Source organism: Marmota flaviventris, chromosome 5 (assembly GCF_047511675.1).
Source record: "Marmota flaviventris isolate mMarFla1 chromosome 5, mMarFla1.hap1, whole genome shotgun sequence".
NCBI classification, from domain to species: Eukaryota; Metazoa; Chordata; class Mammalia; order Rodentia; family Sciuridae; genus Marmota; species Marmota flaviventris.
Window position 1 is genome coordinate 43,076,017 of NC_092502.1, and position 509,087 is coordinate 43,585,103.

General features: G+C 39.9%; 2 protein-coding genes and 1 non-coding gene across 5 annotated transcripts; 1 reads left to right on the forward strand and 2 right to left on the reverse strand.

The window, feature by feature from the left end:
- Positions 1-241: 241 nt before the first annotated feature.
- On the forward strand, positions 242-44,668 carry Dcp2 (decapping mRNA 2). 2 transcript variants are annotated; one of them, XM_027941048.2, is made up of 12 exons: positions 242-477; positions 1,613-1,675; positions 10,841-10,992; positions 14,484-14,611; positions 15,022-15,120; positions 25,368-25,520; positions 25,642-25,754; positions 25,843-25,950; positions 28,010-28,145; positions 33,354-33,464; positions 35,976-36,027; positions 37,576-44,668. In XM_027941048.2, exons 1-12 carry the CDS (start codon positions 425-427, stop codon positions 37,737-37,739), a joined length of 1,332 nt encoding a protein of 443 aa, XP_027796849.1. In that variant the 5' UTR covers positions 242-424; the 3' UTR covers positions 37,740-44,668. The 2 variants fall into 2 exon arrangements, with proteins under 2 accessions (XP_027796849.1, XP_027796850.1); XM_027941049.2 differs by lacking the exon at positions 1,613-1,675.
- Positions 44,669-45,672: 1,004 nt separating this feature from the next.
- Positions 45,673-309,728, reverse strand: Mcc (MCC regulator of WNT signaling pathway). Of its 2 annotated transcripts, none has more exons than XM_027941081.2 (17): positions 309,111-309,728; positions 166,427-166,540; positions 152,491-152,633; positions 141,358-141,500; positions 123,880-124,043; positions 121,630-121,836; positions 103,565-103,711; positions 102,543-102,632; positions 101,291-101,439; positions 96,885-97,025; positions 94,646-94,749; positions 90,798-90,981; positions 78,933-79,167; positions 74,736-74,942; positions 70,801-70,901; positions 52,679-52,801; positions 45,673-50,750 (listed from the first exon to the last, which is right to left on the reverse strand). In XM_027941081.2, the coding sequence occupies exons 1-17, from the start codon at positions 309,165-309,167 to the stop codon at positions 50,570-50,572; spliced, it is 2,490 nt and encodes an 829-aa protein (XP_027796882.1). In that variant the 5' UTR covers positions 309,168-309,728; the 3' UTR covers positions 45,673-50,569. The 2 variants fall into 2 exon arrangements, with proteins under 2 accessions (XP_027796882.1, XP_071468293.1); XM_071612192.1 differs by lacking the exon at positions 309,111-309,728 and adding an exon at positions 248,430-248,595.
- Positions 272,265-272,397, reverse strand: LOC114097278 (small nucleolar RNA SNORA70). The gene has a single exon (XR_003583568.2). It is a non-coding gene; the product is annotated as a small nucleolar RNA SNORA70 (small nucleolar RNA).
- Positions 309,729-509,087: the final 199,359 nt, after the last annotated feature.

The window sequence follows — 509,087 nt, forward strand, 5'->3', positions numbered from 1 at the left end:
GAGGCCTGATACGCATGCGCCTACCCGTCCTGGCGCTCAGTCGAAGGCGGCGGGAAGTTGGTTTTCCGAGCAGGAACTGAGCAGCATGAAAAAGGATTGGAGATGACGGACCAATAAACAGACGTCTCATTGGCTTAGCGTTCTCAGACTCCCAATCCTTCAGCTTCCCATTGGGCCTTTTAAGCAGGGCAGGGGCGTGACTGTCGGGGCTCCGCCCCGCGCCTCGGCCCAGCCTCGGGGTCCTGGGCTGAGGAAGCGGGACGGAAGTGAACGGGTCCCGCCCCTTCCCCCTAGGCTTTCGTCGGAGCTGCCGCCGCTGCAGCCACCGCAGCCCGCTCTCCGGCTAGCCGGAGCCTCTTTTCTGTACCCTCGGTCCCCGGCCGCGCGGAGCCGGGATGCACTGCTCCTGCTGTGGGTCCTCATCATGGAGACCAAACGGGTGGAGATTCCTGGCAGCGTCCTGGACGATCTCTGCAGGTACTGCGCTGCTGCGGGTTTCTTCTCAGGGTCGCCAACCCCCGGGCGTCCTCCGCGCGCCCGCTTGCAGGTCCTCGCTTTCCTCTCCCGCCGCCGTCAGCTCTCCACCGCTGACTCTTCCCCGCCACCGCCCCCTCTCCGTTTCTGCCGCAGCCTCCCTGTTTCTCACGGCCCCCATCCTCCCGCGCTGAGCACGCAGTGTCTGGTTTTCTTGGTATCCGCACGGGTTTCGCTTTCTCGCAGTTGAAGCCGCTCGTCCAGAACCAGAGTTTTCTTTAGCATATTTTCGGCCCATTTCTGTCTCTCTCTTTTGGTTGCTGACTTTCACACACCGTTTCTCCTCCCTCCGTCTCATTTTCTGAATCTGTAGGAAGCCCCCAGTGTATTGGGTCGTAGGGTCTCTGGTACCTGGACCCATGGCAAGGAGCAGTTTTGAAACTTAAAAACCTTTCTTCTGCATATTCGTCTATGTCCGTGGCATTCTCTATACATTCCTGAAAAGAATTTATTATTCTCTTTTTCCCAGGACTTAAAAATCTTCGAGAGGGAGAGGGGAAAAGTCGAGAGCTGCTTTTCTTTTCATCCCTTAGTTATCTTACTTGAAAGGAAATTCTCATTCGCAGGGTTTTAACTCGGGGTACGTACACTTTCCCAGGAGAAATTTTGTGCATTCTTTCTTGTCAGCTGTGGTTTCGGATAACCAAACACGTGTAAAATGTACTTAAAATACTTCTTCGAAGTAAAATTTTTGGTAGTTAAGCGAGTTGTCGTCTAGAGATGTGGATTGTAAAGTCATTTGGATTACAAGTGAGTAAAAGCTCTGATAAACACTTATGTACTTTTAATTATTGTACTTGTGTTTAAAGGTCAGATTCAGTGGTGTCGCATTCACGCTGATTTTTTTTTTTTTTAAATGCCAAGGAAAGAGTTTGTGGAGTTTCTACTGGGCTAGGTATTGGATGCTCCCTTCACATTTATCATTTTATTTAATTCTCGAAATAACCCTTTTTTGATAGGTGCAGTGATTTCCATTTTTTTTTCCCCCAAACATGCAGAGACTTGGTAATTTAAACACGGTCACATTCATCTTAATTCAGAAAATCAAGATTTGAAACCTGTACTATTTTTCCAATAGTACCTGTGCTTTTTTCCGGTACCAAGTCCAGCATTTTGCACTTCACAAAAGTATACGTGAAGAGTAAGTAAACTAATTTGTAACTAATAAGAATGTCATGTGATGGAAGATTTATATTTTTTGAAATATGATAGATGCAGATGACCTTTAAAAGTTAAAAAAATGCTTTCTATGATCCCAAATTTGGTAAGAGAATTTGGTACATTTATTTCTATGAGGAGAAGTGCCTAGAAGATCATGAATCAAAAGTGAGATAATAGGATTGTGATCTTCATTTTCTTCATGTTACGAAGACTTTTTAAAGGATGTTCATTTTATAGATAGAAAAAAATTAAAGAAGAGTATTTGGAAAGGTGAGCAGTTAATTGTATGTGGGTTAATAGAGGTAAAAGTTGATTTAGTTAGGCATCTAAACTAGTCTTCCTACCAGTATTGGGATTAGTATGGCCATTTCGTAGGATTAAATCATTTAAAGAAGTGATAGGTCACTATGATTCTATGTATGGAAACTGTTCACAGAATAGTTAAATGTGTTTTGTAAGGTTAAATATCCCTCAAGTGTTAAATACAGATAGTTGATTTTCCAGTGAATGTATTTAAGCTATTTTCTTATACAACTCTTTGGAATGGTTTTAATTTTAAAAAGTTTTTTTTTAAACAATTACTGTTTGGATATATACATAAAAATGTAATATATTAAAAAAAATTAGGGCTAACTAGTCTATAAACTAGTGACAAAACCAAATGGCCATTTCTTAATATTTCAGGTTTTAAAAATAATGCTTTTTGAAATGCTTTTATACCTTTGTTGATGAATTTGAAGATGTTTTTATGTTAATAATTCAAACTTTTGATTGTGGTTTTAAAAAAAATTTACACTTAGAATTTAAAATTTTTCTGGGCTTTTTTTTGTTTGTTTCCTTTTTGGAATCGAGAATTGAACTTGGTGCATTTAACCATGAGCCACATCCTCAGTCCTTTTTATTTTTTATTTTGAGACAATCTTACTAAGTTGCCATATATATAAATATACATAAATATATAAATATATTTATATATATGGCTTTATTTTGTTTACTTATTTGTATGTGGTGCTGAGGATCAAACCTAGTGCCTCACACATGCTAGGCAAGCGCTCTACCACAGAGCCATAACCTCAGCTCTTACTAAGTTGCTTTTGGCCTAAGTTGCTGAGGCTGGCTTTGAACTTGCAATCCTCTTTCGTTAGCTTTTAGAGTCGCTGGGATGGACCATGCCCAGGTCTTAGATACCTCCTGAATTATAAATTCAAACCCCATTCTGTTCCTTAGCATTAGAGTGTTTTTTTGCAGTTTATTTATTTATTTTGATGACATTCTCCTGTGAATCTTGCCTACTGTAGCCATTGCCACATATTAATAAATTTTGGAGAAATGTGAAATTTGGAAGTTGATTTTAATGTAAAAAAAAGTAGAGGAAACTTAAAATTTCAAAATGTGATCATGTAACCATTAGTCTGCTTACAACATAAGATATGGAATGTTATCTTTCAGATACCTTAATTGCAACATTTCATTTACTGGAATACTGTGTAGCCATTACAGATTCCTAAAGCAATTACCAAATAGTAAACTGAAGGAGAGTGTTTGTATGGTGGAAGACATACATATCATACCATTGAGTGTAATACTTTTTAGTAAAATTAAATGCCTTTGCTTAAAACAAATTTTTAAGAATGTGTGTGTGTGTGTGTGTGTGTGTGTGTTTGTGTGTGTTTGTATACACAGGAAATATCTGAAAAGAATTTCTACTATGCTGTAATTTTTGGTTTATTTCTGAGTGGAGTGGAGTTAGAGGAAAGGAAGAGAAGACTCCTCTTAAAATGTTCTAGGGGCAAAAATCACCTTATAATTATAAGTATATATAAAGGTAAAATAAATCAGCATTTTATGATGATACTTGCCTTTGATACACCATGATTTTTGACATTTTAAAGTTAAATACAAAAAACAAGTCAAATAGTTTTTAATACCATATAAACTAGAATTAAAACTGCTTATAAAGAATTGAAAAGCATGTTTTAAAAATGAAAACTGGAGTTTGATAAGTTGTTTCCTTTTGAAAAAAATGCTTGAATTATTATTTTTATTTTTTGTACCAGCTAATGAACCCAATGGCGCTTACTTAACCATTGAACCACATTCTTAGCCCGTTTTATTTATCTTTTATTTTGAGACAGGGTTTCACTAAGTTGCTGAGGGCCTTGTTAAGTTGCTGAAGCTGACTTTGAACTTAAGATTCTTCTGCCTCAGCTTCCCAAGCTACTAGGATTATAGGCATGTGCCACCTTGCCTGGCTGGGATTTTTTTTAAAAGCCCCTTTAAAATTAGACGGCAAGGCCAGCCTTCTGTTAAAAGGGAAACTAATGTTGCCACTATTTTGGAGATAGCATAGGTTATTTAAACAATTTGTGCTCATTTTTAGTTAGCCATTTTAGTGTTGAATTCTGAAACTTTTCTTTTAGCTAATTGCAATCCTCATACTACTGTTTCTATAGGAAAATTGATGATAACATCTTGAGAAATAGCTTTTCTATAATAAATTATGGAAGGCATATTATTTTCCCTATACATATACGTACATATGCATACACTTTTAAATCTTTAAAACAGATCAATAGTATTTGCAAAATGAAAGCATTAAATATGTGTAATTTTCGTGTATTAAAATTTTCTTTTTCTTACAAACTTAATGATGTAAGCTTTTAGCTATAAAAAAGATGTAATCATGTGTATGTTTTTTAAAAATCAGTACAGTTGGATTTATAAATGAAAAGCAACAGTTTCTTGTCCTACCCCTTTCTATTTCTGTTCTTTCTAGAAGCATTGACTTTTACTTTTGTATTGAATGCTTCTGGTGGATACATCAATATTTTAAAATATACTTGTGCCAGTTTTTTGTTATATTAACTTTGGATATTAACATAAGGATTTAGTTTATCTTGGTGGATATTAGGTGAGGGTTTAGTTTACCACATCCACTATTGACCTCATCCTGTCTCCAGCATATTGTATTTTTATTACAATTTTAAGCTATTCTGTTGTTTCCCTTTGACACTCTTATATACTTAAAATTATATTTCTGTTGAACATACAAAATCTCTTGAGTCTCTGTTTGATCAGGTGAGGCAATTAATACTCCCTCTTTTACATTTCTTAATCATTTCTCCAGCTTCTGTCCAAATGAACTTACAAATTAAGATTGGTATTTCTATTCCATATTATAACCTTCCAAAGTCTATTTTACTGTTTTACTATTGTTGAATGTAAAAGCAGAACAATATTAGTAGCATTTGTTATACAGTATAACCAGGTACCTGTTCTTAACAGTAAAGGCAGGTCTGTAGTGGTTAAGATTTTGTTCCCATGTGGCCAATAGCGCTCGAGTCTTTGAAAGTGTCTTGAAGGAGAGAGTGTTCAAATGGATTCTTTTTTTTTTTCTTAAAGTCTACTAATTGGTCATAAGGTCATAATAATTTAACTTTTTACATGTGTTTTTGAGCAACACACACTTTCCTGACCTCTTAATTCCTTTTTATTTTTAAGATTGGTGTTCTGTTAAAAAAATTTTTTTTTCGTTTCATATTTAGACTGTTTTTCTTTCACGTCTACCCTTTTCCCCAACATTTCCATAGTTTTCTAGCCTCCCCACTTCTCATCTGCTTCTTGTTAAACCCTCAGTCTTACTATTCTACAGAATTCTTTTTTCCTATACACTGCCTTCTTGGAAATCTCCACTTTCCCAGTCCAATCTGGATTAGAAGCTCCTTAGACTGCCCAAACAACTTAGTTGAATTCAGTTTCACAATTCTCAGGTGGTACTTATTCTTTCTTGAATCTCATGTTTTATTCTTTCTAGATTTTTATTCTTGCTTTCCTGGTGCATATATTAATTTCTTTTGAAGGGATAAGTTAAGGGGGAGTAAACTTTTTAAGTCCTTGTATGACTAAGGACCCTTCCAATACTGGATGGTGTTCCTAGGTGTTTTAAGGTCTTTTAATACTTCTAGTAGTCAGGCTTAAAGAAATATCCTCAACACTGTCTTACAAGGCTTTTGTTGAGTATATTTTAGTAATGATATTGTTAATTTCTAAGGGCTTGTATTCAGTGTGTGTGTGTGTGTGTGTGTGTGTGTTTTAAGTGAAAAATACATTTGCTCCAAAGGGCTCTTTGACTCTCTTTGAGGGCATTAATTAATTCTTCCTTTGACCTTTCGTCCTTATTTTCTAATTCCTGAATTTTTTTCTTCAGGGTCTTTTTTTTTTTTTTAAGTTTAATTTTTTTTCCAGGTTTTCTTTAGATGTTGAGTGATTCTTGGTTGCCTTTTTCGTATTTGGGATGGGATAGTAGAGGGGCTTATTATTGATAGTTTTTTTCTTTATGTGAGTGATAGGGACTTTGCTCATAAACTTAGGGCCGTTCAGAAAGCAGTCTGTGGAAGCTTTGCTTAGGATCCAACACCCAAAGCTATCTGCTTGAATTAATAGAAGAACCCTCAGTTATTATTCTCCTTTTCTTATTCTTGTACAGGAAACCCCTGACTGGTAAAGGAGTGAAAACCTAGTGGACATTCTTGAGTTACATAAACAGACTCTATACAGTTTCATTTGATTTTAGACCTATTCCTTATTCCCATCCACCAGCTTACTTCCTTCACTTGAGGCTTCCCTGTGTTGGGGTAGGATAAGGTGGGCTTTTTTTCCTTACTTAGGCATTCTCTTATAATGTTGTATTGTGTGCCTAATGTTCTAGCAATTTGTTTGAAATGGGATTTTTAGTTAAAGATGAATGTAAACATCTTCACTGAAGACGTTTTATTTAAAAAAAAAATGCATGGACATAAGAAAGGAAAGAATGGGTGAAGTGGTGAGCCAACAAAATTTGGAAATTATAGAACAGAAGGAGATACTTGATTGTGAGGATGGGGGCGAGGATAAACTTTTCCCTATACTCTGTAAACACAGCACCTCTCTGACCATTGTGTGTGTGTTTTCCCCATACACACTAAACAAGCAAGCAGTTCTTCAGTGGATGGTACCTGGGTGTCCTAATTCAATCCAGTTCAGACATTATGTATTTGAAGGTATTGTCAGATTCCACAGGTCGAGAGCTCAGTCTCACAAGATCAGTGAGAGTCCAGACTTCTGGAACTATCGCTGGATGGGCTACAAATTAGTGGTTCCCCCGACCCATTCCTTGTGTTACAAAGGATACAGGTGAAGAGATATATGAGGAGAGGTTGTGTGGGAAGGGGCTCCAAACTCCCATGCCCTCTCTGTCACTCTCCAGGAACTTCCGTGTGTTCAGCTTTTCAACCTCCCCCCCCCCCCCCCCCCCCGCCCCCAATACTCCTAGATTTTTGTGGCAGTTTCATTACTTAGGCATGATTGATTATATAACTGACCTTTGGTGAGTGACAGTACCTTCAGGCCTCCCCTCCCTCACTTGGGGTTGGGACTGAAAGTTTGAGCCTTCCAATCACAGGCTTGGTTCTTCCATGCCAATCACCATCCTGAAGCTATCCAGGAACTCACAGCCATGATTAAACCCATTAGCATAAGAGGACTTTTAACACTGTTGTTTTCTAAGAAATTTAGGAGTTACATGCCAGCAAAGGGGGCTAAGACCAAATATATATCTCATAGTATCACAGTGACTTAGAAGATTTGAAATATCTGTATGAGAAACTGCTATAGTAGTGTCAAGTCTATTCCAGTATAAGAGAATACTGAAAAATTAGAGAAATGAATTTATGTATCCTCAATGCTGAAAATTCATGGCTCTCTTTTCCTGTTCATCTCCAAAATAGGGAAGAGTCTTCTCCAGGCAATGTAACTTCAGAGGAGACGTAAAGATAGTGACATTAGTGGGATTTCCAGTTAAACAGCTTAGCCTGTATTTCTTCAGTTGTGCCTCATAATTTGACAATCTTCCTAAATAGCTCTGTTGTGTGTCCCAGATATGAGTATCTGAAATACACTTCTTCAGAAAAGAGTGGCTTAAAACTAACAGAAAAGTTATTGGGAAGAATCAGATTATGCAAATCGAAGACAACTTAAAACTACATCGATCCTCTGAGAGTGGTAGTTTTCTATAACCATGAAATAAAAACCCCATAATCTATAAAATTATACCTTAAAAATTAAAATAAACTTTTGGAAACTAAAAATGTGTGTGTGTGGGGGGGAATCCACAGTAAATGACTTGCAAGATAAAGAAGTTTCCCTGAAAGTAGAGGGGCAAAGATCAGAGACAGGGAGTATGAGAAGAAACAATCATTAGAGAATTGGTCCACGAGGTCTTTCAGGTATGAATTTGCAAATGAATAGTCCATTGAGTGGCTGTACAATGGAGTGGATTAAAAAAAGGGTGGGGGGAGAGAGAGACACTGGAAAATTTTAGAACACCAGGACAGAAGGAAGATCTTTAGAAGCATCTAGACTGAGTGGGGGAAAGGATCAGTGTGAGGATAAAGATATTTTCAGTAGTGCAGTGTCTCAATACTTATCTTCCCTGCATTCTTCTTTCAGAATGTATGGGAGTATGAAAACAAGGTTAATTGAAGAGGAGGAAGACAAGGATATCTACTACAGGATGAAGAAATAGGGAACCTGGTGGATGCTAGCGAAAGTGTAAACTATCAGATCTATTGGCCCTTCTCAAGAGAGAGATCCCCCAAAGAGACCTTTTTTTGATCTGTGTGCTAAAGCCAAAAAAGGAACCTACAAGCAGTCATTTAGGTGGCCATAGTGGACCTGGACTATTTCTGCTGATAATCAAGGAAGGAGCTTCTCACCTCTAGGTGTCCTGTTCTCAACGATAAGCATAGTTAGTGATGAGAGGCAAGCCAGGATGTGCAGCAGTTGCACTGGGTAATGAAAGGACAGTATGACAGATATGTACCAGCAGTAGAAGATAAATGTCATTAATTGGAACACATCACAACATTTAAGGGCAGCCTTTAAGGTTAAACATGGATCTGAGTTGACATCTTGAGGGGAAAGTTGGGAAAACTAGTAGAATGTTGAATTAGTGACAGGTACTTTATAGAGAAGATAAAAGCAAAGGCAACAATGACAATTTTTAATCATGGGGCAAGTAGGAGATTGTGCAAGAAATAAAGTAATCACAGTTTCACAGTTTACCACATGATTTAGTTGTTAATTGCATTTACAGTCATAATATAAACAGAATGCTCCTCTGTCAAAAGATAAGGTGGCAACAAATTTTAAAGGTCTTGTCTAGAATTGGGCAACACTTACTTCTATAAAACATCGTAAGTATTCCAGTAAGCTGAGCAGAAGAGATTGGTTTTATAGTCAGAAGAGGGCTGAAGACAGAAAGAATAGAGTGGACTTGCCCTATGGACGATACTTTCCTTATAAGGCAGGGAGAGGGACATAGAACAATAGAAAAATAATTGATAGCTTAATGTCAGGTTTTTTGTTTTGTAAGAATTAAAGCAAAGGGGACTTCATTTTCATCTGGTTTCATTGTCATTGACTTTGGCCCTTGGGAAATCGGTTATTATCTCCTAATTTTTTGGAAGGTCCGGTAATAATTGAGTTGTCTTGACTCCTTTTTGAAATTTAACTTGTCCATTTGGGGTTTACTGTAAGAGCTTAGTCCAAACCAGTATCATACTGTAATTTTTATTTAACACATCTAGCTCGGTAATCATAAACTGGGAGTGATTTTGTTCCTCTTAGGAAACACTTGGTAGTATTTGGAGATATTTTTGATTGTCATAACATGGCAGGTAGTTCTATTGAGATCTAAAAGGATAGGGGCTGGGGTTTTGGCCCAGCAGTAGAGCGCTCGCCTAGCATGTGCTAGGCCCTGGGTTTAATCCTCAGCACCACATAAAAATAAATAAAGATGTTGTGTTCAACTACAACTAAAATATATATATATATATATATATATATATATATATATATATATATATTTTTTTTTTTTTTTTTTTTTAAAAGATCTAAAGGATAGAGGCTGCAGATGCTGCTGACCATCCTACAGCACACAGGGCAGCCCCCTTTAATAGAATTACCTTCTTTAGAATGTTGTGCCAACATTGAGAAACTAACCAAAACTGTGATATAATTTTGTTGGAAGAATGGAAAGACGAGAAAGAGTGTGAAGTGTGAGAATAGTTAATCCTTCGTTTTCTACAATTGAAATCAATAGAAAATGTCCCAAACTAAGAAAATAGACACATTGCTTTTTTTTTTTTGAAAGAGGGAGGGAGAGAGGGAGGGAGAGAGAGAGAGAGAGAGAATTTTTTAATATTTATTTTTCAGTTTTTTCGGCGGACACAGCATCTTTGTTTGTATGTGGTGCTGAGGATCGAACCCAGGCCGCACACATGCCAGGCGAGTGCGCCACTGCCTGAGCCACATCCCCAGCCCAACAGTGGTCTGTTTTTATAGTTCAGTTTTCCACAATTATAATGGACTATTTATATTCTAATCTGAGCATGCACAGATCAGGGTTGAACCCTAGAGTTCATAAATAATTTTAAGTGGTCATTTTCTAGAGCTGTTGTCCCTCTGCTATCTCTCTAGTGCTATCTCCCTAGTACTTTTGCTTTCCCTGGGGCTCCCTGGCTCCCCTGTTTGGTTTTAGGCTAGAAAACCATGCTGTATATACCTCATAGAACTGCCCATATCTGGGAACAGCCAGGCACAGGAAAGACAGAAAAATCAATGGAGATTGGCCTTACCATTTTATAATCAAAACAGCTTTTGTAATTGGAAAGGAAGGTTCTTAAAAGACCTTTAGTTTTCATGCGAAGATTAAACAGATAATGAAACATACTTTTTAGTGAATTATATGAATATATTTGCATATATTCTTGGAAATGTTACATAGATATGGGAAGAAATCGTAAAAGTTGTTTCTTTGCTCACTTTAATTTGTCGATAGCTCTTAAGTTGATTTCTATCTTGTAAACAGAAGATATATAAACTCTTAAATTTGTGAGTTACCTATGATATCTCCTTCCTCTTTGTCTCCCTTTTTAAGACTTATCTTCCCCATGGTAATTTCTCCCAGATATTGTTTGCTTCCTTGAACAGGACTGCTCTTGGTCTCTTTTCTAAGTTGGTAGGTCAGGGGTGAAGCAATTAAGTAGTTTAAAATAAATTGTTATAGTTTGTAAATGTAATTTTTTTTGTGTTTTGTTTTTGACAGCCGATTTATTTTGCATATTCCCAGTGAGGAAAGAGACAATGCAATCCGAGTGTGTTTTCAGATTGAACTTGCCCATTGGTTTTACTTGGATTTCTACATGCAGAACACACCAGGATTACCTCAGTGTGGGATAAGAGACTTTGCAAAAGCTGATATCCTTTTCATTAATGTCATGACTGTCTTTCATTCTTGTTGATAAAATATTTCAGCACAAATTTCCTTTTGCTTGTCTTTGAGACTTTTAACCTACTGGATAACATATCCTTGACTTGTAAATATTGTCAAATATACATAGTAAGGACTAGGGATGTAGCTGTATGGTAGAAGGTTTGCCTAGCATCATTGAGGCCCTGGGTTGCCAAAAAAAGTTTTTTTGTGTGTGTGTATGACATAATTTAGTAGTCTTATTTCTACATTAGGACTCCTTAATGTACATTGATTGGAAATAAATTTTGGCTTTTTTGTAAACAGCCTATTTTTATAATTGATCTGTTTTTACTTGATTCTAACTGTATCATTTAACTAGGTAATCTTTAAAGAGATGACTTTTCCAATTTATTTAGAAATTTCTTAAATAATTACTGAATATTTACTATGTGCCATACAAGTTAATAATCATGAGTTCTGTTCCCTTTGTTAGTATCCTGTCTTTCCTATTAACCAGCTGTGTATATTTGGGCAAATTTTGGGACTCTTCTGTACCTCTGTTTGCTCTTCTGTAGATTGGTCATAGTCTTATGGCTTTTCTTCAGTAAGCACTCAGTGGTGTGGATATTTAAGATGCTTGAATTCTTTCATCAGTCTAACTTCCCTCTGTCCTTTTCTTCAAAATACTGGGTAGTCCAGTAATGAAGATGTAAGACTCAAAATAATTTGGTTTGTGATTTAAGGAAGTCAATTGTCAAGAATTTTAATAAAAAATTAGAAATGATAGTTATCAATTATGGCATGTTCTAAGCTTTTTCAAATTAAATATATTATCAAATAAAAATGATACAAATTTCTGCTATCATGGTTGAATTGAAGTACTATTTTTTAAATAGGAGGGTAAAAGATTTATGGGGAGATTGATGTCTTTTTATTACTTGTTCATTATGGACTTGGGCAACTACTTAACAGATAATTTTCTTTCTTTTTTTCTTCCTGATTTCATGAAGGTTGTGTTTAGTTAAGGGTGGAAGGGACATTTAGACCATAAGCAAGTAAACCCATAAATAAGGTGTTTTTATAAGTACTACAAAGATGGTGGAAGAGTGATGTGATTAGAAATGGCTGATACTAAGGGACTGGATTACTTTAGATAAGGGTCTCTCAGTGTTGGTGTTATTAACATTCTGTTTTAGCTTTTGACTTTTTAAAAATTATATCATTCGCATAACAGAATTTGCTTTTTTAAAAGTGTACAGTTAGTTGTTCTTAGTATGTCATAGATATGTGGAATGATCATTGTTATCTAATTCCAGAGCATTTTTATCACCCTATGGGGGGAAAAAGCCAATTTATTCCCTTCTTCCCTCCCCATGCCATTCATTCACATCCTGGCAGCTGCTGATCTGTTCTCTATCTTTAGCAAATACTTTTTAACTGTAATTTGCAAATGTATTTTGAATAGTAGTCAGTTGGTTCAGTCAATTTGTTTTTTTGTGAGGGTGTTGGAATAGGGAAAAATTGAAAAATGAAGCACATAGTTTCCAAACTTAGTTGGTTAATTTCTCATTTAATATTTTTATCCTTTTTTCTTTCTTTCTTTCTTTTTTTTTAATTTGAGTCAGGACCTTGCTGTTTCCAGATTCCTGCTCTCAAATGATCCTTCTCAGCCTTCGCAACAGCTGGGACTCTAGGCTTGTGCAACTACATCCAGTTTGTTTTTCTTTTTAAATAAATTTAATGGATAGAAAAGTTAGATAATTTTTATGATGGACGTTTCATCTTGTGGGAAGATAGATGTACCTTAAAAGTACTAGTAACAGCATAGAGAAAAGGAAGAGAAAACAACAAAACTAGATATGTATCCTGATTATAGATAACCACTGCAAGTTATCTATTATTAGGGTCTTTTTACATTAGTTTCTCTATGGTTAAGTTTAAAATGGAAAAAATATCATTCAAAATTTATGCTTTGGTTAGATTTTTAAAAAATCTGTGATGACTTTGTAATACATAAATAAGGACTTTTACTAAAACATGTAAAGTAGGACCTTTATTGGGAAATACCTTTCAGAATCTTAGAAAGCCCCTCTGGAACCATAGGTGTTGTGGGATGGTTAATGTTATATCCAAATTTTCATCTTTTTTTTTTCCTCCCCAAGAGAAGGGAATAATTTTATTGAGATTAGCTTTGTGCCCATCTTTTCATTTTGGTGTTATCATAGATAGTTGACTTTGGGATTTGCCAAAGGCCTTTTTGGTTCTTGTTAGAGCTATAAAGCCAGGACATATTTTACAATACAAAGTTGTAGGACTCATAAAATTCCAATTTAATTAAATGAATTTAATGTTATGTGTTTGCCCAAACATCTCGTTTAATGTTAACATGCTTACTTAAAGGTTCTTTTGAGTTTGACATTTCTTATACTACCAATTCTACTACCTTTTCTTATTCTGTTACAAAAATTCCTGTGTTATGTTGAAATATCTTTTGACCCTAATGCAAGTGTGCAATTTGGGCTTTTCTCTATATCCTAATGCATATATATTAAGTTTCTTCTGTTTTTAGTAACCCACAGTAAGTTTAAGTAGTACTAGTACAAGTATGGTCTCTGAAATTAAGTGCTAGTATTTCATATATGTGGCCTTCTGAATAATTGAAAATATGCTCATATTATGTCTTTATATTAACATTAAATTGAAACTACAGAGAAAACAAGTTTTTACAAAGGGTTTGGGAATCCTTAAATATAAGTTATAATTTTCACCACACTTTTTGTAATTAAGAGGATCACAGTGATGAGGCTTTTGAAGGCACAGAATATCAGAAGGCTGAGCATACCATTTCATGGTTTGGGGTTTTGGATCTTTTTTCCCCCTAGTACTTTACATTGTCCAATTTTAGGATAGCTTAATACACAGTTCCTTTTGAAACTTGCTATACATTCCTTAATATCCAGATTTACCTTCCTCTATAATACTTAGTAAATCTAAATCTTTAAAATGATTTTTCATTATAAAATCAATACATAGATATGTTTAAGAAATAGAAAAGTAGAAAATAGTATGTACATCCTAGTTCTACTTTTTAGAATTGACTGCTTTATTTTTTCCTCCTCTTTCTTCCTTTTAGCAATATGCATGTACTTGCTTCCTTTTAGCAATGTACTTGTGCTTCTGCTTGCTGTCAGTTTCAGTGTCTGTTGACTCTGATGTAATAAATATTTGAGATGTGGATTCCAAGTTCATTTGTGTTAATTCAGGGATCTGGGACTCTTAAGTATTCAAAATTTACTTGATTTGTTTCTAGGCTAAATGGAGAAATTAACAGTGATTTGTTCAAGAGAAAACAAATGTGGAAAAAGCAAAAAGGTTAAAGTGAAGGTTTGAGTAATTTCATATAAAATACACAATTGACTTAAATAGGTCTCTTTCTGTAAATAATTTCTCAAGCTGTATTAAGGGAGGAAGTAGCTTCCTTAACACTTATTTATACTCTTCAATCATTGTCCATTTTTGCTGCCTCAAGGTGAAGATGTGGAAAAAATTTTGGATGAATGGAAGGAATATAAAATGGGAGTACCAACATATGGTGCAATTATTCTTGATGAGACACTTGAAAATGTGAGTGTAATAAAAATAAGATTTTTTTAGTGAAATGGTCATCAACTGTCAGTTTTTAGCCTATTAACATTTGTTATATAGTATTCTGAATTAAGAATGAATGAATCTTAGATGTTTAGTACTTGAAAGGCCAAATTTTCCATGTTTTATCTACATTCTGTATCTTAAGATTTTATACTTATTGCAGTTATAGCTTAGTGAACATTGTTATTTCATTTTTGAAAAAAATATTTTTAAATACAATTCTTTCCTTTGCATTAATAGTAGTATATTTAGACTCACGGAAGATACCTATACCAAATGAAATGCTATATGAAATTATTGGTGCTAATAGAAAATCACCTTTGATTTTAGAAAAGAGCATAGGAAAGGGGGAGTAAGTTTCATTTTTATTTCTGCTTGTATTGTAGGTACTACTGGTTCAGGGGTACTTAGCAAAATCAGGCTGGGGATTTCCAAAAGGAAAAGTAAATAAAGAAGAAGCTCCTCATGATTGTGCTGCTAGAGAGGTAAGTTATAGAAGTTTGAAACAGTAAATTTGGCTCTTAGTTTCCAAATGTTTTTAAGCTTTGTTAGAGATACTCTTGGACAGTCTTAATACTCTTTCCAAAACTTGAGTACATGAGTTAACTTTTGATATAACCAGCAGTTTTGTCTGCATCTCTCTGTTATTATGTGTTTCCATTTTCTTTCATTGTTTATTTTTAAACTAATCTCTTTTGCTTCTTTCTTTATGATGATATATTTTCCATCTTTGACTTAACAATTGGATTGGCAACTGGTAAAACTTTTTGGTTATTATATTCCTTGTCTTGTTTTATAATTTTAACTTTTAGACAAGTGTGCAATTCAGGGTTTTCTAAGAAATTGTATTTGTTGCTCAAAAACCTGTTGCAAATTATCCTTTTTTTTTTTTTTTTTTTAAGTCACCAGCTAGCTTTGTTTAGAATGGATATCTCAAATTTGTTCTTACTTAAAATTCTATTTTACCAGTTAGCTGTAGTCCATAGTAGTCTCTGAACTTTAATATCAACAAATGTCATTATCATTCATTGGCATTAATTAATAATACCTTGAGTACTGTGTACTACCCAGTTATTTATTTATTTATTTTTAGTTGTTCATGGACCTTTATTTTATTTATTTATATGTGGTGCTGAGAATCAAACTCAATGCCTCACACATGCTAGGCAAGTGTTCACCACTGAGCTACAGCCCTATCCCCAGTTTTTTATTCTTTATCACAGTATTCTTTATCCTTGAGATTTGAGAAGTTAACCTGAAGGAAATATGATATAATTGAAGGAAGACTGGCTGAGGAGCAGAAAGACTTTTATTTCGGTATAGGCTTTGTTACTTAATAGACTATGGAGTCTTAGGGGAAGTCATTTAACCTCTGTAAAATGAATCTATTTATTTATTTATTTGGCACTGGGAATTGAACTCAGGGGCACTCAACCACTGTGCCACATCCAAATGAATTTATTAGCCACATCTAAATGAATTTATTAAGGAGAGTCACTCTCATGGGTTTTTCATAACTAGAAGTATTATTCTTGAGGAAAAAAATCTAAAGTGATAATGATTTCGAGATTTTTTTTTTTTTTAAATGGTAATATGGATTTGGGGGCATGTTTTATTAGAAGCCATTGCCTTATATGTTTTGTAGTAGTGTATATTGCCTAGTTTAAATTTTCATATAACTGTTAGGAATAAAAGTTCAAATTCTTATAAACTACTAGTGGTTAATTTACCACAGAAAAACTGTTAAGTGGGATTTACTTTGGAGCAGGATTAAAAGAATGATTAGAAATACTGTGTATTTTAAATTCAGTCTGAAGCAAGTTAGTATTTCTACAGCTTATAGATAGAGTGGTTGTATTCAAGTAAGTGAAGGTTTATGTACAACCTGTAAAACCGAAACTTGTTGGGGAGAAGGTGGGAAGTTAACACATCCCCTGAGAGCTTTTCCTTTGCTTTCTGTAGGTGATGGGGGTACAATGGAGCAGTTTCTTTATGTCCTCCAACTTAGTAGTTCTCTTACTCATAAGAAAGGACAAAATAAGTACCGTGATATACTACTTAGAGGAATTGATCTGCAGTCAAGTACATATAGTTAGACTACTCTTAACCCAGCAAGGAAGTCATCAAGTTCTGGAAAGGACATTCCATTAATTGGAATTGACAGAAATTTAGGTTCAACTGGGTGCAATTTCTGTAATTGAATCTTCTTGGATGAACATGGGGAAAATCATTTATCTCAGCTTGCAAAACTGAACTGCCCCATACCCAAGGCATTTAATGCATCCTTGCTAGCACCCTTCTCCCAACAAGTTTTGTATACCATATTGTAAAGAATCAGAACAATGTAGAAATAGGATATTTAAGGAAAGACAGAAGAGCAGTTAACTTGTCAATTGAAGCATTCAGTTTCCTCTTTGGTTTATCTTAATTTTCTGCTCTGGGTTGCTAAGATAAAAGGTTTCTCTGTCCATATAGTAATAATTTTAGTAATAATTATAACTCATCAGAGTTTGTAAGAAAATAAACTTTATTCTTAAGGCATGAGAATTGGGACAATAGAGTGTGGATGATAGGACCTAAGGCGAGTCTTCTGGGAGGGAAGATAACAAGAAGTTGAGTGTTCTTAATCCAGAAAACTCCAAAATCTGAAACACTTTTGGTTGCAAGCAGTTCAGAAAGGAGATACTAAACCTGTGTTACAGGAGACTGTTATTTCCATTTTAGAGATGTGGGAATTGAGAAACAAAGCAGGTAAGTAACAAGCCTAAGGTCTGATAGTAAGCAGCACAACAGGAATATAAAGCTTGATAATGGCTTTAGAGTCCATATACTTGGTGACTGTAATATAATTGCTACTCAGGGTAATTTATAAATGGGTAAATATTTATGAAAATAGAAGGAATTATTTTAAAAATATCTATCTCTATATATTTTTTGACATTTACCTGTTTGTTTGGGTGAACATGAATTTGTTTTTTCCCATTGGAGAATTTTGTTTTTCTGTGAGGGAAGCACGGACATTCTGAGGAGCCAGAGTCCCTTAATTTCAAGGGAAAAAAATGTTTCCCTGTGTCTTTTTTTTTCCCTCTTTAAAAATGTTTAATAAAAAACATTATAGTTATACATACTAGTGGGGTTCATTTTGACATATTCATAGATGCACGTAACACAGTTTGCTCCATTTCAGTCATATCCTCTTGTAAAGGAACTTGGCAGAAAATATTTCACTTTAATATCTATAGTTTTTTGGGTCTTGCTTTCATCCCTGATTTTTAAATTGTCACATTTTTCATATAAAGAGAAAGTTTTAGGGAATTAAGGTGGAGTGCTTTAGTTGTTTGAGCAATCATAATATCAAAGGTTGGGTGTTTTAAGCCATAGAAATTTGTTTTTCAACAGTTGTGGAGACTGGGAATCCAAGATCAAGGTGCCAATTGATTGGGTTCCTGGTGGGGGCTCTCTTCTGGCTTGTGGACAGTAACTTTTTAGCTGTGTGTTCACATGGTGTTTCCCCAGTCGTGTGCTTACATGCTTCTAGTGTATCTTCCACTAATAAAGGTACCAGCCCTATCAAATTAGGATCACACTGGTATGTGTCTTATTTAACCTTTATGACTCCTTTATGTTCTTCTAACTATAGTCATAATGGGAGTTAGACATTCAACCTGTGAATTCTTTTTTAGTGATGGCAGGGGGAGGGTGGATAGGATGCAGTTCAGTCCATAACAGTTGCCATTTTTGAGTGATGAAAAATATTCAATTAGCAGTTAGAAATGTAATATGTCTTTCTGCCACTTGGTGGTACTATAGTATAATAGAAGAAGCACTGTCTGAAAGCAGGAGACCATTAATTAAATCTTAGCTGAAAACCAGATTGTTACCCATTCTTCATAATAGTTTATTAATACTTCACTTTTTAAATTTTCACTCATACTAATATGAAGGAAGAGATTTTTGTCCTGATTTTCTAGCTACCAATTACTCTTAGTTTGATGTCTTAAAACACTTTTCTTTTCCCTTGCTTTTAAGGTATACAGTGATACCATAGGGTGCTTATCCTTATTTAAGTTGATAGTAAAGTTTTTTGGTTGTTTTGTTTTTTTTTTTATGTGTGTGGTGCCAGAGATTGAACCTAGAGCTTCAGGCATACTACTAGGCAAGTATACTGTACGTTGAGCTACATCCCCAGCCTGATAGTAAAGTTTTTATTTGGGTTTTTATAGCATTCCTAGTTTTATTAATGTCAGTATTTCATTATATATGGTAGTGTGCGGTTGTTTTGTTATACTGTAGCAGAATTCGAAACATTCTTGAGAGCTCTTGTTTGTGGGTTGAGCTTCAAGAAGTGGTGGCAAACAAACTTCTCAAAAAGGTATGAATCAATACCAGTGAAAAGCTAAGGGCAGTCATGAATAGTGGTTCCCAATCTTCTCTTAACTTTTGGTTTACCATTGTTAATAGGGTTCTTTCTGATCAGTTTTAGTGAAAGTAGAATAAGGGCAGAAATAGGAAAATAATGTTTTAGATATTGTTGAAAACAGGTGTTAGGATAACCTCAAGTGTATTTTTGTTATTATGGTAAAACATCAATTGCTTTTGAGAACAGGCAAACCATACTTGGCACTTCACCTGTGGTCTCAATATTTTATAATGTTGCTTATTATTTGGCAAAACAACATCTTGTATTGTAGTGAAGTTGACTGTGCGTTTACACATATTAATTAATAACATTTATATAGAGGAACTCTAATTTATTTTCTTGTGGTAGGCTTATAGGATAAAGATTATAGGCAGAGCATTTCATTGTCTTTTTGCACTGTTGCTTCTTTGGGTAATGTTTTGTAACATTTTGTTTAGGTGGGTATTTTTATCTGATAACTTTTTTTGTGTGTGTGGTGCTGGGAATTGAATCCAGGGCCTTGTGCATGCGAGGCAAGCACTCTGCCAACTGAGCTATATTCCCAGCCCCTATCTGATAACATTTGTTAAGTTAAAGCTGTTCCATATTGCCAGGAAAATGCACTGTGTATCATAATGAAGGAATAGATTTTGATTTTCAGGATCTATGGTGTTTAGGTTTTTAATCTTTAGTATTTGTACATAAGGTCAGTCATTAAAACCTTTTCTTGGTAAATATTTTTTTAATACCTTTATTTGGTTTTTATGTGGTGCTGAAGATTGAACCCAGTGCCTCACACATGCGAGGCAAGTGCTCTACCACTGAGCCACAACCCCAGCCTTCTTGGTAAATATTTGATGAGAACAAATGTGTAATTTTGGAGGCAAATTGTCTTTATCGCATAGAATAAAGGAGAAGTTTTGTCTTTGTCTTTTGTAGGGATGAAGGGAAAACTCCTTTGCTCGTTGAAAGTTTACTAGAGTTAATTGACAACAGATTTAACAGGAGAAAAATATAAATTTATTTAATGTACATGGGGGAAATCACAATAGAGTGATTACCCACTAACTCTGTAAGGTTTAGATGCAGTTGACTTTCAGAGGACCTAAATGATCTTTTGGAGGAACAGATGTGCCAAGACAACTCTACCGTTTATTAATGATTCTCTTTGGAAGAATTAATAGATCCAAGGAGGTGAACATAGTTTGTGACAAAGCCTCTCCAGCTGTGGTTCCATTCCTCAATCTCCCTTTGTGGAATATGAATTCAATTAATGAAACCTCAGGAAGTGGACTGAAGGCAATTGTTTGGGGGGACTGTTTTTGTAGGCAGATAAGGGAATTTTGAATAAGGCCTTTTTCAGTGTCCCGTGGTCTGCAAGGGCTTTTAATTTAAAATAGTGTACTGGAGTGAAATTCTCTTTGTGATGAAATTCTCTGGGCTCCTTCATTTTATTCTGGTTTTGGTTGTATAGGGCTTGAAGCACCCTGTGTGAGTGCTGGTGGCTATTTTCATGTTGACTTATACCTCTTCTTCCTGCGTAATTCTTGGCTGTAGCCATTTGTATGTTTAAATGGGATATCTTTTTTTAAATCTACCTGGCAAACTTCAATTGTCTTTTAAGTCTTAGCTCCAGTGTATCCAGCAGAATAGGTCATTCATGACAACTCTGCCCAAAGCTATTAGGTAACCTCCTCCTACCGCTTTGTATTAACATTGTATTATAATTATGTTTTTCGTTTTTAGACTGAATTCTTTAAAGGGAAGTGCTTGATTTATTCATCCCTGAGTTCAGTGCTTAGGATAGTACCTGTGACTTACTAAGCACATAGTACATATTTAAATGAATTTATTGAAAGGTCTAAACATCTTAGTAAGATGTGACTCCATAAAAACTGCATTAATAATGAGAGTTCAAATATAGGGAAAAATAGAGTAATACAAAGAATAGGTTCACTAGTTAATTTTTTTTTTTTTTTTTTTAGAAAGAGTGAGAGAGAGAGAATTTTTTAATATTCATTTTTTAGTTTTTGGCGGACACACATCTTTGTTTGTATGTGGTGCTGAGGATCGAACCCGGGTCGCACGCATGCCAGGCGAGCGTTCTACCGCTTGAGCCACATCCCCAGCCCACTAGTTAATTTTTTGCAATATTTACTTTGTTACTTTTGAATATATGCATGGTTTTTATTATTGCTGAATCCTTCAAGAGGAAATAGCATACCTAATGTCCCTTTGCTCCTAACTACTTTTAAGAACAAGGAATTCTCTTGGGGTAATGGCCCTGTAATTTATCAAATTCAGGAATCTAACATCGATATGGTACTGTTATGTAATGGACACTTCATATTCAAATCCACTAATTACTCATTTTGATCCTTTAAAAGTTTCCACTCTCTCACCCATCCAGGATCCTACTTAGGTTCATTTATTACATTTGCATTTAATTGATTTATCTCTTCAGTTTCCTTTAATCTGAAGTAGTGCCTTAGTCTTCCTTCTGTACAGTTTTTTTAAATTAATGATGTATTCAGTTAGATAGTATTTATAACACAAAGATCACAGAACTCTGCCCACAAAGGATTTTGTATTGCACAGTTTACTTTTAGTTTAGTTTCTAATTATTATACAGCTTTACATGACTAGTTGTGTATAATTATTTCTGATAATTCAAAGGGAACTAAAGAGGCAAACTGGAGCTTCTGGGTACTTGAATAAACAGAGTTTCCTGAAGAATGGCATACCTTCTCCCATACCTCACTAGATGCATCTCTTCATCTGTATCCTTAATAACAAGCTGGTAAATATATTAAAAAGAAAAATTAAGAACCATAGATGAGGTATTTTTAAAACTGTTTTTGTTTTGAAGCTAAAATACCTGAACTACACTAATGTTAACAGATAAATCATTTTTATATGTGCATATTCTTGTGAAACCACCAGTGGTGCACCACAGAGGAGTCTTTCCTGACCCTTCCCATTCAATACCCACTTATTCCTTACTTCCTGAAGACTCACTGTTTTGACTTCTACGTTGCTTGCTCTTAAACTTCATACAGATAGAATTTTGCAGTAGGTACTTGTTTTAGTCACTTTTTTTTGTTGTTGTTGTTGCTGTGACTGTAAAATCTGACCAGAACAATTGTAGAGGAGAGTTTATTTAGGGGCTCATGGTTTCAGAGGTCTCAGTCCATAGATAGCTGGCTCCATTCTTTGGGGCTCCAGTTGAGGCAGGATATCATGGCAGAAGAGCATGGCAGCGCAGAAAGAGAATGGCAGATGGAAGTAGCTAACATGATCAGAAAGCAGAGAGAGTCCACTGAACAGGTACAAAATATATACCCCCAAAGCCACATCCCAGTGCCCACCTCCTCCAACCAACCATGGTTACCACTCAGTTAATCCCTATCAGGGGATTAATTCACTGTTTGGGCCAAGACTCTCAAAACCCAATCATTTCTCCTCTGAAATGGGGACAGCTCACATCTAAACCATAACAGTATTTATTTTGTGTTTGACTTCTTCAGCTCAATTTAATTCCAAGAGATCTCCCTGTTGTTGCATGTATTTAGTACTTGCTTCTTTTTATTGTTCTGTGTATTCCAATGTACATATATATCACAGTTCTTTGTTTTATGTATTGCATTGTTTTCAGTTTTTGCTACTATAAATAGAACTGTTGTAGACCTGGGTGCTGTGGCATATGCCTGTAATCTCAGCAGCTCTGGAGGATGAGGCAGGAGGATTATAGGTTTGAGGCCAGCCTTAGCAATTTAACAAGACCCTGTCTCAAAATAAAACAAAAAAGGGCCAAGGATGTATCTCAGTGTTAGGTGCCCCTGAGTATCATCCTCAGTAATCCCCCACCCCCCACAATAAATGCTGTGACATTTATTGTATAACATTGTTATACATGTCCTTTAATGGAAATAAATCCTTATTTCTTTAAGACTGGATTTGCTGAGTCATGGAGAGGCTGCTATTACTAGTTTTCTAAGTGGTTGTACGAATTTACATTCCTAACAGCAATGTAGGAAAATTCTAGTTGTGCTGCATTCTGCCCTATACATCAAATTATCAAATTAAATTTTTTGTAATGGTGTGTAACATTATGGCTTTAATTTGCATTTTCCTGAAGTTTAAGGATATTGAATGCCTTTTCATGTTCTTAATCGTTTGATTGTCTCATTCATTAAGTACCCATCTATGTGGTACCCATTTCTTTAATGACAGGTTTCTTGTCTTCTTGTTATATACAAATTTTTAATATATTCTGAATGTGAGTGTCTTGTAAGTGCCTTCTGGTTTATATTTTCCCTGTTGATTCTCTTAATGGTGTATCATTGATGAAAAGAAACAATTTCATGATCATTAACATGTAAACTCTTAGGTAACTAGCCTTGTTATAAATATAAATAATTTCATGATCATAGACATGTAAACTTTTAGGTAAGCTAGTCTTGTTGTAATTAGAATCCATAAAGATTAATTTATAATGAGTTTTGTTTTGTTGGTGCTGGGAGTTTGACCCCAGAGCCTTGAGCATACCCTCTGACACTCATCTGTTCCCCTAACCCCATCAAAACATTTTTAAGCTCTGTCTCAAGCAATAGATTAGACCTTAATTTCAAAGTAAAGGAAAAAACCAAAGCATCTGGTTGTTCTTTTGCTCTAATGGAAATGCTCAGACAGCATGCATGAGTCATGAAACAAATCAACATAATTTACTGTTTGCTTACATTGTCTTAAGTGTGTAAATGTTAAAACTTGGGGAAGTGAGAAACAACGAAACCTCTAACACCAAGCCTTTAGAATTTTATGCTGGGAAAGGTATATTGTTTTAATATGTTTGAACTTAAGCAATAAGCTCTACATTAGACTGTTTCTATATTTACCTGCAATGTCAGTGTTACATATAGAGAAACAGTACAAAACAATTTTTTAACATATACTACTTCTGAATCTAGTCTTATTTCTGGAAGTAGTAACTACAAATAATCTTATTTTCTGAATTTTTCTTTGAGATAAATATTTTTAATGGACTGGATGTCTAAAAGCTAAAATTGAAAATTTCATCCAAATTTGTTATTCCTAGGTCTTTACTAAAGGATAGTTTTGAAGTGAGCGTATTCATCGAGTTCTTAAAAAATTAAGAACAAAAGGTATAACATGCTTATGAGTATACAAATGGTTTGGGTGTTGGAGAGTTTAATTGGAAGTCCCAGACCACACATTTCTGATAGAAGTATAGATGTGCCCTTACTGAGGAAAGTAGAAAGAATACACATGACTAATCAGACAAAGGGAAAAGACAAAAGGATTGGATAGAAGTAGCTCTTTCATAACTGTACCTTGAAAAAGAGGCCTGTGCAGGTGTTTAATCTGTCTCTCTGATTTGTTAGGAGGTGTTAAAACTATAGAGAAGAGGAAGAGCTCTGTCATCAAAGATTCACTGTCGTTTCTAACCCCTGAGAATGCACAAGCCCCCCTGTAGATTTTGGAGGTCAAATGGGGAAAGACTTTTTCAGTAATGTGGATGTTAATAAATGGAGACTTAAGGCTAGAATAAAGTAATGATTTTTTATTTTAAACCAAATTACAGTATGTTTATCAGACTAAGCATGACTTCCATCTCTGGTTAAAGGAAAAATGAAAGGTTTAGATGTAACATTAATTCTCGAGATTAATTCCCATTCCCCTGGTTTTTCTTTTTCCTACTCCCTCAGCCTTTGAGGCATAGTCAAGACAAGGCAGTTTTAGAACCATTAATTCAGTTCCTTTTATTTCTTCCCTCTTTCTCTTGTTAGTTACCATGTAGGTAGGTCTTTCCACCTTCCCCAGTATGAGTTCATTTATACTTCTCATGGTTCTTTTCACTTCTTTTGCATTTATGCTATCTCTTCCCCAATACCAGTTATACATGCATACAAATGTGAATGTAGCTTTACCTTTGGAAACTGTTTGTTTAATGAGCTTCTATCACAGTTCAACTTTCATGTTTGAAAAATAGTTGTATTCGTAGCTTGATATGTGTTCAAATTTTTGGACTTTGTAAATAAAATCTATATGTGGTCTCCAGTAGGTATTTTTTACAGATTGAAAGTCATTGATGTATTCTAACATCTGCCTTCATTTAATAGATTAAGAAAGTAAATAGATTTTTCCATAATCAGTTTATTAGAGGCAGAGCTAGAACTAGACCTTGAATCTTCTCTCTTTAGTTTTTTCATTTTAATTACCTGGATATTTCTGAATTTTTGTCTTTGAAATAAATTTTGATGAACTAGAGTCATAACAGTTAAAATTGAACATTTCATCCAAATTTATTTCTAGGTCTTTGAAGAAACTGGTTTTGATATCAAAGACTATATTTGTAAGGATGATTACATTGAACTTCGGATCAATGACCAACTTGCTCGTTTGTACATCATTCCAGGAATTCCAAAAGACACTAAATTTAACCCAAAAACCAGAAGAGAAATTCGGGTATGTAACAGTTGAGAATATTTGCATGTTGCTGAACAGTATCCTGTTGAATGATGTGAGAAATTCCTTTTAGAAAGTCATTGATAATAATTAACTAAATGAATTTTTTTTTTCCTTTCAGAATATTGAGTGGTTCTCCATTGAGAAATTGCCCTGTCATAGAAATGATATGACGCCCAAATCCAAACTTGGCTTGGCACCTAACAAATTTTTTATGGCCATTCCCTTTATCAGGTTTGTTCGTATGTGTTGAAATATAAAACCAATCTTCATGATTCTGATATTTAACATTTTAAAAGTGAAATTTTTAATGTTTCCTTAGACCATTAAGGGACTGGCTTTCTCGAAGATTTGGGGATTCCTCAGATAGTGATAATGGATTTTCCTCTGCTGGTAGCACACCCGCTAAACCCACTGTGGAAAAATTGAGGTAAAGAAATATATTTATGAAATTCATGAGAGTTTGTAGTACAGTAGCATTTTGATTCTAAAGTTTGTAGAGGTGTAAGATTCCTTCTTACAGGTACTATTTTGTTACTGATCTCATCAATAATAGAAGATTTTTAAAGCTTTTTGTTGTTGTAGTTGGACACAATACCTTTATTTTATTTATTTATACTTTTAGGTGGTGCTGAGGATCAGATTCGTATGTGCTAGGCAAGTGCTCTACAGCTGAGCCACAATCCCACCCCTTAAAGCATTTTTGATGAGATGAAAAAGGTTAATTGAAGTTGGAAAGTAGCTTTAGGCACATTTTAAAATGGAACACCCAAGAGGATACCAGCTTTTTAGATGGACAGATGTAACACTAGGAAAAGAAAAAAAAAGTGTGTGTTTATGGTATGTTCATGTTCTACTTTAGAAATGAGTTTCTGAAGATGGTTGAATGGGGGTTATGTTGAGGTCTGTTTTTGTATAGGGAGATCGGGATGCTGATGAATAGATTCAAGGATAGAAATGAGACTTGGGCTTGCTTGCTTTTCTTTTCTTTCTTTTTTTTTTTTTTAAACATCTTTCTTAGCATCAATTATGTATTATTAAGAGAGACTATTACATGGATGTGAACCATGAAGAGTATTTACTTGCTTGTAACTTAATTGCATCCAGATCACAATCATAGTCAATTGGGAGTAACTTGCTTAAATAGGGATATATTTTTGCAATCAACTTGTCATAACTTTGCCTTTGTTAAATTCAGAGGGAGTCAATTTTTGCTTTTCCTGTAATCTGCATGTACTGATTTATTTTTGTAGAACTTCAAAAATTAAAAAATAGGAGTAAACCACATCTGTAGTTAGTATTTTTTTCAAATATGTAGCACTTCATTTCAGTTGGGTTTTATGAGGACAAGAGCTTGGACCAAATGCTTTAAGAATTGTTTCTGCCTTTCAGAGTCTATGATTATAACTACCAAATTAAATTCCACTGGAAATAAGTAAAACTGTGGAAGGAATAAGAACGCAGTTGGTATTAAAAGGAAATAAAGAAATTACTAAAAAGTTATGAAATGTTATGTTACAGTGTTTCTTTAAAAATGTGTATATGTCATCTTTGGGAGAATCTTTTAGGGTTTGTGTTCTTGTTGAGGGGGTAGAGATGATAAAGCAATCTGTAACCAAATACAGGTTGCATATGGAAGTGGTAATGCTTATTAATTAGCATGCTGATTAATGCCTATGATGATGTGTTGGAGGGAATGTCTCAATTTTATCTAAATAAAGGATAGAAACACTGAAATTTTATTGTAGGTCTTAAGTGGAAAAGGAGTAGAACATTTAAGTATTATTCTGAAGTAATCTTAACTGTGATGTGGTTTTGGGCATCAGTGACTGTATATGTCTTATAATAATATTTTTTTTCTGATATTGCGAACTGTTGTTTCAGGTATACTTTTTAGAATCAGATTTTTTTTTTTTTTGTATAATTTGACATGGGATCTTAATTTAATTTACTCATCCTTTGTCTTGTGCCCCTGAATTTTTTGCTTTAGAAAATAGCTTTATTTCTCAGATCTTCTTGTATCATGGGTGAAGTTCATAACTGACCTGTATAAATAAAATTTCGTACTTGAAGCCTTCTAGTAAGAATCTGAATTGTCTGTTCTATTAGAGGAAAAGTTCATGTATAGTTCTTTAACTTACTTTGTTTCAACTAAATTTAGAAAGAATTACTTCATATTTTAAAGAATATAATACTTATAGGAAGGAGATGATATGGATAATTAGAAAAATCTGGGATGAAAAACAATAGGCTATAATTTGTTCAAGAAAGTTTTTGAACAACAACATGCATCTCTTTAGGGGCAGGGCATAAAATAATAGGCAAACAGACAAGAATCTTTACCCTCCTCAAACTTATATTTTGCTGGGGAGAGATGCACAATAAATAAGAAAATGAAATATGTAGTCTATAAGTCAGATTGTCAAGGTGTTAAAAAATTATAAATAAGATTTTCTCATCTGATTTTTATTTTTTAAATCTTGGTGTAGTCGAACCAAATTCCGCCACAGTCAGCAGTTGTTTCCTGAAGGTTCTCCTGGCGACCAGTGGGTAAAACACAGACAGCCACTGCAGCAAAAGCCATACAATAGCCATTCTGAAATGTCTGACCTTTTAAAAGCAAAGGTGAGTGATATACATTTAAAATTTTTGAATAATTTACATCATTTGTCATTGAAGTTATTCTTTTTTGTTTTTAATTCTAATTTGTTATATATGACAGCAGAATGCATTACAATTCATTACACATAGAGCACAATTTTTCATATCTCTGGTTTTATAGAAAGTATACTCAAACCATTTGTGTCTTCATACATATACTTAGGGTAATGATACCCATCTCATTCCACCATCTTTTTTATCCTTGTGCCCCCTCCCTTCCCCTCTCACCCTTTTGCTCTATCTAGGATTCCTCTAATCCTCCCCAAGCTCCCCCTCCCAACCCCATTATGAATCAGCCTCCTTATATCAGAGAAAACATTCGGTGTTTGGTTTTTTTGGGGGATTGGTCAACTCCACTTAGCATTATATTCTCCAACTTCATCCATTTACCTGCAAATGCCATGATTTTATTCTCTTTTTTATTGCTGAGTAATATTCCATTGTGTATATATGCCACATTTTTTTTAATCCATTCATCTGTTGAGGGGCATCTAGCTTGGTTCCACAGTTCAGCTATTGGGAATTGTGCTGCTGTAAACATTGATGTGGCTGTGTCCTTGTAGTATGCTGTTTTTAAGTCCTTTGGGTATAGACCGAGGAGAGGGATAGCTGAGTCAAATGGTGGTTCCATTCCCAATTTTCCAAGAAATCTCCATACTGCTTTCCATATTGGCTGTACCAGTTTGCAGTGTATGAGTGTACCTTTTTCCCCACATCCTCGCCAACACTTACTGTTGTTTGTATGCATAATAGCTGCCATTCTGACTGGAGTGAGATGAAATCTTAGAGTAGTTTTGATTTGCATTTCTCTAATTGCTAGATATGTTGAACATTTTTTTCATATATTTGTCGATTGATTGTATATCCTCTTCTGAGAGGTGTCTGTTCAGTTCCTTGGCCCATTTATTGATTAGGTTATTTGTTGTTTTGGTGCTTAGCTTTTTGAGTTCTTTATATACCCTAGAGATTAGTGCTCTATCTGTGTGAGTGGCAAAAATTTGCTCCCAAGATGTAGGCTCTCTATTCACCTCACTGTTTCTTTTTCTGAGAAGAAGCTTTTGAGTTTGAGTCTACCCCATTTATTGATTCTTGATTTTAATTGTTGTGCTGTAAGAGTCTTATTAAGGAAGTTGGGGCCTAATCCAACATGATGGAGATTTGGGCCTACTTTTTCTTCTAATAGGCACAGTGTCTCTTGTTGAATTCCTAGGTCCTTGATCCACTTTGAGTTTTGTGCCTGGTGAGAGAGGGGGGTTTAATTTCATTTTGTTGCATATGGATTTCCAGTTCTCCCAGCACCGTTTATTGAAGACGTTATCTTTTCTCTGATGTATGTTTTTAGCACATTTGTCTAATATAAGATAACTGTAGTATTGTGGGTTAGTTTCTGTGTCCTCTGTTCTGTACTATTGATCTATCAGTCTATTTTGGTGCCAATAACTATTTCTCTATAGTATAGTTTAACGTCTGATATAGTGAGGCCACCTGCTTCACCCTTCTTGCTAGGGATTGCTTTAGCTATTCTGGGTCTCTTATCAGATGGTATTTTGTTTACATTGGGATCTGTTAATGTTGTCCTTCTGCTCAAAGGAGAGGTATTAGAACCCTGCAGGGGCATTATAAGCCTATAAGCTAAAAACAGCAACGCCTTGAATCCACAAAGCTAGAAAGGAAGGCACATGAGCAACATGAAAAGACAAGGGAAGAAAGCGCCCCAAGCACATCAGGATACCACATTATTAGAATCCATGGCCAGCATAGCAGATGAAATGACAGAGAAGGAGTTCAGGATGTATATAATTAAAATGTTTTGTGAATTAAAAGATGATACAAGAGAGCAAATACAGGCAGCAAAAGATTACTTCAATAGGGAGATAGACGTTCTAAAGAAAAACCAAACAAAAATCCTTGAAATGAAAGGAACAATAAACCAAATTTAAAGTTGAATTAAAAGTATCATCAACAAATTAGACCATTTGGAAGACAGGACCTCAGACAATGAAGACAAAATATATACTCTTGAAAAAAAAGTAGACCACACAGTGAAAAATGTTAAGAAACCATGAGCAGAACATTCAAGAAACATGGGATAGCATAAAAAGACCAAATTTAAGAGTTATTTGGATAGAGGAAGGCTTAGAGTTTAAAACCAAAGGAATGAGCAATCTCTTCAACAAAATAATATCAGAAAATTTTCCAAACATGAAGAACAAATTGGAAAACCAAATTCAAGAGGCTTACAGGACACCAAAAGTGCAAAATCACAACAGATCCACACCAAGGCACATTATAATGAAAATGCCTAGTATACAGAATAAGGAGAGAATATTAAAAGCCACAAGAGAAAGAAATCAGATTACATATAGGGGAAACCAATTAGGTTATGTGCAGATTTTTCAACCCAGACCCTGAGAACTAGAAGATCCTGGAACAATATATATAAAGCCCTTTAAGAAAATGGATACCAGCCAAGAATCTTGTATCCAGCAAAATTAAGCTTTAGATTTGATGATGAAGTAAAACCTTCCATGATAAACAAAAGTTAAAAGAATTTACAGCTAGATAACCTGCACTACAGGACATCCTTAGCAAAATATTCTATGAAGAGGAAATGAAAAACAACAATGAAATTATTCTTAGTTGATTAATTAATGATATATTATAGAGCTCTGAATTGTCGAGCAAAGACTTTGATGTGTCTGACTTGTGATTTGAAGCAGGGCAGACATTCCTTATCCTTTACAACTTTGTTATAAATTCAGCTTGGCAGGTGGCACATGCCTGTAATCCCAGCAATTTGGGAGACTGAAGCAGGAGGATTATAAGTTCAAAGCCAACTTCAGTGACTTAGCGATGCTCTAAGCAACTTAGACCCTGTCTCAAAATAAAAAAATTAAAAATGGGCTGGGGATGTGACTCAGTGGTTAAACACCCCTGGGTTTAATCCCCGTACCAAAAAAAAAAAAATCTGTATAGCAAATAATAGGAACTAATACCTGATTTTAGTATATGTACTGTTAGTTAAAGGCTCATTCAAAAACAAAACAACAAATGATGGCTTCCAAGTTAAGATAAATGGGGTCTGGGGACGTGGCTTAAGCGGTAGTGCACTCACCTGGCATGCGTGCGGCCAGGGTTCGATCCAAGCACCACATACAAACAAAGATGTTGTGTCCGCTGAAAACTAAAAAAAATAAATATTAAAAAATTCTCTCTCTCTTTAAAAAAAAAAGTCACTTCCAAGTTAAGATAAATGGATCTATTGACTTTTTTCCAAGAAAAATGCAACATTGTATTGTAAAATTTCATTTTTGCTCTTGATTAGCAAAAATGGCTTATGATGATACCAGACTTTTATCCATTCATGCTTAGTGGACACTTTGGTTGTTGCTACTTTATTGCCTATGTTCTTGAGTATGTACTTGGAAATGATGTTTTCTAATGTTTTATACTTGCTTCTAGATATGAGAGTTGTGTTTTATATCCTTACACGTGGTATTATCTTTTTCATTTATTTATTTTTTTGTATTGAGAATTGAGGTACTTAACAAATGAGCCACATCCCAGCCCTTTTTATATTTTGTTTAGAGATGGGGTCTCAACTGAGTTGCTAAGTGCCCAGCTAAGTTGCTGAGGCTGGCTTTGAACTTTTGATCCTCCTTCCTCAGCCTCCTGAGCCACTGGGATCACAGGCATGTGACACCGTGCCTGGCTATCTTTTTTATTTTAAACATTCATTAGGGTGCCAACCTTATTATCATTTTTAAAAATACAGTTTGTCAAAATTTAAAAACTTTTGTGCATCATAAGACATTATTGAAACAGTGAAAAGACAGCCTGCAAAATGGGAAAAAATGTTCACAGATCATGCATTTGAAAGAAATTAATTTCCAGAATATGTAAACAACTCAACAACAAAATACCAACCCTATTAAAATGTGGGCAAGTGGGGGGGCTGGGGAAGTGGCTCAAGTGGTAGCGCGCTCGCCTGGCATGCGTGCGGCCCAGGTTCGATCCTCAGCACCACATACAAAGATGTTGTGTCCGCCGAAAACTAAAAAATAAATATTAAAAAAAATTCTCTCTCTCTCTCAAAAAAAAAAAAAAATGTGGGCAAGTGGGGTTGGGGCTGGAGCTCAGTGGTAGCACACTTGCCTGGCATGTGTGAGACACTGGGTTTGATTCTGAGCACCACATATAAGTACATAAAATAAAGGTCTATCAACAACAACAACAAAAATATGGGTAAGTGACTTAAATAGACACTTCTCAGAAGAAGATATTCCAATGGCCAATAAGTGCAAAAAAGATGTTTGCAACATTGTTATTAGGGAAATAACTGCAAATCAAAGCACAGTGAGATACCACTTATGTATTAGGGTGCCAGTAAGGATAATAACACCAATAAAATTGAAAATAACAACTATTGATGAAAATGTGGAGAATTGGAATGCTTGTACACTCCTGTGGAATATATGGAGAACAGTACTGATGTTTTCTCAAAAAGTCTAAAGTTACCATTTAACTCAGTAATTTCACACCTAAGTATATATTCAGAGGAATCAAAAGCAGGTACTTAAAAGATTATCATCTAACAGTGCTTACTTATTAGAAATTTAAAGTAGATTTTTCAGGGTGATAACTGATCACATCCACTACTGTTCTAAATTCTGTTGCCAGTTCCCATTAGCGTTCCTTTCACAGAGAGTTCCCCTTTAATAGTCATGTAGCGTTTTCAAAACCTGTTCCTCCATCTTTTCTCTCTTATTTATTTATTTATTTGTTTGTTTATTGGTGGTGGTGGTGATGGTGGTGGTGGTGGTGGTAAGGGTGTTGTTGGAGATTTAACCCAGGGCCTCATGCATTCTAACTACACTGTATCACTTCAGTTACTTGTACCCCTAGCTTCTATTTATGCATTATAAAATCTGTAAGCAGAAGTGGGACAAGGCAAGAGATGCGGAAAGATTCCCAAGGCCCATCCTATTTGCTCTTTTATACCTTTAGTGGAATCTTTATTTGTAAAGAATTATCTTTTGTAAGGAAATACGTTGATATGATGATTTATGAAATTTTTAATTCTATCTAGCTACAAACATTCATAGAAGTATATTTTGTGTTGTTACGTTATATAATAAATTTACATTTTATTTCTTTTTATTGGGACAATAGAATCAGAGTATGAGGGGAAATGGCAGAAAACAGTATCAAGATTCACCTAATCAGAAGAAAAGAACAAACGGTGTCCATAGCCAGCCACCAAAGCAGCAGAATCCCTTGATGGTAAGAATTATGGCACAAATGCTAAATATAGTTCATTCTGAGAGTGGAACAATGGGCATTGTCAATGCACATTAATGTTATTGTGTTGTTATTTTGATACATTAGTAGGATTTTTATGCAAGTAAATTAGGCACTCTTGTATTCATGCACAAAAAATTTTATTTGGTTGCTCTTAATTATAGACTTACAACATTGATTCAGTTGTACATATAATTTTTTGCTTTTTAGATGGTTATTTACATTGATTTTGGGGTTGGTGTACCAGGGATTGAACTCAGGGGCACTAACCACTGAGCAACACCCCCCAGCCCTATTTTGTAATTATTTAGAGACAGGGTCTCACTGAGTTGCTTAACGCCTCGCCCTTGCAGAGGCTGGCTTTGAACTTGTGATCCCCCTGTCTCGTCTTCTCGAGCTGCTGGAATTACAGGTGTGCGCCACCATGCCCGGATACATTGATTTTCATGCTATGAAAACAAGAGTTAGACTTCTCTAGAGCAATCCTTTGGCTGTTACTCTGTCTATATTTTCATAAAGAATAATCTATTAAAATTTTTTCAATTTAAACTTTTCAGTGGATCTTTAAAAGCATAAAAACTGTATGTACTTACGGATTACCATGTGATGTATTCATACATGTATACACAAAACAAATGTTCAAATCAGGTTAAACAAATCTGTCTCTCAAACATCTGTCTGCTTTTCTTCATAGTGAAAAAAACCTCCTTCCAACTTTTATATATATATATATAAGTTGTATTTGGACACAATATTTTATTTATTTTTTGTGGTGCTGAGGATTGAACCCAGCGCCTCGCACATGCTAGGTGAGCGCTCTACCGCTGAGCCCCAGCCCCTCCTTCCAACTTTTTGAAATACATTTTATATTATCAATATCTATGGGCTTAGTCCCGTCTAGTTGTATCCATTGATCAACTTTTTTGCATCCCTCTGTTTCCCCCATTACTCTCCCCAGCCTCCAGTACCAGTCTACTCTCAACTTCTTTTTGTGAAATTAACTTTTTTGTAATTCATTAATTTATTGAAATTAAAAATTTGGTAGAAAGTCAGTGGTTTTTTTTTTTTTTCCTTCTCCAAGTTGATAGTTTAGAAAATTAAACACTAATAGCTAGTGACATTGTCATTAAACTAGGTCTAAAGACAAATAACTGAACATTTTAAGGCATTACCTTTCATTCTTAATTTGTGCTTCAGAAGGTAACTAATAATGTCCTTGCTTATTTCTTTTGTAAATCCTAATGTTAGTGTGCTTGATTTTCTTTTTGTAGTTTTACCTGTTTTTCATTTCTTTAGTAAAGTGGATGATAATAGTAATCCAAATTTTTAGCAAAAAATTTTTCCTGAATTCCTTGAGTATAATTTGTTTGACTTGGGGTGTAATGACTCCTCCAGTGAAGATAAAGATACATTAAAGACCAGTTTACTATCAAAACTTTTTACTCTGTTAGGGCTGGGGATGTATCTCCATGGTAGAGTGCTTGCCTGCATGTACAAGGTCCTGGGTTCAACCCCTAGTACTGCAAAATACAAAAACAAACAAAAAAAGAAACAAGTCATTTGCCCTCTTATTTAACTGTAGTCTGATTAAAAAAAAAAAAAAATACTGGAAAGAACAAAATAATCTTAATTGATGATCAGAATACTTCTAATAAAATTCAACATCTAACAAAAGCTAGGCGAGTATTTCTTAATGATAATATTGTACAACTCTCCTCAAAGTATAAATTTAACTCTACCAGTCAAAAATTTTTACTGGCTTTTCTTTTTGAAAATGTCACAAAGGACTCTCAAATTTGTCTGGAAAATTTGAATAGATTTAAAAGTTTTAGAAAAGAGAACAAGTATATGAACAGTTTGTAAGAGAAGAAATAAAAATGACTAATACACATATGAAAAGTGTTAAGTGTTCAAAGAGGAGTTTTACCTATATCAAAAGCCTTATCTCATTTCCTTAGAAGGGGAATTTAAAGAAGACTCACCTTTCCCTTTCTTTTCATAATAATGAAAATATGGAACAAGTAAGAGATCTAAGAAGATGATATTAAATGCTGTATTGTAGATAGATGCAGTAGACTATCATTGAATCAGTAAAATCTAAATGTGTACTTATAGAAAAAAGATTTTGTTCATAATATGACCTTTTTTTAACATTAAAAAAATTTTTGTAGTTGTAGATGGACAGTTAAATAAACAAAAACATTTAGGCTTGGGGGGGGTGGAGAAGCTACTAAGGGCTGAGGTGTAGATCAGTGGCAAAGCACATGCTGTTATATGCAAAATCCTGGGTTTAATTAATCTCCAGTTCCAATAAAGAAAAGACCCCCCCCCCAAAAAAAAAAAAAAAAACAGTGAGAGAATGGAAATGATAATTACATTCCTGGTTAATTCTCACTGAGAAATTTGGTAATATATCTCCTTATTTTTAATAAGTGCAAATAATTGGAGACTGTATATGTGAGTGTGTTTGTGGTTTTTGTTTTGTTTTGATAGAAATGTGAAAAGAAACTGCATCCACGAAAACTTCAGGATAACTTTGAAACAGGCAAGTTGTTTTCTGTTTTTTTCAAGAATCTGTCTTGTGGGGTTTGGTTTGTTTGCCTGATTTTTTAAGGTTATATAATGAACTGATAGTTAAAACAGGAAGAATTGCATATATTCTTTAGAGTTCCTATATGTGGAGTTCTCTATAAACTGTCTAAAATGAATTAATTTAAATGATCAAGATGAAATTATTTGCCCTTTATACTATTTCTTTTGTGAATGTGAAGTCTCTGCTATGCCTGAGTATGTGAAAAATTACTTATGTATTAATGGGAGAATAGAAAGGGCCAAGTTATTGTAAAGGTACAGAAACCTCATTGTCACATGTACATAAAAACACTAAGTTCACAATCGAATATATTCTCCCTTTTTTGAAGGTATTGAGGATCTTTTTAAGGTGGTTCCATGGATAGAACTGTCACTTAGAAGTGCAGTGTGCTGTTTTTGAAGTGTTTGAAATTTGCTGTGCTATGCATTTATTCATCTTAATTTAAGGCTTTCTTAGAAAAGTTAAGAAATCAAAAATATTCTTTATCTTATTTTTATGTTAATGTCTATAATTTTAGCAAGATAAAAAAGCTACTATTATGGAAAGTTAAGGTTAACTATGAAGTAGGATTTATCATCACATTTTAGTTTGATGTAGTCTCCTTTATTTTTGCTTTTGGTGTCCTATCCAAAAAGTTAAGCTTTTTTTCTGTCTTTCCTTCCAGAAGTGCCACAGTTTACGGTTTTTACATTTAAGTCTTTAATCTATTTCAAGTTCATTTTTATGTATGGCATAATAGTTGTGTATGAATATATTAAACTTTGGGTTGTCTTGAGAAAGAAGTATAAAAGGATTCTTGTTTTGAGAATCCTGATATTCAGACCTCTTGCCTCAGCTTCTTAATGTCCTTTCCAGACCTGATTTCCTGGTTAGGTCCCTGCTATATTTAAAAAAGGAACAGAACCAAATAACAGCAAAACCAAATAAATTGCAGTTTTGTTATACTCTGATTTGGGGAAAAATTTTTTTTTCATTCTGTATATTAAAGACTGAGGAGTAACTACTTCTTTTTTTTTTTTTAGTTGTAGATGGACGCAATACTTTTATTTTATTTATTTATATGTGGTGCTAAGGATCGAACCCAGGGCCTCACACATGCGAGGCAAGCGCTGTACCACTGAGCCCAGCCCTAGCCCCTTGAGTAACTTATTTTTCTGTAATTGTAATCTTTACAATTTTTCCATTTTAACTGATTTTCACATTGCTTCCATTTTGAGCTCTTTGGAGAAGCTCTTGATATTTTTGCACAGAATGCAAATGAATATAATAGGTAAAATTGTGTCCATTTTAAAAACAAGGGAAAGTTGAAGGATTTTGAGTATTTATGTAGAAATAATCAATAATTAGAAATTCAGTTGACGAAAAGGAAATATTTTGGTGGTTCTGCTTAGGTTAGAGTGTGGAAAGATAAACATTCTGCATGAATTTCTTTGTAACAAAGGTAAAGGGTCATGTTTTCTTACTGAGTTACTGAGATTATTTATTTTGTTTCCTAAGCAGATGCTGTATATGACCTGCCTTGTTCCAGTGAAGACCAGTTGCTAGAACATGTTGAGGGACAGTCTGTGGCATGTAATGGACATTGCAAGTTCCCCTTTTCATCCAGAACTTTTTTGAGTTTCAAGTTTGACCATAATGCTATAATGAAAATCTTGGACCTTTGATAGCAACAGATGTATTATAGAAGTCCCAAGATCAGAGACCTGTTGTATTTGAGCGGGTGTCTCCTCAAGCCTTACCTTTCTCAGGTGTTTTAAAGAAATGCAGGGAGGCAGTGTTTCTGAAAGGATTTTCTGTGCAGAAGAGTAGAAAGAAGCATGAGTTTGCACTGTAAATGCAGTTATAATCTTTTAAACAGTTTTACCTTTTCAGTGTTTGAAACAAGTGTAATTTTTTTTTGGAGGGCATTTTTTTGTGTGTGTGTGTGACTGGGTCTTATTTTTTCTGGTCAAGAAAATAGTGTTTGAGAAATCAATTAGCCAAGGTAATGGGAATACTTCATCTACCCATTACAGTGATTGCAATAATCGTTTACTTGTATTGAAATTTTTAAAAAGAAACTTAAAATATCCAATTATTAAATGAACATAAAAGCTGAAATGTCTCAGATGTTGAGATTGCAAGCCATCTGTCTTGGTGGCATTTTATTTCTCTGCTTCTGACCACTGAAGCTAATTCTCCTTTGCTTAGAGTTTTGTTGAAAGGAGTTATTCAGAGCCAACATCTTTAATATAATATTCATGTGCAAAATGAACTCATAGCACTTCATAAGGATAAAATTGGCAGCTTGGAGGAGGGATTCAGTTGATGGGGAGTTGATGCTGTAATTTTGAGTTGTGCTGGGTACATTCAATAAACCTATGAGTGCTGGAGCAGAAAGCAAGGAGGCAAGGGCTCAGTAAGTATTTGGGATTATGTTTTTACCATCCTGCCTCCAACCCTTTACCATTGTATAATGATTTTGTTCGTGTGAAAATTTCTGATATATTCCAGTTGTGTAAATATGTATGGAAAAATTGACATTAGTTTTACATTGCATATCTGTGTGATCTATGGAAATTGATGTTATATTAGGTTCCAATTTTCAGTAGAACAAAGTGAAATGCTTTTATTGGCATGCTGAAACCCCTGAATGATGGGCATCAGAAGCAGAAGGGGTGTCCAGTTTACCAAGAACAAATAAAGCATTTCACTAGGGCAAGATCAGAACATGAAAGTAACATACATAACTCACTCCTAGGAATGTATTTTGCTCCTTTCGGATTCTTAAATCCAAATAAGGATGGCAATAGCCATTTTGAGAAGAATTTTCAGCTATAACTGAGGACAATCACCTGAGCTTTAAGTAGGAGATACATTTTGGCTGCATCTGACCTCATTGAAGATAATTCTTGGGGGTGGGGGTGAGGGACAGTTTGAGTCTATGCGTGTGTGTCTGTCATATGGGTTTTGATCTTTTTGTTTGTTTTACAAGTGGTATCCACAAAATATTTTCTGCTTATAAATGTTACTGTAGAAATCTTTATTCTGTATAGGTAGCCTATTTAATTAGAGGTTCTGCTTAACCTGTAGAACTTTTAAAAAGGGGGCTATTGTAAGGATTCACTTTGTATTATTACTTGGCTTTAGATTTTAAGTGACTTGATTTTAAAGGAGAAATTCTATTTATTAATGAAAGTGTCACACTCGGTGCTAAGCAGGAGAATTCATGTTGCTAGCAGTGTTTTGAGAATTAGGTTATCCACAATCCTGCATCTTTTAATGTGACTAATTTGTGAATCCTTATGTGACCTTTGCTTTTTAATGCATTATATGATTGCATTTGGAAGCTCTTACTATTCTTTTCAGAAATACAGCTGCTTTGCTCGGGTCTCCTTGAGCCATGTTTATAGTTGGTCCAAGCATTCCAGATTTCTGTTAAATCATTAAGGAAGTGAAAACAGTTTGCCTGGCAGATGAATCATTTTTCACTTGTTTACTGTCATCTGGAAACCATTTAATTTTTAGTGTTTTTGTGTGTGTGTGTGTGTGTATCTTTTTTTTTTTTTTTCTTTTTAAATGAGTGCTTGATCAGTCCTTCTGGTGCCTATAGGTTTAGACTTTAGCTCTCAATACTAAAGCATAAGAGATCAGAGTTATCAGAAGTATGGATTCTGTGGTTGAGTATTTTCAAGAACTAACAAATTTTCTTTAATTACAATAGTTATTGCTGTTGTGCTGCTTCATTTAATGCACTGTGGAACAAACTTAAGGGAATGGTTGGTATGTGATTATGATAACTTAGGCTCTCTTGACAGTATGAGGTTAACATGTTAAATGATGAGTTAAATTTTACGTGTATGATGTGACTTAACTATGCAGAAAATATTTAAGTTGGATGTACCTGTTTGTTGTACTTATTCCCTCTCATTGTTCAGGTTACCTTGAGACAGGCCATGCTTAGCACAGGACTAGATTTTCTCCTTTTGGGATACTTAAGTATGATTTGAGGAAATCAGATGATAAAGTAGTATGCTGAATATGCAATAATTTCCTTCTATTGAGTGCTGCATTTTAAGAAGCTAAATGAGAAGAGTAGCTATGTTGGCTTCACTATGTTTCATGTATTTGAAAGATAAATAGGTCTTTGAATTCACTTTTTAAATGTTCCAACCACATGTTCCAGGGTGCAGTGCACTGTGAATCTTTCATTTTTTAAAATTTTGTAGGTGCTTTTATGTGTAACTTCAATGATTTATAGTTCAGATTAATAATGTTAATACATGTTAAATGAATTGTTTTTATAATTAGTCATTGTAATCCAAAAGATAAGGGTATGGTTTACATGTTTTTCACAAGTTTTTATTAAGAAATAGCAAACAAATGGTTTTAGGATTTCAAATAGGCATGCCCTCTGGAGACATGAACATTTGGAGAAGTCTGAGAATCTAATAGTTCTGTTAGCATGGGTGGAATTTGATTAAAATTAAGCTTGTTTGAATTAGTACATAAAGGATAAAGTCTCCCAGTGCTATCAGAGACATTGTAGTAATTGCTTGCTTTTTTGAGCTTTGAATATCATTATTTTTGTAATATGTATCCATTAGTAAATACAGATAATGAAGATATATAGCAGAATTAATTTTATGCTATAAGATTAGGTTGTACTCTTTCTTTTTGAAGGCTTTAATAATTTGTTTGTAATGTCGAAAACTCCATACTAAGTGAATGACATTCATCCACTATAGGAATTAAATTCCTTTCTACTACTCAACATATTGTTTTCTCTAGAAAAGTTAAGATCTGTGTGCATGTGTGCACTAAAATCATTTCATTTCCTATTCCCTCACTTATATAGTCTTAGGTTTCCTTTTTTTTTTAACCCCCAACATTTAGTTAACTTAGTAAGTAGAGCAAAATCAATTATAAAAAATTAGACTTATTGCCAAGTTGTTCTTACTGTGTTACTTCTATTTACTTTTTATTTTTGTACTGGTGGACCTTTCTGCTCAGAGATTGTTTTGATTAACATTTATTGTGTCTCTGTATTCTCTGAGGCAGTATTTTCTTCGTGTATGAATCTTAGCTATTCATTAACACTTCCTCATGATCTTGACTTTTTTCTAGCCTGGGGGAAGGGGTTCATATGTATTGTAACTTTAAATTGATGATAAACAAGATAACCATTGTTTTGTTTGAAGGTATTTTTAACCTTTATGTACCTGTCTTAATGAAACAACAGTTTTGTTAACCTTAGTTGCTCATTTCTTCCGTCCTAAAACTTTAAAGTGCATTTGTATAGTTGCCAAAAATCCTAAAAATGAGCTTAAGATGGGCCTTCTCAGCATCTTTTTTCTTCTTAGAATTGAATTACTCTTAAAATCTGTCTGCCTGTCAGAAGGTGGCAGATTGCAGATGGGCAGTACAAGCTTTGTCCTGTGCTTTCAAAGTAGAATTCTGGATTGCACATTCTAAAATTGATGATAGATTAGTATTATAGAACAAAAGTGCCCTGAAAAGAAAAGAGAACTATAGTTGCTGGGCAGAGTATAAGGAGGACATTGTAGAAGATATATCAATCCTTGAGTACTATATGATGCATCAAGCCTAAGCATAGTCTGATATATATACACACTATATATATATATATGGCCATTGCCAAGCATTTTCTAACCCCGAATAAACTTATTTTTTCCTTAGTATGATTGCCAAGCAATCCAGTGAATCTAAAGGAATTTTTCTCACTTTAAAGACCAGAGTTTGGGAGTCTGGTCCTTTCTGTGCTGTATCATTGCAGAACTCCAGCCACTCTGAAGTGCACTGCTCTCTTATAGGAAAGGGAGGTAACCCAGAGTGCATACAGCTATAGTCAGCTGTATGTGGCAGCTATACATTTGTCCTGAATGCTTATTCATTTCTTATCAACGAGTTTCCTTGTGGCAAATAGCATTTATTATTGAAATAGTCCTTAAGTAGTGAAAATAATGAAGTTAATTCCCTTAAATGAGAGTAAAGTATTGACTTTTACCAGCAGAATTATTCAGACTTTAGCATGAAGTACAAAGAAGTGTACAAAAAACAACTGTGATAAAATGTAAACGTTTTGTCTTGAAAAAGTATTCATAATGGAATTTCTCATCTGGGTCCCAGATTAATGAAATCACCAGTCAAGAGATTACATTTACCTTGGGTCTTCTGTAATTAGCAGAGGGGATGATCTGTATATATTAGTAGCTTGAAAGCACAATCTAAAAGAAATTAACCTTCATAAGGTGTCTGCATTATCTGAGTAGTGTTGGTCAAGGGAACTCTGGGGATAGAGATTGAATGCAGAAATGCAAGTGTGTGTGATTTTTGTCTCCTCCTCATACTTTAGTCCTTTGGGTCAGGAAAACAGTAAGGCCCTGAATATATGTTTGTTGCAGGTAGATGTGTATTTTTCCTTATTGGCTGGTCTACTGAGTGCCATTTAAAAAAAAAAAAAAATTGTTTCTAATACTTGGTGTGGCTGGCCAGGAAGTCATTGAGGTCCACACACACACCCACACCCGCACCCACACACCCCTTCCCCATTTTTTCCTGGTGACTTTTCCCTTCATCTTTTTCTTTGTGCTATTTCCCTTTTGGCCACTGTGAGAACTTGCAAGTAGTGATTACATTTTGCCTTCTGAAGATGACTTCACTTTGACACTTGGGCCACAAGCAGATAGAAGTCTGTGAACACTTGTGCTCTTTTGAGTCTGAATGCATGTAGTTGACACATTATTGGTTTGAGAGTAGAAAACTGTGGTTCCAAGGTGAAATGGGCAGTATTTGCTGATTCTCAGTCTTCAAGAGGTCCTAGGTAACATTCTTAGGATAGTAGACTTTTTGAGGTAAAGTGTAACATTTTAATTTAATCTACTTTGAATGAATTGAATCTAAGGTTCTAAAACAATCTAACAGCTACAAACTAGTGAAAGACTTGGGGCACAATTCTACATTCTTCGTTATTTCTCAAGCTTTAAGAAATTAGCGTATGCTTTTATGATATTTAGGAATAAACTATGGGTGGCAGAAAATGAAAACAAATTAAGGTTCTCTACTGTGAATGAAATTTAGCAATGTAATATCTTTTCCTTAGTAGTTTGGTTGATTAGATGTGTTAATACTTTTGGAACATATGAGTAGCAGTGGACTTGCACTCTTCATGCACTGATAGAAAAGCACAAGACATATCTGCAAGAATTTCTTTGTGCATTTCACTACTGTCCTATGGCACTGCTGTCTCTGTGGTCCATTTTAGGTTTATGTTTGGATGTTGCACAAGTAACTATTAATGTCAAATGCAAGTGTCCAAAGAAATGAGCCTTTAATTTTACTTTTTGTTTGAATTTAGGACAGGAGACGGCTAACCTGACTTATACTTTAAATAGTACCATCTTTCTCTTTAGTAACAATTAGGAAAGGACAATAAAATCACAAACAATTTTGGTTTATATATTTTCTCTCTTAAAATTATTTTTGAAGTTTATTAGTTTAAAATCTTTTTAAAAATCATCTCTGATAGGCATTGACTCATCCTTGTTCTGTGAATGATTCAGATTTAATTTTATCTCTTGGCTTTAATGAAACTTTAAAACAATCATTTCAGAACGATTAATCAGATGGAATAATGTTCACGTATTAGCTAGCTTAAGTGAAATGTCGTAAGACTGTCTTTCATCTAACCAAAATAAGGTGTATGGTTTCATTTGGGTGAGAAAGGGAATGAGAATTGCTTTTTTAAAAAATACATACATACTGTGCCTGTTTCTAAAACAAGATTTGAAGTGGCTTTTTACATTATGCTGTGAAGACTAGGTAATGTTCAAGGAAGATATATAGTCTTAACACATTTTCCTTGAGACTAAGTTTTAGTCTGAAAAAGGGAAAGAGATTTATGCTGTGTCATGTTAAGCAAAATATTTGGAACCTACAAAAGCTGGTAGACATGGGGCTGGGGCTCAGAGGGAGAGCGCTCGCCTAGCATGCGTGAGGCACTGGGTTCTATCCTCAGCACCACATAAAGTAAAATAAAGACATGTGTCCACTATAACTAAAAAGTAAATACTTTTTAAAAAGCTGGTAGATAAAAATTTGAAATGGTTTCATTAAAAACATGGTATTCAGTGAGAACTGGACTTTAGGGTAAATGTGCTAACTAAATAGATTTGTAAACTTTATTTCTTCAGTAATCATTATTGTCATGCAAAATGATCTAACATTTAATTTTCGCTTAAATTATAGCACTGTTGTATTACTTTACCTTATAGGACATTTTAATGCTTGGAGAAGGACTGTAAGTATATACCCTTCAAGTGATTCTGTCTATAGTAGTGATAAAGTTCTTACTGCTTTTTGATTAATTGTCAAAACATTTAGGGAGAACTAAAAAGGAACCCAAAGTACCAGTGGGGTTTATCTTGGAGTTTAAAGAATTTGAAACATTTAGAGCAGATTTTTTGTTTCTGGATTTATTTTACTCTGAGGTTCAACAATAGCTTTGTTTTTTCCTTCAGTGTTAATGAAAGGAAAAGGACTGAATTTCACTTGTTGGATATAACTGTCATAAATAAAAGATTTCTGAGACTCATGTTTGTGAGTTGGAGTTTATTTGCAGAAGCTTTGTACTTCCAAAGATGTGTTTGTTTTCTGTACCTTCCACTGAGAAAATGAATTGATGACTTAATAGTTATTATGCTCTAATTTTTGAAAGTATTTTGATGTAAATAGCACCAATTTAGAAATTGAAAACCTAACTATAAAAACCAATAATGAAGGTTACTCATATACTGGCTTTCTGTAAAACATTAGGCTATTTGTAAAACAATACCAATAAAATTGGCTGTTTGAGCAGTTTTAGTTACTACCTTGTTTCTGCTGTTAATTGTACTGCAGGTTCTGAGTTTTCATTTGGGACCAATGAAAATTGATGAATATAGGATATATATAAAATAAAGTTATGTTTACATAAGGGGAAGAAATATTAAATGTTCAATGTCTCTGCAAAAATGAAAATGGGAAACTTGTATTTATTTCTCATTTTAAACCACATTTTTTTACTTTAAAGCAAGATTATAGTGGCAGGCTTGAGATGTGAACCTGCTAATGTACAATTCATCAGTTCTTTAAATATGTGCTAGAACCAGGCTTTGCGATAAAATGATTGTCCTTGGATCCCAGGGGAGAAAGAAATATATGATGTGGACTAGTGTATAATGCTGTTATTATCAAAGGTACTTTGCTCCTATAGTGAAAAATTGATACATGCTATAAAGCTGCTTCCTATCTTGTAGGCATAGTCTTGTATGACTTCCTTGTACTTTTAGTTCTGTGTTACCATCCCTGTACCAGTAATCTTTAAAAGGGAAAAGAGATGATTTTGGCATAAATGGAAAGTCAAGGAAGTGGCTAAATAATAAAATTTGGTGATAAACAACGTTTCTTTGGCTGTTGGTGGTTTGATCTAGCCTTAATCCTAGCCCCTTACTTTGACTAAGTCACTTTATCAAATCTGAGGTGCTTATATTAAATATTCACATGTTTAATAGTTAACAGAAGGACAGTCTTATCCTTTAATTAAAACAAAGTACAGTGTGGAATTAGAAATATTTATTCAGAATATAAGAATGTTTGTAAAATATTATAAATGTCTCTGTATAAATAAATGGAGTTTTTTTTAAACAATTCTATATCAAATAACACAAAGTAGCTGTTTTACAGCAGCTAAAACTAAAGGCATCTGGAAACATTTAAAGCATACAAGTGAAGAATCTAAAAATTACAAGGTATAGTACAGTGTTAAGTAGCAACTTTAAAATGAGACTTTCAGTACAAACAGCAGAACAATACTGACAAATGCAAACTTAGTCACATGTGCTTTAATAACTGGCAGTACATTCAAGCAGGTTTTTCTAATAATTCAAGTGGTATAAAAGCACATTTTCTAATAATAAGAAACTTAAAATCTCATGCAAAGTAAGTAATAGTCTTGACAAGATGTCTACAAACTGATTAGAAATAGGAAAGAAGTGAACATGTTTCATAATCTTTGCATTAGGTTCAAACAAAAGCACATTATTAAGAGTTCTCAATTTACTTGGAGTGCTGACACGAGCACTGTAAGTGAATACTAGGAGTTCTACAAACAGAATATTTTCCCACGTGAATTTGATTAGGAAAAAGTGCAAAAGCAAATGAGAGCAAGAACTATTTAAGCAGGGAATCCATGTGAATGTGATGTAATTCTGCATAAAATTGGTCTGTTCTGCTGAACTCCTATTTCAGATGATTAGCAGATGAAAAGATGGAAAGATGAAGTACTAAATCAAGGATGTACTACTAATCCAACAGCAGTTGCTATTTCTGGGACCAAATGGTTTTTGTCTTGCGCACATGCAAAATCCCACTCAGATGTAATGTGGTGAGAGACTTATAATCTACTATAACTTATCCAAAAACATAATGGTTGTCTGCATGTCAAACACATTTCCTCTACATAGGCATTAGAAGAATAAGAATACACAAACAGCTTCTATTCAATTTTTGTACCTTTTCCACTTGTTTATATTTTTAAACAGCAACTTAGTGCTCAGTGGTGCTGTGGTGATAGCAGCCAGCAATACATTAATTGATAATTCTAGTTCCAATTCTTAGTTCTTGGCAGCCAAGGCATGTTTCTTAGAGTTAACCTCAAGTTTGTGAAATGAGGTACTTTAGAAGGGCTCAGGTTCAGTGCTAATTTCAATTATGGAAAAACTTAAAAGAATTTGTGTAGCAAATGTATTTTTGTTTTGTAACAAGTAATATCTTTGCTACAAACTCTCTAGAGAGAGTTGATAAGCCAAAGGTGGTGATTATATCATTATATGTGAAATGGGATAAACAGGAAAATGGCTGATTTTGCCCCAGTTTTTCTAGTGTTGTATAAAGCTGTCATGTACTGCAAAAAGAAAGAAAACCCAAAAAATATGTTACCGTTCCCTATGGCAACATTCCTAATTAAGATCAGTACAAAAATTTGAACCATTAGAAAATTCTGTTTGGGTTCTAAAATCTTTGTAATGCTGGCTGCATTTTAAGTAGGTGAAGCTGTAAACTTAGCATGGTTTTTTCACTTAAAATTATTTGTAGAATGAACAGGACATATTCCTAATTAGGATTTGCAAATAATTTAAAGCTTTATATGGGAGAGAGGACACTTTCAGATGTCATTAACAAAAGTTTGGGGGGTTTTTTTGTATGCTGTTCTCATCACTTAAAACAAGAGCATCTTACCCAAGCTCTTGAGAATTTTTGAGTTAAGGTGATGACAGAATTAAAAAATAATCACAGCATAAATTTTTGTGGGTCATAGAAAGCATCTTTAGAATTAAACATGCAGCTGTGGAAGTTAATTCATGCCAGTGACACGGCATTCCAGCCCTATCCAGGTGACTATAGGGCTTTTTTTTTTTTTTTAAATAATACCCATAGGCAGCTAGGAAGTAGAAGACTTTCAGATAAGTTTCAAGTTTTCCTTAGGATGAGGATTGTTTTATCACTCTTAACAGCTTTAAGGAAAAAGCCTTTAGGCTGCAACTTATGTCAAGGCTCTAATTTAGAGTTCTCCGAGATCCCTGTAAAATATTGCTGCAGGCCCAGAGGAAGACTTAGTATAGGTACGTGCATCTGAAAGGAGAATTAAGCACTTATGTTTAACTGGCACTTAATTTTTATTAGCCTAACATTCTACTTTTAGGCAGCATGGAACTAACTCCAGAAACTTGACATGCTAGCTGGTACAAGTGAATATGAAACACTAATTACTTCCATTGGCAATGATGAAACATCTAGTGCATATATGGGCCTAACTCATGAGAGACAGGGACAGCATGATAGATACATCTCAACTGTCTCATCACACTGTGTTGAACCATAAATGTCTCAAAAAGGAATCTTTCTTACTGCCTACAAGTACAGGACAGTATTGGCAGCTAATATACCCAGGCTTGGGTAGAATATCAGATCCAGCTGGTAGGCTCACATATGATAAGTTGTGGACTGAGGTCTCACTTCTGAATTCTGCCCTACTGGTTTTATTTGCCTCAATTTAACAATGGCAAATATATTCCAAGGAAATCGTCAAATGGTTCCTTTTGCTCTATTCCCATTTTGCCAAGCCAGACTGAACTTTGAATAGAGGTAAGTGCCACTGGAGAAAACAAAATATGAAATTCTGAAGGTTAACCACAAAATCAATATCATTGTTTACCCTAAATGGAGATAGATGTTAATGTAAACCACCTCCTATTTAGAGAAAAATTCAGGTATAGCCAGATAATACAAAAAGGAAAATTACCCAGATGCCTGTTCTCATTTAATCAGTGGTGTTCAGTAGTTCTCACAATCAGCATAACCAAATGCCTGATACTTTACCTTCAACAAAGATTGTCGTAGGGGAGTATTTGAAAAATATACTGAAAGGATATCAATTTATTATCTCTTTATTCTGCATGTCTGTAAAAATTGATAATTTTGCCCGGGAAGTTCACCCAGTCATCCCATATTTAAAAGTATTGTTGAAGCATAAACGTAGGCTAAGTGGGATACTAATGGGGACCATAACAGAAGTGCTTACCCCTTTAGGCCTCTCCTGTGTGGAGGAATTACAGGGCCTAAAGGGGTAAGTTCTCTGATTTTAGCTGGAGGGGGAATGGAGGCAGAGGTCAGTGGGCAGGATGTTATTGCTGGTCCATATGTATTTTTCAGTGTTGGAAGAAAGCCGTGCACATCTCAGTTCACTCAGTGTAGGACATTGCCTAGGCAAGTTGGAAAAATGATAAACTTATTTCATGTATAAAGTGTATTTTTTTTGCATACACTTTTCAGCCAGAACATTTTCCTCATGACAAAATGTAACTTTGTCCAAAGAATAAAAAAATATATATATTTTTTTAATCAGAGGAGCAAACCTTGACTGAATCAGGGATAGATAGAAACAGTGATCACCCAAAAGCTGATCCAGACTCATACCAGTTGATGGGGGATTTCCCCTCAATGAGCATAGTTGTTACTTTTAGGGTAGAAATGACTGTCCTCCTAGGTAGTGACTTTCCCATTGCAGAGAAAGCCTAAGAACTTGAATCATGTTCCCCAAAAATACACCCACCCGAAGCTCATGGATAAGGAGGATTCTACGGTGGTAACTTGATCATAAAGCACAAAAACTTTAATTTGTAGTTAACTGGCATTGGAGCCCATTTATCACAGAGGTCTTGGTACAGTCTCCAGGGCTGCAGAGGAGGAAAAAAAAAGGTAGTCATCCTTTAATTATTGGTGTGGAACTGAAAAACAGAAGGGGTAAAATAGTGAAGGCTACAGTTGAAAAGGGATGATGAATTTAAGTTGGAGGACTTCCCTGAAAGAATTCTGGTACTTTGAACCTTTTAAGCACCATGTGCTAGTCATCACCATGTATTTTGGGTTGTGGGGGAGGTAGAACCTAACAACCAGTCCTCACCTCATCTCTGTCATGACAGCAGGACTTGTTGAATTGGGGGTTCACTGGCACTCTCTTAGATAGTTTTGCAAAACATTCAGTATCTTCTTGGTGCCTGACAATGCACAGCCTCGGTCTAGAGCTACAAATGTGTTCATGTGGGTGAGTTTTGATTCAGGAGAACAGCAATTATGTAGTACCCTGCAGCTGGGGGAAGAAGTTCTAATACCACTTCTCTACTCTTGAAGAAACCTGATAAAAATTTTAGTTCTACCTGTGTCCGTGATTCTCAACCCTTACGCCTTAGCTATTAAGAAGGGTCCACTGGGAAGGAAAACCCCAGAATCCTTTCCAGTCCTGCCTCTGTAATTAAAAGGTAAAATGTTTTTTAATTCTTCTAATACAGAATGTTCAGGCACAGCCTTGGTTTTGCTCTCCAGTGTATCTGAGACTGTGACACCTATGTGGCCTGTTAACTCCTAGTGACACCTCTGTGAGACCTTTAACATGGGACCTGAACACCAAAGCTTTGTTGTGGTAAGCTAATCAGCAATCCTTTTAGATGTTGGAGATGTACAGACTACATCAAGATTTCCCCTGAAGGAGGGAAGGAGAAATCTGGGGTGCCAGAATATAAGCAAGTCCACTGTCTACAAAAAAGAAAAAAAATGACTGGAAAAATCTTATAAAAACAACTGCTTGGGATCTTACTGATGGACAGAAAAGGTGCGGGAGTGAGAAAGTGAGTGCTGAAAGTAGAAGCAAAACCCTGCTGGGCACAGTACACACAGCCTGTGTTTATACACTGTCCGTGACCCCAAGAGGAAGAGCAGGATCCTGTGGATACAGTCTTCATGTCAGCAAGGCCACTCACCCCAGGGTCTGAGTAGGAGGCGGCACTCCATTGTCCAAGGGCTGATGTAACTGCCAACCTTCCCTTTCTTCCTCCCAGCAGGTTCAATAGCCTGCTAGAGTTTTGCCCCCAGGGGCCAGAATTTGGTGCCTGAGTGCTCATTAAAGTGAAGTTTCATTGGTGTGTGGCCTGGAGTTCTCCTCCTCTAGCAGAGCTATTCTTTGTTTGAGCATCCTCACTTGGGTTTCATGCCTCTCCACCATGGCCATCATCTGAGACTCCAACTTCTTCAGCTTGTTTTGGTGCTTCTTCTTTGCTTTCTCATAGGCAGCTACCAGGTTGCTAAGTAGGAACAGAGGGAAACATGAACATGTGTACTAAGTAGCATGAGACACACTGTCCTGTATGATGGCTAGCCAGGTCTAGTGAGTTCTGATCTTGAGAAAGATCATGCATGCAGCCTGATCTTCAGTAAGACTCTGGAACCAGGTAGTTTTGAGAAGCACAGTGCCAGGGATTTCCACACTAGGGCTCATCATCTACTGGCCTAACCATGACTAATTCAGTCCCACTGCTAACATTAGGAGGGGTTGTGGATAAGAGTCAGCCAACAATGCAGAAAAGGTAGCTGAAATCTGTTACTTAAATACAAATAGTGGGTCTCCTTGTTGTCCTAGCATTTAGGTTTCTGTACAAAGCCCTGCAAGATGCTGCTTTCAGGAAGAGTGGGTGATGACTCCCCACTGTCTATAGTTGCTTCCCAGGAGTTCCAGAGTGGCCATCCCTGGTAAGACATGACCTTGAGGTGGGCTTGGTCTAAGTGTCACAAGGATGTACAGGGGTGTTTTTACCTGTTGGCACGCTTTAAGTCATTAACAAACTCTGCTGACTGCTGATGTCGGATGTTCTCAATATACTTCAAAATAGTGTAAGTTACAGAAGCATCCAGAGGTGATGCAATGAAAGTGACCTCACTTAGGATCAGGGAGAGATGTCAAGCTTTGTGTAGTTGGACTCAGAGCATCCAGTTAGGCCATAAGAAAACTGTGTCCAGCCCAGTAAGTACAACATGGGTCTTGGTGAACTGTTTGTGCACAAGAGTACCATGGATTGGGTCAGGGATTGAAACCCAGTAAGTCTAGATATGCTCGCTATGCTCTCTGGTCCCAATCTGCACCTAAACCCCTTCCATGTACATCTGTATTACCCCTTAAGCTGCTCTTCAGGGGTCTGTGAAGTCTGAACCTTTTACTACACATCTGTATGAAGTCAGATGTTCTCAATATACTTCAAAATATTTTGGCTACATAGAGATTAAATTGGACATAGTTTTGGAAAACTAAAAAGTGTCACTCATAATAAAAATACCATTCGTATTATATCTAATTAATTTTTTTGTAAATGAGTAAAAACTTTCCAGCACTTGTCTTAGTTTTAGTTTGATAGAAGTATCAATAAAGATAGTTTACAGGGACACAAGCTCACTGAGGTCCTCTATTTTTTGGGGAGTGAGGGGGCGCAATACGGAGATTGAACCAGGGGTGCTCTACCATTAAGCTACATCCCAGCCCTTTTTATCTTCATTTTGAGACAGGGTCTGGTTTCAAACTTATGGTCTTGCCTAAGCCTACAGAGTAGCTAGAATTACTGGCACATTTGGCAAGGTCATCAATTTTTTACAAATATAAAGGGGTCCTAAGCCCAAAGTTTTTGAGACTAAGTGTCCTAAGAATATCCCACTGGATATTAAATATTGCTCAAATATACGGTTCCACAGTCAATTCTGTTGGAAAACATTGACTTAAACAGATTTTTAAAAATTATATGACTTCTCAGAACCTTTACTATATGAAATATCCAGAAGAGACTACAGCTGGGCACAGTAGTGCATGCCTGTAATCCTGGGTACCCAGGCGGCTAAGGTAGGAAGATTGCAAGTTTGAGACCAGTCTGGGCAATTTAGTGAGACCCTATCTCTAGAAGTAAGGGATAGGGATGTTGTAGCTCAGTGCTATAGCACCTATTGGTTTAATCCCTAGCACTGGAGGAAAACCAGTAGGTTTTATTTTCTACACAAAGGACCTATCTTCACTGAGCATTTAGGTTTCTGTACAAAGCCCTGCAAGGTGCTGCTTTCAGGAAGAGTGGGTGATGACTCCCCACTGTCTATAGTTGCTTCCCAGGAGTTCCAGAGTGGCCATCCCTGGTAAGACATGACCTTGAGGTGGGCTTGGTCTAAGTGTCACAAGGATGTACAGGGGTGTTTTTACCTGTTGGCACGCTTTAAGTCATTAACAAACTCTGCTGACTGCTGATGTCGAATTTCGCTGCTCTTTGTGAGTCTTTCCAAGGCACTCACCAGCTCTTGAACTCTGGCCTTCAACTTCTTTTCACTGTATCCAGGAGAGAGAGAGCACATACCATGAATAGCTTGAGATGACAGTGGAGGTGCTGCTCCCTCTGAGGTGTGATGGGAAAGACAGAGACATGTTGCTTGCCAAGTCACAAGGCCAGGGCATGGAGAGTGAAGAGGGCTCAGCAGAGCCAGCATGAATGCCTCATCACTGCATTTTCAAGGGGAATTAGAGCCTGTTTAGCAGGTGCCCATAGAGATCTTAAGTATGTTTCAAAGGAACAAGACAGGAATTTCTACTACTGGCATATCAGGTTCTTGGCCATGAGTGCAGCTTGACCACAAATCCATCTTGGTCTCCACACCCATTTTTTCCAACTGTTCTAAGTAGCTGCAGAACCACTCAGGGATTCAAGACAGAAACCTCTGTCTTACCTGGATTGCCTACCTTAGACAATCTCCCTACTCGAACCAACACATCCTACCTACCTCAAAACCAAAAACCAAAACAAACGGTGCTAGTGGAAAAAGGAATAGAAATTATACTGTTCTCATTTTAAAGATGCCTTTATTTTCCATAAACTGAAGTTCTACTGGACTTCATTTGACTCCCTCGATTCTATGCTGAAGTGGCTTAAAAGTTCCATGGGTTCTGCACAACTGTAGTAAACCGTGCTAGAGGAGTCAGTGAAAGATGGTTTTTAGAGTCCAGTTAGTTTACTGCCTTCCTCTAATTCCCACCAGCAAACAAGACCCAGGCAGGAAAACAATTACCACCTTCCCTGACATTGAGTGCATAGGGCTGCTCTGGGTCATAACAAAACTCACCACAATCTACTAGGTTAGCTTCGGCACCGAGCACCATGCCTCCACGGCAGCTTCTAGTGATGGTCCAGACTGATTCAGAACTCAAAAAATTATTTGGGAAGCCAGGATTTAGGGAAGGAATTCCTCTAAAAAGCACCATATGTGAGGTGCTTTTCATTCAGCTTGGTTCATTTGTATGCCAATTTGGTAGTCCCTAGCAAACATGTCCTTGACTAAGCAATGTGATTTCTATGATTATCTCACAGAGTAAATATGATTGTAGGCACATAAATTAAAGCTAGATTCACTTAAGCTTTGGTTACAATAATTAACAAAGTGAAACACTTAAGGGATTGGTTAAATTAAGGTACATATATGCTACTGAAATGGGCTACTTTAAAAAAAATACATGTTAACCAAGTGTGGTGGCGCATGCCTGTAAATCCCAGCAGCTTGGGAGGCTGAGGCAGGAGGATCACGAGTTCAAAGCCAGCCTCAGCAAAAAAACATGGCACTAAGCAACTCAGTAAGACCCTGTCTAAATAAAATACAAAATAGGGCTGGGGATATGGCTCAGTGATTGAGTGTTCCCAAGTTCAAACCCTGGTACTTTAAAATGCAGGTTGACTATATTATGTGAGAAGAGTAAATTCTATAGAATATTTTGTAAAAACAACTAGAAATCTGAATGAATATTTGCTACATTGTAACAAACTACATTGTATGGAATTTAATAATGGTTAACTCACAAGAATGAAATGCCAGAAGGCTTTCATTTATACTTACTTTTGCACTGCAGTGCTTGAAATTTGTATGCTTTCCCTATAGTATGTGAGTTAATCACAGTTGTGCTTCTTGTAGGAGTGGGATGGAGAGGCAACTGCACAATGAAAGACTCTGAGGAGCCCAGATGGTCCAGACCCTGCTTCTCCCTGGTTTCTCCAGTGTATATAATCTTTCAACATTTCTGGAGCTACTATAAGGGGAAAATCCTCAAACTGATGAGTGAAGGAGAGAAGTGCAACACAAATACCCAGGCCTGCTTTTGTGAGAGGTAGGAGGGGGTTGAGATCTGTAAGGGAAGCTTGCTAGCCAGTTCACAGTGCATGGCTTATTCTTCAATAAGTCCTCTCACCTTCCTTAGCTATTCTGGAAGGCCTAAGGGCTGGCAGGAGCCTTGCTGCTCTGCAGCTGTCCTCTTGAGGAATGTTTTTTTTTTTTTTTTTTTTTCCTGGGCCCCAGCAGCCACCAGATCGCCAAATCTGGTTGCATTTCCCACTGGAATCAGAGGGTGGCAGCATTTCCTACCAGAAGTGAGAAAGTATTGCCAGGAGGTTCCCTTTCTCCTTCCCTCCCCAAGGTTTCCTCATAGCTTTCCAAGCAGTCCACCAGCTAAGGCAAGGATAGAGAGTGCCAGGCCCCCACCCTACCCCTGTCCTTCCGTCTGCCTAAAAAAATAGGGTAGAGTTATTCTATATTTTGTCTCTGTTCTGATTCCTTTATCTTCCATTCTACAGTTGATTAACTATACAAAGGAAAAAATCAAATTATGAAGAGAACTAAAAATGTGACCATGAATTCAAATTGAGAACAACAAAATTTTACCCAGAGCAAGCCCATCCCCTAACTTTCCCATTTCTTCCAATGCCCCTGAAGACTTAAGGACATGCAAATTCTAGCCCTACCACAAACAAACGGCTTTTTTCACCCCAGCATTCAGGTCCACCATGGACTGGAACAGAAGGAAATTTCCAGACCTGGAAAGCTCTAAAAGCTAACAGAATCCCAGAAAGGCAGGAGAGGATCTCTGATCCTGCCCAACCCCAGCTGGGGCTACTGCCCAATGTGCTCAGAACAGGATGGCAGAGGGGAGTACAAACCCCAGCAAGAATTATGTCGCTGTTTTAAAGATGCAAAAAAACTAGGCCAAATCCCAAACCTGCGATCAGGGTTGCTTTACCTGTTTTCATTCATTTGGCTGAAGTAGACCCTGCAGTAATAAGAGGGATGACTTCATCACTCACCTAGATCTAAACTGAAGTAGCAACTTCCTAGACTTGCAGATCTAATAGTATGCAATAATACAGCCTCTAGGCTCAAGTGGCTTTCTGAGACCCGATTAGGGGGATGGGGGTTGAACTGAATAAATATATGCCGAAAGTGTAAAATACACACTGGAATTTGAAGCCTCAATGAAATTCCTCACTAATACTTTTTAAAATATTGGTTACATATTGAAATTTTTGTTTTGTTTTTTTATGATACTAGGGATTGTTCCAAGGGCAAGCATTCTACCACTAAGCTTATGACCCCAGCCTGAAATATTTTATATTGGGCTCAATATGCTATTAAATTACAATCAGGAACTTTTTTTTTTTTTTAAGGGGGGAGTGCTGGGTCTTGAGCCCAGGGCCTCACACATGCTAGGCAAGCACTATATCATAGCCCTATTGTTATTATTACTTTGTATTTTGTGGAATCTAAACAATGTAAAATCATCCTGAGTCTCAAATGGAAGTCATACATATATCAGAGGATAGCACTGCTCTAAAGCATCTGTTTAAAGGGATATCATCAAGTCATTTCCCCAGGTTCTGTTTCATTAGGTTTGGGTGAGACAGAAATTGCAGTTCATGAGGTGCTCCAGGTGATCCATGATTAGGCAACTTTGGGAAACTAATACGGTAGAAAGAGGTTCTTCACCTTGATCTGAAGACAAACTCCGTGTGCTCCTGAGACTCCCTGATTTTCATGATACATGCAAAATCGTAGTATGGGCATTCCTTAGTCCTTGAGTAGACAGCTTTCCTCATTCTCAAGTGATATCTTGGGAAATGCTAAAAACCACAGCTTGCCAATTCAAGTCACTTTGAAACCTCAACCATTCATGTCCTGTTTTGGTTTCTAATTTAATTTACTTGGCCTTCAGTTAAGAATTTATGTGGTTTGTATACATAAGATAGTAAGGTTGCCAGGATTGGTAGCAGCAGCAGGGATGACACTCAGCCTCCAGGGTCTGCTGGTGGCAGTGGCCTCAGGAGGTACAGTGGCTGGTGGACAGTGGAGTTGGGGATTGAACGTAGCACTTTGAACATGTTGAGTGTGTGCTCTGAAGCCAAGCTAAGCCCCTAGGCTGGGGCACGTATAAAGAGAAAGTAGCTCACTAACTCAGTTACCTGTTGTAACTGTTTCAGTAGGTGCTAGATACCTGTCCCAATAAAAGAACAACTTTCAACATAGAAATGCAGATGACAAGGCCATAAAATGCCTCTATAAAAGCTCACATCTTCCCAACAAATAAACCCAAAGACACTGAAGTGGAGGAAATGTTGGGTAAATAATTAATGAATATCAATTTGCTGAAGTTAAATTTAGTATGGGTGTTTTGGTTCCTTAAGTACTATTTGGTTATCTCTTTTATGTACTTTCATTACAATTATCATACAATATATATGGTGCGGTAAAATAGAGTCTTAAAGAACCTATTCTTCAATAATTATTGTCTCCCTTAATTCAATATAGCCCCAGGTTATTGACTTAGAATGAGTTTAACATAGATGAATGCCAATTTTAAACTCTTTCAGTAAATGCTTGAAGTTTTTTCATTACTAAAAAAAAATAATAATAATTTAAAAATTGTTTGTTAAAATAATCAACAAATTAAAAGACCTAAAAGAAGAAAATGCAGAATATGAAAGAGCATTTAAATAGTGAGATAGAGAAATCTTGGAGCCTGTAACCCCAGCAGCTTGGGAGGTTGAGGCCAGAGGACTGAGTTGAAAGCCAGCCTTAACAACTTAGTAAGGCCCTAAGCAACTTAGCAAGACCCTGTCTCTAATTAAAATTAAAATATAAAAAAGTCTGGGGGTGTGGCTCAGAGGTTAAGTAAAAAAAAAAAATAATAATAATAATCTTGGAAATGCAAAACCCAATTAGCCAAATAAAAAACTTAGTGGGTGTCTCTCAGAAGAAAGAATGTCAAGGCTGGAAGATAAAGTGCAGGAAGTAGAATACTTAGTAATAAAGGTGGGGTGGGGAGAGAAAGAAGAGACTATAAACAGAAAGTACAACATTAAAAAGTTGTGTAACTTGTAGTTGTACTGCTAACAAAGCAGGACAACATTAAAAAGCAAAACTTAAGAATCAGGCCTTGAAGAAGAAGGGGAAATACAAACTAATGGCATATTTTACATATTCAATAAAGTAATAGCAGAAATTTTTCTTATCTTAGGAAGGAGATGGACATACAGGTACTGGAAACATTTAGAACTCCAAATAGGACCAGAAAAGAACTCCATGACATATTATAGTTGAAATGCCAAAAATTCAGAACGATTTTAAAAAACTGCAGGAAAAAAGTACCAAATCACTTATAGAGGAAAACATCCGAACAACAGATTTATTAGTAGAAACTTTAAAGGCTAGGACAGCATAAAATAATGTTATTTCAAGCTGGGCTGGGGGGTGGCACTGCCAACCTAGATTACTACACCCAGCAAAGCCTTCTTTCAGAATTAAAAACAAATAAAAATCTTCCAAGATGCATAAACTAAAGGAATTCATGACCACTAAAACCAGCGTTGCAGGAGATGTTCAAAGGAACCCTACACACAAAAGAGGAAGATAAAAATAACCAAGAAAGCATAGGAAGAATAAGCCACAGTAGAAAAATAAGCAAATGAGAAAAGGAAATCAAACATAAGAATTAAAACAAAATGACAGAAAGTAACACATACCTCTCTACAATAACACTGAATAGAAATGATCTTAATTCTCTAATTAAAAGATATAGATTGGAAATTTGGATTAAAAAATAATATCCAATATTATGTTGCCTCCAAGAAACACACCTTACAAAGGCATTCACAGATTCAAAGGATGGATAGTGATATTCGTTGTGAATGGAATCCAAAAGCAAGCAGAAGTGGACACTTTTCTATACACCAATAATAAATCTGTTAAAAATGAAAATTTCTATTCATTTCAGGCAAAGCAACTTAAAGCCAAAATTAAGAGAGACAAAGAATGTCATTACTTATTGGTAATGGCCCAATGAGAAGACATAACAACTGTACTTATGCTCTGAAAGCTGGGGACACCCAATTTCATGAAACAAACATTGCTAGATATAAAGGGACTGATAGACTCCCCATTATAGTAATAGTGGGGATTTTTTTTTAAGAGAGAAAGAGGGAGAGAAATTTTAATATTTATTTTTTAGTTTTCGGCAGACACAACATCTTTATTTGTATGTGGTGCTGAGGATCGAACCCAGGTTTGAGCCACATCCCCAGCCCCATTATAGTGGAGATTTTAATAGCCAGATCATCCAAACAGAATCAATTAAGAAATATCAGATTTAGACCTTTCTGTGGATTAAATGGATTTAACAGAAATCTATAGAATATTTTATCCAACCCTAAATGCACTTTCAGTCACTCATGAAACTTCCTCCAAAACAGATCATACATTAGTCCATAAAGCAAGTCTTAGGAAAGAAAGAAAAAGAATCTTTTGCATTTTTCAGCTCATAGTGGAATGAAATCACATATCGATAGCAAGAAAAACTACAGAAACTACACAGATACATGGAGACTAAACAAAATACTTTTGAATGATGAGTTCTTTGTTGAAGAAATTAAAGGTGAAGTTTTTAAAAAATATCTAGAATAAAAACAAAAGGTTGAAATACAACATACCAAAATCTCTAGGATGTAGCACATGCAGTGGTAGGAGGGAAGTTTGTAAGTGTCTAAAATAAACAAATGCAGATCTCAAACAATACATCATAAGGTCTTAGGAAAACAAGAACAAACCAATCCTAAAACCAGTAGAAGGAAGAAATATTAGAGGTGAAATTAATGAAATAGAAACAAAAAGAATAATACAAAGGAGTAATAAAACAGTTGGTTCTTTAAAGAAGTAAACTGATTGATAAACTCCTAGCCAAACTAACTAAAAGACCCAAATTTATAATCAGATGCAAAAATAGGGACATTACTAAAAACATAACTGAAATCCTGAGGATCATTAGGGAATATCTTGAAAACTTATGTTCCAATAAATTGTATTCTCTATAAAAGGAATGGGCAAATTTCTAGACATATAACCTACCAAAACTGAGAAAGTCAAACAGACCAATGGCAAGCAATGAGATTGAAGCAGTAATAAAAAGCCTCCCAACAAAGAAAAGGCCACAACCTAACAGACTGACAGCTGGATTTTACCAGATCTTTAATGAATAACTAATGTCAATACTCCTTAAATTACCCCTTGAAACTGGAAGAAGTAAAAGCTTCCAAACTCACTCTATGAAGCCTGTATCACTCTGTTACCAACACTGGGTAAAGATACTTTTAGGAAAGAAAACTATAGACTAATATCATTGATGAACATAGACACGAAAACCTTCAATAAAATATTAGTAAATCAAATTAAACCACACATTAAAAAGATTATATACCATGATCCAGTTGGCTTTACCCCAGGAATGCAAAGATGGTTCAACATACACCAATCAATAAACATAACACTCCACATAAATAGAACCAAGGACAAAAAGTCACATGATCAATTCAGTGGATAAAGAAACACTTCTGACAGAATCCAACACTCTGCATGATAAAAACCCTGAAGAAACTAGGAATTTACTTTAACATCATAAAGACCATATATGACAAACTGAAAGCCAATGACATTACTGAGTAGGGAAAATCTGAAAGTATTTTCATTGGTATTGGTAACAAGACAAGGATGTCCACTCTCATCACTTCTGTTCAATATAGTAGTTGAAATTTTAGCCAGCACTATTAGGCAAGAGGAAGAAAGATAATAAATAGGAAAGGAAGAAATCAAACCATTTCTATTTGCCTGTGATATGATCTTATTCTTAGAAGACCCTAAAAGTTTGAATAGAAGACATTTAGAGATGATAAATTCAACAAAATGGCAGGGTAAAAAAAAAATCAACAAAAATAAATTACTTTTCTCTACACCAATAATAAATCTGTTGAGAAAGAAATCAGATAAACAGTCTCATTCACAAGAACTTCCAAAGCAATAAATAAATGCATAGGAATAAACTTAACCAAAGATGTAAAAGACTTCTATGATGAAAATTATAGAACTCTAAAGAAAGAAAATGAACACTACAAAAATGGAAAAAATACTCATGTTCATAAAAAGGAAGAATTAATAGTTAAGATGTCCAATTACCAGAAGCAATCAATCTAGAGTTCAGTGAAATTCCTGTCAAAATACCCATGATGTTCTTCATAAAACTAGAAAAAAAAAATCCTGAATTCATATGGAGGAACAAAAGACCCAGAATAGTCAAGTTATGGAATTGGCCTAGCTGTTCCTCAATACGGCTGGATAGAGTCTACACACACACACACACACACATACACACACACACACACAAACACCCGTATATATTTTATATATGTGTGTATATAATACATATGTATATAATGGAGTTTTAGTCAGCCATAAAGAAGAATGAAATTGTGTCATTTGCACGAAAATGAATGGAACTGGAGACTATAATTATGAGCAAAAAAGTCAGAAGAAAAGTATTTTTTTCTCATATTGGAAGCTAGAAGGAAAAAAACAACAAAAAAAAAGGGACTCCATGAAATCCGAAGGAAGACCAATTGGGTTGAGGAAGGGGATCAGGGGAAAGGACAATGTATAGGGGAGGCACTGGGGAGTGAAACTGGATCAAATTATGTTTTTGCTTTTTAAAATTAAAACAGTTTTAAGCAGTGGAATGTTAGAATGTTCACATTCACAGGGGCTGTGAGTGGCAGCCTCGTGGTGGGAGTTACCAAGAAAACCAAACCCAAGTGGCCTGCCATTCTGCTGCGTGGGAAACAGCTAAGCAGGCAGGACTCTGAAGCAGTGCTTATCAGACTGGAAGGAGGGCTTTGTGGGCAAGCAGTCAGGAGGTTGGGTTCTCCCTAAAATGAAAAGGCCAGCACCAGCATTTTATGATTAGAGAAAGTCACCAGGGCTAGTCAGTGCCCAGTCCTGATGAGGTGCTGAGTGGCTGTGCAGCAGGCCAGGAAACCTTTTAGAAGAGCTGTAATCAGACCAAACCGCAGGGAGTCACAGCCACACCGCCACACAGCCTGGAATTTCTTAGCAATTGCTAATTATATGGAATTAGTCACTGAGAGAATTGTCTGAAAATGTGGTTCCTTTCTCCCTCACCTTCCATTTACTCTTTAGCCCCAAATGGGGTTCTGTTCCACTGAAAGGGCTCACTAAGGTCACCAGTGATCTCTGGGTTGCCACCTCCAGCAGTCGCTCTGTCATTTTGTTAACCTGTAAGGGCATCTGCATGGCTGACCACTCCCTCTTCCTTGACCATCCTTTACTGGTAATCAGTGTGAGGCCCCAGTACCTGGATATCATCTTACTTTACTGTCTATTCCTTCAGTTGCCCCCTTCTACAATGACTCCTTTATATTGTACCTCTAAATCCTGGGAGTTATTTAGGACTTAGGCTTGTACCTGATTTTATATCTTACCCTTTCTTTAATTCTGTCCATTTCCATTTATTTTCCTGAAACTATATGCTAGAAACCTCCACATCTTTATCTCCAGCCTTCTCTCAAATCTCTATGAGAGTCCATTTGATACCTCCAGTTAGCAGGCATCTTCCATTTAACATGTCCGCAGCAAACTTTTGAAATGACACCCTAATCCACCCTTCTATGTCAGCAAATGGCAACCCCATTCACCCGGTTATTTACATTGTCTCGAAGTCACCTCTTAAGCCCTCTCTTCCTCTCATCCCCCTTCATCCCTTCAATATACATCCTGCCTACAAAATCTTGTCTTCAGGCCCTTTCTGCCCCAACCACATGTCTGTGCTGGATAACCAACACAGCCAGCTGACTGGTTTCTCTGTTTGCATCCCTCTGATCTGGTTTTCACACAGCAGACAGGCTATTTTTTAATGTGATAAATCAAATGATAATACTGCCATTCTACTTGCACAGAGAATAGCATCTGAGGTCTCACCTCCATCTAGAAGGTTCTGATTGACCTAACTCCTGCTTACCTGGGATAGCCTTCCACCCCTCTGCTCCTTCTCTTTTTCCTGTCAGTTTAAACAGTACTTCTCAGAGATGCTAACCTGACCATTTGCTGAGACAAATGCCCCAGAGTTAGAACATTACCGTACCTTGTCATTTCCTTCATATTATTCATTGCAAATGATGTTTCCATTATTGAAAGAAAAAAAAAAAAACCCAGAGTGACTGTATCCCTTCACCATCTTTATTTCCTTTATGGTAATCAGCACAATCTATAACCGTTTATTTTGTAGACTAGCCATGTAGAAAGTTGTAGACAACTTTCTCAAATCCTTTACAAGGATGAAGTCATTCAATCCTCACAACAGTCTTTAAGGTCAGGTCTACTATTATGCTAGCTTTCTAATGGAGGAACCTGAGCCACAGTTAATAGTCTTATCCACCAGGAACTGTAGAATTGGAGTCCACACCCACGGGTCTGTCTGCAGAGCTTAGACACTTAAGCATCTCACTGAAGTATCTTGTGACTCGTAAAGGGAACAGAGCATTAGATAAACAAGATCTCTGGTTAAGAGCACAGGCCTGTGGAACTAGGATTAAGTGTCCCCAGATAATGATGCTCTGCAGCTATTATGTTTAAGCATGACTGCACTTTGCCAGGAGTAGCAGCAAGAGGATGATAGCAGCAAACGTTTTTACCCAGACATTCCTAGGAATATGTTTTATGTCCAGGAAATGCACCTGGAGCCCTCACAGGTCCACCGCCACCTTTTCCCATGGCTGCTGTGTGTTCTGGTGCTCCCAACCACTCTGCCTTTATGGGGGTCCCAGATGAGGCTGCCTTCTCAGCTTTTGGGGCACTGGGGACAATGACAAAGTAAAAGAAATCTCAATCCCTCAAGCAACACCCACCTCAACCCTTTGAGTGATCCTCAGTGTTTACCTGTGCTCTTCTAAGCACCCCGGCTTTGGGGTCAATAATTTATTTCTGAGATAATGAACCCCCGGGGGCGCACTTTGTATCCCCATTAACATCTTACAGACCCATGTGGGTTTGTGGAATTCTAGGCACAACTTCCTATGCTTGCTTGCTATTTTAAATCATCCAGATATGAAGAATCAGCAAGTACAAGTTTAATAAATCAGCACCTTTTAAAATAATGGTCCTCCTAATAAAATGGCAAAACTTCTGCTACTTGTTTGTGCAGGGGGATTCCCTTTGTAGGAGCGCCCCACCAGTTCCTTTTTCATGTCGCCCCATCCCACTGTATGACTTAAAACATTATTCATGCATAGCTGCTGACATAGGTTGACATCTTTTTTTCTCCCTTATGGCCAAATGTTGGTTCCTAAAAGCCCCCTGGAAGACTCTTTGAACCGAGCAGATGATTTTGCAACTCAGACATGGAATTTTAGCTCTGAGGAGTCTTCCTGGAATATTTGAAGTCACCAATAGGACTAGAAGTCAAGCTCTTTTACTCGGACTTTCCTAGGAACAGGTCTTGTGTCCAGAAAATGCACCCGAAGCTCTCACAGGCCCACCACCGCCTTTTCCCATGACTGCTATTGTGCTCTGATGCTCCCAACCATTCTGCCTTTATGGTCCCAGGAGAGCCGCCTTCTCTCTGAGCCTGCAGCCAAATACTCTGCAGGCAACTAATAGGTAGTCAGTTCCACTGCGGATTCAGAGGAAAACGGGAAAATACACAATGGAGGTGACCAATGGAAACTTGAGGAAAGTGAGGACTCTGATTAAAAGGTGAGGAGAGGTCCACAAGTGACAGGGAGAGAGAGAAAGCGAGGGCTTGCTCTTGGGAAGATGAATTGTTTGGAGTAGGTGGTTATAAATTGCACATAGGGGAATCATTTGAAACATGGACTAGGAAATTGCATTAGGAACCTATGGATGAGCTTGAATGCTATACATCATCACCATACTCTGGTGGTCACGCTGAAGGTAATTATGCCCATCAGAAGTGAACATTAAGATGTTTTGGTGGCAGGACACACAGAGACCAACAGCAGAATGACCCATCAGTACCATGGCCCTGGGAGTTCTGAGAAGCTAAGGGCCAAACTCGGGAGAAGACAGACAGTACAAATGGGAAGGAATAAAAAAAGACGTTCAGGGAAGAAACACTGACTTCCAAGTTGTACTTGGAACCACGGGATCATTAGGACAGCAGGTTAATATACATATGAATTCTGAGGAAGAGGCCATTGTCATAGGGCAGGAGATAACAGATTTGAATTCTTGGCCATGCTGTGCTTTCAGGCTCTAGCATGATCTTTGGGGGTAAACAGTCGGGATGAGGCTGACGGAATTTAGGGACCATGTGGAAGGAACAGAGTCATCCGAGTTGCAGTCGTATACCTGGCTGAGGAAGTCAAACAGCTGGCCTCGAAGAGATTATTCTGAGTGGACCTGACCCACTTAGGTGAACCTTTTAAAGGGCCTAGGTTCTTCTTGGGAAAAGACTTAAATTGGGAGAAGGATTTGAAGCGAGGGAAGTTTTCCCTGGTGGATTTGAAGATGGAGGGGATCATGAGAAGGACTGAGAGGCCTTCTAGGAGCTGAGAGTTCCCTGCCCAACAGACAGCCAGAAAACCAAACTCAGCATTCCAGCTGCAGGAAGCTGGATTCTGCCTTGGAGCAGAATGGGCCCAGAAACCGGATCTCCCTAGATTCTTTAGATGTGAACACAGCCCTGGCCGACTTGACAGGACAGGGCACCTTCACTGCAGCCTTGCCAGGCCCCAAATAGGGAAGCTAGTCATGCTGGCCCCAGAACAAGTGGGTCTTGTTTTAAGTCACTTTTGTGCTTATTTGTTATGTAGCAACAGGAAACTGTCACAGGGTGGCCGTCATATTTTTCATAAGGTTACTTCTTGTCCCTGTAAGAGTCTCCCCTTTGTTGGTTCATTCTCAGGGGCACATGAATATGCTCTAATGTCTCCTTTCTTAAAAGAAAGAAAGAAAGATCCCACTGCCTGAATAGTGTTAAGTAACTAACTGTGTCTTAGAAGATAGTTCCTAGGGGCTGGGGTTGTGGCTCAATGGTAGAGCACTCACCTAGCATGTGTGAGGCTCTGGGTTCAATCCTCAGCACCACATAAAAATAGATAAATAAAATAAAGGTATTGTGTCCACTTACAATTAAAAAAATATTTTAAAAGAAGAAGAAGATAGTTCCTTCCTTAGAAGCACTTTCTTTTCTTGGCTCTCCTCCCTCCCCTGATAATGTTGTCTTCAAGCTCAGCCATCTGGAGTCCCTCCATCATGGGTAAACTGTGAGGTGGTACAGATCTAGGGATGAGGGACAATTTGGGGGACAGTCCCACCGTGTGTCATTGAGCCCTTAGGCTAAGTCTCATGTGCCTGCCCCTTCCTGCATGGCTACCTGCACTCTACTTCAAGTCATATCAAGCCCTTCCAAATCTGGTCTCTGTGACACGTTGATAAACAGGACCCACCTGCCACTGTAACTGTCCTTACAGGGCTTTGTCATGCAGTGTTCTCTCCAAACAGTGTTGACTCCCTTGCTTATTAGCCATCAGAGAGAGAAAAGGAAGCCTACATGCCCCTCCTTTGGAGGAGTTGGGTGCATCCTGTTACTGAACAGTGGCTCTGCAATTGTTGAGTGTCTTCACTTACATTTAACAGAACCATCTGCACACACACAAACACAGAGGGCTCCTGGTAGGTGTGTGACTAAATGAGCACAGCCTCCTGTGGGGTCAGTGTACCAACTTCTAAAGTAATGTGTCAGCTGGAGCCAGGTCCTGATCTGGGAGCTGACCTCTGCCCTGCTTCAGGGTCAAGTGAAAGGGCAATGCACACGAGTCACTCACTCCCTATATCCCAGCGTTGAGGAAACAGCTTCCCTCCTTTGAATCAGCATTTACTATGTCAGCATATGGCACTGCTTCACTTACCTGTACATTTGAGGTAGTCTGCCTCTCCCTTAGCACCTCACTTGGACTCACCATCAGTAGACGGACACATGATCGTGTACCAGGAACACAGAGGTCCCCATTGTCCCAGACCAGTGCACACTATGGAGGGTAGACTGTGAGGCTTAGCTTGCTCTAATCTGCAAGTTAACCTGGCTCTGTCTGCACATGTGAAGTGCAGAGGGTCCCCCAGAGAATGCAGAGGCACAAGATTGCCACTGTCTCACTGTGACCTTGGGAAATCACTCAGCCTTGCTGTACCCATCTCACGCCCAGATCATATGGAGAGCAGCACCTGCTTCCCGGCTGCCTCCCAAGACCATGACAGAGATGAAACTGCTTCACTCAGCTGTGCCCAGGTCCTGAGGGCAGGCTGCACAGACACCATGTAAGTACAAAGAAAAGTCATCTCTGAAAATCCCTTTATGCAGCTGCCATTTTCTACTTCACTTCTTTGCTGGAAAGATCGATCAAATTTTATTAGAACCTGTAGGATCCTAGTAAAGAGAGGAATCTGAGAAGGACTGGAGAAGGGTCGTGGCACATAGCCTGTGCAGATGAGCAAACCAACCTACCCTGACAAGAAAACACCTCCTGTGCAAGACTGGAAGCCTGGTCATCCAGATGGGGTTTTATGGCCATACTGGAGCCAATAAACCACATTAAATGTTCATGGAAGTGGAGGGAATGGAATCAGACCAGATGGGAATTACACAGTAAATGAGGGATTGCACTAAGTGCTGGTTTTGTTCCAAAAATGAAGACAGTTAGGAGAAGACTCAGCAAGCAAAAAGGGCCGGTACTGGGTGACAAGGGCCCAATTACAGCTGAAGCCTGGTTGGAAAAGGGGAGACTAAGTTGGTACAGGGCATTAACCTAGAACCAGTGACTCCCATGTCACAGAACCTTCCTTGGGATGGCTGGATTTCCTCAAGAAAGGATCATTACTTACTGAACTTCTTTTTCCTCTTGTTTATGCCTGCTCTTCTCAATTTGGATGCCTGGGCCCACAGCTTTGGTGTCTGAAGTGATCCTTCAAGGGAGGAATACTTCTGAAATTGCTAGCAAGATTCCCCAACTGGCTTCAGCCACTAGCCCAACAGTCTTAATAGCTTCAAAAGAGGTGTTAAGTTTCCATTTGACTTTTTTTTTTTTTTTTAAACCCGTTACCAGGAATTGAACCCTAGCACATGGTAGGCAAGTGCTCCACCACTGAGCTACATCCCTAGTCCTTTTGATTTTATATTTGAGACAGAGTCTTGCTAAGTTGCCCAGGCTGGCCTGGAATCTATGGTCCTGATTCAGCCTCTAGTAGCTGGGATTACAGACCTGTGCCTCACTGCCTGGCTTCTATTTGAGTTTTAAAAATAAAAACATCCCCAAAACCTCAGCCCTCAGGTGCCTGTATTATACACTTTCATGAAATGATCATTCCAGCTTCTAAGCTATATTTACAGTATAATTATGTTATTTTCCTTTATTCTCAAGCTCTGTGGGTTCTTTCTTGGCTCCATCTATCTGGGTCTTGATTAGAAATCCATGCTAACCAACTTAAGGCTGGTTATTGGAAATCCATTGTGACTGACAGAATAAATGAAATCTCTTTATGTTTAGTCAGCACAACCTGCATCCTACTTGTGCCAGTAAAGGCCTCTGGGGCTTGAGGAATTTCAGAAAATTCAGGGGCTTAGCTTACAGATAAAATATCCAAATGGCTCCCTGTTGGCATCAGAGAGCGGGTTTTCATCCCAGGTCTCTGGCACAGGCAAGTCATTAGAATTTGCTCAGGCATTTTCCTCTGCTGCTTCTCTTCTTGCCCCAAGAAGAGCAATTACAATTGAAACACATGGCCAGAGGTGCTGTCAAAGTAAGAACAGAGCTATCACAACTTGAAGGAAAGACCAAGAGTAATGGGGAGTGCATCAGGAAGGTGCTGAGGTTCCCCAGGAGGCAGCCTTCAACCCGCCATTATCTGGGAGGCTATGCTATAAAATAAACAGCCCTGACTATATCACGTTAGCAGATAGGGTACACTGTAGCCATCTCCTCCCACCCCAAATCCCCAGAAATGATGGGAAAGATGTATTTTACAACTCCCTAAAGTAAGTAAGTAAGGTTCCCGTATAACAGAAACCACGGGCGATTGTGAAAAATGAAAGGCAGATGTTTTATTCTTTCTGAAAGAAGAAACCACAACTCTGAATGCACACAGAAAAAAAGCTGCTGCCAAAGAAAGAGGGGATTCAGAGATACTCTCTATGGGGAGCAGGAGGAGACCAGATGCTTGGGTCAGATCTGCAGGCTTGATAGTGGTTATCAGCCAGGAGGAAGAGAAATACCAGAAGACGAGCTTCTGATACACTCAGCCAACAACACTTCATAGGACCTGGCCACGTGTCAGGAAGGAGGCCATGGTAAGCAGATGTTGTACTCACAAACAGGCCACAGGGAATTTCAAGTGTGAGATGAACACACAAACCAGATCCACCAAGAAGTTAAGGAAAGGCAACACCCAAAGTCACAGTACTCAATACAAAAAGAATTTACATGAGAGGAAACTGAGTTTACATAGCAGACACACCAAGATTTAAGAATAATAGCCAGTTGTGGCTAAGGTAGGAGGATCCCGGGTTCAAAGCCAGCCTCAGCAATTTAGCAAGGCTATAAGCAACCTAGTGAAATCCTGTCTCAAAATTTAAAAAAATTTTAAGAAGGGCTGGGGATGTAGCTCAGTAGTTAAGTGCCCTTGGGTTTAATCCCTGGTACCAAAATAGTAACAATAATAAGTATAATGAATATCCTTAGATGCAAGAGGATAATATCATTTAATTTTAAAAAAGAGATGACTTTATCACCAAAATAAAATAAAATAAAATAAAATAAAATAAAAAACATATAGCCCAAACACCACCATGGACATAACTAAAGACTAAACTAGTGATCTGGAAAACTGAGCTAAAGAATCACTCTATGAAATGCCACAAATATCCCATAAATATGTACAACTGCTGTGTGTCCATTAAACTATATGTATGTATGTATGTATATATGTAGACATACAAAATCTCTTTAGAACTGTAACTCTCTGAAAGAATAGTCAATAGCCATATGCAGCTACTGAGTACTTAAAAAAATGTTGGCTAGTCTGAACTTGGGATTTTTTTTTTTTTTCTGATATCGGGGTTTGAACCCAGAGGGCTTAATGACTGAGCACATCTCCAGCCCTTGTTTATATTTTATTTAGAGTCAGGGTCTCACTGAGTTGCTTAGGGCCTTGCTTTTGCTGAGGCTGGCTTTGAACTCGAGATCCTCCTGCCTCAGCCTTCAGAGCCACTGGAATTACAGTGTGCCACCATGCCCAGCTGTACTTAGGATTTAATGTAATACATAAAGTACATATCTGGTTGAAATGATATTTTTAATACATTGGGCTAAATGTGTTCTTTTGTAGTTGGACACGATAACTTTTATTTATGTGGTGCCGAGGATCGAACCCAGGGGCCTTGCACATGCAAGGCGAGCACTCTACCACTAAGCCATAACCCCAGCCCCTAAATGTGTTTTTAAAATGAATTTCACCTGTTAATTTTTTTTTCATGTGGTTACCAGAAAATTAAAAATTACATGTGTGGTTCATATTACATGGACAGTGCTGCTATGGAACCCAAAGCAAAAAGCAACAGTAAATATGAAAAGTTAGGATATAGAAGATACAGCTGGATGAACTCTATCTGCCTCTCCTTGCAAAAGAAGAAAAAGAAGGTAGGAGAAGACACACTGAAATAACAGGGAAATTTCCCAGGACTGAATAAATACATGAGGCCCCTCACTGAAAAGGGCCACCAGTGCTGAGGGAAAACAGTGCCACTAAAGGTGGCATGCAGGTAAGGGTGCCTGTTTTCATGTCACTATGGGTGTACATCATCCCAAAGGTTCTAGCCACTGCAAACAACCTAACAGCAAAGGAAAGGAAGAGACATCTTTTTATCTGCAGATGGGATAACTGCCTGCATGACTCCCCTCCACCCACCACTCTGCTTTTGAAAGGCCTAGCACAAACTTGGCTTCTCCATTTCTGGCTTCCAAGGCCTGGGCAAAAGTAGAACATAACTAGCACTTTCTCTCCAGGCAGTCCCGTGTGATCAGGAAGAACTGACATGAGCAGCCAAGAGAGCCCAGAACTACGTCTTCATCTGTGGGATAAGTCACAACGGGGTCGTGGAAGGGTGCTTACCGACGGATGGCGTTGGCGAACTCCGCAGCCAGCTCGCTCTCACTGCATGTTGTCCTTAGTTCAGCCAGTGACAGAGCTGGGGAGGCAGCATCAGCACATTCCTGAGGACAGCAAACACATTCTTGTCAGGGCTGAAACCAAGCCTGAGAGCACCTGGAACTCAAATCTGCTGCAGAGCATGTAGGATGAACAGCGTGGGGCTGGTAGCCTCAGATCGGGGTGTAGGGGAAAGCCTGGTAGCAAACCATAGGCAGCCCCCTCTGCTCCCAGACCTCCGATTACCTTTGCAGGCTGCTTGGCCCCAGCCATAATGACCCCCAGTGTTCTGAGAGCCCACTGGGGTCTAAGCCCACCACATACATTCCCTCATGGAGTCCTCATTAGGACCCTCTGACGAAGGTACTACTGTTATCCTCACTTTACCAAAAGGAAAATCGTCACAGAGAGATCACACTGCCCTGTCACCAGCCAGGAGATGGCAGCTCTAGGACTTAAATCCAGGCTGTCTGGCTTTAGATGAGTCTCTTCAAATAAGCAATACTTATGAATATCCTAGTTGCCCCATCCTACTTCTCCTGGGGAGAAAGCCAGTCTTCTCTAGATTTAGGAGCTTTACTGGGTTCCAAGTAATCATCTGGAAAACTCAAGAAAGGAGAAGAATAAATGCACCCCATGCACCTCACCTTCCCTCATGTAGTATTATCAGACAGGGACTGTGTATAATTTGAGGTGAATTCTCCCCTTTTGCAGCTGAGAAACATAAGAAGCTAGAATTCCTGAATCCCAGAGGTAAGACTTCACAAGCAGCAAGCATGCCCGTGTGACTGTTCTACTTTACAAACAGAGCTGCAGTGACACTGCATAATGAGGTGGCCATTGGGAAGGAACTCATCAGATGATGTGCTCAATAGACATCTGTACTGAGGGTCTATCATGCTCCAGGCCACAGAATAAAAAGCCTGTGATCTGTTGCAGGAGATGGAATGTAAACAGAAAATTCTATCACTGTGGGATGAATCCAGTGCTGCAAGTCCAGATGACAGAAGCCACCCTTTTTCTCAGCCTACTCTCACAGAGAAACAATACCTACCCCGAGGGATCCTGGGCAGCAGCACACCCAACACCTGAACGCTCTTCTCTCTGGCGTGCCCTCTACCTGGGCTTGCTCCTGCCATCTAGCTGTCCTCACAGAGCCAAGCCTGCCCACAGCAGCCAACGGCATCTGTGAGATCCCATAATACCCTTGCTTTTTGTACATCCAATCTCTGATGTTGACATTCCACACGACTCCTTAAAGACAGGGACTGCCTCGTCTCACAGTGCCTCTCGCTGAATTTATGTGGTAATGCCTGTTGTGTGTGGACAAGGACTGCAAAAACAGAACACCACTAGGAATGGATTTTGGACCCAGTTTATTAGCTGGAGGGAAGTTTTTAAACAAGCAGGGACATCCACCCAATGGAACAAGAGTGGATGTTCTAGACCCAAATGTGGCCCACCTACCACCCGGTTATATACAGCCCACGGGTAGAGACTGGTTTTTCTTTCCTAAAAGTCATTGACAAAAAGTCAAATGAAGAATATTTTGTGATGGCAGACATTGCATGAAATTCAGATTTCAGTGTCCATCAAGAAAGCATTAATAACAACAGCCACACCCACTGGTATCCCTAGGAGGGCAGGGACATGACCCACAACCCTAAAATATTTACTATCTGCTCCTTTCCAGAAAAGTTTGCAGATCCCTGCTATAGATCCTCGGCCTCATCTCCAGCAAATAAGACCAACAAAGAAGACTAGCCCAGAGGGGAGATTTTATTGAAATAGTAAATAGATACAATATTTGAAAATAGAGTAGGCTGATTATCAAATATTAGATCTATTTACTAAGTGAATTTCCTAACACTTATGAGAGTACATGGGAACCCTCATAAAGCATCTTACTGTAATGTTAAAAAAAATCATCTGGCCTTCTCTATCAGAGAAATTTCTATATTTTGAAGTACTCCACCAAACACAGTGCTTCCCCCAGTCAAAATAAATACCAAGTATTAGGAGACAATGCTTAGCTCAGGGGGCCTTTGGCAGGAGCCTGGTGAGTCCATCCCCACCATATCCTCAGAACACACACAGACTAGAGCTCTGTCTCTCAGGCTCAGTCCCCAGTTGACCACTAACAAACTTGAAAACCTATTAAATATTTTGAGGGTGTTTTATGGGACAGAAAATATGATCATATGACTTGCACCATGTAGGGTGCTGCCCCACATGACTCCCCAAGCTCTGGTTCACTTGCCAGTGTCTTTTCCAAAGCTCATACTGTATCACATCACTCCCTGCAGACAGACTCTTCCATGGTTCCTCACTGTCCTCAGGAGAACATGGCTGGCTGACCCCTCCACCATCGGTTTCTCTTTTCTCTATATTCACATATGCTGTCCCACTGGCCTCGAGTGTGTGCCTTCTTCCCCCTAGTCCTCCAGACCAGTCCATCCTCTGGGGTCTCGGTTTAGAACCAGGATCATTTCCTCCAGACAACCTGTACTGAATCTTCCTCCAAGTCTGAACTCTGTGGCCAACTCACGGTCTCCCATAACCCTATAAGCTGATACCGGAACTTGGAACACCCCATAACTCCACTCTGATCATGTCTACTTATCACCCTCCCCTTCAGAATATAAATTCCTGGAGGACAGTCCTCATTGGTCTACCATGGGGCTGCCTCCTGCAGCTTGCCCAGGTCCTAGCATACTATGTCAGATGACACTCCTCAACTGAATGGATTACTGAGAGCAGCCAGGGTTCCACGAGAGCTGGCATGACTAGGTGCCAGGCTGTGTGCTCTCCAGGTTCCTTACCTGGAGTAGGGAAAGTTGTAGCTTTGGCCATTTGTGAAGCATGCTGCAGAGCTCTGAGGTATTTAGGTAGTGATAATTCATACCATATGGCACCAGCACTGTCCCTTCCTTCCTGGGTACCCAACTCTCCTGGAGACCTCCCTGCCCTTGTGCTGAGAGGCCGCTTACAAAACAAGTCAGCATATGCCCACAAATTCTAGGTCTGAAACAAACTCAGTTTAGGAGAAGGTGCATTTATTAGTATGAGGCATAGAATAAAACAGTACCCCAGATGAGGAATATAATTCTTTAGGGTCCAGAGCTTGCTTCCCCCCCCACCCCACTTTCCTTTTTCAATGCAGTTATTTGGAACAGAGAAAGAATGAGCTTGGATTCTAGGAAAAAAGACCTGGGGAGCTGATAGGTATGCAGGTTTACAAAATTATAACACCAGACACACACACACACACACACACACACACACACACACACACAGATGTTGTACATGCTCTGTAATCCAAGGCCGGTCCCCTCCTCCCCTGCCCTCAGGCTGCTTCCTGTTCACCACCCACTGTGGCTGAAATGCTGCCAGGGCAGAGGAGGCAGGCAGATGAGGGGAGGCCAGCCTGTCAGCCAAGTGTGGGTTAAAGGCTGATGCTGCTGTTTTCAGCTGGAGACCCCTCGCTTCTTTAGAGCCTCACCTTCCTCATACAAATGGACACAGATATTCCTTCTTTAGAGATGAGAGATCTAAGGAGATACTAATGTAGTGATTAGCCCAGAAGTACCACAAATCAACAAATGATGGCTGCAGGATGCAGGGGGACTATAAGAAGGTGAGACCAATATCAGACCACTGGGCCATCGCACAGACCACTCCTCTGATTAGACTGCCACGTGTGAAAATGTTTTGTGAGATTTGTTTTTTTCAATGTGGATTTGGTTTCTCAACGCTCAATGTCATCCTGTTGGCCATCTAGGAAAGACCAGCAGCTCATATCCAAACAAGGAAACTGAGGCAGTCAGATAGAGACGTCAGTGGTCAATGGGCAGGAAGTACCACCTGAGCCAAGGGTGCCCTGTGCCACCCAGCCCTACCTTGCTGGGCTTGTCCTTGCTGCTGCTGCTGGTGGAGCTGAGGGACCGCATCCGCTGTTCCTTCTGCTCCTCCACCTCAGACTTGAGGTGCTCAATGTGCACCAGGTAGGCCTGCTCCTGTGCCTCGCGCGTGCTCAGCTTCAGCTCCAGGGCCTTCTTCTCTTTCTCCAGTAGGTACAGTTGTGCCTTCAGCTCAGCCATCTCCTCCTACAGAGTGAGGAGCACAGGGTGTATGAATGCCTGTTATGTGCCAGCACCAAGTGTCATGGGGGTCTGGCTACCACCCAGGGCCTGCGATAGTGATCACTCTGAAACTGGGAATAAGACCACTGGACAGAGACAGGACTGATGTGTGGACAAAGCTATGTGCTTTGTCATTCTAGGGACTAGCAGTAAATAAATGGGTACAAGTCATAGGAAAGCAGATTTTGGTTCAGTGTAAGGAAAGCCTTCCTAATAGTTCTTAGGACCCCCAATGGGCACACTTGCCTTGTTGGAAACCAGTTCTCTGGCATATAGAGGCTGAGCTGGAGCAGCCCAAGGTTGCATATCCATGTAAGAAGCTGGGTCTCATTGGGTCTCTTCTGATTTCCACTTTAGTTGCTACGGCACCAAGCTATAATTTAACCACCCCAGATAGCACCCTTGTGACCCTGTAGCTGAGCCATGCAGGTGGGGGACTCCCATCACAACAACATCCTCTACCTTTTGTCTACTTCTGAAGGCTCCAGTGAAAGAAATGGGAATAGAGTCCTTTATACGGGATTTCTCTTCAGATAACTTCTCTTTCAGTGCTGGTGATTAGACCTAGAGTAGCCTTGTGCATGCTAGGCACACAACCTACCACTAAGCTCACCCCCGCTAGATAACTTCTAAGAGAATCTTAAAGGATTCAAATGGTTGTTTCCTATAGAGAGTAAGAAGTGAATCCAAAATGGGACAACACTAACCTTGGACCACCAGCCTCTATTGAGCACATAATACTGTTTTAACGGTTCACAAGAAGTAACTCATTTATTCCTCCCAATCCAGGATGGGTACTATAAGCATTTTCATTTGTGAATGGGAAACTGAGGCATGCAGAGGGACATTCACAGGCCCATGGCTCTGGACAGGCTGGAAAGCCAGAGTTTGAACACAGGCTGTTGGGCTCAGAGCCCAGGCTCATCAACATTAAGCTCTGCTGCTTCCCCCCTGCTTCAAGATGTGCCTGATCATGACCGTGGCCCTTCACCTCTCCTCAAGGGTGGGTCACCACTGTGTGACCATCAGCCTAGTCTCCCCAGTGGTTTATTTCTATGATTCCTTGCTCAAAAGGGCTCTTCAGAAAGCTGGGCTGCCTTAAGATGGACTCACCAAGGCCTTTGGTTCTGGCTTCCCCTGATGGTAATGAACTGGTATGCTCTCCTGGGTTCATGTTTTTACCCTCAAGGTAGTTTAAAGCCTTCTCGGGGATACAGGAGAGCTCAGAATTAATGAGTTCAGAAGACCAAGCCAACTATTAATGAGCTCAGAAGAACAGGCCAATTTTTTTTTTTCTTGAAGACCAGGCATAAAAATCACAATGAAGGGTATTTCATTTTTTCCCATCAGAAGCAGGATTGTGAAGATTCTAGCAACACCACGTATTGAGCTAATGTGCACACTCACTCAAACATAAATGCAAGTTAGCAAGAGGAGGAAAACCCATAGGTCCACAGATGAAGAGAGAAGTCCAGCAAGGTAGACAGAGGTATGAGGCAGGTCTGCAGGCCCCGCCATCTGGGATCTTATCATCTATGCAAGGGTAGGTCCGTGACTCCTTTATCAGCGGGGACTCTCAAAGTATTGTCCAAAATAAGAGACTAGAAAACTTCCTTTCTGGCAATTTGGTTAAAAAAAATTGTCATATCTCAAGCTATGGGGTGAATAAAGAAAGAAAAGGCCCTTTTGAGGAATCAAAACCTCAAACTTGTGTCATATGTATGTGTGGTGGAGGAAATCTTAAGCCAAGAATGTACCCCAAACTAGCAATAAACCTCTGAAACCCACAGGTCTCACCGATCTAAATAGAATCATTCTGCAGGGACAGCAACAACCCAGGGCCCACAGGAGCCCTGGAGACAAGATGTCCACAGATGAGCCTGTACACATGTTCTCCACGCCCCATCACAGAAAATGAGAATGAAGTACAAGGAGGAAGAATCAGTAGTCGCAACAGAAGTGAGAGCTGGCATTCACAGAAGCAGAAGTAACAGAATGTGAAAAACTAATATTTCAAATGATTCATGGAATAAAGGAGTAGGGGTCACAAAGAAAGCATAGGTCATCCAAAAAAGAAGGGCGGATTTTTAAAGCAACCAAGTAAATCGTCTAGAGGAAAGAAGGTATTTACCAAGAATCATATAAAAGAAGTAAAAAAAAAAAAAAAAAACCAAAAACAAAAACAAACCAACTTGGAAGGAAAATTGAGTGTCTCTGTAGTTATATTCTAGAATAAAATGGGTAAAAATCTAACAAAAGCTGCTGGATAATGAGTCTGTACTGGTGACTACGTATTGGCAAACGCGCTGGGGAAAAGGCGATGGGCTGATGCTTAGCCTTGGAGAAGTTCTTGGGAAGTGAACTGTGACAGAACATGGGCAGTGACGACCCCCCATCCTGAGGTTCAGACTATGGGTTGTCTCTTCCCAGCTCTCTGTAATTTTTACTCTTTCAGCAAAGTTCTAAGATCATGCATGTTTTATTTTCACATAGCAAAAGGAATATCAGAGAGCTTTTATGCCACAAAAACATGGCCAGTATAACACTGAATTTGTCACACCACATGTTGGCCACAATATAAAAAGGAAAATTTTAGTCTATAGCCAAAGGAAATATGAAGTTTGGAATAAATAATGGAAGGGTGGCCTCGTGGCTCATGCCCACAGGGAGCAAGTGTCCACAAAGGGGGAGCTCCTAATTGGAGCCACTGTGATTATAGACCCAAGGCCAGGTCCTGGGCAGTGAGAGGAGAGATCAGCCAGCGTGATATGAGAACTCTCCAGGGAAGGAATCTGAACCGAGGGGCTGGATGGAGACAAGCAAGTATGGACATGGAATAAAATGGTGGGCTCCCCACATCGGCACCCACTGCCCAGAGTCTTCCCAGACACAAGTTCCAGCACCCAAGGACAAGGACTTGCTGAGCAGGGTGCCCAAGTGCGTTGAGATAACTACTACTGACAGCTTCTGCCCTCTCTCCAGAGGCAGTGGGGAATCTTTCTGGGGACTGTACTGGTCTCCATGGTAGAGAAATATTGTGGGCTATTGCTGTGGCATTGCTGTGACCCACTCTGCCGCCAGTTCCTAAGCTGTGAGCTGGCTTTTGCCTGAGAATGCCCATGGCATGTCCCAATGCCTGTGAGCCAGGGACATGGTAGAATCCAAGACTCTGCAATTCAGGCCACTGTTCACAAAACAGCAGAGTTTGGAAAGCAGGTTTAGAGAGATGGCTTCCAGGCTCTAATTCTCCCTGATCACCTGGCAGTTCAGCCCAGTGCTGCCCCAGGTTCTGCAAGAGCAACTCAAGCAAGCTCCCACCTCTGTGAGTCAGCAGAGTCACAGGTTAACTGCTTAGCAATGAGTGGCAGCTGTTTTCCCAGAAGCTCCCTCTGCCCTGCAAATGCTGATAGAGAACTCAGCCAGTGGGTGAGCGGCCCAAGATCTTATAGGATATTTGGCCTGAACAGCATCGCCAGACTTCCCTGCAGGCACTGTGGTCTGAGCAGGCTTCACACTGCACCCATGTCTCCAGGGTGTCAAAAACCCAGGGTTCTCAGTCAAGTTCTGCAGCTGGCCTCACCCTGGTCTGGCCCCACCTCCAGTTAACATCAGCATTAGTGACCCAAGAAATACTTCCACACATTCTTGATACTAAGGGTCATTGTAAAAGGACAGAGGCTTATTCTAGCCTGTTGATGTCTGGCTTGGCTTCTCTTGGAGGAATAAGTATTCTAGAGCTCAGCTGAGACACCCCAAAGCATCCTCTAGAATGTCCAGCCCAAATGACCCCTGGACAAATGGAAACCACCCTGTCCACTAGCAAGGCTCTGACTCTACTTTGGGGAGAAGAGGCTGAACACAGATGGGGATGATTTCTAATCTGCTGCTCCCGACCCCGCCCCCAGGCCTGTGATCTCCCCACCAGTCCAGCAGCAGGCAGACCCCACAGCACACCTTCATGGCCATCAGCTCCTGCATCAGCACAGCATTCTCCAGGTCCAGCCTCTGGCTGTCCCCCCGGGGCTTGACGTCATAGCTGAGCGGATCGATGTGGATGCTCTCCAGCTCTAACATGGTCAGCTTGACGGCAGCCCTGTCATTCTTGAGCTGCTGGATATAATCCTTCAGCCTTTGCTCATCTTCTTTTGTGAACTCGGTGTCGCAGCTGCTGGCTGTGGAGCTCGTTGTGCTGAGAAGAAAAGAAAAATACCACATTTCCAAGCCATTATTAATAGATCTTTTCTCATCCCTCTCCCCCAAATTATCTAGATGGTAGTGGGAAAAAAAAAGTAATTTTAGCCAGATGTGGTGGTGCACACCTGTAACTCCAACAACTAGGGAGGCTGAAGCTGGAAGATCACAATTTAAGGCTAGCCTGGAGAATTTAGACCCTGTCTTAAAAAGAAAAGGGACTGGGGATATAGCTCAGTGGTACAGTGCCCCTGGGTTCAATCTCCAACACCACAAAGAATATATATTTTATGACACATAATACTGATACTACCTTTTAGCAAGAAATAGGTATGAAGAATAATAAAAATATTTATACTTTGAGGTAACATTGTAGACTCTAAAATTGAACTACAAGGATAATTCCACAGAAGCAAAAAGATACACATGTACAAAGCTGTTTGACATATATAATCTAAAATAAGGTTTAGTGTGTTATTATATATCAGAAGGGAGAGAAATGATGTGGACATTCTGGTGATAACCATGAGTATGGTAGAGATAATTTAAGTGAGGCAATAGAATGAAAACTACATGTAATAAAAATAGATGCACATGTGTAAGAGATAACATTAAGGGAACAAGAGATTGAAGAATATGATCTATATGGCATGATCTATAGCTATGTGTGTGCACACACACTCACAAGCACACGTATCCCAGAGTGGTAGCAGTCCCCTGGGGTGGAACGTGGAAGGAAGGGTGGTTTTGCATTGATTCCTCTATTGCTTATTGTACCCCAAGAAACAGGTGAGTGTAATATAGCAAGAACAATGCTCAAAGTGGGTGACTTAGTTCTCCACAGCACATTCTTAAGTGTCCAACAGAGGGTCTTGGGCCAATCCAGGTGGCCCTTGGCAGCTCAGGTTGCACAGCAACTGGGTAGGTGCACCCAGCTGAAGCTTGGGCCTGTGTTGGCACAGGAGAGTTTCTGAGGGACAAAATCACCACGGAAGGGAAAGGGCCACAGGAAAACTGAGGCTCAAGAGGGTTCCGGCCTGTCCCAGCAGTGGCAAGCTGGCTCCATTAGCTCAGAATGAGCCATTGCACCTAGGCCGTCCTGAGGTTTCTGAGCCCCGTTGGACTCACAGCAATTTCTCTACCCGCACTGGGCCTGCCTAAGCTTGGCTCACTCCTCTTGGAACTGGTTTTGGAAAAGATGGAAGATTGAATTCTCAACCAAACAGGGCAGGCTGGCATTATCATCACCATTATTACAGATTTAGAAACCAAAGCTCAGAGACATTAAGTGGCTGGCGGAGTCATGGGGCTGAAAGTGGTGTAACACTTGGCTGAGGATTCTTATTCCACAGCTTTGTCCTCTTCCCAAGATTCCTGCAGCTAGAAGCCAGGCAAGAAGCAGGGAGAGTCTCCACAGCCTGCCCTCCGGATCTTGCACTGGAAGGGGGCAATGGGCAGAGGAGTCCAAATCAGCAAGGGCAATTCCACTCTTGCACATGAAGGAGACAAAGCTAAGTGCAGTGGCCTGTGACATGGGAGGCTGAGGCAGGAGAATCCCTAAAGTCCAGAAGTTCAAGGCCTGCCTAGGCAAGACCCTGTCTCAAAACAGAGAAGGCTTCCAGGGAGGCGGAGGGTGAGAAGAGAAGGTGGGTTGGAGCCTTCATGGGTTCACATGAGGAAAAGACCACTTTATGGCTCGGGTGGCCTTTGAGTCAGAGAATAACTTCCAGGACAGCTAACTCCCGAGTACCAAAGACCTTCAGTGTAGCCCCTCAGTCCATTTGTCCCATCATCACAGAAAAGAAGTCACTGGGAGATGAAGTGAGTGAGACCAACCTGACCATCTCACACCACCCCTCGGGCAGTGGGAGGTGAGGGAAAAGTCTGTGGGGCTGGGATACAGCGCCCCGGTACTTGCAAAAACATGTCTAGATGGTGCTATGAAGGCATATTTTAGATGTAATTAACATTTAAGTCATAAGACTGAGTAAAGAAGATTAGTCCCCATAATATCCTCATCCAATCAGGTGAAAGCCTTAAAAGACTGACACCCCCAAGAAGGAAAGAAATCATGCCCCCACAGCCTCCAGACTCAGGACTCAACAAGGACTCTTTCTTGTATCTCCACCCTCACCTGAAGACTTCAGACTTGCCAGCCGATAATCAAATGAGTCGATTCCTTCAGATGGTCGTCTGTGTGTGTGTGTGTGTGTGTGTGTGTGTTTGGTGTGTGTGTAGAAACAGATAGCTACATATAGACAACTCTCGAGCACTCTACTAGATCTTCTGCCTATTGGTTCTCTGCCTTTGTAGAGCTCTAACACTGAAGTGCTGCTTTTACTCCTGACCTGAGCGTCTTACACTTTGTAAGATTTCCACTTTCATCAAAGAAGGTAATTAACAGTACCTGCTCCGTAGAGATGTGGGAAGGATAAAATATCACAGAGGTGCTTAGACCAGTGCCCAGAGCAGGGTAAGCACACAACAAATGTAGCTGTCATTCATTTACTCAAGAAATACCAGAGTGCCTCCTGGGTCCTGGAAAAGTCCTTGCCTGAGCAGAACTCTTATTCCAACAGGGGAGCCAAGCAATTGTATGACTGATGTACTGTGTGAATGACACAGTACCTCAGGCAGTGAGAAGCATAATGGAGCACAATGGAGAGAGACACATGGGGAGGGCAGAGTGGGGTGGGGTCATTATCTAACAAGATCTGCAAGGCAATGTTATAACTGAAGGGACCAGAAGGAGGCAAGAAAAAGAGCTATGGGGATATGTAGAGGAAGACTGCGCTGGCAAAGGACACAGCAAGTGCAAAAGCCCTGCGGCATTGAACTTGACTGGCAGGAACGAGATAGTGGCAAGCCAAGTCAGCCCGGGGAGGAAGAAGGAGAAGAGGTCAGAGAGGAGGCTGTGTACCGTTCCACATAGGATTTTATAAGGATTGCATCTTTTTCTCTAGAATTAGAATGCAAGTTATTGAAGTGGTGACAAAATCCACCTATTACATTTTAACAGGACCCCTCTGGCTGCTATGCTGAGGAGAGACACAGGGAGGACAGGGCAGAAAGAGGGAGAGCCCTTAGGAAGCTATTGCAATAGTCCTGGGGAGAGACCGTGGAAGCCTAGCAGGGTGTGAGCTGGGAATGCAGGGAAAGGATAAAAATAATCATTACTGATCACTATTTTGTTTTCTTCAGGTATCTTTTAAAAAGGATGAGAAGGGGACTGTGCTTGTGGCTCAGTGGTAGAGTACTCACCTAGCATGCACGAGGCACTGGGTTCAAGCCTGAGCACCACATAAATGTAAAATAAAAAGATATTGTGTCCACCTAAAACTTAAGAATAAATATAAAAAAAATAAAAATAAAAAGGATGAGAAGGAAGAAGCCATCCTCCCACACCTTGGGTGCTGTTCCATAAAGAAATGATGCAGCTCAAAGAAGCAGGACTGAGCATACAGTACCCATAGTGCAGGGCCCTGGGGAGCTGGGCGGTACATTTGAGGGTACGAGCTGACACATGAGAGGAACTTCCTCAAAAGAGAAAACAAGGGTCCCTCGCTCAGCATCACAGGAAAGCCCTGTCTACAAACAGCTCTGTGGTGGGTATGCAGAGCACAGGCGGGACTCAGGAGCTCACCTCTGGCTGTCAGCATTGCCATGGAGAGACAGACATTTTCCCCAGATGAATGAGCAGGAAAATTAAAGCAAACTCAGGTGTTGGCATTGTTCAGCAGGCGTTCCGTGGGGCTGAGCATGATGTTTGCAGACAAGGTGGGTTTAGAAAGCAAGGCACTGGGGAATAGCAGGGCTTCTCTTCTACTTAGTTGGAAGGAGCCTTCAGAAATGAACTCCTTCCCCATGAAGCTGGGATTCAGCCCCCCAAATCAACTTAAACCTCTAGCCTTTCCTTTCATTGAAAATTATCTTATAAAATTTCAAATGCATAGAAACACAGACAATAACCAACACCCACATGCCTGCCACTTACATGACACTTTGTTTTCTTCTACTACTGTTTTTAGAAACACAACTTTCATACTTGAAGCACCCTCAATAGACTTTCATTTGAAATAAAAATTGCAAAATTCAAATAGGACTAAGAGTCATAGTACTCTTCATTATTCTGCAGACCTTGAGTGATACTTCGTCAGATTTTCCACTTAGCAAGGTCAATCTACCTCAAGAGGGATCCCTGGGCTGGCCACATTAGCGATGCCTGGGTTCTTGTCAGGATTACACATTCCCAAGCCTCATGCTTCAGATCCAGAGAGTCAGGGACTCCACTAGGTGGCCCAGCAATCTGTGTTTCAATAGAGATTCTGATGCAAGTTCAAGTTTGAGAACCACTTGTCTACCCCACAGGATAAACCAGCATCTTCTCAGTGACTGGACACCCTCACATTTTCTAGGTAGAGGCCACTATGCTCCCAGGTTGCTCGGGTGGATGCCGCTGGCTTCCAGCACATCTCTGAAATCAGTCTGTAGATTCTTCCTCTGGCCCTTCCTAACCTCACAGGCCTTAGTGAATTACACAAAATTTCTACACTGCAATAAATAGGAACACTAATGGTTCACACTTCCCCAGGCATGAAAAGGACCAGCTCATGCGGCCACAAAGCTCTTGTTCCAGGCAAGGAGCAGGGATGGGGCCACTTTCCAGATAGCTGGGCCAACAGTCACACAACACCCACCCCAGACCTAGGGATCCTCGAGGGGTCAGCCATTGCAGCCATCTAGAAAACCCCCATCTGAGAAGAAAAGTAGTTTCCACTTGTATTGACTGTTTGGGAGAGCTGGGTGTGGTGGACACCTGTAATCCCAGTGACTCGGGAGGCTGAGGCAGGAGGGTTGCAAGAGGTCAACAACCTCAGCAACATAGCAACATCCTAAGCAACCTAGTGAGACCCTATCTCCAAAGAAAAAATAAAAAGGGTCAGGGGATATGGCTTCATAGTTAAGTGTTCCTGGGTTCAATCCCCTGTACTCGCCCCTCCCTCAAAAAAACTATTTAGAGGAACAGCTGGAGCTGATCCCTGGTTGGGTAAGAAGGCTTTTTGCTATAAGCATAATTTTAAGAAAGGAACTTAAAAAAAAAAAAAAAAAGATCTCAGTTCACAGATCTGACCCTGTTGGAAGCTGACAGCCTTAAACTGCTCTTAAGCAAAGGAAAGTTGAATTTCAAGATAAGCACCACAGCCCAGGGCCACTCCAGCCTCCCTCTTTCCTTTCCAGGACACCAACGGGGAAGAGATCAGGCGAGGTTAATTACAATCCTGCTTTATGCCCTTAATGTTCCACCACAGAATATGATTATGACAGTGGTGGAGGGAGGGGCAGCCACTGGCCTTTCCTCTGGCCTCCTGCAGACAGGCACTGCAGCCTCCCAAGGGCCTGCTGTCGGCTGCCGGGTGGGGGCTAAGTCATCCATTAACTCTCCCAGCTTGGAACGCAGGATGAGCTCAGCTGTCAAGGGGAAATAAATCACTTTCTGCAGGCTACATTATCCCTCCTCTCCAGGGTGGGAGGCTGGAGGTGTCTGTGAGCAGGATGGGGGAAGGCTGCAGATGAAGAAACCCCCAACCTCACTGATGGCACATGCTTGTGTTTTGCTCTGATTTTTTGAGGAGCCAGGCAGGTTACATGGGTGTCTTTTGGTGATGCTCTGCTGGAGGTCCTGTCGTGGTAGCTCATTCTGTATCTGATCATGTCGCATACCCACTGCACATGTAGCCGGCCTGCAGCTCAGTGGAAACATACAGCTGATCGGCTCAGGACCACCCACCCTGTGCCTACCCTGTCCACTGTGGGAAGTGCTGATCCAACTAGCTATCCATATCAAATATCATCTCATCTGTCCCTCTGTACCAGGTCCCATCTCTGTCCTCAAGATGACTCCCTATCTTAACCATTTAAGAATGCTTAACCACTGAGCTCATCAGATGAAAAATTCATTCTTATTTAGCTTGCCTAGGCAGAAAGCTAGAAGGATAGCCATTTTCTTTTGCCTCAAAAAATCACAAAGTTTTCCTGGACTTTTTATCAGCATCTTACTTAGCATTGGTTGAGATCTAATTTCTACCAAGGAGCAGCTCATTTTTAGAAAGGAAGTGCTATGTACCTAGCCACCTGCATTGCTGAGCATGTGAAATTGATTTGGAGGAGGGTGTTGGTCTCAGTGACACTTGATACTTAAGCTACTCCTAGGTGGCCTCATTTATCCGAGTGGAAAAGCCCTGTCAACTGCCTTTATCTTTTAGTGTTGTGCCGAGGGTATCCCCAGCCCCCCCACCTTTTTGATAATAAAGGATTTTGCAGCAAAGGACTAAAAACACTAAAAAATTCCAGGCATCCTAGGCTAGGATGCTCTTGAATGACTATCAGAATTCTCTACAAGAAACTGAGGGTAAATGAGGGTAAAGTACTTAATAAATTGTCTTGCAAAATATGGGTATGAAAGAATATGCAGTCAGATAGAGTCTTCAGGAACTGCCTAGGTCCAGAAAGCTACTGCAAACTTAGTTGATGGTGGAAGCCAAAATAGGAAGCAGAGACGTTTAGGAGATAAATTCTGCGTATTCATTTTTTAAGGTGCCATTATAATGGCGTTGGAAACAAGGCATCTCTAAACAAATACTAACCCGTTCCTGATTTGGTCAAGGATAATAAACCAAGATAGACACCATACACACCTGACGGCCAAATTGAGAACATGTATGCCACACCACACAGTGTTCGCAAAGGTGTGGAGGGAGAGGCCCTCTCATACGCTGGCTGTATAAGAATAACTGGATTATGTAGGGAGGGCTATTTGACATTGAAAACATTAATCATTTCTGAGTCCACTGATTCATCTTAGAACTGGTCCCACAGAAACTGCACAAGAGGGACAAGCATAAGGACAAGGACAGTGGCTGCAGCAATGTCTGCAATAGTGGAAAACTGGATACAAACATCCCACAAGAGGAACCTGTTGAAGTACACAATGGTATGTCATCTGATGGAAAACCATGCACTACTGAGGAGCATGATGCATATGCCAAAATGTCTGAGAATATAACACTTAGGGGGAAGCATGTTTCAAGACAGTGCACAATAGGATCCTTGTGAGGTTAAAAATTAGATGTTGTCATGTTTTTATGGACAGTATATTTTTTTAATATTTTGTTTTTTAGTTGTAGTCACAATAATATTGTAGGACACAATACCTTTATTTTATTTTTATGTGGTGCTGAGGATCGAACCCAGCACCCTGCACATGTCAAGTGAGTGCTCTACCACTGTGCCATAACCCCAGCCCTGGACAGTATATTTTTAACGATACCAGATTTGGTCCACAAGCTCTTCTGTTGAGATTCTCTCCTTTCCTTCTTCACCCACGACACCTGTGGGAGTGGCTATAACCTCACTCTGCTATGGCCACTGTTATCCCCCATGTTTTTTTTTTTTTTTTTTTAAATCACTGCCTTACAATTGTACACAGTGGTGGCATTCATTGGTATACATTCACGCATGCATACAATGTAATTTGGCCATTATCATTCCATTTGGGGTTTCTCTTACTTGGTGCCCATGAAACCTGTCAGCCTCATATATAAATGAAGGTGTTGTGCTGGTTCTGTCCCCTGGAGAAGGCTGCTTGCAATGAAGAGAACGTCAGTCATGTGCGGGGGCCACACAGGCTGGATGTGGAGGAGCCTGGTGCTGCTTTTGTTTGGGTGTATTGTAACCCTCTACCCGCTGCCTTCTGCTCAGCTATGCAGCTTGTACATAGAAGACCTGATCTCTTTCCAGGGAGATCCATTTCTGTTTAAGCTATTTGGGCACATTTCTGTCCTTGGCAACTCAGGGTCTTTCTTTCTTCTTTTTTTTTTTTTAGAGAGAGAGAGAGGGAGGGAGGGAGGGAGGAAAGAGGAGGGGGGGGGAGAGAGAGAGAGGGAGGGAGGGGAGAGGGGAGAGGGGGGGGGAGAGAGAGAGAGAGAGAGAGAGAGAGAGAATTTTTTTTATATTTATTTTTCAGTTTTCGGTGGGCACAACATCTTTATTTTATTTTTATGTGGTGCTGAGGATCGAATCCAGCGCTCCACGCATGCCAGGCAAGCACGTTACCACGTGAGCCACATCCCCAGCCCATCAGGGTCTTAACTAATAAAAAAAATGCAGTTAAGTATGTGGGCCTACACCCCAAACTGTCCTTTCCAGTGAGGGTCCTAGCATGGAGAACTTTTACTTTGTGTACTATGCATTTTATAATGTTGGGGTTTAATTATTTATTTTGATGATATGCCGACAGTTATTTTGAAATTGGGAAGTCTTAAAAAAATAAAAGAAGCATAAAAAGTGTTTCATATCTCTACCATATTCTCAAAAAGTGACAAAGACATCTGAGCAGGAGAGTTGATCACCACCCAGTCATGTCAAGGAACATATCTCAGGTAGAGATCTTAACCATCACTACTAAGTATTAATCTCTGGGGTTTTGGGTGGATGCCCTTGATACTTAGATGGGAAACTACTTCCTTTTCAGTAAAGGTGATGTTACAACAGTCAGATCTAGTCCCACTCAAATTCACTGAAGCTTACTGATGGGGGTGGCAGAGACCTATCCTAATTAGATGACTATTTGAAGCTATTCACCCTTTCATTTGACATAAATCTACTGTCCTCAACTGTTCTTTCTGTCCCAGTGCAACGTTACTTTAATCCAGACCAGATTAGAGGGAGAGGGCTGGCCTCTCTGGAGCCCTGTTACCTTCCATTATAATTAGGGGATCATGCCCCAGTAGGAATGCCCAGCCAGGCAATACCCCAGCTGCACGCAGATACACAGAGGCTCATATGAGGCCGCAGTCACCCTTCACACATAGCTCAGCCCGGCCCCCATCTGGTGCTGAGACCAGAGAGACTCGATTCCAGCCTCTGTGAGAACAGGCTTGCTTGGTTCTGTCTTGGCTGCTTATCCTTTTGTGGATTTAGGTCAGTGACAACACTCCCATATTATGAGCTGGGACTGCAATGCTTCATGCAAAGGTAGGCTTGATTGAGAACCCCCATTTCAACTTCCTAACAATTTAGCCCATTTGCCTCTTTGCTGTGATATGTTGATAAAATTGCCCAGGCAATCAACATTACCTAGTTACTCTGACCACGAAAACAATTATGTTTCTGATGAAGCAGTGGCTATATTAAAAAAAAGAAAAAAAGCAATAGCAAATAGCAATGTCCCTGGGCTTCTTCCAACAAAGCCAACTGAGTTTTATTCTCCATGCTGGTAAACTACCCCTTTGCTGCTCCTTCCTAAAAGGAGCCTCCCTCCTGTCCTCAGGTGCTGACTGTGTGTGTGCCAGAGGCCTGACACACAGCATCCTTTTCCTGAGACGGTGGGCAACAGTGCACGGACTCTCTGATTGGATGGTCTCTGCCAGCTGGTTACAGTGGGAGAAAAGGTGATTTACTGAGACACATAAAGCACTATAATAGAATACTTTTTTCTTTTTTTTCCATAACTTGACATGGGGAATGTCTAAGTCAGAAAGGCAAGAATTACAAATAAGATTGCTGGGATTACTGAACGTGTGAAAGGGAGCTGGTAGTTGGGAACTTCACCCTCCACCCGTGTTTAACGCGAAATATTCCAGTTGTGTCAGGTTCTGTGAATGCGGGGTGCCACGTGAATGTCCTGTGTGTGGTTCTCCTGTATCCTCTTCTCTGAGTTGCCCTGAGGTGAGCAGGAAAGGGAATTTTTAAGAACCGAGTGGAATCAGAGCTAAGGTGGAAGACCCAGTTGAGACTGGGTCATACTTTTGTGAGGTCATCTTTAAATATAGAGATTCTGTGTTCTGAATTTATATCAGCCTGTAGAAGTCTACCACCAAAAATTAAGTTTCTCTGAGAAAATGTTGTCAAAAATCAAGGCTCACCTATTCCATAAACCATTTCTTCTACCAAATACTTGAAATCGGGATCTCCATTAACAGATGGTGAGAGAACTGCACTTCTGACTCTGAAATGGTCTCTGATTCATATTAAAACAATAAAATTATATTAGGGGATGGGGAAATATGAGAAAACGCACAAGCCTCATAAGCTACCAAAACAGTGTACGTTCCTGTCAACCCAATTCACTAATTCAACAGAACAGCCTCACTGACAACATGAGGACTACATCTCTATCTAAACAAACATGGAAATTATAGATTATACACTCTGGAAAAGTCATTAAGAAGCATCTGCTTTCTATGTTTAAGCAGAAGAATATGTTTCCAGGAAAAAAAAATATGATCTGTGTTTCACTGAATTAAGACAACTGTTGCTGGAGTTGAAAGGAAATAAGTCCCTTTGTGTTTATGGACACCTGGCCAAGTTCAGTATTGGGACTGTGGCCTCTTATGGGATGCAGGTCCAATACAGGTAAATGAGGCACTCGGCTGGGTCCTGCCAGTGGGAAAGAGATGCTTTCAGTTACTGAGAAAACACCAGCATTTCTCCTTGGGCTTTTAAGATTCCATCTACCCTTAAGTGATTCTGGTCATTTGGCATGCAAGGACACTGTCCAGGAGTGTTATGAGATCCAGTGTGGTGCAGGGGGAGGAACGGTAAGCTTGACATCAAAGTCCTGGATCTCCCTCTGGGCAGCCATGTGACCTTAGGCAAGTTGCTTACAGGGCTGTGGGCCAAGGTTTTCTCATCTGTAATGGAGTACCCTTGTCTTTCATGACTTGGAAATTCCATTAGAATCTCTGACAAAGTGCCTTTTAGACTGAGAACTAGTGTATGAAGGGAAGGAATTTAGGGCTTTGATGGCAAGAAATGATAAGATAACTGGAAAAGGTTTCATTCTGTATCCCCATCCCCCATCCAAAGGGATCAAAGAGCTTCAGCAAATTATATTTCGCGAGGTCTTCACGGCTCTCCTCATCTTTTTCAAGTACCCACTTTAGTTCTCTAGATTGAGATGGGGAACTTGACCTCAGGTTCATGATTAAGAGCTTGCTAAGCACGTGCCGGGAATGTGGCATCACCCTTAAGAGGCAAAAGAAAGGACAGGAGAGGCTCTTGCCTGAGAAGAGCTTACAAAGCACAGAGGCACAGGAGGGAAGGAGAGTGGAGTATGGAACTGGGAGAAGTGGGCTGGGCCTGGGGTTCCCAATGACTGTAGCAGGCGGGCCTTCGCCACTCCAGGTGCTAAGAAATCAAGAATTACAAGGAAATGAAGAACAGAGTAGTACAGGAAAAACAGCATCAGACAGAAATGTAGATTCATGTTCTATCTTTACCACATTCTGGAGCAAATCACCCTTTTTCTCTTGAATTCAATTTCCATGTGAGCCCAACAAGGCCACTTTCTAGCTCTCCATTTCTCCTTTTTTAAAATTTATTTTCTTTTTTTCTTTTTGCAGTGCTGGGGATCAAACCCTGGGCTTCACACAGGCCAGGAATGTGCTCTACCACTGACCCACGTGCCCAGCCCCTCCACCACTTGCTCTGTTCCTCGGACTCCTTGGATGGAGCTGGTCACAGCCTGAAGGGAATTCTGCCTTACCCAAGCCACACAGTCTCCAACTGTGTGTCAAGCCCAGTGAGGAAAAAAGAGGTCCCTCCGGGGACAGGGAGGCCACCCAGTACCTGGTGTGGCTGTTGGATGACAGGCTCTCCCAGGGCTGCACGCTGCAGCCGGCCACAGCGAAGGCTCCCCCGCAGCTGCCGTCCAGCTTCATGAGCAGGGCCTTGGCGGCGTTCTCGGCTGTCTTCCTGCAGTCATGGGCTCGTTTGAGCATCTGAGTGATGTTTTCATCCCCTGACTGGTCGCCTACATCACAGAGAAGCCAATGGATTAATCAAGGTTGTCCTGAAAGAGGGAGCAAGCCTGCATAAACACGTCTCAGTGACTCAGCAGAGGTGGCACAGTGGGGAGCAACTGGCAGTGGCCCTTCAGTGAGGAGAATTGCGTTCTGGGCCTGACTCTCCCCTTGTTTGGGAAGGCATTTCTCTGCTCTGGGCTCCACTATCCTCATGGACAAATGTGATCTCCAAGGTCAGTTTCCAGCTCTCACGTGCTCTGTTCATCCAGGCTCCTGGCTTCTCCTCCCACTCAGGCACAAGGCCACTGTGCATGGGATCTTTGTGAATGACAGCAGGGAGAAACGGAGGCGAAACTGCCATCTCTCTGTGTCAACAACTTCAGGTAAGAGACTGATGTAGGGCTGAGGTTGTGGCTTAGTGGTCGAACGCTTGCCTAGAATGTGCGAGGCATTGGGTTCTATCCTCAGCACCACATAAATAAATAAAATAAAGGTATTGTGTCCATCTACAACTAAAACAATATACATTTAAAAAAATGATTGATGTAGAGCAAAAGAGACCAAGCTAATGGTTCAAATGAGAACTTCAGATTTTCAGTGCTGATGCTACTATCCCTGACCTTCTCTGCTTGGTAACAAGAGGCCCACTCAAATGCCTCCAGGAGCCAGGAGTTGAGGCTGGAGCAGGAAATGGAGCCTGGTGGGCACCAGCACAGAGTCAGGCAGTGATGTCCCAAACTAGGATGTTCACATTTTCCTTGTTTTAAATACTATGCTGGAAAAATGCAAAACTTTGGAGACATTAAAAAGATCAGTGGTTGGGGCTGGGGTTGTGGCTCAGTGGTAGAGCACTTGCCTCACATGCATGAGGCACTGGGTTGGATCCTCAGCACCACATAATAAATAAATAAATAAAATAAAGGTATTGTGTCCATCTACAAATAAAAATATATGCAAAAAAAAAAAGATCAGTGGTGCCAAGGGTTAGGAGGGTGAGACTGGGAAGGGAGGAAGGAATAGGTAGAAGCACAGTGAAACTACTCTTTCCAGTATTACAATGGTAGACACATTGCATTACACATTTGTCCAGACCCATAGAAGGTATACCCCCAAGGGTGAACCCTAATGTAAATTCCAGACTTTGAATGATAATGATGTGTCAACTTAGGGTCATCAAGTATGATGAATGCATGGCTCTGGTGGGAGCATTATCACTATAATGGCAGAGGCTTTCCATGTGCAGGTGCAAGGGCTAGGTGGGATCTCTCTGTACCTTCCTCTCAATTTTGCTGTGAAACTAAAACTGCCCTAAAAAATAAAGACTTAAAAAGAAAAAGAAATGCCAGCCAAAAAAGCCAATCGTTGGCTACCTATAGAGCACATTTTTCCAAATATTTTCAAATGAAATCATTAAATTTTGCATGCTGAACTGTACAGAATGATAAAAGTGGAACTGGGTGAAGCGGGCATGGGTGGCCGAGGTACACTCAGCTTCTTACCCTTTGAAGCCACTGCTGCCCAAAGAAACCCTTCCAGCATCCTAGGTCACAGTTCGAAAACCACTGATCTAAATCATCTAGAATGAACGTAATGAGTGCTTGTGAAGTCAAGAAGAAACAAAGAACACCATTGCAATAATTGATACTGTGGGTAAATGTCACAGACCAGCTCTTGCTTAGATGTCCTGGCGGGGCATAGTGACAGATCTGTGCCGTTGTCAGCAGGATGGAGTGAGATTTAATGGGGTGGGCTGCTAAATATAAAGTCACCCTTAGTGCTATGGAGTGTGGTGAAGAAGTGGGGTGCATCCCACATCTACGGCTCCCTGGACTTTCCTCCCACAACCTGCATGCCCTTTTTCTTTTCACAAAGACACTTTACAGACATCTCACCAGCTGATTGCTATTTGAATTCGGTTCTGAAGTAGGCATGAGATTAATGACAGGTGCGTCTTATAAATACATAAATGAGCCACCCAGTATTAGGTATATACAAGGCATTTTAAGATTGACTTTAAATCTTTTAAATGCAGGTTTATTGAAGCCATTTCAGCTCCATGTAACTGTACTCAGTAGGTAAAAGGTGTCTTTAAAGGACGGAACAGGTTAAAACACTGCTCTGACACAAGCTAGAATTAAGATGATTGATTTGTTTTCTCCTTAATTGATCATTTTTCTTAACACACACACACACACACACACACACACACACAACTGACAGCAGGACAAGATCAAGATCACTTTAGGATCTGTTTCATATGAGGAATAAAGTTTTATGATTCAACTAAAGGACCCTAAGAAATGAGGTTTCTAATGGAAATGTTGGCAGAGTTTCTACTTCTAGGCTGAGATTGGTAATATTAACAAAAGAAAGAAAGAAAGAAAAAATATTCGAGGGGAGGAGTCGAGGATGGCCATCCATACAAATGAAGGCCTGCTCCATTGTGGGATAACTTAGATATGAAGCAGGAAATTAATGCCCACTTGTTTCCCTTCCTCCAGATTTGATTCAGATTCCTGTGCATGTCACAATCAAAGGAGCAAAAATATGTTGAGTATTCACTGCAAAAGCTAGACCCCAGGCAGGCAAAGGAGCTGGCGAGGACAGTGGGGGCATTTAGAAGGTGCTTTGGTGGTGGCCTTCTTTGTAAGGGGGATCCTGAAAGGACAAGCCCTAATAGAAGCACACAGCCCTTGAAGAGCTGTGGGCCCCTGACCTCACAGCTCCAAGCCAGCCTGTGACAGATGGCCTGGGGCCATCTAGCCTGCTCCTATACCCACTCATGACTCAAGAGTGACCTAGTCACTTTGGCTTCATGGACTTGCCAATGCCTTTCCAAAGAACTGTAAGCAAGGTCATGTCCAGGCCCCCGTTCTGCACAAAGGGGTGGGAGCCCTGCCCCTTGGTCTCTCTTCTCTATATCCATTGTGGTCCTCCTCACACCAGAGCAGGCCTCAGAGCCACCATCTGTGGCCAAGTCTAGCAAATTCTGTTGAGCCTAGGATGCCACACTTGCATGGTTTTTAATTACATTCACCTTCTACAAATCAGGCCAAAAAGACACCTGAGTCCTGGGGTGGGGGCAAGAAGAGGTGGCAGGGAAGCAAGAGGGTGAGCACACACCTGCACTCCTACTCAGACTGGTGGAGTGCACATTCTGCAAAGCCGGTGACAGCAGGTTCGAAACTACTTCCTCTGCATTCATAAGACACCTGGAGAAAAGGTAGAGGAAACCCACGCTCCAAAACTACTAGAAGAAAGATTCTTGGGGATCAAGCACAGCCAATAAAAGCAGTAAGACAAGACAAAGGCCACAGCAGCAGAGGGACCCTCCACAAGTAGCATCACGGTGTGTCGGTGTGTTGGTCTCTTTAATCACTAGTGTGGGCCTCTGGCTCCATCTGGTCCTACTGTCAGCTCAGGAGAATATGTTTCCTAAGAGGGCTTGTTTGTTTTAACTTGTCTGTAATTCTGTTTCCACTCCAGTTCTTGCTGCATTCAACATAAACAATTTACCCACTCAGTCATGAGGAAAAACGAAAAACACACTTGACAAACGAGTTTGTGTTGCTGGGAGATGACTCAATGCCAGCAGCTGAGAAGGGGGTGGACGAGCACAAGAGGCTGGGAGAGGAGACAGGGAAGAGGGCCGGTGGGACTCGGGATACTTACCGGGGGAGGAGCCCACGCCAGCTGCTCGGAACTGCCCCAGGATGAGGCTCTGCTCACTCTCAGCCAATGCCAGGAGGAGTTCATAGGCTTCTATGCACTGCTCACTGAAATGGAAGCACATGACGTCCTCAGCTCTCGTGGGGATTGGGGAGCACATTCAATGCCAGCTCCATTTTCAGGATCTGTCTCAGCCTCACCATCCTCATGAGTGAGAAGACCACTCAGATAGGTTCCCTGGACAAAGCCAGTGGCTTGCTCTTTATTGCTGCCCTATTCTAATTTTTCAACTAGCTTCTAGAAAAATATAAGAGAAGCAATTTGGTTGTCCTGTTGATGATCATCTAAGAGGGACATGTGATACACCTGAGGAAATCAGCCTCCAAGGGGGTCCCCCCATCCTGGTATACATACCCTGGTGCTGCTCCTTTCCATATTGGACCACTGTTGGTCTATGTGACTTTAGAGAAGTAGAAGAAATGATGTCACTCCTAAGATTAGGTTCTTAAAAACACTGTGGGTTCCATCTTGGTTCCCCTCTCCTATTTCCTTTTTTTCTCTCAGATTATCCTCTCCAGAGGAGGCAGCTGCCATGTCTTGACCACTCTCAAGCAGTGTTCTGGAGAGGCCCTTGTAATAAGGAACTATGGCTTCCAGCTAAGAGCCAGGGAAGAACTGAGCCCTCCATGTGATAGCCACGCGGGAGCCTTCCCAGAAGCAAAACTGCAGCCCCAGTTAAGATTTCAGAAGATGCAGTGTAGGCTGACAGCCCACCCAGAACCTCCGTGGAGACCCTGGCCCAGAATGACCCAGCTAAGCCACTCCAGGATTCCTAACCCTCAAGACTGTGACATGATAATCAGTCATGTGACAATCAATAACTAATATAAACCCCCTGAGAAGATGATTTTAACACACACCTGCAGCTTATAACATCCACTAGCTACATGCAACTCTTTAAACATTTTTGAAGTTGAGTGAAAAGATAAATTCAGTCCCTTCAGTGCAGTAGCCACTTTCCATATGCTCAATAGACACACGTGGCTCATGGTTACCATACCGTTCAGCACAGAGGGAGAACATACCTTTCCATTGAAACAGAAAGTTCTATTAGATGCTTGTAAAACTGCCTCACAAACACTCTCAGGCTTTCAGAAGCTCTCTCATAGAGTTGGAGTCTGGCTTTCTAGGGGAAGGAAAACCAGTCAAAGGACAGCCCCTGTCCCTTAGCCTGAGACACAGAGGGACCCACATGCAGACAGGAGGCCACGCATGTGCACAACACAGACAAGAGGCCCTCAGTAGCAAAATCTCCTCCTTAAGCAAATAACTAATTAGCTTCCCCAAGCAGAATAGAGTAAATGTTGCTTTAGTCAACATGTAGTTGAGAGGCCATCTGTTTTTAATTGTCTTTACTTTCATGATTCTTTACTAACAAGTAAGAATAAGGGCCAAAACACTAGCTGGAGGTACTGGCAATTCCTCCATGCAGGACAGTCCATATTTCAGGACAGAGGTGCTAGCTCTTTATCTATGAGGATGTGCAGGGAAGTCCCTTTTAACCAAAAGTCCCTTTTAACCAAAGGCAGACTGCAGGCAGAGAACAACCTGTGCTGACTTGTTGCAGGAGGGATGGGTGTGGGGACGCATGCCTACAACCCCAGTGACTTGGGAGGCTGAAACAGGAGGATTACAAGTTCAAGGCTAGCCTCAGTTACTTAGCAAGATCCTCAGCAACAAAGTGAGATTTTGTCTCAAAATTTAAAAAGGGCTGGGGATGGAGCTTAGTGATGGAGTGTTCCTGGGTTCTACCCCAAGTACCCTAAAACAAAACAAAACAAAATTTAAAAACCCTATGACAATCTGAGGAAATACAACACACTTAATTTGCAAAAAAAATGTATAATATATGCGAATATGAAAAGACCAGGAAGAACAAGTCAATATGTAATACAAAAACTGATATTTTGAGTGACATTACTTGAATGAGTGATACCTAGGTTGCATGTAGAAACATACCTGCTTACTAATACCATATCCATTACCCTCACTGTCTCAATTGCTCAGAGGTGATAAATGATTTTCAACGTATCATGCTAATATTTGCTAGTTCAACCCCTGAGTTAGTTACACCTTCTAAAAGCTGGGTTTCTACTTTTATACAGAAGGTTACTATGGATGCATCTCCAAATTAAGGTGGCCACAAAAATATCACATGTCTTCCCGCCTCCTGCTCCCCCACCTGTACTGCAAGGCCAGCCTCAGCGCCGTGGCGTTGGACTCGTACTTCCCCACCAGCATGCTCATCCTCTCTGCATTGCTTTTGCACTCCTCCAGGGTTATGGTCAGAAGATCATTCTGGGATTTGAGGTGTTCAATTCGGCTACGAAACAAAGAAAAATCACTTTCACGCTGGGACTGTAATTAACTTGTCAACATTCTAGTTGTCTCGTTTATATGCAGGCCAGAAATGAGTGTTAAGATTTGTTTTAGCAAATGTAATGGACACAGAATAATCAAGGAAATGACTCTACATAGAAGAACCACTAAATTCTGTATAGATCAAGAATAAAAAGCAAGCCCCTAGTTATTTCCCACACTGCTGTGCTCTTCACGTGCCAGGTACTGTATGAGACTCTGGGGATTTTAAGAAGGCAACAGATGTGTGACCTCAAGGACATCACCAGAGCAGCTGGTATGCTTCAGCATCACCCTACACAGGACGAATGAACTGCAGTCATGGTTACTATTTGCTGAGTCTTTGCTCAATCCTGATCCCAGGGGCCTGTTGGATTAAGTATTGTTATCCCTATTTTTTTGATGAGGAGATGAAGGCACAGAAAGCTTAGCACCCTACCCTGGGATTTGAACCAGTTAGTCTAGTTCCAGATCTCATGCTCTCAAGCACATATTACATAGCAGAAGCAAAAGATGAACTTGATGAGTGAACAAGAAACTGTGCTTGAGGGTCCCTAAGTAGGAAATGGGCCAGAACTGTGGATGGTGTACAAAGCTCCTTCCAGGTTGGAGGTCCAGCAACTCTTAACTTCTGGTAGGGTCAGCAGTGAGAGCCTGAAGTTTTCTTAGATTCAGAGCTCTAATGCAAGGCCGATGAGTTTGTGGTGATATCACAAAACAAACAAAAAACACCGAATCTTCAGTTTCTCCATTTCCCGCCCTAGGACATGTATATTCTAGGTATGATGATTCATTTTCCATAAAAATGCCACATACTGCTCTTAGCACTAAGTCTTAAGGAGACATTGGGTTAGACACCCACAAAATGCACGTGACTCTTGCAGTGTTTAGGGATATGGAAACCACTGGCTTCCAGGATAAATCTTAGAACCACAGATCTGAGAGCAGAATATGGGGACACATGTCCACATAGGAGACTTCTGGTGAGCGCATAAGTAAGAGCTGTTGGGCTCTGGCAACTCCAAGGTCAATTCAAGGTAGGGTGTGACAAGAACAAACTCTTCTGCCCCTGTTCACGTTAAGACTTCTTGAAATGATCTGTGCTCTCTTGTTTATGACTCCAGTGTACATTCAGTCCCTGCTAATTAGATGAAGCCATTTACGCAGCCCACAGAGTTCCATGTGGCCAAACCCCAAATGCTCCTTCTTAGAATGCCTTTCTCACTGAGGTCATGGCGCCTCTGCTGGTTTCATCCTGTCTCGGAGGCCATTTCTTAGCCTCCTTATTCCCAGGAAAAGCTGTGCGGGTTGGTGCTCCTTTAGGGCTCAGTCAGGGCGTCTCCTTAACACTTTCACCCTCAGGGTGATTTTTATTTAGTTCTTGACTTTAAGAGGCATTTCTGTTCCCAGGGTTTGCAAACTTCTCTAGCCCAAACTCCTGAGTATCAGTCCCACATATCTAGCTACCTCCCATATTTCCAGCTAGGTGTCACATGCCACCTCCAGTTTAATATTCCAACAGGGAATTCTTGATTTTCCCCAAACTTTGTCTTTCCTCCCATCTTCTCCATCTCAGTAAATGCTACCACCATCTACCCAACAGTACAAGCTAGACACCCAAGAAAGATCTTTGAGACCAAGTATAAGCTAGACACCAAGTATAAGCTAGATAGCATCTTTGAGACCAACCTTTCTCTTACACCCAGACCTAATCCAGCTGGGGTTTGCATTGATTTTACATATCCTGAGCCCAGTGCCCACTGTGGACACCCTAGTCCACTGCCACCTCCCTTTACTTCGGTTCTTCTCTACCCTTCCATTCTTCATTTCTGAATGATCTTTCAAAATATAAATCAGGTCTCATTCTTCCCCATTTTAAAATTTAATCTAATAACCTCCAGTAACACATAGCATAAGTTATAAAATTTGTCGGTGCCCTCAAAATCCACATTCAAATTCATCCTGGCTTCATGACCACCTTATCTCATGTAATTCCTCCTTTTTCTCACCCTAGTTCAGTTCCACTGGTCTTTGGACTGAAATTCAAGACAATTTCTTTCCAGTCTTGAGGTAGTTAAATTGGCCCATAAGAATCTTTGTGGTTTGTCATATAGCTGTTTCTTTTCCCCTATAATCTCAGAGTAAACCTTCCCCTCTTCAAGACATATACCAAAAATCCACTCTCGGGCCGGGGCTGTAGCTCAATGGTAAAGCACTTGCAGTGCAGGAGGCCTTGGGGTCCATCCTCAGCATTGCAACGACAGCAAAAAGGAAATAAAAAAAAAATCTGTCACTGTCCTTTTATGTCCATCGAGGAGCTTTCTCATCTCATCTGCTCGCTTTTTGTCCATCTCCCCTAATAGAATACAAACTCCATGAGAGCAAGAATTTTGTCCTTTTTGCTTTCTTTGCATGCCAAATAGCCCAGCACATAGTGGATACATAACACAGATGTGCTTAATGAGGAAAAACACCTCCCCTCCCCAAAGGGAAATCACAAAGTTGAAGGCTAGCATTTTTTTAGAGTAACAGGGCTTCAACTTTGAGAAAGGTAGTTACAGAGAAGATACTAGGACATGTTGGTAGGTTATTTCTAAGAAATTCTAGATTCCAGCTGCAACTACTATCACAGAGAGGACAGTGGAGGTGAGGTCAAAGGGCAGGGGCTGGAATTCTGCCTCAGTTATTCAATAGCTCTGGGCTTAAGGCAAGTCACTCAATTTTCAACTGCAAAGCCTTTGTTTTCTGATTTGCAAAATGAGACTACCTTACCCTCACAAGTTGAAGCCTAGGTAGTTGTTTGTGAGAGCCCAAGTTGTTAAATAACACAATAATGTGAGTTACAAGTACTAAAATATTCCCTCATCCTTTGGCCTCTCCTGGGTATACATAATTGAGGAGAAAGGCACATCCCCCCAAATTCAGCTACAGAACAGGCTTATTAAATCCCAGAGTCAGTAGAGAGCAGATTCTCACTAAAAGAGGGCCCCCCTCAAAAGGCATCTGACTTCATTACATTGCAAAGGGCATATCTGAGTTAATCTTTAAGCATTCCCAGGCCAGTGATACTGAGAAGCAGTACTTGCTACGAGGTAATCATCAGGCTTGTCACTGTTAAGTATTTAGGATTTAATAAGGAAACCATTTAATTTCCAGATTTAAAATGACCTAGATTGCCACATTTCCTTAGTTCTCAAGAACTATATTAAACAGCTTCAATTCAGGAAGGACTAACATGATATTTAATTTATTCAGCTTTGCCACACACAAGAGGAATGGAATGAAGCAATGGTGGATGGGAAACGGCATCCGCATTTCTTCATGGTTAGCTCATCAGCCTTCCAAGTCCTTGCTGTGCTCTCCCACTAAGGATGGCTAGGTCAAGGCAGTCCCACCACACTTGGATGTGGTTACAAAGTCCATCCTGCTATGACAGAACAAGGCTGTGACAGAGAGGTCACCATGGCTTGGCCCTGGTCCTTGTCCTTTGCATTTCTACTGACTCCCTCACAACTAGGCTGACATGCAGCCAGTCTTACCAAGAAGCAGAAGAGCAAACTCAAACTACCTCTTTCGTGGGAACTGGGAAGAATCCATGAAACTGGGCATATGGTAGATTTACTCTAAGTCAGACAGTTAGGATAAGATGTAGGGACCCAGACCAACAGCATAAATAAAGTGAGTCAACACGCGGGAATAGCAGGGAGAGTTAGAGCAGGGTGCTTAGCTGAAGCCTGGAATATCTTTGCCAGACTGCCTGTGCTGTTTCCTGGAAGATCCAGGCGCCCCCGGGACGCTGACTCAACATTCCAGGACTTCCCTCCGTGGCTCTGTGCAGCAAGGGCCTGCGTGCTTGGCAGCCATCTGTGACCTACTTGCCACTCTCTATGGACTGCTCCTAGGACTTGCTATGTCATTTGCAAGGTCCAGGATGAAATGAAAAAGCAGAGCCCCTTGTTTGTAAATTAGTAAGAATTTAAAATGGTGACTTGTAAAGCAAGTGTGGAGTTTTTCTAAGCACGAGGTCCTGTGGGAACACAGGTCACATTCCATGAGGTGGCCCTGACTACTTCAAGCAAGTCTCCTGTGGCCCAGATGGTGGAAACCCCCATCTCACTGGCTTGACAGCCTCAGTCCAGGCCACAATACACACTCCAACTGGAATGAACCTTTGGAAAAGGAAGGGAGGACCAGCTCTCGACCCCCCAAATATGAAGGACTAATCCTTACCTATTTAGCCGTTCTGTCTCCACCTCAAACTCTCTAATCTTGCTTTCAGAGATGGCAGATCCATGTGAGTACAGCGTCTGGAAAATCTCTTGGATGTTGGAGCAGTCCTGAAGCGAATGGGCCAGGTGTTCCGCCACGCTGCTGGATACCTGCACAAAGGAGTGTTAAATCCCCTCTGGAGAGTGTCAGTTTAGGGACCCTGGTCCCCAGGATCACTACATGCACAACAATTTACACTATGATTCCTTGATGTATCTTAGTTTTTATATTATAATTCTAACATAAAAAGCTAACTAATGAAAGCAGTATATAAAACACAAAATACAGCTACATCTCCCCAAGCATCTGCCTCTGAACAGCAAGAGGGGGGCCAAGATGTCTCCCTAGGGCCCCTGAAATTTTGGATAAAATTTAAACACAATCTGGGAGTCCTTCCCCTTTCCTGAACCCTCTGCCATTCCAGGCCACTGTCGATGGTTAACTATGGCCAAAGAGGTTGACTTCTTTATTTTCACAACCTGGATTTCACATGGAGTCTCAATGCATACAATTTGGGGAGTGGGGTTTGTGCCAAGTGTTAACCCAGGGCCTTGTGTGGACCAAGCAAGCATTCTGCCATGAAGCTGCCATTTTGCTTAGTGAAAAATTTCAAATTAGGGTCTTTTAAAAGCCCTTTCCAGGAGCTCTCCACTCCTGAGGATCAAACAGCCCACTCTCGGGCCTCATGTCCAATCCTGTAAGATACCCCTTAGGGAACTGAAACTACTCCCTTGTCACCATGGCTCAGCTCTTACACTCCAGCGGGTGGTGTTCCCACTGGGGACTCTGCTCTAGCACTGGCCACACTTCAAAGGCGGCTTCATCCTCACTGGAGAGCACATTCCCTTCAAGAGGGATGTGCAAAAGGCACAGTTCTTTTGAGTTTCATGACTCCCTTGGTCTCTGGGGGACAGGGCGATGGAAAACAGATACTTCAAGACTTTCATTGACATTACCAGGAACTATACCCAAATGTTTTCTTTCTAAATGGTTTCAAGCAGGGGGTGTGGGGGGGGGAATTTCCCTTAAAAGCTGAAGAAGTAATTCACCACGTGAAAACCACTATACATTTTAATTTGACCCCGTGGAAAGAAACCAGGTATGATTTATTATTATCATTAACCAGTTTATTGGAAGTGAACTGCAGAAGTTCAGCCATCCAGGAGACGTTGTCTATGCAGCTCTTAGGCACCTGCTTCTCAGCCACACTCACCCCTATGCTGCTGATTTCTGAGCCCAGCACTGGCCGATCCGACGAGGAGGACTCAGATCTTGTCTTTGACAGCTTCACCCTCTCTGCAATCTTACAGAAGAAAACATTCATCAGAAAAGCACACATCACTCCTTGATCCACTGTCACCATCACATATACACGGGACCATGGTTTAACCACGTCAATTAAATTGATAATGTCATAAAAATAACTCCCTTGTCCAATTCTTCTACCACCAACTTAACCCTGGCTTCTCAACCTCAGCACTACTGATATTTTGGGTTAGATAATTCTTTGTTGGGGGTGGGGGGATGTGTTCTGTGTATTGTAGGATATTTAGCAGCATCTCTGACCTCTAGCCACAAGATGCCAGTAGCATTCCAGCTGTGACCATCCAAAATATCCCCTGGGGACAAAATCACTTCTGTTTCACCCAACTTGCTAAATTTGAGGGCCAATGTTACTAGGGAGAGTGGGAGGGCTACCAGGCAAGAGGACAAGCATCTTTGAATAGTCTTTCTGTAACAGATGCAACATAGGAGCTGGGGGACTGTGGCAGAGGACAAGTGGGACACCTTCTCCAAACGCCTGCCCGCTGTGATGCCTTTTTTTTTTTTTTTTTTTGCTGTCAAAGCTGGTGGTCCATGAGGGGGCAGATCATTAGCTCATTCAGAGTCCCTGCTGGGCTGAACCTTAGTCCTCTGGGAGTAACTGTCCCTCCACTGTGAAGTATTGTAGCACTTGACAAAACATCTCACTGTTTGCAATGACTTGTCAGCTGTGACATTCTCCAGCTGGCTGATTAATGAGAGCTGGCCTCCAGGTTGTAGTCAAAAGAAACTTAAAACTATTAGCAGGTTATCTCTCCCTGCAGCTCCACGCGGGAGGCCTATGCATAGTCCCAGGGGAAGCTCCTGGGCCAGCTGAACTAAGGGAAAGCCTTCACAGTGGCACTAGGAGGGGGCTGGGACTTTTAGATAAGGGGAGGTGTTCCCACCATCAGTCCATCCCCAGGAGCTCACCTTGGCAATTGGAATGTCATTGCTGCTGCTGCTGGTGCTCAGCTCTCCAGTGCTAGGGTTAATCGGGCGGTTGGCAGAAGTGAGGCGGCCAGGGCTGGAGGGACCTGCAGCCTGAACGCTCTGCAGTCTAGTCTGAAGCTCTCGAACCTGAAACCAAAATTACTTTAGACGGGACTGGCGGTTTCCCTGGCCGAAGAATAAAAGAGCCAGATGGGCCGATGGCAAGGCTTTCCTTTACATTAAGGGATCAGCTTCACTGTAATACTAAATCAGCTAAGTTCACCTAAGTCACTGTATCCTCAACTGGACCTGCCACTGACAGTCATCTGTTCTTTACAAGCAACTATGTTATCTACGATGCTGAAAGCTTCTAACAGTGCCCAGCTTTAGGGCATGTTTATTCATGCAGAGATTCAAGTGCCTAAAGCTGTGCTGGGTGCTGCAGAGAAAGGACTTGGGATAAAATCTTCACTCTCATCCAACTGAGACCCTAGAGGAGGGGAGAGACAAATGATCTCTGCACAAGAGCACCTGAGTGCTAGAAACCCTGACCTTGAGGGTTACAGGCAGCAGGAAAGGGGAGAAAGCAATTCCACCTGATGTCCCCCGGAGAGCATAAGAAGGACAGACAGCGGGCTTGAGGCGAGTCTCACAGATGAACAAGTAAGAGGCTGGTTTGGGGGTAGCATCAGGGGGATGAGGGTGAGGATAGCCCAGCTTGCACAGGGGCCCAGGGTTGGGTGATGTGCGGTGTTTGAAGAACTGAAAGTTATGGGGGATGTGTGGTTTTGAAGATTTTATGTGCTGGGAGGGAGGTTAGGGTAAGATGAAGGGACAGGGATGGCACCAGCAGCTTCCCCCAAGTGACTTGAAATGGGACCATCCCTGAAACAGTGGGAAGGAATATCTAAATAGCCCTTCATTATAAAAAAGAAACCCCAGGCTCTTTGTATTACATTTAAGATATACATTTATCTGCACAGAATTCAAATATCCATGTCCCACTTCTCTATGGAGATAGCTCTGTGATTTCCAAGGGAAAAAGGGTTCCAAATAAGCAGAGAGAGTTGCTAGAAATCAGTCATTCGAATCACCTTGATCACATTTTACTACGAGTCTTTATCTTAAAGTGCAAACTGACTCCAGGACCCAGGGGCCATCACGAATGAATGGAGACCAGACCCGCCTGGAGGAATGAGCACTAGGACATTTAAAGAAGAGCTTCCGAACTTTATGATGTGCCAGAATGCCCTAGAAGGCTTGTTAAAACAAAGATTCCAGATCCCCCAGCCCACCAGGATTCAGGTTTAGTAGCACTGAATGAAGCCAGGAATTTGTATATCTAATGAACTCCCCAAGGATCCTGCCACCGCCTGCTGCTACTGTAAGGGGTCCCCAAAGCCACAAGGCACGTTAGTCTCATAGATTCGCAGCCCAGAGTCAGCCCTGCTGCCAAAGCCCTTCCAGGCAAGGACAGAGAACAGGCACACAGCCCCCTTCACTAGAAGCCACTGCCAGGCTTTTCATTCTAAATGTCTGGGATGGCTCCACCCTGCTAACTTGGGAACCAAAAGTAATTGAAATTTCAATAATTCATCAACATATTAGAAGCCAAAATAGGGAAATTCCCCTGGAGCAAATTGCACTCAATAGTGAAACAGCTCCAAAGTGCCTACTGCTCCCCGGCTCCCGGGGAATGTGGGTTGATGGCAGCGTGTGCCGTCCTCACCACCCTACACGTAGCACCCACCCACCTCGAAGCAGCTCACACACTAGAGAAACGGATCCTGCCGAAGCCAAGTTGTACTGCTGGTGAGAGATCACGGGGCACGTTCTGGGAGGGCCTCCGACAAACCAAAGAACAGCGTCAGTGTGGATGTCTCATTATGCCAGATGGCAAAGGAAGGGAGAAAGCCCATGTTCCTGTCAGGAGAAACCTCCCTGGTGGAGACTGTGGATTTCAATTTCCACTGCAGTGAAAGTCTGATGAGGTCCTGAATAATTAACAATGTTAACATCACTCCAAAACCTAAATTGTGTCTGAATTGTACACAAAACCATCAGTGGCCTGTCCTCAGAATCCCAAGAGGCCTACTCATTTATTTTATTTATTTTTAAATACAAATGGTCCGGCACTATTCATAAAAATTTCATTGAAACTTTTTTTTTTTTTTGTACTGGCGATCGAACCCAGGGGCACTCAATCACTGAGCCACATCCCAGCCCTTTTTGTATTTTATTTTAAGACAGGGTCTCACTATGTTGCTTAGGGCCTTACTAAGTTGTCGAGGCTGGCTTTGAACTCGAAATCCTCCTGCCTCAACCTCCCAGGTCGCTGGGATTACAGGAGTGTGCCACCATGCCCTGCCCCTGAAACTATGTTTTAAAAACATTTCTTCTAATCACAACATCATATGAATCATATTCATTGTGGAAAATGTAGACAGTGAAAATTAAAACAAGAGAGGCACTTACGTTCTATTGGTGCAGAGACAATGTTTGTGGCCGCTTGGCATGGTGTGCCAAATAAAATAATTTCTAAATCTAAATGTCCATTTTTACTTTAAAAGCTCTGGAGCCAGGGAATGTTCTGAAAACCCTAAAGAATGATAAACATGCTTATTTGGGGCTACGCTTTATTATTTGATGATAATTGTAAGGCAGTGGAGTGGGGGGTTCAGCTGGAGGGAGTTTAGTAAGCCTCTGCTGGAAAGACAGCTGCTGGATGGTTAGATGGCCTCCTCCCCCTCTTGATTTGGGGGTGGGGATCTCAATGAACTTACATGAATAAATACACAGAATCCAAGGCTACGGTCAATTTGCTGAGTCAGCTCAGCAAAGCCTGGGAGAGGCACAGGCACGTAGCTCTCAGAGCACTGGCTTTCCTTCTCACTCACTTGAGTGCATTTTGTCTTCCAAAAAAGATATGTCCAAATTCTAACCCACAGTATCTGTGAATGCGACTTTATTTCAAAGCAGGGTCTTTGCAGATATAATTAAGGATCTCTAGCTGAACTCATTTTTTTATTTGGTGGGCCCTATCTAATGACTAGTGTCCTTAGAAGAGAAGGAGTGGGAGACCAAGACACAGGGAAGAAGGTCATGTGAAAACGGAGCCAGGGACAGGCCACAAGTCAGGGAATGCTAGGAGCTACCAGAAGCTGGGACAGGCAGAAAGGGTTCTCCCCTGAGCCTTAGGGCTCACCCTAAGATGTCATGGCTCTGCCACTAACACCTGAATTTTGAACTTCTGGACTTCAGAAATTTTCCTGTAAATCTGAGTTACCATGTTTGTGGTAATTAATTCATATACCCATCTTTCATTGAAGGTTTTTTACTAAAGGAAATACGTTTCTCTATCAAATGTATGTCGTACAGTTAGACAGTGGAGTGGGATTAAAGATGGCCAAGCATATTCCAGACCTGAGGACAGCCAAGAATAAAGGCAAGCCTGAGGTAGGGCTCAAACTCATGGAAAGACCCTTCAACACCCTTCTTGGTCTTTCTCAGTTGGGTTCCTCAACAACAGGACCTAACCCAGGTTGCCACATTCCTCCTGAAGTTACTACATAGCTGGCGTCCACCCAGACAAATGGAGGTTGCTCTTGGAACAGAGCATGGGAACTCTAGTAGCGTATGAAGACAGTGAGGTTCTTATCTTCCAGGGGCTCGGAATTGAGCAAAACATCACAAGGCTCTGCAAAGGCTACCAACAAGGGGGTGGCAGTGCAGATGAGGAGTCTGCCTTACCTGCAGCAAAGGTGAGATCCCCTCTTGAAGGCTGAGCAGCCTTCAATAAGCAAGTAAAAAGGAAAAGATGGGGGCGGGGACTCTGGAGAGCTCAAGTAAGGAAATGACAGTAAGAGGCCAGAACTCTGCTTCTTCTTGGTATTTCTTTATGGATTTTATAAGAATCACTTGATGAGTAAAGGAAAAACTGGAGTGAGGAGGGAAAAGTTGGTGAGAGCATTACTAATGGTTCAGGTGAGAAACAACGAGGGCTCAGACAGACAGTGAAGTGGGATAAAGATAGCCAAACACACTCCAGCGCCTGGCTGGACACACCGAAGTTACCCTGTTCCATACACCGGAACCTGGTAGAGTACAAAGCTGAGATTCTTCTCTTCCAGACAGAACTTTCTGTCACGACAGGAAAGTACAGTGGCACTGTCCGCTATTGTAGCCACCAGACACAGGAGGCCACCGAGCACTTGTAGCATGCCTACTGTACCCAAGGTACTGAATTTTAAACTTCACTTAATTAAGTTCAAATTTAAATAGTTGTGCATGGCTAGTTGTCGCTGTTATCTGTCAATACAGTTCTAGGAATATTCAAAGAGGTAAAACAACCACCCAAACCTGCCACTGGGTGACTGAATGGATCATGGTTCTACTCAGCACAGGGTAAAACATAAGAAGGAGCTGATTTTTTTCAGAGAGAATTGAAGATGTCAGCTTTGGACATGTTGAATTTGAGGTAACCCAGGGGATGTGAGTGAGGACCTTCAGCTGACAATTAGATACATAAGCCTGAAGGAAGGGGATCAGAGCTGAACTTACAGACTTAGGAAATCTGGTTATGGCTAAGGCCCAGGCAGTGGGGTAGGGCAGTGGCCCGTGCATAGCTGGCAGAAGTAGAGGGTCAGTGGAGGACAGGAAAGGGGGCAATAAGGAGGGTGAGTTTGCCCTGCACAGGACAATAGGAAACAATAGGAAATAGAGAATAGGAAACAGGGCTGGGGATGTGGCTCAAGCGGTAGCGCGCTCAGCTGGCATGTGTGCGGCCCGGGTTGGATCCTCAGCACCACATACAAACAAAGATGTTGTGTCCGCCGAAAACTAAAAAATAAATATTAAAAATTTCTCTCTCTCTCTCTCTTTAAAAAAAAAAAAGAATAGGAAACACCCCATCTGATGGCTTTTCTTTTTTTTCTGCTAAGCATAAGGGAGAGAATTAGCAGGTGTCAGGTATGATGACAAAGGAAGCTAGCTGACCTAGGGCCAAAAAGAGAAACAGAAAAAAAGTAAAAAGCAAGCTTACACAGCAAAACTGAGATCTGGCTGGGCTCTTTCATTCTGGATGGCAGATTGAGTAAATGCACGTTTTCTTCAAACGCCAGAGACCTCATTAAAACCACAGTAAAGAATAAATTTTTAAAAGGATTAATACCATAACAGAGAAAAGAACATGCTTTGGGCATTAGCAGAAACAAGACCTGGGCACATTTCTTAAAGGCCAACTGGAAGGAAGACTCCAGCACCCATGGAGGAAACAGAATGAAAAAATTCTGTGATGTACACAAAGGGAGGCGCCCAATCTACCCAGGAGGACGGCAGGGTTTGGATTCCGCTTTGGCAGATGCCATGAAGGACAAAAAGCAGAGAAGCAGGGCTGCAAACAGGTTTTCAGAGGTTGCGGTTCTGTAACTGTACACAGAACTGAAAATTCCCAGCGAATGACAGCTTTCGCTGAGAAAGTCAACAGGCACTCCTCCTATTAAAAATGCACAGAAATGCTGCATTTAAAAAAAGGAACAATGAGAGGGGAATTCATTGCCAAGGTTAAAAGAAAGACAGTGAAATCTCCAGGTGCCAGGAGAGAGAACTGAAGCTAGAAAGGTTGGCGGGGGAGGGGGAGTGCTGCGCCAGCTGCTGAGGCAGAGGGGGTGTTGATGGGGAGGGGCTGCAGATGGAGGTGGGCTCCTGCAAGCCAGGCAGTGCCCCTGAGCACCACGCCCTTCCCCAAATAAAGCCTGGAGCTTTCCAGTCCGGTCCTGTCTGAAAAGTGGGTTGAAAGTGCCTCCTATAAAGCCAGAAGGCATCTCTGGGTTGTGCAGAGGAGAAAACTCTAAGAAACAAAACTGCAGACCTGTGGCACAGTTGGGTGTGTCATCCAAATGAATATTCTCTAGACATTGCAGACTTATCCATTAACACAGAAAACTGATCTGGGTTTTGCTAGGCCACCTACTGCCTTGGAAACTTAATTTGTAAATTGCCCAGTTATCATTAGGTAACTTAGGCGACTTCTGCTTCCCAAGACTGGGGACCCAGGACCACAAAGCTTCCAGACACAGAAAGACCACTGCAGAGAGAGGAAGATAAAACCAGAGTCAGCCACCTAAGGCAAGAGATGAATTCACCCCAGAAGAAGAAACAGCAAACTGTAAAGGACATCACAATAGATACATTTAGGATGCTTAGAAATAAAAAGTATAATTTTCATAAAGAGTAGGTCTGTTCTGTTCAATACTGCTTGGCCAACGCCTCCAACAGAGACTGATGGTTAGTCTTGAGAAAATCTGTTGAATGTTGCTAAAAAAAAAAACTTGTCACCACAAAATCTAACACCTAGCTAGACTACTGTTAGTGTAGGAGGCTGAATAATGGCCCCCAAGGAGTCCTCGTACTAATCCCTGAGACCTGGAAATATATCACCTTCCACAGCAAACAGACTTTGAGATGGGGAGATGGTTCTGGATTACCCAGGTGGGCTCAGTCCTCACGAGGGCCTGGGAGAAGAGAAACACAGTGCCGAACGGAGTTTTCAAATGCTATGCTGCTGGCTTTGAAGAGAGGGAGGGGCAGTCAAAGAAGCGGCTGCCTCTGGATTCAGGGAAGGTGGGGAGGCAGACCCTCCCCTCACGCCTCCAAAGGGAGGCAGTCCTGCCTACACCTGGATTTTAGCAAAAGTGACACATTTTAGACTTCTGACCTCTGGAACCATAAGATAAGAAGTCACTAAGTTTGTGACAATTTATTACCACATCTGCAGCAAAGGATATAACTCTCAAGAATGTAGGCAACCGTCATGTGTGGACCTAAAAAATCTGATCTCATAGAAGTTCAGAGTGGAATGGTGGCTCCCAGAGGTGGGGAGAGTGGAGAGGAGGGAATCTATATACTCAGAGTAATCCTTATCAAAATATCAGAGACAGTCTTCACAGGACTAGAATAACAATCATAAAATTTATATAAAACCACACACAATAAAAGATTCCTGAACAAACAAAGTAAACTTGGGTGAAAAGAATGAAACTACCTGACTTCAAAATACACACACTACAAAGCTGTGGTAGTCAAAATAGCATGGTATTGTCCTAAAAACAGACACACAGACCAATGGAACAAAAAACAGAGAGCCTACAAATAAGCCCATCCTTCCACAAAGGTGCTAAGGACAAGCCTTGGAGATAGGACAGCCTCTGCAATAAATGGTGGTTATCAGAGGCTGGGGACAGGAGGGAGGCAAGGAGAGAGCGATAAGGAAGGGCTAATCATGGGTACTAAGTCACAGGAACAAAAGTTCTGCTGTGCTACTGTTCAGAAGAGTGACTATAGATAAGACTGTACTGAACATTTCAAAAAAAAGAAATGATTTCAAATCTTTTCACCATGAAGAAATGACGTTTACAGAGACAGATGTTTACCCTGACTTAATATTACACAATATACCTATGTATTGAAGCATCACATCTTAGCATATAAAAATATACTTTTTTTTTGTTTTTATATCAGTTTTTAAAAACTGTAATAAAACATAAAGGTTAAAAAAGGAGGGGGTGGGTAAAAATAAAGACTGTCAAAGATTAAGAATTTATTACCCAGCCAGGCACGATGGTGCACGCCTGTAATCCCAGTGGCATGGGAGGCTGGGGTAGGAGAATCATAAGTTCAAAGTCAGCCTCAACAACTTGGCAAGGCCCTAAGCAACTCAGTGAGACCCTGTCTCTAAATAAATTACACAAAAGGGCTGGGGATGTGGCTCAGTGGTTTAATCCCTAGTACTACCACCCCCCACCACCAAGAAAAAAAGAATTTATCACCCTTAGATCTTTGCTAACATTAAGAACTTCCCAAGGATACATGCTCAAGAAATTAAACCAGAGAACAACAGGATGAAATAAACCAAGGTAAGCATCAGAATCAGCAGGAACGTAGGGGCAGGAGATACCCTCTTATGCCACTGCTGAGCAAGAGACTGATGAGCCAAGCCAGAAAGCCACTGGTAGGACTTGGTCAAATCAAGAATACACATACCCTAGGGTTCAGCAAGCTCACTCTTGGACATGGATGGAATCCAGAGACCTGCCCATGGACCAGAAGGGGCACATGAAATTGACCACACCCTAGGATGCTGTCTGTGGTTGCAGGAGAAGGAAGCCATCTGATTTGATGGCTGGTCACACTAGAAGCCCTTATTCACATCAGGCTAGATGTTCATGCAGCAATACAGACAAATCAACCATTAGAGTGCCAAGGAGAACAAAGAGAGGGCCTTAGCCCAGGAACATTTCTGCAAATTAAAAACAACACACAAAACACCACATATCTTACAAGTGCACACAAAAAAATGGGGGAAAGAGAATGAGTAATAAAAGCAATAAATAAATTCAAAGAGGGACCTTGGCCAGACCTATGAGTATTCCTTTAACTGAGGGATATAATTAACTTATCTCTCTGCCCTTGCCCCAGGGCCACATTAAAATAAAATATGAAAAAGAAAGTAAGCAGGAAGACAGGAGCTGGGAGCCCAGAGCCAGGAGCCTGAAGATTAGGCACAGATAGAAAGTGGGATTAGGGATTTGGTGTTAGGGCTGCCAAACACCCAGGGTCCTGTGCACATAACTGGTTTCTGAAATGGCAGGAGCCTCCCCCAAAACTGTGAGCCTGGGGCAAGTATATGACTGGGCAGCTCTGTGGGCGCTTCCATCTTCCAGGACCATTGGAGGAGCAGAGACAAGGCGACGGAGCAAGCTGATAAAGTCATCTGTGACTGTGGTTCACAGATGAGTGACAAGCAAGAATGAGAGGTGGCACGGGGTCCTGAGTGGGATCAGAGACATTATTATTACCCATCCACGACAGAGTCTGTTCCGCTGGCGATGTGCAGCAGTGCACACCAGGTAACTGTAATTTCAGGCAATTAGGTTGTAATTCATAATTTCCACGTGTAATGGAGCCGATTGTGAAGAGCAGATTCATGCTATAGAGGGGTAAGAATCACTAGTCCAGAAAAGCTCCACTTAATGAGTTTAAAGGCAGTTTGTTCCTATGCGGTTCTTGGAAAGCTCTCTCCTCCTGGTTTGTGGTATTTTGTAGAGAACCGACCTCCTAATAGAGATCTCATATGATATTTCTTAGAGTCCCCAAATAAAGGAGAAATCAGAATCAAATACAAAAAAAAAATGTACTTGTTCTCATAAATCTAATCTACATGGTGTTTCGGGAAAGCGGTGTTTCATTGTTCATGGCAGTTGTCAATGGGTTGCAACAGGAGAAGGAGAGCAGCATTTCACCCCCTGTAGGTTTGACAGGTGCATTGCTTTCTCTTGGTCTATAGCCCACTACGCTACCTGGATCCCATATCAAGATGGCAGCTTCAGGGAAAAGGTCAGCACATGGCTGTCTTCCTCATTCCTTAACAGCTCCCAACAAACGGAATCAAGCCACTTCCTCTGTGGCCAAGATGAGCCTTAAGCAGTCTCACAGGATGGAGAAGCCAGAGATGGAGAAGCAAACACTGGTGTCAACAACTAGAATAGTGACCTCATGGCAAAGGTGAGGTAAAGCCCTCTTAGGGTACCAGGAAACAGTTCCCAGAGGAGGTGAAAGAACCACAGCTCTGAGGATTCTCTGCCTTGAGTCCTACTTAGAGCTTCCTCATCCTACAGAGAACACACGCTTCGCTGGACTTGAATCAAGTTGAAGCCATGCCTAGATAGCTCCTTCCTGGAATGTGCTCACTGTGCCTTCACTTCCCAGTCTTAGAATGCCAGGAAGGGGATCTGCGGAGCTCTATGGAACCAGACAGCTGTGTTACTATAACAGGATGGTTGCCTAACGGCTAGTCTGCATGGAAGGGATAGAATGAGGAAGAGGGAGAAGAGAACACAGAAAAGCGTCCAAACAACAGAACAGTGAAAACTGCATCCCATAATAAGGCTACCAGCATCTAAATTCTGATACCAAGAGCTAATACTAACACAGACCCAGGCAAGAGTGTTAAAACTTCCGTGGGACTTGGCATCTCCATCTCTAAAATGGTTACACATCAGGACTTTGGTACAGACTAAAGGAAATGTGCATCAATCGTTGCCCATAGCAAGTAAGTGCTTGAAAATGTTTAGTGTTATAATTTAGGCACTGAGTCCTGCTTTGCCCTTAGAAGTGTATATTTTTAGCGTGAGAGGGTTTGTTCAGCCTGAAAATGTTCAAAGGATGTTAATGTTATCAACACGATTAATGTAGTATTAAAAATAAACCTACTGAGTTCGTGTTGGTAACTAGCTCCCAGAACACCTGTTCTGCACCGGGTGAGTGGGGAGCTTGGTGCTGTGCCAGGCTGTGCCTCCTGGTTTTTGCAGCCCCCTGAGGCTTGTGCCCTGCTGGACCCACTCTCCCACTCTAGTCAGGCGACACTGTTAAGTGGGCAGGATAGATTCTACACAGCAGGGTGTCACTTGGGTATAGGTTCCCAAATGCTAGCCTGTGGGTCCCAAAGGAGCAGGCCAGGCAGTAACAGAAAGGCCTTGGTTCTCTTTCACTGCCCTAGAGAGGGAGACAGAAGGGACAACTGGAGAGGCTCTTGGCCCACATCCAGTGGGGAACTGGAGGACACTACCTTTCCCTTTCATGGAGACCAGCTGGGATGGGAGTGTGCTGGAGCCCACACCCTGGTTACTGGTTCAGTGGCTTGTGGTAGGGACCTGGGCATGTATTCCCTGAAAGAGCTCACCAAGGACTCGGAAGCCGAAATTTAAAGTCAGTACAAGATGGATAAGACTGATATGTGAGAACGCCTGTTTTCCTGGTTCTGACTGATTGATTGACTGATGTTTTGCAGTACTGTAGCTTGAACCCAGGGCCCTGCATGTGCTAGACAAGTGTTCTGTCACTTGGCTATATCCCAAGCCCTTTTATTTTATTTATTTATTTATTTATTTTTAATTTTTATTGTTGGTTGTTCAAAACATTACATAGTTCTTGATATATCATATTTCACACTTTGATTCAAGTGGGTTATGAACTCCCATTTTTACCCCGTATACAGATTGCAGAATCACATCAGTTACACATCCATTGATTTACATATTGCCATACTAGTGTCTGTTGTATTCTGCTGCCTTTCCTATCCTCTACTATCTCCCCTCCCCTCCCCTCCCCTCCCCTCTTCTCTCTCTACCCCCTCTACTGTTATTCATTTCTCCCCCTTGTATTATTTTTCCCTTTCCCCTCACCTCCTCTTGTATGTAATTTTGTATAACCCTGAGGGTCTCCTTCCATTTCCATGCAATTTCCCTTCTCTCTCCCTTTCCCTCCCACCTCTCATCCCTGTTTAATGTTAATCTTCTTCTCATGCTCTTCGTCCCTACTCTGTTCTTAGTTACTCTCCTTATATCAAAGAAGACATTTGGCATTTGTTTTTTAGGGATTGGCTAGCTTCACTTAGCATAATCTGCTCTAATGCCATCCATTTCCCTGCAAATTCTATGATTTTGTCATTTTTTAATGCAGAGTAATACTCCATTGTGTATAAATGCCACATTTTTTTTTTTTAATCCATTCGTCTATTTAGAGACATGGTCTAAGTTGCCCAGGTTGGCTTCTAACTCACCATCCTCCTGAGTCACTAGGATTATAGGTGTGAGCTACCGTGTCTGGCAGGGTCTCTGATTTCTATCAAGCATCTCTGGTATCATAATCAAAGCAAATAGTTCAACTGTGTCAGAACATTTATTTCTCAACAAATATCCATGTGCCCATCTGTGGGTCTCAGTCCCTTTAAAATTAGGTGAAGCCATCAGTCTAGTTCTGGCCCAAAGGCAATGAGCAGAAGCCTTGAAGCACTAGGGTAAGACCTTTCAGGTGTGGTCTTAGGTGCCGGGCAGCCAACAACCTGGGCTCCTGAGTGAACATGTGGAGCAGAGATGTGTACCTGTCCCCAGTCCCATCCTGGACAATGGTGCAAACAAGGAAATAAGTGTCATACCACTGAGATATGGAAGCTAATCAGTACGGCAGAGTCAGTTTTATCCTGCCTAATCTACTAGCCATACAATAGGAGAGCCACCTGACGCCCCCATACTGAGGCTGGGTGGGGCCACTGGAGCCACACCCTCTCCCTCTGGGCTCCCTCTCACTGGGCCAGATTAGGGCTGGTTTGTATGAATCTTTCATGAATTTGAACCTAGCTAATATCACAGGCTCTGTCTCATCATATAAAGATATTCCTAAGAAAAGATGAAACCAATAAGAAATGAACAAATGTTCCCTAATGAACAAAAGAGAAAACAATTTTACTGGTTCATGAATATCAAACTGTTAAAGTTGAAAGGTATAGATCATTCTCCATAATCCATACATCATTTTTTTTTAAGTACTGGACATTTGACCCACTGGAGATTTTATACTGGGGCGATTTACCACCAAGCTACACCTATAGCCCTTCTTATTGTTTATTTTGCAACAGGGTCTCACTAAGTTGCTGAGGCTGGGACCTCAAACTTGTGATCATCCAGCCTTATCCTCTGGAATCACTGGGATTATAGGCGTGTGCCACCATGTCTGGTCATACTTCATTTTTGGTTTGTTAAACTTTAAAATTAAAGAAGAGTATGAACAAGAGAAAAAGCAGAGTTGGAATGTGGCTCAGTGGTAGAGTGCTTGCCTTGTATTCATGAAGCCCTAGTTACGATCCCTAGTACCAGCAATAAAAGGGGGGAGATGGGGGAGCAATCATATCCTTTCACTGCCTAGATTTAGCCTCTGTTAATACACTGACATATTAGTGTCCTGACTATTTATCTATATATATATTTCTATATTAAAAGTTATACAACTATATAAACGTATTCACTTAACACTTAAAAAAACATTACAGGAAAGTTCAAATCCCCTTTGACCTACACTCCTAGGTACTTGTCCCTTGCATAACTATTATTATGACATTGGTTTATGTTGTTCTGGTTTATTTTAAATATTTGCACATACCCACATATAAATACATAGTAAATATATATTTACATGTAAATACATAGTAACTATATGATTCTGTCTTTCTTCATATACACCTGTTGTGGGAAGAGTATGAGGGAGGGAAGTGAAATGGGAAGAGTTTTCAGGAGTCTGTAAGAGTTTCCAAGGTAAAGCAGATGAGCCTGTATTTAACCTACCTAAGGTCACAACAGTTCACTGCTGGAAATATCTTCACTGTCACTGATTTTTAGTTAAAAATATCTCAGACATACTGAGTTAGCATATAACAGGAAACAATGTGGACAGAGCAAATGGCTGCTTCCAGTATAGACAAATTCTACTCAGGGCACATCAATTTGGCACTGTAACACTTCTAGTGAGGGTGGACTGTAGATGTTACAGAAAAAGCACATAATAGAGTCCTAGATAATCACATTAAGTAGCCCCTTTGTTTTAGTTCAGATTCTCTTTTTCATCTCCTCTGATATGGCCTCTAATCAACATGTGTCCTTGGAGATACTGAAGGTGGATTAGAATTGGTGTTTAGATCTAGTTAAGTTTCAGCCATTGGCTCCAGTGATCAGGATCTCTGGAGAACCCTGGCATCATAGAGAGGATGCTCCATAAACAGCCTTAGCTGCTGAGTTCCTGGGACAAGTGCTTGACCATGTACCGCACACCTGGCTGAGCAGAGCATCGCTGAGCACCCCTCAGCGCCCCTCAGCACAAGGACCTCTGCTACATGAGGACGACTGTGGGCAGATAGTGCAGCCCATCATCTCTCCTGACATAATCACAGACATAAAAGTGACCCACAGGAGTAAATGACAGAATCAGTACTTTGAAAAGCTTATGGAAAAAAAAAAGTGCGGAGAGAGAGACAAGGTGTGGAGGAAATTTCTCCCTTCATACTTACACCTTTCCTGTCATCTCCTTTCCCAGCTTCCTGTTCCCCAAAGAGGTTCCATTGCCAGAAATTTGATGCTACTTTCTATTAAAGGAGATGAGGTGACAGGGAAGGAAAGGGGCTCTGAAGCTCTATGGAATTTTGCTTGTCCCTTTTCTGGCTGTGAAGCCAAATGGCAAATATTTAAATATGCAGAGTCTGGAGTCCTTGCTTATACTTTAAGAAACTGTGTGAACCAGGTGCTTCCATTTTTATTATGTAGGTCTATCAATGCAATGTTTCATAAATACAATCTTGTATTTAGATATCAAGAATGACTGGTTCCTTATCACCAGTGGGAACTGGAGCCTCCCATTCCCAACTAAAATCTTTGGGGAGTCAAGTTAATATAACAAACATGAAATATTTTTATAAGATTTTAAGGGGAGATGGGGAAAGTTAGGAGGAAATTTCAGATTAGGGTAACTTTTATTTGGTTTTAAAAAGTGTGTGTGTAGTCTCTTGAATTCATTGTGATGTTAACCCAGAGTCACAGCAGAAGCCAGACCCCATGGAAAGGCAGATGGAACTCATCCTCAGACATGCTGAGAAGTCCCAGGAAGAGAACAGGGAACAAGGAAGGAACTGTTACCACCACCTTATACTATGAACATTTAGAACTTGCTGAAGAGTATCTACAAAGTCTCAGAAGGGACTTGTGTGGCCTATTTATGTCCAAGTCCATGATTCCATGAGACATGGGTTCACAAGCCTATGGTCACATCAAGTTTGCTTTGCCAAACAGAATAGGAAAAGCCCTGGATAATTTTGGCTATATAGAAGTTAGCCTAAACAATTTAGGTGAAAAAATGGATGCAGTAGGGAGAAGCTGGGCCCTGTTATTGACGTCCCTCCTATGAGTTCCCAGGGCACTCTCTGTGTTCACCATCCCTACCACTCGGCATACATCATTATGACCTCTTGACTTGGCTGTCTCCCCAGCGTCCCTTAAACCAGTCATGGTGCTCTGTCCATCACTCTAAGACCTCTGCCTGACACAGACATGACCAGCCATGTTTATGAAGTGCATAAATGAATGAAAGAAGAACAAAGTGCTTTCTTTCTAGAGTAATTAACTCCACCTTGCCTGGATTAAGTCTGTTTCCTTAAGTGTGGGGAAATAAGTGGTTATATTACAGAACATTCAGAAATAAATTATTATTTCATTTAATAATGAACTGGGACCAATAATAAAAATTGTCTGCCTGTTGTTTCTTAGTTACTGCTCTGCCAAATAGTCCAATTTGTTAATTGACTACATTAAAGATCTGATTTAATTAAATCTTGAACAAGGCTCAGAAGACCTACAGAGAGCACTTTGTTTAATTATAGTTGGGGGGGTGGGGAGCATCAATCCTATCGATCTGGTCAGTTAAAATTCTATGAAATGAATGTGGGCAAAGGAAAAAAAAAAAAAAAGCTAAGCCCCAATTATTTTCAGGCCACTTTGATGAACTATGGATTCAGAGCTGCTACAAAGCGCAAAGGTAAACTAGCCATGAACTATGTAAAATCACAGAGATGAAAATGGAATTGTAGCTCAGTTATTCTGCAAACCTACACATCATGACAAACAAAAGATAATGCTAATCACAAAAGGTAGATCCCTCAGGGAAATGAAATATACTGGGTGGTTGAAGTCTTCCAGGTCTTAAAGTCTAGTAAACCAGCATTGAAAGGCATCTAGAAAATTCTTTTGAGAACCTGAATTGCCTAGAAATAAATCTAATTCATGGGTAAGTATACATATCCCACAAGACATTACTAGTTGAAGACACAAGTTCCTTAAAGTTTTATAACTGGGAGGTAAATGAACTACAAATTATGTAAATTTATATAAAACCACATTAATGGCATAAACTTAAGTAAACATAATCAGAAGAAACATTTTGTGAAGAAACGTGTGCATGTGCACATCTATATACTTACAATATAATCAATGTTCATGTTAGAATTTTTCAAACATCTAAAGATTCTTATTAAAAATAAATAAACAAAAAGATGGCATGAAACTAAACTTTCCACACCATTCAACATATAAATGTGGATTCTAGCCCAAACAACTACCACTAATTCTAATTTTTTGAGTATTTACTATATGCCAGGCGCCGTGTAACTATTTTATCAGTATTAGATAATTTTCCTATATTGGGTATTATTACTATTCCCACTTCATAGCAAAGTAAACTGAAGCCCAGTGAAGTTAGGTAATTTGCTAGACTCATAGGGACTTTGCAGGTCAGGCTATGACCCCATGCAGTGTGGCTCCAGAGCTCTGGTACACAATGTAAATTCCTCCACACTGTTCTGTTCTTAATGCTGACCTCCAAAGTTGAAGAAAACATTGGAGGGGTGGATATTGGCGCCTTTTTTTTTTTTTTTTTTGCTACAATCAAAAGCTATTCTGCATCTTAGTAACCCAAGTTAGAGAAGGAAATTTATTGTAAACCACAATATGTAATTATATCTAAGACCAACATTTCCTTCACAAAACATGCATCAACAGAATACACACACTAAAAGCAAGCACATACCTAATTAGGATATTAGTCATAAAGATCAGAGGGGGTAACCCAGGAAATTACAGGAGGCGTAGGCCTTAGTGCTAAGTAAATTTCATCGAGTTCCCCAGATAAAGCCTTTGCTGACTAGGATGATTCACACCTGCTGATACAAGTTTGGAGAATGGCATTTGGTAAAGCTGGGTACTGAAAATACGCTTAATGCACAAGAGTTAAGATAAATGATGTTCAGATATAAGAGGTAGGAGTGCTGGCTCTTTAATCATGACATTAGGCATAAATGAGGAGAGGAATGGTGTTGGTAATATTCAACAATAGTTATCTCTTCTATATTCAAACAACAAGAATATCTGCATGTGGATTAAGAACAAAACCATTTACATGCCTGACCTTATTGAAGAACAAGTTACTTCCAAGGTGTTCTCCAAAGGTTAGAGAGAAACAGTAATGGTGAAGGTTGACGAAACCAACTAGATTTATTTTCCCCCATCATTCTACTTCATGTGCAAAATTACCATTCAGAGCATGACTTGAAAGTAACAGCCTAATATTGCTTAGATTGAGAAAGAGAGTAAAGTAGGTCTAGTAATTCAAAGTGAAATTCGGAGGGAATTGTTTCTGACTGAAGAATCCATTGCTTCACCCCCAGTCCAATCACAGATAAAATTCACAGCCAAGCAAAGACGTACTTATGGGTCCCTGCGGGGTAAAAATGGCATCTTTAGAAAACTGAATGCTTTAACAATTCTATGCTAAAACATTTCTATGCTGAAACATCAGTACCTTCAGCAAGGGATATATGTCTTCAGCAAAGTAATTCTCAAACTAGAGCAGGCAGGCCCTTGGGTGAATACAGAAATCAATCAATTTATCTCTCCCTCTCCCACAAATACACACACACACTCTCATGTGTATACACACCCACAGATATGCATACACAAATACACATACAGACACACATGTACAGATACATACACACACATATCTATATGGTTATTTTAACTTTAATAAGTTTATGCTAGAAAACGGGACATTTCACATTCGATTTAGCCATAAGTGACAACAGATACTAAGAAGTTAAAGAAAACTTTGTAGAAAAAATTGAAAAGGGAAAATTCTATATTTTTTCAAATTATAAAAATATTATTAGACTATCTTTTAAAAAATCTTTTTAGTTGTAAATGGACACAATACCTTTATTTTATTTATTTATTTTTATGAGGTGCTGAGGATTGAACCCAGAGCCTTACATGTGCCAGACAAGCACTGCACCACTGAGCCACAGCCCCACCTCCACCTCCTAGACTATATTAAAAGAAGCACCTTTTAATGGAGCTTGGAGAAGTTGTGCATACCCAGGAGAGTAGTTTGAGGAAAACTGCTCTAATTTTATCATCTATTTAGATTTAGGATTCCAGAAAAAGGTGTTTTAAAAAAATCTTATCTCTATATCTTAGCATCTTAAAACTACTTTCTAGAATGGCTTCATAACCAGGAAAGGCTGGTGATTCCAAAGACTGAGAATCCATGAAAATTTGGGGCTGCCCTTGGCTGTATATGCCCACTCCTCTCAGCCCCATGGCTGGGACAGGCCACACTGAGCTGGCTGTGGTGCTCACCCTCCTCCGGAGCCGGTCGCGCTCTTCCCGGATGGCATTCATGGTGGCCTTGGTCCGGTTGAGCTCCTCCTCTTTGCTGCACAGCATAGCAGTTAGGCTCTCGTTCTCTTCCCTCAGCCCAGCCAGCTCCTTCTCCCACCGGGACCGCTCTTCAGCCAGGTTGGGGTACAGGTCCCGGCCAAGCACCCCTTCGATCTCTTCAACTGTCTGCAAAACATGGCCACAAAGAAAAGTCATGTTCGCTATCTTGGAGAAACGGGATGGGAAGAACACAGGCTGCACAGGAGCCACTGAACCCAAAGAAGGGGGCTTAGAGCCACTTCATTGCACATGGGGATGGTGACCAGAGACACCCCTTCACCATGGTCTTCTCTCCAGTTTCAGATGAGGCTGTCTCGCTTGCCTGGGTCATGATCTGGGTTACTCTGCCATCCCCAGAGTTAGGGAAACACTGTCCCTTTCTGGTGTTTAAGTCAGCATGGTGCTAACCGCCACAAACATGCAACCATTTATCTCCTTCACTTGAGTTCCAGAGTTGGCAAATGTGCAACCAGGAAGCAGGACAATTACTGATCCGGGGGATGTGATGACAAACGTGAGGTGGCAAGCTGCATGCAAAATCTAATTGGAAGTTTCCTAAATTACAGGCTTCCTGTGTGCCAGCTCAGCAATAAAACAGGTCACCTCAACCTTTCCCACTTTCAGTGCCACATAAGAATTCAGATGGTGCAAATGAGGTTCAGTCCCAAGATGTGAAAGTCAAAAATAAACCTCAGTGACACAGAAAAGAGGAAGCTCATTGTGGAGGTTTCTCAGACAGCGGGGATTTAATTAATAAGGTAGCTAAGAACTAAAGTATATTAAAAATAAAAAGAAAGAAAAAAGAGAGAATCTCTTATCGTACTTGAAGGGTTATTAAAAATTCATTTACAACAGCATTAGTGGAGAAGAAAGATACATAAAATTAGAAAAGAAAAAAAGAATTTATTCTGCTTGCTCTCAGAAACTATTCATTCACATGTATTATCCTTTGTGAAAGGAAGCAGAGGCCAGTTGATTTCTAAACAGAAGGGAGAATTACAAGGCAGTTGCAAAAGGCCAAGAAGAGACATGATGAGAAACAGATTTCAAATACTAAACCCCCTAGGAGCCACCCTCAGAGGCTCACACTGGTTCCCTGAGGAACACAGGTACCCAAATCCTGCTGCCACGTTCCTCATGATCTGCTTTGTTTCTCCTTTCAAATTCAAGACTCTTATCCTAGTTGGCTATGCTCCAGGCCCTGCTATGTCCCTTGCTAGTTGGTAGAAGTCCCTGGCCTCCTCTTTTCCTCTCAATGTGGAGGCTAGAGCTAGTACCCAAGATGACATTGCCATCTAATGTGGAGCCTGGAACACTCCAGACAAGAAACACCAGTGATAGCTTCTCCTCATCCCCAACCCCACCTCACCTATATATTTCCAACTGAGATGAAAGAGAGAGAAAGCAGCTGTGTTATAAACAGACACCATGCTGTACCTTGAGACAACACAGTTCTTTGGGGGAAATGGAGGGTTCTCGTTGACAGAAACTTGGGTCTAGATTGTTCCTTTGTATAAGATCCTCCCAGACTTCTATATCTAAATTGCTAGGCCTAGGTCCCTAAGCTATAGTGAAGTAATATAAAGACACTTGAGGCCCGGGATCAGCTGGACTTGTCTTTCCCATTGTTCAGGATGACTTTGTGCAGATGCAGCAGATTCCCCTCACCTGCTCCTTCTTCAGTAGGAAGATGAAAACATGTCAGAGGTGTGGCTGAGACCCAGCTGCATTGTGCAGGGGATGGGATGACTCAGTCAGGTGCTGAACCTTCCCCTTGGTCAGCAACACAGATTGTTAACTCATGAAATCGTGTCCTTGAGGCCTTAAAGCTCCAATAAAACTTCCCTGGTACACTTACAAGTGCTCTGTCATGAACCATGCTAAAATGATGTGGCTGGGTGCTAGTAATCTAATCATTTCTAAGCACATCATCTCTTTTATAGAAAAGCCAGAGATCTTGACTGTCAATATAATGGCTTTTTTCCAAAGTCATTCAGCCAAGCAAAGATTTGTAGGGCCCCTGCTTCTACCTCCTGGCCCAATTTCTAGCATGGCTGTCACTGAAACATCCCCAACAGGTATTTGAGACAAACATGCCTCAAGAGTGGGTTCTGACCACTCCCCTCACATAATCGGAGACCACCTGGCAGCGGGTTGAGGGAGGCCCACCTTAATAGCCAAGTCGCAGTGCTCGCTGGCGGTGGTGAGCTGCTCGATGTGCCTGTCCACCTCTGCCACCGAGAGGCTGCAGCTGCTCTTCTTCCTGCCGCAGACAACGCTCTCCAGCCCGGTCAGCACCCTCTGCAGTTCTGAGTTCAGGTCACTGCAGTTATCTGTGGGTAATGAGGACAGACATGGTATTGAGCAGACAGACTGGCAACACAGGTGCTCTGTGGGACAGCAAAGGAGCTCAACATTTCAAAGCTCAACAGGACCAGCCTCCCCTCAGGGCTGCCTCGGAGGCTTATAGCCAACTTGAAGCTCTTTAGAAAGGAGTCTCAGGTCCTACCCATTTTCTAAATAGCTACACCATCCTGAATTTTCCTGCCTTTCACTCAAAGGCAGCCACATCCAGAGTTTCTCTACTAAGAACACAGAAGTGCCTCCCAAAGGGGTTGTTGGCATTTCAAAAGCCTTCTGGTCAACATTCCTGTTCAGCCAGTGCTGACTCCAGAGTTTCAGCTACAAACATTTCCTAACTTTACTAAACAAACAGTTCAAAGCCTCAGAATGAGCAATGTAGTAGGCATTTTTGAAAAACAGATACTGAGCCAGGTGCACAGATTCTGGCACGTGCCTATAATCCCAGCAACTTGGGAGGCTGAGGCAGGAGGATATTGAGTTGGAGATCAGTGTGGGCAACTTAATAAGACTCTCAGCTTTGGTGAGGTCCTATCTCAAAATTTAAAAAAAAAAAAACAAAAAAACTGGGAATATAGTTCAGTGGTAAAATGCTTGTGGGTTTAATTCCCAGTACTTAAAAAAAAAAAAAAAGGTTGAGAGAAAGTTCTTGCCCCCAATGAACTTCAAATCTGGGCTCCCCCACTCCATACACCAATCCGTAGACTTCATCTTTACAACTTAATCCATTTACTTTCACCAGGGGAAAAAAATGACAAACTTCTTACAAAATTCCATGTTGTTCTCACTGCACCAGGGCTCCATCAGCATAATTAGGAAAATATGAATATTTTATTTCTGAGGTCTACAGTCTGGAGTTTGGAATTAGAGTTCTAATTATTTAATTTTTGATTTAGTGACCCTGGAGATTTTATGGTACAAGGGTGCACTCTACCACTGAGTTGCATCCCTTTTTAATTTTTATTTTAAGATAGGGATTTGTGATTTGCTAAGTTGCCCAGGCTGGCCTCAAATTTGCAGTTCTCCTGCCTCAGTCTCCCAAATAGCTGGGATTACAGGTGTGCATCATCAAACCCAGTTTCCAATAATTTAATCTTGATTTAACAATCTCAATTGCTTTTACTGCCAGATATCCAGGGCCTGGTCAGGGAAGGAAAATTTATAACATAAGCTATTTATCTTGGAAAATAACTTTGTTGGGGGGGGGAAATTCCCTTTAAGTCAAACATAAATGTTTTAACCTGTTATTTCTGATTCTATAAATGACTACACTACTCAATTATTATAGCAAAACAGGTGCTGACTGCATGCAATCTCTCAAAGTATATCCTTCCCCTACATCCCACCTGATACTGGTATGAAAGAAGCTTTCCCTGCTCATCACAGGTCCTATGCACTAAAGTGGTCAACTGGCTTTTGGTGCTTACCTTTGGAAGACTTCAAGAAAACTCTCAGCACGAAAGGAACAGGATTTCTCAGGATATTTTAGCCAACCTCATTTGGTTATAAGTTAACTCTAGACAGAACACCAGCTTGAAGTTTTCACTCCAAATAAGGCATGGCAACTTCTCAAACTTGTTCCTCCCTGACCTCTCCCATCTCTGTGAATGGCAGTACCACCCACCAGGTTATTGGGTCAATTCTGAAGCACCCCTGAGATCTTTTTGCCTCACATTCTAAATCCAATCCATTTTTTTTTACCACAGCCTCCAATCCAAATACTGACCTCCTCCTACCATCTCCACTGAAACCACCCTGCTTCAAGTCACCATCGTTTCTCCAGGGGGCCACGGTAATAACCCCCGACCTCCACTGCCCACACGATAGTCAAAGTGAGCCTCTTAAAGACATAAATCAGATTATGTTCATTTCCTAGTCCAAATTGTCCAGTAGCTTCACACTGCCATTCAGCTCAAGTCCAAGTTCTTACCAGAGCCTGTAACACTCTGCATGATCAAGACACGTGGCCTATCCAAGCTGCATTCCCTAGGAGGCTTTCATAAAATCCCAAAGTCCTGGTCCCACCCCAGATCAATTAAGTCACAAACCTCTTCAGGTGGGGCTTGGACACTGGGATTTTTTTTTTTTTTAAGTTCCTTAGATAATTCTGCAGTACAGTCAAGGTGAGAACTACATGTCCTCCTCCTGGTATTCCGTATGTTCTATTCACACTTCTGGCCTTCTCTTTGACCTGGGAACATGCCAAATTCTGGTCTGTCCCAAGGGTTCCTTTTCCTTTGCTGTTTCCTCTATCTAGACTAATTTCCACACAAATTATCACGCAGCTGTCAGTTCAAATGTCACCTTCTCACCAAGCCCCTCTCTATCTAGAGCACGGTTTCCATCTTCCTCTGCTCCTGTTCCACTATCCTGTATTCTTCGTGGCACTATAAGAGAAGGATGTTTGATCTTCATTACCATTGTATCTCCAACATAGGCATCAAATATTATTTTCAAATGGGAAAATATAAACACATCACTCTACATTTAAGAGATAATTTCCGGGTGCAGTGGAACAAGCCTGTAATCCCAGCGACTCAGGAGGCTGAAATAGGAGGATTGTGAGTTCAAAGCTAGCCTCAGCAGTTTAGCAAGGCCTTCATCAACTCAGCGAGACCATGTCTCTAAATAAAATATAAAAAGAGGCTGGATATGTGGCTCAGTGGTTAAGTGTCTCTGCATTCAATCCCTGGTACCGCCCCCCCCAAAAAAAAATTTCTTTTAAAAGACAATAATACTAAAAAACACAGACTCTGTCAATAGTAGCATGTTCTACATCAGCTTTGTGCTTTTCTTCTTTGTTATGGATCATACCCTAAGCTGCCAAAATGAGGATAATCATCACTGCAGAGGGCCCTCTGTATACCAAGGGCAGGTATACACCACCACCAGTGAGAGGTAAAGGGGCCCAGGTGCGGAGCAGCACACCCCAGTGACCACAAAGATCAGTTGTCCTCAGGTGCAGGTTTCCTGTTGCCCTGAACTGGAGTGAACACACATCCCCGAATTATTTGTACTATTAAGCACTTATAGACAGGATAAGGAAGAAAAGACGCTTCCCTTCAGTCACCCCGTGCTGACTTCCCCAGCACAGGTCCACCTGACATAGCAGTCACGTTGGATGTGTCTGCTGAGGGGTTCTCATGGTGGAACTGCAGGGGCAGCAACCAGGCTGATTCCTGCGGATGTTGGGCCACAGGGAACAGGAGGAGGGACCAGAGATCCAACTAGTATTTCCATTCATTCTATAACCAGACAGTTGCTGAGCCCCGGTCTCAGGTTGGAAGCAGAGTTCAAAGATGATCAAGAGACTGTTCTCAATTCTGAGAGGTCCACAGATATACAAGAGAACTGCTGGACCCCTTCTCTCAGCTGCCTGTCACTACCCTCTGAAAGTACCAATCAAGAACACAGTGCAGATACAGGACAAGGCAGAAGGACATGAGGAAGGTACTGAAGTCAGCACACAGACTGTAAGGAGCTCACAGGCATCCACACTTCAAACAAAGGAGGGCTACAAATATTTTCTAAGTCTTAGGAGGAAGAATGTATGCAAATAGCCTTGTTGGCTGGTTAACCCCACATACTCCAGTCTGTTATCCACAGAACTCTGCACCGTGGCTTCATATAAAACCGATTAATGATCTGCTCACACTTGGCCGTCCTTTGTCATTGTGCTGGTTTGATGTCTCACAGAAGGATAAGGTGGCCAGGCTATCAGGAGCAGATGAGTTGGGTCCCCTGTCAGAGGTACTGTCACATAACACCAATCGCTCGCCACCGTCCACCCCCATCAACACTGCTCCATACTGTGGAATTTTCTTTCACTGTCTGTGGAATATTCTTCTAAATACACCCTTATAACAAGTTCCAAATTCCTTCCTTTGGCTACAGTGCCCTGCATAATTATGGCCCCTGCCAGAGACAGGGCCTCCAATACCAAAGGCTGAGTCTCCACAAAATACCAGAGGTGAGGGCTGGGGATGTGGCTCAAGCAATAGCGTGCTTGCCTGGCATTCGTGCGGCCTGGGTTCGATCCTCAGCACCACATATTAAAAAACGTTAAAAAAAAATTCTCTCTCTCTCTCTCTCTCTTAAAAAAAAAAAACAAAAACAAAAACAAAAGCACCAATTATAAAAAAAATACCAGAGGTGACATCAAGGGACCAGAGGGAATGAGAGAGGCCAAGATAAGGAACCAGGTTATCCAAGCAGGGCAAAATGTGCCTGAGAGGTGGCATTCACAGCAACCTAGCTCCTGAAACAGAATAATGATCCTTTGGTTTAGTCATAGGGGAGGAGATGTCTTCAAGGAAGGGTCTGAGGAGTTCCTGGAGAGAAGGGGAACTCACCTCCAGACTGGGGCGTTCTTGGCCTCTGCAAAGGAGGAGAATTTCAGCACACACACCAGTCAGAGGCTTATTTACAAAAGCAGGTATACATTCAAGGGAATATGCAGGTCATCTCGAGAATGAGAGAGGAGTTTTCAGGGTTCTTAGCTCTTCTTTTAAAGGAAACTTGGTGAGGGGTGGGTACAGAGAGGCATGCAGGAATAATAGTTTGGTGAGCTCAAGATGGTTTCCAGTGGTCTAGTCAATCTTTGGATCCTTCATCTGATACGCTCTTCATTCTTTGATCTGTAGGTAGCACTGGAAGTCTCTTAAATTATAGGTTTCTTCAAATATCCTATCTCTTAATCTGTTTATTAAGGAATTAATTAGTGGTTCATAGGTAGATTTACAGATTTCCCAGGAATTTGGGGGCTGGCTTAGGGAGTGACAGGCCTGGAAAAGCATGTGGAACTCCTGAAGAAAAACTCTAATACTTCCTTTATGTCTCTACCTATTGTTATGTCTTCTATCCTAACCCAGGTTGGACAGGGCTTTCATGCATATTAAGTCCATCCCACTAGGTTGGGGTGCTAGCTGAGGCTTAAGGACTTGGTTACTCAGGAAGGCTGCACAGTAGGTGCGCAGAACAGCTGAAGCTACAGCCACGGCCTCCTGTGGTCAGGTGATTTCACCACTGCAGCTGAAATAAGGATCTCTGGGTGTACAAGTGCAATCTAGAACACTGCAGGCCTAGCCACAGCCACTGTTTCCCAAAGGAGCCAAAGGAGGGACAGAAATCACGATGAAATGAGGAATATTAACTCTGAGTAGATTCTGAAAAGGTACTCTAATTCCTAGAATAACCACTAAAAAAAAAAATGATGCTAAGAGGAATCATTGAAAGATAATAAATAAATTAAAATAAAATTCTAAAAAAAAAAATCAAATAAGCCAAAAGGAGGGAGAAAGGAGAAAAGAACAAAAAAAATCAGAAAGGGGATAAACAGAAAACAAATAGTAAATTGGGAGACCCCCAGTCAGCCATATCATTAATTACATTAATGGTTAATGGATAAAATACTTCATAAAAGGAAGATATTGTCAAAATGGTTTCAGAAATCCATATAGCAATTTGAATGACGAACACACACACACTCACACACTCACACACACAACGCAGAAAATAATGTTATCAGTGGCAACGTGGAAACATTGGAACCTTTCTTCATTGCTGGTAGGAAAGTAAAATGTTGCAGGTATGGAAACCAGTGGTCGTGAGAAAGTTACACACAGGAGCTGGGGCTGTAGCTCAGTGGTATAGCATGTGCCTAGCAAGCGTGAGGCCCTGGGTTTGATCCACAGCAATGCAAGAATACCAAGTTGAACATAGAATAGCCATGTGATTTAGCAATTTTACTCCTAGGCTTTCACCCAAAATAACTGAAGGCAGGGATTCCAATAGATGATTGTACACCAATGTTCACAGCAGCACTATTCACATTAGTCAAATATGGAAATGATTCAAGCGTCCACTGACAAATAAATAAACTAAATGGTTACAAACACAAACAGAATATGCATCGCCTTTAAAAAGGAATGACATTTCATTACATGCTACAACATGGATGGACCTTGAAAACATTATGCTAAGTGCAATAAGTCAGACACAAAAGGGCAAATACTGCATAATTTTACTTTTATGAGATATCTAATAGAATAGGCAATTTCATAGAGACAGTGGAATGGACATGTGGAGGTTAGGGGAGGCAGGAGTTATTGTTTAACAGGTATATGTTAGGTACAGGTTATGCTGGGGAGGATGAAAAAGTTCTGGACATGGAGAATTCTATGAATGCACTTAATATCACTAAACCATTCACTTAAAGATGGTTAATATGAGCCAGGCACTGACATGCACGCCTATATAATTCCAGTGACTCAGAAGGCTGAGGGAGGAGGATCACAAGTTTAAGACCAGCCTGGGTAACTTATTAAGACCCTGAATCATAAAATAAAATAAAAAGGACTAGGGAAGCTGGGGTTGTGGCTCAGTGGCAGAGCGCTTGCTTCGCATATATGAGGCACTGGGTTTGATACTTAGCACCACATAAAGATAAATAAAATAAAGCTATTGTGTCCATCTATAACTAAAAAAATTTTTAAAAGATATTAAAAAAAAAGGACCAGGGATGTGGCTGAGAGGTTAAACCATCCTGAGTTCAATCCCCAATGCCATAAAACAATAAATAAATACCATAAAACAAAACATAAAAAGGACTGGATATATAGCTCAGTGGTAAAGTAATCCTGGGTTCCATTCCAAGTAACACATACACACACACACACACACACACACACACGGTTTAACATGGTAAATTTTTTTATACATATACACATGCATGTATGTATATACAGCCACAAATATATATAACTTCTATAATAATAAAATAATAAATGTATTTCAGTGAGTAAAATGAGAAGATAAAAGCAATAAGTATGTATGAAACAGAAACCATAGCTTTACAAAGCAAAATACTATAGGAGGTGCTGCAGGACTTACCTGCTTACAAAGGATTTGAAGAAAATTGTTTAATTAAAGAATGTTTTGGAGAATGGGAGAGCAGGAGAAATAAGACCTCAAAAACTGGCGGGAGTCACTGACTCTTCAACGTTCCAGCCTCCCCGTCAGCAGCTCCAGTGAGTTCCTGGGAGGGAGGCCCACTCCTCCCTTCACCAGGCTGTGCTTTACCCACTTCTATGTCCACGGGAGAGAGGAGGTCCTCAGTTCAGCTGCACTTTTCTCTAACAGACTTCGTTTATATCATGTCTCTTTCCAAAGAAGAATCTGAGGGGACTTTTCACAAACAACCACAAAGGGGGGAGGGGGAGGGACAGCACCTGGGACTGGGGAACGGCTGTGGAAGCAAATGGAGATTAACACAACTTTCTGAGGCCAACTCTTCCATTTAGCTGTGAGCTTCCTGGCAGCCAGAGCAAAAATAAGTTATCTCCTGTCAGAAAGGAGAAAGCATTTCCATTTCACAAGAGATACAATGTTTTTTCTGACAATTGATGCTGAAAGAATTTAGGAACATGGGACTTCATGGGACATAAAGCAATGTGACTGTCAGTGCCCTCAGCCAGTTTCACATTTATGCAGATTTCTTATGTTCAGAATGGAAGACATAGACCGTAAAGCACAATGTCAAGGGATTTTTATGTGGCTTTCCAGATATCTACTCCACTGTCTGATGGCATAGAACACAGAAAAGTATGTGAAACTGACTTCTCCTTTGACTAGAGGATGCAAATTAGCCAGCAACAGCCAGAGAATGTGTCTGCACATCTGGCAGGGTTGGAGCGTTCAGAATGGTCCTATTTTTGAAAGCAAGTTTTGAAGAATTGTCACCATTTAAAAGTCATTAGGATTAATGGTTATTCTTGTGAAATTCAGTGTTGGGCCCTTCTGCACTACAACAATCTGCCGAGCAGCAGAGCAGACCCCTTTGGACTCAGCGAGTGTGTCCGGGTTGCTCCAGCCCACTTCCTGCCTGGCTGGCTACTGCCCAGCCCCGCTGGAGTCTGCAGCACCTCCTATAGTATTTTGCTATCTTCTCTGAATGTGACACTTCCCAGTTAGACTTCTGATGGGAGCTAGAGAACACACAGCTCAGGTTATATTTTCCTAATGAGAACTTAGGGTCTTAGGTTTTTATATTGCTGTCTGAGGGAAGGCCCATATACTTTGGAAATCAGGAAAGGACGTCAGAGGACATTCTTGGCTACAAAAACTAAAGAAACTCAAGAGCAATCTTGCCCAGTTAAACACATCCTAGTGGGCAAATCTGGCTTTCTTCTTTCTGTCTCAGGACCAACCATGCCTATGCCCCAAGGTGACACCATAAACTATGATAGAATTGGTTTATTTTGAATCAGGTTGTTAAAAATTGCTGCTATTGTTTTTAAACCCCTGGAAAAATTCTAACCCACATAAAGTCCAGCTACATGGATTAGGTGTTAACAACTATCCCCCAGTCTCCCTGATGGAGAGGCTGGGACTTTCATTCACTGGATGAATCTGCTCCAACATGTGATTTTGGATTCAAACAGCACACACTTCTGGGACTTGGTATTCGCTTCACAGTTACTGGTTAGGTATTTGCCCAGCTTGGAAGCCTCTCGTTCTCCTTTTCCAACAGGTCTTTTTTAAGCTTTGCCCTGGAATCCTGTTTCTCAGGAGGCATCTGATCAGGGTATCACATTCCCCGTAATCACCTACTAACCAACACATAGACCCTGGCAAGTCCAGCCCTGGGGAGCAATGACTCTGTTCATTCAACACTGTGCTCCCAGAGACTCACAGCGCTGGGTCTGGAGTAGGCGTTCGATTTACACTAGATGAGCTGAAAGCATAATAGAAATGAAAGGCTTTTTATAAGCCAACTTTTAAAAATATCAAGCTTTTGTTGCCTACTTCTTAATCAAGGATCATCAAATTTAAGACATCTCAAATGACACATCACACTTTCTAAAAGGCAGAAAGCTTTCAATTAAGTTCCTGGAGGTAGAAAGCTGCCAGTGAAGTAAGAGATATTAGCTACAGTGAATTTGAGCCAGGCTAAGAAACAGAAGTGGCTGCAGGCCTGCTGCAATGCGGGCGGCAGCAGGAGGGACCGTGCGCATCACCCTTGCTGCCTGCCAAAGGCTAGTCCATGCCACTCACTTCTCTGTTCTGACTGGGCACATAGCATGCCTGATAAAGCAACTTCGCGAGTGGAGTTCAGAAGTGGAGCACGTGCTCGGTAGGAACAAGGCCCTGGGTTCCATCCCCAGCACCAAAATCTAAAACAAAGAGCGAGCTGTAAATTCTTTTAGCATCAAAGCAGACTTTCTGCAAAGAGGCCAGACATTACATACAAGGAATCTAACACGTCGGATTCTACTGTAACTCCAAAGCCGCACCCAGGGGGGCTGCTGCTTTCTTGTTAGCAGTCCTCTGCACTTGGCACACGGCAAGGCGCTCCATCAGGAATTGACAGAAGCGGAACAAAACAACATAGAAAACGTAGAATCTTTGGCTATTGGGTCTGAATGCCAAGGAGAAAGAAAGTATCCTCAGAGGTTACCCCCTGCTTAATGCCTCAAATTGCCTGTGTCTAAATAAGACAAGAGGATTTATAAGGACAATGCCATTGTAGTTTTAGAACATCTCAACATCACTAATAATGGACCAACTGGCATCAGGAGCAACTTGTTGCAACATGGGAATGAGAACGTATCATCACCTACATAGATTTTTATAAAAAGAAGAAGAAATTAACCACAAATCTAATAAGAAAACAATCAGACTATTCAGAATAAAGGGCTATCTGAGATAATATAGGGTTGGTCTCCTCCAAAATGTCAATATCATGACAGACAAAACCAGGGCAGCGGGTACCATCCTAGGATTAAAGGGGAATAACGAGACATGGTGACGGAGTATAATGTGTCAACCTTGATTGGATCTCAGATTCAACAAAGTAATAAAAGGCATTAATGGGACAACTGGAAAAAGTTGAATTAGGATTGTATATTAGTGTCCCAGCAGTGTTAAAATTCTTGAGTGTGATTAAAGACTCTGTGGTTACACAGGAGAAGGTTCCTGTTCTTAAGAAGTTTTAACTGATGTGTATTTAGGAATGAAGCATCAAGATGTCTGCAACTGACTTTCACCTGGCTCAGAAAAAAATAAAATTACATACACAGGAGGGGGAGGGGGATGAAAACAGGGAGGGGGAGGGGAATAAAAACAGGGACGGGGAGGGGGATGAAAATGTGGCAAAATGTTAATAATTGGAAAATCTAAAACAAACAGCTTTTGGGGGGTTCACCTTACCATTTCTGTAAGTTTGAAATTTTTCAAAATAAAAAGTTGAGAGGAAAACAAATATTTTACATTCCAGGCAAGAAAGTCTCACGACGGATGGATACACACTGAGATCTCGATTTAACCCAGAGACTTCGAAGATGATGGGCTTCTCAATGTAGCTCCCATAACAGGAGCACTCCCCTGTAAGTGTGCCTGCACAGGCAGATGACCACCTGAGAACACAGGAGCACTCAGGGAGGGGGTCCCAGAAGAGCAAGCTGCATCCCTACCCCACATCTGAAAATGAGGCTGCACGCTCATGACTTCTATTTTAGCAAAATCTTACCAGCCTGGGATTTGTTTTCATTTTTGCTGTTGTCCCTTTGAATTTTGGACAGTTTGTTTCTGGGAAATAGCAAACTTGGTTGTAAATAAGAAGGCCCGAGGAAGATGGCCTAACATCAACTGTTGTAAAGCCACCCTCCAGGGATGGCCAGCCCGAGTCCTTGGTGCCTCTTCTCAGACCCCTCCCTCCAGCGTGCACAGATTCTGTGCACCCTCTGCCTCTTATAGAAAAGTGCTGGCAGCAGCTTCTAGAAATCAAGGCTTTGGTGACAAAAATGTCAGCATCATTTTTTTAGGTGATTTCTGATCACTGAGTTGACACTTAGAATAAGATACTCCCTAGTGTTATAGAGGATGGTAGGAAACCTTTGGGGTAGAGAAGGGGTGGCTTTTGTTATTCTGCAAGTAAAGCCTTAAAAATCATTCTGGACCTTTAAGAACTGATCTTAGAGAGATAGTCAGGGGCATGTTTGGAGGGAAAACTCCAGCTCCACCTCACTGCCTCAGGGGTTCTCCTGGGCTTCACCTGTGACCACCCTCCCCAGTTCAAACAATTCAAACAGCCCTTTCTCAGCCTGGATTGTCTACAGCAGCCAAGAGTCCCTGTTAAGACAGGCCATCCCCAGTCCTGAGAGCAAACAGCACCTGCACACAGTAGGCCCAGCGCTTAGGCCAGGACTTGTGGTTCTCCCTGTAATAGGCCTTTGAATTTCCAAACCCCCAGGAAAAGGGAGAGAATGTACTCCCAGCATCTGAATGTCAGAAACATAAAATGCTGCCAGGTGTGGTGGCATGTGCCTGTAGTCCCCAGTGACTTGGGAGGCTGAGGCAAGTTTGAGGCCAGCTTCAGCAATTTGGGTGGGGTGGAGTGGGGATTGAACCCAGGGACACTTAACTACTGACCCACATCCCCGGCCCTTTTCTTGTATTTTATTGAGAGACAGGGTCTCACTGAGGTGCTAAGTGTCTCGCTAAATTGTTGAGGCTGGCTTTGAACTTGCAATCCTCCTGCCTCAGCCTTCTGAGTCACTGGGATTACAGGCATGCGCCACCACACCTGGCCAGCTTCAGCAATATAGTGAGGCCCCAAACAACTTAGCAAGACCCTGTATCAAAATAAAAAATATAAAAAGGGATGGGGATATGGCTTAGTGTCTGAGTCCCCCTGAATTCAATCCCCATTACCAAAAAAGACACCCAAAATATTTTTTTTCTCATAGTAACAAAGCTCACCATGGTGGTCAGGTTGGCGGGAACAGCAATGAGGACCCGGACTTTATTTCCATTACAGGCTAAACAGGCTGGTATAGAACCTAATACTCCTGCTGGTTATAAGGAAAACTATGTCATGAGTTTCAAACATCCCAAACTCTAGTAAACCTTAAGAGATAAGATCTGTTTAGAAAATAAAGACTTCTTAAATTAGAGGAATTCATGAATCCCAGCAATGGTGGGGGCTCATCTGGAGTGAAGGTTGCAGATCAATGGCTTTTCATTTCTATCTCATTTATACCCCAAGTCTTTTGGGGGAGCAGGAGTAAGGGCTGAGAAGCGACTAAACAGTATAATGTGAGGAGAATAAGCCCGAAGCAGAGCAATAACCTTTCCTGCTCTCAACCCTAGTTACTCTAAGGAAACTTCCAGAATGACTTTCAGTGGTCTCCTCTGTCACTCAGGTGGGTCGTGTTGGACCAGGCTCAGGAGAAAACACAGTCATCTCAGAGAGGTAACTGCAGTAAGCCAATGTCCCCAGGCTTGTCTTGAGCTTGGCTCTCATGGATCTCTTGGGGGATATTATGTTGCCCAATAAAACTAAGGAGAAGGGGTTGGGGGATGCAGCAAAGGGCTTAGCCTGTTACGTGGAGGCAGGATGCAACTTTCAGTCTAGTCTAACTTTTTCACGGGGTGGGGGTGAGGGCTGGATACTCAAAGTTTCCAAGTAAAGTTCTGAATACTCTGACTTCCCTTTAAAAAAAGTTTGGTACTGGGAGAGAACTACTAAGCCACCTGGTTCTTAGCAAAAAGTGAGCCTTCTCCAGAGAGGCTGCCTCACCTTTGCAAACACTTCTTTCCAAGTTTGCAAAAATTGTTTTTGGAAGAGGCAGGGCAGCCTTTTCCTGCACTGACTTGATCTCCCAACTTTGAGTGGCTGCTTGACACTTCTAAACATTTTTCCCGAAGCCATTAAGCCTCAACAGCCACTAAGCCAGGAAAATCTGGCTTTAATGTTAAACATATTTCATAGTCACAGCCATGCCAAAAAGCCAGGTTCCATGTGTAAACTCTTCCTTGGTTGTCCTCCAAAAACGACTCATACTAAGGAAAATACCATCTACATGATCGCACCAGCGAGCATAGGATCCTACGCTTCCTTTCAACCTATGAGTGTATAACAGCTTAACGTTGCTAAGTTCCAGAAAAATAAAAGTTTCTTGCTAAAAACCAGAAATTGTCTCAAAATACCAGAGCAGAGCCCCCCACTAGCTCTACAAAGGTCTGTGGGATCAGGGATTTTGTTTGTTTTACAGGCAATTGCTCCAGAAAAGCTTTGCTGTTCCATTAGTAGGGCTGGGAACAGAGCCTGCTGGAGGGGACGCCACACACGTGTGACGCGATGGGCCCGTGCACACATCTGTCCTCTGCTTGATTGCAACACCCTGAATTGTTTGGTCTGAGTGTGTTGTTTCTCATTCAGAGATCTGCAGAATCTTGTTTAATTACAAATGCTCGGCAATTAGGCCAGGTGCTTGTGATCACACAGCTGCTCCTAAAATTCCCCTATCAGCACTAGAGACCTTGAAGGGTGGCAGGAAGGGTACAATATCAACCACAGTGTGTCTCACTGATGCAATAGGAGTGCAAAAATAAAGCTGTCTGCAGAAACAGGCTCAGCAATAAAAACCTCTTAACTGTGTGGTCTTGGACAAGTGACTAACCTTCTCTGAACTCTGATCCCCTATTAAGACTTCAGGGCCTCGTTCATGGTTGGGATTAAACACATGGTACACTACTACATGAGCAAAACATATTAACTGTGACATCCAGTCTCACTTCTAACTACAACACTTTGCTTGACTGAGGAAACAAAAGCTCTAAGCCATGATTCTAACCTTGGCTTTAGCCCTTCAGTTACCTGTATTTCCCAAACAACTGTGTGACCAGGTTTGAAAAGAGGTAACGTCATTTATTTTAAAATGCAATGTGTTGAGGCCCTTTCTCCTTTATTTAGCTACTTTGGAAAGTTCAAGCACTTTCTGAACTGCTCATTTACCCCTCTAGGCCTAGAAGACAGTGCCCAGGAGCCAGGTTACAGAACAGGCAGCCAGGCTGTGACAGGTGGGATTTGCAAAACAAAAGAAAAGTGCTTTTTGATGAAGTGAGTAGACTGGACTAACTCCTGTTATCGTTAGACATCAGCAAATACACTGTAGCAAACTCTGCATATAAAATCCAGCCCAAGAAAACCTCTGGGTTACTAATGCAGGTTTGCAAATATAGCAAGCATAATGAAATGGATGCTTTTTAATGATTTCCTATAATGGTGTTTATATATGGAAGCTTTTTTCCCTATTGAAGCAATTTAATTGGAGAATGGCAAAGGAATAAGAAGAGGCAGCCAGCCAGTTCCGATTAACACACACAATGACTGTCTCTGTGCTGCAGCCTTACTGCACTTCTCAAAGTTGTCCCCAAGTGCTTGCTGTCCTCAGGGACCTGGCAGACCTTCTCTGCCCAGAGCAGCCTCCCCCACCTGCTTCTCTCCCATTTGACCCTTGCATTTCCACTGAGCTGTGACTTCCACAAAGTCTTCTCAGGGTTCTGCCTGAGGTTACATGAAGGTTCTCTGCAGGCCTCCTGGGTGATCCTGACCCCACTGTGGGTCTTCCCTGCTGACCTGTCACCACATTCTCCAAAGAACTCTGAGCTCCAAGGTGGTGTCCACTCCTACTCAGGGATTCACTCCAGTGCCCCCCACGTGTGGGCACTGTTAGGCTGGCATACAAGGTTGCTAAGCTCCCCGCCAGCATGTGAGTGACAATGACTTGTAACACTTGAGGGACTAAATGCAAACACAACTAAGTGCTACGAGGGATGGGTGTGCCTGGAGCGAGTGATACTGCAGACCTGAAGGAGTCAGGGAGACCTGGGCAGAAGACAGTTGATTGATGGAGGGAAAAGCCATGCACCGACTCTTGGAAGGAGCAGGGAGAGAATGCAGAGCCTGCAGGCAGGAGAAGGGACAGTGAGAAAGAAGGCCAGTGTGGCCAGAGCTGGAAGACAAGGAGGGCAGTAGAGGCAGGAGCTTCAGGCCCTAGTGATGTCACTCCAGATTTGAGGGAGCCTGTGGGAGCCAGTCGTACAATGGGGGAATGTGTCTTTAAAGCACTTGCTGCTGCCTGGATTGCTGCTAAGACCAACACCAATTCACAACCCTAGGATTCCTCTCTTCTCATTTTCTCCCTACATGTTTGGCTGACTGGTTGGTGGATTGGTTGACTGCTTCATTCATTTATCGGTTCCAACAGGATCTCTGAACATATGTCACGTGCCAGGCTCTCATTGGCTCCAGAGTTACACTAACAGATGAACAACCACATTTCTGCCTAAAAGAGTTTAGTGGGAGAGTCAAATAGCGATATGATTTAAAATTTCAACGTCATATGAGAAGGCAACAAATGGGGCAGCGACAACGTCCGCATAGTCACATAGATTGGGGCTTCCCGAGACCTTCTGAGGAGGCACATTTAAACTGAGACTGAAATGGTTCGAGGCAAATCCCTGCCACTGGCTCCTGATGGGTCCGTTCCTCAGCTGGTGGCCCCCAGGGCTCCATCAGGCTCACTTCTCACTCTCTGTGCATCCACTTCTACTGCTTCAGTGACCAACTGCAAACAACCTGAGGTCCAGAACTTTCCTCTTCACTTCTTATCTCAGTGCCTACAGCCTTCTGAAACATCTCCATCCAAATACCTCAAGACACCTTAAACTCCTGCCCAACAAAACACAAGATCTCCACCTGTTCCCCCACCCTCCTCTACTAGCAAAACAAAACAAAACTCATTGCAAAACCAACTGGTTCTCTCTGCTAGACTCCCCATAGTGGTGAGTGCCCCACCATCAACCACACCAAACTGTGAAAAACCAAACCCTTCAGGGACACCCCTGCCCCTGCACGCACGCACGCACGCACGCACGCGCGCACACACACACACACACACATGTCTGCCTTTGCCCTATTTTACTCCTGCAGCAAATCTTGCCAAATTCTCACCTTCTCCATATCCATTTTCTTTTTTACATCTCAACTGCCACCACCCTAGTCCTAGCAATAATTTTGCCCTACTAGATTTTTTTAATAGTTTCCTAGCTGACCTCCCTAATTTACCTAGATCTATGACTCTTTTTCCATACTGGTGAGGGACTGATTCAAAAATATAAATCCTATCATCTCACCTGCTTCTTCCACTATTGAAATCTTTCAGTCCTTCTGGTGGGTCTCTGGGAAGAGGCCAGACTTTCTAATGGTGTGTACAATATCCACACTGTGTGCCCCAGCCCACCTTACCTCAATGGTCTTTCCCCTCCTTGAATGTACCCCACCTGGAGGGATGTCATCTCCTCCTTTACCTGCTTAATTTCTACTGATCCTCTGCATTTCATCTTACCTGTCACTTTGCAGAGAAAGCCTGGAACCCTGGGCTGACTCAAGATTTTTGATACAGTCACATGATACCATGTTGTGTGAATGTTTGGGGTATTATCACACATGTTTAGGTTGATAATTAAACATAAATGTATACTATTTAGATAAAATCTCACTCCCCAATTAATTTTAAGTCCCATGAAACTCAGTATACTTTTCTTCTCCTGATCCTTCTTCCATCTCCCACCTCCGTATGAGCGTTTCCTAAGACATGGGGTGCCTTCCTCTTTTGGCTCCACATCCTTTCAACCATGGGATCACTTTAGCTCAGTTGACTTTAAAGCCTCTACCTTCAATTTCAATCCAGGCAGGCATTTCTGAGTGGACCAGTATTGTACAACATTTTGACTGCAACTCAGAATAGTTCATTTAGCAACTTACTACACAAACATATGCAATACACAAGTTTCATGAAACAATCCTGTCTCTGTTTTCATTTCCATGAGACCTTATTTTTTCATATAATTTCAGGACCCAAAAGTGGGTCATGACCTGCAGTTTAAAACTCGATGTGCCAGATATTTCCACATGGACATTGCTCTACGCTCTCAAACATACTGTGACCATTTCTCATCTTATTTCTCAATTTAACTTCCTTAACCAAGGAATGTGATCACCCTCTGAGTCACTGAGGATCAATGTGCTGAAGTCATTTTGAACTGTTCCTTCTTACCCAAGAGTTGTTGAGACCTGCTGGGCTTCTTCCACTGCAAAGTGCTGCCACCCATGTCCCTCCTTTCCACTCATACCATCATAGTTCAGTTACTACTTTAATGTGAAACACTCCAGTGGCCTTTTTAATAGATTCCCTGTTTCCTGAATTTCCAAACATAGGTGACATATGCTTGAATCATAATCCTATCAGGGCAGAAGGCTAATTCAGCTCTTCAGTTGGATTTTGGCCAACGAAGTAGTGAGTAAGGGACTGAACCTCTTCATCTACACAGCAAACTCCTTGGGGAATTAAATTTTTAACTCAGGCTGCCCTGTGTTTCTCAGATTCCTTTCACCATCCAGAAACCCAACTCTGGTGTGGTGGTGGGGGGCCGACTCACCCATGTCAGCAGTGACCATGGTGGACTGGTTTTCAGGGATGGAGACAGAGGTCTGGTCTTGGTCCATGCTTCGTGAGTCCTCGTTGACCTCGTGTTGACTCTGACTGAGCTCAGATCGCAGTTCCGAGTATTCATCTTCCTCCCTGAGAAAAAGGAGAGTCAGCCACCACCAACAGAATATGTGAGCCAAGTCCCTAGAGTATATGTCTTTTAAGGACAAGGTGAAGACATGCCAAATGGAAAGATTTCTCTCATCCAGTGCACAGGGACCAGAATTCCTTTCAGGCCAAAGAGATGGCCATATCTATGGTCAGTCAGTGTGTGAAGCTGAACTGTTGCTTCTGTGCTCACATTCATATCATGTTCAGAACAAAATTGTCTATCTGCCCACTAGAAACTTCCCTCTTCAAAGATTTCCCAAAGAAACTAGATTTCTTCACCCTCTCAAATTTCAAGGTAAAAAATAAACTATTAGCATGGATGCTAGAGTAAGCAAAATTAAGAGTCTGATGAAGAGCAGCACAGCCATCACCGGGAAGGTCCCACTGGGAGCTTTCTTCTTGGAAAAGGACGTGGGGGAGATGCTGGGGTTAGAGTGACTGAGAACTCATCTGTTCATCAATGCAGAGCAAATCGGACCTTCTGAGAGATGTACAGATGAGCACATCTAAGGACCACAGGTTCCTTCCCCAAAGAAGGTAGGTGGAGTTAGGGGATGGGAAAAGAAGACAGGTGAGGAGAAAAATGGAACAGTGAGCAAAAGAATACCATGCGGTGTTCTTTTCTCTTCCACTGCATTTGCTAACAGAAAGGCAATGCTGAAAAGCAGCCCTGTTTCATTTGCATGTGCACACCCACCTCTTTTCAGTCCTTCACAGATCTTTCAACCTCCGGTCTCTGAATTGCACTATTAGCAAGGTGTGAAATCTTAGACTTTTAGTGTGTATTTGAAAGCACACACTTTGCCCATCTCCGTATTTCACTACCACCATTTCCACATGCACTGGAGAAAGCAAAAGTGACTCTCTTTGAAGTGTTTATTTTTCAACTGTACAGGGAGAGAACATCATCACAGGATGGAAGTGTGGGAGGGGAAAGCTCACTGGTGTCTGCTCAGTCCCAGGGAAAGGGTGCTGTGAAGAAAGCTAGGAAGAGAAGAAATCCATTCCTTTTGAGTAGCCACTAATGGGGAAGGGGTGTGTAGAAAATCGACAATCTTGAATTTGGACTAGATCAAGATGGTGAGCAGTCACCTCCAGTGCTTGGGGGAGAGGCAACTGGGGAGACACATTTACAAGTCAGAGAAATGGGAAGAGTTTGCCAAAGTTCTTGCTTCTCTCAAGATATCAATATTCTTGCTGGACATAGTGGTACATGCCGGTAATCCCAGAAGCTTGGGAGGCTGAGGCAGGAGGATTGTGAGTTCAAAGCTAGCCTCGGCAACTTAGTGAGGCACTTAGCAACTCAGTGAGACCCTGTCTCTAAATATAATATTAAAAAGGGCCAAGAATATGGCTCAGTGGTTAAGCACCCTGGGTTTAATCCTCAGTACCCCCCCCAAAAAAAAGAAAGAAAGAAAAGAAATCAACATTCTTCCAGGAAATAGATTTGGGTGCATATCAAAGAGTCCCTGCTTTATAAGGTATTTAAATAAAAGCCATTCAGAAAACTAGGAAGAATTTAAGCAGATGTAAAGCCCCTAGCCATGCCAAATATAAATGTGAATGGGAATGGTGAAGGCAAAAGATAAAGGTTAATGATATATGAGCGAGTTCATTATTAGACATCTTCAGAATTCAACAATAATTAGATTTAGGAAAGAAAACAATTAAAAAGTACTCTTCAGAGTCACCTTTTTGGTCTAGAGGACAACTGTTTGTGCACTGATATGTCAGCTCTCCTTTCAGTCGCCACTTAAGATTCTAATTTAGTTAACAGGAGATTGTGTATGATGAATAAATTCCTTTTATTGCATGACCAATGTAATCAGCCTCAGCTTGGCTGAGACTGTTTTATAGCCAAGAAAGTAAGTGATAAATGGTGCTGCTGTTCCTCGGGTATAAATGGCATTTGCAAAACTCTTTAATAGACACCTTAAACCCTCCTGGCTTGGCAGATTCCAAAACATACACTTCCTGCCAAATCTCTTGCTTTGTGCTAAATTACTTCTAGGGATTATTAGGATGAACTTTACAAAACAGCAAATAGGGAAAGGGTGGAGGAAGGAAGCCATCATCCTAGCACCATCCCCTCTGAGGTCAGAATGTGGTCAGAAGGAGAATAATAATACACTGGTGAAGCCATTGCAGGCTGGCAAATTTTAGTGACATGAAATGCAAACTAAAGATATCCATTCAATGTATTTGAGCACTGAAAATAGGATACGAAAGGAAGAAGAAAACAAATAGGCTTGCAATCAATTCTTAACCTAAGAGGGCTGCTGTGGGTGGACACAGGAGGAGCATGTGGGGCTGCCAGTGGGTAGGGGCCAGGGAAGACTTCCTGGATGCAGCAGCACTCCAGATGAGTCTTGAGGCAAATTCATTTTAAGCAGGTCATGAGAGCAGAAGAACACATGCAAAGGCTCAGAGGAGCTGTTGAGTCACTAGAGCTTGGTGAGGAGCAAGGTGTTTGGTGTGGCTGCAACCCAAATGGAGCACGGAAACGGAGCCTAAGGTGGAAAGGACCTCGTCAACAGGGCATTTTGATCAAAAGGTGAATTTATTGTACTGGAGGAAGCAAATGATCAGGGTGAGAAGGTAGAAATAAAATTATGGTGTGCAAAGTCTAATAATTCAGAGGAAGTAGTAAATGTTGCCAAGGTTTCACGTGAAAACAGATAAAATGAAAAGAAAGAAAGAATGAGCAGAATCTCTGTGTCTTTGACTCCACAGGAAGGGCTAGCTCAGGCATACCTGATCCCAGGTGAGAATACTTCCTATGATAATCATAATGAATACTCTGGAACAAAAACAGCACATGCAAACAAAGTAAATCATAATTAAGAGGTGGAAAGCCACCTTACAAGAAGATCAGAGAAGGTTTTGTGGTACAAAGAATGAGGTACAGTTTTGAACAACCAACAATAAAAAATAAAAAAAAAAGAATGAGGTACAAAATAGATTAAACTGTGCCTAAATATAAGAAGATGTGGGCAGCCCTGTTGTTTCTCACACCACTTTGGCAAAACATCATGGAGTTGCACATCTCTATCATCACCTATCAGCATACCTTGAAAGGAGGCTGGAATTTGGGACAAGGAAATGACAAAAACGAGTTCTCTCAGGGCTCTTTGTAAATTGACATTTGTGATTATATGGTAGGTGTACCAGACTGGAGATGGGGGTTTTCTCTACCATTCAAGAAAAATGGTCCATGAAGAGCAAAGGAATAGATCAAAAAAAAAACTCTGCTAGTCCATGGTACAAAGACAAAATCCTGAGTTATGCATTCAAGGGATTTTCTGCACAACCTTGAGCCACTTACCAGTGAAGGTACTTTGGTAAATTCACAGTATCATCCTCTAAAACAACTTTATTGTTCCAATTATGTCATATGCACATATGAAAATGGCATAATGATCCCACTATTATGTATAATTATAATGCACCAATTAAAAAAGATAATCCCCTCAAATGACTTTACAGCTCCCTTCCTTTTGCTGTATACACATCAAGGGATAACTTATTTCAGGGCAGGGGTTTGGAGGGATGCCTTCCCCCCTCCCCACCAAATACTCACTGCTAGCTCTAGTGATGAAAAAGTGAAAAAGTCCAAAAAGTGGTGATTTTAAGAGACAATAACAGAAGCATAAATAAACTGAGAAATGTTGATAATTATACTCCATAGTGAACGTTTCATAATGATAGAATTACAACGTTCCCGAGTGTTTCTTTCTGGAACTTGAAGGATCATCTCACGGGATTCTAAATGTACATGATTTCATTGACTTGGAAGCACTTGGGAAGGGCTTACAAGTTGCTTTATTTAGACATGTAATGATCAATGCTTGCCTCTAGCTTAAACAGAAAAACACAACAAATTCTCCTAAGGAGGTGGACTCTCCACTGTGTACACGCCTGTGTGATGACCGGCAGACAGAAAAGTCTCCAGCTGACGAACCGCAAGGGGTTCTTAAAGACCAGTTAAGGCAAGATCAATACCTTCATTTTACAAATAAGACAACCCAAGTTTTGAGAAGTGAAGCAACTTTACACAGCATGATGCAACCAGTTAGTAGTAGAGCTTAAATCCTAAATTTGCTACCCATGAAATAACAATCTAATGTTGTGGCCTCGGAAAATGATTTGTTGTTGTTTTTCCTTATTTTAAAAGATTCCTTTTTATCGGCTAGAAGTGAAATGATCGAGTCAGAACAGGGAAAAGTAAATGTACCATTCTTAAAATTTCCAGACTTCAAGCTGAAGGACTCTGGAATCAGCAGCATTTAACGAAACATCATTAATAATCCTCCTATCTGCTTTATTTTGCAATGCACATTTATGCCTTGTCACTGGGTTGGAAGGAATTGGAAAGAAGACCCAGATGGTCATCCGCTTGCCTTGGCAGCTGTCAGTCAACTGTGGCTAGTGAACCCAGTCTATCTGACCTAGCGGGGTTTATTTGTTGAAACACACAAATAAACACTGTTTTTCTACAATTTAAGATGGACTTTCCCTGAAATGGCTGGCCTTCTTTTGATAAATATTTTCTTTTTAGAAATAGGTAGAAAATATATTCCTTTTAGTTCTCTCTTAAAAATCTATGGTGGAAATAAGTGAAAAGTAAAGACTTGATTTTTCCTTTAGTTCTACCTCCTCTTCTTTTTCCATGTAACACAGAAGGAGGTCAGACTCATCTGGAGTTGTCTGGTGAATTACTGAACAAATGGGATTTTGACACCCTCTTCCATGAACATAATAACCCATCCTTGTCTCAACCAGTTCTGATACAAGATCTGTATACAAGAACTTGAAAATACTGAACAAAGGTTTATGTATACCACATAAGACAACAGGGAGAAAAAAAATTATCGTCCTGGATTTTATTTTGATTTCATCATACTGACTTTCTTGGCCATAAATTAATCAGAACAACATGTTTTGCTGGGACACGAAGAGGTTTGGGTTACACTGTGTTTGAGATACAGGATACCTGACAGTGGTTTGGGGCTGCTATCAATTTGAAAGGTGCTGAGGAGAGTGAGCCCAGGATAAGGGCTGAGGCTGAGCTTGGATCTCAGGGGGAGAAGAGGAGACCCAGGAACTGCAGGGTCCTAGAAGTTTAAAGAGTACATCAGGAGGGAAGGAGGACTCCGATTAAATGCTATAGAAAGGGACCAATAACAAGAAAAAGATGTTCCAGGTAAGATTATAAATAGACAGTTGGGAGCAGTGGCGCATGCTTGTAATCCCAGCAGTTCGGGAGGCTGAGGCAGGAGGATCACACATTCCAACAGCCTCAGCAAAAGCGAGGCACTAAGCAACTCAGTGAGGCACTGTCTATAAATAAAATTCAAAATAGGGCTGGGGATGTGGCTCAGTGGTCGAGTGACCCTGAATTCAATCCCCCGTATCCCAACCGGCCCCCACCCCGCAAAGACAAAAAGGTTAGTGGACGGAGGTTGGCGGTATGTGATAGATAGCTCAGTGGTAGAGCGTGTGCTTAGGAGGCATGAGGCCCAGGGTTCAATCCCTATCACCAGAAAAAAAAGGGGGAAAAGTGGTGGGGGACCATCAGTGGTTAGGCTATCTAAACAAAATAGCATTGACTAAGTGGCTTAAAAACAGAAATTTATTTTCACAGTTCTGGAGGCTGGGAAGTACAAGACCAGGTTTTAGTGTGGTTGGATTCTAGAAAGGGTTGTCTTTGTGACTTTCAGATGGTGGCCTTCTCTCTGTGTCCTTACAGGGCAGGGAGAGAGGAAGCACTGGCTCTCTTCTTTCTTTCTTTCTTTTTATTGTAAGCATAATTTATCACATATTTAAATACACTACAAGCTGGGGCATGTATTAGATAATAAAGTTAAACACAAAAAGAAGAAAGGAGCAAAATTCTAACATAATTCTCAAACAATGAAATACAGCATAAAAATGAGATGTCATTGTTTGTTGCCTTTAGTTTTTGAAAAAATTTAATGTTTAGGAAGTATGTAGCATGACAGAGGGCTGGGAAAAAAACACTAGAATTCTTTTCCCGTCTCTCTTCTTATGAGGACAATATCCCATGGTGGGGTTCCACCCTTATGAGCTCATCTAACCCTAGATAGTCTCCAGAGGCTCATTTCTGAAGACGTCACATTGGTGATGAACAGATGGGTGGGGGAGGGGCATAATTCAGTCCATTGTAAAGGGAAACTCTTGGAGTCAGAAGGCAGACACAAGGAGCTGGCAAGCCAAGGGGAAATGAAGCCCAGAGCAAGGACTAGTAGAGAGAGCTAGGAGTAAAGGGCTGATGTTATGAGAATAGCTTATGGGAAAAGAAAATAATCTCCTTGGGAAAGAAAAGACCTTGTATTGAATTTGCTTAGACGTCTTTTTTTGTTTTTCTTTTCAGATCCAAAGTGAGTTTTACTGGTGTATTTTTTTTCATTTTCCATCCTTCGTTATATTATCTCCCCAAGTCAAAGAAACATTTTTAAAAAGTCACTGATGGGTAGGTGAAAAAGCACATACTACAAAACAGTGCATATTGCATGATCTGATTTGTTTAAAATATTCACAAATACAAATTTTTAGAAAGCCACACAAACAGAAAATTAAGGGCTAATGTCTAAGAGATAGGGTCTAGGATGCTTTAGACAGGGTTCAGTTAGGAAAACAAACTGCATGAAGTAGTTCAATAGAAAGCATTGACTTTAGGTAGTGCTGTGCCTGCACAACTGTTGGAAGGCTGGAGAAGAGAAAGATGGATGGAGGCCACCAGAGTTGTCATATTTGCCATCACGGCTGTGGATCCCTCAGAAATCAGGAAACCGATGCTACTTTCACACCTCCCAACTGCTCCTAGGTCTGGCCGCAGTGAAGGACCTTACACCATCCTTGCATGGCAGCCTACACTGCATGGCTGACGGAGAATAGATCTCACCTCCCCCTTCTACCTTCCAGACCCATGTGAGTGTATCTCATTGGTAAACCAAAACTGCATCCACAACCCAGTTGGAAAGGGAGTCTCAGGGTCCCAGACATTTTTTTTTTGGGGGGGGGGTACCAGGGATTGAATTTAGGGTCACTCAACCACTGAGCTACACCCTAGCCCTACTTTGTATTTTTTTATTTTTATTTTTTAATTAGAGACAGGGTCTCACTGAGTTTCTCAGCGCCTCGCTAAATTGCTAAGGCTGGCTTTGAACCCATGATCCTCCTACCTCCACCTCCCGAGCTGCTGGGATTACATGTGTGTACCACTGTGCCCGGCCCCTAGACCCTTTTGATTCTGGAGAAATGGAGAGAGGGATGGGAATGAAGGGCCAGAAGATATCCATCATAGTCTATACTCAGTGACTGACCATGCACACCCTCTAGGCCACACTAAAATTCCCATATGCAATCATAATGACACCAATTTTCTCTTACTATCACTCAACTCAGGATAAATGGGCTCAGCTTTTCGTCAAAATGAGAGACCCAAAGTACCATCAGTTACTGTATCCACAGTTAGGTAATCTTGCCTCTTCTAGTTCAATGAAAAACCCACCTAAATCTCATATAAGCTAACCATCAAATTTTAAGTTTCACCAGTACAAATTCACCCTCTGTAAAATAACAGTGGGTACTAAGAGGAGAAAAGGAAATGCATACACATATGAAGAAGCAAGATGTGCACAGCTTAGCCATCTTTTCTGTAACTGGATATAAGGCTATAGTTTTTATCACTTTCTTCTACTAGGAAAACCTATTTCCTTTGTGCTTAGTCAGCATTTTAACTCGTTAGAATTAGTTCTTTACATGGTGAGGTAATCCAAAAATTTATTCCCAAAGGGCCTAGCCCTGTGTTGGCTTGCTCTAATCTACTAGTTTTGGCCACTAGACAATTTCTAGGAGGCTTCCTAGAAAATCCCACATTTCCAATATAGATCTCACCACCCTATAGTATAGTAATAACCCAATTTCTCCCTTAATAGTTTCCCCAGCCAGCTTGTTGGTTCAGTGGCAGGAGATACTTCAAAGGAGCAGGTGGCGTTCCAGGGAACCATTATCATACTCTCTGTTGGAGACATTGCTCCCTTGGGAATGGAGGTTTGTAAACTAGCAGAACTCAAAGGTGCAAGAATGAGTAGCAATAACTTTTTCAAAGTGAGTTTTTACGTATATGAATGAGAAGAGCTACTTCTTTTTTTTTTAGTTTTTTTTTTGGTGTGTGTGTTTACTTTTTTTTTAATTGATTTTATTTTTTTAAATACCCAACAGCGGAATGTATTACAATTCTTATTATACACATAGAGCACAATTTTTCATATCTTTGTATAAAGTATGTTCACACCAATTCATGTCTTTATACATGTACTTGTTTTTCTTTTTTGCATTATAATTCTTATTTTATATATATATATATATATATATATATATATATATATATATATCTCACAATTTTTCATATCTCTGTATATAAAGTAGGTTGACACCCAATTCATGTCTTCATACATGTAGTTTGGATAATGATGTCCATCATATTCCACCACCCTTGCTAATCCCCTGCCTCTTCCCTTTCCCTCCCTTCCCTCTTCCCTATTTAGAATTCATCTATTCACCCCATGTTCCCCCTCCCTACCCCATTATGAATCAGCCTCCTTATATTAGAGAAAACATTTGGCATTTGTTTTTTTTAGGATTGGCTGAGAAGAGCTACTTCTATTTCCCCTCTTGGTCCTTGGATACAGAAAGTCAAGACCATAAACTATTGCTAGTTAGGAGCACCTATCACAACTCCAGAGCGTTGAAAAAGGTTCCATTTCAGATGGTGCTGTAACTAGGTCCTCTATGGGATAGATTCAGGCCATAATATCATTTGGTACCTGACTTTTGGCTTTGGATTGAACTTTGTATCCCCAAATACATACGTTGAAGACCTAGTCCCAACATGATGGTATCTGAAGATGAGGCCATGAAGATGAAATCCCATTTTCCCTCCTTTGCCATGTTAGCATAAAATGAGAAGGAGGCAATCCTCACGTCAGAAAGAGCCCTGACTGGGTAATCAAATTAACTCACAACTTGAACTTGGACTTTTCAGCCTCCAGAACTGTGAGAAATGTGAGTTCTGTGGTATAAGCCACCCAGTCAAAGGAATTTGGTCACAGTAACCTGAGCAGACCAATTTGCCTTCATAAATCAAGACCAGATTGAAGTGACAAGGAAGTCTCCACACAAGGACCTGGGCAGTTTGGAAATGAGTTGTCTGGACATTTGGATATTCGAGGGGAATTAGCATTCACCCAATTTGCCTGGTTCCTGCTGCACTGGGGCTATCCCAGCCTATCAGGAGATGAGGACAAACAAATTCACTGGGGTGCTGAAGGCTGAGGAGATGACCAACCTCTGGAGCTTAGAGGCCAGGAAGTGCCTTGTATCACTGACCCACATTCCTATGACTCTTACAGCCTTGAAGGGAGTCCCCTCAAGGAGAGACCAGCTCATTTACATAATGAAAACTGGCAGAATTTAATGTGATATCTGCATAGGTGCAATCTTCCTTTAAATCAGAGGCATCAATAAATATTTACGGTCAAGCAGCTCACTGTATTTTAATGGCAGCAGTTTGGCTATTATATTCAATTTTACACAACTTGAAATTGAGTTTTCCAGGTGATGTGTGATGCATTTTTTTTCACAACTCACTGAGCCCATTTGCTTTCACCTTCTCAAGTGTTTAAAAGTGCAACATGTTTTCATGGAAATTACAAATTTGCCCATGTCCTCTGTTAGGCTCCTTTAAAACTGCTATAATCATTTCTTTGGGTTGAAAATTCTTCTCTGCTCATGTATTTCAAACCTACAATCACTCTTAAGACCAGGATACAATTTAAAAGCCTTGAAGTTCTAAATTAGAATATGAAATTTATTGTGTGGCTCCAGCTCAGTGCAAATTTTTTCCACAATTTTTGCCCAGAAAACAGATGCCCCTCAGTACCCTCATTAAGAAGCCCCGTCATTACTGGGACTCTCCAAGTTGGAACAAAATGCCCCCAAAGTTTCTCCTGACCCAGGACTTCTAGAGGGAGAATTTAGAGCAGCCGCCTCTAAGATTTTCATTATGGTTTGTATAAGCATTCAGTGAACACAGCACCTTTCTCCAGAAAAGTAGCTGCTTTCCTCAGGGCTGTTCCCTGAGCACCTCCAGGAAGATAAAGAGTTCTCATCCTTGGCTCAGTTAAGTCATTCAGCAAGTCCCCTGAATAAAAGAGCAAACATAACCAACTAAAGCACTGTGTAGTGGAGACTTAGAAGCCAATGGGTGGATAAGATATGAATCACTTTTTGGAAAGAAAATTAAAGACAGAGATATTCTGGGTTCTGACTTCACCTCTACTCTCTGCTAAGTATAACTGCAAAGCAGTGATTTTTTTTTTTTTTAAGGCCCAGTTTTATAAGCAGTTAAAATGATGGATAAAGGAGTCTGATAAGAGGATAAGTCAATGCTGATTAACAACCTGGGATAAGCTCAAAATATTAATAGATTATCTGGAAGCCTATATAATGCTTAGATATAAGCCATGATTGTGGCTTCATGAATCTCTAAAAATCTCTGGGGGAAGCACATAGTGTACACATCTGGAGACTAAAAGACCTGGAGAGGTTGTGGGGACACCAGCGTGTCTCTAAGACAGAGCAGGCTTAGGACTCATTAATAAAGCATTTCACTGACTTTCCGACTCTGCACCCTTATCAATAAACTGAGGCTCACATCACCCACCCAGTCTACCTTCCAGGATTACTTTGAGGATAAGAATCAGAAAAGAATAATGGAGAGAAAAGCTCTTGGTTAACAAAACAAAGAGAAGGTGTTTTATAAACTGGGAAAGTCTTAGTTACAAAGAAAGCATCATTAACTGTAATTCACAGGGGTTCCTTCAGCTCCCACACCCAAGTAACAGCACAGAGGGGTGCAGAGAAAGCAAAGCTTGGAGCCCAGTACCTGATGGTGGTGCCTTGCAAGCGGTCTATCTTCTTATTGAGCTCAGCGATGATGCTGTGGAGTTCTGTGATGCGTTCCTCATACCGAAGCGTCGTTCGCTCCTGGACATCCTCATGCTCTCTCATGAGGTGCGACTGCTCACACTAGGACCAAGAACAGGAGAGAAATGTCGATGAGATGACACACCTTTTGGCAAATGAGTCTATATTCTGTGGCCTCCAACCACCAGAGCTTCAACATTGAGTGTGCTCCAAATAAAACACATGCCTGCTCACTGGCCAGCAACCCAGGAGATGTATCAACAGCTAAATTTTTACAAGGCCCCAAGAGGACACCTGAAGCTTTGTCTTTCTAGCACTCTTTGGAAAACAATCTCTCAGCAAGTGGCCCACGCTGGATCCTTCAGATATTTTCTCTGGAAATTTAAATCTTGAGCAAATGGACCTCAGATTGCAAAGAATGGATTTATCAACAGCCTGTAATGACTGTCTCTGAGTTCCCACATATTACTTTATTTCTGTTCAGTTTCACTTTTACCAACTCAACCCTTTTTTGCTGAAGTTGGTCAGGATATGTTTTAGCTAAATTTCAACCAAATAACCCTAAGTGGTATGACACAGTGTCTTATCTGGCTGGATTACCTGTGAATTTCATGCTTTCCAATATCCTTTCCTTCTAGACTATAAATTCTCAAAAGGCAGGGACTATGTGTTTTTGTCATTTAGTCCTAGCCCCTGGCATATGTCCTGGCTCACTGTGGGACATCTAGAAGTGTAACAGAATGAATAAATTCCATTCTATCTCACTGTCATGAAGGCTGCTTTGTAGAAAAAAAAATGGCAAATAGAGACTGAGGTGCTTCCCTTGCTCAGTGTTTGATGGACTAAGGCAGCAGATGCTAGGAACACATTTTTGCAGATGGAGTTGAAATCCTAAGGAACCTGTTCACCTCTTTCATTTTTCTCTACCCTCCTCAACATGCACCCCTCACTGTGCAGTTAATCTCTTTCACAATAAAATGCTCCTCAGTGCTAGAGCAAGTGGTCCAGTTTGTATGCCTGACTACTACACTCATCCCTGATTAATTTCCTGTCCAATAGAGGAATTTTAATTTCATTTTACAACCAGGCTTTCCTAATGCCAAGAGCCATATGTGCTTGCCAGCTTTGCATTTTAAGCCGTGTGGCAGGCAGGGGAAGGTAAGACAGCTTACCCATCACCTCTAATGTCCTCCTACCTCCCTAAATCTGCTAAGTTTACAAGGGTATAACCCAGGGCAAAGACAAGAACACTATTCTCAGCCTCACTCAATACAAAACCACAAGAACTCAAGAAAGACATCTGACAAACATATTGGTATAAATCACGGCAGGGACCAAACCCATGAACTTGACTGGTATTCTTGTAACTTCCCGGGGGTTTACTGAGAGCTCCAGAGGCGAGGTCAGAGGGAATGAATTATTAAATGTTGTATCGTAGACTTTTGTGGAGTAGTTGCTTAAAAAAATGCTGATGTGAATGACTGTTTTTAGTGACAGCCTAAATCATCAAATAACCTTCACTCAAAGTTATGTTCACAGCAAATTAAGTGGGACCAGAGGTAAGGATGACAATAGAGTATAGACCACTTTCACAGGACTAGGAGTTCAGCTCAGAATACAGTGCACTCTTGGCAAGCCTGAGCCCTGGGTTCAATCCCCAGGACACCTGCCCCTCAAAAAAGGTACATCTACATGGAAGCTTTCTTAACAGAATATCTAGCTACAGATACTCTCCCTGTGCACTTAGACCTTTTTCATCTGTGATCCATCAAACATTAAAAGAAATAAAAGTCCACAAAGTGACAGTATCTCAAAGTCGGTTTATGTCAATAAATTTTAAAAAATCTTCTGTATTTCCTTGGAACATACCAACAACAGAACATTGTTCTTTTAGTTGCCACAGAGTATCTATCTAAGCTCTTGTTTTTATTCTTTTTTTCTCATTCTCCAAGTGTGTGTATATTCTATACACAGATGTAAATAGTGGACCCTCTCATGGGGGTCACCAGTTGCAGATTTTTTTTTTAGTTTTTTAATTTTTTTTTAATTGTTAATAGACCTTTATTTTATTTATTTATATGCAGTGCTGAGAATTGAACCAAGGGCCCCACACAGAATATGTGGGGTGCGCTACCGCTGCACCCCAGCCCCAGCCCCCTGGATCTTGAAACGATTACAGGATAGTGTCCATTCCCTGACGTGGATTTTGTCTATGTTATGACACTTTCTACACTGTTACTGGTTTTCTGTACTCAGTTCTCTGTGGCTAGAGCTCTCTGTGAAATGCTTCCTCTCCCAAAACTTAATGAGCTCCCATGCTCCCTTAATGCCCCATTTATTCTTCCTTCTTTATTCTCTTTACTGGTCAAGTGGCCACTACCACCTCCTAGGCCTGCAAGAAACTACAAAATCCAATTAACAATGAAGACATGCAAGTGTTAATATAAAAAAAGAACACATGATGAACTTATAGCCACCAGCACCATGGGCATCCCTCTGGACTGCTGGGGGATGCCCAAAAGGACATTGGAGAGGGGGGGTGCTGCAGAGACAACAGATGAAGAATGAGAGTATGCTATCTGGTATTGCACCACCTTTGTGCCTGCCTTTAACTGTAAAGTCTGCCTGGAAGGTACATGTAGGAACAAGAGAGCACAGGAAGCCTGATGATTCAGGCAGACGGAGAAGCACTTGTAGCTAAAAGAAAAGATTCACAATGTGTATTTGGATCTCAAGGGTTCATTTGGGAGTAGTAATAAGAATATATTGAGGAAAAATTTATTTTGGTTAAGGGCAAAGAAGTCTGGCTTATATTCTTCATTTTTCAATAAGTATGCTTTTTCAAAATGGCAAAACGTCTCTATAATACTTCCTTGGCAAAAATCATATATTTCTTGATTTCCCAAAATATCTAAGAGATTGTGGTAGGTGCTGTGCAGGATACTGAAATGGAGACTCACAGAGAACAAAAAAATGTGGGGAGGGGAGGAGAGCTGATGGTAGATTGGCATTCCTTTCTCAATGAAAAGACAGTCCTGGAAAACCATTATCAGAATAAACTCCCATCCCTAGACGTAGGAGTGGCTGAGAAGACACTGCTGAAGCTTCATGTGTACAAATCAAACTCCTCTTGCTGACCCTCAACTGAATTCAGCCAATAATATTGAAGCACTGGTCTCAAAGCTTAGTGAAAATCCCTGAAGCATCTCCGAGCTGTGGTGCAGGGAAAAGCCGAGCAACTCCCACAAGGGCAACTGTGTAGGAGGAAACAAGCCGACACCTGCAGGAGCCCAAGGACCCAACAAAACATCCTTGTTAAACAGCCCATCAGACTGCATGTGAGTTGAGCCTGGGAACAGGGCAGTGTAGTGCAGGAAGAGGCGCAGACGAGGGGGTGGCACCCGGGACATACAAAGCCATTCTGTGCAGTCACGGCCTCTCCTGCCCTGGAGACACCCCACACGAGCAAGCACTGGCCTTTCCACACTCTAGTATCCTTATTCATCCAGCGCCTCCTACCACCCCGAGTTTCCACGCCCTGGGAGGGTATTTTTCAACCTGGGATGGTGTATGATCTCACAAGGACACAGGGTAGGCCAAGCTCAAGGCTGTACCTCCGTAACAGTCACCTGTAGCGTGTGCTTCAGCAAAGCCTCATTCAGAAAGGTAATAGGACAACAAAAACTAAACGGGAAAAGGGAGTGTTTATTTTTATGACATTTAAATTTCAAAAAGTTTATATCTCCTCAAACATCTATCATTTCTTTATGGTGGAAACATTCAGAATCCTTTCTTCTAGTTTTTTTCCCCCCAGTACCGGGAATTGAACCCCTGAATGCTCTACCATTGTGCTACATGCCCTTTTTATTTTTTTGAGATGGTATCTCACTAAATTGTCCAGGCAGGTCTTAAACTTGTGATCTTCCTGCCTCAGCCTCCTGAGTAGTTGGGGTTACAGGCGTGCACTACTACACCCAGCACCTTTCTTCTATTTTTTTTTTTTGAAATGATTAGTATATGGCTGTTCTCTATTGTCATCTTACTGTGCAATGACACACCAGAACCTCTTGCTCCTAGGATCCACTGCTCAGCCTTCTCTTCTCCCCTCCCTCCTCTCCCCAGCCTCTTATAACCAACATTTATGGAAAAGGCTGTCCTTGCTCCAAGGTATGCTCTTAGCACCTCTGTCAAAAATCAGTTGGCTGGAGATGCATGGGCTTATTTCTAGGCTCCCTATTCTATACCACTGGTCTGTATGTCTGTTCTTAGGACAACACCATGCTGTTTTGACTACCATAGCTTTCTAGTATGTTTGGAAGCAAGGTAGTATAATATCTCACTTTTATTCTTTCCATTCAACATTGCTTTGGCTATTCAAGGAATTTTGCAATTCTATATAACTTTTATGATTGTTATTCTAGTTCTGTGAAGAATGAGATTGGTGAATTACACTGAATATGTAGATCACTTTGGGTACTATGGGTATTTTGAAACTATTGATTCTTTAAATATATGAACAGGGGTGTCTTTCCATTTTTATGTGTCTTTTTCAATTTCTTTCATTAGTGCTTTACAGTTTTCATTGCAGAGATCTTTTACCTCTTTGGTTAAATTTGTTCCTAGGAATTTAATGTTTCGAGTATTATAATTGGGATTGCTTTCTTGATTTCTAGTTCAGGTAATTTGCTATTAGTGTTTACAATGCTACTGATCTGTATATGTTGATTTTGTATACTGCAACTTTACTTAATTCATTTACTGTTCTAATAGGTTTTGTGTTAGAAATTTTTGGGATTTTTCTGTATATGTCATCTCTGAATAGTTACAAGTTGACTTCCTCTTTTCTAATCAGTATGTCTTTTTTTTTTTTCTTTTTCTTTGTTTTTGAGATGAGGTCTCCCTATGTCTAGGCTGGTATTGATTCCTGGGCACAAGTGATTCTCCCACTTCTACCTGCCAAGTGCTGAGACTACAGGCACAGGCCACCACACCTGGCTTGGAAAGTTCTTTATTTCCTTCTCTTTCCTGATTGATCTAGCTAGGATTTTTGGTACTATATTGAATGATAGCAATGAAAATGGCATTTTTTTCTTGTTCTAGATATTAGAAAGATTTCAGCTTTTCCCCATTCAGCATAATGTTATTTGTTGGCTTACTATAAATGGTCTCTATTATATTAAGGTTTGTTCCTTCTATTTTCATGAAAGGATGCTGAATGCCATTTTATTTTTTGCATCTATGAAGATAATTATGTATGTGTCGTGTATGTGTGTGTGTGGGTGTGTGTGCGCGCGCGCATCTAGTCCTAGGCTTTTCTTTGATTGGAGACTTTTTATTACTCATTCAGTCTCTTTATTTAATATTGGTCTGCTCATGTTTTTCTATTTATTCATGATTCAGTCTTGATAAAGTGTACATATCCACGAATTTGTTCATTTTTTCTGGGTTCTCAAATTTGTTGGCAGATAGTAGTTCATAATCATCTCCAATGATCCTTCGTAGTTCTGAGGTGTCAGCTGTTTCTGATTTTATTTCCTTGAGTCTTTTCTCTTCATCTGAGTCTAGCTAAGGATCCGTCAATTTTGCTTATGTTTTCAAAGAACCAGCTCTTTGTTCACTCATCTTTTGTATTGTCTTTTAGTTGCTATTTCACTTATTTCTGCTCTGATCTTTATTTTTCTCCTCCTACTAATTTTGATTGTGGTTTATTTTTGCTTCTCTAATTCTTGAGATGCAATGGTGGATTGTTTACTTGAGGTCTTTGTGGGGTTTTTCTTTATTTAAGTGCAGTTGCCATAAACTTCCTTCTGAATGTTGCTTTTTGCTGTATCCCATGTTTGGGAATGTTGTGTCTCTCAATTTCTAAGCTATATATTTCAATGGGTTTAGATGCTTTTAAAACAACTGATAAAAGACTCATCTATTTTTTTTCATAAATCCATGAACAACACACTTTTGCAAATGTGGGCCTTTCAGTTATTTTCTTGTGTATGTTGGGCTTCACCGGGGCACTGCACGGGGTGCACATCGATAAGCATCAGCACCCTGCAGGACAGCAAGACCTTCACCAAGACTCTGCCTCCATCCACACACATGGTAGAATTACACTTCCCCTCCCCTGACACTAAATAAACTCATTTGACTTATTTTGACCAATGTGATATGAGTAAATATAGACCATTTGTGTGTGTGTGTGTGTGTGAGAAGCCATTAAGAGATCCTGCAGGATTTACCATGCTCCCTTTGCCAGGTTATAGCTACTAGTGACACTCCAGGTAGTAGAGGCCATCAGCTTGGGAACCTGGATGAGGACACTATAGCACAAAGTCGCCTGACAGCTACCATAAGCTCCTAGTAAGAATCCAGAAATAAGCCTTTGGTATTTTAAGCCACTGGAAAATTGGTGTTTTGTGAGCACTGCATATCCTGAATAATAAAGCCATTTTGTAGATAAGAAAACAGACTAATGGTGACTGATTTATTTACTGTAACCCAGGTAACAAGCAGAAACCTCTGAAAAACTCCCTGATTCCTGTTTAAGCCACCAAGGGATTGAGTCACAACCTTCTCCTCTCTGCTGCTTCCTCTCCCAGCTCCCTGTGGGCTGATCTCCTCCTCATCATTTGCTTAAAGCTCTCCAGTGGCACCCTGCTCTTGTGCCTGGAAATACCTCCAGTGAACTCCAGGAAACGGGAATATTATGCCTGATGGTACCAGGGTTAGGGTTAGGGTTAGGGTTAGGGTTAGGAAAACCAGCTCCCTTTTCAAGTCCTCATGAGGACAGACACAGGGAAGGAGACTGGAGGGGGTATGAAACAGGGGAACTCCAGCTTCCCAGGTGCCCTCCAGCTTCCATAAGGCCAGCTTTAGCTGTCAAAGTCAATTATTCAATGACAACTTACTTAGCAGCCTCCAGGAGCAACTGAAGGCAGCTTCTTCTAGCACAACTTTCAAGTTAGGTCTTATTTTCTTCTCTCTACTGAACAGAAACGCCCCACACAATTTCAGCTGAACAAAATGGGAAATAATCTCAAACACCATGCTACTGATTTTTTCCATAATTATAGGTAATTGCATCCAGGGTTTTCCCACCTCCTGGCCTAAACTGAATTTTGGATTGGTACCACATCCAGGGCAGGAAAGCCAGAAAGCCGACTACTGCAGCATCTTGTCTGCCATGAACTTCTGGAGGTCAATACCATTGAAAGTCTAGATTTTTTTTTTTTCCTGCAACTATAGGCTTTCAGTTTAAAAGGAAAAAAAGATTGAGATTAGATATGATGAAATTTTGCTTTTCCTGCATTTCTTCTGGTATTTAAAACACACTCTGAGCTTCTTAAGATCTTAGCTCTCCTAGCATGTTGAGGAAGCAAATTTAAAATCCCTATAAATACTTGTGTTAACCACAAAAACTGGCGAAATTGCCTATATGCAAAGATGTTTAATAAAAACAAGCAACACCCTCATTTCAATAGTTGAGAATAACACCCTTTAGGCTCATCTCTGCTAGTGGTGCAATCCAGGGATAAAGCCATGAGTCAGCCTCAAGACAGACTGGACTGAGAACATGAGCACTTGTTGGAAAAACCCTGGGCAATGTGGTGGTGCCGAGAAGCTTGATGGTTTTGTTAATGTTCTTCACTGGGTTTTCACTTACTCCACGGAGGCCACTGATCTTTAATCATCGCGTTAGTCTCAGCTGTCAAAGCCAAGAGCATTATGAACTGGATTCTTGAAAAATGCAATGCCATCATTAATGTGTTAACCCTCTCAACCATGCTGAGAAAGGGGCCAGCGCCACGTCCTTTTGAAACATGCTATGATGTGCGTGCTGCTTCTTTCTCAGGGTCACAGTGGATTGGTCACAACTAACAGAACTCAAGGTTTTTTCATCCTCTTTTAAAATTTTCGCTCAGGTTCCTCTATGAGGAAGACGAGGAAAATTAAGCAAGCTGAACAAAGAGAAATACAGATAACACTGAGAAGCAGAACAGCTAGACAGCACTTTACCAAAGAGAGTAAGAAAAGACGGGGGAGAACCCTAACAAATAAAATACATTGCAAACTATATATATACATATATATATATATTTTTTTTTTTTTGAGAGAGAGAGAGATTTTTTTAATATTTATTTTTTAGTTTTTGGTGGACACAACATCTTTATTTTATTTTTACGTGGTTCTGAGGATCCAACCCAGGGCCTCCACATGCCAGGTGAGCGTGTTACCGCTTGAGCCACATTCCCAGCCCTGAAAACTATATTTTTATCTCAGAAAGCTATACACTGATAAGAGAAACACTAGCTCCATTTAATTTCATGAAAACAGTATGTTCTCTTTCTGGGAGCCAAGAGGTAGAAAATTCCAGGAGACCTGCTTTCCAAGGACAGAGGGCTTAGAAATAGATATTGGCTGGTGTGGTGGCTCACACTTGGAAACCCAGTAGTTTGGGAGGCCGAGGCAGGAGGATCACAGCCAGTTCAAAGCCAGCCTCAGCAACTTAGGGAGGCTCTAAGCAACTGAGACTCTGTCTTTAAATAAAATACAAAAGAGGGCTGGGATGTGACTGAGTGGTTAAATGCCCCTGAGTTCAATCCCTGGTACAAAATAATGATAATAATAATATAATAATAATAATAATTATTATTATTATTTCCATATTACTACTGACTGATTTCATATGGGCCCATAAGCTTGTTTGATGTATCTCCTTCTGTTGTACTTTAAAAATGCAGTAAAGTTAGTTAATTAAAAATAATTGTTGGTACCAAATAAATGGCAAATATACCGAAAGAATCAAGCCAGGATGATGTATAATCTTCACTGGTTTCTCACAATGCCAGTCTCCACCTGGTTGTGGAATATTGGTGTGAATGCATGTGGGAGCTGTGCACCTGTTCAGTCTGGGAGGGGAGTCGGGCGTTGCTTGTAGCCATGAAGTTTGCATTTGTGAATTTGTTACACAACAACAGAAAATCAATGCAGAGGTATTTTGTCTTCCTTATCCTACTGATACCGGATTCCTTTACTCAGCACTTCCTTTCCTATCACTCAGTATTCTCAAAAATCCACTTACAGATTGATCCCGTGACCATACATAATGAACCTTCTTTTATTCAACTAGCTCCAGTCACCATTAATAACTATTCAACAGATGTTGAAGCTCTCTTGATAATGCCTGATGAATATAACCACCATTTACATTTTAATCAGAGCACTATAATATTTGGAGAACTGGTAAGACTTAGTATACCCACAGAACATAAATTTTCACATGAATTTGCTCTTCTACAATCTGGTAAAGCCTCAAACATGAATCACTTACCAAGCAAGATATATGACACAGAAAGCAAAGAACCATCATTTCCCTGTATTTATGTTGTTCTGGAATAAATTCATCTTTATAAGAAGCAGGAGATGGCAAGCTTGACATTTTCACATGTCCTCTTTCCTGGGTCCGAGTTTTAGAACTGGGAAGACATCTCCAGTGAAAGAAGCAGAGAGTAATTTTTAAGTCTAGTCAATGCAGGAATGTAAATGGGAGTCGGTGGCACTATGAGGTGACCGTTTTCATCAGGGGTAAAACCAGTCACCAAGAGCTATTATGCAAGTATGGCTTAATCATAAGTAAGTCGAAAGGGAGCTGAGTCAATCTTGGGCAGAACCAAGTTTTCTATTATCCTCTCACCATCCGCTGCTTAAGTGGCTTTCTCCTCGCAGGCTTACATCCTAATACCTAATACCTTCCTGGTTACCCTTTAAGATCCAAGACTGACTGTGCATGGTAACACATACCTGAAATCCCAGCAATTTATGAGGCTGAGACAGGAGGATTGACACATTTAAGGCCAGTTTCAGCAACTTAGTGAGGAGGCCCTAGAAAATTAGTGAGACCCCGTTTCATAACTAAAAAATTAAAAAGGACTAAGGATGTAGCTCAGGTGTAAGGAGTTCCAGGGTGTCTCCTAGAACAAAAAATTCCAAGCAGGTAAGGATCAACACCATTCGTAGATCTGAGTGGCATCTGTGGGCAGAATCAGAGGAAGCAAAGAGGCTGGTGGATGTGAGAGTGGAAAACCCCAAATAACCCAACGGCATTCACAGGAAAGCGAGGAGGCCAATCCGAGAGCAGCAGCTGAAACTAGGACGAGTTACTCCTCCCAAGAGAGTGTAGGTGCAAGGCGCCCCCCAAAGGTCTGAAGAGTCCCATCCTACTGAGCTCTCAAGACCAGTCCCAGAGCTCCCTGCCAGGAAATGGTGGGAGTCAAACCAAACACAGGATGCGGATCACAGAAACACAGGAGAGAAAAGATCCTGATGAGAGTAGGTGAAAGGAAAGAGCCAGGCAGCGTCAGAAGGCAGCTGCCCCAGTTCTCACCAGAGGAAAGCCCATGGCCTTAGAGGCCCTTCTTCACTCGGCCTTCTGAAAGTCTCAGGGAACTATTTTTCACATAAAAATTAAAAACAAAGAAGTCAAAACCTATACAGTGTAATAAGAAAACTAAAAAGAGAGCAGAATAACATCCCTACTAACCATGAAATTATGCCACGCCGTGGAATAAAGGAAAAGCCTCTCAAACAATGGGCTACTTTCTTTTTCTTTTTGCAGTGCTGGGGATGGAACCTAGGGCCTCAGGCAGGCCAGGCAAGTGCTCTCCCACTGAGTCACATCCCCAGCCCTCACCTGCTATTTTAAAGTGAACTACGACTTTAAGGAAAGAACAGAATTTGGAATTTGAAAAATTCAGAACTTAGGTACCAGAACCCAGAAAATAATCAGAAATAAGATAAAAATACATGTCAAAAGTGAGAACTAAACTAGAAGAAACCAAAGAGGAACAGAAAACAGAACGCCTCAAGAGAAAGAAGAAATGGAATGCAGGGCAAAAATTAAATTCAAAAAAGGAAGAGATATAAAGGATTTGAGATCATGCCATATGTTAAAGACGAACACGATCTAACATATGAATAATAGGAGACCCTAAAAATCAAAGAAAGAGAATAAAACTAAAAATATTAATGTGTGAGCTTTTCCCAGGGCCTCACATATGCTAGGCAAGCATTCTACCACTGAGCTACAGGCCAGCCCAGCAATATAATTTTTTAAAAACTTCCCTGAAATAGAAAAAGATGACTAAAAAATATAATCAGGGGGCTGGGGTTGGACCTCGGTGGTGGAGCGCTTGCCTAGCATATATTGAGGTACTGGGTTCAATTCTCAACACCACATATAAATAGAGTTCTAACAACAACTAAAAAAAATTTTTTTAAAAATATAATCAGAAGAATACATAGCAAACCTGAAAATATCAAGCCAGAATTATTGATGCACTCAAAGAAAGGAAGAAAGAAATGTAGGAAGGGAGGGATCCTTTGGATAGCCACAGTAAGCAAGTAACTTAAAAGGCAAAGAAAGTTAGATTCTCATCATGCTTTGACAGCAGCACTCTCTGCCAGAAGAAAATAAACCAACATATTCATAGAAAGAAAAGATGAGCCAAGCATTTAGCCTTTAGCAGTGTCTTTCTTTTTCTCTTACATGGTGCTGGATGAACCCAGGGCCCCCTGTATAATAGGGAAGCACTCTGCCCTGAAATACACCCCAGCCCAAAGTACCTTTCAAGTATGAAGAGAAACAGATACATTCTTATTAACATGCAAGAATTCTGGGGAAATTATCCCCACAGGTCCACTTGGAAGAATCTATTAGAAAATAAGCTTCAGGCAAAATAAATTCATTAATCTATTAAAAATGGAGAAAACACTGCCATTATAAGAATCTTGGTGAACATTAAACGTGGTTACTTGTAGAAGACTGAACGAGAACTAAAAGGGAAAGAATACAAAATGTGGTGGCCATATGGTCAGATAGCGTGGCTACAGTTCAACTGCAAAGGAACTGAGAATGAGGAGAATGACGACAAAAAATTTAAACTCATCTCAGTAACTACAGTGGTTATGGTGGTATTGACACTATTACCCTGAGACTATACTGAACGTGGATACAGCAAATGAGTGATTATGAGAAATATCATAATTCTACTATCCCTTGTAACCTTAAGAGCCAGGACTTTTAGTGTGAAAGAAAAGAGATTAAGATAAAATACAGAAATTGAGCCAGGCATAGTGGCACACACCTATAATCCCAGCAACTCCCGAGGCTGAGACAGGAAGATTACAAGTTCAAGGCCAGTCTCAGCAACTTAGTAAGAACCTGTCTCAAAATAAAAAGGGCTAGGGATATGGTTCAGTGGTAAAATGCCCCTGGGTTCAATCCCTAGTACAAAAAAAGAAAGAAATTGAATAAAGATACCCATTGGAAATATTAGCATGAATTCCTAAGGCATTTTATCTCAAATTTTATGTATACCTTAAATTCTGCAGGTACATATGTACATAAATTAATAAATAATTTCCTGGCTCATCTATTAAAGAAGTCCAAATATAATGAAGAACCTACAAGAAATAAGTATTCTTAGTACCCAGACAATGGTCTTGAAATATCATTTCCTGCTGAGAAAAGTTATGGTTACTTGGAGAATAATTAATTCTAGGTTCGGGGCAAGAAATGTAGTCTAGGAGCCTGAAATAACTAGTTTATGCTATACAACTCAGGAACCAGCTTAAAGAGACTCTTACTAGCTAAAGATAATATAGTTTGAGCCATTTTACAAAGAAAATAATTATAATGGATTAAAATTGAAATATATCATAATAATAAATGGGCACATTCATAGGATCACAGGGAATCGATCCCTTATCTTGTTAAACAGGAAGATTCATGCTTTTATTTTGTTTTTCTTCTAGGAACTAGACTATGTTTCAACAAATAAAAGACAGGAAATTTCTGTATAAAAGTATTCCCATTAAAAACAGAGAAATGGTAGAGCTTAAGTATCATGATTCTGCAAGTCCTAATGAAGTAATAAACCTAGGCATTAAGTAGCAACAGCTGCTGACATCACATAACGATAACAACCAGGCATTATGTGCCTGCTGGTGAAAAACATACTTTCTACAGTTTTGCCAGAGGAATTGGACATGAATCTGATTATGCCTCAGGATTCAGCTGTCAATTATCAGGAAATACAGAGGAACATGTTGAACTGCACCAAGAGTGTACAGCCAGCAACATCTGGACTGTAGGAAAGTCTACAGGTATAACAGCCAGGCTTAACAAATAAATGAAAATGCAAATAAAGAATGGAGGAAAAACCCATAGAGGAAAAGATTTAAAGGAAACATCTATTTTTTTTTTAAATGGGCAAGATTAGAATAGGGATGCAAATTTACAGGTCTAGGGATGCTAACTTGAGTGAAATTGTAAAGAAGCAAGAAACGTTATTCTGAATGTCATCCTGGTGGTTTCCTTTGTGGGAAGAAAAGTGTGGAGATTGAGATGGGACACAGGAGGCTCTTAGGGAAACAAGAAGATTCTGTTTCTTGATTTAGGCAGTAGTGCATGTTAAGTAATGTTAGTGTGCCCACCTTCAAACTCATATGGTGAAGTCTGATCCTTCAATATGATGGTGTTAGGAGGTGGGGCATTTGTTAGATGAGGGTGGAGCCCCCATGACTGGGATTAATGGCCATCTGAAGAGGACACAGGAGAGACTGCCCCTCCACATGACCCAGTGAGAAATATGAGTCTGCAAACCAGGAAGAGAAACCAAGAACCAAACTGGCAGGCACCCTGACTTCCTGGTCTCCAGAACTGTGGGAAATACATGCTTGTTATTTAAGCCATTCCATCTATGGTGTCTGTTATTACAACCCAAACAGACAGAATATTTGCTTATTAAGTCAAATTTGGTTTTGTGGAAATTTCTGTACGTTTTATTTTTAAACAAAAAAAGTTAACACACACAACAACCACCACGTTCCAGATCCCTTACCTGTGCCTTGGCCAATTTCTTTTCTAGAAGATCCCGTTCCCGCTCCGTTTGCTGCAGACGTTTATTAAGCTCCACTATATCTCCCTTGAGTGATGCCAGGGCTGCCAAATGGAGCTGTGGTGACAGAAAGAAAGAACGGGGTCAGTCTTTGCCACAGAAACTCATTTCCTTCCCTTCATTCCCTGTAATTAGTGTAACCAAGTAAAAAAATGCATCATCCAAAAGTGGACACTTTTGAGAACAAATGTGTATTAATCTCATGGGACAATGGACATAAATCAGATGTCACAGGCAAGCTGGGTTATATGGCCAACCTAGAGGTGCCAGGGAAAAATCATGTATGGGCAGTAGGACCTAATTTTAGATGGTAAAATCAGACTAGAGAGCAAGCCTCTATATTCCAAGGACTTTTTCCTGATAGGATGATATTAAGAACTGGCATGAATGTAAGGAAAAGGCAAAACCAAATCAACTTTACTTTTGGAAAGTGTGAAAGTTGAATTGGGCAAATCAATTTTTTTTTTTTTTTTTTTTGCAATTCAGTCCCCCAAACTGCTCCAAATACAACAGCCAGGGGCTAATTAAAGAAGGAAAGTGAGAGCTCCCTTTTCTAGGAGTCTCCTCTTAAAAGAGTTGGTCCACTTATTTTCTTGCCAGTTTCTTCTTCCTCCTTGCCCCCTGGTCAGGCTGGATTAGCCAGATAGATGCTTCTTATGTGTTAGCCAAACCTCTCCAAAGAGCAGAACCAGACTTCTGATCCATTATGCTATGAAAGACAAACTCAGAACCCATGCAGCTATCCTTCCCCAGACAACCCTCTCAGATTAACTGGAGCCAGGAAGAATGTTCTCGGACAGATTAGCAAAGGGCACCACGCACTCCCATCTCAACCTGATCAACTTCACATTCTGAAAACTGTGCTTCAGCTGCACACAGTCCTGCCCCACATGGGGCTTTGGTGACTTTCTGGCACAGGGACAGTACTGTTTATAAGACCCGTTCAGCACAGTGATCCCAGAGCAACACCTGCAAACCTCTGCCCTCTCAGTCAGGGCTTTCACCTGCCTTTGCTGCCTCATCCAGGGAACGCACAGAGTAATTCCCTCCTGAATGGCGTATTATTTTGGTAAGCAGTGGGATCAGAATGAATGCTCCCTCCCTCTTTAAAGGCTTCTGCCAAGAAAGACTTAAAGTAAGGAATGAGCAAATAAATGTGATCTTTAAAGAGGGACACAGTGCGGTGGTACACAATCCAACTCGGAAGATTATTTTCATTTCAGGTCTAGAAAAATACTCTTTGTGCAACCTGCCCTTCCACCGGGTCACTTTGGTGGAGTGGGTGGGAGTGGGGGTCGGGTTTCATAGCTGCTGTTTTGTTAAATTCCAACAGCAGTGAATATGAATTCACTTAATTGCATCAGGGCTGCAAACCAACAGATCAATCGCTGATGTGAAATCAGGAATGCTTGAAATTTAAAAAAGGAAATGTCAGGCAATCCAGCAGTATTTGCCTTCTCATGCAGGGCTAGGGCCGCTCAGAAAAGGTCACTTTGGTTTTCAGACATAAGGTTTTGTGTGATGATTTCTTTACATAAACACCTCAGCGTTCTCATTGCACAATCTTTCCAAGACTGTTCTGCTTCAAGTCCCCCACCAAGAGGGACAGAAATTCACTCCTTTCCATAGCTGGGCTGTCCTCTCAGCCTCTGAACTGTCCTCTGAGGATTCTCCTTCAGCACTGGACACTGGGACACATTATGACTATATTAAGCGTGGGGAGAAGATTCCCTACCTCCCTTTGGCGAGAAGGATCAAATACTGAGAGCTAAATATTCTGTAAGAAATTCAGGCCAGGGAATAAGGATCCTGACTTTGGGGCCCACTCATGCTTCCTGCCCCTCATCTCCTCTTACTTCTGGGGGAAAGGGCTGCGTGAAAGGGATGAGGGAGGACTGGGGCAAGCTGATGCAGAAAGCTGTGGCTGCCCTGTGGATGGCTGGAGCTGGCTCACCTGGGGAGGCACACAGAATAGTCATTTCCATCACAGCTACAGCAGAGGGGTCCACAGTGGGACACTGCCATGAAGGTGTCTCCACACTTCTCTGATGGAGCATGCCTTCCCATAAAAATAGACCAGTTATTCTTAACCTTCTTCAGATTACAGATTCCTTAAGAATCTCAAGCCAGGCACAATGGCACACACCTGTAATGCCAGCAGCTTGGGAGGCTAGATTCTGCAACTTAGGGAGACCCTGTCTCAAAATAATAAAAAAGAGCTGGAGGCTCAACCGTCAGTACCAGGAGGAGGCAAGAAAACATCATCATAAATGCAAAGGACCCTTCTCATAAAGAAGAGTAGGAATTTCGGTTACATACATGTTTTTTTGCCCAGTTATGTTGATGACACACCCTGAAGCTATCTCCAAATTAAGAAACATCTGAGCTAAACATCAGTTTTGTAACCCCAAAGTTCTATATTATTTCATATGTCATGGTCCCAGACACCAGCATGAGGACAAGGCCCTTGGTACTCAGTGTCCCCTGTTTCCACAAGTGCAGGTAAGAGTCTAGAACTCAGACTAGCTCACTCATACATCTGCTGGGATTACAGGTATACAACATGGTGCCTGGCTTGAGACTCTTAAGGAATCTATAATTGAAGAAGGCTAAGAAAACTGGTCTTTTATGGGAAGCCATGTTCCATCAGAGAAGTTAGGACACTTGCCTAGAGTGCCCAAAGACGGTGTCTTCTTGGTGACCTGGTCAGCCAGATGGCATTCTCAGCTCCTGGCCCAGTGCTCTCCCCCATGACAGCATCCCACTGTGAACCCCTCTGCCCACGGAGAGCTTACCCCCACAAAAGACCACGGCACCCTCTGATCACTATACAGTGTCATATGTGAAAGTAATTTTCAGTTTTTTTACATGAACAAAAGCCTTACTTAAAATTTTTTCTTCAATTATAGAAGAAATAAAAATGTAACACACAAAAAAAAAAATAGGAAAAGGCATTCTAACATCTTAGAGGTAGGCTCTGAGTGGTTTTAGACTTTTAGATGGGTAAATTTTGTTTAAAGAAAAAAATTTTCTATTAAAAAAGCAAAACAAGAGTTAAGTGACTATTTTATGTAGGCTGCACCATAAAAATTGCAAAGGGTGACTTTTCTTCTTAGCTCTACTGTTTGTTTTTTGTTTTTTTCTCTCTCTCTTTCTGTTCACAAGCCCTTATGATAGAAGGTAACACTTAAAAAAATTAGCTAGGACAAAATGAGTTCCTTATTGTTAACTGACAGATACTCAGCAGAGGCCACAACTACGGAGCAGAGGCACAGTGGGGGAGGAGCTGCCAACCAGCCATCAGCACCCTTGCTGCCAGCTGCTCCCTCAGCTGCTGAGGACCCAGCAGGAGACTGAGTGCTGGGCATGGATCCCTGTGGATTGGAGTTCAGCAGCTTTCCTTGTCACTAACTCACTACACAAAAGCCTGTCTGACCTCCCTTATTTGGGGTTTGAATCCCCCTTATTCTGGCAGAGCTGGTGGTGTCTCCACATCTTCAAAAGCTGGAGAGTTTGTGAGTTACCTTACAAGGAACTGAGAGAAGTAGAAAGGACTTTTGGGGCGGTTTCTTAAAGCATTGATGAGGTGGATGCAGTGGTGTGTGCCTAAGCTACTAGGGAGGCCAAGGCAGGAGGATCGCCTGAGCCCAGGGGTTCCAGACCAGCCTAGGCAACATAGTGAGACTCTAACTCTTAAAGAAGAATAACTGAAAGTGGGTTTAATCCTGGAAATATAAATTTACCAAAACAACCAATTGTTCAATGGCTGCAAATAGGACCACACATTTATGCCCGTTTGGGGATGACTTTTGGATTCTGAAATGGCCTCTAATTTGAGACACAGCTTCAGCCATAAGAACCATAATATATGATTAAAAGACTTTTCAGGAATCAAAGAGACAGAAAATGTGTAATGTTTGGGTCTGTGCTAGTGTCCTCAAAACCAGACTTCTCTTCATTCTCAAAAGTAAGATCCTGACTTTAAGCTGGTTATATTGCTGCTCAGCTATAATATCCCAGTTCCCAGCCTTCCACGCAATTGGAGCTGGTTATAGACAGGTGACTAAGTTCTGGCCAGTTGAATGTAGAAATGGTGTGAGAAGTATGGGAAAATCTTTGAGAGTGATCATACCCTTTCTCTTGTCCTCCATCCTTGTTGTTTGGTACCTCATATGATGGATGGAGCTCTGGCAGCCATAGGGCATGATGAAGATCAGATCCATACTCTAGGGAGCCAAAAGAGGCTCCTAACAACTCTGTTTCTACCTGCAACCTGCCGAATACCTAATCCCAGACCTTATCACAGAATAACAAGAATCAAACTTTGTTGGATAAAACACACTGTGGCAAATGAAGGTGATCTAATTCGAATTAACACAGAATCAGATAAACCTCAGTTCAAGTCCCATTTATGCTACTTGCTGGTGGACCATCTTTACTCACTTTGTGATAGGGCCGCTGTGTAGACAAAGTGAGACAGTATGGATTAACTGACTAGCACTAACAGAAGCCCCCTACAGACATACATTTCCTCCTTTCCATCCAAGTTTCAAGTCAACAGCAACTGAGCACTTTCTCAGACTAAGCCCTTTGCAGATGGTGACGCTCAGATAAGTCTAAGAGTCCCGACCTGGGGAAGCTACTACCTGCAAGGTATCAGCACAGAATGGAGAGGCCAGAACCTGTGCTGCTGGCTTCTGCTAAAGTTCTAAGGCTTATCTCAAGGAGCTGATGGCCAGGGCTCTTAATTCTCTGTGAAATGTTAGCAAGGGGCCTAAGGAGGTTGAGATGGAACCTTGACACTTCCTATACGAATTCGGGTCTAGAGCATGAAGGATATAAATACGTACATTCCTCACATTTCTGGAGATAAAAGTACCTAACTCCCTAGGCTGTTTTGAGCCCTGTTTCACACTCTCTTTACAGTGTGTATCCAAATGAAACTAAACCACCTGGACACTTGGTTGCAAGCTAGCTGTCAAAATGGTTGTTATTTTTGGAGGAAACATTCCTCAAGTAAAATTGCAATGTTCACTGGCTCTAAGGACAGGCCCATGTAGCCTCCGTCAGGTGAAGTGTCAAGCCTCTAGGCCCAAATGAGAAGTGAGCAGTGCCCTCGTGACAGCCTCTCTTGGTGGTTTCTCCTGGGCTACGTGGACAGATGTCTATCCAGTTACACATCAGCTATGAGATAAAGGGCTTTGCACTTCATAAGAAGCCCCCAGAACCTGTCAGTGAGAGAGTGTGACAAGAGCCCCTCCAGGAACATCATATGTATTGGGGGTTATAAGGTGCTCCTCCAGTTTGCTATGACTGGCAATAAAAGTGGCGGAGGCAAGCCCGCACCGTCCACTTCCATGGGGCTCCCTCACGCCTCATCTCATTTGACTGGCACCGTCACACCATGACCCTGGCCTGAGGGAATCTATGATTCCCAAGTTGCTAAGGGACAAGTACTTTCCTCATGGACCACAGGACATGGATCTAGCCTGTCAAACTCTAAACTCATCATTGTGTTTATCTTTCTGGGATTTAAACCTTTGAATAGCTCCATTTTCAAAGTGCCAAAGACTCCCACAGCTGGACAGAGGGATGAGTCCATCTGCAGAGTCTCTTTCCAGCTGAGCCAGTCTTTCCTGCCTTGCTAGGGGTGAGCACAAGCAGGACAAACTGCCAGTCCCCTCACCACCTCCTTTGCTTGGTCTATGAGGTGTTCATGTGTTTGTATCACACCTGCTGAGTGCCTCCATTTCTCTCCCATTACTATTCCGTCCTCCTAACAGCCTCTGCCCTTCAGATACCATGTGCACACCATTTCCATATTAGTGATGACAATATGTACTGCCGACTTCTCTCATCCAGTAACCTCTTTGTGGAAGAAACAAGTGCAACTAAACTCTGCCGAACACACATTCTTGGGAGGTTCTGCGCTATGTGCTTTGTGCACCTTCCCAATTCCATCAGTTGCAGAGTCCTGAGAACTCTAGGTAATTGGATAATAATAGAAGAAATAATATTAATAGTTACCATTTGCTGATTGATTATCCCCACTCACCGAAATGCCATGAGATAAGTATTATTACCTCTTTTGATAATTGAGGAAACCAAGTCACAGAGGAGGGATAGATCAGCCCAAGGACTAAAGAGTAGTAAAAGTCGAAGAGCTATTAACACACAGGCACTCGCTGCTCAAGTCTGCTCTGCTGTGTGCCCCACGGGCACTGTCAGCTCCATGCCTTGCTGTTCTCTCTTGCCTTTAGGATATATGAGGTTTGTCAGTGTGCATGTCTGAGGGTGAGTGGAAGGATGTGGGTTGGAGGCGATGTATGTGCACTGGAGAGGGAGACTTGGTGAGAAGGAGGGTCAGGCTCTCTCCATGAATGAGCAGCACCAAAGGATCTCAGGTGGATGCAGAGGAGGCGGCAAGGTAGGCCTTCTAATGGCTCTGCTTGGTGTGAGTCTGGGTGACTCTCCTTAATTCCCTGCACATTTTTTTTTTAAATTAACCTTTAGAGAAGGATTTCTACCAGACCATCTCTAAGGCTCTGGCTTTAAACCTGGGAGCATGTATGCCTTGCATGCTCACCTGCCCAGGCCCCACCCTGAGTTCTGCATTAGGGCTTTTGCATATTTTATTTGTCCCAGAAAGGACCTACTAAAGCTAAACCACTCCAGGGAGTTTCATTATATACTAGAAAGATCTTTTCCCTAGAAATGGAATAAGAACTCAGAATCCCAAACAGTCCTAGCAAGGGCAGGGGAATTGAGAATATCTAGTTCAGTTCCCTTGTTGTGAAACTGAGACCAAGAGAAACAAGGCTCATCAAATTCAGATTTCCTGGTTCTCTATCCAGAGGCTTCTTCCTTTCCCAAATGGCAATCAAGAGCTGGTGGGTAGTGGATGAATGCAAAATGTCCCAGCTGTCCTTGCCGCCAGCAGGAGACAAGGGCATACCAGGAAGTAGGCTCATTCAGTTTCCCCTCCTAGACTCTCCACACCCCAGGGGCTCTAATTCAGATACACAAAGAACAAAATCCCTGGCAAAAGGGTAGTTCTTCCTGCCAGATGGACACAATCAGGCCTGTTCAGTGGCTTCCAGGACTGGAACATTCCTATTTGCTGCTAGAATTCCAGCTAGGGGCACCTGCTGTGTAGTATTTGGAGAAATGCTGCTCACAGTCTTCCAACTTAGAACTCATTAAACATCATCTGTAAGATTGCTCACCGTATGCAAATCACTTTTTGTTGCCCTCTGTCAAGTCAGAAAGCAGCAGGTTTTTTGTCTTTCATTTTACCTGATCATTTCAATGAAAGGCCAGTGGTCCCTGAGTTCGTTTTTAAACCTTGGCTGAAATCCTAAGGCCCCTCCAACATGGCAGCACCAGGATACCATCTACATAGGGACAATAAATCACATCCACGGCTCCCTGACACAGGTGATGGTGCCAAGTTACCAAGCAAGTCTCTGGTACTACCTGTGAAAGCAGTCACACCACCACCCCGGGACCCATGGAAAGTCACTCTCCCTTCCCTTGCTCCAAATCAATGGCAGGGGAAATGGTTCCCAAGGAGGGGAGGTATCCAAGACTGACCATTACCCCTGAAGATGATCCTTTATCTACCCCATCTGCAAACAAATGTTCATCTAAAAATAAGCCCCATCACAGTTTCTACTGGCAATAATACTAACACACAAGTGCTTACTTAGTGCTAGCTGCTATTTACTAAGCATATAATACTTGTTTTCTCAATTATTCTTCACACAGACTTATGAGATAGGTACTGTCATTATCCCCAATTTAAAGGGGTGGGAGTTGAGACCTAGAGTCTAAAAAGCTTATCAAGCTAGTACGTGGTAGAGCTACAATGAAAGTCCAGAGTTGTCTCACCCCAGGACCTGATTCAAGACACCATACCCCATGCTTTAAAACAAAATATCACAGTGATCCTGAGATCCTTGCAAATGCCCAAGAAATTCTTGAGAAGATAAGGTCTTAGAGAAGAGGGTTGTTTTTACAAGAGGAGAACGTAGAATTACAAAATAACAGAGAAAGAAGTATTTATTCTTTAAAATGTTCAGCATTTTCAGAAATAGAATACCCTTCAGCTGGTATCAGTCAGACTCAGGAAGGAATCAGAAAAATTAATCTTTAGTTATAAGAGGAAGGAAAAAGGATAATGTAGCAGTTGGAAAAAAAAACTTAAAAACAATTATGTTATTAAATATTACATGAGGAAAGGTTATTTCAATGTGAGGTCTTTAAAAATTAAAAACCTAAGCAGTAGAATATTTTATGTATATTTTTAAATACATTTCACAAATATTATAATGCAATAGTAGCTATTAAAATAAATCACTTAACATTCTCCAATAAACCATAAATTCTTACTTATTATAATATTATTTTATTTTCAAGAGAAACCAAAATTACATGATTACACAAGAATTTTTTTGAAAAAAATACAGACAAAATAAAGATTCTTCAATAAACTGGTTGTACCCACTTAAATTTCAAGGTGGGTTGCATCCGAATGACACATCATGAAGGAGATGAAGATGTAACAATTAAATCCAGCTAATCAGGGGACATGAATATTTCAGCACACACTAAATACTGATGTGATCCCCGAGGCGGAAATTCCCACAGAGAATTATATGAACAGGAGTAACAGAGTTCCCTGACAAGGCCTGCCTTGTTCATAAATTTTTACATTGATCCAATTTAGCAGGCATTGAATTCCCCATTCTCAAGAAACCAAGTACCTTTAATAATGAAACAGTCAATAAACTCTGCAGATCAGGAGAGGCCAGAGTATTTTTACAGCAATGGTTGAAGTACTTTGAAGGACTCTATTTTTTACCAGATGGAGGACAATGTTGCTCCTTGGGAAGAGTAAAGATTCAGAATGTGTGCATGCACGTGTGCATGCACACAGGTGCACACAGAGACATACACTGACCCACATGTACACATATGGACGTTATATAAGCTTGAGACTCTGCTTTCAGACTTCCTGTTAAAGCACAGGTACAGCCAAGATGTCGACTGTGCAGACGCTCGCTACAACCATTTTTAAATGCACTCCCAACTTCTGAAAGATATTTTAATATGCATTAGTTCATTTAAAGAACACTGCTTTCAAAATACTTAATGCCAGGGCGAGCTTCCATTTCAGGAAGGCACAGGCAAGTCCTGGCATGTCAAGCCTCACCACAAGCCCCTGACTGACAGGCCACTTTGATGCTTGCTAGTACCTTATCTAACCCAAAGCACCAGCACAGGGCAGAGGAGACACATTTCAAACTGCTCCATGATTGCTCCTGGATGGGGCCCTAAAGACTGCTTCAGGGAATAATGTGTGTAGACAGAAAGAGGGATGTTTTAAGGTCTAACTCTTCTATCCTTTCCAAATGATCCTAAGGCCTGGCCAAGGATATTCTCAAACTCGATCACCTTGGTCCTTCAATGGAGAGAAAAATGTGAGAGATAAAGTAGAGAGTTAAAAAATAATGGGAAAACACAGTTTGGTGATTAAGGACAAAAGTTGTGTCAAAAAGCCATGACAAAAACCCTGGATTTGAGTACTGGCTCATCCTTGGGTTACCTGTTTAATTTTTCAAGACTCAAACTACTCACCTGTAACAGGGGGACAATACCCATCCATTTAGAGTTGTGAGGACCGAATGAAATACCATGGGTCAATCTCTGCCAGAGCATTAGCCACAACAACCATTAGCATCTTAATCATCATGATCATGATGTCACCCTTTTTGTCACCTAAAAAGTGTTTAAGATAAAATCTGGCTTTGAAAGCAGCAGTGGGTTTCTCTCCTGTCTCCTTGTTTACACAAGCCCTGATTGAGCAATCAGAACAACTCATCAGATGGGGGCATAGTCCCATCATTCACAGTAATCTACTCTTTGCCTTTCAACAATGTGTAACTGAACAGCCACTCCCTGACACCGGCTGGGCCAGCACATAGGCAGAACAGCCCAGAAACTGGAGCAGCTTCATGGCCAGCCTGCATCTTGTACCTACTGGCTCCTTATGTTACTCAGGTAAGAGGTGACCAAGAACCAAGCCAAACATGTGCAGTGACCTCAAAATGAATTTCCACAAGAATATTTCTCAGTGTTAAAAAGATCAAACAATTTACCATAAGCAAGGATACACACAAAGATCTGTTCGTGATGTCAAAATCCAAAAAAGATTAGTTGAACAAATTATATGATAGGCACAGAGCACCAACCTATCAACTGTAGATACATCTGTGCACACACACACAAGAAAAAGGAACTTAGTGATCAATATTTCCTATAGCAATGGTTCATTTCCTAAATTCCATCAGGTTGATTTCTACTCATCCATCACCAGGTACCCAGAACAAGTTTTCCATTCCCCTATGAGCTTTCTATCCTTTGCCCCTCTTTAATTTTCACAACATTTACCATTACCTGACATCATGTTTGTTTGTTTTGTTCACTTGCTGCCCCATAGACTATGATTCCAAGAAAGCAGGGATGTCAAAATGTGCGGCAACAAACAATGAATTGTACCTGCTACATGGTACAACTTTAGACAATATTTGTGACTGTATAAATTTAGAAAATTTTAAAATACATATAAAATATCTGTACAGATAAAAGAACTTACATTATCCTGCCCCTAGAGATTGAATTATCTATAAATGTCTATCAGAGATTTTTCTACATATATACTTAAAATAGATTATGTGAAACAAAGTCTAATATAGTTTTTTTTAAAAAAATGGTCAAAACATCTACTTAGAAGTCTGCAAAACAGGCATCAGAATTTTAGCAGGATTCCCAGACTATCTCTGTTTAATATGATTACAGATGACTTTTTCATTTATGTTTATCATGTTTTCTTATCTTGAACATCTATTTGTATTGTACATAGATGTTCTTTGTTTTTGTTTTCTTCACCCCATCTACAGAGTATTTTGGGGCATATGAGCAAGTATAATATGTAAGTCTTGCCCTCAGCTCCCAAGGTACTCAGGGAGACTCAAATTACTCACCTGTAACAGGGGGACAATACCCATCATTCAGGAGGATTGAATGAAATACTGTGGGTCAATCTCTAAATTCAAGAATTTTTAGAATCTAGGAGTTAGAAAGAACATTAGCCATCCTCGATTCCAACAGTCCAGCCAGCACCAGAATCTTCTCTAATATTTGCCTGCAGGTAGCCACTCTGTCTACGTGATAAAGAGCTCAGCAAGCCCCAGGCAGCCATGCCTGTTCCCCATTGGAGGGCTACAATCATTGGAAAATTTTACCTTACAGTGATTCTGAAATTACCTCCCTTTAACTTCCTCCCATTGGTCTAGCCCCATTAAGTAGGACAAAATTAATTCTTCTGTATACTTCAAAATCTCCAAATAAGCCACAGTATCACTACACCCTAAGTCATCACATCTCCAGAACAAGTCAACATCTCTCAAGGGCCCCCAATCTGCCAACGTTCCTCTGGATAAATGGTGCCCAGGACTAAGCATGGCACTCCAGATGACATGTGTCATCTAACCACTCTACAAGGCTCTTCACAGCATTCTCACAGTAACCCTTTGAGATTGGTGCTATGATGACCTCATTTTGCAGATTAGGAAACTGAGGCACAGTCCGTTTTTTCCAACAACCACAAACTTCCAAGCTGATTTATCACATTTACAAATGTCCTTCTCATATACCATGGGTGCCCAGGGTCACACATTTTGAGATTGCAGTATCTGGTGTGGGCCAAGGGAAAAAGAGTTTGGGGAGTTGAGATTGCACACTTGGAGGGCACCCAGCACCAGATGGTTTACATAAGGGCTGCTCAAACTGGAAGAGCCACTGGCACCAGAAAGGAGTTTTAGTGAACACCTCTATACTTGGTTTGAATGTGCCCAGTGCTAGAGGGAAGAAGCTATTGTGCAGGTGAAGGCAGCAGGAATACAGTGGCCAGACAAGGGCTGTTCGCATAAAGACCCCATTCCTGCAAGGGAGCCCCGTGCCCACCAAAACAGGTGCCCCCCACCATCTGTTAGCACAGCCTGGCCGGGTCCTGTGTTTCACATTCCCTTGCCAAATCACAAACATATCAGAACTGCAGATAAAAGCTTTAACACACCGTAAATGAGCCACAGACCAGCATGAAACCCTGTGGTTTGAGTCTGGCTAGACAACATTCCTGTTCCTTTCCTGTAAGGAGCTGCTGCTTCTCCCTCAAAGGCAGCCTGTCCTCCCACTTTGTGTCTAAAACAATAGCAACTTGGACAGGCACGCAACTGCTCAGCATTATTTTGATATCCATCAGAGAGCCTCCCCTTGCCTAAGGAACACATTTTATCACATATTGCCTTGCCAGGGTTCTCTCTTATAAATCAATTTATTCTCTCTTTTTCTTTCCACCTTCAGTTCATAGGCTAACTCTGAAATTAATAAAGTATAGCGGGCATGGTGGCAGAACTCACTGACTGCAGATGGGACAGCCAAGGACAAGAACACCTTCTGCTGCCAGGGGCTGTAACATGCCTAGGGAAGTGACAGAATATAGGGGAGGCCACACAGTTAGGCTGATGAAAGAACCATTTATCTGGGATTTCTGACCTTCTCTAAATGGTAGGAGCCCCCATTGGGGAGGCACCACCTTGCAGCTTATAGCATGGGGCAGTCAACAAACCCATGTATGATTCCAGACCAAAGTCCAAGGTGGTGAGAGACAGTTTGGTTGCTCAGAGGGGCTTTCAGATTATCAGCTTCCTATGAGTAAGGTGCTCTTCCATTACACAGTTTTGGGAATGACATTGCTTTCTTCCCATCCCCTAGGTTCATTTGCAAACTAAATTTCTCCTGGGCTTATAAAGGAGAAAGGGGAGGGGAGGGCTGCTTATTTTCCCAAGCTCATGAAGCTCAGCCTGATCATTAGTTCAAACACGCTACAGTAGAAGACGTAAAATCTAATTCGTGATTTTCTTGCCACATCTACCACCCTTGTCCCACCCTCCTCAAAGCTCCTGGTAGACACAGCACTAGAATGCAAACAGAAAGATTCCCAAAAGCTGTTTGACTGTTTCCTGACTGCAGAGGCAGTAAGCATAAAAGACTCTTAAAGAATTCTAGGCTGTTCAGGAATAAAATATTTCCAACCTAGATAAAAATATCAAATGAATGTCTGACAGTGACTAGAAATACTAGGGTTTCAAAAATACAAAAGATAAAATTTAAAAAAAAATATTTCTTAGTTGTCAATGGACCTTTTATTTATTTATATGCAGTGCTGAGAATCAAACCCAGTGCTTCACATATGCTAGGCAAGCGCTCTACCACTGAGCCACAAACCCTAGCCCCACACAAAACGAAATTTACCCATATGATTAAAGTTAAGCCTCACTGTTAAAAAGAAGTTAACACTTTCAGTCACCAGACATAGGACTAAATACAGAGGGGGAAAAAACATACTGAGTGACGAAGTCTCCTTAGACCTGAAAAAGTTACCCTGAATTATCAAAATTCTGAAATGCTAATTATGTAACAGTACTGGTGATGTTACAGTTTTTAAATGCAAACATCATTCTGAGATGGATACATAGGATTATAAACCCATCCATCTCAACCCAGGGAATCATTTACAAAATATATCTAGCTTAGTTCTGGGCTCCCAGAAAAATATCAAAAGTCCAAAATAGGATTATCTAGCTCAGAGGGGAGGAGGATGAAGGCAAATTAGCACTCACTGTCAAGCACAGGATGAACCGTGAGGGGACTCACCAGCACCTACAGCCAGAGATAATGGGTTTACATTTCAGCATGAAGGAGTCAGGCTGCCTCTAAACATCTTTCCTGACAGTGAAGCTTGTTATGTCCTAGAAGATACAGCAGTGGCTACGGAATTACTCTCCTGGAAAACCTTTCCAGACAGAGGCGAGTCTTGTCTCTCAGGGATAATGTGGGTGCAGTCCTGCCTGGGAGTTTAGTCTGCAGCCTCTCGAAATTCATTCCAGTCTGATGATTCTCTCATTATACACCCATAGATGCACTGGGGCAAAAAAAAGGTGAGTCAACACACAGAGCAATTATGGAGGGCATTTCTTTTCATGTGGTAAAGAAAAACAGAGGTTATTCCAAAGGAAGCATGGGTACCACAAAGCCAGCATTTATTTATTTTTTTATATCCTTGCAGTTGTGACTCCTAACTTAGCAACATTTATAGGAGCACAGAATTTTTGCACAGTTCATTCCCAAATAAGCTGCAGCCTGAAAGCTATGGTGTTTACACATCTGAGTGAAATCTGCAATAGAACTGGGTATTAATCTGAAGTGATTGATACATAAAGCAGCAACTCTCCCCCCACAAACTAACAGGCTAGAGAGGAAAATGTAAAGAGAACCACCACGTAAAATTTGGATTTGAATATTTCTAAACATTTTAGACATTTAAAACAATTTCTTCTGGGGCAGGGAAACCTGACCTATGATTGCTACTTGGAAAAATAGTCATCCTAAAGGAAGCCAAAATTATTCCAAAATTGTCTATGGTCTTGAGATTCTAAAAGTTAACAAATGAATCAGCCTCATTTCAGGTATGATATTCTTCTGGGCAACAGCTTTATGTTTATACGCACACACACGTGTGCACACACACACACACACAACACAAAAATATTAAATAGTTTACTGGGGGAAACACAACCTTTGAGTGTCCTTGTGAACCAATAGCTTATGCTGAATTTTCTGTACTCACTTCACATACTGGGTGCAATATGAAACCAGGGGCATGTCACAACAAGCCTATTTGGAACTTAGAAATGCGGCACATGCTTGCCTCAACATGGCAACTAGAGAGCTACGAGGAATTCATAATTTATATGTGAAGTATTAAAATTTTGCTGGAAATGCGCCCTTTTCCAGATAAAGTCCAGATGTTAAGAGCATCTTCATGTTCTTTTAAACCAGTGCATCATATGATTTGTCCTTTGAAACATTTGAAAAAATACTTGAATTTCTTTCCCCCGTCACATTCCATGGACAAAGATGCAGATAATCACATGCTTTAAAAAAATAAAAAAAGAATTAGCTATGCCCTGTAAATTAAATGATTTCCAGAAATATGTTATTAGAATGTACAGCATGAAAACTCTATGCTATGAAAGATAATACAAAGCAAATCTTTTCTATGGTGAGTTCAAATTCTGAAATATACCATATGCACAAAATCCCGGCAGTTTATGCAATTCTTAATCTCCAATTCTGAGTAGAGGGCACAGGCCACAGCAACTTATGCTTTTCCACTTTGCCTATGGCTTTTTTTTTTTTTTTTTTTTTTTTTAATTAAGCTTTTTGTTGAGAGGGAGAGGGGACAAATGGATCTGAGGTGGAGAAGCAAGGCAGGGGTAGTGGATTTGTCCATATGACTAATTCTGTGTCCTGCATTTTACCCCTCAGAGTTTGCAAAACAAAAATCCCCTGCATTCAGATCAGACCAGCAGCCAGCCACAGCACAGGCAGGCTTCAGCTCTGTAACACGGCTCTGCCACAAGAGAGATGCAGTAGACACAATCCAGCAGTGTAAAGGTTGTGTTAGCTGAGCAAACAGAGATTTATCACAAGCCCCACGAATGCCCCCCCACCCCAAACCTCAGCCCCAGAGCATTCTAGGCACCTCAGTATAGAAATGTTGGAACTGCCATCATCCCAGACTCATTGCCCTCCGCCCTGGAGACAGAGGAATAGGAGACAATGATTTGCATTGTGCTTGTTGTTTCATTGGCATGATGGGAGAGGAGGAGGGAATTGAGTCCACAGGATGGGGGAAAGGGAAATTGAATGGACAAAGTTAATATGCATATCTATGCATATACGTGCACAACCATTAATTCTGAAGAAATCCAATAAATCTAGAAGGAGAAAAGAATATTAAGGAGAAGATAACTAAAGCAATAAGCATTATAGATTAAAAAACAAAAACAAAAACAAATGGTCCCTTTGAAAGACTTCTCCTTGCAGGACCATTTCTGTACCCAATCATACCAAAGCCTTCTTCTTGCATCCTTTGCTGTAATGCCATCTGACCAGCATGGCCAAACACACCCCCTGACCAGCACAGCCAAGCACACCAAGGAACACTCATGTTTAGATAACTGGGTGGAGACAAGCTGTGGACTGAGAAACAGCCACAGGCTGTTCTCCAAACAGAATTCTCTTATTCAGACTCAGTCAAACTGCCCAGGTATGGAGCCAAGGGGGTTAATGTACAAGTTCAGAAATTCTATGTGGGTCACATTCTGTCCTTGGGGACACGCGAGGGTGGGTTTAGTAAAATGTGCCGACTTGCCCTCTTCTCTGCCAGCAGTCACCTTTGAACTGCTGTGGGATGACCTGGGAGAAAAAAAAGCAAGCTGTGAGACCAAGCACTCCTGTGAGAGTGTTTGCAGGGAACAATCAGAGGGCTGTCTAGAAAACAAAATGCCTCATTTCTTTAATAGTAGCTATTCAGGCAGCAAGAGGCAATTTAGAGACCGGCCAGCAAAGTGCACTGCTTGAGAGATCGGCATAAATGATATCATTTCGATTCTGCTCCAGCTTTTATGCATTGCCCAAGTTCACTTTAGTTAAACAAAGTACTTTCTTCTGGAGGTGGCAAGTACATGATACCTCAGTTATAGCTGCTATGATAGAATCAGATGGATAAACTGTACACGCCTAACTCCAGTGCAAAATTCTTAGGATTTTTGGTAACCTGCACAAAGAGATATTGTTCTGTCCTGTTTTGATTTTTGTCTTTCAGGACAAGATCATAGGCAGGTCTGCTTTCCATGGACAGAAGAAATTAATGTGGTGTCTTAGTGAAAAAAATTTTTTTTTCTCCTTCTTTATAGCACCTATTTCTTTTAAATGAGGACAAAGGAAAATATGGGATATAACTGGTTCCTTCTATTCCTTTCATTTTGATGTCTTTTTCAACAGACTTTATTTCTACCTCACAGCAGAATCATCCTTCTGTTGTAGAACTGGAATATACCATGTTCCCACTTATCAGGCAAGAAGTTGTATTTATAAGAAAAGTTCTTTAAAACTATAATTGTACAAGTGGAATGAGGCTTGAATGCTTTTTGTTTTTGGGTTTATCACTCCAGTACCTCAGGGCCCAGCCTCTGCCTATGCACACTTACCCATTTCTTGATCTGCTCTGTGGAAGCTAATATTTACCCTACCTACTTCCTAGGGAAACTAGAGGGGAAAGGGATATTCATGTAAGCACTATATGTTACAAGCACTGTAAAAATGTTACATGACACAGTTCAAGTTTCTGACTTTATATGTAAGTTTCTGACTTTATATGTAACTCCTTGTACCTGGCTCCTAAAATTAATCCCAGACATATTTTATTATGTTTGCCTTAATTTATAAAGTATGGGGTCACTAGTTACAGTATGAGCAAGCAACTCTGGTGTGCATCTTGCTTCCACAGAGGAGCCTTCAGGAATACTGATCTTTAAAAGACAAGACTTGAGATCTGAGGGATAGATTGGGATATTGCCAGGAATAACTTGAAGCTAATAGGAGTCTTCTAAAGTGGGTGTTTTGGTTCTCATACTAGGTGGTCTACATGCTGAACTGGGAGTCTGCTGAAGTGCTGGGTATATGTGACCCAAATGCTTTGGCTTCACAAAAGTTGGATGCACTTCTGAACCATTTCTGTTTCATGGGGATATTGGGCCATGTCCTGGACATTCACTCAGATATCTGCACTAAGCATAAAACATCTCGTCACAACTGCCTACATCCGCAATGAAGTTCCTGAGACAAGTTTTGCAGATCATAATTACAGCACGGTACAAGATAATTTCCCATCAGACAGGGAATCATTCTCTTGAATCTAAAGACTAAAGGAAGAAGCTTAGAAAATAGAGCTGTTTCATCACTCCGGTACTGATTAGCTTGCATCTCTGCCCCCAAAATGTATTAAGCTTCCGTCTGGCAATTAGTTGACAAGGGCAAAAATGCTCACACAAGCAGAAGGTGGAAACTCTTTAACCCAGAAAATGTAATTGGTTGGCTCTATGTCACATATCATTTCACAGGTGAGTATCTGGCAGCCCCCAAGAACAGAAGCAACTGCAGCAAAGGAACTTTCCAGAAGTTATGGGGTTTCTAGGCACAGAGGGCTTCAGAGACAACTAACTTGTCATACCAGGAAGTCCTGGAACTTGCCAGTAACTGGCTCTGTTGCAGGAACCCTTGGAGTAAAGTTCCCCCTCCCTGGCCCCCCTGATCAGTCTGCCATGGTGTTTGTCCAATCATCAGTCCAAAGTTTTGATCTAGAAAAAGTAAAATGGAAAGCTGTTCAAATGTTGACTGATGGACTTCAGGTGTCATGGGAACCTTGCAAAAGAGAACAAACAATATAGGAAAAGGATTCTGTGTGAGAATACAAAGGACCCTTTCTCCAACTGCAGGAAGGAGAGATAGACATACACCGAAGGAAGGTTTACACCAAGGGAACATAATTCAACTCAAACAATACAAACACCTGACTTAATACTGACCAAGTCCCACTTGGTCTCTTGAGACAGGATTGCTCAAAGCTGACCAGCAAAGCTTCTGTCCATATGACCACAAAACAAGCAAGTAAGCATCCCAGCATTCAAACTGACCTTGTTATTTAACAAACAGTCTAGGCATGGATTTCAATGTGGATACAGAATATACCTCATTTCTCTCTTTACATTATATGTGGTTAGCCTCAAGTGGCTGTTCCTTATAGCTTATAGTTGAGAAGTCTTACTTTGCCATGTACATCTCTTCCCCTTCTAGGTAACCTTATCTGAATAAAAAGGTGTTAGATTTGCTCTTTTCCCATCTTTTTAAAACTGACATAACCCAGAATAAACCAGGCGACAAGAACCAAGATCTCATATCCATCTTTATGTATGTATGTATGTATGTATGTATGCATGCATGCATATGTGGTGCTGAGGATTCAACCCAGTGCTTCACATGTGCAAGGCAAGTGCTCTACTACTGAGCTACAACCCCAGGCCACCAAATGTCCATCATAACACAATTATTAGATGTGCCATCAATTTTTCTTGTTGTATAATACTGCAATTAAGAACTATCAGACAAATTCCTGGAAATGAAATTATCTGGTCAAAGCTTCTATGAAATTGCCTGCTTCAAAAGCTATTGTAATATATACTTCTGCCAACTGTCTTTATTTCACTTAATCCCCAAGAAGTCCAGGTATAACATTTAAGTAAATTTTTTGCCAATATGAGTCCAAAATGATATTTAGGCTTTACTTCCTTGACTACTTGAAGTTAAGTAGTTTTTGCAAATATACTGAACATGTAGATTTATTTTTTAATTGCTTGTTCATGTTCTCTGCCCATTTTTATAGCATGTTGATTTCTCAGCATTCTGTATACATTACACATAGTAACCTCTCACCCTATATATTGCAAATATTCTTTCCAAATTTGGCTATTCATCTTTTAATCTACATAGTATTATTGACATCTATGTTTTATATTTTTATGTTATAGTCTGCAGAAAGTTTTTCTTTACAAATTCTTCCTCTGCTTTTCATTTAGAAAGTTCTTCTCTGCTTCACTCAAAAGAGTTACCTACATGTTCTTCAGTGTGATTTTTTAAAAAACATATGTTCACTTTTTATACTTTTAATTCATCTGTAATGAATTTACATACGTAAATTACAAATCTAACTTTGCTGTTTGTATTTTTAATGTTTGTCCTAGTACTACTGAATAATTGTAGCTAAATACTTTTAAGTATTACTTTAAACGATGGCATTTTAATGTTTAGTATTGCATTGTGTTAAAAATCTCACCTTTGTTTTCCAAAAAAAAATATTATTTTAGCTCTTTGTTTCTTCTTCCAGATAAACATAAAGTCACCATGAAGGTTTTTCTTATTGCTTTAAATCAGAACACCACTAAACTTCCACTCTCCCCCCAAATCAAAGTAGTCACGTGTAAGAGTGAATCCCAAGTAATAGCACAGACATTCCACTAACCAATTATCACTTTCTTTATAATGAGGCGCTTCTTAATGTAGAAGTAAATTCTTGAGGACAAACATTGTGTCCATTTTTCTTCTCAAAATATTCTAGGGATGGGGTTGTAGCTCAGTGGTAGAGCGCTTGCCTGGAATGTGTGATGCACTGGGTTCGATCCCCAGCACCACATAAAAATAAATAAATAAAGGTATTGTATCCATCTACAACTAAAAATATATTTAAATATTCTATTCCTAGCAACTACTACAGAGTATGAAATATTGAATGAACATTTCTAAATGACTGAAATCAAAGTGACCTTGAATATTTGTCCCAAATATCTTGTTTAGTATCTCTAATCCAAATTAGCTAACATGACACTATAACCTTGAATGCACTTGGTGTGTATAAACTGAGCAAAGGTGGAAGAATGCTATAGGGATTTACAGCCCACTGTATCCAACTCTGACTAATGGCATCAGCAACTCCAGCTTCCTAAATGTGCAATAGCAATACAGAGGGCAAGAGAAGGCAGAGTGTAACGATGGGGCAGATCATACAAACCAAAGTCGACACAGTAGGAATCTGTGCTTGAGAACTACAGAAAGGTATCCAGAGTGAAGTACATCATCACCATGGAGGAGTAGAGAGATCCACAAGCTGCTTTAAAAAGTCCTAGACTCGGGCTGGGGTTGTGGCTCAGCGGTAGAGTGCTCGCCTAGTATGTGCGAGGACCTGGGTTCAATCCTCAACACCACATATGAAATAAATACAATAAAGGTATTGTATCTAACTACAACTAAATATATATATATATATATATATATATATATATATATATATATATATATATATATATGTTTTTTTTTTTTTTTAAAGTCCTAGACTCAATGCTAAGAGAGAAAGCGATGGCTCAGTTTAGGAGTGCGCAGAGAGAGAAAAACATCCTCAGTTGAAAAGCTGGCCTGAACCAGTGCTTCTGACCCTCTTCCCAGCTCCCTACTGATGGGACTCAGCTAATAAAACCAGCCAACTAGTGAAGACTGCAAGACATCATGGTGGACTGTGTCCACCGGCATTATTTGACACCGAAAAAATCTACCCCTCTTTTGACCTATTAATGTACTCATTTTAGGATATACTTTCAAAGGTGTTTATCACTGCACTGTAGTTAGCGACCAAAACTAAACTAAAAAAAACTAAATACACCAATGCTCATCTATAAGACACTGAATGAATAAGTTGATATGTCTACATTTTGTGACTGTGAAGAAAAATGAGACTTAGAGCAGATCCGGGAGAGAAAATCATGACATATTGTTAGGCTTTTTAAAAGCTAAGCTTAGGATATGCACAGCCTGATCTCATTGCTATAAAAATGTTCACCATATATATAAATATTTATGTATTTTCTATGTGCTCAGGTTGGTACTGAAGAATACACACCAAGTTCTTGTTAATTCTGGTTCAGGGAGAGATGGGAATTAACCGGGAAAGGGACTGTCCCTAAATTGGCGCGTTCTGTGGTGTTCGACTTGTTACAATGGACATGCATAGCTTCTGTGTCTTGAAAGGAAAGGCTAATAAATTATTACCCTTGAAAACAAATAGACATGTCAACAAATTTTGGAAAATGGATATTAACAATGCAAATGTAAAATTATCTCAGAATTATCAAGTGTAAGAACAAACAAAATAATGAACCCCATTAGGACAGTCAAGCTTTGATGACTCAAAGCTGAAGAGAGGTACTACAATTAGTTTTCCTTTGATTTCAGGGACTTATTTATTCTGCTTATCTCAAGGCAGAGCTAATAGACCAAATCATTCTGAAAGGTCCTAAATGGTTCTCAACATTTGGGTATATTCCAGGAAGACTAAGTTAATTTAGCTATTCACAGAGTGGCACATTTGACAGAGGAAATGCAAATTAGATCACTGTAGTTGGTGTTCGATTAGCCACTCAAACTGGAGGGAAAGCAGTAAAAGAGATAATGCCACAGGGTCCACAGTTCATTGGACTTTCGAAAGCCTTATTAGACTGGCTCAGGAACATATTTAGGAGGTTGTGTGAGATTTATATGAGATTGCAGGTCTGCTGCCGAGTACCCCAGGAGATTAATTAAAGATCAACCAGACAATATTCCTGATAATATACTTTAAAATACATTCAACTGTAAGGAAATGATAAAAATCATCCCTAACCATAACTTAAAATAAATTTAGTGTGTGATCAGCAAGGGTCTAGATTTAAAAAGAAAGCCTGAAAACCAGTGCCCTGAACAGTCCCTTCATTTCTGCCTCCATCCTCTACCTCCTACTCCAATCAGCAGGATAAAAGCCACTTTCTCTTAAGTCTGGCTAGCCACATCCTGCGTTGATTTTCAAGGAGCTGATTTTGTCATTAATTTTTTTTTTTAAGTCAAGTAAGTATCCACTAGAAAATTCAAGAGATAATTTTTTTTCTCTCTCTCTCTCAGCAAGGTGTTTGTTATAATGGGTAAATAAGTTTGCCTTTAGATTTCTGAGAAATAGTTCCAAAATAAAAATTGTCTGTACATTAAAACACCACATAAGAACAAAGAAGACCACAGGGAAAGAGCCAAATGCTGAGAGGAGATGGAGGGTTGTGTTAACAACCCAGCACTGACAGCTGTTGTCCAAACGTACAGAGAAGATCGTGCCCTGAGTACAATAGCTAGTCAATCCTCAAATTGAAAAAGTTCCTCTTGCTTCTATGCTAGCAGAACTCTTTGGGGAAAAGTTTAAAACACAGCTCTTAAATTCCAAACTCCACAGGGGACAGATCCCTTGTGCTCCAGGCCTGTGTGATGAGCTGACTATAAGACCTCTGTACCCAAAGGGTCAAACTCAACATACCTCAAATCAACTCACCTTCTTCCCTTGAAAACCAACCCACTCCACACACCCACCATGCTGCCCTGTCATCCAGTCCAATTACACCAGCAAATAATGGCCCAGAGTCAAGTTCTATAAGACCACTGGCCTATGCCAGAGACCCAGGTACCCTTTATGAATTCTTCCCCACTTCCTTCTTTCTTATCAATTTCTGTCCACTCTCTGCATGCCTTCTATCACCATTCCAGCCCAGAGACCACTGCTCACCTGGATCTTGCAGGAGTAGTTTTTAACTGGTTTTGTGCCTTCAGCCTTCTCTCTAACTTGTTCTCCAAAGCCACAGTGAACACTGGAAGGCAGTTCTGGCTATCTCCCTCTCTTGCTAAACAGAAATATAAACAAACAACCTCCACCCTCCACTAGCTGCCCTTCCCCTCAGGTAGAGTCCAAATTCCTCACTGTGACTTGTGAACAGCCTCCCTCTCTGTCCCCACAGGGTCTTCAGCTGACCTCCAGAAAGACCTCCTGAACCCTGGTGGGCACCCCTCCCATCAAAGCATTGTATCACCTGGAGGCCTAATTTCCTGGCCCCCTCCAGTAGGTCTGAAACTCCTTGAGGACTGCATTGTGTCTGGCTGGTTTACAACACCATTGACCACTTTTCTGCAGTGGGAACTATGGAGAAGCTAAACCAGGCACTGAAGGTCATTGTGGAATTTACACAATTACACAACGTGGACTTTCACCAACGGATAGGAAACCAGCCCGCCAAATCTCTGAGGTATAGGGTCAGAAAACCTAGGGCTAGATGGTCAGGCAATGATATCAGCCACAGGATCTAAAAACAAAAGGGGGCATGGAAACCAATGATATAATTCTGCTTATAACTATAAACAATGTTAACATTAAGTACATTTTACCACTCAGACCACATTATGTGAAGAAATTTTAACCTCCCCCAAAAAATGTAACAGCTATTAGATTTCTCCATGATCCTTTCAATTTTTTTTTCTGTATGTTTGAGTTTTTCTTTAAAATGTTATAATCACAGCTTACTTGTATTGCTAACATATTTTATATAGACTTTCCCAATTGGGTAGACAGTTTTCATATTTATAGTCTTAATAATTGAGCAGATGTATACACTAGAGTTTCCTTAATCACATTTAGGTAGTTTCTAATCTTCACTAATTTAAAAGAATACTATAACAAATATTTTTAAGAATGCTTTCCTTACTTTTCAAATTAGGACAGTTTTTTTTTTTTTCCTTCTTATCTTGGAAGGTTATTTCACCATGTGAAAGAAATTGAAAGAACACACACTGGGGACACTGTCCACATGAACAATGCTCAAAAGCATAAGAATGGATCCAAGCAGGGCTTGCCCATCTACCTGCCTGAGAAGACAAAGAGGAATGAGCAAGGAAGGAGGCGGAGTGGTGATGGGGTAGACTTGCTCAGATGGAATATGGATAGCAAGGCACAGGTGGAGGGAGTGTGCTCTTGAAAGACACAGGAAAAGCACTTTGTAGTGGCTCCTGGTTCTCAGTGAACTATGCCCCACCCTTCAGCTGCCTTGTTCAAAAACAGACGTGAGGAGGCGAGTGGACTGTCTCATTATCTCTGAGGGCAAGGGCACAGCAGCTTTCCCAGCAAGGTTGGCTAGGTGTTGAATTTAAACGTAAAAGCCACGGTGGGCAGCAGAGGATTTTGACCTTTTCCCCATAGTTGGGGAACAAGAGAAAATAAGGAGAGAAGGGCCTTCCAGGGCAGAATATTTATTTAGGAGAGAGACTCTGGGGAGCATATCTGAAGGAATAATAGACTCACGTCCCACACTCTCAAGACAAGTGGTCACTCCATCACTTCTCCCTCCTGGCCCCCAAACCAGCCTCTGCAGCGACAGCTACACTTCTGCCAACAGCCGGGTTCCTCCCTTAGTAGGCTTCCTATAATTAAAATTTGACTCAGCCCTCAGGTAAATATTGTTTCTCGCTCTACTCTCTTTTACCATTGTTGTGCTAACCTCGACAGTTTTCCCATCCTACTTCCACTGTCAAAGAATAATAAAATCCTCCTAGATGTCTCATTCTTAATTAATATGCTCTATTTTCTTTTCCTCCTACCCTATAGCAAGGATCCAGCTCTAATGGAAGGCAAAGGGGATCTGCAGTCTTCCTACAAACAGAGCTGTGGTCTCCAGTGGCTGCAGTCACTCCTATCTACTCCATTTATTTCATAAAAGTCCTTGTAGCAATATTTATATATCCTCTAAGAAGCCAGGTTACAGTTAAGCCTTGAATTCCACCGAGTTTAAGCATAAGAGGAAGACAAAATGGTCAACAAGTCATGCTTTACTATTAAAGACACTATCCATCTAGCTCACGCCCCATCCCCCACGGCCACACTTCTTCCATGCCTCATTCAATACCCTACACAGACCCTTTAGGAACACAGTCTGCGCTTTCAGCAGTAACTGACATCCCTGTAAATCCATGTAATTTTCAGAAAATAAATCCAGTGCTCTCTGCTGCCCATACGGCCACATTAATCTTAGGAGCAATAGCAGAGAAGGCCCTCCCCCTCCACCCCTCCCCTCCCTCCATCTGCTTTAAGTAGGGCAAGTGTTTTACTCATGTTAATTGTTCTGACAGATGAGGATCAACACGGCTTTAATCCATTTGCAGCCTGGCACAGGGAACATTTGTCTTCTCAGATGCTGTTAGAGGCGAGTACTCTGGCGGCTGGTAACAGGAAAGCTACTTCAAACAGTGCTCGGTACTCTAAGGGACTCTCCTTTCCTTACAGGGGGAACTCAAGGGAAATTCTGCCCCAAACTGGCTCAAGGCTTTTTGGTTGCCACTGTGGCTGTTTTGCGCCTTTAAAAACAGCAAACAGCAGGATTTTACTAAATGAAGTTGTACTGGGCCATGCACGGTGGGGCCAATAATCCCAGTTACTCCAGAGACTGAAGCAAGAGAATCACAAGTCTGAGGCCAGCCTGGGTAAATTAGAAAGACCCAGTCTCAAAATAAAAATTTTAAAAAGGGCTGGGGATGTATCTCAGTGGTAGAGGATCCCTGGGTTTAATCCCCAGTACTGAAAAAAAGAAAAAGGAAAAAGAGAAGCAAAAGACACATTGAATTTACTTCTATTGACTTTCTTTCAAAATGTTAGCATCTTCTCATTTACCAATTAATCTATGCAAGTTCTCTAAATGATAAATGGATGCCTCCTTATACTATAAACTTCAACTACCCAACTAGGTATATTCTTGCAAAGTAGATACAGTTCCTATCACTTCTTTGCAACTCACACTGGGGAGCATCAGGCTGATCACCTGCCAGTATGAACAAAAACATGGGCCTTAGACATTGGCACACCTGGGTTCAAATCCCAGCTCCTCCATTTTTTCCTCTATGGCCAGATGCCATGAGTACTACAAGTGTCAAATGATTCAGTACATTCAATACCCAGCCCTAGTCAAGGGCTCTGGGGGTAAGTATGTTAGACATGCCGAAACCTTGATTCTGAATTACCTGAAAACATGAAATAGTGTGCTAAAAATCCTTTGTAGATTTTCATTCACATCCCAGAAGTACAAACAGGACTTCTATACATAATGAATACTGACACCCTTCCCCTGTTTTAGGAGATAGATATAGCTCTTCACCCTGTCCCCACTGAGTCATATTTCTTCACCTAACTCCTCTGACCCACCTCTATTACTTCCATGTGGTTTGGAATTTGCCATTTTCTCTTTCCTAATCTCTGTCTTATTTCTATTTCCTCTTCAATTCCATCTTCTCTGTCTCCCATGCTTTCAATTTAATAACCTTACAGATTTCAAGTTTTCAGTTCAGGGCTTCCAGCTCAGAAATCTAATGAAGAAAAATAAATATGGTATGACTCAGATTTATGGACTATATTGCAAAGAGAACCTGGTTGCAAAACTCACTCATTAGCTCTTACAAGTTTTGAAGACTACTTTTCCTTCTCACACCTCTGCTTTAACCCTGTTCAGGCTTCTTTGGTGAAATGAGAGGAGATGAACAGAAGAATATTCTTCTAGTTCTTGAGCTCTTTCTTCTTCAACTTCCAGATAAGAGGATGGTCCACAACCATTTACTTGCTCAAAATTACTATTACTAACAAGAGAAATGCTACATTATAACACAAGTCCTTCTTCCCCAAAATGGAATATACACTTGTGTATATGTCAAGATTCCAAAAGTGTAAAAAAGATCAAAATCGTTGTCCTCTATACAAATAGAAATAATAAAACATTAATGTGGGCTGGGGTTGTGGCTCATCGGTAGAGCACTCATCTAACATGTGTGAGGCGCTGGGTTTGATCCTCACCACCACACAAAAATAAATAAATAAAGGTATTGTGTCCAACTACAACTTAAAATTTTTAAAAAAAAAACCACATAATGATAAGTATATTTGAATTTTAAAAAGTTGGCTACGATCTACATACTGTGGGGTCGGGCTCCAAATTCCTCAATAGGACACCCATAGCACAAGAGTTAATAACTGGAATCAACAAATGGGACTTACTCAAACTAAAAAATTTTTTCTCAGCAAAAGAAACAATAAGAAAGGTAAATAGGGAGCCTACATCCTGGGAACAAATCTTTACTCCTCACACTTCAAATAGAGCCCTAATATCCAGAGTATACAAAGAACTCAAAAAATTAAACAACAAGAAAACGAATAACCCAATCAACAAATGGGCCAAGGACCTGAACAGACACTTCTCAGAGGAGGACATACAATCAATCAATAAGTACATGAAAAAATGCTCACCATCTCTAGCAGTCAGAGAAATGCAAATCAAAACCACCCTAAGATACCATCTCACTCCAGTAAGATTGGCAGCCATTATGAAGTCAAATAGCAACAAGTGCTGGCGAGGATGTGGGGAAAAGGGTATACTTGTACATTGCTGGTGGGACTGCAAATTGGTGCAGCCAATTTGGAAAGCAGTGTGGAGATTTCTTGGAAAGCTGGGAATGGAACCACCATTTGACCCAGCTATTCCCCTTCTCGGTCTATTCCCTAAAGACTTAAAAGAGCATGCTACAGGGACACTGCTACATCGATGTTCATAGCAGCACAATTCACAATAGCAAGATTGTGGAAACAACCTAGATGCCCTTCAATAGACGAATGGATAAAAAAAAAATGTGGCAGTTATACACAATGGAGTATTACTCTGCATTAAAAAATGACAAATCATAGAATTTGCAGGGAAATGGATGGCATTAGAACAGATTATGCTAAGTGAAGCTAGCCAATCCCTAAAAAACAAATGCCAAATGTTTTCTTTGATATAAGGAGAGTAACTAAGAACAGAGTTGGGAGGAAGAGCATGAGAAGATTAACATTAAACAGGGGTGAGAGGTGGGAGGGAAAAGGAAAGAGAAGGGAAATTGCATGGAAATGGAAGGAGACCCTCATGGTTATACAAAATTACATACAAGAGGAAGTGAGGGGAAAGGGGAAAAAAAAAACAAGGGGGAGAAATGAATTACAGTAGATGGGGTAGAGAGAGAAGAGGGGAGGGGAGGGGAGGGGGATAGTAGAGGATAGGAAAGGCAGCAGAATACAACAGACAGTAGTATAGCAATATATAAAACAGTGGATGTGTAACCGATGTGATTCTGCAATCTGTATACGGGGTAAAAATGGGAGTTCATAACCCACTTGAATCAAAGTGTGAAATATGATTTGTCAAGAACTATGTAATGTTTTGAACAACCAACAATAAAAATTAAAGGAAAAAAAAAGAAAGGAAAGGAAACTATCAAAAAAAAATAAAGATTTCTTAATGACATGGAAACTATGATATTTAAATTTAACAACTAAATAAAACCATAGAATATGACATAAAATGCAATTGGGTGGAAAAATAATTTGTGTATTTAAAATATGAACACAGATATGTATATATATATGTGTGCGTGTGTGTGTGTGTGTGTATGTACACACACAAACACACTCATGCACATACTTATGAAAAAGAGGCTAAAAGTAAACATTTAAAAATACTACATGTTAGCCCTAGGCAATAGTCCTACAAAAGATTGTAAGTTGTTTTTTGTTTCACTATTGTATTTTCTAAGTTTTCTATTACTCATGTTTTACCTTAAAGTATAAAGTAAATAACTTTAAATCTAAGTCTGAGGATTAACCAGCTGCTCTAGACTTTCCCATATCATAGTTTGAATTAGATCTATATGTTGTATAACCTGGATATTCTCTAGGAATAGTTTGTTTTTGTTTTTGAGTCCACATCCCGAAGCCCCATCCTTACTGAATACAGCAGTCTATTTAAAATTACAAAAAACAAACAAACAAAAAAAAAAATAATGATAAGTATATTTGAATTTTAGGTGATTTTTATTTTAGTATTTTATATGATGATTATGAATTACATTTTAATGAGAAAGCAAAATCAGTGATAAATATTGGAAATTTTTTATGTCCTTCATATCCCCATTCAGCATTCTACATTAAAAATCATTGCTTATTCTGTTTACCATTTAATAAATCATCCAGAATAACCACCTCTAATTTTGAAGAGCAAAAGCTTTGACTTGCCAAATTGATTAAATTGTATTAATGCTGCAGTGTCCTAAAAACCTACATTCTCATATTGAAACCAATACATCTCTACATGACCTGATGATACTCATTAAAGACAATTTAGACTAAAGCCCTGAAAGCAGATGATTTACACAATTCCTGAAGATGAATTTTGATGGGAACCTTTGGTTTTCAAGAAGCAATGTTCCTCTTTCTGATGTTAAAAGAATATGCCCAAACATGCCCAGGCCTCTTTAAGACCATACCAGGCAAATTTTAGAATAGCAATATTTGTCAGAACACCAGGACCAGCCTTGAAATGTCCTGATTAGAATTTAGAAATGGACTCTGAGGAGCTACACTTTTGCTGGGACTCAAAGAAGTCTGGCTGGACTGTTCTGTTGTTTATAATCACTGAGGTCAATATTTCAGAAAAATAAAAGATAACATATATGAACGCTAAAGACTTACCTAAACTGACAGCATTCAGTGAAAACACATGCATCTGTACTGTAAAATGGAATCTAAATTAAAGAGAATGCACAGTAGCCTTGGCCATATTCTGACTGTGCATCTGCTGTCGGAAGAGTGAGGTCACAGGATGAGAAAATCAGCCCCTGGAGCAGATGAGGAGAGTCAGCCTGTACAGATGAATGGAAATGGTAACACAGTCTACAAACGTGAAGCACCAGGTTGATGGTATTAATCACAAAAGGCAAACCAACATCAAGAAGAATCTATTCACCTTTCTTCAGGAGGTAAAAGCCACAATCCCAAAACCAAAAAGCTGTGTTAAAAAAAAGAAAACAGGAAGACAAAATAGCAAGTTTCCAGACACTGCTGAAGGACCAAGAGTCTTACCTGTGACTGCAGCCCACCGAAAATCCTGAGTCCCTGTCCTGTCGGAGACAGGGGGTGCTTATAGCAGTCACACGGGTACGGTGCTCCCTCCCTGTGGCCTGTGTTCCCTGTCAGCTGTGTCAACTGCTCAGCTTCATCTGCCCTTTCCTACTGAACCAGAGACCCTTCTGCACTAACTGGCAGAGACACACCATGCTATCAGCTCAGCAGGCTCTTCTGGAAGATTCCTTGTGTTTGCATAAGGTGAAGCCACAGCTCCCTTCTTCACATGGGTTATTCCTTACCTGCTAATTTAGTATTACATTAGGTGTATTCCCCCACCCCATCTTAAAAGCTTTTAAGGAGGTTTTTACAGGGAGAGGAGGGATGAAGTGCGTTCCACAGATTGTACAGAATCTCTTCAGCCAGTGCTCACTGGATGGCCTTCATGTCTTGCTCTTCCATTACAGCACTCAAGCCAGACCCGGTGCTACAGAGCAATTAGGCACACATCTTTTTACTAATTAGATAGCAAAGACTCATTCAAAATACACATATTAGGTATCTATCATGGGCCAAGCATTCTGTTATCGTATGGAACTAAAAGACTAAGACTCTCACCCACCTTCAAAGGCAACACCTTTACAGCTACAGAAACTACTCACATGTGCCCCTTGCACTATGCAGCATTATCACAGCAAGTTGTATGTTCATGCCACACTGGATTCTGAGCTCCTACATCAACCTATTTCCAGTTCCTATGGCAAAACTTGGCACACAGTCAGCACTCAATGCTTGTCAGAGGAGGAACTGGCCACCCAGAAAGCCGAACGAGGCCAGGCATGGTGGTGCACGCCTGTAATCCCAGCAGTTCCTGAGGCTGAGATCTTTAGTTCAAAGCCAGCCTCAGAAAAAGCAAGGCACTAAGCAACTCAGCGAGACCCTGTCTCTAAATAAAATACAAAATAGGGCTGGGGATGTGCCTCAGTGGGTGAACACTCCTGAGTTCAATCCCCAGTACCCCCCACCAAAGAAAAAAAAGAAAAAAAGGCAGAACGTGTATATCCAATAATCATAGGAGGCATGTGATAAGGGCTTCAGCAAGGGTCTTAGTAATGACCACAGACAGCACAGGAGATGTTCAAATAATGTTCAGATAATGTTCAAAACATTTCCCACTAGAGGCCACATCAGAAGATCTTCCTGGAGAATGGGCATTTGAGCTGAACTTGGAAGTCGGACTTCAACAGGTAGGAAGAACGTGGGGTAAAAGAGGGTGTCTTCTTAAATAAGCTTTACTACATTTTAACTTTTTCAATATATGATTTATTTTGAATCTACCTGTTATTCCTTTAGGTACCAGATCAGGGAAAATCTGTCTGATTACTCATATGAAAAATCTTTCCTAGGTCAGAGGAAACTGACTAGTGAGTAATAAGGGGCAGAATTCTCTGTGTTCTGTGTCGTGATTTGGAGATTAAGGGTCCCCCAAAAGGTTCTGTGCTAAAGGAATGGTTGGAGGGGAAATGATCATGTTATAACTGCTGCAGTCTAATAGATGCATCCAAGTTTGAATGGACTGACTTGGTAACTGTAGGCAGGTGGGGCTTGGCTGGAGGAGGTGGGTCACTGGGGGCATGGCCCGGAAGGGTACATCTTCCTTGAGGCCCCTTCCTCCTTCTCTGTATGTCCCAGCTGCCATGAGGTAAACAGCTTTTCTCCACCCCAGTCTTCCACCATGATGTTCTGCCTCACCTTGGGCCCAGAGCAATGGATTTGGCTACCTGTGGGCTGAGAACTCTGAAACCGTGAGCCCCAGATGAACTTCTCCTCCTTTAAGTTGTTCTTGTGGGGTATTTTGGTCATAGTGAGGCAGAGCTAACTAATATAATCTATAAAGACTCAGAAAGAGAAAGGGGGTTAAGAGGAGGACATATTCCCTTCCACACACCTGCCACCTTTCTTCCTCCTGTCCTGGCCCCCATCTGTTTTCCTAATTCCCTACTCTTTTGTCAGCTGTGCAAACTGAAGCCCATAGAAGTTAGAGAAATTGTCCAAAATCACAAAGCTAATAAGTAGAATGAATATCTGGTGCCAAAATTCATTTGTACCTCCTCCAAAGCTCATTAGAGGAGACAGCTGGCATTTCATTTTTGGAGTGATCTTCAAAAGAACTGTAATCTTATAACGTTAGAATCTGCTTTTGTAAGACTGTTTTCTCACTCGCTAGTGGCATATTTGCTGAGATGGATTTGGATACTATCAGTATCTCTGGCAAAATATAATGGGATCATTCAGGTTCTTAACCCAAAGCTCTGTTTCTACTTAAGATCATTTTTTTAAAAAAGATACAATATCAGCTTCTAATTCTTTGCCATCCACCTTTCCACCCCACTACCTCATGAACCGGTTTTCCTTAACAGATAAGCATGACTTAATTTTTCTGTTTGTTTGGACAGGAAAATATGCTGAAAGAAAAATAAGATCAACCTGTAAAACTTTGTTTTGCTGAGTTATGCAATAGCATATACTTTGATAACCATTCAGCTTCTATGATCCTATAGAAATAGAGGTCAAAAAAGGCTTTTTAGTAAAAAAAATATCACGAGATAGACAGGTATAAGCCAAGAGAGTAAGTCTGAAGATGTAGAAGACAATTTCTGGGTTAAATCCTTAGCTCTCACTGATGGATTACGGTGTATGAGACAGCTGACAGCTTCAGCTCCCCGTGTCCAGTTCTAGAATTACCTCTCATTGAAACAGACAGGCAGAAAAACTTGGCTTCATACAAAGGACTCCATGACATACACAGTAGTGACACGAACAAAGAAAAGGTTTCTCTGAGAACCTCTATTTGTTTGCAAGCCCAAACTTCACTCCTTCCACCTTTTAACCAGAAGGGATAAGATAGGAAGAGTTCAAAGGTGCTGGGGGGAGCCAGGAGGAGCCACTGCTAATGCACAATCACACACACTGCAAGGACACTGGTCTAAACATGCAGAATAAAACACCAGGCCACAAAGCTTGGTGCCCCCCACATGTACACAGCCTGCCCACAGTGGCTAAAAACGTCACCATTATGAGGACAGAGTGAGCTTAAGACTTCATCCTGGTCTGGATTCTGAATGTCTAGCCTCTCTCTAAGATGAGGTCATCAGGGAAGCTGAAGGGAGGCAGGGTGGCCATATGACAGGGAACAGGCTTACTCTGGAAGTCTTGGAGGGAACACCTCTATGGAGCTGAGCACCTTGAAGATGAAGAAGCGGCTCTGATCAGCAAAGGGACATCCATGTCCTCCCTGTGTTCACGTACTTGGATCCTAAGAAATGTCCCCATGTGGGGGGACATTTGATGTTCCATAGATCAGGTTACATGATCCTAAAATTCCATGGACACATGATCTCCCAATCGATAGAAGATTAGAAGCAGTAAATTAAAAGACTAGAAACAGCTATCCAGTTATCAGTGAGAACTGATGGCTGACCAAGAGGTAAGAAAGAGAATCATTATTTTTAAGGCAAACATATTTAAAAGCTTAGCATCAGTCTGAGAGCACTGAGAGGAACTAACAGCTTTCCCACAACTTCAGTCACTCTTGAGTCATTGCCATCCCCAAGCACGCCAAAATAATTTATTACAAGTGGAAAGAAATATGGCTCGGTAGCAGGACATATAAAAGAGATTTAGGAGTTCTAGTTCATGCTAAGTTCATTGTGAATTAAGTGCACAACGGCTGTCCAGGGGCTCTGCCACCTTAGGGTCTGTTCTGGAGAGTTACAGAGAGCTTGAGGATTGTGAAGGAGGAGGTCACTCTCTACCTTGCACTGGGCAGATTAGCTCATTTCTGGACTCCTTATTTTGACTCCTTATTTTGCTTCTGCAAATAAGGGAGCATTCAAATGAAAGCCACCAGAACTGGAGATGAACATGGGGAACAGAAGACTTTTTTTTTTCTTCCTAAAGTGGAGGCATAGTGGGGGTGGATGACAACACATAATCTCAACATGGAGAACTGATTTGGGACTGCTACTGCTGCCGATGGTGTCTCGGCAGGAACCTGCAAGAGCCCCTGGACTAAGGAGTCCCAGGGTAATTACACACACCTGTGCATGCAGTAGTTCCTCGAAGCTGTTCTTAGGGCTCTGGCCACATCCACACAGTATTCAGTCTCTGCAATTTTGCCTCTTCTTCAGTTCTGCATCTCAAAACAGGGAAACCCGGTGTGGGTGACAAGATAAGCAAGCTACTCAAAGCCCCAATAAACCAGGTCCAGGAAACTACAGACACATTTGGTTTATACAGTCTCCCTTCCCATGCACTCATTGGAGCCTGTTGTAAAAATGAATGGGTTTCCCATAAAATTATGTTTCCAGATTTCTTTAAACAACTTGAGCTCTGGAAGCCCAAGGCCTGCATGGGGCATGGCGACAATGGGCTAGAAAGGAAGGCAGCTTCCTCCTTTGGCCGCTGCTCTCCACAATTAACATTTGGTCCTTTCAAACAGAAACAAAACCTATCCCATCTATTTAATCTGCCCGGCTTGGCATCTGAGCATTATGCCCTAGAGCCATACCTTCACTTGAAATAAACCTGTTAAAAAAAAATTATATTTACAACCAACATGGACAGATTAGAAGACAAAGCAAAATATATGTGTGCTTTTCAGAGAAAATACCTATTAGTCCTGGATGTTGAAAAATGTTGAGCTTAAGAAACCCTCCAGGATCAGTCACCCTGGGTTTCACACTGCTTTTAGAGATTGTGGAAGTTGCTTTATTTTAGGGCAGGAGTCTCAACCAAGGGCGATTTTGTTCCCAGGAAACGTTTTTCATTTTCACAATGGGAGGAAGCAAAGGGGGGGAGTTCTGGTATCCACAGGGTTTGTGTCCAGGAAAGTTGCTGAACACCCTAGACAGAATGCCCAGGACAGCCCCTTGACAAAGAGTCTTCCAGCAGAAACTGCCTCAGGTGAGTGTTTGAGAAGCGCTGGCCTACTGATATAGGACCTGGTCCCCCATGCTCAAGATGAAAACCAGTAGCACTCTACCACTGAGCTACATTCTCAGCCACCCTCCCCATCGCCGCCTTTTTTTGAGAGAAGGTCTCACCAAGTTGCCCAGACTGGCCCGAAACTTGCAATCCTCCTGCCTCAGCCTCCAGAGTAGCGGGGATTACAGGTGTGTCCCAATGTGCCTGGCAAGATCAAGGACCCTTAAGGCTTCCTAACATCTGGCCCCCGTCAATCATTGCAAATTCATCTCAGCTTTCATCTCCTGCACTTTCTCTTCCGTTCTTCATCTGCCTCATCACTGCCGATCTTTCTTCCACCCTCTATCCACATTTGGCCGGCAAGTATTAGTGCCACTCCTGCAGGTATTAATGTCACACCCTCTGTCGCTACTTTTTTTTGGGGGGGTGGAGTGGGGGGGAGACAAGGGAGTGAATCCAGGGGCACTTGTCTCTCAAGGTCAACCTCAATATTATCTGCTCCTGAAAGCTGACTCCAGTTCTCCTTGCCAAAGATAGATTGCCCCCTTCAGTGTTTTTGTATTTTAAAACAAAACAAAACAAAACCCCTACATTGCAAATGTGTCATGCAGTTTTATTGGAACCATCTCATGTAGTTCTCAGAGTTGCTGCATGAGAGAGAGCCCACAAGAAGAATGTACCACTGGGGTGGTGAAAGGCAAGGGCACCCCAGGACTGGGATTTCTATACCACCTCTCATTAGCTTGGCAATCCTCAGAGAACGGGGATAAGTGTGCCTTCAGTCCTGCTAGGAAGATCAAAGGACCCCAGGAGACTTCAGAGGCCTTCCTGCTCTGGACTCCTGTTCTTTTTTTTTTTTTTTAGGTACCAGAGATTGAACTCAGGGGCACTCAACCACTGAGCCACATCCCCAGACCTATTTTGTATTTTATTAGAGATAGGGTCTCACTGAGTTTTTTAGTGCCTCTCGAAATTGCTGAGGCTGGCTTTGAACTCACCATCCTCCTGCCTTCCCCTCCAGAGCTGCTGGGATTACAGGTGTGCACCATAATGCCTATCCTGAAATTTTTTTTAACTGTATCAGAACACACTAACAAGCAGGGTGCAGTGGTATACACCTGTAATTCCAGCAGCCAGGAGGCTAAAGCTGGAGGATTGCAAGTTTGAGGCTAGTCACAGCAATTTAGCAAGACCCTGTCTCGAAAAAGAAAGGGCTGGGAATGTAGTTCAGTGGTAAAGTGTTCCTGGGCTCAGTCACCAAGGCCTCCCACCACTTGCCAAAAAGCCAAAAAAAAAAAAAAAAAAAACCCCAAAACCACCGCACTAACAAAAGCAACCTGTGCATCTATGCCTCAAATAGAAAAACCAAATGGGCTCTTTCCCAGCGAGGTACATTATCACAAGTGTGAGCCTCACAAGTTTTAGACAGAACCCACATGACTAACCAGGCTTTTCAGTTTTATAGCATACGCCAAACAAATTGAAGGACAAAGACGTGACAACAGGAACATCAAGGAATCTGGTGTGTGGCCCTGCTCCAGTGGGATGCCATTATAATTCTAGAGACAGAAAAGTAGGAGCAAGTAAACCAGGCTATAAAAGAGCCTCTCTCACTCTCAGAGCTTTGAAAAGGGGACAAGGAAAGGGCCATGCATTATTTAGAGAAAAAAAAAAAAAAGGCAGGAAGCCCAGAAGGGAAATGAAATAACAAATAGAGCCCATATCAGCGGCCGCCTGTCCATGTCGCACACCAGCCGCGTGCAGCCTCTGGACATCCCACTTTCCATGCATTCATTGCGGTCATGATTGGGTGTTGTCAAGCTTCATGAAAAGACACGAGCTGGCTGACAAACTAAATTCCTCTCATTGTTTACAATAAGAGGTGAGAAAGATTCTAATTATTCTAGCACCTTCTTAAAACAGGTAAACAAGAAACAGAACTATGTGTTCTATCAGTGAATACAATGCACTCAGGATTGATGGCTTCAAAGGAGGACAACAGAGAGGCAGGGGCACGGGGAGGCAGTGTTTACATCATTTAATAAGTAAATTTGATCAAGAAGCTGAAGGCTTTACATTTTCACGTTCATTAGGTAAAGATAAGCAACACAATAGCAGAGAGGAAGCAGGGAGGGAATCAGAGTGCAAACACGTCCCACAGGGCTGTGGCATGAAAAGCCATCCAACTTCAATCCAACTTCAGGTGTACTATTCACAGATCGTCTCACTCAATCATCACAGTAGACCTCCAGGTAAGTCCTACTGATTATCCTCATTTCACAAGAGTGAGGTAACTATGTTGCAGAGACTGACTAATATACCCAGGGCCACACAGCTGGTTAGTGGCAAAGCCAGGAATCAAGATGTACACTGACCCCCGTTGCCTTTACTTAGGGCGACTCTTAGGGCGACTCTGAGCTCGATGGGCTATGAAAACATAGCAAGTGCCCGTATTAGATAATGTGGATGAGAAATGGACACTTAACAAGGAAAAGTCATTGTGAGAAGGGAAATCCTCTTCTAGGGGACAAAGATGAGCTTTGTACAACAAGTTTTCAGAATACAAAGTCCCGAGACAACTTCCTCTCTGAGAAGAGTCTTGGTAAATGGAATTGGCACAAAGCACTGCAGGAGCACGCAGCAGGCCCAAAGACAGACCCAAACAGAACCGACACCGCCTCAGACTTGCCCACTGCTTCAAAAGCTTCAAAGCAGTATTTACAAAACAAGCTAACACGTGAAGGTGAGCCCTGTGACAGTCACTGCCCTTGCCTTGTTTTGCACACCTCTTGGAGGTGACTAAAGCAGAGATGGACCCTGCAGCCTGCTCTTAGGAAGGACAATTGAGTCTGACAGGCTAACTGGATGGACCACCAAGGATCACTTTTGACTTGTTTAGAGGCAGGGGTGCAGACCCAGGTGACTCTAAATCCTACATCTGTCACTATGTAGCCCTGCCTTTCATGTCCTTCTGCAATAATGCCTCAGAATACATAAAGAATGAAGGGAAGTGAGTCAACTGTCCTTGGATGAGAGTTAGTTACCTAGAGAGCCTCATTAGTCTCCCAAGATCCTGGCCTCAAAGAGCACTCAGGGCTTTGGGACAATCTGCCGTACCCTGCCTAGCCACCTGCAGCACCCCTCCATCTGGGTCTTCTGTTCCCATCTGATCAGGTGTTCAAGTGCCTATAATGACCCAATATATCTTGCCTGGACAGCTGCGGTGACAGTCTTGACCAAACTGTAGTTGTAAAGTAAACCACCTCCACAGCACTCAAGTCAGGGGATAAAACGTGAGAGACCTAACTCGCAGTCTCCTACTCCAATCTACAAGGCAGCTGTCAGCCACGAAAGTTCCCACAAGCCACTCTGTCCACTTTCCTTTGGAGCTAAAAGGCCTGCAGGGAAGGACGGTAACAACAAATACAAGTGACAGGTCAAAGGAAAAATCACATAGCAAGGAAGAGCTGCGAGAATTCATCAGAGCTGGAGAACTTCACGTGCTGCACTCCTTGGAAAAGCCGGGACACTTTTCTGACCCTCATTCTCCTGGTACCCGGGTCCATCAACCCTGTGCCACTCTCCTCTCCTTCTGTCCCTTAGAGAAGTAAAAGGGGTTCCCTCACTTTTTTTTTTTTAAACACCTCTCTTTGCCCTGTCCAGGAGTATTGCTGGCCACTGTGGGGAACAGGGTCTGGAGGTCCATCTTAGGCCTGAGAGCTCTGAATCTCCAGGCACCCAGGAGGCCTCCCTGCTGGGCCAAGGTCCTGAAGCCAGGCTGCAGCCCGCAGCTGAGCACAGGAATGGGCAGAGGGGAGAAAAGGGTGTGAGGACAGTAAAGACAATGATTCCAGGGGCTTCCTGGTGGCACTGTGACACAGGGAGAGATCCCTTCGTAAGAGGGGAAGCATTTGTTTTATTTTTTCTTTTTCTTTCTTTCTTTCTTTTTGGTACCAGAGGCACTTCACTGAGCCACATCCCCAGCCCTTTTTTGAGACAGGGTCTTGCTAAGTTGCTTATGGCCTTGCAAAATTGGTGAGGCTTACTTTGAACTTGGGATCCTCCTGCCTCAGCCTCCCAAGTGCTGGGATTACGGGTGGGTGCCACTGTGCCCAGCTCAGCGTTTGTTCTTTAGCTACATCTCTGTGCATGTCAGGGGGAAGAAAAGAAGCAAGGCAACTTTTTTTTTTTTTTTTTAAAGAGAAGAGGATGCAGCAGAAGAATGGACAAAGTGCCAGGACTGATTAGAACAACAGTTAAAGAGCTGCCTGTGGTGCCCATCATTCCCTGCAGAGGCAGAGGGCCCTACCTGCACACTTTGAATATTACATGGGGCCCAGTGCCACACGCCTGCCGTCATCATGGCATCCTTCACTGGGCCTAAGGAGGTGCGGACAGTAGCCAAAAACAACACCTGGGGATGTTCGGGCAAGGTCAAGCTATTAGATAGGGTTGACCTTTTAAAACAACTCTGCAAAGTGCAGTCTAAAGGCTTCCCCTTGACAAAAGAACACTCTCTGAATGACTCTCTTATCATTCGCAATCAATACCAAGAGGCAAATTATCAACCTTTCGTCAAGAATTTTCTTTCTGTTTTCTTGAACACTGGGTTATATATTCTCTGTAGAAAATTTGTGAATTAAGAAAAAACATAAGCAAGAATATCACTTATAACCCCCCACCACTATTACAACATAGTTCATGTCCTTTGTGCAGATTCCTGTGTGGGTTAAAGACACACAGTGCATGGGCTTTAGGATCCTGTGGGTCAGCTGGAACCCTGGCTCTGAAACTAATGGTGTGAGATACAATTTAGCAATTGAAGCCTTACAGTTATCTGTAAAAATGGGAATGCTATTGCATCCCAATTGTTTTTTGAGGACCATAAGAGTCTTTATGTGCAAAACACAGCTTTACAAGGCTCTGGGTTAGTTTCCTATTGCTGCAGAAACAAATGCCCATAAACTTAGTAGTTCAGAGCAACACACGTTTATTGTCTTACAGTTCTGGGGGCCGGAAGCCCGAAATGATTTCCCTAGGCCTAACTCACAGGAGGCTCCAGGCAGGATTTGTTTCCTTACCTCTCCCAGCCTCTGGAGGCTGCCAGCTTTGTAAACAATGGCCTCTACTCCCATCTTTAAGACCAGCAGCACAGCATCTTCAAGTCTCTCTCAGACTCTGACCCCCTGCTTCCATCATCACACCTTTCTTCTGACTCTCGTCTTCCTGCCCCCTTCTGATAAGGAACCTATTGATTATATTAGGCCCACCTGGATAACCCAGGGAACAGCCCCATTTTAAGATTCCTAATCACACGTGCAAAGTCTTTTTACCGTGGTAAGTAACACATGCACAGGTTCTGGGGATGAGGCTGCGACATCTTTGGGAGGACCATCGTTCAGCCTGCCCCGATGTTCTTTCTATATTAAGCTATGTGAGGATAGGAATGTGGATTTGTCAGAAATATCTTCTCCCGTGTGTCTACATTCTTTTCATAAAAGTAACATATTTGTTTTGAAATCCTACTGATCTCTTCTTTCATGATTTCTTTCACTAATTTTTAAGCCTTGCATGCCTTGGAAATAGCCTCTTGAGTCTTGTCAGGACAGTATTTGTGTGCATGTGTGTTTGTGTGTTTTATTCATTCTTATGAATTCTAACAATATAGAAGTATAAACAAAAAGAATGAAATTTGTCTCCCATCTCCAATTCCATGTCTCCAAGGAAAGTGCTTAATAGCTTGGTATATTTTCTAGGGTTTATGCTCCTTATTCAGAAACATATGTGTATTTCCATGTATGAGGGCAGTGTGTACACCTAGGTCTAGGGTCCAGTTGGGATTTACATTAGTGAATACTATCTATCTAGGGTATCCTCTTCCAACTTGTTTCCTTTATAAAATAAATAATCATTAATCAAAGCACTACATAGTATTTGTTAATTCTTCTATGAAAGTGTATTTTACACACTATACCTTTTTTTTTCCCCCAGTTACGCCTACCTTCCAGTTCTGCGTAATGTATACAGGTACCACTGCTCGCCTGGTGGCAGTACACAACTTGTAGAGATAGCACTGGGGCAAAATTACCCAGCCTCCAGAGGACTTCTTTCACAAACCTAAGACCACACAGTGACATAAACAACATCTTTCTGGTTTTCTCATTGGGGGACAAGCGAGAAAATGATTGTGTTTGAAAAATGACAATCTGTCTTAAATTTGTCACACAGAAATACAGGAATCCAGTAGGGGCGCCTGGTGCTGTTCTCCAGGGCTGACTTGATACTTGGTGCACATAAAACACTGTTGGGTAACTTCTATGGAATCGATGAGGAAAGGCCAGGTATCAAGCCACAGAAGAGAAAAAGCCAAGGACCACAAAGCTTGGTGTTCTCCGACAGGCCTCCCGATGCTGTGTGATTGCTGAGTGACGAACAATGCGCCCACTAGGAAGATTTCTGCAGTCTTGAGTTCTCTCCTCAATAGTCACTTCTGGAAGACTTACAGAAATAAATCTAGATGCAGTGTAAACAGGAAGCAAAATAAGCCAAGTCTAAAATAGCTACAGAATCAACAAGGGAATAAAAATAAGTGCCCTCATGGTTCCAGGGCAAGCCTCACTACTCTGAAGTCACTGGTGACATCACAGCCAGGATGGTGGTTCCACACCTGGGAGCAGTGACATTGAACCCTGAGTGAAATCGGGTCACCAGCTGAGAAGCGTCCACACTCTTTTCAGATAGGGACTGTCATAGGCTTCCTGGAGCATAGTGCGAACTAAATGTATCAGAGTGTCTGTTGAAGGGAAAAGCAAAGCCAATGCCAAGATCACATGCAGATCACAACTGGTGGGTGAATGGTGGCAGACCTGGGAGTGGGAGGGGGAGTCAATGGGCTTTGTCCTCAGCAGCAGCATTCTTAGCAAAATGTGCTTAGAGGAGTTAGCAGTGGTTCTCTCTATGGTCCAGCACCCAACACCAGGAAGGAGCAAACTGTCAGTGCTCTCGGGCAGCCAGGGTTACAACAGTCAGAACCTGGTGAGTCTCAAGTTTAACCGGGTCCTAACCAGACACAGAACCCGCTAGGCTGGGCATGATTTAGACAGAGCAGCCTCAAACTCGCTTTCCACCTCTTTCTCTGACAAGCAGACTAAACTCCTTCCCAAGTGTCACCACACCCCTCTGATGCATTTCAAACAGCATGTGAAATTCAGCACTCTCGTCTGGGCCCGAAATCACTGGGCCTTTGCCAACCTGGCAGAACCATGGGCCTGAGAAAGAAAGGGGATCTTTGTGACATCAGCAGAGGACCCTTGGGAGGAATGGGCTGCAAGGAAAAGTGGGGTGGGGGTACAGGGAACATCCACGCAAGCATGTCAACAGGCCTCGGGGATGTCTGCTGGTATTTTCATTTCTAAGATGCCTTTGGCCTCAACATTCCCCTTCTCAATACTCTTTGGCAGTAGGTCCCTATGGCCTGTGTTCCAAAAGCCACCATCTCGTCTCAAAGGCTCCCTGGCAGGTCCCTCCTCTCTCTTTAGCTCCCTCTGCTCCTCCCCCCTGCCGATCAAGCTGCTCAAAAAAAAAAAAAAAAAAAAAAAAATCAGCTGCCTTTTCTTACTGATATGCTCCCTCCAGGGAGAAGGCAGGTTTCCCCTCCAGCTGTTGAAATCCTAGCATCCTTAAGGAGCTGAACCAAATGACCCTCTTTGTGAAACTCCCACAGGCAACTCTGCCAACAGCAGACACCCTTCCCTCCCATTCTTCACTTCACCACTTATGTGATGCAAGCATCCCTCACTGCAGTCAGTACCTCTCCTATTGGTGATAAATCCATCGATGAGATACAGTAAATATCTTCATTTCTATTTCCTTGCCCTCTCCCAGCACCTAATGGCAGGTCTTAGAATAGGAGCTGAACGGGATGATTGGATGAACCCTCCTTCTGAGTATTGGGCTCTCACAACACCCTGGGGACAGGGTTCCAACTCTAGAGTCCAAGGTGTGTTAAGGGGGAAGTGAGCAGTACAGTCCATGGCAAATGGGAGAGTACCTGACCCCCTTAGCATTAAACACCTTCTCAGTACTAAAATTTGTTGTTAGGTGGGATTATGGTCTCTCATGTTGCTAGGTATTATAATTTTGTTCTTAAAAAAATCCAGAAATCTGAATTTTTAAGTTTGCTATTGGTACTGGGAATTGGACCCAGGGGCTTGCACATGCTAAGCACCCTACCACCAAGTCCTTTTTATTTTATTTTGAGACAGGGTCTTGCTAAGTTGCCCAGGCTGGCCTTGAACTTGCAATCTTCCTGCCCCAGCCTCCTGAGTAGCTGGAATTATATCCATATACTATCACATTTGGTCTGAGGTTTTAAGGGAAATATTTTGGTGTGTAAGAGTTACTTACAAATAAATGCTAATTAAAAAAAAATACCATACAGGCAAATAGAAGCATGTAGGTAGGTTCCAGTTGTGAGTCTGGGCTCAGTGATCTAGAACCTCCAACAGACATTCTTTGGAACTACAGATAGTCCTTGACTTCCAATGGTTTATGATTTTTTCCAACTTTACAATAGTGCAAATGTGATATACTTCCAGTAGAAGCCAGACTTTAACATACAATAACCATATGTTGATTAGTAGCCATACAACCATTTTTTTCACTTTCAAAAACAATATTCAAAAATGTCAAGAAGTTTCAGCTCTTTATAAAATATGCTTTGTGTTAGATGATTTTGCCCAGCTGTAGGATAAGCATCCGATTGAACTGAAGGTAGGCTAAGCTATGCCCTTAGGTGTATAAATGCATTTTTGACTCGTGATATTTTCAATTTACAATGGGTGTGTTGGGGCCTAATCCTATCATAAATCAAGGAGCACCTGTATTTTTTCTAAATATTTTATTAAATGTTAATGGGCCTTAATTTTGTTCATTTATTTATATGTGGTGCTAACAGTCAAACCCAGTGCCTCACACATGCTAGATAAGTGCTTTACCACTGAGCCACAACCCCAGCTCTTATTAAGAGTGCTGTCCTACGTGGAACACTGATTATGAAAGACAGTCTCTGTGCACATGGAGTTTAAAATCTTGTTTTTGACATATAACATGCATGTGTAGAAATATGGGCCCCAAAAGGCAGTACATGTCAATACCGTAGAAACAGGAATACAGACTTTTGGGAGGGAGAAGAGTTGCTGGGGATTAGAGAGTTGATGCAAAACGTTTCTTTCTTATTAAATAAATGCTTATGATGCTTCCTCTGGAATGCAGGAAGCATGACCGCCAACTTCTCACTTTCACCTCCCACCATTTCTTGGACTGTGATAGAACAAAACAACTCACGATGGCATCAAATACTGAGAACCGGCCTTGTAGAAGACACTGTATATTAAGCACCGGTGTCATTTATTTCATTCAAACTTCATTGCAACCTCACAAAAACCCAATAAGGAAGTTACTACCACCACTGTACACTGGAGGAAAGAAGGGGAAGCATTAAGTCATCTTCTCAAGGTCACAGAGCAACTCTGAAGCCCAGAGCTGAACCTGAAGCAGCAAGGCCTTTCCCACTCACACCAGGCAGTTCCACCCTGCATAAAGGAGGGCTGAAGGAGAGGTGGAGGCAAGCACAGAGGGCCACTGTGTCATGGGACAAGTTCTGAGTGTCTCCATGTGGCTGGTACAAGCTGGTGGAACCAAGTTGATTTGAAAGGTTGTAAGAACTGGCTGCTGGCCATGCTGCGGGCCAATACTCAATCAGAAACAAGGGAAATGGGTGCACTGTGGGCTTTCTTCCCCAGAATACTTATAAAACTGACATAAAACAGTTCTGATACCATGTACAGAAATGCTAACACCCATATAAGGTAGTTTGGCTTGTTCATGTCTTTTCCCAAGTAATTATTTCAGTTTAAGGGTCTTCCGTCTTCCTGAGCTGCTTGACAGCAGGGCTGTCGCTATCTTCCTATCTTCCCCTGATGCCTTAGGAACACGTAACACCTAGCAGGTGTTGAAATATATTTTTAAATAGATGAACCTTGGAGAACTTCTACATTTCTAGGGAGAAGTCATGAAGTAACTTCCTTGCCAGCTAACATTTTATAAATGAATAGATGTGATAAAAACTCTTTCTAAAGAAAGCAACAGAACAATTGGCACAGTATTCAAGAGAGAGGCTACTCTGAGTTGGAAGGCAGGACCACACAGGCTGGTGTGAATATGGTCACATTCTAGTTCCTGTGCTGGGAGTGAGCTCACAATGGTTAGTTGTTATATAGAAACAAAACTGGTTGAAGAAAGTACTGTCTTACCAGTCCTAAGTATGATATGAGCCAAGCGCCATGGTTATCCCAGTTCCATGCAACTAAGGTTCAAGAGTAAATAACAAATAAAGCCACAAGACACAGAAGAAAGAAGCAAGGCCCTCTCATGCAATCAATAATGCCCACAATAGAAAGATAAATTCCCCAAAATCAAACATATGTGGTTTACATAGGAGTCCTTAATTTGGAGTCCATACACCTTGAATAGACAAGAAGCACTGAATTATGCATAATCATATAGAAAATCGTACATTAACATATTTTTTTCCCTCTGGGAGGAAGGATGCTGCTCCCAGATTCTGGAAAGGATTACTTATCTAAAAGGGTGAAGATAAGAGTGAGTGCACTTAAAATAGAGGAACTATAGCAGGCACTGTGCACCACCACCTGCACGGAATGAAGCCTTGGGAGGGCTCCAGAGGAATCGAGGGAATGAGAAGGCTGCAGGCGCTCCTCAGCTTGCTGAAGAAACAAAAAAACAAAACAAAAACACAAACAGGAAAGTGAATGATGTGGCAAGCCCCCAAGACTAACCCCACCCACTCTTCTCCATGTCTGGTTTTCATAGTGAAAACACTGCGAAATATCCCGGAATTTCTAAGGATAGTCCCGAAATCCAAGGAGGATATTTTTCTGGCTTCTTCCAGGTAAAAGCAAATGATTTAGGAAGATAAAAGAGGACAAGGAAGAGAGCAACATAGGGTAATGCAAAACAGGATTTTTATATTTAGGCACAATGTAGATAAGACATAAGAGAGGGCTTCTCTGGAAAGAAAGGGCATCTCATGAGCACAGGTGGAAAGTTCTGCAACAGACACACTGACAAGGTAAGCTCATTCTAATGGGAAATTTGGAAAGTGGAGAAAGAAATTGGGTAAAACTTAAGGCTACAGTGGAAAATAATAAATAGGACAGGTTATCACAGAAGGAAGGGATTTCAAGCCTCATGGGAAAAAATAGAAGAGAGGTAGAATATCATAATAAGTGCATAGTTTGTGAGTGGTAAGCATCATGAAAAAAATTATAAAGAAAAGGTGATCTCAAAATAATGGTGGAAGGTCTGTAGCATAGGAAGGTGCATCTTGTTCAATGTAAGCCATCCAGATGGAGGGTACTGACAAGCAGCTGTGTGTCCAGATGACAGCTTAACAGTAGAACCTTGACTTGCCCCTCCACCTCGCTGCCTCCATAGATCCCTTCCCCTTTACAACACAGAAGACTACACAAAGGAGGGTTGTCCGAACAGCAAGACCATCTGGTTCCATTCAAAGAAATGTTCTTCCCTATTGAACTTCCCAGGTCCATTTAGTTAGGCTAGAACCTTAGGGCTGTTAGAGAAAGCCCCTGCCCCATGTCATACATGAAGAAATGTTGGATAGAACTTAAGATTGACAAGAAAGTAAATATGGTTGTGGGGTGTAGCTCACTGGTAGGGCTCCTGTCTTGCTTGTGCAAGACCCTGGGTTCAATTACCAGCACCAAAAAAAAAAAAAAGCAAGCAAGAAAGCAAAAACCTGGCTAGCCATATAAACAAAACCATCACTTCCCCAAAAGAAAGAGGAAGTTTGAAAACAGAAGAGAGGTGTGGGAACCCCCATGGCTGGCTACCTGGGTGAAGCCAGAAGGCCCCCTCAGCTGATGGGGAACTGGCCCTGTGCTACACAGCCAGGAAAAGGGGAAGATTTGTGTCAGGCTAAATCTTTGTATGTACTTGCATGTCTTGAACACAAACTAAACTGACTATGCAGAAAAGGGGCTATTCTTCTGTCATGGGCCATCTGTAGGTTATTTGGAATACTGTAGCTAGAGAGGAAACATTTAGTTAAATTCTCAGGTTGACCTCCTTACACTTGGAGGGAAAGCTCCTGACATCCCCCTCTCTATACCCGGATCTCAAATGAGAAATGAGTGACCCACTGTAATCTGGCATCCCACTCCTCTATAAGTCTAGGGCCCTGATTTAGATAAAAGTCTAATCCATGGCTCCTTACTAGTGACTTTTTAAAATCCAATAACCGATTAGCTTTTGTTTTTTTCCCCAATTATGAGTTAGGCTAAACACTTTCTTGCATTTCAGAGCTGATGTTTGACATTCTCATTTTTAAAAAACTTTTATGAAAACCTAAAAGAAATATTAAAAATAAATTTTGGATCAAACGTCAATCCTTAATATTTAGGTGCTTCCATACTTCAAACCACGTAATTTAATTATGCAGGAAGGTTGGTTTAGTAAAGGTTAATTTATGCCCAAGACACACATTCTTTCCTCTTTAAGAGGGGAAAGTCTTATTCTGCTAGAGGGACAGATTAAATCCAACCTGGTTTTTACACTCAAGCTATTTGAGACCAGGGAAGCCAGGAATGAAGTGGTTTCCTGACAGACCATCCAAGTAACAGGATGTCAGACAGTCCACACTCACTCGAGCCAGGAAAGAGGGACAGACAACAGCCAGGAGTGACCCCACTGCCCCTCTCTCTTCATCTTTCCTCTTTCCCGCTCAATCCGTAGGGGCTGCCAAATACAACTAAGCAGATAGCAAACTTTTCTTTCACTATAATGGGCTTTCCTTCTCCCTTGACCTTGCTCAACCTCTACCCTCCATTACTAATTTCACCCCCCCTTTACCCGAAGCCACCAAACATCTGCTATCTCCCTTCCTTGCCTGAGACACCTCTGAAAAAATTGTGATTAACTGAATTTGCTGCTCATTCTTGTAGAAGAAAAAAGAAGGGACAGATAGAGAAGGAGGCTTAAAAAATAATGCAACCCCTGTGTTCTGCTTGAGTACACATGGAACTTCAAGGGGAAATGCCTTTTAATAGTTTCTTTAAAAAAGAAAATTTCTGATCCAAGCCAGCTATTTTTTTTAATCTTGAGGACTAATAAATAGCCTACACTGGGGTAGCTCCAACATTCAGAGTTACTTTGAAAGGTTTTTTTTCTCCAAATATCACTAGATTTCAATCTTTTTTTTTTTTTTTTTTAACCACACTGCACATACGTACGATTAGTTTATAGGCTTGCCTTTGCAGTTCACTTTTGGATGAGATCATTTACTAACAGTCACTCAGTGCATACATTGTATACGGAGGGGATCCTAAAATATGCACATTCTATCTCCACCTAGCACTGGCACATAATTACACACACAGGTGCATTTGATGTCAAAGGCTTGGGACAGCTGCTTACATTTGTGAAGCAGAGAATACCTTTCTCTTTGCTTTTACTGAGGAGAGACACAGTTTATTAGACTTTATGACTTCTGCCCCAACTCCCCATCCCCCCAATGCCTTCTACACCCCCCCAACCCAATGCAGATAAAATTTTCCATTTTTTGGACTGTTTCTATCGGCATAAAAGCTTTAGGTTTTTTAACTATATAGTGCCCACGGAAAAGCAGTGACTTGACATTCTCAAACCTGCTTTTCTCACTCATAACAACCATGTCTGCCCATTGCCAAGTTTAAATGTGACTTAAAACTGTACTCAATCTAGCAAAAACAGTATTTGATTACTGGCTTTTCAGAAAATGCATGCAACTTTACCTTTCAAAACTTGTGAGCCACTAAGCCAGGAAATCTTTCCGTGACCACCCACCTTCTCATTTGTATGGAGAGGCTCAGAACCAGAGGCTGACGTTCAGAACAGGAGTTCCCCCATTTCAGCTCCACCCTGGAGCTCTGAACTTGTGAGAGGTAGATGGGGTGGGACACCATAACAACTCCTTGGGCCTGTGCACGATGGCTCCTGTCCCTACCTTATCACTCGCTACTGTCCTTGCCCCCGCATGGAGCAGAACTCACCAGAGAGGTGTGGGTGTGGGTGTGGCAGCAGCCCAGTCCAGGGGTTGGTCTCTCCCACCAGGCCCTGTTCAGTAGCCTTTTAATGAACTCAGTGACTCAGCGCAGTCCCCTTCCCCCACTGGCCTCCAATCTCACTGCTCTCAATCGCACTGATATCCATGTGACAGCACGTTGTCTCCACCGAGACTAATCCCATATCAATAAGAGCTTTCAGCACAACGAAGACCAGATTGCTCTGACTCACAGCCACTTTGCTGACCCGCTGGGGGTGCCACAGAATACTCCCTGAGCGTATACTATTTACAGAAGAGTCCACATATGCTGGATCACTTGGTGTGATGATTTTGCTTCCAAAGTTTGTGGCTTTAACAAAGCCACTCTGCTAACTGACATTTGACCACTCAACCAGGTGCTGTGCAAGCCCCCAGGATGAGAAAGCAGACTTTACACACATGCAATTATAAATACAACCACCAGGAGAGAGTACTGTTATCTTAGTACATACCCCCACCAAAGCAGAAGATTCAAAAACAGCCTGCACATTCAATAACAGGTCAAGATGAGCTCTTAAAGTGAGTATGGGTTTTGATATTAGAATTCTTTGCCATAAATCCAGGGCAAAGCAACAAGGCATATTTTCATTATATATTTTCTCAGATTCATGTGCACTGAGCAAAATGTGTTTTGCAAGAAGGTCAAAAAAGTACTACAATTGGTTCTTAACTTTGCCCATCCTATCAACTACACTGATTTTTTAAAGGAGGTAAATTAAATAAAACTTAATACACACCTAATCCTCCCCCACTTGCCCATCTTTTCTTTTCCTGAAATTCCTATTCCACTTCTAAAGTATGATGGTTGGTCCAAGAGAACACTGGTCTCTATTCACAGCCTTTCTGAGTGGCAAGATAAGCAAGAGGGATAAGTCCGAAGCCTACAAACATTGTGGAGGAGATAACACCGGGTCCCCAGAGAACAGCTACACATGTGCCTGGAGAGACTATCTTGAGGTTTTAAGAGAACAATTCAATCAGCCTGATGGGTAAGAACAAGAAGGCCACATATAAAATCATCACAAAGGATTTTTCCCACTAAATGTGAAGCTATGAAGCCATCTGGATGGATGAAGTTCTTTGCACACAAAGCTTTCTTCCTTAGAAAAGCTGTATTTGGCAATCTTGAAACAAAGGACTTTAGTTCTATAACCGTGATGATAGCTATTCAAAGTTCAATCTCTTTCCTTTACAGATGCATTAAAATTTTATTTCAATGTGCACCTAAATAAAAATTCACTTTTAGAATTAAAATACTTAATGCTCGCTATACATCTCTGTTCAAATGCTGGGCAGATATGAAAGAGCTGCAGATAACACCCCAGAGAAGGGAGAGAGCACTCACAGGTAGAACACCCCAGAGAAGGGAGAGAGCACTCACAGGTGGGAGAACAGGGCTGGCAAGAAACCAGAAGAAATTAAGAAAGGAAAATTCAGCCCAAAGCTGCTCTCTCCCTCACGATGCTAACTATTTATCAGAGGAGACAGTAATTCCACTACTTACTGGTCATCATATCTTATGCTGTTTGTCAGAAAGTAGACCTTAAATTCAAGGCAGATTAATTTGGAAAACTAAATCAAATCCATCTTGAAGCTTTCCTTTTACATGCCATGACTGACACATGAAACAAGCAATCATAGAGAAACTCCCTAAATAACTAGGATTAAAAGTGATAGGCTGAGCAGGCAGTTGGGGGTTTCACAAAGTCATGGTCAAATTCCATCACCAAAAGGTCAACTGCCCCTTTGGGTGAAGAAGATGAGCAATTCAAAGGCTACTCTTATTCCATGATTCTGTTCCTCTCTCTTTGCCTCCTCCTTACTGGAATTTTCCTCAATGAGTTCCTAAGAGTTGGTGCATTTTTTAGTTGGAGAACACAGTTTGCAGGTTTCATGAGGGAATGAAATAAAAGCCCACTGATGCAGTGAGAAGAGCAGGACCTACGAATCAGAAGAGGTGGGTTTTATATCTGGAATAGTAAGTATAGGCCCACGGGCAAGGAGTCTAACCTCCATGCCTCAAGTTCTTCATCTGCAACGGCAGCATTACCTGCCCTGCTTGCTGACTTTACAGGGCCAATCTGGTGCCTGCAGGGTCAGGTATGCAGATGTGGCTTCGTATCCAACAGAAGGTAGACCAAAAAAGATGGACAGAATGCCTGAGCCCCAGCTCTGCCACATCCTTACAGTACTTCCCCTCCCCTTCTAGGTTCATTTGTAAAATCGAGATAGTCAGACCTGCTCTGTTCACCTGCCAGTGTCAACATGACGCTTAAGCAATGCACTTGAAAACAAATATGACAAAAAAAATTGGCACTAAAGAAATCATGAGAATGGTGGGGCAGGTAGTGGGGTGGGGGTGGGGGACAATGAAGCCTCTCCCAAATAAAACCTAAAATCAGAGCCAAAAGCGCTAACAAGCAGCTCAGCTGATGCAGTGCACAGACCAGCTCTGGGATCCAGCGCAGTTCTAGAAGGCACCTTAAGGCATCACAGCAATGGCTCCTTTCTGTTGCTTCATGTCTAGTGTTTCCTTTTCTAGCATGGCAGGAGGCCTACAGCAGGCAGCCAATACTGTGCTAATATCTGGAGTGGGCTGTGACAACTATGCAATTGAACAACTCAATCCTGCAGGACTGCTCCAAAACACAGGTTTAGAAAGGCAGGTCACGGGAGTGTGCAAACCATTCAGTCTGGCCAGCTTGTTTTATAGAAAGGGAAACTGGGACCTGGCAGCAAGGTGGAGGTGCTTCCCCAAGAGAGTTAGCATCTCAGCTCTGCCGAGCATCCTGGACTCCCCAGCCAATGTACACACCACCAGCTTAGGATGCTTTTCCCACCTAACCAGAATCTCTGTTGTTCTCCTGTTTGCCAGTGTGAGTGTGCATCTGTATACCACAAAACCTTAAAATCATCTTTGAGGATTTTTCCCTTCCTGGCCTGTTAAAAACGTATCATTTCCTTAAGCAAATTGATTTCCAAATACTAAAATATTTCAGGGGCTTAGAGAAACCAGAGTCTTGAGCCATCTTTCATTTAAAAAAATAGGCAAATCACATAATTCATTATGAATCTTCCTAACATATATAGAGTTCCTTATGGATTTTTCATGAGCCTCCCCTGAGCCTCCCCAAAGCCCTGGGATGTAAGCAAGGCAAAGATTATTACCTTGACTAAGGTGGTGTCCTAGGGAGGCTGAATGATTTATCTGGTGCCAGAACTAGAGTAGAACCCATGTCTTTAAAATTCAATCAGTCTTGGTGTTTCCTCATCACTCTATTAATTCAAATTAAGACCTATTATGCACCAGACATTCATTTAAACCAAGGATGCAAACATACATAAAACAAAGTTGAGGTTTTCAGAGAGCTGGTAACTAGTACACACACACACACACACACACACACACACACACACACACACTCATATTACAAAAACATGAATCCCAAGGTTAGAAACTCTGGAATCAGACTTGCATTTCAGACAAGACTTCAATGCTTGCTAGTTTTGCGATACAAGGCAAGTCATTTCATCTCTTCAAAACACAGTATCTTTGCCTCCTGGGACTGCCATGAAGATTAAACGAGAAAACAGATAAAAGATGGTTAGCCTGGAGCCTGGCATATGAGAACTATCCAATAAGTATTAGCTATTTTTATTAAAACGAGTACAGTGCAATGGTAAAGAATTACAAAGCCTATAATGGGAGCAGGGTCTGGTAACACCTTTCCTGAGTTTGGAGAACCGTGTACCTGGTGGAACTGAGTCTTCCAGAATGGCTCCAGGAAAAGGGCTGTTTCTACAAAACAACCCTTTTCCTTTGTTCTTCTTGTCATCCATCCGTCCATCCATGTAGTTATCTAGTGCCTACTGTGAGCGCAGCACTTTACAAAATGAGTCTCAGCAGGGCCCCCTGAATAAAGGGGTTTCCTAGGGCACTTAAAATATGAGCTCATTCACAAAAGTCATACTTGTACAACTTTTCTAATGTAAACCTACTGAATGAAATGAGGCATAGCAGTGGTCTGTTCTGATCCTAGCTTAAGAGAAACATGCCTGTAAAATGAATCTCAGCAACATGACCTTTGATAACAGAGTAAAAAGTCCTTCTCCCCTGATTGAAGACCCTACTCTCTCTCCTTAGCCTCGCTGAGAGCCTTGAGACTCAGTCACATTTGACTGTACCTTTCACTTTCAAGGAGAGAATTTACCTAGTTCAATGCTCATTCATAGACAATATCTGCCTGTCAAAGGTAGCACAGGCAAGAATCCCATACTTCCCATGCAGCATTATGATTTCAACTTCCTCTTCATCCATACCTGGCAAACTGACCTGCTCCAAGTAGCCAAATGAACTCGTATAAATGAAGTTGAGATGTGGGCTAGCCTGGGAACTTCCTTTTTAAAAAAAGGAAAAAAGGTTCTGCTATTAAAAGATGTCTCTCTTTAATATCACAGAGACTGCACTATTCATTTTCCTGTTACAGATATGATATCACACAGATATGATAAATATCTGAGATAATCAAATTATAGGGAGAAAAGGTTTATTTTAGCTCACTGTTTGGGAGGTTTCAGTGCATGATAGGTTGGCCCTGTTGCTATGAGCCTGTGGTGAAGCAACACATCATGGCACGAGTGATTGGCAGAGCAAAGCTGCCCATTTCATGGCTGGGAAGCAAAAAGAGAAGAGGAAGGGATAAGCATCTAATTATCCCATTCAAGAGCATGCCTCCAATGACCTACAGACCTCACTAGGCCCCAACTCTTATAGGTTCAACTACCTCCCAACAGCATAAAGGGGGAGTCAGCCTTTATCACATGGAACTTGGAGAAACACTTAAGATTCAAACTATACCAGTGACTTATCACAGTCATGAGATATGATAATTTATAAATTGGATGTCTTATAATTTATAGGTTGGATTAACCTCTTACATGGCCTCTTTATAGGTTGGATTAACCTCTTACATGGCCAACTTTATGAGAAGGAAATTAGCATCTTTCTGCAAGTACCTCATGGACTCTTTTCTACAAAGTACCTCAATCTTATGCAAAAGGAAAACTATCATCTTTCAAGGAAACCCAGAAGCTATTGATAGCTCCCCTGCCTCAGACTGCTGCCCTGTATTAAAAAAGAACGGAAGGACCAAGTCTTCTGGGTTTGTAATTAGATCCTTCAAGATGGGATAGGACTCTCATACTCCTCTGGAAACTGAGGAAGAAGAAAAAAAGCAAGGCTTTCTTCAACCATAAAAGACAATGCTGTTGCTTTGGTACAAGAAGATAATACTGAGCTCCTAAATTTACAAGAAACCAAGGCAGGAAAAAAAAAAAAAAAAGCCAAATTCAGCCAGCAAGAATTTCTTTTGTTGTGTAAAAGAAACACCTCTGCTTCTTAAAAGTCTCCAGTCTTGAGAGAGACACCTCTTACCTAAGGAATTACAAAATTACAAAAGTCTCCATTGTATTATCCAAAGGAAACATCCCCAACAATATAGACAGAAAAGGGCAGATTTTTTAATACTCCTACATATTATAATTCACCATAAAACTCAGAAGCCTATCACAGAGCTCAGACCCTGGAGCCAATCTATGAGGAGTTAAGGGATACAATCTATGTCAATATCATATAGTGGTATAATATTATCCAAAGACTGATCCTAAAATAGTTTCAAGAAGAGTACTGGTATGCTGCCTCTTAAATTATGTTCCCTAAATAGTATGTCTTCAACTCGGGAGTTAATAGAAGCTGTATATCGAACCAGAACAAGATTATATTCTATATCAAGGGTCTGGCTTCTCCTGACAGGCCATTATATTCCAAGATTAATGCTCCAAGTAATTCACTAATTCACACATACAAAACTTATTCTGATTTTAGGGACTCCTTGACATGTTTACCTAAAGTCATAAAAACAAAGACTTATTAAAGTGCCTCAGAAATAGAGGAAGTAAGGCTTCAAAAATTATTTCCATTCCCAAAATGCTATTGCTCCCAAATGTCATATATCAATGGCTCCCCAATCAGTCATGCTCTGCCTAAGCAATACAACATGAGGTTTTGCCTATGGCAATTCCACTGGGTTTCTCCAACCAGAGCCCTTAAAGACTACAAAGGAAACAGAAAGATGACAGAATATGTATACTTTATTTTAGACCTATCCTGATTTCCTTTAGGCTTTGGGTATACAACTACTTTTATGACTGTAATAATTTTGTTATAACAAGTCTGCACAGAAATTTCTTCTGAGAAGGTGTTCTATATTAGGTTGTCAAGCAAAAAGTAAGGTATGTTTTTTCCTTATTCAAGGACACTACTCAGCTCAGAAGAGGGAAGTAGCTGTTTTCTAACACTGTAATATAGTATCAGCCAATCTAGTGACTGTCCTTCTGTGACTATTTGCTTAGGGAATCACCTACCTTCCGGGAGATCACAATGGGTTAAGGTTGACATCGTATTTGTCTTTTCTTCTCTTCAAACTAAGAAATCTCCAGTCTGGCCATAAAAAAGGTAGTGGGTGTATAATGCTCATAAAATTTATAAACAGATGTGTTTAGAGTACTATTTAGTTTTTTTAAAAAATTTTTTTATTAGTTGCTCAAAACATTACAATGATCTTGACATATCATACATTTGATTCAAATGGGGTATGAATTCTTATTTTTCCACATGTACAGATTGCAGGATCACCTTGGTTTTACAGCCACATTTATACCTACAGCCATCCTAGTGTCTATTGTATTCTGCTACCCTTCCTATCCCCCCCTCCCCTCCCCTCCCATCACCTCTCTCTACCCACTCTACTATGACACTTTTCTCTCTCTCTTTTTTTTTCTTCCTCACACCATCTTATATGTAATTTTGCATAACAATGAGGGTCTCCTTTTTTAAAGTAATTTTTACTTTAAAAAACAGGTTCCCATGCTTATAGCCACCCCTGTCAAATGGGTAAGATTTATAAAACAAGGTCTCCACTGACTTAAAGGCTAAATGGTTGCATGCTGTTGTTCCCTCTTAGTCATTCATAATTTGATCTACCCCATCACATTCATTAGACTCTTGTAGTACAGAGTTTGGCATTAATAGAGAAATAAATTAGGGCAGAGAACGTGACAGTAAAGCTGTGGCTGAGAAGATTGTCTGGGAGAAAAAAGTCCTGTTGTACTATTGAGGATTTAGGGCTTCAGTCTTTTCAGCCACAGCTTTCCCATCCCATTTACTGGGGCTTTTGGGAGGTGTTAGCTCATGGGGGTGGAGCCCTCATCAGTGGAGTTAGTTCTCTTATTAAGTAGACTCCAGAGGCTCCTTCACCCCTTCCCTCCCTTGTGAGGATAATGATCAGACAGTGTCTGTGAACCAAGAAGAAGGCCCTCACCAGATACCAATCTGCAAGTGCTTCGATCTTGGATTTCTCAGCCTCACTAGTTGTGAAAAATAATTTTTGGTGGCTTACAGGCCACCTAGTTTATGATATTTTGTTACAGCAGCTTGAATGGACTCAGACATGGATACCAGCTTTCCGTCTACAGAAAAATGAGATAGGAGAATTCAACAAGCCCAACCTTACCTTGTACAATAGTGCCCATAACTGGATTCGGAAACAATCCTGTGGGCAGTCACTGGTTTAGGTGCATTCTTGTCACCTAATCCTGATGAGATTAAAGGAATCCTGACCCCAGAAATGTCACATCTGCTTCAAATTACCTTCAAATTACCTTTTCACATAAGGGATCCCCAACACATTAAAAATTCACAAAACAGACTCAGTAACCATTTGCTGACTACTGATGCAATTTAACATTTGTACATAACAGCAGGACATGGTAGGAGTCTGTGTTCATATATGGAAACTTAACTGAGGAAGGACATTTATAATCATCCTCTACCCTCAACTATGAGAGGGTCAAAATCCCACGTGATTAAAAATGATCAAACAGGCTTAGAAGTCTGGTTTGTGTCACACAAGATATAGTTGTTTTATTAAAAACAAACGTAATCATAAAAACTTTATTTTAGGAGTATAAAAATTGGGAATGGTTTTGTATGATACATGCCTGAGAAATAGAAACTGTAAACTACTACAGATGTCCATTAAATCAGAACCAAAACACTCACACACATACAAAAAAGTCAAGTATATACAATTTTCCAACTCATACCACAGATGGTTTTCCTAAGAGAATGTCTCTGAGGTGAGGTAAAACACCAGGTGACCATAGAAATACTGCATATTTGCAGCTTAATTGGGTAGATTTTACTAAGATGTGCATTTAAAAATTTATGGGTGTTTGATAACTAACACTCCTTTATATTCTCAGTAATACATGTCAATAAATAAGATTATATTGCTATATAAATGACCCATATTACCAATTTTTATCAATTCATATAAAGACAATACACAACTATTCAAAGCTAAAACCAAGAAAAAACAATTCCCCTTTCTCTGCCCAGCAGCATGAGGCACATTTCTTTCTTGCTAATCTTGAATCCCTAGATATTTTGAACATGGACATTTGTTGCTGACAGCCACCATCAAACAAAGCTGTATGACCTGGCTCCACTCCAGGGAAGGCCACAGAGAGGGCTTCATACCATTCTTGGAAAGCATTCAATTGCCACATGCAGCCTGATCTCTTAAAAAAGAAAAAAAAAATCCCACATTGCAGACAGCTTCACTATAATGCTAAGATTCTTGATTGTTTTACACACAGACACACACACACACACACACACACACACACACACACACAAATGTAAGCCTCTACATTTCGGCCACTTCAGTTTATAATGATAATATTCAAACACAAAATTATCTACCATTTCTGGCAACATTTATCTCCACCTGTAATTTCATCCTCTCAACTCCCAAAGACCTTACTTTAAAGAAACAAGAAACCACTCTATCATTCACTCTCCAACATTTACAAATATGCACCAAGACACTGTACTAGGCACAGACAACATGACACTGGACAAGACCCAGTTCCTACCTACAAGGAGCTCAGAGGGAGACATTCTTGTACTTTCTAAACTACACTATTCCTAAGGTGTCAATCTCCTCCAACTGCTGGGGGAAAAACTTATTTAAACTTATTTAAACTCTTTAACCTCCCATCAATGCTTCCCTTTCCCACCCAATTCTCGTTTTTCCTTACCTTTTATTTCCTTTATTCATTTTAATCTTTCATTCCTTCCAAACGCTTCTGTTTGTAGTGTTCCCTGTTCCTTCCGAAGTGTGCTTGTTTTTCTTGTGTTTTTAAAATTCTACTCTGTGAGCTTGTTTTTCTCATGAAAATCGTCCTTGACCTGTATTTGAGAATGCCCTAAGCAAGACCATTTCTACAGGATTATGTTAAGTGAAATTGTTGTTGTGTGCAAAGTCCCTTGCTGCTTCAATTTGCCATTCTTTCCTAGCGTTTTTGTCGCTAACTCCTAAACTTCCACTGAAAAAGTGGAAACATGGAGGAAACTTGCCAACAATCAAACCTGGAGGAGTATTAAAATATTAAATAGGATATGATCATAGGCCCTAAAGTTTTAAGTGCCACAGAGACTTGGAAGGGACAGAGACAAAATTTGATTAGTAGAAATATGTGAAATGCAAAAGCGTGATGGTCTCACACTGTTTACGGCTGTCAGTAAATGCTCACTGCCACTACGACCTTGCAGGCAGTTCACACCAAGCAGGGTCCTAATAAAAATATTTAGTCACGTAAAGAGAATAAGACCTGAAGAATACTGGGATCTTAACGCTGGAGGCAGACCAGCGACACTGGCAAGTTGCCCGTGCTTTTGACAGCCCGTGTCAATGCAGAGCCAATAAGAGAGAATGCAAGTTCAAGTTCAAGGTTCTTTTCAGCCATAAGGGGAAGGATGGGGCTGAGGAGACAGTAACCGTACTTCCTTGCTCAGAAGCTGCTGTTAAAGCCATCAGTTTCTCATTCCTGACACGCGCTCCCTTTCATACCCATTCACAGTGTCCCTTCAGCTTCCCTTTGTTACTCCTGTCACTCACAGTTCTGTAACTCACTTACCAGAAGCTACTTTTTCCGGAAGAGGATACATCAGCTAATCCTTAACTCCTTTGAGTGCTAGAGAATTTCCCTGCAGGGTGCATCATGTATTTATTTTTCTCTATTTTCTAAGTCCTCATTTTTAAAGCAGAAAACATAATACAAGGGACCCAATCAGCCAAGTCAGAATTTGTAGAACTGGTGCCTTTCCCCCACCCCCCAGTTGTATTGTCTCCTCTTCTCCCTGCTCCCACCCCCATCCACATATTCCAGACTTAAAATACAAGGCCGTGCATGCACAATGGCATGAATGTATGAAAACTCAAAGCCACACTCCAAGAAGCTCCAGCTTGAGCCCTGAAAAACACCCTGGGTTGCAGCAGAGGACTGACCTGCCCTCTGCTCACCCCCTTGGGCCTATTTCGAAGCCTACAAAGAACAACAGCCCTGAAGAGCAACAGCACTCAGCCCGGGCCATGTCCCATGGGGATGCTAGCACACATTGGATCCTCTGCTGAGAGGGCCCTTCTTGTCCACCACACCCACAGAGTGCTCTGTGTCATCAAATCCCATGAACTGACTTGTCCTGTATGCTTATTTGCTGCACCCTCTATTCTGAGTACTGTGGATACAGTGGTGAATCCTTGAGTATTGTATAGTCAAACTTAGGAATTGAAGAGGTAAACACATAAAATATGAGGGGACCTGCTGAAACTAAGGTGGGGAAGAGATTCCACAGTTCCACAGCTAGCAAGGTGTGTTCCTCCACTCTGCCTGCTTTTCGTCCACGCCCCAGTGTTATTACTTCCAACACTTTGATTCTCAGGAATCTTGAATATTCTCCAGCCCCATCACCCACTCAGCTCAAGTCGTCAGCTTCTCCCTCCAGGGTTACAATGTTCTGCCAACTGTTCTTGCACACTGCACACTCAACCGGGTGTATCTTCAAAGCGCAAATTCAATGTGGTGGCCAATGTGACCCTCATTTAAAAAAATACCAGCTGGTGGCTCCTCATTACCATCAGGATAAAGCCCATCCAAGTAATGGCATCTGTAACCATTGAGAGCAAGCACCTTAAGATCCTACAATCTTTAACCCCTTTTGTCTTCCTGTGTTTCTCCAGCACCTGGGATAGCCCTAATGGAAAGTTCATAGCACCCCCACTTACCCACACTCATCCCTATCCTGAGACTTTGCACACAAACCATCCCCTGCTGGAAACACAACTCCCATCTCCCACACCCTTCCTTCCTACTATATGGCTAGCTGATCCTAGTCCTTTAAGATATCACCTCTTCCAGAAGCTTCTGCTGACTACCCTAGATAGGGCCTTTTTATGGTTCTGCTCTAAAACTTACGATACTGTGTTGTAATTGCTTGGTTGCTCACCTACTTCCTTCACTAGACTTTAAACAACTTGGGGGACTAGAATGCAAACTTAAGAGACTAATAGGAGTGTCCTTAATATCTGTTGAATAAAAGGAATTGAAGGAGCTCAATCATGCCTATTTACCTTTTTAAATCTTTGTCCTTAACATATAGTACCTGACAAAAACAGACGATTATTTATTGAATGGAAGATCTAATTCTGTTTGGATGTTTCAAAGTGTGGTTTCATTTAAAGAAAAAACAAAGAATCATCTGAAGCCAGACGCAGTGGTGCATGCCTGTAATCCCAGGTGGCTTGGGAAGCTGAGGCAGGAGAACCGTTCAAGTTCAAAGTTCAAAGCCAGCCTCAGCAACTTGGCAAGGCCTTAAACAAGTTGGTGAGGCCCTATCTCAAAATTTAAAAATAAAATAAAAAGGACTGGGAACGTGACTCTGTGGTTAAGCACTACTGGGTTCAATCTCTGGTACACCCCTACCCCCCCAAAAGGATTATCTGAGTCTTAAAGGAAAGAAAATGGCTCATTTGAACCTTGGGAGAGCCCAATTGTAACCACGGTGCCCGTGGCTGTCACTCTGGGAAGATCCTCACATTAAACAATTGCCAAGACCACTTGTCCATTGACCTTATCTTGCTACATCAATCATGGCCAGAGACAGACCCAGTCAGCCTGTCTTCCCCAATATGTGAGAAAGTGCTTCACCTTGGTACTAACAAAGATATCATGAAGACGAATAATTAAGACTAATTTTATTTGTACAGCTGAACTGTGGACAACTGTTCATCACCGTGACCCAGCCAACAACTGAGCTGCTGTGTTATGCTATCACAGGCCTCCAGAAGCAAGAAGGCGTACAATGAAGCAAAGCTGCTCTCCCATCAGTATGAGTTATTTAAAAATCACCTAACAGCAGCCACAAATAAATGCATACCTTGACGTTTAAGCCTTCCCAAAACTCTAGTCATGTTCCAGTCATATTCCTGTGCTCAGTGGATAAGCTATATCCTCAGACTTTTAATGAGACTAAGATTCTCTTCAGCTTCCACTTCAACACTTTTGAAGACTAAGTATCCCCCGCCTGCCCCCTCCCAAAAACACCAGAAAAAAAAAATCAGAAAGGCAAAAATAGAAGTTATAGTACGCCTCTTAAACCCCAAACAGGTATCCAGCATGATGACTTCCCTGAAGAGGAAAAATAAGCTTTCAAAGAATTCAAATACCATGACTGCTTAGGGTTTTTCTTAACTAACAGGTTATATTTACATATAACCCATTTAAAATACACACCAAAGTTCAAGTCTCCTACCCCATCATCTCTCCTCTCACCAGATAGCATCAGTAAAAAAATGAGAATTAAAATGAGTATAGGATGCAGCTAGTCTCATTCTACAAACACTTCCTAAAAGCCTACCTCAGGCTGGAATGACCATATTCTGATCCTCAAAGTAGGTTGCCAATTGCTTTGTTAAAACTGTCGCTTCTCTGTTATATCCTGGTTGATTAAAAGGTCCCCTCTTCTCCTATTTCAGAGGTACGTTAACTATGGCCCATAAGCCATTTCAAGGCTAGGTTTCTGTCAATAAAGGTTTATTGGAACACAGCTATCCATTTATATATGACCCATGGTTGCTTTTGCTGCTATCAAGGTACAGGTAAGTAGTTGCAACAGAGATCATATGACCTGCAGAGTCTGTAATATTTTTTTTATCGGGCCCTTTACAGGCAAGGCTTGCCAATACTTGCCCTATTATATTTGATGGGTTTCCCTCCTACCTCTGTGGCTGTGCCTACACAAGCTCTTGTTATTCTGCTGCCCAATAAATGTAGAAGTCTGATGTTCTCCAGGCTTCTGTCAGTTAATTTCCTAACGAGACACATTCTTCCTCTCTCCAGGAAGGTTCCCATGGCCTCTGAGCATCAGAGACCTTCAGGATAACTATCTGTACACTTTTCTGTCTTCTTCAACAGACTGGATTCCTGGAGGACAGGACCCACATCTTAGAGTCACAATTCAGCATAGTGCCTAGCATACGGAAACCATTCAGAAAACATCAAATAGGTGGATGAGTACCAACTAGGTGTGTTAAAAATAATATAGCTAAAGGATCCAGAGAAAGTTCAGCCATGGTCCCTTGGTGACAATACAATCATTTGACAACTAAAATTTCTATTCTTCTTTACTAGGAGTTTTGACATGCCTGTAGGCAGCATGGATGATAAAGCAGAAAGTCTGGAAAGGGAATTTCCCATCTAGGTGAGTGCTGTAGGATCTTAAGGTGATTGCTCTCAGAGCCTCAACTGCCACATCTGTAAAATAGATAATGGGATAATGCCTATATCTCATAGATGGTTGTGACACTAAGGATATGTGTGAAATGCCTCCTACCCTGTAAAGCAATGTCAGTGCTCAATAAATAGAAACTGTTATTTTTATGGCCAAGTTCTTCTGCTTTAAGAATCCATGTACACTGGCAATGAACATGGCAAGGGCTGTCAAATCTGTTATAGCATCACATTGAGCCTTTTGTAGCAGGAGACCAGGTTCAAGTGGTAGTTTCATATCTTAAATTATAAAAAAACAAGCAGCTGAGTCATATTAATAATTGTCCTTTGAAATAAAGACTCAAAACTCTAGAGACAAAGCCTCCCTCCACCACTGAATTTTATCAGTTAAGAGCATTAGTGCCACACTAAACTGAAGCCTCAATAAATTGTTTGGTAAACTGTCTTTTGCAGATAGAATTGACCACAATGTGGGTTTGTTTTTTTTTCCTAGCTATAAAACATGCTTACAATTTAAGCCACAAAATTTTAGAGCAGATGCTTTAGTAATCAAAAGGATAATATTGAGTAAGTCCATTTTTAAGGTCTCATTACTGCAAAGATACTTTTCCTAAGCTAATGTGTATATGCAAAATAGCATCTTTCTGTAAGAGAAGAGGTTTTTCTACAGGGGTTACAACCGACATACTTGAGTTTAACAATACAAAACAAAAAGAGGGTCTAATACCAATAATTCACCAAAAAGAAAAACACTATGTCTCATTAGTATATTAAAACATTTGAAAGGCTAGAAATCAAAGGGGAAAGTAGGGTTTTAAGCTAATCAGGGTCAAAACTCTGCCTTCCACCTATGTCCCTAAATTGATGCACTGGTTACATCGTGTGACTATGATGGATGGCCAGGGCTCTACCATTTATCTTTTGAAGTGAAACCAGAGAACTGAGGCAGGCCTACTGGGCACTGCTCACGGATGTGCTATCCTATCTACTCCCAGGAGAGAAGAGAAGCAGTCAGAGGTGAGAAAGGACGTGTGTATGTGCACATCATACCTGCACACTTCACTTCCCACTCCACACCTCCTGGGGGCCAGTGAGAAGTACCCTTAAAACAGAATTGTTCAGTACTGTCTGCAGCTTGATCTGCCCCATGCTGACCTCACACTGAGCAGTTTAGCTCAGAAAGGAGCCACAACCACTAACTGAGCATCTGGCTCCTAAGAAGCCAGAAGGGTGGCTGGAAAGGGTGGTGGTAGGTGGGTGGTGGCAGGCTCCTCTGTACCCAGCTTCTCTACCAACTTCAGCGATACTGGCTTAGAAACAGGTCATCTACAATAAATAACTCCAAACATATGCTGGATAGGTAGATCCACACCCTGGCTTTTATTAGTTTAATTCTTCCACATCTCTAATACTTACATCTTCCAGAGACTGGCTGGCATTTTTGTCACTGGGCTGAAGGTTGGGGGCTGGGCGGAACAATATTTCAGAAGCAGAGCTGAATGTCAGACAAGGGCAAAGGGCACTGTGTGATCTACTGAGTGCCTCTGCTCTTTGCTGATTACTGACATTACCATCCACTCAAGCAGGAGTGGAGAAGATGGGTCGGGATAATCAGTTAAGTGCATCAGGGCTTTCCCCTTCTTCCCTACAAATGCCACATGTGCTACTAAGAGACAATGCCCAGAGGTAGACATGAAGCTCATAAAAGCAAAGTGTGTGCATTTCTGTTTATATGAGTCAAAATATATTTTTAAAATACCATCAAATGAATCGGGGAGCTATTTTTTCACATTGCAAATGAACCTGCCACACAATTCTTTTAGAAGATAAATGTGCTCTCAGGCTTTTAAAGTAACTTGTTCACAAACATTAGGTTTGTACATGATGTATTTAGCAATATCTTTTGTGCAAGTCAAGATGAGATAACCTCAATTTTAGATTTTTGGTTACTTTTAAAAACAGGAAAAAAATTTTAAATTAATAACTATCCTTTAGAATAAAGGGGAATCATAAGTCCCTTTTGAAATAATCCAGAACTAAGATCATTTACAAAAATTCTCATTGTATTGTGGGTAATGTGTAAACCAAGTTTTACTTATTTTTGATGGGAGTAGGGGTTGAGAGTCTTAAAAACAAAAGTTTTTAAAAAATTTCCTATATAGGAGAGAAAAGTAGTTTTACACTGTCCTGTACCTCCTGAAAGTGTTTCCAGGATTCTGCAAACAACACAGCATTTGCTGTGAAACCCAGAATAACATGGAGGGGTGGTTAGTTTCTTTCATCTTTCTGGTGGTTTCAAATGTTGGGGTGCTGATGATTTCATTTCAACAGAGTTCTGTTACCAAATAAGTGTTGAAGCTATTGTTGGTGAGGTGCCGGGCAGTCGCTGTACACAGGAAGGTAAGAGGAAGCAGCCCTTGGCAGTGCACTCGGAGCCTTTCCTTAGGGGCGCTGAATTGCTGCTGTGACTTCCAACAGCAAGTCACCAGCATCAAGAACCAGCAGTGCAAATTCAATGGTCAGTTGCTATATTTAACCTCATACTTAGAAGCAGTTTTAACATGATGTTTTTATTTTGTTAAAAGGAAAAAAAAAAAAAAAGAAAAAAGCCTAGGGGTGGGGAGGTAGCTCAGTGGTAAGAGTGCTGGCGTCACAGCCCCTGGGTGAGGCCAGAGTTCTAGCCCCCTCCCCACACCCTCCACACAGAGTTTATGTGAAGCAATATGAAGTTAAAATAGTATCTCACAGAAGAGAACATTTTGCATTGTTTAAAAACAGCATATTGTTGATAATCATATAATCACAGTTTTTAAAAAATATTTTTTAGTTGTCAATGGACCGTTATTTTATGTATTTATATGCGGTGCTGAGACTCGAACCCAGTGCCTTACACTTGCTAGGCAAGCGCTCTACCACTGAGCTATAGCCCCAGCCCCACAATCATAGTTTTAATAGTACATTCCAACTGAGAGGTAATATAATGACTCCCTCTATACTCATTTTCTCTACTTTTTGAATATGGCTGAAATTTTTCATAAAAAGGTAAGGTTTTTTAAAAGTCCCAGCAGGCCAGAAACTGTGTAAGAGGTTCAACTTTATACCCCTCAATTATAGTCCAGGAGGTCTAGGACTACTGAGAGGAGGGTACTGATCCCTCTTCAACCAGCCACCTAGCCTTCAGAGTAGCTCACTGTTGTTTTTCCTACTCCAGCATGGGAGGGACCTGACCAAGCAGGTACAAATTAATGTGGTTCATTATATCCTCCATGGAAATAAAGCGGATCCACCTGATCAAAAAACATTTTCCCCATTTTATTCCCCTTGGAAGTTCTAAAAATAGCAACATATGACTCCAATGGCAAAGTGACTAAGGTAATTTCCAGCAGAACACAGAAGCAATTATTAAGCAGAATCAGTCTTGCTATAAATAGTTTGTTCTCTGTTTAGTCAGGTTTCCTTAAAAAAGGAATAATCACCCTCCTCTCTCTGAATCAGGCAGGAAAACAAACTGGAGTGGCAGTGGGATTTGGAGAACACATCTGCCAAGAAGAATTAATTCATTAACAGGAAAGCCAAGAGAAATTAAAACGATATAATGTCAAGGCCAACACCATGGTATCAATCAGATTCTGAAAACTTTAGGTCCTGATTTATTCACCTATAAAAAGCAAAGTTGGCCTGTCTGTGACCCAAGGCCTCCCCCTGTATGTAAAATTGTATAAGCCTAGGGCTCTAAACCATTAGATCAAAAACGCTGTTCTATTTTAGTGTTTTCTTTTAGAAACCAGTCTATTAAAGACAAGAAAATAAACACTGAAGTAGTTTAAAAGGAAAGGGGGTCCCAGCTTGCCAAATTTAAGTAAATAAAGCCTATGCTATAGAACTTGTGGTGGTTCCTCACATTTTCCTAGTCTACTCTCCCTGACCCCACCCTCTTTATTTAAACATAAACTCATTATAGGAAATAATTACAAAGTATCTATTATAAGCAAGTGTGTATTCTAGGCAATATATAAAAGCAAAGAAATACAGAGCTTGCCTTTTCCCCTTTGACTTTTGAGTTATAACAGCCACAGTGTCATAGGAAAAGAGGCATCTCCAAAGAAGGGTCCAAGGAGATCCCATAGTGAAAGGAGACCCCAACTCAGGACCAGTGGGGTTCTTTGCATACATGATGGAAAAGAATTTCAACAAATGCCAGTCAGAGGCTTAGTGTATTTGTTGTGATCTAAATACGTGACAAGAAGAACTCGGGGGAAGAAAAGTTTATTTTGACACATGGTTTCAGAGGTTCAGTCCCGGGTCAGCTGGCTCTTGCTCCGGGCCCATGGTGAGGCAGAACATCATGGTAGAAGGGTATGGTCGAGGAAAGCTGCCAACTTCACAGTAGCTGGGAAGCAGAAGGAATGGAAGGAAAGCGGGGGGGGGGGGGGGGGAGACATGATACAGTCCCTAAAGGCACGTCCCCAGCAGCCCACCACCTTCAGTTACTACCTAGTATAGGAATCCTTTCAATTTATTAATCCATCAAATTAGGTTTAATTAAATTAGGATTGATACATTGATTAATCCACTAATTAGGTTATAGCTCTCGAAATCTAAAAATTTCATCTCTGAACATTCCTATTTTAACACAGGAGCTTTTGGGGGGACACCTCATATCCAAACCACAACACATGAGAGTTTTATTTAGGAAAATAGATTTACATTCAAGGAGGAATGTGGGTGATTAAGAGAGAAATGCCTTTTGGGGTAAAGCAAAGAATTTGCATTAGAGGGAGAATGTGGGCCTCAAGAATGAAATGTCTAGGAATTCTTCTTTTAAAGGAAACTTAGTGAGGGGCAGGGCATGAGAAGGTAAGTAGGAATGAATCTAGTAATCTTGACATGGTTTCTGGTCAATCTCTGGATCCTTAGGCTGACATGATCTTCATTATCTGATTGGTAGGTAGTACTGGAAAGTCCCCTAAATTGTACGTTTCTCAAAATACCATCTCTCTCTTAATCTATTTATTGGGGAATTGTAGGTCTATATATTTCTCAAGAATTTGGGAATATCAAGTCTAGAAAACAGCTTAGGGAGTAATAGGCCTGGAAAAATACATGCAACTTCTGAATTTAAATCATATTTCCCTATCCTTCCTTTATGTTTCCTTCCTATTTCTTCTACCTACTTCAATAGACCTATGAGACCAATACCACAATCATGATAGTAAACACCCTAAAATATCATCCCCAAAAGGCTCCCCAAGCCTCTTCCTAACACCAGGCAATCACTGATGTGCTTTCTGTCACTATTGATCAGCTTGCATTTTCTAGAGTTTTACAGAAATGGAATTATACCCTTTGTATTCTTTTTTTTTTTTTTTCCTGCTTGTTTCACTCAGCCTAATCATTTTGAGATTCATCCGTGGTTGCATATATCAATAGTTCTTTTTTTAAAAAATTGAGTAGTATCTTATTGTGGACATATTGTAGTTATTTTATCTACTCAATTGCTGACGCACGTCAGGACTGTTTACAGTTTTGGCAGCTGTAAATGAAGCTGCAATGAACATTCATATACAGGTGTTTACAATGTCAGGGTGATACAGTAGATGTATGTTTAACTTGTTAAGAAACTATCAAACTTTTCTAAATCACTTGCACCAGCAGTTCAACAGCTTTCTAGTTGCTCTGTGCTCATGCCAATTTTTTTTTTTTTTTTTTTTTGCAGTCTTTTTTATTTTACTCATTATGGTGTAGAGTGGTAGGTATTTCATTGTGGTTTTACTTACATTTAGCCAATGTCTAGGAAATGTTGAGTATTTTTTTTTAATCTATTTGCCATTTCCCTTTGTTGGTAAAGTATCTGTTCCAATGGGTTGTTTTGTCTTTTTATCACTGAGTTATAAAGAGTTCTTTATGCACTCTATAATACAAATCCTTCATCAGGTATGTTTTACAAATATCTTCTCCCAGTGATCTGCCTTTTCATTATGTTAACAGTGTCTTTTGCAAAGCAAAAGATTTTGTCTTTATGAAATCCAATTCACTGACTTCATGCTTTTTGTGTTGTATTTAAGAAAAGTTAAATTAAGAAATCCAAACCAAGGTAAGATAGTTTGTTTTCTTCTGGAAGTTTTAGCTCTTACATTGATGTGCATAAACCATTTCAAGTTCATTTCTACATGCATGTGAGGTAAGAATGAGGTTTGGGGTTTTTTGTTTGTTTTTTGCAATTGTTTCAACACCATTTGTTGACAAGGTTATTGTTTTCCTATTAAATTGCCTTGGCATCTTAATCAAAATGAACTATGTAGATCTATTATTTCTGGACTCTGTCAGGTTGCATAGATCTATTTGTCTGCCTTAATGCTAATACCACACTGCTTTGATGATTGTAATTTTACACTAAGTATTGAAATTAGGCATTATACATCTTCCACGCTTGTTGTTCTTTTTCTATGTGATTTTGGTTAGTTTAAGACCTTCATATTTCCATATGAGTTTTAAAACCAACTTGTCAATTTTTTTTACTGAGTCTACAGATCAATTAGAAGAATTTATATCATAGTACTATTGTGTCTTCTGATCTATGAACATAGCAACTCTCTCCATTTATTTAGATCTTGCTCACTTCTTTTAGCAATGTCTGTATTTTTCAGTGTCTTGATTTGCAGCAAGCCCTCTTCTACCATGGGAATGGAAGTAGGAGATGGAGAGGAAGAGGACATACTGTAAATTTCTTTTTTTAAAAAAAGCAGGGATTAAATAATGCTTCAGTAAAAGGTGAGGAAGGGGGAAGGAGTAGATTCTTAGTCCAGGTCACAGAATGACAGTTACCAAGAAGGGTAGAATTTAGTACATCAGAGAGGTGGGGACAAGCTAGAGAAAATGATACGTTATTTTTTCATAGATTTGTTTCTATTACCTGGCTATAGACTGACATTTCAACAACAGAGAAGTATTTCATTTTCAGACCATCTAGCCTGAACACTGGCACTCTGCCCAAATCTTCTGGTTCACATACTTACTTTACTCCAAGCCTCCAGGCCAAGGACTCCAGAGGCCTTCCCCTTGGAGATCCTTGCTCCACAGCTACACCAGCCACGCTTCCCATGGACTTACTATGCACAATGCACAGGCACTATTTTAGGCATTTTTATAAATAATAGCACACGTAATGCTGACAGCAGGTCTACAAATAGGTATTGTTACAAAGTTTATATAGTGCATGCAGTAAACTGCTTTTCCTGACTCTTAACTATGAATTGGAGGGGCCTGAAACTAAAAATGGCTATTTTTCTCAAAGGAACTGTCCTCATCTTTAAGCATCTCCTAATGGTGGAAAACCACTGAATATTTTTAACATCACTTCAGGAAGACCAAAAGCTACTTAAGGTTTCCAGACTCAGTAAACACTCTGTTTTCTTCTGTGTAAATTCCAAATGTGCCACCATTAATCCAAACAGCTCTTCAGATGGGAGTAAACAGAAGAGAAACCTAACTGAAAGGTCACAAAAAAGATTTTCCTACAGCACAAATAACAGGCACGGGTCGTTGCTACTAAATTCAAATCTTATACAGATGCAGGGATAAGTCCAACTTCATGCTCCCCTTACAGAGACAAATCCAACCAGAGAATGCAGAAGTAACTTCTTCAGAAAGTTTCTTTCAGGAACAGAAGATAGGTTGAACAAAAGGTGGAATGGAACATGGTCTGAGGTACTCAGAGATGTAGGAGTGGTGGTCCCCATTCCTGCTTGGACTCAGTCTGTGGAAATAAATGGTCAAAGCTGAAGAGTGAGACCATGTCCAAAAAGGTAAAACCACTACAGATATATTTGTGTAACACTTGATGGAAACACTGAAGCCTTCATATATAATGATTTATTTGGAAATAACCTCTGAGATAGGTCTTTCCATAGTCAAAGATTTTAGCATCATTACCGTGGTTGAGATATGAGGTATTCCCGAAAAAAACCCATTGTCAGACAATGCAATGTTCAGAAGTGAATGTAACCTAATCAGTGGGTTAATCCATTAGTGTGAATCAACTAGGTTGTCACTGTAGGCAGATAGGGTGTGGCTGGAGGAAACAGAGGTGTGGCTTTGGGATTTATATTTTGTCCTTGGTGAGCAGAGCTTTCTCTCTGCTTCCTGGTCATGTCCTGAGCTGCTTTCATCTGACATGCCCTTTTGCATGATGTTCTGCCTCACCTCAGGCCCCAAGCTATGGAGTCAGCCATCTGTCTACGGACTAAGACCTCTGAAACCTTGAGCCAAAATAAACCTTTTCTTCCTTTAAATTATTCTTGTTGGGTATTTTAATCACAGAAACGAAAAGATGACTAAAACAATCACAAAGCTGATGAGTTCGGACAGGAACCCAGGTATGACACTGATCACGTGTTCTCCTGTAGATCTCCCTGAATTAATGTTATTAATGAATGTCCTTCTAAAACTCTGCCTTCAAGGTGTTCTGACCACCACCAATCTAAAGATCTCAGTTACAATCTACTCAAGGAAGTCACCACTTAGATCCTGCCACCATTTTGAATTGCTGTACCTCTAAGAGCCCAATGTCAAGATTCTCCTCAGTCTAAATGTCTTGACCACTCTTTCCTCTGCTCCCATCTCACTCCTACTGTCCCTTCTCTGAGCCTCACAAGGAATCTCTAGGCATTCAGTGAACATCGACAAAATATGGCAAAGTTCTCCTCATAGCTCCCGCTGAACATTACATCCTCATCTACTCCACACTAGAGAGAACAAGCATGCCCCTGGAGACCTTCACCTCTTGGATCTTCAAACCCAATTACAAGAGGCTACAAATCACGACATGCCAGGGAACTCTTCCAGGCACCTCCTCGGTTGCTGGTTCACTGATGTGTGCTAGATAATCACAGACACATACATATTCACTGACATCCCAGGAGGCAGTGAGAATTAGTGAGGGTGAGAGCTGGAAAGGACAGCCTTAAAGCTAGAAGTTAAAGTGAGAGCTGGCAGGTGGGAGAGAGTCCATGATATACAAGAAAGCTTCCAGAAAAAGAAAAGGTTTATTCAGACACATAATGGACTAGAAAAAAGGGCTCGCATAGGACCAAAGGCAACACCTCTGTGGCCCTCGCCAGGGACTGATGTAACTGCAAAGGTCAGAAAACCATGATGGAAAAATGAAATGGGCTCCTATTTTAGTGTGCAGGCAGCAGGAAATCCAGAAACACATCTGCACTCAGAGGAGACTTGAAAATCTTGAAGAAGATTGTTCTGGCACCCATGCGTAGAACAAAAATCAGGCTTTCAAATAATAGCGTTCACTGTCAAGTTAAGCTATGTATTTGTCTAATGATTTAAGGTGAGGGCCTGGGGTTATTAAACTTAACATTTTTGGAGAAAAAAATCTTACACTTTAAATAATTTCCACATGCCTTTCACCAGCTTTAAATTAAGCTCACTTTCTTAAACCTATAATCAATACTATCCCCTAAAATATTAAAAGTGTGTTTTCTCTGGGAGGTGAGATTATTGTATCTTTAATTTTTAAAATTCTAAGTTTAAAATATTTTTCATTGTGGAAAGTATTATTTGTCTGCAAGGGGAACATCTTATTTTAAAAGTCTTATCTTCAGATAGACCTGAGTTCAAAATCTGTCTCTGCTACAATTAGGTGACTTCAACTTGGTTGTCTTAGTTATCTTAATAACAGCTTTTATACCTGTTGTGCGTTATGAAAATTAAGTAAGAATGTACATTTTGTTATTTGCTAAGGATAAGCAATGGTGTATAGCAGAGATATTTATCAGTAGGAACAACACCCAGTCTCCGTTTTTCTTTTCCTTTGTTATCTGAAGAGATAGGACAACCTGTTTCTAAAAGGAACCAATTAAATGACATTGCTTTAGCATCAGAGCATTACAAAACTCTGAATTAACAAAAATTGCCCATGATATTTCTTTAGACATATTTTAGCCTTTCATCATTGTCTCTGCCTATTTACTTATCTCTGGAGTAACCACTCTCAGTGGAATCCTAATACCATTTTCTATGAATAAATTCCACACTAGAGCCAGGACACCAGAAAAATGTAAGCATGCCCAACTCTGTCAAATAATCCTGTGTTAAGTACTCAAGGAACACTGAAACACTAGAGAAAACAATATGAAACCTCACCAGAAGATACCAAGTATTGTGTGTAGTATATAATCATACCTCGGACAACCCAGATATCCACTTTGCAAATATTTCATTCTTGAAGTGAAACATACTTCACAGCCACTCAAACTATCTACACAGTTTCCAAATTTGCTCATGAGTTAACTTACTCTTGCTTATGGTGCCTACCTACTCAGGTCACTAATCTTTGTGCTTTATGTAAATATGCTTGATGGAATAGCATCTCCTCCATTTGATTTTAGTTTTTAAACAACAGCCACACTGAATGTTTCTGTAGACAGCAGAACTTAAGCATGTTTGAAAGAAACAATACCAGGATGGCTCATAAAATTTTCATGGGCAGGATCCAAATGGTATACCACTTGTGTATAACTATAATGGCTATAAAGTAGGAGGTGGGTGTCAAAGACATTCCATTCCTCTCATAAAAGCCAAGGAAAAGGCAGCCTTTCCCCCCCCCCCCATAAGATCTATTATTTTTCATTACTCCCCACTTTTTGCACCTGTCATGAAAATCCTATGGTACAAAGAATCTATAAGGAAGACGGCTCACCAGCTATTAGTCTGACCTTTCATCCCCGGGGCCAAGGCATCCTCCTAGAGAAAGGCTGGTCTAGTCTAATCCAAACCAGGTTTTGAACAAGCACACAGAGCGGAGGCTGGGTCACTTACAATTAAACCACAGGTTACACCCTGGAGTTTGGGCTCAATTAAACCCAACAGACCAGAGAATTTGTCTACTGAAGCACTTATTTACTGAACAGATTTCTTTCCAAACTTGAGACATTAAGATCACTCAGGGAAAACTTTGAAACACTCAGAATAGGTGCAGGATTCAATCCAAAGTCTGATTCTATAGATCCCAAGACTGTACTAAAGAACAAGGCCAATAAACACACACACACACACACACACACACACACACACACACACTCTCTCTCTCTCTCTCTCACACACACACACACACAAAAAAAGTCCAAAAATCTCTCCCAGTGGAGCTGCTTTAGGTCCACTATGAAGTGACACACCCATGTCTTCCTAGACTTTGCCCAAGTGTCTTACTCAGGATAGGGATGATCATTTATCTCATAGTTGGCCAGAAGCCAGCTGAATAAGGAGGTTCACCATGGACTCCTGAGCCCTCTTCACCTCCCCCAGGAAGATTCTATCATTCTATCTGTTCCCTTCAATGTTACACAACTATTAGGAGATTCCTTAATCTCCTCAAATGCCTATTTGTATCAAAGAAAAGAAGCCTCAGTTATTTTCCTCATCCATGCTGGGATACCGAATTCCCCTTAGCATAATTTGGGACACTTTGAATATCAGAATGAATGACTGTGTGGATTACAACACACTGAATATAATAAAATTCATCAATTTGCACTGACACTAAAAATGACTTTTAAACAGGAGGGAGACAGATGGGAAAGCTATGTCAACTAATAAATATAGAAGGAATGGTAGAAAAAAGAAAACTGCCATTTTACAGTCACCATAGTAATTGATTCAGGCAGGAATCATTGATAGATATTGAAATCACTGGGTAAAAGGCTACTGGGGACCAGGGGAGCACATAGTCTCAAAGTATCACTTTGGAAATCTTCTACTACAAAAGGAATAGAGGCATTCTCACAATATGGAAATGTGGTGGACACCACCTTAACTTAGGGGCCCACACTGGCATTACCAATCAGGAAGAATGTCACCACATGGCCACTGGCACAGCAAACTGAGAACAAACAACCCCACCTGGTTATACTCCTTCCAAAACTATTTTCTTATGATTTAATTCAGTTTACAAATTGAAGGACAACATGCCAAATACATAACATGCAGTCTTCAAAATGTCAAGTCATGACAGACCAGTAAATGCTTAGGAACTATGTTCTAAATTAAAGGAGAATAAGAGGGCATGGCGACTAAATATGATTATAAAATCTTATTAGATACTGGATTTGCAACAACAAAGGACAGTACAGGAACAACTGAAAGATCTGATATGAACTCCAAATTAAGTATTACTACTATATCAACATGTTCTGAAAAAATATCCATATTGTGGACACGTAGAGGAATTCCCTTGTTCTTAGAAGATATATTCTGTGAAGTGTTTAAAAGCACAAAGGGTAATTCTATCTATGATTAATTCAAGTGTTCTGAAGAGGCTGGAGATACAACTCAGTGAGAGTATTTGCCTAGCATGAAGGGGCCCTGGGCTTCAATCCCCAGCACCACAGACACAAAAAGAGTTGGGGGGGCTTTCATAAACATAGATACAGAGAGATGAGCCAAACATGGCAAAATGTCAGCATGAGTAACAGGTACACAGGTGTTCACTATACTATACCTGCACCTTCTCTGCGAGTTTGACACTTTTCCAAAAAACTCTAACGTGTACAGCTAAGGCTTTTAATGGAAAAACATTAAAATGAAATTATCCAGGATGATGTAGAAAATTATTAAGAACCAACATAACTGCCAAAAAAATAGTATTATTATAATCTTTGCAGGGAAAATAAAAAGGATCCAAAATCTTTTCATTCAGTTAAATATTTGTCTTTTTTTTTTTTTTCATTCAGTTAAATATCGACTGAGATTTTACTGTGCACTCAGTATATTCTGGCTGCCCAAACAAAACAATCTCTGCCCTCATGCATATTCTTCTTGGACTAAAGCAGAATTAAGAAATGTTTCCTACACACCCATCCTCAAGATGGTGTTGGGGACTGCAGGCAGGGGGATATAAGGAAAGGATGGTCAGACCTCGCTGATGAGGTGACATCTGAGCAGGGACCTGCAGGAAGTGAGAACAAGCCATGTGGGCATCTGGGGAAAGTGTGTCCCTGAGGAAGTCCTTACTGGCACCCCAGAAGAAAGCAAGGTGACCCATGTGTCTGCAGCAGTGAGCAAAAGGGACAAGCTGTGGGGATACAGGGGGCAGGATAAGGTTCAGATTGTATTTGGGCCATGTGGCACATTTGGGGGACTTGGAGGTTTATATTCCAAGGGTGATGGTCTGTGGCAGAGAATAACATCAACTAACTTAAATTTTGAAAGGTTCACTCAGCTGCTAGTGAGAACAGACTGTAGAGGATCAAGGACCGACACAGAGACACCAGGGCCAAAACCAAAAGCACAAAACAGTGAAAACAAGGGATACAGGTGATAGTGAGTGTAATAACCAGCAGACTGACTCTGGACAGTTTTTGAAAGTAGAGACATGAGATTTGTTGACAGGTAGGTTATGGGTATTAGGAAGAAGAAGAATCAAGAAATACCCTGATGTTTCTGTCCTGAGCAAACAGAAAGATGGTGTTGCCATTTATATATGTGTATATATGGAGAACGCTGAGTTCAGAGTTTGGTTCTAGAGAGATTAGTTTGAGATTCCTCTTAGACATTCACAAAAAGATGACGAGGTCACTGAAATGAGGGCTGGATCGGAAGTCAGTGTTCAGGTGGTTTCCACAGCCCTGGCATGCTGCACTTGCGTTAGAAGAGGTGGGAGGCGGGAGCGTAGGGACAACCTAATCTGTGATTACTGGAGAAGAACAAAGGAACCAGCCAAAAAGGCTAAGAAGGGGTAGCCAGGGAGGTGGGAGAACAGCCAAAATGCCAGCATCTTGGCCACATGACTACGTTTGAACTAAAAGTCTATTCAAACTTTTCAAAAACTGAAAAAAACCCAGTTTGTTCTTTTAGGAAGTACAAAGTTAAGAAGTACTATAAGAAAATACTTGATGATGACTAAGAGTAGCCATAAAGTTGAATTATTTATCCAAATACCTAATGAATAATATTAGTGATTTCAATTAACACACAATTGAGGAGCTGGTTTTATTAAAAAAAAAAAAAAAAGATGAAAAGATCTTTGTATAGATTACAGGCCAGACTTCACCTTCTCTTATGTCCTCTGCTCAGGTTTGGAGATGGTATTTTAAGCAGGTTTATGTAGCAACCTAAAGAACTGTTCTGAAATTATTGTATATGTGACATTTCTGTTCCACTGGAATTCTGCCCAGCTGATGTGCAAAGGATGAAAGCAAATGAACACCACTTCAATAATTCTCAGTCCTCAATCAAGATGCTACATAGTGAATTCTAAAAATGGACATTGTATAGTTGAACTGTCTAATCCTTCTTACCAAATTAGGGCAGCAATATGGCTTTTTTTTTTTTCTTTTTAACCATTACTGGATTTTAAAACTTGCTTTCATCCTTTAAAAATATCTTCATTAAAAATTCGATTTGAAGATTCTCTTAAGAGAGCTAACACATCAGCGTCCCTGAAACACAACTCCCAGGTAGTGCAATTTTAGATAACATGGTGGGAGGACTCAAAACTCATACATAAACAATGAAGAACACCATTGTATTTTCAGAAATTAATCAATGCAACATCACAGATGTTAATAAGAGGATCCTAATCAAATTTTTATATGTGAGACTGCTTTTCCCTCCATTCCTTCTAGCACAATGAACTGAAAGCGATAGTACCTGGGCATTTCTTCTTTTAGCAGGGAAAATATTTCACATTGAGTTCTCAACTCAGCAACGTTATACTTCTGATCCAACAAAAATTAAAGGTCTATTCCACCCAAGGCAGCAAGAACACGTTAATGTAGCCTGGCTCGGGAAAAGGTTTGTTCTGCCTTCTCTTTGGAAGCTATGAGTGAATTCACTATTCACAGAGTATTCATTTATAAATTAGATGAATACTTGGTACATTCAGGATGAAACCCTGTGTCAATTTCTACCCCAATTTTATGAACCTGGCTGGGTGGCTGCATCACCACAGACTCTAGTTTCTCTAAAATAAAAACTGCAGTTCCACCATACTCCTGAGTGCGCCCTTACCATACAGGAACCTTCTGCTTGGGGAAAAAAAAAGGAGCCCCAAAACACTTCCTCAGCTAGAGGAATCCCCTGGGTTGCACAATTTGTGTATTGCAATCAAATTTTTTTAAAGTCCTCATTCTGAAAAGCACATCCTATTCTCCAAAACTCTTATCTAATTCCAAAAAAATGTTTCCTCAGGGAGAAAAAACTCTCAAAAGAGTTTGACCTTCATTCCCCATTGAGAACTGCAGGCTTTTTTTTTTTTTTTAATGGAGTACTAAGGTACTGAAATGTGTCCTTATTTCAAGGCTTCTCAATTCCTGCAAGTCTCTCCCTTTCCCCATTAAGAGTTGCTCAGTTTTAGAAATTCCCTCATGTCACACTTCCATCTAATTTAATTTAGGAGCTCAGTTTGTATTGTAGTCTTACACATCCCCAATAAGTATGTTTCGCCTAAGAAACTGTCTTGGGACCGAAATTCTTTAAGAAGAAATATGCTATGGTTTCGGTTTTGTAAATTTGATATTTTTACTAAGCTTACCAGAAACCAAGGAGCCTTGTTATTTAGCCAGCTTACAACTCAGAATATTCATATGACCACAGGACATGGGTGACGGTTCACCCATTAGTCATGGCTGCATCCCCTGTTTGCTTTGTTCCTACAGCCAAATATGCTAATAAACTTTCTCATTAATCCTTTTCCCTCCATAATCATTTCTAAAGTGAAATTTCCTTCTAGAAAAGAAATGCTGACAAATTTTCTTGGCAGCTGTGGCAGTTACAATTAGTGTCTCTAAGATAATTATGATTACCAATTTGCCAATATGTGTGAAAGAAAATGCGTATTGAACTTTGAGACAATAAAGAATATCCTGGCTTTGTTGAGGCTTGACGAGTTTTGTGAGCTGTTGTATTTATTTTCAAGATATTTCATAATCTGGTTTTTATTATAGCCAACAATTTATTAACTGACACCAAGTTCAGCTCTATAGGACCCATACAATTCTGAATTTAAACAACCCTCTGGTTTCACAGTCACTGTAGACTCGACTCATAAACTAGATTATCTACATAGTTTATAACCACTTCAAGCACAAAACTTTTACATCATTAGCCAGCTTTTTACCTTAAAGGAAATTCTAACAAGCAAAAATAAAGCTTGACACTTTGAACACCAAATTTTCTAAGCACCAGGGAAGAAAAAAACCAACATGTCCATGCACCCTGTAGTAGGGACTATAAATATGGAATGTGTCTCAGATATGTAATAAGAGTTTCTGCTTAGCTGGGCACAGTGGTGTGCGCCTGTAATCCCAGCAGCTCATGAGGCTGAGGCAGGCAGGAGGATTTCAAGTTCAAAGTCAGCCTCAGCAAGGCGCTTAGCAAATCATTGAGACCCTGTCTCTAAATAAAATATAAAATAGGGATGGGGATGTGGCTCAGTGGTCAAGTGCTCCTGAATTCAATCCTTGGTACAAAAAAAAAAAAAAGAATTTCTGCTTAACCCATTTAATGTCTTATGACTGTCTCTATCCTCCAATGCTGGAATACTGAGCCTCAGTGGATGAATGGGAATCCAGTTAGTTGTCTTTCAACATCAATCTTCCAGAACTAGTTGCCTAGACACTAGCAGAAAATAGCAACAGACTGAGTCAACATGTCCACACCTTTGTCCAATCCATCAGCTTTCAAGTATCCCCAAACGTTCCCTTCACCTCCCTACTCTGGAGTCGAAAACACATAAAGCTCTGGAAAAAAGGGAGATAGGAGAATCTGGCAGCTTGCTTGGTAGGTTCTCACATGAACATTCAAATTCAGATTAATGCATAATTATATATACATATATTCAAGGTACCAACACTTCAAAAACTTTTCACTCTAAAGAAAGACACTTTGAAAATTTATTAAAGCAAGAAAGGACTTACTTGAACACTAAAAATACAGAATTGCAAATTAAGTGTAAGTCATATAATATTTATATGGGGCAGAACTTTCATACAGATCTTCAGAAAATTCCAGTTCCGTAGCCATGTGCTGAGTGCTCTGAGGGGGCTGGGAGCCAGATGGCTTGGCTTAGAGCCAGGCTCCAGCACTGACTCTGTGACCTGGGGCAGGTTTCTTAACTTCTGTCTTCACAGCTAATGGAGATCATTTCAAGTATCTCCCAGGAGCTGAACCAGGATTTGAGGAGCCTGAAGCTTATAGAGCAGGTAGTTATTTGTGGACTGTGAGTGAAGTCACAGCTGGGCCCTCTCTGAACTTTACAAATGGCTATGCAAATGAAGAATCTTAAAGTGTAGCTTCCTCAGCAACACAGAAAACCCACCTCTGTGCCACCATAGAAGCTTGTTATGGGATTAATTGTGGTGGTACATGCAAAGAACTTGGCAAAGCATCCAGCATATAGTATATGCTCAATAAACTTGATCGTCACCAATATTAGTATCAGGAAACTAGGAAGGAGAGCAAATGAGTAGTAGAGACTCATCTACTTTCCTTTGAAACAAGTTCTTTTGAAATAAACTGAGAGCCAGATGGAACATTTATTTACATGGCAAATTATATTAATAAATGTATGTAACATCTTATGAGTTGCAACAGCTGAAAAAAAAACATAGTGAAGGAGAAAGAAGTTATTAAAGGGTTTGATGCTTTCCTATAAATACCTTGGATAACTAAACTTACACCCCAAATGCCTCTTCACATCTTAGACTTGGATGCACTTCAAATTGTGAATTTCAGAAAAAGTCAACAAGGTAATTGTGCTGCCTGCTCCAAACACAAACACAACAAAGTCTCAATTTGCCAGATTCTCTGAAACCTCCCGTATCATTCCAAGACACATTCTAGTGACTGAGAAGAGGAACAAGAGGGCCACTTCTCTGTGACTTAGTTTTGACATGATGCTCACTTGCATATGTGAGCACCTTCTCTCCTCTCCTCTCACCCCTCCTCCAGCCAGATGTTAACAGTGTGTCTCACACTTCAGAAGAGAGAGGTGCAAACATTATTAAATCATTGTTTCCTTGAGAATTAGATCCAAATCCATCCCCAGTCATGTAAGATACATTTGGCTGCCCCAAATCCCTAGATTATAAATAATATTCAATCCTAACTACTATGAAATTTTATTGGTCTAACAAATGGCCCAGGACGACTCTGACTGTCAGAATCAATTCTGCTCATGTAACCATCATCTTCTCTCAAAAGGAAGGAAATCACAGGATGAGGGACAGCGGAGAGAAATAGTTGGATGATACAAGCATACATACGTACAAGAGAATAGATTCTGCCACTCTACCAACTCAAGTAGAGGGAACTCTTCTGAGCCACTTGTCATTAACACAGAGTTGAAGCCTCAACATCCATTTTGACCAGCACCTCAAAGAATCATGGGCACGAGATACTTGTTGATTGCATTTGGTGCTGTGCTTGCTTACTTTTTGATCTCTGTGAGAGTTCATCAAAATGAATTGCCTTATCATTCCTTTACTGACAGAAGACCTTTAAATGCATCAAGAAACTTGTTACACAATACACCAACATAATATCAAATATTATCTCTAATTAAGAGACTGCTTTAATCCATGCCACTTTCAACATTCAGGATACATGAGATGACTTCCTCACATTGACTTACATTACTGTGAGTCTGAAATCTCACGTAGATTTAATATATTTGAATACAACCCAGTGTCGTGCTCCTGCCAGGAGGAAGGCTCTGAGAGCAACATTTCAACAACATACAATCGGCTCACCTGTTTGATCCTTTGTGAAATATGACTGGAAGCAGCAACTCTGCACCACATCAGAGCAGAGGGACACACTGCAGGACCGGGACACGCTTTAGGGTGTGGGGCAGGTTCCCCCCAACAAGCTTAAAATCCTTTAAGAAAAGGTCTCTGGTTCTACCCATAGCTTTCAGTCTTCTTTCAAAATGACATAAAAACAGAAAACTACGCTGACTTCAGGTATTATATATAGAAAACAGCCAGAGTTAAAATGGGACTCTTCCTCCTGCCCATTTCCTCAAGGAAACTCAGTGCCCCACCCAGCCTTGTACTTAACACTATGCTTTTTCATGGATCCCGGAAATGCAGACTACAAATACAGCAGAAGTCACTGAAAGCAGCTGCAGGTTCCTGGCTTGATGAGGAACTCTGGGGTTCTATAGCAATTAAGCGCGAAGATACATGAAAAAGACTTGAACCAATGCTTGATCCAGTTAGCCCCAGATCCAGGTAGCAAATCCAGCCTCCTGGCTAACTCCAGTATATGCCACCACCAACAATGTGACCAAAAAGCCCACGTTCTGCTTCTTCTAGCCTGTGTCCGTGGTTTTTCTAGAACTCTTTAGGGCTACGATAATGCTATTCCCACAGTGACAGGTGCCATATAAACATTAAATTGTTCCACAATAAAAATGGGCTCTCCCAAAAAAAAACACCAGTTCAGAGAACAACACAAACTTCTCGTCCTTTCCACTTTGCATTCCGGATTCTTCAAAAGGTATGGTTTCAGTCCACAGGAGAATAAATCAAAGAGGAATTTTTCTCTAAATGAAAACATAAGCCTCCTTGTCAGATTCTGATAACCAAACACATATCCATATCCTACTACTTCCCAAAAGGAATTCCCAAGTCAGTTTCAATGTGATTGAGCCAGGCAAGTGACTTAAGTTTCCTTAGTTCACTTCAGAGGAAAAAAGGAAGTGATCTTCAGAGAAAAAACACATGTTTAACTGGAATGATGCACTGGAGAATTTTTTTTAAAAAATTCAGCTGTACTTAGAGGAGCTGAGGGAGGAAGTGTAAATAAAATGGTGAGTGCCTATTTAGCAGTTCTGCTGTTTGATCACACAGGGGACAGGAGTCTCCCCTGGTCCATGTCCTTCACATGAAGGGGAGGGAAAGCTTGGAGAAGCACATCCTCACTTGAGGTGTAAAGATGCTTCCTTGACTGGGCACAACGTCTCCTCAGAGAAAGTATCTTGGAAAAAGGCCTCTCACCACTTCCCTTCCTCCAGGAATAAAGCTGAGGTAGATGAGATGCAAAGCCCAACGAATACTCTAAGAAGAAAACCAGGGTCCTTTCCCCAGCTGATCCAGTGTTTGCTCAGGAAACAGGCTGTGGCTGCACCAGGCCAGAGAGTGTCCCTGCAGGTCAATTCCCAAGAGACCACTCTCCTGGCAGATCTCCATCCCTTCCTCCTCAAGTGAATTTGCAACACACCCTTTTAAGGTGTGTAATATTTTAAAATAAGAAGCCGGGCTGGGGCTATAGCTCAGTGGTGGAGGCTTTGCCTAGCATGTGTAAGGTACCAGGGTTCAATCCTCAGCACTGGATATAAATAAATAAAATAAGGGTATTGTGTCCCTCTACAACTAAAAATATTTAAAAAAAAAAAAAGAAGAAGTTGCAATGTACATAATAAGAGAAAAGAAATGAGACTGTGAATGTCAGATGTATTCGCTCTGACGAATTTAAGAAAAAAAAATGCTGGAAAGGAAAGTGGTAAATGGGATTCCTGATATACCAAAAGCCCTCAGGATATTTGTTAAATACTTATTGGCTGAACTTGTCCGTTCAAAGAAAACTTGGAAACATATATGCCTTCAGGGAATATGTCTTGGGAGTCTGCAGTTCACTGATTATCTTGCCTCTTAATAATAACCACAGAATAAGGTTTATATTTAAGTTAAATATTTAATTGGTATAAATACACTACTGAGATCACTGAGGCAAAAAAGTGAACATTTTATTTCTATGTTTTAATGAGCACATTTCTGGCCATTTATGTCTTAATGAGTACATTTTTGGCCATTACGCTTACACCCGTAGAAATTTCTGAGTTTCACAGTCCAAAGACATTTTAATATGACTTAGGTATTTTCATTGGCATCATGTACACATGATGGGAAAATAAACAGGTATGTTCCATGAAAAGCAATTACCAACAACTTTTACTGCTTATTTATCTTAATGTTCAAAAATATTTTTATGGAAGAATCTAAAGCACAAAATAGCCAAACCAGGAAAACTGGTGCCTTGAGGATTAGGAGGTTATAAAATCACCTAACCTTATTTCTGCCAAGAAGGGTCATTTATATTGAAATGATAGCGTTCAACCAAGGAACAGGGTGGACACAGGCTATAGATCTGAAACCACGTAAGGAAACGAGGGCCGATTATATTTTAGAGAAGGCATAGGCACACACATGGGCTATGAAAAAATAAAATGTTTTTTTTGTTTTGTTTTGTTTTTCATGCATGAGCCTCAGCTCCACTACAATTTCTGAATGATTCAGAAACTTCCAAGGTTCTCACAGAACCAGAACAGACAAGGATTTTGATGTATATTGCCAGTAATTTAATTTTTTCTAAGGCAGGAGCAGTGAAAATCCATCAGGGTCGTCTCATGCCTGAAAATCAGAATTGAATTACTTTTCACAAACAACAGAAAAGTAATTTTCATGAACGAGTATGATTTGAGTGATTCAGGGAGGGAAAATCTGAAGTAGGGACATGGAAGCAGAGGAAGGAAATGTGCTTTGTGGGGTTTTTCCTCCTTGAATAATGGAGAGTTCAAGTATTTCAGACTGTTAGGCTTTTCAGGCAGACATGGGGTATGCGGCTCTATTTGGCTTTCCCACATGGCACGGGCAACACACACTCAACCTTCCAGTTACTTAAACTTGGAGAGGGAAGTAGGCTCTTCATGAATTATGAAGTTCTGAAGAGAGGGCACCAGGGCAGTGTTGAATACGAAACGTAGTAAAATGCCAACCTGTGTTTCAATGTCTTTTGCTGCCTATGGATGTAGACTTTGTTAAATAGGCTGATGAGCTTCTGGCACATTTAAGAACAGCAGTGATATTTGGGGAAAACATTTTTTTTGTTGTTTTGTAAATAAAGGGATGATATCACTGAAAACTGGGAAATGAAGAGAAAAAAACTACCAACAAAATAAATATCCACTACTAATTGTTAGCATTTTGTATATTTCATTCTAATCTTTTTTCCTATTTTCTGTCTGACAGTTAAATATGATAAACATCTGAGAAACCAACTCCTGCATTTTAGTCTTTAAAAAAAAAAAAAAAACTCTTTATTAAAGCTGTTAAATAAACAACAAAAAACGCCAGCGGTAAGCTAAGCCAAATCTTGCTTACAGATTTTTCCCCATCTTTAAGGTTTTGCTGTTGTTTATTTAAATTCAAAAACAAACACTGTTAATGCTGAGTTCAAAGTACAGACATAGAGCCTGGAGGTTAGCTAGGCTTGTCCTCCCACAGCCCCATGGTGTGGGGACTGCGCAGACCATAGATGCTCCACAGCACTGTTTGCTCTGAGTGAGGAGGTGACACAATATGGGGGTGTGTGGGTGCAGGGGAACTAACTGTCTCAAGGTTTTAACAATGTTTAGTTTCTGACTTTTATAAAATGGTTGTTTAGAACTTAAAAGAAATTGTAAAAGTAATGCAGGGGAGGGAAGTGGGTGTTTCCAATTTATTCTGTAACATTTATTTAATCCACATAGTTTAAAAACAAAAGTTTCAAAGATAATGTGACAATTCATTGAGGTATGAAAAGAATATTCATCTATGTTTTTATTTTCCACCTTGTTCTTTAACATCTAGTTTGTTTCATTTTATCGGATATAAAACATGAATAGAATACTAAAAGAATTTAATTTGTAAATATATGAAAATTTCACGTACAAGCTATGAAAGCTCATACTTCATTCTATTTTTTTTTAAATGGAGAACTTTATAGAGACCATTAGCTTAAGCAATTATAATATGAGCACTGTTTGTTACCATATTGATAATAAGATCTCTTTATAAAAACATGTTCCATGTTCCAACTGGCATAGCCCCAGGAATAAATCTGTCATGGAAACATACCATGATTCTGTGGATCTTTTTCAAATATTAGATTGGATAATGGGATTTTGGAATCCCAGAATAGGAGCTGAAAGCAGAAGCAGGGCTACTTCCTTCCTCCAGAGGGAACCCGCAACATGGCAGAGTTCTCAGTTTCTTTTAGTTCAGGCCCATCTTAACCTGGGAGGTGGACTGAACCTTCTCAGACATTCAAGGGCTTTGACTCACACACCTGCTGGAGCCCGGTGCATGGATTCCTGGGACTATGATCCCAGGGAGTCAACTACAGGTCTGTCACAATGGAGGAAGGACCTCAGCAGGCAAAGTCACATGGGGATGAAGTCTCCAAGTCCCATATGTCAAAATGCAGCATATTTGTGGCAAACACTTCAGTGGAAAATGGCTTGTGTGGATGGAGGCCAAGTCTGGGGTGCTTCTTTTAGTCAATCATGGTATATACACTCAGTTGTCATGTACATTTTTCTCATTTGTCAGATTTCCCATGGTGAATTGGCCACCCCTGGAATCCCAGACATGGCAGGAGGCAGATTTTCTGGTCCTGCACCAGGTCTTGTCAAGTTTCTGATCACTACCAGATCTATTTCCAACTCTATGCAGGTGATCGATTCTCTACATAGAAGAAGTCAAATTGAACTTTCAGACACAAATCTTATCTGGTCATTCATTATATCATTCCTCCAATAGCTCCTTGCTGACTGTTTTTAAAGTCCAAATTCCTGCTCCTTTCTGGTCTCCTATTCTGCAAATTGAATCTCCACATGAGGCTGTGAAGCAGGTGGAAGCCGGTTACCTACCCTCTCCTCCACTCCTTTTGGAAAGAGCTCTGCTCCCCTCTGTGTGGCTGCATAGGGGTACTGCCTCAAAAGGATGGTCATAATTCCCTCCCCGACCCTGCACAGAGACTGGTTGGTTGAGGTTAAGAACTTGGTCCAATTAACAGATGGGGAACAAAAAAGGCCTGAATATAACACCCCGACCTCAGGATCGAGCCAGGAAAAAGTGACTCCTGAGCTAATCTGGTTTGTTTTTGAAAAGGTTTCTCAACTTTCAACTGAAATAAACCTAGAACTCAGACCATGTTAAACCAACCCACCTATGACAGATGTATAGTCTATTTATAAGGCTACAGGACTAAATATATCCTGATCTTTTCAAGTCAATGGGATGTAAGAATATCACATGATCCATGATTTCCACTCTCTAGTTTATGTAGCTAAACTACACTGAACCCACTCGCTTCTCTAATCTGGCTTGTTTAATACATCAGTGGGAATGGTTTTAATGGAGATTGCTCAGATATCACATTTCCATTCCTTAGAGAGTCTATACATCAAAGGCTTCTAGACTTCTAGCCCTTACTGTTGCTACACAAGAGCAGATGGGAGACTGCATTAGAGATGACCAGAATCTGTGCTCCAGGAACCAAAGCCTCAGGACCAGAAGTGTTGAGAACTGGGATTTCAGCTTTTACAGGTTTGAGAGTCTTCAGGTCCAGATAAAAACCCTGGAGTAAGACATACAAGGCTTTTGAACAACCTGTCCTCTTCTTTACTCTCTATCCCAAGAATCGCAGAATGTTAATCCTAGGAGGACCTCAGAGATAGATCCTTATTCAAAAAATAATAAACTGGGGGGGGGGGAGTAATTTGACTTAGAGCAGAGTTGGAAGAAAGTACACCCTTGTCCCACCCACAACACAGCTCCTCCAGGACATTATGTAGACTCCTGCACACCAGTACCAAGACACTGCCATCTCTTTTGGGTGCTCTATGTAGTTGGATCAGAAATAGTACTATCCGTGTGGCATTTAGAAATAGCTTTAGTTTCAGAGTAATAATAGGGTCTGAGCTATATGGCACATCAACATAACTATATAGAAACTCAACAAACTTGTGGTCTTTTCTCTAGAGTGTGGTAGAATTCTGATTAAACGGAGCAGATGACCACACATTACTCACATCTCCTTTCTAAGAGCCACTAAGATGTTGACAAAGGAAAAAAAAAATTTAAAGAAACAGATTAGGACAAGAGAATAGGACTGAAGATAGCAGAAACGTTATTTCAACAAATTTTGGGAAGACAAAATAGAAATATGCCTGATTTAACTTCCTCAACTCTTATTCACAAAATAAACTAAAAGGGGGAGTAATTTGACTTAGAGCACAAGAATTGGTGCTCTTTATAAAAGAACCTGCAGAGGAGATACTAAGAAAATTAACTTGCTCTCATAAATTAGAGGCTCAGATTTAGGGAAATTGTGTACCACAGAAGACAGGGGTAAGATCTGAGATTGAAAACTGGGAAAGTGTTAAGAGTATAGAGAGCTATTAAGCTCCCAGGTCTTTGCTTTAACCCTTCATAGGTATAGGACTAGTGTCTTCTCACCTTCACCACCTTCCCTGAACAGGTACTTACCTGGACAAGGAAGGTTGTCAACCACAGAAATCAGGCACCAAAGGCTTAGAACGGGAAATAGTATTAAATAAAAATATACACTCTGAATGTATATTTGTATTAGATAGTTTTCTGTTATTATAACAAAATACCAGAAGCTGGGTACTTAAAAAGAAAAGAGGTTTATTTAGCTCAAAGTTCTTGACACTGACAGCACATAACTGCTATCAGCTCAGCTGTGGTTAGGATTTCCCAGCAATGGCATCATGAATGGAGGCGCTTATGGGGCGGGGGGTGGGGAAGTAGAGAAAGATCATATTGCCCGACAGGAAGCCCAAAAGAGGCCAAGGAATGGCCATATTTGTTCTTGTAGAGCCAACACTCCAATGAGAATTAACTCAGGGTCCCAGAAGAACTACCTTAATGCTCACAGAGGGCACACACTCAATGACCCAATAAGCTCCTATGAGCTCCCCCCACTTCAGCAATGGCATACTGAAGACCAAGCCTCCAACACATTAGCCCCTGGGGGGCAAACTACATCGAAATCAAGGCCAAACTCATTACTCCAAAGTTTCATTTTCCCAAATGTTGTGAGACAGATAACTCTACAGTAAGAGATTTGAAGAAGTCTCCTCTGAAAAAACATAAAAGACTTTCAGTTATTGTATGGACATGTGGATTGACAAAACAGTTAGCCCCAAAGCTTACCTGTTGATTAGTCTAGCTACTCCCACAGAGCCTTAAATCAGATGAGTCACATTCTGTTAAGTAGGAACAGACAACCCAAAACACCTTCAGCGGAAAGCATAGAGAAAAAATCAAATAACACAGTATAAAATGAAAACTCTCTCTCTAATAAAACATGCTTACTTTTTGTCATTGCCTATAACCCCTAACTGGTGTTAACCTCATCCTCTCATTCACCACAGCCACCTTTGGTAACAGTCCAATATACAAGGACTGTTCTTCCTTCTTCCACAACATTTCGCATTTCAGTAAGATGGTAACAAAATTTTCCAGAATATCATTTGAGTTCCTCTGTGTCAGAAGAGAGATAGCCTGGCTGAGAGATTAAACTTGGAAAAGAATCCTTCAGTGGCACATTAGAAAACTTCCATCCTAATCCCAGTGGCTTGGGAGGCTGAGGCAGGAAGATCGCGAATTCAAAGACAGCCTCAGCAAAAGTGAGGCACTAAGCAACTCAGTGAGACTCTGTCTCTAAATAAAATACAAAATAGGGCTGGGGATATGGCTCAGTGCTCGAGTGCCCCTGAGTTCAATCCTCTGTACGCCCCCCCCCCCAAAAAAAAAAAAGAAAAAAAACTTCCATAAGTAAGTCAGTGGTATGCTTCTCAGATTTCTCCATGATCCCACTCTAGGAGGGAGGGCCAGTATATGAGCTGACAGAACCAGGGTTCCAGCCAGAGAATGAACAGATAGATAAAATAAAAGACAAAATTAACTAGTAACAAAATTAAATTTTATATTCAGGTTTTTAAAAATTACAAATAGAAGAAGACATGAATTAATTAATTATTAAGAATTTTTTAAAAACATCCCAAGAGGGCTGGAGTTATGGCTCAGTGGTAGGGCGCTTGCCTGGCATATGTGAGGCCCTGGGTTCGTTCGATCCTCAGCACCACATATAAGTAAATAAAATAAAAGACCCATTAACAACTAAAAATATATTTTTAAAAAATCCCAAGAACCTGAGCTTCCTACACATTCAGTGACTCTTCAATGATGCAGTTGCCTAAGACTAATGCCATTTCAGATGGTAGCAGGAGAAGGAGGTGCCTAGGACACTGGGGGATCTTCCATGTATCAAGCAGACCTGGCTGAGGCTCTTTGTGGCCACTGCATTTGAGGAGGGCAGTGAACAGAGAATGACTTGCCCACAAACCAGATTGACACGGCTCCAGACTTGAGGGAATTGTGTTTCCCACTTTGGTATTTCAGAAAGCCATTCATTTTCTTCATTCTCACCAAAAGGAATAAAAACTGTGTTATGGAAAATTAAGAAAGTGAAGCTGTTGATTTTTTCAAAAGGAAAAGGGGTCAGGGAAGTCCAGGATAAGTGATCAAACCAGGTTACAGGAATCAGTGATAATGAGAGCTTCCACTCCCTGCTGAGATTCAGATCCAGTTTGCAGTGAGATACCATGTAGGGAAAAGTCCTCTTTAACTAGTTACTTATGCATGTTTAGACCAAAACATGTTTAAACCAAATATCCTGTTTTAGTTTAATGAATTCTGAAACTTGCAACTACACCTTCTGCATATCAATATATTCCAAAAACCCAGGTCTATTACCATGTTTTTCTTGCTCTTTTGTTCCTTTTATAGGATAGTATCAGGTGCTGACCTGATCTAGGATTTTACTGCATTTACACCAACCCTTTTCTGGAATGAACCTTCTATATAAATAAATGGATGGTAAAGAAAAGACTATTTTATTAAAAGAAATGATTAACTCACATACCAGTTAAACTTCAATGGCTCCAGAATACTCAAGAAAGCCAATTTTTGATTTCTGGAAAATAATTCACAAGTATTAGCCATACCCAATGCTTTTGCCCTTTTTCCGGTTTAAAAATGGTTACTGGCTCCCTTTGCCTCCTGAACCAAGTTACTCATTCCCGGTCTGGCAACTAAGGCCTTGGCAGTCTGCTCATGGCTCTCTGACCCACCCAACAAATAGCCTGACCCACATTCAAGTTCTGCAATGGGTTGGAACACCATTACGGCCAACAGTAAACAGACAACAGGCTCCACTTCTGCAGTACAAGCAAAGTAAACATACAAAAATCTGGTTACCATATTTCTTTGGAAAGCACCTATGGAAAGATTAAAATTATCTAAATCTAAATGACTGATTCTAATAGGCATGGCTTATCTAATAAACAAATGTCTAAATGGGAACATGCTTTTCTTACTCTCAAATTACTTATGTAATGTGAATACAAGTGTTGGCCTCCACAACTCTCATAATTTCAAAACACATGAAATGGTCACCTATGTTTCCATGAAATATATAAAATAAATACAGTGAAGTAATCTACAAGTAGACTTACAAGATTAAAACCTGTAAGAGCAAATATATTTTGATCCTCCGGTAGATAGACTTTCAGCAAACGAAGGAAATACTCCAATTATATAATACTTGATATAATCTCTGGAATTGGAGCAAGAATGTGTTTAACATGTGCTTGGAGGTTTAGCTGATACATTATGAAACTTTAGAGGTCTCAGCTTTAAAAAAAAAAAGCTTTAAATAACATTTCCAAATACAACATTTGGCTACTACGAGTATCTCTGGTGATTGAGAATTTACTTAGTCTGAAAGATAAAATGTCAGACTCCAAAAGGAAAGGAACAAAATTAGTGCAAACCCATAGTTCTCTCCCACTGGAGAAATAATTTCACTAAGCAAAGGTACTGATTTCTACCTTGGTGGCTGGGCATGAAGACAGCTAACCAATGCAAAGATGTCCCCCTAAAGTAATTAGGAAAACAGGCTTGCACTGCCCTGCTGTCCCCCAAATGCCTGGTCTATATATTCTCATAAACATGACACTGTCTAAATACATGTGGAAAGAAAATCTACCATGACCACAAACTTGTCATAAAATCTGATTTTCTCCATTGTCATTCAATCTTCAGTGCTGCCCACAAGTGTACAGAAGTTATTGATAAGCCAGTGTGGGTTCAAAATGACACAGATCTGTTAGGGTGAACCATCTGGGTAGTGCCTCCTTCTGGAAAGCACATAAAAAGTAATACTTTTTCCCATGTAGGTTTATCCCCATCTTGAGGAGCAAAGAGTGAATCAAAGAAATCTCTTATAACCTCTTTTTTTGTGTTCTCCAAGTCATCTGGTGTTTGTTTGGTTTTTTTCCCTAATCCAAATGAACATTTCAAATTAATCTCAAGCTATCAGCAATCCAACTAGTCAGAGAGAACAGTGAGCACAACAGAATTCAGCTCTTGCTACAATACCTTTGGAGCAACTAAGGACACAGGGCCAACAAGACATGTACCACTAAGATAACAGTTGGTTTGGAATCTAGCATAAAACACAAAACTCCTAGGGAAGAATTTTGAAACTGCACTTTATCACTCTGCAACCCTCCTAGGGATGTATGGCTTCTCGGTTTCAGCTTCTCAGTGTCAGTAACAAGTGACAATGCCTCATATGTCTGTTTCTTCTGTTATTTATCCCCTCCCCCAAATGATGGAAAATCCAAAGGGATTCAAACCATAAAGAATTCCTACTGAGACAATTTAAAACCTATTCAATCACAGCAGCTGCCACTTTGAAAGGAAAAAAAAAAGTCCAGGAGTAAGGACCAACAATGTAATCAGCATCCAAGGAGATCAGATAATGTCTGGAGTCTGGGCTTCACATGACACAGAGGCCAAGGAGCCAGCCTTTCTGCAGAGGGCTAGAAAGATATCTTGTTATAAAGGCTTTGAGATAAAGTCCTGGCCAAAAATATTTCCCAGGAGAAAGATGGGGAACAAAAAAGAAGGGAGTTGTGGTGGAAAAGACACTTAGATTTAGTCATAAAACAGGATTTACTAGTAGAGAATTTAATCAACAATGGAAGGAAAATAACATTTGGCCGGAATTTCAAACTCTCCTCAACAACTCAGATTCTAGGTTTCAGGGCTCCAAAGACAGTTAAAACACATTTCCACGCCCTTGTCCTTGAACAGAGATTTAATACAATGAGATCCCAACCCACTTAGGTATGTTTTAAATTGGTAAATTGATACATTCGTTCTTCCAAAAGCAATTTCTCATAAAAAGTGAAATCTCATCTTGAGGTGGAGGAAGAGGGATGTGAAGGAGGGAAAGCTAATCTCAAGGGAAGAGGAGCATGGTGTTCCCTTGAAGAACTTCAGGCAATCCAGAATCTTCCAGATTCAGAGAGAGGTATGGGAAGGGAGGGTCCATTTGATTTCTAGAACAGGAAGGTCGTTGGACCCTTTAAGTGCCTATTATTTGCCAGTTCAAGCGGAAATCCCAAGGAATGTCAGGAGGCAGCTAATCTTATTTTGGAGGTAGTCAGAGGCCCCAAACCAAAGAATCCTAAGAATATATAATGCTGTGTTTCCAGCTGTCAGCTTTTCGTTATTTTCTCTTAAAGCTGTCTTGTCCCTTTCTGTGATTACGGCTATGAAACCTTCCCACTGTATGTTGTGAACTATGTGCTGCGGGCGCTGACTTACACACTGTTTCTGTAGACCCTTCTGCTCTCCTGCTTACTCATCACCTGGGGAAGGAGGGAGGCTGCAGTGCAATGTCTCTAAACCCAATCACCAGAGTCATTCACATGACATTATGTTCAGGACAGGACCCATGGCTTAATCGGTCACAGACCAGCAAAAACTGAGACCCAGGATGATCAGGAGATTTGAAAAAGTTCTCTGGAATTTTTAGGGGCTTTCCTCACTCGATCCCTTTCAGTTCACCATAGATCACATTCTTTCTACCTCTGACCTCAGTTTGTGGCAAAGGAAGGTGCTAGACACTAGTCTAAAGTCTTAAGGCACAACCCTGCCCTGGAGCAGTTTACTGCTACTAGGGAAGATAGAGCTTATACATAAAACACAGGTAATAACCAGGCCCAGGCGTGGTGGCACACACCAGTAATCTCAGCAACTGGTGAGGCTGAGGCATGAGGATGACAAGTTCAAGGCCAGCCTCACAACTTAATGAGACCTAGTCTCAAAGTAAAATATGAAAAGGGCTGGGGATGTGGCTCAGTGGTAAAGTACCTCTGGGTTCAATCCTCAGTACAAAATAAATAAATAGCCAGCTGTGGAGGCACACACCTATAATCCCAGTGGCTCAGGAGGCTGAGGCAAGAGTATCTTGAGTTCAAACCCAGCCTTGGCAACTTAGTAAGGCACTAAGGAACTCAGAGAGACCCTGTCTCTAAATAAAATACAAAAAAGGGATGGGGATGCGGCTCAGTGGTTGAGTGCCCCTGGTTCAATCCTCAGTAACAATAAATAAAGAATAGGTAATAATATAATTAGGAAAAAAAATAACTTACAAAAATCCAGAAGAGTGACCCCTTGCCAATAGCAGGGACAACTGAGGAATGCTTTGTGGTGATGGAAACATTCAGTGGAAAAATAGGAGAGGATCAATAAGGCCCACTCCCAGCAGGACAGGGAGGTGGACCTTAACCAGCACACCAAGGTGGACTCTGGAATGGCACACAAGATAATTAGGTAAACAGAGAACAGCACGGATGGGGATGAGGAAGAAGCAGAAAAACAAGAATGCTTTTGTTGCCAAGCTAAGAAATGGGGACTTTCTAGTCCAGGCATCCATGAAGACTTCTCCTGGGAGCTACTTCTTCAGACAGAAGTTTTAGTAGAAATAAAAGTGATGTTTAAATAAGGCAGCATCTTAAAGGTGACAGTTCTGAAAGTGCAGTAGAAAGTATATTAAAGAAAAAACTGGGGCCAAGGAAATTGAGAGGACACTCAGTAGGGCAGGTATGAGATGATGGTGGGTAAACAAAGGAAGGAAGGAAGTACAGATTAGGAAAGTACAATCTAAGGTTGGGATTGTGACTCAGTGGTAGCGCGCTTGCCTAGCATACGTGAGACACTAGGTTCGATTCTCAGCACCACGTAAAAATAAAATAAAGACATTGTATCCGCCTACAACTAAAAAATAAATATTAAAAAAAAGGAAAGAACAATCTAAAGGACAGATCAGGGTTGGGGTTGTAACTCAGAGGTGCCCTGGGTTTGATCCCCAGCATTGTCGAAAATAAATAAATAAATATGGGCAAGGTCAATGGGATTTGGCCATCAAACTACATGTGGAGAAATCGAAGCTTTGAAGCCACAGGTATAGACATTTGGAAAATGACATTACCATGACCAGAGAGAGGATGTCAGGAACATGCAACAGGTGGCCACTGGGGTAGGGTGTGGTTCCCTGTGAAGACACAGCCCACAGGCAGTTAGAAATCAGGGGCTGAGCTAAAGCTCTACAGTGACCCCAGAAAGCACTGTGTGGGGAATCACCCAGAACTGAAATCCAAATCTTGAGGGTAAAGGAGAAACCCAAAGAGTCCCGGAACTCAGCCTCATACCCAGGGAGCTGAAAGAAGCCGAAAAGGTCAGAAAAGCAAGCAAAGAAGGAAAAATCTCAAGAGGAGGCAAAGGATAAAGACAGTGCATGAGAGAAAGGCAGGAGGGTGCATCACACCTCAGTAGCACTAACTGCTCAAGGAATCAAAGTAAATGAACACAGAAAAACCCACTGGACGGGGGTGCACAGGTCACAGACACCAGTCCATGTGCTTTATTCAACTTTATCTGGAATTACCAGTGCCTCACTACTAGAGTAAATATGAAAATACAAAAATAAATTTTATTTCTGGGTAAAGTCTTATAAGAAATTACCTTGTTGCTTTCTGAACTTCCTTAGGGTTGAAATACTGGTTTCTAAATCTTCTCAATGCTAAAAGGGACAATGTAAGTCAGATTTGGTGGGTCCAATACATTCACCACGAAAGGTTCTGTATAGCAAAGCTGTTTTTACTCTCCACGGGTAAATATAAAATAGTCCCTCCACTGGAACAGGACAGAACCATGCTCACTGGTTCTTAGTGTACTGTGCAATCTCTTCACCCCCAGCCCTGTCATCTATAAACACCTGATCGGATACCACACTCCGGGGGATTCAGAAAGGCAATGGTGAGCGGCTGCAAAGTAGAGCTCAGCCCCTTATTTACCCTACAACAGTCATTCTCCTTCAAAGCTGCCAATCACAACAGCATCAAGGTCTACTCAGGAGCAAATAGAAAGTTCAGGAGGTCAATGAAGAAAAGAGGATGACAGTAAAATATCCTGACTTTACCGAGGTCAAGTCAAAAGAAAAAGAGTTCCTTATGGTCCAATCTCCCCAATGTCCAAGCGATATTCTTATTCTTTTTCTTCAGAGTTTCTGTGGAGACAAGATTTCCCTTCAGGTCTGCCAATTCCATTCCCTCTACCTATGTTCTTACCCCATTTTTTTTTCCAGACTGTACCCAACTGTTGAGTCATTAGTTATTTTCTCTCTTTTGCATCTTCTCTCCCTTCCTCCTGGCTCACCCTACAAATCTGCTCAGGTAGCTCCAGCTGTCTCCACATCTGTGTGTTCAGGGCATATACAACCCACCTGGCATGGCAGGGTCTCAGGGGCAGATAGCAGAGTGGCACGCTTTACCTCACTTTCAGTCTGCTCCACCAGGACCAGAGGAGGACAATTGAGCAGACAGATGAAGCTGGTCTCCAGTGCCTGGTACCCAGACTTCCCTGCTCTGGCATTACCCTCTACCCCCAAGCCTTTGGTTTTTAATCATCTGCTAAACTGTCTGTGATTCTAAGACTTGCCGTAATACTAGCCACTTCACACTCAAAAGCACAGTCTTCACAAAGGAAAAAATTTAAAAATATATTGCAGAATTTCAGGAAACACCATCAAATAATAAGAAACATCTGGAAATCTGGAAGGAAGAGAACTTCTCTGGCATACTGAAACCCAGACCAAAGACTGTATCCCTCTAAGGCCAGGCCTGTTTCCCCTCAGGTCTTAGAGATGGACTGTGGTAGCAGAAGTAAAGATGGACAGTGAAAATTTTCCATTGTCCCAAGTTACACAGAACCTTCTATCATTACCTCAGGGGAGAAGGGCAGCCACCATGCCTGAAGAAGAGTCACTGAGGAGCATCTTCCCCAATCTCAATCTCAACCTCTCAAAGACTATGAGAGCCAATGACTGTTCAGATATCAGAGATTTAAAAAGTGCGTGGAAGATGGTCTCATCCAACCTTCTTAAGTTTATACAAAAGGAAAAGGGGATATAGAAAAAAGTTTGCTCAAGGGACCCACAGCATGATAGAGACAGCTGGGATCAAATCCAGGCTTCTTGTATCATCACCCCCCATCAGCCCTCACCACCCTGCCTCCCGACATCTGTTCTTTTACGCGCTCAGACATGTGCCTTTACAAACACAGCTTTTTTGAAGTTGCTTAGGTTACCAGTTTTTTTCCCTGTGATCCTGTGTTCTTGCTATTGGAATCTTAACATCAATCACAAAGTTATGTCACAGGCTTCCTGGGAAGTGCATGCAACTGTTTATGTAAGCGGTGTGGGGAATTCAGATCAAATATTCAGTGACTCAAAACTGAAGATGAAGGCAGCCAACGCTGGAAAATGCATGTGGCTTTTTCAAATGGGCTGGATTCCAAGCATGTGTAATCCTACTCCCTCTACTTCCTATGCTATGATGACTGGAAATCTTGGGGTCAGGCCAAGGTCGACCTCCTCACACAAAGGGAACTCCCAAGGACAGTCTTAGAAAAACACGGCCCCCCAAACAGGTAGGTTTAGGACACACCGTTCCAGCAAACTGTCTCAACTGACAAATTCTCTACAACTGTGTTGGTACACAAAGGATTTATACCTCTCCTTACTAACTCAAGAGGCTGAGAATTTATCCAGAAGGGTTTCTTACAGAACTGCTTTAACAATGCAATCAGAACTACTTTACTCGGCTCCACTTTCCTGCATGTTAACAAATCACTACTGTCCCAAAGAAAATAAAGTTAAGCTTATGAACATCAGGAGGAGTATCTCAGTTGTCCACTACTGTCTCTGTGACTGGCGGGTGTGCTGACCACAAAATCTGGAATATTCACATCAGTCTGGGCAAGCCGAAGGGTATGCTCTTCCGTAACTTTAATCAGTACCACCTTTTTTTTTTCTTTTTAAGCAAAAACATTTTTATTGCCTAGATTAGATTTCAACTATTGAATTAAAGTTTCCATTTTATCCCACTCATTTGTGCTTGAAAGCAGAATACCACCATAAAATACACTAGGAGAAATTTTGAGAGAGAACTTCTCTGATAGTTTGGAATCCTTTCCAGTGGGATCTCCAGAGTCAGGGAAGCAAGCAGAGTACGACAGGGGCTCTGCTGTAACCCAGCATGCAAAGAGGCTGGTTGTAAGCTCACAGGCAGATTTGGACTGAGCAGAACTGTGGCAATGTGGGGGAGCTATGGTCCCTCCCCAGAGGCAGCAGGTACTCAGGCTTAGCCAACTGCCACAGCAAGGAAGACCCTGCCAGTGTTCCTGGATCTCCCTGCCTCTCAAGAGAAGCCACAAATCCAGAGTTTAGGGGAAATCTCAATTTTTAAAATGTTAACTCAAGTTGAAAATGAAACAAAAACAACAACAACAAAAAAAAACCACTGTGGTGCCAACCAAATAGGCCCAGGGCTTGCCTTGGTTGCAGTCCGCTACCTCCCCTTCACAGGACACGGGAATAATGCATATTCAGTGACTGACTGTCAAAACCAGATTGTTTAGTGTCAGAAACCCTCTGGTGGCCTGAGGGGATGTGTAAAGGGAAGAGGAACAGGAGAACAGACAGCAAATGATTGTTTCATTGACTTAGGGACAAGGTATTCAGGTTCTCTGGGTAAGGTAGATAAGTCTTTTGTCCACTGAGGAAATCAACACAGAGATCTGCTCTCTTCACCCTGTTCCTCTATTTACATCCCACCAACACCTCACCAGTGGCTAGATTTTTATTCTTTCTGAAATGATCTCAAACAAGCGTTCAGGACCATTGTCCCTGTGCTACACATAGTGCTAGACCCTCAGCCACTGCCTACCCCACAGCAGCCTTGTGACACCCCCGACTCCAGCTTCTCTCCACCTCACCCCAATCCTAGTCCAAATTACACACAGCTACTAACTGTCTTCTTCTTTAATGGGCACAATATAAATTCTCTGGAAGTACACAGGAAACTGCTAATAGCCGTCGCCTCTAGGAGGAGGATGGGAGAACCCAGAGCCTAGGTTCAAACAAGGCTTGTTTTCCCCTGCAGGTCTTCCTGAATTTTTAAAACAATGAGAGTATTACTGGGATATATGGAATATATCCCGGAGCTTCTAGATTGAGTATCTATAAGACATCTCCCCATCCGCAACCCACCACAGCACATAATGGACTAGAGATTTTTATAAGTGAGATGAGAGTGCTTTGAGAAATCAACCACAGCAGAACTTGGGACACATATGGGAAGAGCGGAGGTGGAAGTTGGCAGGATCTGAGATTAGAAGAAACGCAGAAACTGAAGGAAGCCATATGTCTGCAGGAGGATGGCATGGTGGGCTCCCCTGCCTTAGCCTGAAAGGTCAGCAGTAGGGTCTGCCCTGAAGTCAGACATCAACTGTCCCAAGGGCACAAGAGATGCACAGGAGGGACTGGCACCTCTGGATAGGGAGCTCTTCTCTGGCACTGGAAATGCCACACTCCACCCTCACTTTCAGTGCCCAGGAACACTCCTCTGGATAAAGGATGGGCCAGCGGAGCCAACAGATGAGCACGGGGAGGCAGCCCAGTAGGTACCTGTCCTCCAGGTGTGAACATGGAGCATTAACCAAAGGTCCCCAGACAGGAAAGAGGGTGGGAGGATGGCAATATATATATATATATATATATATATATATATATATATATATATATATATATATGAAGCAAATAAGAGAAATCCCAGAGAAAACAGAGATAGAGATCCACAAAATTGAAGCAAAAGAGAATTTTAGGAGGAAAAAATGAGTATAGTCAAAGATATTACAAAACATAATAGATACATGAAATAAAGACATTATTATGAAAAGGAAAAAGGATTCAACAATTAAAATTTGGAGTTTTGAAGTTAGAAATTCAATAGAATAATGGGGGGAAAAGAGGGTGACAAAATTCCCAGAAAACTGGGTAAGGGGAAGGAGGAAAAAAAGTTTGATGAGTCAGTTGAAGAGTTAGTCCAGAAATCTATTTTTTTAAATATATATATTTTAAAAAATATACGACAAAAACTAAGTGAAATAAGCCAATCCAAATGTTATCTCTGATACGTGGGTGCTGACTCACAATGGGGAGGGCTGGGATCAGGAGTGGGGAGGTGGGGGGATGGAGCACGGGGGAGTAGGGGGAAAGGAAGGGGGATTGTAATAGAAAAGGCAGTAGAATGAATAGGACATAACTTTCCTATGTTCGTATATGAATACACAGCCAGTGTAACTCTACGTCACATACAACCATAAGAATGGGAAGTTACACACTCCATGTGGGTATGTCAAAATACATTCTATTGTCATGTATAACTATAAAAAATAAAAAATAAATTAAAACATATATATATAGGACAAGCTGGGCACCATGACTTACAAATGCAACCCCAGCTACTCCAGAGGCTGAAGCAAGAGGATAACAAGTTTGGGGCCAACCTGGACAACTGTGAGAGACCCTGCATCAAAATAAAAAGACAGAAAGGGCCAGGGGTATTGCTCCGAGGTAGAGCACTTGCCTAGCACACTCCAGGCCCTGGGTTAGATTACCAGTACCACAATAAATAAATAAGTACAAGAGAAGGCGGTAGAAAGGATGCAATTAAATAAGAATTTCCAAGAGCCAAAGAACCTATCTTCGGATTGGAAGGGCCCTTAGGTGCTAAGCTGAATAAAGGGAAAAAGATGGATTCTCATGAAATGTCACAATATCAAGCAGAAAACATTCTGAGTCTCCAAAGAAAGGTTCATCCAAAGGCACAGAACTCAATAGCATTGACTGCAATTCCTTTCAAATGCTGAGGGAAAATGACTTTGAACTCAGCATTTCACATTCAGCCAAATTACCAATTAAGTATGAGGACTGATAAGCATAGGCTCAAAGGACACTTGCCGTGCATTCCTTCTCCAAGCCTACTTCAAAACGTGCAGCAAAACTAAAAATATGTCTATGAAAAAAAAATAAGATAGAGAGTAGAATTTAAGAAAAAGTAGAATTAATCCAAAAATAAAAGGAAATTTCAGGATGATGGCTGTGCAGCAGGCCCTAGAAACAGTTCTTATTAAAGCATTCAAAAAGTTGTATAATTAAGAGAATAAACTAGAGCATTGACAGAAAGAAGATAAATATTACTTCTATTAATCAAAGCAGGCAATTAGGAAGTCCAGGAAGTTTAAGGCTGAACAATGATATCCATCTTTTTTTTTTTTTTTGGGGGGGGGGGGCAGAGCTGGGGATTGAACCCAGGGCCTTGTATATGCAAGGCAGGCACTATACCAACTGAGCTATATATCCCCAGCCCCTTGAACAATGATATCCACACATAAGGAAACAGAAGTGTGCCATGACCCTCAGCAAATGACCAGACATAAAGACAGCTTCCCCTCAAGTAGCCTAAGCTTAGCTAGGGAGTCCATCTTCATGTTCTATTCATTTTTGTTCCATTTGTATTTTTTGATACCACGTTTTAAGTGGCATCTGAGCCGTTAGAGGCAACCAAAATCAAAAGTAGACCATCTTCTTGGATTTTTCCCTACAGAAGAGCGTGAAAGACAATGTTAGTTGCCAGAGTTCTTACCTGCCTTTCATATAGACCTTCAGAAACAGAACAGCTGCCAGGTGTGGTGGCGAATACCTGTAATCCTAGTGGCTTAGGAGGCTGAAGCAGGAGGATCACAAGTTCAAAACCAACCTCACCAACTTACGGAGGCCCTTAGCAACTTAGCAAAACCCTGTCTCAAAAAATAAAAGGGCTGGGGAATGTGTCTCAGTGGTTAAGCACCCTTGAGTTCAATCCCTGGTACCAAAAAAAAAAAAAAAAAAAAAAAAAACCCAGCTTAATTTGATTTCCCACCCTCCTTTGCAACTTGATCACAGAGCCAAGGAGATGTAGGCCAAAGTCCTTTGGGGAATTATTCATTTGTGAATAAAAGGCCATGTCTTGATAAGAATAAAGCTTTGCCCTATCCTTTCTCTGTTTTTCCTGCCATTCTGTGTTGAGAATAAAAACCACACATTAAGAATGATAGGACTAGGGCTGGGGATGTGGCTCAAGTGTTAGTGCATTCGCCTGGCATGCATGGGGCGCTGGGTTTGATCCTCAGCACACCACATAAAAATAAAATAAAGATGTTGTGTCCACTGAAAACTAAAAAATAAATATTAAAAAAATTCTCTCTCTCTCTAAAAAAAAAAAAGAATGATAGGACTGGAGGGCAGAAGTTCCAAAATGATCTCTATGTGTGCCTACTGCAGCTTTAGATGAATTTCAGATTAGAAAATTAACACCCTATAAACTTAAGAGTTTAGTTGCCTATTTTTTTTTTAATTGTTTGGCGGAATACATTCCCAACCAAGAAGGAATTATTTTCTCATTTTGAATAAAGCCCAGTTTGAGTTGAATTTCTGACATCAGCAAGTGAGAAAGATCTAACTAAATACGTACCTCCTTCTTCACTCTGCTCCAGAGAACAGTAACCCACTAAGGACTAAGTCTTCACCTTCAGCCTCAGGAGGAGTATGATGTACAGAACGCCACAGAACTCTCATTTAAACACTTAACTGGCCCCAAAACAGTTAATCCCCCTACTGCTGAATGGGATACCAGGCTAAAGATATGCTGCATCTGCCCTCCCAGGCCCCAGTACAATGGGGCAGAGAGTTTACAAACAAAATGCTGTCTGAGTGTGGCACTGTGTTATGCAAGCACAGCTAAGGGAATGATTCAGATTGATTCAGTAACAATTTAAAACTCAGTCAAATTTTAAAATTTGAAATAGCTTATTTGGCCTGATTTAGTCACATCAACATCTTATCCACCCGTCAATTCTGAATTATTTACTGAACAATGGCAAAGATGAGCCAACACATTTGCCTTGAATGAATTTATATTTTAAACTGGGTGTATCCATTGTTCTGGGAATTCACCACACCCCAAACAAATTGACTCCAAATGGAAGGTCCTAATTCAAGAGAAACCAGCTGTGCTAACCCTGTCTCTTTAGTAGGAGTCCCATTCTTCTGTCTCTGCCTTCAGTAGAGGAGTTCCTGTCTCTGCAAGAGCACAGATTGACAGCAGCGCCACTTTTACTGAACCAAAGACCATTCTCACCACAGCACAGCATGTTTTTTTGTTGTTGTTGTTGTTGCTGTTGTTTTCATTTTTGTTTTTTGGTACAGGGGATTGAACCCAGGGGTACTTAATCACTGAGCTGCATCCCAGCCCATTTTAATTTTTTTATTTTGAGACAGGGTCTTGCCAAGTGGCTTAGGGCCTAAGTTGCTGAGGCTGGCTTTGAACCTGTGATCCTTCTGCCTCAGCCTTCACAGCCACTGGGATTGCAGTCATGCACCAATGTTTCATTCTTAAACAAGATTAGGTGGGTATCTACTAAGTCAGATATAGTACACATTAGAAAATAAGATAGCCACCATCAGAGAGGTTATGTCTAGTGAGGTCAATGGCCGAAGTAGAGGGGTCAGACAGCTATCACCAAGCTATCACAACGCTTTATACTGAGCTCTAGAAAGGGGAAATTAAAGTACTATGAAAATAAAGATTAGGAACTTCTAGAGTGATAAGGGAAAGAGCCCTAGGGGGGAAAAATGGGTATAGTAGGAATGGATTCACCATAGGAAACAGAATATGAGAAGGGTTTAAAAAAATATAGACATACACACGCACATTTAGTGGTAGACAGACACTACACCTTTATTTATTTTTATGTGGTGCTGAGAATTGAACCCAGCACTTCACATGTGCTAGACAAGTGCTCTACCACTGAGCCCCAGCCCCATGTGAACGTTTTGAGGTGAGACCCAACATGGTATATTCAAAAAACCTTAAGAATTCAAATCAGTGAACTTGTCTACCTGTACTGTAGATGGCTGTACCATTGACTGAATTGACTGGAGTGATAAGGAATATTGTGAATTCATTCCAGGACATGTTGAGTTTGGGGTGCCTGTGAGATAGCCAAACAGGATTCCAGCAGGTAGACACTTAGGTTAAGAGCTGTACCATCCCTGCAGACACCGCCCCCACTCTCAACCGGTCACACACAGTTGCTGTAGCCTCAACTCTGAGAAGAGTCATTATGGCCTTCAAATCTGGGTTAATGCCATTTTTTGCTTTATTTCTATACCATACCTGTTTTTTTGCTTGCTTTGCAGAAAATGCCAGGAAAGCAAAACCCAGAAACCAGCCTGAGAGCTGAATTATACTTCCTTGAGTTCTCCCAAGGTGACATATTTCAATTCAGATCTTCATAGGAGTAGGTCCCCTGGGAGAAGGTCTGAGTGGTTACCAACTGTTTATCCTGCTTCGTTAACCCATGTCCTGCACCAAGTGGTTGTCACAAATTCATCTCATTTTGCCCTTTCCCCTCTATCTTGTCAGGGAAGATTAGTGGAGGTTTGCAGCATTGCAACATATAGGCAGCTGGAGATTTGTGGGCCAAGTATGCTCAATTTAAAGGTTCACGGACCACTGGAGTATACTCAGGTGACATTTCCAGTCTTCCTGACCTGGTATGGTGTGTGGGACCAGAGTTCAGACTAATGACAGATTTGCAAATCAGCACTGAGGCTGTGACCAACTCTAAACAACCTTCCAGAGTATAGGGAATTTGGAAAAAGAATTCAAAGCTAGAACCTCAAGGACCTCAGCAACAATGAGACAGAGAAAGAGGAGGCTAAGACCAGACCAGACCTCAGGCAATGAAAGTCAAGGTCAGATGAGGGAACAGACAACAGACTGACCTAGTGTGCAGAGTTCAGTGAGAAAGGGAGTAAGAAGTAGGTTTAATAAGAGGAGGTCTGGATGATATTGGAGAAAGAAGTAGGTTGAGAAAGAAAAGTGAAGACTCAGAAGGTACAGAAAGTCCTTCATAAGTTGGCAATAAAGAAGGTATAAGGAAGGGGGAGAAAGCAGGAGTTAGGGACATGTGTGTTCAAAGAGTTTTAAATACATTTATTAAAGACTGTTGGGAAGGAATCTATAAGGCAGGAAGTCAGAGCAAGTGCTAAAATTAGGAGACGTTATCAGGTATAAAGTTTTTGTTGGAATTGACTTTAAGTGGGCTTTTTCTCTTTTCTTTTTTGGACAGGAAGTAGGATTTACATGACTGAAGAGCCCTCATGAGTGCAGGGCTAGCCACTTGTCTAGGGAACCAGGACTGGGGATGCATTTAATCTCACAGATATCCAGGATGAGCTGCTTCTCAGCCACCATGTCTTCATATCCATCCTCATTAAACTTGGGAAAGCCAAGTTTGACTGTGGATCTGCTGGCAACCAGGTAACTGGAACTTGACCCTGCATAGGGCCTCAATTCCTGGTTCTGCAAGTGGTTTTTGAGCCTACATTGGGAACAGCTGAGGTCACATACATGAATGTCCACTGGAAATGGCTGTCTCCAGGTCCATAGGGAAACATATGCAAGCACCAGGTAGCATACAATGCCACAGAAGCTGCTATTTGCAAGGACTGCACACCTGGGCCCCCTGGGGAAAGGAGTCCAGTCAGACAGAATTTAAGTATAATGAGAGTAAAGAAGTTATCCAAAAACCACTGTGCTGAATGCAAGAGGGGTTTTTCTAGGGCAGTATTTTTTCAGTGAGCACAGGGTCCTGAAACCAATTTTCTTTTTGAAAGGGAGGAAATAAAAAAAAAAAAAAATCAAAGTACATTGGATATCGTAAAGGCAAAAATTTTATATAATAAAATTAATGTAACATGTTTATATGTATACTGAATCATGATGTAAAAATGTACTTTCTGTGAGTGACAGGCAAAATATTTGAAAATCAATAGGCTAAGATAAATAAAAGGAAACCAGAGCACTAAGAACTCCGATGAGTTTGGAAACAGTTTTAGTTTGTGGTGGCATTAAACTACATAGCTATGATTTGTGCCTTACACCTGGCCTGGGTTAGAGGCGGTAATTAAGTTTAAAGCCTTCTGTTAAATACTGTGACTCAAGGAGAGAACACATATAAAATACATAAAGTAATACATCTTATCACTTACTCTACTTAATTATGCTAATTAAAACTTTTAAAGTAATTTGACAGTAAATTAAGAGACTGTACAAGAAGAACAAGATCTGCACTACTCTGTTTGACCACATAATTATGCTTTTTGCTATCCATTAAAACTCTTATGCTGAACGATCTTTAAGTGATCTATTCAACTTGTACATATATCTTGTGTAAAAAGGTTAAAGGTGTTTTCTTTTAAAACCATCCACATTTTTATGATTTAAAATAGCAAAAGCAAGACAAAAAAATACCACACAGCTCCATTACTGTTAAATCTTCTAACTGGAGGCAAATCGATTGTCTCTGAGAAAGGTACTCCTCGACCTCCAATGAAACCAGAGTGACTCCATTATAGAAAAGTGCATTTGTTTTCCATCCTCAACAAGAGATGCCCCATGGTTACAGATGAATCTCAACTTAAACAGCCAAAAACTGCGCGTTCTCCTCTTTCTCACTTAGCCAAGCACCAAAGATTATTCAGGGATCAGATTGTCCTTCAATATTATTCAGCACCTAGCCAGGTGTAGTGGCCCATACCTGTAATCCCAGTAGCTCAGGAAGCTGAGGCAGGAGGATTGCGAGTTCAAAGCCAGCCTCAGCAACTTAGCAAGACATTAAAGCAACTCAGTGAGACCCTGTCTCTAAATAAAATACAAAATAGGGCTGGAGATGTGGCTCAGTAGTCGAGTGCTTCTGAGTTCAATCCCTGGCACTCTCCCAACAGAAATTTAAAAAAAAACAAACAACTATAACAACAACAATACACACACACACACACACACACACACACACACACATCATTCAGTCCTGACGTCTAATCCCACAAATCTACTTCATGGTTTGAAGACAGCCTTTGAAAATACAAGAAGTCAGGTAATAGAGTCCATACACACTCCAGTCATTTAATAAACCCATTATCATTTGCCAAAGGAAAACAAAATTAATTGGAAAGCATTTTGCTCTTAATATGCTTCAAAAGTCATTTGCAAAGATAGCTGTGAAGCCATTTTATTTCTTTATCTCCAGTAATCAGCTTAAACTTGGTGGGGGCAGGTGGGTAGGGACAAGCACATGCCTTTTATTTTCCCCTTGAGGACAATTCCAACTCCTATAAGTTAATTTTCATCATAATGAAAGTGAAGCTATTTTATATGTGTGAAACTGTTATAGACACCACAAAATACAATCTTTTGCTCAGGTAAACATTAATTTCTAGGAAAAGAAGCTCAATATATATATTAATTCTAACCGTAAAATGACTTTAAAAAAGTGAAAAAGATAATTTTTGATTAATGTATATTATATTTCATGTGCCCTGAATTCATTACAAATTCAGGGGTAGAAACAGGAATCAACTATTTGAGTTCTGAATAAAAAGAATCTAAACACAGTTCCTCTAACCTAGTAGTTTTCAAGTATTCTGGTCTCTATCTTCACACTCTTAAATTACTGAGGGCCTCAAAGAGTTTTTATGTTGGTTACATCTATTATATTCAAAGAAAATTTTAAAATACTCATTTATTCATTAAAAATTAAATAGATTTTTAAAATTTGATTTTAAATTATTTTTAAGTTACATATTAACTTAAATACTATTTGTGAAAAAGGAACTTAGTTTCTAAAAGATAAAAAATGAGTGAGAAGAATGGTGGTGGTGTGCATTTTTGCTAATCTTTTGAATGTCTGCCTTAAAAGAAAACAGTAGAGTCTCAGGCCTGTTTCTGCATGCAATCTGTTGTGATATGTCATTTTGGCTGAAGCATGAGAAGAAATATGGCCTCACATAAATAAAGTTTGAAAGGTGAGACACCCCTGTAATCCCAACTACTCAGAAGGCTGAGGCAGGAGGATCCCAAGTTCAAAAACCAGCCTCTGTAACTTAGTGAGATCCTGTCTCAAAATAAAATAAAAAGAACTGGGAATGTAGCTCAGTGGTAGTGGTCCCCTGGTGGGGGGAAAGATTGTCAATCCCTGACTCTGGGCACTTTATTGCAACTACCACATTTGCTGTCAGGTAGAAAGGAAAAAAAGTTAAAGTTAACCATACTTGACTTGGGTTTTGTAAGAAAAGGTACCCTTATTCTGGATTGGCAACTGTTTATATGTAAGTCACTTTTTGAAAAAAAAAAAAAAAAAAGAATTTCTTTCTTGGTAGTAGATAGACACAATACCTTTATTTATAAGTGCTGGCGAGGATGTGGGAGAAAAGGTACACTCATACACTGCTGGTGGGACTGCAAACTGGTGCAGCCAATATGGAAAGCGGTATGGAGATTTCTTGGAAAATTGGGAATGGAACCACCATTTGACCCAGCCCTCCCTCTCCTCGATCTATACTGAGGATGTAAGGACTTAAAAAACAGCATACTACAGGGACACAGCCACATCAATGTTTATAGCAGCACAATTCACAATAGCTAAACTGTGGAACCGAGCTAGATGCCCTTCAATAGATGAATGAATAAAAAAAAATGTGGCATATACACACAATGGAATATTACTCATCAATAAAAGAGAATAAAATCATGGCATTTGCAGGTAAATGGATGGAATTAGAAAAGATAATGCTAAGTGAAGTTAGTCAATCCCAAAAAATCAAATGCCAAATGTTTTCTTTGATATAAGGAGGCTGATTCATAGTGGGATAGGGAGCGGGAGCATGGGAGGAATAGATGAACTCTAGATAGGGCAGAGGGGTGATAGGGAAAGGGAGGGGGGATAGGGTTATTAATGATGGTGAAATGTGATGATCATTATTATCCAAAGTACAGGTATGAAGACACAAATTGGTGTGAATATACTGTGTATACAACCAGAGATATGAAAAATTGTGCTCTATATGTGTAATAAGAATTGTGACGCATCCTGCTGTCATATATAAATAAAAATTTTTTAAAAAAGAATTTCCTTTTTGGTAGTAGATAGACACAATATTTTTATTTTGTTTATTTATTTATTTATGTGGTGCTGAAGATCAAACCCAGTGTCTCACCTATGATAGCACTCTACAACTGAGCCACAAACCCAGTCCCTGTAAGTCACTTCTTAATGGAAACATTTTAGGTGAGCCCATCTTTTATTTTTATGCCTTTATCTTCTTGTTCATCTACCTCCATTCCTTTTTTTTTTTTTTTGGGGGGGGGGGGGTCCCAGGGTTGAATACAGAGGGAACTAAACCACTGAGCCATATCCCCAGCCTTTTTAAAATATTTTATTTAGAGACAGGGTCTCACTGAGTTGCGTAGGGCCTTGCTAAATTGTTGAGGGTGACTTTGAACTCATGATCCTCCTGCCTCAGCCTCCCGAGCTGCTGGGATTACAGGCATGTACCACCGTGCCTGGCACCACCATTCCTTTTAAAAGATGGTACCCAATACCAGCAGTTATTGTTTACTGAGTATTTAGGTGCACATATATTTATACACATCACCTTAAATCCCTATTATGGCTTGAAAAGCAGGGATGGCTCTCCTCTTTTTATTGAAATAAAGAAACTGAAGGCTAAGCATGGTGGCACACACCTATAATCCCAGTAACTCCGGAGGCCGAGTTAGGAGGATTGCAAACTCGAGGCAAGCCTCATCAGTTTAGCAAGACTTAATCTCAAAATTAAAAATAAGGAGTAGGGATGTGGCCCCATGGTACAGCATCCCTTGGTTCAATACCCAGTGTGAAAGAAAGCACACAAGCAAGGTAGCTGAAGGCCAAGTAACCAGTTCCAGTTAGCTTGTAAGTAGCATGACTAGAATCTAAACACAGGTTTGGCACTAAAGCATGATGCTCAAACTTTAGCATGTCACCTGAAGGGCCTGTTGAAAAAAAGAAAAAATACTGAGCTCCACACCCTGATTCCTAGAATTGGGCCCAATAATTTGCATTTCTAACAAGCTCCCATTTGATGCTAATAGTACTAGTCAAACTTTGAGAATCACCACTCTGACCCGATGAGCCAATGTGGCCTTGCAAAGGATTTAAAGCATATATAGAAAGCAAATGAAGGCTAACAGCCACAGAATTATTCCAAGGGAGTCAAAAGGTTGAAATTCCGATACACTTTTCAATTTGAGAAATCCTTTTCCCTACTTGGATATTTTTCTACTCTCAATAGATGCCCTTCAAGAAAACCTATTTTGGGCTTTGGTTTTCTTCCTGGTATCAACAGCAAGTCTGAAGAGTCACCATCAGTGTCCCATTACCATCCTCATAGAGAAATGCTGGTTAAGAAGCAGAAGTCCTCCTTTCTTTACCTTTTAGAGGGACAGTGTTCTCAAGACTGACTTTAAGAAGTAGAGAGTATGCATTTCTCCTAAGCAAACCCAACAGTTCCGCAGCACCGGCTGGAGTTAGAGAAGGCAGACAGTTTTCCAACTGGACTAGTCAGAAAAGACTGCAGCTAAATCTAAGTGACTGTGATGGAAAGAACCCTTAATGGGAATGGAAGCTGAAGGCAGAAGACAAGGACATGGAACATACAAGAGGAGACATCTCAGGACATTAACTCTGGATCAGATACTGGCTACCATACGAAAGAATCATAGCTATGTTGGTATGGACTAATCAGTATGGCCCTGATTCACTTGGACAGCGGAAGAGCCATGAGTTCAATGTAACCTCCACCTGGGAAGCTGCAAAATTGGCCCTGTTAAAAACAGGGTTCTTTCCAATTGTTTAAAACTCTCCTACTGAGATGCACGCATTTGTAGCAACATTTCATTTCTCAGAGTAACATAACTTTCAAGGACAGGGCAAAAAGATTGCAATAATTTTATTTCAGGGAATCCACTCTAGAAAGTAAAAGCTGTAATACCTAAGGGGGTTATCTCCCGGAGCATCTTAATTTTCCTGAGACATTTATGGTGTGGCAGAAGACGGCAGGACTCTCGCATACCAATTCCACACAGATCAAGACACAGAACACTTCAGCACAGGAAGGCAGGAGCAACTGAAGGGAATTTAAAAAGGGAGGAAAGAAAACCAGTGGGTTATATTTAAAAGGAAGAAGGAAAATAGAGGAAAAAAAAAAACCTGGTCAAACTTACTTAGCCTAAGTCATTCATTGCACTGGGTCCTTTAATTCTTCATTGTACAGGAAACTCTTAAAATGAAAGAGGCAGTAGCTATCTGTGCACTTTGGAAACTAAAACCAAGCGATTCTCGAGGATGTGACTTTTCAGTATTTGAGAGAGTCCATGAGGGAAACACCCACTAGAACTGCTTCCTAAAACCAGCCCACTTGATTGGCAAGGATGTGGAGGACCTGGAGCCCCGCTACAGCACTATTGAGGACACAAAATGATACAACCACTTTGGAAAGCAGTTTTGGAGTTCCTTAAAAAGTTAAATATATGCTTTCCATATGATCTTATTTCCATGTGACCTAATCCTGGAAAGTTAACCCAAGAGAAATGAAAGTACAACATAATAAGGCCTGTACACATACAGGCAGATCAGGGATTGTTGGAAAGAAAAGGACACAGAGAGATGGAATTTGTGGGTGGTGGGGATGGACACTGTTCATTATCTTGATTATAATAATGGTTTCATATGTACATACCTATAACAAAACTTCTTGAACAGCATACCTTAAATATATACAGTTCACTCTATGTCCATCATACTTAAAAAAAGTCATTGTTTTTTTTAAATGGCATACTTATATCTTTCAACTACAGAGAAGGGGAAGGTACGCATTTCAGTGGCTAAATAATAGATCAGAAAATTCAAACTCTATTAATTCTAATTTGGGCTTCACACAAAGTATTACACAAAATTCTAGGAGACTTGTCTATTTAAATGTGGAAACTATATCTGGTCTTCACCTCCTTGATTCAATAAGCAGAGGGTCTCAGGCATGGGTCAAGCACCTGAAGACTAACCTACAAATTACTAGCTTCCAGTAACACTGAAAACCAGCTCATTGAAACTAAAATCTTTCCTTTATCTCACTGTTTGGTTGGAATACCAGCCAACTGTCTTTGGTCCCAGGGGACCAAATGAAAAGGTCAACACATTCCGTGGACACACTCAGTGTGTCCACTTTGGCCATCATAAAAGCAATGGGTTGAGATCTGCAAACCACAGTCAGGGGTCCAAATCCACCTGGCACCTTCATTTGTATAGCCTACTAGCTAAGAAGGGTTTTCACATCTTTAAATGATTTAAAAAATCAAAAGGATCTCATGCCATTTAAAACTTACATGGAATTCAAATTCTAGCATCTATAAATAGAGCTGTGTTAGAGCACAGCTACATGCAAAGGTTGGCATGCTGTCCATGACCCTGTATCCTACGATGACAGAGCTGATTAGTTGTGATGATCACATGACACACAGAGCTTAAAAGACATACTCTGTGGCTCTTTGCAGAAAGTTGGCCTGCCTCTGCTCTGTGCCCAAGTCTTGTGTGCCCGAGTATCTTGAAAATTAACCCTAGAAATAGACCATTGTACTGAAAAGCAGCACTGTAGTTGTTTAATCCCATCCCAACCTGGAATCCTTAACAAATGCTAATTCTTCTAGTGTAGAACAAGGCAAAGATGTCATAGAATTTGCCTCTGCCACAATGTCTGACCTCAGGGACCTATATAGCAGCTTCCTCTGTGGGGCCACATTTTCAACGACTCAGCCTGCTACTTATGTCCTATACTCTGCTTTCTAATAGGGCCTCATAGCAGTCCTAAAAATTCTGAGGTTTCTTGTCACTACTACATTGGGGCATGTTTGGTTGCAAATTCCCAAAGTCACTTGAGATAGTTTAAGCAAAACAGTGAACACACTTCCTTTTCATTAGTTGTAAGTACCTGGGGGTCTCTGGAACTTGAAGGGTAGCATTTGGGGAACTCCCTGCCCCTCTCCTTTCTTCCTCTCTCACTAAAGACCAAGCCCCTAATTCAGACCCCAACAGGGTTTACACTTTCCGAGTTTCATAGATGAGGAGTCTACACATCCAGGAGACAGGTCAAGTTCACAGTGAAAACAGAGCAAAAGGCAGTTTCCAGAAAATGAGGAGCAGGGATGTGGGTAGGCCATACTCCAATATCCATTTTGCCTGCCATAATGCAGAAAGGGAGAGCAAGCTGTACAGACTCAGGAAGAGAGGGGGGCCTCCTTCCAAAACAAGCTTACCAAGGGCTTCACAGCATGCAGCAGTCTCATGGCTCTGACTTCAACATATACCAAGGCCTAGTTCCTGAGCCAGGAAAAACTGATGCTACCTTTTTATGGTTCTTCAAAAAAATTTTCAATTTTTTTAAATAAGTGAAATAAAGGTATTATGTCCAACTACAACTAAAAAATAAATATTTTTTAAAAATTTCAATTTTTGGTCTGAGCTCAGGTCACCCTCTACCTTCAACTACTTTTTATTTTTTGTTTGTTCCTGCATTCCCTTCTTACGCACACGCGCACACACACACACACACACACACACACACACAAAATCACCACTGCCAAAGAATCTCCATCACTTCTGAAAAACCCTATACAAGAAATAAATTCAGACTAGATATTTACTTTCCCCAAGTGGAACTCTCCATGTTTACCCAGTGACAATCAATAACACCTTTCACATGCGTTCGGTACTCCTTACAAATGCAGCCAGTCAGTACCTGGGCTGTCTTCGGGAAATTCCCAGCAGGTTTACTTGGGAAAGGGATGGGCAGCAGATGGGACAGTGCCACTCCCTTCTATTTAAAAGCCCCTTGGCCCATGTCAGCCTTTTCCTGCACCTTGTTGCTTACAAAGCGATCCTCAGTAATCCAGCAAGGGAAATGCCTTCTACAGATGAAATGCCTACAGCCTGAAGAGATCAGGTCATGGAATCAGGTGCGGCAGGTCACATTGCAAGCCCAGAGCACTTTGTTTTCTTTCTTTTTGTTTTTTAAATGAGAGCCTGAGTTACTGACCAGTTAGCATGTGGCCTTCAGCCAATAATAAATTGGGTCAGAGAAATCCTGCACAGGCACGACTTGGCCAACAGTTAGCTAATTAAGAGAACTGAGCAATGATCACATTATTAAACCATTTCAGTAGAACAGGTTTAACACTCCTTTGTAACCTAGGGCGCTCTCTCTCTCTCTCTCTCTCTTTCGATGTAACTATTATCCTCCTATCTTCCTAAGCAGGTTAGGGTTAGGGTCAGAACTTACCTTTAACTGTGCCCTGGGCAACCTATCAACTCTCAAGGAACTGACCACTGACACATGGAGGTGACTTTCTAAAGAGGCTCTTTCAGGCTGGCAAGTCACTCATATGCCACCATCAACCCAAATGGAATTATGCCCAAACTGTACCCCCTCATCTCTAGAATTCTTCCTTACAGGAAAATGTTACAAAAGCCCCAAGTTTACCAACCCCAGTGTTCACACACATTCTCTAGTCTTCAGATTAACTCAGGAGGCAAAGTAGGGCACCACATTTAATAGGGGAGGCAGCCACTCCACCCTGAGCTCCTTTCTGTTAGGCACCATTTCCCAGACACCTGACGCCAAATCAAAATCCAGTTACACACTGAGAATTGTCTCTCAAAAAAAGCTATTAAAATGATTTCTGTATCTATAGGTAACATCTTAATAAAAAAAAAAAAGATAATGTCTGCTGAAAAAATAATTGATCTTCAAGTAGAATGAAAAAAGTGGAATGAAGAATGAACACACCTAAAACCAGCTTCATCTTTGACTCCCTTCCACTCCCTTCTTTCCCAATGTTTCTCACTGACCGAATTCTGTCACTTTTATAGCCAAAACTTCTTCCATCTTCATCTAGGCTTTATTTCTATGAACCTGGGTTACTAAAACAACCCCTTAACTCTCTTTCCTCATTACCACAGCTCTAGTCTCTTCCCTATCCAAACAGTCCTACCCAACATGTCCAAAGCTCTTCTCCCACTAATCACGTTCCCTTGCACCATTCGCTTGCAGGGGTCCCTCCTACAGCAGCTGGTGTTGGGACCTACCTCAGCACGGAAAACACCCAAGCCATCCAGCAGTCTCACCTGGTCATGCTTGATGACTCCCACACACACTCTCCTTGGATCTCTCTCAGGTACACAGCACCAGCACCAGCAGAAATCCTTTCTTCCTGTTATAAGAAAACCTTCAGATGTTCTTCCTTCCTCAACTTCCCTTGATGATTCCAGACCATGTTTCTCAGAACTGTAACCGTAGTCTGACTCAAGTACTTAATACTTAGATAATATGAGAAGTCAACTTAGTGTTCTGCCTCCCAGGGCCAAAATGCAGCTACAGTGGCCAGACAGAGTTATGTCTTCTGTGTCTCCTATCCATCCACTAAGTATAGGATACTGTTACACAAGAAGTCACTCTATTTATCAACTATTAAAGAAGATCATGAGCTCCTAGAAATACTAGCTCACCATTTGTTATCTGTATAATATTCCTGCTACTGTTTGAATATGGCTTGTATTCCCCAAGGGTCCACTGTGATTAAAGGCTTGGTTCCCCTGAATGGCATTATTGGAGGTGGTGGTGGAAGCTTTGGGAGGTGGAGCCTGGTGGTGTGTTTAAGTTCATTGAGGTGAGGATTTTCTTAAGACACCCTTTGGTAATTCTCATGACAGGGATGTCATAAAAGGAGCAAGCTTGGCTCCACCTAGTTTTCTCTGCTACTTGGCTCACCAGGGGATCCTCCTTCCAAGAAGCTCCGCCATCACCATCTGCCATGTCCTGCTAGAGTTTGCACTGTGCCATTTGAACTCCCATCTCCAGAAGTGAGCTTAAAAAAACCTCATCTCTGATCACGTTAGTTCCCTCGGATATTTCATTGTAGTAACACAGAGCTGACCAATAGAACCCTAGAAGCCACTGACAAAACCAAGAAGTTTTGGTTTAGGAAGTTTTAATCACACATCAGTAAATCTTTGGTTATCTGGGAACTAGTTTTGACTGGCTTCCATTGTGTTCAAACACTGGGCTTAAGGAGGAAATAAAACCTCAGCTTCAACACACCACCTTGGCGGAACCTGCAGTTTTATTCAATGGTGTCCTGATTGGCTAGTGCAACACAAAGGACAGGAATGTTCACAGCAACTGAGGTCATCTATAGAAGTCAGACTTACTTACCTCAAAGATGAGAATTCAGAGGGGGAAGCCAAAGGGACCAAAAGGGACAAAAGAAAAAATAGCAACAGAAATTAGAAATAGTGAAGACAGCAGTAGAAACAGCAGGATGGGTGACCACGGGACTAAGAAAACCAGAATGAAGAAACATGAAAGTCAGACCAGCTTTGCAATCCAGAGGGAGCCAGGGCATAATTCTCTGCTCACAAAAACCTGTGGAACACCTGCAGGCAAGTTTTTTCCCTGGGCCAGGGTCCTGCAATAAGTCTCCAGGTGGAAACCAGGCCTTTTGACTCCAACAGGCTCCATTGTGGGGAACCAGAATCTGATAAAATAGTGAAGCTTTTTCCAAAGAAACCCTGAATGATAAAGCTTCCTTATGTGTTGAAACTCCTCTCTCTTCAATTTAGCTACTGCAATGGCATCACATCAAAAAAAAAAAAAAAAAAACCACTTTCTTCATATCTCTAGAATAATGTGTTTTTTTCCACAGTGACACTGAAACAAATGATTAAATTGTGGTAGCTTTCTAAATCTGATTAATGTTATTCAGGGACTCCCACAAACTGTTTGCCATTTATTTCACTTGCTAATTAGGAGCTCTAAGGTCTTTATCTTCCCCAACCTATGATCACATGCTCAGGATGGAGCTTTGCTAAAAGCAGGACTCCTGGCTAATACTGTTAATGAGTTTAGCACTGCCAAAATGTCAATGGTTTTTTATTTGTTAAGAAAGGGACTAATTTATCTAGTTCAGCTGCCCTCAGTAATTTTCATGGAAATGTCAGAGCAGCAATCAGGAGAAGCAATGGCAATAAAGATGATTACTAGAGGGGTAGCAAAGAACACCCCACTGACAAACTGGCTTTTATTTTTCTCTCACCATTGGGAGATTTCATTCAGAGATAAGGCAACAGAGCATGTACAGTTTAGAGCCAAAGCAAACCACATATTCTGTCACTTTTGAAATCTTGAAACATACTGTATAGGGAGTTTAACTGCAAATCTCCAAAAGAAGAGAGCATAGGATGTTTGGGGGCAAGAGGAGAGAAGAGCTGAGCTGGGTAATATAATTCACTTTTGTTCAAAACACAGTTTAGGAGGCTAAATTAAGATAGGGCACCTGAAGGAGATCTAGATTGCTGTTATCACTTTTGCACTAGAAAAATGTGTTTTTATGATGTATTCAAGGCAAAATAAGAATAAAGATTCCTTCTTTGGCAATTTAGATTTATGCTTTCTTAAGAAAGTGTAAGTGGTTGGAAATGAAATACTTCTATGGGTCAATAATGGAAATTGGGGTTGCCCATCTTTTGATCCTCGTTGTTGGGCTGGCAAGGAAGGCATTCACCTAAGCTTATGACAGAATGTGTGGGGAAACCCTGTAAACTATGCTGATTTGGGTGGCTGGACTCCACCTTTCATTGACAAAAATTCCAAAATTTACCATAGGGCATATATCAAACTCATTCAAGTCTTTATGAGAAGGGAAAATCCTACAAATACAAAGTAAAAGATAAAGCACTCAGCCTAGTCCCCAAGGGCCGAGCTGCTGTAGATTAAAAAATTCCAGGGCTCAGTGGTAGAGCACTTGCCTTGCCTGTGCAAGGCACTGGGTTGGATCCTCAGCACTACATAAAGATAGATAAATAAAATAAAGATATTAGCCAGGCGAACGCCTGTAATCACAGGGGCTGGGGAGCCTGAGACAGGAGAATTGTGAGTTGAAAGCCAGCCTCAGCAATGGCAAGGCATTAAGCAATTCAGTGAGACCCTGCCTCCAAATAAAATATAAAATAGGGGATGTGGCTCAGTGGTTGAGTGCCCCTGAGTTAAATCCCTAGTACCCACACCCAACCCCCACTCCCCCCAAAAAAGGCTGGAGATGTGGCTCAGTGGTAAAAAGCCTCTAGGTTCCATCCCCAGAACCCCTCCAAAAAAAAAAAGACCAAGTAAAATAAAGATATTGTATCCATTACAACAAAAACAAACAAACAAAAAAAAAAACATTAAAAAAAAAATTCCAGGCCCTTGAGGCTGGGGCTGTATAGCTCAGTGGTAGAGCGCTTTCCTAGCAAGTGTGAGGCACTAGGTTCGATCTTCAGCACCACATAAAAATAAATGAATAAAATAAAGACATTGTGTCCATCTACAACTAAAAAAAAAAAAAAAAAAATTTTTTTTTTTTTTTAAATTCCAGGCAGTCAAGATGATAATTTTTTGCATCTACCCCATTCCATCCCTGACTCTCTGTCTCTCACATAATGGCATTTAAAAATACTTCATGTTTTCTGATGCAAAGTCCATTTTAACTTTTCACTTTACTAAATTAAGGGGGAGAATATGGCAACAAGGCCCTTGCTTAGAAAATCGAGAAATGGAAATTCCAATGCCAAATTCCATGTGACCTGAGCTACACCCTCAAATTCCCATGCATATTAATTTCCAAGAAATTCAGCATATCTTTGTTATTTAAATCACAGGGTCCACATACTACCAACATAGGTGTTAAGAAAAATGTTTGAAGCCAGGTGTGGTGGTGCACATCTATAATCCCAGTGACCTTGTAGGCTTAGGAAGGAGGAGCACAAGTTTGAGACAGGTCTCAGCAACTTAGCAAGACCCCATATCAAATTTAAAATGAAAAAGGTCTGAGAATGTAGCTCAGTGGTAGAGCACCCCTAAGTTAAATCTCTAATACCACAAAAGATAAAAATAAAGAAAAGCCTTTGACAGAAAACTTTCACTTTACCTCTTAAATTTCTTTTCAAAAAACAAGTACACAAATACAAAGTTGGTATATATGGGCTTAATTCAGCCTCCCCTTCAGGAAAATTAACAGTCCCCTAAGGCAAGGATAGCAAAAAATATCCACTTCATTTAATTTTTTATCAATTCATCTAGCTTAACTAGGCAATTCAACCAAGTTATTCATTGCAAGAGTGTCTCTAAAACCTGGACCTTTAAATGATCACATATGTTTACTTCAATATAATGGAAGGAAATACTTTTATCTAAGGGGGCTCTGTTTATATTTCTAAGCAGAGAACTGCAGGGATATAATGCTACTGACTTGGCTGCCTGGGTATTCCTATGGCCATAAGAAATGTCTTGCTTTCCCTTGAACTCAACTCCCCCATGATTAATAATGGCATAGTTGTGATCTACCAACTACCCAGAAGACTAGAGTCACAATTCCTGAAAAAGAAATAAGCATTGTGCACAGTGAGGGTCCAAGGCTCAAGAAGAAGACAGAAGACAGACAAAACCCCACACAGCCTAACATATAAAAAAGAAAAAGCCTTCTTATAATTGGTCATCCTGGGGCTGGGATTGTGGCTCAGTGGTAGAGTGCTTGCCTAGCATGCGTGAGGCACTGGGTTCGATCCCAGCATCACATAAAAATAAACAAAGGTCCATCTACAACTAAAAAAATAATAATAATAATGATTGGTCATCCTTATTCTAGTAAAAAATTGTCAAGTGTAAGATTAGAAACACAACTTGGAATCAACCTCAAAAATAAAACGACTGACCAACCATTATGGTTTGTTCAGTATGAATACATTTTTTTTTTTTAACCAGAGATTAGACCCAGGGGTGCTCTACCACTGAGCCACATCCCTAGCCCTTTTGATTTTTTATTTTGAGACAGGGTCTTGCTAAATTCCCAGACTAACCTTGAACTTGAGATCCTCCTGCTTTAGCCTCCTAAATGGCTGGGATTACAGGCAGGAGCCACCATGCCTGGCAGGCCTAAAGCAGGTTTTATAATGAAATTCTTAGACAAACAGAGATAGCTGTTTGCTTTAACAGAAATTCAAATGAGTAATTTTAGAATAAAAAATGACGGGTTAACTTCAATACAATTACTAGATGCTCAATTCTCTACATTAAAAATTTAAGATTATTTAGCTCTAGCTTGACAATTATTTTTTTCTTTTTTTTTTCTTTTTTTTAGGTGCCAAATGAGAAATGTGTATGTATTTAGTTGTTTGAGGCTCTGCCACTTATAGTGTGACTTATTTAAAACCCCCGTCTTAAGTTGCTTACCATGCCAGGCCCATAGCAAGCACTCAAATGTACCATCATTACTAAAGTTCCTCCAGTGGTCTGGCTGTATTTGTTCTGAAGGTCATTTTTAAATACATCTATCTATCTATCTATCTATCTATCTATATATATACACACTGTGTATTTTTTTTTAATCTCAGAAGAACCTACAAATATCATTAGGTTGATATACTCACCATTCTTCTCCTTTCCCTGACAGATCTACATTAAAAAATAAAAAAGTAATTTCATTTCCTTTTTCAATTTAAAACTGGGCTCTCCCATGCTCATTTTAGCATAACCAAATGATAGAAAATCCTTTTAATGGCAAAATATCATTATTTCTCTCTCAGTAATTTCTAATTACCCGTACACCCGTGTCCACGTCAGGGTATGTTCTCTTTCCCAACAGCTAACCTAGAAACAGCAACAAACTCATCAGAATTCTAGCAACACCAGTAACAAAACATAATTAGCTTCTTGGAATTTATGAGCCTATTCTTTCCACAAAATATAGTAATTATTCTTTTTAAAATGGATGTGATAATGCTTGGATTGCAAGGAAACACTTCTGTGAATGAATTATGGGTCACTATTCTCATGTCATATCTGGTGAGTTTCCTTTTACCGTGCTGTCCTTCATTCATTTGAATTTTCAATCTCAAGGTAATAAAACCACTGACAATCAAGTGGGTAGGCAGCACACAATTACTAAAAAGAAATAATGTCAACTAGGTGCTGGTTGATTCTCCGGGTCCTCAGTAATAGGGATTATAGAAATGGGGCAAGAAAGAGTTTAAAGGACTTGCTATTATTTATTATCACTATTTTACTGATGTGAAAAAAAAATTAATGAACTAAGGGAGAGAGAACTGTTAGTCCCATGAAAACAGAAAGGAAAATAAGAAATTCTTAATCTACTGTTATTCCTCAGCACAGGACCTGAGGGGCTGAAAGTGACACTGGACAAACTTTTGGAATGGAAAGAAAAAGACTTTCCTCCAAAGCAAGAAGTTGATTTGTTAATTACAGAGTCAATGCACAGTTCCTAGTAAACAGGAGGAATGCCCTGACCATGTGTCCTTTCCCTTCTAGCAAAGCTCCATGATCAGCTTCAGGGTATTATGTAAGAGGATCAGAAGTTTCCCACTTGCTCATTGGCTCCTGAAAGCCACTTCCAGGGAAAGTGCTATAGAATAGGAATAAGATCTCAGTGAAGTTTATATCTTAGCAAGTCCAGACTCCATGCTTTCTTTTCTTTTCTTCCAAAATCATTCAATACCATGACCTTCAACACGGCAAGGTCTTTCTCAATTGGGTCTTGATTCTCTAGTACTGTGTTAGGTATTACAAAGGGACAGCAGAAGAGCACATAAATGAGCCTGACACTCCCAGCCACTGAAGATGCTTACAAGCTTATAGAGGAGGTAACATTTAAACAGGAGAAACATTTTACATCATCTAGGTATGCATGTGGAAATGAAATGAATACGATTTTTAGGAAACAGGTCAAAGTAGACACATGGTGGTGCCAAGCACAGTTAGCTGCACACACACAAAAAAGGGACATTTTCATGATTAAACTGTATTAAGCAAAGAAATGTAAATAACACCATGCAAATGGTTGTGGTAATAAAGATCAGGAATCTCTTCACCCATAATAATAAAGTGATGAATAAAGTGAATAATATCGAGGCTGAATAAATTAAGAAGCCCTTCTGCCAAGAAATAAACTCTATGCCCCGTCTCCTTTCTCCATCCTCCCAGGCTTGCCTATCAAATCCCAGTGCTAATTCTACCCCTAGTTCTGTGGTCCTCAGGATTTTTGTGTATGGCCAATATCCACAGCAAGAGAGGGGTTTACCTCTTCACAGAGAGATGCCAGCTTCTCCAGCACAAATCATTGAACATTTACATCCAATAGCCATATGAAGCAGGGTCCCCTCTAGGTCACTGAAGAGTACCATATAGAGGATTTATTTCAGTCCTGCCTACTTCCCATGATGGTCTCACAGCTGTCCTGATAAATAGGTAGTATGAAGTCAGGCATTAGAAACTGCTCAGTTGCTTCCTCTACTTTGCTATGGATGGTATAATTCTTAGCAAACCAACTTCCTTCTAGTAAAGAGGGAGCCAAGAGGGAAGTATCTATATTAAGCTGGGATAATTTAATTTTAACTAAAAATACCTTGGAGGTTAATGAAATCAAGGCCAGATGAGCACTCTGGAAGCTATTTTCCATCATTCAAATGATCAAGTTTCTACTACAATCCTTTGATGAGCCTAATACTGGTCTATTGGTCTAAGTACAAATGCTTCTATCATCCAAGTTCCCACAATTAACTCTTTCTATTTTCATAAATACTCATTTCTGAATGAATGTTATACCTTATGCTTGAGAAAATATGTTTGTGCTGAATGACATTTCTGGCTAGGAAGCCAGGCTCTGACACCTCCTGCACCATGCCTAGATTCCCAGCTTGGCTTTCAGCATGCCAGAAAAGTGGGAGCAGAGGAAAACAAGGATAGCTTGCAGATGGCTTCACTCACGCAGCTTACATCCCTCCCTTTGCTTCCTGAAAGCAGCAAAGCCCCGAAGAGCATCCTAGCAACCAGAGCCTCTAGCCAGTGGGTCATCCAGGGTGGGCCACTGGATTAATGAGATCCTTACAAGAAAAACCAAAAACACCCTGAAGCGACAAGTTGGCCCTCCTCCATTCTGCTACAAAAATAGTTACTCTGACTCCAAGAGCTAAATTGATTACATGGCATAGTTTGCCAAGTCAGTAGGTTAAATGTTGTTCTAGATTAGCATTTTGGTCATATCCACTTAAAACAAAAATTAAATAAAGCCTTTAACTGTAGGCTTGTACTTAGCGAAATAGGTTGATTTAGGAATTTCCAAGTAATAATCTTGTTGTTATTTATAGGAAGCTACCATTAAAACTGAGAAATACTAGCAATTCACAATGGTAACATTCTTTGGCCAGAAAAATAAAATTCAGCAACCCTTCTGATTAAAAAGGATGAAGGTTCCTACATTTAGATTGATTCACAGAGGCTGGGGATGTAGCTCAGTGGTAGAGTATGTGCGAAGCCCTGGGTTCCATGCCCAGTGTCTTCCCCACCCCCACCCCCCATACACACACAAAATGAGAGAAGACTTTGCAAAAATCCATTAATACACAGAGACAGGTAAATATGCAAGAAAGGAGTCATACAGTACTAGATGTTCAAGTGAAAGGTCCTTTTTTGAAAACATCATTCTAAAATTGGTTTCACTTGGTGGTTAAAAAAATAAATAAATAAAAGGTCAGCCAACTCACACCTCCCACCATCCCATAACCCATGGATCAGAATGTCTCAGCCATGGTTATGATGGCCCCAGAGGGTAACCAGTATGGGAGCTGGGCAGCCCATGCTGGCTTCCAAGTCTGCCGCCTGGCTTTCCCTGTCTCTGCACCCCTTCCCTGGCTGCTTGCTGACACATGGCAGCACTCCTTCACCATTTTATTTATTTATTTTTAATATTTTTTTTAGTTGTTGATGGACCTTTACTTTATTTATGTATTTATATGCGGTGCTGAGAATTGAACCTAGTGTCTCACACATGTGAGGCAAGCTCTCTACCACTTCTGAGCCACAACCCCAGCCCCTCCATCACCATTTTAAAGGCATTCTTAAATAAGCAACAGGCAGAAGACTAAGCAAGCAGGCCCAGGTGGAATAACAGATGGTCCCAATTTATTATACAGCCTGTGTGTTTGGTCTTTTTTAAACTGGTCTTTGGATTATTTTACAAAGACCACCCCAGGGCCTTGAGGTATCCTTGTGTTTTCTTCTGTAACATCAGCTGCGAATACTGCACAACGTGCTGCTCAGTCTCTTCATTTACACACATTTTTTTCTCCCTTGCCCCCACCCTTCCCTATTTGTCCCACTCTCCTCTGACCTGCCCTTAAAGACACTGGAGGCCTCTTTAGCCATGGTTTTGCTTCCTGCAGTTTCAAAAACCTGCACTCAGCTGTACTCTAAAATTATTAAATGAAAAATTCCAGAAAAATATTAAATGAAAAATTCCAGAAGTAAATAATCCATAAGTTTTAAATAACTTTTATTACAATACATTGCTATAATTGTACTATTTTACTAATAGTTACTGTGGTTAATCTCTAACTGTGCATACTTATAGGATGTTTGTGTAGGCAAAATCAGCATATACAGGGTTCAGTGTTATCTACAGTTTCAGGCATTTACCAGGGGTCTTGGAATGTAGTCCCTGAAGATAAAGGAGGATTAGCATATAAGAAAACAAGTTATGTAGGGTCATTATTTACATGAATAAAGATTTTTAAACAAAACATTTATTCAATAGCTAATTATATATTATGATCTATAAGCTAAACAATTAGTTAAGATTATGTGTATATATTTATTTATTTATTTTAGTTGTAGACAGACACAATATCTTTATTCATTTTTAGGAATTGAACCAGGGTCTCACGTGTTCAAAGAAAGCCCCCTACCACTGAGCTACAACTCCAGCCCTAGTTAAAAAGTTTTTTAAAAAATAACATCTCAAGAAAAAACTTAAAACACAGACTATAAAAGTATAGTATGATCCCCTTAAAGAAAAAATAACTAAAAGAACATACCAAACTGTCACTATAGTATGATCCCCTTAAAGAAAAAATAACTAAAAGAACATAAAAGAACTAAAAAAATAACTAAATAACAAAATGTCACTAGATAGTAAAATCACAAGACTCTTTATTTACTCTTATTTTTCAAATGTTGCCTGGATACACATCACTATTATGATCATACCTGCATATGATCTTACTTCTTACCCTACTATTTCTTTAAGAAGTCAAAGGTGGAAATGTTTGTGTGGCATGAAAGTTTTCTTTAAAAAAAAAAAAAACCAAATAATGATGACTTAAAAAAACACAATCTGCTCCAGTTTATAATGACAGATTCTGAGCCCTAAATGCATGTTTACTATACATACATAAAAGGCTAGAAGGCAGAGATGACAGTCTTTTGACCTGCCATGTGGTTACTTTACACTCCTCTTTATTTATGTGATATGTATGTGATATGTGAACTATAAGCATCTACTATGAAGAGATTGGAATAGGACAATGTCATTGTGAGTGTGCAGCCATGAAGAGGAAAGCTTCCCAAATCCTAACCTTCATCAGTCTTATGAACCAACAAGTGCACTTCCACTTAGCTGACCAACAAGCACTCAATCTCCGCATGTCCAAATTGGACTCATCATTCCCCACAGACTGGATTTTACTATGGGCTCTCTAATCTTTCCAATCAGCATAATCTTCCCAGAAACCTGGACTTTATCCCCAATGCCTATCAACCCACTACAACCTGTCCACCCATGCACCAAAACCCAGGTCTTACAGATGCCAGTTCTCAAGGTCATGACTACAGAGTCTGAAAAGACAGTGTGCATTGTGCACACAGCAGGTACTTCTGGACTAGCTGAAAACAAGCCCTGAAACCTATGAGATGCAGGACTTTGAGACAGAGTCTAATCGGTATAAGCGTTCATTCTCTCACTGCCAGCGGCACCTCTACACAGGACCTGTCTGTTGGGAGTAGGAAAGTTTAAACTAAGTTCATCCTCTCAAAAATGAACACTGAAGGCTAGGTACTATGCAAGTGCTAGGACCACTGGTAACTAACAATCATTCTGGGAGGAAATACCAAGTCCATGGGCATGTATCATGATTAAGGAGAGGAGAGGACAAGAAACCTAGGTTTTCCAGGGGAACTAACATTTAAACTAAGGATGAACAGGAAGTAGATATGGCAGCAGTAGAAAAGCAAAAGTTGTGAGGTCCAGAGACAACCGGGTACCTTGAAGGTACTGACACTAATTGAGTTTGCTGAAGTCTAGAACATAAGGGTGAGAAGTAACCAGAAATATAGCTGGTGAGGTCAACAAGAGCTAAGGGATTGGGTATCCTGAAAGCAAAGGTTTTAAGCAGGGAAATGACCCCAAAATGCATTTAAAGTGCCATTACTGTAACTAATTTCATTTTTGCCAGTATACATTCTGGTTTATGCTGTCAAGAATTTGTAATCAAACGCATTTTTTTTTTTTTTTCTGGCAGGTTGGTGGAGCTCAGTGGTAAAGTGCTTGTCTAGCACATAGGAAGCCCTGGGTTCTACTTTTAGCACCATTCAATTTTTTTAAAATTTGTTTTAATTGGTTTCACATGACAGTACAATGACCTTGGCATATCATACATTTGAATCAGATGGGATATAATTTCTCATTTTTCTGAGTATACAGGTTGCAGAATCATATTGGTCATGCAGTCACATATATACACACAGTAATAATAATGTCTGTTTCATTCTACTATCCTTCCTACTATCCTTCTAGCATATAGGAAGCCCTGGGTTCTCCTTTAAGCACCATTCAATTAAAAAAAAAAAAAAAAAAAAAAAAACACCTTTCTTCTTAAGCTAACATTTCCTACTAATTATTAACATACTAGAATATTTTTAAAAAGCAATTTAAAAATTCTTTCCTCAATTTTCTGAGTGAATTAAAGATAGGCACATAATTAGAAAAGCCCATTCACTGTTAGCTGTACTCTTATAGTCAGAAAAGCAATGAAAAGGTTAATTTCTTTTCTAAGTTACAAATCCCCAAACTCCCTACAAAATGGATCACATTAACTTCCCGACTCCAAATACTGTGCAAGGTAGTATTTACAAGACACCATATCCCTGTCATCATTTTGCAGCATCAGTTATACCCATCTTCCCATCCAGCCCATAAAAGCACCAATGGTTCAGGATGCTCACCAAAGCACAATGGGCTGACTGCTTTGAGGAAAACTTAATTCTGCCACTGAGGGATATGGCAGTGTCATATATTGAATAAAATCCAATCTGTAACCCAGGCTTTATTGGAATACCTTATTAGCTCTACACAGTAACCTATGAACACTGACATTTATAAAAAGTCAAATTAGTGAAATGAATTTAAATCTCTATCATTCCTACTGGATTCAGAATCATTCACCCAAGAAAAGCAATTAACATATTTTTGTCACTTGCAAATGAATACTGAAATTTAACTGCAAGGACTTCCCTACACTTGTGAAAAACGGAATTTTTTTTTGCATGTAGGGCACCATTATATAAAGATTATTATTATGAATAATAATTCCCATGAGATTTGACTAGACACAAAGTCCCATCCTTAAATACCACACATTCATTTCTAATTTGTAAAGAAACTTTCATTAGGCTAGAGGCATTAGATTACTATTCTCATGAGTTCTAACAGTTGTATGTTTGATTAACCAGAGTATCAATGGACAATATGCAGTTAATAATTTCTAACAGTAAGCTTTTCAGTATCAAAACTGTTATTGTGCATCATTAAACAATTATAGTTTTGTTCTACGAAAGGCAACTTGTTTCTAAAAGTAACTTTTAAAAATGAAGAAAGGGGGGGAAACTTGCCTGGTGACACAAAAGTAATTTTGTACCACACTGCTTCACTTGAAGTATTTCAACAAAATATTAATACAGATGCTCTTGACTTACTAGGAGGTTGCTTTCTGATAAACCCACCAGAAGTTGAAAATGCATTTAATACACCTACTCTACAGAACACCACAGTTTAGTAGCACAATAACCTGTAGAGTATTAGCTGTTTACACTCCTGATCCCATGGCTGGCTGGGAGCTGTGGCTTGCTGCAGCTCCTAGCATGGAGAGAGAGGATCATACCCCTTGTTTGCTAGCTCAGGAAGGAAAATATCACAATTTGAAATCTGAAGTACAGTTTTTATTGACTGCATATTGCTTTCACACCATTGTAAAGTTGAAAAATCTTAAGTGGAACCATCAGGGACCATCTGTATCGCCATCCTTCACATTTATCATTTCTAACACAATCTGCAACAATCCCAGCTCCTGGAGCTACTCCCACCATCCCACGATTAGAACCTGTTTCCAATCAGCCTCTGTTCTGATCTCTTCTCTTGCGGGGATGGGGGAGCGGGGGACACCTAATACCAAACTGATATTCCCATGAGATTGGGCTGGAAGTGAAGTTCTCCAACCCCAGACCTACTGGGTGGACTCAGTGTTTGCCTTCAGAAGCAAACAGAAGGGCAGTACACCTTCTGTTTATTTTATTTTTACATCTTTCTATCATTCATAACTATCAAGTATCTGGTCAACCACACTGCAAGAATGTGCTTGGAAGAGAAAGTATTTCTCCTGCCTGTGAACATCCAAGTAAGCTTCCAAGATGGAGAAGCAGAACAGACTGCATTACCCAGTGCTACATGGTAAGCCCTGAGGCACAAAGAGTGTGGCCAGGCCCCATGGCATACTTGGTATTAACTGGGAGTTGAGAAAGGCCTTCCAGAGAAGGATGTGTGTTGTTGGTCTAAAAGATGAACTGGTGTCATTAGGTGAAGGCACAGGTCATTGTAGGAGGAGGGACAGGCATGAGTTTTGCTCTGATAAGGAAGGAGGAGGAAGAATACTGACTTTTTATAAAGGTTTTGTATTACACAAGACCTGTGCTTCTCCTTTTACCTGCTGGATATTCAAATCCATGTGGGCTGGAGATAACTTATGAGGCAACAGCTCAGAGATGGTAGTTTAAGTCATGGGAATGGAAACATCACCATAGGAAGCTTCACAGAGATGAAAATCTAAAGGCTCCAAAACTCCACCTCATAAGTAAGAGGTTAAGACCGAGGTTCAGGACTCCTGTTGAGAACAGGGCAAAGTAGGCACGAAATAAAGAGGGGGTGGGGGTCTATAAAAATGCAAGATACCCCACTCTCGCGGATACCAGCCCTGGGTCCCCTTCTCCTCTCTGTGGGGTGGGGGGAGAGCAAGGACCCAATCCTGATTTCCAAGACTCGTATCAGCATCAGTTTCCTTCACATTGCTCTCAAGCTATTAGCTCCTCAGCAAATAACCCATATGCTTAACAATTTGAAAACACCCACAGGCATGTAGTACCTCTTCCTACTTTCTGACCATTAGACAAAGCCTCAATAAAGTACCAAAAGCATTAAAACAAACAAACCAAAAAAAAAAAACATTAAAAAAAGCTTCTTTCAAATGAAAAAGTTAGCTGTAGAGAGAAACACAGATAGTCTTCCTTACCGTGAAGCAAAGTCCAAGTCATCTCAATCCCACTTACCAAGGCTCTCCTCTCATCCTCCTGAGGTGCTTCCTCCTGCAATCACTGCCAGTCCAAAGCAAAGCTCCCACCCATACTGCTGCACCCTTCTTCCAGTTAACAGACTGAGACTTGCAAGGGAATTCAAAGACTTTGCATAGCTGATAAAACTTTATCTACATGAGCAAAATGGTTTTGCAATGCATAAAGACCGTCTGCTTTGCAGCAGTATGTCCTCATTCCAGATGTGGGCAGCTTGCAATGCCTTCCCATGCTGACCCTGAGTCACGGTGGTCATCTTTGAGGCCGCTTCCGGGCCCTGGGTTCAATAGAAAAACACTATAACTGGGACAAAATTGGAACAAATTTCATACTCAGAGTTTAAAAGCAATTAGTATTATCACTTATTAGCTCATTAACATTCTAGCTCTGTGAATCCAAAAGAAGAAAACAGCCACCTTTCTTTTCTAAGACTTGCCAATATTTGGATAAGCATTTTCCCAGGTCATGAGCTTTTGGAGTGAATGTTAAGAAGAAAAACAGCTGCAGCCTTCACTCTCATGATTCCTGGATATTGTTCTCATGACAGAACTTCTTTTACATTATTTCAGTATGCCCAGCTACAACTGCTAATGCTTCTGTTTATCAAGTGCTTCCTTTCCACTTGGCATCTTTGCTCTAGAGTAAGCACTGCAACAAACACAGTATTACTATCATTATTATCACAGCAACAAGAGTTGACAATACCCATATATTCACCAGGCATTGCGGTAAGTAGTACATGGTTATGTCACTGGTCTTTGCCATTTGTCTGGGGCACATACTCTTTTTTTTTTTTTTTAAGAGAGAGAGGAGGAGAGAGAGGGGGAGAGAAAGGGAGAGGGAGAGAGAGAGAGAGAGAGAGAGAGAGAGAGAGAATATTTTTTAATATTTATTTTTCAGTTTTCGGTGGACACAACATCTTTATTTTATTTTATGTGGTGCTGAGGATCGAACCCAGCGCCCCGCGCATGCCAGGCAAGCGCGTTACCGCTTGAGCCACATCTCCAGCCCAAAGGGCACATACTCTTATCACTATTTTATAACAGGGGATGTGCAGCCCAGAAAAGTAACTTTCCCCAGATTGCCTAGCTAGGAAGTGCCAGAGCTATGATTTCAGATCCTACAACTTGACAAACACATAGTTTTCAAAGAAAGAAACTGAAGTAACCTGACTCATTAGAGATGTAAGTTAGGGTAGCCAAAAAAAAGAGAGGTTTATCCTAGTTGTTCAACATATTATCCTGACCCCAATATGTCATCGGGGCTAACTGGGGACATTTTAATGCTAAAGACGCCCCATCTTTGACACTCGGAGAATTAAAGGGTTTGTAGGCGGCTTTATCAGCATCAGACACTTTCTTTCGCGCAGTAATTACATGTGTGTCCAGACAGCATTTCATAAGCAGCTCAGAAACCCAAAATGAGAGAGAAGCCGTCTCAGAAGTCGCTCTATCAATCCCACTGGAAGGCATACTGTTTTCGGTCTCTTGCTGACAGTAGGGCATACCAAAAAAAGAGTATCCCAAGTCTGAGTTTAAATACCCATTCTATGTAGGAAATGGAAAATCCTCCAGTGCTGGGGTCTGACTCACCAATGTCCCCCTCCCCACTCTCGATGTCCCGTGAATCATCAGCCTGGACATAGCCAGCTGCCTCTGGGCCACTGCATTCCCACAGTACTCCTGTGTGATGCTCAATCAGAAGTGCTCCCAATCAAGCATGAAAGTAAATTAGATTTTAGTTTAACCAGGATTAGATTCATAGCACCAAGAAATGAAGTAACAGTTATCTAATCTAACAGGCCAGCCTCAGACTTCCTGGCTACTCTCCACAGGCCCCACTTGCTAAAGCTTTCTTCTAGAATTCCTCTTTAAAAAAGACTGTGAAATCACTGTGTGGGGTGGGAAAACATACCTCTTTATAGGTCATGGGCCTAATTCTTAACTCTGTGCTTACCTAAGGTTGCTGCATATCCAGTACTCTTTCCACAAGTTGAGCTACCCGGTGTTGGCCTGTGAAAGTCTGGCCCCACCTGCTTCAGAAAGTTACTTATTCCTGCGGAGCTGGGAGGAGCCTCCTGGGCACAGAACATTTGTTTTCCATGGAGAAGCAGTTCATTCTCAGGCCTCATTTTATAGCCCCTTCATCTGGAAATACTAAAGAGTGAGTGCTACGCAAAACCCAACACGGAAAATCAGACATGCACAAAAGAGAAGAGGGATAAGGGGCAAAGGGCTGATATCCAGAATACAAAAAGAACTCCTATAAATGGAAACAAGCAAACAAAAAAAAAACAAACCTCAATTAAAAATGAGCAAAGGACTTGAATAGTCATTTCTCCAAAAATACAAATATGGCCTATTAATAAACACATGTAAAGATCAACATCATTAGAAGGGCTAGAAAAGTCAAGCTGGATAGTACGCACTTATACTCCCAGGATTTAGGAAGCTAAGACAGGAGGGTCACCTCATTACAAACGTTTGAGACCAGCCTGGGCAACAAAGCAAGATCCTGTCTCCAAAAAACAAAATGAGGGCTGAGGATTTGGCACAGTGGAGAGCACTCACCTAGCGTGCCCTCAGCCCCAAGTTCAATTGCCAGTACTGCAAAAACAAAATGAGAAAGGAAAAAGTGTTGGCAAAGGTGTAAAGAAACAAGAAACCCTACATATTATGGGTAAATTGTGCAGCCATTACAGAAAGCAATGTGGCAATTTGCTAAAAAATTAAACATAGAATTACCACATGATCCAGCAATTCCATTTCTGGATATATATGTGTGTGTGTGTGTGTGTGTGTGTGTGTGTGTATATATATATATATATATATATATATATATATATATACACACACACACACACACACATATATATATATATATGTAAACGCAGAGACTCTGACAGGTATTTGTACATAATGCCATTGTAGCATTATTCAAAAGTTGAAAACAACCCAAATGTCCATCAATGGATAAATGTGATATATAAAATGTGATATACACATATAATGGAATATTATTAAGCTTTAAAAAGGAAGGTAATTCTGACATGCTATGACATGGATGAATCTGGAAGACATTTATGTTAAGTGAAATAATCCAGTCACAAAAGAATAAATACTGTGATTCTACTTTATGAAGTGTCTAGAATAGGCAAATTCATAGAGACAGAAATTACAAATGCTGATGGTCAGAACAGGTGGAGGGGAGTTATTATTTAGTGGGTAGAGTTTCAGTTGGAGAAATGAGAAAGTTCTGGAGATGGATCATAGTGATAACTGTACCACAGGTGAATGTGTATACTACCATGGTTAAAATGGCTGGGCTAGGCTGGGCTCCGTAGTAGAGCACTTGCCTAGCATATGCGAGGCTCTGGGTTCAATCCCCAGCATCATACACATGCAAAAAATTCATAAAACATTAAATTTTGTTATGTATTTTTTTAAAGAGCATGAGAAGCTTGACCAAGTCATATACTGTCAATACACAGCAGCTGACAGACCAGCCAAACAGTCACCCATCTCATTATTCCCAAAAATAGAATGCAACTGCTCTTTCGGATTTGCAGACCTGCTAAGCCCCAACAAACAATCGTTGCCAGTAAAAACCCACTGAGAGCAGATAATGATAATGCACCAAAACACCACAGAGCTAAAAATAAATTCTTCTAATATTTTAATAGTAGGAGCTAAAAAAAATAATGCCATATGTGGACAAGATTAACTGAAAAAAATAGAATGTCTCCTCTTAAAATAATTAAATAATATTACAAAACACATACTATCATGTAAATATCCTGTGACACAGGAACAAAGGAAGTTGAGGCAGAAAGAGAAAAAAGCCATTGGAATTAAAACATAAATCAATCTGGTTTCTACATTTTCCCCTTCTGCCATGAGTTAGCCTTCTTCAGGCCTCATGCAAAAGGTTTAGACAAGTTAAAGGTCCAGTCAAAGATAAGCATAGAGGTATCATCCAAAAGAAGCATCTTGTCTGATTCCATGCTTACGGGTGACTTTCTGATCATGCTCTGATCATCAAGTTGCTTTTTAATAGGAAAAAAGTACCAGTATTCCAGTCTCCTTAGAGCTATATTTGTTATAAATCAATAAACTGGTACTAAATTTCATTTAAAAAAAAAAGCAGTGATTCTTAGTAGTTGGAGGAAACTGATCCAAGTGATGGTGAAAGCAGAGTCCAGTTTTCCTAATTCAGAAGCCACTTACATTCACATCATCAGCATCCATCAGTACTGAATCATCAATCAAGGAAAGACAGCCTTCAGATCTTTCTTGGCCAGTGTCTATGCCTCTCAGTTCTTTAAATCATTCCTTTTAAGGGAAAAATGAACTTGAATACCCTGAAACAATTATGGTTTATTTTTATGGCCTAAACAATTATTTCTGATTATAGAAAATGACACAGTTTGAAAATTTGAAAATATGCGCAGGCTTTCAAGGCATGAGCAAGCAAAAGAGGAAGCATCTGACAACTCATCACTTGACCATCTTCTGAAAGTAACTTAATTGGCTTTTGGAAATGACCTTCCTGAACTTTTCTTTCTTTTTCTCTCTCTGGTGTCTATGTGTGTTTCCTGAATCTCTGAGTCTAGCCTGACCCACAGTGTAAGGGAAAAAAAATTATAGAAAGAATAAAAAATAAATTCAGGTCTATGTTCAAAACTCTCCAGAGAGGTCCAGATTCTTTCTCGTGGCTTGCAAAGCTGCAGGTAATCCAGCCAGAAGTATTTTCTAGGTCTGCTCTTCCACCACCTCCCTGCCACTCTTTAAACACAACAGGCATGTTCTGATTGCCCCCCACAATCACACCTTTATCCCTCACTTCGTCCCATTTTCAGTCACAGATTGAGGTCTTCCCTGACCACTTAATAGCGACCCTCAGTCCTTCAATCCCTGCATATTTTTTTTCTCTATAGCACATATTACCACAGGATACACATCTGTCTGTGTGTGTTGCCTGGCTCCCACTAGAGTGTAGAGTCCATTAGAAGAGAGACTACATCAATTTTGTTTGTTGCTGTATCCCCAGACCTAAGATAGCATCTGGTATGTAGAAGGCACACATGATATTTGTTGAATAAATAAGTAAATGGGGAAGAGCTAATAAGTTACAGTCATAATGACCAAACCCGATTTCATCAGATGTGTACCTTAACTAAAATAGAAAAGTTATCTATCCAACACATCTGTCACAGTAAACAACTGGGATTTGGTCCAAAGAGGCAACTTTGAAGTCTGTTGATGCCCTATTCCATCACAGATTGACTTAGATGCTGGCAATACAGTGCTTCCGTTGTACTCTACACATTCCTTCAAAGATTTCAGGGTTTCCCTAAGGAGGCAGACAACACTCCTGGATCATGAAAGAGAGTGTTCTGAATACAAGTGAGGAAAGAAACGATTAACCTGGAGAAGCTAGGAGGAGTCAGGGCAGGGACCCAGGAGCAGTCAAAGTGTGCCCTGTATTCTATAGACAAGTTGATACAACCACAGGAAAAGAGGGACAAGCGATTACTCCCTCTCTTACCAGGCAACCATTCAGAGAACTTCATTGCCTTTCTCACTGCAAGGCAATCTTTCTCCACACTGGCATTCTTCCCTTGACAACTGCTTTAAGTATTTCTCACAAATCCTGTTGGAGTTAACTGACATGTGCACATACACTGGGGTTTCGTGTTACCTTCTATTCTCGAGTAATCAAACACTAGAACCTTTCCTTGATTTAAGATGCATTTCCATATCTAGCCCTACATGTCCCATCATGCATTCCAAACGCTAATCAAATCTCATGGCAGGGGACCTGCCTCAAACACATCCCCCAACAAAAGCACCAGGTGCCTTTCACCAACCATACAAACTCCCCAGCCCAACAGGCTTTTATGGCTTATTTACAAAGTTAATAAACCAACCTATAGCTTTTTATGTGGCAAGTAGAATCAATAGCTACTAGTTTGGGGTTTTTCTACAGGACTTTCTTCAGGCTTAACATCTTTGCTGAATTTAAGGAATATCTTTTAAGATTTGCATATATAAAGTACTTTAGGAGCTCAGTAACTCTTATGATAATGCAAACCTTCCAAAAGGTGCCCTCTTTTCCCCTGTGTACTAATTTTAGCTGTTTCTGGTCAGCAAGAGAAAAAGGACATTCAGTAGTAAAACAGAGAAGCTCTGTGGTTCCAGTAAATATTTACCCTATTAATTTAACTTCTGTTTATCTGTGTAATCCAGGTTACTTGTTTTTTTGCCCAGAGTGAATGATACCCCTGCTAGGAATTTAGGTTGGTGTGAACCAGGGGAGGTTTCAAGAAAATAAATGCCTCTAATTTATAATCCATGTCCTGAATAATATCTATCAATCTTCTGAATCAGTCTGTCTCTGTCTCTGTTTCTCTCTGGCTCACCTGATTCTGTAATCTTGCCAACACAAACCCCTCTCCCCAAATCTAGCAATTACTTAATATGTAACTTGATTTTATGCAATTTTATTCCTGGGATCAAAAAAAAAATTGAAATTTTTGTTCATCAACTTCTTAATTTCATTACAAATGCAGATTCAGTCTTCCAACAGCAGTCTTACCTGGGAAACCTTCCTCCTGACTGGTCTGGGATAAGTCACCTTTAAGCAGGTCTAGGTAAGTGTGCCGACTCGCTCTGTGTTCTGGTACCTCAGACCTGGTAGCAGAAGGCAGGTCCTTAAGATGACAAGTCTTGGGAATCAAATTTTCCCAAATGGACAAAGCACATCCTCACAATCTAGGTTCTCTCTGTGCCTCCATGGCTGTGGCCATCTCAGTTCCTGAAGAACTACCACCTGGTCTTTGATTAACTTCCTTTTCTCATATTTCCTCCTCCATCTTCTTGTCTCGACTTCCACCTGGTTTGAGCTCTGCAGACCATCTCTATGGCTTGGTCTACTTCTTCTTGCCTCTGGGTTTGACTCATGGCCTCACTGATGTGCAGCATGTGCTTCCTTAGGACCTGGCTGCCAGCCACACTCTTGCCATACAGCCCTGGCTGCCAACTTCATTGGGCTCCCTGGCCTTGCTCACTGGCATCAGCGCTCTGAGGCCCAGTAGTGATGCTGCCTACTATAGTAGCACCCAAGAGTCCTGCTGCAGGGTGAGACAGCGCTAATTCTTTTGACAAAGTTTTATTCTCTTTGTTCCAGCACCTCAAATATCGCAGCACTAACCCTGCAAGTGCCTGACTGTATGACAGGACAAGGGTTAGCACCCTATCTCCTCTGCAATAAAAGGAAACAGAAGGCCCTCGGCAGCTGGGTGAGGATCATGCTGTTTCTTGTGGCCAATTCTGCTTTTAGGCTCTGGAAACTCAACATGTAGTGTTTTCCAGCCCCTTGGAGGGGATGGCAGGGACTATGTCCCTTTACTCTAATCATATCCATTTCATTTTTATAAAAAACACTTCTCTAGGCATTGCATAGGGGTTACAATATGGATCAAGTTAGGCAGGATTTTTAAATAGAATACTCACTCCCTCCTGAGAACATGTGATCAAAAGTTCAAAGTCAGCAACAGAAACTCATGAAAGGAAACAGTTAAATGACAGTGCTCTAGGAAAAGCCCACCTGGACATGAATCCTGGCTTTCACAGTTTTAGTGGCCGTGAGTTTTCTCACTTGTTTATGCCTCATTTTCCATACCTGTAACATGAGTATGACGAAAGGTGTATCACAGGGGTTTTGACAATTAAGCATGTCAGTATCTGGGAAGAGCTTAGAAAATGTTAGCTACTGCAAGCCACTGAATAAACAGCTAAAATATAAAATAAAACAACAGAAACTATTGCCAGGCATAGGGAATTAAGAGACCAGTGTTTCAGAAAAAGCTCAGTCATTCTGGAGCCTCTAAAATGGATTACAAATGGCTGCAAATTCTTTTTCACACCCGCCCTTGAAGGGGTGGGATCTATTTCCTTACTTCTTTGAACATAGACTATACATATAGCTGGTTTGACCAGTAGAATACATACATAAATTACCCGAGTCAGTCTCAGTTCTACATTTTTGTTGTTGTTGTGCTGGGGATCAAAACGAGGGCTTCACACCGGTTAGACAAGCTCTCTACCACTGAGCCACATGCCCAGCCTAGTCTTACATTTTAAGAATCCTGGCAGCTTATACTTCCTCCTAGGAACCCAGCTGCCATATTAAGAGGAAACCTGAGCAGCTACATGAGGAGGCCCACAGAGAAGAGAAATGAGTGGATCTCCCAGTTCATAGTAAACCCAGCCATGTACTTAAGCCATTTTGGAACTGGATCCTCTTGCTATAGTCACTGAGCTCTGTCCAAATTGCAAAACAATGAACAAATAGATTGATTAGTTCCTAAATTATGAGTTTGCTACACAACCACAGAAAAGCAAACGAACAAACAAACAAAAAGGTGGGGGGAACCCAAACCAAGCATTTAATATCATTTCCTCAAGGAGGAAAGCAGCAGCAAGGTGATCATTCATTTGAACATCTGTAGAACACCTACTGTATTCTAGACTCATCATCAGGTCTTGACACTGCTCTTCTGGTGCTTATAGTCTGCAGCTAAGACAAACATACATTAAATAACTTATTACCAAGCCATGTGACTCTAAAGACAGAGCAGTATGAAGAAATAAAAAGGAGTGTGGGAATACTGGTGATCTTGCAGGCCTCTTCCTACTCTAATATAATTAATTTGTGATGAAGAATAAGTACATCTGTGAGATGGCCATTTAGAGATGGTCACATGAGATAATGCAAGTAGAGAGAAAGCTTTCTTTTACACAAGTCTATTTCTTAATTAGAGCATGAATGCAGAGGCAGGGTTTCAGGTGTTTTTCAACAGATAGACAAGAAGGCATGGAGAGCCGCCTCTAGTCAGCAGTGGAATGATCGATCTGATGAAAGAGGTTTTGCATAAACAGATAAAGAGACAAGATGAGAACTATGATTTCCAGGGGCAACCAAAGTAAATAATGATGGGGGAATTTTTTTAATCTTGCTCATCATTTAAATAACGTTTAAAAGGTAAAGAATCTAAGTTGATTGTTTCAGACAAATTCTTTGAGTAAAAAAATATTTGTTCATCTCCAGAATGGTTGCCAGGAAAAGAAAAACTTCAAAAGATATGTTTTTATTTTCCTGCATAAATAGGTTGATGTCACCAGACAAGCAGGTGGAATAGACAGAGCTATTCCACAGGGATGGTGTTGAATTTAAGTATCACCCAATATGGCTGCTTCTCAAGACACCTTCTTTCCAAAGCCTGAATTGGTATAAGAGCCCAGAGATGGGACTGTGATAGTGAAATGTTTAGGTTAAATTGCACACTAGCCTCACAAGATATACTGAGATATACAGGAGTTAACTTACAACCTAAAACACATGCCTATGAGAAGTATCATTCCCAAGCTTTCCATTGACAAGCTTTGGGAGAACTGAATTCAACGCTACTACAAGTGTAGCCATTCAGTTTCTTGATTGTGGGTGGAGGGAGGCTGGAAGTCAAACATTTAATTTTCTAAGTACTTTTAATTTGGCTAATGTTAAAGTCCTTCCTTAACCTCCCATTTAAAAAAAAAAAAAAATCCCTGCTATCTTTGATAGGGGCAGCTAATAGGGAAGAAACAGAACAAATATCCAATTCATGCTTCTCAAATTTTCCTTCTGTTGTTCGTGTTGCTTTTGTCAAAGAGTTCAGTCTTGCTATAAGCATTTGTGAGCAAAAAATAAAAATGTGTATGAATGCTCATAAATAGAGGCAATTTTACTCTCCCATAATCAACTCACAGAATCTCAAATGGCTATATTTCAAACTAAAGACACAAAAGGAACACATTCATGAATTTCCTGTTTTTCCATTTTAAGGTCTCACACTTGCAAAACACCTCATGCCCAACACCCAGCTCTAGGTCTCCCAACCTGGTATCCCCCACCACCCACACCCTTCCTGCTTGGTTGTATCCAAGCCTTCCTGGAGCACAGGGGACTAACACCTCCATTGCAGACCAAAGCTTGTACTGCTTTTACTAAAGAGAGGTCAGCAGGTTACAACTAGAAATTGATTAAAGTCACTCCCTCTTGTTCAGGATGTTACCAAGTCAGTGTCAACATTACTGTCAAAGAGTCAAAGATTCCTGTGGTTCACAAGTCAACACCAACCAGAGGCCTCTTGTTTATGACACCCAGGACAATGGTGGGTCCTTTCAGAGTTCTTCTGAAATGCCCAGTGACCATCAGACATCTGACCCCACAGGTGACCCCCAGACAACCTCAAGGCTCCTGAGCAATAGGAGATATGGCACCAAAGAGGCTCTCAGAGGGTTTTTATTAGCTTTGCTTCCAGGTGAGGAAAAGGAGTTAAGCATCAAAAGAGAATGAGGAGAATGGGGAGAATGAGAGAGAGAGAGAGAGAGAGAGAGAGAGAGAGAGAGAGAGAGAGCGAGCGAGCACACGCGCACTGGCAAATTTATCTCATGAGACATTAAAGGGAAACCAGTGTTTAAAAAAATCACAGTGAAAACAAGAAACTTCACCAGAGGCCTAATGTGAGAAATAGAAATAATTTGTATTTACATCTAGGGATTCTGATCTCTGGATATCATAGAAACAAAACATGTTAAGGCTACTGCCCAATAAATTGAATGGATATTTAGGGTCCAAGGTATGAACCATACACACTTGTTCACCTTACAAATTCTCTTTACTGATATCCTAGTTTAAAATATGTACCCTTAGAGACAATTGCAATTATTCAACCAGCAGGAAAACCAAGAATGGGGGGGGGGGGGGACAGAGGGGTACCCGAATCATGGAAACCAGAACTGGCTCAAAAGAAAGCAAAAAATGAATGAGCAAACACTGAGGACAAGGAAAGAAAATTTAGTAAACTTGTTTATTTCCTTAGGGACAAGACTGTGTCTACAATGCTTAAATATAATTTTTCCAGCCAGTGCAAGGGCCACAAATCACCTTCAACCCCTTCATTTGGCCACAGTTTTATAGGAAATACAACTGGCAAAGAATGGTGATTTCCCTTGCAAAGACCCTCCAGGCTCACTGAATGCACTCACAGATGGTCCCAATACTACTCAAGTAAATTCACAACTTCTCTTTCTCCACTCAGCATGCTAGCCACCCTTGCTCATCCTAAATCTATGATTCACTTTTTTTTTTTTTTCTTGCAATGCTGGGGATTTAGCCCAGGGCCTCTTAAATGCTAGGCAAGAACTCCACCACTGAGCTACATCCCCAACCCCCATGATTCACTTTTAAACCAAGGGTACACACAGTACACTTCAGATGACAGCGAGTTAAAAGCTGCTGTACAGAGAGAATCGATGTGAAGGGACTGTCAAAGACAGTCAAAGACCCTCTCTCTGCAAGAGATGGGTGCAGCAGCTTTCGGTTTTAAAATGACCTCAGAAGATGGGCCAAAGGCTTTTCCTTAAACAGTGTTAGTTATGGAGCAGGACTCTGGGTTTCAGTTCAAATTTGTGACCTTTCCCTCATTATGAAATGGGCAAAAATTATTTAGTTCCACAGGTCTCCTATGGGCTCCCATTTCTAAACTACATCCTTGGTCTCAATATTTCTCCAGTCTTTTACATCACAGGCTTGGAGGAGGGGGACAGGGATTAGGAAGTGCCTCTACCACATTCAGCAAGTCCCTCAACATGCTCTTCCAACCCTGGGCAGAACAGCACAGGAGCATGAGGGTTGACATTCACCACAAGACACCAGAAACAGACTGGGGCTTCCCCCACCCTTCTTCTCCCAGTCTCTTCCTGATCGCCAGTAGAGAGATCCATTCTTTTCATTTTCTTTTCATAGTTGGTAATCTGACATCACTGCTGTCTGCCTTCTGGCTGTTTGTACATTGGTTTTCTTTTCTTCCCCTTTTCTCTCTTTAGCAGGACTCAGGAAGCTTAGAAGACCTATGCTACTTTGGCCCTCGTAAATGGCTTAGTGATGGCTAAGGGGGAAGCCCACCGCCCTTCTGCTCTAGACCCCAACACACCACACAGACCTCCTCTCTCGAACACCCAGTTCTGTAGGATTCCCATCACCACTTTTCAGGTATTCAAAGCTTTGGGGGGATATTGCCCAGGCATCCTTGAAGTCATCAAAAAAAGGTGGCTTTGAGCATCTTACTATTCACATATTTGCAAAGACATCCTAAACACTCTAGTAGATACATTACAGTGAGAGCCCAGGAATTGCAAATGCGCTTGCCTCAAAGACGCAGGAGTCCAGACTTGGGCAGGAAATAAAAGTTCTAAGCGGCTTTGATGTGCTTCCTCCCCCACCCCACCCCCATCCCCGTGCAGACCATTCATCTCCGCCCAGGGAGAGACCACCTTGCCAGAACCTTCCACCACTCGTGGAAGCCAAGTGGGAGAGTGAATAATCCAATGCTTCCCAGTTCCCCAATCCTACCCCCACCAAATCGGTTACCACCGGCTTTAAACTCAGCTGGGATCGCCTTGTATTTTCCGAATATGAAACGGAATTTTGAATATAAATAGGGGGAAGCGAGTGTGCAGGGACAGGGGATCCAGATTTTAAAGGAGAGTAAAGCGCTGAGCGGTTTGGTTGGAGCTTGTTTCTCTTTTAAGCTGACTGAACCATCAAGCCAGTTCAGGTCATTTCCTGAGTAGCACTACAAGTTAAAACAAGATCCAGAAAATCAATTAATCTTCAATTGCGCTGCCTCCAGACTGCGAACACAAGCGGGTTGGGTGGGATATAGGGCTGGGGGAGATGATCAGGGGGACGGTGTCGAAAAGCAAACGCACCAGAAACCCGAGCTCCCGACCTCAGCTGTTCCTTACCTCACTCAGCTCCGCTGAGGAGTCGTTCCCATATTTCATGGCAACTCCAGAATTCATGACTGCACTTTTCAGAGCCGGGCTCTTCCTCCTCCAGGTCTCAGAGCTTAGGAGTGGGGCTTAACAGGCTGGGTATCCACTGCTTGATCCCTTTTGGCACATCTTAGTCTAGACAGCCATTTTCACTCAGGACACTGTTCGGAAAGCCCAGGAAGGATGCAGACAGTCCTAAAAGGCACAGTCCCGACGAGCCATTGCTGCAGGAGGCTCGGTGCCGTGGCGCGCTCGCAGCTTGCTGCAGCGACGGAGCGGCGGGGATCCGCCCGCGCGCGCCCACCGCCGGGTCCCGGGGCAATGCCACCCTCAGCGCCGCTTCGCCACTCCTACGGTGCCTCGTCGACCCCCATTACCAAGCTGCAGGGCACCTCACAGCTGGCGCCAGTACCCTGGAGGACTCCGACAAGCTCTCCAAAGAACCAGGGCGGCGGAGCGAGGAAGATCCTCGCCTCGGATTCCGGGGAAGGAAAGCAAGCTGGAGAGAGCCGGAGCGGAGCTGCACTTCACGCTGAAGTTTCCCCTTTGAATCGTCTGGAGTTGTAAGTGGTTTCTGATTGAACACAGCTGTCTAGCTGCTGGCTACGGGCTGTGCGGAGAGGGCGGAGCCAGAAAGAGAAAAGGGTTGGGGGCGGGGGAAAGCCGAGCAGAGGAGACCGTGCTTGAAGGGAGAGCCGGCATCCTTCCAGTTCTCTGCAATAGTAATTACAGGACTCAGGTCCAGAAGGGAGAGAAGAAACAGGAAAAGCCACCTGAGTAACCGAGCAGGAAATTGAAAAAAAAAAAAAAAAAAAACTTCTCTCATAGGAGCCACTTTGCATGATTAAATCAGGTCAAGACAAACCTGAACACTTTACATCAAGCAGCGCTGTGCACTTCTCACGGTACATTAAGATTTTACAAGAGTGTGGGGCGGTCATTTTCCCTGATCAGTCTAAAGTCAACACTGATGGTGTCAATTCACTATCAAACTCCCTCTTTCTGTCGCTAGGGCAGAGTACATTTTCTGCATGTCCATAATGAATATAAAAATAACTCATCCCTTGAAAGATATAAGATAGGCTCACATTCCCCACCCTCCCCAACCCTCAGATCTTCTTAAAAATTGTACTGCTTATATGAGCAGAGCTAGATTTTAGAGTATGACTCAGAAAACCTTCAAGGAATTCTTACATCCAGTGGACCCCATGGGGTCAGAAACCCCCGCCCCTAGAGCTTTGAGTTCCCCTGAGGTAATACATCCTGTGTCTATGGGGAGTGGGTGTGGAGGAGGGAAAAGGCAAAGATTTTATCTCCACGAAGTTAAAGCCCGCTGCATTAGAGATGCACTGGAAATGGTCTGATCCTTTAAAGCAGGAGGTCTGCTGGATTGCTTAAGAAACCTCATCAGTCTCTTTCTACACAATAGGAACAAAATGTCTCCGGCCCCAATGACAGACCTTGGCATTTCCTGAAGCCTTCTATGAAAAAGCCATTGTATTGTTCACTTCCAAGTTCTATTTTTAAAAAAATCGAATAGGATGTTTATTCTGCTCTTTAAGAAGGAGCAAAGAGGGCATCATTTGCATAGATCTTCTTACTTATCGCCCCCCCTCCCAGCTTCCTGTCGAGTTCATTCATTGCCTGGAGACCCTGCTGGGATGGGGAAGAGTTTGCTGCTCTTTTTAGAGCTACAGCACCTTGTGCATGGGGAGGGGCTGAGGAGTCACTTTATTTGATTTGCTTATTCATTAAAACCTGCTGAGAACTGACTGTAGTTGAAGCTGGAGACGTTTGTGGATTTGAGGATATTGGTATAGACTCTGCATGTCAAGCATCCATATATCCAAATGCTACAAAATCCAAAAGTTTTTGAATACCCTGTTAGTGCTCAAAAAGTTTCAGGTTTCAGATGATTTTGGATTTTTAGATTAGGGATGCTGAACCCATATAAATATGAAGAAAACTCAAGCACAGTCCCTGCTCTTGAGGTAGTCAAACATGATCAGAAATATACAAATATAGATAGAAAATGATACTTGCCATAAAAGTGGTATAAATGAAGATCAATTGCAATTGAGAGGAGGGAAATATAATTTTGGCTAGGCAGGGTCAGGGAGAAGACTGTGAAGTAATCTCAAAAACAGAAGCGTGTGAGTTCATCTTGGAAGAATGGCTGAGCCCAGTGGAGATGGGGAGTAAGGAGAAGGTATTCCTGGTAGTGGTCCCATTGTGAAAGTATGGGTATAGACTGGAATGGGCAGAGCATGCAGAGGGATTGCAGGCATTCCACTCCAGAATGGAAGCTGAGTGAGAAGAGAGGATCGAAATCAGATCACGAATAGTTTTGAGTCCCAGACTAAAAAAAATGCAACTCCTCGATAGGCAAAGGAGACCCATAAATGTTTCTGAGCACAGAAACATCAGAGCTGTGCTTTTAGATATCCTAATAGATTTTTATCACACCCTTGAGTAACTAACATGAATTCAAATATGCTAGTGTTAAATGTGATTATGATTTTCAAAGTACTTTTTTGTTGTTGTTGTTATTGAGGATTGAACCCAGTAGCTCTCTACCACTAAGCTCAATTAAAGATACATTATTTTTCATACTACTTGGGCCCTATTGCCAAGCAAATGATGTCACCTGGTGTCCAACCAAAAGAAAAGTGTTTTGTTCATCAGGTGGAGGAAAAACTTTCATTGTTGAACTTGTTAAGCTGAATGTCTGCTGGGTGCAGCGGCACATACCTATAATCCCAGAGGCTCAGGAGCCTGAGGCAGAAGGATCACAAGTTCAAGACCAAACTCAACAATTTAGCAAGCTCCTCCCTCAAAATAAGAAACAAAATGGTCTGGGGAAGGGGGATGTAGTTCAGTGGTAGAGTGCTCCTGGGTTCAACCCCTAGTACCACAGTATGTCTATGGATAATATAAGGCATTTCCAAGGGTTATGTTGACTGTATGGAATTTTCTTCATAAACAATGACTTCAGAACTTAACTCCTACATAAGATGGAACCACACCACAATCCAGCAGCAGAAGAGGTGGAAGAGTTGAAAGTAGGAAGCAGACTTGCCAATTGGACTATTACAATAGTCCAGCAAGAGGTTAAAAGGGCCTGAATTGCCAGGTGCAGTGGAATACTCCTGTAATCCCTGCAGTTTGGGGAGCTGAGGCAGGAGGATCTTGAGTTCAAACCCAGCCTCAGCAATTTATCAAGTCCCTAAGCAACCCAGTAAGACCCTGTCTCTAAATAAAATACAAAAAAGGGATGTTTGAACATTTTTTCATATATTGATTTTTTTCATATATCCTCTTCTGAGAAGTATCTGTTCAGGTCCTTGACCCCTTTATTGATAGAGTTATTTAGGTTTTTTTTGATGCTTAGCTTTTTGAGTTCTTTATATACCCTAGAAATTAGTGTTCTATCTGATGTGTGAGGGGTAATAGTTTGCTCCCAGGATGTAGGCTCTCTATTCACCTCACAGATTGTTTCTTTTGCTGAGAGGAAACTTTTTAGTTTGAATCCATCCCATTTATTGATTCTTGGTTTTAATTTTTGCGCTATAGGAGTCTTGTTAAGGAAGTTGGGCTTAATCCCACATGATGAGGATTAGGGCCTACTTTTTCTTCTATTAGACACAGGGTCTGTGGTTTAAAGGGCTGGGGGTGTGGCTCAGTGGTTGAGTGCTCCTGAGTTCAATTCCTGGTACGGAGAAGGAGAAGGAGAAGGAGAAGCATCCATAGTCCATGCTACAGGAAGGAGGGAGGCCTGGAGTCTGGTAAAAGAGTATTTCAAAAATATGAATGTTTTTGTAAATCTGAGGCAACACCAGGCAGATTACCACTGGGAATGAGGAGGAACTGGAAGTGGTGTCCACACACTACTCTTCTGTAAATTTGGTGATGACAGAAATGAGGAGGTTAATCAGTCTCTTGGAGTCAGAAAGCAATGTTGAGTAGAGGGTAGAACAGACATATTTGTAGGTTGGTAAAAACCGTGGAGATACAAGGAGTGGGGATGTGGAGCGAAATTCCCCCCCAAAAAAGGGAGAAAAGGAAGGGCCCAAGGACTAAAACCATGAGATCAGCTTTTGAATAATCTTGGAGAAGATGGGATTCTAGTCCCCTTCCTGGGAGACCAGGAACAGTTGGGTGATCTGTCAAATTTATAGAGAAGACTTTAGACACTGTTTTAGTCAGCTTTTACTTTGCTGTGACTAAAGGACCCAAAACGAATGGTAGAGGAGGAAAAGTTTATTTAAGGGCTCATAGTTTCAGAGGTCTCAATCCAGAGACAGCTGGCTTTATTCTTCAGGTCTCCAGGTGAGGCAGAATAACATGGTGGAAGAATGTGGCAGGGGGAAGCAGCTCTCATGGTGATCAGAAAGCAGAAAGAGAGATCTCCACTTGCCAGATACAAATATATACTCCATAGCCATGCCCCCAATGAACCACATCCTCCAGCCATACTCTACCTGCCTCCAGTTACCACTCAGCTAATCCCATCAGGGATCAATTCACCAATTATGTTAAGGCTTTAACCCAATCATTTCTCCTCCAAACCTTGCATTGTCTCACATGTGAGCTTTTGGAGGACACCTCATATCCAAATCATAACAGACACTACAACTAGTAGCATTTATTTGAAGAGCACACCAGCTTCTTCCTATGATTGTAGAGGAAAACTGAAAGCCAATGACAATTTATCATGAGATTCTGACTCAAGGAAAGGAAGACCTTAGTGACGTCTGTCAATGCAATGGAATGAAGTAGTTGTGATCCCATCCCTTAAATTGTTCAAGCATAGGTTTTAAGATGGTGGGACACTCTGAAGCCAGACATATATAAAAGTAGGGCTTGTTGTATTGAAAAGAAATCTGATTTTTTGCCCCCCCTGTATTAGGGATGGAACCTAAGGATGCTCTACCACTAAGCTACACTGCTAGCACTTTTTTTTTTTTTACTTTGAGGCAAGGTTTCTCTAAATTGCTGAGGTTGGTTTCAAACCTGTAACCCTCTTGAATAACTGGTATTACAGGCATGCACCACTGCACCTGATCTTTTTTTTTTTTAATTTTGTATTCCATGAAATGAAGATAAGTTTTTGCTATAATTTAAATGCCTTATTTTTTTCTATCTCTTAGTCTTGCTCTCTGCTATCAAAGGCTAAGATAATGCTTTAGACAAGACTGCACCTGGGTCAATATCCTGAGAACATTAGAAATGTGAGAAACATTTCAGCACATCACAGGACAATAAAGCCCCAAGTGTTTCGAACACAAGTCAAAGATCTTAAGCTGGGCATGGTGGCACATACCCCTAATCCCAGTGACTCCGGAGGCTGAGGCAGGAGGATTGCAAGTTCAAGGCCAGCCTCAGCAACTTAGTGAGACCCTGTCTCAAAATAAAATAGAAAAAGGACTGGGAGCATAGCTTAGTGACAGAATGCTCCTGGGTTAAATTCTCAATACTGCTAAAAAAGAAAATAAAAAGTCTCGAGATTACAGCTCACATAGTTGACCAAGTGTATTACTGTATTTGACTACAAATTCTTCCATATTGTATCCATGACAGCATGATTTCTCCAAGAAGCTTCTCCCAATCTGTTTGTGTGTGTGTGTGTGTGTGTGTGTGTGTGTGTTTTACTGGGGATTTAACCCAAGGGTGCCCTGCCACTGAGTCACACCCCAGCCATTTTTATTTTGAGACAGCATCTCACTGTAGTTGCCCAGGCTGGCCTTGAACATGGGGGATCCTCCTGCCTCAGCCTCTGGAATAGCTGGGATTATAGGTACATATCACCATACCGGCTAGTTTCTCCTAGTCCTTCTGCTTTAGCAGAGATTAAACTCCTAGTGAGAGGTGTAGGCAGGAGGTGGCAGTGGAATTTATCAAGTTCAGGGAGTAGTTACGGGAGAAGGAGGAAGAACTGCTTTCTACCTTGACAATACTGCTTGGGTTCCTCTCCTTCTCAGACCTTGTGTTCCTAACAGGCCAGTCTCTTTAAATCTGGTCACTAATATTAGAGGAGGCAGCTGTAGTCCTGGGAAAATTTTTCTGTAAGTGGAAGCTGCTGGTTGCATAACTGGAAGAGACTGTACCAATTCCATGCTGCTGGCATACTGGCCTTACTTTTCAGGCCGGTCTGGCCCTCTGTGTATAGCTGCTCATCTCAGTAACTCTCTAGTTGAGGTTCCATCCTAGGACTGATCTGTATTCTCCAATGGCAGTGAATATCAGGTTAATCAAAGCAGCCCAGCATTATGGAAATTGACTGAATCCTTGGGACTGGCTGGCCTGGTTTCTTTGTCTCTACCCCTGGGGCTCATAAGCCACCCTTGCCTGCCCCACTGTCTGTTGAAGGGTGTCTGCCCTTCTCCAGCCCATGCAAGGTCCCAGACTCCAATATTTCCCCTTTTCTCCATGATTCTCCTAAGCTAAATAAAATGTACATACCGAGGTTTTAGGAATTAAGCACAAGGGGGAAAAAATAATCTTCTCAACCATGCCCTAAGTATTTACATTGTAAAAAGAGGATGCTTTGAAATAATTCCTAAGGTGGTAAGATTTCCTGAAGAAGACAGTGAATTTTGAGAGGCAAGAGGGATTTTGGAACCATGTGGAGACTCAGAAAATTCCAATCCTCTAAGTTCTTAAAGGTCGTAAAAGTTAAGAAGCCCTCAAAGTATACCCTCAACAGAATTTCCTGCCCTAAATCTATAAGCCCAGCTTACTCTCCCACCCCATGACTCCAGAAATGTTCTCGCTATCCAACTCCTATGGCCCTGTGTTCAATCAACAGGCCCAAGTCTTGGGTGGGGAGCCTCTAGCCAGCGTCCATGGCCTGCCCAATTGCAGATATCATCAGCTCCAGTGCTGCAACACAAAGAATTCAGAAAGCATTGCCCTGAGTGATCTACATCCTTGTCTCTGAGTCCTCAGAGAACACAACAAAGATCCAGAAGGACTCCTACAGTGCCCTAGTGCTTTCTTGCATCCCTCTCACTTCAGTTAGAATACACAGAGTCAGCAGGTCTGTGGTGTTCATTCAGAAAGAGAAAAGAACAACTGCATGCATTGTGCCATGTGTGTCCTGGGATGAGTGGTGTATGGGACAGAAACGATCCTGCTTCACAGAGCTAGTGTGCTTGGTGAAATGATTACTAAATGCATGAAGAAGATAGAGACAGCTGTGGTGGATGCTGTAAAGGAAGGAAATATGATGCAGATACAGGACCCTTTGGTGGAGTGGGCCAGGAAGGCCTCAATGAAGTGATGTCACCTCAGAATACAGGCCAAGAAGGAACCGACTAGGCAAAATGTGGGGACACATGACCAGGCAGAGGGAACACCCTAGGGCAACAAAGGGTTTGACCATCAAAATATTCCAATAAACTTCAAATTTTAACTTAAGTTTCAATTTCAATGAAAAGGTAGACAGTGAGATAGAACATGATGAAAACAGTTGCTGGAGGAGGCGGGTTCTACAGGGAATGTGTAGACAACGATTTCACTCTGTGCATCGAGATGCTGCAGGGGATCTTCAGCAGGGCAGAGACATGACTCAATTTACATTTTTTAAAATTTATGTATATATTTATTGTTTTTGTTACTGGGGATTGAACCCAGGGGTACTTGACCACTGAGCTGCATCCCCAGCCCTTTTTTTTATATTTTATTTAGAGACAGGATCTTACTGAGTTGCTTAGTGCCTTGCTAAATGGCTAAGGCTGGCTTTGAACTCATGATCCTCCTGCCTTAGCCTCTTGAGCCACTGGGATTACAGGTGTGTGCCACCACACCGGCTTCAATTTACTTGTTTAAAAGATAAATATGTTCCTTTACAAACTCTACTAGTAGATAACCTAAAACATAAACCATGGACAGTCCCTCCTTGCTGCTAATAAATGCAGAAGAGTTGATAGAATGTCCCTATTTTGCAACCTCTAATGAATTAATACAAGTTGAACAGCCAGACACATGAGGTCTGATGGGAAAAAAAAAACCAATATGACCTATAAAGCCATCTTAGCAGTTTTAACGCATCCCTCACGACTAAACACTCAGGGTCACTCCAGGTGAACTGGGCTGCACGAAATAACCACACAAGAGACAGAGATACCTTTTTCTTTGGGGTCCTGTGACGGCTCCTCTGAACTTAAGGGACCGCAGAAAGAGAGAGAGCACATGTTGAACCCTTTTATTGGAGAGAATCCATTCAAATGAGGCAAGGGGTCAGGTTTCAGGGGGTTGAGTCTAGCTTCATGATGTCTGCGGTCAGCAGGTTGACTGACATCTAGGGAGGCCATGCCCATTTCATGTGCTGTGTGGGGATCATGGCAGAGCAAGGCCCGGCCAAACAGAGGGGCAACATTGGTTCAGTCTACTTTGTGTGCTCAATACTCATAGTTCACACACACACAGCCCATGGCTGGCTTGCCACATCTCCCCATTCTCATCACTCAAGGCTAAGGGGCACTTGATTCCTATGTGGCAGCTCCCGACAATGAAGCAATGTTACATTTTCTACAGGGATGCAATTAGCAAAATCTAGACAATAGCTCTACAGAAACAAAAATCTGGATTCTTCAACAAGTAAATTACAAAGGGGAAAGAAAGCAAGTGAGCAAGTGATACATTAAAGGAAGGGGAGCTTTATGGATTAAAAGAGACTCAAAGACCTATCAACCATCTGCAGTATGTGACCTCTTGCAAGATTGAATCTAATAAATTAACAACTGTAAAAAAATATATGAACTATACCAATTGATATTTGTATCAGAAATATACCTTTTTGGATATTCGATGATATTAAGAAATTACTAATTTTTAATGTTAATGTTAATTAAAAGGAAGTAAGTCCTTTCAGAAATATATATTGAAATATTTAAGAATGAAATGATCTAACACCTGGGACTCATGTCAAAATACTACAGGAGGCAGGGTAATAGAAGAGGTTATTAATGAAACAGACTGGCATAAGTGAATTTATAACAATTAAAGCCAAATGACCAGGTATTTGGGAATCTATGTTAACTTCTGCCCACTTGTATATGTTTCAAATCTTCATAATACACAAGTTTGAGGAGATTGCCAATGAAGAAGTGTCTGGTTTTGGAGATTTCTGGTGACCTTGAGAGGAGCAATGTCATTTCATGGTGGAGATATGTAGAAGCTAGATTGAATAGTGTGGATTAAATAGTGTCCAGGAAGTGAAAAATTTGAAAGCACATAGAGATAACTTTTGCCCTAAGCCTCACTGCTACTGAGCCATCAGAATGAGTTTGTCCTATCCTGGCTGGGTTTTTGTCTTATTGTTTGTGAAGTTGCCTACACTGCTTAAGACTCAATGACTCTACTGGGAAGTAGCTGTTTGAAATTTGGTCAGCCTGTTTGAAATTTCTAAGAAAAGCAGTACTTACAAACTATTTCCAGATTAAATCTCACACATAGAACAAACAAACAAAAATCCAACTTTCTCCAACTGCAAATATAACTCAAGCAAAGGAAGAACCCCCGTGCTCATTAATTATATTCATGGACTGCCTCACACCCAGCCTAGGCATTCTAATAACCTAGAATCATTTGGTATCAATTCCTGCCTTTATCCGTGGGAATTCCCATTTGAGATTTTGTGCCTCATGAAAGCCTCATGTGATGCTTCAAAACTGCCTGACTGTCTAACAAGATATTTTGGAGCCCAAAATTTTATATATGTATCTTCACTGATTGATAGAGTATCTTTTTATGCGTTTGTCCTTAAATTTCTTTAAACTCCATCAGATTCTCTAAGGAAAAGAAAAACAATCAGTGAAGATTAGGGATTTGGAAATCCAAAGAAGTTAAAAGAAAGAAAGAAAGAAAGTGTTAAGTCCTCATTGGAGTACCTGCATATGTTTAATTTTCTGGAAATGAAAACAAAAAAAAAAAAATTAGATGCGTAAAAATAGATGTAGTAAAATTTGGAGAACATGCTTAAATTATGAATTCCAAATGCCTGCCACTGTTATTTCTGGAGCTCTTTGGGCTAAAACAGAATCATCATTCCATTGCTCTCTTTTAGCCAGAATATGTTATAGCAGCTGTTCAAAAGGGGCAGAGAAATTATCAATGTAACATAATGCCTCATCTACCTCTGACAAAAGAGCCACAAAGCTGAGGGGTGAAGGAGGTTCTGAGACAAAGGCTGGGAAAAGCCACCTTCCCAGTCTTTGAGTCCACAAAGTGCCTGAGGATGGAGTGCTGTGGTAGGGATTCCCACAGGGACACTCTGGGGTCTGAGGAATGGGCTCTTGCCTCCCTTGATGAGTAAAACTTCCCTCTCTCAGCCACCCTCAGTTGCTTTGCACAATTGTCACATGAGTTGATACTTTCCCTTCTGAGCAAATACTCTTCAGTTTCCATTTCCTGCCATGACCCTTACTTGTGCTCCAGTGACACTCCCCTCTCCCAGTTAATGTCTTTTTATGCGACTGACAGACACTTTGGTAGAATCATGTCTAAAATTTGTCACTTTCCACCAAAACTCAACTTTAATTGCAGCTTACAGATTTCTGTAAATAGAAGCATTGTTTCCAGACTAATAACTGGAGTCATTTTGGGGTCTCTGCCTTCATCCTCTCTTCTAGCCATGAAGCCCCTTCCTTCTTCCCACTTGCTCTCTCTCTTGTAGCACCATCTTTCAGGACTTATCCCTTCCATTTTGGTAACTGTAATTAACACTGTGACTCAACTCCAAATCATTCTGCATACTCCAGGGCAGCTATTCTTCTCTGAAATACAGCGTGGTGTTACACCATTCTAGTAGTTATATTTTATAAGGTTTATTGAGGTATAATTCACACATCATAAAATTTGCCTTTTAACATACACAATTCATGAGTTTTTAGTATATGCACAGCATTGTGCAACCATCACCAATATGTTATTTAGAACTTTTTTTTAATACCTTTATTTTATTTATTTTTTTATGTGGTACCAAGGATGAAACCCAGGGCCTCGCACATGCTAGATGAGTGCTCTACCACTGAGCCTCAACCCCAGCCCCTAGAACTTTTTTTATCACCAAAAGAAATCCACACTCATTAATAGTCATTCTTCAACCCTCTGCCTAACCCTAACAATCACTAATCTATTTTGTATCTCCATGGATTTGCCTGTTCTGAACTTTTCATATAATAGAATAAAACAATTGTGGCTCTTTGGCCTTTTTTCACTTAGCATATTTTTAAGGTCCATCCATGTTGTAGTAGGTATTAATATTTCATTCCTTTCTGGGGGGACAGGGAAGGAATACCAGGGACTGAACTCAGGGGCACTCAATCACTGAGCCACATCCCCAGCCCTGTTTTTATTTTATTTAGAAACAGGGTCTCACTGAGTTGCTTAGTGCCTTGCTTTTGTTGAAGCTGGCTTTGAACTCGAAATCCTTCTGCCTCAGCCTCCTGAACCACTGAGTCATTCCTTTTTATTGCCAAATAATATTCCATTGTATTGGTAGACCGCATTTTGTTTATCCACTCATCATGGATGGATATTTAAGTTGTTCCCACTTTCTATTATGAATACTGTTGCTATGAAAATTTGTGAGCAAGTTTTTAATGTGGAGATATGTTTTTAATTCCCCACCTAGAGATAGAATTGCTTATTAATAGGGGAATTCTATGCTTAACATTTTGAGGCACTACCAAAATTGTTTTCCAAATGGCTGCCTTTCAGATTTCCATCAGCAATCTTTAAGTATTTCAATTTCTCCACATTCTGCACTTATTATCCATCTTTTTATTGTAGTCCATATGGTTTTAATTTTCATTACCCTGAAGAATGTGAAGGTTGAACATTTTCTCTTGTGCTTGTTGGTCATTTGTATGTCTTCTCTGGATAAAAGTCTATTCAAATCCTTTGCTTGTGTGTGTGTGTGTGTGTGTGTGTGTGTTTATGTGATACTGGGGATCAAACACAAGACCTCATTTATGCTAAGCAAGCAGTCTACTACTGAGTACTGTCCCAAGCCAACACATTTTTCAATTGGGTTGTCTTAGGGCTGGGATTGTGGCTCAGCGGTAGAGCGCTCACCTAGCACATGTGAAGCCCTGAGTTCAATCCTCAGCACCACACACACAAAAAAAATAAAATAAAATAAAGGTATTATGTCCAACTACAACTAAAAAAATAAATTAAAAAAAAAAAAAGATGGTAGGGGTTGTCTTTTGTCATTGAATTTTAAGAGTTCTTTACATATTCTTGTGACGAGACCCTTATCAGATGTAAATTTGCAAATATTTTCTTTCATTTCATGGTTTATATTTTATGAAGTCCAATTTACCTATTTTTTTCTTTTATCACTTGTGCTTTCATTGTTATATTTAATAAACTATTGCATAATACAAGTTCACATAGATTTACTGTCATTTTTTGTAATAATTTTATGATTTTAGCTCTTGTATTGATGTCAATGATCCATGTTGAATTATTGTTAATATAGTATAATAAAGGGTCCCACAGCTATCCCACTTCTTGGTATTTTCCCAAAAGATCTAAAATTGGCAGACTATAGCAATACAGCTGCCTCAATGTTCACAGCAGCACAATTTATAATAGCTAAATTATGGAACCAACCCAAGTGCCCATCAATAGGTGAATGGATTAAGAAATTGTGGTATATGTATACAATGGAGTTCTACTCAGCCATAATGATAATAAAATTATGGCATTTTCTGGTTAATGAATGAAAATGGAGAATATCATGCTAAGTGAAGTAAGCCAAACTCAGAAACTCAAAGTTCAAATATTTCCTCTCATATGTGGAAGCTAGAGTAAAATAAAGGAAAGGGGGAAGAAAGGATAGGATATCATAAAGATAAAGGGAACATCAGTACTACAGAAGGAGATTGAGAGACAAGCTACAAGGTTGGGTAAGTGGGGGACAATGCAGAATGAATTATTTTTAAAAACCATGTGAAGCAGCCAGGCGCAGCGGTGCATGCCTGTAATCCCAGTGGCTCAAGAGGCTGAGGCAGGAGGATCACAGGTTCAAAGCCAGCCTCAGAAACTTAGCAAGGTGCTAAGCAACTTAGCTAGACCCTGTCTCTAAATAAAATATTAAAAAGGGCTGGGGATGTGGCTTAGTGGTTGAGTGCTCCTAAATTCAATCTCCAGTACCAAAAAAATTAAATTAAATTAAAAAATCACATTAGGTGCATGTTTATTCAGGTGTTTTGCTGCTGTGACTAAAAGATCCCAACCAGAACAACTGTATAGGAGGAAAAGTTTATTTGAGGGCTCATGGTTTCAGAGGTCTTTGTCTACAGAAGGCCAGCTTCATTCCTCAGGGCTTGTGATGAGGCAGAACATTATGACAGAAGAGTGTGGCAGAGGGAAGAAGCTCACATCATCCGGAAGCAGAGAGTTCCCACTGCCAGATACAAATTTAGACCTAAAGCCACACCCCAATTCCCACCTCCTCCAGCCACACCCGACTACTTCATTTATCACTGAGTTAATCTCTATAAGGGGATTAAATCACTGATCAGGTTAAGAGTCTTACAACCCAATCATTTCTCCTCTGAACCTTCTTGCATTGTCTCACACGTGAGCTTTTGGGGGACACCTCACCTCCAAACCATAGCAGTGCATATGTAAATATACTACAGGGAATTTCACCTTTATGCATAAGGAAAAAGAACCAATCAAATACAAATGAAGAGACAAGTCAAAGAAAGTCTAGTAGAATAGAGGAACAACAGGAGAGAGGACAGGAGGGAAAGTGGGGGAAATTGAATTCCATGCATGTATGAGTTTGGGACGATAAACTCAGCTAGTATGTATAAAGCTCTAATAATAATAAAGAAGATAAGGGTCCCAACTTCATTTTTGGATATCCAATTGTTCCAAAACTATTTGTTGAAAAGATTATTCTTTTCCTCCATTGAGATTTCTTGGAGCCCATGTTGAAAAGGAATTGACCGTAAATGTAAGGGTTTATTTCTGGACTCTCAAATCTATTCCATATAGGTGTTTTTGTTTGTTTGCTTGCTTGTTTGGTTTTCAGTACTACGGATTGAACCTCAGGTGCTCTACCACTGATACATCCCCACCCCTTTTTATTTTTATTTTGAGACAGGGTCTCACCAGTTGCCTAGGCCAGCCTCAAACTTGTGATCCTCCTGCCTCAGCCTCCCATGTAGCTGGAAATATAAGCATGTGCTACCACATCCAGCTGTATTCCCTATATCTGTATATCTATATTTTGCCAGTACTACAAAGTTTTGATTTATTATTGTTTTGTGCTAAATCGTGAAACCAGAAAGTGTGAGTTCTCCGATTTTAATTTTTTTTCTTTTCTTTTTTCTGGTTGTATACAAAGTATATTCGCACCAATTTGTGTCTTCATATATGTACTTTGGATAATAATGATCATCACATTCCACCATCATTTATAACCCCATGCCCCCTCCCTTCCCCTCCAACCCCTCTGCCCTATCTAGGGTTCGTCTATTCCTCAAGGTTGCTTTGGCTATTCTGAGTCCCTTGCACTTTATTTTATTTTATTTATAGTATTGGTATTGGGGTTGAATCTGAGGTGCTTTATTACTGATACAGTTCCTCAGTCCTTTTTTAAAAAAATAGTTTTAGTTACAAATGGACACATAACTTTATTTTATTTGTTTATTTTTTATGTGGTGCTGAGGATTGAACCCAGTGCCTCACACGTGCTAGGCAAGCACTCTTCCACTGAGCCACAGCCCCAACCCCGCAGTCCTTTTTTAAATTTTACTTTGAAACAGGGTCTTACTAATTTGCTGAAGCTGGTCTCAAACTTGTAATTTTCCTGCTTCAACCTTCTGAGTCAGGTTACAGGCCTGTGCCATTGTGCCTGGCTTCCTTGCATTTTAATATGAATTTTAGTATCGGCTTATAAGTAGCAAAGAAGCCAGCTTGGATTTTGGTAGTAACACACTGAATCTGTAGGAAATTTTGGGGACACCAACATCTTAATATTAACTCTTTCAATCCATGAACATGGAATGTCTTCCCATTTCTTAGGTCTTCTTTGACATCTTGCAATGATGTTTTGCAGTTTTCAGTATACACATTTTGTACTTCCTTTGTTATATTTATTCCTAAGGATGTAATTTTTAAATCTACTATAAATGGAACCATTTTCTTAACTTTATTTTCAGATTACTCATTTACTCCTAATGTATAGAAATGCAATTGATTTTTCATATTGCTCTTGTATCTGCAATCTTGCTGAACTCATTTATTCCAAGTTTGTGTGGATTTGGCGGGGGGAGATTTTTCTATGTCCAAACTACTGTCTTTGGCAAATAGAAATAGTTTTACTTTTTCTTTTCCAATTTGAAATCTTTTCTTTTTCTTATCTGACTCCAACATAATTTTGAACAGAAGTGAAAGAAGCAGATATCTTTGCCTTATTGGTCACCTCTAGGGAGAAAACACTCATTCCTTCATTGTTAAGTATAATAGTAGCTATAGGTTTTTTCATTGATGCCTTTTTATCCAATCAGTTTCATCTCTCACTGAATGGGAAACATTTCTCTAACCAGTGTGGTTTTCCTATATTCTTATGAGTATCAAGCTCACTCCTACAGTCTTTTTCCTCTCACCCTCTCTCCTCACTACAGTATTAGCCCCATTTGCCTCTCTGAACCCCAACAACTCTTTAACTCTTGTCCTGAATCTGATACTCTCCTATCTCAAGTCCTTCAGCACTGCTGGCCTTGATAGCTTCATTCAAAAGTGAGTTGTATGATTCTCAGTGCAACTAGGTAAAAAGAAAAGCAGAGCTGGAATAGCTGTGTTGGTATTAGAAAATGGAAATAATTCTTATTCAGTTGGTGCATAAGTACTGCTCCAGATCATGAAGTGCCCACTCCCAGCCCTTTCACTGCCCAGTCTGCTTAACCCCATCGCTAGAATCCTCCAGAACTTTCCGAATTTGAGCAGCCACAAGACTAATAATTTGCTCAGTTGAAGTCTTTAGATCTTCCTCTATGACTATGGACAATATTGTGGATATTTTCCCTGAAGAAAAGAGATTATATTACTTAAGCAAATATACCCAAATACATTTTCCAGTTAAATTATCCTCATTCTCATAGGATTTCCTAGCAGCATTGGAATCAGCATCACCTACCTCTTTTACCACTCTCTGAAGAGAAAATTCACTTATGGTTCCATGTTCTACACAACGACTTTCTTTCTCTTCTTCCCTCCTTCCCTCTCTTCCCCACTTCCTTACTTCATTTTCTCCTTCTTCTTCCTTTCCTTCCTTTCTGCTCACCTACCTTCCTTTATTCCCTCCTTCCTTCTTACTGTGTTTCATACCCTTATTGATCTTTAAGGATTTCAGTTCCACAACTAGCCAGACTCCAGAATATTTGGCTTATTTTCACAGTGATGAGGAACACAACTATCTGAAGTCACCATCAGTCGTCTCTCAGCCCCCCAAAGCTTGTTATGTGGAAGTCTACCAGGGTTGGAATGATGCGGTCCCCTCCAAAATTCACTTTGAAACAATCCCCAATCAAAGTAGGAGGCGTGGCCTTTGGGAGGGTTTTGCCCAGGTAAATGGGATTAGCACTTTTGTCAAAGAGCTCAAGGCCAAAGGGAGCACACTTGCTCTTCTGCTCTCCCACCAGGTGAAGACAGCATCCCTCCTCTGCAGACAATGCAGCAACTGGGAAGCATCTGCAAGCAGAGGGCAGCCTTCCCCCTACACCAGTCCTACTGGCACCTTGATCTGGGACCTCCCAGTCCTCTGAACTGTGGGAAATAAATGTGTCTTCTTTATAAATTACCCAGTCTGTGATATTCTGTGATAGCGGCACAAAGCTAAAGCTTCTGGCATGAGAGAAAGCTTGCACAGAACTTTGTCCACCCTTATTTCTCCCTCAGATCCAAAATATGAAGTTTTTTGGTTCCCTTCATTCACACAGCTCATACTTAACTGTATTTATTTGAAATTACTTTTCAAACACCTTCCTCTACTTCTGGCACCAGAGATAGGGATGGAAATGTGTCACATGGGAAGTAAAAGCTAACTAACTGTGAGTTGCAAATAGCTGTTTTTTAGGGGAATTTTGGAATTTGAAAAAAAAAAAAAAAGGCTAACAATTTTAAGTTGCTTTCTTTTATCTTCCCTAAGGTAGGAAACTTTTTTCCAAAGTGAATGCTTTTCTAGATTCTTGAGACAACAGCATTAAATTAGTGCCATTTCATATTATGTCCTTTCCTCTTTAAAGAAATACTTATCACCCATTGTGCATCGTGGTAGGTACTAGATATATAACAGCAATTAAAAAGAGACACACCAGCACTGCCTTCACTTGAGCTTAGCACCGCAATGTGGTAAGACTGTGAAGAAGGCCCCCGTCTTAGTCCCTCTGTGCAGACACTTCTTTTGCCTGTAACTTTGCAATGTTCTTCCACTCTGACTCTAGCCTTGTCCATGTGACTTGCCTTGGCTGATAGAAAAATCTTCCACTAACGTGTGAGAGTGCCTGAGCTAGCCTTTTGGAGGATAATGTACATATGGGGCAGTTGCCCCAGTCACCCAAACCAAGGCCTAGATAGATCAACCACCAACCAGCTTTCTCCAGATACACGAGGGAGTCCTGTCCTTACAGCCAAGAACAGCAGCTGTCCTGCCAACTCCCAACTACCCTCAGACACGTGAGCATAAACATATTAAATGTCACTGTGATTTCATGGTGTTTTATTACCTAACCTTACCGTGATACATTGCTTAACCATACAAAATGAACATAAAATTACAACTGCATTATGTCCTCTGAAGGACGGCAATATAGAAATAGGAAACACATAAAAGGTAGAGTTGACTTAGACTGGGTGGGCAGGGAAGTCAAGGTCTACTTTTTTTAAAAAGGGAAAAATGTGTAAGCTAAGATCTAAAAGACATGTAGAAGGTAACTAGGTGAAGAACAGAGGAAAGAGTTATTCAAGTCACAAGACCAGTATATGCAAAGGCCCTATTGAGAAAGAGTACAGATATTTAGTTACTTATAAGGCCAATGTGGCTGGCTGGAGTATTGAGATGAAGGGGATAATGCAAAACAACAAAAATAATAATTAAAAGGCTAGAATAAACAGTGACTAAAAAAAAAGGAGAAAGCCTTATAGCATAGGAAAGGTTTGAGACTTTATCCAAGGAACTATGAGACTCATGGAATGGTTTTAAGATGGTAATGACAGTTGTTTTTCTCACATGCTCACCTTTTTCTGAAGTGGGTAGGAAATTTCTCAAATACACACCTTGAAATTTGTCCATGAATTTCACAACCTCTAAAGCAAGGATATTTATTTATTCAATGAACATTTATTGATATGGTCCAATTTGGAGTAAGTAAATGATTCAGATTAAATAAATGAATGACCCTGTACCAAGTCACCTAATAGGCACTGGAGAGGAAAACAGACATGGCTCCTGCCTTTGATATGCTCGTGGTCTGATCAGGCGGGTTCACCTCTACTTTTTTTAGATATAAAAAAGAGGTCTCACTGTTAATCCAGAATGATATGAATAATGCACTTTTAAAAAATGTGAAGAGGAGCATCTACTTCTGTGAGGGCCAAATTACTGCTCCTGTTCTGCCTGAGACTCTCTGTCAGGTATTATCTGACACTTGGTGGTTGAGGGGGAAATGAGAGGCAAATAAGGAGGAGAGATCCAGGTGTCTTCCCAGTATGGAAATCCATCTCCTAATCCAGAGGTCACAGGTCAGTATGGACATTCACCTAATGACTTGGACTTTTATTTTCTAAAAATGTTCTTTGTTCTTTTCACCAAACCCAGAAAGATACCTATAATTAATTCTAAGTAGATATTCCAGATTTTCTTGAAGTTCCTAGGAAGGCCTGCATATGAATCTGTCATTTTCTAGGGAAAATGATGGAGTAAAATCAAAGAGTTTATTGATGGAGAGAAAAGCTCCTAAGAAAATTAATTCTATAAACCAAGAGAATATGAGAATAAAAGGTTAAAATCTAGAATAGTGAGCAAAACTCTAAGAAGAGCCCTAAGACCAGTCCTGCCAGACCCTTGAACTGACTTCTCAAAGTGAACATTATGAGGCAGTGGGGCCAACGGTGGGGAGTAGAGGGTCCCACTGCAGGTCTTCCTTGGTCCATGTTACCATGTGCACTTGCAACACTCCCAATGTCTGGTTGCATGCTGGGTGGAGTGAAGCAAAATGTTCTGCCAGGTGAGATGCTGATACTTTCAGCACTTACCTGCCCCATTCCTGATTTTGAACAACTCAGGACATGCAGGGAAATGGAAGCCCCATAAAACTCCAAAATTGCTCTCCATCAATAGGTAAGAAATTGTTTTATAATATAAGACATTATAAATGCTATTCCTATTCACAGTCTGTAAAAATAAAGTCTATGATCCTTACTATGTTTTTAAGGTGGAGGTATTTTTAAAGTGGAGCTAGAGATTTAAGAAGATAGAAGATATTAAATAGAAATCCAATGCTCATTTCCCATTTTTCTTTCATCTGTGCTACTGACTCCCCAAATTCCTAATGATATTCATTGCCAGTGAGTTTTTTTTCAATAGCAGTTTCCAAAAATGCTGTTTCTTTCATTATTAGAGCTTGAATGCTTGAATATTCTTCACATACTACATACAATGATAAATCCAGTAGGTGTTCAACAAATTATGGACATTAGGCTATTTTTAATACAACAAAAATAGAAAATATTGACAATTTAAAATTGTCAAGCAATATGAAGTTTTGCTGCACACGGCCAATTTAGAAAGGCAAGTTGAATCGTGTTATAGAAGTAATCTCAATAGCATCTTGAATGGTCAAATGCTTTTCATTCACTTTTTTAAAAATATGACAGCAAAAGGCTGGGATGATTGGATCATTTCTTCTCATATTATGCCCAGCAGACTATTTTATAGGAAATGGGGGGAAAGAAAAGAGGACCCTCAAGAAATGTTTGTTGTATTAAATAGGAGAATCTACTTAATATCAGTCACATTCACAATTGAAGGCCAAAAACATAACTTGATAATATTGCTTAAGACCCTTTGAGCTGCTAGCTGAATTAAATGCTAATAAGAAATAAGAAAAGGAGGAAATAAGTTTGTAAGCCTCATCTGCTAGCAAAGTCAACTACCTATGTCTTGATGGAAATGAATTCTCATCAGGGTTGACTATTCTCTTACAAGTTATTTATATTTCTGTCATGATCCAATAAGTTCTAAGAGCAAAAGACACCACATTTCTCATAGCCCACATGAGCCCTGGCACATCTAATCTTCAATCTCCACTTTTAATTTATATCTGAGAAATGAATGAATGGGCAACTACAGGGATATAAAAGCCAGGGTCACATAAACATAATGCATAACTCTATTACACCTGATGCCCCGTTCTGAACAAATAAACTGTATTAGATGTGCTGGCTTTGTATCAAGAGGGTAAAGCAAACTGCTCTCCCCCTGGCAGTCATGCAAAGTCTGTCAAATAACACAGCATTCAGCCCAATGACTTGATGTGTGTGTGTGTGTGTGTGTGTTGTGTGTGTGTGATATACACATACATGCATATATGATATATATATATATATATATATATGAAACAAATGTTTATTTTGTTTTAATAACATTCCTTCTTAATTTAAGCAAGGCAAAATGGAAATAACACTGGAACAGATGCAAAAGCATGGTGAAAAATGTCTTCTTGGACAAAGCTATTTTAATGAAAGCAACATTCTATGTGTTCTCCCTGATTTCTCCTTAGTATTCAACCACCCAAATTAGATTCACTTCACTGGCTGTCTTCATCAGATTTCATAAAACTGGGGACCAAAAGAAATAAAAGGTGAGGGTTTTCCTCAAAGCAGGATGCTAGGTTTTGAAACAAATATTCATATTAAGTGAAGGAACTTGATTAAATCCACAATTCAAGATAATGATGAACTGAATGCTGGAACTCAGCTGCCTGACACACTTTAGCATGTGAATTAGATTTTCTCTTAGCTAATGCACTAAAAAAAAAAAATACTACATTCAAACATCTCCCTTCAGGGAATTGGCCATTTGTGGAATAAATAGGCCCTTGGGTCCACATGGGGCTTGGCTTACAATTTCTGAGTTTGCTAAAAATGTGAGTTTATTACCCCATATTAAAATGGACACTGGTAGATTACATGAGCATATGACACTGTAGTGGGCATGTCTATTTAATTAAATGTGCCATCACTCAAACGTATACATGTGTACCAGCAATTGTTCTCATGAATGATAATTCCCCCAAATTGATGTTTATGGCCAGATGCTAATGAATGTACCTCAGACCAGGAAGCCAGTACGTGTGGGGCTGATAGGAGAAGGGTGGTCATAATGGACGACTTGGATCTTCCGAAGCACATTCACAACTCTGTAGCAAAATGTTTTCCATAAAGCCTTCATTCCACAAATAGAATTTAAAAACGGGATTGTAGCATATGGCCATGTAAATTGTAAATGCGAGCCACATGTCTTCAACAATGCCAATGTGGTGGGCTGAGGAAGATGCAAATGGGGAAAGGTGTACTATTAAGTTGGCTACCTCACAACACCCAGATGGCCCAGAGATTCCAGAGCCCTTTTGTGAATATCAAAAAGAAAAATATAATCCAGATACTGTCACATCCTTCTAAGACTTCACATAGTTTCCACATCATAAAGTGCACAGGGAGACCTATGTGCTGCAGGAATCAAAGAAAAAAGGAAATAAATCAATTATAAAGAGGTAGAGGCCAGATGATTTCCAATGATTGACACTGTGCTGTAGGAATGATAATTACGTCTTGAAGTGTTTGTTAGCTTGGGATCAGCTAAGATTTGAATACATCTGTTTTTCAAAAACATTGTACTCCAGACTTTACATACATGTGTGTCACTGTTAGTGCCATTTTGAGATGAAAACAACTAAAGCTGAGAGAGAGAAAATAATTTTTTCAACATCACAAAGTTAGTAAGTGTAAGTGCCAGATCAGAGATGCAGATTTCAAGTCTAAGTGACTCCAGAGTCTGTTCCCTGTCCCCCCACCCCCCGTGCCCTGTGTTATTAGGGATTGAACCCAGGGCACTCTATCACTGAGCTAAACCCCGAGGCCTCTTTTAAAATTTTTCATTTGAGACAGGATCTCACTAAGTTGCTGAGGCTTTGAACTTGGGATTCTCCTGCCTCAGTCTCCCAATAGCTGGGATTATAGGTATGTGCCACTGCTCCCAGTTCCTATTCTTTCTCTGCACAAGAATTCATCAAGGAAATCTTTCATGTATGGCCTTTACAACTTGCCAGACTACATAACATCTGTGTTATAATCTACTTAACAGTTTTCTCTAAACTGATAAATTTATACTTCAAAATAGTTAAAGTGAAAATATTATAATGCTATTATTAATGGAAAAGAATTGTCAGTGGCCTTAAGCAGAAAGCAACTATAAAAATGATTTAAATTCTAGCTAAATACTGTTGCCTAGCAAAGCTCTGATCATGGGGCCCACCTTTTCCTTATAAAGAAGGTTCTGAGGGCTGGGGTTGTGGCTCAGTGGTAGAGAGCTTGCCTAGCACATGTGAGGCACTGGGTTCAAGCCTCAGCACCACGTAAAGATAAATAAATATGGGTATCATGTCCATCTACAACTAAAATATATATATAATTTTTTTAAAGAAGGTTCCAAAAGTTAAGGAGGTATTACAGAACTCCCTGCACCCAAATGAAGCTTTTTCCTGATCTGAACAGAAGGACTAAAAGAGTACTAAAAAGAGAATTCTATTCCTGTAGTGTGATAGTCTTGCTTGATGTCACATGGGTGTGCCACCTGTAATCACTGTGCCTATCACCTGTAGCATTCCAGCCATGCTTTGGGAAAGTGTGCACCATTGGCTGAGCTTTGCTTTATTTTTTTTTCTGTTAGTTGGAAGAAAGGAAGATAAAAATGAAGTGATTGGATCTGATTTTTTTTCCAAATCAAAATTCAACTGGAAGGAAACCAGATGTAGGCGTCCATGTATCGCTCAATTAAATATTATATAGAACAAAATAGGGAACAAATTCAAAATTAAGCACAGACTTAAATTCTTACAAGACTCTAATGTCCCAAAGCCTTCAAGCATGTCAGCTCTAGGAACCACTGAAGATTATTAGCCAGGGAAGAACATCATTGTGCAAGCATTGCCATGTCCCTCCCTCTTACAAAGCTTTGCCTTGGAAAAGTCAAGCTGAAACTTCCTAGTGCCTTACCTAGTCCTGAATGAACCTGACTTGAAGAGTGGTCACCCAAAGATATTTCTGAGCATAATTTCCATCCTGGGTTTCTTACCTTCTATAAAAAGTACAGAACGACAGCATACCATTTGAATACCAAGATTCTTACCACAAAGAAATTGAAAAACCAAGTCCATCTCTCTCTCTCTCTCTCTCTCTCTCTCTCTCTCTCTCTCTCATACACACACACACACACACACACACACACACACACATTATTTTAAAGAAATAAAACACTGAATTTCAGAAGCAGAGAAAGCAATGGACTAAGTGAGATCTATTTTGAAAATGAATTTAGTCATGTCAGGAAACAGGTTTTAAAATGGTGATAAAATTGTACACAAGACAAGCCTGTTTAAGAAATGCATCAGAGTCAGTGAAAAAAAAAGTTTCAAAACTTAAATAGGAGCGACACAGTACTAAGTGACAAAGCAGCCTGATAACCTAGAAGCCCTCTACTTGCTCCAAATATTTATATTTCTGAGGAAATACATGTTTAGTTTAGGAGTAGGAAAGCAAGTGCTTACATCTTAAATTTTCAGGAGCCAATACCTGGTTTAATTATTAGCAGAGTTCCTTGGCCAAACTACCGCTTCCAAGAAAGGCAGTACCCTGATATACTACACGCACTTCTTTTTTTTTTGGTACTGGAGATTTAACACTGGGGCGCTTTACCACTAAGCCACATTCCCAGCCCTTTTTATTTTTGAGGCTGGGTCTCACTAAGTTGTTTAGGGCCTCACTTGAATTTGTGCTCCTCCTGTATCAGCCTCCAAACTGCTGGGATTACAGGCATGTTCCACCACACCTGGATACACCCACTTCTTTGCAATCCCATGGCCTGGCCCACTGACTGACACATAAACATTACTGAATGAAAACAATGGTGGGTAAATTCGTATGTAGGCAACATCTTGCTCTTAAATATAATTTGGCTGGATTTTGGAAATGTGAAGACAGAGTTGGCTTGAATGCCAATCATTTCATCTCTCTATAGCAGAGCGTCAATATAACACTAATGATACTTTCTCAAATATTTTAGATATAATGTCCTGCACTTTCTTAGTTGACACATTATATAAATAGCTTTAGACTATTGAACTGCTCCAATTTTCTAAAGCTAAATTTTTAATTAAAAGAAAAAGCTTAGGCATGAAATGATATTTCATCATATACTCATGGTTCAACAATCATTTTGCTCTATTTTAGGGAAATAACCTCCCAACAATAAAACTGTAAAGGAATGAAAACAGAACCAAGAAGGTTAAGCAATTTCCATTTTAACTGAAATTTGAAAACACAGATGTCTATTTTTAATTTGAGGTTTAGAAATGAAACTAAAATATATCTTTTCTACAGTCAAGTTTAACAACCAAAGTTTCTTTGTAAAATTTTAAAAAAAATAGGAAAATAATTTTTAAAACAGGAAAAGCTTTATTCTCTGGGTCATATCATTTTAAGAAGCCTGGGCCCTATTTTCTCATCTTGGGTTTTACAACCTGAAGCAACTAGTTCTCTGCTCTTACTAATTTGAGGGAAAAGAGCTGTCAGGAAGTAGATGAAAACCTAACTCAGAGCCAACCTTCTGGATTTGAGAGGAACTACACCAGGAAAGTGCACAGGCCACATCAGGAACCGCCCTAGGAGGGCACTGTCATGTGATCAACACAAGGAAACATCTTCTCAGCTAGAAACACCTCAGTTACAAGAAGATGCTGCCTCTCATTCCTGAACTTGCCTCTGGAAAAACAAATGTCCCCCTTTTTTCTGAAGTTCAAAAGGCTTCCTAAATCCAGGTTAAGTACTAAAGAGCAATGTTCCTCAAAGTTCATCAAGCACGTGAGTCATCAGAAAGCTTGTTTATTTATTTTTTATTTTTATTTTTTTAATATTTATTTTTTAGTTTTCGGCGGGCACAGCATCTTTGTTTGTATGTGGTGCTGAGGATCGAACCCCGGCCGCATGCATGCCAGGCGAGCGCGCTACCGCTTGAGCCACATCCCCAGCCCCAGAGAAAGCTTGTTTAAATGCAGTGTTTGATTCACAAGGACTAGGGTGATGCCAAAATTTGTATTTCTAGCAAGTTCCCAGATCATTTGGATGCTGCTGATTTGCAGACAATCTTAGTGCACAACTATGCCTTCCCAGACTTTACCATTAGTGGTAAAAACATGTAAATAAACCTGTAACCATTCTATTTTAACTTCGAATTATCCCCGCTGTTTCCTATCTAATATGATTATAATAAATTTTCATTTTGATGACTTACGTATTAACTATATTGGAACAAATAATTATATAAAATTATTACAGAAAAAGATACAACAGATAAATCTGTTATGGACAGTTTCACTTTAAAACGACAAGGGAGAGAGAAAAAGAGCCAGGAAGTTAATCATGAGAAAACAAAAACCATACATTACAATTTCCTGATTAAAAAAGTGAAAAATGTTTCATTAAATAAAGAGAAAATCTTTATTTATTTAAGGGATACCCTTAGTCCCTCCCATCCAATTATTCAATTAAAATTTCTTGGATGAAGTTGACATTAACCTGAGATGTTCATTTTATATCCATTCCTACCTCCCGTTTTAAGCAATTGGTTGACATAAGGATTTCCTATTTCTTCCATAAATATTTATTGAGCATCAACTGCATGTTAGGCACTGGTCTGAGCCCAGAGGACAGAGAGTAAGTGAATGGGGGACACAAAAAATAAACACTTAAAAAATTAATGGGTGATTGTTTTGTAAACATTTCCAGTTACTATTTACTTGTGATAGAAGATGCAGGACCAGCTTCCAAGACAGCCCACAATGGTTCTTGCAATGGTCCTAGTGTTCGTGCCCTTGAATAGGCCCATTTCCAGCTAAACAGTGCTGGCTTGCAAACAACATTGCATAAATGATGGTGCATGGCTTCTGAAGCTAGGCCACAAGAGACTCTGTAGGTCTGCCTGGCTCTGTTGGATCCCTTGCCCTGGAGGAATCTAGCTGCTCTGTTCTTGACAAAAATCATGCAGCCCTATGAAGAGATCCACATGAGAAGGAACTGTGGCTTCTTGCCCCCGACCAGCAGTCACTCTGGAAGCAGATTCTTCAGCCCTCTGATAATGCCATCCTTGCTGACAGCAATCTTGTGAGAAACCCAAAGCCAGAACCACCCAGTCAAACCACTCCTGGGTTCCTGATCCACAGAAACTGTATGAGGCAATAAATGTGTGTTGCATCAAGCCACTAAGATTTGGGGTAATTTGTTGAGTGAGAACAGATAATTAATACAGAAGAGAGGGTGGGAACACATCTACTTAACCAGTGTGGTCAGAAAGGCTTCTCTGAGGAGACATTTAAGGTGTGTCTGGGTAAAATGGAGCCAGCTCTGGGGTTTATAAGGTGGTGGCAGAACTGGGTGGATGAACTGCATTCCTGAATAAAGGATCCAAGTAACAGTGTGGCCAGAGCAGTGCTAAAGGAGTGGGGACGATGAGGTCACAGAGGTGGTCTTGGCCCTATCTGGTAGGGCCTCTTATAAAGACTTCAAATGATATTCTTAACACACTGCAATGCTTTGATGAGTCTTTAACAGAAAACTAAAGTGATCCTTGCTGCTTAAAAACCTCACTTGGGCCGGGTGCAGTGGCACATGCCTGTAATCCCAAGGCTCCACAGGCTGAGGCAGCAGGATAGCTAGTTCAAAGCCAGAATCAGAAACCAGGTGTGGCCTTAAGCAACTCAGTGAGATCCTATCTCAAACTTTAAAAAAAGTGTGTGTGTGTGGGGGGGGGGCTGGAGATAAGGCTCAGAAGTTGAACCTCCTGGGTTTAATCCCGGGACCCCCCAAAATAAATAAAACCTCTCTTGGGCTGCAGCCTGGGGAGAACACCAATGCTCCGGCTGCTGTGTACTCTCCAGTTACTCTGAGGCTAAGAGAAGAATGACCAGGAAAGTTGAAAGTATTAGGAATTACACAAATGCATAATTACTATTAATATTGCTGTTGCTATTATTTTAGACCCAGGCCTGGTATGGCCTCTGCACTGTTATAGGGGAAGAAACATAGAGAGAGAAAAAGAGCAACAGGGATCTCTGCTGGCTTCTGTAAAAGTGTGGAGCCCTTCCCAAGGCAGTCTCTGAACCTCACTAAACCTAATTCCAAACACAGAAGAAAAAGTTATGTACTTGCTAAGCCCAAGATGTTATATGGTGCAAGCACACACTCAAGAACAAATATTTACCTTTTGGTTTAGGTGTGGTTTTTTAAAAACAAAATTCCCATTTTTTTTTTTTTTTTTTTTTTGCAGATAGTGTTCATTGTGGAAAACGGCTCACTTATTATGAACATAATGTGCATTGCAGAAAAATAAATGTTCAAAAGAGATGAAACTAAAAATTAACAACGATCCCACTTATTCAAATGATCCCACTTGTTTCTATGTTAGTGAATATCCTTCTAGTGTTTCTATGCCTAAATGTGATATATGCTGGTTAAAACAGATTTTTTAAAAAGGTTTTTCTTGCCAGGTGCCGTGGTGCAACTCAGGAGGCTGAGACAGAAGGATTGCAAGTTTGAAGCCAGCCTCTGCAATATAGTGAGGCACTCAGCAACTTATTGAGAACCTGTTTCAAAATAAAAAGCGGTGGGGATGTAGCTCAGTGATAAGGCACCCCTGGGTTCAATCCCTAGTACTGGGGGGGGGAAGGTTTCTTTTCTTCCTCTATTAAAAACCCATAAATGCTGATTTTAGGTAATTTGAAGATATAGAAAATATAAAGAAAAATTAACTTGTATCAATGGCATCAAATCCTTTTCCTTAGAAAAGTAAAATAAAAGTTTAAAATTTGAGGATTGTTCACTATGAGGAGGGTTTGTTAATTTGATTAATTAATTTATTTTAGTTAATTTACATTTTTGCAGTGCTGGGCATTGAACTCTACACATGGAACATGGAGCTTTGTGCATGCCAGACAAGTGCTTTACCAGTGAGCATCAACCCTTACCCTGCTGGGCACTTCATATACCAAGAAAATTAATTCAGGGAGGTAGGAAAGAAAGGTGTGTTGTGATAATAGTGGGAGAAAATTCCCTTCTCACCACAAATCCTAATAGACAACAGCCCTCTGAAATATATTTTAGGGTTAGTATTTAAAGAGATAGAGAAAATTTTAGAAATTTACACAATAAGAATGCTCAAACTAGGGGCTAGGGCTATAGCTCAGTGGTAGAGTGCCTGCCTTGCATGTGTGAGGCACTGGGTTCGATCCTCAGCACCACATGGAAATAAATAAAGATATTGTTTCCATCTACAACTAAAAAAAAAAAAAATTTAAAAAAAGAATGCTCAAACTAGCTAGGTGCAGTGGCACATGCATGTAATCCCAGCAGCTCAGAAGGTTGAGACAGGAGGATAGCGAGTTCAAAGCCAGCCTCAGCAACATCGAGGTGCTAAGCAACTCAGTGAGACCCTTTCTCTAAATAAGCTGGAGATGTGACTGGGTGCCCGTGAGTTCAATCCCAGGTACAAACAAACAAACAAAAAAAAAGAATGCTTAAATTAAAAACAAACTAAACACAAAAAAACCTATCTGGAAAAGTGTATTAAATTCTAGGTGTTTTCATCTTAGGTTTTTCTTAATATTTCTACTGATCATGAAATAAAGACATCATGGACATCAGCTGTTCCTTTTCTCATGTGACTCTCTAGACTTCCCTGCTAAATCCTCTGCTGCTCTTAGGCAATCACCCAGAATCATAAGCAGTGTGGGCCCAGAGAAAGTAATCTCAGTGATAATCCTGAATATTTTATTGAACAACTGAAATTAATTTACTTAATGGAAAGCATTACAGAACATGGTGCCATTCCAATTGAGGTTCAATTCATTTGAAGGCAGACTTTCAAGAAAGTTAAATCTGTTATTTTGCTTATAAAAGGAGTCATTCCACAGTTGACTCTCTAAGGAATTTAAAACCATTGATCCGCAGCCAATGCTGATATGATTTTACCTCTCTGATACTAAAGTTACCTTTTTGGATTCAATGGAAATCATTTTTAGCCAACAAGGTCTACCAGAGACAGGATCTTAATGCACCTGGACTCTGGAACACTGAGTGGGGAATTTAGCCCCCAGAGTAAAAGGTAACATGAGATGTATTGGAGGTGGGGGAGAGAATGGGGAGGAGTGAGCAAATACATGAATTAGGGCTTCATTTATACTTTTGGCTGCAAATTAGATGTTTTGTCTAGATTAAACCCATTAGCAGGTGCAAGTAGGAAAAAATGTATTTGAATGTGGTATGGTTTGAATTTCTCACATCTAAATCTGAATCAAGTTAAGAATAATATGGGGCACACCAAAAACCCCAAATAGAACCAGTGCTGTCTGGTTAAAAGTGATTTGTTTCCACAGTAAAGGGAAAGTTAAGACACATAATAGGAAACCACTATATATTATTTATGTATAGTTTGGGTGATAAGTACATTTGTGCTGCTATAACAAAATATCTAAGACCAGGTAATATAAAGAACAGAAATTTAGAGGCTGGGGTTGTGGCTCAGTGGTAGAGTGCTTACTTCATACACGTGAGGCACTGAGTTCGATTCTCAGCCTTTCATAAAAATGAAGTAAATGTATTGTGTTCACCTACAGCTAAAAAAATATTTTAAAGAAGAACAGAAATTCATTTCTCACAGTTCTGGAGGCTTGGCAGTCCAAGATCAAGGTGCTAAGGTCTTCCAAGATGGCACCTTGTTGCTGTATCCTCTGGAGAATGCCAACTGCAGTGTCCTCACATGGCAGAAGGGATGGAATGTCAAAAGGGCCTCAGCTAGTTCCCTCCAGCTCTTTTACTATAAATACCCTCATGACTGAATCACTTCCCCTAGAACCCTATCTCTCAATACCACCACAAAGGAGAATACATTTCAACATGAATTTTGGAGCAGGCATATTCAAGCCATATTGTTTAATATGGTGCTACATTAAGTTTATGATAAATTGTCCATAGTTCTCACAACAGTGTATGGACTCAGTTATTTTCAACATTCTTTTTATCTTGATGATTTCCTGTGTTAATGTATCCCTTCAAGTATTATGTTAAACAAAAGTTATTTTATATTACACATAAAATGTCTGAATTGGAGTGCATTATATCCGTCTGTTTAGAGAACGATTCTGTAAATGGTTCCTCACTTCAGAATTCTGTCAGGAAGGACTGTTAGTATAAGGAAATGAACATTTTAGTCCCACAGACTTTCTCTTAAGAAGAGTCTTGTTTCCTCGAAAGGAACACTTCCATTAACCACGTGGAATTTTGTAAGATGCTAAGGCCATGTTCCTAAATCACAGGAGGCTCCTGAATCAAAGCACATAATATTAGGAAAGGAACCTGCTCCCTGTTGGGAAGGAAGACACAGGGAAGGTGAGTGAGCAAGGGCCCTGCTGGGGAGAAGAGCATAAAGGCAGAGGTGTCCAGAGGGCAGAAGTGTCCAACAGGGACTATGAGGTATCTTGCTTAAAAATAAGGGCGGGGGCTTCCATGTGATATCCATCTCCTTCTCCGCATCCTCATTGCTTAATAAAATCCATATTGCTCACTCATTCTTTTGTGATTCTATCTTCCTCACTGAGTTTCAAATCTGTGTTGCAATGAGGCAAAAAACAAATGAAATGAGCAGGAACTGAATCTGAAGGACAAAGGGGCAGGGGATTTGGATTATTAAAATAATCATAATTAGGGCTGGGGTTGTGGCTCAGTGGTAGAGCGCTCGCCTAGCACGTGGGTTTGATCCTCAGCGCCACATAAAAATAAATACATAAAATAAAGGTATTGTGTCCAACTATAACTAAAAAATAAGTATTTGAAAATAACAATCATAACTAGTTCTCGGTATGAAATTTATTCTGACGTCTATAAACATGGAATAAAACCTAACAACAAATGACTGTTCTTCTCAATATAAGAAGAATTGATGCCATAATCCGTAAATCTATTGATCCTTTTCTGCTGTGTACCTGGCAATGTTTACTTCTTGAGCTTGTTTGGATGGCAGTCTTACAAACAAGCAGGGTCTTACCCGCTCCTGGGAGGAAGGAATGGTACGGTCAATGGTGGCTTATGGAGCGCTAGGCTTGAAGAGTGCCTGGCTGTCAGAGAATTAAATGAGATGATATCGGCAAGGCCCTTCTGGCAATTACCTGAATGTACTAAACAAGCAATGAATGTGACCAGTTATTCTCAGGAATAATAGTAGGACACATAAGTCCTTTCTGCTTTTGTTTCTGGTGAAAGGTTCAGCTGATCCATGGCGTGAGACTATTTCTTCAAAGACACAAGGGAGTCGGGATTGGGGAAGAATTACTCCTCTGTCCCTGGACAATCTCCTGGGAACCTGAGGTGGTGTTCTTTCTTGTTACTAGTTCTTTTTCCTCTCCACTTTTAAGTCTAGCTGAAGCAAGCTCCAGTATTCCTGGCAATTAGATTGAGATCTCTGGGTTCCAAAGGATCTTTGATAGATGCCTCTAACTGCATCAAGGCAGCAGGTGTAAATTGACAGGTGTATTTATCTCAGCATTTAATGCTAATCCCTCCTGTCTTCTAAGGACAAATAACTACACAACCATGTTAGAAAGTCCCAACATAAATCCATGAAGGGTTTTAATTACTCTCTACTGACAATCAGAGAAATGAAAACCGTGTGTGTGTGTGTGTGTGTGTGTGTGTGTGTGTGTGTGTCAGAGAGAGAGATATGATACCACCAGGCTGTCCACAGAAAGATCAGGGCATCATTTCTGTCCCTATAAAGGAGTAAGGCAGGAACCCACATCCTATTGGAGTTCAGCCTGTTGGAGAGAGCAGAGCATCATCTATAGGGGGGTTAGAAGAAGGGACAGTTTCTCCCATGGCTCTGCCTGTAGCATCCTCCATTCCCTTGGATGCAAACAAATGAGTGACTAGAAGCTCAAGCCGTGGAGTCAGATTAACCTAGGTTTACACCTTATCTCATCTACTACATCCTCACTGTTTAATCCCAGAGGACCTCTCTAATCCTTGATTTTCTCATCGGTAAGTGGGGATCATAACTATAAGTACAACACAAGGTTGTTGTGAAGTTTGAGCACGGTCATCTATGTTTATCTTCCACAATATGAACACAGTATGTAGCATATAATACCACTCAATACACATTAGCAATCTCAAGAGAAATATAGGAGTCCCCAGCCCCTGTGTGATAAAACACAGGCAGCTACAGGTTCCAGGTGTCCCTCCTCCCACCCAGGTCTATGGTTGGGTGAGTCCAAAGAAGAGCATCTCATCTCCTTGCCTGAGCCCAAGAGTGACACAGCGAACACACACACACACACACACACACACACACACACACCTGCTGTAGATTTCAAATTTTTTAATTTTGATTTTCAAAATTCAAAAGCAAATCCCTCCAACATCATTCTCTATATAACTTTTATTATAAAACCAGGGACCCACACAATCCAGTTTCAGGGGGTTATTCCTTTCAAAGAAACAATCCAATAACCAAATGTGATTAAAAAATAAATCAGACCCTTTATTTAGGATCCTCATATTCTATCAAAGGCAGACTCCCAAATAATCCCCTGACATTCTTCTCAATGGCCCTTTGCTTTCCTCTGGAAATCCATTGCTAGTCTTCTGCACTGGAACTTCTCTCTTCTCTACCCTACACTCTGCAAAACACATAGCCTAGTGACTTTACCCTCGCTTTCCACTCCCTTCCCCAGCCAGTTCCTTTGGTATAAGAGATCAGCTTATCTCTCTTCCAGCAACCAGGACTCTCTCCTACTTACAAGAGGGCATGAGAGTAAAACTGAGTGAGCTCAAACACTTCTCTTTAGTAAGAAGGAAGCAGCTCTGCAGACTGGTGCAAGGACATAGGAAATAAAAGAAAAGCCCCTGCACCTTTCTTCTCCTTCCTTCATTCATTCATTCTTTCTTTCTTTTATATTTAGTTTTTATTTTTTGTAGCTGTACAGCATGTCTTCATTTTGTTTATTTTTATGAAGTGCTAAGAATCAAACTTTGTACCTAACACATGCAAGGCAAAGTGCTCTGCCACTGAGCTACAGCCCCAGTCCTTCTCCTTCATTCTTGATCCACTACTATTATCAAATACAAAGACAGAAAACCTTACTACCCTAAATTAGGACTGTATGTATCCTATTGCCCTTTTGCCTATTCTTAAAAAAAAAAGTGTCATTAAAATGTTAACAAGGACTCTACTGTTAAAGCCCCATTGAGATAAGTCACTGGAAGGAGGGTGGAGAAGAAACGACAAGGAATGATAGGGTGCTCAGACAGCTCATCTGTTTTTATAAAACATTTCCGACAGAAGTAGCATTTGCATTGTGTGGAGGAGACTCCTCTTCCCCTCGCCTACACAAAAGTAAAGGCAGAGAGATGCTGAGAAAGTGGTAAGTTGTCAGGTATCTACATATGGGACCACTGCCCTCTAGTGTGTGCTTAAAATTCTTCAAAATACTATTCTTAGAGATCTTACCCCCCAAATAGTAGAGAACAGAAAAAACATGAACCTATATTGAACTATCCAACAGAATGATTTTTTTTTAAATAATTCAACTTAATAAAACAGTGCTATCTGATGACTTCCTACTACCTCACGAACTGTTGGTGGTTGTACTCTTTATAAGACCCTAAGAAGTGGATGCCTTGTTTCAGTTCAACAGATTGCCAAAAGGCAAGAAATATGAGAAGTATTTCACAGCCAAGGTGGCATAGGTACCACCGGCCAATCAGAATGCCAAAGATCACCCAGCAGTGATACTACCTCCCTCCAGTGGATGCTGAATCATGGGGAAGTTGAGGGTTCCTGGGAGAAAGCCCAGGTCCAGAAAGAGTAGGGAACCTGGTACAGTTGAACATCAACTCTTCCACAGGGCTTAGAGGAGATAACAACAACCCAGTACTGCCCAGCACGAAAGAGTCCAACAGCGAGGATCCTAAGGAGCACACAGGGCTCCCAAATTTCCTCCCAGTAGATGTTCTTCCTTTTGCTAATGACCAGGGACTTCCCCTTAGTCCAAGGTGGAGGTGCGGTGGTATCAGTTGTGGGCATCAGGAAACCTACCCTCAAGTCTTGGTCCTCCTACTTCCTCCCAACAACATTAGACAGATTTTTTACTTGGGCCTCCATATCCCTGTTTTCCAAATGGATGGGTTGACAGGTGTTTTTCAAGGACTCTTTCTTTCATCTGTAGGCAGAAATTATCATCTGTTTTCATGATCTGGGTTTCTGTGTTCTACATACCAAATTATTCCATATAATGTTTAATGCCAATACCACTAACCTTGAAACAAGTGATTAGTAAATATCTTAAAATCTTTTTGAGAGATCTCTTTTCTTCAGAATTTTTTCTAGTTTCTGTTTTCAAATATCGCTTCAAATTTATCCACTTGTACAAGCATTCAAGATTTATTACTGTTAATGAGATATGAAAATAGCAATAGCAACCATTATTGTTTATTGAGTACTTATTCTCACCAGGAATTGTATTAAGCACTTTGTATGCCTTATCTCATTTGATTCCTGTCACAGCCATATGAGGAAAATATTATCATTATCTCTCTTTTATGAAAATGAAGAATCTGAAAAAGGTCAAATGACTTGTCCAAACTCTTGACATAAAAGCCCTCCTTGTGGGACTGGGGTTGTGGCTCAGTAGTAGAGCACTTGCCCAGCATGTGTGAGGCACTGGGTTTGATTCTCGGCATCCATGTAAACAAATGAAAAAAATAAAGTTCCATCAACATCAAAAAAAAAAAAAAAAAAAGCCCTCCTTGTGAATCGCTAAAGTCCACATCCTTAGTTACTCTACTGGAGAACTTCATCCATGCCAAGTTCCTACCAGTTAGTGGAGAAATGTGAAAGACAAAATAACTTCATCCTTGCATAAAGTTAAATTCAGTTTTTCATTTACTCACTTATTTGGGGAGAGAGAGGGAGAAAACAGTAGGTACTACTTACTTTGGAGTTTGAAAGTCCTTTCTTTGATGAAATGATGGTGGTATTAGTTTAAAGATTGGAAACATGAAAAGTTGGCAAGGCTCAATCTTTTGAAATGCTACTGGTCCATGAAATCGCAACATCTGCGAGTATGAACATCATGTATGAACAGTGCCGCGCAGGTACCCTGTCCATTCCCAAGCCTCAAAGCACATGAAGGGTGTGGAGCTTGCCTTTTGTAGACTTTGTTAGGGATAGTTACTTATTGGTAAGGAGAGGCCTGTGCTTCCTTCACAGTCTAACTTGGACACAAAAGAAAAAGAAGGGGATTTCCCTGGTGGCTCTGTAAGCTACTCACTCCTTCCACTTGTGACAGAGATATAGAAGACAGACATTAAAAAGGAAAGAGGAAAAAATCAGAGTAAGCTCAGATTCTGCTAAACAAGGACAAAGAACCTCTCTGGAAAAAAAAAGTAACTTAAGGCACAGATTCTGCACTGTGGGTTTTATATTAATAATAGCAATAACAATAACAGCACAAATTCTTTAAGTACATCTTTATGTCCACAAATGAATCAGAAAAGATTTTTGTCACATTTAAAGTCCTTTCCAAAAAGTTTTATAATTTCAATAGGATGTTAGAGCTTAATCTCTTTATGCCTGCAGAGTATTTTAGAGATTAAAAGCGCTTATGAAGATTTTAATAACTCAATATTTGTGGAGAATTAGAATACACAATAATAAATCATCTCTGTACGGTTTTGGAAATCTCTCAAATGGCCAATAAATATCCAAAGAAATAATTTTTCCTTACTTATGCTATTTTTTTTTGACAACTGCTGTGTACTTCAATACTTTATAAAAGTGTGAATTAACTCTAAGTACATGTATGAAGACACGAATGGTGTGATTCTACTTTTTGTACAACCAGAGACATGAAAAATTGTGCTCTATATGTGTACTATGAATTGAAATGCCTTCCACTGTCATGTATAACAAATTAGAATAAATAAATAAATTTAAAATTTAAACAAAATGCTAGTTTTGCATTTACTTCCTCTTCTCTTTTACATTGACAAAGCCTTGACCTCAGGTGACTTGTTTGTAAAACCTGGCAGAGTTTGACACTGTTAGTTCCAAGTTTCTCCCAGTGATATAATGGATGTTTTGGGAGATAAGAAGTTTACAGGTCTTTATGTTTCATTCTATTCTTTCTGAGAAGTGCCAGCTTCAGGACCTAAATTAGAGACAGAGAGGGCCATGTCGTAGAAGGGAGGTGAGAGTGAAGAGGGAGAGGAAGAGATTAAAAACAAAGAACAAAAGGATGTAAGTCCTCAGTGAGAAATAAGACAGAGACAGAGTCAGGAGACTGATTGGGTCTGGCCTAATCCAAAGGTCACACCTGGGGATAACTTAGACTGAAACTATGAATGCTTGCTTCCTTTAACTACTATCTAGCGCTCTGTTTTCATCAGCCATAAACAAACAAAAAGAGAGTGGAGGGTCACAGTTTTCCAAAAAGGGAAAATATTACTTTTATATTAAAACAGAACCAATATTTTATCAAGATTTATTTAGTTCATTGAGGAACCCAACAGGATGATAAAGTTGATTCAAAGACGGATAGAAGACACTGGTAAATATAGTCAGGGAAAAAAAGAATGATGGAAGATGGAAAAGTTACAAAATGGTTATTCTATTACCAGGGCAAATAAAATATAACATTTGGGTTTATCTTCAAGAAGTAGTTTATAACTCTACCAAAAATCATTGATAACTTACCAACCTTCTTCAAATTAACATCTAAATTGATAGAATCTGGGCCCTTGTTAATAGTAAATAGGAAGCCAAGTTAAGCCACATCTCCTGACATATCAGGTGTTTTAATATAACTTAGAAAGGACACTCAGCAATCTATTTGCTTTATTTCCATTTTTTTTGGATAACTCTCATTAAGAGTTTTCAAAGCATGCCTATAATACATGCCTATAATATGGCTCAGAAGGCTGAGGCAGAGGATGATTTTGAGTTCCAAGCCAGCCTCAGCAACTTAGCAAGGCCTTAAGCAGTGTAGTGAAACCCTGTCTCAAAAAATAAAAAGGACTGAGGATGTGGCTCAATGGCTAAGTGCCCCTGGGTTCAATCCCTAGTACCAAAATACCCCCAAACAAAAAACAAAAACAAGAGTTTTCAAACAACCCCCTTGATTCTAAAACAGCAAGGTAGCAAATCTGGATGAGAGAGTATAACAAAGATGATAGCAATTGGAAAATGTAAAACACAAAACACACAAACAAACAAAAAAAAGCCCTTAGTATCTTATAATTGGAGTGAAGAAAAGAGGAAACTAACCAAAAACTAATGTGAAACACAAGAATTGATCAAGTGGTTAAACCAAAAAAGAAGACCCTAGTCTACCTCACCGCTGCTACACAAATTCCTCATTCATTTACAAACACTTTAAAGATGGTTCTGTACTGGCAGAAATGTGCAGATTTGAAGTGTTCTCCAAAGTATCATAACTATGAATGTTGCATCAAAAAAAAGTTAACTATATAAACAATTATGATCACATATCAGATTAGCATGATAATAGATACAATTCTAATTCAACTTCCAATTTGTAAATCTTATTAACAGCTTAAAGGAAAGAAAGAAAAAGGGGCTTAGAGTTTCTGACTGTTGGATATACAGAATAGCAAAACTTGCTAGGCCTTTGTTTGTGTTCTGCTGGGGATCAAAGTCAGGGCCTCATGCATGCTAGCCAAGCACTATGTTGGTTTTAAAATTTGTGTAATTTTACTTGCGCAACTTGTGACTATCTTTTTTTCTCCTTTAAAGATATAAATTACTTTTGCATAAATAAATAAATAAATAAACCCTTAGGAACAAAACTACATCTTCAAATAGGCAAAGTTGGAGTCAAATTAAATAAAAAGGAAGAAAGGCAGCCTTGAGCAGCAGAGTAAGACATCACTATCTTCATCTGCTTGGAAATGAGGCCCACTCTGCCCATCTGTGCATATAAACGCCATCATAGTCATCATTTGAAACATTAGAGGGAAACATGAAACAGGGCACTTCCCCACAGAGGGCTGGGATGTGAGATAGTTAATAGTACAAAGCCCAATGTCTCTTTCTCTACATAGCCAAATTCTATTACAAAATTAGTGAATCATTTGGATGTAGCAATTCAAGGTTTTGAAATTTCTAGATTATATCTTAGTCCTTTAAAAAATCCATATTTTATTTTTACTGTCCTGAAAACCTAAAAGATGAAGAGCAAGTCCTGTGCTGGAAACTTTCTTGTTCTTTGACACTGGACAATGCCCAGAAGAGGGTGCTCATGGAACAATCAGCCTTGCTCTGACCACAAAGCCAGGACACATCCTCTAGGCCAAAGGTTTCAACATGGCCATCCAGAATTTGGCAACTCTGTAATGATTGAACATCTTAAAATTACAGAAGGAGAAATTAAAAATTCCCTATATGAAAAGCAATTTAGGGATACATAAAAAATATTGGGCTGGGAGTGTAGCTCAGTGGTAGACCACTTCTGTAGCATGCATGAGATGCTGGGTTTGGTCCCCAGTATCCCCACCCACACACACACACACAAAGTGAAAACCATGCAAATAAGGGAAGATGGGGAGACAAATGACAACTTAATTTTCATCAACTCTATTGTATTGGTTCAGGTACTTTATATCATGTGTATAGTTTCTTTGATAGTATAATTTTAATAAAATAATAAAATTAATTTATTAATAAAATAATAATGCTAATAATACTTTAAAAAGTAATATGGATGAAGGAATCTATCTAGAATTTGATATTTTGCTCAGGAATTTTATCAGTTCTATATCTAAAAAAATGAAGCAGTTATAGTTTATGCTTTAAAGTACTTAAATATATCACTATTCAAAATTCATAACATTACAATTTATACTTGCACTTTTCTCTGGGAATCTGAATCTTTGGAAATAAAATCTATCAGAGAACAGGCAGCATATTTTTCCCAATGCAACCCCTCTCTACCAAACTCCTACAGTATCTCGGGTTGCTTTGCTCATAGTACTCTAAATAGGGCTCAGATTGTACTGGCAATTTCACTCATGTTCTGTGGTGGTTTGGTACTCAGTCAATTCAGTTATGTTGGAGCCATGTTTCCTGAGTTCTCTTTGTGTATGGTTCTGTGCAGCCATGGGAAACATTCTATGGTAAATACAGAGGATAGGAATGAAGAAGTCATAGTTCTTATCTTCTGAAAGTTGATACAGAACACTGTTTTATGCTGCTATGGCAGAATGCCTGAGATTTGGTAATTTATAATGAGCACATACTTCATAACTTACAATCTAGAGTCTGAGAAGTCCAACAAGGTGGTTGCATTTGGCAAGGGCCTTCTCAGTGCATCATCACATGGCAGAAAGTGGAAGGGCAAAGAGAGAGTGATGAACAGGGAAATAAATAAAGCTGTGTGTGCTCACTTAAGAGAATCCCTGATGAGAATTGGATCATTAATGAAAATATAGGCACCAAAGTCCTGTAACAGTGCTATTTTTCTCAATGAGTGGAAAAAATTTTAAAAACAATATTAAAATTAAAATACCATTTGAATTCACAAACCTTAATAATGACTTTGGGCCCTATGGTTGAGAGTGTCCAGGCCCCCATTCTTCATCCTTTTCATAATGACAATATTCCCCCTTTCATAATGGCAATATTCCAATCACCTCTTAAAAGTCTCACTATTTAGAACTGTTATATGACAATTACATTCAACATGCATTTTGGAGGGGACAAATATTCGACCCATACAGATACCAAGCACAGTGGCAGTCTGAACACACTGTTGTTAACCTACTGCTTAAAAGTTGATGTACCAGGCTCCAGCTCCCACCAGATTTCCTCCTTCAATTTCTTGGAGTCCTGGGCGAAGTGTGTGTACTATTCCTTGACAAAGGGCACCATTTCCTCTTGTAGGGCACCCACAGCCGGTTGGTTGTGGAAAGAGACAGAAGTGGGTTCTCATTTGTTCTTGCTTTCCAGCTTTCATTCTTAGCTGCTAATCTGATGGACCTATAGTAACTTCAGGTTTAATACTAGATGCAGAATCAATAACTTGCATAGACTGCATCACCAGCTCCCATATTTGTGTAAGGTCTAGCTCCTACAATAAATCCCTTAATCTAAATCACAGATAGATATCCTGCTACCCAGATAAAATCATGGCTGCTACAGGGGCTCTATTTACAACACCACTTGTTGCCTTTTTATTTTGAACAGTATGTTAAGTCCCAAAGTTGTGGTACCTACTGTCTTAAGTAGAAGGAGAAGACAAGTTTTTGGTGGTCAGAGAAAAAGAACACTTACAAAGGCAAAAGGTTGTGTAGGAAGCACTCAGAAGCTTCTCAATGCTAACAATGCCTGTGCCAGTTACTGGTTTGGTGTCTCTCATCTCCAATCCACCTTTGTGGGTTTTGCAATACTAGGACTGGACTCTGTCAACAGAGGGCGCTGGAGGGACATTGGAGGAAGAAGGGAATTCCCACCTTGACTGTTGCTCTTTTCTGCTTGCACCTGTGGTGAGTGGAAGCCAGCAATGCAGGACATCCACAGGCCCTCACTCCTCATAAGTTTCAGTGGCACCATGTGGGGGGCCTCTTGGTGGATTCTGCGACCATTTCAGCAGGCTCCCCAGTGAATTCTTTTGGCAGTTCTGTGGACACCTTCCTCATGACACTCGATGGGTCCTGTAGATGCCCTAATGGGTGGCATCCCAGCAGCTGGAGTGATGCTCTAGGGGGTTGGTTTCCTGATCGCCAGCCCTGGCCTGAAGCCTCTTAGGGAATTCCTCTGCTGTCCATTGGGCACAGCCATTTCCCTCTGCAGCGTCTGAATCAGCTCTGGGTAAAGGATAAGACCCTTCCAAATCTGTCCTGTCCTTGGGCTCTCTACTTCAACCTTAGATGGAGGGGCTCTCTTTCTGTGTGCTATTCCTCTATTCATTAAAAGCTTTCTTTACCCCTTAGTAGGTAACTTCTGCTCCTAGTTAACAATTCTTTATTCTAAACCGTCCCTGTGTGAATTATTGCGTGCATTCTCTTTCCTAACTGGACACCGATAAATGCCTTTTACTCTTAATAGTTTTTCCTTAAAAAAAAAAAAACAAAACAGAATTTAATTTTATTAGTTCAGGAATTTGTTTTAGAAGAAACAAATTATTTTAATGTAATTTTATTAAAAAAAAAAAAAAGAATTGCTCAAGTGTGCAGCTGAAAGAGGCTATTTGCTTTCTTTGCCACATGTCAGGGGTATTCCTCAAATCAGGATCCATGGATCCCTGTGAGCAGACCCTGAGTCAACTCTGACTGAAAAAAATCACCCCAAACCCAAGAGTTAACACAACAATTATTATTTCTCACTTGTCTGACAGGAAGACTCCAAAGTTACATCACAAATGGTAAAGATGCGGGAAGGGATGAAGAATGGGGGCCTGGACACTCTCAACCACAGGGCCCAAAGACATTATTAAGGTTTGTGAATTCAAATGGTATTAATTGTTTTTAAATTTTTTTCCACTCAGTGAGAAAATAGCACTGTTGCAGGACTTGGGTGTCTCTATTTTCATTAATGATCCAATTCTCATCAGGGATTCTCTTAAGTGAGCACACACAGCTTTATTTATTTCCCTGTTCATATCTGGTGCCAATTGTTTATAAGAGTTATAGTTTATTTTTTCTTTTAACTTATCCAGAGTATTCCAGTGAATAATCATTACCACTGACTGCATGTCATAGCTTTTATATGAATACTGCAAGCACCTGAGCTGCAGGTGCCTGGTTCATGGCTGTCCCTAGGGGCAGGTGCTTGACAGTTCAGTAAGTGTTTCTCCAGCTGGCCCTGCAAAGGCCACCTTGGCACCATCCTTGCAGTTTAATAACCAACAGTACACAGAGAAGACATTTGGGTGGGGGACACCCAATCTGGATAAACTGGTTGTGGGAAGCCCAGGGGCTGAGCTGACCTCTGACCAGAAGAGTCAGGAGAACAGAAGTCCACGGAGAAGCTGAGAACCACAGAGTCACACAGAGGTAGGAAACAACAAACCCCCACAGTTTTCAACAGTGAGTTTGCTGCAGAAAACTGGTGGGCCATGAACCCCAAGCCTTTCAAAGCAGGCCACCAGATATTAATATATAACACTGATTTTTAATATATAACACTGATAATATATAACACTGTACTGTGGGGGCAATGCGTATGTAGCACGGAGGGAAGTTCAACTTACTGCATGTTAGCTGTAACAGGAAAGGCCTATGTCCAATTCCAATGCAGAGAAAGATGGCATATTTACCAATAGTTACCTAGTCTACTGAGCACATGGGAGGTGAGGAGAATAGTTACTATTTTACTCAAACTGCAAGATTGTTTTTGAAGGCGGGCCAAGTGATGAACAATATGTAACTGTGGGTGTGTTGACAGACTCTGGGAGACGGAGTCATGCCCTGGTAGTAATGGTGTGTGTGCTTTTAATATATTTTCTATTTTATAATAGTTTTATATTTACAGAAAAGTTACAAAGATATGACAGAGTGTTCTCATATATCCCAAAACCAGTTTTCCCTATTTATTAGCATCTTACAGTATTATGCTATACTTGTCACAATTAATGAAAGAATATTACATTGTTTATCAACTAAAGTCTACACTTTATTCAGTTCAGGTTTCCTTAGTTACTTTAACCAATGTTCTTTTTTTTTTTTTTTTTGGTATTGAGCACTAAACCCAGGGGCACTTTTACCATGGAGCTATATCCCCAGCTCTTTTTAATTTTTTATTTTGAGACAGAATCTCACTAATGTCCTTTTTCTAATCCAGGGTCCCATTTAGGACCCTTTCTTCTTATGCTGCTCTTATATGAACAGTTTCTGTTCTCACACTTTCCTAGCTTTTGATAATCTTAACAGTTTTGAGGAATATTGGTTAGGCATTTTGCAAAATGTCATTTGATTAGGATCTGTCTGTTGTGTTTTAGTCATTGCTGGACTATGTATTATTGTTAGTTCCTTCAAATATCTCACCAAAAACATCTGAATTAGAGAATTTGCCTTACATTTGTTTGTAAACTTCTAGTCTACACCAAAGCAGACCATAATACATATAAATCAAAGTTGTGGAGATGGTTATTCCACCATTCAAACTTCAATTTCAAAAAGCCAGGTAGGTTTTTGACCTTCCTACACTGATTGGACAGCAATCTCAATTTGTAAACTGCATGTCACCTAAAATGGCACAGGCCATCAGCCACCTGCCTTTGTTCCCCAGCTGTGACTTAAAAGAAAGCAATAACTCTTCACCCAAAGGTCACTATGGTAATGACTCATCATCTCAGGATAAAATGGAAGGCTAAGGGGCTGGAGAAGAATTAGCTCAGTGACAAAGTTTGCCCTCAGCACATGTGAGTGTGAGACTCCAGGTTCTATCACCATTCCCCAGTACCAAAAGAAGAAGGGGGGGGGGGAGGGAGAGAGAGAGAGAGAGAGAGAAAGAAAGGAAGGAAAAGATTAAAAATGAAATTCTAATTTGTCCCATAGTTTTCAAAATATTTTAAAAGTATAAGCAGAAATAATAATCAAGCTTTCAATTAAATATTTTCTTGTTTTTCAAGTGGGTGAAACCTAAGTTAGGGAACATAAAGATGTGTGTCCTTTTAATCAATGAAGTCTGTTACCATAGAAACAGTCTAGTTATTGAAAAGCTGCTATAGATATTCCAGCAAATAAACCTGTACAAGTTCCAGACTTAATCAAAACACCTTTCAGGAGTCTAGTCTGATCTTTTATTTATTTATTTTATTCTTTGTGGCACTAGGAATTGAACCCAGGACCTCACACATGCTAGGCAAGCGCTCTACTGCTGAGCTACATCCCCAGCCCTTAATTTGGTCTAATGATGAGATCGAAGTTCCTAAGTCCTTAGGTGCTGGCCACTTTGGAGTACTTAGCATTATTGGCAATGCTGGAAATGGTACAATGTTTAGCTTAATGAAAAAGACAATACTCAGTATGTCCCCTGAAGCTCAAAATTAAAATATTTGTATTGGAATACAGACAGGCCTAAAGATGTGTTCTATGAACCAAAACACACTCACCGTGTTGGCCAGCTCCAGATAGCTTCCTCCTACAGAGTTGCCCAAATGAGGGGACTGTGTCAACGATTTGTGGAGAGCAGTCTGCTGATGCAAAGAGCTTCTGCCGTACTCGAGCAGCTTCTGTAGGGCCGACTGACTCTGCAAGTCTGGGCTCTGGAGGTCCCTGGCACCAGAATCATATTCCCAGCTCTCCCTGGCTGCTGATAAGGCACCTAGGTCCAGGAGAAGCAGGGAAAATAAAAAGACATTTCCTTCATTAGCCTGTGGGTGGCCAGTAGGCAATGATTTGGAACCTTCTAACTTTTCCATGTGCCAGCATCTCAGAACACATGTGGAGCCCAGGCTGCCTGCTAAGCACTTTCCCTTTCAATTTGACACATGGGGAGCCTGGAGATAAAAGCAATTTTAGGAAAAGCATTCAGAAATAACTACTCAATGAATATGTGCCCCCCAAACAGAAATGCTTAGCAAAAAAAAAGACCTGGAAAGCCAAGTAAAAGGAATCCAGAACCAAGCCACATCTGTCTGTGATTTACACAGCATTGCTGTGTTGACCTTAGCACCAGCAATTCTTTTTCTTTAGAAGAGGAAGCAAGTGAGAGGACTAAGAAAGCTAAGACACAGCACTTTATCACAACTTTCTAATGTCAGTGTACTCATTCCTAGAGGAAGCTCCAGGAAGCTAGACTGTATTTTCCAGTTAATTATAAATTATAGGTATAAACATACAGCTGAATTCTGGGCAAAAGAAAGTGAACAAAAGTGGTAAGGGTCACTTACAGACCTTGCTCATAAAACCATGGGCAGATTCCCCTTGCCCTTTGCCTTCTAGCCTGGATCAGATCAGAAGGGCACCTTTGGAAGCCATGTGGTACAGATGGTGGAGCCACAGGGTGGAAGGTGCCTGCACCCCTGAATCATCTGCTCATCCCAAGCACTCTGTTTTGATTTTGTGTGATTAGGAAAGAAACTTCTATTGTGTTTGAGTCACCATATATTTTTTGTTTGTTGCTTAGAGCAGCTAGTATTACCTTAACAATTACAGCAGATTAGAACCCGATAAAAGTTAGTAATATTTGTGATACACTGGGATAGTACAATGAAAAAGTAGACCTAGAGGAGGATTGTCTAACCTGGAGAGAGTATGAAATAGTCATGCAAGGCTTCCTGGAGGAGAAAGCCCAATGCTTCAGCTGTCACCCTAGCTAGAGGAATTAGATTTGAAAAAATCCTGCTTTCTTTGCTGTTCACTGCTGAACAGAAGTCTCTTGTGGGTACATCTGGAGTTTTTGTTGTTGTTTTGTTTTGTTACTGGGGATTGGACCTAGGGGCACTCTATCACTGAGCCACAATCCCAAACCCTTTTTATTTTTTATTTTGAGGGAGGATCTCGCTAAGTTGCTTAGGGTCTTGCCAAGTTGCTGAGGCTGGCTTTGAACTGGTGATCCTCCTCAGTCTCCCAAGTTGCTAGGACTACATGCATGTGCCACTGTGCCCAGCTGCATCTAGAATGTCTTTGGTGGAGCCTGGGTCACATGCATTTGCCTTAGCTACAAGGAAGGTTAGAAAATTTTGTTTTCTGGTTCCTGCTTTGGGGAGGTAGATTCTGTAAGGTGAGTCATTTCCTAAACAGAGGAAGGATGTTCATAAGATCTGGGCAGCCAAAAACAAAACAAAGGTCTACACAGGCTCAGGACTAGGTACTGGGGATATGGCAGTAAGCATGATAAATTGTAGTCCCTGCCCATGGAATTTTCATTCTGGTGGGTCTTTGCTACATGACTTTTAATGACAAAAAAAAAAAAAAAAAAAAAAGGGCTTCAAAGTGATTCAATTTGTATTATGAAGCAAGAATATACACAGATCACTGTACAACGTACTTGGGTGTAATTACAGCAAAACATGAGTTGTGTACAGTGGGTTCTGATATGAACATCCAATCTCCTGTTATTGGGTACTGATAAATTTAATCAATGTGATTAGGAAAAATATCTTCATATGGTTTTCCATATTGTTCATACTCTACATGTCTTGTCAGTCCAACCCAACACTCTTTCACAGTATGATGTGGCTGGGATCGTATCAAAACAAATGATTCTATCACTACGTTTGCAGTTGCTCGAAGTTCATTTTAATGCAATGGTATTACAAGGGAGGTTTTGGTTTTCTTAAGCATAGACTGCAAACTGCCTGACTGCTTTTCCAAATACTTGTTGTTATCTGCCTAATAGACTCACGTTCATTGTCATGGCCCCAGCAACAGGTGGCAAGAAGACAGAAGTCAGAGTTGAAAAGTGGGTCTCTTACACTGGATTGAATCTCAGGGCTTTTCATCTCACATCACAATCAGACATAATGCTGGACCTTGCTTCTTACATTCAACATAGTATACCCAGCATAGTGCACATGGCCTGTGACATATCAAGTTTTTAATAAACATTTATTGGATTACTGAATTATCCACGGCTATAGTGCCCAAGGGTCTCATTTTGTTAACCTAGAAAAGCAACATGAAAATTACTTTTTAAAAAAATGAAAATAAATTGTACATTTTTATACAGACAGGAGCCTCATTTTCGAATAATAAAATGCGATGCTTTGGAGATAAAACAGTCAAAGGAAGCTTCATTTGAAATTTATTATGCCATATTAATAAATCCAAACCCAGTTTCTGGCAGAATCATATAATCAGGTTAGCCAAGCTCCATATTAATCAGCAAGATCAAAGGCCTTCCTATTATTACCATAACAATTTTTGCTGAAGTGATGCTGAAGAGCTCAGATCTTTTGCAAAGGAGTGAGTCAAACATAATGCATTCACATAAATGAGATATGAAGAGGGAAATATGAGAGGATAGGAAAGGCAGCAGAATACAACAGACACTAGTATGGCAATATGTAAATCAATGGATGTGTAACTGATGTGATTCTGCAATCTGTATATGGGGTAAAAAATGGGAGCTCATAACCCACTTGAATCAAATTGTGAAATATGATATATCAAGAACTATGTAATGTTTTGAACAGCCAACAATAAAAAATTAAAAAAAAAAAAAGAGAGGGAAATATGTTTTTAAAAAAATATGGTTGCTTATTCCCATTTCCTTTCTTCATTTTCCCCTTCATGATACTGGGCGTGCAACCCAGAGCTGCGTGCATGCTAGGCAAGTGCTCTACCATTAAGCCATATCCCTAGCCCTTTTTATTTTATTTTGAGACAGGGTCTCACTAAGTTGCCCAGTCTGACCTCAATCTTGAATCTTCCTGCCTCAGCACAGACAAAAATCTGTGTGTTAAGGAGTTCCCCACTCAAGTAAAAGGGTAGAATTGGTTCTATAACTTTTCTGAAGTTCAAAGTATTTCCTATTTTTTCCGTGCAACAGCACTGGGAGGGGGGCTGTGGGAGAGAGAGGGCTTATGAACTCATTCTTTCAAAATCTTACTTTAACTAAATCTGTTCCTCGATAAAATTTATATTAGTGTACTAACATGAATGCTCTGTCATTAATATTCAAGTTACTCTCCATCAGAAGAAACTTTGTAAACACACCATTAGGTTACAATTCCCCAAGTTCTGCCTGTTATATATATATATATATATATATATATATATATATATATATATATATATATATATATATTTAATGAGAACTGTAAATGAAATAAATATTGGGTGAGATTTAAATATGATTTGGGTTTTGTTTGATATCTGCATATCAGGTGAATGGTCTCATGAAATGTCTTATAACTCATCTCTTCATTTAAAAATTTGTTCATTAGTCTGGTGTGGTGGTACACACCTATAATTCTAGCAACTCAGGAAGCTGGGGTAGGAGGATGGCAAGTTCAAAGCCAGCCTCAGCAACTTAACCTGGTACTGTCACAAAATAAAATAAAAAGGGCTGGGATATAGCGTAATGGGAGAGTACCCCTGGTTCAATCCCTAGTATAAAACAAACAACGCCAAACCAAAATAAAAGCCTGTTAGCCCCCAGGAAAAGCCTGTGTTCTAGCTGTTTTGATGCTCTAATTGCTAGTCCCCACCTTCTTTGTCTGGCTCAGTTCTCAGAATTCCTGAGTCCACAAACAAATGACAAAATTGTTGTTGGGAGGCTCCCAGCACTCTGTTCACTGTCATTCCTGAAGCAGGAGGGCTTGGGGTCACCACTATGGGTGCTGGCTTTAGGCTCTCATAGCATGAGTCCCAGCTGTGGCCTTAGCAACTGTGTGATCTTGGACAAGTCGTGATGAGAAGGGTAACAGAGTTTACTACAAAGGATAGTTGTGGAAAATGAAAATAAATAAAGATTACAAAGTTGAAACATCTATGTATGTAGTCACTCAATACTTCTCTGAGTGAAGATCTTTCTTTTTTTTTTTTTTTAGGCTTACAAAAATACATTGCCTAATAATACCAAACATAAGGAGCCCTACAGTTATTCGTAAGCACTTAAACCGGTATAGGATGGATAACTTGTTAAAGGCTCCTTAAATATTCTCTCTGGCCTAGAGAGTGAATCCTGGGATTCTAATACTGGTCAGTCTACAAATGGTTAGGGTCACTGTAGCTGTCTATACTGCACACTTAGCAAAATGCATGAGTCACTTTAGCCACCGTCTTTCTCTCTTCCCCTTCCACCCTTCCTCTCCCTCCCCCCCCCGCCCCCGCTCTCTCTCTCCTTCTTATGAAGATACCACTTGACATAGCCATATACATAGAAATATTTTATACAAAAACTAATGAAGACAAGTAGAGAATTCTTTGGTCATTTTTCCCCTTAGGAATGGTATAAAGAAAACTAATAATGTTCACTATTAGGCACTAATTCCTTTGTAAGCATGCCATTATTCCTTTGTCCACTGGGAGTTACTATCTGAAGTTTGACTATAATCATGTTAGTCAGAACAAGTTAGATTATGCTGCACTAACAAAAAGGCCCTACTTACCACTCCACCCCAAAGTTGAATGATTTGGGGGAAAAAAAGAGCTATTTCCCTTGCATATTACCATCTACCATCTGAAAGTCAGCAGGGTCTCTGCTCACAGTAGTCCCTCTGGGCCATTTGTTGTTCTCCAGGAGGAAGAGAATGTTCTGGAGGGTATTTTACTAGCAAATGAAATGTTCTTGCCTGGAAGTGGCTCACATGGTTCACAGCTTACTGACCAGCTACAGTCACATGGACCAAATCAACTCTGAGGGGATGCAGGTCATGCAATCTTACCACATCTCCAGAACTGGGAGAATGGGAAATATTTGGTGAATGTAAGGATGATGTGTCAAGAGTTTAATATTGGTTAAACTTCCATGATAACATCTGAAGTTTCTGTCTTTTTTATTTTTGCAATGCTGGGGATTGAACCCAGAGCTTCTTACATTCCAGGCAAGCACTCCACTGCTGAGGTGCCCACCTTGCCTCTCTTTTCTTTTTCAAAAAACTATTGTATTATGACCAACCATCTGCCCTGTATATTATTACTGCTCAGTATCCAGAATTAATCGTTAGACATTATCCTTGGCTTGTTAAAACAAGAATGTGGCAATAGCATGTTGTACATTCATAGAAAAATACTTAGGAAAAAAAAAGAATCATCTTTTCTATCTGACTATAATATTCTTATCGAGAAATTCTCTATATGTGTACATACACACATAAAGAAGGATATACTGTATGTTTCAGTGAGATTTACTACAATGAAATATCTGAGACAGCTAACTTATAAAGAGAAAGGGTTAATTTGCTTATAGTTTAGGAGGTTCACAGGCACAGTGCTTGCATTGGCTTAGTTCTGTTAAGGGCCTTCTCTCTTGGCTGTAATGTATCATGGTGGAGATGTGCAAATGTATTAGCACTTTCATTGAGAGAGAGAGAGAGAGAGAGAGAGAGAGAGAGAGAGAGGTCCTACATCCCCTCCAAGGGCATGCCCTCATTGGCCCATGATCCTCTCTCTAGCCACATTTCTCAAAGGTTGAACCACCTTCAAATACTGCCACCTTGTGGATGAAGTTTTCAAATACCAGGGACCCTTGGTGGATACTCTTTTGTTTACCCACTTGGTGGATATTGAAACCATAGAACTATGTTAGAAAAACAGTAAAAGTGTAAGAAAAAAATGCTTATTTGAATTTTGCCTGTATTTTGACAACCAAACTAGATAAGAGACATGCTAAAAGGGGAATAACTGGGGAATAAAGTTGACCAAATTATGCTAGGTGCATATATGAATATATCACAGTGCATTCCAATTTTATACATATAAAACAAATACATATGCCCAGTTAAAAAAATAAATAATAGAAGGAAGACAAATAGATTAAAGGAAGGAGATCTGGCAGGAAGGAGGAAAGGGAAGGGATCAGTATTATAAATTGAAATGGAGAAAACTATATTATATGCATTTATGAATATATGTCAAAATGAGCCTATTATGAATAAATGCAGTGCTTTAGAGAGGGAGGGAGGAGAGAGAGAGATACACACTGACCAACTTCATCTTAGTTAAACCATCAGAGAAAGACTAGGCAGGTTGATCAAAGAAAGTACAACAGAAATGCACCAAGGGGAACCCTTTATCACAGGCCAGAGGAGCCTCCTTTAGGTTTGGGAATTTTCCATCTATCACCATCATGTCTATTATATTTTAAACTGAAATTTAACCTCTCTCCTATCTTGATATTTCATATGTTATCTCCTACAGAGCTAAAAACAACTTGTCTAGCAGAGAAATAATAGATAGGCAGTGCTCACTTGTGCTGGTATTATCTTCTTTTCCAATTTTTTAAAAGGCTCCCTAAGGAGGAGATAACCACTCTATTTTATATATATATATATATAGTCTGCTCAGGTTGCTCTAACAAAATACTGTGCAGAGCCTGGGTGAGTTGAGTAAGCTTCATGGTATCTCTTCTTGTGGGGGCACTCATCCCATGATGAAGGCCCTACACTCATGACCTCATCTAACTCTAATTATCTTCCAAAGGTCCCCTCTCCAAATATTATCACACTGGGGTTAAGGCTTCAGCAAAAAAAATTGGAGAGGACACAAATATTTGGTTTCCAACAACCATTGAGCAGTTGCTTTCTAGGCCAGTAAGGAAACTGAGCACATGGTGTCCCCATAAGTCTGAAAGTCCAAAGCACTCCCTGGGCCCAGAGGTCTCTGTGTGCACAAAAGGAAAGGAAGCCATTATATCCGCTATTGCAACTCCTTCAGGGCTCTCTAAAGTTAGAGGTGAGGTATATTCTTTAAAAAAACGACAACCAGAAAATGTAATTGTTAGTGTTAGAAGGTAGCAGAGCACAAATTCTAAATATTCTACTTATTTAAAAAAAGCATGAGGCTGGGCATGGTGGCACACACCTGTAACCTAGCAACTGGGGAGGCCCAAGCAGGAGGATCCCAAGTTCAAAGCCAGCCTCAGCAATTTAGTGAGGCCCTAAGCAACTTAGCAAGACCCTGTCTCAAAATAAAAAATAAAAAAAAGCTGGGGATGCAGCTCCATGGTTTCCGAGTGCCCATAGTTTGAATCCATGGTTAAAAAAAAAAATAGCATGGGGCTAGGGACATAGCTCACTGGTAGAGCACATGCTTAGGACCCTCCTGGTGGCGGGGGCAAGAAAAGAAAAACAAGTAGCAATTGACATGTTTATAAAACAGATCACTGAGAAAACCCTGTTGTCAGAGAGAAGGCTGGAACAGAAAACCTGCCAAACACTGAGATCCTTGCCCTGCTTGGTACTTGGCAGCAATAGGCTAGTACTTTAATCTCATCTTCAAAGTGACACCCAGGTTGGGCTCCAAGGCCTGCAATTACTGTGCTTATTCACCAAAGGCATGGTGCTACCTTCCCAGCAGGCTTCCTAGAGAACAAAGTGAGCCAAAGCCTTTGGAATACCTAACATGCACCTTAAAGACAGATAACGGCAATTGTGACAGCTAACATCTATTCAAGGGCCACTACACTAGGGGCTGAACACCATTATTAAGCATTTTATGCTTAATAATACATATATTATCTTATTTGGTTCTACCAATAACTTATGAATAGCTACATTTGTTTTTCTTAGTTTTAAAAGAGGACATTTTCTCTCTTTCATCTTAACGTTGTATACATTGCTCTTTTGTGTAGAATAATAGTTAAGAGTTGGGGTTTTGTATCACATTGTTGGGGTCAAATCAAAGTCACCATGACCAGTTATGTGCCCTCCAGAAAAGTATTTAATCTAACTCTCAGTCTCTTCATCTTTAAAGTGGGGATAATAACATGTACTTTATAGGTCTGCTGTGAAATTTGAGTAAAATAAAAATATATAGAACACTTAAGAATCCCTTCATGAGGCAAACTGATAACAAACGTAGCCATAATGTGGTCACATATATTTGGAATCCATTTGAGATAACAGAGAGCAAATATATGGGGGAACTGTACACTCTGACTTTCTGAAAGGTACATGTTATGGTTTTGTTGTTGTTGTTGTTTTTGGCACCAAGATTGAACCCAGGGGCACTTAACCACTGAGCTACATACCCAGCCCTTTTAATTTATTATTTAAGACAGGGCCTTGTTAAATTGTTGAGGCTGGTCTTGAATTTACAATCCTCCTGCATCAGCTTCTGGAGTCACTGGGAATACAATCCCAGCACCACCATGCCTGCCTTGGTTACTAATTCTTTTTTTTAAAGTTTTTAAAAAAATAAATGTTATTTTTTATAATTTTGTTTTATATATATATATATATATATATATATATATATATATATATATATATATATATATATATATAAGTATTTATTTTTTGGTGTAGATGGACACAACACAATGCATTTTATTTTTATGTGGTGCTGAGAATCAAACCCGGGTCCCGCTTGTACTAGGTGAGCGCTCTACTGCTAAGCCACAATCCCTGCTCCTGTTTTAGATTTTTTATGTGGTGCTGAGTATGGAACCCAGAGCCTCGCACATGCTAGGCAAGTGCTCTACTACTGAGCCACAACCCCAGCCCCTTGGTTACTAATTCTTAAAAAAAACAAAAACGAAAACAAAAACTTTTGGTGTGTATCCAGTGCCTAAAAATCCATACAATAGTAAATACTGGCATTATTGTAAAGACAATGAAAATAACCAATTATGTCAGAATTTCTCTTGAGTATGGAATATTCCATTAATAGGTCAGTAAGTTTTGAGGATTGATGGTCCTTGCTTTCCTCTACCACTGGGCCCACTCCTATCTGGAGAAAACGACCACCTTCCCAAAGCTTGAGGCCAGCGCTCAGAGGAAATGTGCCTGGCCCAGAGGCTGCTTAGAAGCAGAGGAGTCATTCTTTTTATTTATCCAGAAGATTGGTGTTCTGGCCACATCATCTGCCCCTGTTGACTGCCTCCAGTTCCTTTCTTTCCATCCTTCATTAGAATTCTGGGGCCTCTACCACCACACAGGACTTATAAGGGCTTACATTAACAGTATCTTACGATATCGTCTACATTTTTGTGTACTGTGTAGAGAATGTTCCCTAGTTTACTATCCTCAGAGGCAAGAGCAAACTCTCCTTTCAAAACACCAGAAGCAGCTACCTTTCTGCGCTCGGAACTCCCACACCAACAGAAAGAAGCATATGAGAACTTGAATAGATTGGTTGCCAGGTGTCAGCCTTCCCTGTTAGCAGCACGTTTACTATTCCTCGATAACATTGATACCAACAGAAGCAGCAGTAAATTGTTTCATCCACAACAGAATCACCATAGGAGTCTTTAGTCATTTGTTAATGTCAATGTTTGGTACCAAAGCCAGGAGCCCGATTCCCACGAGGGCCACAGGCCTCCTTGGCCACAAATTACATTGCAAACTCAGGCCAGTTGTTTCTGTGCCTGTGGTCACAAGGAGCATGGGGCAGGGAAGGAGAGATAAATACAGCCTATCTAACCTTCTCCTGGGAGAAAGCAAAAAACAAAAAGCAATTTAAAATCACATGATCCACTAAGGGGAGGTAAATAACATTACCTCTCAGGTGATGAAAATCAGGTCTTTTGCCCTTTGGCTGCTTTCAGTAAGTGAGCTTATTAGTGTCCTTTTTGGAATATATATATAGATATTTCATATGCATCCTATCTAGAGACCATGTCCTGAATTTCAAAGTAACATTGGAAATAGAGTGGAAGATGTATTTTAAAATGCAATTCTCTCTCCCCATCCCACCCCCCCCAACCCCAAGACTGTTAATAGGTGACAAGAAAGAAATGAGGAAGTGCATTTTTTGTACTGAAGTGTGTTTATCACAGCAGCACCATTGGTGGGTATTTTTTAATGTCCTGCTGTGCACAAGCAAGTTCAACAAACCTTGATGTGCTGCAGCCCAGGCTTGAGAATGCTTAATGGGAGATATTTTAGAGAGAACTAAAGGAGCAGCTGGAATAAACAGACTTTCAAATTCTCCTCCAGCTACAGCTCCTATTGTTCTCTTCTTCACCAAATTTAATATAAAAGGCAAAGTGTCTGCCCTTTGGCAGTTAATAATTCAGTTATGAAAGCACAGCTGAGACAAGCATCTTTAACCTTTTTAAAAAACAATTAAAAATAATATTTGGTCGCTTATTCTCTTGGCTAGTCTAAACTAGATATATGGAGGAGATAAGCAAGAGGTGTTGATTCAGGCTAAAGAATTCAAAGGAGAGTTTAGGGAAAGAGTGTTAGAGAGAAGAGGCTTAAGCACAAATAAGTGTTAATTAAGTTTTTGTTGAACTCAACAGAAGGTTTGGTCACTAAGTCCCTTGAGACTGCCTTGGGAGTGGGGGGATAACATCCATGGTCTGCATGCATTTAAGATTTTTGTTTTGTTTTGTCTCTCGTGGTTAAAAAGCAGGCAGTGTATTTTAGATCAATTAATCTTTCTCTTCTAAGGCATATTAATGAGCTATGAACTCATTAAACTGATGGCCTTCAGACTGAGAATGGGGTACTTACGCTTGGCTAAAAAAACAGCCTAATCCAAATGGAAAATGCCAGGGAGGAAAATACACAAACAGGAGTCTGAAAAATGATTCTGATTCCTGCTACTTAGCAAAATAGAAATTTGTTATTCTTTACTTCCCCACAGTAGGTGTTTATTTATTTATTTTTTTCATTTAAGTTTTCTTAATATGGTGGAACACATTGATTTTCTTTTTTAAAATGTTTTAATTAGTGCATTATAGTTACTCATAACATTGGGGTTGATTTAGACTTAGTCATACAAGCATGGAATATAATTTGCTCCACTTCGGTCCCCAGTACTCCCCCTGCCCCTAGAGGTCCCCTTTCTCTACTGCTTTTCCTTGTGTTTAAATTGGTACTTTTTTAAAAAAATTTTTTATTGTTGGTTGTTCAAAACATTACAAATTTCTTGACATATCATATTCCACACTTTGATTCAAGTGGGTTATGAACTCCCACCTTCACCCCATACACAGATTGCAGAATCACATCAGTTACACATCCATTGATTTACATATTGCCATACTAGTGTCTGTTTTGCTCTGCTGCCTTTCCCATCCTCCACCATCCCCCCTCCCCACCTCTCCCCTCCCCTCCCCTCCTCTCTCTCTACCCTCTCCACTGTATAACCCTGAGGGTCTCCTTCCATTTCCAAGCAATTTCCCTTCTCTCTCCCTTTCCCTCCCACCTCTCATCCCTGTTAAATGTTAATCTTCTTCTCATGCTCTTCATCCCTACTCTGTTCTTAGTTACTCTCCTTATATCAAAGGAGATATTTGGCATTTGTTCTTTAGGGATTAGCTAGCTTCACTTAGCATAATCTGGCCTAATGCCATCCATTTCCCTGCAAATTCTATGATTTTGTCATTTTTTAATGCAGAGTAATACTCCATTGTGTATAAATGCCACATTTTTTTTATCCATTCGTCTGTTGAAGGGCATCTAGGTTGTTTCCACAGTCTTGCTATTGTGAATTGTGCTGCTATGAACATCGATGTAGCAGTGTCCCTGTAGCATGCTCTTTTTAGGTCTTTAGGGAATAGACCGAGAAGGGGAATAGCTGGGTCAAATGGTGGCTCCATTCCCAGCTTTCCAAGAAATCTCCATACTGCTTTCCAAATTGGCTGCACCAATTTGCAGTCCCACCAGCAATGTACAAGTGTACCCTTTTCCCCACATCCTCGCCAGCACTTGTTATTGTTTGACTTCATAATGGCTGCCAATCTAACTGGAGTGAGATGGTATCTTAGAGTGGTTTTGATTTGCATTTCTCTGACAGCTAGAGATGTTGAGCATTTTTTCATGTACTTGTTGATTGACTGTATGTCCTCCTCTGAGAAGTGTCTGTTCAGGTCCTTGGCCCATTTGTTGATTAGGTTGTTTGTTCTCTTATTGTCTAATTTTTTGAGTTCTTTGTATACTCTGGATATTAGGGCTCTATCTGAAGTGTGAGGAGTAAAGATTTGTTCCCAGGGTGTAGGCTCCCTATTTACCTCTCTTATTGTTTCTTTTGCTGAGAAAAAACTTTTTAGTTTGAGTAAGTCCCATTTGTTGATTCTAGTTATTAACTTTTGTGCTATGGGTGTCCTATTGAGGAATTTGGAGCCCGACCCCACAGTATGTAGATCGTAGCCAACTTTTTCTTCTATCAGACGGCGTGTCTCTGATTTGATATCAAGCTCCTTGATCCATTTTGAATTCACTTTTGTGCATGGCGAGAGAAAGGGATTCAGTTTCATTTTGTTGCAAATGGATTTCCAGTTTTCCCAGCACCATTTGTTGAAGATGCTATCCTTCCTCCATTGCATGCTTTTAGCCCCTTTATCAAATATAAGATAGTTGTAGTTTTGTGGATTGGTTTCTGTGTCCTCTATTCTGTACCATTGGTCCACCCGCCTGTTTTGGTACCAGTACCATGCTGTTTTTGTTACTATTGCTCTGTAGTATAGTTTGAAGTCTGGTATCGCTATACTGCCTGATTCACACTTCCTGCTTAGCATTGTTTTTGCTATTCTGGGTCTTTTATTTTTCCATATGAATTTCATGATTGCTTTCTCTATTTCTACAAGAAATGCCGTTGGGATTTTGATTGGCATTGCATTAAACCTATAGAGAACTTTTGGTAATATCGCCATTTTGATGATGTTAGTTCTGCCTATCCATGAACAGGGTATATTTTTCCATCTTCTATGGTCTTCTTCTATTTCTCTCTTTAGGGTTCTGTAGTTTTCATTGTATAAGTCTTTCACCTCTTTTGTTAGGTTGATTCCCAAGTATTTTATTTTTTTTGAAGATATTGTGAATGGAGTGGTTGTCCTCATTTCCATTTCAGAGGATTTGTCGCCGATATACAGGAATGCCTTTGATTTATGCGTGTTGCTTTTATATCCTGCCACTTTGCTGAATTCATTTATTAGCTCTAATAGTTTCTTTGTAGAGCCTTTTGGGTCTGCTAGGTATAGAATCATATCATCTGCAAATAGTGATAATTTAAGTTCTTCTTTTCCTATTTTTATGCCTTTAATTTCTTTCGTCTGTCTAATTGCTCTGGCCAGTGTTTTGAGAACTATGTTGAACAGAAGTGGAGAGAGAGGGCATCCCTGTCTTGTTCCAGATTTTAGAGGGAATGCCTTCAGTTTTTCTCCATTCAGAATGATGCTAGCCTGAGGCTTAGCATAGATTGCTTTTACAATATTGAGGTATGTTCCTGTTATCCCTAGTTTTTCTAGAGTTTTGAACATAAAGGGATGCTGTACTTTGTCGAATGCTTTTTCCGCATCTATCGAGATGATCATATGGTTCTTATTTTTAAGTCTATTGATATGGTGAATAACATTAATTGATTTCCGTATATTGAACCAGCCTTGCATCCCAGGGATGAATCCTACTTGATCATGGTGCACAATTTTTTTGATATGTTTTTGTATCCGATTCGCCAGAATTTTATTGAGGATTTCTGCATCTAGGTTCATTAGAGATATTGGTCTGTAGTTTTCTTTCTTTGAAGTGTCTTTGTCTGGTTTAGGTATCAGGGTGATGTTGGCCTCATAGAATGAATTTGGAAGTTCTCCCTCTTTTTCTATTTCCTGAAGTAGCTTGAAAAGTATTGGTATTAGTTCTTCTTTAAAGGTTTTGTAAAACTCTGCTGTATACCCATCCGGTCCTGGGCTTTTCTTAGTTGGTAGTCTTTTTATGGTTTCTTCTATTTCCTCAATTGATATTGGTCTGTTTAGGTTGTCTATATCCTCCTGACTCAATCTGGGCAGATCATATGACTTAAGAAATTTATCTATGCCTTCACTATCTTCTAATTTATTGGAGTATAAGGATTCAAAATAGTTTTTGATTATCTTCTGTATTTCTGAAGTGTCTGTTGTGATATTGCCTTTTTCATCCCGTATGCTAGTAATTTGAGTTCTCTCTCTTCTTCTCATCGCTAGCATGGCTAAGGGTCTGTCGATTTTGTTTATTTTTTCAAAGAACCAACTTTAATTTTGTCAATTTTTTCAATTGTTTCTTTTGTTTCGATTTCATTAATTTCAGCTCTGATTTTAATTATTTCTTGCCTTCTACTTCTTTTGCTGTTGTTTTGCTCTTCTTTTTCAAGGATTTTGAGATGAAGTGTGAGATCATTTATTTGTTGGTTTTTTCTTTTTTTAAGGAATGAACTCCAAGCAATGAATTTTCCTCTTAGAACTGCTTTCAGTGTGTCCCATAGATTCCGATATGTTGTGTCTGTGTTTTCATTTATCTCTAAGAATTTTTTAATTTCCTCCTTCATGTCTTCTATAACCCATTGATCATTCAGTAACCTATTGTTCATTCTCCAAGTGATGTATGCTTTTTCCTTCCTTCTTTTATCGTTGATTTTCAGTTTCATTCCATTATGATCAGATAAGATGCATGGTATTATCTCTACTCCTTTATATTGTCTAAGAGTTGCCCTGTGACATAATATATGATCTATTTTTGAGAAGGATCCATGTGCTGCTGAGAAAAAAGTGTAACTGCTTGATGTTGGGTGGTATATTCTATATATGTCAATTAAGTCTAGGTTATTAATTGTGTTATTGAGTTCTATAGTTTCCTTATTCAACTTTTGTTTGGAAGATCTGTCCAGTGGCGAGAGAGGTGTGTTGAAGTCTCCCATGATTATTGTATGGTGGTCTATTAGACTCTTGAACTTGAGAAGAGTTTGTTTGACGAACATAGCTGCACCATTGTTTGGGGCATAAATATTTATGATTGTTATGTCTTGTTGGTGTATGGTTCCCTTAAGCAGTATGTAGTGTCCCTCTTTATCCCTTTTGATTAACTTTGGCTTGAAATCTATTTTATTTGATATGAGTATGGACACGCCTGCTTGTTTCTGAAGTCCATATGAGTGATATGATTTTTCCCAACCTTTCACCTTCAGCCTATGTATGTCTTTTCCTATCAAATGCGTCTCCTGTAGGCAGCATATTGTTGGGTCTTGTTTTGTGATCCATTCTACTAGCCTGTGTCTCTTAATTGGTGAGTTTAAGCCATTAACATTTAGGGTTATTATTGAGATATGGGTTGTTCTTCCAGCCATATTTGTTTATTTCTGTTACTAAACATGGTTTGTTTTCCTCTTTGATTATTTTCCCCCCCTTTACTGTCCTACCTCCCACTGTTGGTTTTCATTGTTATTTTCCATTTCCTCTTCCTGTAATGTTTTGGCAAGGATGTTTTGAAGAGATGGTTTTCTAGCTGCGAATTCTTTAAACTTTTGTTTATCGTGGAAGGTTTTAATTTCATCTTCCATCCTGAAGCTTAATTTCGCTGGATACACAATTCTTGGTTGGAACCCATTTTCTTTCAGTGTTTGAAATATGTTATTCCAGGATCTTCTAGCTTTCAGAGTCTGTGTTGAAAGATCAGCTGTTATCCTGATTGGCTTACCCCTAAATGTAATCTGCTTCCTTTCTCTTGTAGCTTTTAAAATTCTCTCCTTATTCTGTATGTTGGGCATCTTCATTATAATGTGTCTAGGTGTGGATCTCTTATGATTTTGCACATTCGGCGTCCTGTAGGCTTCTAGGATTTGGGATTCTGTCTCATTCTTCAAGTTTGGGAAGTTTTCTTGTATTATTTCATTGAATAGACTGCTCATTCCTTTGGTTTGGAGCTCTGTACCTTCCTGTATCCCAATGACTCTTAAGTTTGGTCTCTTAATGTTATCCCATATTTCTTGGATGTTCTGCTCATGGTTTCTTAACAGTCTTGCTGAGCTGTCTATGTTCTTTTCCAGTTGAAATACTTTGTCTTCATTGTCTGATGTTCTATCTTCTAAGTGTTCTACTCTGCTGGTAGTATTCTCCATTGAGTTTTTAAGTTGGTTTATTGCTTCCTGCATTTCTAGGATTTCTGTTTGTTTGTTTTTTATAACCTCTATCTCCCTGTATAGTTGATCCTTTGCTTCCTGGATTTGTTTGCGTAATTCATTGTCGAAGTGATCTTTCATTGTCTGATTTTGCTGTCTAATGTCTTCCTTGATACTCCAGATCATCTGAAGCATGTATATCCTGAATTCTTTATCTGACATTCCATCTGCTGCAGCTGTTACCTCTTCTAAAGTTGCGTTGACCTGCATTGCTTGTGGTCCTTTCTTTCCTTGTCTTTTCATACTGCTTGCGTTTCTTTCCTGCAGGCGCGGGCGGCGGCTCTGCTCTCTCCTTATTCCAATTGGGGTGTCGTGACTACCACGCCGGCAGGTCACTGGGCCTGTTCTGGGCGCTGGCGGCGGCTCTGTTCTGCCCCTACTCCAATTGGGGTGACGAGTGTACCACGCTGGCAGGCCACCTGGCCTGATCCGCCAGTCGGTTGCAGGTTTGCCTACCCTGCAGGCGCGGGCGGCGGCTCTACTCTGCCCCTACTCCAAATGGGGTGACGTGTCTGTCGTACCGGCAGGCCACTGGGCCTGTCCCGCTGGTGGGTCGCAGATCTGCCCACCTTTCGGGCACGGGTGGTGGCTCTGCTCTGCCCCTACTCCAATTGGGGTGTCGTGACTACCCCGCCGGCAGGTCACTGGGCCTGTTCCTGGCACGGGCGGCGACTCTGCTGTGCCCCTACTCCAATTAGGGTGATGTGTGTACCACGCCGGCAGGCTCCTGGGCCTGATCCGCCGGTCTGTCGCAGGTCTGCCTACCTTGCAGGCGCGGGTGGCGGCTCTTCCCTGCCCCTCCTACCATGCCTGCGGACCGCTGGGCCTGATCTGCAGGTTGGTCACAGGTCTGCTCACCCTGCAGGCACGGGTGGCGGTTTCGCTCCGCCCCCACTCCAATTGGGGTCACGTGACCACCACACCGGCAGGGCCTGAGCCGGGCGTGGGCGAAGAATCTGCTCTGCCCCTACTCCAGTTGGGGTGACGTGTGTACCACGCTGGCAGGCCGCTGGGCCTGACCCGCCAGTCTGTCACAGGTCTGCTTACCTTGCAAGCGCGGGCGACGGCTCTGCCCTGCCCTTCCTACCACGCCCGTGTACCACTGGGTCACGGGTCTGCCCACCTTGCGGGCACGGGTGGCGGCTCCGCTCCGCCCCCTCTCCAATTGGGGTCACGCGGTCACCACGCCGGCGAGCCGCTGGGCCTGCTCCAGGCGCTGGCGGCGGCCCGGCTCCTCCCCTCTGGCTTGACGACAAATCGAGAGAGACTCGGGTGTCTGTGCCTCACCCCCCCTACCAGGAGACCAACTGTTTCTGTCGCCGCTGGTATTGATGAAGTTCTCTCCTCCGCCGCTTTCTGATGACATCAGATCTCTGCCATGTTGGTATCCTATGCGAATGGCAGCATTTCGTTCCCCTTGCCGGGCAACCAAAGCAACGGGTGAGTCCTGACCGGCCCTCAGCAGGACCCGGACCGAGAAGCAGTTTCCGCGGGCTCCTAGCCCTGGGCCAGGGCAGATCCGGGAGCCGGAACTCGGCCGCTCCATGCTCGGTGTATGCTCTGATAGGAGCAGGCTCCAAGAAGCAGCCTCCGCAGGCTCCCCAGCCCTGGGCCAGGGCGGTTACGGGAGCCGGAACTCGGCCGCCCCGCGCTCGGTGCTCGCTCCGATAAGAGCAGGCTCTAAGAAGACGCCAGGCACTGAGCCCGAGCAATCTGTCTGCAAGCCGCAGGCGAATGGCAGCCTGAAATTACCTGTTCTAGGGCTGAATGAGCTGCGGTCAGTCGAAAACAGGGATGGTGACGTCAGCTTTCCAACATGGTGGCCGCTGGCCTCCTCTGTGGTCTGACCGGTGTGGAGAACTGAGATGGACCACTTCCTTCCCCCGTCTCGAACCCAGAATTCAGCCCTGAGTACGGTGCTTGCACGGCTGGCAGAAACTGCAGCGCTGTGTCCCTGCGTCGCTATCTCCTCGTTTCCCAGCGCGCGCTGCAGACTCTAGCCGCGGGGCGATTTGCTGAATAAGCAGTGTTACCCTCCGTGCGACAAACCTCTTGCGTTTGAGTCCCCGTAGCCGATCCTCGTGCGATGGAAATCCTTCCTCCAGGTTCCGGAGCACCCCACTATTGCTGGAAATTCCTAACAAGATAGCCTTTAGCAGTCCTGACTTGTCATACTCCCACACAGTGAAGCAGCACACGGGGGCAATCTAAATTGGTACTTTAAAGATTTATATAAAGGCGCTGGGGATGTGGCTCAAGCGGTAGCGCGCTTGCCTGGCATGCGTGCGGCTCAGGTTCTATCCTCAGCACCACATACGAACAAAGATGTTGTGTCCGCTGAAAAAATAAATAAATATTAATATTCTCTCTCTCTAAAAAAAAAATTTATATAAAGGTGAAATCCACTGTGTTGTATTCATATACATGCATACACACATATGTATAATAATAATTTGGTCATTTTCATTGTTAACGGAGCTTACATTCCAGAGACAACCTAATGTCGTTAAAATGCATATAATCTTGTCTATGTATTACTGATCTTGGTTTGCTAGTATTTAGTTTAGGATTTTCACATCTCAGTTCAAAGTAAAACTGGTCTATAATTTTTCTTTTTCACACTGTCCTTGTCAAGTTCTGGTGTTAAGGTTATGTGGAGTTTGTATGAGACTAGACTGGAAATATTTGTTTGAATGTTAGGTAGCCTTCATCAGTGAAGCTGTCTGGGCCTGGGGTTCTGTTTATGAGAGGATTTTAAAAATTGCTGTTTTAATTTCATTCATAGTTATAGAACTATTCAAATTTTATATTCCTTAATAAATCAGTTTTAGTAACAAATTTTTCTGGAAAATTGCTTATTCTAAAATTTTTTTAAAAAGCTATTCATAATATTTTATTTTTGTTCACATCTGTAGCATTTGTAGCAAAATCTCCTTTTCACTCCTGATATTGATTGGAATAGACCATGACACAGCCACCTAGCCTGCCAATAACAGTGTTACTTGTTAGATGACAAGGTCTGCACCAAGTTGCTACACATATAAGGCCCAAGGATGTAGCATACTTACATAGTACGTGACCTTCAGCTAGCCCAGTGTGTATCTAACCAATAAGCCCAGACATTTCCAGACAATCAGCGGAACCCAGGGGCTTTGCATTCCTAATATGCCACTGACACAATTGTGATCCTTTTTTTTCTCCCCCAAATTTCCATCTGGAGAACTCTCCATGCTTTGTTCTGTTGCCTGGTTGGTAGTAAAAAACTTTTCCACTCAGTAGTCAATCCTGACCTCTAATGATCTTTCAAACAATTTTTTTTTCCTCTTTAATAATTGAGAGGCTACTTGACAGGCTGAGGCAAGATGATTCCTTGAGGTCTGGGTTTGTAGCTCAGTGACGGAGTGCTTGCTTAGCACATGTGAGGTCCTGGGTTTGATCCTCAGCACCACATAAAAATAAAAATAAGTGAAATAAAGGTATTGTGTCATCTACAACTGAAAAAAAAAAAATGATTCTTAAGTCCATGAGTATGAGGATTGCTTGGACAAATAGTGAAATGCTGTCTCTTAAAAAAAGATCAAATAATCCCGTCCCTCACCCAAACACATATCAGTTTTTTGTTCCTTCTCTTTTTTTCACTTCAGCGTTCTTGCCATGAAGTTATCGATTTTGTAAATCTTTGTGGGCTGGAGATGTAGCTCAGTTGGAGAGCACTTGCCTAGCAAAGGAAAGCCCTGGGTTCAATTCTAGTACCATGCACAGACACACAAAGAATTGTCTTTAACCTTATTTGTGCCTTATATTTTGTGCTCATTTTTAAAATTAATTTTTTGTTCTTATCTTTATTACTTTATCTTTTCTTCTATTTTATTGTATTTAATTTGGTGTTCTCTTTATAAATTCTTGGAATGAATACTCACTCAACTTAGCCCTTGATTCTTTTGTTTCCAAATATCAACACAAAAGCCATAAACTTTCCTCTAAGTACTGCTTGAGTTGCATTTTTCAATTGATATGTTCATAATCACTTAATTCAAATTAGTTTTGGATTTTCATAATTTCATCTTTGACCCATGGGATGTTTAAGAGTGTGTCTGTGATGGAGAATTTTAGGTGTCAACTTCACCGAGTGAAGGGGATACCCAGACAGCTGGTGAGGTGTATTTCTGTGTATGGCCCTAAGAGTGTTTCTAGAAGAGACTGGCATGTGAATTAGTGGAGTAAAGAAGACCTGCCCTTACCCATTGCAGGCAGGCCTAACACAATCAGTTTAGGGCTTAGTTAGAACATGAAGTTTGTTTTTGTTCCCTGTTCCTGACAGAGCTCCAGAGAGCATAGAGTGGAATCTTTGGAATTTTATGGGAGATAACAGTGCTTTTCTTAAGCTAATGAGCTGTCTCAAGGAAGGCGGAGAAAGGGGAGTTTCTGCTCATATATATATTTTTTTCTCTCTCTGGAAATCTAATTATGTTATGTTAAATTCTCCTGACTCTATTCTCTCATATTTTACATCTCTTCCTTCCTAAACTATGTCCTCTAAACCTCTCTTCCAGTTCTCTAATTCTCTCTTCATCTCTAACTAATTTATTAATTTGCACTGGATCTTTATTTCAGTCATAACATTTCTCATTCCTAAATGTTCATTTGGTTCTCTTTCAAATTTGTCTGGTCTTTTTAGTTTTCTATTTCTAACTTATATTTTCTTTCTGAATATAGTAAATATGTTATTATATTCTGATCTGATAATTCCAGTAAGTGAAATCTTGGTAGGTTTATTTTTTATGTTAATTCTTGTTCATGATGTGTAGACACTGAATATTCCCTGAGAAACTATTTGTAGGTACTCTTTTAGAACTGCTTTGCTCATTTCTAAGGCAATTTCCCTTGCAATATTTTAAAGGTACTCCAATCATGTGGGGTATATACTTCTGTTCAACCTTACACAGAATGCATAGTCCTCCAGGATATTAACTTTTTTTTTTTTTTTAAGGTATATGTTATTAGCTTCCCTACCTGAGAAGTCCTTGGAATTGGTCTTCTTTCCCCAAGGCCCACACGCTCATGTAATTCAAAAGTAAGTGTTACCAGGTTCAGATACCAATCTTAAGGTAAAAGTGGCTTGATGTTTCTCAGGTTTTCTTATTCACTTAGATTTTAGAAAATGTTAACTATTGTGCTAAATATTCAGTGTGTTAAAGGAGGAGTTTTAAGATACATTTATTTCAAAAAAATAAAAATTAAAAATTAAAAAAAATATGTTTATGGGACTTAGGTTGTGGCTAGGTAGTAGAGTGCTCTTCTAGCACATGTGAGGTGCTAGGTTCAATCCTCAGCACAACATAAAAATAAAATAAAGGTATTGTGTCCACCTACAACTAAAAACTAAATATTAAAAAAATAAAAAATGTTTATTTCAACTTTTTGTGTTGAAATTTTTTATGTTAAAAATAGCTGCTATGTCCTGATACCTAATCATATTATTTGATATGGAAATCAATATTTATTATTTAAATTATGAGGGGCTGGAGTTGTGGCTCAGCAGTAGAGTGCTCACTAGCATGTGGGAGGCCCTGGGTTTGATCCTTAGCACCACATATAAATGAATAAAATAAAGGTATTATGTCCAACTACAACTAAAAAGTAAATATTTTAAAAAATAGATAAATTATGACTACATAAATTATATTGCTAAAACTACATACTCACATTTAGACCATGATTATTTTCTTTCTGTTGAACAACACCACCGTGCCAACCACCCCACCAACCCACCCCCACCCCGCTCTTTTTTTTTTTTTGTATTTTCATTTGTTTAGTTTTCTATGTATTGGGAGTTAAATCTGAAATTCTTAGTCTGATATGTAAATCTCCTCTCAATTATTTAAGATGCATAGATATTCCATCAAATTTTGTCTGAAAAATTTCTCCTGGCAATTTTTTCTAACTTCTCAGGTCTGAGTTGGTTCCAATGACCAGTATGCTTCACCTTTCACCTGTTTTCATTCTCTTATATTTTCAAGTATTTCTTTTAAGATCCTTTTAAGGAAGTCATGTAGGCTTTTTTAAGAAACAAGGTGTGAGAAATAAATGTTTTGAGACTCCATATACATAAGAATATCTAGATTCTATCCTTACACTTCATTAATAATTTGGCGATTCTAGGTTAGAAATTTTTCTTAAGTTTCTAGGATTCTGCTTATTGTTCATGTGTTTTTCCTGCTCCAAAGATTTGAAGACTCTTTTCCTTGTCTCCAGTGTTATGAAACCACTGTGATGTGTGATGTGGGTTAACTTTAGTCTTTTTGTTGGGGTACTTCATAGGCATCCTCTACCCAGAAACATGTCCTTTGGGTTGGAGGAAATGATTATAGACAACTTTACTGTTGATTTCTTTCCCTGTTTGGTTTGTTTGCTCTTTCTAGACTGCCTACACCAGCCACCCAATTTTTCCAAATATTCTTTCCTTCATTATATTTCTTCACTCTTTTGCTTTTCTTTCTAGAAGACATTCTTATTTTCATTTCTCATTGGTCTTACTGAGGCCATTCAAAACCTACACTATGATGGAGAGTTGGTCCTATTTCTTCTTCTAGTAGGGTGTCTGGTCTAATGCCTAGGTCTCTGATCCACTTTGAATTGAGTTCTGTGCATGATAAGAGATAGAGGTCTAACTTCATTTTGCTCTCTGTGGATTTCCAATTTTCTCAGCATCATTTGTTTAAGAGGCTATTTTTTCTTCAATGTATGTTTATGGCATCTATCTAATATCAGGTAACTTTATTTATGTGGATTTTTCTCTGTTTCTTCTATTCTGTACCATTGATCTATGTGTCTGTTTTCTGTTCCCTTTCAGTTACCTCTTTTACTTGTTTAATTTCTTTCATTTCAGAGAAATTCCTCATGCATCTGGCCCTCTTTGGTTGTTTGCCCTTGGGCCACGTAATCTATTCTAGTTCTAAGGACTTAGTTCACCTTTCTTAAAATAATAGAATTCTATTGGGCCCAATTTAGGAAACATTAATCTATCTCATGAGATAAATAGGGATTTTATACACAAAAGTGAACAGAAAAAAAAAAAGTGTTTTACATAAGCTCCCCCTCCCTCCTCTTTCTTTAGGTTTCTCCCACAACTTTAACTCTCCTTCATTCTATCTCTGTCTTTTAAGATCTCTCCTTTGTATTTTCGTTGCCAAATGCACAGACAGGTTTAGTTAGAAAAGTAGATACAAATTCAAGGGAGAATGGAGACAATCTTTTTTTTTTAAAATATTTTTTTCTAGTTGTCAATGGACCTTTATTTTAGTTATTAATATGTGGTGCTGAGGCTTGAACCCAGTGCCTCACATATGCTAGGCAAGTGCTCTACCACTGAGCTACAACCTCAGTCCAAATGGAGACAATCTTAAGAGAGGTTGCATTTGGCTTAAAGCAAGGAATATGAATTCCAGAGAGCACGGAGGCTATCTCAGGAGGGAGAAACAGCCTCTCCCTCATTTCTTTCCCATATTAGAATCAGTTTAAGTAAAGAACGCGACCATTTTATGAACAATATGAATGACTAATAAAGCTAAATATATTCTCTGGTATTTGGTTTTAAAAATGAGGACAGAAATATTACTTGGAAATAAATTAAAGAAATAAACTCTGAGATATAACTTGGTCAACATCAAAGATATAAGAAAATAGACAACTTCCTTAATAAAAATAAATTTCTTTTTTTAATGGTACTAGGGATTTGAACCCAGAAATTCATATATGTTAGGCAAGTATTCAAGCACTGAGTTACAACCCCAGTCCTATTTATTTTGAGACAGGGTCTCACTAAATTTCCCAGGCTGGCCTTGAACTTGAGTTCCTCCTCCCTCAGCCTTTGAACAGCTGAGATTATAAGCATGTGCCACTACGCCCAGCTAATAAAAAAACCTTCTTATCCTCAAGATTGGCAATGGAGTGAGAATCTCCACAATGCACTAGGTGGCAAGACCCTATAATCCTAACTGTATCCTATATCATTCACTTTCCCCTTCAGGATTTTCTTCTAATTATCCCATCCACTATTCCTTTGCCATGAAGAGGAAGAATCGTTACTCTTTTGACATGGTGGCCCAGGAATGGATGCCTATTTTTCCTAATACCCCCAAGAGAGCAAAATGATGGCATTCCTAAAAGGTCTTGTTATGTCTAAGGATTAATTGTTGTAGATATTGGCATGAAACTAGATAATTAGGCACATCAGAAATGATTTACTGTTTGGGGATACTAGCCCTATCCTATCTTTATTCCCAGTTCCCAGCAATCAGGAACACAAAACTAGATAGTCTGATTCCTCTTATTCTAAAAACAAGATAGAAGGCTCAGAAAGAAGCCACCTCCTACTCTGCTGACTTACAATCTTTATTCTGCAAGAAACAGCAGACTTCTAGAATATGGACTCGATCTAATCCACAGACATGTTTTGTTAGCTCTGCTTTAATTAAAAATAAACTTTCCCTCCTCTACACTGTTCTTGTCAGGTCTTTTAGTCAGGGTGATGAGGAAGCTAACTAAAACATACGTAGATACATACACAGTCTAAAAGTCTGGCTCCTGTTCCTGCATGCTGACATTTGGCTGGAGTTGAGTATCAGCATCTTTTTTTTTTGCATTAGGTATGTGCCTTTGTTTTGCTGCAGCCTCCATCTGATAAACTTCATTCATGTCCTCTAACTGCCCTCCTGAGCACTTGCAACACTTGCTTCTGAGCTGTAGTTCTGTGTCTGAGGATATATTCATCCCGCATGTTGATTTAGGAAGAACCATCAGCAATCACATTGACCTTCAGAGGAGACCCCACCCATCTCAGTGTTGTGGACTTATGAGACCTACTTATACATCAGAACATAGCCCCAGTAGTCATACAAGAGGTGTACACTTGTAGTGGGCTGGTTTTATTATAAGAAAGGCTTTTGTGTAAGAACCGGTAGCATTGAGCAGCATATCTGAAGATGGATGACATCTCACTTCTTTGTTGACATATGAAATATTAGTGTTCCTACCCCTGAGTTCTGTGTCTGATTCTGTTGTCAAACTGAGATACACATCATGTGAGACATCCTTTGAAGTGTGCTGTGATCTAAATGTCCTTGTCCCCCCAAATTCACATTAAAATGTTTATTCCTGAAGTGATGGGATTGGGAGGTTGGGACTTTGGAGGTGACTATGTTGTGAGAGAGAAGCCCTCACAAATGGGATTAGTGGCTATAAAAGAGACCCCAGAACGCTTAGCTCATGTGTCCTTTCCCATGTAAGGCATAGTAAGAAGGTGCCTTCTATAAGCAATGGCCCAAGCCAGACACTGAATCCTTAAACACGTTGACCTTGGACTCCTCATCCTCCAGAACTGTGAGAAATAAACATCTGTTGTTTATAAGCTTCCCAGTCTACAGACTTCTTAAAAATTGCAGCCCAGGGCTGGGGATGTGGCTCAAGCGGTAGCGCGCTCGCCTGGCATGCGTGCGGCCCGGGTTCGATCCTCAGCACCACATACAAACAAAGATGTTGTGTCCGCCAAAAACTAAAAAATAAATATTAAAAAATTCTCTCTCTCTCTCTCTCTCTCTCTCTCTCTCTCTCTCTCTCTCTCTTTAAAAAAAAAAAAAATAGCAGCCCAGACTAAGACAAAGTAAAATATAAACTAAGCAGAAAGAAAAGAGCAAAGTGTAAGTTGCTAGAAAAATAAAGACATTTTAAATGCTTCAGGTTTTGGCACTAAAGCAACTAAAGAAGGAAGACTGGTAACTACTTTATTCCTTAGGGGCCCAGGGTGGCACTTTCACACCTTAACCTCTACAGAAAAGCTCCTAATAAGGGTGGGGCTGTGGCTCAGTGGTAGCGCACTTGCCTGGCATGCATGAGACAGTGGGTTCGTTTCTCAGCACCACATATAAATAAATAAAGTTATATATATATAAAAGTTCCTGATAAGAAAAACAAACCATCTTAAAGACTTGAATTCTAAGATTTTGTCTATACAGCAAAATAAAAGGGGAGAAAGAACCCAACAGTGTGACTTAGTGGGAAGACTAATTCAGGAGCCAGGGGAGTTCCATTCTGGTCCCAGCCATACCATCAACTAGGTCTATGACCTGCCCGAGAAGTATTATTTAATCCTCTGGCTCTCCTTACTACTTGTTATGGTTTAGATGTGGTGTCACTCAAAGCTCACCTATGAGACAATGCAAGAAGGGTCAGAGAAGAAATGATTGACATATGAAAATATTAGTGTTTATACCCTTGGGTTAGGAGAGCCTTAACCCAATCAGTGAATTAATCCTCATAGGGATTAGCTGAGTGGTAACTGAAGGCTGGTAGGGTGTGGCTGGAGGAGATGGGACTTTGGGGGCATGGTTTTGGGATACATATTTTGTATCTGATGAGTGGTCTCCCCTCTCTCTCTCTCTCTGCTTCCTGATCATCATCTCTGCCACACTCTTCTGCCATGGTGCCCTGCCTCACTCAAGCCCCAAGGAATAGAGCTAGCTTTGTAGGGACTAAGACCTCTGAAACTGTGAGCCCTCAAATAAACTTTTCCTCCTCTAAAATTGTTCTGTTGAGATCTTTTAGTCACAGCAGCGAAAAAGCTGACTAAAACGCTACACTATACAGAGGGTGAAACTAAATGATATTTAACAGGCCCTTTGGATTGTAATCTTGCAATTCCAAGGGCAAGATTTTATCAAAGTTCTCTAAATCTTAACTCAGATCAAAGAAAACATTATACATACTAAAAAAAAAAAAGAGGCACATGGTAATTATTTTGTATTAAAATTTATCTATAACTGATGGTTATGTATCCATAAAATGAGAGTTAAGTCAATATTTGAGGTACCAGATTAAATTATGCTTTGACTCAAAGCAAAAATGTTTTTCTTATAGATAGCAACTTAAATGGATCAACTGGAAACCATACAAAATTCTTCCAAAACTATATAAATTTAACTGATGTAAACAGTCATTTGCTAATGCCTTTTCATTTATGTCTCCAAAGAATTTGCAGAAGTCTTACAAGAGATAAGACAGGAAGCAAAAATAAAGCCTTTCTGAGTCTTTTGTGATTATAATGTGGAGTGACAGATTCTCCAGAATGAACAATGGACAATGGATCAGTCTGGCCAAACTAAACACTTTCCGTGAGCAGACTGAAGCTTTATCTCAGCCAAGTAATCAATTTATTCCATGAAAAAAAAAAAATCTCTAAAATCATGCCAAGTTGTATTGCTGCCACTGAAATTGGAGTAACTTCAACATCCCATAAAAACCAGTGACACTTAATGAATTGCTTCAGTAAAATCATACTGGAGAGAGAAAAGAGATGAACGGCTTTATTGTGTTCTGTGTGGTTCAGAAGCTATCACACAGGTAATCATTGGTGTCCTTCATGCCAGGATTCCCTCCTGAGATAAGCACACCTGGATTCCCATGCACTATTTAGTTCCTGCTGGCTAAAAAGAAGTGATTAATGCCACTGGGAAGTGGATAAAATAATAGATCCAAAAGGAACAGCACCAAAGAGTGTGAGATGTGCTGATAAAAGAGGCAGCATGAAAGGTGGGTCACTATTTGAGATATCATTTTAAAAGAATTTAGACCACCACGGAACAATGTATTGAAGAATAGGGTAGGAATCTACGAAACAAATCTGAAATATTGAATATCTTGAAAAATACCTGAGAATCCAGTGGTCTTATGCATGCTTGCTTAGAAGTTTAAAAGAGAAATGTATCAATTTTTCTTCTGATATTGCTCTTTAGTTTTCTTTTCTTTCTGCAATGAATGCAGAATGGAGAGGTGATATCCAATATACCACAAATAGAACTGGTAAGTATAGAATTCAAATTAGAATTAAAGGCCTTGTTAAGTATAGAATTTAAAATTCACGGGCTGGGGTTGTGGCTCAGTGGTGGAGCACTTGCTTAGCATGTGCAAGGCCCTGGGTTCGATCCTAAGCACCACATAAAAAGAAATAAGTAAAATAAAGATATTTAAAAATAATAATAATAAATTCACACTAAAGAACTAGTGTGGGAGACCAACCTTGCACTTGACTGAGTCACACTCCCCAGCTGGGTGCTGAGGCACTCAGTCACAGAAATGTGGCAGAGCTTTCCCCACCCTTCTTGGGTTCGAGGGTCAGTATCTCCTGCATGGGTGTGTCTTGCTACAGCCCCATAAGTAAAGCTATGTTCACCTGTTCCTTTGTAATATAACCCCTTGCCCTGTTTAGGATAGAATCTTCCATGGAAGTGCCTTGTGTGTCCCCTTCTCTTACTGTGCCCTTGGGTGTGGCCTACCCAGATGTCAGTCAACCTGCTGACAGTGGACATCATGAAGATAGACTCAGCCCCCTGAAACCTGACCCCTTGCCTCATTTGAATAGCTTCTCCTCAAAAAAAGGGGTCAGCGGGTGCTCTCACTCTCTCTCTTTCTGGGGACCCTTAAGGTCAGAGGAGCCGTCACAGCCACCCCAAAGAAAAAGGTATTTGTGTCTCCTGTGTGGTTATTTTGCACAGCCCAGTTAGCCCAGCTCAACTGGAGTGACCCCTGAGCCTTTTAGTCACGAGAACAGAAACCTGGCAAACTAGAGTTCAAATATATCCAATATATAAACATTTTCATTCTGATAGATAAATAACATATATCTGGCTTTTGATTATTTTGTTTTAAAGGAGGTCAACATATTGATTATTTTGGGTTTCACTGGCTATTTTGTACTTACATTTAATATGTGGGTTCTATTTTCTGAGAATCTAATATATATATATATATATATATATATATATATATATATATATATATATATAAAATGAGGACATAGCTTAATGAGGTTTGGGGGAAGTTTCTTACAGTTTTCTATTTCATTTCCTTATTCAGAAGCTCTCTTGGTCTCTCTTCATGACATAATTTGCCAGGCTAAATCTAAACAAGTTTTCTATTTTAGTGCTCTATATTTTCCCTTGATTTAGGATAAAGAAAAATTTTCTGTTTCAATGGATGCTAATGATGCAAGTTACAAAATCTGTGAAATATATTAAGGATATCATCATACTATATCCTTAATTGTGTTCATAATTTGAAACCAAGATTTTTCCAACATAAGCTGCTCCTAAATAATCATGACATTCTTTTGTTAATACATTTCTACTAGAGGATTTCTTCCCTCTACATGCTAAGATGGGACCTTTGTCTTTTTTTTTTAATGTTAAAGCCATTGTAATAGGCACCCCAGGAAATGCCTTTGCTGGTTGGCATCCTAATGGTGTTTGGGTAGCCTTTGACCTCTTTACTCCTTGACTAGATGGGCTTTGTAAGTCATTCCCTGATGTCAAAGCAACAGTCGGCTTAAATGTCAGAAGCCCTAAACAGCCGCAAAAAACAAACTAGAAGAGGAATAAGTTTCAAAATGTATACTTTCTTTCTTTTTTTTTTTTTCAGTTGTCAATGAACCTTTACTTTATTTTGTTTTTATATGTGGTGCTGAGAATCGAATCCAGTGCCTCACACATGCTAGGCAAGCACACTACCACTGAGCCACAACCCCAGCCTCTCAAGGTATATACTTTTAAAGGAATTCTTCCACACAGAACTTCCTAATTTTTCCAACAAAGTATCCCAAAGGCAGAGGAGTGTCAAGAACTCTGGGGCAGAGGGAAAGGCAAGAGAGGGCAGAAGGAAAGGTGGACCCGATCAAGGAACAACCTATGCATGTAAAGGTCAGAGTGCAATCCATTAATTTGTACTAACAAGTGATAAGACCACACAGGGAGACCCAGCCAACTGGGTCTGATCCCTGATCAGACCTCATAGTTCATAGTCCTCCAAGAGGTTGAAGGAGGAAGCTGCAGAGGATTTTGAGTTCTAGGCTCTAAACTTGTACAATTCTTTCAACATTCTACTGGTCAACCTAAATCACCACGCCTCCCTAGAGTCAAGGAGTGGAATAAACACTTTACCTTTTGAAAGGAAAAGCTGTAAAATGGTGTGGGCTGTGGTTTTCAGTCCACCACACCATGCCTTCTTTTATCAATTTAGGAACAAGTTTCCTAGGGAAGGTACTTATTAGGCAATAGCTGAAGTGACCTCAGTGTTCTGATGCTTTTATTTCATCTAGCTTACAACTATAAACTCAGAGTAAGAATCAATTTGAAAGAAGATTAATATCAACAATATTGATCTAGAACTCATTACTTGAACTCATTTTCTTTGTAAAAAATGCCAGGATCCAAATACACATGTCTATATTTCAAAGGGATAGCTGTACATCAAAGAAAGAGGTCCATGCCTTGAAGGCTGATAATAAGTAACAAATATTGCTGTATCTGAGACTAGGTGCTATGAATATCAAAAGTTTTGTTGCCTGATATACTCATTTATTGATTGAACACTTAATCAATGCTTGTCATGTGTCAGGTTCTGTGCCTTTTTTTTTTTTTGTACTGTGGATTGAACTCAGGGGCACTCAACCACTGAGCCACATCCCCAGCCCTATTTTGTATTTTATGTAGAGACAGGCTCTCACTGAGTTGCCTAGCACCTCGCCTTTGCTAAGGCTGGCTTTGAACTTTCCATCCTCCTGCCTCAGCCTCCCAAGCCACTGGAATTACAGGTGTATACCACTGCACCCGGCTAGGTTCTGTGCTTTTTGCCCAGAATGTATGATCTAATAGAGGAGATGAATGTACAAGTTGGATAATTATAATATGATTAATAATGACAATGATATATGTGCATAGGGTATAACAAAAATATATAAAAACAAACAAAATGTCTACCAGTTTATTTTTAAAAAAACTTGTAATTTGGTTGTGTGACAAGATGCACATCAATCTCCTAGTTGCTAAGTACATATACATACATATCAGTATGATGTAGCATAATTTAAAACTTTTTGAGCACTGTGAGTGTACATATACAAAGAAAATAAACCAGGTACGATTTCCTTACAGGACATGTTGTGGACATCTGTTATTGTTGCCTGCCCAGCGTCCATTCCCGTGTCTTGTAGTAACAGTACCTTAATTCCCTGGCCCCTTGCCTCAACTCAGTCCATATGAAGTGGATAAATACACCACCACCTTTTCCTAATTTTACAGATTGATGCTGTGATCCAGTCAATCAGACCACTGTATTCTTCTGGAAAGAGTGGCTCATTAGGATAAGTAGATGGCCCAAGAAGAGCTAGTGAGTCCAATTTCCAGGGCTTTTGTATTGCTCCTTTGAAGAGAAAATCAGTCCTTTTTCTGGGGTTACACAATAGAATAAGCCAGGGGCTATTGGAAGCCACAATAAGGAGCCTAAAAATAAAGACAATTCTGAAGGGCTGAGACATGGTGGGGGAGGAAGACTGGTGGCAGTTGAAACTAGAATCAGCCATGTTGTGTCTAACTGCCTAGACTTCTCCAAAGCACTCAGATTGTCTTTCTCTCTCCCTCCTCTCCTTCTTCACTCTTTTTTTTGCCTTTGAAATAGTAGAATTGGCCATTGGCTATTTGTCACAAAAAAGCTCTAACTAATATAGTATGGATTAAAACTTAGGTGAGTTTGGGGTATATGTATAGGGATAGTTAAAAGATCATCCTCATCATCATCGAAGTTAAGGGTTCATGTGGGGAAGTAATGGGAAATAAAATTGGATAAAGTATGATGAGTCCATTAAATAGTAAGGAGTTTTGGCATTCAAAAGGTTCAGAGGTGAGATAGCAGTTTATTATGTAGATAAAAGAGAATCAAGGCTGGGGATATATTTAAGTGGTACCGTCCTTGTCTAGCATATGTGAAGCTCTAGGTTTTATTCCTGGTTGGGGGCAGGAGGAGGAAAAAAGAAAACAGTGCATGGTACCATGCATACATATTAAAGGTATTAGGAAGTCATAGCACCAACTGAAATGAGCAGCTTGCAGGCAGAAAAAACAGCTGGGAAGAAACTATGGGAATTTAGAGGGTAAGGGAGAACCTAGACCTGGACCTGATAGTGCCACTCTGAGAAGTGTGAACAGAAAAATCAATAGGGACAGGAAGGACATGATTAATAAAAAAAAAAAAAGGGGGATGCAAATGGGCTTGTTAGTCAAAGAACAGATCAAGTCTACCCAAAAAAAATCCAAATGACAGTCAATCTAAATGCAGTAGCTTGACAGCGTTCTTAATGTGCAACTCAAGAAAAGAAAGGTGAACCCATTAGTAAAAGACTTCAAAATCTATTCTAATTCCCAATAAAGGAGTAGAATAAATAATTTTAAAAACCCATATTTTGCACCTGTGACATAGGGCTCACAGTACATAAAACAAAACAATGATAACCCTTAAAACTTTCTGAAACCTTCAACTGGGACTGAAAACTTCTAGTTTTAGGCTGGCTGGGAGGTATTGTGTTTTTGTTTGTTTGTTTTAAATAATGAATTATTCTCATGAGTGATTTTATTTAAAAGGCTCTGTGTTAATTAATTGCTTATGCAGAGCTCACTGGGGACTTAAACCACTTTTGATTCAGAGCCCATTGGGGACTTAAAACATTTTTGATACTTTCTTTTTTTTTTTTTTTTTTGGCAGCACTAGAGATTGAATTTAGGGTTCCATGCATGTTAGGCAAGTTCTCTACTACTAAGCTATACACATTATACCCTCCCCGGCTCCCACCTTTTTTTTTTTTTTTGGAGACAGGATCTGGCTAAGTTGTCCAGACTGGCCTTGAACTTGAAATTCTCTTGCTTCCAGGCTCCCAAATTGCTGAGATTACAGACGTGCACCACTGCACCTGGCTGATTTTTCTGATTCCTCAGCCAAAACTCAACCAGGGCTGATCCAGCTGGACTGAAAAATGCCTTCTTGTGTCAGTTTAGCCTGTTCTGAAGATTTAGGAAAATATTTACACACATGAAAAAAAACCTAGAATGAATGCTAAAAGTTACATTCTTTCTGGAAAATTGGGATATGTGAAGACTAAATTAAGTATCTGAAATAATTGTGGTCTTTTTTTTTGTTTTTCGGATGTCAAACTCACATTCAGGGTCTTGATTATTTGTTTTTAAACATCTTCCAAGGAATCAGGATATTTTCTATATTTTCTCCCTCAGCCTTGTGAGGTTTGGAGTCCTTCATGCCTAAACCATGTATTCTTTGGTCTGACTTTTTTTTAAAAAATATTTTTTAGTTATACATGGACACAATGTGTGTGTGTGTGTGTGTGTGTGTGTGTGTGTGTGTGTGTGTGTGTTTATTCATTTTTATGTGGTGCTGAGGATTGAACCCAGTTCAGGCAAGCACTCTGCCACTGAGCCACAACCCCAGCCCAGTCTGAATTTTTATTTCAAGTTCCTCTTAGGAAAAACTTTTTTGCTGTTGGCTTTCCCAAGAGACTTCAATATTTTATGTATTTCTTGAGGATCAGCCATCAGGCTGACACATAAGGCAGTAGTCTACTTCATGGAAAGGCCAGAAGAGTCTTTGAAGATCCAGATGATAGGAAACAGTGCCTTGTGTTCTAATCTAAGCATACATTAAATCTAGTTGGACTAATTAGCAGTTTCCAATGTCTGCTCTCTAAAACAATGTTTTAAATTCATGGTGATTTGCTTCAAATAAGTTCTTGGGCTCTCTGAAACCTGACCAAGGTTAAGAAAAACAAGTGTCCCAAAGCTCAGCAGAGCACAGACAGGCGACCAGCTCCTTCGGGTAGTTGACAGGCTACATCGGCTCTTCCCAGGCAATCCAGAGTTTTTCCCCTGGTCCTCACCCTGACGCACTACCTCCCTCACATTATCCACACTTGACACAAGTGCGTGGAATGTATACTTACAGCTTGGTCAAAATTTAAAAAATAATAATTTTTAAAATACCCTGTTTATGTAAAAGGGCGTGTTCAAATAAAGGCTCTGTTGGAATCGTTAACATATGAAACTATCTGAGGCTGGGATTTTTTCTTTTAAACCCCAGAGTCTTTCCTAATCACAAATAAAAGCACAATTTTCAAAATGAAGTTCCCAAATGGTTATAAGGAACTTAGATGGTTTGCTTTCTGTATTCTGTATCAGGCAGCGTACAGAAAACTTCACAACTGTTTGGTATAATAAAGGTGTCGCTTTTCTTGGGAAGAGAAAGGCCTAAACTAACAGGAATTGCCCTCAGATCTCCCCTCAAGACCCTGGGGACCATGTGTCTGTCATTTCAGGGAGTGAACTCTGGATGGTAGTGTTCTTTTTAGTTTGCAATGTTGGTCATCAAAACAAAGTTTTCTAAATTAAAGTTGCTGGGGACTCAAAGAATTATCTTTTTTGACAGGGGACCTTAGTGTTTTCCACCCCTTGATTGCCCTAAGCTCTGTGGCTAAGAGCCTCAGTTTCCTCCTCTATATGAGATGATCCTACTCTAAAGGATTAGAGGGATAAGGATTGTTATAATAACCATTAATTGTTGCAAGCCTACTGTGAATAGGCACTGTATGGGAGTTTTACAAGTAATATCTCACTAAATCCTTTCAATTAAGCCATAATGTACATATTATTACTCTGATTTTAGATATAAGAAAACCCATGCTCAGCATCAGGAACCTAGTGTAAGTCCTGTGGCAACTCAGTGGTGAAGATGGTATTTGTCTTTTAAGCACATGACATAAGTGCCTAGCAAATCCTCTTGTATGTAGTACATATTAATAATTTTTAACTATTTCATTGTTATTGCTATAACTCTTGCATTATATAATTGATGTCTGATATACGCAGAAAGATTTAGAAATGTTACTGATAAGGTGACCTAAAGTGGATATAAAAATCTATTAGGACCTAGTCATTCAGGTACCTTCATTTTCCCCCAGAGTATATTTGAGCAGACAATGTAAGGCCTAAGAGAAGCTTTCTAAGTAAAGTTGATGGTCAATTAAGTTTGGGAAATGATATATATTTTATTATTCTCCTAGAGATTCGCAAGAAGCATTGCCATATTAAAGGCTCTGAGGTATTTTGCAGTAAAGAAAACTATTAATCTACTTTAACTCAAAGTTTGCAAATTATTTGACAAAGGAATTTTTTCTCTACATAATATTTATGACCATCCCTTGAAATGACTGTTCTGTGGAAAACACTTGGGATCAATGAATCTATTGAAATTCCTCTTCCAAGTTGTGCATGTTGGAATGTTTTGACAGGTCTTCTTTTTCTGCCAACTCGACTCCCTGCTGTGGATGTGCTGGGAAATGTCAGGGCTGACGATAAAGTTTTTCTGACAGTTAACCGTTAAGCCTAAGTTTTTCCTACACTTTTCTCATGACAGTCCAACATTCTTTCTGCTTCCCTCCATTTTGTAACCACAGGTCAAATCCCAGCCCTTTCTTGCAACTTGTGTTCACAGTATTTCTCAGATCTCATTTTGCCCTGTATTTTCTGTACCTACCATTGGCTCCTCATATTTTGTTAACTGTAATTTAAATCCTGTTGCTGGGGTGGGGAGGGTGTGCCTTAGTGGTAGGGTATGTGTTTAGCAAGGGTTAGATCCCTAATCCCATAAAACAAACAAACAAAAAACTAACCTTAACATTATTTAATTTGTCATGAATATATATTAATTAAGATATCAGTGTCTGAAAATATACCTTGCACTTCTGTATATCCCTAAAAGAACACATAAACAGTGGCATTGCTCAATTATTCATTCATTCCAGAAATGCATTGAGCATCTCTCACCTGTTGCAGTAAACAAGTCAGTCAAGGTCATCAGTACTCTGGAGGAAACTTTTTTTTTTTTTAGCAGTACTGCATGTCGAACCCAGGGCCTCCTGTTTGCTAGTCAAATACTTTACTACCAAGCTACACCCCAGCTTTTTAAATTTTATTTTGAGTCAGGGTTTCACTAAGTTGCCAGACTGGCCTCAAAGTTGTGATCCTCCTGCCTCAGCCTCTGAGTCACTGGGATTAGAGGTGTGCACCCACCATGCCTGGAACTCTGATGAAACTTTTATTGTACTGGGGGAGATAGACAAGTAAGTGTTCAAGTGGGTAAATAATGTAATGTCAGATAAGTGGTACACAGCAATGAAGGCATGTGAAGAGTGCCTAAAAAGAGGTTACTTTAGTTTGGGACCTTCTTCCTGAAGACAGTACAATTAAGCTGAAATCTGCATAACAGGAATATAGCTCAGTTGGTAGAGTGCTTGCCTCACATGCACCAGCCATGCAATAAGAAGGTTGCAAAGAAGATGAGAGTAGGCCCAAGGTACGAATCTGGGGAAAGGTTAGGAGCTGGCTGAATTTGCTGAAGTAGAGGAATAGCAGGAAGGCCAGCATGGCTAGAATACAGAGTAAGTCAGGGGATCCATTATGAGATCAACTTAGAGAGTGTTTATGAATCAGCCTACAGTTGTAGACTATATTTTAAGATGATATAGAATTTATAGAATTTTAGTCATGACAATGACCTAACCATGTTTTTTGGTTTTGGTACTAGGAATTGAACCCAGGAGCACTGAACCACTGAGCCAAATCTTCAGTCATTTTTGCTTGCTTGTTTGTTTATTTATGTTTTATTTTGTGACAGGTTCTTGCTAAATTGCTTAAAGCCTTGCTAAGTTGCTGAGGCTGGCTTTGAACTTGTGATTCTCCTGCCTCAGCCTCCTGAACCACTAGGAATACAGGCAAGTGCCACCGTGCCTGGCCTAAGCATGTTTTTATAACTTTAAAAAATTACTTTGGGGCTAAAAATATAGCTCAGTTGGTAGAGTGCTTGCCTCACATGCACAAGTCCCTGGGTTCAATCCCCAGTACCACAAAAAAAAAAAAAAAAAGAATTACTCTGACTGCAGGGTAGAGAATGAAATGTTGGGGTCAAGGGAGGAATTAGGCCAATTACATGTTATTTTAGTAGGAAAACAAGTTATGATGACAATTTGGACAGAGGTGACAGCAAGAGAGAAAAAGAACTAGACAGATTCTAGGTACACTTTGACAAGAGAGACTATGGGACTGACCAGCTTGACCAGACTGGTCAAGAACAATATTCTTGGCTGCAGATATATCCAAGACAGTGCTATCTCACAAGGAATGGGCCTGGGAGGAAGAGAAGGGAAGGGAATTGAGTTCTTTTTTTATTGTATTGAGGTTGGGAGGTCTATAAGACATCCAGGAAAATGTGTCAATTTTACCTGATTCTGGAGCCCATGGGAAAGGGCAAGATGATACACATACACATACCTATGTATCATCCCACGGAGTTATATGAAATCTTTTTACTGAGATAACATAACTCCAGGTCATCACAAAATTTGTGAGTAATACAAGGAAAGGGTGGGAGGAGGCTGAGAAAGGGAAGCTACAATAGTCAACAGAATCCCAGAGAATGCGGCATCAGGAATTGGAGAGAATAAAAATGCAGCTAGAAAAAAAAATTATATGTGTGGTGAATAGGGAGCCTACATCCTGGGAACAAATTTTTACCCCTCACACATCAGATAGAGCACTAATCTCTAGGGTATATAAAGAGCTGAACAAGATAAGCACACACACACACACACACACACACACACACAAATAATCCAATCAATAAATGGGCCAAGGACCTGAACAGGCACCTCTCAGAAGAGGATATACAATCAATCAACAAATATACGAAAAAATGCTCATCATCTCTAGCAATTAGAGAAATGCAAATTAAAACTACTCTAAGATACCATCTCAGTCCAGTAAGAGTGGCAGCCATTATGAAGACAAACAACAAGTTCTGGCTAGGATGCAGGGGAAAAAGGTACATTCATACACTGCTGGTGGGACTGCAAATTGGTGCAACCAATTTGGAAAGCAGTATGGAGCTTCCTTGGAAAACTGGGAATGGAACCACCACTTGACCCAGCTATTCCTCTTCTCGGACTATACCCATAGGACCCCAAAACAGAATATTACAGGGACACAGCCACATTAGTGCGTATAGCAGCACAATTCACAATAGATAAACTGTGGAGTCAACCTAGATGTCCTTCAGTGGATGAATGGATAAAAAAAATGTGGCATTTATACACAGTGGAATATTACTCAACAATAAAAAAGAATAAGATCATGACATTTACAAGGAAATGGATGGCATTAGAGAAGATTATGCTAAGTGAAGTTAGCCAATTCCAAAAAAACAAATGCCAAATGTCTTCTCTGATATAAGGGGGGTGACTCAAAATGGGGTTGGGAGGGAGAGCAAGGGAGGAAGATTACCTGTAGATAGGGAATAGGGGTGGGAGGGAAAGGGAGAGAGAAGGGGAATAACATGGATGGTGAAAGGAGACCCTCATCATTTACAAAATACATGTATGAAGATGTAAAAAAAAATAAAAATTATTTTAAAAATGTAGCTAGAATGAGGGAGTGGTTTGCTGGGTCAAATGCCAAAGATCTAGATGTGGTCAGAAAAGGAACCATTGGATTGATCAACATGAATGTATCCAAGAGCAGAATCCATGGTGAGGACTGAAGATGGTAGAGGTGGGTTGAAGGAAGGAGAGGTCAGGACTGATAACCCTTCAATGTAGGCAAGCTCTTCAAAAAGTTTTGCTGTCAAGAGGAGATGAGAGACAGGTGCTGTGATACACACCAGTAATCCCAGCAACTCGGGAGGCTGAGGCAGGAGGATTGTGAACCTCAGCAACTTAGGGAAGTCCTAAGTAAATTAATGTAACCCTGTCTTAAAATAAATATAAAAAGGCCTGGGGATGTGGCTCAGTGGATAAGTGCCCCTGGGTTCAATCTCTGGTACCAAAAAAAAAAAGGAGGTGAGAAGTGGGTCAGTAGTTACGGAGGCATGGAGCCATGAGAGGGCTTCCACCCACCCCAAGATGGGAGTTACTGGAATTTATCTAGAGTCAAAAAGGTTAATGCCAGCAAAGAGAAGGATAAATGAACACAAACATCTCTGTTTAATTATGGTCAACTTAAGAATGTATTTGATTCACATTAAAACTGAACAGGAGGTTATTTTCCAATAAATGAGTTGTAATGGTGACAAACTGTAGGACTTAAAAAATGGAAGGTAAGAATAATAACAACATTAGTTTTAAGTGTTGCTGTGATTTGGATATGGTTTATGTGTTGGAAATTTAATCCCTGCTGTGAGATATAAAGAGGGTAAAAACTTAATCTATAATGTTTAGAGGTGAGGCTTTTGGAAGGTGATTAAGATTACATAAGGTCATCAAGGTGGAGTTCTGATGATTGAATTCTGGTGGCTCTAAAAGGAATCTGCCAGCAAGAAGACCTTTACCTCCAGAATTATGAGCTAAATAAATCTCTTTTCTTTATAAAGCTACCCAATCTGGGATATTTCATGATAGTAATACAAAATGAACTAATACACATATTTTTAGTGATCACTCTCTACCAGGCATTATTTTATGTGCACACATATATATTAGTTCCTCCAAATAACAATAATTATCCCTATTCTAACCTTGGGGAAACTGAAAGACAGAGGTCAGGTTATTTTCCTAGTGTCATGTTGGCAGAAAGTGACAGGAACAAGATTCACATGGAAATAACCAGACTCTGCAGCCTTAACCACCAAGACACTGGTCAGAGGTTTCATAGCTGTCTGCATTCCCTCAGTTCATGACATGTGTTATGATTCACCTCTTCTGTTACTCTTCTTATTTACTTGCTTTCTTTTTTTTTTTGTATTTGTACCAGGGATTGAACCTAGGGGCACTTAACCACTGAGCCACATCCCCAGCTCTTTTTTATATTTAACTTATAAACAGCATCTCACTGAGTTCTTTAGGGCCTCACTAAATTGCTGAGACTGGCTTTGAACTTATGATCCTCCTGCCTCAGCCTCCCAAGTGGCTGGAATTACAGGCATGTACCACCATGCCTGGCTTGTTACTTCTTCTTTCCCTAGTGAATCAGGGTATATAAAAAGAGGAAAGAGAATTTTTTTTCAATCCTTTCTCTGGTTGGGTCAATCTCAAGAGGTGGTCAAATCAGGTAGATGATGTCAGCAGCATTTTAATTGATTCCTTACAGAACACATATAAATATATACTACACATAAAAATATATTCTGACATTTAAACAGTATACTCTTTCCCACAAAAGTATTTCTTCCATATTCAGATTTGATACACATTTAGACATTATCTTAATGATTGTATAGTATTCAATTATTGGGATATTCCACAGTTTACCTAACTTGTAAATATATATGTGTGTATGCTTATGTATTTATATAAGCAATTCACATTCTTGGCAAAAAAAAAAAAAAACATTAGAAAATACAGCTAGGCAGAAAGAATTCCACTCATTCCTTATGTAATAATTATTTATGAAGTATCCATTTTATGTCATGCAACCATTACGAATCATGCTTTCATATTATATAAAAGCATGAAGAAAATGCAATGGTTTTGCAAGAGGCAAAACCATACAGAAGAAATTAGTTATACAAAAAAAAAAAAAAAAACAAGAAAAGAACAGGACTAGAGCTCTAACTTAGTGGTAGAGCTCATGTTTTGCTAAGAGCCAAGTATATGATGCATGGCATTTTTGGTCGAAAGGTGACGTCAGCTAGCCATTGAGATGATATGATTATGTTAAGATTTGCATTCATATGGATATTGGACTCCTGCTGTTCACCTAGGCCGGCTTCGGGACTCCTGGAGAGTTCCCATTGGTTGGGGAAGTACAGTAGGAGGGAGTTCCGGGGGAGGAGCGCTCTCTGTGGTTCCCGGAGGAGGCCGCGTGGATGTTTATTAGCACACAAGAAGCCCTAGGTTCAATCTCAGCACCAACCACCCCCCAAAAAAAAAAAACAAAACAAAAAGAAAACCCCAGGAAAAACAAATAAAGAAAGAAAAGAAAGAGATAAAAAGGAAAAAAAAAAAAAACTATTTAAAAAAATCATATACACACACACAGAGAGGAGAGACAAGAGTGGGAGCCAGAGCTCGTGCCGGAGAGACCCCAGAAGCTAACATGCCAAGCACGAGCTGCAGTTATCATTTCTGGAAGGTGAGGTTAAAGAGGATTTCCAGATGTTCTTCTACTTGCCTTTACCCCTTGCTTTTCTATAATGAACATATATCACTTCAATACTCAACAAAATAAAAGTTATTTCAAAGTTCACTATTTCTTCATATTCTGAGAGCACATGCATTACCAGTCACTTCATCGACTGCCAAAGTGGAATCCACTAAGGTAGCAGGACATTTTTTATTGTTTCAATTACCGAATAATAATGTTCCAAATGATTCCACTGTCAGAGCATGCTCAGGGTGTGTGTGTGTGTGTGTGTGTGTACATAATTATTTGTGCTAATTAGTATATACATAAAAGTAGTATATGTAGTGTATAGTCTATATATTAAAACAACTAATTGGAGCTTTACCTTGTTGTCACTAGATCTGCACATGTATATTAAATCCTCTCTTCCTCCAGATGACAATAATTGCCCACATTCTATACCCGAGAAAACTGAGACATAGAAGTCAGGTAATTTGCCTTGTATCATGTTGACAGTGAATGAAAGAACCAGAAATTACACTTAAACAGAAAAGAAGATCCAAGAGACATTTTCAAGGGGAAAGAGAAAAAAATACCCCTGACGTACAGGTAGAAAATTCAGGTACTTTTCTGTTCCTTTGTTCAGGCTACTCTTTAAGATGCCTCTTTTCTTTTTATGATGTAAAATTTCAAACATCATAAAAAATACATATAGTTGAGTACCCCAAAATACGTGCAGGATACCTCGTGTTCCTGTCTGCCAGTCTCAATAATTATCAACAATATTAGGACTCTCTCTCCAATTGCTTATCTTGTACCAGAAAGACACAGTAATACCTCTGAACAGAAAAAGGATTCTATAGAGAAAAAAGTTTTAAGATTAAATAAAAAAAGAAATGACCTTTAAAAACCTTTGCACTAAGTGGTGAGAAAGTCCCCTAATAATTCCTAAGATGTGCTGATGTAGTTGCCACTTTTCCTACCCATTCCTCCATCTTTTCCATAGCTACTTGAATGCATTATTACACCCAGAAAAATGGGAGAACTGAAATAAATCCACAAAGTTCTACCATTGGGTAGAACTGGGGAAATGTCTAGTATTTGCCCAGGGAAAATGTGGCCAGGAGGACAGTCCAGGAGCAGTGGACAGGAGGCTGGGGAGATCACTCTCATTACAGGGATCACAGAGCAGGGCTGGCAGGTCACGGTCACATGCCACCTGGTTGTACCTACCCAAACTGTTGTCACTGCTTGTGGGCCAGGAAGCAATTCTATCCCTCAGTTTCTTCTTTGTACAGGAATTGTCTGATTTCACAGAAAGGTCTACTTCTTCCTTCCTAATTTCTCGAACGAGCTGCATGCGACACCGTGTAAAATCCTGAAAGGAGATCTTGCCGTTTTCATCTGCGCCCAGTTGGTTCATGATCTCCACCACGGACTCTTCCATATTCAACTGGCGACAGACCATCAGCAAGTCATTTCTGCAGAGGGGATTGAAGAGAAGAAAGTGTGTCAGGAGAGACCTTGGAGCTGCAGAAAGTGGTCAATGAAAAAAAAAAAAAAGGAGTAGTTCTTAAATGTATTTGCACATAGTAGACCTATTTTCAACTTTCTCGATGCTTCCAGAAAAGTGGTAGTATACCCAAAAGAATCTGTTTCATCTGAGTTATTCTAGACAAAAACTCCATTGTTATTTGGTAGAGTGAGGCAATTTTAATCCTTTGTTCTCTTCCTGTCTCCACTCTATTTCTTTTGAAATTGAAGAGCTTAGAATTTTTTTCTTTACACCTGTAGAGGGCAGCACTCTGATCTCTCCCCAGGATAGAGTTTCAGGACATAGAAAAAACATTGTTTAAATTCTTGGCAGAGTCCAAAATCTCCTCAAGTGGTAAAAGAACAACAGAGATTTTAAATAGGCTCAATTCTCAGCTTTTTGGACCACAGATAATTTTAGTTTTTCTTTAAGATATTTTCAATCTTCATTTTCATGATTCAGTGCTCACCTACCTCTGGTGTTTCCTGTTATTCTATGAGTATTTTCTACCTTCCGAGCAGCGATGGATAAGCCTGGACTACAGAGCAGTAGCCAAACCCCAGATATCTTCCAGGACCAAATGTAATATAAATACGTGTAGTGGGTGGATCTAAGGCAAATGTGTGGATTTGTTGGGGTTTTGGGCTGGACTAGAAAAGTGTAACCAGTTTATAGGGTCTCATATTAAGGGGAAAAAAGTAAAAAAAAAATGGAATAATAAGAACACCACCACCATGCTGACCAGAACTTCTAATTCAGAGGACATCATGATCCCTGACATAAAAGTCTTGTTGTTTTCTCTCCACCTAAACTCCTTTGGGCAACATTTTGTTCATACTGCTTCAATTATAAATCTCAATAAAGGTCAAAGAATTATAGGATTTAAGAGTTGAAAGAGACATTAGAAACTTATCCATGTCACAAGCAAAGCTTAATAAAGCTAACAAATTATGCTCATCACAACAGACCACCAATGTTCAGTCATTTTGAGAACATGACATAGGTTTGATGTCTGAAAACAGGCCATGAAAAATAAGACCACCTCTTGGCACTTTCTTGGGAGGATTCCCTCATACGTGTAAAACTAATAAAACGTTCATGATTTTCTTTTGTTATTGAGTTTTTGCACAGGCTCCCAGATCTAGCCAGAGAGCCCACATAAGAACTGAAGAGTAGGGGTTATTGTGGTTTTCATCTTAAATGTACCCCAAAGGCTTGGGTGTAAAAGCCTCACTTGCCAGTCTGTGGTGCTTTTCTGAAGTGGCAGAAACTATAAGAGGTGATGCCAAGTGGGAGGAAGTTGGGTTATTGAAGGTGGGCCCTTGAAGGGGATACTGGAACTTTGGCTCCTTCCAGTATCTCTCTTTGCTTCTTGGCTGTCATAAGCTGAGTAGCTTTGCTCCAGCACACATTCCTCATTATGGAGGAATGTGTGCTGGAGCAAGTTCAGCCCAGTTCTGCCTCACCACAGGCCCTCCAAAATGGAACCAAGTGACCATGAACTAAAACCTCTAAGACCATAAGCCAAATAAACCTTTCTTCCCTTTAAGTTATTTTTGCAGGCATTTAGTCACAGCAATGGAAATCTGACTGATATAGGGGTTGAGGCTATCTCTCTCCTACAATACTTACTCTTTATTGTATTTTCCCATAAGTTCAAGTCTCTAAAACCTTCTTAATTTATGCTAGGTCTATGACCCTAACGTTTTAGCTGATCACTCTGCTTCCATATGACATCCCATTTTTATGTTCCATAAAGAATTTTAATACACATCTTTTTTCCCTCTAATATAAACATATTTCTCATATGTACATATATATTTGTAAAAAGATGGATGGGTAGATGAATAAATATGTGCATGGAAGTGAGTATAGAATTTATATTAATTGGAATTTTCCATTTGTCTACAAATGTTGTACATCTATATCTTTGCTTTAACCTTAGAGGCCAGGACACTCATGGCAGGCGTGTCCTTCCCCATCCCTTAACTTCAGGCTTGACATTGAACTGGTTTGTCCCCTGGGATGTCAATGGACTTACATCTGTACAGTTGGGCTTGCTCCCTCCTACTTCTGCCGTTGATTTGAGAAGAACACACCATGGTAATTATAACTTCTCTACATTGAGTTGCAAAATAAGCCACCCTGGCCAACCTGCAGACTCAGAGCCTAAGAGCCTACTCCAGCTACCCACAAGATGTGTGCTCAAGAATAAATTCATACCTATCAAGGCTAATTATTCAGCTGAGATTTTGTGATTGTTCCTCAGCAATAACTAATTGATACACCAAAATAAGGTAATTTTAAAAAATATTTTCATATACTTATCTGTTTTTGTCCTCTCCTATGTACAATCTGCCTGAAATTCAGCTGGATTCATGTGAGATTTAGGGGTAGTTTTAATTACTAATGCAGAAATGAAAACAGAAAGAAAGAAAGTGTACAGATTTGTCTTTGGGTATAAGGTGCACATCATGTTTTCTAAAATAAGAATCTATACTGGGCACGCATACTCCTGTAATACTAGCAGCTCAGGAGGCTGAAGCAGGAGGATATCAAGTTTGAGACCAGCCCAGTCAACTTAGAAAGATCCTGTCTCAAAATACAAAATACAAAAATAAATAAAAAGAGATGGGGATGTAGCTTAGTGGTACAGTGCCTCTGGGTTCAACCCCTGGTAGCACGTGTGCACACACACACACACACAAAAGTAAAATCCAAAAAGAATTTCTTTTTAACATTTTTAGACAACAATTTTAAAAAATGAAACTTGGTCAGAAGTAAAAAATGTTTTCTACGTTTCAAACAGTCAAATGATAAGATGTCAGTAATCTCTAATGATAAGAATATGGCATTTTTCATGTTCTTTTTTTGCCTGCCTGTATTTTATAACGTTCTGTAGTAGTAGTAATAGTAATGTAATACTTTCATAAGTTGACATGTCACTTTAGGTTTTTAAAAATGTGGACAATAATAGTACCTATCTCATAGGGTTGTTCTCAAGATAAATGAGATACTGCATGTAAAACATTTAACATAGGACTTGGCACATATTAAGTACTCAATAAATAGTAGTCATCATTATGACTATTTTATAATTATTGATCATAGATCTTTTACAGTGTCCCAGTTTCATGATTAAGGCTTTTGTGATGAAGCATGAATTTCTCAGGGGGATAAAACACCTACTGACCTGAAGTGAAAACCTCATCAAGCAGGACACTCTGTCCTGTCCACACAGACCTCCTTCCTCGCTTCCTGGGGCCCACTTACTACATTGGGTTCCCCTGGGAGAAACCCATTCTGTCCAGGCTTGAAAATCCCCATTCTATAAAAAAAAAAAAAAAGCAGCTCAGAAAGAGGATTTGTGTTCTAGAAATGCCAACTCAAAGTAGAATATGTAACAATGCGTCATTTGGTAAAAAATGTGGTCAATGGGAGGCTGATATGAAAGATCAAAAACCAAAGTACATTGCACTATGCTAATACATTAAAAATACATTAAATATCAGCATACTGCAATGCATCAGATTGTAATCTATGAATAGTAGTAGCAGTTTTTTGTTTTTGTTTTGGTACTGGAAATTGAACCCAGGGACACTTAACCACTGAGCTGCATCCCCATCCCTTTTTATATTTTATTTTGAGACAGGGTCTTGCTGAATTGCTTAGGGCCTCACTAAGTTGCTGAGGCTGGCTTTGAACTTGTGATCCTCCTGCCTCTGTCTCCTGAGCCCCTGGGATTATAAGGGGTGTGCCACTGTACCTGGCTAGTACTAGTTTTTAAAAACTAAATTAAACTGAAATTCTCTCAGAATAGAGAAACAAACAATAACAACAAACAAGTATGCAGGGGAAGTACTATTATCCCATTTCACAGATTAAGATACAAAGGCTGAAAGAGTCATAGAAATAATATGTGGCAAAGCCAGGAATCTAAACCATGCCAGTCTCATTCCAAAGCACTTGCTCTCCCATTCTACAGCCCAGGGCTCTAATTGTCAATGATACCTAAATTTTACCACGTGAACACAATGAGGGAAAGCATTAATATTAGCAGCTTAATCATTACAGGTCATCAGTTAATAATTCTATGTAAACCAGAAAGTCTATTCATTTATATAAATGTTATTTTTCTATGTTAATTATGAATGAAAATATTAAGTTACATTTTGTTATCAACATATGGAAAAAAATGTTACATGAGAGAAAAAAATTTCCAAAATCCCTCCTTGATATCAAGAAGTAAGTCTAAGATGGTGGAATGCGATGGAAATCATTATCCTGGTACATTTGGTACATCCTGTACAACCAGAGAAATGAAAAGTTGTGTTGCAATTGAGTACAAGGAATCAAAATGCATTCTGCTGTCATATATACCTAATTAAAATAAATAAATACATAAATTTTTAAAAAGCCAGACACTTAAAAAAAAAGAATGGGAATTTCTGGGACTGTCAAAATGTGAAAATTGGATCAAAAGTGTCGTAACTTGTGCTTTTGAGCCAGATAATCCACACAGGCACATCGATGACAACATTTACTGGTGATTAAGTGACATTGAGGAAGTTGCTCAACCTTTCCAAATCTCTGTTACCAAATATTATTGGTAAAAGGGTTTAAAAACAGGATGCACCTCACAGTATTTCAATAAGGATTAATAGAGACGTGGTATACTAGACTGTCTGACAATAATAGTACTAAATATATGTTGCTTCTTTTGTTATGATTTTTTAAAAAAAGAAGTAAGTCTAGAGCCAGGTGCAGTAACACGTACCTGTAATCCCAGCAGTTTGAGAGGATGAGGCAGGAGAATCGCAAATTCTAAGCCAGTCTCAGCAATTTAGCCAGGCCCCTAAGCAATTTAGAGCCTGTCTCAAAATAATAAAATAAAAAGGCCTGGAGATGTGACTCAGTGGTTAAACGCTCCTGGGTTCAATACCTGGTACCCCCCCACCCCACTAAATTTAGAGAGCTTGGATCTCTAAATTTAGAGAGCTTGGATCACAACCAGCATGTTAGGCTGGTAAAAATGGCCCTTAGTGCTGAGCATGGTGGTGGATGTATGTAATCATGGCAAGTCTGGAGGCTGAGATAGGAGGATCACAAGTCCCAGGATAGCTTCAGCAACTTAGTGAGAACTTGTCTCAAAATAAAAAAAGAAAAAGGACTGGGGATGTAGCTCAGGGCCAAAAGCACCCTGGGTTCAATAAATTGTAACCATTGTGACCTGTGATCACACCCCTTTGCAATATTTCTTTGCCATCCCTTCTCTCATCAATAAGTGGAGGCTCTTTTCCTGTCTTTGAACCTGAGTTGTCCTTGAGATGTGCTTTGACTAATGGAATGTGGCAGAAATAGCCACATTCTAGGCTTTCTAGACTTTAAGATACCTGTGACCTCCACTTTCAGCCCCAGTGTATCCAGCTCCATGCAGCCTGGTAGTCCTCTGAGGACCACAGTAGTCTCTTTCTTCTGATAACACTTTGGTGTGCATGTATAACTTTGTGACAACTTGTGGATAGTTGTACTAAACTTACATTTCTCTCTCTTTTTAAAAATTATCTTTGCACGGCTGGGGCTGTAGCTCAGTGGCAGAGCGCCTGCCTAGCACATGTGAGGCACTGGGTTCCATCCTCAGCCCCACATACAAATAAAATAAAGTTATACTGTTCATCTACAAGTACAAAAAAAATTTAGAAAAATTATCTTTGCACACTTTAATTAAGCCTTATCTTTTCAACCTACCATGGGTTCCTGGAAGCAAGGATTGGTCCTATATGAATATCTTTTGAGACTTGTGCCGCACCCTGCACGTCATTTTGCACACAAGAAGTCCTTCAACATATTTGTTTCAATGGGTTGATTCATGAACTCTCAGAATTTAAAAATGAGCACTTTTTTTTGAAGGGGATCCCCGCTTTAATATCGTTGCATATATACCTTGTTGTATTTTCTTAGAATTCAGCACACAGAATGCTCAGAAAGTATGAATGGTCCATGGAACCCTCCAAACAAAACCAAAAACCCCACCACTGAAAAAAGAACACCAGTGGTCCTGTAGCTGGAGTGATAGAGCAGCATGATGGCTTCTCTGCCCTGGGAGAGAAAAGTTTCTCAGAGGAAGAGCAATAAGCTGGGGTTGTCCAAAACTAAATAGTACTGTGGGGAGTTATTGCAGTAGCAAGAACATCATCACATGAGGCACCTGCCTCCAAAACAAAAGCTTTTTGTGTATTGCATGCATGTTCCCCTTAGAGAGAGGGACACATCGTGAGAAATGTGTCACTAGGGTGATTTCATCATTGCATAAACATCATACAGTGGATTCACACCAATGGAGACAGCTTCAGTGTCACTAAGTGATATATGCTCATGGGACCATCATCTGTATATGTAGCCCATTGTTGACTGAAATGTCATCATGCAGTGTGTGTTAAGTCAGATTTTTGTCACTGTGAAAAAATGCCTGAGAAAATCAAAACTTAAGGGAAAAAAAGATTTATTTTGGCTCACAGTTTCAGGACTTTCAGTCCAAGGTCAGCCAGCTCCATTGCTTTGGCCTGGGGTGGGATCATCGTGGGAGAGTGTAGAAAAGCAAAGCTTCTCAACTTTTTGCAGCCAGGAAGTTGATAGAAGAGCCAGAGAGTGAAGAGATTGGGGACAAGGTGTATCCCTCATAGGCATGCCCTGGTGTCCTCCAACAGGGCCCTAGCTCCTAATAGCCCAATTGGGTACAAACTCCAATCAATCAATCAACTGATAAGGTTAGCACCCTCACTGTCTTAGTCAGCTTTATGCTTCTGAGACCAAAAACCACTGAGAGAAGGAAAAGTTTATTTTGGCTCATGGTTCAGAGGTTTATTTATTTTTAAATTTTTATTTCTTCTTTTTAGTTATATGTGATAGTAGAGTCTGTTTTGACATATTTATACAAACATGGAGTATATCTGATTCTAATTTGGACCCCAGTCTTGTGGATGTATACAATGGTGAGATTCACTGTGGTATATTTATATATGTACACAGGAAAGTTATATTAGATTCATTTCACTGTCTTTCCTATTCCTACCCCTCCCTTCCCTTCATTCCCCTATGTCTAATCCATTAAACTTCTATTCCCTGCCCACCCCCCGCTTGTTATATGTTAGAATCCACATATTACAGAGAACATTTGACCTTTTTTTTTTTTTGGAGTGGCTAATTTCACTTAGCATGAAAGTCTTTAGCTCCATCCATTTACCTATAAATATCATAATGTCATTCTTCTTTATGGCTGAGTAATATCCTACTTGAATATACATACCATAATTTCTTTATCCATTCATTGTTAATGCACATCTAGGCTGTTTTCATAGCTTAGCTATTATGAATTGTGCTGCTATAAACATTGATGTGGTTATGTCACTGTACTGTGCTGATTTTAACTTCTTTGGATATATACCAAGGAGTGGTATAACTGGGTCAAATGGTAGTACCTTTCCTAATTTTCTGAGGAATCTCCATACTGCTCTCCAGCATGGTTGCACTAATTTGCAGTACCATAATGTATGAGTGTTCCATGGGCTGTGTGTGTGAGCTCTGAGCATTTGAGCACATGAGGGGACTGGACTGACATTGCTTCTCTGACTGGACTGTGCGACATATGTGTCCTTTTCGCTGGCTCTGCCTTTGATCCCACACAGCACCTGAGATTGGTGTGGCTTTCCAAGATGTCAGTCAATGTGCTGACCTCAAGACATCACCAAGCAACCCCTGGAAACCTAATCCCTTGCCTTATTTGGGTTGAACTTTCTCGAATGTCTTTCTCCTCAATAAATAGGATGGTTTCAGATGTGTTCTCTTTCTTTCCAACAGACTCTTAAGGTCGAGAACTCTTACTGATTCTGCAAGCAAAAGGAATTTCTGTGTGTTGTGTGCTTCTTTCACTGTTTTCTCAGTTATTGATGTAGCCAGCTCTTGTGAACCCAGCTCAGGTTGCCAGCCCAGCAAGCTGGTGATACCCCACATTCTCACCAACATTTATTGTTACTTGTATTCTTAATAATTATCAATCTGACTGGAGTGAGATGAAATATCAGTGTACTTTTAATTGCTATTACTCTAATTGCTAGAGGTGTTAAATATTTTTTAAATATATTTATTGACTATTTGTATTTCTTCTTTTGAGAAGTTTCTATTTAGTTCCTTTGCCCATTTACTGATCGGGTTATTTGTTTTTTGGTGTTAAGCTTTTTGAGTTCTTTATATATCCTGGAAATTAATGCCTTATTTGAGGTGCAGGTGGCAAAGATTTTTTTCCATTCTATAGGTTCTGTCTTCAAGCTTTTGATTGTTTCCTTTGCTGTGAAGAAGATTTTTTGTTTGTTTGTTTTTTTAATTTGAAACCATCCCATTTACTGATGTTTTATTTTACTTCTTGTGCTTTAGAAATCTGTTAAGGAAGTCAGTTCCTAAGCCAACATGTTGGAGTGTTGGGCTTACATTTTCTTTAATAGGTGCAGGGTTTCTGAGTTTTGTGCAAGGTCAGAGATAGGAGTTAAATTTCATTTTACTACATGTGGATTTCCAGTTTTCCAAGCACCACGGTTCAGAGGTTTAATTCATGGTGTGCCAACCCCATTTCTCTGGGCCCAGGGTGAGGCAGTACATCACAGTGCAAAGGTGTGGTGGAGGAATGTTGTTCCATTCATGGCATCCAGGAAAGAGAGAGAGAGAGAGAAAGAGAGAGAGAGAGAGAGAGAAGAGAAGAGAAGAAGAGGGGAGGAGTGAATGGAGGGGAAAGAAGGGTAGGAGAGAGGATAGGGGAAGGGGCTGTAGGGAATACCCCCAGTGACCCACCTTCTTCAGACACTCCTCACCTGCCTACAGCTATCACCAAGTCAGTCGATTCAAACTAGGATGGAGTGATTAGGTTACAGCTCTCACAATCCAATCATTTCACCTTTGAACATTCCTGCATTAACACAGGAGCTTTTGGAGAACACCTCATATCCAAACGGTGATCCAATCACTTCCCCAAAGCCCCACCTCTGAACACTGCTGCACGGGAACCAAGCAGATCCAAACATAACACAGTGCATGACTACACATCAGAAAATAAGCACTCAATGTAGAAAATGATGACAAGAAAAAAGAAGACAATATAAATTACATTTCATTGCTCTACCCAGTAATAGTCACAGTGAATATATTGGTGAATGTCCTAAAATTTTGGTGAACATTTCTGCCTCTAAATCATCACTATTACAAGTACTCTAAAAGATGTTTCAAGCTTCTTGATATTCATACATATATGTCCTATCTTTAGAGTACACCACCATGGTGTGAGAAAGAAATAGGCTCCAGGTTATAGCAGAGGCCCTGGCTCAGTGGGTAAGACAGTGTTTAGTTCTGTAGAGAGCACCAGTCACCAGGTGGTAGAACTGAAGTGCAGCTGAAGATGGATGCTTCCAGCTCAAAACTGCGTGGTTTTCAATGCACATTATTACTTTCTGTATATAAAAATCTTATTTTTTCCTCTTGATTGTTATTCTTCCTCTAACTTACAAAGAAAATGAGTGGGAAGTGAAAATTCAATGAAGCTATTTATCATTCAAGGAAATTCACAGCCTTACATCAGGGAACTATAATAGGAAAGATGGGCTTTGGTCTCTCAGGTGCAGGGGACGAGAACACCACTATTCTTTCCCACGATGACAGTAAATTCCAAACCCAGTTGGAATGAAGAATAAGCGAAGGCAATTATTATGTTTATTAATTTTGTTATATGCTTCTGTTCAAAATTTTTAACTGAGACCCTTGGATCTAACACATGAACCCATAGTTAAAAGACCCAAAATAGATTCTCATGAAAAAACAACTTCTTCCAGTTGGGTCCCACCTCCAAATAAGACAGTCCAAAAAGCTCATGTCTAAAAGCTTATTTGGCCCCTGTTTAATTTGAGTCACATAAAAATCTTATTTAGAAGACTACAATTTCAGTTCCATAAATATTCAGATTTTTTAATAAGAAATATATTATTAGAAAACAGGTTTCTGAGCTACAGTTGATAATTTCTACCTACAGCTGCTGTCTGGAGCAAATCCATTTGCCTTTCATTGTTACTACTTAGTCAAATAAAGTACAAGTCAAAGAAGTAAATAAACACATGAACCCATAGGTAAAAGAACCCATAGTTAGAAGAGATTTTGAACGTTAAGAGATTTCAATATATTTCAAAAAGGTATAAAAGAGATGGGAACATGTTGATTTCCTTGCTTGGAAAATGTAGATATTAATGATGCCAACCTCATAGGTTGGTTGTGAGGATATCCTATGAGGTTGGCATCATTAATATCTACATTTTCCAAGCGAGGAAATGAAGGAACAGGGGTGGTAAATAGCTAATCCAGATACTTATCAATAGAAAATATATCTAAAAATTGAGGTAGCATTGGGCAGTGAAATACAACAACAGAATGGAGTTTTTGAAATACATATAACATCATAAATCTCCTAAAGAGTAGTGAGTAAAATCCTCAAACTGAAGAATGACTTGAATGACAGCATCTATCTAAAAACATACAAAAAACTACTATACATTTCATATAGATCTACACATAAGCAAGCAATAAAAACAAGGTCAGGAAGGATAAATGTCTGCTGCAAAGTGGTGAGGGAGAGAGGGGAATAGGGTTTAGGAAAAGAAAAATGGGTTCAACAGGCATTTATAATGCATTAAAAATTACAGGCAAATATAACATTAACATCTCTTCAATCTCAATTATGGTATATAAGTATTCATCATATCCTCCATAATTTTCAGAATTTTAAAACATTTCTTACCACAAAAACCAACATGTAAAAAGTCAACTTGAAACAAATGTGGTTCAAGGCCATGGTAGGAGAGGAAAGCCAAAATAAAACATGTCAGTCATCTCAATAAGCATTTACAGGACATGCTGCTTGGAGTTAAGTGAAGTTAGACTATCCAAAATGGCACTTCAGGATTTTTGCTCATCCTTACAGAATATAGCACATTGGATTATTTTCCTATGAGAACATCTGGTTTTTCTTTCTTTTTTCTTTTTTTGGTACCAGGGATTGAACTCAGGGGTGTTTAACCACTGAGCCACATCCCCAGCCCTTTTTATATTTTTTTCTAGAGACAAGGTCTCACTAAGTTGCTTAGGGCCTCCCTATGTTACTGAGGCTGACTTTGAACTGTCTTCCTCCTCTGCCTCCAAAGCCTCTGGGATTACAGGCATGCACAACTGAGCCCGTAGGGCATGTGTCCCTACACAACTGCAACTGTGCTCAGCTGAACATCTGATTTCTAAAAGTGGAATTACTCTTTGTTAAATGGTTCATAGTTTTCAGAACATCCCTTGAGAACTATCCATCAATTTATTTTTTTATTTTAGGGGATTTAAACTTTTAAAATTTGTTTTAAAATTAGTTATATATGACAGTAGAATGCATTTATGCACTTTGATATATCATACATAGATGGGATATAATTTCTTACTTTTCTGAGTGTACATGTTGCAGAATCATATTGGTCATGTAGTCACATATATACATAAAGTAATAATGTCTGTTTCATTCTACTATCTTTCCTATCCCTACATCCTCTCCTTTCCCCTCCCATCACCTCCCTCTACCTAATCTAAGGTAACGCTATTCTTCCCTAGTGCCCCCTGCCTTTTTGTGAATTAGCATCTGCATATTAGAGAAAACATTCAGTCTTTGGTTTTGTGGGATTGGCTTATTTCGCTTAGCATGATATTCTCCAACTCCAACCATTTACTGGCAAATGCCATAATTTCACTTTTCTTTAAAGTTGAGTGATATTCCATTGAGTATATATACCACATTTTCTTTATCCATTCATCTGTCTATCCATTCATCTAGGGACACTTAGTTTGGTTCCATAGTCTAGCTATTGTGAATTGAGCTGCTATAACCATTGATGTGGCTGCATTACTGTAGTATGCTGATTTTAAGTCCTTTGGGTATAAACCAAGGAGTGGGATAGCTGGGTCAAATGGCAGTTCCCTTCTGAGGAATCTCCACGCTGCTTTCCAAAATGACTGCACCAATTTTCAGTTCCAGCAGCAAGGTTTGAGTGTACCTTTTTCACCACATCCTTGCCAACATTTATTGTTGCCTGTATTCTTGATGAATGCCATTCTGGCTGGAGTGAGATGAAATCTTAGAGTAGTTTTGATTTGCATTTCTCTAATTGCTAAAGATGTTGAACACTTTTTCATATATTTGTTGATCAATTCTATTTCTTCTTCTATGAAGTGTCTGTACAGTTCCTTAGCCCATTTATTGATTGGGTTATTTGTTTTATTTTTGGTGTTAAGTTTTTTGGGTTCTTTATATATACGAGAGATTAACGCTTTGTTGGAGGTGCATGTGGTAAAGATTTTCTCCCAATCTGTAGGCTCTCTCTTCACCTTATTAATTGATTCCTTGCTGAGAAGAAACTTTTTAATTTGAATCCAACCCATTTATTAATTCTGGATTTTACTTCTTGCGCTTTAGGAGTCTTGTTAAGAAGGTCAGATCCTAGGCCAATGTGGTAAAGATTTGGGCCTATTTTTTCTTCTGTTAGGTGCAGGGTCTCTGTTCTAATGCCTAAGTCTTTGATTGACTTTGAGTTGATCTTTGTGCAGGGTGAGAGATAGAGGTTTAATTTCATTTTGCTACATATGGATTTCCAGTTTTGCCAGCGCCATTTGTTGAGTAGGCTATCTTTTCTCCACTGAATGTTTTTGACATCCTTGTCTAGTATGAGATAACAGTATTTATGTGGGTTTGTCTCTGTTTCCTCCATTCTGTACCAGTGGTCTATAAGTCTATTTTGGTGCCAATACCATGCCAATTTTGTTACTATAGCTCTGTTGTATAGTTTAAGTTCTGGTATTGGGATGCTTCCTGCTTCACTTTTCTTGCTTAGGATTGCTTTAGCTATTCTGGGTCTCATTTTTCCAAATAAATTTTATGATTGCTTTTTCTATTCCTATGAGAAATGTCATTGGGATTTTAATAGGATTGCATTAAATCTGTATAATGCTTTTGGTAGTATGGCCATTTTGACAAAATTAATTCTGCCTATCCAGGAGCATGAGAGATCTTTTGAGGTTTTCTTCAATTTCTTTCTTTGGAGGTTTTCTTTAATTTCTTTCTTTAGTGTTCTGTAGTTTTCACTGTAGAGGTCTTTCACCTCTTTTGTTAGATTGATTCCCAGGTATTTTATTTTCTTTATATGAGGCTATTGTGGATGGAGTAATTTTCCTAATTTCTCTTTCAGTGGATTCATTGCTGATGTATAGGAATGCATTTGATTTATGGTTGTTGATTTTATATCCTGCTACTTTGCTGAATTCATTTATTAGTTCTAGGAGTTTTCTGGTGGAATTTTTGGATCTTCTAGATATAGAATCATGTCATCAGCAAATAGTGATAGTTTTGAGTTCTTCTTTACCTATTTGTATCCCTTTAATTTCTTTTGTGTGTCAATTGCTCTGGCTAGTTTTAAGAATGATGTTGAATAGAAGTGGTGATAAGGGGGCATCCTTGTCTTCATCCAGTTTGTAGAGGGAATGTTTTCAATTCTCCATTTAGAATGATGCTGGCCTTGGGTTTAGCATACATAGCTTTTACAATGTTGAGGTATGTTTCTACTATGCCTAGTTTTTCTTATGTTTTGAATATGAAGGTGTGCTGTATTTTGTCAAATGCTTTTCCTGCATCTATTGAGATGATCATATGATTCTTGTTTTTAAGTCTATTAATATGGTGAATTATGTTTATGGATTTCCATATGTTGAACCAACACTGCATCCCTAGGATGAAACCCACTTGATTGTGGTGCACTATTTTTTAAATACGTTTTTATATACAACTTGCCAGAATTTTATTGAGAATTTTTGCATCTATGTTCATCAGGTATATTGGTCTGAAGTTTTATTTCCTTGATGTGTCTGTCTGGTTTTAGTATCAGCGTGATATTAGCTTCATAGAATGAGTTTGGAAGGGTCCACTCCTTTTCAATTTCATGGAATAAGTGAGGAGGATTGTTGTTAATTCTTCTTTGCAAGTCTTGTAAAATTCAGCTGAGAATCCATCTGGTTTTGAGCTTTTATTGGTAGGCTTTTGATGGTGTTTTCTATTTCATTACTTGAAATTGATCTGTTTAAATCATGTATGACCTCCTCATTCAGTTTGGGTAGGTCAATATGTCTCTAGAAATTTGTCAATATCTTTGACATTTTCTATTTTATTAGAGTATAAATTTTCAAAATAGTTTCTAATTATCTTCTGTATTTCAGATGTGTCCATCGTGATATTTCCTTCTTCATCTTGTATTTCAGTAATTTGAGTTTTCTCTCTTTTTCTCTTCATTAGCATGGCCAGGGGTTTATCTATTTTATTTATTTTTTTCAAAGAAGAAACGTTTTGTTTTGTCAATTTTTACAATTGTTTCTTCTGTTTCAATTTCATTGATTTCAGCTCTAATTTTAATTATTTCCTATCTTCTATTGTTTATGGTGTTGGTTTGTTCTTCTTTTTCTAGGGCTTTGAGATATAGTGTTAGATCATTTATTTGTTGACTTTTTATTCTTTTAATGAATGCACTCAATGCAATAAACTTTCCTCTTAGTACTGCCTTCATAGTGTCCCAGAGATTTTGATATATTGTATCAGTGTTCTCATTTACCACGAAGAACTTTTTAATTTCATCCTTGATTTCTTCTACTACCCATTCATCATTCAATTGTGTATTATTTAGTCTCCATTTGTTACAGTAGCTTCTATTTTTTATTTTATCATAGATTTATAATTTCATTCCATTGTGGTCTAATAGAATGCAGGGTGTTATCTATGTTTTTTTGTATTTACTGAGAGTTGCTTTGTGGAATAAGATATGGTCTATTTTATAGAAGAAGCCATGTGCTGCTGAGAAAAAAGTATATTTGCTCGTTGATGGATGAAATATTCTATACATGTCTGTTAAGTCTAAATTATTGATTGTATTATTGAGTTCTATAGTTTCCTTATTTAGTTTTTGTTTGGAAAAATCTGTCCAGTACTGAGAGAGGTGTATTAAAATCACCCAGTATTATTGTATTGTGGTCTATTTGACTCTTGAAAATGAAAAGGGTTTTATTGATGTACATAATGCTCCATTGTTTGGAGTATAAACATTTATAATTGTTATGTCCTGCTTACATATACTTCCTTAAGAAGTATGAAATGTCCTTCTTTGTGTCTTCTGATTAACTTTGGTTTGAAGTCTACTTTATCTGAAATGAGAATGGAAACCCCTGCTTGCTTATGCAATCCACAGGAGTGATAAGTTTTTCCCCATCCTTTCACTTTCAGCCTGTGGACATCTTTGCCCATGAAGTGAGTTCCTTGAAGATAGCATATTGTTGGGTCTTGCTTTTTAATCCAATCTGCCAGCCTATGTCTTTTGATTGATGAGTTTAGGCTGTTAACATTCAAGGTAATTATTGAGATATGATTTGTATTCCCTGTCATTTTGATTTATTTCTGGTTTTTGTCTTAGTTTCTCATTTGGTTGAATGTACCTTTAGTGTAGATCCTCCCTTTTCTGGTTTTTGCTTCTTTTTTTTTTCCACTTCATCCTCATGGAATATTTTGTTGAGAATGCTCTAGTATAGGCTTTCTAGTTGTGAATTCTTTTAATTTTTTTAGTTGTTGTTTATCATGGAATGTTTTAATTTTATCTTCAAATCTGAAACTTAACTTCACTGAATATAAAATTCTTGGTTGGCATCTGTCTTCTATCAGAGCTTGAAATATATTATTCCAGGACCTTCTAGCTTTGAGGGTATGGGCTGAGAAATCAGTTGAAATCCAAAATGGTTTCCTCCATACGTAATTTGATTTTTTTCTCTCACAGCCTTTAATATTTTATCTTTATTCTCTGTGTTAGTCATTCTCATTATAATGTGTCTTGGTGTGGGTCTGCAGCAATTTTGTACATTTGGGGTCCTGTAAGCCTCTTGTATTTGATTTTCCATTCCATTCTCTAGGTTTGGGAAATTTTCTGCTATTATATCATTGAAAAGACTGTGCATTCCTTTGGTTTGTATCTCTGTTCCTTCCTCTATTCCGATAACTTTTAAATTTGGTCTTTTCACGTTATTCCATAATTCTTGGATGTTCTGTTCATGGTTTCTTACCATCTTCTCCACATGTTTAATTCTGCTTTCAAGATTATGTACTTCATCTTCATTGTCTGAGGTTCTGTCTTCCATGTGGTCCAGTCTGTTGGTGATGCTTTCTATTGAATTTATAATTTGGTTTACTGATTCTCTCATTTTGAGGATTTCTGCTTTTTTTTTTCATGATCTTTATTGAAGTGGTCTTTTACTTCCTGTACTTTTTCTTTGATTTCGCTCCTTACACTGTCCTTTATGTCACATATCAGTTTAACTATATACAAACTGAACTCCTTCTTGGACATTTCTTCTACTGTGTTATCAGTGGCTTCTGTTGTTAAAGTATCTTGGTTTGTTTGGGGCACTTTATTCCCTTGTTTTTTCATGTTGTTAGTGTTTTCTCATCTAAAAGTAAGGACCTAAGGCAGGATAAATTCTACCCTGTAGACCTATAGTGTCCCTGAAGGTTTCCAGCACTTTGCCTTTACTAGTAAGACCAATATCAACAGCACCTAGTGTATACAATATATAGCCTTAATATATTAGCTCCCACTAAGGCGTCTACTGCTTTCTCACATTAAACCAAAATGATGAGTTCAATAACTATCTATAGTACAAACAGAATATTTGTTAAAAATGATTTACCATTTCAAATGGTGGATGAGAGAACAGAGGTAGTATAATATGCAGTATTCCTGAGGGAGGAAGAGAGAAGCTAGAAGTAAAAAATCAGAGGAAGAGTGGAAGAGGAGCCAACAGAGATCTGCTGTTGTTTGGAGAAAAGTTGGAAAGAAAATAGACAAGAGATTGGAAGAATACAAACAAAGAGAAAAAATTAAAGACACACTGGACCGGCAGTTCCCAGCTGGAGTCCCCAGACAAAGGCTCTTGTGGTGGTAAATCTGCTGACACCTAGGCCCCAGGCCCTGCCTAGTGTCCCAAAATGGGTGCAGCCACATGCAACCAAACCTGGAGTCTCTCCTGAAGCAGTCCTCTAGGCCATGGTAGCAATAGTAGTGGTGGTGGCTGTTGGTCAACAGCAGCTGCAGCTGCAACTGCAGCTATGGGGGCAGAGCTATCAGGCGATCTCCAGGGGTCAGCAGCAGTGTCTGCTTCAGTTGCATCAGGGGAAGTGGTTTCTTCTGTGGCAGCAGCACGCAGAAAGAAGACCTCCAGATGCTCTCAGGCTGGCAGCAGTGGAATCATAGGCAGTAGCAGTGGCGGTAGCAGTGCAGACAGCAGTTGATTGACAGGAGACTTCCAGGTCAGCAGCAGTGACCACAGAGGTAGAGTCAGAATTCTGGTCCAAGGTAACCAAGACCATGCCCAAAGAAGAGACCTCCGAGCCGGCAGCAGTGTCTGCCGCAGCGGTGTCTGGGCCATATCTATCAATTTATAGCCCCACCAGTGGTGCTTTTGCTGTCTACACTGCAGGTGTATTTGCAGAGAGTCTAGTCAAATTCCTGACCCTGGGAATAGTCTCTATGTCTTTCCTCTCTTTTTCTGCAAAGGCATTCATTCTAAGTCATCCCAGAGACACACTCGTTCTGCAGTGCTTAACACTGACTATGGCTACTTTCTTGCTATAATTGCAGAGTTGAATATATGTGACAAAGATGATATGGCCCATAAAACCAAAAATTCATACTATATAATGCTTTGTAGAGAAATTTGCAAGCCTGTCCTAAACTGCATATTCCTAAAGGGCAGGGTTCATTCTTGTTCATCTTTCAATCTCTAAAACCTGGTGCATAGTAGGTGCTAAATAAATACATAATGATTAAAGAAATGAGTGGGTAAATAAAACATTATACTTGAGATAAAAGAAGTAGAAAGATAACATAATGGGAACCTTAAATCCCATTTGTTCTTTAGTGTTTGCATACCCCTATTTGTAAGTACGGATAAAAACAAAATAAGTTTATATCATTAGGTTTTTAAATATCTTGTAGTATGTATGCTGGGCTCCAGGAGGTTCCAGTGGTGCTGAACTCTGGCCACACATCACAGTCACCTGAAGTGATTAAAACATACTGACACTCAAGCCTCATGGCCAACAAAATAAATCAGAATGGTGGGGTGAGTGGGAGAGAGCAACATCAATACTGAGACTTCCAAGTGATTCAGAGAACTTCTGTTCTGTACCAGAAATTATAAGGAATAAGGGCTCTAAGGCAACTTGAGAATTTTACTGTACACACACACAAAAAAAAACATTAAATTGTGGTAATTTATGTTCTTGCAAGATATATGGAAATAGGTAGAAGCAGAAACAAAAAGGATTCCTCTAGAATATAAGCTCTATGAGGATGCAGAATTTTGTCCACTGTCATATTGTAAATAAATTGCTTTTGATCAACAAGAAAAGCCCAATTCTAAATATTCCAGTTAATTTTACACATGAAGAAGGCAAATTGGCAAATATAGTTTTTAGTTAATCAACAAACAACTCTCTTCAAGAGCATAAGCATCACATTCTACAATTTAAAATAGTGTTTTGATGTTAAAAAGGAAAGCAGAGAGACTGCTGTATGTAAATGAACCTCAGCCTTTGAAAAAAATTCAGCCTTCAGTTAAAAAGGTCAGTTCTAGTCTGAAAATACATGAGATGAGAACATGAAAAGCCACAAAGGAAAGACAAAACTAACATTATTGTAACATTATTTATTTATTTTAAATATTTTTTTTAGTTGTCAATGAACCTTTATTTTATTTATTTATATGCAGTGCTGAGAATCAAAACCAGTGCCTCACACATGCTAGGCAAGCGCTCTACCACTGAGCCACAATCCCAGCCCTGTAACATTATTTAAACAAACAAAATGCCCTATGACATGCACCCTGAGGAATTCAATGACATCATCTTTTGGCCCTTCCCCCTGTGATCTTAAGCCCTGGACACATCTGCTAAAGAACCATCAGATACTGGCTGCAGGTTTCTCATACAACACAGAAACAGTGAAATTGTCAGTCTAATTCTTATATCTGAAAAAAAAAAGTGCTTTTAGTTGTAGCTACCAACTTGAAAAAAATGTAGAAAAAAATAGCAAAACAAAAATCAAGATGGAAAGAAGGAAGGAACACTTTCAGACATCTTATTTTATTATAAGGATTTTTTTTTAATTTCAAACCTAATAGAATATTGGGATATCAGCTTTTTGCCAAATCAGAATTTCTAATTACCAACTTCCTTAATATTGTCTAGTTGGAAATCTATTTCAATTTATTTGGAACCTATTTTAACCCATAGAATTAATATATGTAGTCTTGGACTATACTGTTCAACATGGTGGACATCAGGCACAAGTGACTATGTTTAAATTAACTAAAACTAAATACTCTAAAAATTCAGTTCCTTAGTTGAACTAGCTGATCATTTCATTTCACATACTCGGCAGCCACATTGGACAGCACAGATGTAGAACATTTTGACCATCACAGAGAGTTCTATTGGTTAGCACTAGGGAAATATAATATAGAACAATCTTTTCCAAAAGCTTTAGGTAACATCATCAGTCAAGCAAGGAAATTGTTAAAAATGCCAGTTATTATTCTAGGTAAAGAAAAAACAACCAACTTGGAGGTATTTTTCCTCTGGAATATAAAAAAGCCATTGTCATCAGTCTAATTTTCTTTTTTTATAGTTGACTTTCTAATTTGGATTCATTCCTTTTCATAGGACGTATACAAAAATATTCACTTTTTGATTAAGGAAATATGATAAAAATTTAACTTATATTCGAATCAACAGCCACTTATGAAAAAAACTTTGGCTGAAAGATTCATGAGACCTTCAGGGGCAAGTGGAGGGATGTATATGTTTCCAAGAGGAAGTGCTGGCTTTATCTTTGTAGATTTGAGTTACTGCAATACTGATTCCTTCCGATGTCTATCCTGAACTTTCTAAGAGTTCACAGAAATAATGAATAGCTGAGATCAATCACTGACATGAGGGTTTGCTTTCTAGGTGAAATGTCAAGAGTGATGAACAGCCAACATTCACCAAGACAACACAGCAAACAAATATGACATTGACATATTTTTAAAAACCACATTTATTCTATAATTCTCTTATGACTGTTTCCTTAATACTCTTACTCTTCTTTTGGCAATTTCTTAATTAGGCATTAGCTATTGATACTCCAGGGGAAGAAAATATTTTAATGTGCTTCCCCCTTGGACTATTTCTTTGAATCAGTGAAGTGACATTCTACATGAAGCAAGACTTACTTTTCTTCACACAGATTTGTAAAAATATCTCCAAAGCAGATTCTGTCATTCGCGGGGGGAAATGCACATTTACACATTCTTTTTTGGAGGCTGTGCTAGAAGTTTTAGATATTTATCTCATTGAATCCTTACTCTAACTTAGGTATTATCTCCCTTCTCAAAGGGTCTATGAGAGCCTTATAAAAAGGAACCCAGCCTGTGTTCCTGGCACCATACGTGAAGTACAGCAGTATTTAAACAGGCTGGTGAGTGAATAATGAATGATTGAAGGGCATCATTTTGGTAACCTTGGTAATGGACATAGAACCTTGCAGTGGGTGCTAAGTAAATTTTCACTGATTGAATATGTGAGCAACACTGGTCACTATGACAAATGGCTAAGTGGTTCTTAATATTTGGGAAGTATACCAATTTTTAAAAACTTATTTTTCAGTGTTTTAAAATAATGCTTCTAGAAATTATACCTTCAGATCCTTTCAAGGCATACTTTTTGGGGAAAAACAACACATGTCATACCACTATATAAAAAGACAATTACACTCCAATGTTTTTCCTCCAGGAAAGAAGATATTTACATTTAGCATGTTAACATAAAAAATTTACAATCTACTATGAATGATAAACTTGTAATCAAACTTATTCTTTTTCTATTGCAGAAGAAGAGTAACTAAAAATGAAAAACATAAAGCAAAATTTTTCATTAAGTGCTATTCAATTAAGCAGACAAGGCTAAGAAATATTTTATGCTAGCTGCAAAGGTACACCTGATCCCTGGCTCTTTATAATGCAGGCAGGCCCTCCCACAGAGCTCAGAGGATCCCTGTCCTTTTCTCCATTGTGTTTCAATCTTCTCTTCCTTGGCCTCATTCTTTTTACCATTTCATGCCTCTCTCGGTGCCTCTTGCTTCACAAGTCCTTTGGACCTGTGTGTCTGACCTTCTAGTTTCTGGAGACTCTGCACCCAGAGACAGGGATTGTTGCAATCACTCAGAATTCATGTTCCCTATGTTTATATTGGCTCTTTAGGCCATAGCTTAGCCTGGGAGAAAAACAAAAACAAAAACAAAAAAACCTCTCCCCAGGGCTAGTTCTCTGACACTTGCAAATTTCCCTAGAGGTTTCCATTTACATTCTATCCAAAACTTTTTATTTAAAAAGTTCAACTCATGGAAGAGTTTTTCTGGACTGCAAAGTCATTGCATTAATTTTTTTTCTCAATATCTTCCATAGTACTTTAGTTTTAGAAAATGGTACTAAAGCCAAAATAATATGGGGAAATGCAATTTACACTTTCTTTTGAAGGGTAGAAAAATGCAATTCTCTCTTCATGCATAATTTTCTGTCTTATTCTACTCACTCTCTTGGAATCTAATTAAAATATCATAACCGGAAAAGCTGATGAAGCCTTGTAGTCTGATTACAGAATGGGAAGGGGAAGATCTAATCCCAGTAATGCAGCAGCCTCAGGCAAGAAATTTTGTCATTGTGTCTCATTTCCTCAAGTATTACACAGGGATGTCACATTTGTCATCTTATGAAAACAATGAATTTTATAGCAATATATCTCGATTATAAGCTAGAGGATCACTGAAAGTTGAGGAATGTTTTTAGCTTATTGTAAAAAAGAAAACCTAATCTATGATGAATTGATATTTTGTAGAATAAAATAAAACAAGTTATTGGGGAAAAATGATTTAAAAAACAACATAAAATGCAAGCTCAGTTTTAAAAATTGAATTCAGTGCTGTCAAATTGCCATAAAACTTTTTGAACTTCCAGTTATTTTGCTTACCTGGTTATAAACATGCAAGAAAAGTACCAGTTTGTGGGCCACTCTTTTGGCAGCAATGTTCTAGATGTTCTGAATGTGGTTAAAATAACTCCTTCCTCCATAGCTTGGAGATCAATGTCTAATGTGAAAGAGGATAGTACCAAATAGCACAATGGCAGTATCTTAGGTAGCTTGCCATCTTTGTTAACCTTGACATATTTATTCCAAGGAAACTAAGTATACTCTAATAACACATAAGTCTATGTTCAGTATTAGTAACTACTGAATAGAGGAAACAACCCACAGAATTGCCATCAAAGCTTTATATTTATAAATACATTTAAATTAAGTTAAAGCCAAATCTTTTTTTTTTAATCTCTATTTTCCAACTAACCACAACATCATATATTTAAGTGTTCTACATAATTGAACAAAACAAGCTCTTTTACATTTTGAAAGTCTGGAATACAAACGATATTACAGATCATCATATAGTAAGCACATGGAGGGGGATCTATAGCTATAAAAATCAAACAGAGCTTGCTCTGGCTTGTGCCTGAATCTATGGAGTTGGGATAGTGGCTGAGAGACAGGTGATACAATTCCAACAGGAGCTATCAAAACTGGATGAGCCAGAGGAGAAGAAATGAAGGTAAGGGGGGAGAAGAGGAAAGGAAGCTACAGAAAGTAAAATTGCTGGCAGGAAGCCAGCCCCTGGGGTGAGAATGTGATAGCTGGTTAGCAGAGTGGCTCACTTTAAGGCCCACAGTTCTGTTTGTTTGTTTGTTTATTTGAGAGTAGGAAGAACCCTTTCTATGCTTCTCAAATCAAGAAAAATAAACAAATCTTCCTCTGCATTGGCAAGATTCAGGGTTCTGCAAAGTCAGTATTATTTCCACAAAATTCCAGCAACTAATCCCCTCTTCTATAGTAAAGCACATTTAGACATAAGACTATTTCCTGTATCAATGCTGTCAAATAGTTGTAAAAGTTATAGGGTCCAGGAGTGTGGAAAATAAGTCCTAATCCTAAACCAAAAGTCACCAATATAACACAAGAGAGCCCAGAGGCTCTGGACCGTGAACAGGTTCAGAAAAACAAACAAAAATACCAGGTCTGTCTGGAGTTTAAAAGCACCTGTCACTCTCATACCCTGCTGGCAAGAGTACAGCTCACTATATCTACTGTAATTTTCAGTATTTGTTGAAATAAGAAATGCATGTCTTTATTTTGACCTCATAATTTCATTTCTAACAACCTATCCTATAGATATACTGATGAATGCAAAATGATGAATGAATAGAGCTACTCAGTGCAGCAAAAGATTGGAAATCATCTAAATATCCACCAGTGGGGGTCTGGTAAATTAGGGTCCATCCACACAATGCAATGAATACTAAACAGCCCCTAAAACGAGTGAGTCAGATCTCCATATGACACAATCTCCAAAACAGGTCAAAGTTTTAAAAGGCGGGTGCAGATCAGTGCACATGGCAATGACCATACATATAAAAAAGGAAACAGAGTCTGTATGACATGATGTACAGTATCTCTGAAAGGTGTCCTAGGAAACTGTTACCAGGGACTGTGTCTGGAGAGGGGACCATGTTTGGAGGACAAGAATGGGACAGAAATTTATTCTGTAATCTGCATTTTGAATTTTGACTTATATTGATGCAAGGCATTTTTTCTTTTTTCTCAGTGCTGGGGATTAACCCAGAGGCCTCATGCATGCTAGGTAAGCACACTGCTCCTGAGCTCCATCGCTATCCCCTGTGTAGGAAAAAAATTTTAAAAGCTACATACCTTTTCTACAGTGACTGTCAGTATTTAAAGAGAAGTATTAAAGAAAAAGGAGCCAAGGAGCTTAGCTTTGTCATTCGTTGTCCTGCCAAGAGAAAAACCAGAGGCCTCTTTACAGTGGATTATCTACCAGGTTATTCCGGTTATTATCCTGTCAAGACTTTTTAGTAACTTTCGGTTCACACTTGGCCTTGACAATAGCTCGCTTCAATTGTTCAAAACTGGTCAGTTAATCTTCTGCAGGTGACTTATGTAACAAGGGCATCAGTATATGATATGTAAAGAGGATTTAATTAGCTGGTAGTTGGAGAGAATTTGAATTCTCTCTGTAAACATTATAAAGATAAAAGAGTGCTCAAAATCTACCAGGCAAGGTGATTTGGGGGAATACAGGAGTCCTCTGAAATATGCTGTGGCTTTTGTGAAACAAAAATATTTATTAATGTTATTTCAAGTGTCTAGCATATGTTTGCATGACTATACTATTTTTTCCTTTTGAGCATCACTTAAGGATCCTCAGTGCAGAGCATCCTTTTCCTCCTGATAGATCAAAAATATCAGGATGCTCTCCAGGCTTCAGTCCTCTTGTAAATAATTATGTCTCAAAAGCTAGACAATTCAAGGGCTAATTACTCTGAACTGATGTATAAATTAAAAGTTTACATGTTCATGTTAGAAATTACAATTGGGGAAAAAAAACAAAAAAACAAGCCAACGTTTCCACTTGTGAAAAGCCTCGCTTCTTGAGTGCACTAATGTGCAATTTGTTCATCCTGAAAAATTACAGTCAAGTTAAACACAAACAGTACTTTCTAAGTTAATCACAGACAAATCTTCTTCCCTACAATTTAAATCTTAGAATCCAGCTCTACCCTGTTTTATTTCCATTCAACTGAAGGAAAGAAGTTGCTAGCTTGTCTTTCATGTGGATATTTGATTTTAATCTAAAATTCAAAGCAGTCCCAAAACTCATTTATGCCGCAGAATACCAATTCTAGTCTCACTGGAGAGTTTTTAAAAAATGACCCAAATCAGATACATTCTGTTGTAGCATAATCAGCTCTTGCCTGTGTAATGCAAATAGAGACCCTTCCAGTTGAAGCTGTGGTGGCCTTCTGCTTTCCTGTCTGAACCAGTAGTAAAAAGAGTTCTCTATAAAACTAGTTGTAGCCTACATCTGTACCCATCAGTGAAAGCATAATTAAATGACATCCCCCCCACTTCCCAAATCAATTAAATTTATCTGGATATTAATTCAGAATAATGTTTAAAAATAATTTTCACTCATAGAAAAACAAATAAGAAACAAATTAAGAAGGAAAGATTATGTTTAAGCCTGAAGCTTTACAGTTACAGAACCTTATATAAATTCTCTATGCAGCTTACATAGAGAATTTAAGAGGCACTGATATTCCAATGGCACATTCAGACAAAAAGGCCTGAGTGCAGACAATCTCAGGAAGGTTTGCCTTGATCCCTGAGAAGAGCTTTCAAAGAAGGGAGCAAGACTTATGCTCAGGGCTGCCTTCAAGTTCCACACCTTGAGCCTTGCCCAGCTGGTGAAGAGAGAAAAGAACTAACGTGTTTTGACAATGTATAATGTGCCTGGCAAAGTGTTAGGAATTTTTATAACTGTTGTTTGTCTTATTTAATCCTCAGATCCACCCTGCAAAGTCAGTATTATTTCCACAAAATTCCAGCAACTAATCCAAAACCAAATAGCAATAGTATTAGAATTTTATTTGAAATTGAACCCAGGGCCTTGAACACTCCGGGCAAGTGTTCTACTCTCTAGCCACACCCCCAGTACCCCATTAAAAAAAAATTATTCTGTTATTTTAAGACAGGCTGTTGCTAAGCTGCCCAGGCTAGCCTCAAATTTTCGATCCTGCCTTGATCTCTCAAGCAGCTGGGACTGCAGGTGTGTACCACCTAGAGTTAGAAAGTTTAACTCAGTTAAAGCTGGCTACTAAAAATCTATGTTCTTTCATATTGTATTAAAATAAGTAGTAAGACCCAAATATCAATCAGAACAGAGGAATAACTACTTACACACTCAGTGAAAACACATGCAGACCTGACATATGAAGATTCTGAGTAGCATAAGAAATGTGTATAATAAACTGTTTCAGAGAAAAAGGCAGAATAAAAATTTTATCTACCATGATTATAACTCCAGAATAAGTTAATATAATTATTATTTATTGAACACATACTTTGTTCTCAACTCTTGACATAATTATCTTAATAAGCATGCAAAGAGGCTATTATTATCCCCTGGTTTCAGGTAAGGAGACTAAGCATCACACAGGTTAAGTAACTTGTCAGCTATTGCACCAGCTTAGCTGAGATTTAATGGAAAATCGACCTGCTCACAAAGGACCCACAGGAAATGTTAACAAATGAAAACTGTTTAAGAAGAAGCTGAGTGGTAAGTGAATTATGGCAGTGTGCAGGGTGGAAAGTATTCTTTATACTCAGAGGAAAGATGAATTCCTACCTTTGCCATTTCCTAGATGTATGGAGGTAATACCGAATCTTTCTCAGTCTCTAGGACCTTACTTGCAACACCTTACCTCATTTTCTACTCAGGACAATATCTGAGGAAGTGCCTGGCACAGTGGTGCATGCCTATAATCCCAGCAACTCCAGAGGCCAAGGCAGGAGGATCTCCAGTTCCAGTCCAGCTTTGGCAACTTAAGGAGACTGTCTTAAAATAAACTAAAAAGGGCTGGGGATGTTGCCCAGCATCCCTGGGTTCAATCACCAGTATTACAAAAAGAAAAAAAAAATCTGAGGAAGCAGTGAGTCCAGTGGTCCAGTGCCTCTCTGTGGCAGGCTACGCACACATTCAGCATCTCTGTCTCTCCTTTATCCCTCCCCCATACACCACCTTCCCACTATAAAATGTCCGAGTTGCAAGTGATCTTAGCATTCATTTGGCTAAATCCTCTCATTTTCAAGATCAGGAATCAGAGGCCCACACACTAAATTGGTGACTAATTAGTGTTAGGACTGGAGTTTGCATGTTCTAACTTTTTTGGTCCTGTGCTCGTTTCCTCCTCTCCAAGAGACTTGGTTAGAATATGGGGACAGCCAGGCATGGTAGCACATGCCTGTAATCCCAGCAGCTTGGGAGGTTGAGGCAGGAGAATCCTGAGTACAAAGCCAGCCTCAGCAACTTTGTGAGGCTCTACTAAACAATTCAGTGAGACCCTGTTTCTAAATTAAAAAAAAACAAAAACGTAGGGGGTTGGGGATGTGGCTCAGTGGTTAAGTGCCCCTAGGGTTCAATCCCTGGCACCAAATAAATATATGAATAAATAGGAACAGAGGAAATGCAAAGAGAAATAAGTTAATATAATCATAGATAAAATTCCAACAAAATGTGCCCTGGACATATGAAAAATAATGCTCACTCTAAACACTACTATTATGAAAGATTAATCGTTTGCTCAAAATAAATGTAGCCTCAGTCTAAGAAGCAGTAAGGCAAACTTTTGGAGCAACAAAAAATAAACTTAACAGATATAGTTTTGCCACAATTGTATCTAAGTTTTTGAATTCTGTCTCTGTCATACTCATGATACTATTTTCTCTGTTCTTATTTCAATAGAAAAAAAGAGAAAGTGATAGGGTGTTTTGGGGTCAAATACTAGATCCTTCTCTTAAAGGTAAAAAAATACACTGTATCATATTAAACACAGCAAGCTTTAGAAAAAAAGCCTGGTTAATTCTTTTTAAGCCAGTATTTCCATATTTTTACTTGACAGTGAAGTTCTCACTGGCTGAGTATGAAACTCGGTGCTCCACAGAAGATATCTAGGACTGAGGTTTTCCACTGTGGTCCTTAGGACCTGGGAACTGGTTAGAAGTGTGAATTTTCAGGCTCAAGTCTGGACCTACTGAGTTACAAACTCTTGGGATGTTTTACCAAGTCCTTAAGGTTCAGATGAGAGCTAAAGGGTGAGAATCACTAATAAAAGCAAAACATGAAGATAGTTTTATCATGAATATTGGTTGTGTGGGGAGTTCCCTTAGAGGGAATGCATTCCAACTGCTCCATGGGATTAAAGGGAATGAAGGAGAAGGAGACTGAGGAATGCCTATGTACCAGGCTTCAGGACAGACCACTTGCCCCATCCTACCTGCTTATCTATTTTATACATAAGGCAACAGGTTAAGGCTTTATTTGAATGAATTTTTTTTTCAGTTAAACAAGTTTGAAACTCACCATCTGATGATTTTAAAGAGTCCAAGACCTGAACTCAATATCAGTGCCTGCTAATGAGTAATAAAGGGCAGTTTATCATTCAGTGTTTTAGTCAGTCTTTTTGCTTCTGAACAAAAAACCTGGCAAGAGCATTAGAAGAGGAAAGTTCATTTGGGAGCTCACAGTTTCAGAGGTCTCAGTCCATAGGTGGCCAACTCCATTGCTTCATGCCTGAGGTGAGACAGAACATCATAGCAGAAGGGCATGGTGGGGGAAAGCAGCTCAGGACATGGCCACCAGAAAGCAGAGACAGAAAGAGACTCTCCTCACCACAGACAAAATATATACCCCAAGACATGCCCCAGTGACCCCCCCTCCTTCAGCCACACCCTACAGGCCTACAGTTATTACCTACCTAATTCCTATTGGTAGATTAACACACTGATTAGGTTAAGGCATTCATAATCCAACCATTTCACTTTTAAATTTTTCTGCATTGTCTCAAACATGAGCTTTTGGAGGACACTTCATATCTAAACCATAATAGTCAAAGAGTCCTTTGGTGGCTTTAAGCTGTAATAAAAGCTCAGGAAGGCCCCAGAGCAAGACAGATTGGGATTCCATTGCACATATCTGTAATTATTTTCTCCTCTGTACTTGAGAATTACTCAAAATCATTATAATTTTTAAAGAAATGTATATTTGCACGTCTGGGATGTGAATACCTAGAAAAGATATTTCTAGACCTGTTCTATTATCTTTTTTCCCCCAACCTCCTTAAGATAAATTTGAAGTCTTATCACAAAAGCTCCACTCTCAGGGACAATGAAATTACAACATCCAGGCTCCATTATACTGTTAAATACTTGAGTATTCATTGAAATCATTAGGAAAATTCCTAACAATTGAGATTTAGTAATCTTAAACAATAAGAATCATGCTCCATTCTCTCATTTCCAATCCCTTCAATATCTGTGATATTTATATAACAGATAGTGAAGATAAGGATATTCCCTTCCCCAACACTTAGACTAGAGGCTCACACATGGCAGATCCTTAATAAATGTCACCTGAATAAATAAATTTTAACATACTTAATGGTTCTATTTGATGTCATGAATTCCAAATAAAATTTTCTTTCCATTCTATTGCTTATATTTTGTGATAAAAATAAAATATATATTCACTGTAAAATTCTGTTTTAACATAAAAAATAGAAGCAAAGAAAAATTATCTATGATCTTACTTCCCATTAAAAACTTTTATACAATGATTGTTCCAAGTAAATATCTATGTATTTGATAGATATCAACATAGAGGTCTACATTTATGTGTACATATCTACATAATGGTATTTATCCCTCTAATGATATATCTATGTCTCTATCTCTGCATATTTTACCCCTAAATGGAATGATGCTGAACGTACTGTTTTATAGCATGTGTATTCAATGTAGCAAAGAAGTGTTAACATCTTGCCATGATAATAAACATGGTTCTGAAAATTGTATACCTTGTATGCCTTTCATAATATTTTCATGATATGATTTAAAATCTATTTAGTTGGTAATTTTCTCTTGTAAAAATGCTGTGTAAACATCATTGAGCAGTTGCTGATTACTTCCTTAGACTAAATTCCTAGAGATAAAATTGATGAATCCAAAAAAAAAAAAAAAAAAAAGGTATACTAACGGCGCAGTGGCTCATGCCTACAATTCCAGCAATTCAGGAGGCTAAGGCAGGAGGATCCCAAGTTACAGGCCAGCCTGGGAAACTTAGTGAGACCCTGTCTCAAAATAAAATAAAAAGCTCAGTGGTAGAGTGCCTCTGGGTTCAATCCCCAGTATCAAAAAAAAAAAAAGTTCACTTATATTTTCACACCTAAGAAACCTATATAAAGGCTGAGTCAATTTTACTTTTGCCAATTATGTATGAGTTTTCTTTTTTTCTCATACCTCCAACAACACTTGGTATTCTCTTATTTTCAAATATTTTCCAAATCAATAGGAAAAAAAACCCAATATATTGGGTTTTCATCCATCATGTTGACAAAGATTAAAAATTTACTAATACTTCAACACTTCTGGTGAGAATGGGGTGATAAGCAATCTCATACATTGTTATTGTGTTAATTACTTCAATCTCTAAGAAGAAAATTTGGGAATATTTATAAAATTAAAAATATACACACTTCTGGCCTCACATTTGAACTTTTAGGAAATGACCCTGTTGATATTCTTCATATGTGCCAAATGGCCTACAGACAAGGATATTATTGCAGCATTGTTTTGCAAAGGCAAACAATGGGAAATAACTATTTGTCTTTAGGGGGTAGTATAATAATTGTGGTACAACTGCATAATGAAGTATTATGCAAATGTTAAAAGAAATAAAATTCCAACTTCTCTATATACCTGAAATTTTTCATTTAAAAATATGTTAGAGGAAAAAATAAATAGAAAATGTTAGGAAGATAAAAAATAAGGCAGCTAAATATGTATTGATACGAAAATGTTTCCAAGACAACTGCTACATGAATAAAGCATGGTAGAGAAGATATACCTTCTTCAACATATAGTAATATGTATGCATACATGTATATGCATGTACTTTATATATATACATAAAACAATTTATATGTGTATGTGCATATAGATATATATACATAATATGTATTTTATAATATAGTTTATATAATACATCATGAATATGTGTATATGTATACACAGACAACTATTAAAGGAGTCTACAAGAAACTGGCAATGGTAGCTGCCTTTGGAGAGGAAGATGGAGTGCCTAGAGAATAAGACAGCATGGGAGGACAGAAATATATTTTTCATTTTAAATGATTTTGTACCATGTGCATATATTACCTATTCCATAATAAATAGAAAATATGTGTATCTCATTTTAGTGTACATGTTTTTTGACAAGTAGAGGTTGGACAGATTTTTATTGACCTATTGGCCATTGCCATTTCTTATCCTGTGAATTGCTTTTTCATTCTCTTTTCACACACTTTAGGAAATACCCATATTTCATAAAAAGCAGAGCTGCTTGTTATTCTGCTACTAGTGGCCCTGCTTGTGTTTAGGGAAGTGCTGATAAAGCTTTTACCACTGTTGCTCCAGAGATCCATAATTTCCCTCAGCACCAGAGCATTGCTGAGACACAAAACAGTTTCTGCATTTGAAAAGCCACAGCCATGATGAATCTTGAAAAGAACTCTAGGTTTATGATGCAGATGTGTAAGGGACAACATTAAGATGTCATTCTAAAGTGAAAATAAAAAAAATAATCTTAGTATCACTCTGTAAAGGATATTAGGCTTAAGCATTATAGAATTTAGTGAGGGGGTGGGATTGTGGCTCAGTGGTCAAACACTTGCCAAGTATGTGCGAGGGAATGGATCTGAACCTCAGCACCACATAAAAATAAATAAATAAATTGTGTCCATCTACAATTAAAAAAATTAAAAAAAAAAAAAAAGAAAGTGACAACATGCTGCTTTTTTTGTGGTCATTTTCCCCAGCATGTATTTTTTCTGGCATAAAATTTGAAACTACACATTTTGATTCTGTGTGATACAGGCTTCAGTTAGAATCCCAATTTTTAGAGAAGGACAAACTAAAGTCTAAAAAAAACCAAACACATTTGAATAGAGAGGCCCCAATCTAACATCACCTTCTCTTCTGCCAACCTCCAGAGGGTTGTGAAATTGTGAAATTTCTTCACCAATTGAAGGTGTGGTGGTCTGGGCAAATGAAAATAGGATTAAAAATATCCATCTTAGCTGGGTGTGGTGGCACACTACTGTAATTCCAGTGACTCGGAAAGCTGAGGTAGGAGAACTGCAAGTTCAAGGCCAGCCGCAGCAATTTAGCGAAACCCTGTCTTAAAAAAAAAAAAAAAACTAGGGATGTAGCTCAGTGGAAAAGGGTAAAGTTAAAGTCACCCTTGGCTCAATCCTCAGTACAGAAAAAAAAAAAAAAAAAAAAGATTCATGTCAGAAGTGTATTGTGAGGGTTAAACACCATTTGCCAACCCTTTACTCTGGTGCCTGGACACTGGAAAGCAGCTCACAACTGGCATCATCAACACATCACCATCAGGAAGATGAGCTAGAGAATGTTGCCATTTATCAAGGTTAAAGCAGAAGAGGCACAGAAACCACACATGATTTCATAAACCATATTCCAGCTATATGCAATTCTTTAAACAAGTATTTCCTGATAAACTGTAGACAAACAAACCCAAATAAGAACCAGTGAGTTTGCATGTTGCGCTAAGAGCAGCACCCCATGGAGGCGGTCAGGTGCGTCACTTCCTCTTTACGTCTCTTCCTCTTTAAGCATCATAATTTATGCAATAAACCAGAGGGATGCATATTTGTAAGAGAACTAAACAATGAAGGACATAAAGGTAAATGACAAACAGAAATGAAGTTATTGGAAAAGTTTGGAGGGTCCTCAAACGGTTCTACAGAAGTACCATGTGACCTCTCAATTCTACCGTAAGTATGCATCCAAGGGAATCAACAGCATATCAGTTCATAGGTGTGGGACTCCTTTTGGGGGTGTGAAAATATTCTGAAGTTAACTATAATTTTATCATTGCTGTTATGGATTCACTAATTTACATTCTGTATCTCTGGTCTTCGAACACCAGATGGTGATGGCTGAGCAGCAGAGTGAATTGTAAACTTTAAAATGGTGAATTGTATGTTAGGGGAATATACTGCAATTAAAAAGTAAAAGAAATGAATTTATTGTGCAAAAATTACTCATATTAAGATCAGGCAAAGTGATTTAAGAGAGTGATTTTATGTGGTCCATGGAAGAAAGAAAGTAAATGAAACAACATCAGCACCTCAACCAAGTTTGATACATACTAGGAACCATTAAAATATAAGGAATAAAGAAAGCTGATAGCGCCACTTACAAAAATTTCTGGAACATGGAGATGAAATCAAAAAACTAAGGAAAAACACTTTGACCCTATGTCTTGAGCAACCTGATAGTCTCTCAGTTGACTTCAGGCATAATAATTCAAGCAGGAATCATCTCTGTGGCATAAATTTTAATATATAAACCTGACAGCTATTCTCTTCTGAAAGACATCACACTACGGGGTTCCCAGAATTAGAATTTGAACAAAAACTAGTGTAACAGTAGGTCTAGAAGTGTGCCTTATACTGCATACACTCTGCCTTGACAGGAAGAGGAATTATTCTATTTTAAAATGTAAGCCACACATTAGTCTGTTTTTCCAGAAGTCTCTTAAATCAAGCATATCATTGCCCCTATTAATCTAGTCCTTTAACAACAACGATAATTAGCCAATGAGGACAGCAGCACAACTATTTTCTATTTTCTGCTTCCTACGTTGATATTTTTCCCTCCTTAATTACTTTCCAGGGATCTATCAGCCAATTAATTCTTTGAAACCCAACTGATTCTAAACACTAAAGTTAAATTTAACAAATGTAAGTCTTCTAAAAGTACACAGTGAGTTTATTGGTCAGTAATTTGAACCTAATAAAAAATCTACAACTAGTTGAAATTTTGCAAAATAATTTTAAATTTGCTCTTTAGTCTGAAATTTTCCTGTGAGCATTGCCCAGAGAAAAGACACCCTTTTAGTCTAATTTCACAGTGATATTAATTGGCCCAAGAAATAACATGTTATATGAATCAGTCTTCTCTAATTTACACATATTAAGAGGCCCTCTGCATATTGATTCTAATTAGGTATCAACAACTTTTTATCATCATCTGTTGACCACAGAAGCTTTGGCTTTCCCAAGCTACATTTACATGAGTGTATCTAGGTCAGACTCTGCAATATATTGTAGGAAGGACCCAGATTCTTTTTCCATGACTCTTCAATTAGTCTTCATTTCACTTTCCTCATTATTTCTGCTTTATATACATCTAAGTAGCTAAAGCATTTCCTTGGGTCTAGCAACTGACTCTCCTTTGTCAATTAATTTCTATTTTTACATAGTTTCACACTCCATTAGGCTACGGAGTTCTTGAGATAGTCACTTTCTCAAGGCTAAAGAGGTGATTTGTTGTTCTCCTCACCACATCCCAAAGCCTCTGACAAGTACCTTTTACTACTAAAAGTAATGACAGTATAGATGAAATTATAAGATTGCTTCATATAAAGATTTTTTATATGAAATTTTCAGCTTTCAGTGTTTGAAGACCAGAGATACAGAATGTAAATTAGCGAATCCTTAATGGCAATGATAAAATGATAGTTAATTTCAGTCAATGGTAGCAAGTTAATATTTAACAATGGGCTCTCTGGGGAGAAAAAGTCCTGATTTGGAACATTTACAATTTCCACAGTGTAAATAATTCTGCCAAAGTTGATTTTAAACCATCACCATCATGTCACTGAATGTGACACTGAGTGAAGAGACTGGGAAGAGATGTGCAATAGCACACAGGGTTTCCACCACACAGAAACAAGAGACATAAATAACCTCAAGAGCATTAAATAATAATAAAATATAGTAAAATAATTGGGAAACAATGAGCTTTAGGAGTGTTTATTACCTTTGTTGTCAATATAATTTACTGAGTTGCAAGCTCCTATGATTTAAATTGTAAATTATATTATTTGATTTTTTTTAAATGGGACAAATAGGGCTAGGGTTGTGGCTCAGTGGCAGAGCGCTTGCCTTGCCCATGTAAGGCACTGGGTTCAATCCTCAGAACCACATAAAAATAAATAAATAAAATAAAGGTATCATTTTTTAAAAAATTGAACAAATAACACGATTTCATTTTTATCAATGGTTATGTCTAACAGTGGCTTGAAAGTTCCTGAACATGTAGTGATTGGTTTTTGCAAGCCACTATGAGTCAGCTCCAGCACATCTTGGTCCAGAGATTATAGGATATGTGAATGACCATCAGGATGCTAAGGCATGGTCAGGCTTGGCCCAGCTGGTTATAGAGGGCCTGACTGACCTGAGGACCTGGTGGAGCCCAGCAAGAGTGTGAAAGGATGGAAGAGGCAGACTGAGCTGGAGGAGCTGGCCAAAATCGACATGTCATTGTAGATGAAGGTAACAGTGGGTCCTGTACAAAATGACTAGCATGATAGAGATTTCCAGTTAAATGCAGTGGGCTTAATATACTTATTTGCCATCTTTGTTTCCTTTTACTCCCTCCTCAAGTCACCCCAAGAAGATAAGAGAATTTTTTTAAAAAGGCATAAAATTGTAGCCAATCCTCATTGTTCATTACTCTATTTAGTGCTATGTTTTTCCTATATTTGTGCCTTTTGTTGCTGGTTTTCACTATTCAAAGTGGCCCCCATGCACAGTGCAAAAGTATGCGCTAGGGCCCATCAGAGAAAAAACATGATTAGATAAATTTTGTTCAGTTATGAATTATAGTGCTTGGACCTTGAGTTCAGTGTTAACGAATCTAACTTTAGACAGAAATATCTATAACACAAGGCTGTGTGTTGATCAGAGGCTAACAGGAACCTAACCCTGCACTTCCCTAGGAGCAATGGTTCAGTATTCACTAATTCAGTGTTTGCTACAACATTATAGAACATAGTGAGCACAAAACACGACAATCAACTGCATAATGCCAAGGAGAACAAAAGATCAGAACAACTAAAATTTCAGAATTTGCAAGTAGATGGGATGAGTAGACTCAGCTCACCAGAGAAAGCCAGAGTAACACTGGACCTTGGACAGGCTCAGAAACAGGACAGCAAGGAAATGCCAGGTGAAGTCCAAAACAGGAAGATTAAAGGAGTATGTAAGAAGCCATTAGATCCATTTTTCCTATTCCCAACCAAGCACAGTCAAGTCTTCCCACCCCAGGCAGAAAACTAGAAGTTTCTATTCTACAGTGTTTGATCCCAAATTGACCCTGAATGTAAAGTGACTAGTCACAGGATAGGGTATCATCTTAAAATTGGGGAGTTAAGTGAAAGTCCATATGGTAAATGGCAAAACCATTGGCTCCTTTTCTCCCACTCAGTTCTGGCAACTCTAGCTACTACTAGCTCTACACTATCCAGACAGGAGACTGAAGTATGACACTCTGGGGATACTGCCTGGGCCAAAAAAAAAAAAAAAAATACTTCTGCATATTGGGCCAGGCAGGGAGGGAGCTCCTAGTGAAATAGCCTTCTCAGATCATCTAATGGTGAATCAGACTCAACAAAATGTCCTCCTCTACACACAATGCACATGCTCTTGCTCTCTCTCTCTCTCTCTCTCTCTCTCACACACACACACACACACACACAAAATACACAATACACATGTGTTCTTAATTAGCTTTGTTGCAACTCTTAAATACAAGAAGATAATTAAGGACTACCAGGCATTTGGCATTTGAAGAGGGCACCTAACAAAAGACAAAAACAAACAAAAAAGAAAAAGGAACTCAGAGGAAACAAAGAACTAATGGTAGAACATAAGAAATCTTTTAAAAAGCTGTCATAAAGATCCATATGGAGTTAAACAATGATATAATTTTTTTCAGAACAAGAATGAGAAACATAAAGAACACTAAAAGACTAATAATAAAATTTGAAAGTATGTGGAAACTTGGAAGGGCAGGGGCAGGAGAGATTGTTTAGAGATTGAACCTGAGACCAGAAAATGTGGGGTCTGAAGGTGACTTAGGGGACTAAGAATTGGGTTCCCCACCACACCAGTGGAACCCAGGGGACATCCCTGGGGTAAAGTCTTCAAGTGTGGACCAGCAAGTACTAGGTGCTTGGAGGTGCACTGATTTAAAATCTCCAGGCCAACTGGCATTCAGCTGTGGGAGACCAACCTTACACGTGACTGAGTCACACTCCTCGGCTGGCTGCTGAGGCGCTCAGTCACAGAAATGTGGCAGAATTTTCCCCACCCTTCTTGGGTTCGAGGGTCGGTGTCTCATGCATGGGTGTGTCTTGCTACAACCCCATGGGTGAAGCTATGCTCACCTGTTCCTTTGTAATATAACCCCTTGCCCTGTTTAGGATAGAATCTTCCATGGAAGTGCCTTGTGTGTGTCCCCTTCTCTTACTGTGCCCTTGGGTATGGCCTACCCAGGTGTCAGTCAACCTGCTGACAGTGGACATCATGAAGATAGACTCAGCCCCCTGAAACCTGACCCCTTGCCTCATTTGAATAGCTTCTCCTCAATAAAAGGGGTCAGCTCTTGCTCTCGCTCTCTCTCTTTCTGGGGACCCTTAAGGTCAGAGGAGCCGTCACAGTGACCCCAAACAAAAAGGCATTGTGTCTCTTGTGTGGTTATTTTGCGCAGCCCAGTTAGCCCAGTTCAACTGGAGTGATCCCTGAGCCTTTTAGTCTTGAACAGAAACCATGCATTCAGCAAAGAGCCTGGAGCCCACCTAAGCCTAAACCCTGCCTCCAGGAATTGTGCCTACAGGATTACCTCTCTCACTCCAGCAATGTGGGTGTTGCAACATCACGCTCCATTGCTGAGAAGAGAAGCTGAGAATCTTTTGAACTCCAATAGAAAGAATTCTTAAACTTTTCATTGAGATTTTTTTAAAAAATGTTTTTTCTCTGTTTAATTGTGATCTTAATGGTACATGAATATTTATACATATTCATGTTTGTTGGGGTTTTTTTTGGGGGGGGAGCAGGAATTGAACTCAGGGGCACTTGACTACTGAGCCACATTCCCAGCCCTAATTTAGAGACAGGGTCTCACTGAGTTATTTATTTTTGTTATTGTTGTTGGGGTTTTTTTTCTCCTCATTTCTAGCATTTTAAAAGCCAGCCATTTTTCATGAATTTTTTTTTGTGTGTGAACTAGGATGTTTTATTAGTGTATTTTAGTTTTGTACTTTTATTTTGTATTTTGTATTTTCATTATATATTTAGTTTTGTATTTATTATAGTTTGTTATGTATTCTTTTATTTTCATTTTTTAAAATTTTTTTACTTTATATATAGTTTTTTTCTCCTACCTGTTTCCCTTGATTTTCTCTTTTCTTCTGCTAATGGCCAATCTCTATTGTTCTTTCACTCTTCCTTTAAGTTTTTACTTCTTCTCTCTTCCTCCCTCATCATCACATACTATAACACTTCTATTCTCTCCCTCTCCACTATTTGAAATTATAAACCCTTTTGCAAACTTGCTGTTTTTATTGTAGGCAATAACTGATCATATCATTTCTGTTTACTGTGATAATTAACATTGCAGACATCATAGTGGAAACTATTTGGTTTAATGCTGTATATTGTTTGCATTGGTTCCTGTCATTATTTGTCTCCTCCTGAACAGTGAGGTACTAGGAACCTTCAGGGACACTATAAGTCCACAGTTGAAATTCTACTTCATCAGACCTGTATTGTTAGATGAGTAGACAAATAAACAACATGAAAAAGCAAGGAAAGAAATTGCCCCAAACAAACTAAGATACTCCAATAACAGAATTCACCAACACCACGGTGGAAGAAATGTCAGAGAAGGAATTTAGAATGTACACAGTTAAACTGATCTGCAAAGTAAAGGATGGTATAAGAAATGAAATTTGAGAGAAAACACAGGAAGTGGAAGATCACTTCAGTAAAGAGGCAGAAATTCTGAAAAAAAAAAAAAACATAAGAAATCCTTGAAATGAAGGAAACAATAAACCAAATTAAAAATTCAATAGAAAGCATCAACAACAGACTAAAGCACTTGGAAGACAGAACCTCAGGCAATGAAGATAAAATATATGATCTTGAAAATAGAATTGACCACACACAGAAGATGTTAAGAAATCATGAACAGAACTTCAAAGAACCATGGGATAACATGAAAAGACCAAATTTAAGATTTATCAGGATAGATGAAGGTAAGGAGCTATAAAATAAAGGAATGAACAATATTTTCCATGAAATAATAGCAGAAAATTTCCCAAACCAGAAGAATAAAACAGAAAATCAAGTACAAGAGACTCACAGGACCCCAAATGGTCAACAGACCCAAGGCATAATTATAATGAAAATGCCTAGCATACAGAATAAGGATAGAATTTTAAAGCTTTCAAGAGAAAAATATCAGATTCTGTATAGGAGGGGAACCAATTTGGGTCTCAGCTAATTTCTCAGCCTAGATCTTCAAAGCTAGGAAGTGCTGCAATAACATATACCAAGCTCTGAAAGAAAATGGATGCCAACCAAGAATTCTATATCCAGCAAAATTAAGTCTCAGATTTGAATGTGAAATAAAAACCTTCCACAATAAACAAAAGTTAAAAGAATTTGCAACTAGAAAGCCTACACTACAGAACATTCTCAACAAAATATTCCATGAAGATGAAGTGAAAAAGAAAAATGAAAACCAGAAAAGGGAGGAACTACACTAAAGGAATAATCAAAGTAGAAACAATTTAAATTAAGAACTAGAAATAAACCCAAATGACCAGGAATACAAATTCATATCTCAATAATAACCTTGAACAGTAATGGCCTAAACTCATCAATCGAAGACACAGATCAGCAGATTGGATCAAAGAACAAGACCCAACAATATGCAGTCTCCAAGAGACTCATAGGCAAAGACATCCACAGACTGAAGGTAAAAGGATGGGAATAAACATCATTCACATGAACTGAGTAAACAAACAGGGGTTTCTATCTTCATATCAAACAAAGTGGACTTCAAGCCAAAGTTGTCGAAGGGACAAAGAAGGACATTTCATACTGCTTAAGGGAATTATATATATCAACAAGATATAAAAATTGTGAATATTATGCCCAAATGAAGTATCTACGTACATCAAACAAACCCTTCTCGATTTCAAGAATCAGAGAGATCACAACACAATAATACTGGGTAATTTTAATTTTAACATGCCTCTTTCACCATTGGATAGACCCTCCAAACAAAAACTAAATAAAGAGCTATAGAAGAAAAGAATATAATTGATGATTTGGAGTTAACAGACATATATAGAGTATCTCCTCCATCAATGACTGAATACACTTTCTTCTCAACAGCACATGGATCCTTCTCTAATAGAGACCATGTTAAGTTGGCATACAATTATAATATTACCTTAATAGGGGCTGGGGTTGTGTCTCAGTGGTAAAGTGCTTGCCTCGCACATGTGAGGCACTGGGTTTGATCCTTAGCACCACATAAAAATAAATAAATAAAATGAAGGTATTGTGTCTATCTACAACTAAAACAAAATTTTAAAAAATATTATCTTCATATATTTTTAGCATCTGTAAGGTAATTTTGACAGCTCCCTTTCCATTGATAGTACTTTCTGTGTTCTTTCTTTTATTTTTATTATTTATTTATTTTTTATTTTTTTTAAAGAGAGAGTGAGAGAGAGAGAGAGAGAGGGAGAGAGAGAGAATTTTTTTAGTATTTATTCTTTAGATTTCGGCGGACACAACATCTTTGTATGTGGTGCTGAGGATCGAACCTGGGCCGCACGCATGCCAGGCGAGCGCGCTACCGCTTGAGCCACATCCCCAGCCCCTTATTTTTGATTAGACTTATTTATTTTTTATCAATTTTAGCTGTATTATTTCTTCTCTATTTCATATTTTTGTTCCTATCCTTATTTTTTCTTTCTACTACAAAATTTGAAAATAATTTGCTATTCTAGTCTCTTTCTGATACAAGTACTTTATTATAAATGTTCATCTGAGTACTGTTTCATCTCAGAGATCTTGATATTTTAAGGTTTATTATCACTGAATTCAAAGCACTTTTTATTTACTTCTCTTGTGCATTCTTCCTTGACCTCTGAGATTTTTAAAAGTGTGCCATTTATTTTTGAAATAGTTGACATGCAGGAGTGGAGTTCTATATATCTTAAGGTGATTGATTTCTTTTTTTTTTTTTAGTTGTAGATTGACACAACAGCTATATTTATTTTTTATGTGGTGCTGAGGATTGAACCCAGTGCCTCACACATGCAAAGCGAGCACTCTACCACTGAGCCACAACCCCTTAAGGTGATTGATTTCTAATGTAATAAATCACGCAGGAAACTCAGTCGGCATGATTTCAAATTTTTTTTAAAAAAAGTAATGGAGATCTTTTTTATTGATTGTATTGGTTATATACATGTCAAAACTAATCAAATTGCATACTTCAAATATGTGCATTTTATTTTATTTTACCTCAATAAAGCTATGAGGAAAAAAAGAATTAAAAGTATAGTAGTCAAAACTAAAAATTTTAACATAAGAATTGAAAAGTAAGATTGAAAAAATCTCCCAGAAAATAGAGAGAAAAACAGAGAACTGGAAATGTGAAGAACAAGTAAATCATTTTATAATATTAAGCTTTCCAAATTACAGGAGTTCCAAAAAGAATGGCAAAGAAGAGGGGAACTTACACTCTAAGAAACCTCCTAGAACTGAAGGGTGTTAATTTCCATATAAGAGACTCCATGAAAGACCAAGCATAGTAGCTAAAAACTAAAAACAACCCACACCTGTTCTAAGTGTACCTATACATAAACATCAACATGAAATTTCTGAACGCTGGACAAAAAGATGAGTCTAAAGAGAAAAAGAGACAACAGGACTGGGAGTCATTGCTACTTTTTTTTTAATTTTTGCATGTTGGAAATCGAATCCAAGGCCCCACATATGCAAGGCAAGTGCTCTATACCTGAGCTATACCCCATATCCCTGTTGCTACTTTTAATTGCTAGAATAATCACTTCAAAATCCCAAGAGAAAATAATTTGCAACCTCAAACTCCATGCCCAAATTAGCAATCAAATGAAAAACAGAATTAAGACACTCTTTAAGCATCTAGCTATCACACACACTTTTTCAGAAAACTACACCCAGAAGAGAGAAAGAAAAGACAGAAACATGGTATATTGAGTTTGACTACATATAACCTATTCCAAGAAAATGTACAAAAAAGGGTTCTATTTTTCTCTTATATAACAGTTAATTTGACTATTAATCTAATAAGAATTATGATTAGGGCTGGGCACATTGGCACACATTTGTGATCCCAGCAATTTGGGAGGCTGAAGCAGTTTGAGACCAGTTGAAAAGTTTGAAACCAGCCTCAGCAATTTAGTGAGTCTCTAAGCAACTTAGTTAACTCTGAATCAAAATAAAATATAGAAAGGGTTGGGAATACAGGTCAATGATAAAGTATCCATTCAAATACAGGAGAATGATTAGGAGAATAGGTAAAAGGGAAGTTAGGTGCATATTTGGATATTTGAGAGGGAGTACTAAATTCTCATATTCCGTGGTAGAAAATTAATACTTAATATCTACAATTAAGAATTTGAAGAAATAGTCATATGAACAAATTACTATAAATTGTAGAGGCAAACATGAGAAGATACAGCTATAAGTATGATCAAAGTTACACAGAAAAGAATTGTATGTAAGGGGCTTGGGTTGTAGCTCAGTGGTAGAGTGCTTGCCTTGCATGTGTGAGGCACTGGGTTCGATCCTCAGCAACAAATTTAAAATAAACAAATAATAAAGGTATTGTGTCCATCTATAACTAAAAAAATTTTTAAAAAGGAATTGGATGTAAGGAGGGTAGAGAGAAGAGTTCTGCTTTTCGTTCTGAATTTTGAGCATTTATCTGATTTTTTAAGCATGCATAACGAAAGAGATAGAGATAGAGAAAGAGAAAGATAGAAATAGATAGATAGAGAGAGAGAGAGAGATGTGGAGGCCAGGGACCTGGTGATGTCTGAAGCCCAGGCAACCAGGCATTATGTGAATCTATCATCAGAGGGCAGAACTCCAGTCACAGGGCAGAAACTTAAAGAGGACATCCCTGCCTGGAGGAGACAAATAAGAACTAGACAGGCCAGGTCCCAAGGGCTGATAGGTTTCCAAGACAGTGAGTCAGGCTTAGGAAACAAGGCCACATGGGGACTTGGGTGTTGAGCCTGTCTGGCAGCCAACACTGGCAGCTACTGCTCACTTTTTACCTTCACCTGAACTCAGAACCAGGAACCGACTGAGCTTAGCAGATGAGGTTCACAGGGAAGCAAAACTGAATACCTGGAGGCTTAATAGTCAGCAGTGGATACCAGATCTGAGAGCTACAGGCCATTCTCTTTCTTTAAAGTTTCTGTTAGTTTCCCATTGGGTGGCATACATACATAGGCCTCAAAATCTATTCCCAGGACTAAACTAGAAATATCCACCTCACTTGATATAATAACATGCAACCAATGAGACAAACTTTGAAGATTCCTGGGAATTTTTTTTTTTTTTGTCTGTTTCTTTGTACAGCTGCCTATTTCCTACTTCCTCTACTATCTTCTTCATTCCTGGAACATGGTACCTGGACATGCAGCAACACCTGCATGCACAGAACTATCTTGTGACCCTGGGGCAACAAGTGTGAGGGCAAGCCCGACATTCTAAGGAATCATTGAGCCACCCACCGCAGAATTATTTTTATTTATTTATTTATTTAAATTTATGTGTGTGTGTGTGTGTGTCTGTGTGTGTTGTAGATGGACACAATACCTTTATTTTATTTATTTGTTTTTATGTGATGCTAAAGATTGAACCCAGCACCTCACACTGCTGAGCCACAACCCCAGCCCTCTTTTTATTTACTTACTTATTAAATTTTTTTGTCTCTTTGGGGGAAAAAAAGAAAAACCCACGCTGGCGTCACCCTCGTGATCCTCCCACATCAGCCTCCCTACTAGCTGGGATTACAGGTGTGCATCACCATGACCAGTTTATGCTAGAATTCCTGATCCCTTAAATTAAAAAAAAAAAATTACTCCTAACTGATGATATTTCCCAATGAGACTGGTAAGGATTTGATAGGAAACCACAACTTCTAGTCTTTTTAATATTTCAGAAACTCAAAATTCACTACTCCATAGCCCAGCGGGAATGCAAAATGAGTTCAACACTCTCCCCCAGGACTACTGTTGAGAATAATTACCTCTCTAGGAACAAAATCCACAAAACACATCCTCAAATAAAATTGCCTTTCAGAACCCTGGAGAACTCAAAATGTGCACACTTAATCACATATTGCCATATCACATCCTAATTAGCATGTTTCTACTCCTATTGTGCAGATGAGAAAACTGAGGTACACACCTTCTCCAGGTCCAAACCATTTGTAAGGATAAATGAACTATAAAATACACTTATCATCTTTGAAAGTTTGCTAAAACTAATTTTGAATATATCACATAAAGGACATTTACAACTAGCTTAAAATCCTTAGCTAATTTAAATTAATTGCTTACTTAGAAAAAGCTATAATAAGGAGTTTGTGTCATTTCACTAATATGCAATTAACACAATTAAAAACATTTTCCAAATGCTTATGTGGACCACTGCTGATACAAACTGCTGCTGCTCTGGAATTGACTGGAAAGTTCCCACTGATTTCTCTACATGGAAGAAACATATTGTTGACATCTTGCAAGAAAATCAAGTTATTCAACTTAATGGATCAGTACGGGAAACAGAACTCTGTCTGCCAAGCAGAATATTTTGCTGTGCTTGTGTTTCATCTGATTTAAATTTACTAGCTTTGGATGTGCATTTAAACTAACATACACAAATGGCATTTGATATGGTCTACTTTATTCATTAAAACAAAGTGAGGATTGTTATGGAGTCACTTTGAAGGGTAGTTTGGGCTTTCTTATTTAATTAATCCATTACACTTAACCTTCCAGTATTTCACTCTCTGCAAGCATTATTAACACTCTACAGATATGTTTTGCATTATTAAATTTAAGAATTTAGTACTCAATAAAACTCTCAGCAGGAATATTGTTATTAAATGAGTTCATTAAACCTAACCATACTAATTAACAGCTATGTATTGAGGAACACGTAGAGAGTAGTGGGCTGTATTCCATCTTCCTAACCTCTCTGCTAATTCTAGCAAATGAACAAAACATCCTTAGGAGAAAAAAAAAAATCCAGGAAGGTTACAGAAACCACACATACCTCTGAGGAAATCAGTACCTCCAAAATAAACGTCCAGACTTGTCTGAAACTGGCTCCTCATCACATCATCTATCACTAATTTTCAATGATGTGTGCAACTGGTTCTAGCTTCTCCCTCCCTTATGCCTGTAATGACATGACTAGAAATATAGTGTATTTTTCTTTTATAATTAATAACTAGTCTTAGCCGGCCACAACCTAGCATTTTCAGAGGGTTCCTACATATAAAATCTTCAGCCTTTAGCATAAACATGCTATTTTAACTACAGGAAAATTAAAAAAGAGAATCCTAGGTAGAGGAATGTCAACTGATTTTGATGTATAATACTCCTCAGGCCTCCCTCTCATTCCTGCAGTGAAGACTTGGATGCTGCACCAGACTGCAGCAGCGTTCTCTCAGCTGCCAGGAGTGAGCACCCCTGAGGCTCATGACACAGTTCCTTTCTGGGAACTGCTCTCTGTGTAAGGGAAGCATCTTGCTCAAAAGTTATGCCTCTTTCCCAGGGCAGACTATATCCAATGACTGGCGGATGTGAGGGTACAAAGCCCTGACCATCTTTCTAGGACTTCCTACAGGATCAGTTTATAAATATGTCACAGTTCAACTTCTCTGTGTGGCTCATCCTGCTTCCTTCTGCGGATCCCAAGAGTGCTCCCCAACAAACCGACTTAAGACATCTTCATCTGAAGGAATCAACCTTAAGGAAGGATTTAAGGAAAACCCCATCTATGTACCTTGACTTTCTGTCAGAAAGTAAATTAATTCTAACCAAACACAATTGAATTTTCTAGATTCAGGGTTCAATTCTTCATAGTTCAAAAGATTATAAATAATTGTAGATCTCCCAATAGAAGAATTGTCTTTGAAGCCTTCAGGTACACATCTTAAAATAACAAGATGTTATCAGGTTGCTCTGCCTCCTAGTCTAGCTAATAATCTAAACCTAAAGTAATAAACATAAAGTAATTATGCTGCAACCCAATTTATTGTATCTCTAATCGCACTATATCTAAGTATCCCACTATCCATCAGCTCTCTCTTACTGAAGCAACTAGGGAAAAAAGACTTTATGTATACTTTTTTTTTTCTCTTTGTGCTGGGGATTGAACCCAGGGGCACTTACCACTGAGCTACATCCTAGCCCTTCTTAATCTTCTTAATTTTTGAGACAGGGTCACATCAAGTTGCCAAGGTTGGCCTCAAATTTGTGATCCTCCTGAGTCACTAAGTTTATAGGAATGCACCACCATGACCAGCTGTATACTTTTTGTATGGGGGTGCTATGGACTTGTGCTCCCCCCATTCATATATTGAAGCCCTAACCTCCAACCTGATGGTACCTGGAAACAGAATCTTATAGGAGGTAATTAGGGTTTAATGGGGTGGGATCCTAATAGATAGGTCTATAGTCTTAAAACAGGAGGAGAAGGAGGTTCTCTGTTTTCTCTTTTGCTCTACTTTCTGCTTCTCTCCCCACTGCCATATGAGGACACTGGGAGAAGGTAGCTGTCTGCAAGTCAGGAAGAGAGGCTCTCATGAGAAACTGGATCAGCGAGCACCTAGATCTTGGACTTCAGCCACCAGCACTGTGAGAGAATACATTTCTATTGTTTAAACCCCCAAGTCTATGTAGTCTGAGCTTACTACCACAAGGAGCGAGGAGTACGCAGTGTAACTTTAATACAGTTCTGGATTATTCCTCACAAGGCATCACTTGTTCTGCTTTTTAGCTCTGCTTCTCACCTTTTTCTCAACCTCTTTTCTTCAGCTCCTTTTTGCCTCTTTCTCTCACTCAGTGTTAGTTCTCTTGACTCTAGAGTGGTCATACTTTCTGGCTCTCATTGGATCAACTGATGTTCTATTTAGGGCTGCAGAGGCTGCTGGGTTGTGGCCTAAGTTCTGCTCAGAGAAATTCTAAGGGAGCCCAATAAAGGTAAGAGCCCACAGGATTTAGAGATGAAGTGGCTGAGAGCTAAACCAGTAAACATTTTTTAAAAATGCACGAACAAAGAAACCAACAGAGTGAATGAATCGGCAACATATAGAAGTAATATATCCTGTGAGACAATCCTGTAAGCAGGGAAACACTAAAACCCAACCAAGACCACATCTCTGCATACTCAGGCCTGAACTGCAATCACAACCATCACTGTGACTGCCACACTGCCAGGAGAGCTCACATGTTCACAGATGGCGGTGGCCATTAGGATAATCCCAGATTCTTTTTCTGGATCTAAGCAACCTTCTGATGAGACCTTTGGCTGCCTGTGTCTATTCCCAACATGAGTAGTGAGGGACTATGTGTGACTCTGTTAATACATGTGTTCTATTCACTTGGCAGTTATTTTTTCAAAACTAAATTTGAAAAAAATAGCAGTCTAGATGGTTTATCAGTCTTTCATGAATTTTATTAATATGAATTAGCTCCACTGAACTAGGTCACTCGTCCGTATGATAAAATCTGGTTTCAGACTATGAAGTCCCCATGAAGATATGGCCCTGAGTCAAGGTGCCAAATTTAAGATGGGCCCTTCTCTGTACAATAGGGTCTAGGCCCTGCTGGGGTGATGCTATGAGATAATTCAATTTTGAGATGACTGAAGACAAACAACAATAAGTATTGGCGAGGATGTGGGGAGAAAGGTACACTCATACTCTGCTGGTGGGACTACAAATTGGTGCAGCCAATTTGGAAAGCAGTATGGAGATTTCTTGGAAAACTGGGATTGGAACCACCATTTGATCCAGCTATCCCTCTCCTTGGTCTATACCCAAAGGACTTAAAAACAGCATACTACAGGGACACAGCCACATCAATGTTTATAGCAGCACAATTCATAATAGCTAAACCGTGGAACCAACCTAGATGCCCTTCAGTAGATGTATGGATAAAAAAAGATGTGGCATATATACACAATGGAATGTTACTCAGTAATAAAAGAGAATAAAATCATTTGCAGGTAAATGGATGGAGTTAGAGAAGATAATGCTAAGTGAAGTTAGCCAATCCCAAAAAAACAAATGATGAGAGTTTTCTCTGATATAAGGAGACTGATTCATAGTGGGGTTGGGAAGGGGAGCATGGGAGGAATAGACGAATTCTAGATAGGGCAGAGGGATGGGAAGGGAAGGGAGGGGGCATGGGGTTAGAAAAGAGGGTGGAATGTGACGGACATCATTATCCAAAGTACATGTATGAAAACACGAATTGGTGTGAATATATTTTGTATACAACCAGAGATATGAAAAATTGTGCTCTATATGTGTAATAAGAATTGTGATGCATTCCACTGTCATATATAAATAAAAAGTTAATTAAAAAAAGAATTTAAAAAATTATTAAAAAATATTGAGATGACTGTGGCAGCTTATGAGAGATAGGCTGGAAGCTAGAGAGAGTGGACAGAAGGACAGTAAGCAGGCTTCCACTGTTGCTCACAATGAGGATTTCAAATGGTCTAGTGGATTTAAACAGTATGTATGTGACAGGCACTGCAATAGAAGTCTCAACACGACTTGGTGACCTTGTTTTGTAGGACAGCATGGAGAAGAAAGTAAGTTCTGGGGTCTGGTTGGCTGTGGAAAATGGAATTAAGAGGTTGGTACAGAGCTTCGATCGTGTGCTGTTAGAGGGCAATAGGTGGAGCTGACCATCAAGCAGTTGTAAATGAGGGGCTTGTGCTCTGGAGAGAAACTCGAATACAGAAAATAAGCCTCAGAGTTAACAGTGTGGGCCAAAATCATGGATATGAATATGAACACTGAGAGAAGCACATGCAGAAAAGAAAGGAAAAGGGCCATGCCTTATGGAAAGCTAAAATGCGCATGGTAGGAAAAGCCACATTCTAAGGGGCAAAGGAATCAGTAGCAACAGAGAAAAATAAGGGGAATTGAGAAGCCTCAGAAGAGGCTCCTCTCAGCAGCACATGGATCCTTCTTAAAATAGACCATATCTTATGCCACAAAGCAACTCTTAGCAAATACAGAGAGAGAGAGAGAGAGAAAGAGAGAAGAGAGAGTGAGGAGAGACAGAGAGAGAGGTTATCCTGCATTCTATCAGATCATAATGGAATGAAATTAGAAATCAATAATAAAATTAAAAATAGAAGCTACTCCAACACCCAGAGACTAAATAATACACTATTGAATGATGAATGGATAGCAGAAGAAATCAGGAATGAAATTTTAAAAAATACATTGAGATAAATGAGAACACATCAAAATCTCTGGGACACTCTGAAGGCAATGATAATAGGAAAGTTCATTGCACTATAAGCTCATTATTAAAAGAATAGAAAGTCAACAAATAAATGACCTAACATTACATCTCAAAACCCTAGAAAAAGAACAAATCAACACCAAAAGCAGATGATAGAAAATCATTAAAATCAAAGCTGAAATCAATGAAATTGAAACAAAAGAAACAATTCAAAAAATTGACAAAAGAAAAAGTTGGTTCTTTAAAAAAATAAATAAAATTGATAAACCCTTAGCCAAGATACCAAAGAAAGAGAGAAAGCTCAAATTACTTAAATTTGTGATGAAAAATGAAATGTCACAATGAACACTACTGAAATAGAGAAGACAATTAGAAATTTCTTGGAAAATTTATACTCCAATAAAATAGAAAGTCTTGAAGATGTGGACAAATTTCTAGAGACATATGACCCACCCAAACTGAATCAGGACATATACAATTTAAACAGATCAATTTTAAGCAATGAAATAGAAGACACCTTTAAGAAAAACCCATGATCAGATGGATTTTTAGCTGAGTTCTGATGCTGAGAGCCACGGCTGAGTCTGTATGGCCCCTGGCATTTTGCCAACAGTATTGATTGACAGGCGAGGCATTACTATCCGCCTCTGCCGCAACTTTTGAGTTCTCGCACTATTTTGGAGTTCTCGTGGGGATTTCCGGGGATTCCCCGAGAGTTCCCATTGGTTGGGGAAGTGCAGGAGGAGGGATTTCCGGGAGAGATATTTCCGGCTGGGGGTTCCTGGACAAGCCTCGTGGCGCGTTCGGGAGGATTCCCCGGGAGCTGTGTGAAGTGTTTTCCTGCAGTTTAAAAATAAAGTTTGTTCCTGCTTCAGTGGCTCGTGATTTGTGCCCAGCCAGACTGCGGCATTTGGTGGCCCGTACGGGGAGAACCCGCGACCTTGGCGTTATCAGCACCAAGCCGTGGCTCTCAGCATTCTACAAGAATTAACATCAATCCTCCTCAAATTATTCCATTAAATTGAAAAGGATGGGACCTTTCCAAACTCATTCTATGAGGCTGGTATCACCCTGATACTAAAACCAGACAAAGACACAGCTAGGAAAGACAACTTCAGACCAATATCCTTCATTAACATAGATGCAAAAATTCTCAATAAAATTCTGGCAAATTGCATACAAAAACATATTTAAAAGATCGTGCACCACGAACAAATGAGATTCATCCCAGGGATACAGGTTGGTTCAACATACAGAAATCAATAAAGGTAATTCATCACATCAATAGACTTAAAGACAAGAATCATCTGATCATCTCAACAGATGCAGAGAAAGCATTTGACAAAATACAGTAGCTCTTTATGTTCAAAACACTAGAAAAACTAGAGATACAGGAACATACCTCGACATCTTAAAAGCTATCTATGCTAAACCAATATCATTCTAAATGGAGAATTGAAAGCATTCCCCCCTGCAAACTGGAACAAAATTTGGGTTTTTCTTATGCCTCCTATCTCCACTTCTATTCAATATAATCTTGAAACTCTAGCCAGAGCAATTAGACACACAAAAGAAATTAAAGGGATCCAAATAGGAAAAGAAGAACTCAAACTATCACTATTTGCCCACAACATGATTCTATATTTATAAGACCCCAAAAATTGCACCAGAAAACTCCTAGAACTAATAAATTAAAATCAAATGTGTTCCTATGCATCACTGACGAACTCACTGAAAGAAAAATTAGGAAAACTACCCCATTCAAAATAGCCTTAAAAAAAACAAAAAAAGAACCTCAGGAATCAATCTAGCAAGAAAGACCTAAACAATGAAAACTACAGAACATTAAAGAAAGAAATTGAAGAAAACCTCAGAGGATGGAAAGATCTCCCAGGCTTCTGGACAGGCAGAATTAATATTGTCAAAATGGCCATACTGCCAAAAGCACTATACAGATTTAATGCAATTCCTAGTAAAATCCAAATGACATTTCTTCATAGAAATAGAAAAAGCAATCATGAAATTCATTTGGAAAAACAAGAGACTCAGAATAGCCAAAGAAATTCTTGGCAAGAAAAGTGAAGCAGGAGGCATCACAATACCAGATCTTAAACTATAGTACAGATCCATATTAACAAAAATGGCATGGTGTTGGCACCAAAACAGACATGTAGACCAATGCTACAGAATAGGAAACACAGGAACAAACCCATATAAATACAGTTATCTCACACTAGACAAAGGCACTAAAAACATTCACTGGAGAAAAGATAATTTCTTCAATAAATGGTGCTGAGAAAACTGGAAATCCATATATAACAAAATGAAATTAAACCCCTATACTTCAACTTGCACAAAACTCAACTCAAAGTGGATCAATGACTTAGGCACTAAAACAGAGACCTTGTGCCTAATAGAAGAAAAAGTAGACCCAAATCTTTACCATGTCAGCTTAGGCACTGACTTCCTCAACAAGACTCCTAAAACACAAAAGGTAAAATCAAGAATGAATAAATGGGATGGATTCAAACAAAAACGCTTTTTCTCAGCAAAGGAAATCATCAAGAATGTGAAGAGAGAACCTACAGAATGGGAGAAAATCTTAACCACCAGCATCTCATATAGACTATTAATCTCCAGGATATACAAAGAACTTTAAAAACCTAACAAAAACCCCAAATAACCCAAACAATAAATGGGCTAAGGAACTGAACAGACACTTCACAGAAGAAATATGATTGGTCAACAAATAATATGAAAAAATTGTTCAACATCTCTAGCAATTAGAGAAACATAAATCAAAACTACTCTAAGATTTCATCTCATTCAGAATGGCAATCATCAAGAATACAAGCAACAGTGAATGTTGGCAAAGATGGGGGGGAAAAAGACACTCAGACATTGCTGGTGGGACTGCAAATTAGTGCAACCATTATGTAAAACAGTATAGAGAGTCCTCTGAAAATTTGGAATGGAACCACCATTTGACCCCACTATCCTACTCAATTTATACCCGAAGGGTTTAAAATCAGCATACTATAGTCACATCAATGTTTATCGCAGCATAATTCACAATAGCTAAACTATGGAACCAATCTAGATGACCTTCAACAGATGAATGGATAAAGAAAATGTGGTACATATACACAAAAGAATATTACTCATCCACAAAGAAGACTGAAATTATGGCATTTGCAGGTAAATGGATGGCACTGGAGACAATTATGCTAAGCAAAATAAGCCATTCCCAGAAAACCAAAGACCGAATGTTTTCTCTGATATGTGCATGCTAATTCACAAGGGGGCAGCTAGGGAAAAACAGAGGTACTTTGGATGAGGCAGAGGGGAGTGAAGGGAGGGAAGGGTAGGTAGGATAGTAGAATGAATCGGACATTATTCCCTATGTACATGTATAATTACAGGACCAATGTGATTCTACATCATGTACAACCAGAAAAATGAGAAGTTATACTTCATTTATTCTAAGTGCATTCTACTGTCATGTATAATTAATTAGAACAAATAAAAAATAAAAGATATAAGGTTGGCAATTTCACACCACCAATATTTGTAATATTTGTAATTGCCATCTTTTTTATTAGAGCCATCCTAATATGCATGAAATGGTATCTCATTGTGGTTTTGACATGCATTTCCTACTGAATAATGAAGCTGAGAATCTTTTCATGTATGTATTGGCCATTTATATATTTTCTTACATTCTGAATGTCCAGTTATTTTTAGATATGTGGTTTGCAAATATTTTTTACCATTCTGTGAGTTTTATTTTCTCATTATTGATGTCATCCTTTGAAACAAACAAAAAAATTACTGTGATAACAAACCATTTTGTCTTTTCATACCTAAGAAATATTTGCCTGATGCTAGATCACCAAGATTTACTTTGTTTTTTACTTCTATTTTATTCTAAGAGTCTTATAGTTTTGGATTTGACATCTAAGTTCTATGATTGATTTGGTGTTGAGTTTTGTATGGTCTGATGCATATGGTATGATGTTAAACTTTATTTGCATGTGAATATACAGTTGTCCTGGCAATATTTGTTGAAACAACTATCTTTTTTCCCATTCTTGGCATCCTTGTCAAAAACAATTGACCATTAAAGTATGAGTTTGTTTCTTTTTTTTTTTTTTTTAAAAAGCATACCTATAAGGCTGATAGTATTATCCTCATTTAATAGATAAAGAAACTGAGAAACAGGTTAACCACATGTGTGAGAACATCTAGTAATGCAGTCAAAACCTGTCTAGAGAAACCAAAAGTTCATACTCTTAACCATTACATTGTATTGCTTTTAGTATTGGTTGATTAAGTTGTTCATTAATTTGGTATTAGCATTTAAACAAAAAAGTATATGAGCAAAAAGGAAAATAAAACCTTTTTCTTAGTCCATTAAATTTTCTTCTGGTGGCAGAGTTGGTGGGGAGGGATTGGCTGGGGAATAATTAGCTATACTATCAATTACCAGGAAAAAGATTAAGAATACAGAAGAGTTAAAAATGGAAATAAAATTTCCAAGTGCTCTTTTTCAAACATTACCAATACACAGTTTGAACAGGAGAGACACAGAGTAAAGAAAACCCAAATTGAGCAAACTAGAGGTTAAGTCAGTTTCTATTTCTTCTTGTCACTCTTCCCATTTTTTCCAGCTCAGTGCTACTCCTGAGGATCTAAGATAATATTGGAAGAAGCACATGTGGGATAGAAGATTTCTAGCACTTCTGTCAGCTTAATGCTTTAAAAATATTTTTTGAGGCTTCTTTAAAAGTTTATCTATACTGCTGTCTGCAATGACAAATATCCAATGTTATGTTTACTCTTAGGAATAAAACAGCTAAAAAAATTCTTTTTTGGCTCCCATTACTGTTTTCTTTACTGAGTTATCTTACAGAGGAAATAAGGAGAGACAGGCAGAGGTGAATGCAAGAGAGAGTGAGGGAAGGCAGCATCCTGCAATCTGGACTTGCTCATCTGTGTCCCCTGGCTGCCCTTAGCACAGAGCCTCATGCACGGTCATGCACTGAGTAGACACTGGCTGAAGTGACTATGGCACAGAAGGGGTCAGGGAGAAGAAAAATCCATTTCCTTTATTTCTTCTTTAACCCTTTTTGTTCTGTGTATCCCAAGGACAAAGACAGTGAAGTCTGAGGTATTCACGCAGAATGATAAATAATTACCTTGGGATCAAGTAAGAACATTACATCCAAAATCCTAAATTGATGGTGTCATTGCATATTTGCATTTTATCAAAAAATGGGTTACACACACATATATGCACACATATACATATACATGCTCATACAAAATATTTGGAGATATATGAGGAATAGTGCTGAACTCAGATAATATGTTTTTGATCACAATTCCTTAAGCCAGACTTCTAAAATCAAGTGTTCAATCTCCCTGCTGCTTTTGTTCTTTGAATGCTTTAAATTTGGAAAACCCTTGATCTAAATGCCAGCTAGTAGAGCTATTCTGAAGCCCTGACCAAGGTATTCTGTTGTTGATGTAGTTGCTCTTGGGTGTATAATGTGTTGGTAAATAAATATATTTTGTGCAGTGAATTTGGATGGGAAAAGGATGGGGGGCAGAAAGCCCCACCCCCAGCTCTTGCTGCTTTCATGCCTCAAGTCTGCTCCCACAGTGGCACAAGGGATTCTCTGTGCAGACCATCCCATAAATTGGTAGATGTCCTAAATTCAACACTGAGGCTGCAAACTATCAGTCTAAGTGGCAGAGTGATGGAGAAAGCAGGACTCTGAGGGTTTGGGGCGCCAGCTTTCTTATATGGAAATATGGAGGAGACCCAACCCCTGGTCCTACAGCTCTGAAGATGCATTTTGTGACTTTAAGCAAATGACTATACCTCCTACTCTTAGTGTCCTTCTTTCACAGGGGAAAAAGTTTCACTTAGAAGACTCAAGTGTTTGTGATTCTGTAACTGAAGAGACAAGTTCTTCAGGGCTCCATTTCCCATATGATGAGGTATACAGGAGCTGAGATAGGTTAGAACGCCACATACGGAGCAGATACACCTGGTTTTAAACTTCAGAGGCCACCTCTTATTTATAGTGTAACTTTTGGAAAGTAACTTCCTCTCTGAAAATCATCTATACAATGGGGAAGTAGTAGGTGTGAGGATCAAAGATAGCAAGTCCTAGGGTATTACTTCTTTCTATTTTGGGATTGCATTATTTCATAAAGGTTTAAAGTAGAAATATTCTACATTGCAATCAATTCATGTACAAAATATTTGTTATAATATAGAACATTGTAGAAGGACCTTGTAAACAAATTATTTTCTAGTGTCTACTGAACATTTTTCTCAACACTGTTTAAGCACTGTGGAGAAGCTAAGGCCCCATCTTTTAAGACATTTTTATACTTAATTGGGGAAATCGCTAAAATGTACATGAATGTTATAATACTGAAATATTGAATTTATGTAGATAAAGAAGTGTTTGTTTTGTGGTATATTTTATTTATTTATTCATTTATTTTGGCAGTACTGGGGATTGAACCCACAGGGGCTCTACAACTAAGCTATATCCCTAATTCTTGTTTTTATTTTGAATCAGGGTCTTACTAAGTTGCCCAGCTGGCCATGAACTTGCAATCCTCCTGCCTCAGCCTCCAAAGTTGTTGAGTTATAGGTATGCATCACAAAGCTCTGCTTTTGTGGTATATCATATGGTAAGTCTTACAGGCAAGAAGAAAGAAATTAAAGAGCTGGGGTTGCCCAGGTTAGAGCTTCCGGAGGCAGGTTTCCCTGGCTGAAAGATGACGCAAGGTGGTGTGTGGAGCAATGTCTTCTAAGATCACAGTTCCTAAAACCAAACAACAGACAGCAGGAACATAATTGTTAGGGGTTAAGGATTACTCTGGGTAGGTAGTCCACAAGGCAGGCCAAGGTCTGAGCTAAGGAAACAATAAAAAAAAAAGTGGTTGGGGTGCTGGCATATAGCTCTGTGGTTGAGTGTCTACCTGATGTGCAAGGCCTTGACTTCTGTCCCAGCACTATAAACACACACACACACACACACACACACACACACACACACACACACAGCATGTGTGGAGATCAGGTGGAAAACCAACCAAGGATTAATTTGAAAAAGGCATAAAGAGCCCAGGTGCCTGATCATTTAGGCAGGCCAAGCTGGTGACATGGGAGCAAGCTGGTAGGAAAGGCAGGCTCAGAGAAAGGTTTCAGTTGAGTCCTGGGCCTGACCTGGAAGCCATCTGAGTGTAAGTGACTCACACAGGCTGGCTGGAGGGTTGCAGAGAATGATGGGACATATATGACCTTGAAACAAGGGCAGGAGTTATAAAGTAGTGAAGATTGGTTAGATAGGAAAGGGGAGGAACATCTGAACAAAACACAGATAAATGAAATAATATGGCAAAGAGCAAGTAGATGAAAAGGGCCATGGGAGAGACAGAGATGAATATGGCAGGAGCCCTCAGGAGGTGTCTCAGTAGTAAGTCAATGGTCATTCACAAGTTTTCTACTAGAGACCCACAGTACTGATGATAGATGAGGAAGCAAAACTCCTAGGCTGGGGTCATGGTTCTTCAACAGCTTCCATCTCTCTGCACCTCAGCACCCACATCTGTAAAATAGGGACATGAACAGTCACAGGGTTGTTGCAAGGAGCCGACAGTTACTGATGGATGGAGCTCAGCAAAAGGCTGGTGCATGGCAGTTGCTTACCTAGTGCTAGCTGTTGTTTTTGATGGCCATTTTCCTACATCTGGGCCCTCATTTCTTAGTGCATACTTCCTCTTTTCTCACCCAGTTCCTGGACAGGCCCCTTATTGATCTATTTCCAGCCTAGCATTTCTCCTCATTGCAGCCTCAGTGTTCTTTATTAAGGACAAATCTGGATATTTTAACCCTCAGCCTCAAATTTTGAAATAGTTCCCTTAGGAAGAAGTATGGGTTGCTTCAGGATCGGAGGCCTTGTTATCTGCCCCTGGCTACTCTCTGCCGTTGCATTCCAGTACCATACTTGGACTAGTTGCCAGTGTCCCCCATCTCTGAGGTTTGCACTGCTGACCCTGTCTGCATTACCTTGTCCCTTCTTCCCAGCCTTGATGCCTACTCTCCAACCTTTCCCGACTTTCCTCTCCACTCCATTCCCAGTCAAATTCACAACACCTTGACCTCATTTTTGTTACAAACACTTAACACTCTATAGTGTGGTTCATTTAATTCTCTGACTCACCAACTAAGTGTGTCTATGGCAAATACCATATCTTAATTGTTCTGGATTCTCAATGCACACTGCTCTAAAGGCACTCAGAAGATATTTGTTTAAAAAAAGGGAGGAAAAATAAGAAAGTAAAGAAGAAATAGAAGGAAGGAGAAAGAGTTAAATACGAGAAGGGAAAGAAGAGGGGGAAGATGGAGGAAATAGAGAGAAGAATGATGTCTATATCCTCTAAGGAAACAGGAAGAAACTCATTTTCAGTAAACTTGTTGGCGAATGAAGAAAGAGGAGGAAGAGAGAACAGAAAGAGAGAAAGACAAAAATAAAGGATTATACTGGAAATTTAACAACTCATAATTACTATAGTTGACAATAACAGATACTGATTTTTTAAAATATTACTGTTATAATCATAGTGTAACAGACAAAAACTATTAACATATAAGTGTTCACATCTTTTTCTCCTACTCTCGATCCCCTATGCTCACTGTGTATTTGCAGATTAGGTTACTAGATGCTAGGATTTGGATAAGTGTCTCCCAAAGGTCTATGTGTTAAAGGCTTGGTCAGCAGCCTGTGGTACTATTGGGAGGTGGGAGAATCTTTAAGAGGTGGAGACTCAGTGGGAGGAAGTTAGGTTACTAGGAATATGTCCCTGGAGGGAGATATTGGGACCTGGTCACTTCCTCTCTCTCTCTCTTTGCTTCCTGGCCACCATGAAGTGAGCAGCCTCCTCCAACAGGTATTTCTATCATTTTGGGCCCTCGCCACAGACCCAAAAGCATCATGGCCAGCAAGCCTAGATTAAAATCTCCAAAACTGTGAGCAAAAACAAACCTTTCCTCCTAGTAAGTTGACTTGTCTCAGATACGTGTTACTGTAACGGAAAGCTGATTAATACCCTCGGGCAGAGGAATAACCATGACAGATGCAGGGGGAAAACTTTTATTTGCAGTAGAGAAAAGAGAATGGTGTAGAACAGGGATTAGAAAACATTTTCTGTAAAGAGATAGGTGAAGTTGGCTTTGAGAGTCATATGTAATCTCTGTCACATTTTTAAAAATTATTTTAAAATATAAGACAAATCCTAGTTACTTGGGAGGCTGAGACAGAAGGATCACAAATTTGAGACCAGTCCGGACAAATTAATGAGGCTGTTCTTGTTTTCTTTTGTTTTTGTTTTCCTCTTTGCCTCAAAAAACACACACAAGAAACAAACAAAACAAGAAAAGGTTCTTAGCTTGATGACTGTACAAAAATCAGTTACAAGCTAAATTTATCTGGCAGATCATAGTCTTCCTACCCCTGGAAATGGAAGGAATTAAAAACCAAAGAGTCCAAAGGTTTGTAAAGAGTTTCAGTTGACAATTGAAAGTGAGGAATAGAAAGAAAGAGCTATTAGAGTGGCTACAGGCTGAAAAATATAGATTGGAATTATTAAAACTATAGTTGTAGGTCTTGAATGCATCTCCTTTGATATTCTTTAAGAGTCACTGCATTGAGTTTCTTTGAAGAAAGCAGGAAAGAAGCAAGACCGGGTCAGGTGGACCTCAAATTTATTTAGGTAACAACTATATAGTCTACATCTAGACCTTACAAACTGGAGGATGAGGAAATGATGGGCAGCCCTCTGCATGGTGTTAGGCCTCCAGACCAATGCCTGCTTTTATTACTGGGATGCAAACACCACAAGTGTCCTTTTTTATTGTTGCTAAATCTGGGCTCTGCTCCTTAGGTTAATGGAAAAGTCTTCTATTGTTCACCAATTATATAGCTCTTTTAGGTAATGGTTCATTTAGTACTACATTTGTCTATATTGAAAACCTGGAATCCATTTCTAGGCCAATAACCAGATGACAATAATAACAATAATGAAAATAGAAATTTAAAAGTGGCCTTTGCACTACTTTATTTGATTTATCCCCATAACACCCTACAAAGAAAATACTCCTATAGATGGGAAAGCTGAGGTTCAATTCATTTATGTAAATTATCCCAAACAGAGCTAGTAAATGCCAGAGGTGTATAAATAACCACTTTCTTAAACACAGTCTTCTTAATGACCACCAGTGAGTAGCTCAGATGCAACCCAAACACTTCAGTTCCTTCCAGCTTGCAGTATGGTCCTGGTCTCACTTTTCATCCCCAGATTCCAGAAAGACAGAGGCAGCCTTTTTTGAGTCCTAAGTTGGGTCTCAGGCACCAATGTAGGGAGGTTTAGGAATGTGATACCATTTGAGCAACTAGGTCAGGCATTGCCTGCCCCTCCTTGCCTTTCCTCTGACTGAACCATTCTCCTTGAAGGTTGGCAGGTATCGGGGGTGTACATTGTGATCCCACCATTATTTTTCTACAGCTGAATTTAGAACTGGAAGAGGACTTAGAAACCATCTAGTCCAACCACCTCCTTTGACAGATGAGGAAGACCACATGTTCCATATGGATACATTCTGACATTCTCTCATAGCTGGCTCATCCCCCAAGGATTTTTTTTTAAAGATATGTATTTTTTTAACCTGAGTTACTAGTAAATTGGCTAAAATTCAAATAAACACATCCTCCCCACATTCCCTTTCTCCACATCTGCTCTGACTCTCAGAGACAGATGATGCTACCACTGAGACTGTTCAACACACGGAGCCCTGTGTTTGTGCCATTAAGTCCAGTGATATCTGGAACTGCCACAGGGTGGCCCACTGAGGGAGAGCATTTTGAGACAGAGGACCAGCTGCTCCATTTCTTGGCAGTGGCTAGAAGAGAACCAGAACTGGCAGAAGTAGTCTTGGCTACTCCGGAGTCTGAGGTGGGATGATTGCTTGAGCCCAGGAGTTCAAGACTAGCCTGGGCAACATGATAAGACCCTGTCTCAAAGTAAATAAATAAATCAACCCAGCAAATAGCTTTGGTTTTGCTGATCTTCTTCAGGAGTCCTATGGGCTTGAACCTGGTCCTTATTTAGGGATGGATGGAGAGGGTATGGAAAAAAGGGAATAGGAAGAGGAAGGAAAATGAGAACTATCATGGAAACAATGGTACTGACATGTGGGTTCACCACTACTGTGAATAAAATGCACAGCACATACTACATCTCACAGTAGAATTTTTTTTTTTTGGTCCTGTGTCTATTCTCAGATTCCAAAAGTTTTTAATTATGACAAGACTCAGAGCCCTTTTGCAAGAGATGAAGCACCCACAGGGTAGGCGGGCATTGCATTGTTAGTGGGGTGAGTCTGTCTTCGCCCCTCCTTTCTTCTCCTTTTGGTGCATAACCTTGGAAAGAAGAACACATGTGGAAGAGCTATGAGTCTGGTAAGGATACATAAATTGTGAAAATACCATGGTTCCAGACACCACTGGCTTCACATCAGAAAAATCTTTCCAGGGTAAACATTTTGTTTAAATATTAAACTTAAGTAAAGCCAGACACAAGAATACAGTCTAAATAGCAGAGAAAGGCAGCAATGTCCTCCAGTGAATGGGAATTAATAAATGCTTCTCCCCGCAGACAGACCCTCCTGACACAGAAAGACAGCTACAGATACGGTGACCCCTGGAGTCTTTCATTTTCAGATCCTTAGCGGGCAGTGATGCACAGTGATGGGAGGCACACCGTCCCCAGTGTTTTATTTTTTTAAACAAACAAACAAAAACATTAGTTTTTGATAGTAGGGATAAGGTAGCCTGTTTTTGCACCAATATCTTTTTCTCCAATATTTTTTCCAGCCATACAAAATTATCACCTTAAAGAAGGAGTACTGTAAAGTCATTATATTTTAATGCTAATGGGGAAGAAAGTGTCTAAAAATGAAGGGGGATGGTCTTTCAAGAAGTCTCTCAAGCTCTTACACAAATAAAGGCATAAAGTTCAATTATGAACTTGTCAATCTTTTATTCGATTTATTTCTCCCAGTGAAAAAGGCTTGCAAGATAGATTCAACTTTTAATCAATCCACTTTGGGTGACAGGTATATTGCAATGTAACAGGTAAAGTCCACACTGTTGTATGCTTTGATTTGCTGTTGACCTTCAATCAGTCGTGAGTGCCTGTCCAATCTCTAATGGTCATGAAAATCAAATGGAGGGCCACCAGACCTCTTACTGGGAACAAAACAGCACCGATGGCTTACGAACTAATCAATTGTGTAAATACTCTCAGGTCAGGGTAGACCCTTACTGGAAGCCAACTTGATAACCTTTAGCACCAGGGATTTAAGTGACAGAAAAACAGCTAATTTTAAAAGCTAGAGAATAGGGCCTGTGAGGAAATCTAAAAGAAACAAATGACTTAGACTGGAGAAGATAAGGCTGTAGAATATCCTAATAAAGTCTTTTTATGTACATGAATAGCAGAAATGGTGGCTGGGACATAGAAGAAAGAAGAATGAAATGAGACCAGGATTATGATGTAAGGGTTTCAACAATGTATTCAGGAACCGAAAAAGGATCCTTTCACTCACTCCTTCCTTTCTTCCTTCAACAGTACATCCTGGGGTAGACTCTCAGCAGGACCCTAGCAGGGTACTGCCTCAGCAGAGGTCAGGGACCTCCACTTTCTAGTGATTTCTGTGTGGTCTTATCCAAAGACAAAGGGATAAATTGTGAGTCTGCTTATTTGAAATTCCTCTGTTTTTTGCAGGAAAAGGAACAGCATACAGTGGAACAAGAAAAGAGCAGTATTGTATTGGAACCAGTTGCAGAGTCCTTTCTGAGATAAAACAGCCCATGAAGTTACAGCTGTCAAGCCCCAGGATAGTCTACACATGCGTTTGGGAGAAAAAGGAAGAAAAAAATATAGGTGTGAATTGGTTTCTTTGGTCACATTTGTCTTATCCAGCAATATCTTCAAACCACAACAAGTACATGATTTTAAAAGCATATGTAAGCCAGGCGCAGTGGTGCACGCCTGTGATCCCAGCAGCTTGAGAGTTCAAAGCCAACTTCAGCAAAAGTGAGGTGCTAAGCAACTCAGTGAGACTCTAAATAAAATACAAAATAGGGCTGGGGATGTGGTTCAGTGGTTGAGTGTCCTGATACCCAGCCCCCCGCCCCCCCCAAAAGTATATGTATTGCTAGATTTAAGTTTTTGTTTGTTTGTTTGGTTGGTTGGTTTTTTTATTTCAAATTTAAGTCCTGCCTGGGACAAAGAAAAAACACTTTTTCTTGGGTGAGAATGATCTCAGACATAGGTGGAACATTTGTCTGTATTTGGAGGATGACTTTTTGTATTTAAAAAACTTTATTTTTTCCTTTCTAAAAATAAAATAGGCTCATTACATACAATTTGCAAAATACACTGCCAACTATTTCAGTAAAATGTTTTAAAGATATAATGTTATGGACACTGAAAGGGTCCTTCCCTGTGTACACCCTCCCCCAATCCCTAAAAATGAAATTCCTTCATTAGACTCTTATCTGAAGTTAGAGAAGTTCACAGTTAAACTAAACATGGGGTTGGGGAGAAATACCACAAAATGTTACTTTTTTTTTTAGTAACTTACCTTGAATTAGTTTAAGGCTAGAGGACTGCCTCTGAGAGGCCAGAGGCCACAGGAGGCCAGGGCTGTCCAAGAATCTCTGGGAGGATGACAAAGGCAAACTGCTGTCATGGATTTAGCCCCGGGCCAAGTCCTAGTGGAGACCCAGCAGTTCTAGATAGTTCTTTTGGCAAATATAGCTGTCTTTGACTGATATGGTGCCCCAAACCTGGCGGCATCGCAAATGGAAATGCATGAGAACCCCAGGAGATGAAGCATTTCGGTGAGGACCATTTGCTTAGCATGACCCTTATGGGACCCAGCATGCTTTTGAAGCAGTTTCACAGATGTTCTCACAGCATGTGCTACATTACGAAATGTTTGTAAGGTAGTGCAGAATTTCCATTTCCCTCTCTAGAACTGATTTTGGGTTTCTTTTCATAAGCATTTTAAAACACGCTCCTCTTAGACTGCCTCTTTCACAGTACACGTGTAGAAACCTGCCTGAGAAAATGTCAGTCTCCAGAGGGAGGGCTTCTGTATTTCCCCATCCACATCTTTGGTAGGGTCTACAGAAAGCAGATTCTTAAAAAAAAAAAAAAAAAAAAAAAAATATATATATATATATATTGTTGTTGTTGTTATTGTTGTTGTAGATGGACCCAACACCTTTATTTTTATTTATTTCTGTTTATGTTGTGCTGAGGATCAAACCCAGTGCCCCACACCTGCTAGGCAAGTGCTCCACCACTGAGCTACAACCCCAGCCCCAGAAAGCAGGTTCTTAAAATGCTGTTACAGAGATTGGCCTTTGTGTTCTGGAGAAGGACTCTTCGTCTTCCTTTTATTATTAAAACATATCAATAGAGGACTTCATAGGTTCCATTTGTCCTTGCTGAAAACAGCCCCCACCCTCCTTTTCTTCTTCTTCCTCCTTCTCTCTCTCATCTATATCCTTCCTGCTTCTTTCATTTTCATGCACCTTTCCTTTTCCATAATCATATATTTTTCTTTCCTACCCATGACTCAGGCCAGCACACACAACCTCATAGTTTGGCCTCCCTAAGTGGAATTCAGGGAGTAAAACAAGAATCCCTGCTGATGGCATAACCACACCTGATGACATGCTTTACCCATCACCCTTCTGCCCCCTCACACGAAGCCCATGACACCAGGAAGCCTGAGGATTCACAGGTAGTACCTGATGCAGACTGTCTGCACAGGAATTAGAGTGGGAGGAGGGTAGGGGTGGAGGAGGTAGGATAGAAAGGTGACATGCCTTTACTATAATATCAATCACTAACACTTATTAAGCACTTACTCTATTCCAGACAGTTTTGCATGCTTTAAATTTAAGTAGCTTTCAGACCCATATTTAAAAGCAGAAGAGAATTTACATTCTATGTCAAACCCTTTTATTTAAACCCTATTATTTATATGACCCTCTTCTCAACCAGACCATGGAAATGTTTTTATATTTGTAAATAAACACATGCACATATGTACACACATAGAGACACATACACACTCACAAAATCAGATTTCCAAAATGAAAAGGGCTGAAAGTAAAGAAAAAAAAATAACACCAAGAAAAATGTTTTAAGGGCTGGGGTTGTGACTCAGAGGTAGAGCATGCACCTAGCACGCGTGAGGCACTGGGTTCAATCCTCAGCACCACATAAAGTAAAATAAAGACTCTGCGTCCACCTATAACTAAAAAATAAATATTAAAAAAATGTTTTCAATACCCTGACCTGACTGAGGTTGTATTTCTTTACATGAATACCTCCCACAGGGCCTTCTTTCCCTCTGCACTGTAATAAAACACCGCAAAGTAAAGCACAGGATTCTTTTGGCAGTGATGAAAGAAAGAATAATGATTCAGCATTTTAAATTCAATCAAACTTTACCTAGAACATTCACTTTTACTTATTGGTCATCAGGATGACCCTGAAAGGTAGGTATCATTTGTGTCATCCCCATTTTACAGATTGGTGCATGATTGTAATCCCAGCGCCTTGGGAGGCTGAGACAGGAGTTTTGTGAGTTCAAAGCCAGCCTCAGCAAAAGCATGGTGCTAAGCAACTCAGTGAGGCCCTGTCTTTAAATAAAATACAAAATAGGGCTGTGGATGTGGCTCAGTGTTCAAGTGCTCCTGAGTTCAATCCCTGGTACCCCTCCCTCTAAAAAAAAAGACTAAGATTTGTAACAGCCACATTGCTTGCCCAAACTACACACACCAGGTGACTATGACCTGGTGTTTGTAACAAACCACCCTCAAATTTAGTGGCTAAAAAAAAAAAAAATCAATTTGTGTCAGGCATGGTGGCACATGACTGTAATCCCAGAGACTTGGGAGGCTAGTTTAGGAGGATTTAAAGTTTGAGGCCAGTCTTAGCAATTTAGGAAGACCCTAAGGGATGGGAGGGTAGCTGGGTGTGGGGGCAAAGTGGCCCTGGAATTGATCCCCAATAAAGCAAAAAGAAAAATCAATTTGTAATTACTCGTGGTTCTGTGGGTTGGCTGGCTGGCTGAGCAGTTCTGCTCCATGCATTCTACTGGGACCTTGCCTGTGGCTGGAACAATCAAGATGGCCTCGCTCTGGTGTTTGGCAGCAGGTGCTGGCTATTGACTGGGGCACCTCGGTCCTCCTGCACCGTGTCCTTTATTCCTCTAAGACCCCTCCTGGTCTCTCCAGCAGGACAAAACAGACTTCTTTACATGACAGCGGTTTCAAGAGAGTGCTAACAGAACTTGCTAGGCCTAGTCCTGGAAGCTTCACATCGCATCTCTTCTGCTGTGGTCTGTTTGTAACACAGCCATCTGGGGAGGCAGTTTTTAACAAAACTATTCTCTTGGAAAGATGTTTTTCTAACAGTTACTTCATCTTCTCCTAGACCTTCCCTTATCTATCCCCCTACGGTCTTCAACGTCCCTTTATCACAGTATTCTAAATTCTAAAGAAAGCCCTCTGCAATGCCTCTCTTCTTCTCTACTCAAAAGTTAACAGGTTTATCTAAAAAGAAAATGCACATGCTAGCCCCAGGAGTTTGAGATTCTTTCTGATGCTATAAGGAGGCAACAGTGACTCAGACTGAGACAACAAGGCCATCTTGGAGAAGAGGGCAAGTCCGTCAAGGGAAATCTCCTGCCTTTGACCCACAGCACCCCCTTTTCCCTCTCCTAGGGTCCTATCCATGCCCCAAGCCCTCCAAAAGACAGAGACTTGATACAGAAAGATCTTCTCTATCTTCCTCAAAGCCAGCTTTAAATAAAACCTGTTTTTCCTCCCAAACCTGTCTCCTAAGTGTCAGTTGAGCACCGGGAGCAAAGTCTTCCTTCAGGCAACACAGGGACCAAAGCAGACCAGGAGCCAACCAGATTCCAGTGGGGAGGAAACAGAGTCAGTCTATTGATGAAGAAGTCACATGCATGTATAAGAAGGGAAAGAAGTACACAGCTATTTACTACAGGATACCCAAGTTTATACCTCCAAGATTCATGTGCTGAAACCTAATCAACTCAATAAGATGGTATGAGGAGGTGGGGCTTGTGGGAATGAAGGATGAAGGAATCATTCTTCATTGGGAATGAAGAATCAGAAGGATGAAGCCCTTGTGGGTTGGATTAGTGCCCTTATAAAGGAGACTCCAGAGGGCTGCCTTGCCCCTTCTGTAACAGTGGTCCACCTTATGCTTTGAATATAGCCCTTGCTGCTCTGCCACTGTGACTTATTTTTAAGTGGACATGTTTCTTTCTCTTCCTTTCTCTCTGCTCCTCCCTAATCTCTACCCCTTCCTAATCGCAGAGGAAGGAAACAGGATTGCCATCCTAGGCAAAGTTATCTGTCCTTGAGCACATACCCACCACAGGAACAAAGTAATTCAGACTTTGGGGATGGCACCAGGAGATCTCACAAAAGACTGTCTCCCAAAGTAACAAGTGAATTACAACTCTGATGGAGAATACATGGAGTATAGCCTTTGAATCACCTCTTTAAAAGCCCCTTGTGCCCCCTGATGGGCAGAATCACAGCCTCTGGGACATAAGTCCCCTGTGCTTCTTTTTTTTGCTAGCACAGCAATAAAATTTCTTTTCCCTTTTTCTCAAAACCATGTCCTCATTATTGGATGGGCATTGGAAACACAGACTGAGCTTTCAGTAACACTTCCACCATGTGAGAATGGTGACAGACATCCATCTATGAACCAGAAGAAGTCACTTATCAGAAACTGAATCTGTTTACATCTTGATTATGACCTTCTCAGACTCTAGAACTGTAAGAAATACATTTCTGTTGTTTATAAGCTACTCAGTTTATACTATTTTGTTATAGCGGCCCAAATGGACTCATATACTACCTTTACAGACCATATACTATGCTAAGAGGATCGCAGCTGAAACAGTTAAGTGACAATGCCACCCACCATTCTACTAATTCTTTCATGTTTAAGTCCTGGGCTATGGTTTCAGTATGGATACATATTCAGGGGCAGGAAGTTAGTTCCTGAATTGGTCTCAGGTGACGTTGGCATGAATGTAACTGTAACTTTATGTGTCCATTATTTGGAAGGCAGAGATATATTTAGGTTTGTAGATAATTGTTATTCATTTGACTCAATAATCTGTATAATTCTAAGTTCTCAATAGGACTTTAAGAGCAGGGTATAAAGTGACAAAATTTACCCCCAGGGGTGCTGATACTTAACAACAGACCAAACAATGGGCACTTGCTGATGAATGTTAGTGGCAAAGAGCCATTGGCAGCAGAAACCAAGAGAAGGTTGTTTATGTGACTGACTCAGTCATATTGAATTTTCCATGTTTAGTCATGTTTAATCACCATCTGACTAAATGGTCTCTTTAGAGAGACACATTGTTATACCTGAGATTCTTTGAGTTCTGAAACTCTTCCAATGCCTAACTCACCTAATGCGACAACTTCTCAAGGACCTCAGCTTGAGCGTATATACACACACACACACAGTCCTACCACTAAATGTTGTAGAATAGCTATTTTGAATAAGTGAAAATTATGTTTGAGACTTTTTCAGAGTTTCACAAATCTCTTGAAGTGAGCAGAACCCTCATAGAACATCGACCTAAACCATTGGTACAAAGGCTTCACACACAGACAGTCACCAGGCAGCTGTGGCTGTGACCCTTCCACTCGGCTCAGCAAAGGCAGGCATCAGGACTCCTTTTCTGGTTTTGAACCACTGTGAAATGTATTTTACTCCTCTGTGGAAGGAGGCCTGATTTATCAGGGACTTTCTAGCTGCCTCTCAGTTGCTTTTGGTGTCTCCACAGTTCAACTGCATTGGACAACAAAAAGAAAATCACAGAAGCTGGTCCCATGGTGCACACCTGTAATCCTAGTGACTCCAGAGGCTGAGAGGAGGATAGAAAGTTTGAGGCCAGCCTCAGCAACTTAGCTAGACCCTGTCTCAAAATTTAACACTAAAAAGGGCTGGGCATATAGCTCAGTGGGACAGATCCCTTAGGTTCAATCCCTAGTACCGCCAGAAAATATAAAAATAAAAAAGAAAGTTATAGAAGAGAAGACCCCTCAGGGGAGGGTGCAGTAGATTTTAGGGTGGGGACTCTAGAAATTTTTTGGTATTTAATAACTGAAGCCTAGTTTAGTTTAGTTGTTTATACAAGTATTAATAATATAACATAAAAATTATTAAAGTAATAAATATGTATATTAAAGATTATTTGAAAAAGAATCCCCTAAAACCACCTTATTTCTCCCTATTAAAAGCAAATTGCTTTGTTTGTTTCTGGTTTCATATAATTTGGTAAATTTTGTAGCAGAATCAAAGGCCCAAGGCAGGTGGGTGGTTTCCTTAATAAAGTGTTAATTTTCTAGTTAAATGGCCTTCATAAGAAAAACCTAAGCCAAACTAATTGGATTAACAATTTTAGAAATTTTAGCTATGTCAACCTACTTTAAAGGGAGAACTAATAACAAAAATTATAAAAGCATACAGATTCAAAAGAAGTTCCCTAATCAACTTTAAGTATTTAATATTAGATTTATAAGAGTAATACATTTAAAGAATTCTACCTACAAAATTAATTAGTTGAAAGATCAACTAATGGAGGGGGAATCAGTGAATATATGTTATACATTGAGGAATTATTTAAATATTTTGTCTAGGTTGTTGAACAGAATACATCAGAAAATATTAATCTGGGAGAAGAAATATGTGCATGCACGCATAGAGTCCCTGAATAATATTATACAATGGTAACTGAATGAAATAAATAATTACATTTCAAGGATTCATGCATAATATGTTCAAAGATGTCACTGTCATCCATTGCTGTCTGTGGCCTTCAAGGTAAAATCCAATCTCTTTCACTAGACATACAGAATGTTGCATATTGCACTCCCTTCCTACCTTTTTGCCTCATTCTCCATGGATCTAGTATGTGTTAGTAGGTTTTCCTCCTACTGTAACAAAACACCTGAGATAATCAACTTATAAAGAGTAAAAACTTAAGGATTGGGAATGTATCTCAAGGGTAGTATGCTTGCCTATCTAGCATGTGCAAAGCCCTGGGTTTAATTTCCATCTCTCTCTCTCTCTCTCTCTCTCTCTCTCTCTCTCACACACACACACACACACACACACACACACACGGGAAAAAAAAAAGAAAATACTTATTTTGGTTCATAGTTATGAAGGTTTCAGTCCATGCTCAGAGAGACCCATTTCTTTGGGGCATTTGGTAAGGATTACCTAACAGAGCAAAGCTGTTTACCTCATAACCTGGGCATGGAAGAGAACAAGTTAGAGACCAGGGTCTTAGAACTCTCTTTGAAGGCACACCCCCAGTGATCTAAAACTCCCACTAAGCCCTACTTCTTAAAAGTACTACTGGCTTTCAATTGCTCTAGAGGCCAGGGACCAAGAATTTAACACATGGGCATTTGGGAGGCATTTCAGATCCAAACTATGGCACAGTCCTGCATGACTTCTTGCTGTCTTCAAAAGCACTAAGAATCTACTTTCGTGTACCCCTTTACCTCAACTTAGTCGATCTTCATGCCGACCCCTTGGTTCAGTTGATGTCCCAATGCTGGTGAATTCCAGCTCCCTTCTTGACCATCTATGGCTGAAAGGCCATCTGCTGCCCAGCCCACATTTCCTTACCTTCTAGATTAGGGCTCTTTGAGGACAAAGATAGCATCTTGAGCTTTTCTTTTCCTTCCTTCCTTCCTTCTTTCCTTCCATCCTTCCTTCCTTCCTTTTTTTTTCCAGTGATGGGATTGAACCCAGGGCCTTGTGCATGTGGGGCAAATGCTCTACCCCTGAAGAGGTATATCCGCAGCCCAGCAGCATCTTTTATCTTCTCCGTCCACCACCCTCACCACCACCACCCTGCCCATATTTGGCAGACAGTAGGAATTCAATAAATATTTATTCAGTGAGTAAGGTCACATTTCAGGGGTCTGTCACAACTAACAGTTTATCTGATTGGCATTTGCATTAGATTGCTAGGTTAATCCTTACAAGTGGCCCTCTGAAAGGCCCTTTTCCCAATTTCTTAAGGTCTGCTATATTTAGAATTTCAGAAATTTTGTATTTTAGAAAGAAAATATGTTATAGTAATCTCAGAGTGATTTAGGGCAACAGCAATAATCAAACACATATAGTTACTGACCATCAAACATAATCAGCGACACATGAATAATTTTATTAAATGGAATAAATTAAGACTATAAATAGACTGGTCAATTCAGGTCAAGTTTTGCTACCTACTAAGTTTGCAGAAAGCTTAAGAAAAAGCTGAGAGTTTCAGAGCATTTTGGATATCAGACTTACAAAAAAAGGAGTATGAGCAAGGTGTGGTGGCACACACCTGTAATCCCAGCAGCTTGGGAGGCTGAGACAGAAGGATCGTGAGTTCAAACCAGCCTCAGCAACTTAGCGAGGCACTGAGCAACTCAGTGAGACCCTGTCTCTAATAAAATATAAAAAAGGGCCGGGATGTGACTCAGTGGTAAAGTGCCCCTGGGTTCAATCCCTGGTACCAAAAAAAATAAATAAATAAATAAAGAGCATGGACTTGCACAATTATCCCTATGTGTTTCAGAAATAAAGAGAAGGGGCTCAAAAAGGCTAAGTAGTTTGACTAACATCATATAGCTAATAAACTAAAATTTGGTGCCTGACTCCAGATCTCTACTCTTGAAAAAGGTTAAATTACATAATATTTGATATACACAAAGAATATTTGTGACATATATAGAATAATAATTAAAATAAAATAAAAATGAACCTGCCACCTAACTTAGAGATACAAATCCCTGATCTTAACTCCTGGGCACAACGGCCCAGGGAAGGCTAAGCTTTTTATGGCTGTGTGACAGGGACTGAGTTTTCATGTCTCTGAAGAGAAGCTGCTTGGGTGGAACCCAAGAGATCATACAGCTATGACACCAGTCAGCCTCAACCAGAGAACATTAGTCTTTTTATAATGTCAAGGGACCAATGAATGGAGGAGAGGATAAATTTATATTGTTTTCCAGATGTAAAAATGATGCAATTTCAGGTATAAATGAATGAGGGCTTGTTACAGGGCACCTCAGGTCAAAACATAACAGTGTGTAAGACCAGAACAGACTGGTATGTGATGCTTGTGTAGGACAATGTAACAGCAGCACAGGGTCATTGACCAGAGCTTCTGGGTCAATTAGAAGGAATCAGAAAGGAAGGCATGTTCAGTACCCAGGGCCCTGAACAGCAAGTATATGGTGTGATTATCTGCAGATAAAGATAAAACCAAAAGTGGCCTGCCTTTTTTAGTTATACCTCATTTTCAGGAGCTTCCAACTGTCCAGGGGAAGCTTCAAGTCCCTGAGATTAAAGGTTCAGAAGATAAAAGGGTTTTTGCAAAGTGGAACTGATTTTGTGGGAGAGTTATTGATTAATGGACCCTCATCCTGAGATCAAACATCCCCAAGCTTGCCAGACACTGGCCTCTCTCAAAAAGATACTCAGGCATAAGAGTCCAACTAAGATCAGGGCTGGAATCTGGATGCTCTGAGTAGGTAGTAGAAACTGAGGTCTCTGGGGAGAGTGAGGTATGTGTGTGTAGGGGGGTGTGGGTGTAAGTGTGTTCGTGTGCGTGAACATGAATGAAGACTCCAGAAAAATAAATCTTTTGAAAAAGAACCCTGTTCACAGATCATATATACATATATATGTGTGTGTGTATATATATATATACACACACATATACACACACAATAAAGATATATATATGTATATATCTTTATTTTATTTATTTTTATGTGGTGCTGAGGATTGAACCCAGTGCCTCAGGTGTGCAAGGCAAGCACTCTTCCACTGAGCCACAACCCAGCCCCCTATTCACAGATTCTTACTGAACCTATGAATACTCTGTTACTCCCTGAGTGGTGGGGGATGACCAGTCTTGATTGATATGAAGGACCTGTTATACCAAAATTACCCTGTAATCATGTGCTACTTCAGAAACAGTGCTGCTATTGACCCACTCATTCTACCTTTAGCCACCCCCAAGGTGACCACTGCTTTAAAAGCCAAAGAGCAGACAAATAATTCAAAGGAAACTAGATGGCTTGGACTTTCATTCCAAAAAAGAACCCCAGAATCACTATGGAACACACACAAAAACTCATGGTGTGCACACCTTAGTTGCATTCTGTGGGCACAGACATTTAAAGAAAGGAGAACTATACACCCTAGAGCAGTGGACTGAGTTGGAAGCTTTTGCTCCATTTATGTGATGTGTAGGAAAAGTAACTGAAGCAGGGCTGGGCTGTAGCTCTTTGGTAGAGCACCCGCCTCACACATGTGGGGCACTGGGTTCGATCCTCAGCACCACAAAAAAAATAAATAAAGATATTGTGTCCAACTACAACTAAAAAAAAAAAGTAACTTAAGCGACACATGGCTTGGGTTCACAAGGACTCATTTGTACGAAAGGGACTATTTATGCCTAAACATAATCACAGTGTTTATACCTCAACCACTAAAAAAGTTGAAGTAAAAAAAAAAAACCTCCTCCAAGTGTTTGGAACTGAAGTTATTTCCAGCTTTTTATGACTGTCACAGGTAGGTTTCAGGAAAATCTTATATGAAATCCTGACAATCTGTGGAAGTAGGAAAGTGGGGAAAGCTGAGAACTGTGACCCATCCTCAAAGGCTCTGTCAGCATGGATCCCTCTGAGGAATAGGTACAACACCCCTTTCTCTTTGGGGTGTGGCTATTTGTTCTTTTCTTCAACAAACACTTGGATCAAGATCTTCCTGTGAATTTTCTCATCCGCATTCCTTCCTTTTTCTCTTCTTTTTTTTCCCCCAGTACACATAACACACATGCTGTGTCAGTAGCTCACTCCCAGCTGATCAGAGATTTAACTTGAAACAATCACTTCTCCCCACTAAAAGCTGCAGGAGGACTACACAAGCCTACAGATCGCTCGGGGTTCCCAACAGCCCCACACTGCACACAGTGTGCACTGTGCTGAAAGAACTGCGGAAGAGGGGACAAAATTAAAGCCTGGCTTCTGCACTGCTTGCCCAGCCTGAGTAGAATTTCTGAGATGAATGTAGCCTGTTGCATTACATCTGGCTGCTGCCAAAGTGTGGTTTGTGGACCTGAAGCACATGCAACACCTTGCTGAGACCACATCTCAGCTCCCACACCAGAACTGCAGAAACAGAATCTGTAACTGACTATCCCCAAATGATTTCTATGTACACCAAACTTTGAGAAGTACTTTTTAATGGCACTTTATCACAATTATTTTGTTTAACAAATATTTACGCTAATTACTATAAGTCAAACACTCTTAATACACTTTCCAAATACCTTATCCAGGTATGGTGGCAAAACAGTAATCCCAGAGGCTTGGGTGGTTGAGGCAGGAGGATCACAAGTTCAGAGCCATACTCAGCATTGCAAATAACTTGTTTACTTCTTAGAAAAACCCCAGTTATAATCATATGGTCAATATTACACTTTTGTTTTACAGATGAAGAAATTAAGTCTGAAAGTGTTAAGTAATGCCAGATAGCCAATATGGAATGGAGAAGGGATTATATGTCACAACTCTCTATGCTCCCTGTCTCTTCAAGAGGTGCCAGAAATAATTTGAATACATACATATATATGTATATATATGTGTGTGTGTGTGTGTGTGTGTGTGTATAAATATATAGATATGGGGGGCAGTTCAGGAAATTGAAACCAGGGCCTTGCACATGCGAGGCAAGTGTTCTACCATTGAGCTACACCACCAGAATGGATTTTTTTTTTAAGGATGAACACTTTGTACCCACTGTGGTTTAAGCCAACAACTATTCTGGAAGCTACAGATTATAGTAGAGATACTCTATTCTAAAAGGAAACTTAATTCAGAAAGAAATGAAACAAGTAAAAGCTTTCCCCATCAGGCAATCAGGAATCCAAGGTGAGCAGAGTAACAGCTTAACAACTGCTAAATAAACAAAAATTATTACACTTAGTGACCCACTAAAAATGTTTTTAGAACATTCTGAAGTTTAGTGAAGTAAAAAGGGTTGACCTGCAAGCTGGAGAACCTTAGTCTGTTAATGCCCTCACAATACATTAGAACGGGAAAAAATATAGACCTAAAAACTGGCACTTTTCTTGCTTTATTTGTCAAATCAGGTCAAAATACTTTAAAATTAATTGCAGATCATCCACAGAGCTTGGGCTCTGGCCTTCTTAATTGTCCATGTGGCAATGTGACTCTAGCTGACACAGCCACCCACATATTTTCTACTTTCATTTCTTGAATCTTGCCTTCTCTTAAAATATCTCACAGCTCTGATCTCTAATTTGCCCACAGGTCCAGGTTTTCTGGGCTGCCTGTTTCACAGTACTGAACTGGAATGCTGGCTAAGAACACCTCAGGCTCTCAGTAACTTCCTGAAGCCTCCAGAAAGTGGATTTCGCCCCAGTCAAAACAACACTTTTAACACATTTGGAAATGTCACAACAGTATTATATAGTTATCAGCCTAGAATCTGTGCATTTACTCAATCTTGAGTAAAGGTAGTAAGCACAAAGGACTTAGGGAAATGATATAAGAATGTGAAAACAAACAAAAAACTCCAACATCAAGTTCTTCTCTTGCAACTCCAGAAAAACCTAAAAACCTCCCTAAAAGGGGTTCTCTTTTGCTTATGAAAATCAGTTGCCTATGCAAATTAAAAGAAATGCACCAATGTGCCAATTATGCAAAAGTAAAACTCCTCGGCTTAATTTTAAGAAGAGAAAAGGGATTTCATTGATTCTGCAAATATGAACTGAGCACTTGTGATGTGCTGGGTTACTGTGCTAGGTCTGATGATTCAGTGGTAAACAAAAGCAGATATAGTCACTGCTCTCATGAAGCTCATAGTTGGGTGGCCAGAAATACATTATTTGTCGCCAAAGAACATTTCATTACCAACTGAAATAAGTACACCAAAGGCAAGGAAGATGGGAGGGTCAGGGGGGCTGAAAAAGTGACCCTTGAGATGACTTAAGAAGTTTGAGCATAGCCAGATGTGTCCAGCTGTGTGAGAGTTCAGTGGAGACTGAGGGAAGAACACACTACAGAAACAATCTTGGAGAACACTGGGGTGGCTGGTGCCTGGAGAACCAGGAGGAGAAAGGACAAGATGAGGCTTGACAGTAGGTGGGGTGAAGGCAGGAAAGGCCTATGTTGGCCGAGTTGAAGATTTTGACTCATTTGAAGGGTTCTAAGCAGTTCAGCATGTGGAAAAGCAGGCGAGCAGGTCAGCATGTAGAAAAGCTTTCTCTGGCAACAGTGTGAAGGACTGGATTGGATGGGTGCCAAAGCAGATATCAGACTGTCAGTTAACCAGTATCTGCTCCAAATGAGAGAATTAATATGGTTGTAATGAAGTGAAAAGAAGCAGACAGATTTGAGAGAGATTTAGAAGATAACTTAATAGGGCGTAGTGATGAAATCAATATGGGAGTCAATGGAAAAGATGAAACCAAGATTTCTTCTAGCTTATGTAAGTGGGTGTACAGAGGTGACATTCACAGATATAGAGAAGTTGGAAGACTAGACTTTGTAGGGAGAGATCATGAGCTCAGTATTGCACTTGAGGAGTTCAAGACACTTTAGAAATACCTGGCAAGAGATGACTTACAGGCAACTCACTTAATTAGTAATGCATATCTGAGAGAGAAAAAAGATCTGAGCTGAGCTGGGCACTTCCTATGGGCGTCATTGGCATATACAAAGATAACTGAAGCCGAAGCATAAATAAGAGATAAGAAGTATATAGGCATAGAAAGAATGTGTGGGGTTCAAAGAGTAGTGAGCAAAAGTTATGCCTTAATCATTTAGTGATTTTTTTTGAATAAAATACTTTTTGAAACTTAAAAAAAAAAAAAAAGATTGGTGCCTCGAGAAATTCTAACACTCTAGAGCTAGGTAGAAAAGGATGAGCCCACAAATGAGATAGCAAAGAAGGAGCCAGAGAGGTGGGGAAGATGAAAGACTGTGGGGTCACGGAAGCTGGGGAAAGAAGAGTGCTGAGAGGCAGACAATGGTGAGCACAACTGATTGCTGTTACAGGCGAGGACTGGAAATATTCACTTCATTTACTAACAAGAAGTTCACTAGTGCCCTTTGCATTGATTCAATGGAGTGTAATAGGGAACAATGAGTGGCACATTCTAGAATAGAGTGGGTTGAGGAGTTTGCGAGAAGTAGGAAAATTCAGTATAGACAATCCAAGAGAATCAAGCAGAAAACACTCTCATTCAGACAAAAAGCCAAAGCCCTAATAATCATCTACAAGGGCATAAAATCTGTCCCCTCCTCGCTTCATCTGTACTTTCTCATTCTAGGCACACTGGCCTCTTATTCTTGGAATGAACCAGCTTCTACTGCTTGGCTTTTGCCTTTATTGTTCCTCTAATCTGGAAATTTCTTCCTCCATACAAATAAACAATTTCTCCCTAACCCTTTAAGTCTTGGCTCAAAAAGGAAAAAAAAAAAGATCTCAGCAAGGTCTCCCCTAGTTATCCCATTTGATATTAAAATCAGCCTCTTGTGCCTGCACTCTCTATTCCCTTTCCTAGGGTATTTGGTACTTATTACCATCTCACATGTTCTGTTTTTGTGTTCATTATTTATCTTAATCCCACTAAAGAATAGAAGTTTCATGAGGTAGAGAACTTTGCCTACTTTCTTAACTATATTTAAATTGATATGAGATCTATGTTTACATGGTAAATTTACATGACACACTATGTGAAAAAAGCAAGTTACAAAACAGCATTATAGTAAAATCCCATTTATATAAGTACATGAGTGTTCTAGGATGCTTTGGGGAATAAGTAAAGAAAACATAATAACTTAAGCAGTCTTATAAGAATTGAATTGGCTTGTACAACAGGAATTCTAAAGACAGGTTGGGCTTCAGTGGCTATCTTCAAGACTCTCACTTTTTCCATGCTGTTCCCTTTCCTTCAAAATGTGGTCTTCGTTCTAAAATTAATTTCCCTTTGGATCCCTTGGAGTCTGCTATTGGCAGTCAGGAATGTATGCATGCTCTTCATGTCTATATCCACTTGAGAGGGGAAGAGAGGAGTTGCTTCCAGACACTACAAGAAGAATGTGGAAAACTTTTCCAGAAATCTCCAGCAAAATTTTCCTGGAGGTTTATTAGTCCAAGTCCAATAATTAGATTTAGCTAATTCCTAACCTATATCAAGACTCTGGGATTACCCTTAAATCAATGGAGCTTACCCTGACATTTGAAGTGGGACCCTGCAATACATGGATTTCATGTATGAGAGAGACTGCCTGAATAAAATTAAGAATCTGTTATAGAAGAAAAGTGAGGATGAATAGAATGTGTGCAACTGATAATGTGTACCACACACCACATATTTGTGTGTAGGTGTGTATATTTGCTAAGTAGATGAGCTTAAGAATGATTTCATCCTCCTGAAATTTCCCTTATTGAATGGATTTTTGAATTGGGCTAATGAAGCCCAATATATTTAAACAATAATCTCCTCTTAAAATTTTTTTTTTTTAGTTGTTGATGGAGCTTTATCTTATTTACTTATATGTGGTGCTAAGGATCAATCCTAGGGCCTCACACATGTTAGGCAAACATTCTACCACTGAGCCACAACCCCAGCCCCAATAATCTCCTTTTTGTGAGCTTGTTATATGGTTTCTATCTTAAGCTTACATGCTTATACTGGGGCTGTGAAATCTCAAGGGAGCAAGGGTGAGGGGGAAAAAGCTCAATGAAGAAGCAAATGAGGCAGAATCAATAGAAGAAGGTTCATGACCAAGTTGGCCATGGCTTCACAGGCACAGCAGATTACTTTCTTACATGTTTCCAGAGAGGTCCAGGAAAACTATGGCATTCAAAACAGTTTTTAGGGGGAAGGAAGGAGGAGCAACTTACCAGTTGTCCCTCCTGTCTCCTGTCTTTGAGTAGGGCTGCCCCATGGGGTGTTACCTCTACAATACCACAGGCTTGCGCACCCGACTCCTTAGAAGAAGTGGCTGAGGAAGTCAGAGACTCTGCTGGTGGTTTCTACCTGTTATCGGTGCTGCACGGAGCAGCTCCTTGATCTATGGAAGGGAGCAGTGGGAACAGGGAACAGTGGGAGCCATTGCTAGAGCCACTCTGGCTAGAAGCAAAGAAGCTGTGATCAAGGAAAGTAGGTGAGCCTGAGCAGCCAGTCTGGACCTGTTTATGTTTTGTGCAGCAAACTTAGCTTTAACTAGAACAACACCTTCCAGTAAATCCCAGTTAATAGTTTATTCTTCTTTCCCTGATCCTTTTTAAACACTTTGCTTTTTCTTTATGTGTGTGTGCTCTTCCTGCATAAGACCAAACACTCCTAAAGTGCAAAATTATAATAGACTCCTCTTTGTATTCTTCTGTGTACACAGTGAATGGTTAAAAATTAATATTTTTAAGGACTAGAAATGTAGCTCAGTGGTAGAGCACTTCCCTAGCATGGGCAAGGCCCTGGGTTTGATCCCTAGCACCACTAAAAAAAAAAATTGCTCTGATATAACTGTCATTGGATGCTGTAAGTTCTAAAGACTTAGAAGGAAATCTATAAAGTGACAAACTACTATAAGTAGCAATTATTCCTTTAAGGGAATTTGTATTTATATCAGCAAAATAAGGGGCTTTAACAAACTAACTTACAAGATCAAAAGGCAATATTCTTTGTGAATTTTCTTGTTCCGTGTTATTTCACAGATGGTAATTTTGAAAGCATGTAAGCATTCAGTTAGGGACAGGTGCAGGAGTTTTCCTCTGTTTTAGGAATGAGCAATTTCAAAATGCTGACTTGAGAGTGTGGAAGCAGTACCATATTTTGTCTTGAAAGTATAAATCCATCAGTTCACTCATTCGATGCTGATTTAGCATCTGTGTACAAGGGATAATGTCAGGTGGTGAAAGAAATATAGACACTGCTATTATATTCATGAGCTTATACTCCAGGAGGCAAAAGAAGCTGAAGAGAAACTGCTGTGACAATCATTATAATACACTTTAGTATTGGGTAAGTTTCTTTATTTTTATTCTATTAGTAATTTAAAATGTTAGCTTACTGTGAATACTATAAGTTATGGTTTGGATGTGAAGTGTCCCCTTGAAAGCTCATGTGTGAAATTATGCAAGAACATTTAGAGATGAAATGATTGAGTTATGATAGCTTTAACTCAGTGAGTTAATCACTTGATGGGGATTAACTGAGTGGTAACTGGAGACAGGTAGGGTGTGCTAGAGGAGGTAGGCATTGGGAGGCATGCCTTTGGGGTATATATTTTGTCTCTGGTGAGTGGAGTCTCTCTGCTTCCTGATCATCTTGTGAGCTGCATTCCTCTGCCATATCTTCTTCTTTTTTGGGCATAGGGGTGGGGGTGGGGAGGGGGGTACCTGAGATTGAACTCAGGGGAACTCAACCACTGAGCCACATTCCCCGCCCCATTTTTGTATTTAGAGACAGGGTATCACTGAATTGCTTAGCACTTCACCATTGCTGAGTCTGGCTTTGAACTCGTGATCCTCCTGCCTCAGCCTCCTGAGCTGCTGGGATAACAAGTGTGTGCGCCATATGCTCTGCCATACTCTTCTGCCATGATGTTCTGCCTCACCTTGAGCCCCAAGTAATGAAGTCAGCTGTCTATGGATTGAGATCTCAAACTATGAGCCCTCACATAAACTTTGCTCCTAAAATTGTTCTTATAAGGTCTTTTAGTCACAGCAGAAAAAAAAAAAAAGGCTAACTAAAATGCCATAAAAGGATACCCTATTAAAAGTGAGGTAAAAAATATTAATTTGAGAATCTTCTCTATTTGGTACTGGGGGTTGAACCTAGGGGCACTTTACCACTGAAAATCACATCCCTAGTCTTTTTTTTTCTTTTTTTAAGACAAAGTTTTGCCAAATTGCTAAGGATGGCATTGAATTTGTGATCCTCCTGCTTCAGCCTCCCAGGTTTCTGGGATTACAGGTGTGCACCACCACACCCATCTGCCTTCTAAATTTTTATATACTCTGAACTATGTGAACAACACTTTAATAACAACTAGAACACAAAGTTTTGAGTAGTTTTTAATTTCCCCATATCTCATAACTTTTACTTAGGTATTGAAAAAATCCTAGCCAACACTTCAATGCTTTTTAAATTCCCATTATTAGTTGAAATGGAAGGCTATTGGATAACAACTACCAACACAAAGGAACTACAGACTCATCAGTGCTAGTTCACAAAGTCCAGATAGTTGTCTGATAAAGACTAAATAGTATGCTTTTTTACAAAAATATGCTACCTTTAAAATCCTGAGCTGGCACCCACAACCCATAAAATCAAAGTGTTTTAGTTCTGAAAAAGATGATAAAAAAATCCTAGAAGAAGAGACACTAATTATGTGTAACTTGTGTAAAGTCATGACTATTTAGTAGCAGGGACACAGAATTATTTCATAATGGTATTTTAGATTAGGTAAAAATACATACTATACAAATTCCTAAACTTCTATATTAGACAAAACCTCAATAACTCAGCCTACATCTTGGAAGCAAATTTTTACCCCTCACACATCAGATAGAGCACTAATCTCTAGGATATATAAAGAACTCAAAAAGCTAAGCACCAAAAAAAATCCAAATAACCCATCAATAAATGGGCCAAGAACACGAACAGACACTTCTCAGAAGAGGATATACAATAATTAACAAATATATAAAAAATTAATCATCTCTTGCAATTAGAGAAATGCAAATCAAAACTACTCTAAGATATCCTCTCACTCCAGTCAGAATGGCAGATATTATGAAGACAAACAACAATAAGTGTTGGTGAGGATGTGGGGGAAAAGGCACACTCATACATTGCTGGTGGGACTGCAAATTGGTGCAGCCAATATGGAAAGCAGTATGGAGATTCCTTGGAAAACTGGGAAAGGAACCAACATTTGACCCAGCTGTCCCTCTCCTCAGTCTATACCCAAAAGACTTAAAAACAGCATACTACAGGGAAACAGCCACATCAATGTTTATAGCAGCACAATTCACACTAGCTAAACTGTGGATGCCCAACCTAGATGCCCTTCAGTAGATGAATGGATAAAGAAAATGTGGCATAAATACACAATGGAATATTACTCAGCAATAAAAGAGAATAAAATCATGGCATTTGCAGGTAAATGGATAGAGTTAGAGAAGATAATGTTAAGTGAAGAAGTTAGCCAATCCCCCCAAAAAACAAATGCCAAATGTTTTCTCTGATATAAGGAGGCTGATTCATAATCGGGTAGGGAGGGGGAGCATGGGAGGAATAGACTAACTCTAGATAGGGCAGAGGGGTGGGAGGGGAAGGAAGTGGGCAGGGGGTTAGCAATGATGGTGGAATATGATGGATGTCATTATCCAAAGTACATGTATGAAGACATGAACATACTTTATATACAAACAGAGATATGAAAAATTGTACTCTATATGTGTAATAAGAATTGTAATGCATTCCACTGTCATGTATTTAAAAAATAAAATCAATTAAATATTAAAAAAAACTTCAAGAACTCTAAAAATTCTCAAGCTTTTGAAACCACGACTACACAATAAACAATTTTTTGTTTTTGACTGATGCTCAGTAAGTTTCTAGTAAGTGTAGGGTACTGAGGTTACAAAAACAAAAGACAAGAAAAACACAGTCTCTGCATTGGTGATGGGGAGAAAAAAAATCGAACTAGAGAACCAGAATACGTGCAAGGTGCTGGGACATCAGGAAAGTATCCAGAGAGGAAGAGCTTTGTGGAAACTGAGTCCACAAAATATGAGAAGGTGTCATCAGATGGGCAAGGGGAGAGGAAGACCTTACAAAGGAGGTGTGTGTGCAGGCCCCTGTGCTTGGAGCAGCCGGGCACGCTCCAGGGTGGAGTTTGAAAGGAATGTAGAAGAAGATAATGCTGGAGAGGGGGTAGAGTTACTGTGCCAGATAGGCAGGGACCTTAAGTTAAATGCCCCTAGACAGTCTGACCTTATCTGTAAGGAATAGGCAATAGCTAAAGTATTTTAAGAAAAGCAGCCTGCTCAGTTTTGTGTTATAGAAAAATGTCTTCGGTGAGTGTGTCGAGTGGCCTGGAGGGGAAAGCCTGCTATTAGAACACTGGGACAACAATTATGGTTAGAGATGTAGGGACTTAGGAAACCAAGAAAGGAGGTGGGGATAGGTAAGAGCACTGTCAATTATACTTGAATGATAATAAATATAAAACTTTCTACACATGTTTTAGAAGAGTGAATACTTCCTATGAAATATTCTCACAGTGATTTTCATCCTGTTTATTACTGTTAAATAAACTCAGGTTAAGTCTCAAGTTCATAGGATTGTGAAAATAAAGCCCTTTCCTAAAAGTATTAACTTCTAGGGTAGAATATTCTTTAGCTTGCCATTTCTCAAAAAGAAGTTCTAGGGCTGGGGCTGTAGCTCAGTGGCAGAGCACTTGCCTAGTATATGTGAGGCACTGGGTTCAATCCTCAGCACCACATAAAAAATAAAATAAAATAAAGGTAATCTATCCATCTACAACTACAAAATTTTTTAATTAAAAAAGAAGTTTAAATTTTTGTAAATAAATGCAAAATTCTAACCTTTAAAGGAAGTGCAGTCACATCTTTACAAGAGAGCTTCCCTTCACCCTAGGTATTGTCTCATTCCCTTCATCTATACTACAGATTAAGGCATGCTGGCCTTTGAAACCATAGGCGGCAGTATCCTAACCAATGGCACTTGCCATAATCTCAAATAAATGCCCAATTAATACCAATATAAAGTCTAAAATACTTTTTCAATTATCATATGTTATTACTATGTTATTAATTTTAAAAAATTAAATACAATGTGCATCTATGTAGAACTTTATAAGCAAGTCTTACAGCTCACTATTAAACTAACAAATGTCCCATCAGGCACATCTAATGCTTGATAGTCAATCTAAAAACACTTGTTCGATTTATATTTTCACTTCATCAGATAAGAACGATCCAAATGTTTGAAAAATGAATAGGTCCAGAGAATCCTTCTCTCTACCTATATTTTTGTTCCCATTAGTCAGAGTCATCAATAATCAATGACATGAATTTAGTAATGACTAATTTACATATTTGAATTGACATTTTGAAATGACAATGAGAAGCTGACAATTAACTGTGCTCTAAGAAAATGCCCTTTCTCTCCATATGGCTTCCACTCTGGGGCTAAGATTTAAGGAGATTTTCAACTTACTGAACAACAGAAAGTCACTCCAGCTGAGACCCCGTCCCCCGCCATGTAACTTCATTTAGAATGCAAATGCCTATATCAAGATTTTAAATGCTACTCCTATTGATACTAAAAAGGCAGTTATAAAATAGAGTCATCCTCACCATAGAGCTTTGGTAAATTAAAAAGCAAAGACCTGCAAGGCTTTCGGGGAAAACAAGTTTTCTTGTGCTAACTGGACAGTGTCTATGGTGGAAAAAGCCTTCAAGAAGCTATGGTTTCTTGACTTCTCACCTTAAAATGAAGACATTAATTTGTGTTGCAAGGATTACATGAAATAATTGGCTTAACTGATTGTAAACCATAAAGGTTTCTATAAACATATGCCATCATACTTTATACCTTCATTAATATGCTGACTCAAAATGAAAAGACTGTAGCTCAGCAGTACAGCATGTGCCTAACATGTGAGAGGCTTTGAGTTTACTCCCCAGCACACCACCCCCCAATTTTAAAACCTGCAAAATAAAGATGTGGGCTAGAGGAAAAAGCAAAAATGGTCCTCAAAACACACTTAATAAAATGCATATACGTAATCTCCATAAAACTCGCAGATCCCTTTTTTGAAGGTATTGACAAGCTAATTCTAAAATTCAGATGGATACTCAAGGGACCCAGAATAGCCTAAAAATCTTGAAAAGAAGAACAAAGTTGGACAATTCACACTTCCCAATTTCAAAACTTACAACAATGCAACAGTAATCAAGAGTGGTACTGGTATAAGGATAGGCATATGGATCAATGGAAAAAACTAAGGGTCCAGAAATAAGTCTAAATATACTTTTATGGTTGATTGATTTTCAACAAGTGTGTCAAGAAAATGGAAAAAGAAGATTCTTTTCAACAAATGATTGCTGACAACTGGATATCTACAATCCAAAAAAGGAAGTTGAATCCTTTCTTTATTACATATGTAGAAATAAGCTCAAAATGTTAAAGTTATAAAACTCTTAGAAGAAAGCATATGAGTCATTCTTTGTGAGTTTGGTTAAACTTCTTGAATTCAATACTAAAACACAAGCGACAAAAGCCGCATAATGTATGATTCCATTTCTGTGAAATGTTCACAACAGGCAAATCTACAAAGATAGTACGTTAGTGGTTGCAAAAGGCTGGGGAAGTTGAGGGGTTATGAGGTATGTCTGCTAATGGGTACAGAGTTTCTTTTTAGGTTGATGAAACTATTCCAGAATTGATTTTTGACAATTATTGCACAACTCGGTGAATATGCTAAACACCACTGAATTGTACTGTTAAAATGGATGAGATGTATAATATGCAAATAATAACTCAATCAGAATATTTAAAAATAACTTGAAGCAATAGATGTGAAACGTAGCATCAGTTAGTGTTCAAGATTCTTATTTGATAACAAAAGACCTGAGTTTCAGTTCAGGCCTTACCACCCATTGAATCTTAAGGAAATTACAATATCCTTGAGCTTGTGTTCTCATATTTAAATTGTGTGATAATAACTTCTTTCTCAACGAGGCTGTTGTGAATATTAGATGAGATCATGAGTGACTGCTAAACACAGAGCCTGGCACTCAGTTTAATATTACTTAGTGCTTGGTAATATTAAACTATTCAAGGGAAAGACATGTGAGTCTAGACTGTAAGTAGTAGCTTAAAACAAAAACAAAACAGTATATTGGTTGAGGTATTCTTAAATATTATTTAAAAAAAAAATTATAGGTAAACTTAATCAAGAGGGTGTTTCCAAACAATTAGGCTCACTTTGTTAACACTCAGTAAAAAGAGAAATGAGGGCTCCACTACAGGTCATGATAGAACCACAGAGGCTGGATTTGTCCTCCTTGCCTAAAACAACCAGACAAAATACATGAAACAATGATTATCAAACATTTTATAATAGATAGTACAAGACTATGGTTCATGAATGAAAAAAAAATTAGTAAAGTGAGCCTATAATTCTATCTATATACAGAGATACAGAAAGATCATAAAAATGGTAGATAAACCAAGTCAGGAAGCTCTAGGCTCCAAGACAGTCTGTAGGCTGCAGAACAGGAGGGAAGACCCAGTGGTCTTACTCAATTAAGGAGGAAAAAAAAAAAAAACAAAAAAAGCAACAGCAACAACAAATCATTTAGGGAAGCCAAGGTACATAGTGCAGAAGGAAGAAGAAATGTCTTAGACAAAGACAGACAGTGTGTTCCAGAGATCTGTGGGGGCTGAATTAGCCTAAGACTCAAGGCTGCCAAACAAAGCTTAAAGGCAAGCTTTCAAAAGATGGAAACTCAACAGCATGTCAGAACAAAGTAAAGGAGTAAAACAGAAACCCGTGCCGAACAAGTTAAAATGTCTGGCATCCTATCAAAAATTATCACACACATAAAGAAGCATGGGAAATATAGCATATCCAGTTGAAAAATCCATCAATAGCAATGAACTCAGAAATGATACAGACAATGGAATCAACAGACTGGGATTTTAAGAGTTAAAATACTGCTTATCAGTTCTTCTGGGTGACTGGGTACCAAATTTGTTCCCTTCAAATGCTCCATATGTACAAATAGGAACTTTTAGAAGCTAAAAATACAATAACACCCCACTTTTTGGTGAGGAAACTTAAGATATAGGCAGGGTCTGAGCCCAGGTTACAAGAATTGGTATTACTGATAGATTGGATGCAGCGTGTGAGAAGAGTCCATCATGACTTCAAAGTTTTGACTTGAGCCTCCAGCAAAGGCCAATTATTCTAAAGGGAAGGCTAGCCTTGGAAGAGGAATCAGGAATTTGATTCTGTACATGGTAAGTTTGAGATACCATCAAACATGCAAATCAAGTATGCTGTTACTGCATATAGCTGTCTTAAATTCAAAGGACAGATTCGGATCAGAGATACAGAAAGATCATAAAAATGGTAGATAAACCCAGTCAGGAAGCTCTAGGCTCCAAGAGTGTTTAGACAGGAAGATTTTGTTATAATAATGTGGTGTTATATTCCTCAGGCTGTGCGGTATCTTACCCATCTTATTAGGTGTTCTTCCCATTGTCATAGTTTCTCTCACATTATTTGCTTTGCCAGGATTTTCCACTTTCTTTCTCTTTGCTTCTGCAGTATCTATCTTGCATGACTACATAAGCTATATAAGTACCAAGAGAGCACTGAATAAATGTTAGCTCTCTCTTATCTTGAATAGAAAATCCTGTGTCGCAGGGCTGGGGATGTGGCTCAAGCGGTAGCGCGCTTGCCTGGCATGCGTGCGGCCCGGGTTCGATCCTCAGCACCACATACAAAGATGTTGTGTCCGCCGATAACTAAAAAAATAAATATTAAAATTCTGTCTCTCTTTCTCTCCCTCTCTCTTTATAAAAAAAAAAAAAAAGAAAATCCTGTGTCGCAAAAGTAACATAGTTTCACTTGTATATGAATCTTCCTAAAGCCTTTATTCATAATAACCTCAAGTTAAATACAACCCATATGTTCATGAGCAAGTGAAAGGGGTAAGCAAATTGTGGTACATTTATACAATGGAATGTTAGTCAGTGATAAAAAGGAGCCACTGATATGCATAACAGTATGTATGAATTACACAAGCATAATGGTGCTTGAGAAAAACCAGACACAAACTAACACATTTATAAGAAACACTAAGAGAAAAATCTAATTTAGGAAGACAGAAAGCAGATCAATGGTTGTAGGGGACTGGGATTGAGGTAGAGAAGGACCAGGAAGGGGTGCAGGAAAATTTGGGGGGTTATGAAAATAAATCTTGATTGTGCTAGATTATAGGGGTATACAGATTTGTCAAGACTCATTAAAATACATATTTAAAATGATTTCATTTTACCATGGTGTAATCAGGAAATACTGCTTATCAGTTCTTCTGGGAGACTGGGTGCCAAATTTGTTCCCTCCAAAATTCTCGGTCCCATGTTATTTTATAATTCTAGGCAGGGCTATAGTTTTTATCTTGGGCTACCTCAAGGGGAGCCATGTGGGATTTTAAAAAAAATCTAATTTAAAAAATGAAATTGGATCATATTTTCCTCTGATTTATTTTGGCAGGCTAACTGCTTCAGAGCTGAAATTTTCCTAGGATTTTAATGGTCTTTGTTTTTTCTTTTGCTCCTAGTTAGGCTCCAATTATACTCTTCTGAGTGACACTATGGTTTGAGTGTAGCTTTGAGGCTTTTGGGACGATTCAGTTTCTTTGAAGTTTGGCTTTAGTTATGCTGCTCTTTGAATTTCACCAAAGGCTCTCTTTTAAAAAATTGTGTTCCAGGGTATTGCTTCCAAGAAGAATAAACACATTGCAGGTTTTATCCTCATGTCATGGGAATCTACTGAGCTATGAGACAAGGAACCTAGAGCTCATAGTCTTTCTATTCCATTTTCTTTTCATTCAAGCAGTTCCTCCAACTTTCTATTAGCCTGATGACTTTTCTTTCTTGCCTCTCCCAAGTCAGATTTCTGCTAACACACAGCAGGTTTAATATGTAAATCTTTAGTTCTTTAGTCAAACACATTACTGCATTCTTTAAACCTGAAAACTATTTGTTGTTGTTATTGTTTAAAGACTGAGCAACAGAGTCTGCAAGTGACTTTCATTGAAAACTCCAATTTTGAAGAATTTTCTAACAGTATAATACATGGAAAAAGGATGGTGTTTATTCTACTATTAAAGTCTCATATTTTAAAGCTCCTAAGATGCACAAATTTGCAATGTGAAATCTGACTGTTTCTTACAATTTCTGTTGACTTGGTGCCAAAATAGTAACCATGGCTTCCTAAATATGAATCACGTTGTTACCCTTGATAACCTAACTACAGTTCTCAAGTTTCCTTAACAATACATGTTCTAGTTATTGTATGAGGACCTCCTGCTGATGCCTTGTGGTGAGATCAGGAGTACCAACATTGTTATTTGCAGAAAGGGCATCAGTGTACTACAAGAAAATCCTATAGAAAATGATGGAACTCTCTTTGAAGAAATGCTGTGCCCCTGGATATTTGGGGACTGAAGAGGTTGATACTGGTCAGTAAAACTCAAAATAAACACTTTGAATTGAAAAGTGATTTAGAAGATATGGACTTGAAATATGAAGTTTCAGGATTATTATAAGCATTCTGATTTACCCATTTTCCTTTTTTATGTAGTACAATAATGATATATGATAAAACCCCATAATTAAAGAAGTCTAATAAGAATAAAATAAAAATTCTGAATGATAAAAGAAGTATTTTTCCATGGTTTAACTGGCACAGAAACAATGGTGTGTCCTAGTAATTTGATACCTTAGATTTAGTGAAATTTCAAAAAAAAAAATCATTGAAAACTGCCTAAATATCTGACAATAGAAGAATCAACAAGTAAATAAAGGAATACTGCAACAATCATAAGTCACATTTTCCAACCTTTTCACGGTGACAGCTTTGTTGAGTTACAATTCACATACGTAAAATTTACCCATTTAAAGTGTATAATTTAATGTCCACCTTAACAATACTAAGTTTTCCTATGGATGAACATAGGATGTTCTCTCCTTTTAATGTACTAGAGAAATGATATGCTACAGAAATGTCATTGGGAAAATAAAAATGATATTCCTTGGTTATCGGTTATGATGACTGATTTTATTTCATACATGTCTGTATTTTCTTTTAAATTTCAACAAGAATATCTTCTGCATACCCAAAGAAGTTATTTTAAAGGAAAATATTATTTAATGAGACATGTGAATTTACAGTGTTTCATGAACATGGAATTTTAAGTGAAAATGTTTGAAAGAGGACTGGGATTGTGGCTCAGTGGTAGATTGCTTGCCTAGCACGTGCGAGGCCCTGGGTTCGACTTCAGCACCACATAAAAATAAATAAGTAAAATAAAGGTATTGTGTCCAACTATAACTAAAAAATAAATATTTTTTTAAAAAGAAAATGCTTGAAAGATTTTTCAACACACATGCTGTTTATTCTTGATCATTTATTCACCAGAATTTACTGATTGTGCTAGATACTGAGTTTTAACAAAACAGATGTGATTCCTTTTTCTCCATGAAACCTATAGTTAGTGGTAGACTGACAACTGTCAGGCAAAGCAGCAGAAAAATCATGCAAGTTCAAGTCATACAGAATTTGGAAAAAAGCAATCAGTTCTATGATGTAGAAGACTGGTGAGATTGAGCAAACTCACTTTGAAATAGTGCTCAGGGAAGCTCTCTCTAAGGGTTTGTAAATAAGGGTTCCATGTACAAGTACTTTATTAGATATATGTTTTGCAAATTTTTCTCCTGTTCTGCAGGTTGTCTTTCTCATTTCATTTTTGAAACATAAACTTCAATTTTTTTTTTTTTTGTACCAGGGATTAAACCCAGAGGTGCTTAATCACTGAGACACAACCCCAGCCATTTATTTTTATTTTGATACAGGGCCTCACTAAGTTGTCTAGGACCTTACCAAGTTGTTTAGGACCTTGCTAAGTTGCTGAGGCTGGCTTTGAACTCACATTCCTCCTGCCTTAGCCTCCTGAGCTACTGGATTACAGGAGTGTATCAGCACCCAAAATCAACTTTAAAATTTTTGATGAAGCTCAGTGTATCGATTTCTTCTCAAATGCTTATGGTTTTTGGCATCATATGTAAGAATCTTTTGCCAAATTCAAGGTCACAAAGATTCAAACATTTTTTTCTAAGAGCTCAACAGTTTTAGCTCTTACACTAATTTTTTGCTCACTTTTGAATTAATTGTTGTATGGAGTATGAGGAAAGCATCCAACTTCATTCTTTTATTTGTGACAATCTAGCAGTTCCAGCACCATTTTTGAAGACTATTTCCCCCCATTTCACCCTTGATTTGGCATCTTTTGCATTGCACCCTTATTTCAAATCAATTGGTCGTGGTTTACTTCCGAACCCTCTATTCTATTCAATTAATCTATGTGTCTATTTTAATGCCAGTACACTATCTTTTTAAAATTTATTTTAAACAAACATATAAATCCATAAAAGTTGTACATACTAATAGGGTATTGGGTAATGTTTGATGAATCAGATTAAACACATTTCTCTCTTCAATCATTTATCATTTTTAAATAATGAAATCCTTCAAAATCCTACTAGATTTTGAAATGTACCATACATTATTATTATAGTCTCCACTCTGTGCAGCAGTATACCAGAGTTTCATCCTCCTGTCTGACTGTAGCTTAGTATCTACTGACCAACTTTTCCCCACCCTTCCCCATCCCCTGCCCTCCCAGGCCTCTGGTAATTACCATTGTATTCTCAGATTTTATGAGATCAACCATTTTTAGATTCCATATATGAGTGAGATCATGTGGTACTTATCTTTCTGTGCCTGGGCTTATTTCATTTAACATAATGATCTTCAATTCTATCCATGTTGTTGCAAAGACAGAATATTATTCTTTTTATGGCTGAATAGTATTCCATTGTAGATCTGAACCACATTTCTTTTGATTTCATTTTTTGGCTATTGTGAATAGTGCTTCAATGAATATGAGAATGTTCATTTGTCACTTCAACATACTGATTTCATTTTTCCATTTTCTTCAGATATATATCCAGTGGTAGTATTGCTGGATCACAGAGTAAATATTATATATATTATATATATAATATATATATAATATGTATATTATTAGGCTGTTATACATAATAGCTGTACTAATTTACATTCCAATAACAGGGTGCAAGGGGTCCCTTTACTCCACATCCTTGCTGAAACTTATTATCCTTAATTTTCCTGATAATACCCTGTCTGGGGTGAGCTGATATGTCATTGTGGTTTTGATTTGCATTTCCCTGAGGATTCATGATGTTGAACATTTTTTCATGTACCTTTTGGCCATCTGTATGTCTTGTTTTGAGAAATGTCTAATAGATCTAGTGTCCATTTTTAAATTGTTTTGTTTGTTTGTTTTCTTTTGCTTATTGAGTTTTTGGAGTTCCTTATGTATTCTGGATATCAACCCTTTGTCAGATTGCAAATATTTTCCCCCATTTTGTAGGTTGTCTGTGTACTCTGTTGATTGTTTTCTATGAGTTGATTGTGACAAAGCTTTTAGTTTGATGTAATCCCATCTGCCTATTTTTAATTCTGTTTCCTATATTTTGGGGTCTTATAAAAAAAATTCTCACTCATTTCAATGTCCTAAAGTTCTTTCCCTGTTTTCTTCTTGTGGTTTCATAGTTTTAGGTCTCACATTTAAGTCTTTTTTTAATATTTATTTTTTAGTCTTTATTTTATATTTAGGTGGTGCTGAGGATCAAACCCAGTGCCTCACACATACTAGACGAGGGCGCTACCTCTGAGCCACAATCCCAGCCCCATATTTAAGTCTTTAATCCATTTTTGAGCTAATCTTTGTGACTGGTGAGGGATAGCTTCTTTCTTCTGCATGTGAATACCCAATTTTCCCACCCCCACTTATTGAAAAGATTATCCTTTCTCCAATGAGCATTCTTACCATTTCTGTCAAAAACCATTTGGCTGTAGATGCAGGGGTTTATTTCTGGACTCTACTCAGTTCATTGGTCTGTGGGTCTGTTTTATTATTTATTTATTTATTTTTTGCTCAAATGGACTTGGATATTAGGGATCTTCCATATTAACGTTAGAATAGTTTTTTATAGTTTTTTGAAGAATGCCATTGGTATTTTGATAGGGACTGCAGAGAATCTATATATCACATTGGATAGTATACAGTTTTGACAAAGTTAATTTTTCTAGTCCATGAACACAGGATATCTTTCCACCTTTCTATGTCCTCTTCAATTTCTTTCATCAGTGTTTTATAATTTTATTGTAGAGCTCTTTCACCTCTTTGCTTAAAATTTTTTAAATGTTTTTTTAGTTGTAGATGGACACAATACCTTTATTTTTATGTGGTGCTGAGGATCGAACCCAGTGCCTTCCACATGCAAGGCGAACACTCGATCACTGAGCTACAACCCCAGCTCCCTTTGGTTAAATTTATTATTAGGTATTTTCCTTAAGTTTTTTGTTGCTGGTAGTGGTAGTGGTAGTTGGTTTGTGTTTCGGTTTTGTTTTGTTCTTGCCATTGTAAATGGGGTTGCTTTCTATTTCAGATAATTTCTAAGTAATGTTGCAATATTTCTGATCTTTATATGTTGATTTTGTGTCCTGCACATTTGCTAAAGTCATTTATTAATTGTTTGGTGGCATTTTAGGGGGTTTCTATATAGAAGATCATGTTATCTGCAAACAGGGATAATTTGATTTCTTCTTTTCTAATTTGGATGCCCCTTATTTCTTTCTCTTGTCTAATTGCTTTGGCTAGAACTTCCAACATGTGGACTAGAAGTGGTAAGAGGGACATCGTTGTTTTGTGCCAGATATGAGAGAGAGCATTAAGCATTTCCCAATTTATTTTATTTTATTTTTTAAAGAGAGAGGGAGAGAGAGAGAGAGAGAGAGAGAGAGAGAGAATTTTAATATTTAATTTTTTTTAGTTTTTGGCAGGCACAACATCTTTGTTTGTATGTGCCACAGTCCGTGGCTCGTGATTTGTGCCCAGCCAGACTGCGGCATGTATGTGGTGCTGAGGATCGAACCCAGGCCGCACGCATGCCAGGTGAGCGCCCTACCGCTTGAGCCACATCCCCAGCCCCCCCCAATTTATTTTAAATGTTGTGGTAGTAAAATTTTATAATATGTTAGATAAAAACATTATAATATATTAGCTGTTGGTTTAGTATAAAGGTCTTTATTATATTGAGATACATCCTTGTATGCCTAATTTCTTCTGTATTTTTATCATAAAAGGTTGTTGAATTTTATCAAATGACTATTCTGCATCAATTGAGATAACCATAATTTTTTTTGTCCTTCATTCTGTTGACCTGGTGTATCATATTCATTTATTTGCATATATTGAACCATCCTTGCATCCTTGGGATGAATCCCACTTGATCCTGGAGAATAATCTTTTCACTAAGCTGTTGGATTTGATTTGCTAGTATTTACTTGAAGATCTTCATGTCTATGTTCATCAAGGATATCAGCCTGTAGTTTTCTTTCTTTACTGTGTCCAGAACACTATCTTGATTACTGTTGCTCTGGAGTATGTTTTGAAATTGGGATGTGGAATGTTGAAACCTTGTTCCTCTTTTTCAAGATTGTTTTTACTATTTTGGATCCCTTGAGTAGTCATATCAATTTCAATATCAGCTCATTAATTTTGTTTTTTGTTTTTGGTACCATAGTGGGATTGAACCAGAGGCACTTAACTGATGAGCCACATCCCCAGCCTTTTTTTTAATATATATTTTATTTAGAGACAGGGTCTCACTGAGTTGTTTAGGGCCTCACTAAGTTGCTGGTTTTGACCTTGTGATCCTCCTGCCTCAGCCTCTCAAGCCACTGGGATTATAGGCATACACCATCTCACCCAGCTTGGATCAGCTCATTAATTTTTGCAACCATTATAACTCAACAATAAAAAGATGAATAACCCAATTTCAAAATGGACTAAGGATCTGAATAGACATTTCTTCAAAGAAGATATACAAATGGCCAATAAGCACATGATAAGATGTTCAACATCATTAGCAACTAGGGAAATGAAAATCAAAACTATACTTTAAACCAAGCAGGATGGTCATAATCAAAAATTCAGATAATAACAAGTATTGGCAAGATTGTGGAGAAATAAGAATCTTTTTATGCTACTTGTAGGGAGGTGAAATAATGCAATTACTTTGAAAAACAAGCTAGAAGTTTCTTAAAAACTTAAAAATAGAATTGCCATTATGATTCAGCAATTCTACTCCTAGATATAGACCCAACAGAACTGAAAATATATGTTCATAAAAAATGTATACATAGCAGCATTATTCATAATAGCCAAAAGATGTAAATAAGCCAAATGTTCAACATTTGGTCAATGAATAAACAAGATGTCTACATCCTTAAAATAAAATATTATTCAATGCATGTTTTTTCACACTTTTGTCTAATATAAGATAATTGCAATTTTGTGGGTTAGTCTCTGTGTCCTCTATTGGTCTACCAGTCTGTTTTGGTGCCAACCATGCTGTTTTTGTTACAATTTCTCTTTAGTACATGCATTGGATAAAAAATAACCTCTTCAACAAATGGTGCTAGGAAAACTGGAAATCCATGTGCAACAAAACAAAATTAAACCCCTATCTCTCACCATGCACAAAACTCAACTCAAAATGGATCAAAAACTTAGGAATAAAACCAGAGACCCTGCATCTAATAGAAAAAAAAAGTAGGCCCTAATCTCCAACATGTGGGATTAGACCCTGACTTCCTTAATAAGACTCCTGTGGCTCAAGAATTAAAATCAAGAATTAAAAAATGGGATGAACTCAAACTAAAAAGTTTTTTCTCAGCAAAAGAAACAATCTGTGAAGTGACTAGAGAGCCTACATCTTGGGAGCAAATTTTTACTCTTCACACATCAGATAGAGCACTTATCTCTAGGGTACATAAAGAACTCAAAAGTTAAGGACCAAAAAACAAAAACAAAACAAAACAAAAAACAAATAACCAATTCAATAAATGGAACTGAACTTCTGAACTTCTCAGAAGAGGATACATTCAGTCAACAAACATATGAAAAAATGTTCAACATCTCTAACAATTAGAGAAATGCAAATCAAAACCATTCTAAGATTTTTTCTCACTCCAGTCAGAATGGCAGCTATTATGCATACAAACAACAATAAGTGTTGGCGCGGATGTGGGGGAAAAGGTACACTCAAACACTGCTGGTGGGACTGCAAACTTGTGCAGCCAATATGGAAAGCAGTATGGAGATTTCTTGAAAATTGGGAATGGAACCACCATTTGACTCAGCTATCCCTCTCCTTGGTCTATACTCAAAGGACTTAAAAACAGCATACTATAGGGACACAGCCACATCAATGTTTATAGCAGCACAATTCACAATAGCTAAACTTTGGAACCAACCTAGATGCCCTTCAATAGACGAATGGATAAAAAAAAAATGTGGCATAATACACAATGGAATATTACTCAGCAATAAAAGAGAATAAAATCATGGCATTTGCAGGTAAATGGATGGAGTTAGAGAAGATAATGCTAAGTGAAGTTAGCCAATCCCCCAAAACCAAATGCTGAATGTTTTCTCTAATAGAAGGAGGCTGATTCATAGTGGGGTAGGAACAGGGAACATGGAAGGAATAGACGAACTCTAGATAGGGCAGAGGGCTTGAAGGGGAAGGGAGGGGCATGGGGTTAGAAACAATGAGGGAATGTGATGATCATTATTATCCAAAGTATATGTGTGAAGACACAAATTGGTGTGAATATACTGTGTATACAACCAGAGATATGAAAATTTGTTCTCTATATGTGTAATAAGAATTGTAATGCATTCCACTGTCATGTATAAATAAAAAATATTATTCAAAGGAATGAAATACTGATGTAAGCTACAACATGGATGAACCTTGAAAACATATTACGTAAAAGAAGCAAGTCACAAAACTTATATTAATGATTCCGTTTTTATGAAATGTCTAGAATAGATAAATTCATAGAGACAAAGTGCAGATTAGTGGCATCTTAAGCTTGGGAGTAATGGGAGGTATTAGGGAATGAGAGCTAAAGAATAAGGGATTTGGGTTCCATAGCTCTCTTCAAGGTGCCAATGTTTGAGCTGAAACTTGAAGAGTAGATTGAAATGTAAATGTTGGTTTATTTGTCAATGATAAGTTCAAAATAAGCAGTTTCATACACTGAAGTGAAAAACCAAAAAACTATAAAACTCTAAAGAGAAAATAATTTCAAGAAATAGAGTAACCTCCATCAGTTCCTATAACATGATATGCAAAGTCCAAAATATTCAATTCAGTGAAATACAGGGATAAGTCATTATAAATTTAATGAAATGCACTGGAAGAGCCTACTGTGCTTCCAGTGTGCAATCCAACCCCTGCCCTGTCTCAGCCACAGTTCAGGGCCACTTCATGGTGGTTTTGTGCTCCCTGTTAATGTCAGAGGGGGATGATCCTGGGTTCCTTTCACAGGCTAGAAGTCTCTAACAGAAGCAGCACTTCTAGCAATGTAGTTCGGATAAATTAACATATTAATAGGTCAAATTACAGGAAAGGAAGGACAGAATGCTGTTAATTTCTCATATGCATTCTTCCCTGTGTGAAATAAATTTTTTTTTCTTTATTAATTCGTAAGCTTATGTCTTGTCTGTCAGCCTGTTGGGATTGATTGAGCCAAGAGAATGTTGAAGCATAAAGTCCCCCGTTTTACCTCTCAGACATGTCCCTCATTGCCTCAGTCTCTCTTCCATTTTTCCTTCCTCTGAACATAAGATTTCCAGCTCCCTCCTATTTAGATGAATGGCTAGGCAGAGGATCAGAGGTAATACATTGGAATGCAGGTTATTGTGGGATCTTTATTATAGGTACTGGTAGCTACTTGCCCACCCAGCATCTATTCCTTGCTCTTAGTAACAACTCAGATTTTGTTGAGAGGCAATGTGCCTAGTTGAAGTATACCCTTCCTCAGACTATACTGAAGGTAGGCAAGGTTAGGTGTTGTAGTATGAACAAGAAGGGATTTGGGGGAAGCTTGTTTTTAATGATAAAGGTACCACACATTTCAACTTCCTTTTACATCTTCTTCCCTAGAATATGGGGACATGGCTGGAGATAGAATGATCATCTTTGGACTTGAAATAACCATGTGATGAGTGCTTTATATGAATAATGGAGCTGCAGAAAGGTAGAAGGAAGCTGGGCACTGATAGGACTGTGGAGCTGCTGCCCAGTTCTGGAGAGTTGTCCTCTAGGTTTCTGCTAGGTGACAAGGCTGACCCTTATTTGACTATGGTTAAGTTTCAATAAATACTTGAACATATCATAGTAGTATTGTTCATAAAAGCCAAAAGATGTAAACAACCAAATGTTCAATATTTGATGAGTACATGAACAAGATGTCTTTTATCCTTATAATGAAATATTATTCATTCGGGCATATTGGCACATATTTGTAATCTCAGCTATTCAGGAGGCTGAGGCAAGAGGATCTCAAGTTTGAAGGTAGCCTGTGCAACTTAAGAAGATGCTATCTCAAAAGAAAAAAAAAAACAGTTGGGGATGTAACCCAGTGGTAAAGTGCCCCTGGATTCAATCCCTATCCCCCCTTCCCCCTGCAAGAAAGAGAGAACATCCACAATACTCCAAGCCCTAAAACCCACCTCAGAGTAGAAAGTAAAGGTTATTAAAAAAATAGCTCAGAGGAGTGGTCTCAGATAAGGAGTCACTTAATGCCCCTATTCCCCAAGCCATACTCAGTAAACATATTCCAGGTAAAACTGTGCTTGCTCTGTAAATACATTTCCTGGCAAGTGCCTTAGTGCCTCCTTTCAATAAGATTGCCAAGCCTAAACTCTTTCTATGGGGAAATCTGCCTACAGCATAATCTCCGGGGTGACTCTACCCACTGTTAAAGTTATTATTTAGTGTCAATTACTAGATGTACCTTTCAACTTTCAAGGAGACACATTAAAGTGATGTGGCCCAAGGAATGCTAACAGCTCTTTCCACTTTTGTCCCCCCCTATTTCTCTTCCACCTCAAAAATCTCTTCTTTATCACCACCCTCACACAAATTTCGGTGCATACAAACACCTCACCTTCCAAAAAAAATGTCCTTAAAGTTTGCTTTCAGAATTCATTACCCTCAAGGAAAAACTAAACTGTCACTGAAAACAATATAAGCATATAAACAGAATATGTAGTTCATATAAAACAACATATTAATAGGCCAAATTAGAGGAAGCAAAGGACAGAATGGTGTCAATTTCTGTTACTTACTCTAAGCTGGTATGGAATAAAATTATTTTTGTATGCAAATGTGAATATAGATTGCTTTTATTATCAATATGAAATCATAATGAGATGATGGCCTTTCAAGAAGGAAAATCACTATTTATGTGTGTGTGTGTGTGTGTATAAAATTTATCTTTTTTTGTTTTGTTTGTTTGGTACTAGCGATTGAACCCAAGGACATTTTATCACTTTTTATCTTTTGAGACAGGTTCTGGCTACATTGCTAAGATTGGCCTTGAATTTGCCATTCTCCTACCTCAGGCTCCCAAATCACTGGGATTACAAGTGTGCACAACTGTTCCTGGTCTATATAACTTATTTTTTAAATACCAGAATGGCAGTTAGGAAAGATTTCCAGATAAAAATCTATATGGGGTCAATCAGGATTACATAATATTTTCATTTCAGAACAGCATTACTCCATAAAATTTTCTGTTCTAATATTTCTCAATGAAACAATGGCCTTTCAAGTAGGAAGACAACATATAAAAATAAACAGCATAATTAATTTTTCTTTTAAATCCAAGAACCAAAATAGGAAAAGCCTTCCAAATAAAAATCTTTGCACGGTCAGTCAGCATTACATATTATTTTCATTTCAGAACAGAATTGCCACTTAAAAAATTCTAGTGTTTCTGGTTTATCAATGCAATTTTAGAAAAGTAATAAAATTCACTGAAGAATGATAATTAAGTGATCTCAAATAAGAGATTATTTTTGTAATGGTTAAATTCTTACATGTTACATCATCTATTTCAGAGAGCTTTTTAAAAAACTTATGGGGAAATCCTCCCCGCCCCCCCCCCCCACTTTGTTTTGTTGTTTTGTTTAGGGCAAGGATTTTCTTTAGCATCATCAAGACAAAGGCTAAAGAAACACGAAATACAAGCCTTAGGTAGCATTCTTCATTGAAGGCAATTCAAATTTCGGCGCGTACTGGTTTCAGCGCCACAGAAGCATGCTCTAAAATACTGCGATTACCTTCTTCTACATCAATTTCTGTAAGTAATACAAATCTGGGCAGAAGTAATCATTTGGCCAAGTCGGGCGGCAAGAAGCCGCAACACTGCCTCTGTAGGGGGTCTAGAGAATCTGCGCAGGCAGAGGCACAGACCAATGGAGAGACCTCGCGAGGCTCACCTGGACAGAGCGCAGAGCAGGGTTAAGTAGGGTCTATATTCCAGACTCACCTCTAAACCTCCAATATGCTCCAGGGCGCTTCCTACACCACTTCCCTGCCCCCAGGCCAGTGTGTTTAAATCAATACTGGGTGACAAATCATACCCATTCTTTGGAATTCATTGTTTGGAATTCAGGGACTCTGTGGCCTATGAAAGTTCTTCACAGCTTATTTCCCTGTCCGTCTCTTGTCACTGAAGAGTGCATCGCTCTCCTAGTGCGACCATGGGGTTGTACCCCAAGCTCCCCAGTGCCACAGTATCCTAACACCCAAAAGCTGAAGACTGCAGGGCAGCCCCTCCTACTTGGGATAAGCGGCCAGAACTCGTTTCCCAACCGCGAGGAGCGCTCCCAGACCCCGGGAAGGGCTCGCATCCCAGAGATGTTTCCCAACGCCTAGACAAAAGAAGAGGCTGGGAAAAGTTGGACCAACTGGCACCTCCAGAGAACGAACAGGGCAGCCCCTAGCCCTCAGTGGCCGAGGCAGCGACGCGCTCTGAGAGTCGTGGTCAACTTTTCCTATAAGCTTCTAAGCAACTTACTGGAAGTTGGGGTACCGGAGGGGTCAAGGGCAGCGCGGAGTATCTGGTCTCGCCCCAGCCAGTTTCTTGCACCTCCCCGCGTACCTGCTGATGTATCCGTCCCCGTCCCCATCGCAAGTCTGGAAGAGGCGCCGCATCCGCTCCTCCTCGCCGGTGCTGGATGTGTCGCTGCTACTGCTACCGCCGCCTCCACCGCCGCTGCTGCCGCTGCCGCTGGCGCTCCCGGCCGCCGCTGCAGCTGCCGCCATCATGCGCCAGCTCCCTGCTCCGGAGGAGGACGCGCGGCGGCAGCAGGGATCTGTGCGGCGCAAAAGCTGCTCGCAGACCCGAACCTGCCTGACAACGGAGCATGCCCAGTGGTCGCCCGAGCGCTCCGGGCGAGGAATTCCACCTCTCCGGGTTTTGCCCGGGCTGGGAAGATTGGCGCTCTGGAATTGCCCGAGTAGGCACCTTGGGAGAGAAGGAGGTAGAGAGAATGGCTCAGGAAATCAGAGAGCCCAGGGTGGCGACGGGGACGCGAGAGGAGGCAGAATTTCCACAGGGATGCCCTCCGGAAGGGTGTCAGCACGGTGCATCCAGCCACCACATAGGGTACCTGATACCTGGAGACGCTTTGGGCAGAGAGCTGGTTTTCTGCAGAACTGCCCTGAGTAGAGGATTTCTTTTCTAGGAAAAACATAATATTGCCCTTTTGCAAACTCAGTAGGTGCGTGTGATCCCATTCTCCAACTTCTCTTGGTTCTGTATCCATAGATCCAAACGAGACCTGGGAATGTCTGTCCGTTGTATGAATTTTTGACACCTGTTAAGAAATCTGACCCTCTCAGCCCTGACTTGTCTTCAGGTCTTGCAGTGGGTTCAATCTGGCCTTCTTGTGCGGCATTGTGTATGTTAGGACCATTTCTAGAAACCTCTCACTCACCTGGTCAGGCATCATTAGAAGTATTAATTTTTTTTTTTTTTTAGTTGTAGATGAACACAATATCTTTATTTTTATTTGTTTATTTTTATGTAGTGCTGGGGATCAAACCCAGGGCCTCACGTGTGCAAGGCAAGCGCTCTGCCACTGAGCTACAACCCCAGCCCCAACAGTATTAATCACATCAATAATGAACAAAACTAATGGTCTCATTTGATCCACACTACAGACCTGGAAGCTGCCTCTTATTATCAATCTTATGGCTTAGGAGTTAGATATGGGTTATTTTAAGGGAAAAGGAATAGGCACATAATGCAGGACAATGCCTGACACCAGGTGCTTAATATATGATAGCTCTCATTATCTTCAATTTACCGATAAGAAAACTGAGGCCTGAGACTTACTCAAGGTTGCAGGCTCAATAAGTGTCAGGGCAGAGGCAAGCCCAGGCAATCTAAGTTCAGAGTAGGAGCCCTTAAACACTACACTGTCCTTCCACCATAAGAGAAGGGGAACCACATGAACCAATTTGTGCTTTAGTGAATGATTCATTCTGTTCCAGGCTTTCTGCCAGAGATCTATGAAGTCTTGTGGTGCTTTAAAAGCATGTCCAAAGATTCTTTGGTGTACTTCTCATCAAGAGGTGGAGTCTGTTTTCTCCCCTTGAACCTGGCTGGGACTTCCTGACTGCTTAACTTCTGAGGCTAGGTTGAAAAAGGCTACAGACTCTACCTGGCTCCCTTTCTTGGACTTAAACCTTTGAAACTCTGAGCTGCCTTGAAAGAAGTTTGACTACCCTAAAGCTTCCATATCAGAGAAGCCATGCAGAGACCATGTAAAGACAAAAAGAGATGCCCAAAGAGTACCAGTTGTTCCAACCAGCAAATGTTTGAGCCTTCCCAGACCTGGTGCCAGGCATGATAATGACGCTAGCCCAACATGCAGCAACTGATAAGATATTCTGAGCAAAAACAGTCTAGCTGAACCCAGTTGACCCTCCAGAGCTGTGATGATGACTGTAAAATGATTTTTGTTGTTTTAAAGCTTTTAAGTCTTGAAGTTTATTTATTTATGCAGCAATACAGAACTGAACAAGTCCATAGGTTGGGGACTGTCTGCAAGGTCAGAAGGAAGAGGCCTCTGCCTTCTTTCTCCCCTGCTCCATTCCATTCATCCAAGAATTTCAAGTATTTCAGGGCACTTATGATCATACAATGACTAGACCATCATCTTAGAAAAATTTTATAAATCCACCCAAAAATATTTGCTTGAGAGATGCTACCAGCATCACAAATATTTCTATCTACAATAGAACAAGAACCAAAGCCCATATTTATACAGTATAAATTTTAAAATGTTTACTTTTCTAGTTTTCATAAAATAAGAACCATGATTATCTGACAATACAGCCAGACAGGAATTGTCACCCTCAAATCCTCCCATAGAATTACTGGTAGAGGACCAGAAAACAAGAAACTCAGGCATCCAGTCATAAGTACAACATACATAAAGGGTCTGGAACCCAAACAAATTTCCAGGATTTGAATGGATCTTTTTATGACCACATCCATATAAACAGAAAGTGGAGGGTAAACCTCAACTAATGATATATCAAAGCAAAGACTATATTTCTTTCTAGAAAATGTGTGTTATAGCTCTGGAGGTTTAAATTTAAACTATTTGGAAAAAAAGAAATTTAAAACTATTTTGAATTGAATCTGTACACACCAAAAGTGGAATTTGACATATTTCCTGAACAACATTGTCTCATGCTTGGGTAAGTCAGAAATGGATGAACAGATAGGTTCAACTTTCCAGAAAAGAATCTGCTTCTGTGTTGATATGAAGTATTTGAAATTTCAGCTGAAAAGGTTATTGGAGTGAGTGATACTTATAAGACATTGAAAATAGAGATGCCATATGAATGTAAAAATGATAAATATAAGGCAGAGCTTGGAATGAGAGCAATAGCTAAGACTATAAATCTAACAGTACTGGTTATGTCATAATTTCAAAGGTTTTATGTATTTATCTGAGATGAGTACACAGCTCAACCTCTTTGTCTTTATCTAGTTCTTTTTTTTTTCCTTCTCAGATTCCTCTTGGTTATAATTACCCTTCATATTTATGTAGTACATTTCAAAATGCTTTGTGCATGTTATAAGATATACTGTCTCATATGTCTAAAGTTACCAGTTAAATAAATAAATCAACTGCAGTACTTTGTAAACTTGATTATCTGGGGTTTGCCCTTTCAAATTCCATTTACTTGAGCTAATACTATATGCAAGAGTTGGAGTGGGGAGCTCCCTTTCTCTTGAGGATGATTTTATGAGCTCTGCTAAATTCCCACTCCCTTCAAAAAGACTTCCTTGATCTGGGCTTGGTGGCACATGCCTTTAATCCCAGCAGCTCTGGAGGCTGAGGCAGGAGGATTGGGAGTTCAAAGCCAGCCTCAGCAAATTAGTGAGGCCCTAAGCAACTCAGCGAGACTGTCTCTAAATTTAAAAAAAAAAAAAGACTTTCTTCACCCTCCAAATCATACTAATCTTTCAGATCTTTCTTAGTTTGAAGTAGACATTTTGAAAGAAGAATCATAACATTTGCAATTTCTCTACCCCTCTACTTGTCCAATAGTATCAATTATTTATTATTAAATGAGCCTGCAAATTCCTGAGAGAAAATAGGGAGGGAGAGTTAAGGAAAATTTAATAAATTTTTATTGAGTCTTCATCACAAATCAGTAATAATGTTTAAAACTTTACCTTAATCCTATGAAGTAGAGGATGAGGCAAGAGGATCACATGTTCGAAGCCAGCCTCAGCAAGGTCCTGAGCAACTTAGTAAGACTCTGTCTCAAAATAAAAAATAAAAAGGGCTGGGGGTGTGGCTCAGTGGTTAAATACCCCTGTGTTCAATCCCCAATAAGAGAAGGAGGGCAGGGAGAGAGGGGACAAACCTGACAGCAACCTTGCCTGACCTCACATTTCTGAAATGGTATTAGTTTCCTATTTCTAGCTTCACAATGCAAATTTATTATCTTAAAAATGATATAAATTTAGGGGCTGGGGTTGTGACTCAGTGTTAAAGTGCTCTCCTAGCATGCACAAGGCACTGGGTTCGATCCTCAGCACCACATAAATATAAAATAAAGATATTGTGTCCACCTAAAACTAAAAAATAAATATTTTTAAAAAATGATACAAATTTATTATCTTACAATTCTGGAGGTCATAAGTCTTAAATGAGTCTCATTGAGCTAAAATTAAAGTGTTAGCAGGATCAGGTACTTTCTGGAAGCTGTAGCAGAGAAATATTTCCTTGCCTTTTCCAGTTACTGGAGGCTGCCTGCATCACCTTTCTGGTCAGCAGAAGAGTATTATCAAATCTCTCTCTGATTTGATTCCCTTTTCTGCCTTCCTCTTAAGCTATAAAGGACCACTGTGACTTTACTAGGACCACACAATCTAGAATATTCTTGGTATATTAAACTCAGCTGATTAGTGATCCTAATTCTATTTGCAACTTTAATTCCCCCTTGTCATATAACAGCATATTTATAGGTTTCAGAGATTAGAATGTGGATATTTTTGGAACTGACATTATTCTACCTAACACATCAAATAGTTCTTTATTGAAATGAAATAGCTAGGCCTTATACCACTGCCTCAATTGGTCATTGGATGTAGATCCCCAATACACTGTATCCACAACCCAGTAAGCTCGTGATCCTGGGCAGGGTGTCTGTCTGTGGCAAAGTTAATTCCTCAGACACTGATACTTAAAGGTTATCTTCTTGTGGATGTCTTGGCAGCTGGGATAACAAGTTCTTTCTTGAAAGGAGAAATGGATGGTGCATTTCCATCTTAATCACAGTTCACCCCTTGAGTCATTTGGATCACTTCATATATGTCACTGGAACAGCTCCTCTTGGATTCTGATGGATCTCTGTTTCTGCAGACTTTTTTTTTTTCTTTTTTGGTGCTAGGATTGTACCCAGGGACTTATGGGTGCCAGTGTACACTCTACCATGGAGCTACACTCCCAGTCCTTCTGAGACAATCTTAGAAGAGGAGGTTTAGTGGGAAAATGATGACTGGTACAAGTCTTGGGGTCCCAACTGATGTTCATTGTCTCCCTCCTTGACTAGAATTCCTTCATTCTCAGAACCAATCTAGGTTACTTAGCAGGTGACACAACCCAGATGGTTATCTCTGATGAGGATGATATTGATGCACTTGTTCATTTATTATTACAACTGGAAAAAGGGTTAGCAAGAGGTACCCAAATCAATCACCTGTGTACTATGTTCTTCTTGCCCCTGTTGTATAACTGTAGCTTTGCCTCGTCTTCATTATTAGGGTTAATTACCCAGCCAAGATGATAACTCTTCTTGCCTACTGTTGTGCAGGGGCTCAGACACAGGAAACTCATTTGGGATTTGGTGGAAGAAGATGTAAAGCACAGTTAAGGTAGTAGACATGCTTTATTCAGCCTCCAGGGTCCAGCTTCAGCTTCGGCCCCCAGCCAGTTCCATTTTAGCCCTCAAATTGCCCCCACTTTTGTCCCCATTAGCCCAGTTTGCCCTGAGTCTTTTCCAGTGGCCCTTTTTATATGTAGGTCAAACAAAGGAGGCACAACTGCCAACAGATTACATAAGGGGGCACCTGCTCACAAGTTAATGTTGATGACCTGGAGTATACACGCTGAATCAGTGTTTCTGGCCTTGACTCCATAACATAGCTAGTTCCCAGCCCTGGCTACACACTAAAAACATAACATAGCCTTCTGGAAAGTCTTGGCAAGAGAGTCTAACCATTTTTGGGCCTGCACCAACACCTACGGACCTGCAGACATAAGTATTCTGAAGTACCTAGGCATTATCTATAGCTTAACGTTCAAGGGAACTCTGGGTGTATCACTTTGTCCAAGTATTTTTCTTTTGGCCATCAGAAGTCAGAGTTTTGGGGACTGGAGGCAAAATATCCCCCAATGAGTCATGAGAAGTAAAAGTGATCACTCCTGCTTTCATGTTTTGGATCACAGACCCAGCTACTCTTCCTTCTGGGGACATAGAATACTATAAATGACTTTGATTCAAGGTATAATCTGTGCCCTGGAGGATGGTTTGCCACCCTCATAAAGTATTACCTTCATGATGGCTCTTCAGCGGTGCTCCAGGAGGCTGCTCTTGCCTCTCTTTTACAGCAGCTTTTTCATGGTGTGGTATGTAATATGATCACTGGGTCCCATGGTCATGAGCCCACTGCTGTGCTTTCTGTGATGTCATGTGGGTTCCTGATTTGACACAAAGTTATGTGGAATGTCATGTTAATAGAGCAAACACTCTGTAAACCTTGGATAGTAATACTGACTGAAGCGCTGAGATAGAAAAGGCAGATCCATAATAAAAACATCTGTCTACTCCTGTGAGCATGAGTCACTGGCCCTACTGTCAATTCCTTCAGAGTAGAAGTGACCCAATGTAGTCAACTTGCCATTAAGGAGCCAGCTGGTCTTTTCAAATAGTGGTGACATATTGGGGTATGAGCATTAGAATCTGTTAAAGGCAAGTTGGACATTTGGCAGTAATAACAGCTTATATCAGCTGTGTTAAGTGGGTGTTTATACCATTAGGCTCCATTTCTGTTACCACCAACCTTTTATTCTGGCACTAGGGTGGTTGATGACAGGGGTTGACTGGCATCATTGGGCCAAATCACTTTGTCTCTATGTTTATTCTATATGTTTAGTAATTGCCTCTTCTATGGTAGATGGTCTTTGATGAACTTTGAGATGCAATGTAAAGCTCTTCACATTTTGTATTCACTCCCATATGTCCATACACACATCTCCTCTAATTCTGCTTCTCTCCATCTTCTTCTTCTTTCCCTCTTTTTAGCATTCTTTTCCTCCTGATCAGCTTTTCAGGGCATTTGTCACTACCAGAAGATTGTATGCAACTTGGGGACATTTCTCTCTGTACATCGTGGATAATCACTTGAAGTTCTGTCCATTGGGAGGGCTTCCCTTGCTACAGGTTTGGTTGCCAGGGAAACAGACAGAATATGGTGTGTAAGATATCTATTAAAGAGTCCTGGAGAGAATTGAGGGAAACAAGGGAAAGGAAGCAGAATTGGACAGAGGAACAAGGCAGACTCAATGTAGATCTGATGGCAAACTTGTATGACCTGATAGGAAACCCTGGTGCTAATAAGGTCTTTCAGAATTGTCTTGCTGTGACTGAGACTTTATATCTCCACCTCCATTTATCAAGAGATATAGGTTGTTCCAAGAAGGTTATGACTGTATGTTAGCCAGCTTTATTTCACTGTGACCAAAAATCCTTAGAGGAGGAAAACTTTATTTTGAGTTCATAATTTCAGAGGTTTGGTCCATGGTCAACCAACTCCATTGCTATGAGTCTCAAGTGAGGAGGAGCAATATGGCAGAAGAGCAAGGCAGAGGAAAGCTGCTTTCAGAGCTGGAAAGCAGGGGTGGAGGATGGGGGAAAGATAGAGAAGAAAAATCCTTTCAGAGCACACCCCAAGGGACCCACCCCCTCCAGCAATTCCCACCTACATTTTACCTCTCAGCATTTCAGCACAGATACAGGAGGTTTTCATGGAACCCTAATTAACCAACCACAACACTGTGTTATATTTCTTTGAAGCCCAGGGAATTTCTGAAGAGTTTGACAGCTAAAGGCTGCTGTTGACAACACTCCTAGAATGTGGGGTACCAAGTACTTTTTGAAGGAGGATTGAGTAGTACATCTTTGTGTCTACACAGAGCAGAGAGCTTGAATTCAAATCCTATTTAAGTTGATGACATTTTGAGTGATTTTGGACAAATGACCTAACCTCTCTGAATTTCAGTTTCGCTGTCTGTACAATAGGGGTATGGTATCACTTGTTTTATGGGAGTTTTGTGAAATTGCAGGAAATAATTTATATAAATACATTGGATCACTGGAATGAGCCTAATTAAACTAACTTTTATGATTTTTATTATGAAAATGGTCATGATGTTTCCAGGACTTTTATTGTTGAATATCAGATACTTAGTTTGCTTATTTGTAAGATAATCCAGTTGAATTCCAAAGGTTCCTTCTTTTTCTAAAATTACATTATTTATTTCCCATAATTAATGTTTTACTTACTTATAATATTGGAGAATTACCAGAAAGGCAGAGTGTCTTTTCTACTCACAAACTTTTTTTTTTTTTTTGGGGGGGGGGGGGTTACAGGGATTGAACCCAGGGGCATTTAACTACTGAGCTATATCCACATCCCTTTTTAAAATTTTTTTTTAAATTTTGAGACAGTCTCACTAAGTTGCTTAGGGGATAACTAAATTGCTGAGGCTAATTTCAAACTTGGGATCCTCCTGTCTCAGCCTTCTAAGTTGCTGGGATTATAGGTATATACCACCATGCCCAGCTCAGACCCTCTCTTTTAAAATGTTTTCTATTTATTTATTTGGTACCAGAGATTGAATCAGGTGTGCTTAACTACTCAGCTACATCTCCAGCCTTTTTTGTATTTTATTTTGAGACAGGATCTTTCTAAGTTGCTTAGAGTTCACCAAAATGCCGAGGCTGGCTTTGAGCTTGCAATTCTTCTGCTTTAACCTCCTGAGCCACTGGGATTACAGGTGTGTGCCACTGTGCCCAGCTTTTTATTGTTTGTTTCTTATGTAGGAAATTAGCTATATAGTATATAAATTTAAATGGAGAAGGGCCCTGACATTTATCTGCACATACAGAACTACTTATATATGCTTGCATTTCTATTTGCGGAAAAAGGGTATAACAAATACATAGAGAATATTTAGGTTGAGCTGAGTGTGTGCATGGCTATGTATCATTATCACCTCACACGATGACTGGCTTTTCAGCCACCTCCACAAGGCCATGATGAATTGGGCTGGCTGTGAACTACCTGCCAGCTGTTCAATGTTGGTTGACTTTATATGATCCCTAGATAAGTACCATCACTTGTAAAAGGTCTAGGTATTGTGGATTTAAACTGAGCAACTACACTCAGAAAGAGATTCGACTGGTCCCTAGTGAAGAACATGATGAAATGGTGAGGCCAAGAGCCCCAGAGAAGAGGTCCTTTTCAACATCAGATGCCAAACCTTTAAGGCAGTGGTTTTCACACTGCAGGTTGCAACCCAAGTGCATTTTTTTTCTGGGACACTATATAAAAACAACATAATCTTGTGTAGCTGGCTGATACATACTGCTTGAGGGGAAAGACCCTGACAGTCTTGGCTTAGCAGCTCTGTTTTTCTTTCTTTTGATCAGGAAGGACTTGAAACATTGCTCTCAATCCTTTTTACCTCCTTCACCTTCTAGTCATCACACTTGTGGTGACCAGGGAAGAATGCATTTTATGTACCTCCTGTTCCCTTTCATATTTCCAGGGGATTCCCAGGGCGGGCCAAGAAGGCCAACCTGCTCTAGTTAGCTACTCTTGCAGGCAAAGCAGCCAAGAATGAGTTAGTCCAGGCATGGTGGTGCACATCTGAATCCCAGGGACGCTAGAGACTAAGGCAGTAGGATTGAAAATTCAAAGCCAGTCTCAACAACTTAAGGAGGCCCTAAGCAACTTAGTGAGACCCTGTCTTAAAATAAAAAATAAAAAGCGGGGGGGGGGGGGGGGGGTTGTGGCTTAGTGGTTAAGTGCAACTGGATTCAATCCCTGATTAAAAAAAAAAAAAAAAACTGAGTTAGGCTGCGGGATTCTAAGTCAGGACTGGAGTAGACTTTCTAGCTGAGGTGGGTAGAGCCAATGAGGAAATTACTGGAAATCTTATTTGGATTCTCAAATCTAAGAAGCTAGACAACAATGTGAAGCCAATAGTGCAGAGGCAAATAGTGTAAGAAGAAAAGGTGGGAGAAGAAGGAGTGATCTTGCAGTGCTGAAGTGGGAGGAGGGAAAGGGATTCCCAAAGTAAGGAACACCCACAACAATGCCTTGTGATTTGAAAATGAGAAAAGCTAAAAGTTTAAAATCTATTGTGTTATCTACTGATTTACAGAACTTAAATGTGCCCAAAAGGAAAGAAAAGGGTGTGGATTTCATAGGTATATCCAGGTCCAAATTACATAGCTAAAATTGTGTACTTCAAAGTATGTACATTTTACTTTAAAATGATCATAAAAATGTAAAGGTGTGAAGTAAAGTGGAGGTGCAGATGAATCAAAAGTGGCAGAGTGTTGAGGTTGGGCGAGATGTCATGCAGGTTCGTGACACTATTCTGGTTCACTTTGGATTTGAAATTTACCATAATACATGATTGAAAAAAATGTCTGATAATGGCTTTAATGTTCCTCTGTTATTAATGTAATCATGGGTTGATACTACCCCTTTCTTAATAGCCTCAAACCAATGTGGGAGCTCTCAATGGACTACTCTGTTTCCATATTCTTTGCGGCTCCCAATAGCCAAGTTCTGAAGTCACAATAACCTAAGTCTCCAGGAGACTGTGGGGAAAAAAAGCATAAAAAGGAATACCTACCATAGTCACATTGGGCAATTAGAAGAAGCTGGGTGTGGTCATGAATGCCTGTAGTCCCAGCTACTTAGGAAGCTGAGGCAGGAGGATAGCTGGAACCCAGGAGTTTGAGGTCAGCTTTGACAACATAGTGAAACCTTGCCTTTAAAATCCAATGACATTTCTCATGGAAATAGAAAAAGCAATCATCCAGAAATTCATCTGGAAAAATAAGAAAACTGGAATAGCCAAAGGAATCCTTAGCAAGAAGAGTAAAGCTGGTGGCATTACTATTCCAGACCTTAAACTATACCACAGAGCAATAGTAACAAAAACAGCATGGTATTGGCACCAAAATAGACCTGTAGACCAATGGTACAGAATAGAAGACACAGAGACTAACCCATACAACTACAGTTACCTTATATTAGACAAAGGTGTCAAAAACGTACATTGGAGAAAAGATAGCCTCTTCAACAAATGGTGCTGGGAAAATCGGAAATCCACCTGTTCAAAATGAAATTAAACCTCTATCTCTTACATGCATAAAACTTAACTCAAAGTAGATCAAGAACCTAGGAATTAAACCAGAGACCTTGCACCTAATGAAAGAAAAAGTAGGACCCAAATCTCCATCATGTCAGATTAGGCCCCAACTTCCTTAATAAGACTCCTATAGCACAAGAATTAAAACCAAGAATCAATAAATGGGATGGATTCAAACTAAAATGCTTCTTTTCAGCAAAAGAAACAATCAGTGAGGTAAATAGAGAGCCTACAGAAGGGGAGCAAGTCTTTACCACAAGCACATCAGGTAGAGCACTAATCTCTAGGATACATACAGCACTCAAAAACCTTAACATCAAAAAAACCAAATAACCCAATAAATGGGCCAAGGAACTGAACAGTCACTTCTCAGAAGACAATACATCCATCAACAAACATATGAAAAAGTGTTCAACATCTCTAGCAATTAGAGAAATGCAAACAAAACTACTCTAAGATTTCATCTCACTCCAGTCAGAATGGCAGCTATCAAGAATACAAACAACAATAAGTGTTGGTGAAGATGTAGGGGGCGGTGGGAGGCACACTCATACATTGCTGGTGGGACTGCAAATTGGTGCAACCACTCTGGAAAATAGTGTGTAGATTCCTTGGAAAACTGGGAATGGAACCACCATTTGACTCAGCTATCCCACTCCTTGGCTTATACCCAAAGGACTTAAAAACAGCATACTACAGGGACACAGCCATATCAATGTTTATAGCAGCACAATTCACAATAGCTAAATTATAGAACCAAACTAGATGCCCTTCAGTAGATGAATGGATAGGGAAACTTTTGTATATATACACGATGGAACATTACTCAGCAATAAAAGAGAATAAAATCATGGCATTTGCAGGTAAATGGGTGGGGTTGGAGAATATAATGTTAAGTGAAGTAAGCCAATCCCCCAAAACCAAAGGCCAAATGTTTTCTTTGATATGAGGATGCTGACTCATCATGGCCATGGAGCAGGGGAGCATAGGAGGAACAGAGGAACTTTAGATAAGGCAAAAGGGAGGAAGGGGAAGGGAGAGGGCAGGGGGTAGGGAATGATGGTGGAATGAGTTAGAC

Coding starts and splice junctions, on each gene's coding strand:
- Dcp2 (XM_027941048.2), top strand. CDS start 425: ATGGAGACCAAACGGGTGGAGATTCCTGGCAGCGTCCTGGACGATCTC. Junction 15,121..25,367: donor ATGATTGTGCTGCTAGAGAG/GTAAGTTATAGA, acceptor ATTTATTTCTAG/GTCTTTGAAGAAACTGGTTT. Junction 36,028..37,575: donor TCAGGATAACTTTGAAACAG/GCAAGTTGTTTT, acceptor TTTCCTAAGCAG/ATGCTGTATATGACCTGCCT.
- Mcc (XM_027941081.2), bottom strand. CDS start 309,167: ATGAATTCTGGAGTTGCCATGAAATATGGGAACGACTCCTCAGCGGAG. Junction 141,501..152,490: donor TTGCAAGGCACCACCATCAG/GTACTGGGCTCC, acceptor CCTTTTTCTCAG/GGAGGAAGATGAATACTCGG. Junction 124,044..141,357: donor CATGGTCACTGCTGACATGG/GTGAGTCGGCCC, acceptor CATTACCCACAG/ATAACTGCAGTGACCTGAAC.